Source organism: Xenopus tropicalis, chromosome 1, assembly GCF_000004195.4.
Source record: "Xenopus tropicalis strain Nigerian chromosome 1, UCB_Xtro_10.0, whole genome shotgun sequence".
Classification (NCBI taxonomy): Eukaryota; Metazoa; Chordata; class Amphibia; order Anura; family Pipidae; genus Xenopus; species Xenopus tropicalis.
Genome location: NC_030677.2, coordinates 147,442,961 through 147,919,027, shown reverse-complemented (window position 1 = coordinate 147,919,027; position 476,067 = coordinate 147,442,961). Strand labels below are relative to the sequence as shown.

Genomic DNA, 476,067 nt, shown 5'->3' with positions numbered 1-476,067 from the left:
TTGTGCATAACCAAGCCCAATTAGGATTAAATTTGGGAACAAATGCCTTTCTGGTGAACATAGAAAGGTCCTGGGGGTATAACCTGAAGACCAAACAGAGTGAGTGTCATGGGAAAAAGCTTAAGTGGCTTTTTGAGTTATTAATTTCAAGTCCCCTATAAATTCTAAACATCTGAGCAGGGCCTCTTTTAATTCATAACAAGATTATGGATATATGAAAATACTACATTACAAGCCATATACAGTGGCTTGCAAAAGTATTCGCCCCCCTTGAACTTTTCCACATTTTGTCACATTACAGCCACAAACATCAATCAATTTTATTGGAATTCCACGTGAAAGACCAATACAAAGTGGGGTACACGTGAGAAGTCGAACGAAAATCATACAGGATTCCAAACATGTTTTCAAATAAATAACTGCAAAGTGGGGTGTGCATAATTATTCAGCCCCCTTTGGTCTGAGTGCAGTCAGTTGCCCATAGACATTGCCTGATGAGTGCTAATGACTAAGAGTGCACCTGTGTGTAATCTAATGTCAGTACAAATACAGCTGCTCTGTGATGGCCTCAGAGGTTGTCTAAGAGAATATTGGGAGCAACAACACCATGAAGTCCAAAGAACACACCAGACAGGTCAGGGATAAAGTTATTGAGAAATTTAAAGCAGGCTTAGGCTACAAAAAGATTTCCAAAGCCTTGAACATCCCACGGAGCACTGTTCCACCGATCATTCAGAAATGGAAGGAGTATGGCACAACTGTAAACCTACCAAGACAAGGCCGTCCACCTAAACTCACAGGCCGAACAAGGAAAGCGCTGATCAGAAATGCAGCCAAGAGGCCCATGGTGACTCTGGGGGAGCTGCAGAGATCTACAGCTCAGGTGGGGGAATCTGTCCATAGGACAACTATTAGTCGTGCACTGCACAAAATTTGCCTTTATGGAAGAGTGGCAAGAAGAAAGCCATTGTTAACAGAAAACCATAAGAAGTCCCGTTTGCAGTTTGCCACAAGCCATGTGGGGGACACAGCAAACATGTGGAAGAAGGTGCTCTGGTCAGATGAGACCAAAATGGAACTTTTTGGCCAAAATGCAAAACGCTATGTGTGGCGGAAAACTAACACTGCACATCACTCTGAACACACCATCCCCACTGTCAAATATGGTGGTGGCAGCATCATGCTCTGGGGGTGCTTCTCTTCAGCAGGGACAGGGAAGCTGCTCAGAGTTGATGGGAAGATGGATGGAGCCAAATACAGGGCAATCTTGGAAGAAAACCTCTTGGAGTCTGCAAAAGACTTGAGACTGGGGCGGAGGTTCACCTTCCAGCAGGACAACGACCCTAAACGTAAAGCCAGGGCAACAATGGAATGGTTTAAACCAAAACATATCCATGTGTTAGAATGGCCCAGTCACAGTTCAGATCTAAATCCAATCGAGAATCTGTGGCAAGATCTGAAAACTGCTGTTCCCAAACGCTGTCCATCTAATCTGACTGAGCTGGAGCTGTTTTGCAAAGAAGAATGGGCAAGGGTTTCAGTCTCTAGATGTGCAAAGCTGGTAGAGACATACCCTAAAAGCCTGGCAGCTGGAATTGCAGCAAAAAGTGGTTCTGCAAAGTACTGACTCAGGGGGCTGAATAATTATGCACACCCCACTTTGCAGTTATTTATTTGTAAAAAATGTTTGGAACCATGTATGATTTTCGTTCCACTTCTCACGTGTAAATCCCTTTGTATTGGTCTTTCACGTGGAATTCCAATAAAATTGATTGATGTTTGTGGCTGTAATGTGACAAAATGTGGAAAAGTTCAAGGGGGCCGAATACTTTTGCAAGCCACTGTAGTAATATGATGTCATATATATTAACAGAAATAATGTGTGTTCACTTACAATCTTGCTCTAATTTACATTCAAACTGGGATTTCAGGAGTAGATAAGGTCAGCCCCATAGTTCGGGAATAACCAGCCTAGTTATTCTTGAGACTACAGCAGGAGATATTTAAACTTAAAATAAGTTTAAAACCTTTGAAAAATATGTCCAGAGGACGTGGGATGCCAGCTTAGAAGCTTTATGATCGTAACTGTGCAATTAAAATAACTTTTTTTCTATTTCCACATGCACTTAAAGGACAAGGAAAGGTTAATATAAATTAAAATTAAGTCTAAAGGCATTCTTTTTAAGTACTTACTGCATATCTAAATTCCCAGATCCCTGCTTGCTTCTCTGAGATATGGTGCTGGCAGCCTACAGCAGTGTGGAGACTACAGTGACATCACTGAAATCTCTCTGTCCTTCCAGTAGCAATGCACATTTGTGTAACTTGATCCTGTCTCCTGTTCTGAGCTACACATGCCCACCAGCCAATCAGAAGCGGATCTGCCAAGGGGGGGGGGAGGTAATGAAACACATGTGCAGTATGAAGCAAGGAGGGAAAGGAAGGAAGAATACCTTTTTAAAGATGGCTGCCTGTTCAAGAAAACTGATAGAAAATGTGAAGTGTGACTGAGTAAATGTTTGATTAGGTGAGCCAAAAGTGTGGCATTTTTACTAAACAATAGGAGGACTATTGGGCAGTATGCTTTTAAAATTTTGACTTGCATTCTCCTTTAAAACACACTTCCATTATTTTACCCATTATACTATGTTATCTTACAATTCAACTGATTTCACTTCACAGTAAGAAGATGTCATTCTTTATTAAAGGGCACCCATCATAGGAAATTTGTGTTCCCCACTTTGGCACGTTCATTATGTGTATGAGTGATAGCACACGCATGTACATGAGAGAGCTGGGGCTCTCCTCATTATTCACAGTCGCAATGCCAAAATGGCACTCCATAGGAGCACTTTTTTGGGGGGGGCAAAACAGTATTGTTTCCCCCCAACCTATTATCTATGATAGGTACCCTTTAATTGATTCAATAATTTGTAGAGATTTATTGTGCTAACTGTAATTGCACTGTTTTTCAGTTAATGACAGACTGGCCACGTTGCAATAATGAATACTTTTTGCACCGAAATCCGCTGCTTGTGTGCACTAACAGGCTAATCCCATGCCTGTCAGCTCACACGCATTCAGGAAGTGAAAGGCAGTGGGGCTTGGCTTTTCTCCGCTGGCGTATAAGTGACTTGTCTGCCATTAGCTTTAATCTCAGGAGGCAGATGGTATCTACAATATTTAACCAGATGTATTAGCTTCTAATTGCATTGTGTTTAAGGTTAATTTCCCACAGGTTAGTTTGAGCACTAAGGAGAAACAGCTTTCAGGTTATAGATGGGTACTGACAGTACAGCCAAGGCCCACTGGGGATTATTTTCCCTTATGTAATGCTTTATTTAATAATAAGATGAAAAACATACACTACATAAAGCTGCATTTGCATTTACATGGCAGTGACTTAGATGCAATGTTAGTTTCTACACATTCTAAAGCTCATCTGTTTCACTTAATGGTAAAATGAATCAATAATGCCACATTTTTACCAGTTAATCAGATCTAGGATTAGGCCTGATTAACTGGATAATCTATGGATAATTCTCCAATTCTGCACATTTATTTGGGAGAAACAGGATTCAGTTTTTTATCAGCACCTCTGAGCAGGTCTTTACATTTGTAATGTGTACATATACTTCTAATAATAAAGCTGCTGTTCTTTCATGTGTGAAACCATTTACACTGAAATAAGGCAACAGGGCACTTGTTTACTTTGCAAAATAACAGATGAATTCTGTAGAGTGCTATGGCTTTAGTACCTAGCCTGGGAGATAAACATAATTCAGATGCCATTCATGGCTCGTTACAGAATTTAAGAATGCAAATATTTTGCATATAAAATAGGACATTTATTGTTAAGAAATATTTATTTGTAGGCACTGGTTTGGAAGATACAAACACTAAATAAAAAGGTCTGCCATTTCTGTAAGAATGCCCATTAGGAATAATTGGACTGAGAACTAATTTTAATCGTTTTTTTGGTCTTCAAGTGTTTTGTCCCAGATAAATTACCTTCATAAGCAGCAGTGCAATCAGTTCACTTCTAAAACCTTATGGCTTTTGTAATGTCTCAAAATATTAAATCTTATAGCAAACCAGCCCCTAGTCAATGTTTACTGTATTACCAGTAATGCATGCACATGGGTCATGCACATACATGAATATCTAAAGGAGTATATTTTTCATCCCGCCTACACAGCACAGAACGCCAAGCCAAAAAGCATTCCAAATCACCCCACATGCTGTTAGCACAGGCCAAACATGCCAAAATGTGTTTGATATGCAATGTAGCTTTTCACTGCAAAAGCCACCTGAATAATCAGTTAACCCTGCAAACAGCACTGCAGCATTTAAGGAAAGATTCTGGGGCCGATTCACTAAAGGTCGATAACGCTTATTGCATGCTTTTTTGCATTAAAAAGCATGCAATAAATAAGTACCGATTCGTCAGTCATTTCACATGCGTTAATCCACATATCGCATGCGGAAAAAAACGCATCATCGCAAAGCATTATTTCTAATGAATTGCGTTAATTAGTGAATAGAAATAGCACTAACGCATAATTCAAACACATATGAAGAGTTAAACGCGCTAAATATCATATTAATCTGTGAGAATATTAACACCTACTTGGGGTAGGCGGTACTTATAGTATGTCTTGGCCCTAGAGTGATGCATCCTCCAGTTTTAAAGGAACAGTAACACCAAAAAATGAAATAGCTTTAAAGTAATAAAAATATAATGCACTGTTGCCCTGCACTGGTAAAACTGGTGTGTTTGCTACAGTAACACTACTATAATTTATATAATAAGCTGCTGTGTAGCCACGGGGGCAGCCATTCAAGCTGGAAAAAAGGAGAAAAGGCACAGGTTACATAGCAGATAACAGATAAGTTCTGTAGAATACAATAGTGTTTTATCTGTTATCTGCTATGTGCCTGTGCCTTTTCTCCTTTGAATGGCTGCCTCCATGGCTACATAGCAGCTTATTTATATAAATTATAGTAGACTTTCTGAAGTAAACACACAACTTTTACCAGTGCAGGGCAGCAGCACATTATATTTTAGTTACTTTTATACACTTTCATTTTTTGGTGTTACTGTTCCTTTAAGGGAAATGGTAATTTTCAGAACAGTAGTTTTCAGAAAATAACTGCTACGTGCGTAATAGCGTGCTCTAATATGGCGTGTATGGCTAATATTGCGTGCGATTTTTCACACACGGCGGAAATTATCGCGCATGTGTTAAAATATTGCGTAAAATCGATCATCACAAGTTAAATAACGCAAAGAATATCGCTTCTCAATTATGACACGTGTACTTTTAGTGAATCGAGTATTAAGTCGCAAAAAATAAGAAACAATAAAAATTAGCGATCGTTTTATCGACCTTTAGTGAATCGGCCCCATATCTTCCAAACTAGGATGTAGGATCATAGATAAATATATTGAGAATGATGGAAAAAATAAAATAGCTCAAATGAGCACTCTGAGTGCATTTATTTTTGTTTCTATGGTTTATGGCCCTTTTAGCACATCTCCAGCAAATGTACCTTATTCGCTGGAGAATGATTCCTTCAAAAATATTTATTTTTAGATATTTAGATACTGCCCTTTAGATCATTTCTGCACTTTTTTTATGTCAGGGGTTGAGCCTCCTCTGATGCACAGGCTTTGACATATTACACACAGGAGCAAGTACCTGCCTTTTAAAGCCGACAACACATCACACTAGGTAAGATAGGAAGCTACAACTCCAAGCTGACCATGCCATCCCTAAAGAGCTAGCTTTGGGGCAGCGTAAACACTAGCAATGCCAGCTGTCAGTGACCAGAGTACCAACAAAACTAAGAACCTGGGAGCTTCAGAACACTTATAGATAGAAAACATTTGCAACCGGTCCTCATATTTTTAATTTTTAGTGTTTTTTTATTTATGTAATAACAAGAAAATTGTAGCCTATCAAAGCAACCATTTTTTGGAAGCTAAAACAAAAAAAAAAACACTATATTAAAAAAAAGGGGGGGTTGCAAAAAGCAGAAAATTATATAGCATACTAACAGATAACTGAAAGATGGACTACTCCTTTAAAGAAGCAGTTTCCTGAAAAAAAAAAACAGCTTTTGTTTCTAACGTCAGTTTGCTGTTATGGTATGACTAACCCAACAAATATTTTAAAAAATACATTGTAACGGAATAGGATGGCCTTTAGCCTCTGCAAATATATACATCAAAATGCTTGCTACAGCTTCCACTAGTGCCAATGTGACACATTCTTAGACAATACTTGGTCTTGGTGGTCAAGCAGTGTATTTAACAGTTATATAGGCATGGAAAACATAATATTTCTGCAGATTACTGTGCTGGTAATGCAATTTACAGATCAAAGGTAAGTATGGGTATGGTCCCTTGTATGTCATCCATCTGTTCAGCCCGAAATCGGATGAAATGCATATCAGTATGGTACATGTATGGCGAGTGTATGGCAAATTAATAATCTGTCCTGAGATTTTTCTTTGTCACCAAGCTCTGGTCTTGACCTTAGCAGTTTATGTTCATTTCCATTTCAGATCTGCAATGAGCTGCTTACATACATGGCACACTAACTACAACTGCTCAGAAGTGTGTTGTCGGCCAAAACCAGCCTGCCATTGCTAATGGCAGGAGGCCACTATTCACAGGCAGTCCAAGTATATATGCAGGTGCATAGAGGACACACTGTGCCAACTGTGCCATGAGCCTTAGAGCTTGCAAAGGTCCATTATTAAGCTCTTCACCCAAGTTGGGCCTAATGACCCAATTACCAAGAGCCTTACGAAAAAAAATTGCATGCTGAAAAGGTGCTTAACATTTGCAAAAGTTTTAAATAGAGAAACAAAATGTGAAAAAAGCCAAAATTTAAGAAACTCAACAAGGGGGCTGCCCTAGACAAAAGATTTAAGGAAGCACTCAAGCAGATCCTATGAATAAGTGATTTAAAGGAAAAGTAAAACTTCATTACAAAATGTAGGACACACTATAGCCTTATGAGTTTTGTAGACACAGCCACTTAATCATAGGCTTATAATTAAAAATGCCTGTGTGCACGAAACTTAACCAACCTGTGTTCAAAATCACATATAATGGTGACCATACATGTTACGTGATCAACTGTACTCTCCATTAACATCCAGAGCTGAATCGTCAGAGGTGCGGGCAGAAACAAAAATACTACTCGTCTGATGATTCAACAGTAAGGGCACATTTACTTATCCACGAACGCTCTGAGCCTCCGTTCGTTCAATCGGTCCAATCGTATTTTCCGCGACTTTTTCATACCTTGCGCAACTTTTTTGGATTTTTAGCGCGGAAAAATCGGATTTTTGCGATCTTCAGAAATTTTCGTTTCCAATTCGAATTTTTCCCATTCGGGATTCGAACTCATGTTTTGATAAATCTGCCCCTATACGTTGGCCATGCTCAAAATCTTCCATCCAGTTCAATAAATGAGACGATAATATCGGTGCGTGAATGCCTACCTTTAGGTTATGGTGTGTCCTACTTTTTTAAAAAGAAGTTTAAATCTATTGTCGAAACATTTTCACAAGTCATATTTTATGTTTTATTGCTTCCAATCTTAAATGAACAGTTCAGTGTAAACATGAAACTGTGCAAAATAAAAAATGTTTCTAATTTCTGCTTTCAGCTCTCTAACCTTAAGTCACCAACTTTCGGAGGGGGCACTAGGGACATAACTGTTCAGTTAATTTATGAGCATGCAGGTCAGATTCAAATGCAAAGTAACTGAACAGTTATGTCCCATATGTCTCCCCCAAAATCACTGATTACTAACTGCTAAAAGATAAGAGCTGTAAAGTAGGTAGTTGTGTTCTGGTGATTAAGTTAGACATTAGTTCTTTCTAGACTTCAAAGATTACATTTTTGGTTAACTATGTTGAAAACATTTCTTTTGCACGGTATGTTTCATTTCTACACTGAACTATTCCTTTCAATCCAGCATAAAAATAATTGTACATTAACATTTGGAGAACTACGCAACATCTCAGTATTCACAAGCACATACATACACACTCCCTTTTCCATAAAATACAATGATACAAATAAACAAGCTGGAAGTAGACACGAAAAATAGTTGCATTCCTTATATAAACCTTACATCTGTGCTCAACAAGAAAAATAAGGTAACTTAATAAATGGTGGAAAGTCTGCTACTGGTCTGATAAACTTAAACAACCAATCAGCAGGTAACATTTACTGGTGAGACGTAAAAACACACACCTAAACTCTGCCCCTTTTATTACAATGTAAAGAATTAGATCAGGCTGAAAATGCATTTCAACCAAACAGTTGTAAAGTTTGTGCAGAGTGTTGCTTTTGTTGAAGCAAATTTCTAAGCATAATCATAGACCGTTCAGCTTTGAGTCTGATGCAATATTAGTATGCTTTTCTGATTAACTTTTATTGCAGCAGCTGTAGCCATTCGGTCAGTCAGCCTATTAAAAACCCTGTGGATTCCAATCAGTACCACTGTTAACGTGGTAACCAGGTCTGCCTTCCATAGAAATGCACCTGAGGATTAGAATGTTTATTAAGCTTGTCTGCAAATGACGCACTTAACATGCTGATCATCATATATAACACAACATATGTAAAACATAAAATATTAATATAAATATTTGGGCGTCATTTGTCCTTTAAAGGACACGTAAACCCTATTTCATATGTTAGATACACCCCAGTGAAATAAACTGCTAACTTTTTCCATGGGCCAGTGCTCCTGGAAAACTGCAATGGCCCATGGACAGACAATCTAAGCACTGCTCTAACATCCCCTTATCTTTATATCTTCATTCTTTGGCAATTGCACACACACACAGTACAGTAAAAGTTGCCTGGTTTACTCTACTGCGCATGTAGCAACAGGAATTGCACAAGGCATAACAGGGACGTTGGTAGGAAATTGAGTAAATGCAGGTGCAGAAGGAAAAAAAAACTAAGCAATCTATTTAATTGTTGGGTGCCTAACAATTTGGCATCCCCCAGTTAAATAGGGGTTACATGTTCTTTAATACACTTATATAACAAAATGGGAAAAAAAATTGATTAAACCAGCAGCAAAATTTGCATCTTTTATTAAATATCCCCAAAACCTCTCTAGAGCTATTCAGTGTCATGTTTGAAAGAGATACTTTGAGAGCTGGCACTAAACTTGGGCACTCTACCCTGCTCCAAAGACGATTGCCTCATGTCCTGAACTAATTGGCCCCAGGAAGTTTCCCTCACTTCTAGATGTCAGTCTAACTTGTGAAACCCATACACTGTCACACGGTATTTCCAACAGGCATCTGCCCAGTTCTGCTGGTATTAAACAGGCACTTTATCCCATACATATGCCAGAGGCAGGAAGATACACAGCCACACACGTATACTGCTTTTTATATGCACTTGCACCACACAGCTACAATCACATCTATGCAATGACATGAGCAAATGGTACATTTCACAGGATTTTCCCTTACATAAAGTAAAAGAGGTAAAATCAGATTTTAATCATCTTAAATTTAAGCAACCAGTTAATCTGACTAAAAATCCCTTAACTAGGTAGATTTCGGCTACAGCTTACTGAATTTTGTAAAGACCAAAAACCCCAGCTGACAGGTCTGTAACTCTATGTACCACTGCTGTTTAACTTATGCTTTGTTATCTAGCTCTGACCTTCGTGTCCATTAAAGGGGCATCTAGAAGCTGTTATAAGAATGTTAAATGATAACTTACTGTAAAAATTTAATGGGGTTATGTAATAAAAGGCATTAAGTTTGCCCAAGATCAGTAACCCATAGCAACCAATCAGCAGGAAGCATATACTAGTCACCTGTTTAAAAGCAAACATATTACTGGTTGCTATGGCTTATTGCACCTGAGCAAACTTAGTGCCTTTTATTGCATATGGGGGTATATTTATTAAATGCTTCATCATACTAAGATAAGAAATTTCAAAAAATAATCAATAAAATATTATGACTTGTTTCTGAAATAAGTTATTCTTCACTATTTCCCTCTCAGCATCTGTCTCTTCTCATTCAGGAGTTGTAGTCTGATTTTGATTGACAAGTCTAATATAGCCTTTGGGGTGTGCTTCTTTTGCCCAGACAATGTATTAGAGCTCCCTATTTTAAAATCACTAGAAATCCTGTCTCTCTACATGCAAAATTAGTATCAAAGTAAGTTATTTTAATAGATTTTGTTTGTACTTGAATCATTATTTGAGTCAACTTTCATACATCTGCTAAGAAAGAGAGCACCCACAAAAGTGTCCAGATGATTTAACAGGAGACATAGGATAAATGATAATAACATCTAATTTTGTAGGCAATTATGAATAATATATGGCGCTGGTTTCACTTTGGTCTAAAAATAGATACTATCTGTTAAAATGGCCTCTTTATTGGAGCTCCCTATAGATCCTGTCCTGAGAAGGGTTGGTGTGTCACAACGGTACCTTCCAGAAGCACAGTAGTAGGGGGATAGCCAGCCACCAGCCTCCCTGCACAGCCAGGGAAAGGAGGCAGCAGGAAGTGGAACAGATGGATGGGACTAGTGGGTTTCTTGAAGAGATTTTCAATAAATCAGCACAAAACACTACTTTTTAAACCACATTCCTCATTTAGATGAGTACAATTGGCACAATATTGTTTTTCACACATCCCCTTCAAATATGATGATTTTCTAGTTTGAATTGTGATACAAAATATTTGTTTAAACTCTACATCTCTTTCAGTGATCTTAGATTTCCACAAGAACTGGCAGAGATAAAACAGGGAGGAGTTTTTTGGGTTTTTTTTTAATATTTATATGCCAGACCCAACTTGTGCTTTAAGTATGTCTCACATAAGTAAAGTACAACCACCATCTACCCCAATACTGGAGCTCCAAAACAACAGGGTACAGCAGACACGGGTGGGTAAGCAAAGAAAAATTAGCCCATGACTGCAAAGCCAGGAACAAACAGAATTTGTTTACTTAAGCCTGCTACTTTTTACTGCCACATGGAAGCCTGTGTGTATTCTACCCTCTGGCTGTAAGACAGACAGTGATAAAAACCAGCAAGAGAGAATGAAAGTGAATTTATATGCACAGGCATTAATATTATGTCTCTGGACATTATTTGGATTTCTAATAAGGTAGTTATCAGTGATCTCCAACTTGTAGCTCCTTTGGCTGCCTCTGTTGAACTATGATGTCCAACATGTCTAAATGTAATTAAGGAGACATAATTAAATGTGGCCATACACAGGCATATTTCAGCTGCTGATTTGGGCCACTTTCCTCTGCCTGCATTTTGTATGCAGACAGAGGAAAGCAGATCTGCTGTCATCCGCTCTTCCATGTGGCCCCATTGACAGGCATGGCACTGGCCTGTCTGGAGCTACAACTTTTGCATTTCCACACAGATATCGGTTCAGCATAGCTCCACACAGGCCAATGCCTTGCTGGTCAATGGGGCTACACGGAATATTGTATGAAGTAGTGCTGGGCGGTATACCGGTAAAAACCGATCACCGGTTTTTTTTTTGAAACCGATATGAATTTTCTACATACCGGTGTGCTGAATACTTCCGGGTGCGCACGTGACGTCAGCGCGCACGTGACGTCAGCGCGCACACTCTACAAAAGCGCCATCGCTAGGACGCATTCAGAGTCGGATACCAATGTGAGCTGTCGGGGGGGGGGGTGCCTGGCCAGTAATTATATTTTATGTGAAGGGGATGGGGTTGTGTTTGGGGGGGGGGTGGGGTGGGGGGTTATATTTATGTGAAGGGGATGGGGGGGTGTTTGGGGTGGGTGGGTTATACTTATGTGAAGGGGATGGGGTTGTGTTTGGGGGGGGTGGGGTGGGGGGTTATATTTATGTGAAGGGGATGGGGGGTGTTTGGGGTGGGGTGGGGTGGGGGGGGTGTGTGCGGATGGGGGGGTGTTTGGGGTGGGGGGGGGGTGTGCGGATGGGGGGGTGTTTGGGGTGGGGGGGTGCGGGGGGTGGGGGGGTTGCGTGCGGATGGGGGGGTGCGTGCGGATGGGGGGGTGGGGGGGCTGCGTGCGGATGGGGGGGTGTTTGGGGTGGGTGGGTTATACTTATGTGAAGGGGATGGGGTTGTGTTTGGGGTGGGGTGGGGTGGGGGGGTGTGTGCGGATGGGGGGGTGTTTGGGGTGGGGGGGGTGTGCGGATGGGGGGGTGTTTGGGGTGGGGGGGGTGTGCGGATGGGGGGTGTTTGGGGTGGGGGGGGTGTGCGGATGGGGGGTGTTTGGGGTGGGGGGGGTGTGCGGATGGGGGGGTGGGGGGGGTGGGGGGGGTGCGGGGGGGGTGGGGGGGTTGCGTGCGGATGGGGGGGTGGGGGGGCTGCGTGCGGATGGGGGGGTGTTTGGGGTGGCGGGGGGGGTGCGGGTGGCGGGTGTTTGGGGTGGTCACCTAATCATGCATGGGGAAAAAAAAATACCGTCAAATACCGTGATACCGATATAATTTTGAAAAATACCGTGATATAAATTTTTGGTCATACCGCCCAGCACTAGTATGAAGGCAGATGCACTTTCCTCTGCCAGTGTACAAAACGCAGGTGCAGGAAAGCAGATTATCTGCCTAGTGTGCCCACGTCAAATTTTATGCTGTTTTTAGTTTCATTTCACTGCTCATTTGCATAAAACATTTCATTTATGGCAATTGTAAGGAGCCTCGTTTCCTTTCTCTAGTAAGCTAAAAAAACATTTTTTCAAAAAAAAAAAAAAATGACAGTCCTTTGACTGTATGTGCCCTTTGTGTAAAACATATCTGGAAGGTTTTCAAAAAAGTAAGGTTTCTGCAAGAAATACATTGTATTCAGGGTGTGAATGTACGGACACTGACATAAATTAATACATGTACAGGATCCATGTGTACAGATCTGGTTTAATACATTATATAGCCAAAAGTAGTATCCAGGCACCATCTGCCTGTCCAATATAGCATTCTAAAACCAAAGGATTTAACACAAAATTAAGGTGGCCATACATGCACCAATAATATCGTACGAAACCTCGTTTCGTACGATATTCGGTGCGTGTATGGTATGTCGGCGAGTCGACCGATATCGCAGGAAGCTGCTGATATCGGCCGACTCCCCGATCGGACCAGTTTGAAAATTTGGATCGGGCGCCATAGAAGGCGCCTGACCAAAATCTCCCTTCAGTGCTGAATCGGCAGAAGGAGGTAGAAATCCTATTGTTTCTACCTCCTTACCTGCCGTCCAATATAGCATTCTAAAACCAAAGGATTTAACACAAAGTTAAGGTGGCCATACACGCACCGATAATATCGTACGAAACCTCGTTTCGTACGATATTCGGTGCGTGTATGGTATGTCGGCGAGTAGACCGATATCGCAGGAAGCTGCTGATATTGGCCGACTCGCCGATCGGACCAGTTTGAAAATTTTGATCGGGCGCCATAGAAGGCGTCTGACCAAAATCTCCCTTCAGCGCTGAATCGGCAGAAGGAGGTAGAAATCCTATTGTTTCTACCTCCTTACCTGCCGATTCAGCCCTGAATGGTGTGTGGCGGATCTGACGATGTTTCGTGCGAACATCGTCAGATCGGCACGTGTATGGCCAGCTTTAGTCCTCTCTTTTGCTGCTATTACAGCCTTTTGTCTTCTAGTAAGGCTTTTCATTAGATATTGCAACAGTGTTGGTGGGATTGACCCATTTCAACCAGAAGCACATAAAAGTGATTGAAGGTGCTGATATGAGCCAGTTATGCTAGACACACAACTGCCACAAATATTCATTAGGTTTGAGGTCCAGGCTATGTTGAAGCCAGTCACGTTTTTCAACTTTTATCCCACCAATTCTGTATGGACACTTTGTGCACAGGAGGGGGTTCAACTGAAAAAGAAAGGGTTTTTTTCCCAAACTGTTGCTGCAAAGTAGAAAACCCAGAATTGTCAAGGATATCATCTGAAATTACAATCAGAATTACACTCTCAGGCAAGTAGCATTCTCCCACCATCTGGATAACCCATACTTGCCAACTAGATGAAGTACAGGTTATCACACCAGAGAACACATTTCCACTGTGGAGTCTAAGGACACCCACCTTTACATGACTTTAGCCAAAGCTTCTCTCTGTGCATGATGCTGTTAGGCTTGTGTGTGCAGCTGCTCGCCCATGGAAGAACCTTTTGTGAAAAGGACAAGTAAAAGCTTAAACACTGGGGGTCAGTTTGTTAGAGACTCCCCAGTAATAATAATCTCTAACCTGCAAACCTGAACTGGTGTTCCTCTTTACTGAAGAACCAAATGCACTGGTTTGGGGTACTATTCTAGAGAGCACCTCATTGATATCTTGACTTCTTTCCCATCACTCTTGCAGCTGACCTGGGCCATGTGCATTAGATTTTAAATTTGACTTTTACTGTCTAAAGCTGGCCATACCTTGATGTGGACAATATTAGACTGATTTGCTCATTTGGCCCTAGGGTCAAACAATCGGATTGCAACAATTGCATCAAGGAGCCAATGCGGTCATTGTTCTATTGTCTAACAAGATTTTTAAAACTGTCCAAACAATATCTTGGTAACTTTCACACAGATATTGGTCTGCAGACTTGGACTGAAGCACTTATATTGGCAGATAAAATCTGCCTGTGTGTGGCCACCTGTAGTGCTGATTTTACTCTACTGGACATGCATACAGTTTAGTGCTGCCTCTAGGGATCACTGGGACAGGAAGCAAGCTTGAATAGTCAATTCCACTAATCACAAGTGGGGGGTGTCTATTTAATTTTGGCCATAAAGGGTACCTGCAACACAAGTATTGTTGACCACACAAGTGTGGAACTGTGGGCCTGTTTACTGCTAGGTTGGCCAAATACGTGATAAACATGCCAAACTGGAACTTCAGTCCAAACATGTTTATTAGGCTGACAAAACATTGGTGACTGAACAGCAATCAATGGAAGTGATCAAGCAAAGTGATTGTTCGGGGGAGGAGGGGTACGTAAACAATTGCACACCGACTAAACTGTACTAGTAACAATCCTTGTTATTACAAGTCTAATGAAAGGTTTTCACTGACTGACTCACTAGTTTTCACTGACTTTCATTAGTTATAAGATATACATTTGTATGTAGTGGAACGATTGCATGTATATCGGTATATAATCAAGCAACAACATTATGCTAAATACTTTTGATTCTGATCTGCCATTTAAATTAAGGTATAATAAAAAACAACCTTTAGAACCTTTAGCAGCAAATATTTATATTTAAATGCATACTAATAACATATAACAAACTTTTGGAAATAATGCTATTATGAGGTAAAATGCGGCCCTGACATCAAATGCTATGCTAATACAGTAAGAGATATGCACAACACTGCCCTCCAATAGGTCACTGCAAGACATTCACCATCAAAGCTTATCCGTGGTACTCAGGAAGTCTAAAAATGGATGCAAGCACCGTTGAACTGCCAGTTAAAGTAAGTAGCAAATAGGATGACATAACTACATGACAGATCCCATCAGACTTTAGAAAAGCAGGAGCACTTTAGGGTTTCAACGTTTGTGATTAATCATATCAAAATCATGTATGTGTATACATCTGGATGTGACTTCTATTTCACAATACAGTATCGGCAAAAATATGGCTATTCAACAATATTAGTGTCTGAAATCTCACAAAGTGATACTGATGAACTACAGGGGAAGCCACCCTGTATACTGCACCAAGTAGCACTTATTATTAAATATAGTACAGAGGCATTTACACAGCATAAATTATATAAGCCTATCATCTGAAATCAGCTTATATATGTAGTACTAGACTTTCATTCAAGGATTGTTATATTAGGATACTACAGTAACAGCAAACATTGATACGTAAGAAGCAAAAATATTGTCATAATGTCCAGCGAACACAGAGTTACTTTACAGTGTCCACATGCTTTGTTTTTTAAAAATGTAAACATACTTATTTACCCCCTTCTGTGAATCAGCAATAAATATGGCACCCCTTGATCATATAATGAACAAGACCAAAGGCCAAGTAATTTAATTCTAGTCACAAGACTCTGAGGTGACTTAATGGGTGGTATATTGAAATATACGAATAATGGCATCATTATTAAAACAGGAACAGTTATAAACTCACTGTGATTTCACAAGTCTAAGATTAAACTTAAATTGACATAAACATAACAGTTCTACAGGTCTCACATCATGTATGCTATATAAGGAACTGCTGTTACATTTTAGCACCATGGCCTGTATAAGACTTACAACCTTCAGGCTTGACGTGTTATATATATATATGGAATTTACAACATTCAACCAGCCAAGTGTAGTTAAACTACAACTCAACATCTGAAATTTGACAAATGATGCTGGAAGCAGTTGAAGCCCCACAACAGGAGCTCTGCTGCTGCACTCATTGACTTGACAGTGTTGCACTACAAAGACAGTAGAGTATTATTCATGCAATTATGTTGTAGTGCCCCGATGGGAACCCTGCAGCCCTCCAGGTTTTAGGATGTTAAACTACAACATATTAGTATCCCACCAGGTTGAGGGTCACATGTTTATAATCCCAATTATTAAGCATGTGCAAGTTTCATTATTGATTACTTCTATTATAGGCTTAAATTAGAGTACCTGTAGGAAATTATCTGAACAAAATGCTGCAGATTGTAAGATCTAATAAGCAGGGCTATATTTACTAATTGCATGTTAGTATTAATATGTAAGATTTCTTTCACATTTATATACCCTCACATTGTACTGTGTTGTATAATATGATGGCCTTTTGAATAAATGCTTGTAGATAAAAAAAAATTGCCTGGCAAATCAGAGCAAGTGAACTCACGTCACTTCAGATTGCAACTTCAACCCTAAGGAACTACAACACCCAGAATCCTTCAGGAGCCACCACTCAAGACCTTTTTGCAGTTTGAGGGAGCTGACAAAAAGAGGGGCGTCATGGCAACGCCCACCTACTTTACCTGGGCTCAGGTAACACGATTTTCTTGCTGGCCCTGGCCGCCGGGGTAGATTTGCTCTTCTCCATCGCCATCAGATAGCTGACATCGGCCAGCACCGCCTCCAGGTCCGCCATGTTGGAGACAAAAATTGCAGATCCGCTCACCGCCAAACGCGACTTCTACACACTCGCACTGAGGCGAAATTCTGTTCCTCTCCCCCAGCACAAGCGCTTACTAATAAGGCCAAAACATAAAATATCCAGCGGGGAAAAGCAGATACGGACACCTGGGTTCCTTAGTAAAACAAAATAAAGCGTGGAATCCTATTAGCAGGAAGGGATGCTGCGGCTTCACATGTATATTTGTCGGTGTGCAGATCCCGTACCAGAGAGGCAGGGAAGAGCTGGGGGGCACGGTAGCTTTAGTAGGATTCCCCAGGCCGGCAAAAAAAAATCCAGCGTGAGAAATCAATATCCGAGCGTCGGGCCTCTCCTGTTACACGGGGGGAGAAAGGAAGAGCGAGCAGCTCGGGTAAAAACATCCAATTCGCCTGCTTTTTTTTCTTATCGGAAATCCTAGTCTGTTTTCGGGCAGGGCAATATCTCCCCCCGGCCGGCGAATACAAATCACTGTTAAATAAACCGAGGGCTCATTGTCAGGGCCTGAGGGGGTTTCTATTGCATAAAGACCGCGGAGAGTCCCCTCAGGGTGCTGCCATGGTCATTCACACGGTATTGCCTACACACAGCCTTGCAACTTCCCCTGCCAACATGTTGCAGGTCGCCTGGCCCCAACACTGTAATGCTTATGGCCCCCACACTGTAATGCTTATGGCCCCCACAGCAAGGAGACGGTGGCACCGGCTAAACAGTGGCGAGCCGCCCAGTGCTGTACCAATGTATATGGGCTGGGAAAGCAAGCGGGGCTCTAGGGAAGCGGCCCTTTCCCCCGTACTGCTGCTGCAGTGGTACAGTCAGGAAGGAGCGATTCCCCGCAGCGCTGGCTCCATTTAGCATGAACATAAAACCATTCTCCCTCCACTCGCATGGAATAGAAAAGGCAACAAGTCAGGAGCTGTCCTGTAGCAAAAAACATCCATTAAAATGGGGTACAAAACGTGCAGAAAGAAGTAAATCGCACCGAGCCCGATATCCGTCCTCCTTGCGCTGGAACAGCTGCTATGGTCTTTGCAATGAATTCACCTTCAGGCTTCCCTGGCACAATAAAGGGCCCAAACGTCCTGTTCTTACGGTCGGGCGGGGGTGAGGGGGTCAGTGTATTTATTTTCCTGCAACGTGCAAGATCCCTTTTTCTTCCACTGCTGACAGCCTTGTGCTTCTGTGCAACGATCTACTAACATTAGCAGAGAGGCTGTGTGATGTCTCTGGTTACTTCCTCTACCGTGTGTGTGTGTGTGTGCGAGAGGCACTGCTAAACTGCGGCTCTGGATTCCCACTTGCACAGGATCTGGAAGGCTGACAAGTAGATCAATAGGAAACGAGTTCTACCTTAACCCATTCACTCCCAAGCGATTTGTCTTAAAAATATCTACTGCCAAGCTGTTTTTAGACATTTTTGACAAAAAAAACCTACATGAAATAAGATACATTATTATTTTTTTCTAAAGGAATTTATCTAGAACATTGTAAACAATATTTTTATTTAGTTTTTTTCCAAGAACGATTTCATTTACTTACAAAAATGTTACTGTTTATAAAAGCCCAAATTCTGCTGAATCCAAGGAACAAATAAGGATTGGTATCCCACTTTTCTTGTCCAGATGACACCCCAATAATAAAACAGCATTTACTACAATTTTACATTGAAACAAAATGGATAAGGGCATCTCTGTTGTAATGTGGCATATCTTATGAAGTTAGGTATTTTTAGAAACTGCATACCTCTAGGTTTTTAGTTTATAGGTTGTAAGCTCATTTGGACAGGGCCCTCTTCACCCCTTGTATAGGCTATTGGTTGCTTTGTATGTAATTCCATATGTCCAGTGTATAAGCCCACTTATTGTATAGCGGTACAGAATATGTTGACACTTAATAAATACATGTTATTATTAATAATAGTTGTGGTGCAGTTTTTTTCAGTCTAAACACCCCCTTTCTTGTAGAATACTTCTGCTGTGTATTGGTGCCCCCATACATGTGGGGTATTGTTTTGTTTAGCATGTTTTTTTAGTTGTCACGGCAATTTGGGGGAGGAAACCAACTTTGGAGCACCATCATGTATCAGATACTTTTTTGCCTGTTAAAGGGCTAATATCTCATGAAATGTAAGCTATGATGCTTCCTGTGGTTGGAGCAGTGGCAGAGGGCCATATACATACACCTTGAAGCTCAGAAGAAAAGCCAGCTAGGGTGAGATTTGGGGGGGGGGGGGGCATTCAAAAAACGCCAGCATCTCTTTGCAATGTATAAAATTCCTTTTATGTACAACTCTTCCCCTGAGGAAGTCAGCTACACAACAAAACATGTTGGGATATCAATTGGGCTGCTAATATGATTAATTGTACTTCAAAGTCTGTGAGTGCATTACTGAATAAACTCATATCAATGATTTTACTCAATGGGAGTGCACCCCTCTCCTTCTTTGATTGTTCATAGATTCTTGTAGTCTGACAGCTACTTATGAGGAGGCTGTTTTGACAGCTGTATTTGGGATTTGAATCTGGAATTTACCTTGAACTTTTATGGACTTTTTGTTCTGTAGTTGAGTAAATGGACTATTTTAATAATATACCTACACACATTTTATCTAGCGCCCCTACAGGTTTCTCCATATATGTACAAAAGGTATTCTTTTAGGTATCACTTATAAAGATGTGCTGTTTCAAGTAGCATCATGTGGTTGTTTTGTGCCTAGTTTCATTCCTCTCTTTATCACCGTGATAGAGTATTGGTATTAGTCCAGAATGTCCAGTAGCTTACCCAGAGCTCAGACTGGCCTCTCTTGGCAGAGAAGCATCCAGTGTACTGTTCAGTGGGTCTCTTGGCCCCATAGTGGGTTAGTTTATTCACACCAGTGGGCTATTAAGAAGAAATATTACATCCCTCTAAAGTGTTTATAAATAAAATATATTAATGATAATATGCAATTCAGGAGACTCACAACCTATCCATGTGTCTGATAGATGTTAACCTCTTATGGTATATATTCTTTCACAATTTTTAAACATGTTTAGCAACATGCAAGTGCTTGCAGCACCTTTAAAGACAAAACTGAAGATACAGCACCCTATATGCAGTCCCAGTTGTTTGTGTGAAAAGCAAAACAGAATGAAGATTGTTTTGTTATGTACACATTTTCAATTGAAACACATATTTAGCGGAAAAAAAAGCTGCTCGTGTGTACTATTTCCATGGGAAACTGTCTTCAACCCTCCACTCCAACGCCTGTGTAAAGCATATAAATAGTACTTGCTATCACTGTTTAAAGACACACCCATTTACAACTTGTATTTTCCAAGCTGTTAAAACCTGGTCTTTCTTTAAAAAAAAAACGGTTTCGTTTAGTTTTATAGACCTTTGAAGAATAATTGTTTGTTGTGCACTTTCACACAGTCATCACATAAGGCTGTTATCATTATAACCGTGGCATACAGGGCTCTATATTTCCTGATACCTTTTCCAGTGAATTTTGTGGTAATAAGGATGCTGGATACAACCTGAAATGTTACTCTTGCTGAGGATATTTTGCTACTCTTCTGGATTCTAATTCTTGGTTTTGTCCCTTGGTCTTTTCTGATCTCCTGTTTTCCTGAACGCTCTTCTATAAAATGTAATTTTTCTTGTCTTTCTTTTTTACTTTGTATATGGGTGCTCACAAGAGTACTTTGTAACCTTGTATGCTGATACCAGTGGTTTATAAATAGCTACCATTATGTTTGCATTGCTTGAATCAAAACCTCTATTTACACATGGCAACATTTAGTTAGCCTATGTGGTAGCTGTCTTGCTTTGAGTGTGGAACCAGACGTGGGATAACACATATTAGTCCTGTATTCTCTCGGTTTCATAACCAAAAACCCACTTTTTACCAACTCTGTGCACCCATATTTCTGTGGAAATATATATAATTTGCTTCATGTCATATGTTATCAATTTTTCATATCCTGTGTATTGTAACTGTAATAATATATAAAAGAAGATATTTTCTTCCTGGAATTTAATTAGCACAAAAGACCTTCCTAAGACTCTTCATTTATTGTAAATCTTTAAGTGTCTGCATAATTCAACAGCTGGGTCTTTTGGGGGGTATCATGCAACCACTGCCTTAAAAAACCACAGACTCTAAAAAATAACACTCTTCAAAATATTAATGTACATTAAGGGACTCATTTACTAACCACTGATATTTAATTTTATACTGGATTTTTGGAAAAACCGCTACAACTTTTTTTGAGATTTAACTATGTGTCTAAATGACTAAAAATCTAAATTCAACAATTCACCAGATTAAACTTGCCTAGTTCATGTAGAAGTCAATGGCAAGGGTCCCTTGCTGGGTTTTGTCCTAAAATCATGACTTTTTTTAATTATTACAGTGACAATTCAATAAAGTTGGAATTTTTGCTGTGACAGTTAGAAAAAGTTGAGTTTTTTACTACTTTTCTTGAAGCGAATTTTCCTTGCAACTTTTTTTTTAATAAATATCAGACATTCAGGAATACAAATTTAGTCAAATTTGAAAATAAAAAAAGTGAGAAATTATGGAGTTTTAGTAACTTTGCCCCTAAAAAGTGTAAGTAATTGTTACTTGAAGTTCCTAGACCTGTCAACCTGATAACATGGCGGTTAGAGTTTCTAATGTTAACGGACTGTTGCTGCTGCTCAAATATGGCAGCAGGGGGTCGAGCAGGGGGAGCACCAGCAAGGGTCAGGTCTGGGCCGCCAGGGCCCACTAGAGCCGGTTGGGCAGGGGTAGCACCGGCAAGGGTCAGGTCTGGGCCACCAGGGCCCACTAGAGCCGGGGTCCACTGGGATTTTTCCCGGTATCCCGGCGGCCCAGTCCAACCCTGCCTATCTCCCCAATAACAAGAATAATGTCTTGTGTATATGGTGTACCTTATGGATTAATCAAGTCTACTACTTAATTTTTTTGTTTAAGACTGTTGTTAATATGCATACAGTTGTATAGCAGATTTAGGATTTTCTTTTAGATGGCCATGGCTTTGATCATTATTGCATCCTCTTCCTATGTATGATCATATTGAGGTGTTAATGTGTTTGGTGTAGTCTAAGATGATATGAATCCCCTTTAGATTATTGTATTATTTTTCTGCAGATGCTTGTGAATGTGACTGCACATTGGTATGTTTGTTAAATCATCCTATCGGAATATAATGTTCTTTAGTTTTTTTTAAGGAGAAAGAAAGGCATTATCCTGCCAATAGATTAGCCACATTAGGGCCACCTAGAATGCTATATTTACTCTGCAGAAAGCTTTACCATACTGAGTAAACATCCCTAGATGCTCCTTCTATTTGCTTAAGATAGCAGCTGCCATTTTAGCTTGGTCTTAGTAGCTTCCAGCACTAGCAGTGGGTAGAGCAAATCATACATTCTGATAGGAGAGGGAGTGAATTTTTGTGAATTCTTATGGGAGAGGGGAGAGAGCTGTGCAGACTCCAGACAGGGAATTAAGGATTTTTCTGAGAGAGGAAGTCTGATACCAAAGAACATGTTTACAAAAAAGAAGACAAGAAATCCTGTACTTTTGATAGAGGACTCAGTGCAGCTTTTCTGTTAGTGCTTATGGCTGTATTTACATAGACCTTTCTGATAAAGCTTACTTAATTTTTACCTTTCCTTCTCCTTTAAATTAATAAGTTACATTTCCTTTATCTGACCATTTTTAAAGTAAACAAGTTTAACGTTGAACTCTGAGAGAAAGGGATTCATAACTTGCTTGAATGCTGTCTGTTACTTACTCCTGATTAACCCCCTTGGAAAATGTAAAAGAGAATGGTACTATGATATACAATACAATAATAGAATGCCATGCACATGGTTGTCTTTTAGCAGTTTACATTCTGCTCTGGTTTTGTTGGCATAATACTGCCTGCTGGTTGCTAAAAGAAGAACTGAGGAACTGGAGTAACAAGCTACTGTGTACAATGTACTTCTGTTGGAAAAAGAAGAACATTGCTGAAGGAAAAAAAGGGACAAGGGCCACACATAAATAACATTATATCTAGGATATACAAATATCGCCAGCGTGCGAGTGAAAACATAATGTTTTCACTTTGTTGTTACCTTGACAAAGGTCTTAAGAAGGACCAAAACATTGGACTTTATTTTCGCCATATTTTTAAGCCCTGTGAGTGCCCTCCTTTATGTGATGTTCTGTATTACTTGTTTGTTTTGTGGTGTGGTTAATATTTAATACATTAATATAACCAATTTTACATAAAAGTTTTTACACACAAACACATATAATATGTACTGTTCCGCTCCCGGATCCTGTAATTATTCTCCATTATTTATACCTAATCTCTGTTGTAAAATAGGAAGGCACCAGTAGCTAACAGGAAATGAACATCTCTATGTTTCAAAGCAAATGTACTTATTAATATGTTTAGAAACAGCTCATAGCAAAGTGCATTTCCTTCGATCAGTCTACAGTATTGGCAGCTTTGTATAACTAAATCTCAATATGAAATGGACAACTGTCAGCGTTTTGTAGCTAAGGCTCAGAGTCGGACTGGGCTCCAGCACTAATGGGCCATGGCAGCCCAGACCCGATCCCTGTTACTGCTCCCCCGGCTGCCAGTGTCCTCCCCTGACGAATTTCACTTGTGCGTTCAGTGGAGGATGTCGGGCAGGGGGTTAGGGGGGAACAGTGGGGGCCCCTGCACGGGATGCGGCTGGCGGGGGCACCTAGGGGGTGCGGGGCCCCAGGGGCAGCAGCCACGGTGGGCCCTGCACCCCCAATCCAACCCTGCTAAGGCTACATAATCATGTTCTTGTTTAAAAGACACACCTGTAGCCTCAGAGAGGAATAGTCAAAACTAACATAAATCTTCATGAAGAGTGTTGAGCAACTGATGGAAACCAATTGTCACTAATTGGTCAGTGCATGCTGTATTAATCTATTAGGAGTTGTTAGCAAACATAGGCAAAGTGTGACCTATCTGTGTAACTCAGAGCAACCAATTCATTTACTCGTTTTGTGCAGTTAGAATAGCAACAGTGTTATTAGTTACTATAGGTTACAGGGCTATGTTTGCATTTAATCTTGTCTTTTTCAATAAAAGCTTTATAGAATGAAGAGAAGGTAGGACTAAAGTGAGATCTTTTTTAAATTTACATTTAATATATATGAAGCAGTGGCTTGGATCTTTCTTTTATTTAGAATGCAGAGTGGTTCCCTAGTCCCAAGTACAGAAAAGTTTTCTCTTTCCTTTCTGTGCACTGGGTTAGAAGTTCACAATATTATTTTCCGAAGTTGTGCATTTGGGATAAATTTACTCATTCCCAAATTTTGCATATGCTTTTTATAGGGAAAAATTGACTTTGGTTGTGTTTTTTTTAAGTCATTTGCTGTCTGACAGTTGTATCTTTCTGCAGTTAAGTTTATTTAATATGCAAAAAGCATGAATAAAAAGCAATGGCAACAAACAAACAAAAAAAAATTGAAATATGGTAAATAACTGGAGCACAGAACCTAATCTCTTAATCATAAAATATAAAACTGTTGTTTATAATATATCCAATATTATTCTCACATTCAAGTTTAGGAGGCAATTCATCCACACAGTAGAACAGTGGATAGAAGTGTAAAAATGCTAAAATGAAAATGCATAGGCAAACATAGCTAATAAGAGGCAAGAACACATTAGGGCTCAACACATTAGGGCTCATCCACAACTTAGTGAGCGAGGTGTAATTTCAAGTGTATTGGTCATGGGGCGCAGTCACTCCAATATTTTCGAAGTCTGTCTGGCATAATTTCTGGTATGTTGGATCAACATCTGCCCAGTTTTCAGCCAGATATTGGTCAAACGGGCCCATCTGAGGGCCCCATACATGGCCGATAAGCTGTTGGCAGCTATCAGTCCAGGTATGGCCATCTTTAGGCTAATGTCCCACAGAGTGGGTTAGTCACCATCGATAGATCTCTGCTATTGTAGGGACTAACCGCTCTGAAATACCTTTCCACCAGCAATAGGAATTGTGATAGCAGAGATCTATCACAGGTGACTAACTCACTCCATGGGTCATTAGCCTTAAGTACTAACTGCACAATAATGCCTAAAATTATCAAAGTTTGTTAGTGATTATCCATAAAACGAATATTTTTTCTTGCCTTAAAGACCACAAAGAAGGTTGCAGAATGTAAAGTGATATACCTTATATATGTGCCATCTAATGAGGTAACTTTGCATATCAACAGTCATTTTCTAGAACCAGTGATTTTAGTTGTGACCATTTTATACCAGTAACTTCCAGTTAGTTGTCGCAGATTCATGTATTTGCCCACTCCAATATTTCTCTTCATCTGATTTGTTGTCTATGACTTTACTAGCCATCCTCCATCAGTATGTGGTAGGGTTACCAGATCACTTGAATTCAGGGACAGAAACTAGAAAATCCATCTACCAGGGCTCTGCAACATGTATTTACTAGATGTGTCCTTGAATTTTCAAGTGATTTTGTCACCTTAGTATGTCAATAATTCACATGTTAGTACATTCTCAAACCTCTGCTTACAGAAATAATAATCTAAAATTAACTCTCACACGTTAAATAACAGTTACCACTATGGCTTGGCAGCTAAAACTGAGCAGGCCTGTCATGCAATGCTGATAAAATGTGTGCTTGGAGTGCAGTTATAATGAACATTCTTATCTAATGGTATTTAGAACATATCCAAGCATTGCGCGTACAGAACAATAAGTGCAAGAAGCCATTATATGTCAGAACACAGCCCAATTCCAGGGAGTCCCTTGTGCCATTACAGCTTGAGGTTTATGAGATCAGTTATGAGATTGCTCATGTAATAATGCAGATATATTTTAAATAATAAACCTAATAAACTAAACCTATTTTACTGGCAGTTACAAAGACTATTGTACTCCATCAGCTGGATATATTACTGAACATTTTTTTTGTATCTATCAATTTACAGGAAAATGAAAAATAATTAGTAATTCTCCATTGTACAGGTGATGGACAAAAATAAGTTTGCCCAAGTGCAGTAACCCCTAGCAACCAATAATCAGCAAACATTTTAAAACTTATGGTCAGATTTATCAAAAAATTAGATTAGCGCTCATTACATTACAAAATTCACCCACTTTCTAATCTTTCCTAGGGGAGTTCTCCAGTTTTTCTATGGTGAGCTCTAATCTGCCCCTTCTGATTTAAGTGGTTTATAGAGTTGTTTGTAACGACAAAAACACTCTAAAAACATGAATGTCTAGTCATTTATTAAAATATCTGAATATAAAAAGCACAAAAAAATTAAAATGTGGAATGAAAATTAACGGAAAACAAAAACCTTGATTTTTTCATTTCTGTAAGATTTTTTGTGTGCTTACAAATGAAAGAAAAAGAACAGAAAACCACTAAAACCACACATAAAATAAATATTCTTACAGTTTCTACCTTTGACAGCTTTTAGATTGCGTTGTTTTGTCCTTTTTTTCTGTTTTTTTTTTCTAATAGATCATAAATTTTTCATGTAATTAGTATAATCCATTATTTTTAGCGCTACTAAAACGGCAATACATGAAAACTAAAAAATACGGTTATTAGTAAATGAGCCACTTAGTGTTTTTTATTACATAAGGGAGATTGTGTGTTACTGTAATACCCAAGGATAAATAGAAATGTTGTAGCTTCATATTGGTAATTCCCTATACACAGAGAAAAAGAAGGCACTGACAATTATATCTGAAATATACTATCATTTAGGCTAAGTTGTGTATGGGCCACAAATCCTCAAGTCATATTTTTGGGTGAGATCCCAGCAGACATTTTGGGACAAGAGCACTTGATGAAGGAGCTTGTCCCAGAAGCATGGGCTCTCACTTAAATAAAAGGACCTGAAGTTTTTTTTGTAGAAGCATTGGAGTAAAGTGTGCCTATGTTCTTAGTTTTTGTTGTAATATAAAATGGCCCATTTTTGGCAGCTGAGCAAGAATAGCGCACTCCCCATTAATGTTTTGATACCACGAATAAGAAAGAAGTTAAAATATGTTTGGGTTTAGAATGTACTCTTATAATTTCATATGCTCAGTTATACATAAATATAGCATCATATCCATATAAGGGCAGCTTTTATTTGTGTCTTTGGCAATTAAGACAACAATGAAAATATAATCTTGTCTAAATAGGAAACTGCCCACAGCAAAAACAATTTGAGCATCACTGAACATCTGTGCTGGCTGTCAGGAAACAAATAAACCCTGAAAATCCGGAACTCAGTGGAATACAAACTAGTCAGAGTAGCTCTTATTATAATGCACTAAGGCAAGCCAAGCCCCTTGGGGTATTTCTCCAGCTATCAATCATCTAAGTGTTTGTTTGTCTATCTGTGTATATATTGATATTAATCTGACCATTAGAAGTTATTGCAAGGGGTGTGCTTGTCAGGCGATTTTACTGCAAGTTTATGGGTGGGGGGTTTTGGGGTCTTTGGCTTTTGCGTTTTTTTGCATGTGCCATTACCCTCACACAGCAATTTATATTCCCTAGTCTCTCAGTCTTCAGGGATGGGCTAGTAACTTTCTGTAAGAGCAGTATCTGTGTAGCACTCTGGAGAGCTGTCAAAACTGATGACTTGATACATTGTGTTTTTTACAGCGAGCACTGTGTTACTTCTGTACAGTGATATGTGATACATTCAGCAGTTGTATCTTCATGCAAAACACTTTACTTAGCCAAATGTATTCCAAGTAGTATCTTTGTGCTTGGCTTTGTCTAGTGTGTGGTAGCAAATTACAGGCAAATGACCCTGCATTCAGTCAAACATGTTCCAGTCTAGTAACACAGGGGTTGATTTCACTGAAGACCTGCCAGTGTCAGAGGGTGCGGCTGCCTGCAGCTACTGTTACCTGCACATATCGTTCTTCTGTAACTGTGCAGCCAAGAGTCTTGCAGATAAAAGCATAACATACTGACATTAAACTATTCAGCCATTTTCGAACATAAATAGTGTCACCACCACTGAGAGTAAAACAAAATGTATGAAATAATGGCAACAACAAATAAAGGGCCAGGGTAAGAGAATTATGGTCCCTGTCAGGAAAGAAAGCCAGGGCCACTGCCATCACAATTGCTACACAATAAATCAAGTCCCGCATCATTTTATCTAAAATCCTCTCATGAGACTATTTTGTTGTAGGGCCCTAAGTCCATAAGAAGATACCCCAATTTGTTACTTTTCAAAACAAAACTACAATTTTTCCTAATGAAGAAAAAAATTATTCAGAGCAAATTTCTGCTATATGGTCATTCCAGATTTTAGGGCCAGAATTAGGTGTAGGTAGAAGATGGACATGTCTAGGGTGCAACTGTGGGGGGGGGGGGGGGCACAAGGCACATACATCTTCTGTCTGCTTTCCACCCTTCCAACCCTTCTTTAACCCGACTGGTCACTTGACTGCACAAAGTGTTTTATATCTGGGCGATGGTGATGTCAGGACTGCCAAAGAGAGGGGAAGTGATCAATGATGGGGCTTTGCCTTGGGCACGCTTGATAGTGAGCCTGGCCAGATATCATTGATTATAAGTTATTTGATTTTCATTTAACTGCTACTGAATGCTGTAGTTGTCTGTCTCCTTCTGCACCCCTGGTTCTGGTTTTTGAAACAATGTAGCAGCTCTCCTTTATCAAAGAGTCAGATCCCTACAATGATTGCATGTTTCACAGGTCTGTTAATCAGATTACTAATTTTATACTCTTTCATTAGAAAGAACCAGCAGTCCAGAGAATAGCAAGGGGGAGACATAGACAGCTACTGCTTTCATTAGCCATTAAAATTAGTTGTAGTTTGTAGTTAATGTATAATTAAAAGTTGCTTAGAATTACATTTTATCTAATTAATAAAATGTTTAGATTTATAACTCATTAAAAATACAAAAATACAACAGCCAACTTTACTATGGGCTCATGGCGAGGAAATGCACAGAGTATCCTTGATGAAGCAGTAAAGAATTGGATTGGTTTTACAGAATATAATGAATGGCTCCTTACCACCCCAGCTGTTAGTCCTGTTTCTAAAAATTAGCGAGAGGATCAGGAAACTGCAGTGAGGAAGTGGTCAAGAAAAAAAAGAACAAAAAGGCATCACTGACACAGCATTTTAAGATCTGTTGTACAGGCAGGGATAAACCATACACAATCTACTCCTTTTGCCAGCCAGGCTGCAAGACTTCTAGGGGCCCATTTACTTACTCACGAACGGGCCGAATGCGTCGGATTGCGTTTTTTTCGTAATTATCGGTATTTTGCGTTTTTTTCGGAAAATGATCCCGACTTTTTCGTTACCAATACGAGTTTTTCGTAGCCATTCCGAAAGTTGCGATTTTTTCGTAGCGTTAACACTTGCGCAAAAAGTTGCGATTTTTTCGTAGTGTTAAAACTGGTGCAAAACGTCGCGCCTTTTAAGTTTTAACGCTATGAAAAAAGCGCAACTTTTCGCGCAAGTTTTAACGCTACGAAAAAATCGCAACTTTCGGAATGGCTACGAAAAACTCGCGTTTTTTCACGCAAATCGTATTGGTAACGAAAAAGTCGCGATAATTTCCGAAAAGTCGTAAAGGCGCCGAAAAAATAGCAAAAAATACGAAAAAGTCGCAAAATGTTCGTTTTCCAATCGGAATTTTTCCAATTCGGTCGGAATTCGTGTCTTAGTAAATCAGCCCCCTAGTCTCACTGATCTTCACTAGGCCTGCACCCATATAATTACATAGTTGACTCTTCAGGGTATCAAACTTTGTTACCAGATTGGATGCACTAGCAGATACAATGAGTATTTCATATCGGGCCCTTATATTCAGGAAGTTGTAAACTCTGCTGCTCAAAGTAATGAATGGGTGGTTTACCCTACATTCCCTACAGTTTACAGTTTGTCTTCATGTTTTATTTTTGATGGTTTTTCAGTTATTTAGCTTTTTATTCAGAGAAGCTCTACATTTGGCATTTTAGCAGCTATCTGGTTGCTAGGGTCTTATTTACCCTAGGAATAGGTCATTCTATAACATACTAAAAGTTAACTTAAAGGTGAACCACCCCTTTAAGACACATAGAGACATATTTATGATTGCTCGAGCAATGTTCTCTTAAGAGAACATATATCCCTTTGTCATGAACTCAGTTGGGCTTAAGTAGAAACAGGCCCGGACTGTGATTCAAAATAGGCCCTGGCATTACAAGTACAGAGGCCTAAACAACCCCCCACCAGCCCAATAAATAGTGACTGTCTATGGCATCTTACAGCAGTACCTCTGGCATCAGAGTCCACAGATTGCTTGTCTGGGCCTGAGTAGAAAAGGTGCATAAACAGAACTTCTAGATATTAATAAAAATGTATATTTTACACACACACAAAAAACCTGATTCCTCAGACTAAAGGACACCATAATACTCATACAAGTAATTTCCCAAGACCCCTTATGGTGAGGGTGTAATACAACCCCATCCTTCAGTTTGTTCCATTGTAATGCAGGGACATTTATTTTTTTTAAAAAACAGCAAACCTGTTACTGTGCTCCCACTGTGTCTGGTAAATTAGAATTTCTTGTACAAAGGTTTATTGCAAGCTGATAGAATTTAGTGTATTACCTGAGGCAAGCACAACTTTAAACATTATATGATATGAATAGTCTCCCTAAATTACTGTCACAGCAATATTTTATTTTTTTCACATTGCTGCTTTGCCAGCAGCGATATCTTGGCTTATTTATCAATGTCAGGTATAAAAAATGCTGAATTCTGAAGCTTTGTATATATGAGGGGTGGTTGGGGGAGGCATCTGCCTCTCAACCTGTCTCCTAACTTACCAGAAAATACTCTGCCATAGACAATACTGAGAATTACCCCTGCTGAAACACACTTAGAGACAATTATAATTAGTGTCTATTTTAGTAGAAATCACAAGTAGCTGCTATTAATATCTCCGTGTGTCTTCTAAAGTTACATTTTTAATCAGGTTCAAGGTGCAAAGTGCAGCAAGACCGGTAGCATAACTACAGAGGAAGCAGACTCTCTGGTTCAGGGGGGCAAAGGAGTGTAATGGGCCCAGTAAGACCGTAATTATATAGCAATTTTAATATATCTTGATATAATAGGTCAACTTTAGGAGATGCCACTAAGCAAGCCCCTGAATGTAAGCTCTAAGGGACGCAATTTTGCACTTCTTAGTGCCCATGTACTTGCATCCCTTTGTAAATGTGCTAGCTAACTAACTCACACATAAATTACATGTTTAAAAAAAACATGTACATGTATGTACTTAAATACAGATTTTGATGTATATGAATGCTTAACCAACAGAAAGTTGATATCATATTAAGTGGCCTATTAAAGAATCTTACCAAAATGGAATATATATTAGTACATCTTATTCTTTTGCATTGTTTTCCTTGAACCAACATTTTGTGATGGTCTGTGTGCTCCCTCAGATATCACATTACTAAAAATAATGCAGCTCTAACTGTAACAGGAAGAAGTGTGGGAGTAAAAGGCAGAACTTTGTCCATTAATTGGCTCATGTAACTGACATGTATGTTTGCCCTTGCTTTGTTTGTGTGTACCATGAATCATACAATCCTAGGGGGTGGCCCTTAGTACTTTTTCTATTTAGGTTTAGCTAATGGCACATATGAGCTGTTTTATGCAATGTATTTTTATAGAGACCTACATTGTTCAGGGGTATAGTTTTCTTTAACTTTCATTTATAACTTTTATTGTTCTGTTATCATGTTTAGTGACACAGCTGTGTGGAACTAAGGTTCTTTGGCAGTTGAGTCAGCAAATTTACTACAGCACATTTACCTAGTTCTGATATTATTTTTTTTTATTTTGATTATGATTTTTTATTTACATACAGCCAATATATTCTACAGCAATTTACAGAGATTATACATCATTCACCCGAGTCTCTGTCCAGTGGAGCTTACAATCTAAGGTTCTTTTTTTTTAACTTTGTTTTTATTTCAAGTTATCAAACATGTCTATTACAACATTTATGGTAGTGTTTCGTCTTACATTATGGTAAAACATTTAGGTTTAACATTTGTAACAAAACTTGAACTTTCAGCTCATACCTGTCAATCTAAGGTTCTTATCACATTTACTATGGTCAATTTAATCAGAAGCCAATTAACCTGCCTGTATGTTTTCTGAGTGTGGGAGGTAACCACTGTAGCTGGGGGAAACCCACGCGGACACAGGGAGAACAAACCTCTTAAAGATAGTAGAGTTGCAAGCTATGTATATTTTTATATTTGGGGGTATATTAATTTCCCTTAAGGATCATGGTTGGGCAAAACAAATGCAAGTGAATTGCTTTCTAAACCTGTTTTTAAAAACCCATGTGTATTTTCTACCTATGCCAGTAAAAAAAAAAAAAAAAAAAGCACAGCTTTTTCAAAACAGGGTCAAGAACAAACAAAAGCAATCAATTGTAAAAAATACAAGTGTGTATTAAAGCTATTTTAAAGCTTTTTTAAGTATTAAAGGCTTACAGTGGCACCCTGTTAAAGAATGTCACTGCAGTATTGGATAATACATATGCATTCAAGCTCTAGAAGAGTTCTGCATGGCAACTTGTTTGCTGTACAAAGCAACCTTTGGTACAAAGTCAGTAAACAGTTTGCTGTCTTACTTGTAGTGGGCTCTCAATTAGGCAGGCATTCCAGAAGTGCTGGGTCACCAGGAGTCCAGGAATGTACACAAAGAGCTGCCAGATACTTGGTAAAACTGATTATATTTTTGGACTTGTATACCAATGTAAATACTCAGAACTGAATCTTACCTCTTTTCTTTTAAAGGACATCTTTAGTACTTTTTTTGTATTCATAATGTGTTCAGTATCAGCCACCACTGTCCTGTTTCAAGATGTTATCCTTTTCTTGGAGGGCTTTGGGATTAGTTCCCAGAATTCCTTTTGTTTATTTGCATACATATGAGGCGGTCTCCTCTACCCCTTTGATTTATCTGTGGATCCACACTCCTGGCTCTACCATGTAAATGGGATTTTCTTGGAGTTCTTTGGAATTAGATCCCTTGAGTTTATTTTTTTCTGAAAACCCTGGTTATTGTAGCACTGATTGTGGCTACAATTTAAAGAAAAACCTTCAGTTGATTAGGTTTGAGACTAACCTAAGATAACATAATTGTTTTTTGAGGGGTAGGGGGCTCAATTTTGATTTTAAGCTATAAAGGGTCTTCTGGTTTTCTATAGGAAATATAGAAATCGCCTGCGCAACGTGTGCCATCCCACCGGCGACTTACATTTTCACAGGTGGGATGGTAGTTCGGGGAGATTAGTCGCCCGTGACAAGGGCGACTAATCTCCCCGTGTGCCAGAGCCCTAATGGTGGAGGAAGCAAAATTTAAGTGTATAATCTGTTTATTGAAAATAAACTTCAGCTCTAGGGGGGCAAATCTTCACTGTTGGTTAAAAACATGGCAACTTGTATTCATTATAGGCTTTTGTCCTTGCATTCATAAATAAATCCTTATATGTAATACAGCAGGACTAACAATGCCACAGGTTTGCAGCTTCTTACAGTGAAATGTGAAGACACATTTACATGCCCTTCCTATGGCAACAGTGCATGGTTTCTATTAATTACTATACAAAAGGAACTGAACCTGATTTCCTCACCAAATATTACTGCCAGTTCTTTGCTGATTATGTTATTACTCCTAACATTGATCAGATGTCTCATTCCCGCAACAACTTTCAATTCTAACCTGTTAAATGGTAGATAATGTATCTAATTGGAGTAACTGCTGCATGTAATTGCTTCAGCGGACTTTGGTAATAAAAATCCAGCAAATCAATCCACATGGTTGGGTTATTTCCACTACACAGCAAAATGTAAGGCAGAACAATAAAGAAATTAGGCCTTTCAAAATAGTAAATGTGACTTTGAGTGTTTCTGGTATGAGCAATCATGTTGTCTAAACTACATAAGCGATATTTTGTGATGCTTGGTGACATTGGTTCAGAAGGTTAACATTATAGCAATGTGCAGTATTAAAGAAATGGCACTAGAGGAAATTTAGTGCAGAGATCCATGTCATATGGTTGCATGAATACTACAGTCACAGTGCTTTAGGAGAACTTACACCATTTATTACCACCACTGCATCATTTGGGCTAAACTCCAAGAGTGCTTATGATCAGATTTTGTGGGTCATATTTTATCTGATCTTCTCATGCAACACCACACAACACTACGCAACAGCACGCAACAACATGCAACGGCACAAGATTTTGCAGGATCCTATAAAATCTGATCTCAACAGCTGTAATGTAATGTCGGATGTTTTCCTTTTTTCATGCATCAACATCCGACAGTCAGTGTATTTCAATGAGAAAAAAAGTTTTTCCAACACATCAGTTTTATCTTGTCAGATGAAGACGCAGCATTCCCTTCCAAAAGGCGTTTTTCAGTTACATACTTCTTTGTTCTGCTCTTTGTTTTACACTAGATACTGGGGAACATTTTTTTAACTGTTTGAACTGGACTTCTGACTTTTTTTTTATTACATATTCTGAAGGATGACAAATGATTCTGGAGAGCCTCAGAAAGAAGAAAACACCTTAAGGTAGGACTAGCTAGTGTGAGGACTAGCTTCTGTAATAAGCTAATAGGCTTAAAGGAGAAGGAAAGGCTAAGTCACTTGGCGGTGCCAAAATATAGGCACCCCCAGTGACTTTAATCGCTTATTTTTTACCATGGGCTTGTGCTCCTGTTATGAGAAAACAACACCAGCCCGGGGTACCTGTGAGCGAGTGTCTCTTCTTCCTTCTTCCGTCTTCGCTCGCATGCGCAGTAGAACGAAAAAACGAACTTTTTAAAAAAAAATCGGCTTTTTCACTTTACTGCGCATGCGCTGGCCCAGGGATTCCAAAGACAGAAGAAATAAGGAAGAGGAAACACTCACTGCAGCTACCCTGGGCTGGTGCGTTTTTCTCCTAACAGGAGCACCAGCCCGGGGTAAAAGGTCAGCGATTAAAGTCACTGGGGGTGCCTAACATTTTGGCAACCCCAAGTGACTTAGCCTTTCCATCTTTAAAATAGTTAAGCTGGCCATAACAGCCAGATCTGGCCCTAGGGCAAACAATGGGATCATTTGGTGGAGCCTACTGAGGGCCACCTCAATATACCCATGTGCCTCTCATCCAGTGGGATTTTTCAAACCGCAATATGTGTGTCTTGTACTTTGAGGCTGGCCAGTGTGTATTGTACTTTGGGGATGGCCATCTATTGAGAGAGTACCACTGCCCTCTGTAACTACTACTATCCCTGTGTGTATAACATTTCAAAAGCAATATACTGTGTACAATCTGAAACTTATTGAGTGTATTATGAGACTGAATTCCAGTATTAAAGCAGTTCATTGTATTTTCAGAACCGGTGGTGGCAAAACTATTCAAGATCTGTGAGTAGTGTGCTACAATGAGGGCTGACCTGAGAGACCAGAAGATTTCAGGAGCAGAACAACTAGAGCAGGATAGCAGCCACAATAGCATTGCACTTCTATAAAACATTTATATAAGAGAAAATAATCTAAGTCTATGCCAGGCTTCTCTTAGGTGAAAGGTCCTTGTATCCTATTGGCTCAGACTCTGAGCTTTATTGCGATTAATTTGTAACATGATGTTTGAAAATAGATGTTAGGGCATAGAGCACTTATAGCTCAATACACCATTAAGGTTAAGAGGTATTTGAGAAGCCCTTTTTTTTCTTTATAATACTTTAACTGAAACAAGAGGTGCACAATGATGGAATCTTACTGCTAATTAGATGCACTGTGACAGTTTCCCTTTAACAACAATCATTACAGAAGATTTTTAGCTTTCCATTAATTATCACATGCTAAATACTAATGCTTCTTCTCTAAAATGTGGCAGTTATACCTTCGCAGTTCTAGAAGTGCATACAAATAATGAAATTATTATAAGCAATGCCACACTACTGAAAGCTGATCAATACAGAAGAGTTTCTTAATATATGAACACTGATACCTTAGTGGATGTAAACCCAAATAGAGCACTTTTATATAGTAAAAGCAAATTTAAAAATATATATTTATTACAGCATTTCAGCTGTTTATAATTGATTTTTAAAGATTATTTGTATTGTTCTGATTGTTACTTGCTATTTCCTGTACTGATGGATCTGACTGCATGTGCCACGGAAATAATATATATGTTGTCAGCTCCCTTCGAGCCAAGTCTCTCATTTCCTCCATTCTTACATGCCCTGTGATTCTTCTGCACATGTCTGTTAATCTAATTCCCACCATTCTTGCATGCCCTGAGATTCTCCTGCACGTGTCTGTTAATCACATAAACTACAAGGCATTTGGGCATATTTTAGAGCTCACCACAGTTCATTGGGTGAGCTCTACCTTTCACCCCTTGATAACTATGTCTTTACAAGTCCCATACAACTTATCAGAGTGCAGTAGAATTTCATTTAGAATGGCTAGATTCATAAATATGCCTCACTGTGTGAGCTAAAGTCTTTTGAGTTTGAGAGGAGCTGGCTACTGCAACATAGTTTCATTATGCAATGTGTTGTATTTGGGTTTACAACCCCAGTAAGGAGTCATTGTTTCTAGCAGCCTAAGGATATGAGGATGGAGATAATTATGTACACAAGGCTGGCGGAGGCAAGGGAGTGGAGGGCAGGAGGGTTCAAGTTCAGGAGAGAGGTCAGGGCATTCCCCTCAATGCAGCAGTTATTTTGCCAGGATGTCAGTGTCATTGAGTTGTGTCCAGCAAGTATTGTGTGCTGTTTACCTCAGGTGCCATTTACCTTGCTGGCTTCTGTGACTAAGGCTCAAGTTGTTGTTAGTGATTTAAAAGTGGGGATGGCATTACCTCCAGCATGCTAATGCACATGGCAGTGATAAGCAGCCATTACAATGCAATTCACTTTAAACAAGTCAGTAGTAGCTCTTGATTTAACCAGCCAGTAATAACCAAGAACTACTGCCATGTCCAGTCGCAGGTAATTACATGGTTTCTTCATGAAATTGTGTGCACATTTTTCAAAGGAAGCTGGTGTGGCCCTTTTGTACTCTCAAAAAGTGTTTGCTTCAAATAGTGGAGGCCTATATAATCAGTCTGGTGTAGCTTGTGGTTCTGCGTGTGTAGCTAATTTAAGGTAGTGTGATTTATGAAATGTTGGAGGAAAGAAGCCTTAAAATTAAAAGTGAAAGGGGCCCCTAAATTTATTTGGGTTCATTAATAATTCAAACCCTGCAACACTGAAACATGTTACAAGTTCTTTGCAAGCTCTTTATGTAAGTCCAAAATAAATCTGTAAGTACACAATATATAAGAAAGAAAACCCCTCGTTTAATAACCACCCTGTTTCTTCCCTGCGTTTGCCAATTCACCTGGTGATGAAGAACATATTAATAACAAATTAATAATGTGAATCCAGTTTCAAAGCTGAACAAGGGTATGGTTGTCACCTGAAAACCCTGCTGCCCATGTGTTATGTTAAGTAACATAATGAAACACGGTATGATTAGAAAAAGTATAAGTTTAAGGTTTGCTTCCTACTCTCAGCGAATACAAGTGAATCACAGTGAATGATTCCAGGTTATGTGAAGAAACACCTCAGAATTCCTATGGAAATGAAACTGTAGCTTCCCTAAGGTTGAACTGAAATGAATGATTGAACATTCCCTGTAAAGCGTTGCATAACGTTTTTTGAAGTTTAATAATAAAAGCACAACACTAAGGTTTCCAGGTTTCATTTTAATGGTACTGGTTTGAGTAGTAGCCTAGTTTTTAGATCAGGAAGGTTGGAACACCCATGAAGAGAAGGTGTTAGGTTGTGATCTGTGCCTGTAAGTTCACAATTTGTCTTGTATACAAAGGTACGGGTGCAGGAAAGTTTAATTAAAAACTGTCACTACTGGTATAAAAAGGTTTTGATATGATACTATTAAAACTTTAAAAAAATTGGTTTGAAGAAAATTTGCAAGTGTTTAATTAATACTCAATATTTCTTCTTTTTTATATTTTTATAGGTTTGTTCTCATAATGTAATGTTGTTGGCTAGGGTCTATGATGCTGTTAATTGAAGTGGACAAATCCATATATCTAGCATTATTGGCCTCTATTTTGTACTGCATAGAAAGGGATTAGATTAGAGTAAGGTTACTTCTTCACCAAATAGGCATCTGACTCCCCAGCTTAACAAGTAATTCCCTACCTTGAAAAGAAAGCTTGAGCACAGGGGAGAATAATGAATATTTAGGAAGGAATAGCCTTCCTAAAAATGAATTAACTACTTTTTTCATATATAATTTTAAATTCTCCTATGGAAAACCTTCAGATGGAAGCCTCTACTGGCTGTATAGAGCATCTGAAAGATATGCGATTGGCAAAGGTAAGAGTGTAGGCTGAACTAGGGCCATCATCAGTGGGGGCTTCATACTACTCACCTAGAAGGATTCTTCCTCTAGGGGCTCCAGATATTAGCTCACTGCCAGCTCAGGTCCCCATAAGGGTAGATCCTGCAAACTAAGCAAACCGTGTGGCGGAAATCTGGTGGTGGCATGCCGCCCACTGGCTGCAGCTGCACTGGGGACTAGGCGGAAGGTTTTTTTTCTCTTTATCATTTTTAACAGCATGATTTTGGTATTGTATTGAATTGAAGAGGATTGCAAAGGAGCGGATGGCAGCAGTGGTGGAAGGGGGGTGGGCGATATGTTGCGATTGTATTAGAGTGGTGCAAGCAGCCAGGGGTAAATGTGGGCTGGGGGGTGGGTGGGGGTGTGAGCAGCCAGGGGTAAATGTGGGCTGGGGGGTGGGTGGGGGTGTGAGCAGCCAGGGGCCCTAGGGGCACACAGTTTTCAAATCCAGGTCTCCTTTTAGAGCCCATGAATCTGTAGCATTATGATCAATAGTTCTAATCACTTTCTGTCAGCAAACTCCTTCTCTTGAATATTTTTAGTATCAGAAAGGGTTAACTTCTTTACCCACTTTTCCTAGTAGTTGGCAGCACTTAATTAAAATTACCTATGGCCTCATCCATCTTTATGTCTAACACAGGCTGCATATAAGTCCTTATGCCTGTGTAAACCCTTGCCAGGGGCAGCAGAAAGAGCGAGTGGATAAGTTTATTACAAAAAGATACTTAGAGACTTCAAGCATGAGACATTCATAGTTGACCAGTATTTAAAATATAGGGATATTCTTTGGCTTTACTTTGGCTTTTACAGTATGTGATTGCATAATACAGATACACCTGGATTAAAAGTAACTGCTATAATTAGGCCATTAGTTGATGAAACACATTTTAATTACCCAGATTCACTAACATTGCAGTTATTTCTATCCACAGCTAATTTTCTGCTATTTGTCTTATCCTTGCCATACCTCCAAAGACTTCCTGAACAATACACTGCAACAATGGAAGTTAAATAGGTATTTGATGTAACAGGAACTTACAGTCATCAGGTATAAACTACAAAAGTATGAATGAAAAGTGGTGCATATTTAGAGTTAATCCCTATGTAAAGCTCAGCCATACTGCTACTGTTTTTCATGACTCTATGGCCAATGGATGCTACTGTGAAGTCTATGGTTGAGATTTATCTGATTGCTTTATAGTGGGAGGAAACTGCTATCTGTAAATTATTCAATGGGTAGCTTTTTCAAGTTAAATGGGTAGATTTACTATTAAATAAATGGTAATTATTACCATTGCTTTTTATTATTTCTACTTATCTAATTTAATTTTTCTTCCCATTGTCTTCCATGTTTTATACCTTTCATATGTCCTTTACTTTTCTGTGGTACTTTTTGTTTGGTTTCCTATTCGTTGTCTTTTTTCTTATACATTTCTGTTACAACTCTTCTCTGTTTCTTTTTTTTCTTGCAGTTTATTTCCGCAGTTCTGCTTTTATCATTCTGACAGTCTCTGTAATGTTGTCCCCCATTATGTGTATTCTTAATGCCCTCTTTTATTGTCATTTCCATATTCCATATCCTTTTTACTACCTTCTTTTCCCCCTCCATCTGTTCTTCCCTTTGACTGATTTTCTGGTTGCCCTGTTAATTTTATGTTGTTTCAGTTCAGGAAGGAGAAAGAGAAAAAATCCAAAAGTAGCAATGCACTAAAGCAAAATCTATTTTTTGGAAATGTATTTAGTTATTACATTTTTATATCATATGAACTAATAATATAAATGTACATGGGGAGTGAAAACTTTCAGAATGCAAAATCATAAATGCACTGAAAAAAAAGAATTAATTGACTAAACAGAAATTGGTAGCAGCTAGTGATTGCCTGCTGTTCAGCTCCAGGACTCTAAAATTATGAATCTGCTCAAGTAGACTACACTGACTTATGTGCATTCATTTAGCATGAATATGAGCTGATTAGCAACAGGCCTACAAAGGGATTATAAGGTTCATAGTACACAAGGCATTTCTCCACCATGTTGCTTTAGGCTCCTGGCACATGTAGTTGTTTTTCCAAAAAAAACTATACAGATTAGTCATGTTTATTTATATTATTCGTAAGTGCTACATATACTCTAAAAGAGAGTAAGAAAATTTACATGATGTGTAACATTTTTATGCCAGCAAGTACCAAATAATGTACTTGGCACACAGAATACATACATGACATTCTGTATCAAAGATACATAGTTAGTTACATTCAAATGAGAAGGACTCTGATGGTAATAATTAACATAACTTTTCAAGCAAGCAATGCATACATATATATATATATATTCATTCATTCAGCACAGCACCGTGACAGGCTTTCTACCTTTCCTTTTCTCAGGTGAAATTTCATTGAAAAGCTTGTGCACCTTTATCTGCTTGATAAAATTTGTTGAGTAGTTGATCACAAGTTAGTCTATGTTCCCTGTCTGTTATAAAAACTATGTGGTGTCTTCAAGGATAATGGGTTTTATTACTAATGTTTTCAAATTAGAAAGGAAGAGATTGTGGTTTTACTTATTGATCTATATTATCCATCACCAAGTTTTGCTTCAATTTTGAGATCTATGTTCCAGATCAATATGTGTGTGTAGTCATTAATTTCCAGCTGGTTGGTAACAAATTCCAATTAACCCCATGTATTTTGAACTTTGTGCATTACCGAGTAAGAAACAGTTAGGGTATCAATCCACCATAGCAGCCACACAAGACAGTGTAGTAAAGTGAAATGTAAGCATTATTTCTTTTCTGTACTTTCAGCCATTATCATTTACATATATTCATACACATATTTCATATTATGACAGCAGCATACAATTAAGACCTACATAGTAGCCTTTGTTGCCACCTAACAGGGAAAACATTATATTAGGATTATGAAAATAATTGAGTTGCTAACTGTTTGGCTATCTGTTACTTTGGCAATGTGTACTTTAGGATGAACTCAGTGGTATACACTTTTCCTTTTTAGCCCCCGCTGTTGTGTAATAAAACAGATTAAAATACCAATAACATTAGTGTTTGTAGGTTATTAATATTGTTGAGGCTATTTACAGAGTGCAGAACTAGCATGCACAGGAATGAGATCAAAAAAGCTATTTCCCTCCCATGGCTTTTCACTAAAAACCGTGAACTCATTAAAGGAAAAAGAAAGGTAAAGTCACTTGGGGGTGCCAAAATGTTAGGCACCCCCAAGTGACTTTAACCGCCTACCTTTTACCCCGGGCTGGTGCCGCTGTCAGGAGAGAACAGCACCAGCCCGGGGTAGCTGCCGGCGCTTCCTCCTTCCGGCTTCGCTGCGCGCGCATGCGCAGTATAGTGAAAAGCCGAACTTAAACATTTAAGTCGGCTTTTTCGCTCTACTGTGCATGCCCGGCCACCGGCAGTTTAGGAAGTGGAAGGCGGAAGGAGGAAGTGCTGCGCTCCAGGTACCCCGGGCTGGTGCTATTTTCTCCTAACAGGGGCACCAGCCCGGGGTACAAGGTAAGCGGTTAAAGTCACTTGGGGGTGCCTAACATTTTGGCACCCCCAAGTGACTTTGCCTTTCCTTCCCCTTTAAGTTACGTCTGCCAGATCATTCAGAATCAGAACATTTCATAATTACCTTGGAGATGTTAGAAAAGAAGCATATCTGTCATTCAGCTAATGGGAGACATTATTAGATAATTTATCCACCACACACTTTATTCTGTCAAAAATTTTCCAGTTGACAATTTGTCATCTCTTAACTAAATAACACTTTGGTTGTGTGTAGTACATGTAAAGTGTTTTGATTATTAGATTTTTTTGCTAAAGGTGTTTGTAGTATGTAACACAAATAAACATATCTAGTATAAATAAATTTGAAGCAACTGGACTTGTTTAGTAATCATTGAAGACGTTTCACTACTCATCCGAGCAGCTTCTTCAGTTCAACTGACTGGTATGGGAAGTCCTAGCATATATACTCTTCCACTAATCCAATCACAATGGCACTATGTAACTCTTCAGAAAGGTGACATCTGAAACTCACAGAGGTGTGAATGCTGTGGAGTTACTTTGAAAGGATTACCCAAGTATCATGCAACTCTTCAAACATTCGCTTAGAGAGCAGTTGCTTTGTCTCACCAATGTAAAGGTCTGTGCACTCCTCGCTACACTGGACTGCGTATACAACATTGCTTTGTTTTTCCTTTGGTGTTGGATCCTTTGGGTGTACAAGTTTTTGTCTCAGTTTGTTGCTAGGTTTGAAAAACACAGGGATGTGGGCCTTACAGAAGGCCCAAAAACATCTACTAAATGAACGGGTTAGACAGATTAACTTCACCATTGAGGCCCTTAAACAGAAAATTGAACAACTGAAACAGACTCTGACAAAACAGCTACCTGATGTAACTCTGGAAAGGGTGGTTCAGTTCATTGAACATGCACAGATGGCCCAACACATTAAGAGTAAGGAGAGGCAAATAAGCAAGTTCACCAGCTTACTGTCACGTAGCAGCGGTTTGAGGACAGAAGAACTAACCTGGAGGCAGAAAGATGAGACATCCAAGAACACCAAAGATACATGGGTTAAGAACCTATCCGACAGGGTACTTACTCAGCCAGAAAAGGACGTGCTAGCCAAGGGGTTAAACTATGCAGTGACACCACAACACATCCCAGTGGTTGAGCTCATCACAGCCACAGAATCTGCCATCAATAACAACCATATAAAGGTGGAGGAAGCAGAACAACTCAGACTAAAAGTGTCAGCTGCATTGTCAAGTGCCAGAGCACCCCCCTCTAACCTTACTACACAAGAGAGGAGAGCTCTCACATTTCTCAGTAAGGACCCGAACATCACCATCCTGCCAGCAGATAAAGGGCGATGCACAGTTGTGCTAAACACAACTGACTATCACTGCAAAATGACCTCGCTACTCAGTGATAGCAATACATATGAACCTTTAAGGAGAGACCCAAGCAGCAGTTACAAGAAAAAGGTGATAGATTGCCTACAACAACTTGAAAAGGAGGAAGCCATTGATCGAGCTTTATACCACCGCCTGTACCCCAGAGAAGCTACACCATGCTTATATGGACTCCCCAAGATACATAAAGATGGAGCACCACTCAGGCCTATTGTCAGCAGCATCAATTCAGTGACTTACAGCATTGCAAAATACTTGGCCAACATCTTAGCCCCATTGGTAGGTAAAACAGTGCATCATATCCAAAATGCCAAAGAGTTTGTCACCAAGATTCAAGGAGTCAAACTAGAGGCAGAAGAAACTATGGTATCATATGATGTCACTTCACTGTTCACATGTATACCTACCACAGAGGCTACTGAGACTGTAAGAAATCGACTGCAGAAAGATGACACCCTCAGCAGCAGAACGAAACTCAGTCCCAACCAAGTATGTTTATTGTTAGATTTGTGCCTGAACACCACATACTTCAAATACAAGGACCAATTTTACAGGCAAAAACATGGCTGTGCAATGGGTTCACCAGTTTCTCCCATTGTAGCAAACTTGTATATGGAAGAAGTGGAAAGGAAGGCCCTACTCACATTCAATGGAACTACACCAAGTCACTGGTTCAGGTATGTAGATGACACGTGGGTTAAAATCAGATCCAATGAAGTGGCGGCCTTTTCAGAACACATTAACTCAGTGGACAACAACATCAAGTTCACAAGGGAGGATGTCCATGAGAACAAACTTGCTTTTTTGGACTGTTTGATATCCATTCAAGAGGGGGGTATCTTGAAAACAGAAGTATACAGGAAACCCACTCACACGGATCAATATCTGTTGTTCGATTCCCACCATCCGCTGGAACACAAACTGGGTGTCATTAGAACTCTACACCACAGGGCGGAAAGTGTAACAACTGATACAGAGTCCAAGGACAAGGAATGTAAACATCTCAGAGGAGCACTGAAAGCTTGTGGCTACCCAGACTGGGCCTTTGTCAAAACAGGAGCAACTAAGCCCAACAGGAACACCAAAAGGAATAACTGTCCTGAGGCAGAGAGAAGGCGCAATATAGTCATCCCCTATGTAGCAGGAGTGTCGGAGAAACTTTTTCAACAAACACCACATCCCTGTGTTTTTCAAACCTAGCAACACACTGAGACAAAAACTTGTACACCCAAAGGATCCAACACCAAAGGAAAAACAAAGCAATGTTGTATACGCAGTCCAGTGTAGCGAGGAGTGCACAGACCTTTACATTGGTGAGACAAAGCAACTGCTCTCTAAGCGAATGGCTCAGCATAGGAGGGCGAACACTACAGGCCAGGACTCTGCTGTCTTTCTACACCTAAAAGACAAGGGACACTCCTTTGAAAATAGCAATGTCCAAATTTTGGACAAAGAAGACCGCTGGTTTGAAAGAGGTGTAAAAGAGGCCATTCATGTCAAAGTGGAGAAACCATCCCTTAACAGAGGCGGGGGACTTCGACACCATCTGTCTGCTACATACAATGCTGTTCTAACATCTGTACCCCGGCAGTTTCAGAACTCTTCACACATCCATTCATGCAACTCTAACAAGTAACACCTGTTTGAAGAGTTGCATGATACTTGGGTAATCCTTTCAAAGTAACTCCACAGCATTCACACCTCTGTGAGTTTCAGATGTCACCTTTCTGAAGAGTTACATAGTGCCATTGTGATTGGATTAGTGGAAGAGTATATATGCTAGGACTTCCCATACCAGTCAGTTGAACTGAAGAAGCTGCTCGGATGAGTAGTGAAACGTCTTCAATGATTACTAAACAAGTCCAGTTGCTTCAAATTTATTTATACTAGATATACCATGACCTGGATGAATGAAAATCTTCATAGACACAAATAAACATGTTTTAAAAGCAAAAAAGTTATTTAACCCCTATATCCTCTCATGACTTTTACTATGGGACACAGATGATTGTAATTATTGTTATCATAGGTGCACTGTCTTGATACCAGGACAGTGGTATCTTGTACTAAGTAATGTAATACTATGGATCTGCTAAAATGCTAATAATTAATCCAGCTAATTCAGTGGCAAATATGTTCTATGATGAGAATTTGTATATAAAAGGAGTTTGTGTTATAATTATCTGTATCCGAAATATAACATATAATATGTAATCTTATGTATAGGAAACAGTGACCTTTAAGAGAGGGCACAACAAGATGGGCTTACTGATAAGTCATAATTAAAATATCTATTCAATGAATAAACAGTACAAGGAGCAACTGTAAGTATAGAGGTATTCAGAAAAGAAATGTCCACAAAGTAAGGCACTGGGCATTGTACAAGAGACAGTCCAATATAATGATTCTAAAGGAGACAGGCAGAGCTGTACTCTGGAAGTCAGGTATAGTCCAGGACACGCAGGGGATACATTTAGTCAGAAACAGACCAAGAGTCAGAATGTCAGGAAATCTATACAATAATGCATTTATAAGAAAAGGAACTACTTTATGAAGGAATAGGCAATTTTGATTCTGTAACTGCCACTATAACATGTCCCTACTACACTATAATGTCACAGCATGGCAAAAACATGGTGCTGATATGGGTGCCAGCAAGGGTACAGTGATAAGGGTCAGTGCCAGTGTGGATATGCCAATACTGGTACTTTGTAACATCCTGTCTGGATTTTAACCAGGAACCCACTGATTACTGTGCAGTTTTCCTTACCTCTGCCTGTACCAACCACCTTGGCCTGCTTGATTTCGCTTCTGAATCCCGACTTGTACTGTGCTGCTGTTCTGGTTCAGAACCTTTGCTCTGGTCCTCTCACTTTAAGACCTGGTGGCACACGAATAGCAAAGGGCTCCATCCAAAGCCAAAGGTGGCTGCTATAGGCAGAACTGTGAGATTCGACCAGGACCTGGGAATCTGGGTTTTGGGTTACCGATTGTGGCTTACGTCCTCTTAGTACGAATTTCCACAAAAGGCCACAGGACTGTTTTTGAGCACATTTCAGATGGAATTCTTATACTAGACAAGTGGCATATACATCCAAATATTTGATTCTTCAGGGCTAAAGCCATTCTAGTATATTGATATATGGTAGTGCACCTTTGTAAACTTTAGAATTATTAGTCTAGATAGTCTAGTCTAGATGAGGAATGCACCAGGATTCGGCCAAGATTTGGCCTTTTTCATCTTGATTAAGCTGAATCCATGTGCCTGGCTGAACTGAATCTGAATCCTTCAAATCACAAGACATTGGGGCTGATTTACTAACCCACGAATTCGAATCCGAATTGGAAAAATTCCGATTGGAAAACGAACATTTTGCGACTTTTTTGTATTTTTTGCGATTTTTTCGGCGCCTTTACGACTTTTCGGAAATTATCGCGACTTTTTCGTTACCAATACTATTTGCGCGAAAAAACGCGAGTTTTTTGTAGCCATTCCGAAAGTTGCGATTTTTTCTTAGCGTTAAAACTTGCGCGAAAAGTTGCGCTTTTTTCGTAGCGTTAAAACTTAAAAGGCGCAACGTTTTGCGCAAGTTTTAACACTACGAAAAAAATCGCAACTTTTTGCGCAAGTTTTAACGCTAAGAAAAAATCGCAACTTTCGGAATGGCTACGAAAAACTCGCGTTTTTCCGCAAAAATCGTATTGGTAACGAAAAAGTCGCGATAATTTTCTGAAAAAATCGCAAAATACCGATCATTACGAAAAAAACGCAATCGGACGCATTCGGTCCGTTCGTGAGTAAGTAAATGGGCCCCTTTGTGTCACATAAACACAGAAGTTGTACATTTTTTCGCCATATGCAGTTCTCTTTAGTTCTCATATTCAAATCAGAATTTAGGGTTCAGACAAATCCCCAAATTGTGGATTCAGTGCATCAATAATCTAGTCAAAATGACTGCCTATGAATGCGTCACTGTTCCATTATGAGTGAATGTATCATGCTTGAAGTGACTATATTTAGACTGCCTATATACCAGAATTAATATACCGTTCCTCACATTTTATTAACATGTGATGCAGGGGCGGGCCAAGCTGACCGGGCACCCTAGGCAACCCAGTCGGCTGCCACGCCCCCGTGTTTTGGCGCACATGCCCCATGCACAGTCGCGCAGGGGGGGAGGTGCGCGATGCGATGGGTTATTGCCCCCGCCACTTATGACAAGCAGCGGGGGCAATGGCAATGATGATGCTTCTGAACCCCACAAGTTTATATTTACATACTAAATTCTTGTATAGATTTTTGTTAAGGAGCTTTTATTTCTTTATTTACATTCATAGATTTGATATATTGGCTATATCGCTGCAACCTGTGTTTTGAACAGTTTTATTTTTAATACTTGCTCTCATCTTAACTTTTAGCTGTAAGACTTGAAACGAAATAAAAGTAAATAAAAAAATCCCGCTTTATAGAAATGTTGCCTATACACCAAATGCTCCTCTATGTTTTGTGGAATTTTTAGTAATTTGTAAGGTATAATGGTGTTAAATCCTATTAGTTTATATTTGCATTCTATATCCCTTCAAGTTTTTATGGGGTTTTTTTTTTATTAATAAAGGAATGTGCTGCACATTATAAAGCTCAGTTACAAACATAGTTGTGGTTGTGAAAAAAAATGGACACAGATGTTGCATGAATCCTTTTGGAATGTTGGTTAGGTGACAGTCCTCCTCAGAAGTGACGGGTTCATTTACAACTGCGTTTAAATTCACAAATTGGATTCATCGTTAAAGAGCTACAACCTGTGTTTTGAATAGTGTCTCTGAAACTTTTCCATGCTTTGTGTTTGCTCTCTTATCAAGTTTTGCAGACATTTTTTATCTGCAAGATTTATAATATAAGTAAATATTTAAAGAATCCTTCTTTATAGAAATGATGCAAAATGGGGTGCTTCATTTACTGCTCCTATTGCCTATTTACCTGTCATTTAAAGGGGTTGTTCACCTGAAAATTAACTTTTAGTATTACATGGAGCTTAATATTCTGAGACAATTTGTGACTGGTCTTCACATTTTATTTCCCGCGGTTTTTGAATGATTTAGCGTTTTGTTCCACAGCTCTCCAGTGTGGAATTTCAGCATGTATCTGTTGCTAGTCCAAATTACCCTAGGAACCAGGTAGGGGTTTTAATACAGGTCTGTAAAATGAATAGAAAGATAAGTAATAAAAACTAACAATAACAATACAATTGTAGCCCTACAGAGCAATCGTTTTTGACTGCTGGAGTCAGTGACTCCCTTTTAAAAGCTGGGAAGAGTTAGAAAAAAAGGCAATATTCAAAAAGTATAGGAAATGAGACCAATAAAAAAAATTACCAAGAATCAGCCATTCTATAATATACTAAAAATAAACCCCCCCATTTAAGGCTTGTTTCAACAGTTCACTTTTATAGGGGCAGATTAATGAAAGTACGAGTTCGAATCCCGAAATGGGTAAAATTCAGGTTAGATACGATAATTTTTGATGATCGGAAATGTCACGAATATGCTTATGAAAAAATCGTAATAGTCATGATAATATCATATTGGCGATCTGAAAGTCACAAAATTTCCGTATCCAAGTGATCGAAAACGGTGGAAAAACCTTTCTGAATTGATCCTTCTGTGCATGTTTTTGGAAGCCTCCTGTAGCACTCTGCAGCTCCAACCTGGCCCAAGGAAAGTCACGATAACGAAGCTTTAATGAATCCGAAACTTTCATACTCGGTGCAGCAAATACGATTTTGTTGCACAAATTGTCACGCAAATTGACCCAAACTACGAAAAAGTTGCGCAAATTAAACAAAAAGTCGTAAAAAATACGCACAGTACGAAGACTTTGAAAAAATACGATTTTTTTGAATTCAGATTCAATCGTATTTTAATGAATGCGCCGCATAAACTACTTCTTTTTCAGTAGATAGGATTTTCCTTGTTTATAGTCAACTATGCTTTTTGTACTGTATTGTCATTATAATACAAGACTGTCCCAGCTAATACAGGAATTTGCTTATCTTCTTGGGTTAGATATTTACTAAAATAACTCAAATTTACAACTCCCATCTGGGAATATGGATTCCTCCATATTTAGCAACACATAGTTGAGGCCAAAATGTACTGCAGCTAGTTGAAATGGCCCCTAGGGTCTTAGTATGTGAGGGTTCAGTTTAACACTGCATATATCACATGTAATTTACTTGTATTGTTTGAGTTTAAATATAAGAGTCATTTTACATTCTCTACATTCAGTAGCAGTAGTGGAAGAGACAGAATATTACCACTGCTGGGTTAGGTTTTCCCCAATGTATGGGGGTTTTCATGTAGCAAGGGAATAATTGTAAACTCCAGATGCTCTCAAGCTTGAATTTAACTGCACTACTATTATTGCAAGTGGTTTCTATGAAGTGCTCTTTATATCTTTGGGTGCTTTGCCTTTAGCTAAACCATGTGATACATTCAATATGGTATAATATAATTTAAGCTGGAGAAGTCAAAATGAGAGCTTGCAGTTTACTGTGGATATCTTTGGTAAACCAGTAAATTACAAAGGACACTTCAGCAAAGGCTTGCTCAAACTACAGACTGCATTGTATTAGCCACAGTTAAAAATAGCAGGAAATGAGGTTTCATTATTCTGTTTAAGACTGTGACTGCAGCAGTTGCAGGGAGTTACAATAGAAATGTGTGTGAGTCACACTACAATGACAATGAATTTTGCATTCATTCCCATCATTTCAGCCTTATTGTTATAAGCAGAAAAAGTCTGTAATACAGCTTGAGCTACTTTTAAAACAAGCAGCACAATAACACCAAAGTCTATAATGTAACCAACCCCTATTGTCACATAAAGGTTTTTCTTTTTTAGTCTCCTTTATCTTTTGAGAGTGATCTGACAGAATGGATTTGGAAGCTGCTCTTTGTAGTGCCAGCTTTGTAGCAGTGTTGAGATGGAAGCTAAAAAGAAAAATGGACAGGCGTCTTTGGAAGGATTTAAGTACATATCCTTAACCACGTCTGCATGTCTGCGGGCAGGATTGGTGAATTATTAATCAATGCAAGACCTGCTGTTAAGTACACATGTAAATGACTGAAGCAAAGAAACACTTGGACACTGGTATATTTTTTATATTTCACATATAATATGCAGTTCTTATTTACTTACTAAACTAACTAAAATCATATGTATCATAAAAAAATCATAATTTTCATAAGATAACTGAAATCTTTACTGAACCTTGTACTGTATTTGCAAATGATTTATAATGAAAAGGGATGCATGCATTGTCTAGCTGTGTGGGAGCTAGCATTGCTATTGGAGCTAGAATTGTAATTCATCCCAGTGTTTTACCTAAAGTCTGAGAGTGGCCCCAAATACAGTATATTGCTGGCTCATATGATATTTTGATACTACATTCAGATGTACCAGTCAAAATGCATTTTTGAATATTGCAAGAGGGAAACTGAAACATGGCAGAATCACTGTCATTGACTTCCTCTGTGGCCTAGAACCTAATTTTGTCTCTTGCTTGCAGAGATTTTGTGTCCTACCTTCAATATCCTGCCATTCGAAAACCTTTATTGCCATATACATATATATTATACAAGTCCAATTTCAGTAGCTGTCAAACTGGTGCTGACTTTGTCCAGGTTAGCCAGAGGAGTGATAGGTAACCTAGCCTGAAGGCCATTTATGATGAGGTTTGGAATTAAAACCTGTTTGCTAACTACTTATACCTACACAGGTCAAAAAGGTGACATTGGAAGGTGAACATTTATTTGCCATCCTTGACAATATTTTGAGACTTACAGGAGGTTTTGCGATTCCAAGTTGACGAGATGACCCCATACAGGTGCAGATGTCAAAATGTCTTCCAGCATTGACGTGCCAAACTCTGCCAGTTATGTTGAACTGTCTGCCTCTGTAATGCAGAGAAGTGGACTCTGGAACCATTTGGATATTCACTGTTTATGCCTAGTTGAAAATTTATTGTTAATGTAGTGGTTCATCAGCAACAAATGTCGACAATTCTTACAATTTTAACTATGGGTGAAAGGGGGAGGATTAATAATGACTTTTTGGGGCCTGTGGAGAAAAAAAAACAATGGAATAATTGGTTTTACAATATGTATAACTATAGAATTTGGTTGAACTGGAAGATTGAATACATTTATTAGTTTTCTTTCTGATAAAATGTAAACAGAATGTGAAATGGTACATTTCTATGTGGAATATACTGATGTTACAAGCACAAATACTGTCTAAGCTCTAAAGTTTACCACGTCAAAACAGTTGCATGCTCCCATATACAATAGGAAAAACAGGATGGATTAATTCCTCCTTTCCAAGAATGTAGGTAAATGTACATCTGTGCATCTAGACGTTAGTATCCTTATAGCCTTGTAAGCACTCACCCCTTCCAATATAGTACTTGCAAGTAATACTAGCTTTCAAATCTGAAATAGTTAATAGGGGCACTATATGCAATTGCACAAGTTAACACCAGTTAAGTTATAGAGCAATGATGTATACTTCCTACAAACCTATCCATTATTAATGTGTTTATTGATGCACATTGTACAACACAAACCCAGGCCTCCCTGTGTTCATATAATGGACCAAGGGCTAAAATAAGCAAACCATGTCACTGTATCATTTCAATATTGTAGCACCCAGCATACATAGGCCTAATCTCTGTATGTCTTTGGCATAATGATAAACATACAGCTAATAGGTCATAGGCATTTTTAGGCTAAAAAAGGCTAATAATATTGGAACTATATATGTACATATATCTATTGCAGCTGTTTGGCGTATTTAAGGCATCTTACTGAACTCTATTTGGAAATGGTGGTATGCTCGGACACCATTTCTCATGATTTCTGTTTTTTATTCAATTTTAATATTGTATTTAACTCACAAAGCATTTACCATTTATTTTGCTCTTGAAATTCACAACATTTTGTGAAGTGTGCACAAACAGAGGTTGGAGCAATATGGTGGCTCAGTGTGTAGCATTTCTGCATTGCAGTGTTGGGGTCCTGAGTTTGATTATGGTTTGGACACTCTCTGAAAAGAGTTTGTACATTTAGCCAAGGGACTAAGTTTTACCTGCAACTTACTTGCTTGAAGCAGTAGAATTCTTAATGAATCGCATAAGTCAGTGTAGGAACTGGTCAAAAGGGATGACTTTGACGCAGTTGGCCAGCTTGAAGTATATTGCAATATATGGACAAACAATCCCTGTTTTGCTTAAAGGGAAGGGCATTTCTTAGTAGCTTAAATGCACCGAATGTCTTAATGTTCTATATATTGATAATGGGTGAGTGCAGAGGATCTCTTGTTGTTGTTTCTATATATATATATATATATATATGTATAGTGTAGCAAAAAGCACAATTGCTGAACCAGCTTTTTAAATATAGATGTGGTGGCTTTTCACTTAGATTAATCTGCCCATCTCGTCAGTTGTCTCTTTGATAAATGCTCATGTTATTGTTCTGTACAAGAAACTGTACGCCATAAATAAAAACAGACATGCTTTTACTGTTTCCAGTGTTGCTAAAATGACTTTCAGCAATAAAACTGATGATATCAGCCATGCATATATGTTATATCGATTGCAGCCCAGTGAACAAAGGTTAAGTCAGATCAATCTATCTAATCAATACAGCAGACAGCTATTGTGCTGGGCCTGATATATCAATAAATAGAAAAGGGGTCACTAATGTATTATGCTTATCAGACAAATTATACAGTATTTGTAAGGGATATTTAGGATTATGGAAATGTATTTGGCTTCTTTCCAAGAAGACTGAAAAACACCATATTTTATGCATATTGATGGGGTAGATTGTCACACTGCCACGTATTAGAATGTGATTTGAGGGTGTATGGGAGGTTCCTACTCTATATATGCTAGTTGTCATTTTCTTCTTTATCTCCTTCCAGAGCTGGTCTCATATTCTTATAATCACAATATTGTTCATCTGACCCATTCCGCTGTCTCCCTCTTCTTTCTTGGATGGAAAAACACTTTGTATTAGGAACACAATCAGAAAATTACACAAAATCTGTATTTCTAAAAATAATAAATAACTGTAAATGCTTTCCATGCAGAGGGCTCTGCACAGCAGAATTATGTATCCATCCATCTGTGTTGTAGAGCACCATAGATGACTATTCAAACAAGGCATTACAGATCCCCATTAAAAGCACATTCCCTGCAAAAACATACCTTTTATACAATGTCAAAAGCTGTTACCATACAGTTTGGTTTTCAAAAGTTTGACCAAAGTTCTGTGGTTTTTATTTGTGTACCTGGCAGAGGGATATATATTGCCTAGTTACAACTCCATTCAGACTAATTGTGAAAAAACTGTGAAAGGTTACTCGCATTTTATTGGGGTTTTTTCAATGCTTGCATTTTTTTTCTCAAACTCAGATTTTGATAAATCTGTCCCTTAGTTTACTAAATCATATTTCAAATATCAATCTAGCTGAGTCTGTTTCAAGTCTGTTTTACTGTTTTTCAAAATCAGGATTCTAAGACTTTGGACCAGGCTCTGTCCTATATGACTGTAATAAATAGAGAAATCAGGACATTAAGGACAGTACAAAGCATATTCTTCAGAAGTTAATGGAAATAACCTGTCCCCTGGGCACATTTGAGTTTTATAGGGTGAAAACCACATGTGATAGCAGAGCATTTCCATCCATGTTAAAGACAGGAGGAACTGAGAGATATTGGGTATTTCCCTGCTGACTGAAATACACTAGCTGACAAATGCTATATGTGCTCTTAGTCTAAAATTGTCCTGGTAGGGCATGTCAAATACATTCACTTCGAAGCCAGATTACAAACTGAGATTGAGGGTGATCACATTTGCAGGAAAAAGATCAGCAGAAATAATTGGAAAGCAAACTACCAATCAAAGGATCACATAAGATATTAGTAACTCTTACTCTGAAAAGTAATCAATAAGAGAAGAATATATCAGTATTGATCTGGTAGTGGTTGGCCATACATGTTGTAGAGAACCTTATAGATTACTTTGCACTTCTGTGAACCCTGGACTCTCATAAGCCCAGCAAATAGTAATTATCCTACACATGTAATTAGGGGTTATTTTTTTTATCAAAATAGTTATGTAATATATAATTACAATAATGTGAAATAACAAAATACTTTGTTCATGTTCAAGTTTAAGTTAAAGTGTGGCAGCATTCACCTATCATCATGAGAGTATATATGATGAGAGACGGTTTATATTTCAGCTTTGATTGTTTTGCCTGTGTAGTTTTATCCTTCCAACCATGTTTTAAACATCACCATTTCTCTATTCTCAGGGTTTTATACAGGTTCAAATACAGGTAGATTCAAGATTTTGACTTTATTGAATAATTAAGCTAACCAATGTCTTTGCTTGACATTTTAAAAGTGTGGTACACTAAAAAGGGCCTAAAAAATAAAACTCCATTTTTTTAATAAAATCAATATCTACCTCACCAGTCATGTTTACTTCAAGAAAAGTCAATAGGAGCCCATTATTTTGTCATCTATTACTGTCTATTCTCACACACTTCTTTTTTCCCTATTGATCATGTTTTAGGTCATCTAGTGTACTCGGCCTCACAAGCCAAGCAACTGTTAGAGCGAGGCAAATGCTACATTGATGACAAATGCATCTGTCACAGGAAAGAGCAAAATGAAACCAGAAAACTAATCAGAGTTTTGTTGAAAGAAATAGAACCATTCTATAGATACCATAAATTGAAGAGAAATATGCCGGAAATAAAACGAGTTTGGCAAGTAATTAACATGATAACATTAGCCCTATTTATTATTTTACAGTTTGTGCAACAAAACAGACAGTCAACAGACACTGGAATATGGTACAGGTATGGGACCTGTTATGCAAAATGCTAGGGACCTGGGGTCTCCCAGATAAGGGATCTTTCCATAATTTGGACCCCAGACATCAAGCCTACTAAAAAATTATTTAAATGTTAAATAAACTCAATGGGATTGTTTTGCCTTCAATAAGGGTCAATTATATCTTATTTATATCTTAGTTAATTATATCTTAGTTGGGATCAAGTACAGGGTACTGTTTTATTATTACAGAGGAAAAATGAAATATGTTTTAATATTTTGAATACCGTATTAAAAAGGTGTCTATAGGAGATGCCCTTCCCATAATTTGGAGCTTTCTGGATAATGGGTTTACAGATAATGGATCCCATACCTCTACTTGTTCTTAAATAGTGTTTTACCTTACTTGCATCCCGGGTGAAAGTTATTCATAAACAAACAAGGGGCACAGCTATAGAATTTAATCCTGATATTTGTTCCATAGTACTCATTATCTGGTTTTTTTTTTTGTTTTTTTTAAATACTCAACTGATTCAATATGAGCTTTAACTATACTGAAACTAACTACTTCTTACAGGTATTGGGTGTTTATAAATTGCCTTAATGTTATGTTTTTGAAATTATGACAAATGGGAATGTGTAAAAAAGTGACCTTGCAAGCCCTTTGATCCCATTTTTATTCTGTAACAACTTAGTTTGTTAAATTATTGGAAGAGCCCTGCTGCTGCTCGCACCTGCCCACGGCTGCTTAACTGTGGCGGCCAGCAAAGTCTAAATTGGGGGGGGGGCTGGGGAAGGATGCCTACAATACAACTGACCCAGCGGTCTGGGCCCCCCTGTCCCCCAGCCCCGCCTCATGACCACAGGGCCTGCTGTATTGTACTGTAGTTATGCCACTGTGAAGGGATAAATGTACAATTATTTCCCTGTTGCTGTTTTTTTCTAGTTAGCTTTTATAAAGTCACTTAGGTTTTTGACCTCAAGCTGTCTTATTGTGGCACTTGTCCCTATTGTGTATTTCTCATCGATATGTCAGAAAGGGGCGTAGCTAAGCAGACCATGGGACATTATTTGATGCCATTTGGGCTATAGTTGAACATGGCCATACATGGCTTTCCATGACAGGGATAATTCCCTAGATTTATAGAACTGTGTAGAGAGATTTAATAAAAAATATGCCAGCATAAGTGTACCCTGGGCCTAAGTGAAGTGAGTTCACTAGTACATAGATCTATCATTCACATGTGCCTGTTTTTCATTAAAATATCTAATGTGCATGTCTTTAGGTGTCCATTGAATTTTTGCATGTGCTAAGGAACAAATACAGAAGCTTTTTCCATTGCATGCTGGGGGTTGGAACTGGTAATATGGGAAGTGTATGTTTCTGTGAGTGGATGAGTACATGGGTGTGACACAATGTGATAGTTTGCCCCCTTGGCACTAAGTATATATTTATTAATCTTACTCAAAGGGCACAAGGATGGATCAAAAGATGTGACACTAGTGTGTCATTTACTAAAATTTGCACACACCCAGGGCATGGAAATAGGTCACCACTGCCCTGCAACAACAATGCTGTCTGTGGTTTTTTTTATTATAAATATGACATTTCTGTGGAGCTTTATTTAACAGTTTTCTAAAAGAGCCTGCACTTGTGGTGCATCAAAAATAAAATACCTTTTGTAGCACGGGGCTGCTCTATAAATGCTCTTTCTGTGTGTAGTGTAAGATCAGCAAAACGTTTTGAGCTAACAGCAAATAAAAAGAATATTGAATGTAGCTACACCTGTTCAAATCCCTAGAGCTTAAAGCCCTGGCACATACAATACAGGCAGCTCGTCTATCAAAGGCTTGAGTTGTTCAAGTTTCCAAGTTAGAGTCAAGTTCATTTTGACCTTTTGCTGGATACAGGCATCATAATAGCATCTATTCGCTGTGAAATGCATTTAATCACTGCAGGGCAAGCTAACCAAGAATTTCTATTTTAATGTAAGTAGCTGCAGGTGGTTAAAGCCTAGAGGCATATTTATAAAAGGAAAATAAGAGACTAAAAAAAATACAAAGGAAAAAAAAACTTATAGTGAATTTGCTTTTTGTGGAGCACTTAAGAATTGTCCCTTCTTTCTTTCATAATTATGGTGCCTGGGGAACAAGGACAGAGATCTTACAAGTAATAATTATAATCAAGTCCAGACTACTAATGGGTCAGAACATAGAAGGCATTTTCTATAAGTATATATCTTAGGGCCCAGAAAGTTGAAATTTAACAGTGGAAACCTGAGGTCTGGGTGCAAATGCCCCAGACCTACAGCGTAAGGTGGTAATTCATACCCAGAATGATAGGGCAGGCACCACTGAAGGCCTTATATTTGCCAGCTGTCCTTTATTGTATAGAGAGAGTATCCTTCTCCTTTAAATGAAAGGAAATCTGGCACAGGTTAGATTTGATTGATGTCCTTTGACTTAAGCAGCTCTGTAACTAAGTAACATAATGCAAAGCTTTGGGCTCTGTTCCTGGTCAAATGCATTATGTATTGTAATAATCAACTGACATGTCAGAAAATATGAAGATAAATTCATGTCTACATATGTATAATTCTATACAAGAGGCTCATTAAACTGCAAAAAAAAGCCTTAAAGTTAGTTTCCTGTCATGCCATTACTTGCTGCACAATTCATACCGTTTGTTACAGGGGTCCTATGAGAGAACAGATTTGGCGCACCTCCAACACCCTAAAACCCTATGTTCATGGAATTATTTCCTGGACTAGCCCCTGTGCTGATTAGAAAAATAAAGGTTGCTCTAGTGGATCTAACAGAAACAGTAGTACAAAAGATAAATACTAGGGTTCTATATTAGTAAATATGAGCACCACCGCAATAGATGGGTAAAAGCTAATTGCTGTTTGTTTACTTCACTGCTTCTAGTAAATAAGTGCCACTGAGGTTTCCAGAGACACCAACAATAATTCTCCTAATAAGCTTTTTCAGCTATTTGAATGGTTTCACAAGTTACTGAAGTGTTTGTTTTCTGCACTTTCTACTTTCTGGGTGCAGATTTTCTCAAGTTTTTTTTATAAGCAAGAACATTAAACTGAGAATGTCCTCAATCTAGGAATACATTTAATAGCAAGCTTGAATGATAACAATACTAACATTCTCATTAAAGGGACAAAAAGTCTCTAGAGCAGTGGCATCAGTTTTCAAGGGTGAAGAATTATCTTTTAATCTAAGAAAGTGCTATATCCTTTTCTTTATTGCTATTACGGTATCACAGACGTAGGTAAAGGTGCAGTGTATGTGATCTAACGGTTATTTTGAACTAGAAGAGATTCATATGTTATTCTAAGGGCCTCAAAAATCTATGATTTGAGCATAAAGATGAGTTAAGTGCCCAGAAAAATGGCTGTGAATCTTAATACCTAGAAACCCATTAGCCTCTAAAGGTCCCAATAACTTCCTGAACACACACAGAACTTTGTTATAAATCTTTTGTCAAAAATCATTAATCTTCTGGTTACAAAAAAAACTTAACATAGCTATGAATTTTGCATTCAGTGTCACGATATTTCACATTTTTTTCACTGAAGTACAGTCAAGCTCTGTGGACCTGTAAAAATATTAAAAAGGAAAATATGCTCTGTTTAACTAGCAATACTTAAAGGGGACCTGTCACCCAGACATAAAAAGCTGAATAATAAAAGTCCTTTTCAAGTTAAACATGAAACCCAAATTTCCTTTTTTAAATAATCCATACCCATTATAAAGGTATTTAAAAATCCCAGCTGTCAATCATATATTGCCTGCCCCGCCTCTATGCCTTAGGCATAGAGGGGGCAGACAATACCTTTAGCTTTCCATTCAGCACTACCTAGATGTCACTGCACTTTACACTTTTCCCCTCCCTCCCCATCACCTAATTATGTAGCCAGTGCATGGGTATGGGCATCTGGTCCTCCAACAAGATTTTTGTGTGATGCAAAGCTTGCCTTACTAACAGTGTCCACAAAATGGAAGCTGCCTGCTTGCTGTGATTGGATAGTTCCAAGACTGAAGGAAACAAGATTTATACTATCTGTATAGTGTAAATGAAGTTTATATTGCTCAACTAATATGATAGAAAAGAATTTGGAGTTTTTTCTTAGGGTGACAGGTCCCCTTTAAGTACTACTAAAATATATTGTTGAATTTGTGCACAGAACATTTAATCTGCGTATTTGGATTAAGGGGCTTGCTGCACTGCAGCAATAAGGGGCAGATTTATGAAAATGTGAGTTTAGAGCTTACTACAGAAAAAATCCATAATTCTATTAATCTATAATTTCTATGGAATCAGGGGATGGTCTGGGTGGAGGTGCAGGCCTGAGTGTGGCCTGCCAGCCCAGTCTAAAACTGTACATTTAAATGAATATCAAACCTCTGTTGCTCCTCTTTTCATACTTCTGGCAAAGTAGAAAACATATTAGAGGACCTGATGACAATTTCAGCTACTGCTTTTCCATAAGCAACACATACCCTATTTTCTGCTTGATGGTCCCAGAAGTCATCTGATTGTCCCCTAGAAATTGTGTTTAAGGAAGGTCCTTGTGGCAAGGGCAAGCCTTAAAGGAAATTTAATTAATAAGCCCCACATGATCATCATAATGGTGTTGTAGAAATGTCATGTAGACTAAATTGTCCATCTGGTGTTGTGTCACAAGGTAAAACAAGTTAGTGTACACTGTCAATGATTAGCTGGTCTGTGGGAGTGACGGTATATCATAGGAAACAGGACAGATGGCAGTGAGGTGCTGTGTGATTACTGAGTGAAAAGATAACACTTGTATTCCTTATACTGTCCAGTCATTTTCCACAGTAACAAAATATTTGGATCCATTGACATAACACTGAGAATACTGTAATGAGATATTTAGAATAAAGTAAGTCACTATACATTACAATGCTACATCTTATGCCAAGGGCCCTAATTTATTGTGACAGTCTGTGTTTGGGACCATTTCAACAGCGTACAGTTATTGAATACAGAAATATATTATTAGACAGGCCACGTTTGGTTGCCCATCTGATATGAAGCACCATCAGCGGAAAATTGCCCATGAAAATTTTGTAGGCAACCATTCACAATGTGCTAATTAAAAATGTATGCAGATGCTATCCTACATCATGGCAAATTCATTAAAATCTTATGCTCAGCATCATAGCAGTATAGCTCTCCTTACAATAAATATCCAGCATTGTTAGAGTGTAGCACATTATATAAATATGATCAACTTCACTTCACCATAGCACCATTACAGATGTTTAGTTTCTGTCATCCTGATGGCTATAAGTGTATAATTATGCAGAGTTGTTGATATTTAAGAGCATTGTCTACAAAGAGGAATGCGCTTATGACTAGAATGAAAGCACTTGGCAGGCAAGGCTGCTTTAATAAATGTCAGAAAGGCTCTAGCAACACATTGCCAATGGTCCCGCTATCATTCCTCCCAACTGCAGTTACTTGAATAAAGCACAGAAATGGCAAATACTTCAATTATGATCACCTAGAAAAGCTACATATCTACATAAAAAAATCTGCTATACTAGTCCCTTAGTAGCAATTGTGGTGAGATCCATCCTTGCAGAGACACAAACACTGAATAACACTGAGATGGAGGCCCCTACCTTGCTCCTTTGTAAGCACGACCATCACTCAATGTCTAAAGTGTCTTGTTATACCTAAATATTTTCTGTATTGGCAGTAATACACAACCTATCTTGAGACTGGTGCTGCTTGAATAGTGATGGGCCCATGTAGTGACAGATAGATGAAAACTTTGGTTAAAGGGAAAATAATTGTTTGCCTAATAGAAAAAGTAAATTCTAAGACACCTTACAATATACAGTACATTTATTTGAAAAATTCAGTGATTTAGAGTGGTTTGACTTCTTTCCCCCATGCATTGTGAATTACCCCTGGGATGTACTGTATGTATGCATGCATAATATCTTGGGAATGAGCAAGACCAAAATGATCAGGTGACAACAGCAAGTGTATGGATGAGTCTCCTGTATACAGCAGAAAGAAGGGATAAGGGCCAGAGCATCAGAGCATTAAGGGGTTATGCAGGTTTTCCAAAGACAGATTAGGTTATAGGAATTACAGTGTAATTGGACTGGAGGGTTCAAACACTGATATATAATATATATACTTCTAGAATTTGCATGTGTGCAGTGTACAATATGGAGCTACCTACTATGGTATCTACTGACTACAGAAAATCCCTTCCTGTACTAATAAATCTCCTTTCCTCCAGCCAAATGGCTCTATTCTTGTAACTTGCCCTATCTCACCCATTGCTATAAAAAGTGAATCTGATATTCAAATGTACAGAAAGAATGCTTATACGTGTTGTGTATGATTACAAAAGAATGAAATGCTGGCTTGCATCAAAATCTTTTTTGCAGATGCACAGAACAAAAGGAAATGCAAAACTGTAGTAAAACTGGAGTGAATCTCAATTAAAGCAGGACAGATTTTTTACTGTTGTTGTAAAAACAAAGTTATAGCAAAACCACAAAATAACATTTGATGGGTTTTTTTCTTTGCCATTATACAGTAACAAGTGTAATGGAGTCACCATAAAAGCATTAGAGGAAATAATGGAATTTCCGGGCTTAATGTGTACTTTGCAGAAGTGTTAGTAAATGTGCAGAGTGATTGATTTGCTTCTTCTGCAAACCCATTTTATTTGAACATTTTCATTCATAAATGACATTTTTAGCCAGCACAAAATGATGTAGAAATGTTCTTATGCTTCATGTATTTTTCAGTTTTCATTTGCGAGAATGCAAGGTAGAGGGGCACTGCAGGCAGAATATTTGTAAGAGAAGTATTCTGTGTATGTGATTCCCTTGATTGGTTAGTATACTGCACAAGGAGCTGCATTTGGGCTCACTTTGACATATGACAAAGCTCTACTGAGCAGGGCATTCTTTACCTTCTGTATAGATTAGTATTTGTATGCAATCCGTATGTTTGATTTCTATGTTACCTTTTTATAAATCCATGTTAATCCATGTTAATTATAATAATACACTACACTACACTTTGGGGCACATTTATCACAGTACGATTACTTCCGAATACAAAAAAATCGTACTGTGCATATTTTTTGCGACTTGTTCTTTAATTTGCGCAACTTTTTCGCACTTTGCGACAAAAAGCGTGACAATTTGTGCGACAAAATCGTATTTGTTGTGCCGAGTACGAAAGTTTTGGATTCATTCAAGCTTCGGCCAGGTTGGAGCTGCAGAGTGCCATTGAGTCCTATGGGAGGCTTCCAAAAACATGCACAGAAGGATCAAAGTCAGAAAAGGTTTTCCCGCCGTTAACAATCATTCAGATATGAACATTTTGTGACTTTCGGATCGCCAATACGTTATTATCGTGACTAATATGATTTTTTCGTAAGCATTTTCATGATATTTCTGATCTTTACCCATTTCGGGATTCGAACTCGTACGTTGATGAGTGCAATTAATGACACAAGGCAGATTGGTGATTAATATACTGAATATTCTAGATATCTTGTGTGTGATCTGATCCTTTCTTTCCCACCATAATTCTTATGCCAGAATATTTAAATTAGAATTATTTTCACATAGATAAAACTAAGATTTTTCCCTTCATTTGTTAACTGCTTTGAATTATCTTTCCAGCAGTCTGATTCTCCTTCTTCTATGAGGCAACCATGTTTATATAGTATTGCAAGCTGGTTCTGATGCTGCTTACTCCATAAGCAGTGTTGCCCCTTCTGTCAGTGCATTGGCAGATCATGCATCAGCAACCAGACATTTGTATGTATTTGCATGTATATTGCATTATCTCGAACTAAAGGAAAAATGTGTGGCAAAAAATTCATATGCGGTTGGTGCTGCAACCATAATGTTTTTCAGCAGACCATTCATGCCTCCCCCACCCCAAAAATGCACTTCACCTGAAATATCTTTGGCTCTGTTACTTATATTAACTCAGCAGTTTTGACAAAGGAAACACCTTCCAACATGGCTTTTTGTAAGCCTAACTGACTGAACTTTTACTTTTAACTGTTTTGTGTCCATGCAAAACTTGGATAGAGAGCCGTTTATTGATTAGATGGTTTAAGTGAGGTTGAACATATTGAATTTATTATAATGGATTGTACATCCTATGGGAACATTTTGTTAATTAGACTTACCTACAGTACATTCTTACTGCTGAGCTGTACCAGTAATGATAAATGCATTGCCCTGTGATGTACCCCATGCTCACTGAAGTCATGTTTGAAGGTAGTTCCATACTGTGTCAAACTACACTTCTCAGTGACACTTAAGCACAATGTATAACACCATGGCACACTTTACTGAAGAGAATATTTCCTTTTTTATCTTGACCTCAAATCAGGTGTAGAAACATCACCGGCAGCACTCAACGGACTCCAGGACAGCAGTTGTAAAACTTCAAAAAGGCTTTATTGAAGGATCCAGACCTGACGCGTTTAGTGTGTTGCCACACGTATTCATAGGTACCATGAATACGTGTGGCAACACACGAAACGCGCCAGGTCTGGATCCTTGAATAAAGCCTTTTTGAAGTTTTACAACCGCTGTCCTGGAGTCCGTGGAGTGCATGCCGGTGATGTTTCTACACCTGATTTGAGGTCGTGTTTTCCCTTGCTGCGGGTCTGGGGCATTGCAACTGGGCCATTGAGAGGAAGCGGTGAGTATATATCTAACCGTTCACAACTGTATGTAGTATATTAATTGCACTTATATGAAGACTGAATACCTACAGAGCGAGAGGTTCGGGGCATAAGCACCCGGACCTGTAGTCTAATTTGGTGAGCGTTTGGCTTCTTATAAGAAACCATTAAATTTAATCTTAAGTTTATAGTTCACCACTACATAAGTATATAACTGAATAGGAATGACTGGGAGCCTCCAGACAAACAGAGTGGACTTTTTTATCTTGTACTGCACCTGCCAAGAACACATTGTTCTGAATACATGTTTTTTTTATGTGATACAACAAATATATAAGACACCAATACCATTGCTTCAAAATAAATAGTAAAATCAGTGACCAGGTATTTGAAATGAACATGGTAACATTGCACATTGGAATGTGAAGCAGGTAAAGGTGAGCCATTAATTGTGTATACAGTATATATATATATATTTAATAATGGTCAACCATGCACACCAAAGATCAAGCTTTTATTCTATGATCATTGTAGCCACTTCAACTCACCTTAGTATGAATGCAGACGGTTGATAAGTGATTTCCCTGCTCTTGCCAAGAAAACTGTAGCAGAGAGTGTTGTTACACCTGCTTGGGAGATTTTGCTGCTTGTTAAGACCATGTTGATGGAAAACATTTGTGCTGGAATCATAGCTGGCTTAAGGAGATTGTGGGTCCAGGTCTAATATACTGTAGGTAGGCCCCCTTCGTGGCTAGCACTGCTGTTTTACATTGCTGAGGTCTTTACTGATAGAGGGATTTATTAACAATTACAAATGCAAAATAGCATAAAAGAATTTAGGTAATCTGGCATGTTTTTTCCCACATGTAATTATTTCAAAATTAAAGAGTAATTGCAGCCACTGGAAATAACATTTTGTGAACATTTTGTGCAAGCTGCTGCTATGCGGCAACATAGGTGCAACACTTGCTGCTTCTTGTGCCTAGTGCCTAGTGCCTCACAAATAAGGCCTAGATTTTCTCTGATCATTCTAAATTGTTGCTGCAGGGTAAGGCATTGTAGAATTAATGGCACACCAGTGTTTATGCGGCAACCTGCAGTGTGGCAGATCAAACACCAAAAGAGTTACATTTACACTGGCCCTTCATTATCAATAATGTATTATCATTAACTCTACATCTCCCATAACAACACCGCACTTGTAATCCTAGACTGCAGATCCTGTAAGCATAATTTTGTTTGCTTTGCGCTGCACCTCATATAATGAAGATATTCATATGCCTAGTCTGAACTCTAACGCCCACAGTCTATATTTGGAATGTCTGCCCTAAGTGTGCTCAGAGGGGCCCATAACTATATGTGAGTGAAACATTTCTAAAAGGCTGTTTAGTTCGGTGGTGTGCTTGAGGTGCATAAATTATGCAGTGAGTTCTGTTCACTGATGTCATATATACAAGCTGCAGTTAGTTACATCTTTGAAAGGAAAATTAGATTACCATATGACGCATCAGTGTGCCACTAAGGGATTACATTTTTTTTAACCCTTCCGTGCATTTGTCACTGATGTACAGTTAATATTGCCAATGGAACAAAGACTATTAACAAATAAGGGCTCTGGCACATGGGGAGATTAGTCGCCCGCGACAAATCTCCCTGTTCGCGGGTGACTAACTTCCCCGAGTTGCCATCAGTTGCCATCCCATCGGCGACAATGTAAGTCGCCGGTGGGATGGAACACGCGGCGGCGCGATTTCGGCAAATTGCTGAAAATGCCTCGACTTACATTGTCGCCGGTGGAATGGCAATTCGGGGAGATTAGTCGCCCACGAACCGGGAGATTTGTCGCTGGCGACTAATCTCCCCATGTGCCAGAGCCCTAATGGCATCTTATAGCTATGTCATAAAGGACTGCATACCCTTTGGCACTAAAGGCCTGCCAGGATTGCACAGGGATATAGCTGAATGTGTATGGAATGTGCCTAGTTGCAGCTATCACAATACTGGGTCTTGTTCCACTCAATTCTATATGCCACCCCTAGCTATAACCCGACTTACTGCCTGAAAGTCACTTATAGCATCAGACTAGTTCCAAGTCATAATTGTTAGCTTTCTGTAGATATTGTAGTCTAATACTGCTTCTAGTTGCAATTTAGCCTTTGCTGTAAGTATTCTTTCACAGATACAGTATATCTTAATTATATTACTTGGGGCTTTAAAGCTTCCTCACTAGATTACTAGTAAATGATAAATGAACATGGATGTACTGCTCATATTATTGCACACTATTGTTGGGGTTTTATGATTTTTAATGCCTAGTAAAATCTAGTATACAGTGTAGAACTCCTGTATTATGAGCCTTGAGGGAATAGATGAAGTGCTGCCAATTTCTTTAGTAATATTGAGTGAATTCTTTTTTTTTTTAATTTAAACATGTAAAATGTCATTTTTCATCCAGTATGATTATCTGCCTATTTTGGTGTTTAATATGATCATTTGCTTTCTTGAGGTCCTTCTCTGTGCTGACTACACTGATCTACCTGTTACATAGTTCATTTGGGTTGAGAAAAGACAAAATTCCCATGAATTTTTTGTATTTAATTATGCCACTGTTAAAGGTACTTATTATTTTTTGTTTTTACATACAAATCTAGTTTTTTTTTAGAGCAGCTGGTAATATGGGGTAATCTCTTAGTCATGTCCCATTCTAGGCCTTTTTAAGGCTCTTTAAGTAGCTCTTTGGAAATTGGTTGAGACTATTCACACTGCAGACAGGTGCAATACTATAGGTTAGATAGAACTGTACTTTTTTGTGGTCATTTTAAATTAATTAAACTAACTGCTTTTTATTTAACTTGAAAAAATCTGCTTGAATTCTTATTCTGTGTATACTCGCTGGAATGAATCCCAGTGTTAAAAAGACCATAGAGACCTCATCGGAATGTCACAGGTAAGAAAAATGTCTAAGATACTGGTCAATTACCACCATGGAAAAATATTTGAAATGTTCCTCCATGATGTCAGGTAGATACATGGGACTTAATTTTCAGTTGTCAAGACAGCAAACTAATTAAACACATCCTTTGGTTCTGTAAATGTAATTTCTAAGCATATTAGGGGAGTTGTAATGAATTTAGTTCTTTATCTTAATGTTACACTGTAGAATCTCATGCAATTTGCATACTGATGTTGGCAGGGCTTTCGTGCCTCGCATTAAATATTAAGCATCCCCATGACTGACTATTAAGAGCTGCAGAATCAGAGTTGATGGAATATATGACTTCGTTTTCAGTTCTCTCTTCAACAGCTTCTTATATGTTATTCCCATTTACAGAATATCAGAGGCATAAAAAAATGATTTCACAAGGATTTTGCAAGTATAGTCCTTTAATGAATATATCTCAATTGGCAAAGAGTGCAGCACTGATGTTTCACTGCATATTTACAACATATTATAGCATTTCAAACATTTGTGAAGGCTGCAATGTTATTTTTCTTTTGTAATTATTTCTAATAGACCTGGCAGTTCCTGGCATGGATAGAGTCCTTTAAAATAAACATTGTATTTGTGCCTGTAAATGTCTGCTTTGCTTTTGAATAAGTTATAATCTTTTTTAAGATTCCTAGGGAAGTTTAACAAAGTGCTCCTTCCTGTCTCTTAAAAAGCAGCTGTTCAGTCTTGCTTTATTGTTGAGACTATCTTAAAGACAGAGCATTTAAGCTACATTGGTCCATGATCAGAGTTGTATCAATCTGCATTTTGTAAACAAATTCAGTAGGAACCACTTAATGCATACAAAATTGGATCTGACTGCTTACAAGGAAGGTCAGTAATATAATACTTTGACTTCCATTGATGTCAGATCAAATGATATCGCTACATTCATTATCTCACCAAAATTGCAGTGAGCTAAAACGTTTTTAAGGAATATTGGCTGAAAGTACTAGACTGCCATAGAAAGTGCTTTTCTGTTCAGATGGATGAGAAGGCAAGTAGCACTTTCTCTGGCTCAGCACAACAGCAAGGTTACTCAGTCAGTAGCTTTAGGTCTAAAGATTTAGGCCTACCAGATTAACAAAGACGGGTGACAAAGCTACCACTCTAGGCCCCTGCTCTTCCTCTGTACTATGCACTGGGTATATTACACTATTATTGTCCTTCTCAGCTTCTCCAATTAGAATACAGCTCAAGCATGTACAGTATTTTGAAATTAGTTTGCAAAAACACGGTTCATTTGTTTATGTCCATTGTATATTTTAACATTATAGAAATGATTAGGGTTGCAGGTCTGTGCTATATGTCTCTCAGAAAAAAAGTACTGCTGCTGGGTGGTGTTCCATCTATGCTATAGGATAGACTTTAGCATCACTTTAAAGGAGAAGGAAAGGTACAATCACTGAGGGATGCCAAAAATGTCACCCCCCAGTGATTGTAAGGGTAGCTGCGAGAGAGCGATCCTATTCACTCTTTTGTCTTTATGCCCCTTGTGCTTGCACAGTAGAGTGAAAAGCAGAACTTTCACAAAAAAAAGCCAGCTTACACTCTACTACGCATGCACCGCCCCCGGGATTCCAAAGATAGACGAGAGAAGAAAGAGGATCGCTCATTCGCAAATACCCGGGGCTGGTGCAGTTTTCTCCTAACAGTAGCACTAACCTGGGGTATAAGATAAGCAATTACAATCACTACCTAACATTTTGGCCACCCCCAGAGATTTTGCCTTTTCTTCTTCTTTAACTCTAATAATTAAACAGTGCAAATTGCCAGACTAGAGGGAGCAGAATGTAAGAGCTTTATTGATTGCTGCAAACACCAGTGGCTGACAGGGCTGCATTTGTAAATAATCCTTTCTGGATTGTAACACAATATGTAGGTACCAGAGATCTCAACTCAATGCTATTAGAGTGATAATGAGACTATTACACGTTACTATTTAGTTTGAGTAGGAATTACAATTTAGAAAATGCAGGCTGGATAATTATCACTAATGGCATGGAGTTAATTGACTTCTCTAAGGTATTGTATTTTATGCATAAATATCAAGGACAAAATATATCATGCATCAACAACCTTTACATAAAAGAAGTAATCTTTTTTATTGTGTTCTATCGCTGCCTAACGCTAGAGGTTCTTAAAGTTCAGAGAAACTAAAAAAAAAACATGACATTTTAACTTGGATGGCAGCCATGTTGGTTGCTCAAATGTTACTAGAAGCACATTCAACTGATGAAATAATAAAATACCAGAGAAAGCAGTGAATTTCCAAAAGATATATTTTTCCATTCCATATATCTTGCAACACAAATACAATTTAATTTAAAAACCAGCAAAAGGTGATTTACACAGTCTTCCTCTTCCCCCTTGAATATACCATAATTTAACATTTCCATAACATCACACATATTAACACAAGTATAGGCTCTTTTTTTACCTATTCATACAGACAGTAACCACTTAAACTATTTTCAAGGGAAACAATCAATAAACTATCAGGTCATCTATTGAATGTTTTTTTCCTTTAATTAATTTCCCCAAGCTAAGTAATAGTAGGATCATAAATCAGTTTCTAGGATGTCTTTCCCATAAAAATGTGAGTGTTGACTCTCAGGCTTAGCATTTTTATAGAAGACATGAAACTCTGAAATAGTTTTATTTGAAAAAAGTAAGTACTAAATGTACAGGTTTAATGCATGATGTGGCACATTGACATCAATAAGGACTCTACTCCTATTACTTTGGGTCCCTGATGATTCACCAGAGAACTAACTCCATTATCACTCCTCCTTGCCATATAAGCTTTTATGCTACACAAACCCTTTATATCTTCTCCTGCCCTGGCAACAATATTACTTTAGACTTTGCTAGTCCTAACTCACAGGGTTCCTTACTCCAAAAATTCCCCACAAAAGTGGATAGTGGTTTTTGGATTTCTATTTAGGAAAATGCCATTAATTGCCATTAAAATGGCTAATATAGCTCTACATTCAGTGGCACTGCTGCCATGAGGCGAGTTGATTAATTTATCTCAGACAGCAGCACCCCCAAAGTTACCAGTGGCAGCAAGGGGGCCAAGGGGAGGACTCAGGCGGTTCAGGGGCCAGAACGCCCCTGTCTTTATTTGTGCAAGATGCAGGGTACTTACTAACAGGTGATAATAGAGAATTTTTTTACTAATTAAATGTTATCACTTAATGTTGTTTCTTTCTACTTATTCATTTTAAATCTTATCTTCTTCTAGTTCTTGTAGTGAGGTACTATAGATCTCTGTCTATACAGAGCAAGGCCCCTAAGCTGTTCCTAGATTTCACATATTTTCATATCCAGTTATGACCTCTTGTTCTCAATTTTCTCTCCCTGAAAGTTTCCTTAGTGTTCCCAGTCACAACCACGCAGTCCAGATGCCAGCCGAGAGGAAACTTGACTTAATTTCGGGTCAGATGATTCTGAGTTTCTCGTACACCATCTGTGGATTAAAGGCAACCCACGTGACAGTATAGGCTTGTGACTGTTATAAATATGGTACAAAAACAAGTCAGAACTTAACTTGAAAGATTAAATAAGACAATATTCTGCTACTGCAGTGGCTTTAAAGGGATACTATATCTATACCATTTTGGTTTTAACTTATTCCTAGTAATCCTATTTAACTCACGAATACTTAGATGGGGTCACATAATTATCTTCTATTTTAAAATACTATTTAAAGAAAAACTATACCTCTGAAAAATATAGGTCTCTATAAAAATATATATAACCGCTTCATAATAATCAACTGTTTTTACATACTTTTTAGTACTGTGTTATGGAGTAATCTTAAATAGTAAATTGCCATTTTAACTACTAAGGGACAACCCCTGGGATCATTTGATTCTTGGTGCACACAAAAAACCATGGGCCCACATACATGTTAGGTCACATCAGCTAATGGACAAAGTTCTGTCTTTTGCTCCAACATTTCTTCCTGTTACAGTTAGGTATAAAAGGGCAATTTTTACTGCTTTAGGCAGCAGTGCAATAATTAAGCTTTCCAGACTTGACTTGTTGATCATGCCATGTATACTGGGAAATTAATTATCTAATTCAATCTATCATCTATCTATCTATCTATCTATCTATCTATCCATCTATCTATCTATCTATCATTGTATATACACACACATACAAGTATGACTTTCTAAATAAAAAAAACTTGTCTGTAAATGGGTGTCTACTGAAGGGGCAAATAATTGCAAACTAGGGTAGAAATCAATTTAGTTCTTCAATCTTGCAAATAATAGTTTCAAAAAATGTCACAATTTTATGTATCACCTAAAATACACCCACTGCTGCTGTGCTAAAATTAATATCATCGTGTTGTAAAGTCAAATGCTAAGGGCAGATTTGTTAAAGTTTGGGAATCTGGGAATCCTGCAGGTTTCCATTGAAACTCTGATGGAATTGAACCAAATGAGTAGTTTTGATTCAATCCAATTCTTTATTTTGTTTGAAAAGGCATATATGAAATGATGAGAAACAATCATTGTTTAATAAGGTTAAGTGGATCTTGCCCCAGTTTGTTACATAATTCATGCCTCAATATTTGTAGAAAGGTTTCCCCACTGTCTCTGTTTAATACCCAGCACAGTCTAAGTAAACCAACACAACCTGGTGCACTAAAAGTAAAATTGGAACCTTTGTTTTTAATGACCATAATACATTTTTTTTCTCTTTCATTTGAGTTATTAGTGTTTGGGAGAAAGTGGATAGGAGAGGAAATACTCCACTTAGGAAAATGGTAAGCTACAAAAGCACATGCCAGAATAAGCAAATACAGAAATAATGGTATGTGCCTGGTGCTATGATCGCATTATATACTAAATCAAAGCTGGCTTTAACTAATCACAGCCCCGTTATGTAGGTTTATTTACATTACTTAACAATGTGACCTTATAATCGCTAATTAATAGCTTCTATTTATGCCTCAACTAATTACTGCTATAACTATCCTAACACAGGTCTTATGGCTTCCTAGACTGCACCACATCCACTTTGTAACTGCTGCAGAATTCTCTCCATGTCTCTTCCTTTAACATCTCACTGAACTGCTTTTATTAAAGAAAAGGGAAGATTTGGCCCCTTTTAAACTTTTTTTAGAATCTGTTTCCTTTAACTTCTTCCTACCTGTTCTCTATTAGCTCATGGTAAGTTCTTAGAGGTAATTTACTGTAAGAAAGGCAATGTGCAAACAACAGGCACAGTCCATGCCTTTTTGGCACTTTGCACACTGCCTTTCTTTAATGCAGAGGGAACACTTACTCTAAGGGCTGTGACAGACAAGGAGATTACTCACCATGCAACAAATCTCCCTTGTCGCGGGCGACTATTCTCCCCGAAATGCCATCGCCTAGAATGTAAATCGCGGCGCCAAAATCACCAGTTTCCTCTCAAGGCAACTTCGGCGATTTCCGCAAATCGAAAATGCGCCGCATATGCCATCCCACCGACAATTTACATTCTAGGCGGTGGGATGGCATATGCTATTTGTGATTTATTAACTTGCTTGAACATCAATAGGGATTTGCTGGTCTTTTCACTGATTTTCTTTACTCTTTTGGAATTTAATTTGGAATTTTTCATAAATATGTGTAAAATTATGATTAGCCACGACTAGCCTGAATTTCCTACATTATTTTTGAAATTTTCCCTTAAATTTGGCAGTGAATACATCTGTATAGTAGCAGCTAGTTCTATTTTTATGTCTCAGTATATTGTTGCTGTTGCCTACATGCCCGTAGCAGGGGTAATTACAAGAGGAAAGGCTTGCATTTTCACTTCACATTATCTTAACCCAGAGTAAGCAATGTTGACATAATCTCTCAGTCCCAGATTTTTTTTGTTAGAAATTCTCAGGAAAGCAATTATCACATGCTCTATTATCAGAATGTAAAAAAGGGGATTTCAGGGGAACAGATTAGCATGTACATAGAAATGCTGCTTCCTTGCCATTGTTCAATGTCTTGTACATTTCCTTGGTATAAAGTTACACAAGGCAATCTACCTGCTGGTCTTTTTTTAAGTGTCATTAAAAATTAACTGGAAACAACAACAGCAATGCTTTTGTTAATGTTCACTGTTGTAATCACTAGCATTTATTTAATGACAGGATCAAGCTCACAACAAGTGTAGTGGTTTTCATTTTTTGTCCTCACGTACCGTGATACTGGAGAGTCTAAAAAACACAATGTATGGCTCTCTGTGGGCTGAACAATGACTTACCCCCATAGTGAGACTCTCATTAACTGCATTCCATAGGTAGACAGGCCATTCTAATTTAGCTTCACAGGGGTCCTTATACACATATATATTTCATAAGCAGGGGCCTGCTCCAGTAGGCCTAGAATAAAGAACTTAACACTTACATGACTTATAACCCTGCATCTAAAACTGTCTGAAAGGGTTGATTTCTATACAAATATGTATATTTTTAATATGATGATATACTATAGTTTAACATAATGGTTGCAGTATTTAACAGTTGATATATTAATCAGTTACAGATTTAGAAAGTATACCAACATTTTAGATGATTTTTCTTCTTGTACAAAAAGAGGGTTTGAGAGAGAATTGTTGAAAGGCTATTGCTTGATAAAGCCAGCATATGAGGTACACATCAAAGAAGCCATAAAGGCATGTTTACTACTGAGCCCAGACATAAGGCAAGAGCATTAAGGGGTACACACCTCAGGGCTCATGCACAAAAAAATGCCCCTGGGGCAATAGGCAATACCTTGCAGAATGCGGTATTGTTGGGTGCTGTATATTTAATATCTGCATCTTCTTGCCCCTGGCACTTCCTAGCCTTTGTGTGAAAGTCTTGCAAGGAGGCTCATGATCAGAAGAGACACTAATAATACCTCTCTAGGGTCAGGTGGTCAAGTGTTATCTACATGCTGACCTGACAAAGAATTTTAAAACAAATAGGCATCCATTACAGTATCCTAGATTCCTGGCATAAATATGAATATTGGATTATGGTTATTCTATTTGTTTCCTCTAAAATGGGCCCTAGTGTCCAACCGAGTTATTGATTGATTTGATTGATCATTTGATATGCTCTTGCATATTATATGTTAAGTGGTGTTTCATAGCTGCTTTCTTGGCGTCTCCCAGAATGCAGAAACACAGGCAGCCAATATATATATATAGCTTAGATTTCAAAACCTCTTTATGAGCCCCATGTGTATCTTGAGGAAGTCAATAACCACAACAAAATGCTACTTAAAAAAGTCTCAATTTAAAGCTAGATGCTACTTTTGTCTACTATAGTGAATTTAAATGTGCTGCACACACTTCTTAAAATAGAGGCAAAATCTTTTCAGCCTCAATGTTCAGCAGAGACAATATCAGAACCCAAATGTAATCTGTAGTGTAAAATGTAGTGTAAAATCGACCCCCCCAAACAAAAAATGTAAGAAATAATCTTTTTTTTTTTTTTTACAAGGGTACAATTTGCAATTGGGCCCCCTCCAAGACTACCAGCCATCATCTGCTGATATCATTGTAACTGGCACACCGCCAACATTGTACCCATGGGATGGGGGGTGGCCCATGTGCAAAAATATCTATGGTTTCTTATCTCTGGCACTAAACAAGAATATGAAACCAGTTTCCCTTTAGCACTTTGTGTATTTTCAGAAAAAAAACATGTCGACTGTGCCCGAATTTGCACTTTGGTCACCGTGTCTGGGTAAGTGAATGTGCCCTATATAATATGCATGAAAAAAAAGAAAGCAGCATGTTGCATCCAGACAGGGTCGGACTGGGGGGTGAAGGGCCCACCGGGGTTCCCACCCCAGGGGCCCTGCAGGTGCCCCGCCAGCCGCATCCCCTAATTCCCTTCCCTGACCCCCCTCGCAGGGCCCCCCACCCAACTTATTCTATGGTGGAACGCAGGAGAACAGCGTCACAGGAGAACAGCGTCACAGGGAAGCGAAGGAATGAACATGAGTACAAGCCCATAATGTAAGCCACCAATTGTTGTGGATGAATCTGTACAGCAAGGGTTAAGCTGCAGATTCACCCATAACCCTATATTGCTACTATATTACTGCTGATGAAAAACTGAACTCTTCAGTGTACTCTTTACTAGGATGCTTGTTAAAGTTATAAGGTTTGTTCTTTGCCGCAATGCACTGCCCAGTTGTTGTCAGATACTGTAGCAGATACACGATCGTAAATGGGGCGAAAAACTCTGCAGCTCCAACCTGGCCAAAGAAAAGTCACGATACCCAAGCTTGAATGAATTCCAAAACTTTCGCACTCGTTGCAACATATACGATTTTGTCGCACAAATTGTCGCAAAGTATGGAAAAGTTGCAGAAATTAACGAAAAAATTCAGAAAATACACACAGTTCTAAAACTTAGAAAAAATATGAATTTTTAGTAGTTGGACCCAATCGTACTTTGATAAATCAGCTCCTAAATGTATGCAAGTAGTTCTTGAATGACAGTTTAACTATAAAGTGTGCAAAAACCACTGCATTCATGAAATAGATTAAGGCTTTTGTTCTTTTTGTCGGACTGGGAACCCAAGGGCCCACCAGAAAACCTTGGACCCTAGGCACACTTTCTAGACTATTTTTTCTCCTTTCCTCACCCAAACTCTTTATTCTCCTAATCTATTTTATTTACATGCTAGCATCTATCCTTCCATCTATTTCCTCCTCTTTCTTCCCATTTAAAAATAAGGAATGAACATGAAACAGACCAAATGGCGAGGAGCAGTAGGGCCCACTTACACCTGGGCCCACCGGGATTTTTCCTGGTATCCTGGTGGGCCAGGATACCCCTCCAAAACAAATGCACCCTATTCTTCCTAACATGCTCATATTCATGCGTTTGGCTCTTACATGCAACTGTGTATGAGTGCATTAGGAAGAATAGGGTGTGTTTGTTTCTGCACTTCCCTGCAGTGGAACGCAGATTAACACACCAGAGAAAACCCGTACTCGTGAGTACTAGCCATTAACCCAGCCTTGTTACTTCTATGAATTTGTACTATGTCGAGGGCTAGTGCCAAGTGCAGGTAAGACACAACTAGGTAAGAGCCCTAAGGGCTAAACTACACAGGAGGTTCTGTAGGGTGTTGTGAGATTGGCAGACCACAAGTCAGATGTAATTGTCTGGGTCAAAAATAATGAGATGTAAAATCTGACATGTAAACTAAATGAAAAATTTGCCATCTGACGAGACACACCTGAGAATGCTGTAAGTTGCGTCTATACCAGACCAGATAAAATCTGATGGAGTTTAAGGCTGATGCCACACACACATAGGGGCCAATTTATTAAAGTACGACAGGTACGAAATACAAAAAATTCTTATTTGATCATACTGTGCGTATTTTCTGCAACTTTTCCATATAGTTGTGTGACTTTTTCGTATTTTGCGCTACTTTTTCATACTTTGCGACAAAACTTACGCAACAAATTGTATTGTCGCGCCAAGTACAAAAGTTTCAGATTCATTCAAGCTTCGTTATCGTGAATTTCCTTGGGCCAGGTTGGAGCTGCAGAGTGCCATTGAGCCCTATGGGAGACTTTCCTTGGGCCAGGTTGGAGCTGCAGAGTGCCATTGATTCCTATGGGAGACTTTCCTTGGGCCGGGTTGGAGCTGCAGAGTGCCATTGAGCCCTATGGGAGACTTTCCTTGGGCCAGGTTGGAGCTGCAGAGTGCCATTGAGCCCTATGGGAGACTTTCCTTGGGCCAGGTTGGAGCTGCAGAGTGCCATTGAGTCCTATGGGAGGCTTTCCTTGGGCCAGGTTGGAGCTGCAGAGTGCCATTGAGCCCTATGGGAGGCTTTCCTTGGGCCAGGTTGGAGCTGCAGAGTAGCATTGAGCCCTATGGGAGGCTTCCAAAATCATGCACAGCAGGATCAAAGTCAGAAAGGTTTTCTCACTGTACAAAAATGTTGTGACTTTCGGATCGTCAATACAATATTATCGTGAGCAATATGATTTTTTCGTAAGCATTTTCATGATATTTGCGATCATCAGAAATTATCATATTTAATCCGAATTTTTCCCATTTCGGGATTCGAACGCGTACTTTAATGAATAGACCCCATAGCGTATGGTGTATATTTTTTTACGCTTGCCGAAAATATCGCCATACGCTCCTACCTGTGTCTGCACCTGAATGAATGAGATACACTCAGGTGCAGGCACGTGTAGCTTATATACGCATAAAATCGCGAGACTTTGCATTCTCTAGAATTTTTATGTGGATATCGGCTACATGTGCATTCATTCAGGTACAGGCACAGGTAGGGGCATATAGTGCGTGTGGCGGATATTTTCGGCAAGCTTGCTGAAAATATACGCCATTCGTCTGATGTGGCAGCAGCCTAAAAGACTAGTTTCTTTCATTAAAAACACTGACTGTTGACTGAAAATGCATGAACAAAACTCACCATCTGATCTGATCTGACTTACATTACAGCTGTTGGGATCAGATTTTATAGGATCCCATAAAATCTTGTGCTGTTGCATGACAAAATGTTGTGGGTCAGATAAAGTCTGACCCAGTAAATCTGATCAAAACCTTCTGTGTAGTGTAGCCCTTACTCCAATTTCAGTGTACTCCACTTTTGGCAATTCCCCCCAGGTGCACCATTAAGAGACTGGCAGTCTGATACACTCACTGTGAAAAGAACTTTGGCTTGGGCAGAGATACAATGAGCCACAGAAATAAAATACTACAACCTGTAAAAGCCACCTTCCCATTTTAAGGTACTGTGTGTTGCTCTGTTCCATTGGGCATTACTTGTAAACAGGAATTTTATGTGGGGTCCAGGCACAGGGAGATTTAGTTTAAATGCAGTGCCTAGAGAGACACTATGGTAGGGGTTGTTTTACCTGAATGGCTCATTGAAAAATTGTACTATTGTTATTGCAAATAGATTACATATATGTCTATATGTTTGTACAAGGTGTTATTTTTTACTGCTATACAATAACTATACAATGCCATGCAAGCATGTGTTACTGTGACCTATCAGCGTTGTTCTCATAGCATGCTCTTGTTTTGAAATTTGTAATTCATTTCCTCAAATCAAATTTGTAAAACAATTTGTTGGCTTCATTGTCTACCCAGTACTGAATAAATCTGCAACGCTAGTATATATTTATATTACAGAAAAATAATGCCCTAGCAGTAAAGCAGTAGGGATTTAAAACCTTTAATTCTGAGTCAGCCAGGGTTAAATAGCCCACCCTAAAGTGAACATATTTTACTTATATTTAAGGTCAGTATTCACTGTATTCACAATATGTACATATGTATTTCTTTATTCATATAGGGCTCCTTGTGTATGCATTGCTGCACATCAAAATAAGTAAATTAATTTAGCTTCAGTGACTGCCCTCATAGTAGTATAAAGCATTTTTATATATTGTTTTTCAGTGCATTATGTTTGAATACATACAAAAACCATGTGTTTGTCCTTTAAGCACTGCTATACATAATCTGTACCCAAAGTGTATAGCTGCAACCTCACAATGGATACATATAAAATCCTCATCTTGCATGGCTGCTTAGCAATCATAATTAATGGAGGCTGCACTGGTTTCTGAACAGCCTTGTATCATACTCCTAAATTAATTGCTAATTAGCTATGCAGGATTAGGATTATGTATTTACAGTTTTAATAAGGTGAAATGGCAACTGTATACATAGAAATGTGCAGGTTATTGAAAAACCCTTAGCTTCTGTAACTAAAGATTTGGAGGGATTTTGTTAAAGCTTTATATCCCCTTTAACTAACTAACCTGGTGAGGAAAGTACATTTGCAAGCTTTGCTTTTACAATCAGAAACCACAAGGAACACAAGGCTAGTTAGCTTAAAAAAATGCAGAAAAACTAAAACAGAAGTAACAATTGGGGAGCAGGGTTAAAACAGAGGATTAATACAGAAGGGAATTGTGGGAAAAGATATAACAGAAACAGGGCAAGAATGAGGAATACCAGGGACACAGCTGTTCCTATTGGCTATAATTGGAACAGACATTGCTGACAAGATTTGCACATACACCCAATTGCACGTATGTTGCCTATACTACATGATCCAGTTTTTTTGATCGCTAAAGAAATTGATTTTATTACTTTTTTTGGGATGAAGCACAGACTAGAAGAGAAAACATAGAAAACAAATGAATATTTTTTTTACAAGGCAGCTACAAGCCCATTGTGAATAAATTCAATTCCCTAATTGGCACCTTATGCCTTTAGCTGGACACACCTGAGATTAATATAATAAATACTAATGAAGATGCACAGCTACACCCCAGTGCAGTGTTCAGTGCTTTAGTAATGTAATAACTCAAGTAAGTTGGGTAAGGTTGCATTATGCTTGGGGTGCATCCATATTTTACACATACAGTATGTTGTCTCATCAGTATTAACTTGTATCTTGATTTTTCTGATCCATCTGTTGTGTGCATGATTGAAGTGCATTAGTGATATATGTGTGTGTGTATATATATATATGGTTAGTAAAATGACAGTAATGACAGGGCTCTTACACATTGACATTATTGTGTTGTTTTGTGATTACTTTTTTTTTTTTTAAAATATGTTCCACCACATTGGAACACACGGATAAATTGGTCCTGTTCTTTTCCATGATGATTATACCCACACTAGCAGACTAAAATGCCACACAGGGATGAACCACAACATACATATGGTTGAAAAAAAGACCTGAGTTCATCAAGTTCAACCTTTCCAAGTAAACCCAGCACACACAACCTATTCTTACCATACCATACTTATCTAGACTATTACATACATAAACTATATATATATATATATATATATATATATATACAAACAAACAAACATTAATACTAACTATAGACATTAGTATCACAATAGCCTTGGATATTCTGCTTGTTCAAGGCCTCATCCAGGCCCCTCTTATAGGCATTAACAGAATCTGCCATTATAACATCACTAGGAAGGGCATTCCACATCCTCACTGCCCTCACCGTGAAAAACCACCTACGCTGCTTCAAATGGAAGCTCTGTTCCTCTAATCTTAAGTGATGGCCTCTGGTCCGCTGATCGTTTTTATGGGAAAAAAGAACTCCCCCTATCTGCCTATAATCTCCTCTAATGTATATACATATATGATGGGCACAGTCAGGTATCTAGGACAGCACCAGAAAAAAAATACAGCTCTGCAAATCAGTTTACCACAAATCCCAAACAAAATGGTCATCTTGTTGGGCCTCCAGAGGTATCTATAAAAGCAGAAGGCATTCTTCCCAAATGGGTTAAAGGAGTTGTTCATTTTTATTTTAACTTTTAGTATGCTGTAGAGAGTGCTATTCTGAAACAATTTGCAATTGGTCTTAATTTTTTATTTTTTTGTGGGTTTTTGACTTTTTATCTTTATATTCAGCAACTTGAAATCGTAGCAGCTACATGGTTGCTGGGGTCCAAATTAACCTAGCAGCCAGGCAGTGGTTCGAATGAGAAACTGGACTTTGAAAAGTAGTGAGTCTAACTAGAAAGATGTGTAATACAAACTAACAAAAGCAATAATACTACCCGCAAAGAACGATAGTTTTTTTGGCTACTGGGGTCCGTGACCCCCATTTGAAAGCTGGAAAGAGTCAGTTGAGGAAAGCAAATATGTCATAAACAATTAAAAATAAAAAGACCAATTAATAAGTTGCTAATAGCTGGCCATTCTATAACATACTAAAACTTAACTTAAAGGTGAACCACCCCTTTAAAACTGAACTACCCAACCACTGCTCCAGGTTTCCGGGAAGTAACTAAAATTTGGGAATCAGTGCCTTAAAGAATTGTAATAAAACACCCAAAACAAGAATAAACAAGTTACCAGAATTTATATACATAGGAGTTCTCTGCCTGGTTGAAACATTTTGCCTCTATGTACACTAAATTCTTCTTTGTTTCCCTCTGAATTATGTCAGTTGTTTTCTACTCCTTATTACTATGACTGTGTGTAGACAAGCATTTGAAAAGGATTGTGAAACATTGGACCTGACATGGGCCTTTTTTGAAGCTTTGTCACATAGGAGAATGCTGCTCCGTGTAGCTAAATCTCCAGTTAATAACTGATGACACGGGATTTCATGGGAATATTGCAGCTGTCAATTATATTTGTGTAGATTTAATAGAAAATAAAACTATTAAACAATGCAGTAAATGCAACAGAGCAGTTATACACAAAGCCTTACAATCAAAAAGTCAAACTTGCCCAATCGAGATCTGGCCAATTTTAGGCCAGATATTAGTCGGATAGGCCTGTCAGGGGTCCCCGTACAAAGGCAGATAAACTGGCAAATTGGTCTGAATGACCCAAATCACCAGCTTACATCTGTCTGTGTATGGCCAACTTTAACTAAACGTTCCACTTCATTGTGTGTGCCACTTAGTTCATGCAAGTTCCTTTAGCACTACAGCATGTATATGAGTCTGTATGAGGCTCTGGAAATCATATTAAATTTATGTGGGGAGGTTATGATTTGACTATGACAGCGGCAATGCTTCAGTGCCATAGATAAATCATCTCCTGCCTTCAGAAGTGCCACAAAACTATTACATTTTTAACTTATTTCTGTAGAAAAAAAAAAGAAAAACATTTATTAATGAAACAGAACCGGTATGAAAATATAATATATTCCCTGCTGGTGCCATATATACCCAGAAGGATACACTGGTGGAAAAAAATGTTTTTACTAGTAATATCCAGAGTCTCTGCCAATCAAGGCTGCACAATTCCAGCACCTTGGACAGCAAAAGTCTAGGCAGAAGCATTTAAAAGCCTCATAGAAGGTCCTGCATCTTCTGTGGTGCCAATGTACATAACCCCTATGCACCTTTTGCTGCCTGATAAAGGCAATAAATACGTTAAACAACAAATATAGCTGCTAGACTGAAATAATTTGCACACCTTTTCCCTTAACTCTATCCAGCAAAATGTATATATTTTCATCTGAAGATAATTTATGTCAAGGCAAAAGTCTTTCTGCTATCTTTTTTAAGATCCTTATCCCAGAGGCTTAATTAATCTAATATAAGTTCCTTGTGTCAGCTGGTCTAGAGAGTATAGGTTCCTTAGATATGAGTCTTAAATGGAAGATAACTAACTGGAAGGAAACATTTTCTGTGTGCGACTCCAGGGCTACATAATACATTTTCATAATAAAGCAAGGCAAACTGTCACATTGACATATATTTCCCCTGGGTACTGTGTAAGGAATTCACCTGGCTTGAAATAAAATAATTTCTCATCTCTATAGCAGGTAGGTAAAATGTAAAATCCCTGGATTGCTCTGTGCTCGCAGTGCAACTGATTTTTTTTCAGCTGAAGTCTAAATTAAGGCCATGATATGAATGGATCTTGATTATCTGTACATGTACCTTGTAACTGATACATGTGTTGCCTTTAATGATTTTGCTTAGTAAAGACAATTGTATTGATTGTGTGATGGGTTGCTAGCCAACAACCAAGCTCTGTGTTGCACAATGAGAACTGGAAGAGCAAGGATTAAAGGCATCAATTACAGATCTACAATGAAAGAAAAAAACCTTTTGCCTTAAGACAGTAATTGCTTTGTTTTAAGGAGACAATGATATATAGAACAGATTTTGCAAGCCATAATACATTCTGTGGGGTGTATAATAATTTTGCCCTGGTTGCTAAATGTGTCAACCTGTTCTAATGCTTGACAAACTGAATACACAATTTTATAATGTGTTTAGATCTGACATCTACTCTAAGTGACCTTGTTAAATCTGAGCTGCTATGTCATTTGCCTTTAGTGCATTCTTATATTTTCATTTCCAAAACACATGTAACTTTTAATCAGACCAGAGTATGAAGCATAAAAAACCTGCAAAATTTTTAGAATATCATAATCCTGTGTTGATACCCTTATATCTACCCAGAATACATGCAGATACATATATCTTCATGATACATAACACCTGCTACTGGGTGCAGTTGAATATGGACTCAGTGGAGGTCCCACTCTCAAAAAAATTCTCATTTGCTCTATTGAAAATATCAAGGGACCTATTCATTTAAATAGGCTAGTGAGTAACTGGGGGAGATACAGTTTTGAGTAATTGTTTAACAGGAACATAGCTGGGCCAAGTAGTACATGCTCCCAAGCCACCACACACCCTGCACTGTAATTACTTTACTCAGGTTGCTCCCTTAGACAGAGGCTGCTGGAGAATCATGGTAGTGGAAAAGGATCCTCTATGCTGTATAACTACACCTTATGGTACACTTGCATAGCTGTACAGATGGGTGAAAACTATGTGGCCACAATGGACATGACTTAAGGTCCCCATACACGGGCAGATAGTAGCTGCCGATATCGGTCCCTTGGACCGATTCGGCAGCTTATCAGCCTGTGTAGGGGCAGAAACGAGGGGCCTGCCCGACCAATATCTGGCTTGAAATTGGGCAGATATCGATCGGCCAGGTTAGAAAATTCAGTCAGATTGGGGGCCGCTTCAGCTCGTTGATGTGGTCCCCGAAACGACTGCCCCATTGCCCCCAATATAATTCGATCGTTTGGCCCCAGGGCCAAACGATCGATTTTTTTTTACCTACACGCTCCCAAATATCGCCAAGCGAGCGAATCTCAACATATATGGGGACCTTTACCCCAGTGGCCCAATCTGACCCTCTTGCCATTATATTTGTTTGCATATCATGCATGTTGATCTCTGTGCTACATATATTGACAAAATAGTACCATAATGGCATTACATTTGTAAGAATAGATCATTTACTGTATTATATACTATATACACCATCTTCTTTGAATACTTTTAGCATTGCCTTGTAGGCCAAGATGTCCTTACATGGTCATATGCATCCAAAGGAAGACAAATCAAAGCAAATATGCAAGATTGACCTTATTATAAAACCTCATCACTATTTATGTAACTTTTTTACGATTTACAGATTAGTGCAATTTAATCCAAATATTCTTATAGTGTACCCTAAAGCTTTGTTGTATGTGTGCTGTGCCACTGTTTTTTTCTATAGCATGCAGGAGACTGTGTAGTGTACCTAACCCTATCTCCATGTACTACTAAAGACATTTTTTGACAATAACTTTTTGTGTATGTAGGGGAGCTAGGGGGTAATGCAAAGCATTCATGTTTAGCATTCTTTCCTTGTAAATGACCTTTTACTAGTTATTTACTGGCTTGTTGCATGTATTGATTTTAGCTCTGTTATCACTATACATAGAAACAAAACAGGAACTAATCCTCTATACATAGATGCAAAACAAGAACAAAGCCCCCGTGTGCCTACATTTTAACTGACTATATGTACTGTATGCCTGACAGCAAATGACTATGGCATATAACTGCCATTCAGTGGTGTATATACAGGTTTCTGTCTTTATGGTTTGCTGGTATGTGATAACAATGAAGGGTCTGTGATCAATTCACTCATTCACCTCACACTGGTTATATTTTATAACCCCTAAAGGTTTCCTGATTGGCTGCTATGAGTAACATCACCGGTGATGCTTCACTCCACTTTTTACACAGCATGATAAATACACCCCTTAGTTTTTTTCCCTATTTGGAACACAATGCCTTCCAGCATTGCCCTTGAACGTACCACTTTCTCATTTTATATATTTATAAGACAAAGAGCCACTACTCTGTTGGGCTTCTGTATTATATTTTTCTGTGTTGCTAGATACTTTCAGATCTCTACTAGAAAAGAACTCATGGGGAGAAAACGTCTATCAGAATAAAAAAAACTTGCACGATCGTACCAAAACAACAGTTTTTTTTTTCTTTTTATAACTTGGCTATAAAAATTAACGTGAAAAAGAATCCCTTACAGCCACCAATGCTTTGCTTTGTCTCCAGTCTATGTCTATGTTCAGCTACCCTGAATTCTAGTTGGTGGTTGCAGGTTTCCCATTTGGGTTAAATGCTTTCCCTGTAATGCTGCTAATGTCTGTAACCCCCACACTAGTCAACAAAAGATCTGTCTTCTAAACTGCTTATTTCACAGGACCATCTCTAACTAATTATTTTCATCCACTTTAATTAGACAGCTGCATTTTAAGATGCAGGCAAGGACGTTTGTTTCAGATAATGACGCCAGTCACGCTGCACTATGCAGGATACTGATTTGAACAGCTATTGTTTAAGCAGATCTTCACATTTCCATTAAAGATACACCCACTCACTCTTGGATACAGGCCATGTCCCCATTGCTTTTACTCAACAGTAAGGTTGGTGCTTCCCATACTTATCATCATATACCATACAACAAAGAAATAAAACAAATGTGGAATTTGTTATTCCTAATAGAACTATAATAAAGAATGTAATAAGGCTGGCAAACATACTCAAGTAAATGTCTGCTAAAATCAACCCTGGGAATTTGGTCTGAAACCTTAAGGACTTCAAGCTAATATTATAGGAACCTGATGTGCAAGCAGGTAATCATAAAACTGAATTTAATCTGCCAGTTAAAACAAGGACAGGCAGAAATGTTACTATACTAACCTATGTTAACAGGAGACTCAATGTAGAAAAAACACATTACACTTCCTGCAATATTTGTCTGCTTTGAAATAACATAGCTATTTCAGACATCACATTGCATTTATGTCCTACAGATAGAGAGATCTATAAGCCTGAATTAACAGATCTGCAGAAGAGATCTCCATGATGTTCTTGTTGAGATATGTGCACTACACTGTAATTGTACCAACTGTGAGTGAAAAGCTGATACTAACAAGAAGTGTATATCCACCTACAAGGTTACTGATATTCCTCGCTATCTTTCCTAACATTTGTCTATACTTAGTGTTATGCTAGCAGTGCATGTTTTGTGCATCACTGCAACCCAGCTATTATACCTTCTCTGCAATTAATGCTTGTGGTGTTCATTGTTACATGTTGACATTCAATATGTTACAAGTAAATGGTATGTTTCTTTGAATAGGAGAGATGGGGGGATAAAAATACAGTGAAAGCGGTGTAACTAGACAGAGCTATACTAAAATTGAGGCACATTCATGGATAATGTAAAAGAATTGACACAGCACATAAAGTCATTGTAAATGGACAAAAGGCCAGTATCTACTGAAGTATTAGGCAATGAGGAATTCATGAATATTTCATTAAACCATAAAGGCTTATATAGGGTTTGCATGTACAAGGCCAATGAACAATATGCAAACCATACCGCCACCATTAGCTGCCATCTTGCGCAGGTAGTCAAATGAATGCCTTCTGCAGCATGATTGTCTGTCTGCACACCTCTAGTTGTGTTGTTGGCTGATTGCCCTGCTTAGATTCTGACTGTACTGTAGCTTTACTGCCTGCCCTGCCCTTGTCCTGAATACAGTAAACCTGCCATAAGCTGTACCAAGATACTGATTATGTATTATACCTGTGCTGCTTGTACTATTTGAAACTCATATTTGGAGCCTTTGTACAGTCCCTTAATCATGTATGGATACTTCTGAATATTACTGCCTTCTGATGGTGTCTCCCTCTGCCCCTATTCTTCATCTGCTTGCTGATATCTGCTGGAAATTGACCAAGTTTCCTACAACTGCCCTTAAAAATAAACACCTCTTTAGTAATCAAATTAATGTCTACCTTACTAAGAGTGGGTTTGTATAGCTGTGCTGAATGATTTTTCAAGATTTCTATATTTACTTCTGAGTCAAAGACCTAACTGTTCCCTTTCAACTATACTCTTTTTACCTTGCCTTTCTCAAATGTTTACAGCTACATTAGTATCCCTTAGTATATTTAAGTACATAATGACTTGTGTTCCTCCCAGTTAATATCCTTTCCTTTCTCCCTGTTGTTAGGTCACATACTATCAAGCAATTGCTTCCTTTGCAGGAATATGAACTGGGACTATCTAGGCCTACCATATGCTATGTATCATTTACAAAACAAGTCTTGATGGAAGATAGGAAAGTACATCAATTATTAAAGACTGTGTTGCATGGAGCCTCATTAAGCCTTTACCTGTGCTTCTGATTAAGAGATTTAAATGGCAAAGGTTCCCTTAAATCCGGATTACCTTGCCTGCAGATGTATATCTGCTTGCCTTCTGCATTTAATGCTATACTCGTTTAATGATGGGTAAAAACAGGACCTGGCCCATCGAAATTAAGAAAAACTTTTTTTGCCAGTCGTTTTTGCCATGCTCTCATACAATTCTAAAAATGAATCCCATCTCAGCATATTCTGAGGACTTCCCATACCAGTCAGTTGAACTGAAGAAGCTGCTCGGATGAGTAGTGAAACGTCTTCAATGATTACCAAACAAGTCCAGTTGCTCTAGATTTATTTATACTAGATAACTAAGATATTATTAGTAGCTCAGTGTTGCACCGTGTTAGCCATAGAGCAAAACCAGAAAATTTAAGGTAGATGATTCTTTTTATTGGCTAATTCAGTTCATTATAAAATGCAAGCTTTCAGGTCTTTCTTTTGTGCCTGCTTAGGTTTATTATAATGTAATGTAAGTAATTTTCAAGTAGACGTAAAGTATAGTGATTACGGAAAGATTCAGTATCCAGGAAACCCCAGGTCCCAAGCATTCTGCCTAACAGGTACCATGCCTGTATTAAAATTTGTTGACTTAAATAAGCATTTTTTATTGCAACGGTACTTTTAATATTGTATTCTGTGCTGCAGTGTACATTTGGTACTGGTTCCCACGGTTTTCTTTGTGTGCTAATTGCGGATTTAGTGGCTGTCATTGTGATATCTGGTTGGATATCTTAACATCTTATGCAATGCATAAGATGTTATGGACACGGCAAAGCACAAGTGTTTGTGGTTCTAACAATAGATTCAATAAAGTTGTTTTTGACCTGCCCCCATTTAAAGGTAGACTCTGGTATCAGTGCCTTTTTTTCCCTATTCCATTCTTCTTAAAGGAAAACTATACCCCCAGAATGAATACTTAACCAACAGATGGTTTATATTATGTTAAGTGACCTATTAAAGAATCTCGCCAAACTGGAATATATATATATATCCGTAAATATTGCCCTTTTACATCCTTTCTATTGAGCCAGCATTTAGTAATGGGCTGTGGGCTCCCTCAGAGATCACCTGACAGGAAATAATGCAGCTCTAACTGTAACAGGAAGTAGTGTGGGAGCAAAAGGCAGAGTTCTCTCCATTAATTGGCTGATGTAACCTAGCATGTATGTGTGCCTTGGCTTGTTTGTGTGCACTGTGAATCTTATGATCCCAGGTGGCGGCCCTTAATTCTTAAAATGACAATTTTCTATTTAGGATTACCCAATAGCACATACTACTAAAAAAGTATATTTTATGAAAATGGTTTATTTAGATGAAGCAGGGTTTTACATATGAGCTGGTTTCTGCAATATATTTCACTGTTGGAGGGTATAGTTAGCCTTTAGCTATCTTTTAGTTCTGGTTTATTTATTACAATTACATTTCATACAAATTATTCCTACTCCCTTTGTGTTTTGGTGCAGAGCAGCTAATCCTTTTAGTATACAAAGAAACAAATTGCCGCAAATTGTTCTTATGTTGGAGCCCTACATTTTTCCAGGTCATCTGTCACGACTTTTCCTAGAGAAAGTTACAGAATTCAGCATTTGTTCTGCTTACCTCTTGATCCTATACTTTCCCAATTTAGCATTTAAAGAGCATTGCCATTACATAATGGACTGATTATCTGTGAGTTTCTGAGAGACGGAGGCCTGCTACAGAAGCACAGCATAATCATTGAAATAATATCATCCAAACATCCATAGACAAATTGTAAATACATGTAGTATTTGATTATTATTTACCTCTTTTCTGGTAAGTGAAAAACTAAAAACCAGTTCTGTGCATCTTCTGTTTCCACCTAATCTAAGGATTTCTTGCATTATTTAACACTCGATTAACCTTAATAATCCCTAATTTAAGTGTAGAAATGTGTTAGAGTGAATTCCCAGGCGCACCATAGCTCTCACATGTTTATCATAAACATTTGTTCAGTAAAAAACCCAAGCATCCAGGGGAATAACTCAGCAGCCCAAATCCCTACATTCTTCCTGTAATCCACTGATACCTTTTAAACCCATTATGTTTTTAGTGTGGCTATTTTGAGCAGGTCCTGTGAAGAGCAGATGTTCATTAATTAACAATCCCACTGAAAAAAAAAATATTTAATCCCAGTTAAAGGAGAAGTGACATACAAATAACATATTAGTACAGGTATGGGATCCATTATCTAGAAACCCGTTATCCAGAAAGTTCCGAATTACAGGAAGACCTTCTCCCATAGACTCCATTATAAGCAAATAAAATAAAAATGATTTCCTTTTTCTCTGTAATAATAAAACAGTACCTTGTACTTGATCCCAACTAAGATATAATTAATCCTTATAAGAATATTCTTGAGTATATCCATGTTTATGTTTTTTCGCTGAATTTTTTCTGGAATCTTCATAAAGTGGCACCCTAGTGAAAATAGACCAGCTGCCCGCCAGCCTTTGCTTTGACTACTGTAGGTAGGCATGCTGGTGGCATTGGGGCTCAGGGTCAGACTAGGCTGGCGGAACACCGGGGAAAAAAAAGGTGGTGGGAAAAAAAAAAAAAAAACTCAGAAAAGTCCAGTTGTTTTAGACTTAATTCTACTAGATACTGTATATCATGACCTGGATGAATGAGAATCTTCATAGACGGCCCTACTGTAGGTAGGCATGCTGGTGGCATTGGGGCTCAGGGTCAGACTGGGCTGGCGGGACACCGGGAAAAAAAAGGTGGGCCCTCCTGATCCAGACCCAATCCCTTTATTTTACATATGGCACAGACACAGCAACGTTTCGGACCTCCTGGTCCTTTCTCAAGCTAACAAAGAAGATCTCCCTCCCCAAGCTCCAAAAGATGAGTTAAAAGCTACGCACACTTGGGGGAGGGGATTGGGTGTGCAGAGGGGGCCCTTTTGGGGGATGTGTTGGGGCCCCTGGAGTGAAAGCTTCAGTGGGTCCTGCAGAGGCCAGTCCGACCCTTTTGGGGCTGCTCTTTCAGGCAACAGTATTCCCAGAAGCACCACTTTAAGAAGCACTCGAAATATGCAGATTAAGGCTGAAGCTGCATAAGGAAAACAACTGGTAACCTACTGGTACACTATTCTGCTTTCCTGACTGCAAAACAAGACAACTGTGCCAATAACCTGTTATTCAAAATGCATTTGCAGCAAACACCAATAAGGTCAAATCCACGAGTTTGGGGACATCAGCTAGCCCCACTTTCACAGCGCCGAGGAACTGAATGGCTTCCATCTCTGCTTCTGCTGTTCCATGAGGCATGTCTTTTTCTGGGTGTGTACATCCTCCTACATAACACTACTCAATACTCAGGAAATATCTTTAGAAAATATATTTTATGAACAGCCACTTTCTCTCCGGCCTCATGAGTTTCATTACATTACTAGGAACATCTGCTGCAGTAAAGGAGAAAAAAAAAGAAAAACCCCTTGCTGCAGAAAATAAAGGCAGCTACAGTATGTAATTCACTGATAATTCAATGTTATTTTTTCCAACTGGTACAGAATCAGTTTGCTCATATTGCCTCTTATGATAGCAGCTATCTGAAGTCTGCAGCTTGTAAATGCTAGGGGGAGGGTAAGCAAAAAAGGTGCAATATTTATAAAGCATTCAATTTGATTTTACACAAAAAAAATGTAACAAACAAAAAAAAATAATGTTTTAAAAAACGAGGGCATTTAAAGCAGCATGGTGGTCAGCAGGTAGAACGTATACCTTGCACTCAGGGCCGCCATCGGGGGGGCACAGGGGGGACAGTCGTCCCTGGCCCAGGCGATTTTCACTTAATATAAATAGCAGTTGTAGAGTCTAGCAGAATTTTCCTACTTATTAGTACTCCCTCTGCTCTGTCGCCTGCCCTCCCTGTTATAGTGCCAACGTCTTTTAACAATTGTTCATTTAACTGAATTCATTTGGTTGGTGCCACCAGTCTTGTTTTAATATCAGCTTTCAATTCTAGCAGTATACTGGGGGAACACTACAGTTTTCAGGTTCAGTTAAAGAGCTTGGAAATCTTATACTACAGGGCTGGAGTAACATTAACGAGACGTTGTTCGAGTTATCTAGATTGTAACCCTGAAGTCTGGTCCTACATGTGGAGGGTGCTACTGCTCCTCTGAATACTCTTCATTGGTGGAAGTATGGGACAGTTGGTACTGTCCTTTATTCTCCTTAAAGGAAAAAGAAAGGTAAAGTCACTTGGGGGTGCCAAAATGTTAGGCACCCCCAAGTGACTTTAACCGCCTACCTTTTACCCCGGGCTGGTGCCGCTGTCAGGAGAAAACAGCACCAGCCCGGGGTAGCAGCGAGCACTTCCTCCTTCCGGCTTCGCTGCGCGCGCATGCGCAGTAGAGTGAATAGCCGAACTTAAACATTTAAGTCGGCTTTTTCGCTCTACTGTGCATGCCCGGCCACCGGCAGTTTAGGAAGTGGAAGGCGGAAGGAGGAAGTGCTGCGCTCCAGGTGCCCCGGGCTGGTGCTATTTTCTCCTAACAGGGGCACCAGCCCGGGGTACAAGGTAGGCAGTTAAAGTCACCTGGGGGTGCTTAACATTTTGGCACCCCCAAGTGACTTTGCCTTTCCTTCCCCTTTAATAGAAGAGGATGGCTTCTAGTTTATTGAACCTGTAAATTATGAAAATAAATATCAATAACAAATACATTATGTTATATATATTATTATATATTTTCTTATTGGATGATTTGTGAGGGCTCTTGTATCTTGCTAATTTAAATCAAATTTATCAAGAAATTTACACAGGCTGACCAGTAGAGAGTCAGCTGTCCATTTTTACTGTGTATATATATGACTTTTATAAGCCTTCTGGCAACTCCTCAAATCTTCTGAATGCTCCTTGTCTTTTATAGAGTGGTATGTGCTGCAGAACGATGTATGAGATCTAAGGAGATATAAGGAGAAGTAGAGTCACAGCAATTCTAATTATTAAAAATATAACCCACCCTTGTAATTATTTGAATTATGTTGAAGTCAGGAAGACATTTTAGAAGTCTTAAAACAAATAGAGAGGTTGAGAAGTTTTTTAAATCAGGATATGCCCTCATAGGTTTTATAGGGGTGGTTCACCTTCAGGTTAACTTTTAGTAATGTAACAACACCTGGTGGTCTTGTGGGGCAGCGATGATGCCTACCTGTCTCTTTTAGAAGAGATACAAACAAACTTGTTAAAGCCGCACACCTGTTGCTGTTATACTCACTGCACTAGAGGTGCAAGCCCTCTGGAGGACTGGCAGGTCCTTATTCTCAATCAAACTATTTTTGTAACAGAGCTGCACACACAAACATATGCAGTCGGGAAGCTTACCCCATTTATTGTCACCACCTTGATCAACGTTTCGGGGGGATACACCCTCCCTATCCTGACGAAGGGAGGGTGTATCCCCCCGAAACATTGATCAAGGTGATCACAATATACGGGGTAAGCTCCCCGACTGCATAGGTTTGTTTGTGTGGCTCCGTTACAAAAACAGTTCTTTCAAAAGAGAGACAGGAATCAGTGGTGGATTAATGATATGGGGGGCCCAAGGCTACAATTTGTACGCCCCCCCCCCCAGGCTGTATCTGTGGACAAAAAAAAATTTGTGGGGGTTAAATTATTTTTCAGCTCTACTCTTCTGTATCTGTTTTACTTACTTATTTGTGCAGATAATAAGTAAGTAAAACAGAAATGATAAAGTAGAGCTGAGTAGATGCTGAAAAATTATAGTTTAAAAAAGCTACATTCCCCCTCCTCCCCGATCACATGGGCCCCGTTCTAGATTTCCCAAAGGTTCCAGAAATTGAGTGAGTTGTTTTTTGTTTTTTAAAGTGTCAAGCACAAACAAAAACTATGTTAGCTTTTAATCAGTTGGGACTATCTATAAATCAGTTCAAAAGTGCATATAATATATATAGGTCAGTAGTGTCGTTAAAGTAATCCTAGTATTAAGACTAAAAGCTGAGGTTTACATAAAAAATTTGTTTTGAAATACACCCTAGCATTAATATGATGTTTTAGGGTCACAAGTGTTTGTACACTCCTACATAAGGTGCAAATATGTAGGTATAGTTACATAATACATTAGTACATGGCAACTCAGCATAACGCAAACCAATGTCCATACTGTGACAGTATTGCCCAGGGCTTGAATCCACCTCAGTCTGATCAACTAAACCCCATAAAGATAAATAGACATCAGCTGAATTGTCTGATTGGCAGAGAATAAACTGATTCTCAATTGCACAATTATTCCAATGTTCATTGCATAAAAGAAAATATACTTAAGCTTGAGGAATCTGAATCTGATGGCAGATATTCCGTTTCTAATGCTGTACTGATCTGGCTAACCGAGTTATCCATTACAATCTGTAAAGATAAATATTTATTAAGGTTTAATTGGCAGGAGGATAAACTGGGGTTACACAGTAACATAGCAAAGACACAGCTGGTCTAGGGTCTGGGGTTCTATCAAATTATGCTATTTCTTCACAACCGGTGTTTTATAAGTGATATGAACATAACAAGCAATTATTGCTTCAATCTGTCCTTTGATTTTACTATTTGATTTTTTATTCTTTTAAATATACTCACTTTCCCTTCTATCGGATGCAACCACTACCTTTTTCACACGCGGTGAATTTTTGGTAGCGTAGAAGTATCCTTTCCCTTAGTATGTTAGTGAAACAAAAGTTTGAGAATTCTGTTTGGTTAAGACATGTAGGTATTTTAAATGTGGGGCCAGACATTGCATTACATCTATATTTCTTTGTACTGGTGACAGTTTTACTTCATCTGTTGCCAAACGAATATGTGGAATCAAACAGTACATCAATTGCAATACAAAAAATTTGATATATTTGATTGCTTGTCTGTGGTGCAACATGCAATATATAGGAGAAACTTCTTGGAAGTGACATAAAGGGAGAGAGGAAGACTAATGTGTCCTGACATTTTCAGTTTTGTACAGGATCAGATTTATCTAGTGTTAAGGTCTAGGCAGTGCTGTCCAACTGGCGGCCCGTCACCCCCCTCTGTCTGGCCCCCCACCTGTCTGGCTGCTTTGATGGCTTACCTTTGTGTAAGCGTTAAATGGTATCAGTACTGGCCCCCTGCATGGTTAACACCTCAGATTCAGACTGTAAACCCCCTGTATTGTTTAATCATGTAATCCCCTGTTTTGTTCACACCTTTTAATCCCTGCATTCACCCCCTGCAGTGTTCACACCTCAGGCTCAGGCTGTAATCACCCACATTGTTCACCTGTTCACACCTCAGACAGACTGTAGGAGCAGTAGAAACCCACAAATAAACCTTACACACTATAAAAAGAACATATACTGTGGTGGTACTGCAATTAAAAAGTTTTTTAATATATAGTTATTGTGCAGACTGTAGGAGCAGTGCCAGCATTGTGTCACTGTAGGCTGCCTGTGTGTGCCATACTCTGCCTGCCCTATGCTGCCTGTGTGCCATACTCTGCCTGACCTATGCTGCCTGTGTGTGCCATACTCTGCCTGCCCTATGCTGCCCTATACTCTGCCTGCCCTATGCTGCCTGTGTGTGCCATACTCTGCCTGCCCTATGCTGCCTGTGTGTGCCATACAGGCAGGGTAGGGCAGGCAGAGTATGGCAAACACCGGCAGGGTAGGGAAGGCAGATTATGGCAGGTTTTTGCTGTACTACCACCATTAATATGGCTATGGTCATGCAATAACATGGGTGTGGTTTCAAGTGGGTGTGGTTTTAAAAAGGGGAGTGGTCAAACTAGCTTCCATTATCGGCCCTCCACCACGGAGGCCGGAAAAATTCCGGCCCTCGGTACCACAGAAGTTGGACAGCACTGGTCTAGGGGGTAGAAAGAGTTCTTTTGTGACCAAAAAGGGGGGGGGGAAGGGTATATTTCTAAAGATATATAAATGTGAGGCATTTTGGATCTTCAATTTGAGTACTTTAACCCCCTTAGGTATGAACTCTGAGTTTGATATATCATGTTATTATGATTATAGATTTGATATGGTATGGGTATGGGTATGGTGAACACCAGTGCTTTAGGCTGATGCCACACGAGGCGTAGGGCTGAAATTTTCGCCAAGCGTTTTTCCACTTGCCGAAAATTTCAGCCCTACGCCTCGTGTGGCATCAGCCTTATGGTTAATGTTACAATATTGCAGCAACATAAATACAATTCACATAATACAGAGTCACAGCCACTAAGAATTTCATTTCCAGCTCCCATAATATTATTTACATTGTTTAGTGATATGTCTCCATAGGCTTGTAACTCAGTGGAAAGCCTGGAATTTCCCTTAAAGTGTTAATGTAAATCATTTCTGAATTAGGTCCCTACTTACTGTGCCCAATCACCTACTTTGCCATGCTCAATTTCCTCTCATCTTGCTGCCAACAGGAGTCTTTGTTGGAATACCTTCCACCCTCTGTTGCTGTCAAAAAAACACACTGTCTCTTTTCATGCCTCATTTTGTGCATGCCAGTATCTACAGAGCATTGCTAAGTAAATGGGCAACATCAGCATCAATTCATGTCATATAAAATTCGAAATTGACATCACTATGATAAAGAAAGCCAGTACCAAAATATATTCATATGTACATTGCAATGCATATTAAAGACTGACAGTGTATCTCATCTAACATATAGAATAAACACCAGAGTGTGTGTGTGTGAGCTGCAGCGTTAAGAGCAAATCTTTAAGAGATCCCAGGAATATGCTGGGTAGTTGTGTTAAAACTGCCTGAAAGTGAGTTTGTATTAGATATTATTCGTGGAAATGAAGTTCCAGTTAAATATAGTTTTAGAGACTGGCTGATTTCTAAGACAGCTGACTATAACAATATCAACCTATCAAGGGCTTCATGAAAGAGGACAATGATGCGTAGAGCTCTAGAGTGGGGTTATATTATATCATTACAAAGCCCAGCATTTTGCTAACAGTTCAACAACTGGGGTCACGCTGAGAAGTAGGCTGTGTTTGTAAACAGGATAAATGATGAGCAGTCTGCCCTTTCTGTAGGGCTTATTGAACTGCTACTCGGCAAACGGTTGTTAGAGAAATAAGAGACTATGGAAGGTGCATATTGATGATCATGGGCTGACCACTGCATGTCAGACCCCAATAGGTCTCAATTCAAAAAAGGGAAGGGCACTAGGGAACTAAATGTAGAGGGTGGTCCAGGCTCACCAGCCCCAGACCATCAGTATAGGGAGAAGAAATCCATCAATAGCAAGAATTTGGTATACAGCCACTCAAGGACTCCACAAGGGAAACACAAATAAAAAGTAAAAAAACTTTATTTATAACATCATTAAAATCACAAAATCAAATACATGAGACTGATGTAGAGATAGTTTGAGAAGTAAACTTGAAAATATTCAATTCTACCTTAGATTTGATAGAGCTATCCTCAATGTTGGCTGTTATTTTATATAAGCTATACATATGTACCCTTACATTGATGGACTACCCTGGTAGGACAGTTTCCATCTACTTTCTTTCCACCGCTGAACCATGCCACATCAACAATACTAATAAGTACACTTTATGTCTAATGGTTCTGAGAGTGAACCCTTGGGCACTAGGAGGCTCAGTCAGCACCGGTTTCCTTCTAAATCATGTATCAACACCAGCAGAACACACAGATATTACTTATAGAGGAAGAACTTTAATCATTTAAAGCAACAAAGCAGTACAGTGATATGTTATGTCCATTATATTAATAGTTTTTATTATTTATAATACATATAAAATTATTAACAAATAATTGCCTGAGATAATAGAGTGTACCCTGTTTGCAAGAAGCAATGTTATTTTAAAGCACCAGATTTTTTTAGATTTGTTGGTCTGGATATACATCAACACTTCTATTTTCTGTTTTATACTGAACAATCTTTAGCATTGTGTTGCAGAGTTTTGTCAACAAAAAGGGAATTATGTGATCTGCCTATTGGAATGGAAAACATAATTTCCAATTAGCAGGGAGAACACAGATATTTTTATCTCTCCCTGTTGTCTCTTTCTGAACCAATAGAGAATAAATACACAGAATTTCTTTTGCTAATACAGTAGTCCCTTTGTGAGAATCCGTGCACCTCAGTACTAAGATATCTTTCCAGCCGACACATTTGGGAGCGTGTGACGAACTGAAGTGAGATTAACAATGGATTAGTTTGGATTACGCCTCTGGCACATTCAATTTGCCAGCTCCTTAACTAACACTTAATTAACTGAACTTCCTTGTGTAAAATAAAATTATAATCCAAAATATTTTAATCCATAACTATAATATGCTCATTATTGAAGTTGCAACAGAAATCCCAACAGAATTACAATACTGTTTCTTAGGTAACAATTACAGCCTCCTGTGATGGCTTTTTATGACAAGCAGCATGCCAGTACAGCAGGGAAATAGGCCTTTTTCTGTCACGGACCTCTCCTTCCCCATAAGGAACAATGGATGCATGTAAACAATGCATAAATCACTCAGCAACAAACCCAGACCTGCATATTTACAGAATACAATCACATCTTTGCTGTACTAATGGGTGTTCTGGCCAGCAGGACTGGTTATAGGAGAGCAAAGAGGAAGCATAGGTGCCAAATAGTAAATATTGTGAGATTATTGCTATATCTCCTCAGCTGTATTGGGAATATCATCCACCTGCAACATGGGATATTGGGGTTGTTGCTAGAGGCTCACTAATTGGGTTAAGTTGTTCTTGTTAACCACCCAACTTTCCAGCATTGCCAGGAGTCATACATCTCTTGCACTGGGCCTGCTGCTGATGCAATATGTTTTTACCACTGATGAGTCTTTTTGTATAGATATTTGGCTTTTTGTGCCAAACAAGTATTTCATCCTTGCCAGTGTTTTGTACATTCTTTAACACTAATGTCTTTACTCTAGAGAGGGGAAGTCCAAATAATGCTGCCTAGCTCCAGAGCATTTTCTAGTTGGGTAATGCCAGATGTTAAAGTTCAGCAACAGCTAAAAGTCAGTGCAAGGGGTTTCTAGGAACTGGCTCTCAAGCAACCAATCGCTCATCGCTCACCAATCGCTCATGTTATGATTTCTATTTTCATTAGGGAGCAAGGCTTGATGTTTTATAGGTGATAACTCTTCAAAGGCATTGCGTATTGTATTTTTGTCTTAAAATATCGGTATATTCCATTATAGCTGATGATATCACAATTATACTTGATTTTATACATATAATACGTTCAAACCTAATTTATGTTGCTGGTAAGCAGGCAAATATATTCTGTATCTTTTCCCATCATGCAGACATTTATCTTCTAATTACAGAAAATGCTGAATATAAACAGTATCATTTTGTTCAGTAGAAAAACCTTTTAACTCCTCTTCATTTAGCTTTGTATTTGTAAAGATAACAAATCAAAAACAATGGTGACATGATATAGCAATAAAGTTCTAGCACTGCTTTTAATAACACAGAAGCCATAGTATTGTAAAGGTGGCCATACACGCACCAATATTATCGCTCAAAAAGAAGTTTTATACGATAATTGGTGCATATATGGTGGGAGAAAAGGCAACTGATATCGGTAAAAGCCTTGGATATTGGTTGCCTCATCAATCAGGCCGGACTGAAAATTTTGATTGGGCGCCTTTGTTTCCAAACATTGTAACGTTTATGCTGAATTGTCAGATAGGGGTAAGAATTCCTTTGTTTTTACCTGCATATCTGACTATTCAGCCCTTAACATTAGCAGATTAGATGAACAATCTTTCCTGCGACCAATGCTTGTGGGAAAGATCGTAATTGTAACATGTGTGGCCACCTTTATCTACAGGCATCGCCATGTGGACTGCCACACCTTGAACAAGCTATTTCATGTTACTTACATAGAGGGGAGTTGGGTAAAGATGTTACGGTTGTGTCCATTTTGAACCCACATCCTGGGCTACAATGCTACCACTGAGCAGTGCACCTTGTGCACAATATAATGTGCTAGCTCTTGTGGCAATAGTAAATTATCCCAAAGAGCTATATTTTATTAAGTGTACTTAGGTTGGTTATGTCTGTATGTGGTGACTTTTGCCTCTGCTGTCTCAAACCATGTTTGGCTAAGCCACATACAGAATTCACTGAAATCATGGTTAAAATAATCAACAGCATCCGACTATTAAATTCACCAGTGAACTATCATCCACAGGACCTTGATGCAGTGTTGGACTGGCCCACCAGGATACTAGGAAAACTCCTGGTGGGCCCCGCTGTCAGTGGGCCCTCCTGCTCCTAACCATTTGGCCTGCTTTATGGCCATTCCCTATTTGTGAATGGGAACAAAGATGAGACATAGATGGAATGATAGATGCTAGCATGTAAATAAAAAAAAAAGACTAGGAGAATAAAGAGGTTGGGGGAGGAAAAATAGTTCAGAGAGTGGGCCTATGGTCTAAGGTTTTCCGGTGGGAATTGTGAGTTCTGGATGTAGGTTTTAGGGCAGCAGCAGCAGTATTATGATCCAACAGTAAAAATAGAAACAGTTTGCCCTAGTCACCATAGCTATATATTGTGTGTATAGATAATGCATGTCTTCCCACTCTTATGTGTTCCATTTTTGATTGTGCTTTAATAGCTCTGCATGCCTTATGATGGAGTGATAAATGTATCCTTAGCAACCAAATATGACAAAGAATATAAAAGCTATGTTGCTCAATATAAAAGCAGAGCACTCCTTATAAATCCAGAAACATTAATAACATTTCTTTAAAGCATTGCAGTAACATTTAAAGTAAACTATTACTATGCTTGGCCAGCAGCCTTTCCACAACCCCATGGCTTTCACTCTATGTAAACGTTTGATTTATTAACCATGTGAGTTATGGTTGAAGCAGTGATACATTTTATTAGAGGAAGGAGACTAAAGACTGGCTCGCTAAAGAAATGTTGTTGGTCAGAGCAGCAGTGGTTTTGGCTACGTCCATTTCTATCCACTAATTTACATTATCTGTTCATATCATGTAATAGAAATAAAATTGCTTATGAAAACCAAGCATAGATTTGGCATTAGAGCACAGTTCCAAAAGCAGTTAGGTTCGGGTGTATATTAAAATGTAAAAAATAATGGAAACCCTTCATGTAAAATAGATGTCATTTATGACCATAAGTGCAGTTGCACTCTGCCACTCTCAGTTGCATGGAAAATCCCATTCATAAAGGACCTTGCATCAACATACTCTCTGCACTTGCATATAGCTGGCAACAGTCTCACTGCTTCCTTCAGTGTGTGTGAATTTTACACAATTGCACCTATTGATCCAAGGGTGAGAGTGACATGTGCACCCTATCCTTTGGCACATCTGCACTACAACGGGTGATGCCGGCTGCGATGGGAACCCTGGAGCTAAAACCTAATTGCGAGGTGGCAGTAGCTCCAGGGTTCCCACTGCTGCCTAGGTCAATTGCTGTAGTGCCAAAAAAAATAGGGTGCAAATGTCACTCTCACCCTTGGATCAATAGGGCGCACATGTCATTTTGACACCAAACACTGAAATTACACCAGCTGGACTTCTCTTTGAAGTGCGAGAGCAACTGCATCAGTTTTGACACATCAGCCACAACTCCCCTGGCAACCATAATTACACAGGTATCTTGGGGGGGGAAATGCAAGTTAATTTATTATCCTTAATAATGTAGCCAGGAGAGAGATTATATATCAGCCACATAAGTCCCTGCCTCAGTTTCACTAATAAAGGTTGTTTCCATTATTTTAAGCATCTACTATTTAAAAGGTCATACAAACATTTTGTTGCATTGATATCATATGTGTGGGCCCATTCTCACTGAAATGTGTTTGTCTGCTTTACCAGGATTGATTTTGTCTGGATAAACAGACATTGTAGTATAATATCTGACTGCAAAATATGCAAGATCAGCAACTGCAATGGGTAGTTTATTACCCCCCCACATAGAACTAAACTGGCCACAGCAGTTTTGTTGATGACTTGTAAACAGTTGGATCTGTGTTAGAGACAGAGACCCCATTGGTCTATCCCATGTTCTCTAAGATGCATCTCATTATGGGAAAATTGAAAATATTTTAAGGTGAATGTCTATCTTTTTAAGGACAAATAGACATTAAGCTTATGGTGTCTACGTCATGGACCTGCAACTATTAAGGAATACTGATACTTGTGGTGCAAAACAACTAGTGGCCTAAATGTTTGATACCATTTCTTTCAGTCTGAGCGTACTTGCTGGCAGGGCCAGCCACTTACTCCTGTTGTTTACATCTTTAGTCTGCAACTGAGAATTTGTATGGCGCCTGCACAGGGCTGCACATTTTTATATAATTTATAAAACACAATAACATTACTATGAAGATAAAGTGGATGAGGATCACTTTGGCTGTACACTTTGCTGCTTCTTTCTTCATTTGTCTTCATTTCCACTTTTTAATCTCGCATTCTAAATCAAGGGGCATAGATAACATTTTTTCCTGATACAGGCACAAGCATTTCATTTGCATTAATATACTGAGTTATTATTTTGAGTGGTGGGGGAGAGGGCAAATCATGTGAAAACGCACCATTAAACAACATGACGTGCAGCCTGGAACAACTGTGAAATGGAAACTCCATTACATTATTTATGGCTGTGTTAAAGGGTACAATAGGATTATAGAAACGTAAGACAATTTCTGATTTGAAGGGGATGTAACTGCATATATATATATATATCGAGTTTCCTGTGGCTTCTGGATGCAGTGCAAAAAAATATTTTACCTTGTAATGTAACTGATATACATCTGCGAGGGGTAGTCTATTTACTCATGCTTTCCTAATTAATATGAAGATGCACCAGAAATGCATGGGTTTTAACAATTGGAAATGACACTAAGGATGTCTATGAAGATTCTCATTCATCCAGGTCATGATATACAGTATCTAGTAGAATTAAGTCTAAAACAACTGGACTTTTCTGAGTTTTTCTTGAAAACGTTTCACCACTCATCCGAGTGGCTTCTTCAGTTCAAATGACTGGTAGGGAATTCCCCGGTATTTAAACTCTTGATGGTAGTAGAGTCACAGACATCCAATCACAATGGTTCCATTGAACTTGTTCAGTTAGGTGTTAGCTGAAACTGACAGGTGTAAGAAGGTATGATCCAATCACAATGGTACCAAGATTCTCATTGATGAAGGTGTTAATCCTTTAAAGTACATGACTGGAAGTGTGAACTGTTGTGAAACTGCCGGGGTAAGGATGTCAACGCGCCATTGTATGTTGGTGACAAGCGGTGTCTCAGGCCCCCTCCTCTGTTCAGGGATGGTTTTTCCAGGTTGGCATAAATGGCCTCTTTCACACCTCTTTCAAACCTAAGGATGGAAATGTAATCTATGTTTTAATTAATGTACTGTAAATGGAAGAAATACAGGGTGGGAATCTAAAATATAAGTCTACAGCTAGTTTACTATGAAAACCTCTTCTTTTTATTTCTTTAGCACTACTCAGTGGAAATGTTTGCTGTTTCCAATGATTTTAAATAACAAATAGATTATTATGTATTTATAAAGCATCAACGTAAGTAAATGGGACGTGCAAGTACTACTGGCACCGAGTTACATGCTCTTTACCTCTGTATATAAAATTCACAGGGCAACGGTAATATCTAGATTTCTTTTGCAGAGAACTGATTCTATGAACTGTCTGTTTTTACTTTGGAACAAGGTATCTGCTGTCAGAGCATGCTTGGAGTTGATGTTCAACAGCAGATCAGGGCCAAAGGTTGGACGTTTCTGAGATAAGCGCTTGGAACCGTAAAAGACAATGAGGCTACAGGCTTAGTGCTGATAATATTTTAAGATCTTTCCTTAAATGGAGGAGTGGAATAGAGTAGTTATAATAATAATGGCCACAAATATGACATATCTCCTCCACATTCACTTTTACTGGGAACATGACAGGTAGCATTCCCAAGCAATATGGGACACAGGCATTATTTTCTATCTTTGTGACCCACTCTATGTTACAAAGAATATGTGCCGTTGACTTAAAGTAAAGTGTAGTGGGACTTTTGATCTCTAGGACTCCTTATTCGGTATACAATAAGAATTGTTTATTACAGATCATTAATACTTTGCCATCATCTTAATGGGTGCAACACCCAGAGGGTGAGAAAAAAAACTGACAGTGGAAAAAAATAATTCATCATGATAATATTGCTATACCCAGTCTCAATTCATAATTGATTATATTGGCCTGGAAGGCATATTTCATATTTTTGCAACAGACAGTGGAATTTTTTCTATGTGAGCACTGCTGTTATAAAGGATGATATAGCTGTATCTTATTGACGATTTTTTTTATATAACGAGCAATATATTGCAGTTTCAAAAATGTGGAATATGGTATTAGAGATCATTGTATGTTACACAACACGTCCTTGGCAAATTAATTTTTCACATGTGATGCTATATTGTTTGCTTTTACTAAGATATTCTATATTCTATAGACTTTAATATCAAAGCCACGTTTTAGTAGAAGTGGAAATGAAAATTCTAGTATAAGGGGAATCCCAGCAATCTGGCTGCCGCCAGGTATATACAGATATGGGATCCCTTTTTTGGCAACCCATTATCCGGAAAGCTCTGACTTACAGAAGGTCATCTTCCTTAGAGTCCATTTGAAGCAAATTATTGTCATTTTTAATTAATTCCTATTTCCCTGTAATAATAAAACAATACTTTGTACTTAAAGACATAGTGATACTTCTCAGGTCTTACCAGAATTGTATTTTCTTCATGAAAATGTGCCTGCCTATATGACCTCAGTTTTGATCTCAGTTTTTCTATGTAAATTATACACAGGTTGCTTCTCCATTAAGAATGTATCAGACTCGACACGTTGTTATGGTCCTTTGAGGCTTGTCGAAGGCAGAACTTAAATGCTTGACTGACAGGAAGAATTTGGCAGTGTATGGGGCACATTTACTAACCCACGAACGGGCCGAATGTGTCCGATTGCGTTTTTTTCATAATGATCGGTAATTTTGCGATTTTTTTCGGCGTCTTTACGACGTTTTCGTATTTTTTGCGATTTTTTCGGCGTCTTTAAGATTTTTGCGTAAAAACGCGAGTTTTTCGGCGTCTTTACGATTTTTGCGTAAAAACGCGAGTTTTTCGTAGGCATTACGAAAGTTGCGCAAAGTCGCGATTTTTTCGTAGCATTAAAACTTGCGCGAAACGTCGCGCCTTTTAAGTTTTAACGCTACGAAAATGGCGCGACTTTGTGCGCAAGTGTTAACGCTACGAAAAACTCGCGTTTTTACGCAAAAATCATAAAGACGCCGAAAAAAATCGCAAAAAATACGAAAAAGTCGCAAAATGTTCGTTTCCAATCGGAATTTTTCCAATTCGGATTCCAAATCGTGTCTTAGTAAATCAGCCCCTATGTGTTTATATAATAATGACCTCCGCACTCTACAAAACTGATTTTATGCATGGTCCTTGCCTGTCTGCCTGAACTAATGTAAGTATCTGTGCAAGGACTACTTGCAAGATTACCCTTTTGGCCTCCAGTAGTGGAGTAGATCATTTGTACAGGTAAGGCAAGCAGAAAGACATTAATCATCTAGTAAGGGGTGATGAGTTAAAAGCACCATTAGAAAAAACAATCGGGAGGAGTTTTCCAAAAGGAGGGGGCATGAGATAAGAAAGACTGAAAGGAAAAATGTCAGCAAGAATAAAATAGTAGTACTCACCCCTACAGGAAATAGTATCCTTCTCCATATGAGGAAGTGGAGTGCCTTTTTAAAGCAATATATTTTGCTAATATGCTGGGTTTGTCAGTGATTTTCTGGTTAATAGTTATTATTGCTATCAAAGAAAAAAGCTCTAATTGCAAAACAAATGTGGCGCTATCACTTTAAGGTTAACTTAGCCGCATGAATCCATATTGGTGGAAAAACAATCCTTTTTGGTTTTGTTAATTGTTTTTTAGTTGAATTAAGGTATGGTAATCTAGATTTTAGAAAGAAAGATTTATCTTTTATCCAGAAAAGTCCAAGGTCCTACCTATTATGGCTAAAAGATCCTATACCTGGACATATAAATAGTGATGGGTGAAATAGTTTGCCAGGAATGGACAAATTCCATTCCAAAATTCCAAATTTCCACATCTCTCCATTGGCAGATTTTTTCACAAAACAGGCAACAAAAGTAGCTTGTAAAAAAATTGTTGCACGTGTAAAAACAAAATTTTCACAGTTTTGCTAATTTTTCATCATTTCGCAAATGTTTTCAAAGATTTGCCAATTTATAAGGATAAGGAATGTTCTGAGGAGACAGTAGCACAGACTATGCAAGGGCTGCTGTTGGTTACCAGTTTATTCTTTGCTCAGCAAATAGGTACTTTGCAGTCTAACAGGCTAACATCTAACCAGGGACCAACATATAGAGAGAATATATTTTTGCTTTAGAAATTTTTTGCCACACAGATCCAGCATATGAAGGAGACAAGACAAAGGCTACAACAGACAAAATAAACTGATTAAACTTTTTTTTCCCCAGTGACCCAAGCAGAAAGTTCAGAGCCTAAAATTGTACGGAGAAAATGAATTCTTTGCTTGTTAACAGGAAGCTCATGATTGCCTTGCTAGTCTATTAGGGCTTCCTCCCTTCAGGGCCATGTTTGTTAGGAGATTAACACATGATGATGAATAACAGCGCTGACTGACTGCTTAGGAACCTCAAGCTATAAAATGAATGGCAGTTGCAGGAAGGTAATAAAAAAAAAAAAAGAATTCTACTAAATATTCAGAAGTGCAAATCTGTCATTGGCCAAAAAGATCCCTATAAATGTAAAAGCATGAATAACACAAGGAACACAAGGCAGGAAAATATAGGTTTCCAGAGACATAGGATAGCTTAATTCACACAGCTACACATGAAACAGCATACAAAACAGCTCCGTTAGTGTCAGAAATTGCAATATAACTTAAAAGCCTGATGAATAATGAGCGCATCAGTTAAGCATAAAATCATATCACAGACTCATGTATAATTCATATGCTGATTATATACACATAAAATCTAAATATATTCAAAAAAAGGAAATTCTCCTTGATAAGGGTTAAACAATGTTGACCCAAAAATATTGTGTATAGGATATCGCTTTAGTGTATTACAATATGCTGTGAAATATCATCATTATTATTATTTCACGGCGTGAACGTGAATGTCAGAGGGGGAGATCAGTAGCTCTTACTTGCTGCTCACTACAATAGGTTTCATTGTTTCCACTGGGAGAAAACAATGGGTAGTGAGATTTCCCACATACAGTAGGAATAATGAAACCTATTAATTGCTTGCTAAAATCAGCAGTTACTCATCTCTCTTTGTGGTATTGGTTGAATAGTGACATCAAAAGACTATATATATTTAATCTATGTATAACTGTATACATAATATGCAATGTGAATAAGAAATCCCCAATACTTATTTAGAGATGATCCCTTTATGGCTTAAAAGATAATAATTGCTAGAACACTATATTTTCTTTTTCTGGCACATTGGCAATGGGCAGGGTCGGACTCAGGGGTGCAGAGCCCACCGGGGCTCCCATCCCAAGCCCCGCCTGCCCTACCCCAAGCACTCCTGCTTTAGTCTTACCTTAGGCGCGAGGGGGCGGGGGAGCGCCACAGGGATCGGGTCTGGGTCTGCGGAGCCCACCGGTTTTTTTTCCCTGCCCAGTCTGGCCCTGGCAATGGGGGTGTAATATTTGTAGAAATTGCTAAACACAGATGTTGTAAGATGCAACAAAAAGACTACAAAACATATCAGAAGGCTACACTAAAAGGCTACAGCAAATGGATTTAAACAAAGTTTAAATAAAAATGAGTGCAAAGGGCCAAACCATTCTCCTATAGCTGGCTATACATGCACCAATAAATACATAAAAAAAACAAATTTTGTGCGATTTTCGAACCGTGTGTGGGTTCAGAATTATCGCCTCAATAATTTTAGTACCATGGCAATCGGTTGTTTAGTTGATCGGACAGGTTCGAAAATTTTGGTCGGATAAAAATAAAATCCGTGCATGTATTGTGTATCGGACGATATGCTTGGGGGGCCTATAATGGAAGTCACTTTTGTACGATTGGTGTTTGCCAACTATTTCATGCTCATAACACCCAATGGCTTTATCCTACAATTTCAGCCTGAATGTTAGTTTTAGATTGTTGCATTTAAACTTACGACAAATATCCAAACGTTTGTTGGAAAAAAGACTAAATCTGAGCATGTATGTCCAGCTATAGGTCAAATCTAGCAGAAAAGAGACCCAATAACATTAATTAAGTTTAACATATATAAACCCTGATGTTCTTGAGCTATGTCCTTTATCAAGGGAATTTTCTCTTTACCTCAGATACAATTAAAACTAAACCAAGGAAGAAAGAGGTCATACAGATGAGTTATGGTGCAGTTTGCATGGTCACTACAGACGGGGGTGGCATCATTCTACTCAGTGTAAATGGATCTGCTGCAAACAGGTACAAAAGTCTGTAGTGTATGCGGGGTTAAAAATGGTCTGTGCCAGTTACTAAATTGCCCACAAATAATTGTAATTTGTGCGTGCAAGGTGAAGGGCAGCAAAGCGGAGCATGGATAAGCATTTTCACACCTTTTAATTGCATTTGATTTACCTGTACTTGCTGGAAGTGCTGGATAAGCAAATAAATGTCTGTGTTAATAGGCTGCTCTTGCTACCAACTAACCACTTGCCTGCCTTAGATTGTATAAAAATGTCACAACAGAATCAAAAGTAGTGATGGGCGTTATAATTTGGCAGGCACGGATTTGTGGTGAATTTCACATTTCGATTTTTTTTTGTGTAACAGGCAACAAAATTTGCTGCTGAAAAATTTGTTGCACGTCAAAAAATGTTGCCCACATCAAAAAAATTTCGCCTGCGTCAAGTGAGCAATTTTTTTTTTGATGCGTGACATTTTTGCGAATCTTGTAAAAGATTTTCCGGTGAATTGAAACAGGATAGATTTATCACTAATCACAAGTTAAAATGCTTGGTAGCCATCGACACATCCTCACAGACACAGGAAACCTTTGGTACTAATGATGTTCTTGTCTGTATCTGAGTTGATGAAAGGCTGATGGAAGACTTATTCTTGCCTCTTGGAATAGAAAAGGTTCCCCGTACCTGATGTAGCGCAAGAATAGCCAACCCATGTCCCTCCACCAGTTGTTTCCATATATGGAAAAAAGAATTATTTTTGAGCTAGTAATTCTTACATTCTTACTTATTTTACACAAACTCCTAAACTCGTGCAGGTGCTTAGTTCATATGTGTTTTTTATGCACAAAGCTTCAGGTTTTATAATTTTTTGCAGGGCCTTTGCTTTTGTCTTTGAAATGCTTTTGAATAATTAAATTGACTGCAGTGAATGTTACTGCTGTAAGGCAGAGCTAATTAACTGCAGGCTGTTTAGCCGCCATTGCCAAACATAGCCATAAGTGGCTGGTGATCGCAGCAGGTGCCCTGCGCTTTCATGCCAGTAGAATCCTCCACAGATGAATATAAATTTGTGTAGATCTTCTCCTGCCTGGTGTTATTCCTAGCTTAGTTGGCTGCCACAAGCATACTGCTTGACATGAGTGATAAAAACTGGAATAGCAAAAGACAGAGTTCAGACTGAAGAAGAATGCTTCGGGGATGACTAATTGCCCTGCTCATTTTTAGTTCCCTTTAGTGCTTTTGTTCCCTTTGTATTGTCTTTTGGCTCACATCTCAACCATCAGCCATGGACGACATATCTACTCATGAACACTGTTACTGAATGAAAGAGTTTCCCTCTGCTGTGCAGAAGCTCAAGAGTTCACAGCTGAGGTTTGGCAAACTTTGCTTTAATGTGGGATTAGATCAATTAAAAGTAAGAGCGCATATCTCTTCAAGTTTATTAACATTACTACCGACTTGATATTGTTGCATTTAGCAATACAATGACTGTCTTGTGTAGACACAGGAGCAAAACACTTCATCCTACTTTGTCTGATCTTACATTACGGTCTATGGAGATCAGATATTGTAGGATCCTACAACCTCTTGTGCTGTTGCATGGAGGATCAGATTCAATCTGTCCCACTAAATCTGCTGAAAAACACTTGTGAAGTTTAGCCCTTAAGGAACTTAAAATGGATCTGTAGGTCAGAGGATGCAAGAAGTCATTTAATGCTATTAATGCTATTGTTTTTGAGTGAAGTTGTTGTGAAAAGAAATAATATGATTAAATTGGAAAAAGTTGCATTTTTTGAATAGGGAAGTTTATTTTAATGGTTAAGACACAGGTCCTAACCGAGCATTTAGGCTGATGCCAGACGTGGCGTAGGGCTGATATTTTCGGCAAGCGGAAAAACGCTTGGCGAAAATACAGCCCTACGCCTGCTACTTGTGCCTGCACCCGAATGAATGGGATACGCTCGGGTGCAGGCACATTTACCCGATCTACGCATGAAAATGCGAGACTTTGCATTATGTCGCGTTTTCATGCGTATATCTGCTACATGTGCCTGCACCCGAGCGTATCTCATTCATTCGGGTGCAGGCACAAGTAGCAGGCGTAGGGCTGTATTTTCGCCAAGCGTTTTTCCCCTTCCCGAAAATATCAGCCCTACGCCACATCTGGCATCAGCCTTAGACCAGAGCGATCCTGCCTAAAAATCCATTCATTACATGACTGCAGGATTCTGGGCCAATAAGAAGATGAATCAGCAGACTGACTGAGAAATATTCACAAAGATACAATCTTTGTTGCTGTAAACAAACGGTTTTAATATTTGTAATCATACATTTCTATCTGCAATTATAAAATTATACATCCAATAAATGTTCATCTTGTTAGCAGTAAACAAAACATTTTTCTACAACGATTATCCCCATGTGGTGACTTTGTACTCATAGGTTGTCACCATTAATCTCAGGCTTTTTATTTCCCATATTTGCTACATGTAAAAATACCTGGCCCAATATAATGAGGGCTGTGCCAGCTAAACAATTGCACAGACAGTGACAGCCTGCAGCTCTGTGGTGAAGCTGGGATGTTGACTGGCTTTGGTGCCAACTAAGATAAATGTGATGCATTTACCATTACTGCTTCAGTGGTAACACCTGGGCCTCATAAAGAACTTGGTCCTCCTAGAACCTTTCCCCGTATTTGCACTGGAAGTCTGCGTTAATGAACTGAGCAATACATTGATTATATGTAACATGTATCTGTAAAAAAAACAAATTATTTATTATTTAGCAGCAGATGCCCTGTCTGTGGTCAGGATAATTGGGCAGTTAGTTCTTAGAGCCTAGCATGTTAAATGTATGGTGTAAATCAAGTGAGGGAGGGAGGTAGGTATGTATGTCCAGCCTATCTATAAATATACAAATGTCTGTGTTTTGGATCATATGCTGTATGCCCCTTTTTCTGAGTACTGTGAATGCAGGAGGCCATCTGTGGAATAATAGCCAAACTGTAATATCAGCTCATTGTAACTACATCACCAAGGGACATTAGGTAGCAACAACAAGCTTTATCATATTAATGCAGAACAGCAATAAGACTCTAGGAAAATTACAGAACTAATTCAACTTTATTACACTCATAGGTTGATACTATACAATAATATAGAAATAATGAAAGCATTGCTAAATTTGTCCAACCAAAATGGTTTCCATATTCCTTTAATTCCCCCAAAATGTTTATTTTTTTATAACAAAAAGTGTACAGATTCTCTTGGTTCATTCTGAGAAGAAAGTGATTTTTTTGTTTAACCCTGCCCCCATTTGTATTTAAATGCTTTTCAATTGTACAGCTAGTGCTGGGGCAAACTGAATGTTCCATTTAGTTAATGTAACCCTATCCTCACCGCTTCTGGCACTTTTGACAGTGTTACACTCCACGTGTGGCGCTTACCTGATGGCACGGGACAAACCTGAATCACTTCGCAGTGGTATTGGGAGAGACTGGGTACCTGGTACTTATTAGCGCAGTGCCTCCACCTAATGGGATCCGGGAGTGCACCTACGGGTGGCCCCACTAGGAACAATAATAATGCACACACACTACTTGATAAACGAAATAACTTTTATCTGAAATAAAGGGGAAACTAATACATATAACACTCCTATCAAAGTGGCAATAAGGGCCTTACTAACTAGCTTTGCCAGCGCAAGCTATCTCACTAACTATGTACAGTCATTTAGCTCAGTCCAAAGGAAAGTTTATATACTTTAAATCTTCAAGCGCTCCTTTATTAGTTTCACTTTAAGGATACTCACTCCAGGGATCTCTTTGGGTGATTCACACAGAATCTTCAGGCGAGTCCAGCACTTACAGCCATGCAGTGCGACTACTAGCCCCTTTAGGTACTCAGATGGGATTCCCCTGCAGGTGTTTGTTCCTCCAGTCAGGACTCCTCACAGGATCTCTGTCTCTCCAGGTACAGGGTCTGCCTTCCCTGTACCAGCCTGTTCCAAAGGCCAGCTTCTTCTTGTGCTGCTCCTCTCTCTGAGCCCACGTGCAGCTTCTGGAGCTCTGGGACTTTCTGTCTCCTCCCTCTGGCTTCCTCTCCCAGGCTGCTTTGCAACTTCCGGCAGCCCTGAGCTTGCTGTTCACCTTGTTGCTAGGCAGCAGCTCACAGCACAAAGTCTCAGTGCCAGCTCCCCTACAGGGAACAGCAGCAGGAGGGGGGTAAGTGCAGGGACCCAGCACTACCTCCCTACATTCTCCCCCTGCTTGAATGGGCAACGTCCTCGCTTGCCCTTTCTCACCATTCTTATTCTCCCTAACCTTTGGGGGAGATACACAGGGGAAAGCTTCCTCACTAACTGCCCTGACACTTCCCTTGCCTGAAGGTCTACGCATTCCCAGGCCCAGTCTCTTACTTTTATTGGGGGTGCCAGAGTGCTCAGAGACCATCCTCGTGCCACAGGATTTCTCTTCACAAATATCCACTTCACATGGGAAAGATGTCACATATACATCAGTGAAGTCTTCATTCCGTCCCCAGTCACAGGTGTGGGAAGTATGACCGTACCAACCACAGGTGTAACACCTCACCTGATTACGTCTCTTCCGATACCTCTTTTGGGGTGGCTTCCTCACAGCACAGCCATATGAAATAACTTCTGTAGCTGCAGCATTTTCACGTTGCGTCGGACAGTGTGGGGATATATGGCCCAACCGGCCACAACGGAAGCACTTTGGTGGGTCACCGCGAGCACCACCTGCTTTAGGAAATGAAGAGGGTCTAGACATAGTTGACCCCTCTTCCTTTTCGGACACACGAGCCTTGAGCTGAGCAACCTGTTTTTTTAACTCAGCAATCTCTTCCGCTTTCTGCGAATCACTGGATGTCCTTTCAGAACCACGACTTTTCTTCTCTCGTCGCAGAACATTAACTTCCTCCTTTCGGATCTCCCGGATCAGCTCCTGATAAGTTGGTTCTTTCTTTCCTCTGTAGAAAGATCTCAACATCACAGCTGTGGGATCCATAGATAAAGCCCCTCTGAATAACTGTTGTAGCCTCATAGAATCAACACGATCTGTAGCAATGATTCTTCGGCAAACAAGCAGTTTTAGCATTTGCTGCAGTCGCTTCAAGTACTCAGACAGATTCTCTTTTTCTTTCTGCATGCAAGACTGAAATTTGTACAACATTTCAATTTCATCTTCCACCGGTCCATATGTATCTTCCAGTACTTCTATCAACTTCTCAGGACCATCTTGTGGGCACACCTCTCGGTGGAGCTTAATTAGGTCCAATGCAGGCCCTCGCAAACTCTCTTGGATCTTGCGACATAAAGCAGGACCAGAGCCAGGCCAATCGGTAATAGCAACCAAAGCAGCATCTCTCCAGGCCTCAAAGGTCTCTTCACCTGGAGGAGTAGGTTCCATACCTGAGAATATTTTTAGTCTCTTATAATTTCCATTGTATGCCAGCTGTCTCAAATTCTCACCGACTTGGGCCAAGACTTCCACCAGCTGAGCTGCCTCAACAACATCACTTAGAGGTCGGCTCCTCCCAGCAGAGTTCAAACTTTCACATGATGCAGTGTATTTCAACTTTGTCTCAGGTATCACATCAAACAGTCTTTTAGTCACTGGGCTGTGACCAGCAGCAGGTATCTGTGGGGTGCCACTGCACAAAGGATTTGGATTCTCCAGATCGCCTCCCACTTCATCCTCACTGTCACTAAGTTCCTTCTCCTCAGGCACATCCGGTAAGACAATTTGCCAGTAATCATGGTCTTCCGCCTGTACACCACGTGCACATGTTTCTCTATTAATCTCACCAGGACTATCCACAAGCACATTTAAGAGGATGCCATCTGGGTCTCGTCGCGAAGCTACCACTCTAGGTCTATAAATAGATCCATCTGCATCTAGGATCTTGTAAATAAATTCCTCTTTAGTTTTTGGTATCATAGGGCCCACTACAGCAGTCTTTTTCGGGTTTAGGCCCAAACTCTTGCACCAGTCCAGAACACTCTGGGGACTCTCAGTAGATGACGCCATTTTGTTTCACTTTCTGTGCAACCAGGTCCCAGCCGAATCTCAGCAGTGCCTCCAAAATGTAACCCTATCCTCACCGCTTCTGGCACTTTTGACAGTGTTACACTCCACGTGTGGCGCTTACCTGATGGCACGGGACAAACCTGAATCACTTCGCAGTGGTATTGGGAGAGACTGGGTACCTGGTACTTATTAGCGCAGTGCCTCCACCTAGTGGGATCCGGGAGTGCACCTACGGGTGGCCCCACTAGGAACAATAATAATGCACACACACTACTTGATAAACGAAATAACTTTTATCTGAAATAAAGGGGAAACTAATACATATAACACTCCTATCAAAGTGACAATAAGGGCCTTACTAACTAGCTTTGCCAGCGCAAGCTATCTCACTAACTATGTACAGTCATTTAGCTCAGTCCAAAGGAAAGTTTATATACTTTAAATCTTCAAGCGCTCCTTTATTAGTTTCACTTTAAGGATACTCACTCCAGGGATCTCTTTGGGTGATTCACACAGAATCTTCAGGCGAGTCCAGCACTTACAGCCATGCAGTGCGACTACTAGCCCCTTTAGGTACTCAGATGGGATTCCCCTGCAGGTGTTTGTTCCTCCAGTCAGGACTCCTCACAGGATCTCTGTCTCTCCAGGTACAGGGTCTGCCTTCCCTGTACCAGCCTGTTCCAAAGGCCAGCTTCTTCTTGTGCTGCTCCTCTCTCTGAGCCCACGTGCAGCTTCTGGAGCTCTGGGACTTTCTGTCTCCTCCCTCTGGCTTCCTCTCCCAGGCTGCTTTGCAACTTCCGGCAGCCCTGAGCTTGCTGTTCACCTTGTTGCTAGGCAGCAGCTCACAGCACAAAGTCTCAGTGCCAGCTCCCCTACAGGGAACAGCAGCAGGAGGGGGGTAAGTGCAGGGACCCAGCACTACCTCCCTACATTAATATACTGTATATAGTTTACTACAAAACTGTAGGAAATATGGTGGAAACACCCATCAAAGGATTTCCCTATCACAGGCACTTTTGCTATTTCTATCTTGCTATATATATACTCCTAGTAATGTTTTCATAATGAGAAGCACGACTTGGAAGCAGTCTCCTGGATTTTTGATGGGAAATGATAAAATATTAAATCAGATTCTCATTATCCTTCAGCAAATGTCCAATTAGACTTGAAACCATTCCCTCTCAATGAAACCACTAATTCTAAAAAGACATAGTTATACAAAGTAAACACTGGAGCTGAATATTTATGTTCCCTGGAGGTGAGCCATTCTTGAGAAAATAGCATTTTAATATTTGTTTCAGTAGTTTATAAGGCTAAGCCCTAGAGCAGAAAAATATTTATTGAATCTGCCTAGTGTGTGTGATAAAATAAAGCAATATATCTGTAAAGTAAAGTGGTGGCTGTGTCATGCCGGGGCTGCTTTTTATCAGCAAGCAGAGATAGAGCCAACCCATGCCCACCATAAAAAATGCAGACTAAGCTAACTGTAGATTTTCATTTAAAAGATATGCCTAGCAGAAACTTATGCCAATTTTTAGTTGATCTGTCACTTATGTACCCTGTCATACAGCAGCTTATATGTTGCATAAGGGGACTAGATTTCTGCTGCAATGCAATCCCAGAAGGACATTGCCTAGAGAGATTCCTGACAAAGGCTAATGTCCCACAGAGAGATTTAGTCGCACAGGATAGATCTCTTCTAAAAAAAATTTGTCGCGCGTCAAATTGGGCACGGTCGCATAAAGAAGGGTGACAAAAAAAAAGTGTGACAAATGTGTTTTCATGGAAGTTTCATGAAACAATTCGCCAATGGTGAAATGAGGAAATTCGTTGCGAATCCATGCCTGGCGAAAAAATTCTCTCATCACTATTAATCTCTCCAAAATGCCTTTCCACCGGCAACAAAGGGAATCTCTATTGGAAAGGCCTACCCATCACTTCAGCTTTCCAAAGTTACACAAAGTTGCCTGCAGGAGGAAACGTCACATGACTGAAGTGATGCTTAGGCCTTTCCATTTTCCTGTAATGGTATTATAACATTACCCAGACCTGCTAAATGGACATCGACAAACACTATACTATGTAAACAGTACACAGAAATAGGAACGTGAGTATAGCCTATACAGCATTCACTTAAAAAATAGATAAGCTGAAGCACTGGGACTTTTCCCCAATGTATATGCACCATCCTCCTTAAAACTGACAGTATATGCCTGGAGCACTCTATATGTAAACCACAAATTCTGTCTGACGACCTTGTATATGATTTTAGAGCAACACTTATACTTTGGGCATGCTTATCATGGTAAGTTCATGGAAGCCAAACCATAATCAATACACTATTTCCCACTGCCCTTGCTCTTAGTATAATGGTTATTTAATACTTACTGGCTAGGATAAACTCTTGCACATGTGGGAATTGTTCAGTCAATAACTATTTCAGTTTAATAACGGATGCTCCAATTAACCTTGTACATCCCTACATCACAGTGTTTAGCTTTTAATATTTTGTTTCAACTATTTTATCATACGTCTGCATTCGTAGGCAATGTCATTGTTGTCCATTTGATCTGTAAATGTGCTTATACCTTGTCTGCCCAGGAAATTCCATGCTATAGGGCAGCCATAAAGCATTATGTTCCTAAATACAGCCCACGTAAGGATAGACTTGCTTTGTTTTGTTTTCTGTTAATTTTGTTTTTACCTTCCTCTTATCATTATGGATCTAGGCTCGATTTGATAGACTTGTGCCTATCTTCCTTTAAGCATACTATAGCACATTTTAATTATAGCTAGGGTGATGATAAAATATTAATGCCAAGCTATGGCTATAATGCTCACTCCTTCCTAAGGAGGAAGTAAAAGTGGAACTGGGCAAATGTGTCAATTTAATCACAACAGAATGTTGCCTGATGTGTTATTACAATCCTTACAATATAAAATTCCTGCTATTTATTGTTTGGTGCATACAGCCTCACAGAAATTGCTTTTCAAACATAAATAGCTAAAAAAAACTGTTTATATACATAATATGCCATTTGGGCATCAAGACAAATCTCCACCCAATGGCACCACAACACTGAACCATTGAATTTTAGTTGTGATCCATGCCAAGCAAAAAAAAAAATATTTTTTTATCATTACTTAAAGTAAGGACAGTATCTTGTCTTTGTACATGACTGGGCTTATCTCAACATCTTGCCGTAAGCAGAGCTGGTCCTTACTGTATAATGTATGTTCATGCTTTAGTGGTATAAATGTATAAATTATTCATCTTTATCTTAATGCCATGCAGTTATTATTTCTCTAACGGTTTCATTCCAACATGATTCATCAAAAGACTGAGTGTAACAGGAAGTTAATGTGGGCATTGGAAGGTGGGGGCAGCCTACTAACACAAATTTACTATGAACATTTATGACACTGTAATATATGCAGAACAAAAAAAAGTGAGATTGAAATGACCTGCAAATAAATGTGAATTACCAGCCACAAACCCTTCTTCAATGAGTAATTTCATTATGCAAAGTTTATGACTGCTAGTAAAGGGAAACCTATGTAAGCACCCTGTTGACACATACAAAACACATACCTATAGTGACTAAAGGGCTTAAAAAATTGATATTTATCAATAACATTTTTTGGATACATTCTGCAGTCTTCTTATTTAAAGTTAAAGGGGATATGTACACAAAATAAACCCTCTTGGTGCCCATATAATGCAAGATTAATTTGGCAATCAGACCTTTCCCTAATATGCCCACCTTGAGGTGGGTGATAATGGACTGACAAATGTTTGGTTTCAGGGCCAATCGATTGGATCACACTGATAGGATTCAGGCTGCATTAACTCTCCAATGTGCTCCTCACTCTGACAGGATTATTAAACCAGCCCGATCGACTTCTGGCTAGTGATGAGCGAATCTGTCCCGTTTTGCTTCGCCATAAAATTCACGAAACAGCAAGAAAATTAGCAAAACGCATTTGTCACCTGATTTTTTTTGTCGCCGCATCTTTTTTATCGCCCTCATCTATTTTTTTGTTGTCCGCACTTTTTTTGGTGCAACCATGCCTTTTTTTTGATGCAACCACACCCAATTTGACAGGCGACAAAAAAATTTCCGGGTGACGAATCGCCAATATTGGCGAAACAATTCGCCAATATCGAAATGCAGAAATTTGCTGCGAATCCATGCCTGGCGATAAAATTCGCTCATCACTACTTCTGGACCATTTTTCAACCAGACATTGTTCAGGTAGGCCCATCTGAGGGCCCCAGACACAGGTCAATTCACTGCCGATTCAGACCTTTGTTGGCTTCTATCGACCAGTGTATGGTCACCCTCTCTCCATACGTATGTTTATATGTGTAACCTCTTTTTTGGCTTAATATGTGCCTTCCCAGACTAGTACCAGTAGAAAATGGGTTACACTGGACTCTCTCACCCAGAATGGGCCTTCGCTAAGTGGAAGAGGAAAAAATACAGTGGGTGCCAGAGGTTCTTGCAAACAACAAAACAGATTATTTAACATCCACAGGGTTTACACACACATGGCTTGTTGGAACAGGTAACATCACATGCAGAGCGTAACCCAGGTTGACACTCCACTGAGGACAGACTTGGCAGGAATCTCACTTTACCTCTGCGACAACCAGTAGTGGCCAGGATCACCTTAGGGAATTCTCTATAGCAATAGGGGCTATTAACCTTATGCATAACTGTAACCTGTCCTATTGTTTACTTTGGCTGATGCAGTTTCTACAGTGATAGTAATAGCATGTCTAGTGGTAATAAAGTGCTTTTATGCATGTTTATTACATATGGGTGCCTCTATGACAGGTTAGCTTTTCAGTGCAAGAGTATATAAAATTGTGTAAATGTCTGGAGGCGTCCGATTAGTTTCAAAGCTAGTTAGGCTATATGAGTCAGCTCTGACTCATTCTGTCTTAAGCAAAATAACTGAATTACCCCTATAAGAGGCAATAAACTTGATGGAAAGGAAAGAAATAACTGCTAGTACTGAAGTATAAATAGGGTTGTCAATTGTTTTGCTGAAAATTTGCTATCCACAAGTTCTAACTGGTTCATAATGCCTAGATTTGGTTTTGGTACCCCCAGACATAAACATGCTTAGAATAAACACATGTAGCCCACTTTATCAGATTCTGTGGCACTACCCGCTGATTTCTCTGGTTTGGTGCTACAGGAGTCCTGAGCCCCCGCTTACTATGGGGGTTTACAGGGATTTCTCCCCTTATATGGCGTGCCTCCACCCAGGGATGGTCTTGTGGAACTGTAATCCACCCCCTGGGAAACGATCAGGAAGCTATGCCCCTTCTGGGACCCACGTACTCCTGGTGTAATGTACCCCACCCTGGGGTTATTCCTTACCAGCTTGATAGTGGTCCTCTGGGCTTGATAGATCTCACAACACGGTAGTATGAGTGAAATAGATGCAAAGGTTTATTCAGGCAGAGACCTCTCCAGGAGTGGCATATCATATACACACATGTCTCCATACTTCTCATTGAGAACCTTTTCCTGTTGGACTACCCCACGGGCTCCCGGATGTGCTCCCCTCTAGGTGCTCTCCCCGGTACTCATGGCAAGACACTCCCTTATAGAGTTCTCCCAGTACTCACGCTAGGACGTTACACCACAGGGACCCACTCCGGTACTCTCGTATGGCACCCTCAGATCCGGCCTCCTGGACTAGCGGTGACTTGTTCCACCTACCTAGCCACTTAGTGACCTGCACTCCAGCAGATGTAATGCTGGGGGATCTTAACCCCACTACCACTCCTGGAGGGGCAATATCCGCCCATTCTAACTTGGTGTCCTACATGACACTCCTAGAATGTCCTATTACTTGAAACTGCTATCTAATAACTGGGCCCTGGTAGCTCTACTACCCAGGCTTAAGATGGCCTAAGATGGCTGCAAGCACAAGGCTGCAACCCTTTATATGGGCCTATGCACCACCCGGTGGCCATAACCCGAACTACAGGTATACTCCCTGTTAACTATTTAGAACCCAGTCATCCCAGTGTCCCTGTTAACTAGAACCACACCCGGTGGCCTATCCTAGGGGTGTCTGTCCTAAGGGCCCATTTTTGGTAAACCCCTACACACACATGGATGATAAATTGAGAATCTATTTCTATTAATCCAGCACATGATAGATTGCCTTCAAATGTTGCTGAACTACAACTGAAGGGAAATAGCCTGCTGGAATTGGGGTTGTGGTTGGCTGAGAAGAACCAAAAATGGAATTCTCCCCTATCCCATACTGAGACCACAAATTTATAAAAGGCATTCCTCTATACTAAAAATAATTGTGCAGTCAAATCTGATGGTATATTTATCCTTTAATATAGCAGTGGACATTATTAGATTTTAAAAAATATGATAATGGTATGACATTAGAGACAATAACCTCCCTCAAACCATTCTCATTCTATGTGTAAGAGATATGAGCAAGCATTACTGTATCAGGGTAATGATTCTCTGAGCTGCATTTACAGTACTTTATTCTGGTAAATGTTGTTTATATGCACAACAATCTTAGCGCAGGCAGTATACTGTACTGAGAATAAATGCTTTATAAGAGTGCTCACTATGCAGCTCCATTTAGTAGAATGCAGTATAATTTGTCTGTAGTTCTTCACTGACAGCAGCTTGTCACATAATATCTGACATCCAACTTTAGTTATGTAATTGCACACACAGGCAGAAAGGCGCATCTTCCCACAGAGTTGCTTTTGATGGATTTAAGTTGATTTATAGATATCTACAGTGCAGATTTCCCTGTTGGGGCATGACTGGAAAAGACATCGGCTGGGAAAGTTTTTTGCCCCTTGGCTTTCTCTGTGCATCTGAAAGGCTACTGAGTACGAACAAAGTGACTGAACAGACACTACTAAAATGCCTCAATTAAAATAAACTCTGCAATAGCCTAAGGTGTCCTTTACAAAATATTGGCATTTGAAAGGGCCACCCCTATGTTGCAATTAGAGCTCCAGCATACAGTATTTATGAAGTGCATGCTCTCTTATAGTTATTGGCCTCATACTCTTTTAGTTATTTCCTTAGATTTCTATAATATCCATATTTCAGTAACTGCTGTGTGTTTCTAGCATCTCTATACCATATTAAAATGGCCAATTTAGCCCATCCTTTTGGCAACATGTGGCTCTATTGCTCAAACACCCCAATAGTAACACTGAAAACGATATTTATGACCCGCAAGGTAATGGAATGAGCGTTCTTAATGGATATTAGGCCCTATAAGAGTATCCCACAGAAAATATTAAATAAGTAATCTACCAGTGATGATCGTAGTCTCATATAACTTTACCAGCAGGTGACCCTGCTCAGGGGATAAAACCTCAGGAATTTACAGTCACTTGTTTCCATTCTAAGCAGGAGATAGCTGTAGGGTTAGAGCCTAAGGTCTGGTATGTAATCTGTGTTCTCAGTGATTGTTTGTGGGCAACAACAATATAACATACATGTAATACACATTTATTATAGACTTTCAGGAGGCATTGAGGTTAATTGAGGCATTCTATACCATATTAGAACATGCTTTATTATTTGTAATATCTGTTGAGGTCAGTCCAGACTTGGAGTGTGGAAGAACTGGAAGATCTACTGGAATACACATCATACTTCTTGTATACAGTATGTTTTAAGCATATTGTCATTTAGCACATTTGGTTTGCTCTGGTGCAAGTGTCATTATGCACTTTAATCATTTATGCCACTTTATATACATTGGCGACCCAATACTGCCTTTAAAAGACTCCTGTTACATTGTTTTAAAGGAACAGTAATACCCAAAAATGAAAGTGTATCATGTACTAATATACTACGAGCTATATTTATCATGCTGTGTAAAAAGTGTAAAACATTACCGGTGATGTTGCTCATAGCAGCCAATCAGATGCTTTGTTTTGTTTTTCTATCTGTTGAAATCTAATTGCTGATTGGTTGCCCTGAGCAACATCACTAGTAATGCTTTACTCCACTTTTTACACAGCATGGTAAATATACCCCTGTGATTGTTATTTCCCAGCACTGGCAAAAGTTATGTGTTTGCTTCAGAAACACCGCTATAGTTTATAGAAACAAAGCTGCTCTGTAGCTATGGGGTATCTAATTAACTTGAAATAGGGCTAAATTGCACAGGCGGCATAGCAAGTAACTGATAACATCTTCAAAACTGTACATTTTATTTTAATTAAATTGATTTTATTGGTGCTACTGTTCCTTTAAGAGATAAGTTGCTTGGCAGTATACTTTCTATCATTATGTGGAAAACAGGTTTTGGATAGAGAACCCCTTTGACTACTAGACTAAATGTCTAACTTTATTTTACCAATAGTGGTCTCTACTGTGTCTCAAGGGGACCATTACTAGGCTCTTGCCATAAATTCCCTTATAAAGTAAGAAATATGTGACATATATGTTTGTGTGTTGCATGGAAAAAATTACATTTAGGATCACCATGTACAAAGTGTTTATATAATGGTGTTGAATAGTTTGTATTGACCGTTAGTTCATTTAAATATTGAAAGAAATAAAATATTATTTTTCTGCCTCCTCCTCCCCTGCGTCTTGTAAAACCCAGGATCTCTTTGCCAAACTCACGCAATTCACCACCTACCTCTGCTGCCATCTGTCCTAATGTTTGTTCTCTTTCGCACTCGATCATTCTTCCTCTTCCAAATCTTCTCTAATTGCCCTTCTGTCGCTGCTTCTCTTGCAAAATGTCTCTCAGTATTTTACTCACCAGTCGAGAAATGTTTGTGAAATTGAATTACTTTATTTGGCATTTTTATTCTAAGTCTGGCATTTTTTTTATAGATTTTATTTATGCAATTTAACTAGTAGAACATGAGAAAGGGGAAGAAAGAGAGAGAAGGAGCAGTCAGTCAAGAAGCATTTTTGCAGGGTAAAGTTACGTTTCGTGCAACATGAAGTTTATACATAAAAATAAATAAAAGCATGCCCACAATGAGTGGGTGCCTGCGGCTGCATAGTTACATTACCCACATGTAGATTGGAGCAACCTGTATATCTTGTGTACATATGAGTTAGTCAGACTGAGCTTCAGGGTTGGCATCTAGGCATTGAAGACTGCCATTATTTTAACACTTTTTTAAAAAATAGCAGTATTTTTTATTATTGCAGCAATCTAACTGCTGCGCAATGTGATTGTAAACGATCACATATACATTTTAAATGTAGTTCCATGTATATTAAAGAAGAATTCTGTGGCCTAAAAGAAAACCAACAGATACTTTATAATATGACCTATCAAAGAGTCATATGTATACAAGTAAATGTTGCCCTTTTACATGTGAGTAGTGTCACTCACTAAACACTGTGCACTTGCAGTTTTAACTGTAATGGGAAGAAGAGTGGGAGAAGAGGAAAGAGGCAAGGGCACAAAGTTGGCTGGTCCACAGCTAGTTCCTCCCTACATATTCGCAAGTATGGAGTAAGCCATCTTTTCAAACACCTGGGGGGTGATTGGAAGGAATATCAGACTGTAGTAATCTACCACCTAGGGTCACTCTTTCATAATAAACATGTACTGTAGTAATCCATGCCAGTCAACAGCAGAAAGGTTTACCAGGCTATTGCCTTGTTAGGCCCCATATATAATGTATGCATTGCAGTTTTGTCAAAAGGGACATTACTGAAACCAAGAAAGTCAAGAAAACAGCAAGAAAGCTGGTAAGGGCTTAGGAAGTCTCCATTACAAAGAAAGGCTGGACAATGTGGATTGATTGCTATGTTTAAATATATAAAAGGGACCATATAACTAACTCCATGGTACCTGCTAGGGGACAAAAAGACATGCCTTAATATCATAACAAAGGAGAACCCACATTAAGGTGTGCATATGTTTTTTTACAGCAAGCTGTGGATTCACTTAAAGGAACAGTAACACCAAAAAATGAAAGAGCTTTAAAGTAATAAAAATATAATGTACTGTTGCCCTGCACTGGTAAAACTGGTTTGTTTGCTACAGTAACACTACTATAGTTTATATAATAAGCTGCTGTGTAGCCATGGGCGCAGCCATTCAAGCACGAAAAAAGGAGAAAAGGCACAGGTTACATAGCAGACAACAGATAAGTTCTGTAGAATACAATAGTGTTTTATCTGTTATCTGCTATGTGCCTGTGCCTTTTCTCCTTTGAATGGCTGCCTCCATGGCTACATAGCAGCTTATTTATATAAATTATAGTAGACTTTCTGAAGTAAACACACAACTTTTACCAGTGCAGGGCAGCAGCACATTATATTTTAGTTACTTTTATACACTTTCATTTTTTGTTGTTACTGTTCCTTTAATATTCTAACAGATACATTAAGTAGTTTAGACAATATACATAAATATATATATACACACTCACACAACCATATATATATATATACACACAACAACTATACTGAAATATAACCATAAATATACAAACCGAGCAAAAATGTTAGCACTGATATATTTAGAAAGCTATTGAAAGGTATAGAAGATACTAAAGCTATTAAAGATATAGAAAATATATTGGCGGATAAACCCTTTGCTCCCATCAATTATAGACAACCTGAAATTGCAAGGCAATAACTGTTGTAGCGATGGCAAAAGTAAATACCCAAGTCCCCTGATTAGCTCTGTCATTTTCTTTCATATTGACACAAACAACTGTTTTCCACATAAGCAATACAGAAGGCAGCCTTTGCACTACATTTAGTAATGAAGGGCTGATGAACTAATAAACCTTGTGAAGTATGGTTATAGGATAAATATTTAACTAGAGATCCTGAACCCCATGTCTTTTTGCTTGTAAGCAACACAATATTCGCTTGAGCTCTGCTTTTAATATCCATGTCTCTCAGTTTATTTTAATGAGTCAGAGATAACAGAATTCTACTTGTGCTGCCAGGAAAAAGAAACAAAGATTGATACCATCATAATGCCTTATTGTCTATATAACTGTCATCATTCAGTACAAGATATCTTAATTCATTTCTTACAATAGAATTATTATGTATGACTCCCTCCACAGTGAAAACAATAAAAAAAAAACCTGTTATATAAAAAAGTATGTTTGAAGAACTGTTTTCACAGTATATTAAAATAGACCACTGGATATGACTGTGGTCCAGATTATAATGAAATGATGGCACCACATCAAGAAGTCTAGGACACCCTAGCCAGCAATACAATATGTTTATCATTTGATAGGGTTATGTAATAAAAGACATTGTGTGCCCAGGTGCAGTAACCCATAGCAACCAACCAGTAGGAAGCATTTACTGGCACCTGTTTAAAAGCAAACATCTTAATGGCTGCTATCGATTATTGCACCTGGGCAAACAAAATGGCTTTTATTTCATATGGGGAGGGGGTTAGAATATATATTTTTTATTTTAGATATGTTATATTAACTTACTGATATAGGTGCTAAACTGCAACAGAGCTACCAATCATATTTTTCTTTAATTTTTTGACTGGCTGATCTAAGCTACTTGCTGATTGGTTGCTATTAGAAACAATTTCTTGTTGGTTCATTTTCCCACCTTATTGAATACGGCAACCCACAGACCAATGCAATGTTGGACAAAAACCACCAAAAAAATTGGCCAAATATATACCAAAATTGGATTGGTTCAGCTCTGTGTAGTTCAGTTTCCTTCCAAAGAAGGACCAAAGAGAGGTTTGCTTAAAGAAGGCTACATAGGACCAAAAATGCCATTTAGTTGTGCAGCAAAGGCAGTCAAAGCCTTCTTATGTGAGGGATCCACAGTCCAAAAGCCTAAATATGTGTGTTACTGGGTTTTGATTACTGAACATTCTCTGTGAAGTGCTGCAAGATATATTTCTAATATATAATGGTGGATATTATTAAATGTATTACATGGGCAAAACAGATCTATCAATACAGATTGGAATGGATTTTTGTTACTGATTATTAATACAGGAAAAACTGTACAATCCTTTTGCAGCCAAACCATAAATAAAATCACTACTTTCAATGTATTATATAGGTGTAATTTATCTTTTGGGGAAACAAAAATACCCAGTTAGTAAAGCAAATATGGATGGAAACCACAGAAAGCCACTCCTGGTGAATGTAAATGTTCTCGGAAGCAGAAACCTGCATATCTCAGTGGGACATGAAGCAAATGGCTAAGAGGAAAAGAGATTTGCTTTGATGGGGCAGGTCAGGTTCAGTATTGTAAGTATGTTTAATGAAATAGCTATTTTTTGGGGTTAAGTCAGGCATTTTTGCAGCAATAAAAAAATGTATTAAATGGATGTGCATTTGTCTTCTGGTTTCAGTTTCTTTGATAAAATTGGTAGCTTGCAAGAAAAACATTTTATGTTCTTAGATACAACTTGTATAAGTGTGCTGGTCAGTTTATTCACACATTTGATTTTTTTTTTTTAAATTTCCAGTTCTCTTAGGAGTACATTATTCCTGATAATGTTCTTAGGCAGTCAACTATGTGGTTTTAGGTAATGGAAAGTCTAGCAGACGCAAAAGCAATTATTTCATATTTTTTAAAAAAGTGTGCTCGGTAATCATGACATGGGCATGTGATTCAGAAAGGTTCTTAAACGTATGCAGTATGTTTGATTTTCCACTGTTTAATGACATTTATGTCATAGAATGCCAAGTATATTATATTTCATGCAGCTTTCATCGTAGTTCTTTCCTTATCTTTTAACACACTTCCAGTCTATACAGATTCAGCACAAGAGTCTGTATAATGCTTACTAAGATAACGTATACATTTTTTAGAATACAAAATGTGTATGAATTTGTTTCCAGGATAAAAGTAAAGGACAATTACAATATTTATCTTTCGCTACATTTACACATAGCAAAACAACTTCAGTGTGAAAGGACAAAAAGTTAAACAGTGGAAGGAAAGTGCGGGTGGATAAACAAGCTGCATTGTGATACCTGGCACACACTACGCAAAATTCTTCTCTGTGAAATAGAGTTTGTGGTTGTGTGTACAAGGTGCAGCGTTTGTGTACAGTGCCCTTCTGTGCAAAGCTATTTACTGCCTTTTCTTATACCGGGCCCAATCAAATTATCAGTAATATCTGTTCAATGTCTGACCTCCAGATATCTCTAAATAGCCACATCACGTGACTAAATAGAAATCCAGTTGTTTACAACAATGCCTCCTCACTCCCACCAAGCTCTTTTTATGAGACCATTTATATTCAGCTTCTTAAGTTCAGAAGGATATTGTACAACTCTAATCCTCCTGCAAATCTCTAAAGGCGGGATCCTGCCTTGAACCTGACTTTCTTGTGCTTAATCAAGATGATTCAATTCTGTATTTATTAAGTTGCTCTTGGGCAACTTAATAAAATTTCTGATAAAAGAATAAATAATAAATAGAATTAAAAAAAAAGAAATCTTGTTGTTTGGCAGAGCTAAAAAAACACATTCTTTATAAAATTGCAGTGACTTGTAGAAAAGGTCTTCCTATTTCAGAAGAAGACATGCATTTCACGAGGCTGTGTCAATATATTTTTTACAAGGTGTGGGGCCCGTTCTACCCATAATGACTTTATACTAAAAAAGTCCACTTTATAACCCTAGATTCATGGTGCTTCTTTACTAAGAATCATCTCTTTTCTCTTCCCAATGCTTTTTTTTCTTCTTGCCCTACCACCACCTCCTTCTTTTCAATAGGAATTTTTGTTCCATATTATGAAGAAGAGAAAAAAGGAATCTTGAATTTCTCTATATTTATGTTGAATTCTGACTTATTTATAAATATATGTAGGTGCATTCAAATTTGCAAATTTAGCTAAAGCCTTACAGAGTGCCATTAGAAACATCAGTAAGGTATGCATGTATACTTAATTAGTTATTGTATTAAATTATATAAAAATCAAACCCAGACAACCAATACTACAGGTACCATCTGAAATTTTAAGTGGGTTCTATATTCTAAAAAATTTGAAGGAATCAAAAAATGTAATTTTCCCTCAGAATGAGGGCTTTGGCTGCAATAACCACTTAAAGAATAATGCAAGTCAGAATTTAAAAAGCATACTGCCCAATAGTCCTCCTATTGTTTAGTAAAAACACCACACTTTTGGCTCACCTAATCAAATATTTACTCAGTCACACTTACTTCACATTTTCTAGAACAGGCAGCCATCTCTAAAAAGCTATTCTCCCTTCCTTTCCCTCCTTGCTTCATACTGCACATGTGTTTCATTCCCTCCCCCCCTCCCCTCTGCCAGATCCGCTTCTGATTGGCTGGTGGGCATGTGTAGCTCAGAACAGGAGACAGGATCAAGTTACACACATGCTCAGAGAATAGGAAGGCTGCCACTGGCACCTACAGGAAGGGGAGAGAGATTTCAGTGATGTCACTGTAGTCTTCACACTGCTGTAGGCTGCCAGCACCATATCTCAGAGAAGCAAGCAGGGATCTGGGAATTTAGATATGCAGTAAGTACTTAAAAAGAATGCCTTTAGACTTACTTTTAATTTATATTAACCTTTCATTGCCCTTTAAGAAAATACTCTTATACTGGACATATAAAAACAGAACTCATGTGTGGCTGCTATGATCCAGCAGATATATTAATCCTCCACTAAGCCATAATAGCCAGAATAAGTATGGTTAAAGTGAATGGCAAATGCATATCTCAATCTATCAATGTTGTGTTCTTTTAAAAACACTAAATTACTGTTGACTGTAGAGAATGATTACCATACACTTATAGTGATACAGGACTTGGCATGTATTGGCTATATCAATGAAAATTGGTTGAATACAACAGGTCCTGTATAATATTTGCTTTGCAACTGATGAATATTTGGTAACCACAGATTTTAAATCTATCACCTTAACAAAACACTGAAGGATTATACATTTCTCTCAGTGTATAGTGCCCCTTAAGCCTCATGGATCATTACTTTTTAGTTGATCTGCCGTCCTCATAAGCCTTTACTGCAACCACATTGTCCTCCAGTAGGCTGTGGGTATAGGACTGGGAATCACAGTTACCTAGTCAGTATGATGTTCTCTAGCAGTTGTGGGGCTACAAATTCTACAAATACCAGTGGTGCTTTCCCCAACCTATAATTCTGAAACAGCTGGAGCACCAATGGTTGGTGAGGAACTGGAACCTTGAAAGTAAATGTATATTCATGCCAATATTTTAGTCTCAAGATGAGGCATTTGTAAGACATAAGGAACACTTTAACAGTGAATGTTGTGGATTTTTTTTTCATTATTATATGTATTTAGGTATTTGGAGATTGACAATATTGCCTTCCAGTGTGACTTCTCATAATAACTGACACAAAAAGTGAATCTGTGAGTCTGAAAGTCAAAGCTTTTTATTAAATTGATTCAGCAGCATTAGTCACACAGTGGCATCTGAGAGAGGCATGCCAAAGGAAAAACAGCAGTAGATTGCATGTAAGCCTCTCTGTACCTCCCCGCACTTTTAAGTGGCATCACCCTTAATTGGTAGGGTGGAAGGCTCCTCTCTGGTGCCACTGCATATCACGTATGCGCCTCACAGACTGGATATGGGGGTGCTTGGCACCAAAATCAGAATTGTCCTTGTAGTCCCCCTTCTCAAACAGGTACTGGTAACCTCTGTAACCTGGGTATTGATAGCCAACCCACCTATAATGAAAAAAAAACACATTATAACTCCCTGAATTTCTTTTAAAGCAAAAAAGCACAAGTGAAACTACCGCACTGAATGCACCAGTCATTGCTAGTCATTTGTGCTTTTTGCCTGTTCCCTTATTTGTTCTCTCCACAGCTCATAGATTGGATACACATGGATTGGTCAGTCTGCAAGGAAGATCAAACTTCTCTAGTTGACTTAACCAGTGCATGCAGGGCTTTCCGGTGCTTAACAGCAAACTTTGGAGAAATCACATGTACACAAGTAGGGACAGATGCATTCTGTTTATTACTGTCTCTGCCAAATCCCACAGTGTCTTGGGGAAACTTTTTGGCATGTGGGGACTGAACACATTTCACCTATACTCATATTTCACCTATACTCACGTTCCACTTAGTACTCGAACAGAAGACACTTTCTCTTGATAACCATGAGCATGGAAACTAGGCACATCATCATCAATTATCTCAATTTTCTTCCCACTAAAATTTGGGTTTTCATAGAGGACAATCTTGTGCTCTTGGCTGTCCTAAAAAAAAATGTTTCAAATATTTTCCAAAATTAGTCATTAAATAAAACCATAATTAACCTTGACTGTTATTACTTGGTTAAAATATTATGCACAATTCTAAAAACTTAAATAATTCATTACTTATTACTTATTTAAATAACAAAAACACATTTTTCATAATTAAAACAATAGCTATAATGTATGTTCAGAACAAGCCCTATTCATTGCACTCATGTTGAGCAATATAATATTTAGGAGAGCTAAAAATTAACAAAGAAGTAAGGTAGACATGCTGCATATTAAATTTTGGGCTTCTGTACCAGCCCAAGGCAACCACAGCCCTTTAGCAGGGAAGATCTGTGTCTCCAACGATGCCCCAGAAGCCCCCCATCTTCTTTTCTGCTGATTCTTCAAACATGCTCTGTGCTGCTGTCAGTTACTGAGCTTAGGGACAAACAATATACTGTGTATATAGAATATAAATGTCACAATACAAGGCAGAGTAGTAATTAATTCAGATTCTCATTAAATAGCAGCTCTCTAATGCAAATGCAATTCATATGTAATGTATCTGAATTGAATAATCATCCCTGTAGAATCAGCTTCTATGACAGACCAACCTCATGTTCTGCTGTTATAGAGATGCTTAACCTTTAGGCTGGTGAAGTAAGTTCAGGATATAAAATACGGCATACAGCCATATTTGTTTTTAGGGTTTAGTTCTCATAACAGTATGCCATCCTTATGAGAAATGTGCTGCTTTTGCCATTTGTATATTAGCTTTTCTTTAGGAATTAAAGTGATTTCTTCAGAGGCTTGCAACATCGTTTTTTTTTAATGCACATTGTTACAGTATGGGGGACACTAAAGGCAAGTAAGTTCATTGTGAAGTATCTAAGCACTTACATTTTTGATTGGTCTCATGGAAGAGATGCTGTCAGTCCTTCTGTTGTTGGTCCAGGAGTCCCAGCGTGGGTATTCTCCCTTCTCAAAGACAAACTGCTCTCCTTTGCAGTTCTGTTGATCATATCCTACCCAGCTGTGGAAAGGAGAAACATTTGGTTCCCATTAAACAAAAGCATAGTGTTGTTCAGACTAATGTGGCATAAAATTAAAAAGGCCTGTAGGTGTCATTGCTCTGTAACAACTTTCACGTTCATTTTAAAGTGATGAGGGGTTTTGAGAATTTAGGTTGAAAAATAAGCCCATTTTCTTCAGCATTTAAAGGGGTTGTTCACCTTTGAGTTAACTTTTAGTAGAGATGCACCAACTCCTTCGGAAAAGATTTAGCTGAAGAATACCGAACCGAATCCTAATTAGCATATAATATAATTAGCATATACTAATTAGGTAATGTAAGGGTTACATTTTTAACTTCCGTGTTTATATGAGAAAAATTCATATGATTTTTAGGATTCGGATTCAGTTCGGCCAGGAGCGTGGATTCGGCCAAAAGGCAGAATCTTGGCCAAACCCCGAACCCAATCCTGGATTCGGTGCATCCTTAACTTTTAGTATGATGTACAGAGTAATATTCTGAGACAATTTGCAATTTTTCTTCATTTTTATTATTTGTAGTTTGTTAGTTATTTAACTTTTTGTTATATAAGACAGGTATAGGATCCCTTATCCAGAAAGCCGCTATCCAGAAAGTTCTGAATTACGGAAAGGCCATCTCCCATAGACTCTATTTTAAAGAAATAATTCTGATTCTTAAAACTGATTTCCTTTTTCTCTGTAGTAATAAAACAGTACCTTGTACTTGATATAAGATATAATTAATCCTTATTGGCGGAAAACAATCCTATTGGGTTTATTTACTGTTTAAATTATTTTTTAGTAAACAAAGTGTGGAAATTGGCAACTGGACTTGCTGAGTAATCATTGAAGATGTTTTACTACTTATCTGAGGAGCTTCTTCAGTTCAGCTGACTGGTATGGGAAGTCCTCAGCATATGTACATACTCTTTCACTAAACCAATCACAATGGCACATTGTAACTTAAAGAGAGGTGAGACCTGAAACTCACAGGTGTGGATCACAAAAACTCTAAGCCAGAAATATGTTTTTGTCTCAATAGGAATGAATAGAAAGTGGGTGACTTATTCTGTAGTGAGCTCTAATCCCACACTTCCATAAATCTGCCCCTAAGTGCTAGAACTGATAGAACAGCTGTTTTGGTTTCTAAATTTGCAATGTGTATCAGCCACTCATGCTAAGGAAGAGATAGTGTGCCATATGCTCTTTATTGCATGGTTGGGGTTCCACCCATTATACAGGTGGAAGTTGCACAAATGTTAGTGTAAACACTATCTCTTACTGCAGGGTCTGGTATACAGGCATGCAGTAAAGAGTTGCTAAGGAAATACATTTCAAAGAAAGTGAGGCCCGGAGACGGGCGCAGCATAGGGGGAGGGCCTGCATGACAGGGCAGGCTGCATAAGCGGGGATTGGACAGAGCAGATCAGGGGGGTCAAGGGGGGTACAAAAGGAGTGGGCAAGGGGAGGGAGGGCCACTCAGCGCGGGAAGCGGGCACAAAAGGTCAGGCGGCAGCCACAAGAGGCCCACCCACCCTCCCTATGTTAAAATAAGGAGAAGCAAGTATATAGTGTAGGGTTGGAAAAGTAAGGGGATATTTAGGGCAAGCAGTAAGCAGGCATTAATTAGCAGTCACAGCGTTGGCGGGTCCTTTGCCAGTCTGCCGGGCATGGTGTTGGACAGTACTGGACCGTTAGGGCAACCCCTAAGGTGGGTACCCACGGTGAGGTGGGATATGGTCAGTTAATTCCCAGGGGCGTGGTCCCTTGTGGATGGTTGGTGTGGATATTAACGCTATGCGTACCCACTGAGCTAGGTACAAGCGGCTAGTGGGTATTGCTGGCATCTGGAAGGGCAGACTGGCAGAGGGCCTTAAAAGTTATAAATTGTTATAAATTGTTATAATGTTACTATACTAATAGTGGTACTAACATACAAGGTATAATGTCAAAATGTTTTACTTATGACTGTTTGTCGGGTAATAAAGCTGTGGCCATATCATCCAATCAAGGTGTTGTCACGCGTTTTATTTAAAGGAAGGGGGTGGTTAAAAAGGGAGCGAGAGATAGGCCGTGCACCTGGTCATGCATAATATGGCAAACGTATTATTTGTATCTGAAGGATAGTAAACACTTAAAGTGTATTACTATTACTGTATTTATTTGTTGCCATGGGAATTGTTTATTATCTTTTTGAGACTTACTGTTATATAGACAACTAGTGCCACCCAACCTATGCTACATCTTTGTGCTTATCATGCCGCTGACATGGCAAACCTAGAAATCACTGGTCCCTAAAGTAAAATTCTAAATCTTTTTAGGGCCAACCTATGCACCAACGTTGGTGGAGATCACTTCTTTGAGAGACTATCTGCCATGCTGGCTCATTGACGGGAATACAAACTGATGCCTGTATATTTTCCTAATTCAGTTTGGGCACAGTGCCATTGTACTTACTCTGCATAAGAAAGTTCCTGTGTGGCCCTCCCTATCAAATAAACTACTACGTGCAGCACGTGAAATAACTGACAACTGAATTGCTGGCAGTAACCTAATCATGACTAAGTATTAAGCTGTTCTAATATATCATAGTAGGGTTTAAACTGGGATTTGAGAAAAATATGCCTCCAAGGCAGCGCCTGAGATAAGAAGTTCTGCTATCTCATTTTTTATACATAAACAAGATCATGTAAAACACTGTTTCCTGTTCTCTTTTTATTTGCTCTCTGAGCAGCAGTGATACTGATTTCAAATTCTGAGATATTGCTGCATTTCTCTGTGTTGTTATCGGGTCTATCTACATGGAAATGGTTTGACACATAACCAGCTAATACCTAAAAAAAATTAGCTTATAGCTAAAAATGTGGACACACATCATAATAAATTACATTTTAGTAGCCATGCAACTTATTTTTTCTTTGGTGATTCAAGGTCCTACTCCACTTGCCCACTTAATGCATAACTGCAGGTATAAAGAATTGCAGCAACATGTGACAACTAGCATGATATATAAATGCAATAGCCCTGTATTTACTGTCTTGGCTTTCTTCTGCTGTCATTTTCGGGGTCTGGGGCCAGGCTAGATTAGAACACATGCCAGCTTTTGAGGGGCAAGAAATAGTTGACTGTTACTATAGCAAAGACAAACTGTGTAGTTCTGAACCATTTTAAAATGAAGATTCTCTCATGCATTTATTTGGCATCAAGCATAAAAAATAAGTTTTATAGTCTAGTACTCCTTTAAGAAATGTAATGAATAATAGACAATAAAAAAAATAATAAATATACATACGGTCCAGAGTGCACGAGAACGGAGCCAACTTTCTCCATGCCAGTCTCCTTTAGGCTGGAACAGGCTCCATTGAGTTCATGGCTGCGGCCTTGGAAGTTTTCTTGCTCAAAGATAACAATCTGCAAATAAAAGGCAGGACTGTTTCATCACAAGTGTATTGTCAACTGGGGGCTTTCTGCTTTCATGGTTTAGGGCTGGCTAAAGGGTTTTGTGGGTTTTAATTCAACAACACATGGAAGGTATATTTTACATACTCAACAAAACAGACAGATTTTACTCAGAAGCAGAACTTTCTCTTGAAAGCTGTGTGTGCAGAAACCCCAGAGTCATATATTATACATCGGGTACATCTTTAGTACATAGATCGCCCCCTTAGTCACTTATTCACACATGCCCATATAACATACATTGTTGCTCAAAATAGCCCACAGATTTCATAGAACAAGTAACATCTGGTAAGCAGAACTGCTGATGTTTGTTTTGTGTAGTACAGTAAAGAGCTATGTGGAGAGAACACACATCAAACCCATTTATACAGTATTAACAGGCCAGAGTCCATCAAGTTCAACCCTCCCCTATACAAGCAAAGGATTGCTCATCTAACTAATACGCCTAAGTATAAAGCTACTGTGTTAGGATACAAATCAACTGATTCTCAAATAATCCTGTATTGCTAAAGGTACTAGAGATCACCTCACTGATTCAAGCAGCTGAAATAGAACGTCTGTCAATATACCAGTTCATTACTATTATATAAAAACAAAAATGTATTGGCCGTAATTAAAACCGTAAAACCACAGCCTCCTAACCTGAATCTTAGCATGGGATTCCCATTATTTCTTGGCAGGTGACATTTAAAAGCTATATATAATATATAGTAATGTGCAGTTTCTTTCCAACATTAAACAGTTTATATAAATGTGTATAGCAATTTGACGTAATCAACTAAAGTTATCAGGTGTCTACCAATAACCAACCAGGGACTAATAATGTGTTACATATAATTGAATGTTAAGTTCTCCTGCTACACAATAACAACCAGTGGGGCACTGGTCATAAGTAAGGAGAGTTTTCTGCTTTGACCAATACACTGTGGTACAGTCACCACACACGAATACATTGAGCATCATACTGATCAGTAGGAAACCCTTAGAACACTGCAGGGGTTTACAAGAAGCAGAGCCAGATTGTTACCCCTGCTATAACCTACAGCATACAGCTATGAATTAGATTGCAACTACTCTATGTATGAGGGGCCTACAGACTTTCCTTATGACTTCTGCACAAGAAGAGCTAATGGGGTTACCATTCTCTGTGTCAATATTACTTTCCTTGCAGACTTAAGGTACCCTATGGTAGCCCACCTGGCACATAAAACAAACACATATACATGTAAGAATGTTTCCTTTTCTATTTTCTGTTCCTCATTTCGTCCCCCCGGGTAGATTAGTGATGACCAACTTCTTTCATGCAGGGGCTGCCAGAGTTGACATTCCACATGTTTAAGAGCCAGATTATATGATTGTCTAGTTATATACTGATTACTGATCTCCTCCACCTCTTATTTTGCCTTTTCCCATCCATATCCCCCTCTGTTCTATTCTCATATTTCTTTACAAATCACAATAAAGTATAAAAAATATGAAAACTAATTGTATATGTTTGGATTTCCAGCAGCGCTATCCAACGCAGTACATGTAGTGGGCAATTTACTTCTCAACATGTTTGACAACCTGGTTATTTCAAAATGATGATGTTAAGAATGAAGGCTATGATTTCCTTGTGCAGACTGTGGTCCATATCATGCCTAGGGCCTCCTGTTGTACCTCCCTGTTTTGCAGTATCAGAAATGTCTGTCACGTCTCATGTTTGGCTAGCTGGTAAACCACCTGCTAGGGCCTCGGCCGGTATTACAAATTTACCAGCAATACAATTGGCAATTCCCTTTATTTCCTAAATTTATCCCCCCCTTCAGCACTTATGTTCAAGCATTCCCAGACCCAATCTTTATGGCCAGAACCTGCCCATGGACCCAACATATCTATTCCCCATCCCCAACACGCCCATTTGCCATCCCCCAGAAACTAGGGGGGAAAAGGTGGCAATCCTAATTGGGAATTGCTGAAGTACAATTCCCAACAAGCGACAATTATGGGAGCTGTACTGACAGCTAAAGAACCAAATGTTGCAGAGGCTATTTTGACATCATACTGTGTGATCTCCTATATCATGTCTTTCTGGGTTTAGTGCTTAGTCTGCTAAGTGGACACTACTTTATTGTGTTAACCACATTTCCACCCTAGACACAACAGAGACTCACGGCTGTTGGGAGTACCTTGGCATTCTGTTGCTGTTTGGTGGCAGGAGTTTGATGATCAGATGCCATTGTTAGTTATGTTGATGTTTTGTTCCTGAAAAACATTAGATGGTTTATTGTTAATATACTGGTGAGGCTATTCCATGATATACACCTGTATTAGATGAAAGAATTCGGTCTGACTAACAATATTTCCAATATGCACACAACTACACTTCAGGCTCATCTAACCCCTTAGCAACAGCCTTAATATCTTCAGTGCTGGAGGCCGGGAAAGTGACCCCCTGGCAATAGTGTGCAGCCTATGTTTTCCTCTAACTGAATGTAAAGGATTGCAGCAGACCTTGCAGACTCTTCTCACAAGTTATTGAAGTTCAGTACAAAAATGAACAGAGAGAGCAGCATCATGTTGATGTATCCACCCCTGCCCTGTGTGCCTGGGCACAGTGTTGGACCTTGAACACAGCAGTGCAGACATGCAGAATTAATTCACCATCTAAGAATACTCCATTTGTTTGCTTTTGCATTGCATAATAACATGGCTCAGGGCAAGCAGAGCATTAATAATTGTATTTAAAAAACTGATCTCAAACTACAGTACTTAAAATTGAGTATTAGGGGGGCTGTCAGTAACCATAGGTGCTATATTGTACATGTGCCACCTAAATGTTAGAAGGTAAAAACAAAGGTTTGATTGGATGCTACCTCTCTAATTAGAAACAATTAATGATGCAGGACTAGCTATATGCCATATGTAGGACATCTTGGACCATGAGATGTTTAGACTTATCCTTCATAGAAGAGTGACTCCTAAATGCAACTTTCCATATTTTTCTAGAGGGAGCAGTGGGCTCAAGTATTATCACCACTTCATCCATGGTCCATAGGTTTCTGATCAATGCACTGTGTACATGGGATGCAGCCTTGTGAAATTCCATATGCCTATAGGCCACTGTGTTATATAACCTCCTGTATCAGCCAGTATTTGTATGTACCTTTGGTTTATGCACCCCTATGTTGTACCGTGTGGTAGAATATGATGGCACTATATAAATGCTTTTATATAATAATAATAATGATTTACCTTAGTTATTATCCCAAATAAAGTGCATGCTGTCACTGCATTGACCCACCCTAAGGAAGCCAGCACCATAGTTCTGAATGTCTGAGGGTTAATGTTACAGTGTAATCTTTTTAATATATTTCATTAAATGTTCTCAGTACCTGGATGTGTTTGTCTTTTCATGCAATATTGATCAAAATATTGATGAAACTGTTACCGGCCAAGCAATTTGGAAATAAATTTGTTGAGTAAAATGTTGAATGTGGCTGAATAGTGCAATCAGAACTGCCAGATGAAGATATATTCTCTTATTTCCGTTTAGCAATACTGTTTAATATGATTTAGCCATCATTAATATGAAATATCACAAGACTGCTTCCTGATGAAATTCTATTTTTTAATTTCAGCACCAAATGTAATTATCTGTGCTATTTAAATCCCATCTGTCATGTGTTCTCTGCACCCAAGCCAGAAATAGCATCTTGTGGTTCCTTTTTAATTATGGAACTCTCTGGAAGAATGTAAGCTTTTGGGGTGGCACTGTAATGACTGTGCCCAATTGCCTGTAGGTCCTAAAAGATACCATTTATTTGGAAATATATTACATTAGGCACATGCAGGGTAAAGTAAAAATATTTGTGTTTAATAAGGAATTGCCATAAGGAAAATTATATTTGATCAGTTATTAAGGTAGGGCCCTATATTGGTTTAATAAGAGGAAAATGGTTTTAGGAACAATAGATGCAGGTCATATGCTTGCTTTTCCAAAGCTAAATCTCCAAAATATTGCCTTTTATTAGATACCACAAGTAGGTTGTTTTCTTGACTTTGTCTGTATGCATTTGTAGTTATATCCTCATTGCACCCCAGCCTAATGGCTGAAAATTGCCTAGAAACTTTCCTTTTTGCTACAATTACAGCAGCCATTAGTGGTTGTCAGCTTTCATTTCTAGGCAAACAATAAACACCCCTCTTCCCTTCTTAATTCAGTATAAGGAAAACAATAAGAAAAAGCCAACTCTTACCGTATGCCAGTACCTGCTTGTTCCAGTGAAAGCCTGAGACCTTCTGGTTCCATTTATACTGCATGGGTAAGGCAGCAATGCCAGGATTATTTACAGAATAGTTCCATCATGATGGAAAGCGATCATACTGGATTACAGTTCTGATGAAAACCCAGCTCTGCTGATGCGCTGCCCCCATTGTTTTTAGAAGCACAGAGTCGGAGAATTATTTCATTAGCTTTCAAATTTACCCAGGGTGGCATTGTATGGTCTGATGGGTAGGAGATTTGTACTTTGCATGCATCAGCCCTCTGAATGCCAAGACCTGGAACATCTCATTGATTCAATAATGCCAGCCAGCCAGCCCTGCTTCAGGGCTTTTAGAGCCAAAAATTGTATCCCTCACAAAAACCCGAATCTATCAAAGACATAAAAGTGTATAAAAAGACTTAAATAACAAGATGAGAGTGCATGTCCCTTTAATAGCTGCTGTATCTGGCTAAAAATGTGTCATGAATACCTTTATTTGAGTAAAGAACACATGAGTCTGCGGACATAATGCAAAACAAAGGAAACGTGTATTTCTGGTTTCATGAAAAGGGGGATAGTGTGAAATATTCATTCCTACTATGTCATAACACCTTGTTTGAAACAAATATGTCATTTGATGGCAGAAAAGAAACAATTCATGTGGTGCTGTTTGTGTTTTCAGCCCATACTATGGCCACATGTCACATGCATGTCACTGTCTTTGCTGCACAATTCATTACCACATCTGCTGGAAGGCTGTTCTGGGTATCTGTGTTTTGACTGTATCATTCTCCTTTGGGAAAATAACTGCATTAAAATGCCCTAATTTGGATTTGATTGCCTGCTGTGATAAGTCTTAATCCTTATTAATACGTACTACAGATGAGTATTATAGATGTATTAGCTGCTAGGCTTTACGTGTCATTTTCATAAAGGGGCCGAAAGCATCCCTGTAGTTTTCTTGGCTTCTCAAAAATACACTTTTTTACATAGAAGAACAGGAATGTCTGGAAAGAAAAATATATTTAACACTTCAGTATTTGAACAGATTCAAAGATTTTCACATATACGTTCGCCCGGACTAGAGGAAGGCTGGGGCAATGCAAGCAAATTGATTCTCTAAAGCAGGGACCCCAACCTTTTATGTGTTAAATTTAAATGGAAAAAAGTGCTGGGGAGCAACACAAGCATGAGAAAGGTTTCTGGGGGTAGCAATAAGCTATAATTGGATACTTAATAGCCCCTATGTGGACTGGCAGCCTACAGAAGGCTCTGTTTGGCATTATAGTTGTTTTTTATGCAACCAAAACTTGGCTCCTTTCCAGAAATTCAAAAATAAGCCCCTGCTTTGAGGCCGCTGGGAGCAACATCCAAGGGGTTGGGGAGCAACATGTTGCTCATGAGCCACTGGTTGGGGATCACTGCTCTAAAGTCAGGGGGAAAAAAAGGATCTAATGAAGCTGTAGAACTATAGCATCTAGCACCCTATTCCTTCCTGGAGTTATAGTAAATAAAGGCCAGGCGGTACAGATATCCCATAACCATGTACTGATAAGGTTTACGTTCCCTGCATTATGAGCTGAAAGATGGTGCAGTCCCCTTACCCCAGTGAAGTTACAAAATAATCCATAAATACCAAACTGGAAACCTGGCCTTGGCAAATGCACAGGTAAAAAGGAGTTGACCCCCACTCAAAGACATGTGTACAGGGACACTGGAAGCATTACTATAATACTGACAATTTTGCTGGGGCTTTAGTTGCAAATGTTAGAGGGCAAAAATGACTACACTCCTTTTTAATATAAAATAAGTAATTATTAGATTTAACAAGAATATTATAGTGGAATTTCTTACTAGGGTTTGCCCATTGTTGGACACGTGACCTGTCCTTTTGCTTGTGTTTGATTCTGTGCTGTGTATCTTCTGGACAGCAAGGATTGCAAGCAGTGGTTATTTAAGGACAGCAGGGTCTGGGGCATTACCATTGTCCTCATTATCATAGCAGCTCAGGGAGGGCATTAGAGACACGAGTTACATATGTATGGTTAGTGATTCTAAGGCATAACTTCCCTAAAGAGAGACAAACTGTTCTATAGTCACATTAGAAAGCTAATGACAGTCACCACATTTCAACACACATTTCACCCCCCTTCCCTGCCAGGAGGCATTGCTAGTGGCTCAGGAAGGGCAGTAAGGTGCAGGGGTGTAACTGGAATATATATCTGCAAGAGATCTTTTTAGGACAGTCTGAGTTTTAATGGCTGCATCTAAGTCTCTTCTCTTGCTTTTTTGTAAACAACCATGGAAAATGTTGGCCCTTTATTAATAAGACATACGAGTAATAACTCTGTGCTCGTAGCGACATTCACATCTTTCATGTCTGAACCACAAATGTATTATTTAAAAACTGAAGTATTTTTTTTTCTATTATGATTCAAAAATGTAATTTCATTGTAGGAAATATTTTCTTTTGCTAGCCTAGTTCTACTGCTGTGGCCGAGGAGGCTGATGATCTGCTAGTTAGTGGAAAAGCCTTGCTTGCGTGTTACAGTTACCATTTTAGGTTCGCTTGGTTAAATCGACAGTTAGAAATGGGCAGAAAGCTGAAGCTGCAGTTTCCTGCCCCTGTGTAAATGGCTGAGGGAAAAGGCAACACTGACTATTTCAGTTTATTATTTCACCACGTTTGTGGTAAGAAAGATAGGAGGAGTTGGCCCTGAGCACACATCCTGTTGTGCATTCATTGTCACTAGGAAATTCTGTGAGACTGAAAGGCTAACGCAAAAGTGAAATTGGAAGGAAACTGCATTTCATCTTCATTGTGTGGTTTTTCATCTTCTAGACCTAATTGTGTGCAGCTTGTTGTGAGTGAGGCCGACATATTGTTTCAAAACATTTTGCCTTAACAATGTAAAGTCATTGAGAATGCTAAAGCAGTGTTTGTTTATCCCCGACTGGTTCTGAATCATGTAGCAGAAGTCACTTGTTCACCAGGTCTGTATCAGCTGGTATCTGCTACATTGTTTCAAGAGTCAAAACCAGCTAAGCAGTGAATAGAAAAGGACAGACGTGTTCTTATAGAAGTCCTTTCAGAGAAGCTTTTCAGAAACAGCAGCGTCATGGTTTGCACTTGCTCTCTCATTATGAACTTGGACTAATTACCTGCCAAACCAGTTAAATGATAGTTAATAGAACTGGGTTAGAAATCATATCCTTTCTACAAAGTCCAAGCACACGCTCTGGGCCACAGTCAGTTACCTGAGCTTAGGGACCAACTGACAATTGACTGTATAGCTACAATATGAAATCATATTATACACGGCAATTAGCTGATTGCCACATCAATCCGAGTCCTGTCTAGATTTCCTCATTTGGAAATATGGGCAGGCAGACAACCCCTCTAAAAACCAGGCTGTCTAGGTAAAAACCAGACAGGTGGCATCTCTAGCCGGAACTAGTGGTAGATAGGAGAGGCAATATGCCTAGGGCACAATGGTGGGGGCACTGGGTGCATACTGTACCTCTTTGCCTGCCTACCGCTAGTTTTGGCCTGTCTCAGAACTGAGTAGCCTGTGTGATAATAGAGGTGAAGTTCAGCAACAGCATGACCACTGATAAAATATGATTTTTCTTTAGAAGCCCAAGTAATCATTAACCCATTATCCAGAAAGCTCTAAATTCCAGGAAGGCCATCTCCCAAAGAATCCATTTTAAGCAAATAATTCTGATTTTTATAAGTGATCTTTTTCTCTGTAATAATAAAACAGCACCTTGTACTTGATGGTAACTGAGCTGCGTAAATCCATAGTGGTGGCAAAACAATCCAACACAGTTTATTTAATGCTGAAATGATTTTAGTAGACTTAAGGTATGGTGATCCAAGTTACAGAAAGATCCCTTATCTGGAAAACCCCAGATCCCATGCATTCCAGATAATAAATCCTACACCTGTATATACACACTGGGCATATATAGACTTTTTAATACCTATGAGTTCGGAATGCTAATTTCTTTTTGACTTTGGTGATGTGACATTGTAACAAATATTTCTGCCTTTATGAAAGCCACCATAGATGAAACTGTAATGGAGCCTGGTTAATAAAGCCTGATTTGCTGACAGTCACAGCACCAGTTCTGAGCTCAAAATACTGTTCTGGCGCCATCTACTGGCACCTCAGATCACCATTCTTTCCTTTCTGTCTCAGATTATCAAGGTAGAAATCCAGCTGCAACAAAACTATTATTGATATCACCACACCATAAACATGTCTTGCTCAGTGGCTGCTGGGAGATTATAATCTTTATTCCTACTGTATATATAAGACAAAAAAGAAAAAAAATATATATATATTTTATTATTATTATTATTATTATTAACATTTATTTATAAAGCGCCAACATATTCCGCAGCGCATAAACCTGAAAAACTGTGTAGAGTAAGTAATACTGATGATATGTATGTATTTATATATATATATATATATATACATACATATCATCAGTATTACTTACTCTACACAGTTTTCCAGGTTTAATGTGTCCATGGGAGAAACCTAACCCAGTGTTTTCCTGAGGCAGAGATCAGTGATTTAACCACAGACCCCAATTTATCAGTGCAGTGAATGTAATATTTGTGGTGTTTTATAAAAGGCACTGTGTTTGCAGTAACCTGTAGCAACCAATCAGCAGGTAGTCTTTACTGGTCATCTGTCAAACACATCTTGTTGGTTGCTATGGATTACTGCACCTGAGCAATCTTAATATCTGTTATTACATATGGCTTGTAGATACTGTCCAAGTAAATCAGGATACTTACCTGCTGACAAACAAAGCACCCTGCTGCAGAGTGCCTCTGACTAAAAAGACACTGATTGGTATGACTAATAAAAAATGTTATATTAAAGGTCCTCAAGGAATTCATGACCATATAAAATAGTAGGGCCACCGGCCTCTTGGGACGTTGGTGTCTTAGGTGTTTTCTAATGCTCTCACAGTATATTTAAAACATACCCAAGAAGATATATTTTGACCAAAGGTGCCCTAAGGTGGAGCCTTGGCTGCTAAGTTCCAATATATAGATTGTAAGCTCTACGGGGCAGGGACCTCTTGTGTTTCTGACTCTTATTGCAACTGTGCCTTGTATTTATTTGTATTTATTGTTGTACTTTGTATTTATCCATTATCTTTAACCCCCTGTTTGTATTAATGTAGTCTACTGTACAGCACTGCGTACATAAGTAGCGCTTTATAAATAAAGATATACATACATACATACATACATACATACAACTGTCTCTGAGAGCAATGTCAGCACAAGGACTATTTATCTGAAAAGCTACCAACTGGATTGGTGTAAAGTTTGCCACTAATGGACTTGGAACATGTATCAATGTAAAGACTATGGAGTGCTGAATATCTCTTTAATATTTGACAGTCTGGATGAGCCTAGGTGTAGCAGATGCCAAGAGAATGCGGCCTGCCCGGATACATAATGCCAACTGTAAAGTCTGGTGAAGGTAGAATTATTGTCTTTCTTTTTATTGACTAAAGGTAGAGATGTCCCAACATGCTAAATGCTAGGGCCCAACATGGTTACATGGTCCCATGGTGGAAATAAGATGAGAATAAGATGAGAAGTTAAACAGAATTGGCCCACGGGAGATTCCCTCTAACCCCATACTCTCAACATTTGAGCTTTGAAAAAGGACAATTTAAGCCATGCCACTGATCCACCCAACACTATCCGCCATACTCACCCTATCCAGTGAGCCCCAGCCATTTAGGAGTCCATGATTTAGGATTATCCCATGGATATCTCGACAACTGGGAGGTATGCTAACCTGACATGCCAGTGTGACAGTATAGTTCCATCTTTCATTTATCCATGTATTTGCCAATTTCTCTAAACTTCACAGAAACCAGGAGTGTGCCTATCAAATTCTACTCCATTTGTGAGATTAAGATCTCCTGCCAGAGTTGCTGCACATTTCAAGACCCCTTTCTTAGCAGAAATCATCTGCAAGTGATGGTTTTATCCTGCCCAAAATACAGTATGTACAAATAATATGTATACTATAAACATTAAACGGAGAATACATAACCCCCTTAGACCTTATTTATTGTTTTGCATTATATTTGTGGGGTGTTTTTTTCCCAAGGCAGAAAACACTAAGATAATGCTTTGAAAATGTCTGTCCTTAAATTCATAAAAAAACAGGCTTTGCTTATGCTCTAACTCAGTGCTGTCCAACTTCTGTGGTACCAAGGGTCATAATTTTTCTGGCCTACATGGTGGAGGGGCGCTAATAGAAGCCACTTTTGGCCACTCCCCATTTTTAAACCACACCCATGTTATCACAAAAGCTTTTAAGACCATACCCACATTAATGGTGGTAGCACAGCAAAAACCCAAATGGTTGGTGCTCACTGTAGGGATATCACCCATCATTCATATGTGAAAGAATTATATTATGTCATATTAAGACATACCCTTAAATCTATATGCCTCCTCCTCCCCAGTGGTTAGCACAGCAACCCCCAGCATATAATTACACACCTTGGGGACCATATAATAACTATTTCCAAATGCTAACAAACTCCCAGAACAAACCCCTGACTGGTTCACTTCCCACAGGCAGCATAGGGCAGTAGAGCATGGCTCACACAGGCGGCATAGGGCAGGCAGAGTATGGCACACATAGGCAGCATAGGGCAGGCAGAGTATGGCACACATAGGCAGCATAGGGCAGGCAGAGTATGGCACACACAGGCAGCAAAGGGCAGGCAGAGTATGGCACACACAGGCAGCATAGGGCAGACAGAGTATGGCACACACAGGCAGCATAGGCAGGCAGAGTATGGCACACAGGCAGCATACGGCAGGCAGAGTATGGCACATACAGGCAGCATAGGGCAGGCAGAGTATGGCACACACAGGCAGCATAGGGCAGACAGAGTATGGCACACACAGGCAGGGTAGGGCAGGCAGAGTATGGCACACACAGGCAGCATAGGGCAGGCAGAGTATGGCACACACAGGCAGGGTAGGGCAGGTAGAGTATGGCAGACACAGGCAGCATAGGGCAGGCAGAGTATGGCAGACACAGGCAGCATAGGGCAGGCAGAGTATGGCACACACAGGCAGGGTAGGGCAGGCAGAGTATGGCACACACAGGCAGGGTAGGGCAGGCAGAGTATGGCACACACAGGCAGGGTAGGGCAGGCAGAGTATGGCACACACAGGCAGGGTAGGGCAGGCAGAGTATGGCACACACAGGCAGGGTAGGGCAGGCAGAGTATGGCACACACAGGCAGGGTACTGCAGGCAGAGGGGGGTCGTGGGCCAAATGCGGCCCATGGGCTGCCAGTTGGACAGGACTGCTCAAACTGAATTAGTGAAAGCAAAACAAAATGATGTAAAGAGTGCTTAATGTATACTTCTTGTTGGTTTCTCCCTCTTTTTCTTCTTTTCTTCTCATTGGGTTTGCATTCTGCGCTTTTGTTTAAGTTGGAAAAATTCCAGAAACAATAAAAAAAAAGTCTGAATCATATAATAACAAACTTTTGGATGGTTGTTGATGTGTACCATATCTGTTACAAGGCAGGCATAAACAAGAAGACCTTAAAGGGGAACTGTCTAAGCTCTAATGTTTTAACTTGTTCTTGAAGTTTGGGTTGAGTAAAATACAATTTCTCACCTGCAAAGGAACCCATTATGACATGAATGTATTATTTTATGTTGCAGACCTCTTTCTCTGTTTCATTGGTGTCAGAGATGTGTCCTGCAGGCTCAGGACATTTGCCCAGGGCCCAACATGATAAAGGGCCCATTATCTGACAAATGTCTAGTAAAACTTCTGATTTCTGAAGTCAAACTGATAGGATATTTCTCACCCTTATAATTTTAAACAATTTTTCCGACCATCTGTCTTGAAATGACAGCATGGCTGGCTTGTTTGTATCAAGAAAAGAATGTAAGGATGAAGATGCTCAGCAACAAATCATTAAATATCTCAAAGAGTAAAAACTAGACTCCATATCGTGGGCATTCACAAATAGGGGCAAGGGGAGACTTTTGCCCCTGATCTGAACTGATTTACTGTTTTTAAGCCTACTGTCTGAGTTACTGCTGTTTCATTCTCTGTGTTTAAGTTCTAGTACAGCTGAACACAGATTGGATAGACTACAGCAGTGTTTCCTAACCAGTGGATCCTGTTTTGCTTAAAGGGGAGGACATTTCTTAGTAGCTTAATGCACAGAATGTCTTAATGTCCTATATACAGTATATTGATAATGCAGAGGATCTCTTGTTGATGCCTGTATGAATTGTGTGGTCACAGCCTCATTGCACCCCCGCCTAATGGTTAAAAATTTAGTGATGAGCACAACTCCCTTATTTGCATTTTTAACATGAACCGTTAAATTGTATTACTTGAATGCTTGGCAGTAGGGCCTTGGGACATCTGTTACTGATATGGCTGCTCAGACAGACTTATCTGTCCCACAAATCTTATCATGCAATTACACATGACAGATATTTACGTGTAACCTAAAATCTAGTCAGATAAAGGTTGTGGGTTCCTTGTTTTCCTGCGTCTGCATCTAAGGGTGAAGACACACGGAGCTATTAGTAGCAGCTACTTCTCACAGCTACTAAACTCCAGAAAATCCCCTGCCGTAAACCATACTGAGAATTGCCTCTGCTAAAACACATGTAGAGACAATTATCAGTAAATGATCAGCATTGTCTGTTTTAGTAGCCACAAGAAGTAGCTGTTACTAGTAGCTCTGTGTGTCTTCCCCTAACAGTCACTATATCAATGGGAAACAAAATCCTGCACAACTTTATCTTAATGGATGAATGGCAGGTTTCCTATTGCCGGAACATACAGCAATTCTGGTCTGAAATGCATTTTTAATTACTTATTTAGGCCCACACTCATTCTCATTCATTCAGCTGTCTCCCATCTTGCACACTTTCTCTGCTCTTTCACAAGGTGCCAGTAAATGCTAATCCAGTTCTGGTAAAGTCAAACTTCCTAAACAAACCAACAGTAATGAAACCCCTGATATTAATAAATGGTTCAGATGACTATTCATTGACAACCATAACTGACCATAATTTAAACAATTACTTATGACTTTATAATCATTATTTTGAGGTACTGCAGCCATAGTGGTGCTGTATGTAATTGTGGTGCATACCCCCCTGCCCACCTAATCCACACACATATACACATGCACTTTAGCTAGCACAAAGCCTTAAAATAATTGGGGGGGGGTGTGTGTGCATAAGAAAAAATCCATTTGAGTCCAGTAGCCCAGCACTTTTATTCAAAGATTTGGACTAACACATTTTAGAGACATGTAAAGATCATGTAAAATCATTTTGTGCGTCTCTTCTTGCTATGCTTCTCTGCAGGAGATGATGATGGTTGGAGTGTGTGCTTGACTCTCCTTCAGCTGCTAGTAGGGGCTGGGGCTGGAGCTGGGGCTGGAGCTGGAGCTGAAGGTGCTGCTGGAGTTCCAGTAAAACAGCCACGTTTATGCCACTGCATATCACGGATACGGCGGACTGACTGGATTTTAGGTTGGTTGCCTTTCCAGTCATTCCAGTGTTGATATTCATTCTTCTCAAATACATACTGTCGTCCTCTATAGCCAGGGTACTCATAACCAACCCAGCTGCAATAAGGAGCAGAGAATAAACAATCAGCTTCCATCCTATTTAAGAAACATTCTGCCATATACACACATAGGACTACCAGTTATCCGCCAATAGCTCCTTGGACTGAGGCAGACATCCTGTTCCCCGTTACAGTATAAATGTAAGTGCAAATAAATTATTTTCTTCCCCCAAAATGACCTGCTATGCCTTGCAAGTAAATGAGTGGATCTTTGGTAAGCTTATGGACCAATCTTAAGCTGATCATAAGGAGTGAGAGGCTGTCTATTCCCTGGGGCTAGACCTACCTCTCAGCAATCAACATCTATTCAGATTGGAGCCAGTCTTTCAAAACAGAAAACTGTCATTCACTTACATTCCTTAATGAATGTAAGAGGTCATCTCTTGGCCAAGAAATAGAAACTACACACTCTTCTGCATTTCTAATGTAATTCAGTAATTCAGTGTCCACTTTGGACATCCATGTTTGAAGCAATGTTGCATTGAATCTTGCCATTAAATCCTAAGGGTGCTGCAAAGGAGTCAGCTCATGTGTGGCTAGCTTTAGTTACTCTCTGTGTGTCCCTGAGTTCTTCCTACACATTCATTGGATAAGCTGATCTTGTTTCTCATTTCACATTACTTATTGTGAGAATTAGCTCAAGGATTCTTCTGCTTACGTTCCATTCAAAACTTTAATACTGGCTACACGGTCCTGAAATCCATGACCCCACAGGCTGGGTACATCATCGTCCACAATCTCCATCTTTCTTCCATTGTAACCAGCATTTTCAAACAAGTGGATCTTGTGTTCAGCACTGTCCTACATGGCACAAGGATACCAAATACATAACTTAAATACATTTCAGTCAATGCACTAGGTATATTTTGTCTTTAATGTAAATAAATACAATTTCAGGGCAAGAAAGGGCTTTTGTTTGTCTGCAGGTTTGATCAGGAATCTATCATGGTAAATACTCTCATAGTATATCTTATTGGGTACAAACTAATAAGGGCTCTGGCACATGGGGAGATTAGTCGCCCGCGACAAATCTCCCTTGTCACGGGCGACTAATCTCCCTGAACTACCATCCCACCTGCGAAAATGTAAGTCGCCGGTGAGATGGCACACGCTGCGCAGGCGATTTCAGCAAATCGTCGAAAATGCCTCGCAAGGCAACTTCGGCGATTTGCCAAAATCGCCTGCGCAGCGTGTGCCATCCCACCGGCGACTTACATTTTCGCTGGTGGGATGGCAATTCGGGGAGATTAGTCGCCCGCGAACAGGGAGATTTGTCGCGGGCGACATCTCCCCGTGTGCCAGAGCCCTAAGGGTCATTCTTCCTATGTAATTCAATTCGGAACATAAAATATCTTTACAATGGATACAATTTAATATAGGCCATATTCCCATGACATATTAAATCATATTTACTGTAACCTACCCTTGTAAGTATTCATATATTTTTTGGATTGGTTTAATTAATATTTTTCTTTAGTTTTCCAACTTTTTACATAAAAGGATACGCAATTTTAATATTACATGTATACAATTCATATATTTATTTTGACAATAGTTATGGGCTCCAAAAATAAGTTGTTTCTAATGGCGGTGCCTCGTTAAGTTTGGACTTCAGCGAAAGTTTTGTGTTGGAGATGGGTTTGTTTATCCTGTTTTGAACTCAGAGCCATGGATTCTAAAACCAAATAAATAATTTGTATAAAGGTCAGGGCTATATATAGTTATCACATGTTGAGAATTCTCCTAGTGTGTGGGAAAATTCTTTCAAGTCACAGCCCTACAATTGTGATTTTCTTGATTGTGCCAGATGATGGAAGCTGCATGGCATAATGTGGGTTGGGCAGGCAGTGCAAATGGCAGTTGAGGGTAAGCACCTATAGGCAAAAGGTTGTATACAAAGTCAGTGCCAGGAAAAACTCATGGCAATTTTTAATATTCTGTTTTGTTATCACTTTGTTTTAAGGAATGGTGCTTTTGAAATCAGCTCTGCCTACACAGAACTCTTATGGGCCTATGGATCCCTACAGTTCCCTCAATAAAATCACAAGCTACAAACCTGTATTCCACAGTTCTTTATGACAACATGACAGTGTTAACACCATGACTATGTGCTAAGAGTCTAAGAGCAGCTTTAGACAAATTTCTAGTTGTGCTGCCATTGCAAAATGTGACTCTAAAGCATATTTTTTTATGAATAGGTATGCTAGCATCCTGAGCCAGATACATTTTAGGGGAGCATTGCTTAGGGACCCTTTGTGTCCAAACAGGATATTGCAGTAACACAAATGCTCATCACATACACAATATGTACAGAAGACTTCTGTGGCTTAAGAATTGTTAAAGGCCGACATTCTTAAAGAAAATGGGTGTAGAAAGCTTTGTTTTAGAATGTATGGACCTTGAACTCTGTGCTCTTTCTCTTTGTATCTCAGTGCAAACAAACCTTTGCTATAGAAAAAACTGGGTTCACAAATTCTAGAAGCCCCATTGTTGTACCTACGCATGTAATAATAGAGCATAACGTGTGTATGAGCAGGTGAGGGAAGATTTAGTTGAAAAAGAAATTGCTTTACACCTAAATGTTTCTGTTTTCATTAACTTATATGTTTGTACTACTGCTGACCCTGAAAGAGGTACATTTGAAATAAAGGATAGAGATTACCCAGCCTGTGTAAAACAATACCCTGCGCAGAGGCACTTGCCCGGGCTTTTTGTGTTACCCAAGTCTGACATTTGCTGTAACATCTTATATACGTGATTGAACTTTCTACAGGTTTAACATAGTTGCATTATAACCTCAGAGGTTAGTACTTGCATAAGAACATTGTTTGCACACAAAACAAGGTATCATCATTTCTACCCTGATCACATGCATCTTATTCTCTTTATAAAACAATTAAATACACACATTGTCACTGCTGCCACCACACTGCCTAAAATGCTGTATTTCTATTGGTCACCCTTATCTGCTTATAATTATATGCTTATGCTTATTATGTGGCACCTTATTTCTGTCTGAACTTTTTTGCCTTTTCACCAAATTTTAGTTCCTTCTAGTGTGATTTGTAAGCTTCTGTGAACACTTGTCAGAGTCAGTGACACTGGCAACGGACTGACTAAAAAGCTCCAGTTTTATTGTTATTCCTATTTGTAATTGATTGTCTTTTATTCAAGCCATTTTGTATCCATCATCATGTTTCTGGCTTTATTATCCTAGAAACGGGCAGATTTCAGCTGCTGATTTGGGCCCTTAAGACCGACTTGGCAGCTTATCTGCCTGTGTATGGGGAAACCCTCCGACAGGAATTGGCAAGATGTCAATCGGACTTGCTTGATTTTTTTGTTGGTTTGGGGACCACATCAGCTCATTTATGCGGTCCTCGCTCCAACTTTTCCTATCCCCTTAATTTTGGCTCTAGGGCCAAACAACTGCATTAGCATGATATCACCCACCCAAGGTGGGCACGTCGGGGGAAAGATTTGCTAATTTGCAACCTCACCAAATTAGTAAATCTTACCTATTTTAAAATAGCTCACAAGTAAAAAAAGGTTGTAGACTCCTGAGGTAGATGATAAGGTTCTTGTGAGCCCATAGACTAATCCATCTTTTTGCCCTGACCGGTTCTTAGAGGCAGCATGTGAATGCTATCTGAGAAGATCTATTCAAATGCTTCCATGTATTAGTAATGTAGCTGACATTGACTTATATGATATCCTGTTAGGGTTCAGAAATCACCCCGGGGAACATGGCACTAGTATATACAAAAGAAAATGTGTGAAATAGGTTTTGATGTCTCTTCTTATAATGTGTAATAATATCCCCCAGCAGCACTACTGTCCAATCATACAGTCCAAGTATTTGGACTTTTGCACCTGACTGTGGCTGTGTTCTTTGTAAAATATGCATATTACATTTTCCAGCTTTTCTATTAGACTTGCAATTTTCAGGGGACGGATGGACATCAGGTAGTCACTCCTGTGGCTGTTAGACCAAGTGTCCCATCGGGGATAGTCTCCTTTTTCCAGCACAAACTGTTCACCCCCATATGACTGGCGTTCAAAGCTGAGCCATCTAAAGCAGAAAGTAAAGAATACGTAATATTTAGGTTTCCATTTATAAATCTGGGTGGTGCTATGGTTTAGGAAATAACACAGAGGGCCGGCAAATCTATAACTCAGAAAAATGATTGTAATGTGACTAATCACACTGATTGATCAGTGAGTTCAGTTATTAAGAGCAGGGGCATAATTTGTAGGACCTCCCTCAAAAAATCGTGGGTGACCTGTGACATGCAAAATATAGTTATGCCACTGATTATGATCCTATACTAACAATATGCTATGGCAGGCAGGGTCGTGAGAAGGCAGTGGGGGCAAATGCATATGTGCAGGGAGCCAAAATGATTAAAAGTACACAAATATATTCTAGTTCCATTAATAAATGATAGTAGCAGTGTTTGATTTTAAAACTACAAAGCAGCCCTTACAATGAAGTCAGCTATATGATTAGTAGGTTTCTAATGCCCAAACTGTAAAACTTGTATGTTTGTACTATGTCTGTCTATTGCTAAAAACAACCAAATGTAGCCCAGGTTTTCTGGTTTTCTAGCATTCTGTTTCTGGACTACAGCTTCCACATTATTCGCTGAGAGTTAAACACAGTTGGAGGCCATTGGTTGGAATAGTTGGCTAAACTGGTTACATTATTTTCTATAGGGCAGAAAAACAACAAAGCCAATTTCTATCTAGCAACAAGAAGCAGCTTCTACTGCCCGGTGATATAGGCCTAATAAGTATAATATCAATAATGCTATCCGCTGCCAGATCTGGTAGTTATACTTCTAGTGAGTAAAACGATTGGCTTTTAGTGAAAACGACAGTGCCCCGCTGTGTTCTTACTGTATGGGATATCTTTCTTCTGTATTATACACATAGGATTATGGTTTTTATATGTGGTTCAGATAACTGGTGTTTTGAGAAGCTCTTAATGAATAACAGAACCTACTTGCCTTTTATCATATTTTATTTACTAAAAACATGAGTGAGTTGGTACTATGGGTACTGAATAATGTGTCTGTATATAACACTTTGCCTGCACTGCTCGACAATATGTTGTGTGTGCTACAGACATAACCTATGTGCATGTTTAGAGGGAACACAGCATTCTAGGATTATAAGACTCACGGTCCAGACTCGACTTTGATGGATCCAATTTTGTCAAGGCCTTTCTCGCTCAGATTCTGGCATTCCCCACTCAGCTCGCACTTTTTCCCCTGGAAATTCTCCAGTTCATACAGAGTGATCTGTATTTTTAGAGAGCAGAGTTAATTTGACATTGATGGTTTGCAGCACGTCACATACTGGAAAGACAAACCTACTCCAACACGCCACATACTCCCACTGCAGTATAATTAAAGACTTCTGTTGGGGTAACTGCTGAATAGCAACATTTCTTTATATACCATTCCCAGCATTGCTCTAACCTGATGTAGGGGTTTGGGAGTTATAGTTCTGCAACATCTAAAGTGGGTTCCCTGTTCCTAATATATAGGTTAACTCATCATCCTCTGATTCTGGTTCTTAAGTGAGCGATCCTGATTTATAAAACAGTGGGAACCCACTTTGACCTTGCACAGGTCACTCAATTTCTCCCAGCATGCTCTCTGTATAATGCAAAAAACATTGGGCTCCCATATATAATGCTCTACAAATCATTTTCTTAATTAGACACTATTGCATCTGTGTAGTTTAAACGTTGTATTTTTAGTGGGCAAGCTGTAGGGCTGCTCCTGCTCTTAGATATTATTGCTAATAAAGTGTGTCCCCTCCTGAATAACCTGTGACCTATTCCTTAAACAAAGTATAGTTTTGGCTTGCGCTTTACATTACATACAAGACTGCCCACAATGAGAAAGGGAAATCTGGAGCAAGCATAAGGTTAATGAAAACCTATGAACATTAGAAATAAATGATTATGTGGAACAGCCATCCAAATAGGGAGATAGCATCAGGCAATGATGAGAATGTTTTTCATTAGGCAGGTCAGCAGGGTTTATCTTCCTGCCTAGAATACTAGTCAGTTCATCATGTTTCCACTTTAGATGATGATAAAACCTGTGTTGCTCCACCTGTGTATTTTATTCTCTAGGGTGAGAATGAATAAGGCTAGAAAAACACAATGACGCAAACCTTCAAGGATAGATGTCTATTAAACATCCCCTAACAGGCTTCTTTATTTAGACAGAACATGCTGTTTTCCTTGAGCGCAGCAGTGCATTAGATGCTTTTAGTGAAATAATTGAACATTGGTTGTATAAAAGATAAGGGGAAGAATTACAATGCAGCATGTCACTTGTATGTCAAACCGCAATTAATATGTAATTACGATGAACATTAGAGAAAATAGGTTCAACATAACTGAGTCGTGATCTCAAGTGGCAAACATAATCTTTAAAATAGTATCAAATGCGCAAGTATCATGGGTGTTGCCTACATCAGATCTCTCCTCTTGTTTTCCTATTATTCATATCAACTTATTCATATGCCTGTATACCTGCAATGTAAAGGTCTTGGTCTGATTTTTGATGTCTTTAAAACAGCACAATGTCATGTTTATTTTGTGTAAATCTGCTATTTCTGTATTGGAAAAATGTAATATCAAAGGGGTAGATAACTTGTTATACCAAGGACTTGTATCTTTTTTTTATATCTTTGTTCTGTCCCCAACTTGTAAAGCAGATTAACAGGCTATAACTCACAACCCTTGTCTTACAGCACTTATATGAATAGACTATCCCAGGTTCAGGTAAGGCTATGGTTATGCCACCGCTGGATGCATTCACTAATAATTTGTGTCATCACAGGATATCACAACATACATTTTCACAATATCCAACCATGGCTGATCAAATAGATACCTGGCATAGCAGCCATAAAGGAGAAGTAAACCCTTAAAATGAATATGGCTAGAAATGGCATATTTTTATGAACTTGCTGCAACAGCCTAAAGGTTCAGCAGTGATGATCCAGATGATGAGAAGCTAAGCTTAGGGGTTGTTGGAAATTATTAAGCAGAAGATTAGGTTGGCCTGTCATATAAACTGGTGCTAAAGGGCTGATTATTAAATTCTGATGTAAATTACATTGGTTTCTGAGCTGTCATTTATATTCAATATATACAGTATGTTGAGTGTCAGTCCCTAAGCTCAGTAACTGACAGCAGCACAGAGCATGTGAAGTGAATCAGCAGAAAAGAAGACGGGGAGCTACTGGGGGATCTTCGCTGCTAAAGGGGCAACATTTGTACCCAGCCTTTTTTAGTCTAGTAAATTTCTATTATTACATAGGCAAAAAAAGCTTTATCCACAGCTTAAAGATGTCAGTATCACTATGTTTATTCTTGCTTATGTGGTGCACTCTAGTGGCAGGTGAAACAGGGAATATACCTTTAATGACATGTAGAGGAATTTTAGCAACGCTGTGTATAGTTGCAATCCTTCTACACATACTGTGAATAGGTTCCCTGTTTCACCTGCCAATGGACAGGCTGCTTTGTTTCTAAAGAATATCACAGAATATTACGTAGATACTGGGATGTAGGGAGAGGGAGTAGCAACAACACATGAAAGTGTGTAAGTGCACTTTAATAACAATAACCATTCTATGTAAAGGCTAAGCCTGAAAACTATGGAGGCTAATGGATCTACATGTAGATGTACAAGGGAAGACTTTTAAAATCTGCATGATAAACCCTCAACAACAAGCGACTCTGCTGGATTAATGCAGATTACACTTAGATAAATGTAATTCTTCAAATAATGGTTTGGCTTTTATGGGTAGGATATCAGCAGCATCAAAAAAGACAGTGACACTGAATCCTTAAAATACAAGATCACACAAACTTTTTGAAATGTGCTCAATATGTGCAGTGCTAGAGTATGTGCAGTATTAGAAGTGCACTTGTGTTTCAGTACCTTGTAGTTACCCCCAATTCCGCCATGGCTTTTCCCAGCAGGCATTTGTTCTGCAGTACTCTGTGGTTCGCTCATATTTACCTGTAAATAGAGCACAGACATACAGGTTAGCTTAGGGTAAGAATTCAGTTTGTGAGCTTGTAGTGTTGCAAACTGGCTGGAATTCTCCTCACCTATCTCATTTAATTATACTTAATAGCAATATTATTAAGGAGACATATTGGATAAATGGAAAACACCTTATTTTTGTAGGCAGTTATGGATAATATACGGTGCTGGTTTCACTTTGGGCTAAAATTGAATACTGTCTGCAAAAATGGCCCCTTTATTGGAGCTCCCTATAGATCCTCTCAGGTCTCTGTTAGTGTTTCAAACAAAGGGTGGGCGTGTCCTAATGGTCTCTGCCAGAAGCACAGTAGGAGAGGGATAGCCAATTACAGCCCTGCAGTCATACAAGCAAAGACAGGCTTCAGTTCCCTATCAGGTCAGCCTAGCTGCTGATTGGTTCCAGTCCTACAGTGCCTGTACTGAGTGCTGCCGGCTCCCCTGCACATCCAGAGAATTCAGCCAGCAGCAAGTGGAACAGTTGGGCAAGACTTTTGGGGGGTTTGGGGGGAATTTTTCAATAAGTCAGTCCTAAACTCAACTTTTTTAAGCACAATATTTCTATATTTAGAGGAGTATAATTTACTGGTACAGTCTTAATTTTTACGTAATATGTCTCCTTTAATAAAGAAGAGGGCTGGAATTTGTTTTCAGAAAAGGTAACATTTGTAAACGCAAATGACAAAAAAGTCTGAGATAATCTTTAGTTTTCATAGCATCTGGTTGCCTAGAAATACAAGAACATATAAGTGGGGTTTTGAATAGGTATTAACTTGATGCTTTAGGAAACAAAGCAGTCATTTTTTATATATTGTATATATTTTGTTTTGCACTGTACCTGAAGTAACATGAAATTAAACACAAAATAGCTGCTTCCAGAATATTGAAAAATGATCAGCAAAGTTCAGGAATCTTTCTGTAATTATTACCTTGACACAACTTTTGTTATTTTTCTATTAATTTGTAATATTTTGACTGGCTAACATGGTACTGTATCACACTTTTACCCATACCTGTATCAGGAAATACATCATTATGCACCCTTGTTTTATGCTTATGACTAAGTGCAAGACAAGAAAAGTGTCAAGCATGTTTTAAGTAAATAAATGAGAAGTTTATCTGATACGTGGCTGGTCATTGGTCTAGTGATTGTGCACTCAAAAAGATTTGAAGCTTTTTCCAGGCCAATATTCCTTAATTTAACCAGTATACTTCTGTGAGGTACTGTATCAAACGCTTTAGCAAAGTCCAAGTAGATAGCATCCACTGCCATTCCAGCATCGAGGTTCCTACTCACCTCCTCATAAAAGGCGACTAAATTAGTCTGGCAAGATCTGTTACGCATAAAACCATGCTGGCACAAACTAATAGTATTGTGAACTGCAATGTATTCAAGTACCCTATCCCTTATTACCCCTTCCAAAAGTTTTCCTACTACTGATGTCAGACTAACAGGCCTATAGTTTTCAGGCTGAGAACAGAATCCCTTTTTAAATAACGGCACCACATAAGCAATCCGCCAGTCTCTCGGCACCATGCCAGACTTCAATGAATCCTGAAAAATTAATTGAGGAGGTTTGTCAATCACAGCGCTAAACTCGTTTAGTGCCCTGGGATGAATCCCATCCGGTCGTGGACTTTTGTTTATTTTCACATTTTCTAACCTTTTCTTATGGCTGCCCATTACTGTCAACCAGCCATCAATGGTTCAGTTATTAGAAGTGAGTATATTTAAAAGTAAATCTGCAACAGTTGATTTAGCTGCCACCTGCATTCTCCTTTAAGTACATACCCTCTTTTGTACTTCAGGTAACAATTCGTGATTTGTATTTATGTTCCTCTCTGTATATTCCATATATATATATATTAGAATTGCTTTGCAGAAGAACTAATTATTATATACATATTATTATAAAACTATTCATTATTACAAGCAAGTCTTTAACTGCACATTCTCCTGTTAGGAGAATGTCTGGCCAAATCTTCTGTACTACTAGTACTACTACTAGGAGCAGTGGAAAGGGGTTTAATATCTTTAAATTTAGTGAGACAAAAGGCCATATTTAATTCTGTGTGTAGTTATTATTTTATAGTTTGTCACATGAACATTTATGGCCAAGATTTAATTCAAACCCCTTTCTTCTGATTTAATTCCAGCTTTTTCCCATATTTTTCAATAGAGTTTTCATGTGATAAACAGTGAGCTCTATGGGAAAAGCTGGAGCTGAATTAGGAGTAAGCTTTTCTCATCAAATTGAATAAAATGTGAAACAATGATTGAATGGTAATGCCTCAGTTTTACTATTAAGTCATTGAGTGTTGAGTTTTGCTTGCCAATATCAACAGAAAGTTATCAGTAAAATGTACAGAGGAGGAAAACTAAAGTGATTCATGGTCTATATAACAAAACATATCAGCACAGTATCCGGGGCTTTGAGATAGGGAATATGACAGTGTACAGAGTTCAAATGGCATCATAGTCTTGCTTCAGGGTCGGACTGTGAAGGGCCCACCGGGGCTCCCGTCCAAGGGGCACTCAGCCGGGCGCGTCCTCTAACCCCCTTCCTGTAGGGGCCCCCCTCACCCCCCTCGCAGGACGCCCACCCGACGTCCTCCCCCGAGCGCATAAATTTGACGCGTCAGGGGAGGAGCGTTCGGGAGGGGGAGCGCTGGCAAGGGTCGGGTCTGGGCCGCCGGGCCCACCGGGATTTTTCCCAGTCCGACCTTGTCTTGCTTCCTAAATTTCAGATAAAGGAAGAAGTAGCAGTCCCACTTGCTGCTGGTGTCTGGGCAGATTTAATAATATAGTCACAAAATACATGGGCACACCCAGGCTTTGCATAGATAGATCAGCCTGGTGCACAGACTTCTGGGGAGACAACACTCCCATTGCTGTAGTAGCAGAAAAATTAAAGATTACATTCAAGTCTATTGCAATAGGGAGCTAGTCCCTTGTGTTTATTGTGTCAAAAGTAACAAAAACAACACTTTTTACACACAAGGGACTAGCCCCTTATTGCAATAGCCTTAAGTGCCAGCATTTTCAGTTTTTCTGCAGATTCAATCATATACATTTTAAGGACTGAAGGCCAAAACCTCACTGTATATTTAAGGCTGATGCCACACACGGCGTAGGGCTGATTTTTTCGGCAAGCGGAAAAATGCTTGCCGAAAAATCAGCCCTACGCCTGCTACTTGTGCCTGCACCCGAGCGTATCCCATTCATTCAGGTGCAGGCACAAGTAGCAGGCGTAGGGCCGCCTGTGGCATCAGCCTAAGATGAGACCTTACCAGTGTTTTTAAAGGGGAAGATTCACCCTCCTGCAAATCTATATGATCTAAATGCAAACCTATTTAATATTTTTACACAGCTCAAAACCTTGCTGGCCCTTTCTGCTGCTGACTGGCAGCTGTTACAGCTAAGGAATTCAAGTATGCATAGGATAGGCTATTAAGCTTGTTTTAAGACTTTGAATGGAGAGACAAGATGGAGCAACTATGTCTCCAATATGATTCTAATGGGTCAGTTGAAGGTTTACTTACACATGAAAATGTAATGTTTCTGATGTTCTGATTTGCTTTACCTTCTAATGAAGAAGTAACTTTTGTGGTTGCATAGAAAAGTTTTTCCTCATAGAGTTTATTCTATTTCCTTGATATTTGAAAGGCTTATTTTCTTTACTGAATATTTTCTATTCTTTGCCTACTATGGCTATAATAATAAAAGCAATAAGAGAACCGTAGAAGGCAGACATACAACCAAACCCTTAAATGAAAGCTTGCCAAGTTTTACTTGCAATGTATTTCTAGAAGACCAGCCTGTAGGCAAGTCAGTGTGACAGTAAGGGTGTACTATACATTTATTTGCTGGGATAGTCCTTTTTAAAACAATAACAGGATGGCTTGCACAATAGTGTTTTCATACTGTATATGAAGCACCAATACAACCTAAGGGGAAATAACAACTGAAAACCAGTACTATACATTCCCAAAACTAGTAAATGACATTCACAATAAGAGATTCCAGTAGGATGTGCCCTAGATATAGGCCATACAGCAGTGAGCAATGGATGCAGAACAAAATATGGCACTGGTCATTTCTACTGTGACTTTTTAATGAGTTTCACAATTTGGTGAGATGTATAAAAGTCCAGTTAGAGCAAATCTGGTGCAGAGAAACTTAAATTAATGCAACATCTTCTGTACTAGTGGGATGGTTTACATTTATAATACAAAATAAATTAGTTGTTCACAAAGCATTTAGCACAAAATGTACAACATGGCTAAATTATACCACTGTTGTTTTGCCGTCATCTCCAACATACCAACAATGCAACCTGGGTAACATAGGTTTATTCAGGTGCCAAGGATTATGTATCTGTACATCTTTGGTGGCTAATGGCCCTACTGCAGGCTGGGTACCTGAAAAATGCAGATATTGGGTGGGCAATAGACAGGTCAGTTTGGATCAGCTGGCTCAAGGTTTGTAGATCATCTTGCAAAATAGACTTCTCTTTCTCCATTCCTTACTTCCTTCTGCTCCTTAAATGACATCTTTTCCAGTTTGATAATGTTATCAATGGTGCATTACATGTCAGGTAGCATGTTGGGCTGACATGATGCTTTTGCGTGTGTTGGACGTGAGCAGGTAAATAAGATTGCTAGTTCAGACTGAGTCTAGGTGCACCCTAGGCCTACTCAGACCCCGACTGTCAATTAGTGCTGATGCCTTATCACTTCCATGCAGTGGCACAAATATAGAAGCATAGGCCTGGGACTCTCTAGTTCAGGGGTCACCAACCTTTTTAACCCAACAGTGCACCTTGTCTTCATGCCTCCAAGTCAGAAATTCAAAAATATTTACCTGCTTTGAGGCCACTGGGAGCAACAACAAAGGGGTTGCTCATGAGTTACTGGTTGGGGTTCACTGCTTAAATTATTGGTCTCAAGTGGCCATCAGATTCTTACTTCCATTATTACTGTTAGAGAGGGTTAGCATAGTAAATACAAAGTTACAGAGTAGGTTCCTTCTTGCATTAATTGTCTCTGACTCTGAGCTCCTTTGAGATGCAAAGCAACTCGGTTCCTTCACTAGTGGGCAAGCATTATACAGTGCATTTCTCCTCCTATTCCCACAAACCTGAAATGTGTCACCCTGAATTAGTTTAGCTATAGCTTTGCACAAGTGTAAAATAACAGGTATAGGCAGCAATCCATGAATAAGAAAATACACATTCTTTAAGGAATTGCCAACACCACAATCAAAGGGAAAATGATCACTGTACCTCTTCTGCAGAATATTCAGGAATGACCATACTAAGCGTGCAAACCAGTCCCCATATATATATGATGGAAGTGAATAGAGTGGCAGATTAGAGACTTGCTGAGGCAGCATTTATGTCGGTCGCATTGTCTCCATCAGATTTCACACAAATAGCCCATGCTACAGTACACTGAGTGCATCAGACACTGCTTTGCCTTGGTGCGTGCCGGCTCATTTGCAGATTAGTAATTGACTTTGGGTCAGCATGATTGCCTCACTCTGGTACCTCATGCCAAGTATTTGGATTCAGTTGCAGTCCTCAGCATTTTGTAAACTGTAGGTTGTACTTTTTGCTCTAAAATATTAGGGGCTATAGATTGGGGATGTTTAATTTTACTTGAATAGTTTCTCAAATTTTAACTTGTATGACATAAGGCAATTATTATTGTAATTGTGTTTTGTACAAATTCCTACAATGCAAAATGCCCATTCTTTATGAAACTGCCTATGGGGCATATATGCTGAAAAGCCTCAGAAGTGTGTTCTTATCCATTTTTTTAGGTGGATAATGTGTAGCAGGGCTTGTCCTATATTGGATGAAGGTTTCAGTTGTAATTACATTAGCATAGTGGTGCAATAGTTAACTTGTCTGCAATGCTGTGCTGGATGTCTAAGCTCAATCTAATGGTGGCCGTACATGGGAAGATTCGCTTGTGGGCAATATCAAATTACAATGGCGGCTATAGGCACCGTCAGATCATAGACCATATCAACGAGCTGATGCAGTCCCTGATCCAATGGAAAATCAAACCTGCCTGATCAAGATCTGATCTGATATCTGCCCAATTTTTGGCCAGATATCAGTCGGGTAGGCCCATCGGGGGTGCCCATACATGGGCAGATAAGCTAACAAATCCGTCTGAAGGACCAGAATCAGCAGCTGAAATCTAAATCTGCCCCTGTGTAGCCACCTTATGCCAGGGCACTATCTGCATGGCGTTTGTGTGTTCCCCTCATGCTTACATGAGTTTCATAAAACATAAATTGACTTCTAATAAATCTAACCATTATATGTAAATGTGATAACCATCAAAGTTATGACTATGAAGTTAGGGATAGAGACTGCATCAGATCTGTGGATATACTACAAGTGGGTGAGCTGCCCTTTTTTCTTTAAAGTCAGTTCAGGTCTGTATGTTTCAGCAAGACCTGAATAGTCTTCAGTTGGTAAGACGTGGGCGAGGTACATGGCTGTGCTACTCTGCATTTTTAGCTAGGGGTTAGCGATAGGGACAGTGTTTAAATTTACATAATATGCGATAAATGAGAGGTGAGGGGGGGGTCTATAGTTCTCCTTTAAAGAGACCTTCAACTGGGGATGTAAATGAAGGAAACCATTTAAAATGCAGAGCAGTGAGTAATAGTTCATAAAATGCACACTTCAATCTCAAGCTTGGCAGGCAGCTGAAACATACTTATAGGACCATAACTCCAGTTACCCATTCACATACATACACACCGTTTCATTTTGTGAGTTATATCGTTCACATGAGGTAAATAAGGAAACAGAGATATCTGTTAAATATAAATTCTGTGTTTTTAAAACCAGTTTTATTGCAATTTCTTCTGTGTAATATATATATATATATATTTTTCCCCCATTTAGCTACTTGAATAAAGTTCTCTATTGGCGCAAAAAGAACAATACAATTTGCAGCAGGTCACTGCGATGCCAGGAAAGTTTAAAATGCCAGTTCCATACATCTCCTGCTGATACAGTAGTGCGACAGTTAAGTGCAAAGGAGTCTGAGTTGTATATACAAGTTTAGCATCTGTGCTTGAAACAGTGACAGTTTTACTGAAATTTCATGTATACATTTGATAACCTTTCATAATATCCACGCAGTTGTGTCTCTCCTACAAGTTACAGCTCACTCAGAGAGAACCTTATCATACACTCAATCATATGCTTCCATGTTTGGAAATAGGCTATACCACTTATAGCAAAGGTGAAAGTTGTCAGTTATTAAGCATGGGTGCAAAGATTTCATCATTTAGAAATAGTTTTGTGGTGAGACAGCTTTTATCATTCCAACTTCTGTCACGTGATTCTTGTGGTGTCCAATTAAAAGGGTAGCCATTTGGGAGCTTTAACCTTGGTAAGTTTCAGGTAAAACTCAGTCCCTAGAATAAAGCCTACATAAATACTAAAATTCTTAATAAATCAGATAAAAGTGAGCGTAGTAATGGTCTGATCAGGTATAACTTGAATGCAGTTGTCCTGCTTGAATATAGTTCAAAATATGGACAAACAAACCCTGTTGGTATATGTAGCAGCTTTATGCACAAAATGTCAGTGTTTATATATATATATATATATATATATATATATATATATAAAGTGGAGGAATTTTGTCTGCATATCCATCTGCCAAAGTCTTTTTTTTTATTGTATAGGCTGCACTGCATTCACATCCCAGAGACACAGTTGTACCTCATTCATAATTTTAGAATTAGGGGCATACAGAGTTACCTGTATTTTAAGAACTGGGCTGCATGACGCTTAATTTATGTACATATAGTGCTACCACTATACAAAGCACTGTAGAATTAACAACTTATCATTACCTAGATTTATGCTCCTGTAAAATTATAGGAAAATAAAGTTTTGGCCAAATACAAACCCTTGTTAAAAACCATATGTCATTTGCTCAGGCCCAAGGATGGAGATGTGTTATGCCTAATCCTGGGGGCAATAAAACATAAAATTTGCTGTTTAATAGGGAATGTTCTTTGGCTTTCATCCATTTCAAATCAACACTCTATTTAAAATCCAACTGCAGGTTCGTGCAGCTAAAAAGTTCTGCTTCTAAAGATTTTTTGCCTGCCCTGTTTGGTGTGTTTGCACTGGAACATAGTCCTAACCAACATTAATAGCACAGGAAACTTAGCAAAGATTTTCCTGAGTTTGTGTATATTTAAAAAAGTCAAATTTAGCTATTTACTTTCTTAACAAAACAAAGTTTTAGAAATAGCACGTTAAAACTTTGCTATGCATTAGGGCAAGGGCCCACAGTTCATATATCTGCTTCTCCCAGCCCTGCATTTTTAAGTCCGGCTGAGAGAAGCAGATCTGCTTGCCTACGTCGCACCGAAAACTACAGTAACCGCCCGAGTGTGGGCACATAGAGCGGAACAGATCGGGGGTTGGCCTCTGTACCGTGTGCCCTTGCCCTAAAGACAATTTTTTTCTTCAGTTACTAAATAAAAATACTATATTTCTCAAAATGCCATAATAGGGTCTAAAATAATGCTTAGCCATTTGCTATGAAAGCATCCTGCAATAAGTGACCCAAGGTGGACTTAAACCATTGCTGGTGCACAGTGATGGGACTACTAAATTCTATAAAAATATAAAAATGTTCAAGAACTGTGTAAGAGCTGACAGGCAAGAAAAGTGGCAGATCAAGGAAAAGCTAGAGGGAATTGCTTTGGCCACACATTACAAATTTTATATATAGAGAGAATATACCTGGGACCTTGTGCCTTTATATAGGTTATGGAAATCTAATGTAGTTAGTTAATACAGTTTTGTTTTTTTAAAGTCAATTGCGAGTCTAAAATCAATATATGATTATAATATCCAACAAACAATATTATTATGCTATGGCATAAGAACTGCATATCATTAACAGGACTGCAGAAATCTTGAAGTTGCTTATGGTAAACTGATTAAATTGTAAAGTTTGTTAAACAAAAAGAGTTCCTCTTTATAATACTGTGTAGCTGCATTGTCCAAAGCAGGAGGATATACAGTGATAAAACATTGGCTACCAAAGAAAACATGCATTTATATATGGATCCCCTATATATAAATGTTTAGTACATTCCATAAGAAAGAGGGGAAAACTCTTTCTTATACTTAATATTTGTGTAGAAGCATAAGTGGTCATTCAAAACATCTTTGGGATGTTAAAATCGATAATCAATCTGTGACAAAAAAAAAATAACATACTGTACATTTGTATTTGTTTAAATATAAGGTGTAAGACTGTGCTGCAAACCAAAGAAGTTATAGGCCTTTCCCAGCATAATGCAATTTGTTCCTAGGACATGTGAATGACATGTACAGTGCAGGGATGATAAATCTTATTCTAAACTATAAACAAATGCAGAATGTTACATATTATTGCTGTTCTTCATTACTTTACATAATCTCATTGCCACTATCATCTACTTTGGTTTTGTGATGCAGGGCAGGCCAAATCTCTCCTCCCAGCAAGGCTGGCTCTGCCTGTTGTTATTTTGTAGAGTTTACTTACCAGCATTTTGGTGTAAGGCTAGTGATACAGATGGAGTTTCCACATGTGACCCTAGCCTAAAACTGAGCCAGTTTGTAATTGCCAAATGTAATTAGCAGATTCTGTCTCTCTCAACCTATTTGGCAGCGTTTGGAAATCATAGGGGGTGCTTCAGATAAGGAGGGGCAAACATTCTATTAGTTCTAAACAATCTGCTCAGCGGGAATCAAGGTAAAAGCAGAGGAAGAATAATACACTTTGTATTCATTATACACCACCATATTAAAAATTCTTTTACAAAAAGTAGTCAAGCGTTTTCTGTTATTGGCAGTAAACATTTTGTTCATTTGTATATATAGTTCTAGAATCTGGAAGTTAAAAAAATGAATCATCTGGATAGTGATTTAGAACATTCTAAGTAACAAAAAAAGCTGAATTCATCTGTGATCTTGAAATTTTACATAAAGAATTATAAAATTCAGTCAAGCTTTCCCCCACCCCTCTTCTTAAAACACGTTGACAAATCCGGACAAGTGACTTGTGTGTGAGGCTGCTATCCCAAGTCTTTCCATGTCAGCCGGGCCCCCCAGGAGGCACGACCTTTGGCTTCTGTAGAGCTCCATTTCAAGTAAATACCCTTTGCGAGTCCTAAAGTGACTTTTCTCTCTTTTCATATAAAATACAACTATTTTTAAATCTGAAAGGTACTAAGCAGCTTTTTTGTTTCTTCAAAAAACTGAAAAGGCACCAAACACACAGCAGTTCAGACAAAGCAAGACAGCAGAGTGGTGTGTATTTGTAGAATTGTGAGGATTAAGGCGTATGTTAAACTGCTGTGTCCCCTTCTTGAAAACTGCTGGATCTAGAAATAAGAAGATATTGGCTTTAGTGTCCAAAAGCAGAAAATGTCTATTTACACATAATTGTATTTGGTCTTTCATTATTTACTTTAGATCCTCAGAGGACTTAACATTCATAGCTGTAGATACAAGCAAGCTGAACATCACAACAGTTAAGGTCCCCATACACGGGCCGACTATAGCTGCTGATATCGGTCCCTTGGACCGATTCGGCAGCTAATCGGCCCGTGTATGGGGAGAGCAGAGCGGCCCGGTCGGATCGGGGACTGCATCGGCTCGTTGATGCGGTCCCCGATCCGACTGCCCCATTGCCGCCCACATAATCCAATCGTTTGGCCCCAAAACCTAAATGCTCCCCGATATCGCCCACCCGTAGGTGGGGATATCGGGGGAAGATCCGCTCGCTTGGCGACATCGCCAAGCGAGCGGATCTGCTCGTGTATGGCCACCTTAACAGCTGGAACTTGTCCTGTGCTCTGACAGAACCAGTTATGTTTATCTTGTCCCACAATCACAATCTGCAGAATTAAATGTCAATAGTTAGCCAACATCAAAAGAACTGCACCCTCAATCTAGATTTTATTGTCATGTATATTAATTTAAACTTGTCTTGCCTTCTGAGGTTCAAAGAAAAAATCTGTAATTGTTATTTTCATTGCCATGGCCCCTGCACTGAAAGATCCGCTCAATTGGTGACCTTTCCTGGAGATGGGCATCCTGGAGATGAGTCTGAGCTTTCAAAAGGAGCCAGTGCTACACATTAGAACTGCTTTCAGGTAACCTATTGTTTCTCCTGCTCAATGTACTATCGATACAACCCAAAATCTCATAGTAGCTAAACAGGGTTTCTCCTGCTTGGGTGCTATTCTCATGGATTACGGTCCATTGACAGTATTCCTTTAAGGAGGCCATACAATAAAAGATTTGCTCATTTGGCAAGACTGCTAAGGGCTCTGGCACACGGGGGAGATTAGTCGCCCGCGATAAAACTCCCTGTTCGCGGGCGACTAATCTCCCCGAGTTGCCTACCCCTGCCATCCCACCGGCGAACATGTAAGTCGCCAGCGGGATGGCAGACGCGGCGGCGCGATTTCGCGCAAATCGCCGAAAAAGACTCGCGAGTCTTTTTCGGCGATTCCCTGAAATTGCCCCGCCGCGTCTGCCATCCCGCCGGCGACTTACATGTTCGCCAGTGGGATGGCAGGGGTAGGCAACTCGGGGAGATTAGTCGCCCGCGAACAGGGAGTTTTATCGCGGGCGACTAATCTCCCCCGTGTGCCAGAGCCCTAAATGTGTGGGTCTTTCCCTGATATGGCCACCTAAAGTGGGCAATATTGAGCTAATTAGATAATTTGGCCCTAGGATATAGATAGGAGTAGTCGGAGCGAGGATAGCATCAAAAAGCAAATGCCGTCTCCAACGAAAGAATCAACCCCCCGATCAACACCTGGCTGATTTTCAGCCAGATATCTGTCAGGTAGGGCTGTCAGGGTTCCAATAAATGGGCAAATAAGCTGTCAAAATGGTCTAAAGGACTTAAATTGGCAGCTTAAATCTGCCCGTGTATGGCAACCTTTACATTTTCAGCTAGCTGTTAGGTACTTTGATGACGTTAATATGTGAAGCCGATAACACTACCTTCTCCTTAGAATAAGATTATCAGTAATGCCTACAGGGGATCACACAATGTCAGCCAGCAGTAAGAATATCTTTAGTAACTCTATTGTTACAATATTACTCAACTGGGAAACCTTTTGCGCTTAGACCCCTTTTTTTTGTCAATATTACTTTAATAAACTTATCAGCAGGGAAACAAGACTTGATTATAATACATGTTATTACTGCAGTGGTGAATGCGGGTTTCAAAGCAGCATGGATTCTTGGAATAATCTGATATGGGCAAAATCATTTGGTGTTTGCATACTAGCATTTTTCCATTGAGAAATTACAACTCATGAATTCTGGGAACAAATAAAAGAGGTGGTTACACCAGCTGGAAGAGTACCTGTTAAGTCTGATTCTCATACTGGCTTAGTCTTTTCTTTGATTTCAGCTCTTTCAGCCATGCTGGGGACTCCTCTGGCCCTCTGGAATAAACAGCAGAATATGTGCTCAAAAGTGCTAACAACACATCAATATTAAATCAACATTCATTATAAACAATGTGATTACTGGACCCCAACAAAGACAGATTTTTGTAACTGATATTCCTTATGTATAAAACACCCCAAAGCAAAGGTTCTTTATGGGTGTAAACACGAATGCAGCAGCGGGATAAGTTAAATGGTTATCAGCACCAAAACAATGATGCAAACTTTCTATTGGCACCTTGTTTAGTATATAACCCTAATGGGAAGTGTCAGACTGGCCTCCCGGGGAACAGGACGTTTCCCTAGTGTGTCCTGACTTTAGTCGGCCTTCTGCCCTTTCCAAAGCATAGAGCATTAACTTTTTGCTACCTCTTACAGGTTTTGCGTGTGTTCCATTTATTCCCAGCAGTGAAAAAGACAGCAGAGAGTTGTTCTAGAAGTTTGTGATGGGGTCAGAGAAATTACAAAGGTCAAATATAATATGTTTCCACAGATAAGCAGGAGAATCCAGGAATTCTGTTAGTTTTATCTTGCTGACAGGGAGAGTTTCTCAGAATTTGCACATAAAAAGGGAGAGTAAGAGCTAATAATTCCCTCTAACAGCACGGGGATAGAGATGTTCCACCATGTTCCAGTCTGTGCTATTACTACAGTCTGTCTGTATACATTGTATTGCTATGTGCTCTTAAGGTGGCCATACATGCTAAGATCTGCTCGCATGGTGAGGTCACCATGCGAGCGGATCTTCTCCCGATATCCCCACCTATGGGTGGGTGATAATGGGCTAATTCGGTCGTTGCTCTGGTTGCTGTGACATCTTTATAAACAAAATGTTTCCATGGGCTTCAGTGAACTTACTAAATTACATTTTAACAATGAACCTCTCAAATATGGGGAAACCAGGGTTTTTCTCAAGAAGACGTAAAGGTTTTAGGACTAACACTACTGCACTAAAGAATTTGGTGTTGAGTTACAATTCTGTTGGAACATGCTATGCTATTGCTGATCAGATCCTAGCTAAACATTGGCGCTCATCAGTGTGGCAGAATTGTAAGGCATTATTAGTTGTGGACACTAGCATTAAAAACTTATGTGTGACTTTGGGTTTGCAGTTTAGGATCAAGTCATTCCGACAAGTATATACACAGAGAGGTAGACACTAACCTTTCTTGCTTGTCACTTGATGTCGGCAGGAGTTTAATACCCAGTGTTCCCTGTGGCAGAGGGGATTTAGGTGACCGCGATATTTGGGAGGAAGATTCACTGTTGTTCTCTGGGTCTTGTCTCTTGCGTAGCTGGGCCTGTTAAATTACCAATTTGTAACTTCAAAACTTTCACTCCATGATCATGAACACAGATCAGTTAGTACTTTTCAGTACAGTGTCAGTACCACTCTCCCTACACAAATCATTGGCTAGAGATTTGCTTCAAAACAAGCAACAGGCTCTCCTCAACAACTTTTGCCACTGGACAATCATCCAGTAGTATTTAATTGAGACTGAGCCTTTTACCAACTAATGCTCCAGTTTTGCATTTACCTTAAGAGCAGAGGGATCCATGCCAGGGAACATAGGCATTCTCTGTTGCTGAACCGGAGTCCTTTGTGGTTTTTCTTCATCAATTTCCTCCTTTATAGGCTTTTCGTCTATGGAACAACAAGAGAGAAGCATACCAAGCTTATACAGCTGTAGTGGTAATGGGACGATACTGAGGGCACAGATGCAGTAGCTGCTATGTAATGGAATTACATAGTATCAAGGCTTAGTATGGGCCATTACCAGAACACATCAGCATGTAAAGCACCTCGGCAAAAAGACACAATTATGTGTAAGATACCTCTACTAAACTCCTTATGAGTAAAACAGAGTGCTTAAGACATATCTACTACTTTGGATGTCTGCACTGATGTTTAAGCCTAAAACTCTGTTAATTTTCTTAACATGGCTTCATGACGCCTATTTTAGTAATAGGACAGCAGAGCCACCAAGATAAAAATTGTGCTGGTGATACAAAAAAATGCCTTGTGCAGCATGCTGCTAATGGGAAAAGATATTACAATTTAGAGACCTATGCATATATTTGCTGCTAATGGCTGCATAAAATGAAATAATCTTTTGTCCTTCTATGACTGGTGATCACAAGATATATGTGTGTATGCTAAATGTAAAGGCTACAAAGTACCTGTAGAGTCTGTATACATCCAAGGGCTGTCAGTGTCGTCTATCACATCAAGATGACTACTGGACAGGAGCAGGCGGCTTTTGCGCTGGGACAGGCTAGGGGCACGACGTTGGCTTTTCCGACTCAGTTGCATCCTGGTTTTCTGTGCTGTGGAGTCTAAGACTGATGTTTGCTGCACAACAAAAGCCATATAATCACTACTGGTATCAACTATATTGGTATTCAGAAGAACTTTCTATTCATACTTTACTGCCATGCTGGATCATAGGCAGAAATTATACTGTAGCCTATTTTCAGTGAAAATTAACATTACAACATTACCCCACTGCCTTAATCAGCAAGGAATGTCATTGTGACAAAGAGATATGCAGTTACAGGTATGTCACATAGCCATCTTACATCTTTTCTGGTGCACATAACATGCCCAAATGTTCAATGAGCAGATCGGCGGACAGCGAAGGTACAGATATGGTGAGCAAAACTGGGCAGTAGTCTGAAGAACTGGATCAAGCAGGGGAGCCAGTATACGCCTTCTGGCACAGATGGATTTATACACATCCAAATTCATCAACTAAAAAGATTTACAAAACTAACAGTATAGAAACTACTCAGTTCTGAAGAAAGAAATCTAAAATACTAAAATCACTATCTATCTATCTTACACAGCGCTAATAACAGGACTGATCCCCAGAGAATACCCTAGGCATGGCAATAACCAAAACACCATAAAAGATGATGCATGTAGAACATTTTATAACCACACACATAATTATGGAGCCATTGCTTCAGCCTGGGAGCAGGCACATGGAGCAGATTTCAGCGCAGACACATGCAAGTATGCACTTTGCTCTGATATGTGCTCCATATGCCTACACCTGCACCTACACAATGGCTCCAGGTGCAGGCACAAGAAAAGGCTGATGCCAACATAGTGACTGGTTCTTAACCTGTGTTTATGCACAACCTGAGAATCAGCCCCATGTGGCATTAGCCGTAAAGACAGCAAGGCTCATTTACTTTGCATATCTGTACCTGGGCAGTAAATCAGTTTAGCTTTCTTAAAGGAGAAAGAAAGGTAAAAACTAAGTAAGTTTTATCAGAAAGGTCTATGTAAATACAGCCATAAGCACAGAAACGCTGCACTGATTTCTCTGTGAAAAGATTTCTTGTGTCTGTAATTCATGTGCCAGAGACACCAAGTTTTCTGCTGTCGTCTCCTCTCTCCTCCTCCCCTCTCCCTCAAGAATGCTAAGAACTTACTCCCCCCCCTTAGGAATGTGGATCTGAGCCAATCAGCAGGAGACTGACTCATAGTCGTACTAACTGAGCATGTTCACTTGGTCTGGATGTCTGTGCAGGAGTGAGGCATTATGGGAACTCTCTTTACACAGCTCAGCGTCTTTTCTTCCTGTTTGGTTTCTGATCATCTGAACAGGTGAAATATGGGGAGATTTAAGGGCACTATTGAGACAACTGAAGGTATGCCTGCAGCTTGAGATTAACTCTTTATTAGCCTTTCCTACTCCCTTAAGCCAGCTTTAGGTAAAGCAACAAAAGCAAACATCTAATTGGTTGCCATAAATTACTGTCCAGATGCCAATTTGCTCAGTTACTAAAGCTACATTTTTCAAACTGATAAAGCATCCAATGATGCAAAATGCTTTAAGAGGGGGAAGTCAAGAACCATGAAGCAATGGTGTACCTCTGTCCTTTTAGTATGGTTGATTTTGTTTTTAAAGTTTAATTGTGCAATTGATGAGAGTGCAATTGATGATTTGCTTTAATCCTACATCTTTGTAATGATGGAATAATTAGAACAGTATATGGCAGCTTACATCGATGAATGAAAAATCCTCAGCTTTGGCCTCGTGAAGAGAGGGGGTGCTTCCTGTGCCATCAGTGGAATCAATATCCATGCTGGAGGCATCCACTGCAGCACTCTTGTGATCTGACAAGAAGTCATGCTGGTCGGTTTCACTGTGCGACACTGAGGACAGTCTACTTTCTGGTGGCTGCTTCCTGCTGGAGATGTCACCAAAAGATGGCGAATCGGCAACAAAGCTGTAGTTGAAAATGGTAGAAGAGAGTTTGACTCTAGCTACAGGTTAAACACATTTATGTTATTTATATAGTGCCAACATATTGCACAGCCCTTGAGAGATAATACATCAATCAAATCAGTCTCTGTCCCAGAGGAGTGTTCAGTCTAAGGTGCCTTCAGTCTAAGGTGCCACAGTTGGGTCAGTTTTATCAGAAGCCAATTAACCTGCCTGTATGGTTTTTGGCGTGTGGGAGGAAACCACTGTACCTGGGGGAAACTCAGCAAGACAAGGTTAATAGACTCCTAATTAAATATATGACCCTAGCATGTAAGAAAATGATAGGAACTGTGTGTGATGTGAATGATAAATATCTGTAACGCACTAGATAAATGTGTCAGCACTAGAGAAATAACAAATAATAAATAATAATAATAATAAAGTTATGTAACACCAAGCTGACATAAGGGACAAGTGCCATAAATTATCCTAGGTCACAGCTTTAACCCAGGGTGAAATCAGATCGGGAGAAAGTATTTCACCTTGAGAGAAAATTGCTATGTGCCCCCGAGGTTGCTGGCGATACTTATTGCCCAGTGATATTTCATTCTATAGAATATCTATATTTAAAATGCCTAATCTTTTTATTGGACACTTACAACATGGGAATGATGTAATAGTTTGCAGTCACCGTGTATTAAGGTTAATCTTGCTCTCACTTTACTTTGCAGTTTGCCAGTGGATATGTTCTAAGTGAGCCTACAGATACGCTGCTGCCAAGCAGCCATTAATGTGTTAAACATCTCTCTAAAAGTGTAAGCTTGTGGGAAAGTACCAATTTTATTTAATTCTCCTCACTACATGACATAGTAATGAAGAGGACAATGCATATTTTATGTACTTTGGTCAAATTTCAGCTATATCTGAAGCTCTGGTTCTCTATTTACAATTGAACAAGACCTAAAATGTTAATTTTCAACAGCTAACACTAGAGGGAGCTCAAATGCTACAAAAGTAATTGGGTTGTACCATTGGAAAAAATTTTGCAATTAAGGGTCTGTTGCTTGGCATAGTCATCCACAGCAAAAACAAGGTAGTTTTTGTTCTATCATCCTTATAGATAAAAATATGTTTTTAAAACTGTAACTGTCAATGTATAACCACTCCATCCTAACAAAGCAAGTGGCAGTAGTCTTGGTGATGTAAAACTACGACTGACTACTCTATAATATTCATAAACTGTAATGAGAAATTGTTACATCTGATTTGTCATGAAAATGATGCTTGGGTGACAGGACACTGGTGAAATCAGAACCTTCTGCCTAATAATGTAAATTACATTACTCAGCAATCTAGCCTAATCATAGAAAAATGTGAAAGAATGCATTTTCCCGCAATTCAAGAAGAACTAAGAACTAAACTACAGAAGAAGAGTAGAAATACAGCATCTGTGTGTCTGAAGATACCCCATTAGCTCCCCATCTTCTTTCCTTCTGATTCACTGCACATGCTCTGTGCTGCTGTCGGTTACTGAGCTTAGGGACCAACAATATACTGTGTATATAGAATATAATTTTCACAATATACGGTTGATTAATAATTAATACATATAATTACAACAGTGCAGCTTAAAAACCACTGCAATTATCACTGGAAAATAATAATCAGCCCTGAAGCATCACCCTCTATCACAGACAAACCTCATTTTTTCCTTGATAATTTTCTACAACCCCTAAAGCTGCCCATACACATGAAGATTTGCTCGCTTGGCGGGGTCGCCAAGCAAGCAGGTCTTCACCCAGTATCCCCACCTACGGGTGAGCGATATCGGGGAACATGTAGGCTAATTCGATCGTCTGGCCCTGGGGCCAAACGATCAAATTATAATGGTGGCAATGGGGGAGTCGGTTCAGGGACCACATCAACAAGCCGATACTGTCCCCGATCCGACTGAATCTTTTAACCTGCCTGATCGATATCTGGCCAATTTCAGGCCAGATATCGGTCGGGTATGGCAGTTGTTTCTGCCCCTACACAGGCCGATAAGCTGCCGAATCGTTCCAAGGGGCAGATATCGGCAGCTAGAATTGGCCCATGTATGGGGACCTAAAGCTCAGCTTCAAAACAGCTGGTCAGAGCATACTGACCATGCGCAGTGCCACTTCTAACAAAATCCAAGATGGGGAGCTCCCGTGACAACTTTGAAGGCCTGGATCATTGCTGCTAGAGAGATTCCGGAACTGGTGTTCAGTATATAAATTATGGCCTATTGAGCCATATTTGTTTTAGGGTTTATTTCTCCTTTAAGCTGAACTGCCATAAGTAATGTAAGTTGTGTACTTGTGGTGATTCAAATGTTAATAAGATCTTTTTTTTTTTTTTATCACAGGCAACGTGTTCCATTGCCCTTGCACCAGCAGAAAAAACAACCTGTGTGTCATTGGTCTGATTAGTAGCCCGTGGATATGGGGGCAAAATACTTGAAATTGCCCCATTCACTGGGTGCACTGGCTTGTCAGAAAACTCAGGGAGCATTAATTTCCTGACAACAGAGTGCGCCCCCACTCTTGCAGATGACTGCCGGTGAATGGGGTGATTTCAAGTGTTTTGTGCCCCTCCCACAGAGCTAACAATCTCCTGGGCAACTAAATTCTCTGAAATGTCCTTCATGCCAGGGCCCTAAAGGGAACATGTCAGACAAGGAAACTCATAAAAGGGTTAAATCTAAGAAATGGTAGTGGAAGTCAAGCTTACCCGTTATGCAGGTTTGGTCCAGGTTCTCATGCCCCAGACCCTCAGCATAGGGGAGCCATATAGGAAACAAGGACAAGGAAACACCTTGTTGTTATACCTATTGTTTTCTAAACCTGTATGTTGCAGGTTTACTGCCCCTTCAATGGACACTGCAGCCTTCATGCAGCTAAAACATTCTAGCATATATATTAAAAAATACATTTAAACCTCAAACATTATTATTCTTAGCACCCACCTCCCTAACACATAGGTGCTCATTCTCTCATGGGCTCTGCCTCTCACACCCTCTCTCTCCTGCCCCTCCCAAGCAATTGTTTGCTATGGCTAGAAGACTGGCAGGCAGGTGTAAGGTGTATGTCATGGCAAAGTCTGCTTATCAGCATACAAAGCAAGGGGAGTTTAGGTTATTGTGGGCTTCTTTTTTTATTAAGGGACAAGGGTATAAGGTATGGAAGTCTGCCAAGATGTCACACTATGACATCTAGGATTTGACCTTGTGCTCTGGTGCTCACTTACCAACACACAACAGATGACAGCACTGACACAAATACAGCAATTAAAATATGTCAATGATTAATGTAAGGAATATAACATTGTAGATGCCTCTATAAGCATGCAAAACAAGGTTTAGTGGCTCTGCTTTCATTTCTATTTATCTTTCTTGATTTAGGGATAATGTTATTGGTGTGTAATGTTCAAGGCTATATTTATAGGAGGTTTAATTTGTGTCTTACTCAAAATATCCTGTGTGACATTAAAGTCAGCTTAAGTCCAAAGGCAAACATGCTTACTGCTTTTCACGTGCCACAGTACTACTGTTGGTGGTTCCCCTTTATATATCACAGAATGTCCTATCCATAGCCACTTTGCAATTGGTCTTAATTGGTCATAATTAATTTTTTTATAGTTTGTGGAAAAGTAGCCCCAACAGTAAAAAAAAAGAAAAAAACTATTGCTTTGTGAGGCTACAATTTTATTGTTATTATTACTTGTTATTGCTTATGTTCCTATTTGGTCCCTCACTAATTGATATTCCAGTTTCTCACTCAAACAACTGCCTGGTTTCTAAGGTAAATAAGTCCCTTGCAACCAAATAGCTACTGAAATACTAAACTGGAGAGCTGCTGAGCAAAAACTAAAATTGGAAAAAAAAAATATGGAGGACCCCCTTTTAGACTCTTTAATAGCCCAACACCTACTCTCAAAAGACACACTTTACAATGACCTGCTGGTGCCAACACATCCTTAGTTCTCCGAGCATGGAGAAGCGGTGTCAGAACACTGACAAGACTGCGGTGTAGGTTATTGACCCCAACAGCAAAATTTTTTTAGTCCAAACCCCCCAAAACCTTGCACAGGGTTATGATTTATAAACAGACAAATTTGGACCTGGGCAGTAACACATGGCAACCAATTAGATATTTGTTTCCATTGCTTTACCAGTAGCTGGCTGAAAGAATTCTAAACACTGATTGGTTGCTATGGGTTACTGTCAAGGTGCCAATTGGCCCAGTGTTTATAAATAAGCGGTTATCAGGTACAATAATCCTGGTCATCTACAGCAGCACCTCAATCCAGCCTTGGGGAACTGTTACAGGAAACACAACAGCAAAATGGATAGCACTGCAGGGTCAGAGAACTGAGAACTGGGCTCCTGGGTTCAATCTCATTAGGCGTGTAATGTATAAACTGCATATATTTGCACTGGTTACCTATTACCTGTATATTACCTGGCATTAGATAACACGATGTATGCATTAGTGTGGCTGCTGTGCAACCACTTTCTGAGAGCTCTGTATATGCGGATGAATAAAACCAGCTCTACATCGATTAGGCTCAATAAGGCTAAAGCCTGTCTATCAGACTCCTGTGTGAAGCATTATGGAATATGCCCTATATAAATATATGTATGTATAAATGTATAAATAATGGTAGCACTGTGGTGCAATGGTTAGCACTGCTGCCTTGCAGGGTTAGAGTCCTAGGTTCAATGCCAGACAGAGCACTACCTGCAATGTGTATGTATTTTCTTACCCTTGGCTGTGTAGTTTTCCTCCTAGTATTCTGGTTTCAAACATTCAAAAGAATGTTACAGGGACTAATGTTTTAGGGACTAATATAATAAAGAACAATAATAAACAATGAATAAGAATAACAGTCTATGGAAATATCTTAACTGATTCTAGCAATATCACAGTCTGAACGGCAATATTGATTAGCATAGAACTCTTGCGCACATACATGTAATACATTAGCCTTTAGCTCATAGCAATATGTTGGTGCTTAACTAATACAATACAATAATTATAAGAGTGATAAAACCTCCTTACAAATACATTTATTATTTGCTTTAAAGACGCTGTTGGGGCGGAAACTGTAATTGGAGAGGAGTACACAGACCTTATCTGCTCCCCTTCCATAATGTTCCATTTGCAGTAACTACGCACATATGTTATTCCCGGCCTGTCTGCCTAACACAGGAATTCAGCACTGACTGATCCTATAAACAAGGGTGATGAGATAAGCTGATCTCTTTTAGGGCAGTGTCACACACAGAGCATTTTTGCTGCTGGCATTGATACATAACTTTTGCACTTATCTCTGGCCTACTAGGGAAGTGGATATTGTTTCCCAAAGAGACTGCCCTTCTGCTTGTGTAAATATTTGAATTTAGCAGTGAGGTAAGGGTACAAAGCCACACACATCAGCTGCCGCTTACTCCCTGAGGTAACAGTGTCAGCAGCGGATTCATGCACTAGGGACACTGAGCCCCTATCATCACAATAACCAAGTCATTTTTTTATGCAAGTAGTTAAAAATAGCAGTCCAACACAGCGCCCTTGGATGTTTCAGTAATGCTTTATAAATACTATTAAGCATAACAACAATGACCAAAGCCTCCTGCATATAGGGGTCAAGGGTCTTTCAAAGAGCCCAAACTTGAGGAAGCAGTTTATTCAACTAAAATAAATAGCAGAGGGGAAAAAAATATCTGCAAAGTGTTTGTAAGATCTTTTTCAAGCTGTAATAATCAGCTTGAAAAAGGAACTAGAATGTTCTGAAAGCTTGCTATGATTATCTTAGTTAGCCAATAAAGGTATTACCTTTAACTCTTTTACTGCCAAGCACGTATGGCATACGTGCTGGCAGTAAAAGGGCTAAAACGCCAACGACGTGTCTCATACGTCGTTGGCGTTTAAGTGCTGCTCTCTGCAGCGGCGGCATGTGCCGCCGCTGCAGAGAGCTTCTAACAATGACAGCCCCCCTGGGCAATGTGCCAGGGGGGCTGTCATCAGGGTCCTGCGAGCCGATCGCTCGCAGGACCCTCCAGGAAGCAGCAGACGCGATCGCATCGCGTCTGCTGCTTCCTGCTTCCTCCCTCTCCCCCAGCGTCGGCCCAACTGAGGAAGGAGGCGATCGGTCTTCAGGAACAGGTAAGGAGTTTTTTTTTTTCTTGCATTTACACACTTTTACACACATTTACATACATTTATACACACTTACATACATTTACACACACTTACAGCACACATTTTAACATTTTTTATTTTTATTTTTTATTTTTTTTTTTTTCATTTTTCACACTTTTATACACTTATTTACACTCATATACACACTTACACACTATCACACAACTTTTACACATGTACACACATGTATACACAAACACTTTGGTTTTTTTTTGTTTTGCTTTTTTTTTTTTTTTTTTTTCATTTTACCACTTTGTTTTTATTTTCTTTTACCTAAAAACTGTTTATTTTGACAGCGTAACTATTGGATCAGATATTCTGGCCACTAATTACACTGTCATGTAACTTATTTTGTTGTTTCACTGATTTGCACAATTTTTGTGGTTTTATCACATTTTATCCCTATATAAGTGTTCCTGATCTGTTTTTAGCGTAGCTTTGCCAGGTGTAACTTTGGTGTACAAAAATAACTTTACCTATTTTGAATTCATCAGAATGTGTACTTTCCAAAAATATATGGTTTTCTGGGGGTCACTGTATAGTTAGGGGGGGTTACTGCACATAATACACTGACAGGGGGCTCTGTGTGCAAAAGCTGAGCTGGCAGGCGAGAAATCCTTATGCGCTATTTTCATTTTGGGGTCAGTACATACCGCAGACTTTGGTATATCTATGCATATTGGGCATCAAACTGTTCAGTAGGCCTCTGGTGTTCCTATTTGGGGTGACTTGCCTTTGTACGCAAGAAATTGTGTGAGATAAATGCGACAAATTGCAACATTTTTAGGCGATTTTCTGAAATGTCATAAAAACCAATAACTTTAGGAAAGCTCTGCAGATTGGTACTTTGGTGTAGAAAGGACTCTTTACCCTTGTTGGATTTGTCAGAATGTGTACTTTCCAAAAATATATGGTTTTGTGGGGGTCTCTGTATAGTTAGGGGAAGTTTTGGCACATAATACACTGACAGGGGGCTCTGTGTGCAAAAGCTGAGCTGGCAGGCGAGAAATCCTTATGCGCTATTTTCATTTAAAGTTCAGTACATACTGCAGACTTTGGTATATCTATGCATATTGGGCATCAAACTGTTCAGTAGGCCTCTGGTGTTCCTATTTGGGGTGACTTGCCTTTGTACGCAAGAAATTGTGTGAGATAAATGCGACAAATTGCAACATTTTTAGGCGATTTTCTGAAATGTCATAAAAACCAATAACTTTAGGAAAGCTCTGCAGATTGGTACTTTGGTGTAGAAAGGACTCTTTACCCTTGTTGGATTTGTCAGAATGTGTACTTTCCAAAAATATATGGTTTTGTGGGGGATCTGTATAGTTAGGGGAAGTTTTGGCACATAATACACTGACAGGGGGCTCTGTGTGCAAAAGCTGAGCTGGCAGGCGAGAAATCCTTATGCCCTATTTTCATTTAGGGTTCAGTACATACCGCAGACTTTGGTATATCTATGCATATTGGGCATCAAACTGTTCAGTAGGCCTCTGGTGTTCCTATTTGGGGTGACTTGCCTTTGTACGCAAGAAATTGTGTGAGATAAATGCGGCAAATTGCAACATTTTTAGGCGATTTTCTGAAATGTCATAAAAACCAATAACTTTAGGAAAGCTCTGCAGATTGGTACTTTGGTGTAGAAAGGACTCTTTACCCTTGTTGGATTTGTCAGAATGTGTACTTTCCAAAAATATATGGTTTTGTGGGGGTCACTGTATGGTTAGGGGAAGTTTTGGCACATAATACACTGACAGGGGGCTCTGTGTGCAAAAGCTGAGCTGGCAGGCGAGAAATCCTTATGCGCTATTTTCATTTTGGGTTCAGTACATACCGCAGACTTTGGTATATCTATGCATATTGGGCATCAAACTGTTCAGTAGACCTCTGGTGTTCCTTTTTGGGGTGATTTGTCTTTATCTGATCTTTATCAAGAAATTGTGAGAGATAAATGCGGCAAATTGCAACATTTTTATGCGATTTTCGAAATGTCATATAAATCTGCAAACTTAGGAAAGCTTTACAGCTTGGTACTTTGTAGCAATAAGAAATATTTACCCATTATAGATTCGGGGGGATGTGTATTTTCCAAAAATATATGGCTTTCTGGGGTGAATGTACTTTTTTTGTAGCATTATCCCACATAAAGGATGTAAATGTGTTGATTTTGCAGGAGCTGAAATGACAGTTCATATGGGGTATGTTCACATTGGGGCCCCTACATGCCACATACTTAGGTAAACCTATACATATTGGGCATCAAACTGTTCAGTGGACCCCTGGCGTTCAAATTCAGGGTGTTTTATCTTGGTACCTAATGCTATGTGGGAGATAAGATGCTTCAAAGTGGAAGCTTTGAGGGGATTTTTGGAAATGTCATCAAAATTGCTAACTTTAGAAAAGCTGTGCGGCTTGGTACTTTGGAGTAGAAAGACATGGGTACCCATTTTAGATTCGGGGGAATGTGTACTTTCCAAAAATATATGACTTTCTGGGGTGAGCATACTTTTTACTAGCTTTATCCCACATATAATGATGTAAATGTGTTGATTTTGCAGAAGCTGAAATGACAGAAATGACAGTTCATATGGGGTATGTTCACATTGGGGCCCCTACATGCCACATACTTAGGTAAACCTATACATATTGGGCATCAAACTGTTCAGTGGACCCCAGGCATTCATATTTAGGGTGTTTTATTTGGTTACTTTATGACCTGTAGGAGATAAGATACTATAGACTGGAAGCTTTGAAGCGATTTTTAAAAAAAATCACAAATTTTGATAAAAACCAATAACTTTAGGAAAGCATTGCGACTTGATAGTTTGGAGTAGACAGACAGTTGTGCCTATTCTGTATTCCCCAGAATCTGTTCTTTCCAAAAATGTACAATTTTCTGGGATAAACCTTCTGTTAGTGGAATTTTGGCCTTGAAATCCAAAGTATGCAGTTTTTTTGGAGCAGTGCTTTGGGAATTTGGTAGTGTACTGCTGGGAGTTTTTGACCTATACGTATATATATAAGTATATATATAAGTGAGAAATCTCCATAAAACTATATATATTTGGTATTGGCACGTTCAGGAGACATGGGACTTTCCAAATCAGTTGTATATTCGTGCATAAAATAATTTTTGTTTCTAGTATGTGTGATTATATTATGGAAAATTTGATTTTTTTTGCATTTTTAGACATTTAGAAGCCTATATCTTGTTACAGAATTGGAATTACACAAAAATTCTACCATATTTTGAAAGCTTAGGTTGTTCTGAAAAAAACGATATATTGTTTTCCTTGGTAAACTAAAAGTCCCCCCGAGGAAAGGCCCCTAAAGTGAAACAGTGCAAAATGTTCAAAAACTGTCTGGCAATACAAGTTCCGCTTTGACCAAAATGGCTGGCAGTAAAAGGGTTAAACCACTTTTGTTATTTTTTATTTCAAAAGGGTTACCCTGTGCACATTAAGATCTTCCCATGTGTGCGTGGATTACCTCATAAACTGAAGAAACACTCAGGCAGGTTATTTGGCACAGAGTGTTGGCTCTGCTGCTCTCAGCCTGCATTTTTTAGGCAGGTGGATAGAAGCAGTTTTGCTCTCATCCACACCTCCATGTATCTGCACTGACAGGCACAGCTTCTGCCTAAGGGCTCTGGCACACGGGGAGATTAGTCGCCCGCGACAAATCTCCCTGTTCGCGGGCGACTAATCTCCCCGAATTGCCATCCCACCTCGCGAGGCAATTTTGGCGATTTGCCGAAAACACCTGCGCAGCGTGTGTCATCCCACCGGCGACTTACATTTTCGCCGGTGGGATGGCAATTCGGGGAGATTAGTCGCCCGCGAACAGGGAGATTTGTCGCGGGCGACTAATCTCCCCGTGGGCCAGAGCCCTAAAGGTGGCCATACACAGTTTGTTGTCAAGGCTGCCAAATAAGTGGATAGTTTCTGTTATATCAGGCTAATTTGATTGCTATGGGCCGACAGACTGAGAACCGCATCAACGAGCCGTTGCAGCCCCCCAATCCAAACCTGCCCAGTTTTAGAGGGGGGGGTCCCGGACCCAGGCAGATAAGATGCCAAATCGGTCTAAAGGACCCAAATCAGCAGCTGAAATCTGCCCCTGTATGGCCACCTTAAGTGCAGGTATACAGAGTGGAGCAGAGATTGGACTGAAAATACCTGCTTTAGTGTTTTTCAGGCCAATCTTCACACCGGGCCGCATACCTGCACTTGGACTGAAGCTGTGCCAGTCAGTGCAGATACCTGGAGCAGATCCGCTTCTCTCTGCCTGCCTTAAAGAAAATGCTCTTTGTGCCCTTACCCTTAGACTGTTAGGTCAAAAAGCAGGCTAAGAATCAGCCCCTACACTGGCATCTGCCTTTCCCTGCCCCTAGAAACAATGCACCAGGCACGAGAAGCGGATTTTGGCTCTAGAATGCATACCCCGTGGTTTGGCACCACAATCCATTCAGAGTGCCTACACCCCGGGCCAACACAATGGCTCCGAGTGCACACAGGAAAAGCTGATGCTAGTGTAGCGGCTGAGGACTGGTGTGAATGATGAAAATCTCTGTAAAATGATTTTGTAGAATATGCTGGTGCTTTATAAATAATAGAAACTAAATAAACAGATACAAATAATACCATTCCCTACAGTTACAGGTGTAGCCTTGCAGACTGTACAGATATTAATGTGCATAGAAATATATAAGGCACTGAATCCTAATCACATGACAAGAAGTTTGGGTTTATATCAATTAAGCAAAAAAAAAAAAAAAAAAAAAAAAAGATATATGTTTGAGAGGATTATCCCTTGCAATTATGCTACTAAAATATAATTTAGTATATGTATGTGTAGCTATAAGGGAATGCAGGCAGGGTAAGGATTTACCGTCATTTATCATTCATGAGACATTACATCATGAATGTGACTCCTCGTGACTCATGATCTGGGGGGGGATGGGCTGCCTAGTGAGGAAGGGGGGTTGGACATAACCATGCATAGATACAGATACACTGTAGAAGTGGAATTCTCTATTTTGAGACTACATTTACATTATATGCCTAAAGGTACTGAAAAAAATGATCTTTCTACTCTTCTAAATATCTTACTTTTCATTTTTGTAATAAGCTGCCTTTATGTGAATGTCAGTGTGTTTGTGACAAGTAGTGAAAAGAACCCTCTATTACCCAAGTAAGGAGCGTCTCTGTCCTTGACAACTGCCCTGTGTTATTTCTCAGCTAGGTTTTGGGGGGTGCAGGACCCATTTTAACTCCACAGACATGCAGAAACCGTCCCTAGGCAGAAAGCCTTTTTACCCAAAGTCCCCCTATAAAAATGGCTGTTTACGCGCAGCATGAATAAAATACTGAGCTGTTCTGTGGTGTATGTTTATGCCATCTGCGGCTACATTATGGATCTCAGTGATCAGCCACAAAGAGCATGCACATAGACAAGTGCTTTACAATGTGCCCTACTCACATTTCCCTAGATATAACGACAAACAGCAGGGAACGGTTTTGGATTGCTTCTCACTGATATCAATGGGAATCAGCAAAATAGAAATGGCGCTCACATAACATAAACCCCAAAACACGGATGCTGTCCAATGTAACCTTCCACATTTTGTAGCCAATATTTTTTGGGAGACAAGCAGCAGTGAAACAAGTCCCGGAGAAGGATTACACTAACCCTTTACATTCCAGTGAAACATAGTTCCATGAGAATCAAAAAAAAAAAAGCATGTGACACATAACTCTGGTCACACTCTAGCAATAAGCCCTGACCATCGGGTTTCCAGCTGGATATGAGGATCAATCTCTTTGAAATAAAGATTAAAATCTCAACTGCAGACCACATACAAAGGCAGGTATTCTTGATACCTGACCTGGTATATTCAGCCTTAAGGTGGCCATACACATGCAGAGTTAAGCTGCTAGTTCAAGACCAATTCGGCAGTTTATCTGCCCCTGTATGGGGACCCCCCAATGGGCCCCTCTGGCTGAAAACTGACTAGGTGTCAATAAGGCAGGTTAGATTTTGCCATCAGATGGGGGACCACATTGGCTCATTGATGCAGTCCTTGCTCCAATGGCTCCTATACCTGTTGTTGTAGTTGCTTGGCCCTAGGGCCCTAGGGCCAACAATCAAATTAGCCAGATATTGCCCACCTTAGAAAGGCATATATGGGGAAATATCTGCTCGTTTGGCAACCTTCTTAACTTAAAGGACATGTCAACCCCAAAAATACGTTTTTGCCTAATGAAAGAAAACATAATTCTAAGCAATTTTCCAATACGAATTTATTAAAAAATTTTAGTAATTTAAAAGTTATTTGTACATGTAATTTCTATTGAAAGCAGCATTTGCTGAACTCCTGGTTGTTTCTTTTTAAACAATGTTGCAACGGTCAGCAAGACAGGTTTGTCAATCTGTTGTCTTGTGTTACATTGTCGGAGTAGGAGCCACCAGGGCAGAGTATAGAAAAGGACAGGCAAACACTGCTTTTAATAGCAGTTATATATACAAATAACTCAAAAACCATTATAAATCTGTGATGAATTTATATCACAAAGTTGCTTAGCATTTTGTTTTCTTTCATTAGGCAAAAAAATGATATTCTGGGTTGACTTGTCCTTTAAGGGCTCTGGCACACGGGAAGATTAGTCGCCCGCGACAAATCTCCCTTGTCGCGGGCGACTAATCTCCCCGAAATGCCATCCCACTGGCGAGAATGTAAATCGCCGGTGAGATGGCACACGCTGCGCAGGCGATTTCGGCAAATCGCCTGCGCAGGGTGTGCCATCCCACCGACGACTTACATTTTCGCTGGTGGGATGGCATACGCGGCGCTGCGATTTCCCCGAAATCGCAGAAGTTGCCTTGAGAGGAAACTAATCTCAACTAAACTCCACGTGTGCCACAGCCCTAAGGGCTCTGGCACACGGGGACATTAGTCGCCCGCAACAAATCTCCCTGTTGGCGGGCGACTAATCTCCCCGAAATCAGTCGCCCGACCAACAGGGAGATTTGTCGCGGGCAACTAATCTCCCCCTGTGCCAGAGCCCTAAGGCATCACAATGTTTTTCCAGGTTTATATCACCTGAAACGTGCTGATAAGTTCACTTATCAGGTGATTTCCAGCCCTTTCAGGACATTGTGGTAGCTTGTTTTTTGGCTACTGTAGAAGATAGAAAACCAGAAGTTATCCAGTTTAAAACCGATTGCTAAAGGTGTATTCAGAAACCATAACACATTGACAGTAGACCTATTTGAATTGCTTATGTAAGGGCTTGAACAGATAAAATGGGTGTATAACTTATCATGCTTAAGCAGAGGCTTCAGCTGTCAGCCTTGCTGAAACACTTGTTGGAAAGGCTGAAAATACAGACCATGCTTTTTTTATGTCCTTTATCCCTATTATAATAATAAAACATGAGATAAATAGTTTGAAGTCGTCAATAGTTTGCCGATACCTTGGGACAATAATAGAATGTACTTCCACTGTGCTCTACTAGGCTCATGTGCATCAATATTTCTAGTCCCTGTTAAAAAAGGATCAGGAACAGGAATTTATTTTTTAGGGGGAAAGCTTAATGGAACAAATGTGTATATTTGGAAGGGTGTAAACCAAATAGGTTAAAGATGGCCATACACCTTATAATTACGATCTTTCCTGCGACCAATGATCATTTGTTCCTTCCACTGATGTTCAGAGCCGAATCGCCAGATATCCACCTGAACATTAAGCCCTAAATGCAGATTTTGCTTGATCACCTTCAACAGCGCCCCATAAAAATCTTTCCTCCCACACGATCAAAGAGACGGGCAATATCTGCAGCTTTTGCTATATCGGTCGTCTCAACGATCCGCCATAGATTCACCAAATATCATACAAAACTAGGTTTCATACGATAATATTGGTGCGTATGCAGTAACAAATATAAATGCCATACCCATCTTCACTCTGCTGATGTTCCTCACTCCATGTCCCATAATGCTTGTCAGACTCCTGTACAAGCGAATCTGTGTCCTTGTTGGCTGTAGAGGATCTAGTGACACACTGTTTTAGCTGGTCCTGGAAAAGAAATGGGCAAATGGTTAGCAGCTAATATACAGAATATAGGCGTATAAACAGCACTGTTTTAAGCTTGTTAGAAAACAGTCTGTTTCACAGAACAAAAGATTTCAAATGATGCATACTTACACATATTTGAATAATGCACCCATTTAATGGGACAATTCATTTGGAACATCATTTTTAAATGGACTAACATACATAAAATAAGTAGCAATATTTAATAAAGCATGACTAGTGGGGAGCAAGTGCTGAAAAGGTCAGAAAAAGCACAGCATTTAAGTGAACCAGTTGTGGACCAGCCAGCTAGGCACCTGCTATACAAAGTGCCACACTAACATTTGTGTGCTACCAACTAGGCAAACATCAAAGACGGACTATTGTTTTTACTAGCAGGGGTCTTTTGTTTCATTGCTGTGGGCACAGAGTAGCAAAAGCCATAAGGCAGCACCACCAAACATTTTCAGCAACTTTTACAGAGAATTAAGGATACATTTAGGTACCAGTCTCTCTATACCGTTATGGAAAGGTTGCACATGATATTTTGTTATCTCTGCACCACTAAAAATTGCTGGGGATTTTGGCTATGTGTTATAAGCAGAGCATTATCTATGACTATAAAGTGTCCCTCCAACCTTGAAAAGAAACCTTGAAAGACCTCCTTCCCCCCACCTATTGTATATTTAAGCCAGACACCATCTCATAAACAAGCTACAAAACTTTAACCTTCACTACAGGGCAAAGAGTATCCAGGACATCAAACAACTAACACCCCCCTAAGGTGCCCTCAAGCTACTACCGTAGTCCATGTTTTGCGGCATCAGGGGGCAGCATCAACATTTGGTAAACTGCACTATAAGGTACCTGACAACATACTACTTTATGTATCAATAGCAAAAAAAAAAAATAATAAATAACCTTCCCTAAATGATTGGGGAACCTTTGCAGATGCTATAGAACCAAATAATATGCATTTCATGTTTTATCAGTAAGCCAAAGGTGCAATTATTGTGCAGTGATGCCATGGAGGCCATCAAACTGAAAGCACAACCACCACTCCTGCCTCTCAGAGAGCTCTTTTATAAATTGTGAGTCTCTATGGGCATTGTTATGAGCACTGCTGAGGTGATATTAGATTCCAGATTTTCAAGACCAGGCAGGGAGAAATCAGCAGTTGCCAAGTTATTACTGAAGACTGTCCTATGCATTTCAGGAGGATGGTTCTCTGTTCTAGTCACACCCCTATAGGATTCATTTCTGCTGTAAAATACATGTTGCAGGCTATTAAGGAAGAAAAGAGTTAATGGATACCTTAAAACATAAGCATGTTCATTCTTGTGTATATAATATGTATCTGCCTCTAGACTGACCTAGATTTCAACGTTCTCTTGTGTAACTTTGTTCTAACTGCAGATCTCCAACAGCCTGAAACAAGCTCTCGATATGATAGCCAAGCCGGCAGCAATGCATTATAAGGATACCCAAATACACACCACAGGGTACCCCTAGATCTGTTTCTACACGACAGAAACAAATTAAGTGATATGCGAATGTCCTGCAGTAAAAACTATCAAAATATCTGCAGCGCCACTGACTTGTAATCACATACCAACATCTGCCCAAAGCAAATATATCCAATTACCTTCAGAGATGCAAGTATAATTATCTCAATGCTACCTAAACTACTAAAAAATATGTTTTCTTCTTAAGAGAAAGCTACAGCTCAAACTCCAGTTGCTCTATATAAGAAATACTTGAGATACTTCAAACAAAGAGTGGAGTGGACTTGACAAAGAAAGCCAGAGTTAGCAGATTCGAAGATGCCCTTGTGCCCATGAAGCGGCCATGTTTGGGACAAATGTGGATTGTTCATGAAAACATTACCAATGTGCACTTCACACCAACCCTTCTATGCTGCTTTCATTCATCCTATCAACTCTCAATTACCCCTTACTTCTCCACTTCTTTCTACTTCCTCCATTAGTCTGCAGGGGTGTAACTACAGAGAAAGTAGACCATGTGGTTGCACGGGGGCCCAGTGATGTCCTAAAAAAATGAGCTGTTTCAATTTAACATTGTAGAAAAAATGTCATCTTATCAATACTTCGAGCCCTAAATTGAATTTGCTGTAGGGCCTAGTTACACCACTGTTAGACTGCCTGTTCTTACACCACTGTCTCCCCCAGTGCTTGCATTCTGCCTTCACTTTTGGCAGCACCTGTCGTTTTCCTTATTTACTGCACTCCCCTTTTTCAGAACCTACCCTAGCACCTCAAAGCTTGTCCTGCCTTTTATTACAATCCTCTATCCTGTCCTTCTGCCTTCTCTTACTCCAGCACCATATTTTAAGGGAGTTTGTTCTACTTTTCATCCCACCTTTTTGCATTTCCACCAAAACAAGTTTAGCTTTGTGAATACTGGTATACTGCTGATATTTTCTCCCCTTGCTTTGGGTTTTCTTACACCAAAGGTTCTTCCTTAATCATTATATAAAGATTCTTTCCTAGCCCCCACTAGCCTTGATTCAACCAGCTCAGGTCCCCCTAATCAGGATTTCATCCTACCTGACCTGTCCATTTAATCTCCATGGAACAAAGTAAGTTTCCTCGTAGAGAAGCCTATAATAAAAAATTTCAAACCATTTATTTATATATGCTTCTGTAACCCGTTATCTATTATCTGAACAGACCCTTGTTTGCTCTTTCATCAAAATGTCTTGCAATCCAGCAAGAGAACATTTGTTGTTCTGTAAGTAAATCCTATTCAGATATTCTGAACGAAGTCACATTCTGAACAAAATGTCTTTAACTAACCAGATTCTAGCAACTACAATGGATGGACCTATATGTGCTATCGCATTAGATTCATGGGATCCTAGACAACCATTTTAATTAAATAAAAGAAAGGAAATAGACACCTAGAAATGTCTACCATGTCATTGTTAGTTGGAAAAGGAATAGCTCACTGGGGAGAGACTTGTACTTCAGAAAACCTATTCAAAGATTATCTTTTTGTAACCTTGTCTCTGCAACAGTCAAACTGGACATACGCATTAAGATCTTTTCGTTTTCATAGGACCAAGTTTATCCTGAAACAATTGTTTAACAGTATGATTTTTATATCAACAAAAAAAGACCATTTCAAGTGATATCGTCTAGTTCAGTGCTGTCCAACTGGCGGCCCGCGATCCCCCTCTGTGTGGCCCCCCACCTCTCTGGCTGCTTAACTTTGTGTAAGCTTTAAATGGTATCAGAACTGAGATTAACTGTTCTGGAAGTTTGTTAGCATTTGGAAATAGCCATTATATGGTCCCTAACGTTTGTAATTATATGCTGGGGGTTGCTCTACTATCCAAAGGGGAGGAGGAGGCATATAGATTTAAGGGTATGTCTTAATATGGCATAATATAATTCTTTCACATATGAATGATAGTTGATATCTCTGCAGTGAGGACCAAGCATTTGGGTTTTTGCTGCACTACCACCATTGTGATTAAAGGGGGGAGTGGTCAAAACTGGCTTCCATTAGCGGCCCTCCACCATGTATGCAAGAGAAATTCAGGCCCTCGGCACCGCAGAAGTTGGACAGCACTAGTCTAGTTGAAGCTAGGAAAACTACCTGCTTGGTCCTGGAAACAACTGAACAATGGGCAAATTTCATTGCTAACAATGAAAATTTTCAAACCTGCCCCAAAAATGGCTAGATTTGCAATCGTTCAGTGCCCACTAATTTACAGTAATTTAAAAGGTTTTTCGGATTGCACTGAAATGGATTGTCAGGGAGAGAAAAATCTTAATGTGTATGTCCATCTTTAATGAGCAGGAATAATATGCAGCAATGCATAAGGTTTTATTTGTGAGCCTTCCTTCAAATCTGAAGTTTCTGAACAACGGGTTTCCAGATAAGGGATTCCATGTAGATATTACACTGTCATTTGTTTTTCTACAAGAAACAGGCTTGCTGAAGAAAGGAAATGCCTTAAACAGCACTGGGCTTGAAATATGAGGCTGTGTTGTGTTGCAGCGACACATATAGAAGGATCACACCTCCAGGCTCTACGTCATTGTGTTACTTGGCAACACAAACACACTGCATAACAGCCCTGGGGAATCGTGTTCTGTCCTGAGGTATCTCACCATGCCTATTTCCACCATTCTGAAAGGCCTGAGCTTTATGCTTGGGGAGAGAGCAATGTAGAGCTCTAAGATACATTTTGTACTGAGCTGGAGCACTTCAGAGTACAAAACAACCATGCCAGGGATGCCTGGCTGGATCACAGAGAGGGGGAAAAAAGGAAGCTTTGAGGTAAACTTGACAGGACATATAACAGCAACATAAATAAAAAATCATTTATATCCTGAAAGCTGTTCAAAGTTAATGCATTTTAGCAAACTAAAATGAGATGTAATGGTTTTTGTGCCATCACAAACCTTTGGGTGCTGCAATGTGATCTGTGTGTCTGCATCTGGGCCAGTGCAGTGGCTCCCAGTACAGACACAAAACTAAGCAGGTGCCTGCAGAGCGGCGGATTCTCTTCCCCATGTGGAATTAGTGTAACTGCCCACTGAATTTACCCCCCTGGCAGCAGTAGAAACAATGGGTTTCAGATGCACCATTCTAAAGATAGCTAGAATATCAGCAATAAATCATGACGGCTGATGTTATTTTAAAGGATGCAAACAAGTATGCCAGGAAATATATTGCCTATGGAAGGTAAATCACAACTTTAATATAAGTAAATCAGCCTTAATGGCAATAATTACATTTTTCCCCGCTGATCAATGAATATAAAAACACTTTAAATATGTATAATGAGTCATGCTTGACAATAAAAGGTTTTGTACGTGGCAGGCATGTGGGTAGCGCAATTTGAAAGCTCCTGCTGTGTCACATTATGTTAGGTGCAGGGAAATAATAGGCAGTTTTAAATGTACAGAAGTATATCAAATCAGAAAAACGAAGAATAAAAGGTTATTGTGCTGAATCCCTCATGCAGTATAGAAATACAGCAAATAGCTGCCATGTAACTGAGCCTGTACCAAATACTTCCTCTGAATGCGACATACAATTTGGGATTTGTTATATATTTATAGCCACAGTCTTAAAGAGAAAACATACTCTGTAAGGAATGTTTCGTTCTTCCTGTTGTCCAATGGCATCCCTCCAGCCATGTTTTATTGCTGCTACTGAAGCAAATATAAATTTCACCAACATACCCAATGGTCACAAGCTTTGGCTAAATGACACTTCAAGCTCTGCACACTTTAGGGCATATTTATTATACTGTGTAAAAAACGGCGAGAAAATTCACCACACATTGGCGGCAGGCTTCGCTGTATAAAAAACAGTGTAAAATCGGCGTAATTTTTTTAATGCGTTTTTCGGAAGGTGATGTTCTCCGTTCATTTTACACAGCTTTTTACCCATTTTTTCAGTGAATTCATTTTACACAGCATAATAAATATGCCCCTTTGTGTATCTGTGATACCTGCCATTAATGTAGCAGCTTTTCCCTCATCTTTCTTTCCAAGAACAATCTGCTCTTAATGCTCTTTACAATCATAATGTAATTCTAAGCCACTTATATATATATCCAATATACAATAATTTAAACCCCTATTTTAATGTTATTTTTAAACATAAATACTATTTGAAGCAGTTTCTGGCATCCTTTACTACTATACAGGTCCAGACTGGGATTAAAAATAGACCCCAGCATTTTAATAAGACAGGAGCCCAAACAGCCCCCCCCCCCCCCCCCCCCAGCCCAACAAAGTGACTGTCTATGGCATATATATCAAACACAAGGCCCGGGGGCCAAATCCAGCCCACCTGACTGTTTTATGTGGCCCTTGGTGAGTGTGTCTGACCATCCAGCCTGATCAATTTCCATTTTCCTCACATAGTAACTAAGACTAAGGTAAGAAAAAGATGCAACTTTCAATAACCTTTACATTTACACGTAAATTGTAAAAAAATTTAAAACTGTAAGTAATATATATTATAATATATAATCTAAATGTTATATTTTGAGTATTTTGTTGGAGTTCTCCCTTAAACAATAAACTGACCCCCCCCCCCCCCACCTGATATTTTCAGCAGTAATTAGAATAAATACATTTTAGTAGCCATATAGTTGTGGCTATACAATTTGAGAATTATAGTAAAATATATTAATGGAAGTATCACCGGTATAATGAATTAATTTTATTTAGTGCATTCTGAATAACTGACACTCTGTACCTTGTAAGCCCAGTTCCAAGCTGAAATGTTTCCAAGCTTTCAGATGTAATCAGTACATGAAATCAGAGGGACGAACAGCTGCCGACTTTAGCTTCTCCAACAGTAACTCATTATAACTGTGTTTGCAAACTGCAGAACAGTACACTTAGAACACACTTAAAAGTATAAACATATGGACAGTCTAAACCAGCTGTTCAGCTGTCACTAACCAGACGCTGGCACTGTCAAACTGTATTATTTGGAAGGTGGGTGGTTATTTGGTAAATGGCAAAGCCCTATGTCCAGTTCTGATATTGACCAGAGCAAGCTCTAACAGGCAACCTGGTTTTTGAGTAGTCCTAGCCCAAAGGTGCTATGGACAATGACCAACTGTAGCAAAATTGCCAAGATGCCTGCATGGCGTTACCAACCAATTATCAAAGGACAGAACATCTTTGATTTACAAAAGTACATTGGTTTTTAATGCAAAAGAAAAAAAAAATCTGGTCTGTATAATGTGCACTTTGAAAAGCATCTCCTGATGTCAGTGAACGGGTGAAACAGAGACCAAAGTAAATACTTCCTTTTAATTAAGTTACAGTTTAATCAAGCTTTATATGTATGTAAATCTGTCCCAACCACAGTCCGAAAAAGTCAGTAAAACTTAGCTGAGCTGCTAATTCAAACTGGCTTGTGCACCTGTTAACTGGTTTCATTGCTTTTTTCTATACAAATTCAAGTCTTGAAAAATGCCTTTATAGCTTTAAAGACTATTGAGGCTCCATATTGTCATTCAAATGCCTCATGCCAACCTACTACATAAGTGAACCTCCAGGTTATCAAGTCCACCAAGTCAGTCTATGAGGTAGAAGTATTTAACTGTTCTTCAGTAATAACATGTCATATGGCATGCTGCAACAAAGTATTCTCCGTTATATCAAACAGCCCCACTGACTTGTAGCGAATTGCCTTAGTCTCAAATTTACAAACCAGTGTTGGGGAATTACTTCATGAACTGGAAACACAAGATTAATTACTTGCTTTTTCCATTATTAAGAGGAGCATGGGAAGAATGGTGTGCCCATACTATATACATCTATGGACACAACATATAACTGGTCTGAGACTAGAAGGTACTCAGAAAAGTCCAAACCTCTTCTGTTCACCATTTAGATGAGTCCCTTTTAAATTATATATATATATATATATATATATATATATATATATATATAAATGTGGTTATACCAGTCACCCTACTATAGTGCCAGGAAATTCTAACACTGCAAAAAAGCATTCACCTTCAAATTCCAATACAATTGTTTTTCGAGTTGCACCACCCCATTCAACTTTGCTCCAGAAAAACTCTGCTTGTACTGCTATAAAACCAGTGTATGTGTTCATGTCAGTTCAATCCTTACTTCTAGAGTTCAGAAACTGGTATTCTTGCATTTCCATCTTAGCAGGGTATCCTCACATGAGCTATCCTACGTATTCTTCCAGTTGCCCAGCAACCAAACCGTTTTACAGAGATGAATGTGTGTGTTTGCACCTATGGGAATTTATACATCTAAATATACTGCCAGAAATAGCATTAACAGCCCATGTTTGGCAACCAATGCAAGAATACAAGAAATAATCAGTTACAAATTCCTTTTAGTAAAAAGAAATAAAACACCCAAAGTCAGATGTTTCCAAGTACAGTTTTTAGAGCTCCCAGAAGAGCAGGGTTTAGTGATTCTGACTAATACTACTAGCTACCCAGTCTTTGGTAAGGGCTAAGAATAAGGACCCAAAAGTCCAGACTGAAATGTATTCCTTGACGTACATACCAGAATTAAAGCATGAATATTAGGCAGTAACAAGATCATTGAGTTAAATTTAATCAAAGCATATGATTTGTTAGACATCTACATGCCTGAATTGAAAGTTCTAGGTATTCTGTGAATATTCCAGATGGAATAATAGGATGCTTGAAATTATGATGTTTTTTTATGTCTCTCTAACCAGTTTTGGACTAGCACACTAAGGTGCCAGGAAAACGCTCACTGGGCTCTCATGCTAAACCAGCGATTTGGCTTTAATAACTGGCCAGATCAGGCAGAGATTTGCTTGCTTGGTGACCTCTTCAAACCAGCAGAAGAAACTCTACAGTCTGGTACCAACACAAGGGTGAAGACACACAGAGCTACTTAGTAGCGGCTACTGAACACCAGAAATTTTTAGAGCAGTTAGTCGTGTGCAATAGCAGAGATCTATAGCGGGCAACTAACTCGCTCCGTGGGGCATCAGCCTTAAGCACAGTGAGAACATCAACAGCTGAAACAAACTTTTTTTTAGCCCTACTATGTTTGCTATTGATGCCATACAAGCTTGACAGCCATAAATAAAACATTTGTTCTCATAATAGACACCCTTCAAGCCTTTATAGTGTTAACATGCTGAGAAGAAAATTTCATATTTTTGCTTTGAGCTGGCAATATTTGTGTAGAGAAAAGCTAAGTTCACAAATACAATAAATCAGGCCAAAATCATCAGACAAGCTTGCGCTTTCTGCAATTCTCACTGGGGCCAATGAAGGGCTATTGTGGCATTTTGATGCTGTAAGTAAAAAGTGCTGTCAACAATTTCACTAATTGAACATGCAAGACAAATGTTTTATGTAAAGACTGCATGCTCTGTGTACCCAGCTACCTCTTGTTTATGTTTCAGGCCTGGAGTATTACGGTTTATTAGTAAACTTTTTACAGCAATCTCTTATAGTCTTATAGTGAAACTTGCAATCACAAAGGGAAATCACCACACTAAAGCTGGCCATACACGCACCGATAATATTGTATGAAACCTCATTTTGTACGATATTCGGTGCATGTATGGCAACTCAGTGAGGCAACAGATATCGCAGAAGGCTGCTGATATCGGTCGACTTGCAGATCGAGCAGGTTAAAAAATTTTCATTGGGCGCCACTGAAGGCACCGGAGAAAAATCTGCCTTCAGGGCTGAATCGACAAAAGGAGGTAGAAATTGTTTCTACCCCCATATCTGACGATTCAGCTAGCTCTGTAAGTGGAGGGTCAACAAAAACAATTGTTTTATCAACAATGATACCTTAAGAGTACATAATCAGCAACCAAGCTAAAATCCTTCAAAACTATATATAGTTTATATAGAATATAAAGTGAAATGTCTAGTGCAGAATGGGACAGGTGAGAATAGTAGATTAAGATGAATTTGGGAGCAGGCCAGGGCAATGGAGGGTCTGGTTGCGAGTGGCCTAATTTGCACACAAAGGACAGAGGGTGCTAGTTTGGAGGGACCCGACTCAAGTATAAGCCGAAGGTGACTTTTTCAGCACATTTTGGATGCTGAAAAACTAGGCTTATACTCGAGTATATACAGTAATTAGAAAGAGACATCAGTCTGTTAAAGGGGAATGTGTTATTGTGAAGGATGTCCCTATACAGAAAAGCCATTAGGTGCTGGAGGAGGGGTGCTTTTGCACATCCTTGGGTGGGAGGACACCTTTTATTAAATCAAGCTGTCAATAGCAGATTTGCCAATTTAGTCTTTGGACCATGAAAGAAATACATTAAGATCAAATTTACATATGAATGGAAGGGCCCGATGTGCCAGCTGATCTCTATATAATTAAATCGGTACTAGAGCAGAGGAAGGCAGTAAAAAGGTACAAATTAGAGGTCTTCAACTGAAAGCATACGCTTAAAGTGACAGCAATTTCTAAATGGGAGAAATTATGGATAAAGACAGATGTTTCACAAAGCCGGAACACTTAAAACTTTGGAAAGGAAAAACTGTTTATAATAGCATTCATCTTTCTATTAAATTCCCTTAAATAGACTGAAAATTTGTTCAAACAGCATATTCTGTGAAGAGAACATGAAGAGAAATTATGGCTACAGGTTCCATTATCTGGAAACCCGTTATACAGAAAGCTATCTCCTATAGACTTCACTGTAATCAAATAATTTTTATTTTCAAAAATGATTTCCTTTTTTGCTGTAATAAAAGTGTCCCTTGTGCATGCCAACTAAGATATAATGTATCATTATTACTGGATTAAATTAATGTTTAAATGATTTCTTGGTAGACTTAAGGTATGGAAGACCCCTTATACAGATCTATGCGAGATCTATGCTTTTTTTTCTCTACAAATTGCCTTTAAAGCCATGAGTAGGTGCTGCTATGTTGCTTAAGTGTAGTTATATAGTTAATTAACAGGAATAATACAAAAGGTAAATTCTTATCAGGACATAATACACGTATCCCTCATTCTTTCTAACTCTCACTGCTGCCAATGTTATATTCTATGCTTTCTACTCCAGGGCAATAAAAGGTTGCAACCAAAAGTAAACCTTTTCCTCAAAAATAAAAATGTTTTTCCTGTTACAGTGAAATGCACTATAGTAAGTGACTGTGTCCATGAAAATTATATGTTTCACCAGACAAGTGAGCCAAATTTAATTATCAGTCAAAACATGATATGGCTGTTTATACCAAGGTGTGCCTCCTGTGGCAAATAGAATAAGCTGTATAATGAAGCAGAACAAACCAAAGCCAGTTCCTGAAACCTGCGGTCAGGCGATCTCCTTCTACCATGTATAATATTTATAAGGCTGGTGGCACATGGGGATGTTAGTGGCACTCGATAAATCTTCGCTACCGCGGGTGGCTGATTCCCCGAAATGCCTTCTCACCAGCAAAGATGTGAATCACTGGTGGGATGGCATACGCGTTGCTTTGGAAGTTGCCTCACAAGGAAACTTTGGGTGACTTTGGAAAACCAAAGCGACGCGTATGCCATGCCACTGGTGATTCACATTTTTGCCAGTTGGAAGGCTTTTCAGGGAGATCAGTCACCCCGGTAGTGAAGATTTATCTAGGGCCACTAATCTCCCCATGTGCCTTAGTCTCAATTATAAACTGCTGACTACCAACTGTATAGCACACCATTTCAAATTAAAGGAGAAAGAAAGGTAAAAACTGAGTAAGCTTTATCAGAAAGGTATATGTAAACACAACCATAAGCACTCACAGAAACGCTGCTCCTCTATCAAAAGAAACACAGGATTTCTTGTCTCTTTCCTTGTCTCTTTAAAGGGGTTGTTCACCTTTGAGTTAGCTATTGGTATGATGTAGAGAGTGATTTTCTGAGACAATTTTTGCAATTGTTCTTCATTTTTTATTATCTGTAGTTTTTTAGTTTCATTTTCAGTTCAGGAGCTCTCCAGTTTGGAGTTTCAGCAGCTATTTGGTTGCTAGGGTCCAAGTTACCTTAGCAACCAGGGAGTGGTTTGGATGAGAGACTGGTATTTAAATAGGAGAGGGACTGAATAGAAAAGAAAGTTACAAAATAACAACAACAAAACTGTAGCCTCACAGAGCAATAGTTTTTTGGCAGCCAGGGTCAGTGATCCCCATTTAAGAACTGCAAAGAGTTGGAAGAGGAAGGCAAATAATTTAAAAACTATAACAAATAAATTATGAAGACCAATTGAAAAGTTGCTTAGATTATATAACATACTAAAAGTCAACTTAAAGGACAAGGAAAGTCTAAGTCACTTGGGGGTGCCTAACATTTTGGGTTTTGATTAGATTGTAAGCTCTACTTAGATTGTAAAGCTCTACGGGGCAGGGACCTCCTTCCGACTGTGTCTCATACCACATGGCACTTATATATATATATTTTTTTTTGTATTTATTTATTATATCACTTGTCCTCCCTGTGTGTAATTTTGTTTTCTGTGAGATTGTACAGCGCTGCGTACCCTTGTGGCGCTTTATAAATAAAGTTATACATACATACATACAAGTGACTTAGACTTTCCTTCTCCTTTAAAGGTGAACCATCCCTTTAATTCCTGTGCCATAGTCAGGGCAGCTCTCTCCCTGCTCCGCAGGGCGACTAATCTCCCAGTCTACCACTGCCCTTAGGAATGTGTGACCTGAGCCAATCAGCAGGAAGCTTCCCCTTAGTCTTACTAACTGCACATGTAAAGCAGTCTTGGTGCAGGAGCATTATGGGAATTTCGTTTACAGAGCTCAGTGTTTTTTTCCCTATGAGACTTCTGATCATCTGAACAGGCGAAATATGGGGAGACTTAAAGGAGAGAACAGCACCAGCCCGGGGTAACTGCAGCGCTTCCTGCTTCGCTCACGCGCGCATGCGCAGTGGAGTGAAAAAGCCGAACTTTAACAGAAAAGTCGGCTTTTCACTCTACTGCGCATGTGCTGACCACTGGCATTTGCCAGAAAACGAAGGAGGAAGCGCTGCAGCTACCCCAGGCTGATGCTGTTTTCTCCTAACAGGGGCACCAGCCCGGGGTACAAAGTAGGCGATTAAAGTCACTTGGGGGTGCCTAACATTTTCGAACCTCTAAGTGACTTTGCCTTTCCTTCTCCTTTAAGGGCACTATTGAGAGAACTGACGGTATGCCTGTAGCTTGAGATTAATACTTTATTAGCCTTTCCTTCTCCTTTAAGGGTCAGTGTTCTATATATGGAGTCTTCTTTTAAGAAACGTGGGGATTTTTGTTGTGGCACTGTGGCTGAATCTGCTGTCGGATGCTTTAAAAAAACAAAAAAAAACAAATATCTTGTGTTAAGCTAGACAAAAAAAAACACCCGTGGGTGCTGATGCTAATTTGGGATCTATATAGGTCATAATAACCACAGTTTGTGACCACATCTTTGCAGGTCTATAAAGAATGCAGCGGTTTCTCATTTCTACAGACAAAAGGGAGGGCGTAAAAATGTTCTTTCCATTTTAACAATCAGACTACAGGTATCGGACCCCTTATCCGGAAACCCGAATTACAGAAGGTCATCTCCCATAGACTCCATTTTAATCAAATAGTTCACATTTTTTAAAAATGGTTTCCTTTTTCTCTTTAATAATAAAACAGTGCCTTGTACTTGATCCCAACTAAAATATAATTCAATAATTGTTTAAATACATTTTTTTAGCAGACTTAAAGTAGGTGATCTGAATTACGGAAAGACCCCATATATCCAGAAAACCTCAGGTCCCAAGCATTCTGGATAACGGGTCCCATACCTGTAGTGAATGGTTATTTTTTTATTATTCATTTATTTTTTAGTTAAAATTTTTATTCATACATTTGTACAGTGTGACCTCTGGTTACCCGATGTCAGATTACTGCTGCACCCCCCGTCACAAGCGTATATTCGGTATGACAGGCTCGGAACAACAAACCTACAGCTACACGCATATTGACATCCTGCTTCCATAAAGAGAAAATAATGTTGACAGTAAGGTTTGCACTTCATTCTCCATTGTGAAATTGCAATTGTGCAGAACACAGCTCTTAAATCTGCACCCTATTTTTGCCAAAGGGCTTCCCTTCTATTTACAGCGAGCAGTTTTTTAGAGCTACAAAATATGAAATATTTACATTAAACACGTTGGGAGAGGCATATTCTGCTTTAACTGCTTGTAATTGGCCTATTTAGTTAACACTGCTAAATAGCACACAGCATACAAGCTGTACAAACAACAACCTTGTCTTTTTTACCCCCATAGTTCTTGTGAGTGAAGGTGTTGAGTTGCCCACCTATGGGACCAACCCTTATGCTTTGACAAGCTACTTCCATAAATGAAAACAAGTTCTACAGAGCAAACAGGAGCGAGAAAAAACCCTCTTGCTTTTCTGTGTGATAATGATATTTGTTTTACCAGGTCCAAAAGTTGGCCATTCCTGAGAACAACCCTCCCAGTACGCAAACACGCACAGATAACATTAGCTGATAAACAGGTTAAAAATGAAGTGTACATGGATTAAGTTAAAGTGAACCCGAGTCACACCCTTTTAGTCTGCCTTCAGATATCTAACTCACACACCTATGTAAATTACATATGAAGCTTGTATTGCTGTACATTAGAGATAAAAGGATATTAATATCCTCAGCTACCGTTAATGTGACCATACATGCTCCGATATTACAGAATGAAATGAGATTTTGTATGACATTTGCTGCGTGTATGGTGGGTAGGCAGGAGACTGATATCAGCAAAAGCCTTGGATATCGGTCGTCTTGTCGATCAGCCAGGAGGAAAAATTTTGACCTTTGCGCCTTTGAAGGCCCCCAAACATCAGCAATAGGTTAATGCTGAATAGTCAGATAGGGGTAGAATTCTAATCCACTAAATCGTCTGCATATCAGACGATTTACTGGAGTGAATGAACAATCTTTCCTGCAACCAATAGTCGCAGGAAAGACTGTTATTGTAATGTGTATGGCCACCTTTAGGGTCTAAAGATTCAGATTAATATTAAACTTTAAAGATATAAGGTTTTTACTTAATCATGCAGAGCTGAACAGCTCCTAACTCAGCTAAAAAAGTGAGGTGTACATTAGCTGCCAATCACGCAGTGCATCATCATGGTTTATGATCTTTTATTGAACCTAAGGAATTGAGCCCAGGAATAAAAGTGAGTTAAAATCAACTTGTGCATAGAAGATCACCAGAGTAGCTTGTTTTCAGTTAAAATGCAAGATACAGAAGCCACAAAACAAGAGGCGCCTTTTTCTTGCAGCTTTATAAATAGCAGGCAGACCAGAAATATAGAAATATAGCAGAAAGTATCTTCCACACAAGTGGTGTTACATTCTTCAGCATATTCTGGTGTTGTATTAACTCCAACTGAGCTAGAAATACTATAACAGTTCTACAAAACATTTATACCGTTGCAATAGCATGTTTATCTTTTACCTGTTTCTTTCATTAAAGGGGACCTGTCACCCTAAGAAATAATTCCAAATTCTTTATCACTGCGTTTGTCAACCAAAATAAACTTCACTTACACTATATAAATAATATAAATCTTGTTTCCTTTGGTCTTAGAATTACATAGTCACAGCAAGCAGGCAGGCACCATTTTGTGGCCACTGTTAAAGGCAAGCTTTGTATCACCCCAAAATCTTGTTTATGTGTTTGAAATGGGGACCTGATGCAAATGTCAATTCACTGGCTACACAATTAGATGTTGAGGAGGGAGGGGGAAAGTAAGTGATGAACGAAAAGTGAAAGTAATTGTCTCAGGCATTGAGGCGGGGCAGGTAATATATGATTGACAGTTGGCATATTTAATGCCTTTATAATGGGTATGGATGTGTTGATAAAAAAAATTGAATTTGGGTTTCAAGTTTCAAGTTTTCAAATTTTAAAAGGACATTTATTACACAGCTTTTTATGCCTGGATGACAGGTCCCCTTTTAAAGAAAAATCTAGTTTGTTAAAAATTGTATGTAGTTTTGCTGGCTCTTGCTGGCTCTTCCAGGAATCAGCAGTGCTACTATAGGGTAGCTAAACTCAGGCTGCCTACTCATTCTGATACCCATTCTCCTTCAGACAGTATCACTCTGGGTGACCTAGCAGTCTATCTGCTGATGAGCACCTTATTCAGCCATATACAGGAAGACGGACACACACGGAGAACAAAGCAGATCTTTGTCTGATTTGGCCATCCAAGTTAACCTAATAGTTCTGCTTTCTACACCAAGGGCTGGGTGACCTGTGCCTACATAACTGTCCATAGCCTGATATCTTAAGAAGACAGACTTTTCCACCAAACACAATTAAAATCTAACCATTCGCTAGCTATGGAACTCATAATTAGCCCATATACACACAAATTATCTGCAGACACATTCAAGTGCAATCATTATTTGTCTGTGTATGGACACCTATACAGTTACCATGCGGATTGTTGGGGAAACAGGCGTTCCAATATAAAATAATCTTTAGGAACTAGAATAGATTATTAATGAAAAGTCAATATTTCAGGCTCACAAACTGGCCGGCCTGTTTGACAACAATGACTCTGGCTAACTAAGGCCTCTCATTGAGTCTAGCGTAAAGCCTACATTAAGCTCTGCAAGCCTAGATAACTGGCCAATAAAAGTCTTACTAAAACCTTTTTTTTAACAATTTCATATGCATTGTGAAACCACAAAGATATATTAAGGTAATGAAAATTAACTTGGCTAAGCAGTGGCTACAAAATTCCAACACAACTCATGGGGTAGATCAACATAGTGCAAAACCTTTTGTATTTAACAGTTTTATTAGCAGATAATACACATAAATAAATATGGACACCATGGGATACCTACTGCAAAATCAAACACCTAATACAGGAATAACCGGAACAAAATATAATGGTACCGGCTGTTATCCTCTATAAACGCAAAGCATGCAACAAATGCAGATATACTTTGTTTTAAAAAAGTAGTTAAAGCAACTTGGCCCTATCTGCTTCAGCTCAACTCAGCATCCCACCCTACAGTGCAGCTCAAAAGTCTTATGCTTTGAAGCTCTACTCTAGTTTGCAATGTCAAATTTCACGGACGGCAGAATCTCTGACAAATACAATCATTTTCCGCCACTATCGACCCATCCCTTCGTCCCAGACTCACTGAACTGTAAAGCAATGCTTGCAATAAGACAAATCTGTTATTTTTTTCACAGCTGTCAAGGTCTCCTGACCCAAATCTAAATCTGAACTATAGGAAAATGTAAAAGTTAAAAGGAATAGAACTTGAAAATTCAGTAAGGATAAAGAACTGCTTATACTAAAAGTAATATTACTTTAAGACTACCCAGCTTCCTAAAATTTGAGTTGCTTTAACACTGAAAATTAAGTTGGTTGCTGTTGCTCTGTCATGTAGGCCAAGTACAAAAAAAAAAAAAAAAGTTATACAAAAAGAGATAAGTATAAATTGCTGGAAAGCACAGGAGAAAAACTAAAAATGCCTGACTGAAAAATCTCCTTCATACAAACATAAATCACAAAGATAGCCATAATTCCTGTACATCGTGAGTATACACAAGAATGAATACACAGGGCGTGGCATCAGCGGAGACGTCTCAGGCAGCCCAGGGGCCAAAAATGCCCAATCGAGCACCAGGCGAAAAATCAAGCCAAAGGAACAAAAGCCCTCAAACCCTCAGTCTATGTCCAGTGCCACACCAGGTGGTTTGGCCCCTATGCTAACTTACTGGTTTCTGGTGTGCCTGCACCCAGAGCCACTGCATTGGCTGGGAGGCAGGCACCCTGCACCCAGGCTGATGCAGTAGCTCCTAGTGCAGGCATATCAGAAAGCTGGTGTTGCATTAGCCTTAAGGCAACCATACTGGGACCAATCCTGTATGGCATGAAATCGAACAAATACCTTACAAAGAGCCATAAAGGGTATGGCCGCCTTTTTATTGTTACATATTATTGTTAGTTCAAACCAAAAGCCAAACGATTGGAAAAGCAGGAAGTGACAAGAAGCTATGGCTCCTCATAACTTCCTCATTTACTGATATACCACACACTGGCAGAATGAATCTTTCAACACGTCATCCATCATTGTAAGTTCATATTATCCTTTCAAGGTTATTTTCATCATATCCATGCTGTCAACTAAGTCATAAAGTTTCTGTTAGAACTCCATCTCTACATGACCATACATCAGGATTCCATAAAAAAATGCTGGCATGTGTATCTGAAAATAATTCCTGTAATAGTGAAATATGTATTGTTCACATAACAAAAATACATCTTAAAAAGAACTAACAACTAGGACCAATGTTTTAAAACATTGTTTTAAAATATAACACTGAAGAGATTTCTATACAATGCAAAAGAACTTAACATTTTAGGAGCGAATGTAAGAAAAAAATGGCGCAGCAAAGTGAAAGAAAAGCACATACTGAGTAGCTGTCTATGTGGCAAAGTAGAAGGGAAGGTAGGAGGGGGAACATTTTATACCAGGTCCCTTGTTTTTAGGTGAGGTTTGCATATGGAACAAATAGATCAGTACAGACTGGATATACTGTCAGACTGCAATATTAGAAGATGCCCAGCACTTCTAGCTACTGTATATAGAGAATACCATCCTGACAGAGACCTATACTTACATAACCCTACGAATAAGCCCATTATTCAAAGGCCACTATTAATAGTAAATGTATATACAACACCATAACTTAATTTTTCTTTCATGTCCTTAGTTCACCCCACCTCCTTAACTGTTCTCAGGTTGTCCCCACAGGAAGAGAGACAGATTAATATGCAGCTCTGACAGATCCATCTGCGATCCTGTTCACAAATGAAATATACTGTTGTAGATACAAATGTTCGAAGAAAACACTGCTCAGATATCCAGGACTACAGGAATCCCCTTCATAAATTTTCAATATATGTTTTAAACAGAAAAGTTGCCTAACCTTAAAAAAAATAAAAAGGGTGATAACATAATAATTCTTTCATGGCTGGAAAATTGTCTGGAGCAAAATGTTGGATTAGTTTTATATTGCCTATTTCGAAGCTGCCAAATAAATGGACCTTTCCCCAGTTGTGAGTTTCTTACAACTTAATACATGGGTGCTATTTTAAGGGTGGCCATGCGTGGGCCTTTTAAGCCCATGTATGGAGGCATACTGATGGCTTGCCCAACTGATATCTGAAAGGTTATCATCCCAATTTCTAATAGGCAGGCTAAGAAATCCTGTGAACTGCCTCTCCGAGGAGATCTAACCTAACGAACATAGATCTGGTTGGGTAGGCATACATGGCCAAAATGGGGGCCAATTAGTCCATAATTCTGGTGGATTTAATCAGTACTCTTGTAGATAAAGGATTATCGGTCCTGGCAGACATTTTCCATTTGTAAGTGAACTAAAGCGCAACTCAGCGGGTTCTCTTCACTTCCTGCTGTTCCACTAATTCAGATGGACAGCCTGAAGAAACTCAATAATAGAAAGGTGGTCATACACATTTATAGCCCACAGTACGCTATTCATCTGAATGGCTGTGTGTCTGGATGGGCAGAATCAATACTAGAAAAGAATCCATGTTACTAAGCAGTGAAGTCTACCAGTTGCTCTCCACCCCCTGCTACTCAATAAGTTCTTGCATTCCAGCAACAGCCATTGACTGACACTGGGATGCTTGTAGCTGTGGTTCAATTTATCAATATGATGCTGGAAATTATTGGTCAGTAAGACATGCAGAATCACAAGCTTAAAATTGTGTTTCTAATATACTAAAGCTAACTGGAGGTCAAACAGCTATCTGCTAAGATGAGATATAGGGGTAAGGCCCCACAAGGCGAATAGGCATCCTGCGTATAAGCCTGACAATCCGTCTGTATGCTTAAAAATCCTTCTAGTTGTGCCTGCAACCAGAAGCAATGACTCCCCAGGGTGCAGGCACATGCAGGCACTTGTTGGTGGATATGGCACCTTACCCTAAAGGCTGGAGTCTGAATACACATTAAAATATTTCTTTTACTTTAATTCTGTGCAACCATATCTTTTGGGCAGGGCTCTCTTCAACTCTTGTATCGGTTATTGATTGCTTTATATGTTACTCTGCATGTCCAATGTATGAAACCCACTTATTGTACAGCGCTGCGGAATATGTTGGCGCTTTATAAATAAATGTTAATACTAATATCCAGCACTGCTTTTTTTTTCTTCTTCTTTAAAACCCTTCTGTGCAGACAAGTGTACTGGAAACAGCAGAACATTCCAGAAAGAAATTATTCAGTCAAAACTATCTCAGGGCAATAATAGAATGAGCCTGTCTGCATATCACAGACATCCCATTAAGTACAAGTTAGCAAATGGCTGTAATAAATCAGGACTGAACAACCTGTGCCCAAACCATATCTGAAAGTATAGTTGTTACATATGGATTAGCAGCATTGCCAGTTTTATCCTCATTCCCTAAAATATGCTGCATGCACAGGCTTCTAAGGAGACTCAGCAGAATGCCCCTCAGTCCCATCAGGTTACAGTTGGTCTGCAGATGACCTGTTTGTTGTTTACAATAAGATAATGGTGGGCATTGCAGAAGCAACCACCCCCTGATCGGTAGCACCTCTATATGATCTATTGCCTGGCCAAATGATACATATAACTTAAAAGTCTGCCCTTTGTGTAGTGAGCAGATTTTATATCAGTTTAATTTATCAAATGCACAGGCCACGCAAAGCATAACTCCCATTTACCACTGCCATACAAGGGTGAAATAAGCAAAGTAAGGGATTAGTTTACAAAAACAATTAGTATACACAGTTTCATGCATTATTCCTCCCCATTCTTTCACTTCAAAATACCATGCTAACTACAATCGATGCAATCTTAAAAGGGAGATTGAATCATTAACAGAGTGCTTGGCTGGTTTATTGATCTTAATGAGCCCCAGCAAAGTAAACCTTGGTGTGTTCACATGTTGAGGTGAAACATCAGTTTAATGTGGGAGAGTGCACAATAATTGTAGGGTTGTGTGTTTATTTAATAAATGCTGCCAGATTACAGAAAGCACCAGCTGCTAGGTTCAGGAAGAATTGAGTAAAAGCAATAAAAAAAAAATATTTTTGACCTTGTTACAATGAGGAAATACTTTTTTCTCCAGCAGTGACACAAGTAAACGCATCTCTCAGCTTTACATTCAGTCTGTGTTCTATATGGTTTCATAGTCTGCAGACTAGTTACTCTGCTTATTGGAAGGTGATCCCACAAGTAGCCCACAAAACATTGTATGGGCTCCTACTACCAACAAAATGATCCCATTGCCATACTGTAGAGCCATGCTGAATAAACTTAGGAAGATTTCCCTTAAACTGAATAAGTTAGCACATTGGCAAAGTCAGTTTAAGCAATAAATGTGTTTGAAAGGTTATTCTGACAGGCCAGCTGGATACAAAATGTTTTTATTGATATAATGTTAAACACTTACCAGCATGCAACACAGTAGGCCAAGAATGCTGAAAGTCATTTCTGTTTCAAAATCTGTTCAACAGCCCAACAGAAGTAACAAACAATATTTTATCATTTGTTTCATCTGCATTAGTTCATGGAAACAGAGCCTCTTCCTTGGAATTAAAACCCTTAGCCACAAAGAGTAAAGCTGGGCATGCAAAGCGCCATATGGACATGAAATCTGGAAAAAAAACAGCTAACACTAAATTTGGGGGCCCACAGTCAGGCAATTTTGAGAAAGGATATTCGCTGCCCAAAAACATTCATGGCCACATCATCCTTAGCTTTCAAGAAGGTTTAGTCAATCAGTAGAATTTGTCTGAATTTCACATTTGGTTGCTTTGCAAAGAGGGAAAATAATGGCTTGATGTGGCAATAGGGCCACATTTTACAGGTACAATAAACTGTGTGAGTTTCATACTGAAGAAAAGATCTGATCAGCTAAGCGAAGTGTGCCTAGCTACATAGGAAGCAGACTGCTACAGCCTGGTCAGCTTGCTTATGTTTTCTTAGGCCATTTGTATCTTTGAGTATGAAAAGGCCTATATAAATAAATCAGTAAAAGAAAAAAAAGTGTTGAAGCAATTTTACCTGTTGGTGCAGAATAACAATAAAGTGAATGTAACTTATTCTCTAATTCAGCAGGCTTTTCAGAAAGTAGCACTTGCAACTTAAAGAGATACTGACAGCAGAAATGAAACCTTTTTTACATCTATCATAACATTGTCTTTGCATGAGCTTTATCATTTTGCCAAAAAAGTTTTTCCTGATGCTTTTCCATTCCTTATCTGATCTCCCATGTTCTTCTATGAGGGGGCAGCCATATTTGTGCAGCAGGAGCCCATTAGCATTGAAAGCTGTAACTGACAGGTTAAGAAGGGACAGACAGGTTGGCAAAACAGTCAGGATTAGGAACTTCAAGCAACAATTACATACAAAACCAGCCCTAATAGTGAAAAAAGATTAACATGACCTATAGATAATTTTATGTAGATTCATAATTTGAAAAGTCATTTTTTCGTGTCATTATCACTTTAATAGTTATGCTGTACTGACAAAATGGACAATTTTCAGGTTATCTGTAGGTGAATCAGTCAGATCAAAAAAGAAGCTCTGCCTCACTTAGATCTAGAGTGGCCAATGACCCTATACTTGCTCCAATCAGAATTATCAGTCACTGCTTGTTTTTCTTTAAGAGTGCTAAAAAGGGGACATCTGGTCAAGAAATTTGCAGGTTTGTAGCTAACTAGACACCTAAAAATATAGCTTATGCAGCTTCAGTAACACAGACTGGGGGGCAATAACTGACCCTTGAGGCTGACCCTTGGAACAAGCATAGTATTTTTTATACCCAAAATTCCACTGGATCTTCTCATAAGTTCATGAAACCAGGACCTCCTAACAGTCTACTAAAACATTCAGCCTCACCACACACAATTACAACAAACTGCAACAAGAGGAACAGTTGGTAAACATTTGGTAAGACCAATATTTCAGTGCATAGAAAGACAAATCCTTTACAAAAACACTGCTATCTAGCAAATATGATAGTTTGCAGACAATATCTGTTGACAATCGCATAATTATATTAAGACTGGCCATACACATACAATTATTTGGAGGAGGATGAAGGGAAAGGCACAACTAAATTTCCAAACCAACTGCCCGGATGATTGTAAGCGCAGGAGTTAGACCTGTACAGATTGGCCACAAGACAAAGGTTTTTGGAAACAAGAATATTGCGGAGTTACCAGATACTTCAGGCATGGACATTACACTTAACAAATACCTAAAATGTGCCTAGTCTGATAAAGAGTTTAGGAACTTCCTAAGTTTCATGCAAGTGCAAAGTGTACAGTCTGATAAGCATAAGCATAAGAATGCTTCAACTTTGGCCAGCTATTTACTACAACCAGACCTGCAGTTTTTTAATAAAGCGGAGAGATCCCTTAAAGAAGCAACTTACTAATGCACGCCCATGTGTACAGGGATGCCACCTTTACTTTCCTTCACATTGCATGAAGTAGCCGGAAGTTTCCTCGCGAGGCAACTTCGGAAACAGGAAGGAACATGTATATTTTCCCACCAGCGATTTATATTACTATCGTTGGAAAGAAAACTAGGGAAGTTTTGTCACCCGTAGTAATGCAGACTTATCATGGGCGACAAAACATCCTGTGTGCCAGTGACTTTAGACCAGCGTAGTAGTGCAAAGTAAACAATAAAAACAAATATATGGTCGTAATGGGTCAGCCAACAATGCAAATGAGCACATATATGTTTTAGCAGTAGATGAACTTTTTTTTTTTTAAGGCCCCATTTGTAGTTTAGTAACTGTTCACTCGTCTAGGTTCCAGGTATATTTAATACAGTAAATAAGCAGACAGACTTAAATTTTACTCTAAATGGTTTTTATGTTGGCCTTATTTTCCACTGCACTGGAGCCCTCAGGAGTTCCACATTACATTTTGGGAACCACTTATCTATTATGAAAGGTACAATATCTGGTCAGTTAAAAGTATACACAGTACAACTACAATTCAAACCCATTAGTTTCTATAGCTTTGAAACCTGTTAGCAGTAAATGAGCCACTGAAATTTTAGATGCATAATGGTGTACACTCAACCGCAGGCACCAGCACTGACTTTCACCACCATCTCCATTTATGTATATCCACTAGATTCACTGCCCAACTGACATGAGCTGAACACAAACGTACACTGGCACTGTAGGGACAGTAGTATAGTGTAACAGCAACTTGGTGCAGTGACTGCTGCCATTACAAGATGCCACCAACAGGCTTTGAAAATCATGTCTAACACTGACAATTTAAGACCATTTTGGAAAAAATGAATGGGAAAACTATGCTACTAAAAGCTTCCCCATGTGACATTGCCCTAATAGTTTATCATGTGATGCATGCGGCTATTTTAAACAATATCGAGCTTGTTCCACCCTAACATTTTGTGGCTTGTTCGATGGGGAGAAAATGCCCTAAATCACCAATACATTTAATTGAAAATGAATAATTTGAAAGCTCTAAGTGCACATTCATGAGAGCCGATTATCACTCAAAAACACTCAGTGATGTGTCTTCCAAAGATAACCAACTGTCAAGAAAGGCATTTTCCCGCAATTCATTTTCAAACGGATTAAGGGGCAATTTAGAGTGTTTTCACCGTTGCCAACAAGCTACAAAATGTTGGGGTGAAAGAACCCCAACTTAAAATCAACCTGTTTACCACAGCCTTTAGTGTAAAGAAGTCACTTATGATCTGCATTTCCAGACAAATTGCCATCACAGACCCCACAGCAGTTTTGCCACTCCCAACCCAATAATTTTACTGACTGCAAAATCTAACTGACCATTTTGAGGTAACCTTGGTAACTGAATCAATTACACAAATAGATCACCACTGTCTGTGACCAAATAATTACACAAGAATAACAAATAAACTTGCAGAAACTAATCTGCCCCCATTCAAACACTGACCAATCAGCAACTTGTAAATAATCAGAATGCAGTAATCAATCAATGGGGGGTGGGGAGGGGGTGTTGGTATTGTAGTAAGTGGCTTATGATGGCTTTCTTGTTACACAAACATTCCTCCAGGAGACTTCTCTGATCACTAGATTTACAGCCTGCAAACCCCAAGCAATTTACAGTCCTTTAATGGCATTTTACCGAGAGATGACATTCAAGAAATTTCTTTTACATACTAAAAGAAACAACATCTGTAAATCTGGGAAAAAACACTTTTCTATGTAGTCATAATTTCCTGTTCAGAAGGAAGTACTCTACCATGTCATAAAAACAGGAAGTACATAATGAGAACCGTTTCACTTTAACAGCGGAGGAAATCTCTCATAATATCAGCTACATATACAGCGATGCATTTGTGGTTGTTACAGCACATTTAACACATTTATTTCATAACTTAAAAGTCAAATTAGATGTAGTGTTCAAATTCAGCTGTACTAAACAGTTTAAAAATTATCGCTTTGTGTTCCCAAAATGCAGCAATAACAGATATAAGTAAAATGTGCAACTTACAGAGTCTGCCTGGTCAGATGATGTGTGCCTTTTCCTTAAAGAGGAAAACCTCTGCTGGCTCCTGACAGAGAATCTGCGGAAGGATTCTCGGCTACGAGAGGCAAAGTGCCGAAAAGATGACGTGCGCTTGAACTGATTCCTGCTGCCCTGTTCCACACTAGTCCGTTCGTGGGTGACTGCTGTTGTAACCAAACTCAGGGCCTCCTGAAGGGACCTCCGCATTGTGCCCATCCATTGATTTACATGAGTGTGCGCCACCGTGAGTTTATCTCCAAGGTACTCCATTCCCCAAGTGGCCTCTCCTAAACAATATATACCTCCCTGACCCTCACTGACAGTTTAATAAATTCATTTGTTCACATAAATGTTGAAACAGGAGAAATCATGAAGAGAAAGGCTACTCTAATAAAAACCTGTGCTCTGCATTTAGCAAACAGATGTTACCTTGGCCCTTGGAACTCTTATCTGCAGCATTTACATTTTGGGCTTCAGCTCATGATCTCTTTTCCGAGTGTGATTTTACTGGATTTTTTGAATGATGACTTCTCTTGGCCAAATGCTCAAAGACGACAGCATGCTGATCGACAATATTTTAAGTTTGAATATCTTCAGAGAGAGAGATTTAAAGGAATATAATGCTTCTTTGCTTCTGTGGAAACCACGGCTCTTAACCCTGAACCGGGGCTTGAATTAGCATGTAAATCCAAAGCTGGGTTAGGCAGTTGAAAGCCTGAAGGGAACTGCTCAGCTCTGCTCCCTTCAAGACTGTGCTTGCAGCGTCCCTCTCGCAGCTTGCCAAGAGATTTTTCTGAATGACATCAGGTCTCTGCTGTGCACAGGGGCTGCATAACTAAGGAATGCAGCAGGGACTGATAAACCAAAGAGCCAGAGGAAAAAACACACTTCCTCCACGCCTATTGTAAAGTCCCCCAGCCACACATCTCTTCTCTCCTTTCCATTTTCAGGAATGTGTAGATATTGCCTTGCAGCAGCTGCCTTACAGGGAAGGCTGGACATTCGCTAATGCCCTGTTTGTATCAGAGGAGACACGGAAGGCAGGAAGGGGTGCCAGTACTGCTGCCCTCCATATGTCTCCTTTTCCCTTCTTGTCCTGTTTCCAGTTCTCAGTAATCCACAGCGGCCAAACAATAGGCTAGGTGAGGCAGCCGCAGAGGTCTGCCAAAGGAAAATGATTTGGGCTGGGCTGTTCTTTTTTTTTTCCCTCATGCTACAGGCAGCCACTGTCATAGCAACCAGGAGGCAGCATCTGCCTGCGAAGCTTGGGCTTGTAAGATCTATTGGAATGATTGCAGGTGGCTGGTAGTCACATGGCTCCAAGGCACTTTAACCCCTTCTCCAGAAAGCATGACAATATCTGCCCATTCAGAGAAATACAGCCCTTTCATAACTTCTGTTCATTAAAGCTAAATTGCTCAACTTTGACACACGTTGTAGTAGCCTAATTTACCAGCACAATTACTCTGGTAAAAAAAAAACTAACATTTATTTTCCTTAGTCAAGTAAAAGCTGCATAATAGATATTGAAAACCCTTACCAAAATAATTTCCACTCCCCCTAGTGCTCAATACCCAAATACAATTAGTCTCACAGCACACACAACATTTTTGGGGAAATGAAATAATATTGCATGTAATTTTTTACATTAGACTCTTAAAAACTCGCAAACACAACAAAATCTTATTAGAACCCCCAGAAACTTTTTAAAATGATACACCAAACAGCTAACAAGCCCTTCAGATTCCCTTCTATAGATCCAAACAATGTAGGCTGATTATAATCCAATTCCTCTTTACTATAATGGGAAGAAATCTGCAGGGATTCCCCACACTGCATGCATAAAGCAAAGCCATTTTAATAAATGGCAAAAGAGGTACTTGCCCAGGGCTCATCAGGATAGGGGGGGCCACTAGCACACCTAGCCCATTCAGCAAATGGAGCCAGATCTGTGTTTCAGCTCCTTTGGGATCCGATCGTTCAGCCAAGGGCCTAAACACATTTGTAAGATAATCTGGTAAAATACATTGACAATCTGCACAGTGGTATAACTATAGGGGCAGCAGAGACAGCAACAAAGTATATAGGGCTTGCTGGGATTTTATATTTAAAGCCATTGTCCCTATGGGTAGAGGGGCCATTAAAACCCACGTGGTTAAGCCCAGCATGTAATGAATCAGCCAAGGAATTACAAGTTTAAAAGTGAGTCTGTTATAAAATCATGTTTTAATGTAAAATGAAGATACAAAGTAATACCAGCCTTGTAATGTTTAACACCACCACACGACTAAATTAAGGTATGGTATTTTAAAATCACTTTCTTATCTGCTGGGAGCCATGGAAAAATCTGCAACTCATATAATCATGCATTGCAGGTTACAGGGCAATTATGTAAATTACAGTTGTAAAAGGAAAATAATTAAGGCGGGGCAATGGCAGCCAAGGACACAGACAAGGGAATAAGCAAATAAAAAGAAAAAAAAAGGCTATAAAATTAATTTACCTGATACAAGCATAAGAGTCAGGTTATCAGTACTTTATTAACGAAATGTTAAAGTTTAGGGAAGTAGTGCAGGTTCTACATCTCCCATGATAACCCCTTATGCCTCATGGGGTGGATTCTTGGCCTGTGTTTAATCCGACCCTACACTTGAATCAGCACCCTTACGTGTGTCTACACCTGTAGCTATGGTGTCGGCCCAGGTGCAGACACACAGAGCAGATTTCCATGTGAAATGCATACTCGACCCAAATCTGCAGTCCCAAAAATGGAGCAGTGTGCCTGCGCCCAGGCCAACACAAGCTGATACACTTGTATAGGTTTCCTCCAGGTACTTGGTGGGAAGGGATTTTGGGGAGATTAGTTGCCCGTGGTAGCAGAGATTTAACCACAGGTGACTAACCTCTCAATTCCAATTCATGGGTAAAATAATAACCAGTATGTGTTCCATATTTAAAGTCTAAAGACAAATAAAAAGTATGGCCCTTAAATAAAGATAACTTTAATAGATTCTGGACATAAATTAGTCCCTAGGTATCAGTTTATGGCTAGAGAGTCTTGTCATGTGTGAAGAAGTCATAAAATGGTTGCTTTTGCACGTAACAGATAAATATAAATTACTTATAAACAGGGATTATCTTTGCTTTACATCTGCGGATAACACAGCTACTACAGATGCTACTTTTCGTATAACATGCACCGAACATTTAATCTCGATAGATTTCTAAATTCTGCATTCTACCACTGGAACAGTCATCCAGAAAACAGAACCTTTCATTGGATATGTGTCCAACTGCACTTCTTTTCTTTAAGACAGTAGTGAAATATAAATAAAGTAACCGACACCAGTTTAGGGCACTGGAAGGAATGGATGGAAGTTATAAATGTTGTTGTTATACCAGGTAAAAGAAAATCTCTGCAAAATGGTATAATAACTGAAGTATACAGGCGCAATTATACCATTGAATGTGTTAAGGAGTGAAATGCCCCGGATGCTACAGAAAGTTATTTCTAGAATGCCAGTGTGTACTGTACCTATCCACCCCCTCACTATAAGAGGTATTTGTGCATTCAGATCTTGCTGCTTAGATCCAGGCTCTGCGCGCGAACACTCCCACGCACTTTATTATTTATATGCAAAGCACTATATTTAAGCCACTAGCCCTACAGGGACAGGAAACCTGGCACACAGTTCAGTTTTCTAGCAGTCAGTGTGCTGCAAAGATTACCGGTTTATATTGCTTTAGCAGGGTTCAAGATCATTCACTTATAGGCTTAATATTCAAGCTTACATGGTATATTGCTGAATATAATTTACATTTCTGGGAACAGAGCATGTTGGATCTTGGTTACCGATAATTCCCGTCTGTTAAAATAAAACCTCAGTTCCCCTTTAGAGATTGCCTAATCCTGAGAATTCGCAACACAACACAATACTTTCTAGAGTACTGTGCCAAACCGTGGCCTAACATTTTATTAAGATGCCCCACTGACACCCAATACACACCTGGTGGAGATACACATCTGTAACCACAGGAGCCGGTAGATAGGGAGACAACATACATGGCGGTGAACCTACACTGACAGATACAAGCAATAGCCCAAAGAGCAAAAGAGTTAATCAGAGTTTTATCAGATCATGCTTCTCAGGGCCAAGAATAGCTCTTGCTAATATCTCCTGCTAATGGAATTAGAATCTGGACAAGAGCAGTGTGGGGGTCTATTTAGTACAGCTACTCATTACTGTCAGTCACAGTAGGAACAGTCATCGAGATCTCACAAATGCCACCACTAGCTAATAGGTCAATCACAGGACAAGTGTGATTGATTTATAATTTATCATATAATTCACAATTGGATCTGATGCAAAATTATTACAGGTATAGGACCCGTTATCCAGAGTGCTCAGGACCAAGGGTATTCCAGATAAGGGGTATTTACGTAATTTGGATCTTCATACCTTAAGTCTACTAAAAAAATCAATAAAACATTAATTAAAACCCAATAGGATTATTTTGCATCCAGTAAGGATTCATTATATCTTAGTTAGGATCAAATACAAAGCACTGTTTTTTGTTTACAGAGAAAAAGGAAATCAATTTTAAAAATCTGAATTATTTGATTAGAATGGAGTCTGTGGGAGACAAGCTTTCCGTAATTCGGAGCTTTCTGGATATTGGGTTTCCAGATAACGGATCCCATACCTGTATACTCAAAAAATATAGGAAGTACAATGCAACTGAGCCCAAATTGATCAATGTACAAACAGGTTTATAAATATTTTTTTTACCGATACCTTGTTATCTGTTCACAATGTTTAAGGGCCATGGGCCACTGTCACTCACAGTTAATCTCGGCTAATTGGACAACTAATATCCCTAAAAATGTCCTTCCACCGGTAATAAAGAGAATCACTGGTGGAAAGGCATATGCGCTGCTTAGTTTTCTGAATTTGCAGGAAACCAAACACAAAAGCAATGGTAAGCATTAAGCCTCCTGATATTACCTACAATTTCTTATGTATTTTAGATTTATGAAAGGAGGTGGAGGCACGAATGCAGGACAAGGAGGATGATTTTCTTCCACTTTAGAGCATATATGGAAGTTTAGAGGTTAATTTTATTCCAAGGAGGCTAAGGATGTCTGGAAATGATCTCATACTTAGAGATCTGTGTTGGTATCAGTATAATGCAGCTCGCTCTCTCTATTAGTTTCATAAGCTTTTATACCACAGCTGTCAAACTGTGTGGTTGAGCCCAAGGGAGGCTGAAAGCATTGGGTGGGGTGGCAGAGGCTGACTAGCAATGAGAGAGAGGGTCTTGGTATCCTGAAGTAATTTATTAAATCTCTTGGTGATTTTGGAGCTTGCCCTGATTTTAAAGAGGTAGTTCATCTTTAGATACAGCTTTTAGTATAATGTACATAGCCTTTTGTTTAGTAATGATCCAGTTTGGTATTTCAGCAGTCATCTGGTTGCTAGGGTCTTATTTTCCATAGCATTCAGGCAGTTTTTTGAGAGTAGAATATGCATAGGAGGTGGACTGAATAGAAGATAAGTAATAAAAAGTAATAATAATCACGCCCAAACCTGGCCCTTCTCCTCCTTTCACCATTACTATTGATGGCATGACCATCAACCCTGTTAATTCTGCACGCTGCCTTGGGGTTATCTTTGACCAGTCACTCTTCTTCTCTAAAAATATTAATAACACTGCCAAAACCTGACATTTTTTCCTCCATAATATTGCCAAGATACGCCCCTTTCTTTCACAAGTAACAGCTAAAACACTAATACATGCCCTTATCCTTTCCCGCTTAGATTACTGCAATCTCCTACTAACCGGCCTCCCAGACTCCCACCTCTCTCCCCTGCAATCATTCTTAAAGGAACTGTAACACATTTTTTTTACATTCAAAATATCCCTTCTATACACTTTCATTATCAAATATATCATACAAAAATTTCAACAGCAGTAGCGTTTTTTCTTAGAAATCTTACTTTAGCACTGATTTATGGCGAGCAGGCAGCAGTTCACTCCCAAGTCTCGCACCACGCTTCCGTTCCGCTCCCCCCTCCACCCCCCTTCCTCTTCATGCAGGCACACACATCGCTCCTTCAAACAGCGATGCAGACTTATCTGGAAAGAAGAAACGGTACGTCTCTAATCCCCTCTCCTCTCCCTCTCCTCGCCCCAACTGCTAATAGCCCATAAATCACACAAAACTGACTTTGAAGAATGCAGCATTTAACTTCCGGATTAAACCGGAAGTCGCCGTATCGCCTTTTCAAGCTCTGCACAGTGCATTGGTAATGTAATTTATTTTGAAACCATGTAGAATATTGAATTTTTTTAAATGCTACATATCTTAATAAAGTATTTAGAAGGGATATGTCAAAAGTTATTTTTTTGTGTTACTGTTCCTTTAAACTCTGCTTCCAGGATCCTTCTGCTCTCTCCAAAGAGGAAACCTGTTCAGCCTCACTTAAATTCTCTTGCCTGGTTGGCTGTTAAGCAAAAAAAAAAAAAAAAGGATAGCTTACAAAATTCTTCTGCTAACATTCAAAGTCCTTCACTCCTCTGCTCCTCACTACATTTCTTCACTGGTCTGCCTGCATGTTCCTGGACGTCTCCTCCTCTCCTCTCAGAGCCTCCATCTTTTTACACCATCCACACCCACTGGGCTCTCTCATCTTAAACCTTTCTATCTTGCTGCTCCTTACCTCTGGAACTCTATCCCTGAATCCCTCCATAGGGAACACTCACCCACTCCCTAAGAAAAACTGAGCTGTTACCTTCTGGAGCACTAAAACATTATTTTGCCCAGTCCTGCGCTTAAGGGCAAATGCCCATACCTGGTGCACTCTTTCCTTCCAATTTGTGCCTGTATGTTACCCAACCACTTAAGATTGTAAGCTCTACGGGGCAGGGACCTCCTTCCTACTGTGTCTCATACCACATGGCACTTATTCCCTGTGCATTTATTGTATTTTTTTATTATAACACTTGTCCTCCCTGTGTGTAATTTTGTATTTTGTAAGATTGTACAGCGCTGCGTGCCCTTGTGGCGATCTATAAATAAAGTTATACATACATACATACATAACAATGAAGTTGTAGCCTCACAGAGCAATAGTTTTTTGCTGCCGGGTCACTAACATCCATTTGAAAGTTGGAAGAAAAGGCAGAAGGAGAAGGCAAAAAAAAAAAAACAACACAGAGACTATAAAGAAAACTTAATGAAGAACTCTTGCAAAGTTGGAATGGGATATTCCATAATATATTAAAAGTTAACTTAAAAGTGAACCACCTTTTTAAATGTTATATTTTACAAATTCTTTTACTTCCAACTGCACTAGAACAGACTTTTTGCCCTCATCCTTATTATTTTATTATGTGCTCACAAGCACTGTCTTTTGTAGCCAGTTATTTATTCTTAACATTTTATAACATATTTAACATTATATTTCCAAGTTCTCCCAGCTTCCCCAATAATCCCACAGATTAGAGCTGGGCGGTATGACCAAAAATTTATATCACGGTATTTTTCAAAATTATATAGGTGTCACGGTATTTGACGGTATTTTTTTTTTCCATGCATGATTAGGTGTAAACCCCATTTCCTAATAAATTAGAGAATAATTACTGCAGTATTGAAAATAAGAGTCAGGCAAGCGAAGGATCGGCAACAGAAAGTCGTAAGGTAAATCAGGCAGGCTTAGTTTCCCAGGCAAGGCCGCAGACAACATAGCACAGGAGGAGGCGTTTGATAGCTTTAAATACCCCCCACGCATGTGCAGAATGTGCACGCTTTGCCATTTACGTGGACAACGGGACGCGCGAGACCGGGCCGCATGGGTGAGTACCCTGACACCCCGGTATTGCGGTATCTGAAAAATTAATATAGTTTAAAAAAAAAACGCCGGTATTCGGTATTAAACGGTATATCGCCCAGCCCTACCACAGATGTAATCACCAGATGACCCTCCTGATTTGGCCCTAGGTAGCATGACTCGGGTATTATACCTGCCAAAAAGTGGCAATTCCGCAGTCAAATAAATTAATAGATTTGCCTACCACACACAACTCAGAGAAGATCGCTCCATAGTTTTCAGCAAACAGGACAACAGCCTAGGGTATCAGGTAAGCTATCAAAATCACTTGGGGGTGGGGGGAGAGCATTGTTACATTACTAGCTAATTGTGTACAGGCCCCAATACTAGCTAATTGTGTGGATGCCCCAGATTATTACTTCACCCTCCGTTCTATTGGTAATGTCAAACTAATGACATTTTTTGCCCCTGGTCTCCAGAGAAGCTACCAAACAACTTTGTAAAACATGCTCATTTTAATCTATCCCCCAAACAATTGGTATACTGGATGATTGGCTGCATACATGAATCAAGTTGGAAATACCAACATAAGGATTACATAAAAGTAAGCTTTAACAGAAAACAACTGGGAGTAGATAATGTGACCAAAATGAAGAGTTTCTTTATGGCCAAGACCACACGGTGAACTAAGTTGAACAGTGCGCCTTTATTTAAAATGGAATGGTTCACTGGTAATCTTTGCTAACACTGTGCAACTAATCAGTAATTAGCTTTGAGCAGGCATCCTTTCCAAATGTACCACTTGTTTTTACATATATGGATTACATATATTATTACATGTAATAATTACATTTAATGTCTCCCAACAAAGAAATCACACTGACAATATTGTGTGTGCTCAGAAGCTGTAGTGGAAAGTCAAACAGTACAGCTATATCTAGTTCTGAGGTTTGTATAGCCTTACTCTCATACGGTGTCTAAGCAGCCTGTCTCTACACATGGCTCAGTATTGCTCTGGCTTGTAAAACCTGCAAATTGCACCGGAACTAAAGTGCATAAATATTCTCCTCACACATCTCTGGTCCCCAAAGTTTCCTCGGAAAAAAAGACATACGTCCATTAAGTTCAACCTTAATGCCTATATATAACCTGCCTAACCGCTAGTTGATCCAGAGGAAGGCAAAAAAAACCCCATCTGAAGCTATTTGCCACAGAGGGGAAATTCCTTCCTGACAAGATGGCTATTGGACCAGTCCCTGGGTAAACTTGTACAAAGGGTTATCGCCCATAACCCTGTATTTCCTCACTTGCTAAAAAGCCATTCAACCCCTTCTTAAAGCTATCTAATATATCAGCCAGTACGACTGATTCAGGGAGAGAATCCTTTTCAAATATTGAAATGGAACCTCCCTTCTTCTAATCGGAATGAGTGCCCTTGTGTCAGTTGGAAGGACCTACTGATAAATAAACATTAGAGAGGATATTATGTGATGCCCTTATATATTATATATAGTTATTATTTCACCCCTTTAAAGTGATACTGACATAAAAAACAACGCTTCATAATATGAATGTACGTAAAAAGTTACCTATAGGTTATGTTGATTGTTTTAAACAGATACGGCTGCATTTGTAAGTAATTGTTACTTGAAGTTCCTAAACCTGACTGTTTTGCCAACCTGACTGTCCCTTCTCAACCTGTCAGTTATAGTTTCTAATGCTAACGGACTTCTGTTTCACAAATAAGGCCGTCCCCCCCTCATAGAGAGACATGGCGGATCAGATGGTTAATGTAAAAGCATTAGGCAAATACTTTTATGCCAGAATTATATATAGCGTGTAAAGTGAATAGTATGATAGATGTTAAAAAAGGTTTCATTTCTGGTGTCAGTATCTCTTTAAGCGCCTCTTCTCCAGTGTAAACAACCCTAACTAGCCCAGTCTTCCTTGATAAAGAAGACTTTCCACACCCTTTACCAGCTTAGTTACCTTTATATGCCAGTACCTGACAAAAAAGGACTATTGTGGATAGGGTAAAAGCAAGACTATATAATCATTATATATGAGCATATATCTTAGACTCTTAAATGTGAAAAAACATTAAGTGACCATGAAATCCACAAAAAATGGAAATCACTGGTTTGAATCAACCCTGATCTGCATTTCTGAAGGACTTGCCTCAACTTGTCCTTTATTTGGTACATTTTAAATTCCATTTGTGCACAGGCAAGGCGTTCCTCCAGATTCCTCTGCTCTGAGGCTGTGCATAACAGCACCCAAAGGTATAGAAAAGGACATGCAAGCAGCTCACCATTTAACCCTCCAAGAGACTAATGGAATTAAAATGTACTCCAAGCTTGGAGAATGTGTAAACTACAGGATTACTATTCACAATACACTAACTGGTACTAAGTACTAGTAAGGATTCTAGACACTGTCACATACAGACTGCACAAGGTTACTTTGCACAACCACACAAAAAGCTGTGAGTTTTCCACAACATGGCTGTATACTACAGAAGCACTACTTCCTCATGGTCCTGCTCTGCGATAGACAGTAATAAATAGCTGCTGCTGCTAATGTATTAGTTATTTTATTTTAAACTTAGTAGTGGCTAAAAGCTGCTGCTTCTGAGCAATGTATTATTATGCTTATGTGTCAAATGTGTTGACTTATTAAGCTGCTACAGAGAAACATGAGAAGGAGAAACAAACAGTCATTTTAAAAACGAACTTTGAAAAAGACAGCAACACACCAAGAGACCATAATAAGTCATTATTTGTTAACATTTTAAAAACAATGTTTGAAGTGACAGTAGATGACAAAACACTTTATTGTATTATTTTTCTAATGGCAAAAAGACATTGTATTGTGAATGTGGAATCCAAGAGGGAGAATATAAACTGGAGCATTCAAAATGATTGGGATGCTCTCTGGTGGTGTAATAAATTATAGATCCAGCACTGTCTTCCGGCTAGAAATGGGAGAGTTGAAGGAGCAGCTTATTGTTTCTTTGTTTGTATGTTTCAGATACTGTCAGTCAGTGTGGGGAGCAAAGAGCTTGTGTGCGAGTACAAAACAAGATAATATTTCAAATGGAAACTGCAAACAATGAAACAGATTCTAGTTAGGGCTCTGGCACATGGGGAGATTAGTCGCCGCAACAAATCTCCCTGTTTGCGGGCGACTAATCTCCCTGAATTGCGAGGCAATTTAGGCGATTTGCCGGAATCGCCCGTGCAGCGTGTGCCATCCCACCGGCGACTTACATTTTCGCCAGTGGGATGGCAACTTGGGGAGATTAGTCGCCCACGAACAGGGAGATTTGTCGAGGGCCCTTAGACACAAATGCACACACAATTACAGAAGAAATGCATAAACAAACCAATAAAAGGACAGTAGAAATGTAGGTGCTAGTGATGTGCGGGTCAGGAAAAACTCAACCCCCACCCAACCCTAATCCGAAAAATGTTGCCACTCTAGAACCCACACCCGACCCATAACCACATGTACCAAGTACAGACAGGAAGAGCGTACTCTACCAGTCTATTCTGCATCCAATACGAACCCGCAATGGTCACTCAAACTTCAACCCTAACCTAAGGGTATACCTGCAGGTCCCACAGGCAACCCACACATCACTAGTAGGGGCACCACCTAGACTGGACATCATATCTTACTGTACAATTAGTTTTGCAGCCAAGGGCCTCACACTTTCTGAAATCTGGTTGTACAACTTCTATGCTCGTATGTAATATCACACAAAGGCAGTCTGTTATTTAGGAGCACCTTTTGGACCCATCCAGTTCATTAATATAGTTCCCTTTCATAAAACAGCAACAGTTTCAAAGTAAGAGATGAAACAATTCCTGTTCCCCATTCAGGAAGAAATGGTGCACATTCGCAGCCTTCTCTGTGGCCAGCAACTGTTATCCAAAATTTTCCCTCAGTGTATTTAAATCAGTTATAAATGAAATAGCTCACAAAATGCATGCCTAATAGTACAGAATTCAGCAGCACAGAAGCTGAGGTGGGTTTATTCTCAATTTATGATGGTCATAGGATAGACAGGTTTCTCCCACCGATAACTGTTCTATGTATTAGATTTTTTTTGTGGGGCCAAAATATGAAATCTAGCAACTGTAGATAAAGTGGTAGATATGAATGCACTAAAGAGGCTGCCTATGACTTAAAAAAGGGTAATTTTTTCAACATTTAATTTAGCTCTAACATATGCTTCCATAAGTTAATGGCCAAGGATTACTCTAATTACTGGGTAAAGGTTACTAGTGATGTCATGGGCTGGTTCTCTTTCAATAACTATTCCCAGATATGAATCTTTGGCTTTACTGCCAACTTTTCATGGTTGTGTCTAAAGGTGGCCATACAGCAATGTTGATCTTTTGTGCGACCATTGGTCTTATGAAAGATCATTCCCACCTTCCACTGATGTCCAGGGCTGAATCGTCAGATATGGAGGTAGAAACAATAGGAATTCTACCTCCTTCTGCCAATTAAGCCCTGAATGTAGATTTTGCTCGGGCGCCATTGAAATCTTTTGACCTGGCCGATCGACGAGTCGATCGATATCCGCAGCCTTTTGCGATATTGGTCGCCTCATCGAGCTGCCATACACGTACTGAATATCGTATGAAACAAGGTTACATACCCTATTATCAGTGCGTGTATGGCCGGCCTTAAACAACCACAGATCTAAGTTTTCTGTTAAGGAAATTACATTAATGGTGATGTTTTACACAGCTTCCAGTATGGATTAAATACTCTCTCAAAATAAAAACAAAATAAAAACTACTTGTCCACAACTAATGGGAAATGGAGGAGAAACATAAGAAGTTGGAGAAAGGACTGGCAGTGCATATGCAAGCTTAATTGGACATGTATAATGCCATTGGGTACCATGAACTACACAACTCAGCCTGTAAACTAAAACTTTGATAATACAAATATTTTTAAGCAAGGGAGTTGCCTTCACCATTCAGCCTGTTAGCACAAAATACAGTAATTAGAATCTAGGAAGGGGACACAGTATTTACAGTTGCTTCTGTTCTTAGGAATTTTATTGTTCCACCCTGTCTCCAAAAAGGGAACCTTATCAGCAGTTGCAGTGCAAGGTACACCCAATTAATCTCCAGTGCCATTCTTGTACTTTCTAATATGTGAAGCAGTACAAAATTCCCCTGTGCTTGCCAATCTTCCACAGTCAATGCATGTTTACGTGTCACTGCTGCCAGCATAAAATGTAAGAAGCTTTTACTCAACTAGAAAAAGGCAAAAAAAAGTGTATCACAAGGTTAAAAGTCTGCTGTTAGCATAACTAGAGGAGAAAAAATCCCCAAAGACCTAGGCAGGAAATGCTCTATAAGCATTACAAAGACACAGTAGCACATTTTCAAATACGATGCAGCTTAAGTAACACATTATTATATGTCATTATATCAACAGCACATTTGTCATTGTGTCACAGCACTATTGGTGTCATTAATGGTGATAAAATAATTCTGGGATGTTATGGGTATATCTTATGTATCTTATGTGTTTAATGTACATTTGAGACGCAGGTTTGAGTGCAACTAAATTCATCTGCTAATTGATTTCATAAAATTCTGCTTGTTTTTATTCCTGAGTGTTGGATTGTGCTTAATGCACAAAAGATTTTTGCTTAAAACTGTCACAAATACACTTAGTTTTTGTTTATAAAAATACATAAATACCCAATATGTGCATTTTTATGCTCTCAGTAAACGTTTGTGACAGGGCAGTGCGGTGCCAAGAGAAAGGAGAGACTGAAGAAAGAGAGGGTGATCTATGCTGCTGAGAGGTCTTGGGGTATTAGTAATAAGGATTTTTTTTTTTGTTTTTGCTGGTAAGGGGTCATTAGTTTGGCTTGTTAGAGCAGTTTTAGTGGAATGTTGTGGCCTAAAGCCAGATTTTAGGTGGTCCAGCAGGTTATTATCACAGAATAATAGTGACAGTCAGTGGTATACTAAGGACTCAAGTTGTTTAGAAATGAAGGGAAGCAGAGAGATGGGACAGGTTAAAAAGGTTGGAGGGATTTTTTTTTTTCAGATTAGGGAGTGACAAGTGCATGTTTCATTTGGAAGGGAATTATAAGGTTATGGCTTAAAAGTTGTTCAGGGTTTTTGAGAGTGAATTCATGAGTGCAGTGACATAGGTTTGTTTGTTGTTTGGTTAGGCAGAGGCTGGTATAATAATACTCTCCATCTTTGGAGAGCCAAGGTTGGAGCAAAGTTGGATATTAAGTAGAACCTGGAGATTATAAAATCAACTGAGATCAGCAATGTATTCTGAAAGATGTTTATCTGGCCTTTACGAAATACTCTAGATCTGTGCAATATATGAAATTCCCGCATTCCCTTGCTCCCCCCTTTACTACTGGCTGAAGCACTGTAGCACAGAAGTACACAGGTTACCAGCATGTGTTCCCCAGATTTTTAAAATGCTTGTGAAGCCATGTTCCCCCTGAGGCTGCAACTCAAGAGATTTGACTTTGTGTACACACAGCTTGGCATTCCAATACAAACCTTCTGACCGATTTCCAGTCTGACTGGTTACCAACCAGAAAGGCTGGTTTTTAAAGAAATGAGTAATTCTGTTTGGATGCTGAAGAGAACGTTAAAGTCAAATTATATCATTCATAAATTCTCCTAAAAAAACGAAAAGGGGAACGCCACCCAAACACAAGGGTGAAGACGACACACTGAGCTACCTGTTCTCCTACTGATCTGGCTGACTACTTTGATAAAATGTAACAGTAGTCAACTGTCTTTAGCCTGCATATGCCAAACCCCAATTCCCTGCACATGTGATGTCAATAAGGAAAGGAACATCACAGTGCAATGCATTATGGGCTATGTAGTTCCTGCATGCTGTCTGTAAGCTGTGGAGAAGTTGTTAAAATTTGTAACATGATTGTTTTAGTCCCTCCTCCCCAGCCACATATTTCAAATGATGCAGAAAGAGAAGAACTGGTTGTAGTAAGATTTAGGTATTTGTTCATATATTTTGAAGCAACAGATTGCAACCATAGATATATTAGGGGTTTCTGTGTTTTGTGGGGCTCTTTAACAAAGTTTGCTTCTGAAGATGAATTTCCCTTTAAGGTTTATTTAATCATAAATGACGCACTGCACAGATTAAAGGGGCACCAGAGGGATATGCACCTTGGCTTCAAACATTTACCATAAATAATGCATTACATGGGGTAAATGTACCACCTAAAACAGCCAGTGAATTATCTGAAAGATTTACCAGGCATCTCCCATAGGTTTTGCTGTGTTGTTATTTCTTAAACTTGATCTGTTTTACAATAATGAATAAATATGTGATATAATATGGTGCCTACTATTAATTCTTTCTGAAGTCAGAGACTGACTACTCTTGTTAGTATTTTAACAAAATATAGGCGACACAGTAAATGTAATATTCAGCAGTTACAAACAATGCAGTTCCATGGTTACAGTAAAGTACTGGTATGAGTTACTGCATGATGTAGGCACAAGTTTGCCATGAAAGGACAGTTTACATTAATCCAAAGTACCTTTGCATTTCCTTGTATTGTGAAAAGCAGAAGCAGCAGCAATAAACATTATTAACATGTCAATCAAATGCCTGGGAGGACAGAAACTTGTGCAAACGAGCTGCTAATAGCAGCCAGACATTCTTCCCCAGGTACAAATGTAGCACTCTCCATAAGGCAAGAATTCCAAAGCAAACAAAATCTTTATGCGCAAAGAAATAAAGCCAGGCAATTACAACTGTTTCCTTTCTATTATAACTGACCCCTTAAACTATTCACCATTAGAGGAACTGGTTTCAAGCAATTATTGCCTTTACATAAGGTGGAACTGCCTTGTTAAAGTGACGGAATGCAGTGCGGCCAGGCATATTCTTCATTGACTAACAGCTGGTTAACATGAATTTTTTTTTTCAGATAACTGAAGCTTGTCTTTCTTTAGGAGTGAATTTGTCTGTCAGTGAGTTTGTGCCGGGCTTCCTGAAGGTGGAGATATATATACACATAGCCAATAAGCTGCACACTATACATAACGGATGATACCTGGGTGCCAGTGCCAAGAAGTACTAGACATGTAGCGAAAGTGACAGCACTCACAGGGATTTTCACGCAGGAGTCATAAAGTGAAAAAAAATGTTGAGGTTTATTCAGTCCAATATATATTTTTTTTTTCAGTTCTTTCCTAAGTAGAAAATGCATTTACCAAATGCATGACAATTCTTATATTGGGCAAAATACAGTAAAAAGAAACTTGCTGGAACTCCCTGATGCAAATAGGGTACAAGGGGCAGAAATGGAGGCACATTTAATTTTGCAGAGTTAAAGAGCTCCAGTTCAGGGGCAGACAGGTTTGGAGGAAGAGATAAACAAGGCAGTATCCTGTTTCCTGTACTGTGGCAGATCCTGTAGAAGCAATGCCTTTGTATGCAGCACTCACAGCACAGACCATCCACACCATATTACATATAAGCCATAGGAAACTCTGCAGCCCTCCAGCTGTTTTTAGCTGCCTGTAGTTGAAAGGGGTAGCAATGACTGCTATAGAACCCGATGTCTCTGCTGCCTGAATGATAACACAAATAACACCTTGCCTTAATTACTTGATCCAAAAAACATGTAACATCAGCATCTGAGGTCTCTCAGTGTCACTTACTGTACTTTAGCTCTTCTACAAACAAAAGCTGAGAATTCTATGAAACATCTATGTTTTTATATTAAATTTCCTTGTGCATGAAAAGGAAGCCCTTTAAAGTCAATGTATATATAAAGTATCTGCAAAGCAGTAACTCACCCAGACTGTCCCAAAACATTTAAAGCACCGTGAAAGGTAGTAGTAGTCCATTTTGCAGGTACTAGCTGCCACTGTTCATCCTGGGTGCCTTGTCGTCGCGAGCCCCACAGCACTAACGGCTCAGGCAAACATCAATAATTTACATGCTCCTCATCACAACAAGGGAAGCTTCCTCTTTCATCAGCAAGGTTACACGTAGAGGATTAGCCAGTCATACGAGACAACTGGCTTGTTAAAAACTTGTAAATAGAACTTTTCCGTAGTGTGTACACATTAGCCAACGTGCCCTGCAACAGCTCTGTGAGGTGAATGCATTCATATTTATATCAAGCGAGCAGAGTGGCAAGTTGTGGGGTATTACTATTTATACTTCTGGAGTAATGCTCCTATAATTTGGATAGGAAAAGACACTTGAAACATATTGATTTCATGGTGTCTCTTTCCGATGTACTGCCAGCATGCTCACATTCTAGCGACCAAAAAGCAGTTTACAGCAGTAAACAGAATAAAACAAAGGCACCCTGAGGTTAAGGCATTTAGCATCTGTATTATAGCGTATGTTGTTTCACATACAAAAGTATAACAGTCGCTGATTCAGCACCACACTGTGCCACATTTACACCCAAATAGATGTTGTCATTGTCTTTAGACATACATCCTAAAGGACTAGCAACACCTAGAAACTGAAACATCCTAAACATTTATCCTTATGTAACCCATGGTATTTTCTACACCTCATAGCAGGGAAAGCAGTAGCATCCGTGGAGCCATGCTGAGAAGCATATGACAATTTGGCCTGTATTGGTATTTTCTTTGCTTTCCAGAGACTCTCTACACCATCCACTATAAAATGCAGCAAGACTTCAAGTCTCAGAGTGTGCTATTAGGTGTTCTACTTCTTTTTTTTCTGCTTTATAGTGCATTAACGTGACCAGTTGCTGGCATCTTCAACACAAGGTGCTACAGGGTGATTTTGTACTTTCGAACCAATGTTTTCAGCTTTGTATATGTTACTTACGTACATCAGCCTCAAAAAAACATGAAAAAAGAACACTTACTGTTTGGATCTCTGTTGCATTAAATGCACTATTTTCATCGCTGCTACTTAGCAGAAGCAATAAGAATGCCCCATGCCAACTGCAGCAAAAATTCACCTGGCACAACAGGTATAATATGCAAGCGGGGCAGAGCCCCTGCATGTTTATTCAAGCAAAAACAGCAACGTGCAAAACAGCAAACTGCAAACATACCATATTTCCAGCTTATTATTTTAACTATAAAATAGTGTAATTCCCTTCATATCTTAAAATAACCTTACATGAATACTGTGACAAAATAGTTTGTTTAGAAAAATGGAAACTGCTGTATACATTGTTAAAAGAGAAAATTCTGTCTACTGAGGCCATAAGATCTTCCTTACTTAGGGAAGCATTCATTACTGATACTGTGTTCCAAGGTAGATATTTAAGAACAGATACACCAAATGACCATCATACAACACATTTGTTATGGTCTATATGTAGCATCATGTTCTTGCTTCTCAACTTTTTATTCATATGTACCAAAATCACAGGCCTAGCAGCCACTATAACAATTTGATTGTTATGTATAATGCATGACAATCTCCAAATGAGCTTGTTAAATGTTACAGATGCAGTATCATGTGATTTATAGGAATGAATATTAATATATAATTATACCAACACTATATAACCCATTCTTTTAAGTCGTTTAATATAGGCCTTCCAATGGTCTGTTTATTATGATCTTCTAGTTATACTTGTTTAGCTAAAGCATAATTATGGTAATTAAGCCAATAGAAATGCATACTGCACTTTTTCTGCCTGTTGAAATATGCATGTTAGGCAAAGGCAAGAAATCGTACACATTTAGCAGAAATATAGGTCTTGGATAAGGCACATCTTCAACCAATTACATTTTCGTTAAAAGGAACCCCAGTACAAAAAAGGTTTTGTCATGAAAAAAGATGCACATTATCTTATTTTGTTAGTAATAAATAAACTGATTATGTAGCTTCAGACTGTACAGAAAAAAAAATCATCTTGTTTCTCAAACTATGAGCCAACAAGTCTGGTGAAATCTAAGTGAGCTCTTTGCTCCCAGTATATGGTTCCTGACCTTTATAACAATTTATACTAGAATGGTATTATTTTCTTTCTAGGGCCTAGTTAACTAGTTAATGTGGCCAGCTGACACTATGGAAAATGACACACAGTCATCAATGAGGACTTTTTATCACTGCAGCAGTAATATTACTGTACTCCATAAGACTTGCTGAAAAAAAGATGGCTACTATGCAATTCCCTGCAATATCTATTAGAGCCAGCAGATGGCAGCAAAGTCATGCTATATTGACATTACTAAGGAAAAAAGATGTTATTGTGCACTGTTATTAAACTTGATTTTTATAGCACCATTTCCACAGAGCTATATAATAATAAACTCCACAGTGTATTGGGCAGCCAATTGCCAAGCACTGTGAATCTCTGTTTTCAGTCCCAGAGTGTTGTATATAAAAACACACTGAACATTTCTTAATATTTTTTGCTTTTGAACCAAATGGCTTCAAAACTACAACATTTCCATATCAGGAAACAAGCAGTATTATGCATAAAAACAAAATGTGTGCTTATAAGGCGAGGTGGTGGAATGATAGTTAATATTATTTATACATATACCAATCTTTAAAAAAAAACCCAGTAAAAATCAAATGTAAAACAAAGCAATGCTTAAAATCACTGACCTCTAGCTGCTAAAGAATATCTATCCAGAAGACTCTCATTTGAACATGCTGGGAGCGCCATTGCTTCAATAAGAGAAAGAAGAGGCAATGACCCAGCACGAGTAGATTATTGGAAAACAGCACATAAGACAGCACAAACACAGCTCATTGTTCATTGAGAGAGGTTTTTTTTCCCCCTAACAGTTTTTGCTACAGAATTTGAAAAATGACTGCATTATGCTAGTTACAGATTTAGTTCCACAACCTAACTGGCATGCATTCTGAATGCTATGCTACTTGTGCATCTATAACTTCATTAATCTTCTCCCAGCTAATATCCTCTGTTTACTGAATAATATGACCCCACCAAGCCACCACACCAATATAAATCATCCATGTGTTAATGGCCTACAGTACACAGGTTATATGGAGAAGAGGCTGAGCTTGGCTATATACTCATTCATCTGGATGAAGTCAGCAGCTCTGACAGGTAGATTTTGGCCCCACTGAATCTTTTATACAAAAGGTTTCTATGTTCCTTACATACTGATACATTTTACTTTTGACTTATGACCACAGCATACAACATGGATATTTAATATTATTACTTTCTTTCATTTTTTTCAACAATGAAATAAAGGTAAACTTACCCCCCTGTGAAGGGATTTTCTTTAAATCTCACTGCTATGTATAAATAGCAAAGCAGATAGCATCCATTACAGCAGTGATCCCCAACCAGTGACCTCAAAAAGTTGCTCCCAGTGGCCTCAAAACATGTGCTTATTTTTTCATTTCTAACTTAGCGGCAAGGTTTGGAGGCATAAAGACCAGTTATACTGGCAAACAGAACCTCCTGTAGTCCAAACTGGGCTACTAAATAACCTATCACAGCCCTTATTGATTACAATCTGGGAACTTTTTTCATGCTTGTGTTGCTCCCCAGCATGTTTTTGGGTTTTTTTTTTTACAAATATTAAGTCCTTATAAAGTCCTTAGTATATCAATTTACTATATTATCTAGAAATAATGCTTTCTTTACTTATTTACATAAATATCATCTTCTGCTGAAAAATAAACAGGTTTTAAGGCTCACATTTCAGAAACCTTCACCAGCTTAAAAGCAGCTAAAATATGACCATGCATGATTCATATATATGAACCATAGAGCCCTCACAATGGTCCTGATTTAGGCTAGAAAGTGCACATCAAGAACCCTAGAAAAGAGCATGGCTTAAAAGAAAATAGAAACTATTTTCATGGCCATATCAGGTCTTTTTAAATATTCAAATGTTCTGTTGCATGTTCTGTAATTTTGTGAAATAAAGGGCAGACCAACTATGGAACGAGAGTGTATAGACCTTGAATCTTCAGTAAAGCTATATGATCCCTATTCCTAATGGCTTTCCTATGGACAGGAAAAATAATAGCTGCATGAAAAAGTCATTTTACATGCAAGGTCGTGCAAGAAGCAGTCTGGGCTATATCTTACTCAAATAGATTGTGGAAAAACAAAGACAGCTCACAAAGTGTGGGCAGCAAAATAGTTTTGTGTGTAGGCTTCCGCTCATAAAGACCCTTTTTTCCCCATAAGCCATACATAGTTTTAGCCTGTGGCGCTCCCTATAAATATGAACTGGGCATCAGTTTTACAAGGTTTAGTGTACCTTCCAAAAACAGAACACAGATTTATTTTTCAGTACTATTTAGAATCACAAGATAATTTAACATTAAGCTATACTATTTCTTACTTGTGATTCTACAGAGCATAGCTTGTCATGAACTACATAACACAGATACATATAGTTTGAAGTCTCTCGTGTGTATTCTGCCCAATTCTACAAGCCTTCTGTAAGAGTGCCTTGCAAAAGTATTTAGACTCCTTAATGCTGTTCTCTTGGATAATTATATTTGAAGACACCAAAACCCAAAATTCACTTTTATTGCTGTTACAATCTAAAAATAAAAGTTACATGCTATCTTGGGCCTGTACAATGAACTGCTATATATGGTACTTTATTGGTACAGCTAGTTTTTGGACATGAAATGCTCTTTATATCCATATTCTGTGTTAAACCCATTAATCATGATGGAAAGCAATATTTATTGGTTCACAACCTTTTTATATCCATATGTGCCCATCACCTATGTATAATGATATCCAAGGCAATCCTATTTCTTCTTTTGCAGCAAAGTTTCAGGAAGAATTTCTGACATTACAGAATGCAAATGATTAGAGATTCTACTTTCCAGGGTTGGGTCTACTCACTCCATCCTGTTATCATGACACAAAAATGGCCTGAACCAACAGGCTATTTGCACAAGCAAAGCACTTGTCACATTTAATATACACCCAACACTTTCAGATGGGTATTCAGTCTTCGTTTGCTCAAGCAAAATGTCAGCATACTAATAATTTAGCAGGAAGCTTAAAAGGTATGATGATACTTTGCATTATTGCAGAAGAATATAACATTTGTGTAATATAACCACAACAGATACTTCTAGAGGTATTCTAACAGATTAATTGTTTTGTTGCAATTTTCTTTGCAGCTGCCTAAATATTCCACAAGAGGGCATATTGCTGCATAAAAGAAAGGACAAACAAGCTGTCACCAACAAAGAAATGTAAACAGTCCATCTAAGCTGCTAAGATCCTGGCAACAAAAAGTACGGAACCATTTTATAATGCACATTGAAGATTTTTAGGACAAAAAAAGAAAACAATACGTTCCCCCCAAAAAACGTAAGTAATACAGGGTGTGTTTTTGTTTGTTGGCAGCAAGTGAGGAAACACAATTTACGGGCCAAAATAGTGGGCGTATGGGTAATTTGGAGATTTGGATTGATTCCAAGGTGAGACTATGAAAGTAATAAGATCTGGGGATGCAGGGAAAAAAAAAAGCTGAAACCATGTGATTAGTCTCCTGAGATTTAATGGGAGGAGAGAAAAGCTGCCTGCTCTAATGAATTATCCTGTCCTGAGGGGTTTGGGAATCAAAGAGGTTGTTTTGTTTCGTGGAAAACATGCCAGCTTTTCTCTACAACAGAGAGAACTGATCTCTGGGCATTAAAGGCAATCTAATAGCCTGTTATTAACAAAAGAATATGGCCAGTGGAAGGGGCAGAATTTCAGCTCATGTATTTCTTACAGCTTGTGTCAATGCAAAAGGTGTTAGCAGTGCAGGCCCAGATTCTGTAGGGAAAATCACTTTTAGATTGTATGCTCTAATAAGCAGGGCCCTCTTTACTGCCTGTATCTGTCGGCACTTGGGTGTAATCAGCGTGCTTTTACTTTACAGCGTGGCTGAACATGATAGTTTTCTAAAAATACATGCACACGCACAAACACATATATAAGGGATGTTGATTCATCAATAAGAGGGCTAAGGCAGTTAAGCATGTTGGCGGCAATAAAGTGGGCAACCAACTCATAGGGCAGCACAAGGCATAATGGCTAATATGGCTGCTGCACATCATTTAGGTTCTAGGTTCTATTTCAGCCACCGCACTATTTTGCATGGGTTTCCGCTAGGTACTCAGTTTTCTTCACACACTACCTGCCTGATACTAGTGACTGTGAATGCAACAGAGACCTTAGATTGTAAGCTGTATAGTGTAGTGGTGCTATATAAATAATAATACCAATTAAACCAGCCTCTTACAGTAACTGACCAGTTCCGAAAGCGTGAAACTCAAATGTGATGCAGTTTCAATGCAACCGTCCTGTGTTTGGTTACTCCCAGTTTAAAAGGCAAACACACTTTAAAATTAAAACTGGACCAACTATTCCGTAGCCAACTGAAACCAGCTAGATGAAAAAGGGGCTGTGAACTGTTGATTCTGCTGCTGACGTTGGCAGCCAGATCACTTGATGTGCACTAGTGGATGCAACGGCTCAGAACTGCACTGCAGAGTGATGATCATACTATTTAATCTTGAATTGTAGGAAAAACACTCATGCACAAGGGCGTATATTTCTCCATTCCGTTTTTTTTGCTGATATCAGCACAACTGGCTCATGTTTAAATGATAACACATGTTATACTTCTATTAAAGGTGTGGTTCGCCTTTAAATTAACTTTTAGTATCATGTAAACATTCATATTATAAGACTATTTGCAGGTCCGGTTCACCCTAGCAACCAGGCAGCAGTTTTAATGAGAGACTGGAAGATGAATAGGACAGGTCTTCAATAGAAAAAGAAGCAATAAAAAGTAACATTAACATTAAAATTGTAGCCTTACAGAATAATAGTTATTCTGCTGCTGGGGTCAGTGACTGCACTCTATCAAATTAAACAGTTTTGGTAGGAAATAAACTGAAAATGTAAGGTGACAAATCAGTGCATAGAACTGTGCAGAGAACCTTGAAAAGTGAACCTTGAAACCGCTCTGAGTGGCTGTAACTTAATGACTGCAGATTTATGACAGGGTTTTATCATCTTCGTTCAAAGGATGATCCCTGTTATGCTTCAGACGGGCATGGAGCAGGCACGTGACATTACATTTTTAGACGCATACAGGATTAAGGTTCCTGTTGCTGGCAGGGTGATGGTAATATGGTATATAAGCTATGTGGTTTACTAAGAGCGCAATCAAATAAAACAGAGCGGACATTTTCATTGTTACAAACAGGAAGTAGAAATACTAGCCTACACTCACATCAATCTGCTTTAGGGCAGGATCTCATTCCTCCCTCACAGAAAGTTTTGCCAGCTGGAACATAGCTTAACGTATAACAGTAGGCTATGTCACAACACCAAGTATAATTCTTATTCTATAAACATGAATAATCAGACAGTATTATGTGTAAGCTATGGATATTCTTGAAGGGGTTTCCACTGCATAGCTAATGCTAGTGTTATCTTACTTAAAGCACAATCATTAGACGTTAAAGCCATTTTGTAAATGATTGCCTAGGTATGGAGACAAAACCATACATCAAATCATGTTCAAGTCCTAGTTAAACATTGACACTAGAGCAAAAGTGCATCTATGTACTGCATCCAAGTATACAGCCACCTACTTAGCAATGCAAAGCTGATGATCTGTTGGGGCTGTTGGAGTAATGTAAAATTAAGTTCTCAGGCCAGTATCTACAGGTACAGCGGGGCAACCAAGTGTTTATTCACTAATCTTTGCACAACTGTTACACACAATGGCCTGATATAGTAATGCATATATATTTCCTTGTCAACTTCATAGCTTTTAAATGAATAGCATTCAGTTTAAGAGATAGTAAACCCCACTCCTTTCTCAAAAATAGTGTTATGAATAGGACTTGCGCTGAACATATTTTTTTGCCTATTAACTGTACTTGGGGAATAATCTATGGTTTTTGATAAACAGGGAACATTTGCTAAATCAGGCCTAAAGTATTACTTTCTTTGATTGAAATCATTCCAGCAAAGTTACCCAATATTGTGTTATCAACCAACCTATATTTTTAGCAAACCACAGCAGTGCCATAGCTAGGTATTACTGGGCCCCACAGCAAGTTCAATTTAGGCCCCAAAACATAGGTTAATTGACCTATTCGACCAATACATAGTGAAACTGCTCATTCATTAGGGCCTTACTGGGCAGGGTCAGCTTCCTCTGTAGTTACACCCCTGAACCATCGGTGTAGCCAGCAGGCTGATTTGTCTACCCTTCCATAAAAAAATATAAGAAATACAATCATGTTGTTTTCTGTGCTCCCTCAATAAACCACCTCTTTGAAACACAGAGCATTGGCATTTTAAAGAGAGCAACATTTATTTGAACCCTTATGTTTTTTGTTTGTTTTTTTACCCATTTGTCAAGAACAATTATCTGCTATAAACAGCAACAGTATTAAAAACAGAGCACTGTACAAAGTGAGAAAAACAGTTCTGTCCCCTTGCTGACACTTGGCAGACTGCTGAAAAGGACAGAGGATATTCAGCAGGTCATGCACTTTTAATTAAATTTGTGTCACTATTACTGATGTCATGGTACGGGTATGGACAACCCACCACCCTTTTGACTTATTCCCTTTTTTCCATAACAGCCTTACGCACTAGAGTACATACAAGTTTTCTGATCTCAACTGAAGCCAAACGCTATCAAAGACCAGCTATAATAGGCTGGCGATGCAGATTCTATAGACCATTTTTTCAATTAAGCCTTTCTCAGAAAAAAACAGCAAGCTTGTTTCAAACGCATAATTCTAATAGCATTTTTTATATATGTTTTATATTTTTTAATTGTGTAAATGAATGAAACCTTACCAGTTCTGCTCTCCCTCTTTGTTGCTTTACACTTTTCCGATGGGATATTTCGGTCACAGTTTCAACTTGTAGTCGAGTGGAATGGTATACTGATGTGCTGTAGTCCTGGGAATGCACCTTCACAGAGTCACACAGAGAAAAAAAATATTAGTAATCTAATTTCAGTATCACTCGAGTTCTGCTCTGCCTGGAACATAATGATGCACTAATAAAAAAAGATGTGTACCTAGACAAGTAGAAGATGAGCACAGCATTACCTGCAGACACTTTTGAATTTAATACAGTTGCTTATATCTATTTCTGGATAATTATTTTTTGAAAGCAAGAAGTAAAATAAAATTATGGTGTAATTAAAGAATCAAAGACATACACGCTGCTCCTATCGGTATTCAAGTGGACAAAAATGGCTACAACCATTTTAACTGTTGCATCTTGACAAGAGACAATAGTATGCAAAGCCATTCACAATGAAAAAGTTTTCAAATACAGTACATGCATGGGACCCATTATCCAGAATACATGAGACATGGGTTTTTTTACGAATAAGGGGTCTTTCTGTAATTTATATCACCATATTTCAAGTCTACAAAAAATAATTGAAACGCTAAATAAACCGAATAGGATTGTTTTGCATATAATAAGGATTAATTATATCTTATATGGGATGAACAGAGAAAAGGGAAATCATTTTAATGAAACTGAATTATTTGCTTAAATTGGAGTCTATGGTAGATGGGCTATCCCATAATTCAGAGTTTTATGGATAACAGGTTTCCAGATAACGGATTCAACACTGACTTATCACTTAATACTACTGCACATTTCTTATTTGGCTAGGATCATAGGGAATACAAGTGAGAGATACTATCCTCAAGTAGTGGCAATTTAAAAGGATACAAGTGTTTTCTGGCCATGTGAGCAGTGACAGGCAAATGTCATTCATTCCTGTAACTACACACATGGATGGATGGAGAGTCCAAAATGCCTCTGCCATCTGTCTGTCATGCTAGACATGTTATATGCATTGCCTGAAGCACACATTCCTGTGCCCAATGGACCTTCACTGAAAAAACAGTGCAGCATGTGAAGCAGAGGTCTGAATGTCATAACTACATGTCTCCTAGAGAGCGCATGGAAATAGGTGACTAGCGGACTGGGGTGTCAGGGGTGTTTTTATTCTGACATTTATTTTTGAATGATTTTAAATGATTTTTAGATGGACATATAGACTAGGGATGCACCAAATCCAGCCTTTTTTCAAAGTATTCAGTTTCGGCAGAATCCTCGGTCTGCACTGAACAGAATCCAAATTAGCATATACTAATGAGCATTTGGAAGGGTTAAATGTTAGGGGGGTTTTAACCCTTCCCGATCCTAATTAGCATATGCGGCCGCACCCAAAAACGTCGGTTTGGTGCATCCCTAATATAGACAATATAGTTTATAGTAATTTTTTTATTACCTGCAAGGTAGGAACGAACTATTACTAAGTCTGAAAAACTTCACACATATATGCATTTACTGTGCATCTAATACACTCATTAATACTTCATTTTTTATTTTTACATGAAAATGGAAATTAGCAGTTCTTGTATACTGTTTAAGATATTAAAAGCTGTTGCTTTACAGAAATATTCAGGACCAAACAAATCAATATTTTTTATAATATTTAGTATTAATAGTATTAATAATTAGTATAAATAATAGTATTCAATAGTAAGGAAGCAAAAATGACATACCTTATTACCACTCTGTACACACTCTTGTTCACTGAAATGTCTTGATGATAAAGACTGTGTATTATACTCCTCTCCAGGCCTTTGCTTCAACCTATTTTGCCTTCTCCTTTCTTTATCCTCTAAAATTAGTGCTACTAAATCACTAGACTTTGCTGGGCGTCTTCTTTCAGAATGTGCCAGTTTCATCTCAGCTACACTGGGTTTACTTGCTGTCTGATGTTTTAGTTTGATATCCTCTTCATCACCATCAACACTGAGCTCAATAAAACCAGTTTCTTTTGTAAAGGACTTTGATGGCTGTCTTTCTGTTTCTATTCCATAGGGGTCCTGAAGCAAGGAAGTTGGCGATTTATGGGCACTGCGCCTTCCTCTCGACGAGTCAAGCAACGCATCCAGAGTTCTTATGTTTTTACTAATGGATTGGTGTTCTCTAGTTTTCGATTGTTTTTCCCGATCTGCTTCAACAGCAAATGCGGGATCAACAGACAGACTTTCATCCTTAAGCTGATAGAATTGAAGGTCTTCAGCTTTTGGTTCATGCCCATGTTCTCTAGATGCATACCATGATGAGACAGTCTGATATTTGATTCCTTTATTGTATGTGAAGGGTTTCACATCAGGGTCTTTCCATTTTCTGCTATCATTTTTTTCTGAGCTTTCTCTAAAGGATCGTGTCCTTTCCCACTTCGGCTTTCCCTGATCTTCAATATTATCCCATTTATTTTGAGTGACTTTATAATCTTCCATTAAGGCATCAATATCAACAACTTTTGATCTGTAAGTTAATTTTGGATCAAATCTTTCACCTTCGCCATGCTGTTTATTTTCACTTTTGTGATCATCTTTTAGCGAGTGTTCTACAAAAGTATCTCTGTATGTAAGGCTGTTTTCTTCTGTATATGGCTTTTGTCTATGCTTCTCCTGCAAAAGATCTATGTCAATAGTATTTGGCCTCAAATTTTCTGAACTCCTCACATCAGACTTTACAGTGAGATCAGATTCCACAATACAGTGGCTTTTGCTTGGTATTTCCAAGTCTTGTTTATCAACACCAGAATCCCAAGGAAAGTTAAGATTGTGGGAAGACGCACACAGTTTGTCTGTATTTAAGTCTTGTTTCATGTAAAGATTATTTGACTGGAGATTTATAGTAGTGCCTTGATATTCAAGATTATTTTGATTTTTTTCTTTTTTATCTAAGCATGTCACAGCAAAATATGTTGCCTTTGTATCTTGTGTAGATGTGTCTCTCACTGTAAACCTGTTAAAAACATCATCTTTATCAACAATCCCTCTGTTAGTGTTTCTAGTAGATACTTCATTAGAAGTGGGTGTGGTAAAATCACTTATTACTCTTGTTCTAACTGATTTTGTGCTATTTTCTTCTTTTCTGTCGTCTTTTAAAGAATACAAGGATTTCCCTCGTGTCCACTCCTGCTCTGCAACGTATTCATTAACTCTGCTGTCCATGTGAGAAATTTGCATGTCCATTGAAGATGAATGGAAATTGAGACTGTTCTTCATCTGTTCAATATCACTATTAAGCATTGATTCAATAACATCCACTGATTTATCTTTGGAATCGTTTTTGTACAACAGTTCTGAATTGTTCTTTGTAAAAGATCTATAAGGCTGGTTTGCATTTTCTTTAAAATTGTGAATTTTAGCTGAACTATGGAACTGTTCACCATAAACACCAGTGTCATCTTTACTTTCAAACACTGATGCAATTTTTGTACCCTTTTCAGCACTGCCTTTGCTTGCTTGGTATGTCTGGGATTTTAAGACATCTCTTTGGCCTTCTCCTTGCAGTCCTTTCCCAGATACTGTTTGATTTGCTGCTGGTGTTCGAAAAGAAGAATGGTCCAAACCTTTGCTCAGTTCTTTTTCTGTCAGATCTGTCCTCAGTGTACTCTCTTCCCACAGTTTAGCTTTCTCTGTTTTAAATTCTTTTTCCTGAAAACCAGAAATGGTAAGTGTATCTGCTTTGCTTTCAATTAGGCCAGTTCTTTCTGTTTTAAATGCAATGTCAGCATGCACCTTTTCAGGTGGTCTTATTTCTCCTCTAAAATTATATTTCTTTTCTAAATCAAAGTCTTTATCTTTAAATGTTTCCTGTGAACTGCCCTGTGTATTACGTTTCCTGTATTCACTTTTGCTTCTTTGAAGCCTGCTCCAAGGCCGATCAATGCTATCTCCTTCCAAATCTGATCTCTCCTGTTCTATCTCTTTTTTACTAAAAGATTTGCTAGATCGAAGAGTCCGAACATTTTGCTCTGGATGCAGCTGTATGGACTCACTGGATACCTTTTCCCCAATAGTTTGGACAATTTCATATCTTGGCACAATTCTCTGACTACTTAAATCGACTTTAACATTAGTGTGTGTATATGGACTATGGCTGGCAATGTAAGTGCTCTTCTCAAAAACACCTGCTTGAGGAATTCTAGTATTCAACATTTCAGTGCCTTGTTGATACTTAGAAGAGTTATCACCCTCCCGACAAACAGTCCAACCTCTTGATTCATTAGTTGGTTCGTTAGACTTGCTTTTAGTATGTTCATCTGGAATAGTATGTCTTGGAAGGCCTGCCTCATTAACGATGTGCCACTCAACATTGTGTTCAAACATCGTAGCCCTGACAGTTCTAAATTCATTGCCAGTATTTTTATCTATTTCACTTGTATTTTCTGTTGCTGTATCAAAATTTTTATCTTTAGACGAGAAACTTTTCCTCTCAATGGGAACATCTGAACAGCCTTCAGATTGATACCAGTCTGATCTTCTTAATGATTTCCGTGATTTCCACTGTATTTCATCCGACACTTCACTGTTCTTTGTATCCATAATTTTCTGAAATTTAAAAGAAAGATATTACAGTTTGGAATGCAATATACTGAAGGAGAAAACTATTTTTCCCCACTAACAGACCTGCACCCCCCCATTCAGATTGAGCAAAAAGAATCACAAATGATCTTGTAACAAGCACATTACGCAGCTCATTCATAATAAAAACATAAGACTATTATTAATAAATAAGACTATTTATTAATAGTAGTTCTTTTTATGGAATGTATTGGTAGTTTGTTTAACTACGAAAAATAAAAGGTTGTGCTAAAACAATCCTACAGAACTACTGTGAAATTGTGTTACTGATCCCCCCCCAACCAGAGACCATTAGGGTGCAATACACTGTTTGTTTACAAGTTCCAGCATGTACGCACTGATTCAGCAGACAAAGATGAACACAGGTTACATGAAGCAAACTGTGCAACTTTAATTACATTTCCCTAATTAAGGGCAGATTTAATAATAATTCAATCAACTCTGACTTGCTAATAATTTTCTGCATTACTACTACAGGTATGGGACATATTATGCAGAACGTTTAGGAACGTGGGTTCTCTGGATAAGGGATCTTTCTGTAATTTGGATCTTCATACCTTAAGCCTACTAATAAATAACTGAAACATTAATTAAATCCAATAGAATTATGTTGCCTCCAATAAGGAATAATTAAATCTTAGCTGGGAGGTACTGTTTTATTATTATTCCAGAAAAAAAGAAAATCATTTTTTCAAAATTAGAATTATTTGTTTATAATGGAGTCTATGGGATATGGCCTTCCCATAATTCAGAATTCAGGTTTCCGGATCCCACAGCAATGTGAAAAACTAAATTTGATAGAGGAGTATTGTCTAAAAATTAAAAGCATTGCTCATTTTTCCATTGTAGGGAGTTAATTGGAAGTAATCAGCTATACCAAGTAGAACTCTAACACCCAATAGAACAGAACTGAATGCAACAGTCAAATCAGTTCTAATATACTGCCTCGTTTAAAAAGCCAAAATTGCTTTGATAATTTCCTGACTCTAAAACGTTCTTAACTGTGTTAATATTTAAAGTGCCAGGAATACAAAGGGGTTTCTTAGTTTGAATGTGAATAATTCTGCCCCAAAGTATTCATAAGCCCTCTACTATAATGATCACCACACAATGATTCAACCCAAACAAATGTAACAATAGTAACTGATGATTGCGTTGATTGCCATATCAAACAATATCCTCATGTAGGCCTATCAGAACAGTATGGCCAACCGAAGAAACAACAAGTCAAAACATGACAACTTATGCCCAAAACTTGCACTTTGTATATTGCAGCTGTGGCCATTTAATCTTCATTTTAAACCAAACATAAAATGGATCATCATAATAGAAATGAAAAGTCTATTTCCTTATATAAAAAGGAAAACAAGATTAGGATGGAGGAAATGTGGTATCCATAAGACTTCCTGTCAAATAGGACGTTGGTGGTACTTCATTCTTGATACTCTAATAGGTTTAAAAGTAAGATTTTGAACTTCCTAATTTAATTAATAAATATCAAGCATAAACAGCCATAACGCAGATATTCAGAACAGGAGAACAAACTTAGAGAATAAGGAAGTAAACTAGCACATAAATTGCTGATTTTATGAAGATATCACCAAAGCCAGCACTGTTACATTACTTTAAGGACTAAAGAATATAACAGCTAAAGAGTTTGCACATCTATAGAGCTACATATACACAAACACTTCCTCAATCATCCTCTGAGCTTGGGTCTTTAAAATATGACACTATAAAAGTCTTAGCACCGAACAAGGTTATCCGGAACATTAGCACAAGCATTTTTTTTTTTTTTGTTTCACACTGGAAAAAGCAGGTGTACTTAATATCATTGTTGATTATATGTGATTAAGTTACCTGTCTTTAAACAGCGAAACCAGATCTCTATAAGAATCCAATGAAGTGTTTTGGATTTTAAACATCTGAATTTGTAACTTCCTTCTCTAAGGACTAGTCACATTATTAAAGCCTTGTGTCAGCAACAACAAAAATGGAGGAGGGAGACTGTACCTTCTCCACCATGAGCCAGGCTTACACCTTATGACACAGACAGCCACAAGCGTCGTAGGAAACAGTTAGAATTTTGTGTGTTATTCCAATGAGTTTATTTTGTCTTGTGAGATGTCCCTTTATTGATCCATAATAGCATCAGACCACAGAAAGGAAAAGTGTCAATAGGGAAAGTACTTGATGATGAACAGTGCAAGGAATCCACTTATATTTAACCAACTCTACAGAAATGAAGCCATAAAAAATGCCTAATGAATTAGTATTATGCATGTTTAATCCTAAGAAAATGGTAGAAATGCTGCTGTGTGGGACAGAAAACCCAAAATGGAATGCACTAATTTAAGGCAGATTTAGAAAATATGCTGCATAACATTTTCTTTTGTATTTACTTTCCCTTGTGACTTTCCTAAAAATCCACAGTCTCCCCATAACTGGATAGTATCATTCCTTCATCCACAATGTTATTCTTAACCCACAACAATCTTGGGAAAGAAAGCAGGAAATGGCTTTGCTAAAAACAAATTTGGCTTTTAAAACTGAAAGCGTATGTCATTAGTGCAGCCAAAAATACCCCACCAGCTTTACAGCAGCTTCTCATGCTTGTGACTTCCCCTACGTGCTAAGTATTATAATGAGAGTGTGTGTTCCAAGGGTCACAAGTCTGCCTACAGTACACATTCACGGCATTGTTTACTGCTGAACAAAACACTTTTTTTAGCGTGAATTGAAAGCCATAGCTCGCCATAACAGAAATAATGAATTATAAAAAGCTAAGTTAAATTTCTAATAACACAGTTTTATTTTTTATTAAAGGAGGAGGAAAGGCTAAGTCACTTGGGGGTGCCAAAATGTTAGGCACCCCCAAGTGACTTTAATCGCTTACCTTGTACCCTGGGCTGGTGCTCCTGTTAGGAGAAAACTGCACCAGCCCGGGGTAGCTGTAGCGAGTGCTTCCTCCTTCCGGCTTCGTTTTGCAAGGACTAAACGACAGGCGCATGCGCAGCAGAGTGAAAAGATGACTTCTCTGTTAAAGTTCGGCTTTTTCACTCTACTGCGCATGCGCACGCGAGCGATCAGGAAGGAGGAAGCGCTGCAGGTACCCCGGGCTGGTGCTGTTCTCTCCGTACAGGGGCACCAGCCCGGGGTAAAAGGTAGGCGATTTAAGTCACTTGGGGGTGCCTAACATTTTGGCACCCCCAAATGACTTTGCCTTTCCTTCTCCTTTAAACATAATGTGACCAGACACGTTTGCCTTTCACCAGCAACATACCCCACCCCATTACTTAAACTGCTTATTTACTGTGAAAGTAGCCACACAATAGTGTCTCCAGCTTAGCAGGGCTTTGCCTACCCAAAAGCTCAATATCATAGCTTTTGGCACAGTAGAAGAACTGAAGAAAAGAAGGAAGTCAGAGTCTGAGTAGTATAAGTAACAGGGTGGCCAGAGAAAGGCAAGGGTTAATATTTCACACTTTAGGTGCCAAGCAATGGCTAGCACTATGCGATGCTAAGCATAAAATGTTTTCCCCCCACAGGTTGCATGAGCCCAGAAATGTACATTCTACAACACAGACACCTTAATACTTAAATGGCAGCTTAGATATCATGATGTAGGGCACTTGAAATTTTAGTGCTTTTCTAATTATTTAACCTTTTAAGCATAATGACAGATCAGTTCTGTTTCCACAGTGTATTTTAGCCAGAAAAAAATCCAATAGTGCTTAAAGGAAAAGTAACGCTAAAAATTTTTAACTAAAAAATCTATTCTACCCTCCCCCAATAATTGCCCTATCCTGAAAACTATTTGTTATTTTGAATGCTTTAGAAGAAAATACCTGCTAAACTTGGCTTCCGGTCATTTGAACAAAGCCGATATGGCCATGCAGGAGAAAGTATCGGGTGAAGCATCAACTATGCGGTGATCGATTGATCGAGCCTAGCCTGACTCCTTCCTATACAGAAGGAAGGCTAGGCTCAATCAGTCGATCGCCGCATAGTGAACACTTACCCTGAAACTTTCCCGGCATCGCCATGTCGCCTTTGTTCAAATGACAGGAAGCCAAGTTTTTTTACAGGTATTTTCTTGGGGAGGGTAGAATAGATTTTTTAGTTAAAAATTTTTAGCGTTACTTTTCCTTTAAGTGCCTCTCTTGCACTTACATATGAAATGCCTAACCATTAGTGCTGGTACTTTTCACTCAAGTGTGTTTTTGGTGATAAAAATACTGGCACTGACAGGTATTTCCCATTCAAGGAGACCATATAGGCCACGTGTAGCATTTCGGTCAGCATTTTTCTGGAGGTAAGTTCTAACATTTGCTCCTAAAGCTTTCCTAGCATCCTGTAAGTGACTATTTTATTTGGTGCTGCTTAGGACTAGGAATAAAATATGAGAATCCTGTATTTTGGTAGTTTATTGAACCCTTTAAGGTCTCTGAAATGATGAAAAGAAGTACCTTTGGATCAGATGATAGATTTAGAGATTGTTGTTCTTCTTTAAATTTTGAATCTTTTATTTCCACATTTGGTTGTGAACTTGACAAACTGCAAAATAAAAGAATAAATAATAGAAATGAATAGGATCTATTTTATTTCTCAGCTAAATAGGTCAACCTATGTTCATAAATTCTATATATCCACAAAATACTAATATACTGCAACTAGGAGGAACACAAAGGCCATTCCTAGCGTGCAAACCTGAACTCATTATTGTTGTATTAATGTCTCTGGAAGACTGAGCGCACACATAACAAAAACTGACCATGTGTGAAACAAGCTGAACATATAACTTTCTTTCCATAAGGGAGGTGTGTTTTCCCATATGCTGATGTGCCAGCAACCAATCCCCTTTAGTGAAATATCCCTACACATGGGCAAGCCTAGCTAAAAAAACATACCGCCATCAAACAGAAGATTCAGGTGATATCACGGACATTTCTTGACACAATCTTAGACAATATTTTTTGCAAGCAGTCATAATGAGTAAATATTGTTTCTTGGGCCCTTACTCATTCAGTAACTAGATATTGAAAAATTTACAAGAAATACCTAAAACTCACTATTTTACTTGGTCTGATATAGCCATATTTTCCCTACAGGTAAGCTGGGCAACATGGTAGACGGCATCTTTTCATATAAAACAATAAAGCTTCTAGTTTAGATTAGATAGCCAAAATTGTCATTAATCTGTGACTAAGGTCCAATCCACAGGGTGCCTACTCTGCATCAGTTACCAAACGGCAATATGACTGCATCGTCATTGACTGTATCGTTTTGTTGCATAACATTTATATTTATGTTCTGCAACACATTATATGGGCATATCCATAATGTACGATAAAAAAAAAAAATCAACACAGTAAGGCTGTAGCTACTGTAGAAAGAAAACTTAAATCTCTAAATTGCCAAAAGAATTTGCATAGCAGTGGCAAAAATTTATTTCTCGCACTAAATACAGATGAGAGATGAGAACTTATGAGTTCTTATTATCAGAAATATTTATGATCTGCTGTTTTAGCCCAACTTACCAGATGGCACCTTAGGGATATGGATATTAAACCAGAATGGGTACAGTACCCCCAAACCAACCCTGCTAGAACCCAGAAAATAATGAGTAAACAGATGGTATATAGACTCCACATTACAGTCCTTAAAAAATAGTTTTCCCTGAGGTAGCGGGGTAATGAAGAAAAGGTGTTAAGGCTACTGCTGCTGCAATATGGGAATGGGAATGGGAATGTTCAGTCAGGGTAAGAAGCTGGCTGGCCTTGCTGTCAGTTATATCCCTGTAGAATTTTGTATAAAAAATAATAACCTTACATTGTTATGTGATTAAAACATTAGTGTAAAGCAATTGGAAGCCTTTTTTTTTTTTTTTAGATAGATAGGAATAGGGAGTTAAAGAATACGTACATATTTGTCAGTTCTGGAGAGTAGTCCTGGGATTGTAAAAAAGGATGTGTCCTGCCAAGCTTTGTTTCAACATTTTCTGAAGAAAACCCTTTAATCCTTTGCTGAACATTAGGACTTCCCTTGAGTTCTTCAGCTGTAGGATATTCGGGTACCTCCACTGAGGCACCAGTATTGGCTAAAAGAAGGCTGATGCGCCTATGAATGGTTCCCGGTGTAATGCCAGTATCATCTGAAGGCTGCACTTTACTGACTTGACTGTTATCAGGAAAAACAGACTTTACTTCTTGTAGTGTAACTCTGGCATTACCACTTTTTTCTATCAAATGTACTTTGCTTTGGGTTTCACCACCATCACTGACATCTTGATCCTTTTTATCTCTTTTTCCTTTGGTTGTGTTAATAAGGACTAATTCCTTATTTAGGGTTTCAAACTGTTCATTTCTGTTAGGGACCTCAGTGGTTGTTTGACACCTGCTGCTATTGTTTCCTTGGCTTTTACTTCTAACTTCATAAAGGCCATCATCATGCTTTAGTGCAAGTTCAGACTTCTCCTCAGTTATGCTAGAGCAAGCTGGGTTCTTTTTCAAAGGTATATTTTCCTTGGTTTCATCAAAACTATTGCCTCTCTTGTACACTAATGGTCCTCTGGTTTCAAACTTTGCTGTAAGATCTGCAGAAATAGGTCTTGGCTTTCTACCACACAACTTCCCATCTGCAGGTTCTGAACGGTCTTGAGCTGGATCATTTATAGATTCTAGAAAGACAGCAGACACTGGACGACGTCTAGGCCTTAGCTGGGCTCTCACAGATGAGCTATCTTCACTTTCAAACTCTAATGAAGATTTGTTAATTTTCTTAGTTGTTACATCTGGAAGAGATATTCTAGAACTTGTGAGATGTGATGTTTCCTTGGGTTGCACATTTTCCAGTGTGCTTGGTATCACCAAGGGTTTTGTTGGAACCTCTGGTTTGGGACTAGATTTATTTTCAATTGAAGGTGAAGCAAATGCAATATTCTCTGCAATGTTTGGTGGTGTGCCCCAATTAGAAGGTTTCTGCATCCTAATTTCAGCAGTAGATGCAAATGATCCTGCTTCAGCTTTGGTGACTTCATTCTCTTCGGTGCTTTGCTGTTGAGAGGCCCCAAAAATTCTTCTGTTCATTCTCCCACTGTCATTATACTGTTGGCTGTCTGATGTGCTGGTAGTTAGTGGAGATGGGGTATCATTAGAAACATATGCCAGTAGATTTCTACTAATTCGAAAATCTGGAGGTTTTTCCTTGGAAAAAGGCTTAGGTGAAAGTCTAGGTCTTGACCTTACACTGAGTATGCCCACAGATTTAGAAGCAGCATTGCTAGTTTCTGCAGTGATAACAGAGCTTGTTAAACTGGAATCATTTGACTTATTGCTTGCATCTGAAAGTGGACTGGTGTATGTCCTTGAAGTTTTAACCTCATTTAGCATGTCACTTAGACTGGCTTGAGGTGTTCTTGATGATAAAGGGGAAGTGAGTTCTACTTTTGTTGCCATGGTGTTGCCAGTTAGTATTCCATATGGAAAATATCCATCCAAGTGGCCGTAACCATCAAACCAACGATACTGAAATATGAAAATACAACTTAAAGTTAATAATTTAGCTGAGACAATAAATATTGTTTATCACGGCACATTTTTCTTTAAAATGAAAATGTTGTGTGTCTCTACCCTTTTGGACTACTTTCCAAATGATTACATTCAAAGTAGATGCAATTAGTACATGCCTATTAGTTGGATTATATTCCACTGTTTCTCATTCTTACATTATTATCACTTTTTTCTTTACCCCTGTCCTTTCTTTAATCTTTGGAACAACACATCAAGGATGATAGGTTAGAATTTGGCCTGCTGAATTTACAGAATAGCACAAAATGGTCAATCAATGATCAGCTCAGTTCAATACAAGTAAAATTTGCAAATGGCTAAAGAAGACAATTGATATCGGGATATTTAGTATGTAAACAAATTGTTTTAACAATAGTAAATAGACAGGACAGATCTTGACAAATTGCAAATTCAAGAATCCATCAAACTATTAAGGTTTTTGTTTGTTTTTAAGTTTGGGCCTCACAGTTATTAATATCTAGTTTTCGAGGCATAGCATGATCTTAATTACACTTTGCATTCTGAGCATGCCGTTTAAGTCATGAATCCTGCTTAAACTAAACCAAAAGATGCGTTTAGTCAGAAATACTATGATACCTGCTTGCATATAACAGCTGTAAAAGCACCCAAAACAGTAGATAAGAAAAAAATTAAAAGGTAAATCAACAGATACTTTGTTAGCACCCTGTATATGAAAGAGGTTTATGAGCATACATTTATCAATAGCAGCAATATGGATAAAATTTTTGGTTTAGTTGCTGTTTTGAATGTTGTTTTAAACAGTTTATTTTATTTTAAAGAATAAATTGATAAAATCATAGATAGAGAAAATTATAATAAGTTTTAAAAATATAGAAGGGCCTACACATAGCAAGAGAAGAACAGGTAAAATTAGATTTGAGTTAGGTGAAGATTTTTTCCATTGTTTGCTGTTTTTCTATATCACCATGTGTTCAACAAAGCACAGCACAGCCAGACATTTTCCTTTAATAAATCCTTTAAGTTTCCAAAAACGAATCAAGATAGCAGCAAATAACTGGCTACTTCAGCTCCACTGGGAGCTACACTGCAACATAAACTGATTATTTTTAAATTTGATTATTTAAATCAGGGCTGTCCAACTGGAGGTCTACAGGCCGGATGTGGCCCTCCAAAGGTTTTTTATGGCCCCCACTCTGCTCAAAGGCTCCACAGACTTCCCTATATGACATCATTTTCATTTAATCCGGCACTCGAACATGCTAGAGAGAAAAACTTAGCCCACTTCATGTAAAAAGTTGGACATCACTAATTTAAATGATACACATATGCATTTAACATGGTCATTGGTTTTGCTTGGTAGACAGCTCCCACTCACACGTTATAAACACAAATATGTAATAGAAATGTTCAATGCACGCAATAAGGCTGGGACTCACAAATATGTACTCCTGAAGGGGCACTATATTTCTTCTACAAGTGGGTCAATTATGCAGGGGGATTATTTTGTGATGTCTATATCTCTATCTACATACATACAAACCCACACACACACATACATAAACATTGGCTGTGGTCATTTCCTGATTTTTTTGTTAAGGAACTTTATGGGAAGTGACTGTAGGCTTATTTTGCCCACTCCCCCAGTGAATATAACTCCCAGTGCATCAACCCAGGGTACTTCTCAGTTAACACCAGAGAACAATACTCTTGATGCTTCTTCCTTCTTCACACCAGAGCACAAGAAAGAAAAAAAAATAGCCTTTTCACGCTACAGTGCGTGAAGCCATAGAAAAATAAATAAGTCGAAGAAGATGATCACTTTGTGGTACTCTGTGAAAGGACCCCGAGCAGATGCATTTTACTGCTAATAGGTGTACCGGACCATGGTATCAAGTGATTATAATCACTGGGGTGCCTAACATTTTGCAACCTTCCCAACCCCCAGTAATTAACCCTTTCCTTCTCCATATGGCTAATACCAGACAGGGCTAATTCTAAGCCTGCGGATAAACACAGGCTGAGGATCAGCCCCCTACATTTGATCAGCCTATCCCTGTGCCTGCACTCAGCCATTGCGTCTTTGGAGTACAGGCACACAGAGCAGATTTCAGCAGCAAAATACATACAAGAGCATTCTGTCACCAATTCCACTCCATTGGCCTGCATTTATCCACAGGCCGAGAATCAGCCCTGTCTAGCATTAGCCTTAAATTGCACTAATATATATGTTGTTGAAGCATACACTACCAATGTACATGCAACATGTTTAGTGTTTGGACACTTCCTGTATCCCCCTAAACACTTCTTTTGGATCCTTTGTCCTGGTGTCATTAGCCATTCTGATGCTTTCCAGGTAAGAGACACACGTGAATACACAAAATACTTGATAAACAAGGTCAATACTTCTGACTACAATTCTACATGTTTGCACTCTCGCATGCACATACCTACAATTAATGTGTGTACACATTCTATTTTTTTACTACTTTGTATCTTGTCTTTGCCCTAGATTAGGTACTTTGACCAGTAATCAGATGGTCTTGTCAAAACCTTTGTTATGTTATTGATTTGAATGACTTTATGGCATTATTAGTTTTGCACTTGTTCAATACTTGTTTTTGACCATAAAACTATAGTTGTGCACTGTGAGTAGTTGATTAGGGCACACTGTGTGATCACTTATTTTATTATTTTGGCTGATTTTATTGCACTTTTTCATTTGTGTATGAGAAACTAGAATGCAAAAAAACAAATTGTTATATCTGTAATTATTGGTGCATCCAGGTGTATTATCCTACTCAGGCATATTAGAGATTATATTGCTTATTGTGAGTATTTGGTTTTATTTTGGCTATAATATGGTGCAATTGTAAACATAAAACAAGTTCAGCCAAGCTTTGCAGTTTGGTAGATTAAAGCAAAGACAGTTGCAGATTTTGAAAATCTACTTTCCAAAAGAAATGTGGTTTTCTGGGATCATCTCATTGTTTGGGGCTTGTACACTGCATAAAACATAGCCAGTTTGCTAACTTTAGCAAAGCTCTGCCCTTTGTAAGAATGGTGTAGAACTACATGCATCCATGTTGGATTTGTCTGAATATTTACTTTCCCAAAATAAAAAGGGCTTTCCAAAGTTGTATTTTGCCACAATACTAAATATATTTCTGATACTCTAATTATGAATAATAAGTACTCTTAATAATAATTAACAGTAGTGAAAGGAATAAAGTAATAGCATAAGCTGAATAAAACATACACAGCAGAGGTACAGGTTAAGGGCAGCAAGCAGTGGCTGTTACATTATGTACATTATGTACTGTGCAGAATGAAGAAATGTTTAATTTTGCTTTTGTAAACAATATTAAAGGGTTAAAAAGAAAGATTGCTTTCAGGTACACTGTTAGTGAATGATGCATGTAATAAATGAAGTACATTAAATCAATGTATGTTCATACAGTATATAACGTTAAAAAGTCAATATCATTAGAAAGAGTGCAGGCTGAGAGGGTTTTGGAAAAATGCCAAAAGGTGACCAGTTCTCAGGCATTCGTTTGTATCCAGTTCCAAAGTGGAAGGTGATTTTCTGCTGGAGTACAGCGTGTACTTTTTTTGTACATGTTGTGTAAGCTAACCAACAAAAAAAATTCTGATTCTTGTATTATTCATTTAAATATCGTATATGATTAATTGGTCAGCACAAAAGATTTACAAATTTAAAAGACTAGGGGCTAAGGCTGCCAGTGCACTGATGAAAAAAGCACCCATGCAGGTTACTAATTATCCTCTTAGGTACAGGGGCCTAACTCTATACTCTTAACTCTACAGACACACTTGTCAAAGCAAGTAAAAAAAATGTAAGTGGCTTTTAACAGCAATAATCAAACCCCAGATCTTGGCCAGGACCAAGTTAAAGAAAAGAGACTTATTACAACATGCAGACCCTTCCATAGCTGAATACTGTAGGAGTAGTCTTTCTGTGTTGTATTTCAACAGCTGCAGGGTCAAAGGCTGCACTTTCTACACAGAAATACAATAAAGAACATTTTGCTATTATGCAACGCTATATCCCCATAAATGCCAACATTAACATGTCTAATGTGCGGCTGCGCTGAAATCTCTGCAGCCCCTGCTTGCGTGTGCTTCACCCTCCCTCAGGAGAAATTCATATTTAGAACATTTTGTCTTTGTGTTTGAACCAATGACCTAGAAAAATAAAGGACGTTATAGGTACAAGATTTGCAAGCATTTTGTAAAAATCACTTAGTCAAGAGCAATTTTTTTTGTTTATGTTGCTACTTTGTGTACTTATATGCCTGTTTTGTATCCTTGCAAAATCAATTTACAGAATATAACTTACAGTGATACATTTTGGACAAAAGAGGAGATACATAGTAATTTAGGCATATTTAGAAGTCTTATGGTGTGATAAAATATATTTAACATGAGCAGGAAATACTGAAATTTTGTGCATGTGTTTGTGTCTAGTGAGCTGGCACTGAAAGGGATTCTTAGTTCTTAAATTGATTTTACCATATACTTTTCTGTTTAAAATATACCCTAATAATATTTATAAATTACTTCTAAGTGGTAAACCATAACGGTTATTGTGTAACAAAACTGTATGCTATTGTTTCATCATAATGCGGTTTAATTTCTTTTACCTCGGCTAGCTTCTAATATCAGTCACTGCTAATTTGTGGTTTTGAGGCTTATTTGCATGTCATGTTTTTTCTCCACCATAACAAAATTGTGGTACTTTTTTTTACATTGCAGTAAATGGGAATTACTGCAACTATGGTACACATGCATGGCTGTTGCGCAAAAAGTGTATTAAAGGGGTGTTTTTACTTTTAGTATGTTATAGAATGATCTATTCTAAGCAACTTTTCAATTGCTCTTCAGTTTTTTGTTTTTAGTTTTTGAACTATTTGCCTTCTTCTAACGCTTTACCATCTTTCAAATGGGGGGTCACCGACCCCAGAAGTAAAAATCTATTGCTTGACAAGGCTAGACTTTTATTGTAATTGTTCTTTGTTTTAATTTATTTTTCTGTTCAGGTGTTTATATATCAGCCTCTCCTTCAAATTGCTCTCTGGTTGCTAAGGTAATTTGGACCCTACTGGATCCTAGCAACCAAATAACTGCTAAAACTCCAAATTGGAGATGCAGCTGAACAAAAAGTGAAATAACAAAAAAAAAATACAAAAATACAAAACAAAAACACCACAAATGATAAAAAATGAAGACCAATTGCAAATTGTCTATGAATATTCTCTCTACATCATACTAAAAAAAGGTGAACAACCCCATAAATGCATTTAGGGGAAAATACATAAAATAGTTCCTTTTCACAAAAATTGCCATTAGCAGTTCACAACAGTTACATTAATTTTGTCGCGGGGACTCCTTTCCACAAAAAGACCAAGGTTGGTTTTTAGGCTAACCTTTCAGGCTGCAGTGAGTTTCAGACAAAGAATCTGTAAACCCAGAGACAGAATACTCTAATGAAAGCTAGAACCATTCTTAAAAATAAACCATGACAGGACTACATTTTTTTTAAATGACAGACATAGATACATCCACATGAGTAACAGAAAATACACCCCTTATGTAAACATAACAAATACAACATGTTTTCAAAATGAAAGAGATACCATCATCAGACACATGAAATAATTTATAATATTACGCAAAGCAATGCAGACTTGGAAGGTTAGGTAGTATTTCTTGGTATTCAAGTTATAATTTCCTTTTTTGAAAAAGCAGTAGTCACTTCACGCTTTATGGCAGTGATTCTAGATGTAGATCATGTCAAAAATTTAACAAGGTTATAAATTGCTGACAAAGTAACGGAGTTACAGCACCAGGTTTATATCTGATCACTAACAGGTTCCAGTTACATCTAGATGTTGTTTGCTTTTACTTTTACTTTAGATCAACTTAAAAGAATGGGAAAACATGGGGTTTTTTTTGATTAATAGAGCTTCTCCAGCAGAATCCTGCATTGTAATCCATTTTTAAAAGTGCAAACAGATTTTTTTTTTTACATTTAATTTTGAAATTTCACATTGGGCTAGCCATATTCTTAATTTCCCTGGTGCCCTTAGTCATGTGAATGGTGCTCCGATAAACTTATATCACACCCCCTCTCTTTTTTTCCCACCAGCAGCAGAACAGCAGAACAATGGGAATGTAACAAGATAGCAGCTACCTGGCACATGTATTGCTAAAACTGGTAGATATCAGAATAGCAATCAATAGTTACATGGAAGTAGGAGAAACAATAGGTTACCTGAAAGCAGTTCTAATGTGTAGCGCTGGCTCTTTCTGAAAGCTCAGACTCAGGCACAATGCATTGAGATGGCTGACTACACACCAATATTACAGTTAAAAAAAATACATTTGGTGTTTCAAGAATAAAATTTTAAATGGTAGAGTGAATTATTTGCTATGTAAACAGTGTCATTTAGAAATAAATTGAACACAATAAAAAGCATGACAGAATCCATTTAAGGACAGAAATAAGTTCAGTTTGTTGGAAGGCAATTGTGAATTATCTCCTAATACTATGTTAAAGCATTTAATCAGAACCATCCACACAGCATTCTTCCAGTAGTATTCAAGATTATCCAGATGTTTTGCAATTTTTTTTCTTTTTTAAACAGTAATTTCCTCTTTGAAATCCTACACAGTGCTCTCCCTTTCCATCTTTTTATTAGGACAGAGAATAATGTTATTAGACAAGTACGGCAACCCTTGTTGCTTTGGATCAGGACTGCATCAACACGCAGATATTGATCCAATGTTGATCCTATGGCAAAATGAAGTGGATTGATAACTTCCCAATCGGATGACACTATACAAAGGCTAATAAGCTTCACACGATTACTGACAGGAATACCTAAAACATATTACTTAGTCCACAAAAACCACAGGGTTAATTAAAAAGGATCATCAGGTTCTCTTTCATTTATATAAAGCCCCTTTAATGCACTGCTAACCAAAGTGCATAAATATTAGGCAAAATGACCGTCCATGCACAGATAAGTTTCATGCAAATTTTATTTAAGTGCGTACAGCAAATTTTACTGTGAAATCACCTGAGAAGAGCATGTGGCAGGGCATAGTAAAAAAGCATTGCTTACAAGCCTATGTATGACTTTTTAGGCAATTATCATCTGACACAAGTGCTTCTCAGATAATTTCTATGTACACATACACACCTATGTATTAGAAGTAGTTTAGGGTTACACATTAAAAGGAAAACTAAAGCTTAACTAAGGAAGTAGGGCATAAATGTTGTAAATTAAGTTTTGGGCTTCTGTACCAGTCAAGGCAACCACAGCCCTTTAGCAGGGAAGATCTGTGCTTTCAGAGATGCCCCCAGTAGCCCCCCATCTTCCTTTCTGCTGATTTACTGCACATGCTCTGGGTTACTGGTCTCAGTTACTGCTTAGGGACCAACAATATACTGTGTATATTGTATAGGAAGCTCCTGTGACAAGCTTAAAGGCCTGGATTGTGGCTGCTACTGAGATACTGGAACTTTAGTCTGGTGCAGCAAGTTCAGTATATAAAATATGGCATTTTAAAACCTAGTTTTTAGAGTTTAGCTCTCCTTTAACAAAAGCATCCAACCATCTCAAACACTAGTAAGATGATACCATATAGCCACTAGTCCCCCGATTGTATTTGTGGAAGTCTGAGAATAGCACGGAGACAGGAAAACGATAGCCAAGGCTGGCATGAAAAACAGGTTAATCCAGCAGATAGCACAGCAGGAAGGCTCATGGGCCATGTGATCACCGAAGGCTGTGTCCACCTTAGTAGCCTGCCCCACACTCAGTAAATGAAAATGCAACTCATTAACACTCTTCACATGAATTAACAGCCAAATACACTGCTCCCTAGGGCCAGCTGCTTTAGCAAAGACCAGAAACTAAATGAGTCAAAGGGTGGAATCCACAACATAAGCCATTCTTAGTACTTCAGGCTGAGATGCCGGCAGAAAGCCAGAACACCATGGAGCAAAGGTTACAAACAGGGTGTGTGCCTGTAAAGATCACCCACACATTGGAATTTGGGGTAGGTCAGCACAGAAGCGCTTAACACTTTATGGTTCGCAGAGTCTTGATATCTTTTTACACAAAACTAAAAAGGTCTGAAGCACTGAAACCAAACAGACTTTCTCTGAGCGAACAGAGATTTCAAAAACTTGAAAAAGCAAGCAGATACAGACATGTACAGATATTATACCCAGTCTAGTCATAGCCAGACATTATATAGTCATGCATGTGTGCAAACGATATAGAACCCATGCAAAGCCAAGTGCAGACATTATTCTGAATTAGGAAATGGCAAAAATAAAAAAAAAATAATCCAAATAATTTATATACTACTCAGATATGTATAACAGTACCATAGCAGATGTACACATTATATAGATTCTATGCTCCAACAGAAAAAATGGACTGATCCTGCAGAAAAATCCATAACTTCAGCAGGCAGATACATATTACAGACTTGAAACCTCTTCCACGGACCTGCCCACCAATATCTGCCTGAAAATGGAAAGAAAATTGGCATGCTAATACAGCCTTCCTCCGACCGGTCTCTGTAGACCCGCAGTCATTGGGTGCAGGCCCAACAATCGGAAAGGATTTAATCGGTGAATTGATTTCTTATCATTAGAAACATGCTGATAAATAAAGCTCTGACGATGACATCCTATGCCAGTTTGAAAGTTAATAGACAAACAATGACCATATACATTTTTACTATGGTTTGTTCATGTCTTCTCTCCTCTATGGGTTATTTATATAAAACTGCCTTAACGCACCACAGGTATTACAAAACTTTAATTTACTATCATTAATCAGTTGCAAGCCCTGAGGACACTGTGGTGTTATCTGGCCACAAAGCTGAAGTGCAGAATCAACCACAAGGACAGGTTAGTGTTGTTTCTTATAAAGTGAAACCCAACAGGATAAGTAATAACTGCATTTATTAGTTTGGCCAAAGTTGTGAACTACATTGCATGCAAATAGGACTACTAGTGTTTAGCACAACTATCATTGCTTGTATGAGCATGTGATTGTGTGTAGTTATACACATACACACAATGGGGCAGATTTTACCACAGAAAAGCTCACCCACTTTCTATTCATTCCTATATTTAAAAGCATATTTATCAAATGGTGAACTCTCAATTCCATCCATTGATAAATACACATTTTTTCTGTGGTGAACTCACATTTTGATATATCTACCCCTAACAGTTAATGAGCATAGTAAGATGAAATGAATCAAGCACTGTGTCAAACAAGGACATAATGGGAAAATGTATTATGCATACTTTAACTAGCCACAAGCAGAGTTTGAACTAGGCATAAAGGCACCTTCCTAGGGTGTAACCATTTTGGGAATGGGACTTTTTAGAAAATATTTATTAGTTAAAGCCTAATTAACTGTAAATATAAGTATGGGACCTGTTATGCAGAATGCCTGGGACCTTCTCCGGATAAGTGATCTTTCCATAAATTGGATCATCATTTTTTAAGTCTACTAAAAAATCATTTAAACATTAAATAAACTCAATAGCATTTTTGTCTCCAGTAAGAATGATATCTTATTATTACAGAGAAAAAGAAAATCATTTTTGAAATGTATCTTTTTTTTTTTATCAAAGTGGAGTCGATTGAAGATGGACTTCCCATAATTTTGAGCTTTCTGCATAATGGGTTTTCCAAATAAGGGTTCTTATTCCTGTGTTATCTAATTATGTCTCCTCTCCTTTCTCTGTGTGTTACAAAAAGTAGGTAATGGTGTGAAAGTACCACAGGGAAGAAGGGAGAAACAGATTATTTACTTAGTGTACTTGGGTATTTTAGTATAAAAGTCTACTTATTGTCTTGAAAATCATAAAGGTGGCCATACACGTGGCGATCTGACGATGTTTCGTACGACCATCGGTCGCACGAAACATCGTAAGATCCGCCACACACCATTCAGGGCTGAATCGGCAGGAGAGGTAGAAACAATAGGATTTCTACCTCCTTCTGCCGATTCAGCTCTGAAGGGAGAATTTTGGTCAGGCGCCTTCTATGGCGCCCGATCAAAATTTTCAAACTTGTCCGATCGGCGAGTCGTCCGATATCGGCAGCTTCCTGCGATATCGGTCGACTCGCCGACATGCCATACACGCACCGATTATCGTACGAAACGAGGTTTCGTACGATAATATCGGTGCGTGTATGGCCACCTTTAAGGGTGAAGACACACAGAGATACTTAGTAGCAGTTAATTGTCACGACTACTAAACGCCAGAAAATACCCTGCCATAGACAACACTAAGAATTACCTCTGCTAAAACACACAAAGAGAATTATCAGTAAATGATCAGCATTGTAGATCCTACAAGTAGCTCTGTGTGTCTTCACCCTAAGGGTTAAATCTGTTACAACATAACAAAATGATTAGTAAACTCGGTTGTTTACAATTAAATACCCAACCCTGTTACATACTCCCCTCAGGCCATCTGGTCATATTAACATAAAAATCTGCCAGTATTCCCCACCCTGACCCTAAAAAAAATCTAGTGACTGTATCTCTTTCCACTCCATGCTAGATGGCTAAGGCAGGAGGCTCTAGGAGTAAACTAAAGCAATTATTGATGACTTCAGAAACCCAAAGCAATGCATATGATTTCCCACTGGCAATTTACATTATTGCCGGTGGGAAAGGCATTTGGATTAATCACCCATGGTAGAGGAGATTTATCGTAGCCGACTAATCTTCTCAGCCCTAAGGGCTCTGGCACACGGGGAGATTAGTCGCCCGCGACAAAACTCCTTGTTCGCGGGCGACTAATTTCCCCGAGTTGCCTTCCCCTGCCATCCCACCGGCAAAAATGTATGTCGCCGGTGGGATGGCACACGCGGCGGCGCGATTTCGCGCAAATCGCCGAAAAAGCCTCGTGAGGCAACTTCGGCGATTTGCATTTTTGCCGGTGGGATGGCAGGGGAAGGCAACTCGGGGAAATTAGTCGCCCGCGAACAGGGAGTTTTGTCGCGGGCGACTAATCTCCCCGTGTGCCAGAGCCCTAAGAGTAGTTTTGTGTTTAATGGAGAAGACTGTAGTGAGGTGTAGTTTCCCACAAGATAAGATAGACTCATGTAGGTAGAACTCAAGGATACAGACTTAAATTTCTTCAGGACAATGATACACCAGGTTAGTTACCCATGATAAATCTCCTCTGCCGTGGGAGATTAATCTCCTTTAGGCTGTTGGCACACAGGGAGATTTGTCGCCCGTGGTCGAATCTCTGATGTCGCGGTCAACAAATCTCCCCTGAATAAAACTCCCATCAGCAAAAAAGTGAATCGCTGGTGGGATAGCATATGCCAGTGATCCCCAACCAGTGGCTCAGGAGCAACATGTTGCTCACCAACCCTTTGGATGTTGCTCTCAGTGGCGAATGACTTCCCACCAGTAATTTACTTTATTGCTGATGGGAAGGTATTCAGGGGAGATTTGTTGTCCGTGGTAAAAACATACTACATACATACTACTTTGCAAAGTCGCTTGAAGTTGCCTCTCGAGGAAACTTTGGACTACTTTGAAAAGATGCTGTGCTGCTTATGTTTCCCTACAGGCAATTTGCATTTTAGCTAGTAGGAAGGAAACAAGGGACAATTTGTCACCCACGATAGCCAAGATTTATCAAGGGCAACAGTGTCCTGGGTGTCACTGGCCTAAAGCACACTGTAAGATCCAGATACCTATGGTATGAGTACTATCCAATGTGAACCCTGTATGTGATGCGACATTGTGCCACAAATATTTTTACAAAGGAAACACCTTCTTTTCTATGTTATTTCTTCAATAAGTTTAAGAGAACCACTGAAATTCTAGATTCTTTATGAAAGGGCCCAGTTGAAGCAAGTTGCATGTGCAACTGAAGGAAGTTGCAGTGCTTTATACTCTGGAAAGCAGCTGGATACAGGTGCCCAAAGTGACAGATAGATTGCAACAAATGCCGGGCTGACGCATACTGAAAAATGATTACTTAATAAGGGCCAGATGGGCGGCACTGTCCTAGCCTTTCCCAGCTGAGTGATATCACTCCCCAGAGACTGAACCAACTGAGGCAGACAAACCATGTTTACTAAGACGTCATACAGAATAAACACCTGCTATAGGAAACGCATACAGCACTAACGGCTAGGTCAGGTCTGCTTTTGCCAACCCCTCAGTGTAAGTGAACAGCAAGACTTGATTTTTCTTTCCTCTTTCTATGTTTATGTTGCTGCCATTGTTTTCATTTCAAGCATCTCTCAAATCTTTAAAAGGGATCCATTAGAATTATGGCACATTGGTGGGCATATTTATCAAACTGAACAAACTGCCATAACTATACCATAAGAAAACTCTATAGTTTTATTCACTTGTATAGAAGAGCTGTCTTCTGACAAATTCTGGTGAATGTCTGTTACCCATTGATAAATATACCCCATGGACTGTTATAAATATCAAAACTTTTTGCAACAAAAAACATTTAATTATTTTCTATTATAGCCAATTAGAACTTCAGCAAGTATGCAACAGGGATCAAGTTTGAACAGTTTTAAGATAAACATGGCAGGTTTATATATAAACAGCTGATCTCACAAACATGCAGAACCATGCCTTTATAGTCAAATATATTCAAAATGCACACCCTTCCCTTTCTGGAATAAGAAGCCACAAGCTTCTATAAGCTACCATTTTTACCACAGATACCTACAGTGGATATAAAAAGTCTACACACCCCTGATAAAATGTCAGGTTCCTGTGCTGTACAAAAATTAGACAAAGATAAATTATTTCAGAACTTTTTCCACCTTTAATGTGACCTATAAACTGTACCACTCAATTGAAAAACAAACTGAAATCTTTTAGGGGGAGGGAGGAAAACCAAAAAACCTAAAACAATGTGGTGGCATAAGTGTGCACACCCTTAAACTAATACTTTGTTGAAGCACCTTTTGATTTTATTACAGCACCCTTTTTGGGTATGAGTCTTTCAGCATGGCACATTTTGACTTTGCAAGATTTGCCCGCTCTTCTTTGCAGAAACACTCCAAATCTGTCAGATTGCGAGGGCATCTCCTGGTCTCCTGTGTCTTCCCATAGACTCCATTTTAATGAAATAATTCACGTTTTAAAAATGATTTCCATTTTCACTGTAATAATAAAACAGTACCTTGTACTTGTTCCCAACTAAGACATAATTAATTCTTACTGGCAACAAAACAATCCTACTGGGTTTATTTAATTTTTAAAAGATCATTTTTAAAGGTAGCCTTAAAGTATAATGACCCAAAATTACAGAAAATGTATCCTTAAAACCCTAAGAACTAGGCATTATAGATAACAGGTCCCATACCTGTATATGGTAAAAGAGCAGGTTCTGAGCAGCACATTTAATGATGTGGTTATCTCCCCTGCTGCAGCTCAATAAATCCCAAGGTAGATGACAGTGCCTACAATCTCCTTAGAACATGCAAAGGTCAAATCATTACTCATAAACACTTGATTGTTTATGGGTCAGCAAGAAAATGTAAAAGCACAATATGCAGTTAATCACTGAGCTGCCCAAGAAAGCCGCAGCATTGTCACAGCAAACTGAGTTCCCACCGGCACAGAGTATGAGCAAAAGATACCTTCAGTACCTGAGGAGAATTAGTGCCTTGCCCTGATGGTTTCTTAGCACCCAACTAGTTCATGCCAGGTGACTAGAACAGACTATTATCTTGATCGGGTAAGATGGCTTAGCAGCATGCTGGTGCAAAAAAACACAATACCTACACCAGAGGCACAGCAGTGCAGCCTGCATGGTTTTGCTCAATCTTCAGGTACATTTGCCCTGCTCAAACATCAGCCACCTGCCATGCACCTGTCCTGTGTTGTGTCAAAAAAGAAAGGGCCATTGGCTGGCAAAACACCCATGTAGCAGAGAGCTTTGTTGATTCTGACAGCTCCACACTGCTTTCATATACATGTGAATATGCACTGCTTGGAAGGGCTGGGCTTGAGAAGCAGGGACACAGAAATCACAAAGCAAGCACTTTGCTATGGAACAATGCTACAGCTGACTGCACTTGTTACTATAGGTTTGCTGTGCGCTGGACCATCAGTTACTTGTGGGGGGGGTTCTGTTAGCTGTCTGTCGCCAACAAGGGGCAGTATGTTCATTTACAGAACGGCAATACTATATCTATATAAAAAGTTTGTTTAACTTCCGATTTATCAATGATATCTTATGTACGTATATATATATTTTTATTTCTATATGTTACATTTACTAAAGCTTGCAATATGTAAACCACATTGTATTTAGGACTGACATTAACAAACCACTAGGCAACGTTAAGAGGAACGGGGTGAACACTATTCTATTTCTATTATCCAGACCCAAAAACATTAGTTTGCACTGCACAAATACTAGCACAAATGTCTGAATGATGTGTCAGTGTACGTCTGAGCAATGAGTAGAGTAGAATCAAGAGATGCTTCCTGCTATAGCAAAATGAGAATTTGATGCTCTGCCCTTGTGCAGGCTGAAGACACAGGGAGCTGTCGAGTACCCTGAGCAAGTTATATGGTAATGTATATGTTTTTAAGTTTAGCCAAGAACAGAGCTTTAACACTAAACTTTTTTTTCTACAAAGGTTCAGGGAATATAAATGTATGTACCATAAGAACACATTTAGTATACTCACTAGTCTACAGTACAGCGCTGCGTACATAAGTAGCGCTTTATAAATAAAGTTATACATACATACTAGTGGTAGTGACTATACTGTCACTGTAAAAAACTATACGTTGCGCCAACAGCAATCATATAAAAATGAAATTTGCTCTCTGATACTCTGTAAGTATGCCCCAGTCAGTTAACTGGTCAGTACAATGTCCCATTCAAAACATTCAGCAAACACAGAAACTGAGCTAAGAAAGAAAAGATTATTATATGATATCTGCACATCTCATGATAGATACTTTTCAACACGGCTTTGTTCTATAGCGCTGACTAGCAAATGCACAAAGCTTTTGTTAAATGTTTCTCTGCATATAACGGAGCATTATAGAATAGGCAGCCCAAAAGATAAACCACACTATTATACAGGCAACAAAACAAATCCTAAAAGGTACTAAAACAATGAATTCTCCAGTGCCTCATTCTGCTTTTATAAAAGGAGAAATCATAGCAAGACTTGATTCTGTTTACAGACTATGAGAAATAAAGCCAGCCTGTGGTTATAGCTTGCACTACTCCAAAGGAAGCATAACAAAACAGGGAACTCTGAAGCTCTACAGCACAAAGCTGACAAACATATTTCTAAGAAAGCTTTACCAGGAAGATTATAGATAAATACAGAAGTGATAAAGAACACTTGACTTTGGTTAAGACTTAAGTCTCCAGGAAACTTGTGGAGACAAAAAGGCACGCGCTTGAAGTAAGGGCTATAAAATGCTGGGAATAGTCTTCCAGCAACTACAATAGGAAAGTAGACAGGTAAAAGACATGCACATAATGTATCAAAGAACTTCTTCCCAAAACACATGGGACTAATAAATAAGCACTTTGAGCTATCTAACCTTGTCATTTTTGACTATTATACTAAATGACAAGAGGAAAAAACTTTTGGTCCTTGTGAGGCAGCTAATTAGATTATCAGCAGCCCCAACGGGGCCCTGCTGACCAGGCAAGCCTAAAACCAAAATGGGCAAGGCATATCCATACATTTGAGTTGTGGGCAGAGAGCCCTTCACCATGGCTTGCTACGTTTGCTTCAGGGGCTGCCCATCCTGTCTACACACCAATTGAAGGGGGGGTCAAACCCATTCTGAACCTGAAGCATGGGGAAGTGAATGTTAAACCCAAGGGACACCAATTAAGCCTCCCCCCCACACATTTCAGGGGATTATGTGGGCTCTGGAAATGTAACAATCTACCTTACAAGGACCAAACATGGGGAAGCTAAATTGTCCCTGTTTGCACTGTTTAGATTGAGAAATAACTAAACATATTAGTGATGAAACAAAACGCAAAAAGTATGTTCAGCATAAGTCTTATTAATTGCACTCAAGTTAAAAAGGGGTATACTGTGCCCTTAAAACTCCAAAATAAAAACAGTGGTCAGTCCTGAACAGCCATGCATAAGAACTTTTTCAATTGTTCAGAAAAAAAAGGCAATGGCAACCAAAGAGCCCGATTCTTTGGGCTCTCAGGAAAAAACACATATGTGATGCCATTATTTACAGGTCCACGCAAGCAAGCCAACAATCAGAATGTAAGTATGTTGGAAATAGTGTGGCATAACTGCATAAATCTACATTTCATATGAATCATGAAAGCAGACCTGTGCATTACTAATATTGCAGTAGAGCATAAAGCTCCAATGTTGAGCCACCCTGATTCTGACATACCACACCACTACACCAGTACAACTATAAAACATATAATCAAAAGTCCAATTATGGAATTGCAGGAAAACACACAATACTCACTGTAATTAAAATAAACTCAGCCCTTTATCAATTTATGGTATTGAGCTGTTGCAGACAGGGACCCATTTAGAGTAGGCAACATACGGATCAATAATCTCTTTCTGAAGGAACACTGTCACTCATATTGTACTCCACCCATCCTATCAGTGCTGTCTGTATGCGTGCTCATCTCTGCATTTCCTATTAACTGTAATTTTCCAAATCATACGGCAGTCACCTTGTTTGCACTATCACTCATTATCTATGTGCACATTATATAAATATGATTAAAATTCCAAAACATTGACTAGCAATTAGTACAGGTATGGGACCTGTTATTCAGAATGCTCGGGACCTGGGGTTTGCTGGACAAGAGATATTTCCAGAATTTGTATCTCCATATCTAAAGAAATCATTTAAACATTAATTAACCCCAATAGAATTGTTTTGCCTTCAATAAGGGTTAATTATATCTTAGTTAGGATCTGGTACAAGGTACTATCCTATTACAACAGAGAAAGAGGAAATTGATTTTAATTATTTGTTTAAAATGGAGTCTGTGGGAGATGGGAGACAAAAAATTCTATACCTGTAAATTAATTTGTGGATTTGGGAGTTGGAGCAGTGCTCAGTAATCAAACACAGGTATAACATTTATTACCTGGAATGACATGGACCTTGGGTTTTCTGGATAAGGGATCCTGCGACTAATCTCCCCGCAATGCCATCCCACCGACTAGAATGTAAATCGCCGTTGGGATAGCATACGCGGAGCTGCGATTTGGTGAAATCGCCGAAGTTTCCTCTCAAGGCACACTGCCGATTTACATTCTAGCCGGTGGTATGGCATTGCGGGTGAGATTAGTCGCCTGCGTCAACGGAGATTTGTCGCACCGCAACCAATCTCCCCGTGTTCCCCTAAGGAGTTTACAATTCAAGGTCACATATCATATTCACAAAACACAATTGGGTCAGGCTGATCAAAAGCCACTTAAACTGGCATGTTTTTGGAGTGAGGCAGGAAAACCAGAGTACCTGAAATAAACACACTCAGACACAGGAGAATAAACAAACTCCTGCAAAAAGTGCCCAGGACTTAATAGTAAGAAAACAGTACCTTGTACTCAATCCTAACTAAGATATAATTTATCCTTACTTTAAGCAAAACAATCCTACTGTGTTTAGTTATTATTTGGAGATCCAAATTCAGAAAACCCCATGTAACCAGTATTCTGGATAAAAGGTGTGTACCCATTTCTAGAGAATTGTAGATAAAAGAACTACTTTTTCTATCAATAATATATTTTAATGTATTTTAATTGGGGGTGTATGCTTCAGTGTCTCTAAAACTGCATTTGTGCCAAGTGTTTAAAAATATATATATATTTTATACTGTCTTCTATTTAAATAAATCAGATTTGTTTGTTCAGGCTACAGGGCCCCAGATGTTGACTAACAACAATCTCATCATCCCCTGGCAGCCAATGGTTGGGGATTTCTCAATAAAATAATTTAGACTGAAGTGATTATATATTGGTAGTCTCTCAGATCACAATTTTGCTGTCGCAACAGCAAGTGCCTCATCACGTCAGTATACAGAAGCATGCAAATGTCATTACGCACAAGTTTAATACAGCCCTCTCACATTTGCATAAAGAACAAGTTTGACAGTTGTGAGACCAGAGAAGCTCGGTGTATACGCAGAAATGACAGGGCAGGATTAGCAAAAACTTCCCTATAGTGTAATAAGCTAGAGCAGCACTTATACAGAACTATAATGCACTGGATCCAGTAACATGCAGTCTTTGTTTTGCCCTTCATTTCAGCAGGAATCTGCTTCCTTTAAAATGTGCGTTATTTGTAATACCTGCCACTTCCAAAGCAGCCAGCTAGAAACAAGGCTCCATTTCCCATATAAACAAAGTAAGCCATGCTTGGCGGCACACAGCTGGGGGAGGGATGGGAACTTCCTAGTCCTGCACTCTTACATCCCCATGTGTTTTGTTTTTATTTTGCTGAGATTTGTTATTGCAGGATAGGCACTGGAGGAGTATACTGACCTATGGCTGACACTCACATTACTCAATATGGAAAAAACTATCCCAAAATGCCCAAATAAGGGGAGATTGTGGATATTTTCTCAGTAGTAATAGGACCTTTACCCTTAACCATTTTCCTGCCAAAGAGGAAAGCCAATAATTGCTCTTCTCCTAACATAATGCTGATGTTAAACTACAACAGGCTGCGGTGCTGGGAGCTATGAGCAATACTCTCTGCCACTGAAGGAAGTATCCTGCACTGCACATTGTCAGCAATTGGCATATTTGCATACACAAAGCTTCATAAGGGGGCGAGCAAACATTACCTGCAAAAAAAGGAATTTTATCTTTTGGCATCTTTCTTATAACTTTACAATAATTACAAATTACAATAGTTGCTTTTCAAAATCTGTATTCCACCGAGAGATGAAAATATACATTTGCCAGTTTCAGGGCCGCTGCTGGCCAAATGGGTGCCCTAAGCAGAAATTTACTTTTGTGCCCCCTCCCCCAAATATTACGGAAGTAAAAATAAAATAATTAAAAAAAAAACACCTACTATAGGGGCCCCATAGTAAGTGCCCCCAATAGCCCCCATAGTAAGTGCCCCCAATTGCCCCCATAGATAGATTGAACTATCCGGGACAGCGGGATGCGCTATAAAAACCGGCGGGACAGTGTTGGGGGGTATGTTATAATATATAAAAATGTTTTTTTTTTTTTGGAGCAGCTGGGATTGTGCCCCCCTGGGAGTTGGTGCCCTATGCAGACTGAGTACTCTGCTTATAGGGAGCGGCAGCCCTGGCCAGTTTACAAAAAGGATGGGGTATCATACAAGTAACTCAGATGGGCTTAAATTCCTCTGTATCCCAAGCTACTGGTGACAGAAATCAGGGCCTTGCGTTCTGAATTGAAATGCCTGGCGTGCCCACAAACACAGGCTATTTATAGTACCTCTATGCATTTTTATTAGCCAATTACATTTTATTGAACATATGATTTTCTATATTACATTTATAGAACTGGCTCCAATGTTTATTTCATATAACTAACATGTGTGCTGTACCTATTGCCTTCTCCTTACAGTTATCTGATTTATAAAAGGGAAATCCCAAGCTGTTGCTCTTGAACTACAACTCGAACCCCTCCAGCTGGAGACAATGTGGATGAAGAGAGAATGGGGGCTGGGGGCTGAGTATGCACGAATTAGAATTTCGGATTGTTTCCGTATAGGAACAAATAACAGGAAATGTAATTAAGCACAGGTGTAACTGTATGTAGGTACGTACCAACACATTAGAGGGTATGCCCGTATGACACATGTATAACACAAGCATTTCTATAATACAAGAATTACAGCAATAACCTGAAGTGCTAAGCAAAAGGAACAACAGGCTCCTAATGAGAAGTTTTCCTATAAGTGACAGTTTCCCAGAAGATTTATATGTGAGAGTTACTGCCCCTTTATTGTCCGGTTACCCCTCGCCCCGCACAGCGAATGGAAAGTTTCATGTGCTACGTTACAGTTTGGCACTTACACACTTATTTACCTGTTTTTGTCCCGCTTCCCACGTACACTCTCTATAGGATTCTCCGCTCACCGTCCTCCTTCCTCTTTCTCCATGTTCCACCTGCCCTAACAGGGGAAGCTCCGCCCGACCAACCCAACCTGCTCCTGCTCCACGCTGTCCCCGCCCACTCCCCTTGCTGGTTTGCCACAAGGAACTCCAAGCCCAGGACAAAGGGCGCGCAACCTAGCCTGTTGTGTGGCTGGATAGGGGCGGGGTTAAGGGTTGGAAGCGGCTTTGTTAACATGGCAACCTGTGGCTGCTGCTGGAATAGAAATGTGGCGTGTCTGTAGCGCCACCCCTTGGTCACTCAACTTGGACGCAGAACAAATGAAGTTAGTTGTACGACATCTGCTGATAATCCGAGTCCCACCGCTTTAGCAGAGGTATGGGCACAGATATAGGGAACACTGCCAGCTCATTTTTTTTTTCAAACTGTGGGAATAAAAACTGGTGCGCAATTAAATGACTTCCCTAGGCGACACAGCACATCAGTTTGTGTGTAAGTACCAGGGGCAAAAGATGGAATTACAAGGACAGACTTAGGCACCCTAAATCTGTATGATTTGTATGCATTGCACAACTTTTGTTTGTATTTTTTAGGTGGGGGAAGGGGGGGCAGTTATGATGATGCTTTTTTTTTTTTTAAATTGTCTTTTAATCAATTGTAGGGACCCATAGGAACTGAGCTCCCTATGGCTTTAGCCCTACACTGTGTTATCTGCTGTTACTGAGCAGATTGTAATGTTGCCACTTTAGTTATGTGTCACTATGCACTTATTGGCCCTTAGTTAGGATGACCACTTCCTGCACACTGTAATATAGTGATTTGCAGGGTGTGGGCACTTCCACTTTGGCATTCCTATCCTTCAGAACAGGTTGCACATTGAGCCTGGGTTCTCAACTGGGCCCAGAAGCCTGTGCCCTAGAGGAAGCCAATCCATCTAGTGATTCTAAGTCGGGGATCAGGGACCCCGTGAATGAGGTGTAGTCATTTGCAGGTTAGACTTTGTTATAGCACGCTCTAGGAGTGTGACTTAGTTCAGGGCTATTTAGTATGAGCAGCTATACGCTCCCACATGGGAGAAAATAGAGCAGGGGGCTCAAACTCAATTTACCTGGGGGCCGCAGGAGGCAAAGTCAGGATGAGGCTGGGCCGCATAAGGGATTTCACAAAAAAATGTCGGGAGCTGCTGATTGCGGAAATGACGTTATGCCATCATAGTGCTGGGCGGTATGACCAAAAATTTATATCACGGTATTTTTCAAAATTATATCGGTATCACGGTATTTGACGGTATTTTTTTTCCCCATGCATGATTAGGTGACCACCCCAAACACCCGCCACCCGCACCCCCCCCCGCCACCCCAAACACCCCCCCATCCGCACGCAGCCCACCCACCCCCCCATCCGCACGCACCCCCCCATCCGCACGCACCCCCCCCACCCCCCCATCCGCACGCACCCCCCCATCCGCACGCAGCCCACCCACCCCCCCATCCGCACGCACCCCCCCATCCGCACGCACCCCCCCCACCCCCCCATCCGCACGCACCCCCCCACCCCAAACACCCCCCCATCCGCACGCACCCCCCCACCCCAAACACCCCCCCATCCACACACCCCCCCCACCCCACCCCAAACACCCCCCCATCCCCTTCACATAAATATAACCCCCCACTCCACCCCATCCCACCCCCCCAAACACAACCCCATCCCCTTCACATAAGTATAACCCACCCACCCCCACCCCAAACACCCCCCCATCCCCTTCACATAAATATAACCCCCCACCCCACCCCCCCCAAACACAACCCCATCCCCTTCACATAAAAGATAATTACTGGCCAGGCACCCCCCGACAGCTCACATTGGTATCCGACTCTGAATGCGTCCTAGCGATGGCGCTTTTGTAGAGTGTGCGCGCTGACGTCACGTGCGCGCTGACGTCACGTGCGCACCCGGAAGTATTCAGCACACCGGTATGGGGGTATGTAGAAAATTCATATAGGTTTCAAAAAAAAAACCGGTGATCGTTTTTTACCGGTATACCGCCCAGCACTATGCCATCATAACAGTTATTATGGGAAGACGTTCTGTGTGCACAATTAGCTCCTTACGTCTTCCCATAATGATGGCATAACGTCATTTCCGCAATCAGCAGCTCCCGCCCGCCGTGCCTTGCATTATCCCTTGAATCGCAATAAAAATCGCGATCCATTCATTCAGCGTTGGTGCGGGCCACAAAATATTATACCGAGGGCCGCAAATGGCCCGCGGGCCGCGAGTTTGAGACCCCTGAAATAGAGGGTTTAGTACACTCAAGGCTCTGCTGCCTTACTGTAGGGACCGCAGTGTCAGACATAGGATTTAGGCTGTTATTAACCCCTGAACCACCGTCGCTGTAGGGATCCGGTCCAGATAAGGCAGACACCAACCTTGGGACTCCTGGCTATCCCCTATACCTATCCCCACAGTGGTGCCATACTATTTCTGCTATTTGCAACTGCATTTGACATTTGTGTGCTATTCTACCTCAAAGCTGTGAGTATTAACCCTGCATATACTGTGTACTATCAATAAACCAAGTTCTAGTTCAATGCAAAAGAACCTCTGGCGTCCATAATTACTTATATACACATTGTGGCAGTAGAGAGTTGTAGTTCTGCAACACCTCTCAAGTGTAATTCTTCCGTTTTGCGAAGGCCCAGCCTGTGTGTTGGAGTCACAGAATAGGGTTACACAATTTTACCATATAAATACAGGTATGGAATCTATTATCCAGAATGCTTAGGATCTAGGGTTTTCTGGATAAGGGATCTTTCTGTAATTTGGATCACCATACTTTAGGTATACTAAAAATTATTAAAACATTAAATAAATCCAATAGGATGGTTTTGCCACCAAAAAGGATTAATTACATCAGATTAAGGATTAATTAATTAGGATCAATGAAAAGGTTCTGTTTTATTATTAGAGAGAAAAGGGAAATATGTTTTAACATTTTGAATTATTTGATTGAAATGGAGTCCATGGGAGATGGCCTTCCTGTAACTTCCTGTAGTGCTTTCTGGATTATGGATTTCAGGATAACGGATCCAATGCCTGTAGTACATACACTTATACTGTAAAATTTAAAGGGGGCTTCAGTATGGAGGGGGAGAGGCATCTTATTAGCAGCAAGGTATGCTACAAATATGGAATCTGTTACCTAGAAACCTGTTATCCAGAAAGCTCCAAATTACAGGAAGGCCATACAGGTATGTCATTTGTATGTTTAAATTGTGCACCATATATTTGTTAATAACAATACCTGGGTATATCACCGTCAGGTTTCTCTGTAGGCACCAGACAGCACCATTTACTGTATTTTACAATACCCAGAGATGCATTTCAGTGGCTGTTTAAGGAATACAATATGGCAGTATCCACTGATAAATATAGAAAGAATGCATTCTGCATACAAGCAGCTGTAACATCATACATTACTGCACATGTTTAATGTCTTCTTCTAGCATTTTCATCATATATGGCTGGATGTAAAATGTGTGCTTAGAAGACCATCTCTGTAAGCACCCATAGGCAAACTAGGTACAGTTGTCAGCATACTTTTAATATTTTCCATGTGAGCTGTTTTACATACTCTTCACTATGTCATAACAGTGGGGCAGGGGAAGAGGATACCATGTTTATAGCACTGATTACAGTTCTTTGTGCTTTGATCTTTTTGGCACAAAAGTGCAAACAGCTGTAAATCAGCAGGAGAAAAATAAAGACTTCGATTTAGCTTTTCTAAATAATGCTAATTTGTATTGTAACAGAAGATGGTAACAGTTTTATATTTATTACAATAATTACAAATGTACAGTATTTTTAAAAAGCAGGTATTATAGTGAATTATTTTGCCCCAACCCATTATTATAACAATATAAATTGTCATCTTGGAGTCACATGAATATATATTTTATTATTAATAAATTATCATTTCACTTTGGCCATAACTATTGCCCATGTGATAAACCAGCTTTTTCTGACTGATAAATGCCATAATAAAAAAGATGACAGTTCCGTGACCATTATATAAATGAAGGCACATGGAGATATCGGACCCCTTATCCGGAAACCCTTTATCCAGGAAGTTCCGAATTATGGAAAGACCATCTCCCATAGACTCCATTATAAGCAAATAATTAAAAAATTTTAAAACGATTTCCTTTTTCTCTGTAATAATAAAACACCACCTTGTACTTGATCCCAACTAAGATATCATCCAATAATCCTTATTGGAGGCAAAACAATCCTATTGGGTTTATTTACAGTTTAAATCATTTTTTTAGCAGACTTAAAGGAATAGTAACATCAAAAATGAAAGTTTTTTAAATCAATTAAAATATAATGTACTGTTGCCCTGCACTGGTAAAAGTGGTGTATTTGCTACAGTAACGCTAATATAGTTTATATAAATAAGCTGCTGTGTAGCCACGGGGGCAGCCATTCAAGCTGGAAAAATGGAGAAAAGGCACAGGTTACATAGCAGATAACAGTTAACCTCTCTAGAATACAATAGTGTTTTATCTGTTATCTGCTATGTGGCTGTGCCTTTTCTCCTTTGAATGGCTGCCCCCATTACTACAGAGCAACTTTATTTATATAAGTTTCTGGGGAAAACACCCCAGTTGTATGTTATATTCTAATTACTTTCATACACTTTAATTTTTTGGCGTTACTGTTCCTTTAAGGTAGGAGATCCGAATTACAGAAAGACCTCTTATCTGGAAAACACCAGGTCCCAAGCATTATGGATAACGGGTCCTATACCTGTACTAAGTTACTATGGTCATCTGAACTTATTGGGAAATTTGCTTCTAACAGATGTGGCTGCTGGTCACTCAGGAACATGCAAGTCTGTGTTTATAGGGCATTAAAGGGGTTGTTTGTGTTTGAGTTAACTTTTTGTATGACGTAGAAAGTAATATTCTGAGACAATTTGCAATTGTTTTTCTTTTTTTTTTATTATTTGTAGTTTTTTAATTATTTCAGTTTTTGTTTTAACTCTCCAGGTTGGATTTTTAACAGCTATCTGGTGGAGAGGACCTGCAGAGAAAAATTTGTTATGTAAAATAAGAATAACAATAAAACTGTAGCCTCAGAAAACAATAATTTTTTTGGATGCTGGGGTCAGTGACCCCCTTTTGAAAGCTGGAAAGAGTTAGGAGAAGAAGGCAAATAATTAAAAAACAATAAATAATGAAGACCAATTGAAAAGCTGCTCAGAACTGGCAACTTTATAACATGTTAAAAGTTAAATTAAAGGTGAACCACTCCTTCAAAAAAAGCCTTATCTTATTGCTTTGTTGTTTTCTTCTTGGGTCAAATTTCCATTAATGACCTTAATATTTTTATGATTTGTGTTCACTTTGGGGGTAGACTTTCCCAAAATAACAGCATTGTCCCACTGTCTTCCACCTAAATTGCTAATGGATATTACACTGTGGTCTTTACATCTTATTTTCTAACAAAGTTGCTAATTAGTGCAGATGCCAACAGAAGCCAATCATATCTTTGCTGTCATTTTCTAATTTGTAATAAACTGTTGAAATGACTGGTTGCTGTTGGCAACTGCACTTGTTCAATTTACAGACCTTCTGACCTCTGAGGATTTGAAGACCAGTAGATCATGCAACTCTAATCTGCATGGTTTTTTGCCCTCTGTACATTGTTTGTGCATTCCTCTATTTCTTCCTTCTGCGTAGAAGAATGTAGCCTTATACAGATTACTATATATTCCTTTTACTCAGCTTGGCAGAATAGAATCTCATGTGTGTGCCTCCTGAATTAGTCAGTGTGCAGTGTAGAATAGATAAGCAGTGAATTCTTTGTTCCCTTTGTGTGGGAAAAGTCTTTGCGATACAGAGAATACAGCCCAGTTTACCTTTTCTCCCTATTACAGAATTGTGCAATGTTATTTACTTTAGTATATTCTTTACCCAGAGTATACAAGCTATAGGACATACATATTACTTATCTGTAAATTAGATATAAACCTTGTTTTTTTTGTGCCTCCACATTAGAATTGTTTAGCTGCAAAGAACAACAAACACATGTGTCCTGTATATATTAGCCTTATTTGGCATTACAGAGGTGGGGTTAAAGCTGCCTGAACCATAATATATCATGGCCACAAATTGTCCATATTCACATGGGTCAGTGGCTTAATGGAATTATACAGGGTTTTGGGTGGCTTGGGGGCATGCCTAAGCATGTCCAGGGCAAATTCAGAAATGGCATAAAGGTCAGTGTTTAACAGCATAAATCTGAGTATTATGCCTTGTAAAATGATGCTTGAGGCCAATGTTATTTTTCCTGAATAAGGTGGAAACTGTTACAATGCCTTCCTTGCATTAAAGGAGAAGGAAACTCACTTTGGCATTTTACTACCAATAGATTTGCCGCATTAGTGTTATATTTATTCAGCAGAAAGCTTTACTATACCTGAGAGCCCTAGAAGCTCCCTCCGATAGCAGCTGCCATTTTAGCTTGGTCTTGGTAGTTTCCTGCTGCAGTTATAGCTGTTGGAAGCTCAGATCACACATTCCTAAGTGTGGGGGAAGTGAGTTCTTATGCATTCTTATGGGAGGGGGGAACAGGAGAAGGGAGGGGGAGAGGGAGAGAACTGAGCAGACTCAAGCCCCAAACCTGAAGGAGCCCTAAAAGAGAGGAAGTCAAATACCAAAGAAAATGTTCCCAAAAACGGAGTCAAGAAATCCTATGTTTCTTTTGATAGAGGCTGTATTTACATAGACCTTTCTGCTAAAGCTTAAATGTAAAAATTCCTGTTCCACAGCATTTTATAGATATATTGATAGGGCTGACCACTTGTTTTCTGCAATGCTAGTAAATATTATATAGAGAATATTGTGTCCCCTTCTGTAAGATATATGGATATTAGAACATCGTGGTGTTGTTTCATTATTATAAAAAAATCCCATGTTAATAATCAGGAACACTTCTCCCCTGGGAAAAGGGGAGTGACATGCCTCAGACAGTGCTCAAGCTGGGGCACTAAATAGTGTCCCTAGGAGGAATTACTGCAGGAGACAGAAATGCACTGAGGCCTGGATCACTTCTATTAGTTATACATACATTGGCTTCATGGTGTGCAGTAATATTATAGCACATTAGAGTCAAAAAACTTAAAGGAGGGGCTTTACCAGGTCTGGACTGGGATTTAAAATAGGCCCTGGCATTTCAAATACACAAACATCTCCCCATCAGCCCAATAAATAATGACTGACCATACCTCCCAACATTTGAAAAATGGAGAGAGTGACAAAAAGAAATGGTGCGCATAGCGGAGCAAATTTTTTTTACCACACCCATTTTTGCAACCACACCCCCTAAATACCACATCCATTTTACTAAATTCGGCAGGTTATTTAAAATTTTAACACATTTATGGAGGTTTTGGGGTAGTTTTATGTGCTATTACAGTTTTGCTAATACAGGTGAAATTGCCCTTTTATCTGTAAGTTTCCGTTCCCCCAAGAGACCTATTTAGCTTATTAGTTACAATTGTATCTAAGTGCAGGTGTGGCTTGGTAACTTTCTGGGCTCTCTGTCAAAAGCCCACTTAATTAAGTTTGATAAACAATGTATATAAGGGCAGGTATAACTTGTTAAGATTTCTGGGTTCTCTGCCAAAAGCTACTTTTTAATTAAGTTTATATCTTTTTTAATGTTCAGTGCAGGAGATCAAAGGGAAATGAGGAACTTTTCAGTAAGAATCTTGGACTGCGGGTTGACCTGTTAAAAGAGGGAGTGTCCCATGAAAATCGGGACAGTTGGGAGATATGTTAACTGTCTATAGCATCTTACAGCAGCCTCTCTGGCATTTGCCAGACCCCACTGATTATGAGTCTAGGTCTGGGCTTTAACCTGGAAATATGCCATTGTGTGCCCCTTGCAGCCCCTGCTTTTGTAATTTTTTAAGATACCTGTGCTCTTTAATTTAATTTCGACATCTGCTAAAAGCAGTGAGCAGTCCTCTACAGGTGCACACACATGTCTACTGTGTATAATATAGTGTGCTTCCAGCCATAGTTTCTATTGTTTATTGTAATCTCTAAGTAGAATCATAACCTGCTTGTATTTGCAATAGGCTGAGACTCTCCTTTGCTAAAATTGTAGCTTAATAGGATGCACTGATTCATTGCATAGATATGGGTGAGGTGCTGAAAGGGAGTTTTGGCCCTAATTCCAGACTATGACAAACACTCAAAGAGATGTCTAGCACACCCACAAGACTTGTTTTATTAAAATGAGATAAGCTGGCGTGAGTCACCTGCATATTAAGTTCACCTAAAAATCATCTTGAATCTTGCAAAGTCATCTAAGCAAATTACATTTAGACTTTAACCCTTTTGTTTGATTTTTAGATGTTTTAGAGTTCTCAAAATATCACCAAAATGATTATTTATATAAATGATTATTTATAATAATTGCATTTTTTTAAATTATACTACTATCACCATATTAATATATTATAAAGTACTTTGCACTCTGCAAATCCATAAGTAATTCACCCCTTTACTTTGATGGATGCCAAGAGAACTGTACCTGAATATATTATACTGTATATGGAACATTTTGGTGCAAATGGAATAATGGTCTGGGGACATTTTTCATGGTTTGGGCTAGGCTCTGGGATGAGTGAGTAAAAAAATCATAGTGCTACATCAACAGTGTCATTCTTGATAATACAGGTATGGGATCCCTTATCCGGAAACCCGATATCCAGAAAGCTCCGAATTACGGAAAGCCTGTCTCCCATAGACTCCATTATAAGCAAATAATTCAGATTTTAAAAATTGATTTCCTTTTTCTCTGTAAAAATAAAAGAGTGCTTTGTAATTGATCCAAACTAAGATATAATTAATCCTTACTGGATGCAAGCTAATTTTATTGAGTTTAATTAATGTTTTATTGATATTTCAATAGACTTAAGGTATGAAGATCCAAATTACAGAAAGACCCTTTATCCGGAATACCCTTGGTCCCGGGCATTCTGGATAATGGGTCCTATACCTGTACCATGCTTCCTACGTTGTAGCAGCAGTTTAGGGGAAGTCCCTTTCCAGTTGCAGCACAGAAATGCCCCCATGCATACAGTGTGATCTGTACAGAATTGGTTTTCTGAGTTGAGAAGATCTTGACTGGCCTGCAAAGAGCCAACCAAGCTGGACGAAAGGCATTTTAGAAGAGTACAGGCTGTTTTAGCAGCAAATCCAAAACCAACTTCATATTAATACCCTATGGTTTCAGAAAGAGGTGCCCAGATATTATTATTACTATTTATAAAGCATCAACATATGCCGCAGCTCTGTACAATAAATGGGTGGATGGTGCCTTAAGGCAATCAGTAAGGACAGGGCTGGGGCTATACCACTACACTCTACTGCTCGTTCTGTCCAGTGCAAGGAGCAGAAAGCAGCTTACCCTGGGACCCCTTAGCACTAGCACCCTGGGGTAATGTAAATGACCCCTTCCGACTTTGCTTCATTTGTATATTAAAAAAAAAACCATGTATCTAAAACAATATTTTGTTTCTACATTAGATATTAGATTATTTATTATCATACCTCCTAACTATTCCGATTTTTGCAGAACAGTCCTGATTTTAACAGCTCAGCCCGCAGTACCTCATTTCTCTTTGATCTCCTTTACTAAATGCTTAAAAAGATACAATGTTTCTCAAACTTCATTAAATAAGTAGCTTTTGGCAGAGAGCCCAGAAAGGTTATCAAGCTACACCTGCACTTAGATACAATTGTAACTAATAAGCCGAATAGGTCTCTTGGGGCAACTGAGACTTGCAGCATAAAGGGCAATTTCACTTTTTTTCTTAGCAAAACTGTAATAACACATCAAATAAGACCCCAAAACCCCCAGAAATGTGTTCAAACTTTAAATAACCTGCCAAATGTATTTTTCCCTCTTTGAAATGTTGTGAGGTATGCAGAAAACAGAAAAAATTAAGTCTAAAATGCCTGGAACTTGGCATTGCTGCAAGGGATCCACAAAGCATTAAAACAGCCTTCTTAACATTCTCCCCCAACAAGATTTTCTAGTCGGTCCTTACCAGTTGCCATTTAAATGGTGGAGGCCTATTTTACTCTTGCAGAAGCCAAGATGTTGTCAACTCTGTCAGGAGTGGCTGGGTTATGTGACCTGATAAGAAGGACAGCATCATTCAAGGAAAGTCACCCCTGTATTGTGGGTTGTGCATGAAATTACAGGTCACCCACAACTCCACTTGTGGGTCCACTGTTCCTTGGGCAACACTGCAATTGCAGGTGTCTGCCCCCCCTGTTTTTGCCACTATGAGGAATTCCTTGAACATGCATGGGCTATACTGAGGGTGAACAGGATCACACAAAATATTTGAATGGGCAGGGTAACTGGAACAAGTGATTCTAATCTGTTGTTAAATGCTATGTTACCGTGTTGCTATGTTTAGTCATTTCTTTGAGGTGCATGCCAAATATTGGGTAATCAGCTAAATCTGTTATTTTGCAGGAGGTGTTTGTCTCATAATGACAGTTTGCCAGCAGGTAAATACAATTTAGTTAGCTATAACAGCACCTCCCATGTCACTCTGTGCATACCTGACTAAATGATCACATAATTGTTATTGCACGTAGCAGAAAGTAAGGGATATGGGAACATTTACATGTATTTTTTTTTTGTTTATTAAACATGCATAAAAACATGTTCCCTATTTACAAATTAACACTAATAAAATGTTTCCCTTCAATTAACGTTCTAGGAAAACATGCTTGCTTAGGCTACAAGGACCTTAAAATGTCTGGGGAACTGCGTTAACCTTTAGCACTGGGCCTTTATTGGTACCTAAACACCCTCTTCCTTGGATGAACAAAAAATTGGTTTGTGGGTTATAAACAAAATTCTTCATGGAATAAATAAATGTCGGCATCAGTCAGTTAAATAAAAACCTTGGCCTTGCACGGTATAGCAAACCGTATTCTATACTGTACATCAGGGGTGGGCAAACTTTTTGGCTCACGGGCCACATTTACTTACCCCCGGGCCAGGGCGGGCAGGGCCAGGTCAGCGTTACACCCCCTTCGTCTCTTTAATTCCGGCCCGCCAATGACACCAAGTCTCGCGTGATGAGACTTGGCGCCGTCGGCGGGCCAGATTAAAAAGGCCAAGGGGCCGGATGTGGCCCGCGGGCCGTAGTTTGCCCACCCCTGCTGTACATGCTACAAAGTTTAAAATGGTTTCCAAGTGAAGGTTTTTAAAAAAAAAACTTTCAGTATTTGGGTGGATGGTATCAAATTGTATTTTTTATGATTTTGTATTTTGTATTTGACCTTTTTCTTTAAAGAAGAATAAAAACCTAAATCCCTGGGGGGTGAAAAATGTTAGGTACCCCTCAGTGATTGTAACCACTTACTTGATCCCCTGGGCAGCTGTCAGCAGAAAACTGCCCAGGCCTGGGGTTCTTCTTATCAAGCAACATGGAGCGATTCTTATTTTCTGCTTCTTCTTCCTTCAGTGCCTCTGAGCAGACACAGGGGCAGTAGTAAAATAGCCAGCTTTTTTGTTAAAATGCGGCTTTTCACTTTCACTGTAAATGCACACCCACGCAAAGAGGGAGGAACCAGGAAGAGGATTGCTCCATGGCATTCACAGTTTTCTGCTAACAGGAGCACTGGCCCAGGGTACAATGTAAGTGATTACCATCACTGGGGGGTGCCTAACATTTGGCACCCCTATGATTAGGCTTTCCTTCTCCAGGCAATTACACTTACATCAGAGGTACCTTCCTAGCACCCCTCACTTTTGTGCCCTTGGCAGGTGTCCCTTCTGCCTACCCCTAGTTCTGGCCCTGAACCCTAGCAACCCGATGGCTGCTTAAATTTCAAACTGGAAAACTGCTGAACAAATAGCTAGATAATTAAAATAAAAAAAAAATATATATATATATATATATATATAAATATATATAAATGCCAGCTGCAAATTGTCTCAGAATATCACTGTCTACATCATACATAAAGTTGGGTGAGCTACCCCTTTAAAGCTTAGATATACTGCTCTGTTTCCCTGGACTGCAGCTGAAGTTACAAACCCCCTCTGTTCCCATTTTTATGTTGCTTTTGTAAGAAAAGAAGAGAGAAGCCAAATATTACAATTTAAGCTCCATAGCATGCTCTTAGGCCTTAAAGGCAAACCTAAGGCTCAGATTTTCCTGCAGAACTGTACAGGGGATTACATATGTGTATTGTTAAACAGCAGCCCCTTTCAAGAAATGTTTGTTTATTCTTTGTTCATGTTTATTGCAGTGTTTATGACATTGGAGGCACCCTCTATAGCAGGCCAGATAGTATCCTATGCACCTTGGTTATGACAGTCATGTGGAGCAGAGGGGGCAGCTATTTATCCTGTTGAATAACTTCAACAATCAAATCCTTCTGTGAGTGGTCAGGACTTTACACAATATCACCAGGTTTAATTGAACAGCTTTGTCAGGCTGGTATCAGTTGGTAACACTCTTCATGTTTCTAGGACAGTGCTGTCCAACTGGCGGCCCGCGGCCCCCCTCTGTGGCCCCCCCACCTGTCTGCCTGCTGTGACTGTGTGTATGACACAGAAAGGCAGCATAGGGCAGGCAGAGTATGGCACTCACAGGCAGCATAGGGCAGGCAGAGTATGACACACAGACAGCATAGGGCAGGCAGAGTATGGCACACACAGGCAGGGTAGGGCAGGCAGAGTATGGCACTCACAGGCAGCATAGGGTTGGCAGAGTATGGGACACACAGGCAGCATAGGGCAGGCAGAGTATGGCACATACAGGCAGCATAGGGCAGGCAGAGTATGGCACACACAGGCAGTATTCTGCCTACCCTATGCTGCCTGAGTGTGCTATAAATGAGACCTAAAGTATAGGGTGAAAAAAGCGTGCTGCTTTAATGTCATTGTACCATCCTGAAGGTCTTTTCTCCTTTTTTCAACTGTGATAGAAAAGCAAACAAAAATTAACTGAAAAAAGTCAACACTGATTAAAGGCTGGCTATAGGTATCATATTACTGAAACGGTGCTTTCACATCATATGTTACAAACTAAAAGCAGCAGTAAAAGGATCAGAGGAACATTATAGAATTGAATCATGAGAAGAAAGAAAAATGTGCTAGTAGAATGAACCATCAGAGAAGGTAAACGCTAAAAATTCTATTTATTGGCATACTGTGGGTCATAAAGGTAACTCCTAACTGATACACATTTTGTTTCTTTTAGAAATATCTCATTCCCCTTTGTTTCCTTTACCAACATGCTGAGAAAAAAAGTTCTACAAGGAAAATAACCCATGCTCATATGTTTTATTTTCCTTTTTATAGTACAAGCAGACTGTCTTACATAGGCACTTCTGTTATTTTTATTTCCCTTGCCCATTAAAGGGGCAGTATACTTTCTTGTTCAACATGAATTCATCAAAATAGAGCTTGTTCTAAACATACCTTTTTGCTATCTGTTTAATCACAGAAAATCTGTAGTTTCTGTTATTTCTTGAGCTAAACAGGGGAAGCTACTCCATGTTTGGTGCTTACAAGGTAGGTTATTAGATGAACAGTATAAAACCCCACCTCACTTGGTCCTTTATTCTGACAGTTTTCATAGCAGAAGTTATTTTATCCCCAGTGCTACATTGTACTTGTTTCTATACTTGGGGGGTGTATATATATACTGTGTTTATATATACACCACAGACAGCTGTGTAAAATATTTGCCAAAAAGCTGTAAAATATCTAAAATATATTTATAAAGCTCTGCTGCTGCAATCACAAACAGCTTATGGATACATTTATTTATGATGTGTATGCCATGAGACTGGTCATATCATTTTACATCACCAGACCTGGTGTAACCCATTGAAGTCAACGGCACAAAATCAAACAGCAAAGAGAAAAGTGATGTAAAACACTATGTGAAGAGAAGCTGCACTTTCTCCAAAGCTAGCACCTCTTTTCACAACACAATTTTACACTCTGCTTCACATGCAATTAAAATTATTCACAGTTTTATCAATACATGAGATGTTACACTGTGCATTGTGGCATTATTGTGGTAATATTTGATTATTTCAGTGCCTTTTTCTTACACACTTTGCCCCATAATATGCCCCATAAAGTGCTTTTGGAAAAGGTGGCCACTAAGCTACCCCAATTGTTGCAGTAACTTTTTTGGGTGAACTTCTTCACCAGAGAGAAAGCCCCTTATATCACTGTATGTTGTCATTGGCTGTTGGACCATACTTTTAAAGGAACAGTAACATCAAAATATAAAAGTGTTTTAAAGTAATTAAAATGTAATGTACTGTTGCCCTGCACTGGTAAAACTGGTGTATTTGCTACAGAACGCTCCTACAGTTTATATAAATAAGCTGCTGTGTAGCCATGGAGGCAGCCATTGAAGCTGGAAAAAAGGAGAAAAGGCACAGGTTACATAGCAGATAAAAGATAAACTCTGTAGAATACAATGGCATTTTATCTGTTATCTGCTAAGTAACCTGTGCCTTTTCTCATTCAAATGGCTGCCCCCATGGCTACACAGTTGCTTTGTTTAAATAAACTATAATAGTCTTTCTGAGGCAAACACACCAGTTATACCAATGCAGGGTAACAGAGCATCATATTGTTATTTCTTTTATACACTTTCATATTTTGATGTTACTGTTCCTTTAAATTCACGGGAATGGAAGTTTATGGTATGTTAAATTTCTTTTTGTAGCCATCATGCTCATGCTCATCATGTCATGCGGGACATCATTTATTAAAAAAGAATAACTTTTCATACCTGCAAATCAACATAACATAAGGACTTCTTAACCTTGGTGTCTGTCTTGTTCATGATCAAATGTAACTGTGCATCATTTTATGCCCCTAACACTTTGAGGCTGATTACCCTAGGAGCCTGAATAAAACTTGGGTTGAATGCTTACTCAAAGTTCTATATATTCATAAAAAGAGCAACCTGAGGACTATGTAGACAGAAATGTACAGTAAATATTTATTTTTGTTGTATTTTTTGAACGTGTCCTGAAACTTTGAGGTGGCCACCTTAACTGGCATGACCAACATTCCTATATTACACACAATTGGGGTGGTTACCTACACACGGGATAAAGCCAATCTAGTTACCCTTTTGTGGTATTATAAGGAGAGACAGGGTCCTGGTGAGCACCTTAATACTGCAAGTCTCCTGTGACTTCTTCTATCTGTGCCATCTATGCACCACCATATAAGAACTGGTAAAACTTGTATCCCAAACAGAACTATAAATGTAAGGCAATCGACATAGTAACAAAGTTCTGATGCTGTCAGTTTAAAATGGGCTTAAAGGGGGCACAATAATAAAACATAGGCTTATAAATGGAGCAAACATTAATAAAGTATCTGGTACAACATGCACCACAACAGCATTCACTTCAACAGGAAAAATGTTGCTCTATTTTGGGTCAGATATCTCATGACTTCCAAAGTTAGCAAATACAAAGAAGTAATACAAAGAAGTAATTAACTTTAAATGCAACCCTCTAATGGTATGTTGGTTTATCCCTTTGCAGATAACATTCAAGTAGTGTGAGCGTGTATCTTCTCCTTCATGATGGTGTCGTGTATGGGGTCTCTCTGGGTCATCCTGTCACTCATTTTGACCCTCATTTCAGGATTCAGTTTAATGTCTTCTGCATGGTACAAGACCGATACCATATCTTTTGGAGTTTTTGTCCATTGCATAGGACCAAAAAACATGCCATGCAACCAGACCTGCATTTATTACAGAACTTTAGAAGAAATCCCTGATATATTTGGGAAGGTAGGCATTTGTATAGTTTGTATACTTTGAATTATTTGTTATGAAGATGAGTGTGAATCAAGGCCTTTTACATAATATAGGATGGTGTGTGGCAAAACCTGAAATGACAATAGGAGGTTGCAGGATATAGCATAGCAATTTATATATATCCTTAGATACATAGATTTGATAATCATGGCATACAGAGAAAGGTTTGATTGCCCAAGGTTACAAGGAATTGCCAAGGTTATTAAACTCAGACTTTCTTGACTCAGGTTCCAGTGTCTCGTCAGAATGCATGAATTCACTATCCTGGCCTTCTCCCATAATATCATTAATATATCTTGGTATCTACCTAATAATGATTAAGGAGAGCTCCACTCCCAGTAATAGTATAAAGGCTATTTGTCGATTTCATTATTTTTTGTCAGGGATGAGTACTATATATATATATATGTAGGTTTCTGTCTGACCTGCTAAAAGCTAACCACCCTGAAAATATCCAGTTATCCAACTCAAATAAGTGTTTCTTTTCCATAACAGCCTGATTATGCCTAGTGTAATCCTCCTTACCATGATATCCTGCTATAATTTTAAGACACACAAGAAGACACATCTTCTAATAGACATTGGTCTTCAACAAAATATGATGACACACACTCTAGGATTGCTTTTCAGTCTCCAAAAGATGAAAGGAGACATATGTTTTTAAATACAAATAATCTCCGCATTTAATGAGCTTTATTCTTAGATAAGCCTCAGTATCCGTGAACATCTTCAGTTTTCATTAATTGCATGCAGAGGTCCTATCCCTAATTGAAGAGGTATTTGTGAAATTATATCCATTCTTAGGCTGATGCCACACCAGGCGTAGGGCTGATTTTTTCGGCAAGCGGAAAAACGCTTGCCGAAAATTCAGCCCTACGCCTGCTACTTGTGCCTGCACCCGAATGAATAGGATACGCTCGGGTGCAGGCACATGTAGCCGATATACGCATGAAAACGCGAGACTTTGTGCATTCTCACGCGTTTTCATGCGTATATCGGCTACATATGCCTGCACCCGAGCGTATCTCATTCATTCGGGTGCAGGCACAAGTAGCAGGCGTAGGGCTGAATTTTCGGCAAGTGTTTTTCCGCTTGCCGAAAAAATCAGCCCTACGCCTGGTGTGGCATCAGCCTTAGAAGACATTTAACAGAGAACCGGGGCAAGCTTCTGGTAGTGGATTGGTAGTGTGTCCAGCAAAAAAAGCTGCTTGACCTATTTAATTCTTTTTGAATGTTGGATTGTAATTTCAGCAAGAAGGGAAATATGAGTTTAAAATGATACACAGGCAGAACTTTATGGGGTGCCGTTTGTCCAAAGTATGTTTTGTCTATATAAATACATTCTATATACAAAAAGCTATCCCCAGTAGACAGAATTAAAGTGTGGATATAAACACTGGTAAAAAATATACAAAAGATATATTTCTAGTGAAGAATGAGAACAAATCAATTTTATGAACAAAAGGATATTTTTATATTACAAACTCCATTCTGTAAATTTTAACAAGCATTCTGTCTCACAAATGTATAACATCCATACAAAAAAAACAGTCATGTGTAAAGTTACTTACAGAATGGATAATGTAAAACAAAACTTCGACAAAATATATAATGGTGTAACTAAATAGCATATTCCAGCTACATTTTCATGACAAAATAGATGCGTATGACAGAAAGCAAGATTCTATAGCACAGAATACATTCTATAAACAAAATGAATATTTAGTTCCACAAAACTGATAAAATATCCATTGTGTGAAACAACACTGTCAGTCAAATTACTGAACCAATAAGAAGTATATTCATTATCCAATAACATGCAAGTTTTAATTGAAGTCCATTTACTGGTCTTTCTAGTGAGTAGAGCACACACCCATATAACAAAAGCTCCTCCCCCCAAGGATACCAGCTGATTCATATCTTTACACTGCAATATGAAGTTGCACAAGTTGCATAATTCCCCCACTGTAGTAGTGACCCTAATAAGCTTTGTAGATAATTGTTAGGCTCCAATGTCTGTCATCCTCCTCCTAGCCGTAATATTGCAGCAGTTAGCTGATAGCACTCTATTAATAATGTGCTTAGCTATAGTTCAACTACTACATAATACGTGTAGCCATGTGATTCAGCCACTTCAGAAATTGATGCAGACAGGCTGGTTGTATAGTATGATGTGTAGGCCTTATGAGCAGTATCCTAGTTAGCTGTAGTTCAACTACAACATAAATGAGTACTATGTGCAAACAAAATTTGTACTTCAGGGGGATCAGCATTTATTTATATGATGTATTATGTGCGTACATGGTGTTGGACTGGGGTGTCCAGGATTCACCAGGGCTGCCACCCCAGGAGCCCCTCACCTGAGATGCCACCTTCTCCAGCGCTGCCAGCCTTCACCCCCTCCCTGTGTGTAATGCACACTGCACACTCCTTGCAGCCGCTATTGGAGTTGGGGGTTGTGTGCCGAAAGTGGGGCCCACTGGATTTTTTTCCTTGTGGCTACATAATGTAGTAGTTGAACTATAGATAAGCACAGTATTAAGAGACTGCTGTAAGCTTAGTACAATTTCCCTGCGTACTCACTACTACGGCAGGGAAATTATGTAAAGTTGTGAAATATCATGTTGTAGTGTAATGGTGTGAATCAGCTGGTATCCTTGGAGGGAGGAGCTTAAGATGGTTTATACCAGGTGTGGCCAAAACGTCGATTGCGGTCCACTAGTTGATCCCCCGTGGATTTCTAGTGGGCCGCGACAAAGCCAGAAGATGCGGAAGTGCAGCGCGGATGTGTGAATGCATATGTACGCTGCGTCTTGGGGGAGGAAACAAACAAATCCTATGTGTGTGTGTTTGTGTGTGTGTGTGTGTGAACACTTTATAGACAAATTAAAACAGTAGGAAGACCAGTAAATTGACTCCAGTTAAAACCTGCATATTATTGGATAATGAATATGCTTGTTTCTTATTGGTTCAGGAATTTGATTGACAGTATTGTTTCACAGAATGGATATTTTATTAGTTTTGTGGAACGGAGTATTCATTTTGTTGATAGAATGTATTCTGTGCTATAGAATCTTGCTTTCTGTCACACGCATCTATTTTGTCATGAAAATCTAGCTGGAATATGCTATTCAGTTACACTATTATATATTTTGTCGAAGTTTTGTTTTACATTATTCATTCTGTAAGTAACTTTACACATAACTGTTTTTTTTGTATGGATGTTATACATTTGTGAGACAGAATGCTTGTTAAAATTTACAGAATGGAGTTTGTAATATAATAATATCCTATTGCGCATAAAATTGATTTTGTTCTCATTCTTTGCTAGAAATATATCTTTTGTATATTTTTTACCAGTGTTTATATCCACACTTTAATTCTGTCTACTGGGGATAGCTTTTTGTATATAGAATGTATTTATATAGACAAAATGTACTTTGGACAAACGGCACCCCATAGAACTTTGTAGGTTACCATATAAAGTAGGAAGATTGTTTGAAGTATACTTGGTTATGTCATCTCCAAATCTTCAGGAGGAATATCTTCTTTTCCGAAAATAAGGGATTAATGTGATGCTAAAGAAAGTCTATGAAGGTCTCTGAGAGATGTTAGAGTAAACAAAAGAAAGCCCAAAGTTGTAAAAACCAGGGACAACATAGATAATGCTGGCATTCAGGCCTGTCAAGCCTTTTTGGTACCCAAAAGTGCAAATCAGCCAGATTGCTTAGACATCATTCCAAGTCTGTGTGATATGAGGCCTTCCTCTATGTGGAACTATTACTTTTAATGAAGGTATGGACACAAATAACTAAAGATTACTAAAGCTTTACATAGACAATACACACTAAATTTTCTTTTTAGGCATTTTTAGAACCACTTTGTTAAGGCTTACTTGCAATACTAAATAGTGGACTACGAAAGAAAAGATTAAACCAGTTACTGGAGAAAGAGGCAGAAACCCATGTTTTATCGGATCGCAGAAATGATACTTACCCATATGGCCATTCAGTATCTTACTTGAATCGCTGGAACTTTGGGTCTACCAATAGAATTGCTTACTCCATTAAATAGAATTATTTGGAGACAGTCACTAAATGAATTGGTCCTTTGGCACAGGAGAGACTGCCACACAGGGTCCTATTTATGGCAAATAACAGATAATGAATTTAGAGTAAAATACTTTTAGCAATTATGTGGAGATAAATATCTGCCAAATGTATATAAGCATTACCCCAAAATCCACTTAAATGTAATAAGTAATACAAGTATTACATGATTAGAAATTAAATCTTTGGTTACAGACTGTGTCCCATTCCAGATTGTTGTATTATTAATATTCTATCAAAATAAAGCATCCTCCCCTGTGTGTGTTTGTGAAACCAATTACAGAGATTTGCTGGTATTGTGCCTTTTGTGAAACTTTTTCTCTACATATAGATTGCTGCTGTGTTGCTGTTTGGTGGGTGGCTGTTGCTGAGTTTTGGAGCCGTGCTGGTTTTATCATGGACAATCATACCAGTGGGACTCTGTCAAAGAAGGGTGTGCACCCCTGCCAGATATGCCCAAATCTCTGCAGGTACAACTAAAACCTGGTCATTCCATTTTATATGAGAGATGTATTGGCTCACTGCTTACCTGTATGTGTTTAGAGGCACATTTGTCAAATGGTAAATTCTGTGTTTATCCTGTTATATATGTTCCCTTAAAGGACAAGAAAAGTCAAAATCTATTAACCACACTATTAAATAGTACTACTATTGCTGTGTAAAAACGCTATATTTCTGGCTTGCCTAATGAAAGATTTACAGAGATACACTTACTACAAACTACATACTTGTTTCAGTGAACGGCGCCGCCATCTTTAAAAAGGGATGCCCATACCCTTTCCCTCACCATCGCTACTGCGCATGCGTCCTCAACAAAACCCCCCGTCTGTGGCATATTCTGCTTTACACTGTGCAGAACCCAGTGCAGAACGCAGCCCCCCCCCCCCCCACTCCGGTCCTCCTCTAATGAACCCAGGCGTGCCGCTGCATGCACTATTTATACAGCGCATCGCCATAGCAACCGGATGCTTGCCGGTCCGTAGTAGGGGAGCGCGCATGCTGGTTCTGAAGAGGGAAATGTGCACATGTGCCGCCTACAGTCCTGGTCGTAGGGTCATTGCAGGAGCAATGCATTATAGGAATCCTCTTTTCCCAGCTCAGCGTTTTTTTTCCTGTTTGGCTTCTTATCATCTGAACGATGGCAATTTGGGGAGACTTAAGGGCACTATTGAGACAACTGAAGGTATGCCTGCAGCTTGAGATTAACTCTTTGGTAGCCTTTCCTTCTCCTATAAATTCCTAGTTACATTTTTAAAATTCTCCTCTGATAAAACCAATATCACTATTTAATGAAATAAAAATACCCCATAGTTCCTGCTGTTGCCAGATTCCCATTGTTTATATCTTGTAATTTTCTAGCAATTACAATACTGTTTCTTACAAGCGTTCTGCTTTCCGTTAAACAGGAAGCAATGTTTTCCTGTAATGTTAGAGGTATCCAGGATATACAAACTATTGTTGGGCCAGGGATTGTAGTGAAGAGGGAATGCCTTGTGCTTTGATTCCATTAAGAGAGCACTCCATGCAGCAGTATCTTGCTCTTTGTGGCTACCTCCAATAATGATCTATAATATTGTGACCAAACGATAGTAAGGTTTAAAATACATGTATAATTAGCAGGCTAAAATACATTACCAAACTAGATGCACTACAAATTGTAGTTAAAGCCTGCAATGGGTAATATGCACAAAGTACACCCCCACTTCCAGGCAGGGTTCCAATTACTTTTCCTTTCTCAGATCTGTTCCACTTTTTATCTTCACCCAATACTGCAAAAGAACTGCATTTAACTGCTTATAGAGATAGTGGCAGCAAAAATGTAACTTTTTTTAAAATCTATTATACCTTAAAAGTATTTGCCTGATGCTTTTACATTACCTACCTGATATCCCATGTTTCTCTATAGGGGGCTGCCATATTTGTGTAGCAGTAATCGGTTAGCATTAGAAACTATAACTGACAGGTTGAGAAAGGACAGTAAAGTTGGCAAAACAGTCAGGTTTAGGAACTTCAAATAACAATTACCGTATATACTCGAGTATAAGCCGAGTTTTCCAGCACTCAAAATGTGCTAAAAAAGGAATCCTCGGCTTATACTCGAGTCAAGTCACACTTGTCCAAGTCATACTTGTGTCTTACCGGCGCATCCCATGTGGCGACCCGCACCCCCCTCCCGTGCGCCGCCCAGCACGCACACACAGGGATACAGTAATCACATACCCCTTCTTCATAATTCCATGATATTTTTTTTTGTTAAAACCTTATTTTAGCATTATTAGATGTTTAGATCTTACAATTATATGAAGAAATGCATCTTACACACACACACTGTAGCGCAGCGTGAACCCCACTGGCGCATCCTTGTCCAATCGGCTCATGCGACAGTCTTACCGGCCCATGCCCATCCCATGTCATGACACCCCCCCCCCGTACGCCACGCCAGCACGCACACACGTTGCGCGAACGCGTGAGCCGCGACGTGTGTGTGCTGGAGCAGCGCAGGGGGGAACACGGGTCGTGCCATGGGATGGGCATGGGCCAGTAAGACTGTCGCATGAGCCGATAGGACAAGGATGCGCCGGTGGGGTTCACGCTGCGCTACAGTGTGTGTGTGTGTAAGATGCATTTATTCTTATAAAAGTTATACATACGTATTTGTATATTTCCTGCTATGGGTACAAGCAGTTTTACAATTAAGCAGGGGTATTGTTACCCAGCACACTGTGAAAGGAGAACAAGGGGCTTTAGCATCTGCATTACATTTTAAAATGAGAGCAGTTGGTAATGGCAAGTGCAGCACAAATAGTGAGAAGCAGTGGGCAAACACTCTCTGGCACATAGTAGCCCTGTATTGAACACATGGAACAGGCTCTTTGCACATTGTGCCTGTAGGTGCATGATATTATTCCTTTATAATATAGGATAACTGTATGCAGTAACTCTATAATTCCTTGAACAAGGGCAACAAGAGGTACTGTAGTTCTAAAACTGAACTGGATAAATAGAAAGACTAAAAAAGCCTGATGTGAAACCAAATTTTTAGATTTCTGTATCCCTGTAATTAACTATTTTATTAAACAGAGGTGACCGGTTTAATTATAGTTTAATTTTATATTTGTAAAGGATTGGATTTGAAATAAGAGAAATATTTACTGTTTCCTAGTACACATGATCTTTCTTAAACTTGTGATTCTACATCACTCACCCCAAACACTATACAGAACTATATAAGAATTAAATAACAAATTTACACATCACAATTTCAATATGTATGTAAAATTAAATGAGATATTAACTTGTACAACCTTGCATATGGTTATCTTATGTTGGATGCGCCTCATTTTCCAGCCCATACCTTGTGTTTATTAATATGGTAGTCATGTAAGCACTTGTGAGTGTCCTTTTATTAAATAATTTGATTATTGAAACTTAGCAGTAGCGGCTGCATTTCCCACCCTAGGCTTATACTCGAGTCAATAAGTTTTTCCAGTTTTCTTAGGTAAAATTAGGTACCTCGGCTTATACTCGGATCGGCTTATACTCGAGTATATACGGTACTTTCCAGCATCTTATCTTCTATATATCATTAGGTAAGCAAATAAAACACCTTAAAGTCCATGTAAACACACAGACAAATGTAATCAGTGAACAGCCTCTTTGAAATCTTTCAATACCTGCCACACTGGTTGTCCAGAGGTTAATAGTAAGGCTGCAACATCTCCTTAATCACTTTCCTTCTCCTCCTGTAACCCAGTCGCCCCCCACCCCTCGGGAATTTGCTTTGATTTCTGGCTTGTGGGCATGCTCAGTTGTTCTAAGCTCAGATTACTAAACACGCCCCCCCAGTCTAGCAGCCAGTGAAGAGATGGCATTGCTGGTTCCCATAGAAACTCAGCCTTAGCTGTCTGCTTGAATTTTTTCTTTACCATTACAGTGCTCAAACAAAGCAGAACTTTTATCAGACAGTTGTGCCTGTGTGAGCCTGTATTCTTGATGAAATGTATGCTGAATACATGTCTGTGTGTGTGTACTGTTTGCAGATATAAATGTATCTGATTATGTATCAGAGGAAAAATGGCCACCGGGTGAAAGCTGCAATTTGCTTTAGGAAAATGTGATGGTGCTGGCAAATGGAGTACGCAGTACAAATAATGCCATTTGGATGGGGGAGACCTGCCCAACTGATATACATTATAGGCAAATGCAGGCTCTACATGTCATTTGAGTTACTGCAAAACCAACACATTTACAGAATACCCCATATGAGCTATCATTTCTGTCAATTCAGCTCCTGCAAAATCAACAAATTTACAGCATTTTATGTGGGGTAAAGCTACAAAAAGTACACATACCCCCGATTCCAAAATGGGTACATGTCTTTCTGCCCCAAACTGACAAACTGTAAAGATTTGGTGACATTTCCAAAAATCACTTCAAACCTTCCACTTTGTAGCATCTTACCTCCCCCATATCATAAGTTAACCAGTGAATCCCAGGGGTCTACTGAACAGTTTGATGCCCAATGTGAATAGGTTTACTTAAGTATGTGGCATGTAGAGGCCTCATTTCACTTACTGCAAAATCAACACATTTACTGCATTTTATGTGGGGTAACCTACAAAAAAGTACATTCACCCCAGAGAGCCAAAGTTTGTGCTCACTTTGTAAAACTGTGTCCACAACTTTAAAAATTGGTGTGCACAGTAAAAAAATTGTGTTTGCACACAAAATTCTGTTTATTGTGTGCACTGGACTCAAAGTTGTGCACGTGCAGAAGCACACAGCTTAGACAGGACAGTGGTTTTCAAGTAATTGTTAATAAATGTGATACAATTAAGCTTAAAATCTATAAGGATACCCAAGTTTAGATTTTCATAAATCTGCCCTTAGTCTTGTGCGCAAGAATTTATTTCATTTACTGTATATTTCCCAAGGAGAACATTTTGCTGCACAGCCTACTCATTTCCTACACTGCTGTGTTGCAGCCATATAAAGCCAAAATCCCAAGTAATGTCCTTTTATCTGTAAGATAATTATAGCAATATATAAGCAATAGAACTTGTTGCTCATCAGATCTTTCTATAAAACTTAAAAACCTAGACCTGCATAATTTTTTCTCTTGTGAGATAAAGTTAGCTTGTGTCTGTAACAATGCAAGACTGCACTTGCCTTTATGTAAAGCACACCATGACCCACATCAGCTGTGGCACCAAGGATATTTTTTGCAGTCCCAAAATGATCTTTTTTACCATCTCTTTAGGAAGTAACATACTGTCAGTACAAAATGATCTTTTGTACCATCTCTTTAGGAAGTAACATACTGTCAGTACAAAATGATCTTTTGTACCATCTCTTTAGGAAGTAACATACTGTCAGTACAAAATGATCTTTTTTACCATCTCTTTAGGAAGTAACATACTGTCAGTACAAAATGATCTTTTTTACCATCTCTTTAGGAAGTAACATACTGTCAGTACAAAATGATCTTTTGTACCATCTCTTTAGGAAGTAACATACTGTCAGTACAAAATGATCTTTTTTACCATCTCTTTAGGAAGTAACATACTGTCAGTACAAAATGATCTTTTGTACCATCTCTTTAGGAAGTAACATACTGTCAGTAGGTTTCCACTCCCTTATATCAATCCCACTGATTTAAATCAGGCAAACCTATCAAGAACAGTCAATCTCTTATACTATCTGGTATAGACCAAGATGGTTCTCTAAAGGAAAGGACCACCAGACTCTTCAACAATAACATTCTAGAGGGAAATGAAAGAATCCCTAGCCTACCCAGGGCATACATATACTCTGTACTAAAGGGTGTAAAAATGCAAAACACCCTATATGTTATAAATAGTAATGAGTAACATAGTAACATAGTAAGTTGGGTTGAAAAAAGACATACGTCCATCACGTTCAACCATAATGCCTATATATAACCTGCCTAACTACTAGTTGATCCAGAGGAAGGCAAAAAACCCCATCTGAAGCCTCTCTAATTTGCCGCAGAGGGGAAAAAATTCCTTCCTGACTCCAAGATGGCAATCGGACCAGTCCCTGGATCAACTAGTACTAAGAGCTATCTCCCATAACCCTGTATTCCCTCACTTGCTAAGAATCCATCCAGCCCCTTCTTAAAGTTATATAATGTATCAGCAGTGAATCTGTCCCGTTTTGGTTCGCCGAAAAAAAAACGCGCTTGGCTTATTGTCAAGTGTAAAAACCATGAAAATTCTTATATATAATATACACAAACTATAAGCTGGTGAGTTCATGTTGAAGTCAATGGGAGCTGTCCTTAACAAATTGTAAAATATTTATTTACTTAAAGGTTTTTAAGTTTTTCACATGAAAAAACCTGAGTAAAGAGTATTCCACATGAACAAACCTGAGAAAACGATTTGAGGTATTTATATGCTTTCCTCAATTTTTTTAATTATTGCTTTTTAGAATTATATATTTTTTTAATAAATAAGGAAACATTTGTGCTTTTGTAGAAAAAAAAACTACAAAAATTACACAAATTTTAATAAATTTGCTCCCAAGTGCCTTATATCAATGATTGCATATTAGTTTGATAATGTACTAGAAAGATGTGTTAACATTCTACAGTCTGAAGCCTTACCTTTAAGTCACAATACTAAGGGGCTGATTTACTAATCCACGAATCCGAATGAGAAAAATTCGGATTGGAAAACGAACATTTTGCGATTTTTTCGTCGCCGTTACTACTTTCCCGTAAATTGTTGCGACTTTTTCGTAACCGTTACGACTTGCGCGAATTGTCGCGACTTTTTCATAGCCATTACAAATTTCGTGAATTGTCGCGACTTTTTCATTGCCATTATGACTTTCGTGAATTGTTGCGACTTTTTCATTGCCATTATGACTTTTGCGAATTGTCGCAACTTTCGTATTGAGAGCTCGAAAAAGTCGCAAAGTACCGATCATTATGAAAAAAATGCATTCGGACGCTTTTCGGACGTTCGTGGATTAGTAAATGTGCCCCTAAGGGTCAGATTCAGTTCAGTGAGAAAAAGTTATCTTATGGTTTATCACGTGAAAATTTATGGACAAGGTTCAATTCAATGGTTGATTTAATTGAATTGCATCCGTTTTCATGCGGTAAACCATTTTCTCACTGAATTGAATCTGGCCCTAAGCCTTTATCTCATCATCAGCAGATGTTAACTGTAGAATGTAACACATCAGCATGAGGGATGGTCATATAAAAAAGACAATGCAATTTATACACTAAATACAAAGATTCATATATAATAAGGAGTAAATAATGGATGTTTTTCTTTTTTTATCTTGTGCAGTTGTAGTTACAGTCCTGGGCCTCTTGGTTTTCCCATTCAATCTCCATTCCGAGTTCGCTAGGCAGATCTGCGGCTCATCTTTTATTTACAAGAGTGGGGATTGCTGTCTTGGTTGGGGGTATATGATGGCCATTGTTACTGTCATGCTCTCCTGCTTCCTTCCCTTCATTGGACGTTACAACTTGAATGAAATCAAAACCAAGATCCTGTTGTCTAAAATGTAATGGTCTGTGCAGGAAAAAAGAATGGATAATACAATACAATGGCAACACAAAAAAGTATGTGATCTTTCTTATTACTAATAATTGCTGTAAATCCATCATATTTTCCTTTTGAACATTTACTCTCAAAAAAGTGCAAAAGGTAGATAAATTCAAGTCAACAGACATATTGCATATAAAGCTGCAATGAAGAAGGCAAAAATAGAAATAAATTCACTAGAAATGCATTTAAAGGAGAAGGAAAGCCTAAGTCACTTGGGGGTGCCAAAATGTTAGGCTTACCTTACCTTGTACCCCGGGCTGGTGCCCCTGTTAAGAGAGAACTGCACCAGCCCGGGGTACCTGCGAGCGCTTCCTCCTTCCGCGTTGGCACGCTTGTGCATGCGCATCAGAGTGAAAAGCCGAACTTTAACCACAAAGTCGTCTTTTCACTCTAATGTGCATGCGCCGGCCCAGGGATTTCGCTGACAGAAGAAATGCGGAAGAAGGAAGCGCATTGCTCCAGGTACCCCGGGCTGGTGCAGTTTTCTCTGAACAGGGGCACCAGCCCGGGGTAAAAGGTAAGTGATTAAAGTTCCTTGGGGGTGCCTAACATTTTGGCACCCCCAAGGGACTTAGACTTTCCTTGTCCTTTAAGTTGACTTTTAGTATGTTATATAATCTAAGCAACTTTTCAATTGGTCTTCATAATTTATTTGTTATAGTTTTTAAATTATTTGCCTTCCTCTTCCAACTCTTTGCAGTTCTTAAATGGGGATCACTGACCCTGGCTGCCAAAAAACTATTGCTCTGTGAGGCTACAGTTTTGTTGTTGTTATTTTGTAACTTTTTTTTCTATTCAGTCCCTCTCCTATTTAAATACCAGTCTCTCATCCAAACCACTCCCTGGTTGCTAAGGTAACTTGGACCCTAGCAACCAAATAGCTGCTGAAACTCCAAACTGGAGAGCTCCTGAACTGAAAATGAAACTAAAAAACTACAGATAATAAAAAATGAAGAACAATTGCAAAAATTGTAAATGGTAAAAGGTAAGTGATTAAAGTTCCTTGGGGGTGCCTAACATTTTGGCACCCCCAAGGGACTTAGCCTTTCCTTCTCCTTTAAAAAAAAAAAAAAAAATGTAGATATAAAGGAGACCTGTCACCTTGAGAAATAATTCTAAATTCTTTTCTACTGTGTTTGTTAAGTAAAATAAACTTCACTTATAAATGTTTTAAATCTTGTTTCCTTCCATCTTAGGCACTGTTATTAAAGGAACAGTAACATCTAAATATGACAGTATTTTAAAAGAATTGCAATATAATGTACTACTGCCCTGCAGTGGTAAAAATGGCATGTTTGCTTCAGAAACACTATTGTTTATATAAACAAGCTGCTCTGTAGCCATGGGAGTAGCCATTTAAGCACAGGATACACAGCAGATAACAGAAAAGCTGTGCAGAATCCTATTGTATACCAAAGAGTTAATCAGTTATCTGCTATGGAACCTGTGCCTTTTCTCCTTTTTCAGCTTTGAATGGCTGCCCCCCATGGCTACATAGAAGCTTGTTTATATAAACTATAGTAAAGTTTCTGAAGCAAACACACCAGTTTTACCAGTGCAAGGAAACAGTGCATTATATTTTCATTACTTTAAAACACTTTCATTTTTTGGTGTTACTGTTCCTTTAAGGCAAGCTTTGTATCACCTCAAAATCATGCCAGAATGTGGGTCCTGATGCACATGCCTATGGTGAGGAGGGAAGGGGAAAGTGATTAGTTTCCATGGGTTACGGCACCTGGGCTTACCAGTAACCAAGTTACCTACTGCAACCAATCAGATTTTTGTTTTCAAACAGCTGACCAGTAAGTGTTAAGTGCTGATTGGTTGCTATGAGGTACTAAACAAAAACAAATTAGGCCATTTTATTACATTGCCCCATTAGTGTCTACTACATAACCTCACAAGTGTGTCATCAGCCTAATGGTGGCCATACACAATAAGATCCGCTCGTTTGACGACACCTAAGGTGGGTGATATCGAAGTAATCAGATCAAATTATGAGATAACTAGGAACCCTAGGACTATGAGACTATGCAGTCCCTGATCCAATGGGAAAATCAAATCTGGCCAATTTTAGGCCTGATATCAATCAGGTAGGCCTGTCTGGGGGTGCCCATACCCAAGCAGATAAACTGCCAAATCTGAACTGGCAGCTGAAATCTGCCCGTGGTCAGCAGCAGGCCAGTATGTCAGGATGATTTGGAAATTCTGACTTACATGTTAAATCTGCACTGGTTATTTTACGACAGTAGCAAACATTTTTCCTGGGAACTAACACAGAGTTGCACACATATGGCAAGAAAAGGCCTGCAGCAGTGTAAGTACCTGACTTTAACTTGCATGTTAATGCAAAATGACAAGTAACTAGGTAGACCTGTCTAGGGAGTGGTTAAATTCCTTCCTTATTTTTCTCTAGTTACAGTGTTTTTAATACAAAAGTACATTCATGTGATTTTCTAAATATGTTTGCTAAGGGCAACCACATACTTGCACAGCTATTTGTGGATAGAAAATGCAGAGCAGGAAAAGCACCCTCTAAGTTTAGTGCAGGGGTAATTCTTCTGTATAATACAATGTAATTCATATTTCCTCCAAACACCGATTTCATAAGTAATTGTAAACAAATGTGTAAATAACAACAAGTAGCTTTATTTATTTGAAAATACATATACCATATATAATATATCTTTATAGAGTTTATCTCTGAACAACAGTAAATAGCAAATTACATTAAAAAAAATAAAACATGAATAAAATCATATAAAAACAGATTACCACCATGTTGAGTTCCAAGATTGGCAACATTTTATGAACAGTAATTAAATTAAGGCAAAAACCCCAAACAAATGCAATCTGTATGTATCCTGATCTATAATATTACAATACAGATGTTTTTGACATCCTAACAAACTGAAAAGATCTCATTTATTTATGCAGACTTATGAAAAGATTGATCTGAGCAATCTATAAGGATTCCTAGCAGTTTTATATATTCCACAAATTTTAAACACTTTTTTGAAAAATTGTTCAACACGCTGACAGAGTTGGGAAAGGAAGTCACAAAAGTGGGGTAAAATGAAATTGAAGTCAGAAATATTATTGGAGTTCACTTATTATCCATTTCATGAATATGCTGGGTTTATATCATTTGGCGTTAAATTGTCATTGAATGGCACTACGAGTAGCATTTGGGCAGACTAATCTGGAGTATGACTTAAAGTTGGTGTACATTTTCCTCGTTTTGCATTAAATTCAGTCAGATGACACTTAGCAGCTTTACTCTTAAGTTTTGAGGGGAAAAAAAAACAACATTGGTGTAGGGTGGTGAGAAAAAAAATCTTGCATTCAGGCGACTGTGATTTTGGCATTTAGGCTAATGCCACACCATTCATATGGCAGTTATTTTCTGTAAGCTGAAAAACTCTTGCCGAAAATGCAGCTACATGTGCCTGCACCCGAGCGTATTCCATTCATTGCAGGCATATCCATTCGGGTGCAGGCAAAGGTAGGAGCGTATGGCGTGTATTTTTGGCAAGCGTTTTTCGGCTTGCCGAAAGTATACCCATTACGCATGGTGTGGTATTAGCCTTAATGATTTCCTGCCATAAATTAACACTTTGCTCCAATTTACTGCCAATTTTGCTTAATCCCACTTTTGTGAATTCTCCCCAGGGTACTGCTACTCTGGCTTCATCCCTCATGCCAGAAACATAAAGGTAGTTGAACTGGCTCTTCATAAAATTGACCATAGTGCATGCTAATGTGATAGGGCCCTTAGAACTTAGGTTGTGAACTCCACAGAGCAGGGACTAATTTGAATTATGTATAATATGTGTAAAATGCAGTTTAGATATGTTGTTGCTATATAAATAAAGGATAATTGTAATAATCTCTCAGTACAGATTGTGCCAATTCAGCAGAACATGTTTGAACACACTCCTGCTCTGTAGGCCGTTTGAACTCAGCAGTAACAAACTGCAGTCAGCGATTAAGGTTTTGAACAAATTGTTAAACTGGAAATGCTCCATGTTGATAAATAAACTCTGTAATTTAAAAGGAATCTGTCATGATTTTTATAGTATACTTTTTATTTGTAAATTACATAACAAATATTTCACTCTACCATTGAAAATTTTATTTTTGAACCAACTAATGTATTTTTTTTAATTGTAATATTGGTGTGTAGTCAGCCATCTCATTGTGCCGAGTCTGAGCTTTCAGAAGGAGCCAGCGCTACACATTAGAACTGCTTTTGCACAGCAGATGTATTAGAGCTCACACATTTAAAATAACCCACTCAGAAATCCTGTCTCTCTACATGCAGGATTTGTGCTAAAGTCAGTTATTCTGTTTGTGCTGGAGACAGTTAGGAAAGGGAGGCTCTAACAGAGATTTAAGACCTGTCATTTAAAATCTGACTCCAACTTCTGCATGAAGAGAGACAGGTGCTGGGAGGGAAAAAGTAAAGAAGAACTTGATTAATTCAGAAACAGGATACAATTTTTAACTGATTATATTTAAACCGTTTTGTTGTATTTCAGTATAAGGAAGCTAATATTACATTTTTATTTTTGTGATAGTTCCCATTTAAGCTAAATGAAAGTTTTATAATAAGCTAAAAACTGAAAGAACAGTTAGCATATTTTTATAGAGAACAGTCTTAACATCCCGGCACATCAAAAAATACATTGTGGTAAATAATGATAGGTATGCTTTAATTAGTAATGATAGCATCAGGAATACTGTAGTGTATAATTTGGTTTAGTGTTAAATTTGGTAGGATTCTCCATAACACTCATGATCATCCATTGATCACCCAGTATGTTTGCAAATGACTGACCTAGGGCTTGGTCACTATGTGGCCATATTTAGTGCTGTCTGTTGCTCAGTGAATATTACATAGATAAGTTTGAAGACAACTTCCACTTTTTTAAAATCTTATGGTGTTTTTTTTTTTAAAGTTCAATTGATTGTGTTTACAGTGGCCTCACGGGAACAACCCGAACGACAAGAATGTCTTTTTTACATGGGATGTAACCCGGAAGGCTGGATCTATTACATAATGGTAAATAAAAATAAGGGCTATGGTGTTGCCCCAGCTGTACCTCACTAGGCAGAGTTGCTAATAATTTACGTCTATTGTTACTTCACCAGCCTAATAAGATTAAGTTCAATTGTGCCTAAAGTCCTAAATATTCCTAAATCATTCTGAAAAATTTCTGTTCACTGAACAGTATATTTGTAAATGATATTCAAGAGAATTAGTTAAATCTGGTATTATTCAGGCACACAAGTATTTCAATCCTTACGCTGGAGCATGATGCAAGGACTGATACACACGTGAGATGCAAGAACGATTGAATAAAATGAGCTCTACTTACAGGATAGAATTGTGGATCTTTCATAAGTTAGAACTCAACTGATGCCAAACCATTTTTATATGAAATTATCCAAATTCTGAACACTCTGTAAAGAAATGCACTCTAGAAAACATAATCATTGTCACTTTGAAATGTGTCACATCTGAAATGTCAAGAAAACACCCATTTTTTTTTTTTTGTTGCATCTTCATAACACTCAAGTTGAGGTATTGTAGGATCACAACATCCCTCAGCACTCACACATATCATACTACACTTCATGGGCCCAGATTTTCCTTATATTTGTGCCATGTGTTGTAGATTCCTTAGTAACATTAGTTTAGGCTATTCTCCTGATCCTCCCTCCCGCTGCTACATGCCTTAGGAGTAAAAGTTACATTCACTTAAGAACAGAAGGACCGCTGAAAAGGAAACTATACCCACCTTTTGGGCACAAGTTTCAATTAGGCTCATGTAAAAATTGTGTATAAACACTTAACTTCCAAACATGAAAACAAACAAATATAAACAGTTATGAAAGTCTGTCTGTGCATACCGGAACCAATTTCGCTTGCCCCTAAGGTGATGGCACATGATGAGATTTGTTGCCTGTGTTAAATCTGTGCTACCGCAGGTGACAAATCTTCCAAAAAGATCACCTTGAGTAAAACATTGCAATCTGAATGGGAGGCAATTTCCTGCAATTAAGCCGCTTTGCCATGTGTAATATGTTTTACTTCCCCAGTAGAGCAGATTTATACAGACAACAAATCCTACCATGTTCCATCGCCCTAAGGCTCATGGAGTGATCCAACCCCTCTTTCACCTTGTTCCACATGAACCTATGTATTCTGGAACTTGAATTCCTTCTATATATTTCTAAAGAAAGTTTTATTTATATTATTATATTTATTTTTTTAAGTTTACTGTTTATGCACCATTTTTAACTTAAGCACAACTGAAGGAGCTTGTGTCAAAAAGGGGGTGTATTTTCCATTTAAATGACAGCTAAGTGTGGATATAACACAGTTATATAAAACCTACAATACTATCAGCTGCTGTGCAGTTGAAAGATCAGTCAGACAAAGCCCAAAAAGCCCATTATTATAATTTTTTTTTGTTAATTTTTTTGCTTACTTCTTCAACCCTCTTGGGTTACAGAGGTATGAACTAGAGAGACACTTAGGTGAACTGAAAGAGCATACTGGAGATTTATAGTTTATGCTACAGAAAACGGTGCAAAACACATTTTTTTATTGCACTGGAACCACTTTTATATTATAATCATAGATTTGCCGATGTACAACTTAAGCTTTCCGTCTCCTGATGGAACAAAATAACACCTAGAAAGGTAAAACACTGAGGCAGACCATTGATTATACCGTGTGTCATGTGATCCATACCTACAGCTAACAGTGGCTTTACATATGATAAATCCCCAGCTCCCTAACGTTCTCCTCATCATGTTTACACGCACACGCACACACACAGACTGCATTTTGGAGAACATTTACAAGATATGTCTGAACATTAAAGCGATATCCCTACCAACAGAATATGTCACTGACTCTAACACAGACACATAGAAATGTACAGTATATAGAATAAATAAATAAATATTTCTTCTTATCATAAATTCTTTGAAACACTGTTATTTAAGAACACACAGTCATAAGAATATTATAGATTAATTAGCAGGTTAATGCAGGGCCATCAGGAACCCATGGAATTAATTGCTGACACTCAACAATATTAGTTGTGCAGATGTGTGAAGACTTTGCGTGAAAAGAAGTTCTCCCAAGCTATATTCTTTTCAACAGAAAATCCCCTATAAAAGAGTAAATGCTGTAGGCAAGAAATTATTTACATCTGCAGAGAAACCTAGACCACATACTTAACTGTAAAGGCTTGTACATTCGCCTAGTGTATATGAAGCTGAAGCATGCTATTAACCCTGCCACTGGGACACCGTTATCACCAAACTCTACTGAGATGTAAACATGAAGCAGGACTTTTTTTTTTAATTCAAGCAAGTTGATATGTAAACATGAAGACCAAACCTGAAACTCCATTTTACTGACAATCTGTCAGCAGGGTTAAAATAAGCTTCAAAGCTATACACAAGATGGATGCAAAGATGCCTAAGTGTATAAGCCCCATATATGAACAAAACCCACAGTCAGCCAGCTGAGGTTTCTGGAAGCTGTAATTCAAAGCTGTTAGGGGGTTTTCAGTTTGATATCCCAGTCTTCATATAGCTGATATTCTTTGAAATACAGTACCTTTTATGTTAGGGCTATGTATGTGCAGATACCAATGGAGATGCTGAATACAAGGACTGATGGTGAACCGTGGCCTCAAGTTAAGACATTTGTAGGTTTTGAAAGTTGGCACTGTGAAGACTACGGCTTTTTCTAATATTAACAGGTAGAAAGATCACAATAAAAGACAGCTTTAGACATTCTGAACAGAATCAAAAAGGTGTCCAGGAGACCAATTAAAATCCACTGCATTTACTGCACTGCTTTACTGTCATCAGTGTACACCCAATGACAGAAGAGGACAAGTAAATATTAATGGCTATATATATCTTTGTGTGTGTAAATGGATGGCATGCCATTGAATTGTAATATTGGGGTAACTTACAGCTGTATTTATATTTAATTAATATGAGTACAGACCGTGTGAAAATATAAATGAGTAAATAAATTAGCCTGCTGAATGAAGCACAGTAAAATGGCAATGAGATAGCAGGCTAGTTTAAGTCTAAAAAAAAAGAAATTTGGTTTGATTACTTAGCCATCTTCATGTAAACTTCAACAGTACCAGTCTCTGCACCATATGATGATTCGACAGTAATTTACCATACAACTCTCTAAAGTTTAAAGTAAAGAGTGATGTTTGGTGATGGTGTTTGACATTGCCAAAAGCATCCTCACATATTTAGCAGCATATGTCAGTGTAAATGCAAAGTACACTTAACAATAAAGATAAATCATTTTCATTTACTTTATCATAAGTACAGTAGCCTTTTGACTAAAAGTCTTCCCTGCAATGGTAAGATCATTTGAAAATACAAAAAATAGACTGTTAATATCTGAATAAGGAAAACCTTCTATACCAGTGATTTTCAAGCTGTGGCTCTGCAAAAGCAAGGCTGTTAGAGGATGCTGGAATGTAAAGCTACAACAAAGAGTACCACAAGATGAAGATCCCCGTTTAATACAAACTGCGCATAAGGCCAGTTTAGGGTTATTTGCATAAATTTATATTTTTCGCTGGCAATAAGGGATTCAGAACTCACAGTCTAATTACACCATTATTAGGTTTTTTTTTAAAATAAATAAATTAACTTTAGTGTAGTTGACTACAGGTGTGCCAGTTGACTCCCCTTTAATAAAGAATCTTTAAAAATGGAAGTCAACGAATATTGTGCATATTGAGGGGGGAGTTACTATACAAGGTAGGGCAGAGCAGCAGAATAAGCAATTACTATTGATTTCCTCAACCTCTGCAATCCCAGTTGAAAAGCTGAAATCAGTGAGTAGAAGGAACTTATTCTGAGGTCTTTGGTTTAATAAAAAAAATGCTAATACCAAAGTGAAATTAAATTGAGTGTGAAAAATTGGAAACACAGACATTTTGCTGTGTTTCCTCTTTTACTAAAAGTAAGTTTTCTTTCTGGAACTTGCTTAAATAATTTAGCAGATGAAAGTATATATAACCCTTTGAACCACAGATGCAAGACTGCATTGCAGAGTATGAATAGCAGGGATCCATGGCAGTACAGGTGGTAATGTGTATTTGAAGAAGTGCTTGTCCTTATTTGTTTTCTATCAGAGTCTGGACCTTGTATACCAAATCTTGAGCAAGCTTCAGGATGTGCTTTATATTGTGCCTTTCAGCCATCTCTAAAGCAAACAAACAAACAAACAAAATGTTACTTATATTCAGGATGTAAATATTTTGGTTTTATTTGGTTATAGGAAAACTATACCCCCAAACAAAGTGCGTCTCTATAAAAATATGTTGCATAAACAAGCTCATCTGTAAAACCAAAAATAAACCATTTTCATAAAAATATACTACTTTTAATTTTATGTACTACTGGGTATTCCTAAAAAGAATATTGTCATTTTAAGAATTAAGGGTTGCTTCTTGGGATCACAGGATTCACAGTGCACACAAACAAGCCAAGGCACACGTACATGCTAGGGCACATCAGCCAATAAATGGAAAAAGTTCTGTTTTTTGCTTCCATACTTCTTCCTGTTACAGTTAGAGCTGCATTATTTCTGGTCATGTGATCTATGAGGAAGCACATAGCCCATCACTAAATGGTGGATCATGGGAAAGGATGTAAAAGGGCAATATTTACTGATATATATTCCAGTTGGGCGAGATTCTTTAAAAGGTCACTTAAGAAAATATAAACTATCTGTTGGTTAAGTATTCATTCTGGGGTATAGTTTTCCTGGAATCTGTAGAACACAAAGCCCGCTAAGGAATACTGATGTGCCTATTAACGATTGAAATTAAAACCAACACAATTCCTAAGAACAAATTCCCTAACCCACCCACTGTTGCATTACCTAAGATCTAATATGCATAGTGTCTTTTTTTATTTTACCACTTAAATGGTGGGCTGAACTGAGCTACTGTGATCTTTTTTAAAAGAGGCAGATGACTGGATCACATGAGGTCCCATTAGTTAAGAATTATATCAATGGCAAAATGGAGTCCTTGCCTTGCATGATTTTTCAGTCAGCCGCTGTCAGTCACTTATGCAGGTCATTTGATTAAGCAATACTGGCTGGTACATGGCCAGATTTAAGATAAAGTGACACAGCTTTCGTTAGTGAAATTATATCTTTAAGCATCAATTATAAGGATTTGTTTTACAAGCACTCATATTTTACTATGTAATTACTTACCATTAAAGAATTTGATTATATCTGTAAAGTCCATATTATTCTCAAGAATAATATCCCGATAAACCTCTACTAAAGCTAAGGCAATGAATAGGACAAAATGGGCAGAAGAAATATGCTTGGCTGCCCAAATGGTCTCCCAAACTGAGAAGACATCATCATATACCAATTCTGTTAAAAAAAGGAAAAATTATACATTACTTTAATAGTAAAAAATGAAACAAAATAATAAATACTAAGCAGTTAATAAGGTGCAATAGGTTTGTGCTTTGAAATAAGAAATTATGGTCCAACAATTTTACCTGTGCTTTCCATTAAACAAATAAATTATCTCTTTTTTTATTGCTATGACTTTAACTTATCATCAATGTGCTAAAGCAGAGCTGAATGTAATAATAAAGGCACAACATGCATCCACACAGATCATTAGCTCATGCTGCAAAGAGCTAAAGGGTTTTTTTACATGTGAGTCATCAGAAAGAAAAGCAAATTAAATGCTCTTTTCATTTCACAAAGAGCCCAATGAAACTGCTTTATACTGTGTTGCAAAGTAAGCAAGGACTACTGCAAATAATGATGTATAGTTTGTTGAAGCATAGAATCAAAAGGTTCATAAAAAAGCTCTTCCAATGTTTGTCATTTGAGTAAGAAGGCAGACTGTGCTAACCTTCTGCCCTAAAACATTTCTGAGATAATCCTCAAATGTAAGAGTATTTATTTCGAATAGCAGAAGTCTTTGTCAAGAAATCTTTAATTCTATATTGGGAACTATGCAACCATTTACTTGGCTACTGATGAGACAGTCTCTTTATGATCATGTGCTCCACGACTGACAAATCTTTGTGACTTTTGTGGTAGAGCAATAATTTGTTTTGACCTGCGCTGTTTGCACCCTTAATTTTCTAAAGTGGAATACAGCTGTGCTAATGCTACTCTAAAAAACCCAAAAGTTTCTTTATAAAAGAAAAATATAACAAAAACTTTATTTAATATGCCTGTACTACTATAACTTGAGGTTGTAATTTAAAGCACAATGTGGCAAACTATCAGTGCAGACAGTAGTAACAGCTTACCCCGTTTAAAGTCGAGAAGGAACCAGCGGTAGCAGAAGTAGAAATGAGTGTAGTCACCATTTTGATGCATAAGTTCAAAAAGTTCTGAATCCAAAATCTGCCAAGAAAGAACAAATGTGAAATCCATGATAGTTACATAGAATTATAATACTGCTCTTCCTGCAACTTGGTGGGAAAGGATTTTAAATGTAAAACTCGCTAGCATTTTTAACAGCAGACATTTAACAGGCATTTGCTTTGCTTTGAACTGTATGCCACAACAGTGTGGGGCGGCGAGCTAGGTTTATGAGCTCTAGTAGTGCCTGACTGCACGAACAGCAGTGTTTTTACTAGAGTTAAAGGGAGCTAATGTGAACATCTATCTTCGTAAAACAGAATTTCTGGCACAGAAAAATGTAAATTGATTGCTAATACATTGAATCCATAGTTTTTAACTGATACTATAGATTATTATATTATTCTTAGTTATTACTCTGAGCAAGTATCTGGCTGGCTCATACCTGTATCAGAGATCTCATATTTGCAAAGTGTGTGTCCATGGCACCTCCATGAGGAAAGTTCTGGTTCATCCTCTTCATCAGTTCAGTAAAACAGCTGAAGGCCTTTGCCTCTGCATACAAATTATTGTGGCATCATATTGACAAAAGAAAAATACTCGACAGTGCAAAAAGCAAATTTCTGTCTCTTCATGAGAAATTAAATCTTCTTTTTAAATATAATTTTCACTTCTTATAATTTATTATACAGAATATAATGTTTAAACCAAAAATTGTAATATTAGACTCAAAAGGGCCGATTCACTAAAGTGCGTTAAAACGTGCACTATGTAAAGCATGCGTTAAAAACTTTATTGCGTCTAATTTTTCGCATCTTAAAGAGATACTGACACCAGAAATTAAACCTTTTTTTACATCATAACATTGTCTTTGCATGACCTTCATTTTTGCCATAAAAGTATTTGCCCAATGCTTTTATATTACCTGTCTGATCCCCCATGTTCCCCTATAAGGGGGCTGCCATATTCGTCCAGCAGGAGGCCGTTCGCATTAGAAGCTATAACTGACAGTTGTCAGGTTTAGGAACTTCATGTAACCATTATTTACAAAAGCAAATCTCTCAGCGAAAATCAATCAACATGACCTATAGGCAACTTTTTATGTACATTCATATTTTGAGGAGTCATTTTTTAGTGTCAGTATCACTTTAACGCACAATTCACCAAAAGCATACTTGCGTTAATTTAGATGTGATGCTGCTTGTGTTATTTAAGTTGCTAAGGCTATTTTCGTGCAGTATTTGACGGAATGCACGCTAATCGACGCAACGCACACAAATAGTCAACGCATGCGAAAAAACACACGCCATATTAGCCATAAACAGCATTACTTTCGTAAAACTACTTTTATGAAAATGACCATTTCCCTGCAAACTGGAGGCTGCATCACTCTAGGGCCAACACAGACTTGAATAAATAACACTGCAAAGTCCATATTGTTTTGCCAAAAGCTCATGACTTTTCTATAATTACAGCCTGCCTCAAGTAGGTGTTATTTTTCGCACAGGCAAATGCGATATTTAGCGCATCTAAGTGTTTGTGAATCATGTGTTAGTATTATTTCTGCGCGCTAATTAACGCAATGCGGTTAAATTAACACATTCTGTTGCGTGTAAATTAACGCACGCAATATGCGACTCAACGCATGCGATAATACTTTAGCTAATCGCGCATTTTTTTTCGCGTCAATTTTTAAGCAAAAAAACGCGCAATAAAACTTATCGACCTTTAGTGAATCAACCCTAAAGTATTTTCAGAAACACAATAAAACTAAAAATTATGGCATTACCCATCAATGTTTACTAAGATGGAAAAAAAACAAAAGAATACAGAATGTCATACCATCATCTAGAATTACCAAGAGAGGAGCCAGGAGATCACACATGCCTTGAACATATCCAATCTCAATGTGCTGCCAGACATAGCTAGTAAATACAAAGTGCACTATTAGCAATGCAAGACATTCCACTATAAGGTTAAAAAAAAAATTTGAGATAAAAAGTACTAATTTTGTCTCCACTTTAATACATAGCGCCACTTACTGCAACTAGATATTTAGGGGCATATTTCTTAAAAGGAGAAATTACAAGACGCAGCAGTTGGCAGAGAGAAATGTTGCGACTCTCTCTAATCATTTGTATGGGATTTTTAAGGGAATATTTATCAAAGGGTATACTCTCATTTTTACCCTTTTATAAATAAAAATACCCAATAGCATGTTATGATTACTGCTCAGGGACAAAAGTGGTGATCATAAATTGTTCTCTGCAACAATAACTGATTCCAGTGACTCCAGTGAAAAACTGGCTGCTCTGGGGCACACCGCTTTATACTGAGGCAGGAACCGCTTGGCAGTATAGTAGATAGTATTTCTGTCCATTACCTTTGCACTATTATTAGGGCCATATTTTCTATATAGACACCCAAAGACCCATGTCTAGGCTAGCAGCTTTAGTGCAGTGCTAAAAAAAAATCTCCCTAGCCCACTGCCAGACACTTGTGCCTAAATCTGTGGACTGAGCTGATGAATTGAGTAAATACTTTTTTACTCATTTGGCACTTACGCAATTTGTACCACACATGTGAAAATTTCTGCTGCTGATGCACCATGTTAAAGGGTTCATGACGCATCAACAAATAAGAAAGTAAGGCTAATGCCACACGAGGCGTAGGGCTGAAATTTTCGGCAAGCGGATAAACGCTTGCCGAAAATTCAGCCCTACACCTCCTACTTGTGCCTGCACCCGAATGAATGGGATACGCTCGGGTGCAGGCACATGTAGCCGATATACGCATGAAAACGCGAGACTTTGCATTCTCTCGCGTTTTCATGCGTATATCGGCTACATGTGCCTGCACCCGAGCGTATGCTTGCCGAAAAATTCATCCCTACGCCGCGTGTGGCATCAGCCTAAAGTGGAGCTGCAGCTCCTCTGCATATCCTGTATTTATAATCAGGATGTCAGCTGAAATGAAACAGGAAGATAGGCATGCTAGTGGGCTGACTGGTTGGATATCACAGAATTTCCCAGCGCATGGCCACCCTAATTCTTACAGATCCTATTCTACCTAATTGATCCACCTATACTCTGATGTAACTATCCAGAATTCCCCTTTATTGGCAAGGATGTTGAAGAACCTTTTTTTATTAAGAAGGTTAAGCAATCCTAGTAAAATAAAGCTGTACATATTTTAAAAATGCTAGAGCATTTTGCACCCTTAATTTTCTACAAAGCTACGTTTGTGCGGTATGATGAATACGTCACAAGAAATAACAAGGCGTGTTAGCTAATTTCATCCTGTAAGGTTAGGGTACAAAATCAAACCCCTTTCTTCAGAGTGTTACGAACCTGCACATGACATTGCGTAGCTTCTCTAAGTTTGCTGGTGTGAAATACCAGTAGTTGCGGTCACATCTCTGCACGTCCTTTTCAATACGATGTAGATTTATAGTGTACATGTCCAAGAGTTCTTGCTATAATTGTGAGCAGAAAATACAGATAGAAGAATTTATAAAACAAACACTAAAATAAACACCAGTGATATCAACAAAGTGCCATGTTTCATTTTGCTGTAATATTTAAAGCTGCATTACCAGCCACTATTTTTTTTATTTTTAAATGGAACCAAAATTGAATCAGTGGCGGCTCTCTATCTTCAATACAATATATTGCACATGCGAACTTACAGAATATGTCACCCCTGTTGAAGAAACCGGAGACATCTCACACACTGTAGCATCAATGACAACCAATGAGTCAAGCTGTGGATACAGACTCTCCATCTCTGGTTCTTCAGACAAGTTATCTTCACTTCCTACGAGGCTCTCTTTCTCTGCTTCACTGTCTGGCCACGTTTCTACAACGGAGAGCACAGCTGTCTCCTTGTCTGGCAGGAGATCGTCTGTGCTTTCAGTAATTGAAAGAAAATCATCCAGGCTCTCATTAGCGGTCACTTCTCCATCCAAGCTGTCCTGAATAGGAAGCACTTCTGCTGTCTTGTTCTCTGGCAGAATAATATCTGAGGTGGCTTGCTTTTTTACCTCAGCAGTCCCCTGTTTCATGTGCAAGTACAGAGAGTTTTTGTTGGTCTCCAGAGAGGCATTGTCATCGGTACTAAAGCTCTGTTCAGAGTACCCAGAGGTAATGGAGAAATTTCGTGAAGAAGGATGGCCTGAATCTGGAGAGCAGGTTCCATTAGCAACTGTTCCATTGGATATCTTAGTAGGTTTGCTGTCTTCACTTCTGGCTTCTATTTGTTCTGCTTCTTCTACTGACTCAAACACCTGTGACAGAATTACACATATCTTTATTGAGATTTGATTGTGTAAAACACACTAAGAAAACAAATTAAGCCCATCAAACGAACAATGTAAACCACCAAAAGTGAATATCTATAACTGTAAAATTTAAAGGGTCATTTTACCATTACCATGTATCCTTATATGTTCATTTCAGAACTAAAAGACTTGCTAAATGATATATGACAGCATAGTTCTAGTCACCTATAGCAACCAATCATAATAGTATTTACAGGGAGCTGTTTAAAACCAAACATCGTATTGGTTGCCACATATGGGATATGGTTATATATATACACCTACCAATTACAGTCAATATGCACAAACAGAAAATAGATAGTTTCAAATTAAAATCCTTCATGATTTTTTTTAAAAAAAGGCTACTTAAATACTAGGAATGTAACTATACAAGGTTTGTACTTAGATCAGCAAAACTCCTTTCCTTCAAACCCCTCAGGGAAACAAAGCTGGCGATACCTGTGTACTTGAGCTGGAATCACTCTGCAAACGGGCATGATTTTGCCTATCGGAGCTGCAGCTTTGGGAGGACTGTGAGAACAAAAACAATCAATGAGAACATGAGTAAAGCACCCAGAATACTGTATGTTGGTGATTACCAAAAGAAAATGAAATGTATTACTTTATTTACGACGAGATGACATGACAAATGTCGTACCAGTGCTACAATTTTGCACTGGAGCAAAGTAAGAGATACTGTTTTAACTTTTAATCCCTTGGAAAAGCTGAAAAATAATCTGTTTTAATTAATTTTAAAACAACAAAACTATGATGTGTTTCCTAAAAAGTAAAGCATAGCAGTATGCAATGGCTTGATGTTACCCTATACCTTATACATTTTTTACCCAGTCACCCAGGACTGTAAGGAAACAAAGAACAATGTTTTATCTGACAAATCATTTCTGGCACACCTCTACTTAGCTGCACTTAATTTTCTAACTTGAAGCCAATGTTATTATTATGGAAGGAAGTCAGTATATAGGTTGCAATTCACCTTACAAAACCTGCCCCTCCATAAAAAGAAGTAATCTTTAAATAAAATGCATATAGATTTAAATCAGATATAAGATGTCTTATACAACCACGGTAGACTAGAACCCCCTTGACAAGCAATCTGTTTAATCGCAGTGTGAAATACACTATATGGTCAAAATTATCCCAAGACACTCAATAATTAGTGGAACACATTTGTGGCTTAAAAAGGACACAAGCCACCCAGAACTTTATGAAAGGGCAAGATAAAATGTTCATCCTGTACATTTGCTTCCTCTTGTTTTATATTGTCAATAATTTGCTGCCACTACCTGCTAAAGATTAGCATTACTGCAAACATCTATGAGGCCACTTTATACAATGTATAAGAAAAACCCAAAATGAACTCTTGAAATAGTTTGAAATAATTTTATCACATGGGTTACATATTTATAAGGGCCCGTTGCAGACATAATGCAAAGCTTCCATTTCACCTACATCCCCATTTGGAAAACCCAAACCGTTTATTTAAAAAAGGGCATATACTAAAACAGCCCAGATAATTCTCACTGAAATAATTAATATATGTTTTACTGGTGGAAGGGGTGTATAACAGTCTTACTACAGCTAGAGGGAGTTCTGAACCTTGCCTATGCAATGCCTGTCTTTCTGTGTTTACATGACACTAATGACATCTAATGGGTAGCTGATGTATTACACTACTCAAAGTCTGTATTGCACATATATATCTGTGTTACAACTTGAATTTAAGACATAGGTGCAGTAAGAAACAAACTTATTCTGGATTCAGCTTTGTTCTGCTGCTGAGGTTGATGTCTTGTTTCAACTGTTTCCTCACTGTTTCAGTTGCCTTGGTCATGGGTATCAACTAGTGATGGGCAAATCTGTTATGTGACACTTCACCACAAAGTTGGCAAAATAGTGAAAATTCACAAAATGTTTTTTGCGTGACTTTTTCCAAGCTGTGCAGCTTTTGTTTACAATACTGAATCTATGGGTGTTTTTAAACTGCAAAACCTGGGGGAAAATTTCACCTATCACTATTCATAGACCATAGACAAGAGCAGAAGTAGGAGGTTGTTGATGAGTAAAAAAAAATTATTACCACAGGGTTGACAGGGAAATGTGGAAAACATTATTTATTGTGATTTCAGGAAATAACTGAATGCAAAAGGCTGCTGAAATTATAATTTCCACAATAATAGCTAGATGTGGCATAACTAGATGTTACTGGGTCCCAGAGCAAATTTAATTTAATATCTACCAAGATATATTGAAATTTCTCTTCACTCCTGGGCCCCCTTACAACCTCAGGGTCTGCTTCCTCTGTAATTACACCCCTGCTCTAGGGTTATTGATATCTGGGAAAAACAGACTAACACTGTTAACTTATTGTCAAACTCAAATATGCAAAATGTTATCTCATTTGATACCAACTGTGATTTTAAACTAAGTAAAATGACAACACCTGTTAACTCAAGTATTAAAACTGTACTTCATAATTCACTTAATAAACTTACCAGAGTAAAACCTAAGGGGGGGGGGTTCCTTTAAAGTTGAAGGAAAGGTAAATACTAAGTAAGCTTTATCAGAAAGGTCTATGTAAATACAGCCATAACAGTCCTCTATCAAAAGAAACAAAGGATTTCTTGTCTCCTTTTTTGTAAACATGTTGTTCCTGTGTTTTTCCTCTCAGAAAAATCCTTAATTCCAGTGGCCAGAGGCTGTGCTTTTCTCTCTTCTCTCCCCTCTCCTGCTCCCCAATTCTACAAGAATGTTATTAACTCCCTCCCCCCTCCCTTAGGAATGTGTGATTTGAGCTATAGGCTAGAGCTGGAACAGGAAGCTACTTAAAATGGCAGCTGCTGTCCCTTTGTTTTCAATAGAAAATATGTGATTACACCACAGAAAGAAATAAAACAGAATATGCATGCTTACAAGTAGAATCAGAGTGTGAATAGCATGTTATGACATGGGCAGGACTGCTACTGACCTCATTGCTGACTGTAGAGTCCCTGTGCATCATTCTTTGGATTTGGATATCTAGACTGGCACCCGAAGAACACTTTAAAAGAGCAGCTGCATGAGATTCCTTCTCCCGTTGCCTAACAATAGCCTCACAACCCAACCACTCTGCCATGGTCTGCTCATAGCAGGCACGAATTTGTTCGTCTACCTGTAGGAAATTTTGAATTAAAAGACAGAGTTCTTTATCTTACAAAATGCTACATTGTTTTATAATTGGAAACGCAATTACAAATGTTTCTGATTCTTTGTCGTTAGCTTGTCATCATTACAGAAGTCAACCAGTAGAGCCTCTAGATTTTTGCTAGAATAAAGAGTTTGTAATTCTTTGGTCCGGTTACAGAAGAAGATGAAAGTATTCAATTAAAAAAACAGTTGTGATTCTTGTGTCATGGTGTGTCTAAAGCAAGCACACAGGTAGCAGCAGACATAGATGTAGAAATACCATACTTCATACCAAGCTTTGAATTCCTGGAAAAGCAGCTGAAAGTTTTGAGGAGTTTCCATACATTAAAGTCTTTTGTTAAAATACACAAGGAATCTTGCCACACCCTTTAGCTCAGAAAGAAAAATGTTGCGCAGCATCTAAGCACCAGTTCTTTTTACTTTAATGTCATTAGAAGATACTTATTTTAAGATTGAAGCTTTGAATTAAGTAAACCAGGGGTACCCAAACTTTTTTACCCATGAGCAAATATAAAAAAAAAAACTGGGGAGAAACGCAAGCATGTTCCTAGGGGGTAACTAATAAAGGCTGTGATTGATTTTTCGGTAGGCCAATGTGGACTGGCACACTACCGAAGGTTCTGTTTGGCAGTACACGTCTTTATACAGCACCTATCCGTATGAATAATTGCAAATACACAGAAAAGAGATATTTCTGCAGACAGAATAGTAGTAATAGGACACATGGGTTAGTAATAGGACACATGGGTTACTTTATAGGAATAGTCTTTCCAAGCGACACAGTGCCAAGGAAAGATCTGACCATCTAGTCCACCTTGAGTCTTTAGGTGGAGTTCTCCTTTAGGTTAACTTAAGTATTTTATAGAATGATCTCTTTAGTTGGTCTTCATTTTTGAAAGTTTTTGAATTATTTGCCTTCCTCTTCTGTCTCTTTTTAGCTTTCATAGGGGGGTCACTGACCCTGGCAGTCAAAAGACTATTGCTCTAGGAGGCTACAATTTTATTGTTACTTCTTTTTTATTACTTACCTTTCTATCCAGATGCTCTCCTGTTTATCTTCTAGCCTCTCTTCTAGGGTAAATTTGGACCCTAGCAACCATAGAGGGTACTGAAATTCTAAACTGAAGAGCTGCTGAACAAAAAGCTAAATAATTCAAAAACCACAAAATACAAGAAAACTATCACTAGTGACATTTATCACCAAGAGTAGCCTGCACAGAAGAAGCAAGGTAAGCTGTTATTTACATTATTCACAGCAACTTTAAAAGTGATCCTTTAGCACAGAACTTACCTCTCTTCTATCTTCTTCTGTCATGCCAAATTGATAGTGTCCAAGAAGAAAAGGCCAAACTTCTCTCCTGATCTCATGTTGAATGCCTCCATAGTAAATCAGACGTAAAAGCTCCTGCTCTTCATAGCTCTAAAATAAATAATAAAATTATTTGTCTTCCTATATTTTATGTTATTTAACCCTATGAATAGCATTGGCATTAAGCAACATTAAGCATTAAGCAACATTAAGCAGGTGGCAACCCTAGGAGAACCACATCGTTGAACAGCGATTAAAGCAGAACAACCACTTCAGTAGAACTTTTGGCACATCAGTAGTGAGGTTGTATACTTTTTTTCTACTGACCCATGCAGCTCTCACACAAATAAGCAGTGTTGGAGTCCCTTAAAATCCTGAGGCTACTAATGGTAGGTTTAGGTTTAAAGGGAGAATTAATAGGCCACATATTCAAATTTTCAAAGCTAACAGGTTACAAGTATAGTGAGCAGCCTGCCTAGGGCTAATAAAAGTGTGAATACAAAGCATAGAAAGCAATTCATATCATTGTTCCTTATATACTTAAGAAGTATTTTAAAAGTTGTTGCAGGACAACATTTTTAGCACACGCCAATGTTGTAATTATGTGGGAGTGTCCAAGGTTGTAAGTGCCCTTCCCTTTTAATACAACATCGTTAAAATGCCAAACTGTTATACAGGTACTTACAAGAATTCCAATGAAGAAAACTTGCACATAAACCTTGAACTTTAAATATACAATCTCACCTATATTATATGTTTATGTGGGTGTGTCATACTGTAACCCCAGCAGAAAAAAATAATTTGCAAATAAATTGATTTTAAAATAATGTACTTCATACACTAGCACTGTGAATCATTTATTACATAAATAATTTAGTTTGCTCACGATTGTGCCAAACCACTGCGCAAATAGCAAAGTATTAATGTATTTGGTCTAGTGGTAGGTGCCCATTGCTTGCTGCCAAGTTGTTGCTCATTTTGTTTGCATTGCTTAAAAAATGTTGAATTAAAGTAAATGTGTCAAAAAAAACCCTCGTTTTTAACACTAACATATGTTTATTAAACATCTGGCTTGTTCCTCTTTAGTAAATGGGTCCTCAGAGAGTAATTGCAGGTAGCAATATAAAACACTATAGTGGTCACTTGCAAATACTGGGGAGAGTATCGGAGTGTTAAGGGCCACAAGAGCATGTCCTAAGTATTCATTCAGATAGCACTTATTCTCCTAATCTTGATTGCTCTGTTCCTTGCACATAATTAAAAATCTGCAGCAAGGTTCAGACCACAGTGTCATGGGACACAGGTCAGTCCTATCCTTACCACTTGCCATAGAAAGTACAGGGTGCCACTGCAGCCTGTGTCCTAGTTTTCTTCACAGCTTCTTCATTTCTTTATAGTGAGTTTCAGTTAGTCCAAACCAAGACTCATTTTAGGTATCACCAGGTTAATTATTATTATGTCATTACTGATGAATGCTCAAGAAAGATAAACCTTAGTATGTGGCTAATGTATGCCCATTGAGGTCTGGCGCTGAGCAGTGCTTATCTCACTTTGCATGCCTAAAAATCATAATAAACTTTTCTATAGGTATAGATTGGCAAAGTTGTTCGGGGTTTCGGCTGTGGCATGGTAGGGAACTTGTTACATGTTGAAAATAGCTGAAAATAGCAGCCTTATAAAACAGCTGGTTGCACTTGCAGAGTTCAGACCTGATTTTAACATACTCTAGAAATACACAAATTTGTCCTGAGTTTATTTCAAGCTTTAAATTATTGTCTTTACTAGGATTCCTGCAACATAAATGTGGGTTAATATTATACTCTTACATATTTTAAACGATTTTATGAAAAATTTGAACTGTACGATTTGAACAACCAAAAATACAGATGTACATATAAAAAAACGTATTAACCTTGTGGGTTGTCTTGTGGGTTTCGTGGGTACGTTGAATATTTGTTGAAAGTACTTGTATCATAATTTCTTTTTAGAGATTTCATTTTTTTCTTATGTTCTTACCTGCTCTTTTGGTAACATTTCTGTGGAGTCCATATTTAATAACAACATACTGAAAAAAACTTTTCACGACTATAGTAAAAACCACAAAATCCTACCTTACTATCTTCTAAATATTTTTGCCAGATTGCCACAGTCAGCCCAAAGCTTGCATCAACAGGCACGTCAGGATACACAATCTTATGATTAACCAGCGCTGATAAGTGTGTTCTCACAGTTGAAAGGTGTCTGCAGTAGGCAAGCCCTGTTGCAGATAAGATTGTTATAACTGATAAATTTTAGATCCTTTTCCTTTTTTTTAACTGATGAATCAACTTCTAAAAGGACACTAAATTCCCCTGGAAAAAAACAAGACATTTGCAACCATCCATCTGAATAAAAATGGTGTAACTGGTAAATTTTGATTCTATTTTTTTTTAATTAACTTCCAACCAAAGCCACATCTATATATAATGAAGCATTTTGCTAAGCCTTTATTTTAAAAAATTCCTACTTACTTCCGGGAAGGGCCCCAAGAAAATCTACATTACCACCAATGCTAAATGCTAAGGTAGGGATCTAGAACTGACATAGTCTGAACTATTTGTTAACTCATTACACCAACGAATATGAGCAACTAACTTCAAAAAAGCAAATCTACAGCTAACAATGTTTGGTACTTTAAAAGATAAGGTAGTGTATGATCAGAAGTACATTCCTTTATCAAGAAACAAACCAGTGGGGTAAAAATAATCAGTAGTAGTAGGAGTAGTTTGCTTACAGTTCTCACAGAAGCCAACATCATTCTAAGCACCTTTCTGACAAAAGAAAATGTAATTCTAAGCAATGTTCGAATTAACATGAAACTTTTTTAAGGGTTTTAAAATGATACAGAAGTGTAATTGTTATACAAAGCATTATCTGTCTAACTTTTTATATTTTCTGCACCTGGAAAAGAGTTATAACCGGAAAACAGAAAAAGCTAACTAATTTTTAACTACAATTACATTTACGAATAACTTTAAAAACACTAAATATGATTAATTAATGTATATTAAAATGCTACTTACTTTGTTTTTCATTGTGCAAATAAAAAGAATTCTTGCTGAAGACCCCCCCTCCCCACAAAATCAAACAATAACAATTCCAACAGTTATGAAAGCATTATGTACAATATTGGGTTAAGATGTTAAGGCTGTACATGGATAGCCTATAAAATATAAATAAAAACTATTAAGACTTACATCCATAAAATGCACGAGAAACAATCTGATACTTCATATTGTCACAAAGCATTTTTAGTGGAGCTCTAAAAAAAAAAGAAGAATAAAACAGCTGCTTAGTCTACTAGTCCTGATCCACAGCTTACTTTACTGCTACACGATAAAACAGTTTAACTGGAACAGTGGAAATTAACGCAGCAGCACACATGCACTTGTATAAAAAATGGCTCTACACAGTCAGCATACACTAAACTACACAATAGTGATATCAATTGAAAATTCTGTAGTTCAGATTAATACAATGTGAATTGTGCAAAATGTTAGTTAAGATTTGTATCAAATAAATATACTATAGGTATTTACACTGACATAAGGTTTCAGCATGTCATTTAGGTTACAAGTTCCATGGGGGAGAATTTTCAGCCTGTGGATAAACGCAGGTCAAGAACCCGTCCCTATGCTTCAAAAATATTATTGTTCTGACAGCACATGGAGCCAGTGTGTCAGCTAGAAGCAGGCACAATAAGCGGAATTCAGTGCGAAACTACTTGTGTATGTTCAAGGGTAAACATAGGCAGAGAATCCACCCCATGTCACACAACCAAAAGCTTTTTTGAGCATGGGGTGGATTCTTAGCTAGCGTTTATCCAAAGGCCAAGAATCCGCTGTGTGGCATTGGCCTAATGCCAAAATGAAAACATGATTTTTTTCTAATTTCCTTTGAGAAAACCTGACATACCTATGTTCTAAACCAGTGCTGTCCAACTTCTGTGGTACCGAGGGCCGGAATTTTTCCGACCTACGTGGTGGAGGGGCGATAATGGAAGCCAGTTTTGACCACTCCCCTTTTTGAAACTGCACCCACTTGAAACCACACCCGTGTTATCACATGACCATACCCACATTAATGGTTGTAGTACAGCAAAAACCTGCCATACTCTGCCTTCCCTACCCTGCCTGTGTGTGCCATACTCTGCCTTCCCTACCCTGCCTGCGTGTGCCATACTTTGACTGTGTGTGCCATTCTTGGCTGGTTTGTGCCATACTTGGCCTGTGTGTGCCATATTCTGCCTGCCCTACCCTGCCTGTGTGTGTCATACTCTGCCTGCCCTATGCTGCCTGTGTGTGCCATACTCTGCCTGCCCTACCCTGCCTGTGTGTGCCATAGTCTGCTTGCCCTACCCTGCCTGTGTGTGCCATACTCTGCCTGCCCTACCCTGCCTGTGTGTGCCATACTCTGCCTGCCCTACCCTGCCTGTGTGTGCCATACTCTGCTTGCCCTACCCTGCCTGTGTGTGCCATACTCTGCCTGCCCTACCCTGCCTGTGTGTGCCATACTCTGCTTGCCCTTTGCTGCCTGTATGTGCCATACTCTGCCTGCCCTACCCTGCCTGTGTGTGCCATACTCTGCCTGCCCTACCCTGCCTGTGTGTGCCATACTCTGCTTGCCCTATGCTGCCTGTGTGTATGGCACACACAGGCAGCATACAGTGACACAATGCTGGCACTGCTCCTACAGTCAGCACAATAACTATATATATTAAAAAAACGTTTTAATTTCAGTACCACCTCAGTATATGTTCTTTTTGTAGTGTGCAGGGATTATTTGTGGGTTTCTACTGCTCCTACAGTCTGTCTGAGGTGTGAATAGGTGAACAATGTGGGTGATTACAGCCTGAGCCTGAGGTGTGAACAATGCAGTGGGTGAACAATGCAGAGATTAAAAGGTGTGAACAACACAGGGGAATACATTTTTAAACAATTCAGAGGGTTTACAGCCTGAATCTGAGGTGAGAACCATGCGGGGGGGGGGGGGGGCAGTTAATCACAGTACTGATACCATTTAAAGCTTACACAAGAGTAAGCCATCAAAGCAGCCAGACAGGTGGGGGGCCACACAGAGGGGGAACGCGGGCAGCCAGTTAGACAGCACTGTTCTAAACAATGGTTGTTACATTTCTATATAATGTGTGTGTGTAACCTACCTCTCATGATTACAACCATTGGAGGGTCCTCCATCTGAAGATCCACTCTGTGAACAGGATGAGCAGGAGGACTTTCTTGTGCTTGGTTGCCACATAGAAGGCAGACCCCCACCCTGGGGATCTATTAGTTCCTGAGCTACTGTCAAAAGAGAACAGTAATACAGTTGTAAATTCTGTCCAGAGTTATCTATTTATAACTTTATTTTTAGAGCAAAAACTCTTTTTAGCAATAACTAAAGCAGTAAGATACATTTAGAGAATAAGGTGCATTCACTTCCCAAAAAAGAGAAGACAGTATATGCCAGTATATTATCAACATAGACTACAACTGACTCAATAGGCTGAAGAGAGTTCGTTATGGCAAGAGCAAAAAAGTTATACAGTAATACTGATGATCAAAAAAGGTTGCTAAGAGCCTCAGGCAGAGTACTAAGATTTCCCAATCAGAATGTTATTTAGCAGAACAAAGTATCGGGAAAATAAAAGTTCGATTTTTACAACCACAGAAAAAAATCAATGAAATCAACTTAGCTGCCAGGGCTCTTTAATCTTGCTACACAACCACTTGGCTTCTAAACAGACAACGTAACACAAAACAAAGAGTAACCCAAAAACATACATTCTATGGCAACCAGATTCCTGACAATGAGAAGGCAAGCAATTTTCAGTAAACAGGATGTTTAAAGGGAAACCTGGAGAACTGATGATTTTTCCATGATAAACAGTTTCATTTGGGGGCCATACTGACTAACTGGTCATATTATTTTCCACATGAACAAACTAAGCTTAAGCAACATCAAAAAGCAGCCGTCAGTTTTGCTTGTTATGATTGTAAACAAAACACATTTAGTTAAATAGAGAGCATTCTTCTGCATCAGAAACTTAAGGGGCAAGGCATAATCAGTTTGCTCCACTTCTGATAAGAGAAACAATAACCAATGTTCTTATTATTGTCTTTCTCTTTTTTCTTCCTTACTCTCCATCCTTTTTTTTATATTTCACTAACAATCTTCTAATCCTCCATCTTTTTTGCATAGCTTTTCACAATGTCCTTTATCTCTCCGTACCTATGAATGAGTGCCACATGGTCCAAATGTATCAAACTTTTTATTGTTATATTTACTAATGATTAATAAAGATTACATTTTATTATATGCCCTTTTACAACCTGAGTTATTTGAAAAAAATGCTAAATGTCCAGCAGACACTGCCTGTGTTTGTTTCCTGTTACTTAAAGGGAAACTATACCCCCAAACAATGTAGGTCTCTATACAAATATATTGCCTAAACAAGCTCATATGTAAAACCCTGCTTCATCTAAATAAACCATTTTCATAAAAATATACTTTTTTAGTAGTATGTGCTATTGGGTACTTCTAGATAGAAAATTGCCATTTCAAGAATTAAGGGCCACCTCCTGGGATCATAGGATTCACAGTGCACACAAACAAGCCAAGCACACATACAGTACATGCTAGGTCATATCAGCCAATTAATGGACAGAGTTCTGCCTTCTGCTTCCACACTACTTCCTGTTACAGTTGCATTATTTCTGGTCATGTGATCTCTGAGAGAGCACACAGCCCATCATTAAATGGTGGATCAAGTATACGGTATATATATATATATATATATATATTTTTTTTTTTTTTTTTTAATTCCAGTTTGGCAAAATTCTTTTAATAGGTCACTTAACATAATATAAACTCTCTGTTGGTTATAGTTGTCCTTTAAAGGGGTTGTTTACCTTTGAATTAATATAGACACTGACACTCGCAATTGGTTTTCATTTTTCATTTTATTTTTAGTTATTAAGCTTTTTATTCATCAGCTCTTCAGTTTGGAATTTTAGCAGCTATCTGGTTGCTAGGGTCTTGTTTACCTTAATAAAATATAATAATAATAATAATAATAATAATAAAATTGCAGCCTCGCGGCTACAAACACTTAGGTTAATATAGTCCACATTGACAGAATGGTTGCCCCTGTAGGACTAACTATATGCTTTATTGTTCTATATATCAGTTTTTTTTTATGCAGTTCCATATAGATGCTGAATAACACTTTTAGTTTAGGTAATTTTGAAGATGGCACACCTTTTTAAATGTGCCTTGTTGGAGAATTATAATATGTTTTGTTTGATTGTAAACAAACTCAGAAATGAAGTAGTTATCTGACAGTACTCATGGGTGAAAATATATTAATATTTGCATGACAATGTTCCCTCCATCATAGTCTTTCATTGATACCATTGTTGAATGCTGCATATGAGCTGCATGTTTAAGTGTATGTAAAAATAATGGGTTTGTTCTAGAAAATTGAGGGTACCTGTTTAATAAATATAGATAATGTTAATCTATGGCAGTCTGGGGCAGTAATACGTTATTGTTAATTAAACTTGAAGAGGCCCACCCTTGTACAACACAAAAAATGGTTGCAAATTTTGTTTCAAATCACAATCCACATGAGTATAAGGATTTTTTTGTACATACAGCTGAATAAATAAAATAAAGTTGTAATTAAATAAGTAACAACTGTAAAATTTATTTCCAAACGCAGTGCAATGTACAAGGTCCAAAGACCTGTTTTAGCAGAAAACTGGTGCAGCTTTCCTCGGGGTGCAAGTGCTTGTTACGTGAGCAATAAGGGGTGTGCCCTTGCACCCCTTAGCACTCTATTAATACTGCATAATAAGAACTTTGTATACCCAAATGAATTATGTTATTAATAAGAGCAAAACCTTAAACTGGGCATGCTACATTCAACTGGCAGTGTTTTGAAAGCAAAAAAGATTTTCTTGTTTTACTTTCTTTCTCACAATTCCAAACTTGTTATACAGGTATGGGATCCTTTATCCGGAAACCCATTATACAGAAAGCTCCGAATTACGGAAAGCCTGTCTCCCATACACTCTATTTTAATGAAATAATGTAGATTTTCAAAAGTGATTTCCTTTTTCTCTGTAATAATAAAATGGTACCTTGTATTTGATCCAAACTAACATATAATTACTCCTTATTGGAGGCAAAATATTCCTATTGGGTTTAATTAATGTTTTATTAAAGTTTTTGAAGATTTAATGTATGAAGATCCAAATAAAAGAAAGACCCCTTATCTGGATATTCTGGTTCTATACCTGTAATAACTTTATCTGTGAAGCAAGCCTGTGGATCACAAGATGTTGGTGCTGAATTGCTAAAACTGTAGTACCGTGTTAGCCAGTGTCAAAAATAATAATAGAAAAACAACAAAACACAAATACAAGAGTATTGTAGAAATGATACCTATATTGGCTAACAATAAAAATACATTGCAAGCTTTCGGAGCTCTAAGGCCCCTTTATCAGGCAAAATACAAATGAGAACAGAAATGGCACAACATTTATACTGATAGATCAAAGAGAAGTGTTTACAAGCAATAAATTAGGAAGTTACAGATAGATAGAGATAACTTGTGAAGATAGTGAAAGTAATTAAGGTTTATTAGGGTGGGTTGTAAATAGTCCAGGGGTCTGGATTCAGTCAGATCAGATAGTGTGACATGAAACCTGACCCCAAATTAAGGCCCTGTCTTAATGTGTTAAATAACTCCATACATTTGAATTCATAGATCTTCCTTTCTCGTTCAGATCCAAAGTTCCCTTTTAGAATTAACACCTTCATGTCCTGAAGCCTGTGGTCCTGATTGCAGAAGTGTTGTCCCACTGGTGTATCACATGCTTTGGTTTTGACCTTATGTCTGTGATGGTTCATCCTTGTGCGCAGTTTTTGCCCTGTTTCTCCAATGTACATTCCTCCTGTAGGGCACTTAGTACATATGATCAAGTACACAACATTGGAGGAAGCACATGAATAGCAGTCCCGAATGGTGTAGACTTTTTTGTATTCGGTATTGCAATTTGATCTTTGCACAGGATGTATTTGCAAGTCTCACATCTTTTGCTGTTGCAGGGAAATGTACCTGCTTTAGTTGTTTGGGGAAGAGCACTTCTAACAATCATTTTCCTCAGACTGGGTGGTTGTCTATAGGACAGAAGGGGTAGTTCAGGGAATATCTCCTTTAGTCTGGTATCTGTATGGAGCATGGGCTGCAGGTCCCTGGCTATTTTTCTTATAATGTTCAGCTGTGGGTTGTAGGTGACTACAATTGGTACCCTATTGATTTCTATTTTTTGTTTGTAATCCAAGAGTGTGTCTCTGGGTATTTGAGTTGCTCTGTGGATCTGATCATCAATAACCTGTGGATGGTAGCCCTGATTAACAAAAGTTTTCCGTAAGGAATGGAGATGTTTATTTCTTTCATCAGGATTTGAGCAAATCCCGTTGTATCTAAGAGCCTGGCTAAAAACAATTGATTTTTTAATGTGATGTGGATGGAAACTGTCCCACCTAAGATATGCTGGACGGCCTGTTGGTTTTTGGTATAGGGATGTCTGTATGATTCCATTCTTGATGTAGATAGTGGTATCCAGGAAATTGATGTGTGAAGAGGAGTGGTTGAGGGTAAGGTTAATCGTGTGATGAAATTGGTTGAATCTTTGGTGGAATGTCAATAGACACACTCTTGGATTACAAACAAAAAATAGAAACCAACAGGGTACCAATTGTAGTCACCTACAACCCACAGCTGAACATTATAAGAAAAATAGCCAGGGACCTGCAGCCCATGCTCCATACAGATACCAGACTAAATGAGATATTCCCTGAACTACCCCTTCTGTCCTATAGACAACCACCCAGTCTGAGGAAAATGATTGTTAGAAGTGCTCTTCCCCAAACAACTAAAGCAGGTACATTTCCCTGCAACAGCAAAAGATGTGAGACTTGCAAATACATCCTGTGCAAAGATCAAATTGCAATACCGAATACACAAAAAGTCTACACCATTCGGGACAGCTATTCATGTGCTTCCTCCAATGTTGTGTACTTGATCATATGTACTAAGTGCCCTACAGGTGGAATGTACATTGAAGAAACAGGGCAAAAACTGCGCACAAGGATGAACCATCACAGACATAAGGTCAAAACCAAAGCATGTGATACACCAGTGGGACAACACTTCTGCAATCAGGACCACAGGCTTCAGGACATGAAGGTGTTAATTCTAAAAGGGAACTTTGGATCTGAACGAGAAAGGAAGATCTATGAATTCAAATGTATGGAGTTATTTAACACATTAAAACAGGGCCTTAATTTGGGGTCAGGTTTCATGTCACACTATCTGATCTGACTGAATCCAGACCCCTGGACTATTTACAACCCACCCTAATAAACCTTAATTACTTTCACTATCTTCACAAGTTATCTCTATCTATCTGTAACTTCCTAATTTATTGCTTGTAAATACTTCTCTTTGATCTATCAGTATAAATGTTGTGCCATTTCTGTTCTCATTTGTATTTTGCCTGATGAAGGGGCCTTAGAGCTCCGAAAGCTTGCAATGTATTTTTATTGTTAGCCAATATAGGTATCATTTCTACAATACTCTTGTATTTGTGTTTTGTTGTTTTTCTATTATTAGTTTAGGACGGGAACTAAGCTTTCTTTACTTTCTTCCTAATTAGGATTAAAGGTTAAAAAATAAAAGTAACATTTGTTTGTGCAGCAGAGGAACTGATATGTTTTAGGCAATATTAGTTTGACTTACCAAACTCACACTGACTCCCTGGGTAAATAATTCTGAAAACATAATCTGTAGCTTCATCTTCTTCTTTGTCTGAAGCAGATTCTGAGGAACCCTGTGGACTTCTCTTTCTCAGTTTTGGAAAGACCTTTCCCTGGAAATCACAAACAGGCGCTCAGAAAACTATCTTCACTTTTGCAGTTTTGATACAATATAGTGGCGTCTCATGACCTGAAGAAAGTTTTAAAGTTTTAATTTTCTGCTAATGTGTTTTTAAAATCTGGTTCCTAACAAAAGATCTAGCCCACTATATTTGGTTCAGCTGTTAGTAGCCCCGCATATGGACAAAGTCACACCTACTACTGAAGGTGTCCTGTGCTTGTGCGCACATGTTGTTAGAGGCATGCATGTAATGCATGTAAAGGAAGGATTACACAGAAGGACAAATGAGAAACAAATCAAGCCTATTTGTATGTATGATTTATATTGTAATAATACAACTTTAAATATACATTTATGAATTAGGGCATGTAAAATATCAATATAACAGTTCAGTTACATATGTACAGCTATCATAATTGTTTTTACACTAAAGACTTCTCTATAAAGATATATACTTACTGTATATATATAAATAAAACAACATAAAACATTTTATAAACATTAATCTAATGCCACATGAGGCTGTATAAAAGCTCTCATACGCTCAGTGGTGTAAGTGCACTGACAGACCCACTGTCAGCCTGTGTTCAAAAGATGCATATCTTTACATTTCTGAGCCAAATTCTACCCTGTGCATGTTTTCTCAGACCTATCCTAATGGGATTTCAACATATTTGCCAGCTAAATATATGTGCATTATGATGTGGAAGTGAAGCACAATAACGTGTGATGTTGGTTATTTAACATACAGAAAAAGCAAGTCAGTCCATTTGTGTGTTTAGTTGGGTCACAACTGGGCAGGCGGCAACCCTACTCCCAGTAGGAATCACCACATGTGCTAGAAGGAGGCCTAAAGGTAAGAGTGAGCGTGGGGCACATCTTCTGGCAGGGAGGCAGACTGGGGGGTTGAGGTCCAGACTGTGCCTTCCAGCTTTCTTGCCAATTTAACAAGACCTATGTCTATATATGCTTGATGTGGGGCAGGGTGCAAAAATCATGGTTGCCTGAGCCTGATGTTTGCACTTTGCACCCTGCTCAGTAAATCAACCCTAATGACCCACAATTTTAAGCGCAAAATAAGCAGTGATTTTTATTACTTAAAATCTTAACTTGGTAATCCAGAGGGATTTGACAATGCATGCAGCACTGTGTTCATTGGGCTCAGTCAGCCAAACATTTAGGCTTGATTGTGTCCAATTTATTGCAGTATGCACCCTGCTTTTCGGGTCATAATTAAGTCCTTTTAAAGTGATACTGACACCAAAAAATTACTCTTCAAAATATAAATTAACATTAATAGTTACTTAGAGGTCATGTTGATCGTTATTTGCTAATAGGGCTGCTTTTCTAAGTAATTAATACTTGAAGTTCCTCAACCTGGCTGCTTTGCCAACCTGACTGTCCCTTCTCAACCTGTCAATTATAGTTTCTAATGCTAATGGACTCCTGCTGCACAAATATGGCTGCCCCTTCATAGAGGGACGTGGGGGATCATATAGGATATGTGAAAGCATTGGAAAAATACTTTTATGGCAAAATTATAAATAGCATGCAAAGACGATGTTATGAGAGAGGTAAAAAAAGGTTTAATTACTGGTGTCAGTATCTCTTTCATCAATCAGTATTACCAAACTTCTTTACATATTACACTGCTCAACCTTATTACTCAGGAAAAAAAACTATGTCAAATTATAGAAAACGAAAAACATAATAAAAAACTGTTTCATTCACAGGACAGACCCTGTCTCTATCTTAGGTTGAAACAGATGTTTACCTTCCCTCTTTGAGACCATAGAGGAGGATCTAGTTGTCCATGTGGAAGAAGTCCATTTTCCAAACATGAAAGAAACTGCAGGAGATGTCCACCCCGTGGAAACCTGAGTGGTGGCCTCTGTATACCATCCTGACTCACTAGGACCACTGTTCCTCCACTATCTACTGTAAAAGATTGTTACAGATTAGTGAACAGAGCATACAAATCAAATTAAAAACACAGGTTAACTAACAAAGGAATAATAAAAGTCAAAATAAATAAACAGACAGTTATTCTCAAAGCACAACACAACACCCAGGGGTTCACCTACTTAACCATGAAAGAAATAGGCTTTCAGTTTCAAAAGCAGTGACACCTTTTTAAGGCAGGGCCACAATACCTAATCAAATTTGTGCACCCCTAAGATAGAAAGCCTAACATAATTGGGATTATCCAGTCTATATCATGGTTTAATGGCATAGATATAAATATATATATATAGATAGTATTTTTGGTAATTATTTAATGCTATAGACTGTAACTGAGGTAACTGTTTAAGAAGGTAACTGACTTAAATATACAAAAACAACTGTGTGTGACAAACATCTGTTCATTAATTCGAACAATAAATTGTTCCATTTGTTGAATTTAATAAATATAAAATTTTGATTAAAAGTTTTATTTTTGGAGCAGTATTTGTACAAGTAGCACTTAGAAATAGTCTAAATTGAATAATATTGGGCATCCACTATTAACAATGTACAAATTTAAATACACACCGTTTTTTTACATGAACCAATGTTGCATCACAAAATTATGTCAATGTTCTAAACTACTTCAAGCCAGCATTTCTAATGATCTATAAAAAGGTATATCAACTGCATCTGACAACTTCCTAAAATCCTGTACAATAATACCATAAGAAGCAATCATCTGCCATTGCCAAACCTGTTATAAAAACAATATATTTTAATGCAGGGATAGCACAAGTAATGGAATATATATGTATATATATCCCACAGAGTGCAAACTATATACACTGGTGTATGTGTGTGTGTGTGTGTGTATATATATATATATATAGGAGGAGGTGTAGTTTGAAGAATGCCTTCTGCGTGTCAGATGGTACCCTAACAATTTCAGTGATAAATCTCTCCAAATCTAAAATGCTACACAATACTATTTTAATGGTTCATATTCTATTTGAAAATCAAGAAGAAGCATCTCAGTAAACCTAGAAAACTGACTGAATATTAACAAGCCTGTCTATATAAACAGATGATTAACTAGTTTTTAATCCATGAAGGCTGGAGACAAACACACGTGCTGATAATAATACACAATGGCACTTATATATATATTTATTGTATTTATTTATTATATCACTTGTCCTCCCTGTGTGTAATTTTGTATTCTGTAAGATTGTACAGCGCTGAGTACCCTTGTGGCGCTTTATAAATAAAGTTATACATACATACATATACAATGAAACACAATGCTTTTTATCTGCTAAATGTATCAGATTATTCTTTACCTTGTTGGTGACAATGCAAATACACAATTTCCTCAAGACGTATTGTCATTGCGTAGTCCCAGTAGACACTTGAAAAAATTAAGATGATACATGTAAATATATGTAAAACATATGAAAGGCATTAAATGTCCAGGTATATTAACTTTAGTCACACAATAAATATTGCATTATATTGGTTTCTTTCACCCATACACAGGTGTGTTTATTTTCTAGTGAATCCTAAAAAAGAATGAAGGAAACCTGTAACATTTGGATCAAATCATAATATATTTTAAAAAGTTTTTTTCTCTATTTTGTCCTCCTATCCCACAGTGCAGTAGTTAGAGAGAGCTCCATGGGAAGACACATCTATTCTTACAAAGTCAACTAAAAAAAGGCACTACATTTGCTCATATTATTATGCCAGTTCTGAGCAAACTACTTAATGAAAGGCCAAGAATGCTTCATATGAAAGGTTTTTCTGCTATATTATTGCTTATTAAAAAAAATACAGGGATCAGGCACATATGGTAGCATTTAGCTAGTCATCATTATCTATCAGTAGTAAACATTCAGTAGAGTAGGGACAGTATAGTTTGTGGTCATACTTAAATCATACCCTGTGTATACAAATAAGTTACACATGAAGATGAGCATTTAATGGATATTGAGTTTATGTTGGAACACTGATATGCTTGTTCCTAGTAAAGTTTACTACCTCCCTTTTGTACCTTAATGCTATAATGCTTTCAGATGTATGTTTATCTTTACTGATTCAGATAACAGTTACAGGGTGGAGGTAGAGAATTTCTTCTAGTTCCCACTACTTTTTAGCATGCTTCTATTTTTAATTTTACACTCTTGTAAATGTGCAACTTTCTGGGTTTTTGCAAAGATTAACTAAGATAGCAGTCAATTTAAGGTTTGCACAGCACAATTGACATTACGGGGCAAGTCCGAATTTTGGACATTAAAAAGCACGACACAAAAAATTTGGATTAAATCCAATATTTTCTGATGTGCGATTTAAGTCCAAAAAGTCCGAAAGTTTGAACAATCGTAAAAGGTGCAAAAAACTTTCTGACTTTGAACCTTCTCTGCATGTTTTTGGAAGCCTCCCATAGGACTCAATGGCACTCTGCAGCTCCAACCTGGCCCAAGGAAAGTCACGATACCAAAGCTCATATACAACAAATACGATTTTATCGCACAAATTTTCACAAGGTACGAAAAAGTTGCACAAATTAACGAAAAAAAGCGCAGAAAATAAGCACAGTTCTAAAACTTATAAAAAATACAAATTTTTAGTATTCGAACTCAATCGTACATTGATTAATGGGCCCCTATATGTCAATGATGTAAATAAAGTCTTTAGAAATATATTCTAATATGCCATGGTATATAAATTATAATATATTTCAGGTGCTCATATCCTTTTTATAAGGAGTCCAAACAATTTTACCTTACAATATAGTTCAGATACAAGTATTAGGTCTCAGACAACAATACAATTTTTTATACAGTATAGTTACCTTTTTTCATAATCTAAATCGCCAACTGATCCATTCATGAGTTGATTTGGAGTCCATTTCAAAGTCATAGTATCTGCCGACTGGTGAAGGGATAAATATCCTGGAATTGCTTCCATGTCATCTCTCTGAACATTTAAATAATATAATTATTATAAACAATGATAATATTAAACATATAATGTGTAGTTTTGGTGCATGCAATTGTAGGTTACATACGCATCTGGTAACCTATTTAAAAGTAAATTCTCTGTCCGTGAAGCAAATATTTGAACTTCTGTCAACCAAAACATCATGCTCAGCTTGTTGTTAATCCATTTTGCAGTGAGTTGTTTCCTAATCAGTCAGAAGTTACAACGAACATATTAAACTATTAGACATGGGAAAGTATTATTTAGATTACCCAGAGTCACTGTGGAAAGAGTGAAGTAAGTGATTTCTGCAAGATAAGAATCCTCTGAGTTGGCAATGGCAGAAGTTCCAACCACAGATAAAACAAACAGAAATATATATATATATATAAACAAGATAATCTTCGTGGATTTAAACTTGATTGTGTGATAGGTTTACTTGAAATAAACCATAGAGTAATGGTTTCTCCAGTAACGACACAGACAACTACAAAGATGGCTATAATTCCAAGGCTGATGTTAAGTACTGGGGCTATTGGGCATTGCACATTCTAAGGTGAATGGCTCACTAGCACATTTTTGGGATGAAAATGACCTGTACTAGTGCTGTCAGGTGTTTCCTATTCAAGTGAATGGGCAGGGTCGGAATGGGCCGCCGGGACACCGGGAAAAATCCCGGTGGGCCCCGGCCCTAGTGGGCCCCAGCGGCCCAGTCCGACCTTTGCCGGCGCTCCCCCTACTGACTGTTCCTCCCCGACGCGTTCAATTTATACGTGCTCGGGGAGGACGTCAGGTGGGGGCCCTGCGGGGGGGTTAGGGGGGCCCCTGGGGCGGGAGCCCCGGTGGGCCCTGCACCCCCCAGTCCGATCCTGTGAATGGGAGATGTAACCAGAGTTTGGAGCGCTTGTCTGCCTCTGAAATAGGCCAGTGCTGAATCTGCACCATGCACCATGAGTTAGTAAGTAATGGAAGAAAAAAACTTAATATTATTATTAATATTTAAACAAAATGAGGGAGCAATACTAGTAACAAATTTACTTTACCCTCATAGTAGGCAATGACCTAGCTGTTAGCCCAACATGGGATGCATGTTTTATAGTCTATGGAAACAATATTTTAACATAATTTTATTTAGCATTTTAAAAAAATAAAATGTTCTTGAAAACATATTATCCTAATATGTAGGGGACCTAGGGAGGGTCAAACACAACTATACAGAGTTACTGATTATCGGCCTGGCCTATCTACCTTGGATAAGAGTAAAATTAGATTAGATATTTTTATGTACACGTACAAGAGCAGATGGGATGGGGGCTATATTGTACACGAGTGAGCTGCTTGCATATACAAACCCTAATGGTACTGTACTTTCAAATGACCATAACAACATGCAATTCTATTATACTTGATTGTTTTATGTAAAAGAAGATTTACATGTCTATACACAGAATGTACAATATTGCTACCAATAGGAAAATCCACCATATCCAGTTAAACATGACCTAAGTATTGTCTCTATATAGTCTTTAGAACAGCTAAAACTAGACTTGGTTTTAAACATCTTACTAAATAGACACTGTATATATAAAGCAGATCTTGGCTTCTATTTGTATGTAATTGCATCTATCTATGTTTCAGCTTAATAAATGGTCTGTTGCATGCAGTGTCTGCTGTCAGTCAAAAGATACTTATGATACTGGATACACTGCTAAATACAGGTTGTACTTTAGCAGCAATTTATGGCAGCACTGAGGTTCTTGATAAATAAAATCATCAATTACACTACATTTATGTCTGCATTATCAATACTATCATACATCTCTTCAACATAAGGTGTCACAAATAATTTACGCACAATACAGAGAAAAAAAACCCCGCACTGCCAAAATAATTTACTGCTATAATTCTGATAGCTTTGGTAACACTGTGGGGCAGATTTACTAAAAATCAGTTTTTTTTTCATTTTTAGAAATTCACATAAACTCCAGAGAGTTTTTTGCTTAAAACAAATCTATCACTGATGTATTTATAAATAGTCATGATAATTTGTAAGTTGATCGTACAAAGGTTTCTTGAAATTCTTGAGAACTTTGGTGAAAGTTTTACAAATTTTTGAGAATATATTATAATTTCTCGAGCCTTTATTTTTCCTAAACAGGAAGAGCTCCAGTGCGCATTTTAGGAGCGCTGGTGCTCACTCTTTCACTTTCACTTGACACTGTGTGAAATAGAAAACAATGATGGGATTAACTTCCCCTTGAAAGTGTGTGATTAACTTTCCCTTGAAAAAGTGTGAAATAGAAAACAATGCTAATATTAACTTCAACTTGAAACTGTGTGAAATAGAATACAATGATGGGATTGACTATCCCTTGAAAGTGTGTGAAGCAGAAAACAATAATGCATTTAAATTCCCCTTGAAAATGTGTCAAGGACAGGCTGTCAATAGTTCTCAGCAGCTTAAACCTGGCCTGCTTTTTGTCAGTCTAAAAAAGTCACATAAGGTTCAATAAATCTCAAACATTCGTGGGTTTTAAAAAAGAATTCAAATTTTTCAAGAAAATACCCAGAATTATCGCAAATTTTTTGGGAAAAAAAGAAAATAATCGTATAATGTCAAATAACACATACGTAAATCTCGAAAAACACAAAACATGAAAAAAATTTGAACTTTTCTAAAAAAAAACTTAGTAAATGGGCCCCTATATGTCCCATCTTTTTTAACCAGTTCACTAATCCCTGTCAATGCACCACCCTCTAATACTCTGAGATCTTTTTGAATGGTCTCAAACACCAGGGATCTAAATATTGTGAATATTACACAGTGTTTTGTTTTTTTACGCAGAAAACTTTTCTTGAGAATCTAACAAATAGATCTGAAAATCTCAAACTTGAGCTCTGACTATCATCAGTAGAGGTCTCCCCAGACAAGTGTTTTTAAACAAGTCTATCACTGCTGTCTCTATATAATCCAAATCACTTTTTGAATCTCATTAATTTTAAATGCAAAATATGCATTCTCTTCTATTATGTAATTTACCTTTTGTTTTGCTGTGATACATTTTCACCTTTTTTATGATATCATTTAAACAAGCTGTGGTCACCTTTACAATTTGTTTCTTAGTACAGGCTGTCGGCTGATGCTTAAAAATTTAGAGCTTCAAAATTTCTTAAATGTCTTGACTCCATGTAAATTATCTTCATCCAGTACAGAATATCTTTAGTATAACCACACAACTACCAAAATAAAACTTACCGGCTGAACCATTACATTGTTCTTTCCAAAAAGTAGGGTAGCTCTGGAATTTTGGTGTAATGACTCTACATAATCACGTGCTGACATTGATGGTCTGTCATCCATACTTCCACTAGAGTGTCGTTTTTGAATCTGGAGATGTATGTAATTACAGTAAATCAGTAACTTACTCTTTGTTGTTGAAGACATAAAGCGTTAAACTGATTTGGTTCTGGGAACTCTACTAGACAGCACTTCTCAGTTTAAATGCACTTCACTGTTTTATTCCTTGTTAATTTCATGATTCAATCCTGTTCAAAATGTCCAGTTTTGTACATCTCAGAATGCAGCTGATCTTAAAAACTAGGCCTTGATATAAGAAAAGCCCTTGTTTCACTGGGGGGCTTGCACAAGTACAACATCGTGAGACACCTGGAAATAACCCCAATAGGATTGTTTTCCCACAAATATGGATTTGTGCAGCTTAGCTACCATCAAGTGCAAGGTACTGTTTAATTATTACAGAGAAAAATAAATATTTTAGATTCAAATTATTTGCCTAAAATGGGCTCTATTGGAGATGGTCATCCTGTACTTCAGAGATTTCTGGATAACAGGTTTATGGATAAGTGATCCCCGCACCTGTTTTATAAATACAGTATGTGTGGTATTTATACAGGACAAAGTTTACAATTTAGCAATATCATTTGGGATTATTGTTATTTCTTCACATGTGGCAATTTATTCTGAAACAATACTTTCATATTCTTATCATATTTTCCCAAAATAAAAATTAGAAAAAGTAGAAATTGCTTCTACAAAAACAAAAATAACATTAGGGTTAATTTACAAAGTGCAAAAAAGGGTGCATATAGCTGTGCCTTTTTCATGCTGTGTTCACAAAGGGTATCATGTAGGCATTAACCTTCCTGCCCCCTACACATCCCCTAACTTGCAGCACGAGCCAATCCTATGGCAGGTGGTAAGGGCAGGGCTGCCATGTGCCTGACAGTGATGTAATCTGCAACTAACTCTGGTTTTCCAATATAGCAATCTAGTGCAGAGTGCAGCCAGACCCTTGATCCAATTGATTTTTGAATAAAGGGGCATAGTTTTGAGCCTCTTAGCACTCTAGCACTTGAATCTGGAGCCATAGTAAATTACCCCTATTACCTGCATTATTGTGAGATATCCTTCTGCAGAAATTCAGCAGCAGAATTTTGCTAAGTAGCTGTGATTCAAAACTATTATAGGTGTTACTTCTTTTTAAATTAAAAAAGTAGATTACTGCTGCACTGTATAAATCTAGTCAATTATGATATACGGTAATACAGAAAGTATTAAAACATGAAAGTATTACATTAATTAAATAATAATTTTGTTGGAAAGAATATTGTAAAGGTGTCTAAACTAGTTTCTCACTTACACACAGGGCAGGCCTCTTAGTGGGAGAATCTTGCCGACAGTGAGAACTATGGATGCGGTGTCTCTGAACCAGCTCATCTGCAGATGGGTCTGTCCAAAAGTGGTCTGCGGTTTTCATCTTTGTGTATTCCAGAGCGCACGGGCCAACTGTTACGAGACCAGCAAAAATAGTTTATGCATGCTATGCAAAAGGTATACAAAATAAAATGTACAAAATGTTAAATTAATATTATTATTTCACAAAATTTGCAAGTTCCAGAGGCACAATAAAACCTTGCACCAAATATAAATAAATTTCTGACTGCTCACTGCCAAGATGTCATTAATACTGACTTGACTGAATTGACTGATTTAAATAGTTGGACTCTCAGTTTACCATTTCGGGCTTAGATACAAGGTTATGGGTTTTTTTTATATATAAAACCAGGTAGTAGATCGAATGACTGGAAGATGGATAGGAGAAGGTCTGAATAAAATTAAAGGGCTCACCAATTACTATTCACAGTATTGTATAGTATCACAGGTATGGGACCCTTTAATTCGCAAAGCAGAACGGTCATTTTCTTTTTCGCTATAAAAATAAAACAGCACCTTGTACTTAAGCTCAACTAAGATATAATCAATTCTTATTGGAAGCAAAACAATTTAATTAATGTTTAAATGATTTGAGGTATAGAGACCCAAAAAAACACAGGTCCAGAGCATTCTGGAAAATAGGTCCCATACCTGTATCTATTAATGCAATACCAGTATACACTGTAAATAATTCTTCCTAAAACACTCACTCACTAGCCCTATTAAAGGACATGTAAACCCTACATTTTCCTACCATGTATTTAAGTTGGGCACATCCACCATTTGTATTGCCATATATTCCCTTCATTCATCATCACCATAATATTTTCCTAAAACAAATAGCAGCTTTCACCCAGGGGCCATTTTCCCTCTCACATATCATCAGTGACATTTACATCTGCAAACAGCATGAGTGTGCTGTAAAGTAAAGAACACTGTAGCAGTTAAACTGAGCTCAGGACAAGAGGTTAGGAGAAAAAACATGTTTCCCCAGCAATAGTGCCCAGCTAGAGCACAGTTTCTATGTAAACCAGCAATGCCATCTATTCATTGGCTGGTAGACTGGAGGGAGTGTTTGGCAACCTGAGTTGAGAAGAATGGTGCATGCTTGGTTAGCCAAGAGCCAAAGTCAATTCCTGAGAGAGGGGGCTGAGTTAGTTACAGGAGGAGAAGAAATACCAAGTAGTTAAGGGGATGCTGCAGCCTTACCATAAACCATTTAACAACAGGAGTGGCAGGTATGTTCACTGACTATATTTTTGTGTGGGAGGATTACATGTTCTTTAACAGTCTTCCTGACCCTCTACCTATGGCAATAAATGTGACAACTTTCATTTCCCTGAACCCCAGCACAGTGTTCCTAACTATCGCTTTTCTGTCTTTCTTACATGGCTTTTGTTTATGATTTGGCTTCACCTAGGCCTTGTATCACACATTTATTTTTTAAGAAAAAGTCTGACATCCATATAGCACTAAATAAGAAATTCACACCTTTTCATTTTGAGAATAAACTTGAAACGCTGCTGGGAATAAATGATAACACAAGCAGAACCTGGAAAAGTTTGTAACAAGTTAATTTTCTGTGCTCCAAGCAGACCAGAGCCCACTGGGGTTATTCCAGGTCCCCAGAAGCCAGTCCAACTTTATATGCAATGTTTTAGACAAAGATATGTAAAAGAAACAGTGGTTTAATTTGGGTGAATATTCATTACTCTACGTATGATAGTGAAAAGGGAAAATTGTATCATACTTACCGTGATTTTCCTTTCCTGGGAGTACTCCATATCAGCATGTTCCCATCCCTTATGCAATGGTAGTCTTAAAGCTCGTAACAAAGACGCCATAGAGGGGGTGGGGGTGGCTTTTAAAGCTTTGGGGAGGATCCTTCTGATGGGGCATGGGGGCGGGGATATCCCAGATAGTGCTGATATGGAGTACTCCCAGGAAAGGAAAATCACGGTAAGTATGATACAATTTTCCCTTTTCCCTGGTCGTACTCCATATCAGCACTATCTGGGACATAGCAAGCTAATACCCAGTTGGGAGGGAAACTAGGCTCTGGCAGACTTCTGGATGGTACTGCAATAACTTTGCTGAACGTCATAGTAACCTATCCATTGTCATGCTAACAACTTCAGGAAAAGAACCTAGCAATGTATTGAAGACTTCTAATAGGATTGGCTGATCTCAAACCAAACCAGGAGAAATAATGAACAGTGATACTAAGGAAAGAAGATCCTGCTAGGGCCCAGACCTACACAGAGAAACACACAGTGAGTGTGACCCCAAACTGACCATCTCATCGCCACTTGGTTAGAGGTGGACAGTGCCTGACACACCATAAGAACAAACTCCCAGAATTTCACAAAACTATTTAGAGACATACCATTTGACAGCTGTGAAATTCACCGCAAGTGGAAAATACCTGCTAAACCATAGCAGAGAATCCGGTCTCTATACATATCAGTATCTGGAACTAATGCAACATGAACATTACAAGGTAGAAGATATGCATCATGAAGGAAGTACTATAGGCAGAAACCATGTGAGCCCTGTCAGACCTTTATGAGTCCTATATGTGCTTATGCTGACCTCTTGACCGCTAGTAGCATTCTATCCCATAACAATCTTTAAAGGTTGCTCTCATGCCGAGGTCACATACTAGAATGATAACCCTCCACAAGAGTAACCTAATTCCAGGAATCTCAGGTACTGCAATGACAAAACAGTCCCTAATTTTTGGGCTATACTGTATGCTGTCCCTTTATGGGGACTAGCATAAAATGAGACAAGCAGGGCAACCCATGACAGAAGACATGAACGGCAATGCCACTACATATGATATACCCTGGACGGGAAGGCATACTCATAGCCACCATGCCGCTAAACTAATATATAGCATAGGAACAGGAAGACAATCCCAGCCAATGTAGACAACTGGGTAGGAATAAGGAATGTCTTTCAAGTATGAGTTAAGGTTAGAGCTTCTAGACCTAACCAGTGTGTATGCCCTGTATCCGGACTAATTTGATGGAAGTCAAAAACACCCTGTTTCAAGCTTCCCAGCTGGAGGCACCCTCACCAAAGGGAGAATACTTCAGGGCAAGTAATTAACTGTTGCGCAGGCAATACTATGGGCCAGATAACTGGGCCCTAGGCAGGGAGATGTAGGTAGAACTTACCTCTAGAGACTATGATGGCACAGTCCATAAATTGGAAAGCATAGGTCATCCCAAGCAGTGCGAATGTGACACATCCCTTGAGAGACCAGGTCATTCCCTGCCATATGCCCTGCAATCAGAACAGTGTATAACAGAAAACCCAAAGAGCAAACACGTGTCCTCTTGGGGGAACTAGGTATGGAATGGCAGCTACCCCAAAACATTTACTTACAGCATGTAATTGGAAGCCAGGTGAACCTTTATATATTCTCAAGCCCTGTAGAATGTATACAATATGCCTAAACAGCTGTAATCCCACAGCCAATTCAATGCAAGGGTTAGACCCTCCGAACCCAACAGAAGTGACAATGATAGCTTAGCAAGGTAATGCATAGTCTATTTAACGGCTGCTTGCTGGGCAAAAAACACCTAACCCCTGTCAACAAAAACAGCTTCGAAAACAAGCGTTTAGCTGTGAAGCTATTCAAGGCAGAGAAGATACCCAGCAACATAATTAAGATGTAATGTACATGCCATCTTATTACCCTGCTTGAGCTACTGCGATCCCGCAGATGCCATGAGATTGGCTGCAACCTGCCAGCCTTTAGCTCCCAAGAGGCAATACCAACAAGTGTAATGGCACCTTTCAAAAAAGGCTAGTGTTATACACTAGCAATGTGGAGATTCATGAACACACTGATGGGTTTGCTTCAAACCGGTCATGGAGCCAGCCCCTATTTAACTATTTAATGTTTTTGGACTGACTTACCATGTAGATCAAACTCATGAGAGAGCCCTGTAGAACATGCAAGTCAGATGCTGTTCACCAAGTGTATATACTACTAAAGTGATGCCTCCCTGCAGCACAAAGGAACGCATGTTGCTGGGCTCTAGAATAACTGCAAACTCAGAGGAATGTTTGTTTTGCAGCATATTATGGATCATGGTTTTATGCCAGGCTCAATAATTACTACAGGCCCAATGGCCCCACAGTTGAACTACAGCATGTGAGCATAACCCTTTTGGTTCAGATGTAGTTATAACCGTAATGCATTCAGCTTGCATACCCACAGGGCCCAATGAAACCTGCAGCTTGGCCCATACATACTACCTGGTCTGAGAAGTACTGCAAAAAAGGCCTACAAAACCCAGAACTGGCAACAGCTTATGAAGCTTATCAATAATAGGACACAGTGAACCATGAATTGTGCTGCAGCTTTAGGCATGCTAATAGCACAGATAAAAGAAATGCTGGAGATAGTACTCTGTTTGGGCTGCAGATTCATAAACATGCACATTGCCCAGTACAGCAAACATTCAGTCAGCTAAAGCTCTAGGTATGCTTACTGCCCAAACTGGTACCAGACTCTGGTTGCTGCAAAAACTAATGAATATTATTTTGTACCCCGGCATTTGCAGTTTAAGCATGCATAATACAAGAACCATGAATTGTGCTGCAGCTTTAGGCATGCTAATAGCACAGATTTGGAGATGCTAGAGATGCACTCTGTTTGGGCTGCAGATTCATGAACATGCACATTGCCCAGTACAGCTAACATTCAGTCAGCTAAAGCTTTAGGTATGCTTACTGCCCAAATTGTTACCAGCCAATGGTTGCTCAAGAACTAATGAATATTATCTGGTACCCAGACATTTGCAGTTTAAGCATGCATAATACAGGGTTCTACATGGTTGCTGAAGAACTAATGAATATTATCTGGTACCCAGACATTTGCAGTTTAAGCATACATAATACAGGGTTCTAAACCTTAGAAAAGTGGAAAAAAAAAAAAATCTGCTGGTGATTATTGTACAGAGAAACATACAGCATAAGTATAGGAACACTTAATGGCAATGTGCCCATGCATAGCCTGAAAGAAAACTACATGGCAATACACTATTAACACATATGCAGATAATGCTAATCACAAATCAAATTGTGTTAGTTTACTGGTAGCAACACAAGCCTGGCCTGGGGACCCCAAAGCACGGCCAATAATTGCTGCTAGCTGACAAGGTAGGATTACAGCCCTCTGCAGTGTGCTACAAAACACCTTTAAGTGATCAGAATAAAGGGCTCTCGATTTCTATAATACTATAGCTCTCTAAGCCAATAGTTATGGCCTACCTTAGGTATCAAAAACTGGAAAGAGGTTCCTAAAGGAGGACTGATTATAGGAAACCAGCAAACAAAATCAGTATACAGAACCTTACCTTCCCAGCCCATGGTGCTATACTCTGGGAACTCAGGATTGGAATGAGAGCCACAACACCTTTGGCTAATTACATAATTACCTTCAGCAGAGGTACTCTGGTTACACCCCAATTAGCCAGTAGGGTTATACTACAGACCCTTATACAGAGTTTTAAACATAATTAGCCAGGCTACTACTAGCGAGGCACCTGAACAACTTCAGCCCTAATGCAGCAATACAATCTGGCTACAATCGTGATGGCAAAGTACTGGATCCATGTGCATACACATAATTATACCCAGCTAATGCAGATACAGATCTCAGAGGTACTTCAACTCTATAATGCCCTGACTACTATAAACACCTTCCATAGTAAGTGAAATATTAGTGCATTACCTGGTGTAGTAGCAGTAGCCATAACACAGAACTGGTGCAACTCTCTGGGAAGCTCAGCTGGAGTGTAGCTGATCACGTAATCACATTCACCTGAGGCTACTCAGGAATGCATCTAATTAGCCAGTTCTTAGTAACTACACTACAGTGCCCTAGCAACCATAACACAATGCGGGCAGCTGAAAGGAGTTGACGCATTACCCCATGTATCAGCAAGTAGCCATGACACAGGACTGCTGCAATCTCTGGAAAGCTCAGGTAGAGTGTAGCTTAGCACATAATCACATTCACCTGAGGCTACTCAGGAATGCATTTCATTAGGCAGTTCCCAAGGTTACTACATGGCTCTGCCCTAGCAACTGTAACACAATCCAGAGCAACTGAAAGGTTCAATGAATCACCCAATCTGTCTGCAAGTAACCATAATATTTGACTGGTTACATTCAGCTAAAGCTATCCAGGTATGTAGCAACTAGCAGGCAAACTAACCCATTTGTAGTACATAATGCAGCCCAATGTTTAAAGACAGTGGGGTGTCAGGCCCTTTTTTTTTTTTTTAAACACCTCTTAATACAAAACCTTAGGAAAGACTTTGTGAGGGAGGCAGTAGGCTTTGAACTCTGGCTCTATTAAAAAAAAAATCTCTCCACACAGTAGAACAAAAAGGAATATGGAGATCGCCAGACTCAGGCCACTAACTAAATGTTGAGGACTGCTAACTTCCACCTCCCTCGCCCATCCGCAAAAATATTAAGTGTGTCGGGCCACACACCATTGCCACCAGACACTCACGGCCTGGGAGGGCATACGGATGGGGGGACTAGCACTTGCCATTGGATGCCATTATGACAAACCAGAAAGGCACATGGGATCAAATATACCAAACAGCATTGTCCTACCTTATCAAGCAGAACAGAGCCGAAGATCCCAGGATATGAGGTAATGTGCAGGGGAAAAGATCTCATGGACCAAAAAACCCCAGTCCCTAGGTGCCATTTCCGGTCACCTAATGCTTTCCCAAGGCTAAAAAGCAAAAATGTTGCTTCCAATGGAGCAAGGAAAGCAGAAGGAAAAAAAGACGCCATAGAGGGGGTGGGGGTGGCTTTTAAAGCTTTGGGGAGGATCCTTCTGATGGGGCATGGGGGCGGGGATATCCCAGATAGTGCTGATATGGAGTACGACCAGGGAAACTGGTTTTGATAGAAGTTTTTAAAGAACACCAGGATTGTGATATATTTATGCAAACTCCATTTACACAAACTCAATCCAATTGATTAATGAAACAATTTACCCAACAGAGAGGCCAGGATCGGACCATCCACAGGATCCATTAAAAGTGCTTCTTTTTCATAGTATTTGCTAAAAAAGATAGAAAACATAGTCAAACCATGTAACTGCATGAATGTTGAAACATCTCAGAACACAAGACTAGTAATGACATTGTGACATATTTAATATTAGTAATAGTATTAGTTAATAGTAATCACAATTAATTAGAATTTAGGATTTCGCTGAATCCCAGCAATTTTTGTATACCACTTAATTTTAACCACAAAATGCAGATTTATCAAAATTCAAATTCTGTAATTTGGAAAAACCAGGAAACTCAAAAATCTTGAATGTGACTTATAAAACAATTCAAAACTCAAAAACTTGATCATTTAAAACCATGAAAAAACTTAAATGCAGTGAAACCACATTTTACCCTTATATTTTGTTTGCAAAGTTTCACATTCTTTTCTTTTTCAAATATTTTTTTTTTAGTTTAACTTTAAACTCAAACTTTTTAAATTTTGGGTGGTTAAAAGCACAATCGGAAAAAATTCGGAGTTACCACGATAATTTCTGATGTTCGAAAACATCACGAAAATTCTTTCCCCGGTCTTACGAAAATACTGTGGTGGGGATCTGAAACGGCGCAAAAACCTTTCTGGCTTTAAAACTTCAATGCATGATTTTGAAAGCTTTCCATAGGACTTAATGGCACTGTACAGATCCAACATGGGCAAACAAAAGTCATGATACCAAAGCTTAAATAAATTCCAAAATGGTCGCAGTCTTTGCAAAAAATATGACTTTTTTGTGGAAGTTAATACAAACCACAAAAAAGTCATGCAATTTTAACGATATCATCGTGATCGTGGTCATTACGAAAAGTTCTATAAATTAGAAAAAATATGTTTTTTTCTGAAAAAAAAATTTGTGGTTTCATGAATGGGCCCCCTAGTGTTCTGAACACTGCTTGAACCTACTGGAAACCACTTTCCATTACTAAGTATAGATATCATGCTGACTACAGAACACAGAATTCTTTGATGTCTGGAATGGTAACAAGAGACTAAAAGCAATGTATTTTGACAACTTTGGTAGGACAGATTTTGAAAGGCATATTACAGGATAAGATATTGAAATACATTTCCGTTTGCAATACGTGGCCAGCATGGTTTCATGTGCAAAATATGAGAAGGCGAGAAGAAGCCTAGACTTAGGGATGGCAATGGATGAGATCTACTTAGATTTTCCAACATGCAATAACCAAGGAAGTTTACTGATTAATATAATGAATATGGCTACTGACAATACTATTGGTACTTATTAAAAAACTGCCTAAAAGTTAGATTAAAAAGAGTGGTGATAAATGGGATATGTTCTAGATGGACCAAAGTTGTTTAAAGAGTACCTCAGAGGTCAGTCTTAAAGATTGTGCAACAATAAGGCCAGAAAATTAAACCAAACTAACCAACCAAGGCAGAAGTAGGGGAAGTGGAAATCTTTAAACAAGGACTATGTAATGATAGGGCTACATGTAGTCATTCTAGGAGCAGAACATTTAATAGAGTGAGCACTACTTTAGTCAGTAAATAACTATTTGTGTATCTTGAAGACATTGTATAACATCCATACCACACTCATTTCAGATAAAAGATATTACAGTACTGGCACCAAGCTTACTGTATGATAAAAGAAGACAGCCCAGCATAGACCACATGACCTTATACTAAACAATGTATTTGAAATCACATGTGGTAAAGATTAGATTATTACAATGTATTGTTCCCTTCTGGGACATTCATCAGGAAAACAGAACCAAATCCCTCAAACTTAAAGCTATTTTCTGGTTTTTACAAAGTTCTCAGTAGTCACTAAAAGGCCAAAATAAGCCACTATTTATTTAGCTGTACGTAACTGCATATAGAGATTGCATTAGTAAAGCCTTTTCAATCCAATAAAATATATGAATAGAATATATTTTCACCAATAAACACTACTGCAAAAAGGCATAAACATGCAAAATGTACATTTAGACACAAATGCTTAAATATACAATAACAGTAAAAGTTACTTTGAGGCTAAATTAAAGCACAGTGAGAAATATTTAGTGCATATAGTTCTACGAATAAGTACAATGATTTTTTAATTTCACTTTGACTACAAATTTCAGGTACCAAATGTTATGTGCTTACTTCTGGAAAAAATCTGTCAACTGTCTTCTTTTTTGCCTGTTTGACAATATTAACCCAATAGCCAGCTGTTTATCTTCACAAATGCATTGTAACTAATGGTCAATATTTTTTTGGCTGTTGGGACACTGGTACACAATTTCCCAAAAAAAAGTTCAATAATTTTGCTATTCATATGCTGACATAGTTCTCCGTTAGTTTGACTTAATGGTTGGCCTATATGTGAAATCCTGCATGCAACAAACCATACTGCATGTACACATTTTGATGTATAAATAAAAGGTATATATTTTTTTAACTGAGCCACTGATGCTGTTTGAAAAAAATGATAGGTATGTCCTCACCAGTGCCCTATGTTTTTATTACAAAAGACAGAGCCACTTAAATTTCTGGCCCAACTCATAAGGATGCTTAGGAGGAAGTCTCCTAGAAGTTGGGGTTTGGGGCATCTGTATCCATATACCTTTAGATAATGTTTAGAGGCATTTGAATAGAGGACCTACTTGCAGTTCTCCACCAGGTAAAGGACAATTTTATCTAACACCTTTTCAATGAGGGCAGTTCGAATCCAGAGGTGTTTAATGGCTTGTGGGGACAGGTTAGGGAGCTTCTGTGCCTTACGTACACTCTCCTGGACACCTTGCATCTGATTCCTCCTAAGGATACAAAAATACATATTTTGATCTAACACAGCTACTACAGTATCTTTCAACAAAAAATTGTACAGGTGCCCTTTTCCGTTATAATGAATGATACATTTCTACCAAAATTACCAGTATCATCTTACATATAAGTGTGTTGCAAAATGTTTTAGGCTTACACCACAAGATCATTATTTTATTTTTCGTTTATATGAAAATATAAGTGATATTTTTAGCATTTTAATATTACATAACATGGGTAGTGTCTGAAAAAGAGAGGCAGAGTGCCTGAGTTTGAGACAGAAAGTGAGTGCCAAGGGGTCTGTGACTGTGCCTGGAGAGAGGCAGTGTTTGAAGAGAGTGCAGCAGTGAAGCTGACTTGGAAGTAGGCTGTGTGGTCCCTAACTTATAGAAAGAAGTTATCTCTGAACTGTTAATAACAGAGTGTTAACCTCTGGTGGTGTGGGAGAGGCCCTGGGGTGGCCTGCAATTTCATGTATGAGACTGTTATTTTTGTATGCCATATAAAGACAAGCACCTAATTAATGTTTTTAATGAACAATTAAAGGTGAAGTATTGTTTTCCTACATTTTGGTGTATATAGGTCATGTTTACACCTTTTCCCTTGAGCCACCATTTAGTGATGGGCTGTGTGCTCCCTCAGAGATCACCTGATATAATACAGCTCTAACTGTAACAAAAAGAAGTGTGGGAGTAAAAGACATTCACTGACTGATGTGACATGTATGTGTGCCCTTGGTTTGTATATGAGCACAGTGAATCATATATACCAGGGGATGGGCCTTAAGTATAGTATACAGTATAAAGTATATATTTATGAAAATAATTTATTTAGATGAAGCAGAATTTTATATATGGGCAGCTTTATGTGATACATTGTTATAGAGACCTGCAATATTCAGGGGTATGTTTTTTTAAACCTTAGCTGAGTATTTCAAAACATTACTATAATTATTATTACTATTATTAACATGTACAATAAATAAGTGAATACATTACAACATACAAACTATGTTAAAAAAATGCAACTGATACCTCATACAAGAAGTTAACATTTTTACACACCTTTAAAAAATGTATAAATTGCTGATTTTCTCAAAAGAAATCTATAGCTAAATTGCATTTTCCCTGAATGGAAAACAGAAGATGCATCTTTTTAAAATATTTCCAGACATTAAGAAATGTTACATTGAAATAATATATATATAAATGGCTAAAAGCTGGAAAACTGTACATAGTCCTTAACAGCATTTTAGGAAGGGTTACATAGTAACTTCCTTACTTGTTTTCCAAGAGCTGTTCAAGATCTTGCACCTTCCTACAAAGTTCTTCTGCCAAAGGAAAGCTCTTTGCCACTTTCATGAACAAGGCAGCTATTTTGTTGCTACGTAAGAAGCCAGCAGCTCTACGTTTCAAACCATACAGAACACAAGCTTCAACTGCAGCTGTGGGAGAAAGTGGGAGAAATATCAAAATTAGATTCTGTTTAATATACTGAGGTGTGTATGTATAATAAATATAGCTAAGCTAAACTACGTAGGAACCCAATTTGGTTCCTTGCCCAGAAGAATCCCTGCCTTAGAAGGAGGTCTGGTCTGTCTGACCCTGTAACTTATTCTTGGATTATTTTCATAAAAAATATATATATATACACATATAAAACTAGCTGAGGTACCAAGTGTCGTCCAGGAAATGCAATGTTACATCCTCAACATAAAACCTATATAATATTTTTCATATTATATCCATACCAGCAAATGCTACAATGTCATTATTCATATAGTTAGATGGGTCTTTACCCTGCATTGCCAGGCAAATACATATAAATCAGTTAAGCATCCTGGAAAAGAGCTAAGTATATATTTTCTCCTTTTCTGAATGAGAGGATGGCTCCTAAGGTTTAATAGCAGAACACAGCCACAACGAAATAAGAAATCTTTATTATTATTAACATTTATTTATAAAGCACCAACATATTCCGCAGCGCTGTACAATAAGTACACGGAGGGGGTGGAGGAGGGGACAGGGGTTGGCGTTGCGTAGAAGTTTGGTAGGAATGGGATCAAGTGGGCAGGTAGTAAGGTGAGAGGAAGCCAAAAGTTTTGAGACTTCCTCTTCAGTCAATGGGGAGAAGGAGCCAAGAAGAGACTGGGTAGAATGTAGGGAGGGAGGTGAATGGTTATGGGGATTAAGTTGTGCAATGTCACTTTGGATAGTGTCAATTTTATTTTTAAAGTGCTCTGCAATAGCTTGAGCAGTGACTGAAGGGTGGAGGAGGGGACAGCAGAGAGTTAAAGCTAGAGAAGAGTTGTGCAGGTTTTTTAGAGAGGGAGTTAATGAGTGCAGGGAAGTAGGTTTGTTTAGCTTGGTGGAGGGTGGTATTATAGGAGAGCAGAGCAGATTTGTAGCTGCAGAAATCTGACTCTAACCTTGATTTGCGCCAGCAGCGCTCAGGTGTACGTGTTTTTGGAGGAATTTGGTATGAGCAGTGTGCCAGGGTTGGAGTGGTTTGGGCCTCATGCGTTTTGTCTTGGCAGGAGCAAGTTCATTAAGGGCAGTGGCGAGTGTGCTGTAGTAGACAGAGGTAGCCTGATTAGGACAAGAGACAGTTAGGATGTTAGAATGAAGAGAGTGTTTAGGGATTGCAGGTCTCGGTATGTGCATGTTTGGGGGACAACAGAGGGTGTAGAGGTAGTTAGCGAGAGTTGAAATTAGAGCAAATTGTGATCAGAGAGGGGGAAAGGGGAGTTAGTGAAGTTTGAGATAGAACAACATTTTGTAAATATAAGATCCAGGGAGTTTCCATTGGAGTGAGAGGAGGAGTCAGAGCACAGAGATAACCCAAAGGAGGATGTTAGTGAAAGGAGTTTAGAGACAGCAGGGGCATTAGGATTGTAGGGACCCATAGGGTTAAATGGTCCCTATGGCTTTAAATCCCTACAGGTTCAGTTCCCTTAGTTGCTGGGCAGAAGGGAATGTATCTAAGTGAGTTCATTAACATGTGTGCTATTGGTTAGTAGGTATAGTGACCACATCCTGCCTGACTTTGGTATAGTGTTGGGAGAGGAGTGGCACCTTCCTGTTGTTTGCTTCCACCTTAGGGACAAGGTGGATGTGTGCTGAGAGCCCAGGGCATGGGCCCAGGCCCAGTGAAGTCGGGGAACAGTGCCCCGTGATTGAGGCATTAGATAGTGGCAGGTGTAGCTCCCTTTATAGTACACTCCAGGAGTGTAAGGCAGTTAGGGCTGAGATAGAATGAGCAGCATGAGCTCCTGCATAGGATTTGCAGTTTTTCTGGAGATAGCTCTCCCAGGCCACATTGCCTGTAGTGTAGGGATCCAAGTGAATAGGGAATCAGAATAGAGAATTCCCTGAGGGATCCACTACAGGGTGTGTCGTAGAGGTGAAGGGAGATTCCTGCCAGTCTACCCGCAGGAGAGTGTGAGTCTGAATATACACTCGGTATATGTTGCATGTACCAATGGCCTCTGAAGCTGTATTGTGAGTAAACCCTGTGGATGTTCAATAAATACTTATTACTTTGTTATTTGCAAGAACCTCTGGCGCCCTCTGGTTTCATTTTTCTGCATAGCAGCAAGAGAGGTGTAGGTGCACAACACCCTCACCTTCCTCTTCCACTTAGCGAAGGCCCATTCTGGGTAAGAGAGTACAGTGTAACCCATGTTCTACTGGTACTAGTCCGGGAAAGCAGCTATTGAGCTGAAATAGAGGTTACAGGATTGTTAACAGGTATGTTAAAGTCACCTAGTACAATGGATTGGGAATCAGAGGAAAGGAAGCAAGAAAGTCAGGCAGAAAAGTTGTCAAAGAATTGTGAGGTTGGTCCAGGAGGTTGGTATATGACCGCAATACAAACGAACCAGGGGAGAAGAGCCTAATGGAGTGAACCTCAAATGAGGAAAATGAAAGAAAAGGAGGAGGTGGAAGGACTTTAAATGAATAGCGGGGGGAGAGAAGGAGTCCTACCCCACCCCCCGCCCTGTTTCCAGGTCTGGGAGTGTGAGTAAGGTGTAGCCCCCCAAAGGACAGAGCGGCAGGTGAGGCAGTGTCAGTAGAGGAAAGCCAGGTCTCAGTTATTGCAAATAAGTTAAGCGATTTAGTGATTAAAAGGTCATGGATGGAGGTGAGTTTGTTGCAGACGGAGTGGGAATTCCAGAGGGCACACAGAGGCTTTGGGTATACCGGTAAGGGTGCTGTACTTTAAAGGGGTACAAGGTGGGTTTGGAGAACGTGGCCCTAACAAAACAGGGATGGGGTAAGGGCCAGGGTTGGGGGAAATTTCACCGGCAGCAAGTAACAGAAGAGAGAGGAATGCAAGGTGAGAGTGGGATTTGTATATTCTTGTTTTGTGTGCGGAGAAAGAGTTACCTGGAGCTATGGAGCAAAGCACTTCATGTGCTGAGAGGGAAGGAGAGGAGAGAGACAGTGATTGCTATACCTTTCTGACTTGATGGAGGAAGTAGCTGGAGATGTTTTAAGAAACATAAAAGTGCGAAGAAGAGGAAAGCAGGATAAAACATTTTGGGGTTGGAAATAATAAACTACCAGGAACACGCAAACTATATAAAAAAAATAAAGATAATCTATCTCATAATATGTTTTGTTATCTATTTCTTAATATTTAAAGTCAATTTATCAATTTTGGTGAACTTATATTCTTCTCAGTGCAACAGAAGATGACCAATGGAAAAAAAAAACATGACAAATTCCCACCCAACCTCTCCAGTGTTTAATTTTAGAGCTCCAAATGTTCTGATGCTCTAATTTATGTCTGGCTGAGCAGGCAGTTCCTCCACTGACAGTAAATCATACTCTCATTTTGAGATGTTATTTAGTTTTTAGTTGACACCAAACTTAAAATGGATCAACAGTGCTAATTTGTAGAATTCCTCTACTTTTAAACATTATTGGTTGTCTATGTTAGCTTAGTAACTTGTAATACATTTCCCTGATTCTGTCTAAATGTAAGGCCACTAAAGTGATAGTGGCCTGCATAATAATAAATTATCAGTTATTTGGCCTTTTGATTGGAGGTTATCCTAATAGCAACATATGACTGACTTAAGTTTATTCAGACACCAAACAAAAATGTTTATTGCGGTATTAACAAGATCTTTCTATCTACTTCTATAACAAAAACTTCACAAATGAGCAATTTAAAAAAATGAGCAATTCCATATGGTAAAATACCAAATTAAGATACATCCTGTATGCATGTGGGTTGTTACTCCACCAGCTATACCTTAAACAGATGCTTACACCCACACCATAATACAAACAAGAAACAGAGTTTGCACTTGGAAATCCTAACTGTTGTGATTCATACCTGAATGATAAATGTTTCAAATTATATGCTGTGTTTTTTTTTTTGAAAATTATAGTGTGGAAAGCAATTAATACTGATTATACTGCTACCTCCAACTCTACAATGCATCTGCTGCCCAATTTAGCTCTTTAAAGGTAAACACCACATCCTTACTTCATGAAAGCAGAGTATGGTACCCCAATTCCAAAAAGCTGGTTTCTGACATCTACAAGGTTCTGTTGTCTGCCTCAGAAGCCCCCTTTAGGAAAGCTAGCACCAAGTGAGTGACCAGCTGGCACAAGTTTCAGGCTTCTGAAGCTAATTTTTTTCACCTAATCTGAGCATGCCCCTACAGTATATAGATTTTGGTCCACAGTAATTGAACACATCTCCAACCAAGTGCTGCTTCCAGGAGTCCTATCGCCCAAACTATGCTTGCTACTTTTGGTCTTGGCCCCCTGACTAAAACTTAGACTTTGGCGAGATCCCTGCTATTCTATGCCAAAATTTTTTATTGATTAAGTGGATGAAACCTCAGAGTACCATTGTTACCCAATAAATGTATGTACCTACATACACAGACAAGCAAAACCTCAGTACTTAAAGGGTCAACTTTGAACTTTTTCTTTAATGAAGAAAAAAATGCACTGTTTTGCAGTGGGAGAAAAGCAGCTGACACAGAGACATGAGGCAGAATCAGAGTTTGGTATACTGTAAAATACCTGTAAAACTTTATTTTAATATAACTGTTGCTAACCAGGATTATGCAAATATTGTTTATCATTTTATGCTAACTGGTAGAGATTTCCCTTTGTCCCAAGTACATTTTGTCTACAAAAATACATATACAGTGGTGTGAAAAACTATTTGCCCCCTTCCTGATTTCTTATTCTTTTGCATGTTTGTCACACAAAATGTTTCTGATCATCAAACACATTTAACTATTAGTCAAAGATAACACAAGTAAACACAAAATGCAGTTTTTAAATGAGGGTTTTTATTATTTAAGGAGAAAAAAAATCCAAACCTACATGGCCCTGTGTGAAAAAGTAATTGCCCCCTGAACCTAATAACTGGTTGGGCCACCCTTAGCAGCAATAACTGCAATCAAGCGTTTGCGATAACTTGCAACGAGTCTTTTACAGCGCTCTGGAGGAATTTTGGCCCACTCATCTTTGCAGAATTGTTGTAATTCAGCTTTATTTGAGGGTTTTCTAGCATGAACCGCCTTTTTAAGGTCATGCCACAACATCTCAATAGGATTCAGGTCAGGACTTTGACTAGGCCACTCCAAAGTCTTCATTTTGTTTTTCTTCAGCCATTCAGAGGTGGATTTGCTGGTGTGTTTTGGGTCATTGTCCTGCTGCAGCACCCAAGATCGCTTCAGCTTGAGTTGACGAACAGATGGCCGGACATTCTCCTTCAGGATTTTTTGGTAGACAGTAGAATTCATGGTTCCATCTATCACAGCAAGCCTTCCAGGTCCTGAAGCAGCAAAACAACCCCAGACCATCACACTACCACCACCATATTTTACTTGTTGGTATGATGTTCTTTTTCTGAAATGCTGTGTTACTTTTACGCCAGATGTAACGGGACACGCACCTTCCAAAAAGTTCAACTTTTGTCTCGTCGGTCCACAAGATATTTTCCCCAAAGTCTTGGCAATCATTGAGATGTTTTTTAGCAAAATTGAGACGAGCCTTAATGTTCTTTTTGCTTAAAAGTGGTTTGCGCCTTGGAAATCTGCCATGCAGGCCGTTTTTGCCCAGTCTCTTTCTTATGGTGGAGTCGTGAACACTGACCTTAATTGAGGCAAGTGAGGCCTGCAGTTCTTTAGATGTTGTCCTGGGGTCTTTTGTGGCCTCTCGGATGAGTTGTCTCTGTGCTCTTGGGGTAATTTTGGTTGGCCGGCCACTCCTGGGAAGGTTCACCACTGTTCCATGTTTTTGCCATTTGTGGATAATGGCTCTCACTGTGGTTCGCTGGAGTCCCAAAGCTTTAGAAATGGCTTTATAACCTTTACCAGACTGATAGATCTCAATTACTTTTGTTCTCATTTGTTCCTGAATTTCTTTGGATCTTGGCATGATGTCTAGCTTTTGAGGTGCTTTTGGTCTACTTCTCTGTGTCAGGTAGCTCCTATTTAAGTGATTTCTTGATTGAAACAGGTGTGGCAGTAATCAGGCCTGGGGGTGACTACAGAAATTGATATTGAAATTGAAAATTTAAATTGATAAACCACAGTTAAGTTATTTTTTAACAAGGGGGGCAATCACTTTTTCACACAGGGCCATGTAGATTTGGAGTTTTTTTTCTCCCTTAATAACGTAAACCTTCATTTAAAAACTGCATTTTGTGTTCAATTATGTTATCTTTGACTAATAGTTAACGGTTTTTGATGAGCAGAAACATTTAAGTGTGACAAACATGCAAAAGAATAAGAAATCAGGAAGGGGGCAAATAGTTTTTCACACCACTGTACCTGTACACACATTATTTGTATCTTGTATATTTTGTTTGTATATTTGTTAAATAAATTCTACAATCATTCTCTGTGGGTGTGTATGAGTAAAGACTTTACAGAACCAATTAAGGGTAGTAACACATGGAGCTTCTTGTAGCCAGCTACTTAGGGTTGGACTGGGCCGGCGGGACACCGGGGAAAAAACCTGGCCAATGTCCATTCCCTGTCTTGAACTTGTGTTGCATATAAAAGTAATACAACACAATAGGCATGCATGCATGCATGCACAGGGGGGTGCTTGCTGCAAGTATAATAAACAATGCGACTCACTTGAAGTGTAAGGAACAGCGTGTGTGTTGGGGTGGGGCTCTTGGTGTGACAGCCCCGGTGGGCCCACACATCCCAGTGCAACCCTGCTGCTACTTGTCATGGCTAATCATTTCTCCAAGTGTCTTTTTGCAGACACAGTTCTCACTATTGTCTATAGCAGGATATTTTCTGGTGTTTTGTAGCTGTGACAAGTAGATGGCTACAAGTAGCTCCATGTGCCATAGCCCTAAAACAGTGGAAGGAAAGACCAGTAAATAGACTCTAATTAAAACCTATGGTTTCACAAAACTGATATTTGTAGAACTGAATCTGTATTTTGTTGACAGAATGAATTCTGTGCTATGTCATAAATATCTATTTTGTCATTAAGGTAGAAGGAAAGGCATTTTGGCATTTTATTGCCAACATATTAGCCACAATAGTGCAAGCTAGAATGATATATTTATTTTGTAGAAAGCTTTACCATTCTTGAGTTAACAGCCCCAGAAGCTCCCTCTGCTTGTTTAAGATAGCAACTGCCATTTTAGCTTAGTCTCAGTAACTTCTGTGCTGCAGCTCTGGCTTCTGGTAGGTCAGATTACAGCAGAGAGGGTAGGGGGAGGACAGAGAAGGGAGGGGGAGACAGGAGCAAGCTACGCAGATCCGTGTCATGTGCTTAGGCTGATGGCCCATAGACTGAGTTTGTTGCACAAAGTTGCCTGCAGGAGGAAGCTAACTCGCTCTGTGGCCCATCAGTCTTAAGGATTTTTCTGAGAGAAGGAAGTCTAATACTGATAACATGTACGCAAAAGAAAAAAAGAAATCCTGTGTTTCTTTTGATAGAGGACTTCCTGAGTGTGTTTGGTTTTATTTACATGGACCTTTCTGATAAAGCTTACTTAGTTTTAACCTTTCCTTTAAAATTTAGCTTGGCATGTGCAAGTCCTTTATACCATTACATATTTTGTCCACATTTTTCTTTTAGTTAAATCTGTAAATAAATTTACACATCACGGGTTCTGTTACATGAATGTTATACATTTGTGTGAAAGAATGTTTGTTAAGATTTAGATAACTGTTAATTGTATAAAGACATTAAAAACCTGTACACTTCAGGGCAAAGTCAAACGTTCTGTAGCTTTTCTCCACTTGTGTTTTGTAGGCAGATGGAGAGAAGTAATCTGCTCTCATCCAAAGTGTAACTGCACAGCACAGCATTGGCCTAATCTCCACTCAGTGTAGCTGCACCCAGGCCGACACTGTGACTGTTGATGCAGCTAATTAAAGTAGATCTGCTTTTCTCTCTTCTCTGACTGTAACAGAGAAATTAGCATCTAATGTGCAGCAAGGACATGCAGTAATGTGCAACAAGGTCACACAGTAAAACTTAATTGGTCATAAATGAGCATAAATAAATTCTTAATCCCTTCATGAAATTGATCCAAATAATTAACTGCATACCTCAAGTTTAAGGCAATCGCTGCATTCCAGGCCTCTGATAAAAGAGTTATAATCAAAAATTATGCAGTTTGGGAGTGATGCTGGGTGGGCAAAATAACTGGTATTACTGTAAAAACAAAAGTCCTAGTTATCGGGGGCCACTTATACAGTACTAAAAAAAAAGATGTATCAGAAATGGATGCAAGGTTCACCACAGGAAGACCTAAGCTTTTCACACAAACCAGTTCAGAATTGATTTTTAATACATTACATGCTCCAGACAATTTATAAGAAACCTTTTCTTGTTAATTCTAACCACAAAGCATGCAAATTTACTGCTTCTTTTTTTTTCAAAGCTATACAATAAAACCCACTGTGCGGTTGCTATAAAGGTTTACTGTATCCATCTGTTTTGCTCTGATAAGATTGCTTTGATTAAGGACGGTCTGAATCCTATAAAGGAATGACAGCTGAATAAATACTTAGAAGCTCAAAAGCAGAGTGAAATTCTGATCTGATTGAATGTGACTGCAACATCAAATATAGTCCACATTTCTGCAGTGTATAAAAGACAGGGATGTGACATATGGGCGAAATAAAGCAATGCATCTAAGTATTATATAAACACTAAAATCATTTTGTGAATTAATCTTTAAGCTTAAAACTAAGAAAGGAAATTGGGATTGTATGAGATTTAAGTGTAAGTTTTTTTGCAGGCTTCTGATTTTAAATACAATTTCATGCAGTGGACAATAATTCACTACCGGCACACTTTACAATTTAGTAAAAATGTAGGCAATCAGATAAGTGCCAAAAGAAAGGTTCAAAGATCATAAAACAAAAATATGCTTCAGTTTAGTAAGGAAACTACTTGGCACTTCTACCCTTCTAAGTTGTTACGGTCAAGGTAACAATTTTTTGTTTCCATTTCATATTGTGAATCAATTTTATAAGGGAACAAAACATTGGTCAACACACAGATCTAATTTAAACAATACATACTTTAAAATAATGTGTTGATGCAAGGCAAAGGATACACCCATCGCCTCTACTGAGGCATAAAATGTGCCTTTCAAAGAGAACAAGGGAAGTTACAATGCATATTTTCTATGTATAAGGCACACAAAGCAAGTGGCAATGTGTGAAGGTTTTTTTGTTTTTTTTTTAAAAAGGCACACCTCTTATTTGTATTTCACTTGTTTAAAAGAGGTTTTGATAATAAATGTTGGCTATTTACAGGTTTCCCATTGCAACAATGTTTTGCAAAATGTTTCAATAAAGTACTAAAAAGAAAGATACAAATATATTCCATTGTTTTTAGGAAACTATTGGCTACAAAGTAATAATACAGTATAGGTATGTAAAGTTTTATATTTGATGTTAATTTTACTTTTGTTACTAATGGAGAATAGGAAGTAACATAATTTATAGAGATGGGTTACCTATAGTAAACCCAAAAGAGCTTGTAAAAGTGCAACTTGAGATCAACTGATATATACTGCACATAAAACATTTTAAGGGCTCAGGGACATTTCTGTCAGAAGAACTTGTGATATATAAAACTAATGATACAGTATATGTACCAATCTGATACACTATCAACCATATAGCAGTGCTAATGGTTTAACAGGTTCTTCTCTGTTTAACACCTTTACAAAGAATGGGGTCTCTCACTACCAAGTACGTTTATGTAAGCCAGTGTGCTGAACACTGAAGTGGTCAAGTATGGAGCTACATATTTTCCTGCAATGAGTTGTGCAAAAAATTTTAAATTTAAAAAAATATATATATATTTGCTTTAAATTAGCTCCTTAAACTTCTATGTTGAAGTACAAGCGCAACTGTGCAATTATCCTGAAATCATAGAAAAAACACAGCATGTTTGTTAGAAAAAAACATGGCGATTACGTTAGAAAATGCACTTAGCTGACCCCATGATTGAATGCTTAAACCTTTACCTGCCACCCAATGCACTTGCTGCCTTCCCACTAATTGGAAATCAACCCAGAAATATAAAATATATCCTGATAATACCTTGCCAGTGTCACAAGATTTAACATCACTAGAAACAAAAGGACTCATTAACATCTGCAGACACAGTGAGGACAGAGCAATTTCAAGTGCCATCTTTTTTTTCCAACAATGCAGGTTTTTTTACCCATCATGCCAGAATCAATTGCATTTGAGTTGGCAAAATTAACTGTGCGTGTGATATCCAATCATTCATCTTGTTTAGGCTACAAGATCATATTTACATTAAGAACAATCTCCTCTTTTTTCTGTTCTTCTCATGCATGGCTTACCTCATGTTACTACTTATTGTTAAGCTATTTCCTATAATAATTTAGTCCCTGTTCAAAGGTGTCACATTGAGACCAGAGGACCATATTTTAGAACTCCAGGAGATATTTTGGTTCTTTACCAGTCCAAAGACAGACTTCTTTGTACAACGTTATCATTTCATTATAATCCATCCTAGATAATTGGCTACTATACGGAAGAACTTGGACAGCACTGTGCAGACTACACTAACACTGAAATGGCTGTCATCATTGTTGTGCCTGACTCTTATGTGCATCCTTTGGCACTGCTATCATGGAGCTTGTCATTCTCTAGTGCGTGTCAGGAATGCAATGTCATGTCTCTCACAATAATGATGACTACTGTTCCTAATTGCTCAGCTTGTTTCCTCCATTCTTTAATGTTTCCACTGCACAACCAAATCCCATCAGCAAACAGGATTAGCTCCACAGATGTTTGTCTGTTGGAAATGGTTTTATTTGCATGTGTTTTCCATTGCGGTAGGATGTAATGTAGAATTTGATGCATGATTATCTGGTTTTCTTTTTCTATTACCTTGGTCACAGCTGTAAAACACCAGATACATCCAGTTTAAATGTAAGAACTGCAGAAATAAACCTTCTAGTTCACAATTATCTGTCCATTTGTAGAATCCATTTACTAAACACATTGCCTTGAAATACAGCAGTGACAATAGAAGTCACAATACAGTGTTGGTCATAATCCTGGAAAAACAACAAACATCTGAAAACTGAATTTATTTTATTAATAAGCATGTATCAAAGACTGTGTTGGTGTGATAACAAAATTTGCTGAAGCTAGTTACATTTATAAACCAAGCAGGTGTTATGCTGGCTGTTTTAGGATCAGTTCCCCAAATGTTCTTCTACACACAGGAGCAGATTTACTATTTTCAATATTTTACTTTATGTTCATGGTTACTATAAGGAGGTGTTCATGGATTAATAGTAGAATAAGATAGTGTAGGGTCCTCCATGCAGAAATATTTTTTTGAGCCCCTTTTTTCCTTGGATTTACTGGAAGATCACTTTCTCAGTAAAACATTAATCTCACTGCATCAAACAACAATCATTTAAAGTTGAATGGTGATGCCTAGTTGGGTAGAGTGTAGCCTTTTGGCTCTAGAGGTTGTTAAACTAGTTGCTTAGTTATAAAGAATTGTTAACTAAAAGTGTTGTTAATACAATTTACATCACCACTCCTATGCGCTAGCAGGGCCTTCAGTTGGGAGAGGGGGTACTGTTTTGCAGGGCCCGGTGAGATCTCCTTCAGAAGGGGCCCGGTCAAAGTTGTGCAAATTGCAAAAATTACATATAAAGTTACAGCGAAACTTTTGAATATATCCATATTATGAAAATTGCATAAGTCATATTCATAATATGCATATATACAAAACACATCAGTTAATAGAGTTTCTCCAGCAGAATCCTGCACTGAAATCCATTTTTCAAAAGCGCAAAAAGATTTTTTTATATTTAATTTTAAAATTTCACATGGGGCTAGCCATGTTCTTCATTTCCCAGAGTGCAACAACCATGTGACGCGTGCCCTTATGAATTTTAGTCACACTTTACTGCTATTCTGCAAGTTGGAGTGGTATCACCCCTCCTCCCTTTCCCCCCAGCAGCTGATCAGCAGAACAATGGGAAGGTAGCAAGACAGCAGCTTTGCCAAAAGTAGCGGATATGGTAATAGCACTCAATAGTAAAAAGTCCAAGTCCAGCTTGGGACTCCCCCAGTTACATGGGGGTACGAAAAATAATTAATGCGCTATAGCACTGGCTATAATAATAATTCTAATATATAATAATGTATAGCGCTGGCTCAGGTGGCTGCCTACACACCAATATTACAACAGCAAGAATAACATTTTAAATAGTAGAGTGAATTATTTTCTATGTAAACAATGTAGTGTATAAATAAAAAGTACACCATAAAAAATTATGACAGAATCCCTAACTTGTCTAAAAACTTACAAAACAATGCAGAGAAGCTTGACAGGACAGGCAGGTTATTAACTACCAATTAATTAAAAAATAGAATGCAAAACCCGGAATTCCTCCCAGGATTAGACCAGGGATCTTTCAGGTGGTGGGTATCCAAAGGTCTCACGGTATTAAGATATATGTATGGAATCTCTGGCCCCTTGAAGTGGGATAGATTCCAACAACTGTACTCCCCCCCCCGGTGAACTTTTTAGGTACATACAGGTGAAACATTACCTAAAATCCAAATTCAAGGATGCAAATACACCACCCTCTACGTACCTGGAAACAATATGTACCAAATACCCATACTCCAAAGGGGTTTTGTCAAAACTATACAACATTTTATCTGAAACTAACCTCCCACCTACCTTACCGTACGTAAAAGCCTGGGAAAAAGATCTGGGTCATCCAATTGATGAAAAGGATTGGCTTAAAATATGGGACCGAGTAGCGCATAGCTCAATCAATGCTTCCCTGCTGGAAGCGGGTTACAAAGTTCTCTTACGTTGGTACCTGGTCCCAGCCAGGCTACATAAAATAAACAACCAATACAACCCGCAATGTTTTAGAAACTGTAGAGGGGAAGGCACAGTTTATCACATATAGTGGCAGTGCCCCAGGGTACAAAGATTTTGGACTAGGGTCCACGAAATGATATTCTCAGTAACAGGAGTTAACCTACCCAAATCCCCAGAACATGCTTTATTGGGGAATAAAATACCTAATGTAAATAAATATACTCGGAAGCTGATAAACCAAATCTTTATCGCAGCTAAACTAACAATAGCAAGATCGTGGAAATCCCCATTCTTCCCTATTCTACAATTAAAAAATAAGGTCAACTGGATCTACGTTAATGAAAAATTTACCAGTATATTAACTGATAAGCAAGAACGGTTTCAAAAAGAGTGGGCCCCCTGGGAACAATACTTTACTTCCACTACTTGAACCATGCCTTCCCCATATATAAATTACATAAATTAAGTTACTTCAGTTATGCAAACTATACAAGGTTAACTATATAATCACCCCTCCAGTAGGAGGGCAGGGAAGCAGAAGGGATAAAGTCAAATCAGATAACGACCTAAGAGTCTCAGGGATAGGTCACGATGGAAGCAAAATGGAATAATGTCCAGGTTGGACCCAGATCCCGGAGAAAAGTGGAGAGGAGCAATGAGAGACACCCCACCCGGCATGGCTTGGTTATAGTTTAACTAGTTAAAACCTTAACGTTTTTCTTTTGTATGCATGTATATTTTCTTTGTATTTACCCACCATTCCCCGGCAAGTCAGGATTCTGAAAAAACAAGACCCTGACTTGCACATCCCTCCCCACCTACCCAATCCCCCTTCCCACCCCCTTTTTTTACCCCTTAAGGAACGACACGTAAAAACAAATTTCGATCAACAATTATACTCTTTATTGACACAATTATATACAACTGGAAATGTCACTGTATATGTCATGTAATTTGTTATCTTCAATAAAAATGTTAAAACTCAAAAAAAAAAAATAGAAGGCAAATTCAACTGCCCCCAACAAACTGACTTACTAGCACATTAAAGAGCTAAAATTGCTACCCTCACCAGAGGTGTGGGCTAATAGAGCCTGTACTCCAGCTGGGGGAAACAATAGTTTTGACTAATGAATATTCTGGGCTCTTTGCAAAAACCTTACTTATCTAATTAAGCTTGGGAATGTTGTATCTTTTTTGGCCTTCAGTGCAGGCGATCAAATGGAAATGAGGGACTTTTCAATAAGAATCCAGGGCTGCTGCTGAGCTGTTAAAATCGGGACAGTAGGGAGGTATATAAATAGGCTGACTAGCTTTTTGCAATAGGTTGCTTACATGATCATAATCCATGGCCTTCATTCATGCTCAAGACCTACAGCAATGTTTTATAAAGCTTTTTTACAGGAAAGTGTGAACAAAAACACACTGGTGCAGTGGTAAGCAATACTTCAGAATTGTTTGTTTTTGTTTTTAGTAAACCAAAGGTATGGTGAGCCAAATTACAAAGAGACCCCTTTTCTAAAAACCCCCAGCTCCCAAGCATTTTATATTATAGATCCTAATATTTCTTTAAAATCTAACCGCCAATCCCAAAAATTTTAAAGAGCTCTGTATAAAACTGCTCCACATTTGAGACCAGGCCCGAATATGTGTCAACTGCACATGCTTTATCTAGAGATCTCAGAGAAGAGAACCTAATCAAAGTAAAAATCCTGTTTTCCCCATAAGGGGCAAATTCAGAACTATTGCTATTCAGTTATTCCTGGAAAGATAAATTAATGTGAAGAGTTTTTTTTCTGCACAACTCATAAGTCTTGCCAATTACTGTACAGATTGATCCAGTTCTACATATAGCAGGCATATTGTTTCTCATGGTGACTACAGGAGAAATGAAATTATTTGTGAAATGCTTCGCAGATGGTTCCAGCATTATTTAATGATGGTCTGAATGTGCGAAATGAGGGTCATAGCCAGAAAACTGGATTCTCATAATGAATGTGGTAAGTAATGTATATAGCTAAGGATTGAAAACTGAGAAAACTACTATTAACTGTAAATTGATTGAAAAGCTGTTATACTGGATTAAAAAATAGTGACCCTGGTATTACGCTGCCAGTTGTTTGCTCCCCTAAAGATTCAGAGAATTCAACTATAATTTTGTTATATTTGATGCGATATGTGAATAAAACACAAATCTTACCTGAACTTCTATATACCAATCTGATTTGCCTTTATGATGTAACATACAGTTAAGCAAAGCAATACTGAACTTTTTTTTTAGCTCAGCCTGTAGAAATGTAACAATAAAAGAGCTTTTATATCTTGCGTAAGACCTTATACATATAAATTAAGATTTGATGAATTTGTCTCAGTAATAGACTTTTGGTTACTAATTTTTGTTAGGTTTATAAATTGTGTTATTTACTATTGAGTTTATGAATTTTGAATCATAATGAATCATTAGCTTTACCCCATGTTTTATTGGGTGTAGAAATTGGGACATATTTTTATTGGAAAAATATAATGAGATAATACATTAACCCTCATTTGTAATAATAGACCCTGAGTTTGCCCAGGTGTATTAATCCTTAGCAATCAATAAGATGTTTGATTTTTGCCAGGTGAGCAGTAAATGCTGCCTACTGATTGGTTGCTATGGGTTACTGCTCCTGGGTAAACTTAGTGCCTTTAATCAAATAACCCCTTTTGTTTAAATTTAATTTGGTGTAAGACCTAAGTGCCGATTATTTAGGTTGTTCCATTGCTGTTTATTAAGTGAGGTTTAATTCAGTTCTATACAGTAATGGGAATGAAGCTGATGAATGTAATCCAGCTTTGACTTTTTATATTATTTTTTTTCTAAAAGTATATTTTTGTAAAGATTTTTACCACATGAGTTTTACTGTCACTCACTGTCAACAGGAATCATTTAGCAAGACCCTACAATTTAGCCTTCGGAGATAGCCCTTTGCTGAGCATGCCTCTAGGTCCTTTTAAAATGTACTCTGAGATTTATATATGACTTTTGACGTGTATTTATTGTACTGACAAATTCAAACCATTCAGAACAGCACAACTCTACACAGCATTATTTCTTGTATTAAAACATTTAACAGAATGTGGGCATAATTATAGAAGGATTCCAAAGAAATTACCGGCACAACATGGCAAATCTATGCACGGCATCACCGTTGCAGGTTTATTGCAGAAAGGATGTAACATTTCGGGGGTTCTCCTCTTCATCAAACATGAATAATCAGCAATGAGACCCTGGCTCATGAAGCCTTTGCAGATCAAAGGTTCATCATTGTAGCATAAGGGAAAAGGAATGTCAAATTTGCTTGATGGCACAGCAAAAGATTGTGCAGTAGATTGAGACTGCAAATGTTAGATGGGCCAGAATTACCTCCTTTGATTTGCTCTAAACACACTAGCTGCATATCAAAAGTATTCCTGCATGCAGGGAAGTTTTGCAGGATTTTGCCTAGCTCAGATTGTGCCTCCTAAATTGGGTCCTTGGTCAGTTCACACTGTAACAACCAATGGGGCCCCAAAAAGATGGCATCGCCAAAAAGTATTGCGAAGTATAGTTGTCTATACAAAGGCACAGTTAAACTGCTTGCCCACTCAGCTACTCTTAGGCAGCCTATTGACCTATTCCACTATCTCACAGGTAGAATTCTGAAAGGAAGTGCAAGATTCATTTCTATGGTTTAATGTATGGAAACCAAACTTTCAACCATGTTGAAAAGTCCAGTACTTTATGTACTTGTAATCTGTAAATTGTGGCTAAGGGATCTGTAAATCTATCTTCTGTTATATTTACAAAAGTATCAGAATGTGGGAAGTTAATTATTACCACATAGTCATATTTATCAGAATGCTACAACCTAGTGTGGATACCATACAGAATTATGTTGTTTTCTCTCACATATACAGAACTTACATTGGTCAAAATGTTATGGAAAACTGTCAATAAATTTTGCTCATTTCAAATATCATTTCATATGTTTCTTATATTTCACTTACACTGTAAGTTCTACTGAGCAGGGACCTTCTTCCTACTGTGTCTCATACCACATGGCACTTATTCCCTGTATATGTATACATATTTACTGTATTTATTATTACACTTGTCCTCCCTTTGTGTAATTTTGTATTTTGTAAGACTGTACAGCGCTGTGTACCGTTATAGGGCTTTATAAATAAAGTTATACATACAAAGTTATACAAGTACTGTAGGTGCAGCTTGTTAATGTTGTGACAGTGTGTTAAGAAAACACAGCTGTTTGGCCTACAAATGTACTGGAAAGTCTGGATGTAAGGAGAGGTGCCTTACCGGCACGGCGGGGACGCCCGCCGCGCTGCCATCGGCGGGGACGCCCGCCGCGCCGTCTGCTCCCTGTGCCGGCTCCTTCCTAGGTGCGCACTTCCGCGTCTTAAAGGCGCATGCGCGCTGACGTCATGACGTCAGCGCGCAAAGGCGCGAAATTCAAAATATTTAAAGGGCCATTTGTATTAGATTGATTGCCCGTGATAGGAATTCATTCCTGGTGCCTTTTTGAGCCTTGTGTATTTCGTTCCTGTATCCTGCTTGTTGCCTTCCTGTGTTTTTGACCCGGCTTGCTCCTGACTATTCTGATTATCCATATCTGACCTCGGCTTGTACTTCAACTACGATTTCGTCTCATCCTGCTGTATTGATTATCCGGTTTGACCCTTGCCTGTCTGACTATCCTCGATTACTGCCCGCCCCGACCTAGCCTGCCTGACGACGACCTTGTTTAACCCTATTTTGTACCGTGATCTTCGGCCTAACTGACTTTATCTACAGTCGTGCCCCTTTGCTTGCCAGAACTCCTGCCTTGTCCCCCTCGTTAAGTCCAGGTGGCATCTGAGTAGCTGAGGGCTCCTCCCGAAGCCAAAGGCGGTCACATTACTGGTGAAGCCGAGCCGAGACAAGGGAACTTGGCATCTGTTCTGGTTTAGGGTGCCGACCGTGACATTATCACGGGCCATGGAGGACCAAGATCACGTTGAGTCCGCTGCTGCTCCTCCCACTACATCTGCTACCACTGAAGCGCTTCTTACTGCCCTGCTACAGCGCTTGGAGGATCAGGAGCAAAAGCAGAATTATCTCCTGCAGGGTTTCCACAATCTAACCCGCCAGCTGGAGACTACGCAATCTTCGCAGCAGCAACCTGTTCCTAGTTCTTCCCCTTCTGTGGGGGCATCTGCTATGGGAGGTAACACCTATAGGCCCCAGGAGCCTAAGATTGCATTTCCCGAGAAATTCTCTGGGGACAGGTCAAAGTTTTTCGTCTTCAAAGAGGCGTGTAAATTATATCTTAGCTTTTTCCCTCATTCATTCCCTTCTGGTGAGGAGAAAGTAAGATTTGTTATGACCCTTCTTCTGGGAGATCCCCAAGTTTGGGCCCTTAGGCTGCCTCCCTCTGATCCAGCCCGCTTTTCCCTTGATGTATTCTTTCATTCCATGGCAATCCTTTATGATGACCCGGATCGTGCATCATCTGCCGATTCGGCGATTTGAAAACTGCGCCAAGGGAGACGGGATGCAGAGGTGTATTGCACAGAGTTCCGCCGGTGGGCAGGAGAAACTGAGTGGAACGATGCAGCCCTGCGCAGTCAGTTCCGTATCGGGCTATCCGACTCTATTAAATATAGCCTGGTGAATTACCCCTTGTCGTCCAGTCTGGATGATCTCATGTCCCTAGCCATCCAGATTGATAGGAGACAAAGGGAGAGAAGGAGTGAAAGGGGTCATACTAATTTTTCTGGGGTTACTTATATGAGGCCTGACTTAGTGACCAATGTTAAGTCTTCGGCTTCCCCGGTGTCTCCACCTCAGGAGGAGCCTATGCAACTAGGCCTATTCCATCTCTCTCCTGAGGAAAAGACACGCAGGCGGACCCTTGGGTTATGTTTATATTGTGGGGACAAGGGTCACTTTCTCAAACAATGCACCAAGAGGCCGGGAAACGCCCAAGCCTAAATGAAGAAGGGGAGCTTCATTTGGGTGCAGGCGTTTCCTCTCCCCAATTTGCCTCCAAGGTTCAGCTACCGGTCAAACTGTCCTGGCCTACGGGCTCCGTTAACTTGTCCGCTTTCGTGGACTCTGGGGCAGAGGGTAACTTTATTGAGGCCAGATTTGCTGCTAAACATGGCATTCCTGTAGTCCCTCTCAGTGTTCCCATGAGGTTATTAACGGTGGACAAAAGACCTTTAGGGTCTGGTGTAGTAAATAAGAAAACTGTATCTTTATCCTTATGTGTGAACGATTTCCATGTTGAAGAGATAGTCCTTTTTCTTATTGAAGGTGCCTCTTCTCCACTCATTTTGGGTTTACCCTGGCTCCAGGTTCATAACCCCCAGATTAACTGGGTTACTGGGGAGGTTTCTCAATGGGGTTCTTGTTGTAGGGGTATCTGTATTCCCTCAACTATAGCAGCCACCTCACTTGAGGGGTTACCTGCAGCCTATTCGGCTTATGCCGATGTCTTTTCCAAAAAGGCGGCCGAGACCTTACCCCCACACAGACAGTATGACTGTCCCATTGATCTGGTTCCAGGTTCCTCTCCCCCTCGTGGTCGTACATACCCTCTTTCCCTACCTGAGTCCCAATCCATGAAGGAATATATCCAGGAAAACCTCGAAAGAGGTTTTATCCGGCCTTCTAATTCTCCTGCAGGTGCTGGGTTTTTCTTTGTGGGTAAGAAGGATGGGGGTCTCCGTCCTTGTATAGATTACAGGGGCTTAAACAAAGTCACTATTAAAAATCGCTACCCTCTCCCTCTAATTTCTGAGTTATTTGACCAGGTTAAAACAGCCAAGATCTATACCAAGCTTGATCTTAGAGGTGCATACAATCTCATCCGCATTAGAGAGGGGGACGAGTGGAAAACTGCTTTTAACACCAGGGACGGCCACTACGAGTATTTAGTAATGCCCTTTGGGCTCTGTAACGCCCCCGCAGTTTTTCAAGAATTTGTCAACGACATCTTTCGTGACCTACTGGGGGTATTCGTAGTGGTCTACCTCGACGATATTCTTATTTTCTCTTCTAATCTAAATGAACATCGTAAACATGTGTGTGAGGTCTTAAAAAGGCTAAGGGAGAATAATCTGTATGCAAAACTAGAGAAATGTACCTTTGAAGTTTCTACTGTTCAGTTTTTGGGTTTTATTATTTCCGGCAAGGGTCTAGAGATGGATCCAGGTAAAGTGAGAGCTGTCCTAGATTGGGCCCAACCCTTTTCGTTACGCGCTATACAAAGGTTTCTTGGTTTTGCCAATTATTATCGTCAATTTATTAAGAATTTTTCTCTAATTGTAGCTCCCATCACGAATTTAACTAAAAAAGGCGCTGATCCCAGTATATGGCCTCCTGAGGCTGTACAAGCGTTTGAAACCCTCAAAAAAGTGTTTAGTTCTGCCCCTATCCTTAGACCTCCCGATTCCGCTCTCCCTTTCATTGTAGAGGTAGATGCCTCTGAGGTAGGAGCTGGGGCAGTCCTGTCTCAAAGACACCCGATAACCAACAAGATGCATCCCTGTGCCTTTTTCTCTAGAAAGTTTTCACCTGCAGAGATCAATTACGATATAGGGAACAGGGAATTGCTGGCCGTGAAATTGGCTCTCGAGGAATGGCGCCACCTTTTAGAGGGGGCTAAACATCTAGTTACGGTCTATACCGACCATAAGAATTTACTTTATATTGAATCCGCTAAGCGCCTGAATCCAAGGCAAGCCAGGTGGGCTTTATTCTTTTCAAGGTTCAATTTTTCTTTAACTTTTAAGCCCGGTTCAAAGAATACCAAGGCGGATGCACTCTCTAGGAGTTTCGACTCAGTTTCCTCCGACTCTAGTGAGTGCACTCCTATCATTCCCAGGGAAATAATTGTTGCAACCTTGAGGTCTGACCTCTCTTCCTTATTGTCCCCTTTACAGTCTTCTGCTCCTGCTGAAACACCATCTGGTAAATGGTTTGTTCCTGAGGTACTTAGGGAGCAAGTATTAAGAGAGGCTCATGATTCTAGGGTGGCGGGTCATCCAGGTATTGCAAAAACCATTTGTTTATTGTCCCGACATGTTTGGTGGCCCTCCTTCAAACAGGATGTTAAAACTTTTGTCAGTTCCTGTTCAGTCTGCCAAAGGTCTAAGTCATCTCATCATCGGTCCCAGGGTCTGTTAAATCCCTTACCCATCCCAGAGAAACCATGGTCTCACATTTCCATGGATTTTGTTGTAGAGTTGCCCCCTTCTCAGGGTAAAACAGTGATTTGGGTGGTGGTTGATAGGTTCAGTAAAATGGCTCATTTTATTCCTCTTCCACATCTCCCTTCTGCTAAGACCCTAGCTGATTTATTTATTATGCATATTTTCAAGTTTCATGGATTTCCTGAAAATATTGTTTCTGACAGGGGGGTTCAATTTGTTTCTAAATTTTGGCGTGCTTTCTGTACTTTGGTTGGGACGGAATTATCTTTTTCCTCTGCCTATCACCCCCAAACTAACGGTCAAACTGAAAGGGTGAACCAGTCCCTTGAACAGTATCTCAGGTGCTATGTATCCGATAACCAGTCCACATGGTCTGAACTGCTTCCCTGGGCAGAATTTGCATACAATAATGCTACCCATTCCTCCTCAGGGAGGTCTCCTTTCTTTGTCGTTTATGGGTTACACCCCAAAGCATTTTCTTTTTCTGGCTCTAATTCCCCTGTACCCTCTGCCAATTCCTCTGTCTTAAGATTTTCTGAAGTCTGGTCACTAGTTCATGATTCACTATCTGCAGCTTCCCTAGCCCAGAAAAAAGCTGCTGACAAATCCCGTAGGGAGGCTCCCCAGTACAAGGTGGGGGATTTAGTGTGGTTATCAACCAAGAATATTAAGTTAAAGATTCCCTCTCCCAAACTGGGTCCCAGGTTTATTGGTCCATATCCCATCATTGCAATAATTAACCCATCTTCTGTCCGTCTTCAGTTACCTCCTAATTTCAGAATTTCTAATACTTTTCATGTTTCTCTCCTTAAACCTGCTGCTAACACTCGCCATCAGTCTGTTCCTCCCCCGGTGTTGATTGAAGGTCAGCCTGAGTATGAGATCCAAGAGTTCCTCGACTCCCGCCGTGTGAGAGGTAAACTTCAATATCTTACTAGGTGGAGAGGCTTCGGTCCTGAGGAGAACTCTTGGGTCTCAGTTGATGACATCAAGGCTGATCGCCTCAGGAAACAATTCCATTTAAAGTTTCCTGAGAAGCCTGGGGGTCCAGTGGCCCCCCCTAGAGAGGGGGGTAATGTAAGGAGAGGTGCCTTACCGGCACGGCGGGGACGCCCGCCGCGCTGCCATCGGCGGGGACGCCCGCCGCGCCGTCTGCTCCCTGTGCCGGCTCCTTCCTAGGTGCGCGCGCGCGCGCACTTCCGCGTCTTAAAGGCGCATGCGCGCTGACGTCATGACGTCAGTGCGCAAAGGCGCGAAATTCAAAATATTTAAAGGGCCATTTGTATTAGATTGATTGCCCGTGATAGGAATTCATTCCTGGTGCCTTTTTGAGCCTTGTGTATTTCGTTCCTGTATCCTGCTTGTTGCCTTCCTGTGTTTTTGACCCGGCTTGCTCCTGACTATTCTGATTATCCATATCTGACCTCGGCTTGTACTTCAACTACGATTTCGTCTCATCCTGCTGTATTGATTATCCGGTTTGACCCTTGCCTGTCTGACTATCCTCGATTACTGCCCGCCCCGACCTAGCCTGCCTGACGACGACCTTGTTTAACCCTATTTTGTACCGTGATCTTCGGCCTAACTGACTTTATCTACAGTCGTGCCCCTTTGCTTGCCAGAACTCCTGCCTTGTCCCCCTCGTTAAGTCCAGGTGGCATCTGAGTAGCTGAGGGCTCCTCCCGAAGCCAAAGGCGGTCACATTACTGGTGAAGCCGAGCCGAGACAAGGGAACTTGGCATCTGTTCTGGTTTAGGGTGCCGACCGTGACAGTGGATTTGAGGTGTATGATGTGGACTGCAGGGGGATACCTAGTGCAGATAGGGTTAATATTCCCTCTCAGTCAGTTAAGTCAATTAAGTGGCAGATGAGCCCACCTCTGGGTTCTCCTTGGATGTTTGGAGGAGACAGGTCTGTCCTGAGTGTTTGAAGGATAGACATGGTCCTGGTTGTTCCTAGCGTGTGAGAGGAAACCTGAGAGAGAGAGAGACCAAGGGGCCTCTGGAGCTTGAGACACAGGCAGTATCTGATAAAGAGAGGCAGAGTGCCTGAGCTTAACAGAGAAAGCAAGTGCCGAGGGGCCTGTGACTGTGCCTGGAGAGAGGCAGTGTTTGAAGAGAGTGCAGCAGTGTTTGAACTGTGAATAACAGGGTATTAACCTGTGAGGGTCTGGAAGAGGCCCTGAGGTGGTCAGGAAGACACTCTCATGTGTAAGAGAGTATATGTGTATATTTTTGTATAAAGACACTTTGTTATTGTTTTGAGCGAATATTTAAAGACACATTTTTTTCTGCATTTTTTGGTCTCATTCTCTGCATAAGAAAGCGTTTGTCTACCATTATAAAACAAATCTTACCACAATGCATATGATAAGCAAGCCACCAAGCTTTAATATTGAAAGGTGAAACACCCATAAAGTCACAAGCCTGCAACCAACCATAGTTACATAGTTAAGCTGGGTTGAAAAAGTCCATCAAGTTCAACCCTTCCAAGTAAACCCCAGCGCGCACACACAGACCAATGTGTACACTCACATACGTAAACTCTATATACCAACATCACAATACATGTATGGGATCCCTTATCTGGAAACCCATTATCCAGAAATTTTCAAATTATGCAAAGACCATCTCCCATAGACTCCCTTATAAGTAAATGATTTCCTTTTTCTCTGTAATAATAAAACAGTACCTTGTACTTGATCCCAACTAAGATATAATTAATCTTTACTGGAGGCAAAACAAGCCTCAAATGATTTTTAGTAGACTTAAGTTATGGAAATTCAAATTAAGGAAAGATCCCTTATCCGAAAAAACCCCAGGTCCTGAGCATTCTGGATAACAGACCTGTACTAATTTTAGTATCACAATAGCCTTGAATACTATGCTTGTTCAATAAATCATCCAGGCGCCTCTTACAGGAATTAACAGAATCTGCCATCATAACATCGCTGGGAAGGGCATTCCACAACCTTACTGCCCTCCCTGTAAAAAAACACCTACTCTGCTTCAAATTAAAGTTCCATTCCTCTAATCTAAAGGGGTGGCTTCTGGTGCAGTGATTGTTTTTATGTAAAAAACACTGCCTATCTGTCTATAATCCCCTCTAATGTTAACAGAACCAACTACAGAGGCTACCACAGCAAAGTGAATGAGTATGCTCTAGTAAATCATGTTATGCTGTTATTTACTTAGGGAAATGCTTCAGTAATTCATAGGGCTGAATATGGGCAGAAATCCAATATCCTTGGTTCCAGTTTATAAGGCTTTAGCAGACAGACATACTAAAATACCAAGGCCATCAATGAACATCCATAAATTATTTAAGTGATTAAAAAGCCAATGCCCCAGAGAGGCATTTATTTAACTGAAGTCAGGCCTTGTAGCATTGATGAGCTGCATCTTGATTTAACTTGTCCTCTGAGATAACATCTCAATATTTTTTATTGGAAATCTTGTTCTGCACGTTGATTACACTGGCATACATTTTATCAAGAGAGCTAATCTATACATTATTGTTTTAGATACACCTTAAACCTTAAACCAGACTAAAGATGACCATACACAATTGCATGATGGTTGCAGAAAAGATCGCTCGTACCCTCCACTGAATCGTCAGATAAGGAGCTAGAAACAATAGGAATGAATGGCGCCCAGTGAAAAGTTTCTCTCCCACCTGATCGACGAGATGACTGATATCCAAGGCTTTTGCAATATTGGTCGCCTCATTAATCCACCATACACACACAGAATAACATACAAAACCTTGTTTTGTACGATAATACAGGTGTGTGTATGGCCAACTTTACGCAGCAGCAGTATTTTCTTATAAACCAAACAAACCCATTTACACTGTCTTTGCCTGTCACAATTTCCTAATTAAACATATGGAAACAGAATACTAAGGGGCACAGTTATCAAAGTACGATTGATTCCGAATACAAAAAAAATTAGTATTTTCTGCGTTTTTTCGTTAATTTGCGAGACTTTTTCGTACTTTGCGACAAATTTTACGCAACAATATAGTATTTGTTGCGACAAGTACGAAAGTTTCGAATTCATTAAAGCTTCTTTATCATGACTTTCCTTTGGCCAAGTTGGAGCTGCAGAGTGCCATTGAGTCCTATGGGAGGCTTCCAAAAACATGCACAGGATCAAAGTCAGGAAGGTTTTCCCGCCGTTTACGATTGTTCGGATACAAAAATTTTGTGACTTTCGGATCGCCAATACGATATTATCGTGACTATTAGGATTTTTCGTAACATTTCCGATCATCAGAAATTATCGTATCTAATATGAATTTTACCCATTTTGGAATTCGAACTCGTACTTTGATGAATCTGCCCCTATGAGTTGAAGCTGGTCAACTGTCTACTGTATCTTTCCTGTCTATTTTAAAGGGGTGGTTAACCTTTAAGCTAACTTTTAGTATGTTATAGAATGGCCAGTTCTAAACCACTTTCCAACTGGTTATTTATATTTTATAGTTTTTGAATTATTTGCCTTACTCTTCTGCCTTTTTCCAGCCAAAAACTAATGCTCTGTGAGGCTACAATTTTATTGGTAGTTTTTATTACTTATTATTGTGTTCAGGTTCTCTCCTATTTATATTCAAGTCTTTCATTAAAACCACTCCCTGGTTGCTAAGGTAATTTGGACCCTAGCAACCAGGTAGCTGCTAAAAAAATAAGTGAAATAATTAAAAATGAAGACTAATTGCAAATTTGCTCAGAATATTGGTCTCTTTATTATCCTAAAAGTTAGGTGAACAATCCCTTTATTGTCTTTTCTATGAAGGTAATTCTACTGCAACAAGCTTTTACGGTATTTTGCAAGATATCCGTTGACAAAAGGCTTGGGCATTCCATATGTACCCTGGATAGTTGTCTTCCTAACTGGTGCTGGAACAAGTAATCTTGTTGACAATGTGAGGATGGTGGGTATACTTAATTTTAAGCAACAGCATTAAGTTTACTAAATGATTTTTCATCAGGAATATATTATAGTAAGAAATGCTAATTACTGGGCTAAAATGAAAGTAAGCTGATGCATCTAAATTTAATATTTTTCACAATAACCTTAAGCCACATGCCCAGACAGCAAGGATTCACACCAAATGTAAGTTTGGAAGCATGGAGGAAAGGCATATGTCTCACAGAATGCTCTGTAGAGCAGGTTTCTGTTAAAACAAGTCCCAGGGCAGATGTGGGCTAATCAGTCCATGTCTGATTGCATTTGTAGTGAACCCTTTGCAGTGAACTTTGCAGTAGAGCTGCTTAAAGAAAGAAATACAAAAGATACTGAGTGCAGCTGTAATATCTAATTTCCCTCTTAAGTTGTTGATGATGTCTGGTGATGCTTTATGGAACTAGACAATTGCCCTGTTGTAAGAAAAACCTGTTTTGAATCAAATTAAGGCATGCACCTACTTGAAGTTACATATAAAGAAATAAGTTATATATAGAGACAAAAAAGTGGAGATAGATTTGTTGAAATTACCACCTTATTCTCAAACCTCTATCTCTGCTTCTGTGAATTTGTCTTTTAAATAGGGATGCACCATATCCACAATTTTAGGAACCAGCCAAACCCCAGATCCTTTGTGAAAGATTTAGGCCCCATACCAAACCGAATCCGAACCCTAATTTGAATATGCAGTTTAGGATAAGGAAGGGTTAAAAAGAACTTCCGTGTTTATGTGACAAAAAGGATTTAAGGATTCAGATTCTGTTCGGCCGAATTTTGAACTTAATCCTGAAATAGGTGCATCCTTAATTTTATGGACACTTTTTGTCTTTTACAGAATATTTTACACAATTTTTTGTTTTCAGCTGCTCTTTCTAATCCTGTCAGTCTACCATCAGGTAACTCTTAGCTGCACCTGTGCCTTGTACTAATGAGTCTGCCTTTTCAGAGGTCCCTGCCTTATTTGAAGGCCGACATGGGAGAGCACACGCTATCAAATAAAATTTCAGTGAATATATCTTGGTTGATGAATGCATCATTTGAGTTATATCCAGCAAGTGTTGTCTCCAGTCAAAGGGGAAGTAAAAGCTCCTGGAAAATATTTAGTTTTAGTACCAGTGCACAGAAACTTCATCTTCCCTGCCCAAGCATCAGTAACACTTGCACCAATTGAACTGTGGCCCATTGTACATCCAGAACTGTAGAGCCATACTACCAATCTTGGCCATGCAACTTTCATTACCATCATGGATTTCAACTAGGTACATGTGCAGTGCCCAGTTTCACAGTCTGGCCTCCATTGTGCATGCATGGATGTTGTGAACAGAAGTGACACTATTAAATGTTGTCATCAACACTGCAAAGCAGCTCTGTACTTCTGGACACACTATGGGGGCACAGATAAGTTGGGACAAGTATCAGTGACATGGGGAGGGGGTTGTGTACTGGTACTAAAGCTAAAAAAATGTCAGGGAGGCTTTACTTCTCCTTTTAATAAGAATGTATACAATATATTCACTTTGTTCATTAAGTAAAATTAGCATAATAATTCAAACGTGCGCTAACAACATTTCATATATAAAATTGTTTAATCAGTGTTTTGCTTATTTATAAAAATATTAATGAGGCTTTCTGCACCTATTGTTCTAGGGCAAAACAGAAACTTGTAACCTAACAATAAGAGAATTAATCTGACTGAGCTCTACTCTGTTGTTAAAAATGTCATTTTTAATGCCATTTTAATGTTGTTTTAACAACCTATTCTCAAATGTCTGTAAAGTGTCTGTCTTTCACCAAAAACTGAAAAGTGGCAGTTGAGTCAGAATTTAGGCAGATTTCTGTTTGTGAATATAGAGAATGTGTTTTACGTCTCCAAAAAGAAGCTCCACTTTTGTGAATTCCCCCCCTTGGTGTCACTACTACCTACATATAAAATAGGTAAAGTAAAATCCCCATACTGAAGAAAGATTTATCCAGAGTATTGTTTTCATTAACATTTTTATAAAACTTAAATATATTGGTCTGCTCAACAGATCTACCTAATTCAAATCACAATAGCATATAACAATAATCTATTCCATGCACACAGTTTGATCAAATATAGAGTATACAAAAACTCCCTTTTACATTCTGTTAATCTGCTGATTGTGTGATATTACAGTTCAAAGCATCCATACTATAAGCCTCCGTGTTAACCACTTGCATTGTGATTACCTGATTAAACCAAGTATTCCTTTTTGAAACTGTCCAACTTTTACATAAAATAAACTTCCATTATTCTGGGTAATGTCATTTTCCAAGAACATACTAGTCTGGGTGATTTTGATTTTTTAATTTATTCTCAATCAGTTAACAAATTATGCAACTAAAGCAAAGGAATGCCCTACCTTTACCTTACGGGTCCTTATCACTTTTATTATGGCCAAGCCCATCCCTTTACAAGGCCTAAAATAGAACCAACTTTTATTATGCCTGAAATACCATAGAATTTCACAAATCTCATTCTGTACCTTACAGACAAAGCTGATAATTGCTGTCAGAGCTACAGTATTTAGACATGCATGTATAATTTGAAAGTTGGATGTTTAATTTGCACTACTTTACTTATAGCACACTTTAAAAATAGTGCAGTATACGTATGCATTATAGTACAGGGAACCAATGACTGATCTTATTGAGCCTTTTGAGCCTACTGAATAGTGATCTGTTGTATATTTGTAAATCCATCTCAGGTATACATTTTTCCACACCCATGGATAACTAACAATGCAGTCGCAACTGTACGTTGCATTCCAGTCTGTGAGAAAAGCAGCTGGAGATCCATAGAAACTCAACAAACAGATAAATGTACTAACTGCTTTTCATGAAACATACCGCAGAATGAGATGATATGGCTGCTGTCTTCATGAACAAATTTTCTGGTAACTGCTTCTTCCATGATCTGTTTAACCTGTAAAAACATAAATAGAGAATTTGTTAAGCATGTTATTCCAAGTGAATACTCTAAGGTGCAGATTTACTAAATTTTTAACATTTTTCTTTTTCATTTCAAATTCAAATAAACGAATGCCTTTCATTTACTTAAAGTCTGAACTGGAAAAGTCATTGCAGGAAAAGTTGCAGAGAAGTTTGAAAATTCTGAATTTTTCGACTTGAAGCAAAGTTCAAAGCAAAGTTTTGAAGCAAAAGAAGGATCCTTCAAGGAAGGAAAGGGACATGTGCCATTGACTTTTACATGATCTTGGTAAATTTTAGCTGGCAAATTTGTCAGATTCAGATTTTCAGCAGTTTTGACGCATTGTAAAACTCAAAATTCTCAACATTTTTATGCAAATTTAAGTGCTAAAAATTTAAATCGAAAAAAGTCTGTCAGTTAGTAAATAGCCCCCTAAGTAAAAAATACTTTTTGCAGTACTCATTCTATGAGCTGCACCTGTATATTACAATAATAAAACTGAAAAAATTTACCTGAGACACAACACCAGACAGAATCTTAAAAAAAATCATATACCTGCCAGTTGCTTGTCTTTTAGGTCACCAACTAAAGCAATTTTCTGATCAATTAAAAGAAGTGAGGGAACAGTAAGATTTTTTTATTCTCAGCAAGCAAGCAACATGTGCACACTCTGGGGCAGATTTATCAAAACACGAGCTCGAATCCCGAATGGGAAAAATTCGGATTGGAAACAAAAATTTCTGAAGATCGTAAATATCACGAAAATGCTTACGAAAAAAACGTATTAGTCATGATAATATCGTATTGGCGATCCGAAAGTCACAAAATTTTCGTACTGAATGATTGTAAACAGCAGCAAAACCGATCCGATTTTTTTGCGCAAAAAATACGAAAAAGTTGTGAAAGCGCCAAAAAAGTTGCGCAAGGTACGAAAAAGTCGCTGAAAATACGATTGGACCAATCGAATGAATGCTCGGAACGTTCGTGGATAAGTAAATGTGCCCCTCTGTCTCATAGATGCTGTTTTTAAAAGAAAAGCCTGCAACTGTCATTATTATTCATAATAAGTGGATGCCTATATATTCCTTAAGTGATACACTGATAAATAATTCCCTTATAAGAACTACCTATATTAATATGTTGGGATGGCATATGTGGCGGCGATTTACATTGGTGCTGTCCAACTGGTGGCCCGTGACCCCCCTCTGTGTGGCCACCCACCTGTCTGGCTGCTTTGATGGCTTACCTTTGTGTAAACTTCAAATGGTATCAGTACTGAGATTAACTGGCCCCCTGTATTGCTCACAACTCAGATTCAGGCTGTAATCCCCCTGTATTGTTTAAACATTTAATCCCCTGTACTGTTTACACCTTTTAGTTTCTGCATTGTTCACCCCCTGCAGTGTTCACACCTCAGGCTCAAGCTGTAATCACCCACATTGCTTACCTGTTCACACCTCAGACAGGAGCAGTGCCAGAATTGTGTCACTGTATGTATTACCTGCCCTATGCTGCCTGTGTGTATGGCACACACAGGCAGGGTAGGGCAGGCAGAGTATGGCACACACAGGCAGCATAGGGCAGGTAGATTATGGCACACACAGGCAGTACTCTGCCTGACCTATGCTGCCTGTGTGTGCCATACTCTGGCTGCCCTATGCTGCCTGTGTGTGCCATACTCTGCCTGCCCTATGCTGCCTGTGTGTGCCATACTCTGCCTGCCCTACCCTGCCTGTGTGTGCCATAATCTACCTGCCCTATGCTGCCTGTGTGTGCCATACTCTGCCTGCCCTATGCTGTCTGTGTGTGCCATACTCTGCCTGTCCTATGCTGCCTGTGGGAGGTGAACCTAGCAGGGTTTTATTCTGGGAGTTTGTTAGCAGTTGGATATAGCCATTAAATGGTCCCTAAGGTGTGTAAGTATGAGCTGGGGGTTGCTGTGCTACCCACAGGGGAGGAAGAGGCATATAGATTTAAGGGTATGTCTTAGTATGACATAATATACAGTAATTCTTTCACATTTGAATGACGGCTGATATCCCTGCAGTGAGCACCAACCAGTTGGGTTTTTGCTGCGCTACCACCATTAATGTGGGCATGGTCTTAAAAGCTCTTGTGATAACATGGGTGTGGTTTGAAGTGGGTGTGATTTAAAAGGGGGAGTGGTCAAAACCGGCTTTCATTAGCGGCCCTCCACTATGTATGCTAGAGAAATTCTGGCCCTCTGCACCACAGAAGTTGGACAGCACTGCACTACACCATAACAATGTAACTGTTTTTAAGTATAAAATAACACTTCCAAAAAATATACAGCCTTGAAGCTGAAATATTACAATTAACACAAATAACTGTTTTTAATATGCAATAGAAATTTTGATGTAATTTTCCAAATGATAATATATCAAATATATACTTTGTTCTGTTGCTTGACTATGTATAGTGTTAATGTAAGGAGTCTCTATAGGGTAAATGCATTAAGCTAAAGTAAACATAAATGGGCTTTTAAAAGTATGGATCATTTACAATGTTACCATAATATGACAGACACACATCAATGTCTTTACATCATTTGGTTATACAGACAGAATGGCCACACTGTGTAAACGTTTCTAAATAAACACTTAAGGGCTCATTTACTGACAGCAGGGGAGGGTGCAACAAACAAGCACACCTCATCATGTTTTGTGCATTCTGCCTCATCCCAGAATGAAGAGCAAGGTCCATGAATACTGAACTGCCACCATTTGGCAGCACTGTATTTATCAGGGGCAAGTGGGGATAGGCACATGGCAAACTTCCTTCCACCCCCCACTGAATGCTTTTTCATTGAGCACTAAGAGGTTCTAGGGTAAGGTCAGGTGATAATAGCCCCTACCCATTCACTGCTACTTCACCCTTGCCTCAATAGGTGTTAGAGCCAGAAAAAGTAATGGGGTACTGTAAGGTTTTAGTTTTAACAGGTTAGATTCAGTTTAACTTGAGTATGCTTTTAAAAGGTTAGACCTTAGCACCAATAAACTAAATGCTTTTGCATACATTCAAATATAATGCAATTTCACTCTGGTAATAAATGTGTTTACTAAATTTTTTGTAAATAAGCTGTTTGTTAGTTCTTAAAGTACTGAGTCATGTCTCCCAACTGTTTTAGCGGGACAGTCCCTCTTTTATCAGCTCAACCCGCAGTCCTGGATTCTTACTGAAAAGTCCCTTGTTTCCCTTTGATCTCCTGCATTGAACACTTAAAAAGATACAAACTTGATTAAAAAGTAGCTTTTGGCAGAAAGCCCAAAAATCTTAACAAGCTATATCTGCACTTAGATACACTGGGACTGATTCACTAAAGTGTGATAAAACGAGCGCTATTTATATGCTATTAAAAATGTTATCGCTTCTTATTTTTTGTGACTTAACGCTCAATTCACTAAAAGGACAGGCGTCATAATTAAGACGTGATGTTCTTTGCGTTATTTAACCTGCGATGAGCGTTTTTCTTGCGTTAACTCCTGCCGCGTGCGTTATTTCCCACTGCACACAATATATTTCGCCACTTGGTATATTAGCGCACAATTTTACGCACGTAACCATTACTTTCGGAAAACTACTGTTCTGAAAATTACCAAGCCACACCTGCACTGAGATACAATTGTAACTAATAAGCTAAACAGGTCTCTTGGTGGAAATGCGTGCAAACTTTAAATTACCTGCCAAATTTTTTAAAAATGGTAGTTGTATTTAGGGGTTGTGGTGACAAAAAATGGGCGTAGTGAAAAACAGCATTTCTTTTTTTCCCTCTTTCCATTTTCCAAATGTTGGGTACAATGCTAAGATATTAGCAAGTAAAGGGGGGTCAAATGCCATTTGAAAACTGCTTTCACATAAAAATAGGACATTTGTTTCCAAGAAACAGTTTGTTTGCACATGCTGAAGTTTGAAATTTCCTTGCTGTGATGCTGTTTTTATTGTAAAAACCTGGAAGGACAGTATTATTTTAAGAGTGCTTATGATCTCTTTGTAAAAATATATGTAATCATTCAATAAACAAGGCAGTTGATCCTGTATATCAGACAAATCAGCTCAGTGGGGAAACTGACAGATACCATATGATGTGCTGTACATGGCATGGACACCTTTTTATTGTTCCATTTGTTAAGGAGGTTAAGAGGAGCTCTTAACTCCTCTTAACTTCCTCAATGCACCGTGAACCGGGTGGAATGGTACATATTTGCAAAAGCCCGTCCCTTATGATTAGATGAAAGGAGGTTTTGCCTTTTTACAGTGAAAGCCATGTAGTGTACTCTTAAGGGTAAGTCGCAGGCGACAAACCACTCCTAAAAGGCTTGCCACTGGCAACTACAGGAGTCACCTGTGGAAATTCTGAGAAACTTTGCAATATACATTAATTTCAAATTTGTAATGGTTTTTGAGTTATTTGTGTGTGTATATATATATATATATATATATAAACAACTATTAAAAGAAGTGTTTCCTTTTCTATTCTCTGGTGGCTCTGGGTTTGAAACAATGTAACACAGAGAGCAGATTGACAGACCTGTCTTGCTGGAGGAGCCTAGCCTTTGCAACATTGTTTAAAAAGAAACCACCAGGAGTTCAGCAAATGCTGCTTTCAATAGCAATTACATTTACAAATAACTTTAAAAGCACTAAACATTTTGAAAAAATTCATATTGGAAAGTTGCTTAGAATTTTTTGTTTTCTTTTCTTTTATTAGGCGAATAATTATTTTTGGGGTTGACATGTCCTTTAAGCTCAGCTAAAAGTATGTATGGCTTCAGTAGACAGGCTTCAACAACTCAATATTAAAGGTCGCTCAGTTTGTCAAGGTCACAAGGGATATATCTGATGTCTCCTAACACTAGTATTACTAGAACTAAAGTACAGTAAATAAACACTAAGTAATTGCTGACTGGTTTACCATAATAGATTCCTGAAGCCCTGCACATATTAATCACCTCTAACAGGATACTGCCATCCCTCTAAAAAAATCTGCCACTGTAATTTAAAGGAGCGAAACCCCCAGCTGGTGCACTTGTTAGGAGAAATCTACACCGGCTGGGTATATGCAGTTGAGCGTTCCCTCTTGATCTACGCATATACTTTAAAGGACACTGAAAGGTTAATATCAATTAAAAGTAAGTCTAAAGACATTCTTTTTAAGTACTTACTGCATATCTAAATTCCGAGATCCCTGCTTGCTTCTCTGAGATATGGTGCTGGCAGCCTACAGCAGTGTGAAGCCTACAGTGACATCACTGAAATCTCTCTGTCCTTCCAGTAGGCTGCCAGCGGCAGTAGCCTTCAGTAGCAATGCACACGTGTGTAACTTGATCCTGTCTCTTGTTCTGAGCTACATATGCCCACCAGCCAATCAGAAGTGGATCTGCCGGGGGGGGGGGGGGGGGAGGGAATGAAACACATGTGCAGTATAAAGTGAGGAGGGAAAGGAAGGGAGAATACCTTTTTAAAGATGGCTGCCTGTTCAAGAAAATAGATAGAAAATGTGAAGTAAGTGTGACTGAGTAAATATTTGATTAGGTGAGCCAAAAGTGTGGCTTTTTTACTAAACAATGGGAGCACTATTGGGCAGTATGCTTTTTAAATTTTGACTTGCATTCTCTTTTAATTAAAAATTTGGCTTTTTTGCTCAACTTGCGCATGCGTTGGCCCCCCCGGATCCTGAAGAAAGAAGGCAGAAGGAAGAGAAACGATCGTTTGTATATACTCAGGGCAGGTGCAGTTTTCTTCTAACAGGAGCATGGGCCAGGGGTATGAAGTAAGCGATTACAGTTACTGGGAGGTGCCTAACATTTAAATTGAAGCATAGCGAGCAAGGAATATTGTGGTTATGTGTAACTTTCTGGTAACTTGGTGCATAATGCCATCTCCTCTTCAGTAAGAGGCAGTGCTGAGCCATTCATAGACAAGGACAATTTCTTACACAGCTCATTGCATCAGAGGCCAGTACATACCAGCAGCTGACAAAGTACCAATAAAAGCTATTTTAGGCTCACCATAGAACAAGAGCAAGATTCAATATGTGTAAATGCAGGAGAGCATTCCATTAATTAACAGCTAGAGTGAGCTCTTTACTCCATCTCTTGTAACCATGTTTGTGCTCTAAAGTAGTGGTGGTAGGCTTAAAGGTACACTCCAGCTTCTGATCCAAAATTTGTTATAGAGCTATACACAGAAGCACTAATAATCTGTTCCTTCTGTCCACTGTAATCTGTTCCTTCAAAATGTATGAATATCACGTTTGTTACTGAAATCCAGCTGCAAAACAGATCTTATCATTTTGCATCATTTGAAATCCTGGCAGGGGAGGAGGGACTAAAAAACACTTATGTTACAAATTGTAACAACTTTTCTACCACTTATAGACAGCATGCAGGAAATACATAACCCCCAATTGCACTGTGATGATACTTCTTATTGACATCACATGTGCAGGGAATCATGCAGGCTGAAGGCAGGCTGAGGACAGTTGACTATTGTTCCATTTTTTTTTAGTTTCAAAGTAGTCAGCCAGATCAGCAAGAGAAAAGCAGGCTAGGCTTAGGTAACTGTTTCAAATCATATTATTACATTAAAAATCATGAAAAAGCTGCATAAATTTTAATTGATGTATATTGCAAAGTTGCTGGAAACCATGTGTACTAAAAAGCTCAAGTTGTGTTCAGGTGGAGTTCCCCTTTAACAATGACACTGAAATTGACTTTGGGTCTACCACTATTCCTCAAATAGCCCCTGCATTCTTTCCTGGTTTCAAATGTGGGTGTCTGCTCAGTCTTATCTGTCATTTTTATTCTAGAGCAATGGTTCGCAAATGTTTCAGTTCAAGCCCCACTTGATGGTCCAGTTTTTTGTCAGGGCCCCCTTTAAAGGTAAAAACTGGTCAGCTCATTGGGCTGTTCATCTGTAAATAAATTTTTAGCATAGTGTAGAAAATGATATTCTGAGACACTTTTTAATGAGTCTTTATTTTTTGTGCTTTTTTACTTTTTCAGCTTTTTTTTCAGGAGCTCACCAGTTTGGAATTTTAGCACATATCTGGTTGCTATGGTCCAAATTACCCTAGCAACAAGGCAGTGGTTTCAATGAGAAGCTAGAATATGAAAAGCAGAACGCCTGAATAGAATAATAAGTAATTAGAACAGTAAAATTGTAGCCTTACAGAGCAATGGTTTTTGCTTCATAGGTCAATGACCCTCATTTGAAAGCTAGAAAGAGTCTCAAAAGAGGAACGCAAATAATTCAGAAACTATAAAAAACAAAGACCAATTGATAAGTTGCTAATAATTGGGCATTCTATAACATACTAAAAGTTAAAGTAAAAGTGAACCAGAAAGCTTCTTCTCTGTCAGGCATGCACAAAAGGGGAAAGCTGAACAGAAAGAGGGGGCGGGGCTTCACACTGTACCAGGAAGAAGAGGAAAAGAGCTGGAGATTTTAACTTACAAGTCAGAAACCAGATCAGACTGAATGCAGGGACTAAGGTATGTTATTCTGTGGGTTGTATAGAGTAATTTTAAAAATAGGAAAAAAAAGGGGGTTTACTTCTTCTTTAAGGGATATTAGTATTAATACTAGTATTTCCTAGAACTTACCATCATAAACTTAGTGCCAAGAGTAGCAAAATCATATCATATACTTTTTATTAAATAGATTTTATGTATTGCATGCTGGCTCCACATACTTAATTGATTTTTCTTAAACTACACCAATACCCATAATGATTACAGGGTCTCACTTACATACAGTATATTGCAATATGTTTAGTTTTTATGTAAAAGCAAGATAAAACAGTATAAATCACAAAATGTCTCAATATATTCTTCACTTTGGTAGAGATGCCTGAACAGATATAGATTTTTTTTTTCACATCATTATTGTATTTCCTGATGTTAATTTATTTTTTTTGCAGTGGCACCCAGTGGCCCATCTAAAAGAACAGTGGATACTATTTGAAACAATGACCTGTAGAACTGTACACAGACCCATTTAAACAGAGGTTGTCATATCAAATGTGAAAGCGAGGAATTCCCGGTTATATAAGGAAATTAAATTGGATGAATAATAGAATTTTAGAATAATCATAGAATCAAATGATACTTAATGAAACTTGATTAACAGTATACAGTTTGTACACCTTTTCCACAACCCATTGCATCCCCTTCCAGTTTTGTTGATGTATACATAAGTCTCAACATTTCAGTTATCAAATGAGGGACACATTTGACCAAGCTCCCATTCTAACTAACTATTACCTTGATCCATCCTCACCAGGCCAACGTTCCTGTGAAGCTCTGCCCTTTTTTAGTCCACGATGGCCAAGGCAATGGGCAACTTTCATAAAAAACTTTCTACTTAGAGCTATAAGTTTAGAACAGTGCTGTCAGCCCCTGTTAGTTACTAAACTAGAACCTCTAGATATATAGGACCTAACTTACACGTACATGTCAAAGCGTGCACGTCCGCCACACGCTGACGCCGCCGGTTCTGCGCATGCATTCTCTAATTTATTAGGAAATGGGGTTAACACCTAATCATGCATGGAAAAAAAAATACAGTCAAATACCGTGACACCGATATAATTTTGAAAAATACCGTGATATAAATTTTTGGTTATACCACCCAGCTCTATGTAAACGTGAACAAGAAGTTTTGTAATTTAATTAAGGCTCATCACCTATATTATTTGGTGACTCTAATAAGTACCTGAAAGATTAACAATCTATGATGTATAATGGCATTCACAATTTTATCAAGGGTAAGATTATATATTGTAGGCACTCCTGAATACTCCTTCCTTGACTGTAGATAACACATCCCCTAAATTAACATGATCACAAGTAGTTGCCACCACTCCTATTCCCCCAATACTAATTACATAATTACCAAACCTATATACAAAACCTATAACACACATACAAAAACTACAGAGCAGAAACCATAAGGAGAAACCTCTAATCCTGACCCTTACCTTTGCATCACTGAAAACTTCTTGATCTTAAATTGATGTCTCCCTCAGTGATATAATCTAAACCACCTGCGCTACACATTCAAACACCCACTAGGAACCTTCCCATATTGCTTACAATATGACTGCAATACACCCCCCGCTTCCCTTCTTCTGTCTTGCTGACCATTTGCACAGTTCTAAGTGGGTGAGTGGCTGGCTGAACCACAGAGACCTAGCACTCCAAAATTATATGCCCGGTGCACACTGCTGGGGGGATCGGCACCCTCCAAAAACACTTTAGCAACAAAAAGCAAATGGCACTCAGGGCTGCAAACAAGGGCAAAGACCCTTTTAAAAGTTTATTGCGGAGGTGCAACGTTTCGGGGCAAGGTGACCCCTTTATCAAGCATACAAATCAGTGAAGGCAAATTAAATTTATACACATGCAGTAGCCACATCCCCAAGTTAATTGGTAAATTGAATAGATACTTAATTAACAACAGTGGTAATAAAAAACAGTGGTATTAAAAAAACAGCAAAAACGTAAATAAAGTGCATCATATACAGTATACATCCAACAGCAGTGGATTCATCCATCTCATAAAGTGCATAATATACATTAAAAACATATTTTAATTACACAAAAAAAGTGAACACACTTTCTCATTTTCTCTCTGTTCTAAATCCAGTTAAATGAATCCAGTAAAAATGAGTGGCTGGCTGAGCAAGACATGTTTGTGTTATAAGTATAACAAATATTAATTGTTGCAGTTTGTAGTTTGTTTTTTCTTTAATGCCATTCCTATGACCTAATATCCTGGGGTTGGCTTCTTTTAACTGGGTTTACAAACCTAACTGCAGCGCTTGCATTACATCTGACCTTCAAAAATGAAGTTAAATGTAATTTCTTTTTATTTACATTTTACACTGTGCCCCCAACTTTTTTAAAGACAGGGTTAAACAGTATCAGTGGAGTAACTACAGAGGAAGCAGACCCTACGAGGGCCCAGGGGACAGGGGGGCCCTGACCATGGGGTTTGGATTAGGCAGATTTTTTAATGGATAAAAACCAGAGGAGCTATAGGTAACCAAAAGGCAGTTTAGGACCAGTAAAGATATTCTGTATAATAATAATAATCAAAGCCAGCAACTCTAGGCATGATACATTATTCTCTACAGGTCTGCAATTACTGGGAGGAAAAAGGTTTGTAATATTTAATTGGTTGCTTTCTTGACAATGGTATTCCAAGTGCTAGTTAAGCTAAGAAAATACAATTTCTGCACAACCCATAATTACTGTATTCCATAATAAGTCTGTACACTGGCCTTTAAAAAAATCTCCTTGACCCTAATTTATTAAGTCTGGGAGATGCTGTTTTGTCTGATTCTAAGAATTGTTATTACACATACTTTTAATGATATGGTAACAACTGTTACAGCCTCCTAGGAAATAATGCAGAAGAATACAGTCTTACAACACGGTAACATTTAGTAACATGCGATGAGAGGCACTTACGGTAGTTGTCAGATGCACTTAGGAAACTATACCCCGGAATGAATATTTAACCAATATGTTGTTTATATTATGTTAAGTGACCTATTAAAGAATCTCACCAAACTGGAACATATATATATATATATATATATATATAGCAAGACAATGAGCCGCACACGCAGGGACTTTGTTAGAAAACAAAAATTTTTTTTAATGAAAACGATCCAACGTTTCGAGCACCAACTGTGCTCTTCCTATAGTAAATATTGCCGCACATTATCATCTGACAGATACAGCTTTCAAAGGCATTACATTCACAAATAACTTTAAAAATCTTTTTAATGAACTTGCCAAATTCTGTATCGCTACCACTTTTCACTAAAACTAATTTTGCCAGTCCAGGCTGGCAAATTACCATTACAAAGGTGCAGCAGGCACATTAGAATCTCAAAAAATCCACACTTAGTTGCAGTGATTTTGCTAACCACAATGCTGCTGGAATTCTGGGGAAAAATGCTGAATTGTAGGAAAAATACATGCTGATTTTGATTAATGTTGCACTTTGCTTACTGCTCTTGCAGACGTACATTATCTTTTTTGTTTTGGGGTTCTGTACCAGCCCAAGGCAACCACATTAGTGATGTGTGGGCCAGCCCAATACCCACGGGACGTCGGGTGGGTTTGGCCTGACCTCAGCACATCTTTTGCTGGTTGCAGGCGAGTTTTGGTTGAGCTCATCTGCCTGCTCTCCCTGCCCACGACCTTACTCTGCCAACTTGTGCTTCTGGCTTTATAGGCATGTGCCTTCTCCACCCCCACCCCTTTTGTGATGTAATCGGCGGGGCGGGCACGGGTATATAAATACAGGGGAGAAGCCGGGTCAGGTAGGGTTCGGTTTGGAAGTGAGCGGGTTAGGGCCAGATTGAGTTTTTCTCGACCCGCAAATCACTAAACTACATTCCCTTAGCAAGGAGTCTCTGGGGATGCACCAGTAGCTATGTCTTTTCTGCTGATTCACAGCTGCACTGTGCAGCTGTCAGTTACATGAGCTTAGGGGCCAACTCAAAATATACTGCATTTATATATAAAAATACAAATGTCACAGTACATCGCTGATTAGTAATGATTTCTTACGTCATGATAGCTTTAAAACCAGTGCAATTAGAATCAGGATTTAATAATCAGCCCTGTAGCATCAGCTTATATGACACACCAGCACAATGAGCATCTCTGTGTCACAAACACTCCTAAAATACAGGTTGGTGAGCTCCTGTGACAACATTATAGGCCTCGATAATCACTGTTATAGAGATCCTGAACCTTGATGCTCATGCATAAAGCTCAGTATATAAAATATGGCATTTCTAGGCATATTTGTTTTTAGGTTTTAGTTCTCCTTTTAAGTACAAGGAAAAGAAGTGAAGTAAATGTTAGGCACTTGGGCCAGTGCTCCTTTTGGGAAAAAAGCACAGGGCAGAACCTTCATCTTAATTACTTTTCCCAGACACGATTTCGAATCCGAATTGGAAAAATTCCGATTGGAAACGAACATTTTGCGACTTTTTCGTATTTTTTGCGACTTTTTCCTATTTTTTGCGATTTTTTCGGCGTCTTTACAATTTTTGCGAAAAAACGCGAGTTTTTCGTAGCCATTCCGAAAGTTGCGCAAAGTCGCGTTTTTTTCGTAGCGTTAAAACTTGCGCGCAAAGTCGCGCCTTTTAAGTTTTAACGCTACGAAAAAGGCGCGACTTTGCGTGCAAGTTTTAACGCTACGAAAAAATCGCGACTTTGCGCAACTTTCGGAATGGCTACGAAAAACTCGCGTTTTTGCGTAAAAATCGTAAAGAAGCCGAAAAAATCGCAAAAAAATACGAAAAAATCACAAAATACCGATCATTACGAAAAAAACGCAATCGGACGCATTCGGCCCGTTCGTGGGTTAGTAAATGTGCCCCTTAGACTCACCTATGTGCAATACAGGCCTTAAACACCAAATAAAGACCATGATGTCTGCTTTCTTATAGTTTTAACTGTGTAAAACATATTGTGCCCTTCCAATTTAAGGACAGTTGTCAAGGCAACAAGAGCCTGTCTTTTCCCACTACAGCTTCACCAAAGGAGCAGTTTTCAGTATAACTGTTTTTCATCTCATGAGTGTGATATTTATTAATAAATTTAACCAGCAGCAATAAACAGGGAACAATCAACATCTGAACCAATAGTAGTATGTATATGTATATGTTTTGTATATATATAAAAAAAAAAAACAAATAACATATCTCTGATGGTTATAATCGAAATTCCCAAACCAATCAGAATCCCAGAAATCATTTACATTAATGTGCAAATCTATTTGTCAGTTTTAAAACATGGTTGAACTGAATGTGTACAGTACTGTATATCTGTAATGTTTCACTATCTATTTTTTTATTGCTTACTGTGGAAGAGAATAAATTGAGAAGGAAAGTCATTTTGGCATTTTACTGCCAATAGATTCACCACATTAGTGCCACCTAGAACACTAAATTTATTCTGCAGAAAGCATACCCATACCTAAATAAAGAGCCCAAGAAGCTTTTTCTGTTTAAGATACAGTCATGGCCCAAATTGTTGGCACACCAGAAATTTTTCCAGAAAATCAAGTATTTCTCACAGAAAAGTATTGTAGTAACACATGTTTTGCTATACACATGTTTATTCCCTTTGTGTGTATTGGAACAGAACAAAAAATGGAGGAAATGAAGCAAATTGGACATAATGTCACACAAAACGCCAAAAATGGGCTGGACAAAATTATTGGCACCCTTAACTTAATATTTGGTTGCACACCCTTTGGAAAAAATAACTGAAATCAGTCACTTCCTATAACCATCAATAAGCTTCTTATACCTCTCACTGGGAATTTTGGACCACTCTTCCTTTGCAAACTGCTCCAGGTCTCTCTTATCGGAAGGGCGCCTTTTCCCAACAGCAATTATAAGATCTCTCCACAGATGTTCAAAGGAATTTAGATCTGGACTCATTGCTGGCCACTTCAGAACTCTCCAGCGCTTTGTTGCCATCCATTTCTGGGTGCTTTTTGACATATGTTTGAGGTCATTGTCCTGCTGGAAGACCCAAGATCTCAGACGGAAACCCAGCTTTCTGACACTGGGCTTTACTGTGCGACCCAAAATCCTTTGGTGATCTTCAGATTTCATGATGCCTTGCACACATTCAAGGCACCCAGTTCCAGAGGCAGCAAAACAACCCCAAGACATCATTAAACCTCCACCATATTTCACTGTAGGTACTGTGTTCTTTTCTTTGTAGGCCTCATTCCGTTTTCGGTAAACAGTAGAATGATGTGCTTTACCAAAAAGCTCTATCTTGGTCTCATCTGTCCACAAGACGTTTTCCCAGAAGGATTGTGGCTTACTCAAGTACATTTTGGCAAACTGTAGTCTTGCTTTTTTATGTCTCTTTGTCATCAGTGGGGTCCTCCTGGGTCTCCTGCCATAGCGTTTCATTTCATTAAAATGTCAACAGTAGTAGGCGCTGACACTGATGCTCCCTGAGCCTGCAGCTTGAATTTCTTTGGAACATGTTTGGGGCTGCTTATCCACCATCCGGACTATCCTGCGTTGCAACCTTTCATCAATCTTTCTCTTCCATCCATGCCCAGGAAGATTAGCTACAGTGCCATGGGTTGCAAACTTCTTGATAATGTAGCGCACTGTGGACAAAGGCAAATCTAGATCTCTGGAGATGGACTTGTAACCTTAAGATTGTTGATATTTTTCCACAATTTTGGTTATCAAGTCCTCAGACAGTTCTCTTCTCCTCTTTCTGATGTCCATGCTTAGTGTGGCACACCCAGACACACAATGCAAAGACTAAATGAACTTCTCCCCTTTTTATCTGCTTTCAGGTGGGATTTTTATATTGCCCACACCTGTTACTTGCCCCAGGTGAGTTTAAAGCAGCATCACATGTTTGAAACAATCTTATTTATCCACAATTTTGAAAGGGTGCCAATAATTTTGTGATTATGTCCAATTTGCTTTTTTTCCTCCCTTTTTTTCCAATACACACAAAGGGAATAAACATGTGTATAGCAAAACATGCGTTACTGCAATACTTTTCTGTGAGAAATACTTGATTTTCTGGAAAGATTTCTGGAGTGCCAACAATTTGGGCCATGACTGTAGCAGCTGCCATTTTAGCTTGGTCTGCTCTAGCCGTTATAGCTCAGATTACACATTCCTAAGGGTGGGGGAAGTGAGTTTTATGAATTCTTATGGGAGGGGGGAGCAGGAGAAGGGAGAGAGGAGAGAACTGCACAGACTCTGGTCTCCAGAATGAAGGATTTTTGTGAGAGAGGAAGTCAGATACCCAAAGAACAATAAAGCATACTTAGTTTTTACCTTTATTTCTGTTGTAAAAGTATTTTCTTCATCAGCAAATCAAACACCTGTAATAGCAATTTACTTGAAATATTGCTTAACCTCTAAAATGTATATTTAATTTGACTTTTCATTACTGGATTAGATAGATACCGAAGAAGCCGCTCTTGCAGGACTTAGATGCAAAATAAAAAGTCTTTTTATTAAATTGGTGAACTGAAGTTTCTTCGGTATCTAATCTTGTTCCTGCTTTGAAAGCTGCACCCAGGCATTTTTACCATTTACACGTGAGCGCCGGTGGTTTTTCTTTTGGTATATGTATATATAAAACTAACTGAAGTCTATGGAGTCTAAGGGCAGACTGAGGGCCACAAAAATCTCTTAGAGGGCTACCTCTGCCCAGTGGTATATAGCCTACAGTGCTTTAGAACATATATTTGTAGAGATATGAGACCTTTACTCTTTTTTTTTCTTTTTGACAGGAGGTGACATACAGGTGAACTGTTCCCTATAGCAGGAAGGAATTATTCTACCATTGGTTCTGTGATATCATTTGACTCCCTTCTCCCTAGCTGATAAAAGGGATAAGATTACTATAGGCTGAGGGTCCAGAGGTTGCAGTAGGCCTAGTCTTCTGGATTAAGCTGGGGTTCATGACCCTGTGAATAAGGTTTAGTTATTGAAAGTCAGACTATGTCATTGTTACATAGTAACAATGTAACAACAATGTAAAGACAACAAGAATCAGTCAGAAAGTACTGTTTAGGAGAAGCAAGTGGCAATATTCACCAACAGTAGAGAGCGAGCCAGGGTATTCTCCCTACAATGGCATTCACTTAGGATATTTCTGCCACATATTACCTGTGAGAGAGATTAACCTTGATGTGTTCTACCTCATTTGAGCTTCTTTGACGTAAGAATGCTAGTTTGCATTATCTCTTCTGCCATTTAACAGTATCTAGTGGAGATACTGTAAGTCTAAAGCAACTCGACTGCTTTTAAAATATTACACACATCAGCTGCATGAAGACTTAAAAGCATAACTTGGCATCATTATCTTAAATCCTGGTCCTGTTTTGCCAGAGGTTCCACTACCCTAACTACTACGGTTGCCATCCAGCTGGTATTTTACTGGCCTAGCCAGTAAAACACCTGCCAAAGCCTGGGCCGGTATAACAAATTTACAGCCAATGTAGTTGCTGGTAAATCTGTAATACCATGAAAAAAAATACATTGTTCTATGTCCAAAGAAATACAATGTACAAAAAGGCTTTTAAAAATAGCATAACATTTTTCAGCAATGGTTTACAACATAACTTTGTCAAGAAGAAGTAACATGTCCACTTAACACTTTTAAAAAGTGTGATGCATTCTGGGGTCTACATTCAGTACTGTTTATACTTTAAACACTTTTACTATCATCAAATCCCCTGGGGATACTCCAGCAACTTTACCATTTGACGTGCTGTTTTTATGATGCAGAATATACCTATATAACAGACATCTTCAAACATTTATTGATTACCGCAATATAACTTCTGGGCCACAAAGCAGGGTTGCCGTTTTTTTGCAGGTGACCCTTCCTCTTTATAAGAAAGTATCTATCTACACTATTTTTAAATGAAAATCCTTATAAAAAATGTACATTATATAAATAATATATCAAAATTAAAAGCAAACAAAAAATGTATATGTTAGAATTCTTTCAGCCATCCAGCTTCTGATTGCAAGTACAATCTACATTTTGTCCTCTGCCATTATTGTAAATCTGGTCAATACCATGAATTATTATGTTAAGGACACCATCTTGTCTCAAAAGAATGCCATCTTACAACTGTTTGTTGAAAATATTCATAAAAATCATTTGAGAAATACCCTTTACCAGTTTATGTTGGCATTATGGGAGAAATTATGCAAAATAATGACTAAAGACCATGGTTTATTTAAAGACATGTGTACCAAATATAAACCAAAAATATACTGTATACAGAAACCGCAAGAGAATGTATTTTTGCAATACAATGTTGTTTCTGTATAGCACATATTTCCAAAGAGTTGTCTAATTTCCAGAGTAAGCTTGCACAATGTTATAATGTGGCATGACAAATCCATTGGAAGCAAAAAGACACTACTCTCTCCTTTAGTTAAAAAAAATATAGCTACCGTATATACTCGAGTATAAGCCGATCCGAATATAAGCCGAGGTACCTAATTTTACCTAAGAAAACTGGAAAAACTTATTGACTCGAGTATAAGCCTAGGGTGGGAAATGCAGCAGCTACTGGTAAGTTTCAATAATTAAAATAAATACCAATAAAATTACATTAATTGAGGCATCAGTGGGGTATGTGTTTTTAAATATATATTTCAAAGAAAAACAGTAAACTAGCTCTGTAAGTGGAGAACAGGGTCAACAAAAACAATAGGCACTGGAGGGTCTGGTTGCGGGTGGCCTAATTTGCACACAAAGGACAGAAGGTGCTAGTCTGGGGGGACCCAACTCGAGTATAAGCTGAGGGTGACTTTTTCAGCGCATTTTGGGTGCTGAAAAACTAGGTTTATACTCGAGTATATACAGTAACTGATTTATAAATTCTTATATCTCTATCGGGATGCCGGTAACTCTGCATAAATAGCAGGAAATCCAGGTTCAATTGTGAAAAAGATTACACTAAAATAAAACATACTGACTGAACTGACATTGAATATTAATTGTGGCAATATGTAAACTGAGGGAAAAAGTTTGACAATTCTCAATTTCTCAAGTCTTACAATCCTCACTGCTGATTCTAAAAGCTCTATCCAGTTCCCCAATGGGAGATTTTAAACTAGGCACACTGCATAACAATCACAAGCACTTAAATAAGCCCAATAGAACTGTTTCACTACTAATGACCTGTCGCCCAGACATAAAAAGCTGTATAATAAAAGTTCTTTTAAATTAAACATAAAGCCCAAATTTTTTTTCGTAAAACATCTATACCTTTTACAAATGCATTTAAAAATCTGAGCTGTCAGTCATATATTGCATAGTTATAAAAAACAATACCAGACAAATATGTAAGTAGAGAAAAGGAAACACAAGTTAGCGGATACACTTGCCAAAGATGAGAATTACCCCAATGTTTCAGCAAATAAAGCCTTTCTCAAGGGGAATATGGATTGCGTACCTTTAAATTAGAGAGCCGAAACCGGGAAGCCGGCATTGTAAGGTTGAGGGCAAGGAGGGCAAGCAGAGGAGCTTGACCCGAACATGCCTGTGATCCAAAAATGTAATGAAGAGGTCGGCCCGACCCATGAGTTAACCCGTGGGTATCAAAATGATTATGGGCAGCACTCCGTCTATTTCAATTAAATGCCTTTATTGTCACAATGCGGGTATCAGCCCAGTCTTCACATCACTACTTTAGGTATACAGGCCTGGAAGTCAATTACCTTCACTTTCCATTTAACACATGTCACTGGCCTCCTCATATTCCACCTTGCTTCTCATGATCTATAATTGTGCAGCTCAGTGGTCTACAACCAATGGCTCATGAGCAACATGTTGCTCCCCAACCCCTTGGATGTTGCTCCCCGTGGCTTCAAAGCTTTGGCTGCATAAAAACCAAGTATAATGTCAAACAGAGCCTATAGGCTGACAGTCCACATAGGGGCTATTAAGTAGCCAATTATAGCTCTTATTGCTACCCCCAGGAACCGTTTTCATGCTTGTGTTGCTCCCTAACACTTTTTCAATTTAAATGTGGCTCACGGGTATAAAAAGTTTGGGATCTCTGGTGTAGCCTGTGCATGACCATGGGTATTTAGTCCCCCTTTCTGGTACATACACAGGATTTTGGGTTTTACAAAACTTGCTTACATAGTTACATAGTACATAGTTACATAGTTACATAGGGTTGAAAAAAGACCATTGTCCATCAAGTTCAACCCATCCGAGTAAACCCAGCACACAACCTATACTAACCAATCTATACACTCATATACATAAACTATATATATACAACCAGTAATACTAACTGTAGATATTAGTATCACAATAGCCTTGGATATTCTGCTTGTTGAAAAACTCATCCAGGCCCCTCTTAAAGGCATTAACATAGTCTGCCATTACCACATCACTAGGAAGGGCATTCCACAGCCTCACTGCCCTCACCGTGAAAAACCACCTACGCTGCTTCAAATGGAAGCTCTGTTCCTCTAATCTATAGGGGTGACCTCTGGTGCGCTGATTGTTTTTATGGGAAAAAAGAACATCCCCCAACTGCCTATAATCCCCTCTAATGTACTTGTACAGAGTAATCATGTCCCCTCGCAAGCGCCTCTTTTCCAGAGAAAACAACCCCAACCTCGACAGTCTAACCTCATAGCTTAAATCTTCCATCCCCTTTACCAGTTTAGTTGCACGTCTCTGCACTCTCTCCAGCTCATTAATATCCTTCATAAGGACTGGAGCCCAAAACTGCACTGCATACTCAAGGTGAGGCCTTACCAGGGACCTATAAAGAGGCAAAAATATGTCCTCATCCCTTGAGTCAATGCCCTTTTTTATACAAGACAGCACTTTATTTGCTGTAGTAGCCACAGAATGACACTGCCTGGAATTGGACAACTTGTGATCTACAAAAACCCCTAGATCCTTCTCCATTAAGGATGCCCCCAACACACTACCATTCAGTAGATAGTTTGCGTTTATATTATTTCTACCAAAGTGCATAACTTTGCACTTGTCAACATTGAACCTCATTTTCCAGTTTGCTGCCCAGTTTTCCAATTTTGTCAAATCGCTCTGCAAAGCGGCAGCATCCTGCATGGAACTTATAGTTTTGCACAATTTAGTGTCATCAGCAAAAATAGAAACAGTACTGTCTATGCCCACCTCCAGGTCATTAATAAACAAGTTAAAAAGCAAAGGACCAAGGACTGACCCCTGCGGTACCCCACTAACCACACTGGCCCAATTAGAAAATGTTCCATTTACCACCACTCTTTGTACTCTATCCTTCAGCCAGTTTTCTATCCAATTACAAATATTATGTTCTAGGCCAATATTCCTCAATTTGATCATTAACCTTCTGTGAGGTACTGTATCAAACGCTTTAGCAAAATCTAAGTAGATGACATCAACTGCCATTCCAGCATCAAGGTTCCTGCTCACCTCCTCATAAAAGGCAACTAAATTAGTCTGGCAAGATCTGCTACGCATAAAACCATGCTGGCACAAACTAATAGTATTGTGAACTGCAATGTATTCAACCATCCTATCCCTTATTACCCCTTCCAGAAGCTTTCCTACTACTGATGTCAGACTAACAGGCCTATAGTTTTCAGGCTGAGAACGAGATCCCTTTTTAAATAACGGCACCACATTAGCAATCCGCCAGTCTCTCGGCACCATGCCAAACCTCAACGAATCCTGAAAAATTATGTGAAGAGGCTTGCCAATCACAGCGCTCAGCTCATTTAATACCCTGGGATGAATCCCATCCGGTCCTGGACCTTTGTTTACCTTTACATGTTCAAGTCTCTTTTGAATTTCCTCCTGAGTGACCCACGCGTCAGTAGCTAAATTACTAGCACTGGGTATATTAAAAGGGAAGCCTTCATTATCTGGCTCCTCAGATGTATAGACAGATGAAAAATAAGAGTTCAAAATTTCTGCTTTTTCCCCGTTCTCATCAACCAACGTACCCCCCCGTGATAATAAAGTTCCCACCCCTTCTTGCTTCATTTTTTTACTATTCACATAATTAAAAAATAATTTTGGATTCTTTTTACTCCTAGCTGCAATATCCCTTTCCATCTCTATTTTAGCTTGCCTGATAGCTTTTTTGCATGCTTTATTTGCTTCCTTGTACCTGATGAAAGTTTCCGCTGTCCCAGCTAACTTGAATGCTTTAAAAGCACGTTTTTTATTACCAACCTCGACCCTAACTCTTTTATTCAGCCATAAAGGTTTTGCTTTCATAACACTGTCACAAAATGATGCCTGTTTGCTGCTATTGTGGATTCTAAGACTGAAGAGAACAAAATGTAAATTTATGACAGAAAAGGATTTGGAATTATTTCTTGGGGTGACAGGTCATCTTACAAATGGACCTTATAGGAGATGGCCTTCCTGTAATTTGGAGCTTTCTGGATATAGGAGTTTCCCCAAGAGATCCCCACACCTGTATAGTAAAAACATATACAAAGGGGGTAATACACTTACAAAATAAACAGGTAAGTTACTGTTTTTCTACCCCCCCCCCACTAACTACAAAGGGTGTATTATCCCATAGTATAAATACATCAAGAATTACAGATATAAATACATGTATTGTATTGTTTTAATCCCATATATATATAATTGTATAACATTTAGCAAATTATGACATCTAAACACCTGTAAATCTCTGTGAAAAACTTGGCTACAAGAAGCCAATGAGTAGGACATACCAGAAAGGACCAGCAAGAAAAGCTGCTTCCGGAACAAATCACAGGTATCCTATGGCTTACCCAGGGTGTGTAGGTATATCTAACCTGTCAGATGAATCTATGGCATATGGTGAGTCAACTAATACCTCAGACCATTTCAATAAAGAATAATTAGCATGTATCAAGTATCACTGATGTGCCAATGGAATTCTGAAAAAAAGTGTATCAAAAGACAAGCATATTCACTCCCAACTCAATTAATGTTAATCTCAACTCCCATCTTTGGCACAGATGCTGGAAGTAGCAATGCATAAACAATAGGAGGAACACTGGTTATACTGTACATCCCTGCTTTGGGAGAACAGGTGAAACACAATACATGATTGTTACTTGACTGGCATGTAATTACTGTAAATACAATAATAGTCACATTTTGCCCCCACAGAAGAAAGCCTATTATATATTAATCAGCCATAGTGACAAAATGAAAAGGGTGTCTATACCATTAAACCTAATTCTAGGAAATTATTTGTCAAAAACAGTTGAGACTGTGATGGTTATGGTTTTGGCTTTAACAGTGCGCATACCTTACTATCTGCTATCAGACATGTTTTTCTGCTGCTTTGCTATTTCTTACAAGCCACAATGGCAAACGCTGCACTACTTATTTTTTGCAAAAATGCTGTGACAGCGTAGATTTGGGTTAAATTATTTTTCAGTAATCCAGTCATGTCAAGGATGTTTGCCCAGAAGTCCACAAATACAACTCCCAGCAACCTCACCCCCAAAATGCTGTTTGGCTGATAAGGGGATGTGGAGGGACTGCCTTCAGGTTGATCACACCACATCTAGGTTCTTGAGCAGTAAATTCTCAATGCAGGGCAGGTATCCTCTGTACCCCCAGCTGCTGTGAATAGTGTTTCATTATTCCAGGGGACAAGGGGCGGGGGTAAAGGGCAATGCATAGTATTTAACAATTTACTGGGAATACAAATGTACAACTTGTAAAGGGCCCCTGAGGGCCAGGTGAGTTTCTAAAGGTTAGACTTCATCCTTAGGCAATACAACCCACCAAAGGGTATGTGGACAGGAGGGAGTAACAGTATTATGAGCCACACGAGTGACCAAGGGCTGCCAGCTGTGTCAATGAAAACACGCCCAGTCCCACACTAATAGACAACAGAATGGGGCTAAACAGCTACAGATATGTGTATCCATGTCCACAGTGTTCTACCGAGCTGCACACTAAGAGACATAAACATAGAAACCATTCACTGTTGTAGAGAACGATGCTTGCTTCTATCGCCTACCTCCTTCTTCACTGTCTTCAGCAGCTTCTGCCTGGTATCTGCCTCTGCAAAAAAATACAGATTTATTTTGAGTTATCAAGTAAAGGTCGTGCTCCATTTGTATCATAGTGCAGTTACTGTTTCCATTTATTCGCATACATATACAGTAGTCATTTCCCTGTCCCTTCTCTCACCTGCCGTTCCCGTTGCCATGTTTGCTGTTTCTCTGTTCCCCTCCTCTGCAGGCTCAATTCTAGCAGCAGCTGCCGAGGCGAGAGCACAGCGACACTTCCTGACGTCAAAGCGCGCCCCCTGACGCGCGGGGCCGCGCACAGCGGTACGGTTCCCGCGCAATTGGCCAGAGGTGTGGAGCTGCTACGGAGGAATTGTTTTCGGATGCGTCATGTGTGGCTGTTTGGGCTCCTACCTAATGAGTTTCTGAATCAGTGTAGAAGGTGTGCCTGGACTGTAACACATGAAATGGTATATGTGTATAATTGTATGTAGAGGGTATAATTTTTTTACCATAAGTAAAAGTACAAACACTGCAGTGAGTAAATATAAATTTAAAATGTTAAGTGGCATATGCTGAGAGACATAGGCTGAGGTCCCTTACCCACTGAATTTACACTCTGAGGTTAATGTCAGACATAGTGGTTTCCAAGTGTGGGTTTTGGGCTGTAAAATACCCTGTGTAAAGTGACAGGGTGGTAGGACAGGGGGCTTCTCAGCACACTTTGTGTAGGGTTGCCACCCAGCCAGTATTTCAACCCTTTCTAACCTGTCTTGATCCCTATTTCCACCAAGGTCACAGCCTGCCCTCACTTACATCACAACCCCACCCAGTGTCACAGACCTGCCACCTGGTAGACCCGCTCCCCACCCTGGCCAGTAAGATCATAAAATGTGGCAACCTTAACTGTGTGTGACTTTAGCCTAAGTGGGTGGAAAACATAGAGGTGCAAATAGGAGAGTAATAAGCTCTGCTATTCAAAATGGCTACAGTACTGTCTGGTAAGTGCAAAGATTGGGCTAGTGCTCTGACAGGCAGGCTGGAGTTTAGATTAGAAGAGGTTGCGCTCCTTAAAGAAGCTGTGTCATCTCGCCTGAAATTGTCAGGAGTCACATGAACTTAAACACCATTCATTTAGTCACCAGCATTTACAGGCCAATCACCTGATGTCAGGATTTTGCACCAAAACCCTTTGCCTAACCCACCATTGAAAAACATAAAGTTGCACCCAGTATTCCCAAAAGCAGCTGGAGCAGAAAGCATGAACTTGGCCTGGGCAGATCAGGATAATAGTTGGAAGTGGAGCAAGACACACCCTTTGGTCTAGATTGGCATCCCTGTTATAGACAAATTTAAAGAGGCGGTTCCAGAGGTAAGAAGTAGCAAGATAAAAGGCAGAGGATAGCAGAGGCAAAGGACATGGGTGGTGTGTAAAGACTGGCTCTGTGAGGACTGAAGAAAACAAACAGTGACACAAGAGAGAGATGTAGTAAGGTGTAAGGAGTGAAGGGCTTTCTAGATTAGTGGAAGACATTTCTATATCTTGAGAGAAAGGTTCGATCTTGTTAGTGGCATTAATATGATTAGAGAATGATAAGTCAAAGATTAGCATCAGGATGCATACTGATTTAACTGATTTTGTGAACATGCCATGAGTATTCCAAGAGAGCGGAGGATGCCAAACCTTCACAATACACCAAGCACTGGACGGACACTAGAAGAAAGACCAGGGTGTGCTGATGAGTTCTATGAATATAGGTGGAATATGGCCAGGTTTGTATGGAAAGACTATCAGCTCAGTGTTAAGATTAATTTGAGGTGGAGATAGCTGGGCAGGGTCGGACTGGGGAGTGCAGGGCCCACCAGGGCTCCCGCCCCAGGGGCCCTGCAGGTGCCTCAGCCAGCCGTGTCCCCTACCCCCCCAGGGGCCCCCCTAACCCTCCCCAGGGCCCCCACCCGACGTCCTCCCCTAGTGCGTATAAATTGAACGCGTCAGGGGAGGAACAGTCAGTAGGGGGAGCGCCGGCAAAGGGATTTGTCCCGGCGGCCCAGTCCGACCCTGTAGCTGGGAGGCTGAGATCTGGGTCTCAGTGTTTAGTTGGGGGGGAACAAATATAGTTGAATATCACCTGCATAAAAGTGAAAGAGCCAAATGAAAGAATGAGTTCTCCCAAAAAGAGAATCCCCAGAGGGCCAAACAGGGCTGCTTAAAGGTACCAGTGCAAGGCAAAAATTGGTGGGCCAAAACATTTATGATAGAACAATCTTCAAGAAGGAGCAGATAAATGACAAAATATGGATATTTTAAGAAAAAAAAATATCCCTCCTGCCGCACACGCAAGGTCCCCGTTGCTTCGTATGTGAGCTAAATTTCAGCGCGGCTTGGGTGGCATACCAACCCCAAATTTGTGCCTCCCTAGGCCCGGGCCTTTGTGGCCCCACCCATCCAATTGTGATGTACAAAAGGACGCCACTTGATAAAAGCTATGCGCCAAATCTTAGCCTCAGTATACCTACACAACATAGAAAAACACAAACATGGAATTTTAGTTAACCTAGATCTATCTACCTTCCTCACTGTAAACAACTTAAACTCAGACAAATTTGCCATAAAGAAAGGCACCAAACATGCCTGCCACTGTCTCCTTTCTTCTTCAGTCTAGCACTAGACCAATTACTAAGACATAGAAACAAGTTCTGTATGGACATCACTTTGTGCACAAGGAGCATAGCATGCTAAAACATGAAAAGCCTTCCCCAAACTGTTGCCAGAAGGATACATAGAAATGTCAAGAGTATAAGTATACAATTTAAATTAAGATTTGTTTTTTTTTGGGACCAAGACCCTAGATTAAATCATAAATAAAAACCCCAAATTTTACAGTCGATATTACACATTCAGGTATTTTTCTGGCATTGACTAAACCCAGACATATCAGACTGCATCACTCCAGAGAAGCAGAAACATTTCTACTGCTTCATAATTTAACTGCAATATGGATATTTTAAGAAAAAAAAATATCCCTCCTGCCGCACACGCAAGGTCCCCGTTGCTTCGTATGTGAGCTAAATTTCAGCGCGACTTGGGTGGCATACCAACCCCAAATTTGTGCCTCCCTAGGCCCGGGCCTTTGTGGCCCCGCCCATCCAATTGTGATGTACAAAAGGACGCCACTTGATAAAAGCTATGCGCCAAATCTTAGCCTCAGTATACCTACACAACATAGAAAACACAAACATGGAATTTTAGTTAACCTAGATCTATCTACCTTCCTCACTGTAAACAACTTAAACTCAGACAAATTTGCCATAAAGAAAGGCACCAAACATGCCTGCCACTGTCTCCTTTCTTCTTCAGTCTAGCACTAGACCAATTACTAAGACATAGAAACAAGTTCTGTATGGACATCACTTTGTGCACAAGGAGCATAGCATGCTAAAACATGAAAAGCCTTCCCCAAACTGTTGCCAGAAGGATACATAGAAATGTCAAGAGTATAAGTATACAATTTAAATTAAGATTTGTTTTTTTTTGGGACCAAGACCCTAGATTAAATCATAAATAAAAACCCCAAATTTTACAGTCGATATTACACATTCAGGTATTTTTCTGGCATTGACTAAACCCAGACATATCAGACTGCATCACTCCAGAGAAGCAGAAACATTTCTACTGCTTCATAATTTAATTGGCAATTTTATATCACTCCAGCCAATGCTTTTCATTGCCAATGGTGATTTTAAGCTGTTGTGTGACTACTTACTCATGAAAAGTCCAGCCTGTTAAGCTCCCATTTAATAGTTATTGTGCTGATGTTGATCCAGAGACAGTTTGGAACTTGGAAGAGTTCCAACTGATAACATATGTTAGTACTGGATATTTTTATTTCATAATCACACACTGGATCAGCCATATAAATTAAAAGATCTTTGCAAAGATTGTTCAGTGAGTAGCACTTCTGCCTTGAAGTGCTTGAGTCCTGAGTTCAGTTGTGACTTGGGCACTATCTGCAAGAAATTTGTATGTGCATGGGTTTTCTAAAATTTTCTCCCACACAGTCTGGTTAATTTGCTACTGATAAAATTGACCCTTCTGTGTGTGAAATTGATGGAGACCACAGACTGTAACAAATACAAAAGTATTGTAGAAATGATACCTATATTGACTAATCAGAAAAACGGAACATTTCGGCAGACATTTAACCAATTTAATCCCACGATCAACCTTACCAGAGACCTGCAACGCATGCTCCATACAGATACCAGACTAAAGGAAATATTCCCTGGACTACCCGTTCTTTCTTATAGACAACCTTCTAGTCTGAGTAAAAATTATTTGTTAGAGGAGCTCTTCCCCAAACAACTAAAGCAGGTCTATTCTCATGCAACAGCAACAGATGTGAAACTTCATCCTTTACTACACCCTATGCAGAGATCAAACTGCAATACCGAATACATAAAAAATCTACTATTCGGGACTGCTATTCGTGTGTTTCTCGTAAGTGCTCTACAGGAGGCATCAACATTGGAGAAACAGGGCAAAAACTATGCTCAAGGATGAACCATCACTGACATAAGATCAAGACCAAAATGTGTGATACACCAGTGGGACAACACTTCTTCAATCAAGACCACAGGCTTCAAGACATGAAGGTCTTAATTCTAAGAGGGAACTTTAAAACTGAATGAGAAAGAAAGATCAATTAATTTGAATGTATAGAGTTATTTAACACATTAAGACAGGGCCTAAATTGGGGTCAGGTTTCATGTCACACTATGTGACCTGACTGAATCCAGACCCCTAGACTATTTACAACCCACACTAATAAACAGTAAATACTTTAATTATTATCTCCACACGTTATCTCTATTTATCTGTAACTTGCTAATTTATTGTTCATGATCTAATAGTATATGTGTTGTGTCATTCCAACTTTCATTTTTATTTAGCCTGACAAAGGGGCCCTAGAGCTCTGAAAGCTTGCAGTATATTTTTATTGTTAGCCAATATAGGTAGTATTTCTACAATACTTTTGTATTTGTTTTTTTATTTATTGTGTAATCTTTCTAAAAGAGCTCCATAACGTGTATAAATAATAATAATAATAGTAACAACAACTTCTGTGCATGCACAATGTTGGTAGTGAAGACACAGATCAAAAGTGCAGGTTTTGGATGGTCAGTGATGATGCACAGGGATGCCATGTGACCCATGTGACATCACCCAGCTGTAAAGAAGATGCTGCAGGCAAAGAGATTATTATAAGGAGGCTATAATAGAGCATTGCAGTAATTTCCACTTACATTGTTGACAATGGCAGGACATGTTGAGGAGAATATCAAGTCAGGAATTTTAACAACCCCTTCTAGCAGGCCCGGATTTGTGGTGGCATGCCACCCAGCTGCAAGTGAAATCAGTGAACATTAAAAAAGAATATTTTTCTTTTAAATTTAAATGAAAAATCTTTCCTTCAGTACTGTTGCTAATTCTAAGTTTCCCAAAGTAATAAAGAACTCTGGCAAGCAACAAACAACAATCAACAGAAGATCGGAGCAGTGAATGCATTTCCTGGCTGAAATCCATGTTGTGTGTAGTGACAGGCAGATTCCATTCATCTCGTTTTTTCACACACAGGAAAATGGTGCTGTAAACTGAAGATTTGGGGATTGAGGAAATTACGCTGCAAAAAGAGGTAATAATGTTAGACTGGTCATACATTACTCAAGCAAGATGAAGCCATAGAACAGATGGCCCTAGTTCACACAAATGAGGTTATTACAAGAAAACCTGGAGTCGAACTGCAGAGATGGAAGCCATGAGGTTTGGGAACATGAAATGCACTGCATTTTAATCTGCCATCAGTTTACCCCAAAATCACAAGCTTATCTGACTAATGACATTACATCCTTCCATATTATTGAAGAACGCAGCAGCATATTTTTACAAATTGTCTCAGAGATCGATCATGTACCAAGGGATTTTCAAAGGTGCCATACTTTAATATGTGTTTAACCCAGAATCAAATGCCTTTCTATCTGTTTATTCAGACTGCAACATTTCATAGGACTGAAGAACTGCTAATTAGTGTCTTGTTGCAGGCTGACAGCATATACATTCAACATAGCATGGTAGGCCACAAATAAACTCCCACTTTATTACTATGCAAACCATAGCTTTGACAGCTTTTATAAGTAATTTAAGTATTGCATTATGTTTTCAAGATCATATTTTTAAGAACTAGATATTTGTTTTTTATCTAGAATTACCCAGTGTGAATAATCAAAAAAGAAATCAAAACTCTATTTTAAATCTGCATATAAAATTATTTTCTCACAATTTGATATTTTTATCTGAAATAAATTTTTCAGTATCTTGAGAAAGACGTATCAGTTTTTTTTGTCAGCTAAAGTTTATACATCATCTTACTGTTAAGTTACTGTAATTTGATTTATGCTCTTGCTCACTGATCACAAGAAGTCTTTGTGACCATTTACTGACACTCCACAGGGCACCTGCTTGCTGGCAAACATAAGACCTGTCCTTGAAGGGTATTCACACAGGGATCATTTATTTATAATTCTACCAGTATCCTGACAATGTTGACTTACTGAAGCACACATAGGGGTTGGATCACTGGAGAGCACAGGTAGCTCCCCAGTGCTGACACTCTCAGCAGTGTTGTCAAAAACCTCCTGGAAGTATTATAGGTGAAATGAAGGTGAAATTGCCCTTTAAGATGAGAGTCTAAGTTCCCCCAAAAGACTTGTTTATCTTATAAGTTACAATTGTATCTAAGTACAGGTGTTGAGTATTGAGTATTCTGGGCTCTCTGCCAAAACCCTACCTATATAATTAAATTTGAGAAACGTTGTGTCTTTTTTGGCATTCAGTGCAGGAGGTCAAAGGGAAATGAGGGAGTTTTCAGGCTGCAAATGTCATCTAAGATTTGTTTGAGTGACATTTTTCTTGCACATTGTAGAGCTCCCATGAGGATCCAGTGATATTGAGTTAGCTTTGCTTTCTATGTTCCAAGGTGAATAAAATGCTCAGGACTACATTTTGAAATCATTACGTGTGTACTTGTGGTTGGATGTGGTTGGAATTTTGTGAGCTATAGTAAATGGGACAAGCACCTTTATGTAGTTACATAATTATTTGCAGTTATAGTTATTAGGATATTGTTTAACTGTTGTTTTATAGTAGGCTGGTAGGTTTTGCAAGATAGCAATAAATAATATAGTAGGCTGGTCTGACCACTTTTATAAGATAGCTATACATTTGTATTGATATTTTTATTCATATTGATAGAGAATATATTGTTGTCTTATGTATTGAGGTAAGATATGCAGGTATACATCTAGTTAATTTTAATATTTGTCTTAATAAGAGGGAGTAGCAAATCTCCTATGTCAGTTGTGGGTGCCATTCAATCTGCCCCAAGTTAAAGGTGTATTAAATACTACTGAATTTGACTTGGCTATGGCTAGAAATAAATCCAATTTCTTTTGAAAATCTGTCTGGGAAGATAACCACATGCCAACAAATGCCAATGTTTGTTGGCCATGCATAAAATAATATAAAATATTGGCAACTTTTAGTGAATATGCTGTGGGGCTAATTTCTGAACATAATATTGGTGTGTAGGCAGCCATCTCAGTGCATTGAGCCAGCGCTGCATATTAGAACTGCTTTTAGATAACCTATTGTTTCTTCTACTCTCATGTAAATAGAGAAGTCCCAAGCCAGACTTGGATTTTTTTACTATTGAGTACTATTCTGATATCTACCACTTTTAGCAATACAGATATCAGGGAGCTGCTATCCTGCTACCTTGCAATTGTTCTGCTGATCGGCTGCTGGGGTGGGTGTGATATAACTCCAACTTGCAGCTCAGCTGTAAAGTGTGACTGAAGTTTATTAGAGAACAGGTCAAATGGCTGCGGCAAAATGGGAAATGAAGAGCATAGCTAACCCCATGTGAAATTTCAAAATCAGTTAAAAAATCTGCACAGATTTCAATGCAGTATTCTGCATATAAAGAAACTCTATTAACTGATGTGTATTGCTTTAGGGCAAAAAAGTCTAATTGATTTTTAAATAATTCACTTTCTCTGATTAAATCAATAATGCTAATGAATTAACAGTACATATTGTTCACTGTACCAGATAAATTCGACTAGTCATAATATGAATATTGAACTTCCAATGTGTTTTCCCAAAAACAAACATTTGAAAAGCAAAAGGCTCCATGGCAAGGTAAACCTATATTATGGGTTGCCAGTAAATAACTTTTTTTGTAAAAAATTATTTATGAAAGCCCTCTTTTAACTTGCATTCAACATCTCTTTACATATTCTAGTTCACATCACCTTTTTTTCCAAACCACATTGTAACTATGCTTTATGTCAAAAGACACAGTATTGCCCCTGAAGCCTGCCATTGTGGGGTGCAATAGCATTACTGTCTTTCCCTTATCATAGGTTCTGTTTCAAGAAATTATTAGTAAAAGGAGCAGACTAGGTTAAGTGATAGTACTTTTCCGCATAGATTTGTCACTGCAGTCATAGAAATCAATTTCTGAAACACACACAATAACAATTACCATTCAAATGTAAAGAAATGTGAGTATTAAATGAATTACTTCTAGCGAGACAAAGGACACCATGTTCCCAGCATTTATGGCAGACGTGACATGACTATGATTAATAGCTTCAAAAGCATTTTTTTACAGTATGATATGTTGATGTGTGCAGGTGCAAATTTCTTCCTGTAGATTACTGGTAATCTCTTCTTACATTTTATTCAAGATATGTTCAGAAATACTAATATACTGTATTTTTCTAAAGATACATTTATATTATTTAAACAAGAAAACTCGTATACCGAACACTATTTACAAAATAGAGCAGAGTATCACTGATGGATTCCTAGTAATTAAAAAGTAAATAAATGTTGTTATGCTGGTAATATGATACTATTTCAGTGCAACAATTTTTAAACATATTGAGAAATTGTTCATTACTGTATGAGCTTCATTGTGATATGGATCCTTATCCATCACCCAAAAAGTATAATTTTGGTGGTTCATAGCCACTACTAAAGTAGTCAGCCAATCTGAAGACAGATGAGTCAGCATTTTATAGTGATCCGATCAACTGTCCGATGAGCTGTTTAATCACATCCAATCAACTGCCTAATTACGCGATCAATAAAAACAGTGAAATTTTGTCAACCACGTGTGGGGCCAAACACTACAGGATTGCTAAGGGCTAATTAAACAAAATGTTCCCATGTGTATTCGCATTTTTAACATTTTAAAGGAGGGCCCATTTCACTACAAGAGACATTACCGATATGGGATTGTTATCTGTAAACCACATAAAGTTCTGAATTAAAGAGAGGTCATCTCCCATAGACTCCATTAAATCAAATAATTCAAAATGTTTATTTCCTTTTTCGCTGTGATTATAAAATAGTACAGTACCTTGTACTTGATCCTAACTAAGATCATTTCCTTTTTCGCTGTGATTATAAAATAGTACAGTACCTTGTACTTGATCCTAACTAAGATCATTAAAGGAGAAGGAAACGCTAATAAAGAGTTAATCTCAAGCTGCAGGCATACCTTCAGTTCTCTCAATAGTGCCCTTAAATCTCCCCATATTTCTCCCTTTCAGATGAAACTCTGAGCTCTGTAAAGAAAGTTCCCATAATGCCTCACTCCTGTACCGAGACCAAGACCGGTGTACATGGTCAGTGTGTAAGACTATGAGGAAGCTTCCTGCTGATTGGCTCAGATTACACATTCCTAAGGGGGGGGAGGGAGTTCTTAGCATTCTTGAGGGAGGGGGGAGCAGGAGAGAGGAGAGACCTACGTGTCTCTGGCAGAGGAAAACAAAGAGACAACAAATCCTGTTTCTTTTGACAGAGAACTCAGTGCAGCGTTTCTGTGAGTGCTTATGGCTGTATTTACTTAGACCTTTCTGATAAAGCTAACTTTGTTTTTACCTTTCCTTCTCCTTTAATCCTTATTGGAGGCAAAACAATTCTATCTGGTTTATTTAATGTTTAAATGATTTTTTAGTAGACATATCAAATTATGGAGTGGTCTCTTATCTGGAAAACCCCAGGTCCCAAGCATTTTGGATAACAGATTGCAGACCTGTAAAGTCATCCAGTTATCAATACTCCTATTATTAAAATTTTAGTGGGATTGTTTCTATTTTTCTGAAAAGAGTGTGATGCTCAGTGCCCAATATACAACCCAATGTAGTTTAGGCATTATTTATATTTGACAGAAAAATGAAATCACAATATATTTGATTTATTTACCTTTACCTGTCAAACTTTCAAGACCAAAGTAGCTACCAGTTACAATGTAGAATCTATCTTAGCTAAATATGCAGATCTATAAAACATTTTCCTAGCTTTGTTTGTCCTGCACCTCCTGTAATCTCCTATCTCCTTGTGTCTTAAGCCTAATACTTAACCTAAATCATTTTCATTCAAAATATAAACAACAAATTACTAACTGTAAAATAATTTGTAGAAAATGATATGGCCTATTATATATTTAAATAGACACTAGCCTTTACTCTTTACTTATTTAATCACAAACACAGTACCTAAAAAAGAATGACTAATATACTTACCAGCTGAGTACTTATCAGTTCATGCCATGCATTCCATCTGGGTCCTTTTGTTTGTCTTGCCAAATAATTAGCACTTGCCTTAACAAGGACTCCCATCTACTTGATGAGCTAAAGTTGCTAGAACTGACATTCTGACAACAACTGCCCTAAAGGATAAGTAATATGTAGAGGCAGATCTAACTGACAGACTGACATTTCAGCAGTAGACTATGTCTACTGTAACAGAAAGGGTCATCTGATTTCCGCACTACCATCAATTCTTTATGAAATTATGTGTATGATGTAATATACGGTACTTAATTTCCCTTGAAGGAAATGGATGGATTATCATGCACAGTTGGCCTTGATTTCCTTTAAATATTTTCTTTCATTGAAGAAACTCAAAGAAAGACCTTTCATAGGAGATTCTAAGGCTGTGTGATTCAGAGTTTTAAAACTGTTTCTTATAGTATACATTTTTTTGGACAACCTTTCTACTGGCCTTATTTCTTTGGCTTACATTGCATTGCCAGATGCTCACAACCTACAAACCAAAAAAACATATGTATACAGTTTTGTATAAGTGTGCCACTAGGTAACCGACATACATCATTCAGGTTAGAATGGTAACAAGTGTAATTGTGGCAAAAATTATAATATTTTTAAGACATATAACAATGCAAACCCCTACACAATAAAAACTAGTCTATGCAGAAAGTGTGAATGGAAGTGCACTAGGTGGTTAATTTCTCTCAGTGGCTTAAATACCAGGGGGGAGCAGTGGGTGTGACTGCGTTAGGGTCCACCCAAATAATGTGGTTGTCAGCACATAACAGTAAGTCATGTCCCTAAATTAAATAGCATATGGTGCATTTTGACTCCTGAACAAAGCCGCCCTATCTCACAGAAGGGTAGAAAATGCTGGAACACACCCTCCCATAAACATAATGGTAATCACGCTGACCTTGCAAGTGCAATCACGTCAGGCAATTATTGCTTTTAATTCTTTATCAATGATACAGAATGACTCTCAACTGTGCAAAGTGTTGAGGCTGTGTAAAGTCAAGAATTTGGATGTGTAGTAACATCAAAGTAACTGAAGGAAGAAAACTTTAGAGTATATGGGGATTGACTTTGTTGTATTTCATATGGTTATGGAATATTAGTTATGTTCAAATATAGCATCTTTGTCCATGTCCCCTTTCAGCATACTACAATGTAAAGGTCTTCAGTAGCCATATACTTATCAACCACAAGAGGGAGCATGAATCACTATAATCATCTATATTGTTCACTGAATGACTAAATATACATCAAATATTACAGTATCTATATAAAACAAATGCCTGGCCATAGTTTCGGATATGTTGCAAAAAAGACCATGAAAATAAAAAATGCATATCCATATAGCCACTTCTATTTTAAGGGCACATTTTACTTTGCTTGATTTAAGACTTACTGCCCACCAAAAAACAGACAGCCTGTTACTAATTCCTGGTAACTCCTCTCATTAACTGTACAGCACAGAAGAAATTTTATGTTGTCCTTACCATACCAAAAACATGTAAGCAGGTAAGTGTTGGACACCCATCAAATAAAGTTGTTCAGAATTTTACTGTATCGCATATTTTGCAGTCAACTAAAATGCTCTTGTTTTCAGCATCTCTTCATAGTCATGGACAAATGGTAAATCCTTCCTAATACTTAGGGCCATGTTCTCTGACTCTTTATCTCCATTCACAAACATTAGGGATTATTTAACAGAATACACAGGGACATTTTTCACCTGAGCAATAACCCATATCAAACAAGCACACTTAGCTGGGGTGGTGTGCTAACTAATATGGCTGTCTCTCACATCTGAGGTCATCTCTTACAGGTCTAACCTGTAACTACTAGTCCAATGTATGTTGACAACCTATCCACACCACACACACACACATACATATATAAACAACAACAAGGGATAACATAGTTGGCCAGCTTGAAGTATAACCTGATTGCTCCCATGCCTAATGGTTTAAAATGTAGTGGTGAAGCACACTTTCCCTTTTTTGCTACATATATATATATATACGTTTATTTTTTTTTTATACTAACACCCAGGTATCTTTGCTGCATATGGTGTGTACACTTTGGACTACTTTATATAAAAAAACCTTTTTGCCTACTGAGTGAGGTACTTTTTGGAAATTCTGCTTGCATTGCTTTTTACCAGCATCCAGGCTATTTGCCTAAATATAGTGCAGTCTTATCACAAAACACTTTCTGTTGAATATATTGTGTGCATATAAGTTCACTTCCCTTAATATTTCTGAATGTTTCAGTTTGTGTAGTGGAGTATTATTTTTCATACAGTTTAAAGTTTTTACAGGAAGAATTTTATCATTCTTTCAATGGCAGCAGCAACATTAAACTATTTAAGCAACAAGGGCCTTGCTTGTTATAAATGTAATTCCCAATGCCCTTTTAGCTCACAAAAAAATCATTAAATATGCATGAGATATTACTTGGATCAATGGGAGAGGTACTCAGAAGACCTTCATGCGTATCAGATAATTAGATGGGGTTCAGTAACTAGGTGACAAGTCAGATGTTCTGTATTCATTTCCCCCCTCTATATATCTGCTTAATGAATGCTTCCCACAAATTACAGTTTATCAAGAATTGCTAGTTTTGCAATTAACCAGTGTGGTACATTAGCAAAGTGTCAAATTTGCAACCATCAAGCTACCTTGAATTTTCTGTTCATACACAAAAGTTAAAAATAAATAGTAGTAAAGAAAGCATGGAATGGCAGGTGGGGACAAATAAGCTCAGAGGTAAGAACTTTAAATTTATTTATGTGTTTCTCTCTGCGATATGTGTTTTTTGCATGTGTCCTAGGTCTTTTGGATACCAGACAATAGTGATGTCTGGCCCTAGCTATTTTGGTAATAGGGAGAGCAAAGGGAGAAGTTCACAAGGGGTGAACTTTTTCTTTTTAAATGTTCAAATTAACCAGCATGTGTAACACCAAAGGAAACCAATGCAAACACTGAAAAAAACGTACCATCCTCATGCTAATAGTACTCCTATTAGAAGATAAATTTACTCCAACCTTCCAATGCAGCAATGCTAACCACTACACCACCAAATTGCTCCTTTAATTATATTATTATTTTTTACCCCCTATTATATACTTTTAAAATGTAAAATTCTGTAATTAATTTTTTTTTAAAAAACATTTACTATTGTAAGCAAAACAAACTGATATAATAAGCAAATAATATAGGTGAACAGAGTCTTCTCTCTAGTTCAAGGAAGAGTTTGAGAAGCCATATTTATTCTGTGTTAATGAATTAAGGAGAGGTCCAGAGCATTATCACTACTGATACAGCAGTGCCCAAACTGGCTGCCTTACAACCTTGCTTCCCCTAATAACTCTACATTGGCAAATTATCCAGATAATCTGGGGTTATGCATGGAGGTCTGTGTTGTATATGCAGAAACAACTACTCATGGCTCTTTTACAATAAGATTTTAAAATCTTGTTAGAAAATGCTAAATCTGAACTTTTTCCAGCCAATACAACATTGCCATCTAGGATGATCCAGCTGCTTCAGGTGTGATCCCAGATCATCTGGAGGCCAACCCTGGCCATGTAGAGTGGCAAATGATCTCCAGACTGCCAAGGCCAAAGGACGCTACTCGGTCCTCATTCTCCTAGACCTTTCCTCTGCTTTTGATACTGTCGACCATTCTATTCTTATGCAAATTCTCTATTCTCTGGGTATCCGGGATCAAGCTGCATCCTGGTTCTCTTCCTATCTCTCTAACCGCTCCTTCTCTGTTGCTCTTGCTAACAAATCCTCTACCCCGGTTCCGCTTAGTGTGGGGGTGCCTCAGGGCTCTGTGCTTGGTCCCCTGCTGTTCTCCCTGTACACTCTCTCTCTAGGAGACCTTATTTCTTCTTTTGGTCTTAAATACCACTTATATGCAGATGACATCCAGATATATTTAGACACCCCTGCACTAACTGCTGATATTCAAACCCAGATTGGTAACTGCCTCCTGGATGAACCAACGCCAGCTCAAACTTAACCTAGCTAAAACAGAGCTCATGGTCTTCCCGCCCAAACCTGGCCCTCCTCCTCCTTTCACCATTACTATTGATGGCATGACCATCAACCCTGTAAATTCTGCACGCTGCCTTGGGGTTATCTTTGACCAGTCCCTCTCCTTCTCTAACCATATTAATAACACTGCCAAAACCTGCCGCTTTTTCCTCCGCAATATTGCCAAGATACGCCCCTTTCTTTCACAAGCAACAGCTAAAACACTAATCTATGCCCTTATCCTTTCCCGCTTAGATTACTGCAATCTCCTACTAACCGGCCTCCAAGACTCCCACCTCTCTCCCCTGCAATCAATTTTAAACTCTGCTGCCAGGATCCTCCTGCTCTCTCCTAAGAGGGAACCTGCTCAGCCTCATTTAAGCTCACTAGCATGGCTGCCTGTTAAGCAAAGGATAGCTTACAAAATCCTTCTGCTGACATTCAAAGCCCTTCACTCCTCTGCTCCTCACTACATTTCTTCACTGGTCTCCCTACATGTTCCTGGTCGTCTCCTCCGCTCCTCTCAGAGCCTCCGTCTTTTTACACCATCCACACCCACTGCACTCTCTCGTCTTAAACCTTTGTATCTCGCTGCTCCTTACCTCTGAAACTCTATCCCTGAATCCCTCCGTAGGGAAAACTCACCCACTCTCTTTAAGAAAAAACTCAGCTGTTACCTTCTGGAGCACTAAAACATTATTTTGCCCAGTCCTGCGCTTAAGGGCAAATGCCCATACCTGATGCACTCTTACCTTCCAATTTGTGCCTGTATGTTACCCAACCACTCAGATTGTTAGCTCTACGGGGCAGGGACCTCCTTCCTACTGTGTCTCATACCACACGGCACTTATATATATATATATATATATATATATACAAATATGTATTTATTGTATTTATTTATTATATCACTTGTCCTCCCTGTGTGTAATTTTGTATTCTGTAAGACTGTACAGCGCTGCGTACCCTTGTGGCGCTTTATAAATAAAGTTATGCATACATACATACATGTCACCTGTATCTGTAGTTTCTGAAGGCAGAATTTTCAGGCCTGAATTCTGAACATTGCCACCTAGCTGCAGCTGCTAATACAGTATATTGATCAGACCCTGTGTATTTATACCCACATTCAAGGGCAGTCCCACCTACTGAATGAATCATTATTCATTTAGGGGTACATTTATCAAAGTACGATTGATTCTGAATACTGTGTGTATTTTTTGTGTATTTTTTTTGTTAATTTGTGTGACTTTTTCGTACTTTGCGACAATTTGTGTGACAAAATTGTATTGACGAGTATGAAAGTTTTGGATTCATTAAAGCTTCATTATCGTGACTTTCCTTGGGCCAGGTTGGAGCTGCAGTGTGCCATTGAGTAATATAGGAGGCTTCCAAAAACATGCACAGAAGGATCAAAGTCAGAATGGTTTCCCCGCAGTTTACGATCGATCGATACAAAAATTTTGTGACTTTCGGAACGCCATTACGATACTATCGTGACTATTATGATTTTTTCATACGCATTTTCATTCCATTTCCTATCATCAGAAATTATCGTATTTAATCTGAATTTTACCCATTTCGGGATTCAAACTCTTACTTTGATGAATGTGCCCCTTAATGTTACACATGAAGAACTATCTTAGATTGTTATTATGATTTTGCTGTAATTAAAAATTACTATTTGTTAACGATTATTAAGAGAAGAGTTATATTATTACCAGTAGCTACACTCCATTACTTTTAAAAACCTTTTTAAGGAATAAGATATCGTAAACAATTTTAATTAAAAAAAGGGACCACGGTTGGGAGTTTCTTTAATTAACACAGTTTAATTAAGATTTAACTATAGATTTGGATGTAGTGCTCAATTCAAAAGCAAATGTAAAAATGCTACATTTTGGTGGCGTTAAGGGCAAAGACAAACGGTGCGATTAGTCGCTGCGACTTTTGAATATTTTGTCATGGTGATTAATCGTTGTGATTTAGTGTCTGTAGGCTGCACCTCCTGACACAGCGCTTGTCACTGAGCACTGGATTTTTCATCTGCAGAGGTCAACACTTAGGGGCACATTTATTAAAGTACGATTGAGTTGAAATACATAAAATTCATATTGGTTCATACTATGCGTATTTTCTGCGACTTTTCGTACTTTTCGCGACTTTTTCATACTTTGCGACAAAATTTGTGTGTCAAAATTGTATTGTTGTGCCGAGTACAAAAGTTTCGGATTCATTCAAGCTTCAGTATCGTGACTTTCCTTGGGCCAGGTTGGAGCTGCAGAGTTCCATTGAGTCCTATGGGAGTCTTCCAAAATCATGCACAGAAGGATCAAAGTCAGAAAAGTGTTCCCGCCATTTACGTTTGATATGAAAATTTCGTGAATTTCGGATCGCCAATACAATATTATCGTGACTATTCTGATTTTTTCGTAAGCATTTTCGTGATATTTGCGATCATCAGAAATTATTGTATCTAATCCGAATTTTTCCCATTTCGAGATTCAAACTCATACTTTGATGAATGTGCCCCATAGTGGGGAGGTTCTTTAGAAATAAGCATTAAGGGGGAAAAAGGCGAAAGCTGTTCATATTGTATATTTATTACATATATTAAAGGATAAAAAAAAAATGTAAAAAGTGCATAAGTGCAATACACAAGAACTAACATCACATAGAAGAGTTCCACTAATGGTAGGGCCAGTATTTATTATTATTATTATTATTATTATTAGCCCTGATCCTATGTGGCACTGGGTTTATAAATTTAATTACCAGTAGTGATGAGCAAATCTGTTTCGTTCTGCCAAAAAATTTGAGAAACAGTGAAAAATTTGCATAATGTGTTTGTCACAGCTACTAAGCGATTTTTTTATGCATGCAACAATTTTTACACATGGGTGACTTTTTTTCTCACAAAGTCAATGGGTGTTTTTTCTCTGCTAATTTTTTGTCTTGACAAATTTTCACCACAGTTTTGCAAAAAAATACTCCAATGTTGAAATGTGGTATTTCACAGCGAATCCATGCCTGCTGATTTCCCTCAGGACTAATTACCAGGGCATGGTCTGCAAGGAAATTGTATGTTGTTTCTGTCTATCTGCGTGAATTTCCTCTAGGTACTCAATCCAATCTAAAAATATACATGTAGGTTAATAGCCTCCTAATGATACTGACCTAAGTGTAGGGTTGTGTGAAGGTGACTAATTTCTGTATAGCACTGAATAACATGTCAGTGTAATGATAATAAAGAAAATATGCCATTATATACATTTACAAAAATCAAGAAAAAATAATAGAGAGAGACGTAGTATGTATAATATATCTTAAAATACCAACGTACCCTACACAATTGTCATATCATCTTCATTCTATCAGTAAAACAGTTCCGACTATAGTTTTCCCTTGTCATGGTTTTTCCTTCCTCCTGGTGCTTACTTGATCCAACAAGTTTCTGATCAGCCATCCCTGACCACATCTGGTTTTGGTCTGTATTACCTGCCTTACACTGACTTATTTTTTTGCCATTTACAGTAAATGATGAGTTGGTCCAAGGGGAGTTAAATGTTATACCAAGCTACAGTCACAGGGTGATGTAAAATCAGCAACGCAAAGCCTTGATCAATTTCCTGGTTTCAGTAGAGATGAAGGACACAGTCATTTTTTAAGATGCAAAGGGCTACCATATCTTGGAGGTGATACAGCAGCTTTATGCACCTGAAGAGATAAGGCTAAAAAAAATGCACACTTGAGCATATTCGGACCAAAATCAACCCTGTATGTGCAATGACAGGCTGTTGGTATTGTAGTCAATAGCATTAGGTACCATACAGAGTCAGTGATATTATTCTGGCTACTAAAACCCCATGTGAGACAGCATTGAGGATGGCTTTCAATGGGTTTATGTGTACATTTAAGACTTAGGAACAAGATTATAGCATTTGCATTACAGATTTTTCATTTTAATTTGCATAAGCAAAGACTGCTGCAAGCATTCTCTGCTTGATGAAAACTAATAAAGTTTCCAGAAGGACATAAATGCAGAAAACATAGAATAACAGGTTTATTAAAGAAGAATTTCTGAAGCACCATATCATGAAGTTGCCAAGGAATAGAAGGATTCTTTTCAGGAACTCAACTTGTTGTTCCCTTTACTGAGAGCCTTCTGTGCATATGCTCCAAACCACACTTTGTGCCGGATGTTATTTAGAATAAATAGTAAAGCTGAGTGGGTAGCAGAGAATACATCCATTACAATTATGCCTGCATGTTAACTATAGATTGACGGCTTTAAGATGAATTTTATAACTGCTAGTTTAAACATTTCATAAACAATAATAGAAATAGCCCATTATGAGATATTTGATATATTGGTAGTTAGATTATTTCCTCATAAGGATCTTGACAAACCTACATGATCTACATTTGGTTCTGTAGGATCATAACTGTAAATGAGATTTATAGATACTATCTTTCAAGTCATTATGACATTGCTGATTTACTGATGTCATGTACATACTCATGACATATATCATATCAAATAACTGTAGTCCCCACAGCGTGCTACATAAGCTTCTAGTATGCTTCATTACAGTTAGATTAAACAGCTTCAGGGTTTTTATTTCAAAAGCAATACAAATTACATCCATATGGTGTATGTATACATATATATACTATATATAAATAAGTCATGCATAATTCCCCCCTCGCTGCAATTTATAAAGATATTAGGAGAATTTATGTGACTATATAAAAGCTTAAAGCCACAGGCCAAGGTAGGCAAGGCACACAGTAAACGAGAAACACATTAGTGCGTTTACAAGGATATCATTTACAGTTTGGGCCATAGGGAAATAGGCAAACTGTATATTATATAACTGTATATATAAATGTATAAGTTTAATTCTATTACCTTTTTGAATCACACTTCTTAAACCATCCTGAGATTGGTTTACTTTCTGCCTCAGGAACTGTCACCCATATTGCATTTTTATATTGAAAGCAATACATTATTTAGATATATAGATATAAATACACAGCAGAATGCCAGGGGGTATGAAACATTTACCCTTTACTTCGCTGACATTTGTTTGAAAATTATTATTTCCAGTTTCCAGTCTACATGGTGTTGTACATTGGTATCTAAAATGTATTCATTATGACTAACTAAAAAAAATTGTATTTTTGTATGTGAACTCCAGGTTAATTGCTTGAGACAGTAACAAAGTACGTATTTTCAAATAATGAATACTTGACCCCCCTCTTGTAATGAGTTATTGCTTCTTGGCCATTTTTATAAATGCAAAAGGGGCACATGCTCAGTGCCCACTAGGTCAGGGCCCACCTGCTATGACTTTTTCATGAAGCATTCCCCAGAAATAGCAGACAAGTATAAGCAAAAAAGGCAAAGCATGTGTCACTGACCCCAGTTGATAAAGGAAATAGCATTTATCTATACATACAAATATCAGTGCATACATTTTAATTAGTTATTATTTTTAGTTACTGGACTTTTTCTATTTTTGGAAAAGCTCTGCCTAGCAAGATATAACTTTATAAAGTAAGATCCAGAAATTTTCCATAAGGCACAGACTTAGTCAGTTTTCCTAAAAATGAATATGAAGGGTTTTCACCAGTGTTTCTATTAGATATCTATTATAATTGTACACAATGTAAGGTGTCTGTAGGTTAATATAAAAAGGAGGCTTAGGATTCCCCTTACATGAAAAAACAGATATAGCAAATTTCAGCACCACTGTCAGCTTTAAGTTCAATTACTTTTAGAGTAAAATATAGCTATATCATGTTGTGGGGGTATTTTACAATTTTCACTCTTGTCAATCTGGCTATGTTCCTCCAGGCAAAGTACTGTTAAATGGACAGGTCTTTCCCTACTGACACTGATAGTCTTATATGGACTGTCAGCTTCTATCTTTCACTACCTGGAAAAAAAATAGATGGCCAGCCTACTTTAAGGAAGTAAAATTGAGCCACTGAGTAAATGTTACTATATTCATCTTATTTACATCCAGGTGTAGTTGCTGGTTATTTCTATAATAAAAGAAAATTACATCAGACTAAATTTACACTTTTTCATTTAGTAATATATTTGTTTTGGTATATTTGTTTGATTTTAGCCATATCTTTTATCCTAAAGGCTCTCCTTTCGTTTTTTTCGGCTGTTTCCCTTTTTCCTTCTTCTTTACACGTACAACCCTAATCATAAACTGCTTAGCTGTACCTTTATTCCTCTCATTATCAATGTGTAGGAGACAATTTGTTAATTTGTACATTTTTCATGTTTTTCAGGTATTCATTTTTTTTCTTGCTTACATGAAATATACATGCCTTGATCTTTCCCCTACAAACATAATGTGACCTGACCTTCTTGCCAGGATGAGAAAAAGAGGTAAAATAAGCCTTTAAGCAAAAATAACGACAGTCCTATCATACTTACTTCTATGATACAGGCTTCCAGCACTGGAAGGGTCATACAGCAAAGTACAGTGGTAAAGCAAGTAAAATTTTAGGTCAAAGCAAGTCAAAGGGTGTTATAAGTGAAAAAATATTGGTCCTCAGAAAAGTATGTTGGTTAGATTGGGAAAGCCTGTCTTGCTTTGTGCCATATGTCCCAAATTTTCTAAAATTCCAAATAAACAACCTTAGCTAGATATGTAAGTTTGAATAAAGAAAGTATTTATTGAGCAAACTGAGGAATGTTGCAGCTGTGAAAGGAGATCCAAGGGTTTAACAATAGAATTTTTTTTCGGAACACCACTCGCGTATCTCCACAGGGAGCTTCAATTCCTCAGCTGCTCCCAAGCCACTCCATGTACTTTACAAAGGGAAGAAGCACACCAATTTTTCGGCCATGCCTTTCAACACATCTATTGCAGAAAATTAGTGGCACAAGCTTTCTGGGGTTACCCCCTTCTTCAGGTGGAACTTATTTTCTGCAATAAATGTGTTGAAAGGCATAGCGGACAAATTGGTGTGCTTCTTCTCTTTGTAAAGGAGATCCAAGGACACATCAAACATACTAAGATTTTTTTTTACCCAAAGAAAATTTGGGTATGGACTGAACTCCCCAATCTGTGAGTTGAAAATAGTAGTAATTATGAGTTTTGTCACAGCCATACTCTATTTGTAAAAACATGAAGGGGGAGAGGCATTGATGACTAGTATGTCATTTAAAGTGATACTGACACCAAAAAACTACTTTTCAAAATATGAATATACATAAAAAGCTACCTATAGGTCGTGTTGACGGTTTTTCGCTGACAGGTTTGGTTTTATAAGTAATTGTTACTTGAAGTTCCTAAACCTGATTGTTTTGCCACCCTGACTGTCCCTTCTCAGCCTGTCAGTTATAGCTTCTAATGCTAACAGACAAATATGGCTGCCCCCTCATAGAGGAACACATGGGATCAGACAGGTTATGTTAACACCTCAGGCAAATATTTTTATGGCAAAATTATAAAGTTCTTGCAAAGACAATGTTATGATCTTTATGTAAAATAAAGATTTACTTTGTGGTGTCAGTATCACTTTAAGGTTTTGATATATTTTTTGGCTCAAAAAACTACTTGAAGTGGGGGATGTATGAAATGCCCCACAATGGGAGCTAGCCATTAAGCCAGCGTTTTTCAACCGCTGTTCCGGGGTGTGCCTGGTGTGCCGTAGGTGCGGTCCCCTCTGGGACACCTTCCACTTCCTGGCTCCCTGATGCCCGGAAATCGTCACTGCCTGTGACGTCATCCGGCATCGGATCCAGGAGGGCGGAGCAACCAGAGAGGAGAGGCAGCACTATCCTGCCCTGGCACAACCCGACCGGGGGGAGCAACTGCCCAGGCCCTGCCCCGACAGACCAGATCCACCAGGGGCCAGGCCCATGCACAGCCGCCCTACTCCCCACCGGGACACCCCTGGATGCCGCACCCCAAGACAGCCTGACATGTAAGAAAACAATTAATAATAATATATATATAATATAAAATTTTTGTGTGTATAAAAAAAAAAAAAAATCAGTGGGGGGGTGGGTTTGTGGAGAAAATTTTTCACTATTTTGTTTACTTAATATTTCATAATAAAGTAATTATAAAATACTTTCTTTGTGTTTATTTGATTCCTATTCAAGAGAATTACTTTATATATAGTCAATATAGGCACAGAGTTAAATTTTTTAACATTTTCTAATGGTGGTGTGCCTCGTGATTTTTTTCATGAAACAAGTGTGCCTTTGCCCAAAAAAGGTTGAAAAACACTGCATTAAGCTGTCAATAGATTAGCCTGAATAGTACAAGCTAGAACGCTATATCTATTCTGCAGAAAGCTTTACCATACCTAAGTAATTAGCCCTCTGTTTGTTTATGATAGCAGTTTCCATTTTATGTTGGTCTTCATAGCTTCCTGCTGAAGCTCTAGCTGCTGGTGGCTAAAATTACACAGCACAGCTGGGAGGGGGAGCAAATTCTGATGGGGAAGAAGGGAGAGGGAGAGAGGAGCAAACTGAGCAGACTCATGTCCCTGCCTTGAAGGATTTTCTAAAAAAGGAAGTCTGACACAAAAGAACATGTGTACAAAAAAGAAAAAGAAATTCTGTGTTTCTTTTTGATAGAGGACTCTGCAGTGTTTATGTGAGTGTTTATGGCTGTATTTATATAGACCTTTCTAATAAAGCCTACTTGGGTTTTACCTTTCCTTTTCCTTTAATAGTGGTAAATAAGTTTTTTCTTGTCAGGCCCCTATAGGCTGACTCCTTAGTTTAAAGTGATTTTGACTGCCCACTTTAGCAGCCTAAGAGAGCTTCCTCTTAACCCAGGTGCTACCTATCACTTTATTCATTTTTTTTCATGCAGTGGGAAGCCAAAAAAATATTGTACCCTATTGAGAGATACACTTTTTTTTTGTTAAAACATAAGGGATCATTTACAACCACAACCACAAAGCATGCAGTTATTGTGCACATTAAAGGTGTGCTCAAACATTCACAATGACTGTGGTTGCCACCAGCGCCAGTGCATCTGTCCAGCCTATTGACACCTATTGACACAGGGGAAAAAATCTCTAAATGTTAGTGGTGAGAGGGTGAGGTGGTGAAAGTATCAGGGATACTTTCAGCACCTCACCCTCTCACCACTAACATTTAGAGATTTTCGCAAATGTGGCCCCCTGCATTCTTCACACCTCAGATTCAGGCTGTAATCCCCTGTATTGTTTAAACATGTAATCCCCTGTTCTGTTCACACCTCCTACACTATTCACACTGAAGACTGTAAGCCACCACATTGTGTCCCACATTGTTTACCTGTTCACGCCTCACCTATGGCACAAACAGGCAGCATAGGGCAGGCAGAGTATGGCACACACAGGCGGCATAGGGCAGGCAGTACATACAGTGACACAATGCTGGCACTGCTCCTACAGTCTAAGGTGTGAATAGGTAAACAATGTGGGGCATACAGACAGGGTAGGGCAGGCAGAGTATGACACACTCAGGCAGCACAGGGCAGGCAAAGTGAGACACACTGGCAGGGCAGGCAGAGTATGGCACATACAGGGAGGGTAGGGCAGGCAAAGTATGGCACACACAGGCAGGGAAGGGCAGGCAGAGTATGGCACACACAGGCAGGGTAGGGCAGGCAGAGTATGGCACACAGGCAGTGTAGGGCAGGCAGAGTATGGCACACAGTGGCAGTGCCCTATGAGAATGTATTAAAGGGGAAGGAAAGGCTAAGTCACTTGGGGGTGCCAAAATGTTAGGCACCCCCAAGTGACTTAGATCGGGGTAGCAGCGAGCGCTTCCTCCTTCCTTTTCGCTTGCGCGCGCATGCGCAGTAGAGTGAAAAGCCGAACTTAAACAAGAAAGTCGGCTTTTCACTCTACTACGCATGCGCCGGCCGACAGATTTCGCCAGCAGAATAAAAACGAAGGAGGAAGCGCTTCCTACAGCTACCCTGGGCTGGTGCTTTTTTCTCCTAACAGGGGCACTAGCCCAGGGTACAAGGTAAGTGATCTAAGTCACTTGGGGGTGCCTAACATTTTGGCACCCCCAAGTGACTTAGCCTTTCCTTCTCCTTTAAAATGCCATAATATAATTCTTTCACATATGATTGAAGGGTGATATCCCTATGCTGAGCACCAACCATTTGGGTTTTTGCTGCGCTGCCACCATTAGTGTGTATATGATCTTAAAAGCTCTTTTGATAACATGGGTGTGGTTTGAAGTGGGTGTGGTTTAAAAGGGGGAGTGGTCAAAACCAATTTCCAGTAGGCCAGAAAAATTCTGGCCCTCAGTACCACAGGAGTTGGACAGCACTACTGTAGACTATCTTATAAAAGGTTCATTCATTCTGATGCTTCTTATTTAAACTCTAGAAAACATGTGATGTTATTATCTATAGTATTAAATCGAAAAACGTTATTTTTCTTAAAAAAATAGTAAAAAACTGCACTATCCATAATTAAAAAATGCAGTTTAATGACTAATGAACCATATTACAATGGGAAACCAAAGTTTTATTCCTAATTCTGCCATTTTTAATTATATTCCACAATTAGAACTGCATTGAAAATAAGCTACAAAATATTCTTTGGACGCTGATGAAACATAAACTGAACAAACATTTATATTTTATATTGCTAATATTTCTCTTTAGGGGAATGTTAATGTGCTTGATGTTTGATGTGAATTCCCTAATTTATAATGTGTTTTAATTAAATGCTGACGACAGGCTTAGCAGCCTCAAACTTCCTGCCCTGTATTTTAGTTTATCACAGCATTTAATGTCCTCCAGTAATAAACTGTCAAATCATAAAGTAATGTAATCAAGCTGTTCATAAAACTAGGTTTCAATAAAAGGCATCATTATAGGTAACTACAAAACAAAGTAGATTTAAAATGGTACTTCATTTTAAATATTTTATGTATGTATCTTTTGCAAGTGGCATATTAGTAATGATAGATTCATCAAAGCAGAGAGGTTTGAACTGTTACATAAAATGAGTTAAGGTAATATCAGTAATGGCTCTTACAAACAAACATTTAGTCATGTGTTCTCCTAGAGTGACTCTTTCATGCATTCAACCACAATGGGAACGCATGAGTTAATGCAGCCCATGCTTTTCTATCTAGTTGTACTTACTTCACTGCATGGAACAGACGAGCAAAGGTAGAACACAACTTGAAAAAGGTCTGGTTAAATAACCAAATATTGTCTGTGTTAGATGTGAAAAATACTAATAGTTTAGTGTAAAAATGAAACTGGGTAAAATAGATAGACTGTGCAAAATAACAAATATTTCTAATATATTTAATTAGGCAACAATTTAATCTATAAAGGCTGGAGCGAGCAGATGTCTTGCATAATAGCCAGAACACTGCTTCCTGCTTTCAGTTCTCTAACGCCTTAGTTGGTCAGTGACTCTAGGTGGGCCACATGGGACATACCTGTTCAGCTAGTTTGTAAGGATGTAGGTCAGATTCAAAAGCAAACTAACTGAAGAATTGCTCTTCCCCCCTCAAGTCATTGATTGGTCACTGACTGCTAACAGCTTTGAGAGCTGTAAAGGAGGTAGTAGTGTTCTGGCCATTATGTTAGACATCTTCCCACTCCAGTCTTTATAGATTACATTTTTGCCTTACTAACTATATTGAAAACATTTTTTATACTGCGTAGTCTGTCTATTTTACACAGTTTAATTTTTACACTGAACTGTTCCTTTAAAGGCTTATTTATAAGTGCAGTGAGCAAAGTTCATTATCAAGCAAATATTGTCATTTTTTTGCCCACAATGCAGTGTTTTCCTCAATTCTAGCATCACTCAATTAAATGCATTAAAACGCGTGCAATTATGGGTGAATTTTGACACAATTGCGCTGTAGTCTTTATTGTATGGATGTTATAATTTCCATATTTTTTAACATCAAATGATGTATATACCTGATTTGTTAGGCACAAGTTTGCACTGCAGGAACCCTGGAACCGCCTCCACCTTTATTGTTGGTGGTAGCAACAGGATTATCCTGTGTGAATAGGTGCATTATCCTGTGTGAATAGGAGTCACAAGGCAGATCCAGCAACATTCATCGCAACTATGCGGAACTGCAAGGAGTGGCTTTAAATGGCTTTAGAAGTACCATTAGAAAATAGCATTTTTTAAGACAATCATTGTGCCCATTTCTGTGCAACTGCAGCTGTATTAGCTATTCATAAATTATCCATTTTTGTCACCAGGGAAACTGTCACCAAAATGGCTGAAATATATTCAAATATAGTTTTTGTACTTGTTACTGAATGTGTTCCTCAAAACATGACCAGAAAACACATGGCATTATGTATTAAGTAGAAGTAAATCTAGAGCAACTGGAAAATTGGAAACCATCCCTAAGCAGAGGCAGGGGCCTTCAGCACCACCTGTCAGCTTCATTTAATGCTGTTCTAAATCTTTACCCCGGCTGTTTTGCAACACTTTACACCTCCATTCATCCAACTCTCACAAGTAGTAATGAGTGAATCTATGAAAAATTAGACATGGATGAATGGATGAATTTTGACACAATTGCACTGTAGTCTTTATTGTATTAATGTTATCATTTCCAATACTCTACATCAAAATGATGTATGTACCTGATTCATTAGGCACAAGTCTGTACGTAGGAGCCCCACACTTTTTTGACGCACTTGATTTCTTTGTACATGACCAGGACTTCAGGACTTTTTTTTAGATGCAACCATGAATTTATTGTGGTGAAATGTTATGCCCGTTTTGCAAATAAATTTCACCAATGACGAAATGTGGAATTTCGCTGCAACTCCAAAAAATTTGCTCATCCCTACTCACAAGTAACAAGTGAGTTTCAGTTGTCACCTCTCTGAATAGTTATTGGATCTTTAATCCCCTTCTGGGGCATTTCCTCATTATCATATCTATGAGAGGGGGTGCCCAAGAATATGTTATTGATGAACCCCTGAAGGTGGTGGTTGTTTTCCGGACAGTTTTCTGTAATATAATATTGGTAGTTGCCAGTACCCAATATTATAATTAAAATAGGGGCATGGGGTGATCCATATGTGGGCAATCAAAATGATACCAAACATGAGGGGTGTCTCATATTCCAGCCCCCCAGAAACCATCCCTACTAACTGGGGAGTAAGGTCTGGCCCTGTTTGGTATCATTAGGAAGCATGTAATCTCCTCATAACCAATATTTGATTTATAAGGATGTGTACTCAGAGGAGATATGGATCATTTTTTTTAATCCATCTCTTTTTCATAACTGCTCCCCTGCAGCTCTAGGTTCACAACTCCTTCCTTTAATCCACACTTCAACACAACTGACAGTCCCAGCTTCCTTGCGCAAATGTTGACTCCAGATTGTCTTTGAAGGCAGATATGGATATCACTTTTGCACAGTCCCCCTGCGGATGTGTCTAATGGAGGGTCTCTTTGTGGACCTTTGTGAGTTAACCCATATAATTCCAGTGCAATATTGGTCTGGCATGACACAGAGATTAGTTCAGTTTTAGCCATGACACTTTTTTATTTTCTGAGACTGATTTTTATGTGGTATGCTACCAATAGAGTAGGGTAAAGTTTATTTAATTCCAGTATTTCAAAAGGGATTATGATATTTTGCAATTACGGGCCTGTACGTTTGATATCAGTGGTGGGCAAGTTATTTAAAAATTTGTCAAGGTTTCACATTAAAGATTATGTTCTGGAGAATGGGATCAGCATGACTTTATGATGGGTAGATCATGTCAAACAAATGTGATTGCTTTTAATGATGAAGTAAGTTGGAAGTTGCAGTAAATATGGTCTGTTTGGATTTTGCCAAAGCGTTTGGTAAAGTGTTGCATAAATTATTACTTTCTAAACTAAGGTTTGTTGTTTTTGGTAATATTATACAAAACTGGCTTATGGACCATTTACAGCTGATGGTTGTTTATGGTACATGCTCTACTTGGGGTTGAGTTCTTAATGGGGTGGTGCAAGCTTCTGTATTGATTCCACTTTTATATAATTTGTTCACTAATGACTTGGAGGTGGACATTGTAAGTAATGTATCAGGGTTTGTGGATATAAAGAACTATGTAGGCAAATTCATTTAAGCCAAGATGAAAGTTCAACCTAAATTACTATGTTGCTATGACTATGTTACATACCTGTAGTTCTGTCAGGACTATGGAAAGCAAGTAGAGGTTGATATTACCAACAGTTGCTACATTGCAAATCAAATTTAATTGTTAACAATTTTATGGTAAAAAGTGCAACATGTTTGAAGCACATACTGAATAAATATATATTAACCATACAATCATGTACATTATCAGCAGCAGCTATGCATGAAGAGCACTTCCAGAGGAAAGTTTTTGAAAACGATTATGTTGCTATCAATTGTTATTCTGTTGTTATTGCTATCAAAGGTATTCCCATACTCTTCCCTCTTCTTTAGCCCCGAATAATAACACAAGCTTCAGGCAAACTCTCTGTTATATTTTTCTATTTTTAAACATGTATTTGGCCTCTATAACTGAATTATTTAGATTGCTGAAAGCAGAAAAGGCTACCATTTTTTATAAAAGGTATACAACTGTCATTAAGTGATCATTTCAATTGTCAACATTTCTCATCAAGCTAACAGAGAACGTTCACAAACTATACTGATCCAATGCAATGAACAAGTAAGTCTATTAAAGAAGGAACTGAGAAATACATTTCCATTATTCATGCACTGTACCAGCGAGATCCTCAGTCAGACTAAAGCAGTGAGCACCATCGCATTAAGGGGTTGTTCACCTTTAATGTCCAAATCTTTTAAACCAATTAAAACAGGCTTCCCCTTTGGAAGCATCACCTGGGATCAGGGCCCCCCTTAGCTCCTTACAGATCAGTCATTCAACTACTACACTTATGTAGTTCAGCACCTGGATTCCTGAACCGGCCCCAATACATCTGGAGAAATGTCAAACCATGTTAGTAGATAATATATGAAGTATTTAACTGGATGAGAGGAAGCAGTGTGACATTGGTCTCCTTTTTGGGGTCTGAAGGTTAAAAACTGAGATCTACTATTGCTGTAACAAAGTAAAGAGGTCGCTTTAAAGCTAACAAATACTTGGTTGATTAATGCAGTGTTTTTCAACCTTTTTTGGGCAAAGGCACACTTGTTTCATGAAAAAAATCACGAGGCACACCACCATTAGAAAATGTTAAAAAATTTAACTCTGTGCCTATATTGACTATATATAAAGTAATTCTCTTGAATAGGAATCAAATAAACACGAAGAAAGTATTTTATAATTACTTTATTATGAAATATTAAGTAAACAAAATAGTGAAAAATTTTCTCCACAAACCCACCCCCCACTGATTTTTTTTTTTTTTTTATACACACAAAAATTTTATATTATATATATATTATTATTAATTGTTTTCTTACATGTCAGGCTGTCTTGGGGTGCGGCATCCAGGGGTGTCCCGGTGGGGAGTAGGGCGGCTGTGCATGGGCCTGGCCCCTGGTGGATCTGGTCTGTCGGGGCAGGGCCTGGGCAGTTGCTCCCCCCGGTCGGGTTGTGCCAGGGCAGGATAGTGCTGCCTCTCCTCTCTGGTTGCTCCGCCCTCCTGGATCCGATGCCGGATGACGTCACAGGCAGTGACGATTTCCGGTCATCAGGGAGCCAGGAAGTGGAAGGTGTCCCAGAGGGGACCGCACCTACGGCACACCAGGCAACATCTCTCGGAACAGCGGTTGAAAAACGCTGGATTAATGTACTACTTTTTGCTTAGGGGCAAGGTTTTTAAATGGAGCAGAATTAATTAGGGTGAAGGCTAGGGTTACAAGTTCACATCCTACTGCCTCAGGTTGTTGAACCAGTAATGGAGGAAGTTAGAACTCATAGCTCAAGTGCACATTACATGTACTTTTAGCTATTTTTAATAAGAGAAAGATGAATTGTATAATATATAGCATCATATATCTTGCCTTCTCTACAAAAAATCTGAATAAGGTATCTGAGGCTGTTACAATGTACTGTATAAACTATTTCATATAGAACCCTGATTTGAATGAGTGCACCAAACCCTATATTTTTGTATTCAGCCAGATTTGGTTACATGGCGCTCCGAGGCCACCCCTTTTCTCCAACTGCCCACCTCCCCGCACGCGCACACTTAACTCACTTTTGGAGCAGTGGAGAGAGGATGCACTGAAGTTTCTGTGTGACCAGGCCCCATTGCTCCGTATGTAAGCATGGGGCTCGGTCAGCTTGCTGCCCCTAAATTTGTGCCGCCTTAAGCCCTGGCCTTTGTGGCCTCCTGGATTCATCAGAACCCCCGAATCCTTGTAAGGAAATTAATAATGCTGCAAGTGGAATTTTTTTTCAATACATAGGGTTCAGCGAGGCTCTTGGATTTGGCCAAATCCTGCTTAAAATGGTTTGGATTTGGCTAAATCCCAAAATGAATCTGGGATTTGGTACATCCCTTCTGATTTGTTTATTCTTATACATTGTTTACACATGTTTTTAATTAAAAAAAATATATTCTTGGTTGTTTTTTATTATAAAGCACTGATGGGTCCTTGTTTTGTTTTTACCTTCACTTTCTACCTCTCCCTGGTAATCAGGGTCATTAGTTTAAGGGAGGCCAAATATGTGCAAAAATGAACCTTCCTCTTCCCAATAGTTACCTGTGATAAGGCTTACAGATATGGAGGAAACATTATTAAGTATCATGGAGGTGTATGTAAAATGATAAAAAGACTATAGCTATGGCAATGCATGCCCTATTAATTGAACTTATGTTGATCACACTATATTGGCCATTTACATGTAATATTTTGTAATAATGAGTGTATGATATATTCAGTACAGAGACTTGTATAAGTAAGTTTGCTGACTATAAGATCTGTTTATAATTGACCTGACAGTGCATGCCATCTTCAGGGCTGGAACTGAGCACCCCACTGACTGATGCAATGTGCACACAGCACAGTCAGATAGGTGGAAACCCTTCTTTCTTCTTTCATTTGTGCCTCCTTGACATGAACACCTCTAGGGGAAATTCCTTCAAGGATGAAGACTCAGTTGGTCTTTCAGTTATTTAAAGTGACAAACAGAATATGCTCACAACAAGAATGCAACTTCCATATTTGACCTGGAGCCTTAGGAGTAGCACTTGGGTTTATTGGTAGGGGTAGGGAACTGTAAAAGTGTTCTGAGTAGCTTTACTGATTTTTTAAATGTAGGAGTATATTTACAGGTGCATCCTCAGCAGATCTCCTCATATTTAGCAGTGGACTATTGACAAATAATTGTCTAGGCACATTCTAACATATTGATGAACCTTTTAAGATAAAGTTCTTAAAAAGTAAATTGCTTTATCATTAATAGCTATCGTTTATTTTAAGTATGATCGTATTCTGTCAAACAGTTTTGGTGGGGAGAATAGTACTTGTAAATCTAGCAGTAGTGTTCTATTTTTATATGTAGCAAGCTATGCCAATTTGCAGTTTACTAACCACCACAGATCTTGGCATCTCCAGTACGTGGTTACATTTTGCATCTGCTCAATTGTGTGCATCTTTCCTGTGACTGCTATCCTACTAAAGAGCATTATTATTTTGTAAGATAGAGAAAAAGAATGCTGAAAAGCAATATACAGAACTATACAGTATAAAGAAGTAGTAAATATCGATCATTTTATTTTTTTAAGAGGGAAGTCTTACTTTGCATACCCAGTAGAAATGGTGATGGGTTGGCCAAGTGCTGTACTTATGACATAACAAGTCCGCATCTACTTGTAAGCAGCTACTCCATGGCTGGTGAACTCTATAAAGATGAACCAAGTGTTCACTGGTTGAATAATTAGTACAGCCTCCTAGCACTATCGGCCTTTGTTAGTAAAAGTTCTTACTTCTCTCTCGCTCACTTACATAGTACATAATTACATAGAGTTGAAAAAAGACCATCAGCACACACAAACCTATTGTGACCTATCTATACACTCACATACATAAACCATATATACCAACATCAATACTGTAGATTTTAGTATCACTAAATCACTAATAGCCTTGGATACTATGTTTGTTTAAGAACTCATCCAGGCCCCTCTTAAATACATTAACAAAATCTGCCATTACAACATAACTAGTAAGGGCATTCCACAACCTCACTGCCCTCACCATCAAAAACTACTTACGCTGCTTGAAATAAAAGTTCCATTCCTCCAATCTAAAGGGGTGACCTCTGGTGCGCTGGTCTTTTATGGGAAAAAAGAACATCCCCTATCTGCCTATAATCCCCTCTAATGTACTTGTACAAAGTAATCATGTCGCCTCGCAAGCAGCTTTTTTCCAGAGAAAACAACCCCAACCTCGACAGTCTAACCTCATAGTTTAAATCTTGAATCCCCTTTACCTCCTCCAGCTCATTAATATCCTTCTTAAAGGGCAAGTCAACCCCAAAAATAATTTTTTGCATAATGAAAGAAAACATAATTCTATGCAACTTTCCAATATGAAATAATTAAAAATTTGTAGCGTTTTAAAAGTTATTTGTAAATGTAATTGCTATTGAAAGCAGCATTTGCTGAACTCCTGGTTGTTACATTTTAAACAATGTTGCAAAGGTCTTGCTTCTCCAGCAATACAGGACTGTCAGGCTGCTGCCTTATGTTACAATGTTTCAACAGTCTGAGCCACCAGGGCAGAGAATAGAAAAGGACAGGCAAACACTGCTTCTAATAGCAATTATAAATACAAATAACTCCAAAACCATTACAAAACTTGTAATAAATGTATATTGCAAAGCTGCGTAGAATTTTGGTTTCTTTTATTAGGCAAAAAATTATGTTTTGAGTTGCCTTGTCCTTTAAGGACTGGAGCCCAAAACGGCACCGCATACTCAAGGTGAGGCCTTACCAGGGACCTATAAGGAAGTAAAATTATGTTCTCATCCCTTGAGTCAATGCCCTTTTTTATACAAGACAGCACTTTATTTGCTTTAGTAGCCACAGAATGGCACTGCCTGGAATTAGAAAACTTGTTATCTACAAAACCCCCCAGATCCTTTTCAATTAAGGAAACCCCCAACACACTACCATTTAGTGTGAATTTGCATTTATATTTATCCTACCAAAGTGCATAACTTTGCACTTGTCAACATTGAACCTCACTTGACACGGAAGTTGTCAATCATGAACTATTCTTTCAGTGCTAGCCTGGCCACAATCACAATCCATCCAATGCAGCCCTGATCTAGCCAACCCCAACCCTAATTCAACATGGCTCCTTTCAGATGTCCTGTCAGCTTCCTCACCAAATTAGTGTTCTTGCCCCTACTAACTCAGTCGTTTCCAGCACCAAAGTGCACAGCTGCATCCTTTGAGGGATACTGTAATGATTGTCATGATGTACTTTTTATTTCTAAATTATGCTTTTTTACATAGCAAATAATTTAACAATAACCAACAAATATATATTTTTTAGTTGTAATATTGGTGTGTAGGCAGCCATCTCAGTGCATTGTGCCTGAGTCTGAGCTTTCAGAAAGCTTTCAGATAACCTATTGTTTCTCCTACTCCCATGTAACTGAAGGAGTCCCAAGCTGGACTTGGCTTTGTTACTATTGAGTGCTATTCTGATATCTACTGGGAGCTGCTATTTTGCTACTTTCCCCATTGTTCTGCTGATCACCTGCTGGGAGAGGGTAATATAACTCCAACTTGCAGCTCAGCAGTAAAGTGTGAATGAAGTTTATCAGAGCACATTTTACATGGCTGTGGCACCCTGGGAAAGGAAGAATATGGCTTTCCCCATGTGAAATTTCAAAATTAAACATTAAAAAATCTGTGTTTTTGGAAAATGGATTTCAATGCAGGATTCTGCTGGGGAAGCTCTATTAATTGATATGTTTTGAAAAAACATGTTTTTCCATGACAGAATTCTTTCAAAGTCATGTGACTTGACAGACACTTGAACTAAATATTTTCCGATGCTACATTTTTTGTATTTTCTTTAAATTTAAATATTCAACTATGGCTCGGATTTGACTTTTTTTTAAATAAACATTTTTTTAGGGGATTAAGTATTTGACTGGATATTCTGAATACTTGAAAGATAGAAAGAAACCATTATCTACAAATGTATTCATTGGGATTATGTTGAATGGGAAACTCCAGCCCCAATTTGCAGGTCAATGCTTAGAACCCACCTCTTTCCAAAAGTGTAATTTTTGCACATTTTGTAGTATGAAACCAAATGAATACACTTGTGCCAGTCATCTATTAAGTATTCCTGCTTTCTCTCAGTGCATTTTTTTCCAACAGGATATTGGCCCCAGGGAACAACCTAGCATAGTAGATAACCAGAATATGGCTTTCCTTGTCCTTTAACCCACCCAAATTTTAGAGAAAGCAGCAATGCCACTAAATGGTATTTCTTCCTTTTTGCATCTTTGTTTAGGACACTGAACTGGTAATCCTAAAATGCCTAGAGGGAGAGATATGTATGGTAATCTTTGAAATGTTGGTATGTGAATCTCTCAAATGTAAATGTACCTTATTAGCCTTAAAGCAGAGTTTTTTTTTAATTTTCAAGTTTATGGCCCTCTTTAAGGACAAAATTGTCAACCATTCAGCTTTAAAGGAACAGTAACATCAAAAAATTAAAGTGTTTTAAAGTAATTAGAATATAATGTGCTGTTGCCCTGCAAAAAACTGGTGTTTTTGCTACAGAAAAGCTACTATATAAATAAGCTGCTGTGTAGCCATGGGGCAGCCATTCAAGCTGGAAAAAAGGAGAAAAGGCACAGGTTACATAGCAGATAACTAGTAGATAAGCCCCATATAATGGGGGTTTATCTGTTATCTGCTAAGTAACCTGTGTCTCCTTTGAATGGCTGCCCCCATGGCTACACAGCAGCTTACTTATATAAACTATAGTAGTCTTTCTGAGGCAAACACACCAGTTGTAGCAATGCAGGGCAGCAGTACATTATATTGTTATTACTTTTATACACTTTAATTTTTTGGTGTTACTGTTGAATTGTGTAGGGCAGCATTTCAGTGTGTACCCTAAGTTTAGCATTTATATAAGCATTACAGGTTCCTCTAAGAGTTATACAATATATTTAGCTCCTTTTAGGGCTCATTTGCTAAGGGCTAGTTCAAGTGCTGAAGTGCTAAAGGCTACAGTATTATGGTCATTGAAACAACATAGTAAGTGCTTGCACAAAGTGCACACTGTGCAGACAAAGAAAGCACTGCTCAGTGATACAATGGAGTTCTATACCTAATTCCTACTGTGAGTAGGTGGTAAGTATAGCAGGGCTGTGGAGTCGGTAGATAAATTTCCCGACTCCGACTCCGACTCCTCAGTTTCTGATACTTCCGACTCCGACTCCGACTCCACGACTCCGACTCCTCTGTTTTAAATATGCTAATGTATTTTATACATCCAGGAAGGGGAAGGGGCACTTAAAACACAACTGAACTGATAATAAACTGATAGACAATTTTATCTATACTCCTACTCCTAATGATTTCCCTAGAATCCCATAGTCATGTTTAAAGTTTAAGCTAACATTACAGCTGAATTACAGCAGTTTTTCAAATGTTCAGTCTTAAAGGAACAGTAACACCAAAAAATAAAAGAGCTTTAAAGTAATAAAAATATAATGCACTGTTGCCCTGCACTGGTAAAACTGGTGTGTTTGCTACAGTAAAACTACTATCATTTATATAATAAGCTGCTGTGTAGCCACGGGGGCAGCCATTTAAGCTGGAAAAAAGGAGAAAAGGCACAGGTTACATAGCAGATAACAGATAAGTTTTGTATAATACAATAGTGTTTTATCTGTTATCTGCTATGTGCCTGTGCCTTTTCTCCTTTGAATGGCTGCCCCCGGGGCTACACAGCGGGGTACTTATATAAACTATAGTAGGGTTTCTGTAGCAAACACCCCAGCTGTACCAGTGCAGGAATGGCTGCCCCCGGGGCTACACAGCGGGGTATTTATATAAACTATAGTAGGGTTTCTGTAGCAAACACCCCAGCTGTACCGGTGCAGGAATGGCTGCCCCCGGGGCTACACAGCGGGGTATTTATATAAACTATAGTAGGGTTTCTGTAGCAAACACCCTAGCTGTACCGGTGCAGGAATGGCTGCCCCCGGGGCTACACAGCAGCTTATTTATATAAACTATAGTAGGGTTTCTGTAGCAAACACCCCAGCTGTACTGGTGCAGGAATGGCTGCCCCCGGGGCTACACAGCAGCTTATTTATATAAATTATAGTACATTTTCTGAAGTAAACACACAGTGCAGGGCAGCAGCACATTATATTTTAGTTACTTTTATACACTTTCATTTTTTGGTGTTACTGTTCCTCTAAACTATTGACTACCCATTCCCTTCACATATACAAGTATTTCTAGTCCTGCAAATTTTTTTTACTTAATTAGTTATCAGTGAGAGTTAGGCTGGGTTCCCAGTGGGCATTGTGTTCCCTGTAACAGAGGAAAACGTCGCAGTGGAGCTGCCGCACCGTAACTGTGCGTTACGTCCCATTTAGTGAAGCATACAGCCAATGAAAAGCTTCATGGTCACTCAACGTGTTCGTTTATGCACTGCGTCCATTGGGTTTTATTCTTATAGCAGAGAAGTAATTAATTATGACTGTTTTTTAATTGGGACATTTAAACTTGCTTTATTTTTTTTTTTTATTCCCATTTAAATTTAGTAGGAGTCGGAGTCGGAGTCGGTTCATTTTTTGCCGACTCCGACTCCAGGTACCCAAAATTGCCTCCGACTCCGACTCCTCGACTCCGACTCCACAGCCCTGAAGTATAGGGCCCTGGCTGTGCCTTGTATCCCCTAGCGTTCCTTTTTTATGCCAGGTGAATGATGCACAATGAAGGGTCATGCAAGGGGATGCCCGCATCATGCCCAAGTCCTTCCCACATGCTACTCTTCCATAGCAGAGGCAAATTGCAGCATTTTTAGTCCAGTACAGCTCTGTGCTCCATACTAAATAAATAAACAATTGTGTCTAACATGGTTAACAACATTTTAGACAAAAGCCACGCTTTTGAAAAAAACCTCTTTTAAGTCTAAAAAAAATATCGAAGTTGTAATTTCCAGATAAGTTCAAACTTTTGTGGCACTCAAATACTGCTACTTAATATTATAGTTATTATTAATTTTATTTCAGACAGCAATAAGTTTAAATGAATAATGCCATTCAAAAACAATATATATATATATATATATATATATATATATAAAAATATACGTATATACTTATAGTATATACGTATTATAGTTCAGTAAATAAGATTACAGCTATGTTTATTATAGCTGCAATTCAGTGTTACTCTGCAGTATTAAAGATGCACTATGCCTGTGCATCTGTCTTGCAGTCTGTCCTACAGCACTTCTAATATGATAGCTTTATAGTGTTCCACTGTATTTAGGGCTGTGTAGGTGGAGAGTCCCTCTTGTAGTAAACCCTCCTCCTCTTTTTCTCTTGTCACCAGCCTTAAGAAATCTACCATCCACATTCACTAATTCAGCTGAAAACCTGCCTGATTCTCAGGAGAGGCAGCATGTCAGAGCTAAACTGCACAGTTCCAGTGGACAAGCACCCAAAACAGCAGGCATCTACACCTAACAATAATGCCATGCCACTACCACTCATAACCCAGGCTGACTCCCGGGATAAATGGAGCAAGAAGATGGATTTTCTACTTTCCGTCATTGGATTTGCTGTCGACTTGGGAAATGTGTGGCGCTTTCCTTATATCTGTTATCAGAATGGTGGCGGTAGGTGATGACTGTTACCTTTACCTGAAAAAAAAATTGCTATTTTATACAGGTTTTGCAGTGATGAGATTATCAAGTTTAAGGAACTATAACATTTAAAAATAGGTTGTTCCCACAGAAATGGCCATACGTGATACTAAAATTCTGCAGGATTATGCCAGTATTTATATATATATATATATATATATATATATATATATATATATATATATATATATTTTATTTTTTTTTTGTTTTGTTTTGTTTTTTTTGTTTTTAATCACATGCTTTAGAATAACTAGTTTTCCAACTTTCCTGTTCTTATTACCTTATTTTTTCACATGTGAAGAGTTAATATGTACTTTACATCATTGCAATCCTTTCTATTTTCAACAGGTTGATCCTATGTACTTTATAAAATGCAGCATCACTTTCTTCTCCAGTTGTAGATTATTCTAAATACATTTTCTCAAAGCACGAAAATAATATAACAGAAAAACTGCAAGGCTAAGACAGACAAACACCAGAGCTACACCTGCTACACCTGTTGTAAAACTACAACTCACTGTAAACCCATCCCTCTTTTTCACACACCTACAGAGACACATCTTAGCAAGTGAGATGATACTGGCTTTAATGAGATTTATAGTTCTGCAGCAATTGAAGTATCAAAAGTTGTAATAAGTTGATGTTTTGTGAAAAAGATTTACATTTAACTATAGATTTTGAGATGTCTTTTAACCAGAATCTGGTTTTGGTAAAAGTACTATTGACATTTGCTCCTTCTGTAAACAAATGGAAGTGTCACTGTTGCAACCTACAAATTCATCCTACATTTGTCCCAGATATTGAGCAAGATGTTCTGTTAATTCTGTGTCCTAATAAATGAAACACTTAGAAGTGCCAAATAGGATAAAATCGTTCATACCTAACTCAGTGATTATCATGCAGAAAGCACCATTTAGGAGATAAGGGGCCCGATTCACTAAAGTCCAAAATAAGAAGTGCTATTTATAGCATGCGTTAAAAATCTTATCACTTCTTATTTTTCGCTCGATTCACTAAAAGGACACTTGTCATAATTAAGAAGCGATGTTCTTGGCGTTATTTATCTTGCGATGACATATTTTCAAGCAACGTGATGCATAATATGTTGTGCGCTGCGTAATATATTGCTTGAAAATATGTCGTCGCAAGATAAATAACGCCAAGAACATCGCTTCTTAATTATGGCAAGTGTCCTTTTAGTGAATCGAGCGAAAAATAAGAAGTGATAAGATTTTTAACGCATGCTATAAATAGCACTTCTTATTTCGGACTTTAGTGAATCGGGCCCAAGATCTGCTAGACTTGTCACATTATATATATTAAGAGGTATTCAAAAGAAAATAGGGAAGAAAAAGGGAACGGGAAAGGGATAAAATGCTATGGTGCAAACATAACAGTGCTAAAGAACGACTGTATGAAGAAGAGAGAATCAAACAAAGACCACTTAGGAAGATATGTTTGAATGAATCTCTGTTACAATATAGAGGTCTGAAGGTGTGTTGTGCCATCTGTGTATTTTCAGTTCTATTGTGTCAGCACTGGTATTTAAATATGTTTTATTTAACCTCTTCTCCCTCACATCAGGTGGAGAGCTGGCTTTCCAGTGCAAAGGGGTTAACATTTAGGAAATGTTGTTCACTTGTTGGCAAGTGAAGGGTTGAAGGGAATTGCCTCAGAGGAAAGCAAGTGAAACTGTCATGAGAATTGGTAATTTAAAATAATAGAATGCTTTATTGGGAACAGTATTTTATCCATGATGAAATCCGACTGGAAGAGAGTATTGGGCAATGTTTCTTAAGGTTTCTCAGGGGACCCAAATGAAGTCAATAAATCAGCTTCCCAACCCAATAATAGGTTTAGAAACAGTGCTGAACCTTATTATAATTACTATTTTCTACTGAAAAAAGAAACTTGATATTATTGCAGAGGATAATGGGGACGAGCTCTCAACAACATGTTGATCCAAAATACAAATATATGTGTGCCACCTGGTATAGGGGCTCTGAGCCAAAACAGTTCTTTTGAGCAGTTAATTCTGCCACATCTCTTTTACACATTTAAGTGTGTAGAATGTTGCCCAAGTAAAACATGCAACTCAATGATTGCCATCTAATAATATATATATATATATATATATATATATATGGATACTCCTATAAAATACATACAGTACCATGTGTTATCAGACTATTTAAAAACCCTTCCAAATATAGGTCATATTTACGGATGTGGCAGGGTGTCAAGTGCAAAAAAACGACTGCAAACCACCATGTTTTATCCTTTTGCACACTGCACTAACATCGTCACCTGTGAAGTGCATGGTCTACTCTCTCCCAACTCCTTACCATCCCCTAATTTGTGTCATTTGGATAGGGAGCACCAGCAAGCTCTGCCATTTTAGCACTTAGTTACTACCTGCCCTATGGCACGAGGTAAGTAAAGGGCTGCCTTGCACCCATTGGCACTGCATGCTGCACCTTGTGCCAGAAAGCAAAGACTTTCTAAATGAAGGGGGTGCGAGTTTGAATCCCTAAGTGCTCTAGCACTTGCGTCCAGGGCATTAATAAATGAGCCCATTCATGTTCCCAGTTGTTCAACCTGGCAACCTGATTACTGTTTTCTGTAGCAGAGCATTGCATTGTTTTAGACATAGGTCAAAACAGGAATATATAGTGATAATTTTTACTGGCTAAATTAGTAGATTATAAAATGCAAGCTTTTGCACAGCTTATGTAACTGCTTCAGGCAGGGTGTCTTCAGATTTAGGTTTGTTCTGAATGAATAAAACATACTTTTTTTTATCTTTTTTGCTTCTTTTTTATCCTCCTTCTTTATGGTAACTATGTACTCAGGTGACACTAGGGGAGATGCACACATTAAGGTCAGGTGGCACCCCAGTAACATTGGATGAACCCAAAGGCAATGTGGCTAAAGCTGGTAAACAGGCTCTGACAGCAATCAAGCTTGCATATCTGGCCAAAGGTTGCCAAATACATTTGATAAAGCCTAGCAACCCTGGATATACATAGAGGCACTTACTTTGGCAGCTGTATATAATATAGCAATTGTCTAGAAAAAAATGTAATTGTGATATACAATGGTCTCTGCAGCCAGACATGCAAACCACATCTTCCACCCTCCAATCCTCTTTTCTTTTATTTTCATTTCCTTCTTGAAATTAACAAATATATAACAAGAATTTCAAAAAACAAAAAGAAAATAAATTTCAAAGCTATTGAAAAGCTCATTCAAGGCCATGATAACTACGCAGAATGTTTTGTTACCACTGTCAGCCAACTAATTGTTGAAGAATGTAGGAGATTGAGTAAAAGTACATGCAATAGGCAATGATAATGTTAACCAGTCTTGGTAACTTCATAACTAAAAATATAAGGTATACAGATGACAAGAATGTCCCAAGAACTTAACAAATCTGAAGTGACAGCATAGTCAACCATGCCCACCTTGGATCAAATCAGCTCTCAGTTTATACTAAAAGATCCAGTCTTCATTATTTTCCCTTGAAATTTTCTAAAAGTACCTTAACCTAATGTTTTTTTCTGGTCACAAGCAACACACTTTGAGTCAGTGATAGATTTGACCTGATTTAACTGGCTAATTCCAGACAAACAGCTTGGTTTAATTAGGAAAAAATGTTTGGTTAAGAACGCACAATAATGAACCACTTCCAGGACACTGCAAAAACTATAAGAACAAAATAAAAAAATATTTGTGAAAAAGACTAACTAAGCATTCACTAGTTTGGGTGTGTGTTCATATCAACAAAGGTCAATTACAGATTTCTGAAGCGTCATATGTTATTTGAAGGTGGAATGCCAAGCAAACAATAGGGCAGAACAACTGGCTCATAAGGTTCCAACCTAGTAAAGCCTCATGAGGATTTACTTGTACAGGTATTATCCAGAATGCTCGGGACCTTGGGTATTCTGGATAAGGGATCTTTCCATAATTTGGATCTCCATAACTTAAGTCTGCTAAAATCATTTACATATTGAATAAACCGAGTAGGATTATTTTGCCAATAAGGATTAATTATATCTTAGTTGGAATCAAGTACAAGGTACTATTTTATTATTACAGAGAAAAAGGAAATCATTTTTAATAATTAGATTTGTTCACTTATAATGGAGTCTATGGGAGATGGCCTTTCCGTAATTCAGAACTTTCTGGATAATATGTTTCCGGATAAGGGATCCCATACCTGTAATTGCTTTGCTATGCAAGTGAGGGTCCATACCCTTTTTGTGTACTACCTAGACCCTTTCTACTATGGTTTCTTATATTAATAAGGCATTTTCTATATTTAGCCCTGTGTACCCCCATGCACCAACAAATCATCTGTTGAATATTCTTCATTAATAGAATATATGCAACAGGTATTATACATGTGAACATGGTAGACACAGAGTAAAGATTCGACCAAATATTAATTCAGTGAAAGGAGAGCAAATACAGTCTGTAATAAAGAACTTTGATTGTATGAATATAGAAGATAGAAAGCAATACATTAAATGTGTGAAATAAAGTATATGGTTAAACATTCCACATTCAGATACTGAAAAATGTAATCACTGTTTCAAATACTTGAATCTTTAGACATGTGGGTTCTGTATATACTATATTACGGCATATACATGCAAACTTGCTTTAAGATTAGTTGCCCTTTAAGGAGCTGATGATGATCGATATGGCCATGGTACTGAGCAGCCATCAGACTCTGACTTAAAATACCTTTTTTTCTAAAAGCTATATGTTCTTGGTTTCCAGGCATTATTACCATGATTTAAAATGATTTGATTACTAGGGTTTGTAAGAAACCATTTGTAGATCTACAATTGCAAATTATGAGATGTATTTCATTGTATATTCACAAAGAATGTGTTTTTAAGTATCTCTATTTGCTGGAATGTTACCAAAAGTTGTCCCTGATCTTGAGCAGGCACCCATGAGCAGGCACCCATGAGCAGGCACAAAGCATTGCAGAGATGGTGCCCCCTGTACTTACCTGCTACATGAATCAGCCAGTATATGCACTGTTCTGACTGCTTTGCAGGGCATTAATGCATTTTGTGACATAATGTTTGTTAAGTAGTAAATTATCAGCTTGTAGTTTATTTTTGCCTATTTAAATGTTTGCCTGTGTCCAAACCTAATATAACCTGTGATGTTCCGGCTGTTACTAAACTTACAGCTGTATAAAGACTTAGATGATTACCTTACCTGCCTTTTGTTGAATCAATAGTGTTCTGTGATCCTTATTTTGACATGCAGGTAGAAGAAATTGGTCTAGAAAAGAACAGAATTTGTCTTAGTGAGAGCACAAAATAAAAATAAAAAGATAGTTTCTTTAAATGTTATATGTTGTGCTGCTTTATTGGAAATTTCTCCAAAATCAATAGTATCACACTGTGTGAGGTCAGATTATACTGGATGTATATGATTTATCATGTGCTGTGTGATGAGGCTGATTGCTACATGTCCTCTTAAAGGAGAAGGAAAGGCTTAATCACTGGAGCAGTGCCAATGTGTTAGACCCTCCCCCATTTACTATATACTCTAATCTCAGACCCCAGGACATTGCCCTTCTTGGCTAAAAAATGTACCAGCTCAGGGTACTATTGTAGGGAGTACTAAGCTGCCATCTTGCTCCCAGTCTCTGTGATCAACGCAATTGCTTGGGTTTAAGTGCATGGGCAATAACACAACCTAAGTGCAACACTGACCTACTGGATTTTTTCTATAGAAACTGGCAAGGAGCCAGAGATAAGTGATTGGTTGTTGCTGGGGGGATGACTTAAAAAGTGATACCCCCAGTAGTTCTGAATTTAGTTGTCCTTTCAAGCCTCCATGTTATATCTCCAGCATGAGTCAGACACTATTGCAGGGCTGTAGGGAAAAAGTGACTGTATAAGGTAAAGAACTGGTGCTTCAATTAATCTATTAAAGTTGTTTTTGCAAAATTTGTAACTGCTAGAAATCTGTATTGGATAGTCTGCTGCAAATAGTTGTAATGGTTGATCTACAGCATAAGTGATGGTGTAATTCAGATGGAACGTGTAGGAATGCCTGTAGGTATAACAAAACACACAATGCGAATGCTGAAATTGCTGCCTTCTGAAAGAAGATGTAAAGCACAGTGTGTTGCACCTTATGCACTATTCTGGTTTTGATGTGTTGAATTAACTTGCATGATGTAGAAATATTAAGCATGCTCAGGCAGAGTGACCTTCATTGTAATTCAAATTGTGGCACCACGTCTTTGTGTGAAATATGTTGCCACCATATTAAATTAGTCCCTCTATTTTGAATAAATGCTCACTGGTAATATTAATCATCAACAGGGCAAATACAGAATGGGATGTCATTTTCTGTAAACATAATTTGATATTTTTGAAAGTATAATCAGAGGTTGCAGTCTGCATGTATGTCTGGCGTGTCTGCAATACTTTTAAGTGGTCACAGATGGGTCAACATGTTAAATATTTAGTCCATTAGCCTGCATGCTGTTGGGTTAGATACGTGTATAATTTAGACACTTGTGTGGATGTGGATTCTGGGCTAATACAATTACATGTTGACAGCTGACACCATACACATCAAATTTGATTATTGGTCTGTTTAATAGCTTTGGCAGATAGACACCAGCAATAGAATGTAGAATCTAATATGACTGATTATATTACATACATTTATGTGGAAAGGCACTTTTGACTCTGGATCTGATTATACAGTACCTATTAACTCACATAATTCCAAAGAGATTCTACAACTACACTTTTGGTCTGACCCATTTCCATTAATCAAAACGGCATATTTATATCTTTGTAAACCACTTTAAAAGAATGGATTTTTTAATGCTTATGTACCCTGGGGTGATATTAGCACCAAATATATAGGCATCTTAAATATTCAACAGATTAGTTACCAACACCATATATTATAACTGATCTTGCAAATAAATGCTTAATTATTAATTATGCAATATGCCCAATTAATTATTTACAACATTCTCAGATACAAAAGCAAAAGCAAGAATTTGCTTGCATAGTAAAATGAATCAAAACTCAGCTTTCCTAAGGATATTAACCCATTGTTAGCTATTTGTGAAAATTAGGGGGAAAAAATCACTTTGGCAAAGTGACTTAAAAATAGTCCTGACCATAGATAACTTTGCATTATACCTATTACAGCTATCCAGCAGCAGCCTGAAGGCTGAATGTGGCCGTTCATGGTATTTTTATTATTCCCAGACTGTTTCAAATCTCCACTGACCTCTTTGGATAACATGATCATTTTACTATAATCTGCTGGAAATGTATAGCAGCAATGGAAACCATTGGGCAGCACTGTGCTACATGTTCAAGGGACAGATGATATTGAAATGATGATGATATTATACACAGGCATTTGTCGAAAACTATAACGTTTGTAAATCTGCAAACTGAGCTTCAACACTATATGGGTAGAAAGCCTTTGCACTACCAGAAACTATTACTTTCATCCATAATTTACTAAAAAGTTTTAAATGTGTCTTCCCATGTGACTGTAGTATCTGTTTGTAGAATTTCCATGCATTATAATTAATGGGAATTTATTACATACCGGTGCATTTTTGTCATTTGTACATACTGTAAATTCTGAAGTCAAAATGCAGTGCATAAATATGATTGTAATTGGCTAGTAATTGAAAGCTTATAAAGCTTGTAGAGAAAGAGAGAAAAAGAAGAAATACTTCACTCAAAATGACTACAGATCAAATATTGCATTGTCACTTGCACACTGCTGTGTCTGTGCATAAGAACGTTACAACAGCAAAACAGCACATTTCCCACCATAACAGTTTTTATGCAAAATAAAAGAAAAATAAACCCAGAGCAAATTTTGAATATACCTTAATTAAAAGGTTTTTTTTTTTATTAATAAATGTATTTGTATATGTCATTGGATCCATCCAATTCTGTTTCTAATTATGCAAAAATACTGTTGGGTGAAGTTCCCCTGATCCCAACTTTAACAGACTTTCAATTGTCTAGAAGGTTTAGCAAAATAAAAGTTCTTTATTAATTAATCTAAATTAGCACAAGTAAATTGATTCAAAAATTCAGTATCAGAGTCGACCCTCTACATTTTTCATACAGCAGCAAAATTCAAGTTGGACATGTATTAGGAGCATATGTATGTTACACATATCTAGAATACATGTAATTATCATTTATATTTATACTGTAAATTATACTGTAAATTATTTTGAGGAACAAAGCATGGTTTGCATTGGTGTAATAGAGGTTGGAGTGATTGCTTGTGTTTTAATTTTTACACCAGAATAAGCTACACAGTATCATATTGGGCTGTCAGGGCCTACAATAATCCCCTAGAACAGTGCTGTCCAACTTCTGCGGTGCCGAGGGCCGGAATTTCTCTAGCATTCATGGTGTAGGGCCGCTAATGGAAGCCAGTTTTGACCACTCCCCTTTTTTACACCACACCCACTTCAAACCACACATATTTTATCACAATGGTAGTGCAGCAAAAACCCAAATGCTTGGTCCTCACTGCTGGGATATCAACCATCATTCATATGTGAAAGAATTATATTATGTCATATTAAGATATACCCTTAAATTCATATGCCTCCTCCTCCCCTGTGGATAGCACAGCAACCCCCAGCACAAAATTACACACCTTAGGGACCATTTAATGGCTATTTCCAACTACTAACAAACCCCCAGAACAAACCCCTGCCAGGTTCACCTCCCACAGGAAGCATAGGGCAGGCAGAGTATGGCACACACAGGCAGCCTGCCCTTAGCTGCCTGTTTGTGCCATACTCTGCCTGCCATATCCTGTTTGTGTGTGCCATACCCTCCCTGCCCTATGCTGCCTGTGTGTGCCATACTCTGCCTGCTTTACCTGTTTGTGCCATACCCTCCCTGCCCTATGCTGCCTGTGTGTGCCATACTCTGCCTGCCCTCTGCTGCCTGTGTGTGCCATACCCTCCCTGCCCTATGCTGCCTATGTGCCATAATCTGCCTTATTTATGATGCCTGTGTGTGCCATATACACAGGCAGCATTGTCCAGGCAGTACATACAATGTCTGAGGTGTGAACAGGTGAACAATGTGGGTGATTACAGCCCTACAGCCCAAGCCTGAGGTGTGAACTGCACGGGGTGAACAATGCAGGGATTAAAATGTGTGAACAACACAGGGGATTACATTTTTAAACAATTCAGGGGGATTACAGCCTGAATCTGAGGTGAGAAAAATGCAGGGGGCTAGTTAATCTCAGTACTGATACCATTTAAAGTTTACACAAAGGTAAGCCATCAAAGCAGCCAGACAGGTGGAGGGCCACACAGAGGGGGTTGCCGTCCGCCAGTTGGACAGCACTGCCCTAGACCAAAGAGAACTCTCTCTCTCCTCTGTTCTTTTTTTTAATTATGTCATTACACAAATTCTCTGCTTTTCTTTTGATCTCTTTTCCCTTAGGGGCCGATTACTAACCCACGAACGGATCGAAAGCGTCCAAATGCGTTTTTTTTCATAATGATCGGTATTTTGCGATTTTTTTTTTGTCGCCGTCGTGACTTTTTTGTAAATTGTCGCGACTTTTTCGTAGCCGCTACGACTTGTGCGAATTGTCGCAACTTTTTCGTAGCCGTCGAGAAAAAATCGGAAAGGTTTGCCCGTCGTTTACTAGCGCTCAATACGAAAAAGTCACGACAATTCGCGCAAGTCGTAACAGCTATGAAAAAGTTGTGACAATTCGCGCAAGTCGTAACGGCTACGAAAAAGTCGCGCCGATTCACGAAAAAGTCGCGACATCGACGAAAAAAAATGCAAAAAATACGAAAAAGTCGCAAAATGTTCGTTTCTAATCCGATTTTTTCCCATTCGGGATTCTGATTCGTGGGAAAATGTGAAAAATTCCGATTTGAAAACGAACATTTTGCGACTTTTTCGTATTTTTTGCGATTTTTTCGGCGTCTTTACGACTTTTTTGTTACCAATACGATTTGCGCGAAAAAACTTGAGTTTTTCGTAGCCATTCCAAAAGTTGTGCAAAATCTGCCGATTTTTTCGTAGCGTTAAAACTTGCGCGAAAAGTTGCGCCTTTTTCGTAGCGTTAAAACTTAAAAGGTGCGACGTTTCGCGCAAGTTTTAACGCTACGAAAAAAGCGCAACTTTTTGCGCAAGTTTTAACGCTACGAAAAATCGCCAGATTTTGCGCAACTTTCGGAATGGCTACGAAAAACTCGCGTTTTTTCGCACAAAACGTATTAGTAACGAAAAAGTCGCGACATTTTTCCGAAAAAATCGCAAAATACCAATCATTACGAAAAAAACGCAATCGGACGCATTCGGCCCGTTCGTGGCTTAGTAAATGTGCCCCTTAGTGTAGTTTTTCCTCTCATTTATGTATTTTGTTTCTCCCCAATACCTTGTTTTTAACTTTCATTTTGTTTTCTCTCATTCTTATTTCTATCTTATCTAGAAATAGTACATACATAGAAGGTCAAATGCTTTAGTGAAAAGAAAGACCCACAGTATGGTTTATCATTAACCAAGCAGTGTTTTATTTAGACCCTGAAGAAAACAAGATATTTATGCAAACTCCTATCTTTTAAGGAAAGAAGTGATAACGAGTGTATTAATGGTAAACTACACTACTAAATTATAAAGCTTGTCATTTCTGGGAGAGGCAGGGGCTATGGCACACAGGGTGTCATTTTATTTGGCATTATGGGGGAATAAAATAGTAGTGCATTTCCACAAATATTGAGCATTAATAATTATGAATATGATACTTTACATCACTAAAGTAATTCAGGCAACTGTAATGGCAGTATTGGATTCTTTACATAAAATGTTTAAATCACAATGTACCGGACACTTCTTCTTACAGTTAGACTTTTCTGGAGTGTCAAAGGGTAAGGCTTTCTTTTGTACATTACCTATATGCAGTGCTCCTTTAGCTAGGAATCACTAGTAGTTTAAACTTGAGCAATCCAAATCGGGTATGGTTAAATAAGTTAAATAAAGCAACAAATGGGCTTCTAGTCTAAAGCCTCAATTACCTAGATGACTTGTGCCTGGGTTTTTAGTAGCAACTATTCCTAGCTAACTATCCTCAAGTAAAATTACAGCTGAAAAAAATGGTTAGACCTAGGGCCATACTTCTTCACCATATTTAAAGGCGGAGTCTGTTTTTAAAGTAACTTAGTTTAATGTAGAGAGTGCTATTCTGGGACAATTTGCAACTGGTCTTCATGTTTATTATTTGCTATTTTTAAATTAATTAGCTTTTTGTTCAATTTAACCTAGCAATCAGACTTGATTTGAAAAAGAGACTAAAATATAAATAGAGGGGGGTAGGCCTGAATACAGTAGAAAGGTAAGGAATTAAAAGTAACAATAACAATAAAATTGTAGCCTCACAGAGCAATCATTTTTTGGCTGATAGGGACGGTGACCCCTGGAAAGAGTTAGAAGAAGAGGGCTAATAATTAAAATACTATACAAAATAAAAAATGAAGACCAATTGAAAAGTTGCTAAGAATAGACCATTCTATAACATACTAAAAGTTATGCTAAACGTTTACCACCCTAAAAGTAATAAAGACTGGGAAGCTATTAGCCAGCTGAGGCGAATTGGTCCCCATCTTTATGAGATGCAGTCCATGCATTCATGTGTTTGGTTTACATTCTCATCAATGTACAATAAAGTAAACAGTTTTGGTGTTTTGCAGACCAATTAAAATGCATCCAATTTCATCAGTATTCTTCTCTGCACTTCAGGAGCATTCCTGATTCCATATACCATCATGGCAATTTTTGGAGGGGTCCCTCTCTTCTACATGGAGTTAGCTCTTGGTCAGTTTCACAGAATGGGTGCTATCCCTATATGGAAACGTATCTGTCCAATCTTTAAAGGTAAATATTGCTTCAAATAGTTATGCATAAAGTGATACCTTTGTTAAATATGATGATCTGCACTTTGTTTTGCCTTTTCAACTGAAAGTATCAATTAAATGTATGATGAAGTCATGAATATATTGCACACCTTATTGTTGCATTACTGCCAACTATCAATACATTTTTTCATAAATTCCAGTCTGCTAACTGAACTACTTATATGTGGACTCCATCTTTGATTTAGTTGTTATTAAATAGCACAATTTTAGATATATATATATAGATATAGTTTACTTTAACCATAGGCATTTTTTTTCTCTATATAGTATATATTATTCCCAGAATGTGTATTTTTTTCCAACACCCGTAGTTACTATAAATTGACTGTGGGATTCTTTATGTCTTGTTTTAATGTATTACGAAAAAAATGCAAAAAATGTACCATTTGCCTGATGAGGTACATAATGCCAAAATAATTTGATTCTTTCTGAACATGTTGCCCAATATAATGGGAATATGGTGGGAAAGTATCTCTTCATTCTTCCCCACCACCCACAATAAGACAGACTTACAAAGGTAAGAAACATTAAAGGAAAACTATACCCCCAGAATGAATATTCAACAGGCAGTGTCAATCATATTTAGTGTTCTAGTAAAGAATCTTACCAAACTGGAATATATATTTCAGTAACTATTGCCCTTTTATAACTTTGTGTGATGGCCTGCATGCTCCCTTAGAGATCATCTGACCAAAAATAATGCATATCTAACTGTAACAGAAAGAAGTTTGGGAGCAAAAGACAGAACTTTGTCCATAAATTGGCTGATGTGGCCTGACATGTATGTTTCCTTGGTTTGTTTGTGTTCCCAGGGGGCGGCCCTTAATTCTAAAAATTGCAATTTTCTATTTAGGAGTACCCAATAGCACATACTGCTAAAAAGATATATTTTTATTTAAATGGTTTATGTAGATGAAGCAGGGTTTTACATATGAGCTGTTTTATGTGATATATTTTTATAGAGACTTACATTGTTCAAGGGTATAGTTTTCCTTTAAGCAGCATTCTTAATTTAAAGGAGAATCTATTAACATATATTATATTTAGATTTCTTGGAACCTCTCCACAAATGAAAAACACTGTTTATATTGTGCACCTAATATTTCAGTTGTCCATGTTTCTCTGCAACTATAGGACACTGGAACAGCTGTCATCCTTAAATATGCTTTACATATGTATAGCCACAGATTGTGCCATTGTGCCACACTTGCAGCCATACACTATGCCTACAGTAACTAGCAGTCTGTGACAATCACATATCGATTGTGATGTTAATATACTTCGATAGCAACAAACATTAGTTCTGAGGCAGAGTGATGGGACATGGTAAATGCTGCAGATCTATCATTTAAGAATTGTATTTGCTAGTACCTAAATGTTCAGTACATTGCCAGTCAACATTATTTAAAAAAAAATTAGTTGCAGAATAGTAACATACATATGAATGCATTAACATGGTTTTTATTTTAACGTTGTTTCTGAAAAGGCTGTAACATTGCATATATTGTATATATACTGCATCTGATTATTCTATAGCCATTTAAGACAGAGGCTGAAGTAATATATAACTACATGGTATTCATAGTCACTGTTCTTTTTTTACAGGTATTGGTTTTGCCATATGCATAATCGCTTTGTATGTGTCATTCTATTACAATACCATCATAGCTTGGGCTTTGTTCTACTTCTATTCCTCTTTCACTGAGACATTGCCATGGACAAACTGTGACAATCCCTGGAACACTCCTAACTGCACCAACTACTTTGGCAGGTCTAACATTACCTGGAACAATTACTCAAAGTCCCCAGCTGAAGAGTTTTATACGTAAGTGCATGTAAGTGGATATAACTAAGATGTTAAGGTTATATTTTCAGACATTTGCTAGTGGGCAAATCAAATTTACATTTTCTCTGCTAATTATTGTCCACTGTATGAAAATTACTGAATAATGTTCAGGTATTTTATTAAGTCTGCAGTATCACTATGGCTGTCCAGTGTGTGATAGTTCATTTTTGCTGCAGGAGAAAGGTCCTTGGAATTCATGAAGCAGAAGGCTTGGACAATGTAGGAGGCTTACGCTGGCAGCTGATTCTCTGCCTGTTTATCATATTTACCATTGTATACTTCAGTTTGTGGAAAGGAGTGAAAACCTCTGGGAAGGTATTAAGAGAGCAAAAAAAAACCAAATAACACTTTTTAATTCTTGGTCAGTAATTCAATTACACTAATGCTAACTGAGACTGGGATTGCTTATGCAGACAATTCTTGCTGTGACTTTCGTTTCAGGTGGTATGGGTGACAGCAACCCTCCCTTATGTGGTACTTCTCATTTTATTGATTCGAGGAGCTACTCTTCCAGGTGCATGGAGGGGGATTTTATTTTACTTAAGGCCCAAGTGGGAAAAACTTATGGATACTGCAGTAAGTATGCATGTTACATCATTTTTAGAATAGCACCAGTCAGCTTCTATTGGCATTCTGAGAGTCTAATAATACAGAAATAGAGCTGAAATAAAGAGTAGTATAATTGAGAAACTATATCTTGTTGTAGAGAGTAACTTGATTTTGTTTGTCATAGTTTAGAACAGGGATCCCCAACCTTTTATACCCGTGGGTCACATTCAAATGGGAAATGTATTGGAGAGCAACACAAGCATGAAAAAGTTTCCTGATGGTGCCACTAAGAACAATAATTGTCTATTTAATAGACCCTGTGTGGGCTGGCAGCCTACAGAAGGCTCTATTTGGCATTATACTAGGTTTTTATTCAACCAAAACTTGCCCCCAAGCCAGGAATTAAAAAATGGGCACCTGCTTTGAGGCCACTGGGAGCAACATCCAAGGGGTTGGGGAGCAACATGTTGCTCACAAGCCACTGGTTGGGGATCACTGGTTTAGAATCACAGATTTTATTTGTGTTTTCCCACTCAAATGCAAACAGATCATTGCATCATGAATAACAAATAAGTACAACAAAGGGCAATGTGAACAGTGCATAATAAATTGAGAAAATGAGAGATACAGAGCAATAGGAAGGGAGATAATAGAATACATTATTTAGGACATCTAAGAGGGCACCTTGGGCTAAACAAGCATGCATTAGTTAATATCTTGTTTTGTGTCTATGAAATGGACAGCTATCAAGACACCAAAATATTTCTCACATTTGTATTTAAGCCCCTGTTTAAGTACTAAGTGAGTTTATAGAAGGGGAAGGTATAGGGTATAAAAGAACAAGAGCTTCAAAAGAATTCATTGCTAAATCCCACACAGTAAAAATGTAAAATACTTTTCTACTAGTTAGTATTGCAGAGGTATTTAAAAATGAAGATTTGCTTCAAAGGAAAATACATGACTTTACCAATAAAATACAAATAACACGTTTATTTTTGCACTAACAATTACCAATTACAATGTCCCGCAGTCACCCAAAGTTTCCTCTCAAGACAACTTTGGGCGACTGTGGGACATCGCAGCGACACGTATGCCATCCCATTCTAGCCGGTGGGATGGCATTGCGGGGAGATTAGTTGCCCGAGACTAATTTCCCTGTGTACCACTGCCCTAAGTGTCCTATTCATTTACAGAAGTGCAGCAATGTTTACTCATAGATGTTATTGTTTACTCATAGATGTTATTGTTGCATAACTAGAACAGGCTTTATCTATCAAGCAATGTAAAATATCAACAGCCTTGTTCAAAACAACAAAACTTTAATTACACGGTACTGTTTTACTATGGACATTTGCATGAAATAGACATTTAAGTTATGTTAGAAGACTTAATGGGTGGCACTTGTACATGCAAGGATAAATTGTTTCACTTCTATTCTTTACTTTTCACTTATGTGCACACAGGAGACCCAAACATGTTGTGTGTAAATAATGTTGTTTGCAGTTCAGCTATTAGCATCTCAAAATATTGACATTGGTCTGTAGACAATATTCAGCAGAAGTGTGCCTTTAACTCATACTCGTAATGTAATGGTTGTTTAGTCAGGATCCCTAAAGCAGTGTATTTGACTTGCTCCAAATCATGTAGCCTACAATAAATAGAAGGAACACTGACCCAGAATGACATAAGAATAAAAGGTGTTTATTAGTCATGGTTTACACAAGGAATGTTTTCTTTCAGATCTCACTTACTGACAAAATCCTTCTATTTCATTTATTTCTGAGTGCTAGTGTACATAGACAATGTAAACAAGCTGAAATTAATTACAAAAGCCAACAATATGAGATGTCAGGCTAAACACAGTTAAAGGAACAGTAACACCAAAATATGAAAGTGTATAAAAGTAATTACAGTATAATGTACTGTTGCCCTGCATTGGTACACCTGGTGTGTACCAGACTCACGAGTCTTTTTCAGTGATTTTCTCGAAATCGCGCCGCCACGTCTGCCATCCCGCCAGCGACTTACATGTTCGCCGGTAGGATGGCAGGGGGAAGGCAACTCGGGGAGATTAGTCGCCCGCGAACAGGGAGTTTTGCCGCGGGCGACTAATCTCCCCGTGTGCCAGAGCCCTTAGAAGGACAACTATAGTTTATACAGTATAAACAAAACTGCTGTGTAGCCACGGGGGCAGCCATTCAAATGAGAAAAGACACAGGTAACGTAGCAGATAACAGATAAAACCCCATTATATTCTACAGAGCTTATCTGTTATCTGCTATGTAACCTGTGCCTTTTCTTCCCTTTTCCAGCTTTAATGGCTGCCCCCATGGCTACACAGCAGCTTATTTATATAAACTATAGTAGAGTTTCTGTAGCCAACACATTTTATCAGTGCAGGGCAACAATACACAATATTCTAATTACTTTAAAACACTTTCATTTTTTGGTGTTACTGTTCCTTTAAAGGTGCTGTAACATAGTTTTCACATTAGCACTGTTTATCAGCATCCTATTTTGATAATATATACAGACAAATATAAAAAGTATTAATTACAATCATTCTTTTACCCATATATATTTTTGCTGTTTTCATTTGAAAACAATATCATAAAATAAAAAAGCAAACAGCTGGGGCATATTCCTTGTATATCTCTATCATCCCCCACATCTGTCCTGGCAGCTGGTTTCACATCACAGACATACTCCCGCCAGAGGGTCAGGATAAATCCGAGATCTGAAGAGCAGGGATGGCATTATTATTATGTCTGCAGAGAAAGGGACTTGCAGAACAAACCCTTGGATATGGAAATGATTCATTCAATTACCCATCTCATTTTCTCCTAGTCTGTATTAATGCTGCTTCCTATGATTTTAAAAGCATTCTTTACAATACTCTTCCTGCTTGTAATTACAGACGAATGATTGCTTTACAATGTGAAATTTAATCAGCCTTACACTTTCAAATTAAAATGTTAAATAACACACACATCAGCCCAGCTCTAAATAACAGCTGCCAAGATATATACTCTCCTTCACAGTACCATCATTAAGTATATGTTCCCCCCTACAGCCAATCACATAGACAGGTGCTTGTTCTATGGCACACAAACCCAAAATTAAGCATTTACTTTCCATAACTGCACACAGGATATCAATTCCTCCAAAATGCTTTATTCACTGACATGCAGCCCTTTCTTCATGCAATTTACTTTACATACTATAAAAGTAGGTTACAGTAACTATTTGTTGCATGCATTTTTATATTGCACTTTAAAGGTTAAACAGAGTATTAATGCAGGAAAGGTGAAGAAATATTAAGCAGTTACTAAATTTACATATTTCTCTCATGCACTAATACCCAGTTAAACAACAAATATACATTGATAAAGATGAACTATGTTTTTACTGCATGTTAAGTGCAAAATACAAAAAAAGAAGTCACTCACGATTCAGTAGGTGCAAAAAACTGCCTCCATGCCAGTTTATTGGAGTAATCAGTGAGAAGGATACAGACGTTTCAGGAAACTCTCGTTCCCTTTTTCAATGTAGCATTCCCTGCGAGATGTTCCTGAAACGTCTGTATCCTTCTCACTGATTACTCCAATAAACCGGCATGGAGGCAGTTTTTTGCACCTACTGAATCGTGAGTGACTTCCTTTTTTGTATTTTGCACTTAACATGTCTATAGCCGGAAGCCACTGCCTTTAGGAATACGCACTCCAAGCAGGGCCGGATTTCCCTCTGAGGCGCCCCGAGGCCGCCCCTGTGGGTGTCCCCCTCTGCGCATGCGCGAATGCGACCCCCGTGCGCATGCGCAAACGTGCCCTCTCCCCAGTGCGCATGCGCAAACGCTCCTTTAAACTCCCATACGGAGCAGTGGGGAGAGGTCCCGACTGCTCCGTATGGGAGCCAAATTTAAAAATTCTCTTGCGGCGGGGCGGCATGCCGCCCCTAAACTTCTGCCGCCCTAGGCCCGGGCCTTTGTGGCCTCTCCACAAATCCGGGCCTGACTCCAAGTTAACTTTACTATAGACTTTATTTTGGATAGCACAACCGATTTTTTCTTTTTGCATTATGTATTTACTGCACCTGGACAGGAAAAAATCCAATGCATGCTATATAAGACAAACAAATAGCCAGCCCTGGCCCAGATAAGTATCTTGTTATAAGACATAATTTAATCCTGTCTTTACTTCTCTTTCAACTTTCTGCTGATAAAGAGATTTAATTAATAGTAAGCAAAATAACTGTTTTTTCCAGGTCTGGGTGGATGCAGCAGCCCAAATATTTTTCTCTCTGGGACCCGGATTTGGAGTTCTCTTAGCACTATCAAGCTATAACCCATTCCACAACAACTGTTACAGGTAGTTACCTTCTGTTGGGGCTAATATTACAGTATTGCAATCTTATTATCAACAAAAATGGGGAAAGATTTATATATTCAAATCTTATTATTATAATGTCCATCTGATGTGTGATGGCAAATGCCAGTAATGACGCAGTCCTGACACTAAAATGATTAGTGCAGTTGCCTTTCTGCATTTTGACTCGGGTTGTGGCGGGTGCATCTCCCCCTCGCGGCTGCAAATAAACTAAAAAAAGAAAAAATGCTGCATTGTGGGTAACAGATATGGCAACTTGCATCCAGTAGTAGAACAGGTTAGTGAATACCACCTCATTTAGCAAGTTACCTGCCAAATTTGCCTGCTCAGTGTGAGTTCCCATTGCACACAGAATTAAGCATTTTCTTGGGTGGCATGCACACTAAAGGAAAACCCTACAATATATAATAATTCTTTGATCTACTGCAACTTTAACCTCCTGGAATATGGGTGCAAGCTGCTGCTAAAGAGACCAAGTGAATGTGCAGAGGCACCGCAAAATATCTGCTGCTTCTGCCTACATTCAGGCAGAGACAATGGTTCTGGGTGCAGGCAGGGTATCAGGCTGCTGCCAGTGTAGGGGCTGACTCTCAGCCTGTGTTTTTCCACAGGCTGAGAATCAGCACAGTGTTGCACTGGCCTAAACATTATAAGGGGAGTTCATTTGCTGTCCCCAGTAATATTCTACCTAATGCAAAACTCTCACCATCCCTCACAGCAGAAAGGCCTTAGAAAATACATCATGTGTGCCTGTAGTTAGAGACACCATTGCTGATACATATAAAACACCTTTGCAGAAATATGTTTGAAAACAGCCCTGTGTGGCACTAGCCTTAGAGAAAAATGTTATGGTGCCTCTGCACATTCACTTTAGGATCAGCATGCACGCTATTCTATGAGGTTAAAGTTGCAGTAGACCAAGGTTGGTCTAAAGGATATTAAAATATAAAAAATAGGACTAATTTGTACTTGATTTACAGATTTTGTACAGTGTACCAACTGTATTTGCGACTGACCAAGATATACACCTGTGGAATTGGAGTAAATTGGATGATTGCTCCCCATGCATCTTGCACAATAATCAAAAACATTGTTTCCTTTTGTGTGATATAATGAAATTATACCAGAATCTCATTGCCATTTTTATACATTTCAACCACTTTGACATATTTCAGTATTGTATTTTATGTGAGCATTTCTGAACCATGTCCTCATTTTATGCCTTTCAGAGATGCACTTATTACTAGTACAGTGAACTGTTTGACCAGCTTCGTGTCTGGTTTTGTGATTTTCACAGTACTGGGTTATATGGCTGAAATGCGGGGTGTTGAGGTTGAAGATGTGGCAAAAGACAAAGGTTGGTGCAATAAATTCTGTCCATGGGATTTCACTTTATACTGTCAATAATGAATCCCTACCATAAGGAGACATTTTTAACTTATTGTTGTACGCTTTCCCGCTGTCCCTGAATATTGTGTTCATTAACCTTATTTCAGAATTATGCTGTAGAATTATAATTGTTCCCATGCCATGTCAAAACTAAGATGTGTTGTATCTAACTACCTTCAATATGTGAGACGCATAGGACAGAAGTGGTAATTCCCAATTAATTTACATTCCTATTACATTAAATCACCCAGATGTAGCATTCCCCCCGAAAAAAGATGATTCTGTTACATCAGGAGGGGCACATGCTGCCTGGCGCCTGAGCATTACAGACTGAACCAAAGTTACTGTTGCCTAAGACTATTTTCATTTACCTTCTTCACGTTTAAAAGTATCAGATGGAACCACACACTTTTAACAGTAGATTGAATAACTTAGTGCCATGATGCTTAATCACATATCTTCATTATTTGGACAGGTCCAAGTCTTCTTTTTATCACATATCCAGAAGCCATTGCAAATATGGTGGGATCTACATTTTTTGCCATAATATTTTTCCTGATGATGATAACCCTTGGTCTAGATAGCACGGTAAGCGCAAATGGATTCCTTGCTTCCCATACATGGCAGTAGTTTCTGCTTCATCTACATCAAATCACAATAGCTTCATTTTTATCTCTATTACTAGTATATCTACTAAAGAAAAACTTGAATTGCAGAAACTCAATATTTTTCAGTTGTGGGAAAACACTCAACAAAAATCTCATTGTTCCATTTTTTTAATGAGTTTGTAAAAAACTGACTTAAAAAAACTCGAAAAATGTTAGCTTTAATGTTAAAAATGCATTTTGAAAGTTTGTAAAAACATAAATATGGAAAAATTTGAGAGCTCGAATTGCAGGACAAAAGCATACTCGAATTAAGATAAATTTGCCCCATAGTGCCCAACTTTTGCCCCCCCGCCCCCCGTGATTGTGACTTTCCTCCTCCTTTAAAGCAGCAATCAAAATGCCCTTTTCCACAGCAATTACACAGTTGTGCTGTAGCTTGCTTTATACACCTGCTGTTGCGTGTATGCAAATAGTATATTTCACTTTGAAATTGATTGAAGAATGCAACCATAACTTTCTGACAAACCATCTCACTGTATACTATGTTATAAAAATAGTGACATATTGACTTATTTCCAGTTTGGAGGCTTGGAAGCCATTATAACAGCTGTTATGGATGAATACCCACATATATTGTCTAAGAGGCGAGAACTGTTTGTCCTCGGATTGGTGATAGTTTGCTTTACTGGATCCCTTAGCACCCTGACCTATGTAAGTATTCAGTATGATTTTTAAGTCCAGGCATGATGCATACACAAAATCCACTAATCTGCCAGACCTGTGCTTCATTTAACAGTTTTATCCTTAAAAGTTTTTCCACGTAGAGTATTAAAAGTTCTGCCATTGGGTTAAAATAAGTTAATTTACTTTGTACCAGTGCAGTTACCCACAAAACCAAGCAACAATTTGTTTTGATCAGTCTGCCACAAAGTACACATGAAACTACTAATTTGATATGTTACTATGATATTGTTCTTCTGGCATTTCAGTTACCTGCACCTGGACAGCACTGACAGCAGCTTAACTAAAAAGATGCATCAGGTTGATGTGACCCATTAGTCAACCTTTCAAATAATAAAGTATACATTAAAGCTGTGTCAGCTTTATTCAACTTTTTACAGAAATGGGCCACGTATTGTTGGCATCCAAGATAATAATTTTTTACCTCTGCCCCCCAATTGGTCTCTTTTTACATTACTATACCTCCAGGTAATAGAAATTAAACAACCCCCACCTCCCCCTGTTGGGCCCTAGGCACATCCCTCTGCTGCTTACCCCTAGTTCCAGCCCTAACCTTCTTCCAGTGTTTGGCACCGAAGCCACCACTGAAAAAACGCAATGATAAAATCACCTGGTAAAAAAGCCACGTGTATTTTACTAAACTTATGAACAGTGAAGCACTGATTATGTATAGAAATAGTGATAAATAGCATTACAGTATTTGTATTACTGTTGATTGAACCTGTTGATATAGTAGCAAACAAAATTTTAAACCTTCTCATTTGCCCCAGGGAGGTGCGTATGTTGTTAAACTTCTGGAACAATTTGGTGCTGGCTGTCCTATTATTGCAGTTGTGTTTTTAGAGGCCATTGCTGTATCGTGGTTTTATGGTAAGATCACCTTTATGCATTAACTGCTTCCATTTTTACATTGCTTTTGTACTCATGTCAAAGCTTCCAGTCCAAATTACACAGCAGGCATATTGTAGCTTCAGTTAGCAAAAGAAATCAGTGTATGGAAATACTAGTATCATACATGAAAAGTCAAAGGTGCTTTAGATAATTAAGTGAAACTGACGTAGGTTGGGATGTGTACCAATAGCTGTATTAAGGCTTTTATTAAAGTAGAGGAAAAGGAGAGATAACGTGTTTCATTTATTATCCGACCAAACTGAGTATGGCAGGCACATACTGTAGTTATTGGCAAATGCAGGTTTAAGGGGTAGTGAAAAATGGGAGCAGCGGCACGTTGTGTCTCCATTAAATATGCACTGCTCAGTATATCGTTTTACTGCTTTAATCCTATTATTCTTTCTTTAAATTAATGTGACAAGCTTTATTTATATCTAGCAAAAACATAACAATGAATCCATATTTCTCAGTGATAACTGCATTCTATAGTTAAATACTAAAGATGCAATTAAAAGCATAAGGACTTAATGTATATTTTTCTTTATAGGAATACAAAGATTCTCTAATGATGTAAAGTCCATGCTGGGTTTTGTTCCTGGAATATTTTGGAGGATTTGTTGGGTAGCAATCAGTCCTGCATTTTTAGCAGTAAGTATTACTATTATAACTCTGTGGAGTTTTATCATACTGACTATTATATTATTTATATTTGCTGCAATGTAAATACAGGTATAGGATCAGTTATCCATAAACCCGTTATCCAGAAAGCTTTAAATTACAAGAAGACCATCTCCCATAGATCCCATTTTAATCAAATAATTAACATTTTGAAAAATTAATTTCATTTTCTCTGTAATAATAAAGCAGTACCTTGTACGTGAGCCTAACTAAAATATAATTATTCCTTATTGGAGGCCAAACAATTCTGTTGGGTTTGTCTAATGTTTAAATTATTCATTTATTATTTATGTAGACTTAAAGTGGACCAGTCACGCAGGCATAAAACACTGTATAATAAAAGCAAGATTTTGGCAGGATTCAAAGCTTGCCTTAATAACAGTGTCCACATATGGTGCCTGCCTGCTTGCAGCAATTGTGAATTCCAAGGCTGAAGAAAATAAGATTAAAATAATTTCTACAGTGTAGGTGAAGGTTATTTTGCTTGACAAACACAATAGAAAACAATTTGGAATTATTTCTTAGGGTGACAGGTCCCCTTTAAAGTATGGTGTTCCAAATTACAGAGAGATCCCTTATCTGAAATACCCCAGGTCCTGAGCATTCTGAATAACAGGTCCAATACTTGTACATACATTTGCAGCGATGTGTATGTTGGCTGTTCACCACTGGTGTAGTTACAGAGGAAGCCCAGGGGACAGGGGGATCTGCTTTCTTATAGTTGCAAATAAATCCCCTCTCCCCATCAGCTGTCCTACCTGTGGGCATGGACCTGGGGACACAAGGGATGCGGGCGGTTGCCCGGATAGGAGTCCCTGTGCAGATTTTTCTGCAGGTGAGCCCAGCAAAGACTAGTTACACCACTGGTGTTCATTCTACATACTATGTTTTATATAGTCTTGTAGAAGTTATTCTGCTGCAAATCCATTTTGATTATTTTATATCTAAAGTAGACTTCCATTTATTTAAAAAACGTGTAATAGAGGGTGCCATCAGTACAAAGAAAGACTCTAACGACTCTGTCTCTTCACAGTTTATCATTGTCAGCTCTTTAATGGATCAGCCACCTCTTATATTATTTGATTATCAATATCCAAAATGGACTGTCTCTGTTGGATTTCTTATTGGAGCATCATCTTTCATATGGATACCTGTCTACATGGTGTACAAGTTGGTATGGACCCCAGGATCCCTTAAGGAGGTGGGCCTTTTTATTCTAAATGCAATTGAGCAAAAATGTAACTTTAAAAAGAGAGTGAAACAGCTTATTATAAAAATATAATATATGTAATCATAGGTGTCAATGAAAAACACTGCATCAAAATAATGCAGTGCCTTCTGGCCTTTTTCCATTATAGTGTAAGTGGAGTAATTTATGGCACCCGAGACCAACGAGTGGGTTAGAAAGTGAGTATGGGATACCAGCCCTGATTTTCGCATTCTTTATACAGCTTTTTGGCAAATAATTTTATACAACGCAAAACATTGTCCCCATGGTTTTAAGCAGCTATCGGCAGCTCCAGGTGTTTCGACTGATGTCCATTTCCCTGAGAAGAATTTAGCAAAGAACTAAGCAATCAAACTGCTGTTTCTTTTCACTTGACAAGCTGTTGGCAGCATCTGTGCTGATAAGCAGAAATCACTTATGAAAGTAGAATTTGGTGTTTCCTAAGCAATACCTGTACAAAGGTTTTTTTCTATTACAAAAAAACAGACTGGATCTTTTATAAAAAAATAAAGGGAACACAAAAATAAGACATCCTAAATTTTCAATGCAAATCAAACTTATCAACCCATGGAGGTCTGGATTTCTAGTCACACTCAAAATTAAAGCGGAAAAGAACACTACAGGCTGATCCAACTTTGATGTAATGTCCTAACCACAAGTCAAAATGAGGCTCGGTAGTGTGTGCGGCCTCCACGTGCCTGTATAACCTCCCTACAATGCCAGGGCATGCTCCAGATGAGGTGGCAGATGGTCTACTGAGGGATCTCCTTCCAGACCTGGGCTAAAGCATCCACCAACTCCTGGACAGTCTGTGGTGCAGTCTGTTGGTGGATGGAGCGAGACATGATGTCCCAGATGCGCTCAATTGGATTCAGGTCTGGGGAACGGGCGGGCCTGTCCATAGCATCAATGCCTTCATCTTGCAGGAACTGCTGACACACTCCAGCCACATGAGGTCTAGCATTGTCTTGCATTAGGAAGAATCCAGGGCCAACCGCACCAGCATATGGTCTCACAAGGGGTCTGAGGATCTTATCTCGGTACCTAATGGCAGTCAGGCTACCTCTGGCGAGCACTTGGAGGGCTGTGCGGCCCCCCAAAGAAATGCCACCCCACCCCACACCATCACTGACCCACTGCCAAACCGGTCATGCTGGAGGATGTTGCAGGCAGCAGAACGTTCTCCACGGCGTCTCCAGACTCTGTCACGTCTGTCACACGTGCTCAGTGTGAACCTGCTTTCATCTGTGAAGAGCACAGGGCACCAGTGGCGAATTTGCCAATCTTGGTGTTCTCTGGCAAATGCCAAACGTCTTGCACGGTGTTGGGCTGTAGGCACAACCCCCACCTGTGGACGTCAGGCCCTCATACCACCCTCATGGAGTCTGTTTCTGACCGTTTGAGCAGACACATGCGCTGGAGGTCATTTTGCAGGGCTCTGGCAGTGCTCCTCCTGTTCCTCCTTGCACAAAGGCGGAGGTAGCAGTCCTGCTGCTGGGTTGTTGCCCTCCTACGGCCTCCTCCACATCTCCTGTTGTACTGGCCTGTCTCCTGGTAGCGCCTCCATGCTACCACTAGAGTGAAAGCACCGCCAGCATTCAAAAGTGACCAAAACATCAGCCAGAAAGCATAGGAACTGAAAGTGCATTGCTGAGCAACACAACTGCAGTTTTACATATATAATATACTTAATATATAATAAAGTCGTTTATTTTGCTCTAGTCATTTATGCATGCAATCATTTTAAAAGTATAATATAGCTGAACTGAGATGTATTTGTAGTCTTTTTTTAAGCAGTGGCTGATTTATTATATATTTATTTTTCTCTGTGTTCTTTATCTGCACAACTGTTTGGCCCAGGTCATAAAGTTCAACTGATCTTTAGAATGAACCAGTAGCAGGCCTAGAGTGGGGAAGCACCCAAGAACCCCCCCCCCCCCCTACTCTCACCTCTGAAATGAAAACTCTTTCTCTGGAGTCCCAGTGTCAGAGGTAGTTTGTTACAAACCCAGTCTTCCCCTCCCAGCCTCTCTATGCTCACTGAACTCCTGAATTACACCCAGTGCAAGTGCACTGGGGCCCACTCTCTTGGTGTAGCCTGGCAGGAGACCAGCTATGGCCACAATTCTCTGAATCCCACAATGGCATGAAGGGAAGAGGGGGTCCTATGAAAAAATAGAACCCCTACACAAATTTTGCCCTTGGGTCTGTAAATCTTTACTTTAGCCAGTATGGATTTCCCAACCAGAGATTAGGATGGCGTGGAGTTACCCACAGCTCTAGGGGGAACCCCATTAAGTTTGAAATATGTCCTTTAACTACTTTTCTGTTGGCCTCTTTACCTTGACTGAGGCTGCCAGACAACATTGAAAGGAGCGGTGTTTATTATGAGACCGATCAAAGGAAAAGGAAACCCTTTAAATACCCAAACTGTAATTCACTATCCATAAATAAATGTATAAAAGAAGTAAATGAAGGGCTCAGCCTGAAAGACTGGCTTAGTCCTTATTTGTTATCTTGCATTTTTAAAGATCAGCATGAGTATTCACTCTTTTATGTATTTGTAACCTTTTGTGTGTGACAATGGTGGGCTAAACACAAATGGGGTTATGTAATAAAAGGCTCAATAAAAGGCAACCAATCAGCAGGTAGCATTTACTGGTCACCTGTTTAAAAGCAAACATCATATTGGTTTCTATGGGTTACTGCTCCTGGGCAAACTTAATTCCTTTTATTACATATGGGGCAAAGAACCTAAAGCCTGATGTACAGTACATGCACGTTCCTCTTCTTGAAATTGTGTGCTGCTTTCAGTGGGTAAATAATAAAATACAGCTTACAAGCCTTTCTTTTAGTGCTGCGTTCAGTCTGTAAGGCAGCGTTTTATTAAAATGTCAAACTGTTTGTTTCTTACTCCATAGCGCCTGGCTGTCTGTGTCCGACCAGAGAAGACAGTGAGGGATCAACAGCTAGATTCCATGTGCATGGCATCTGAACCATAACTATTGCAAGATCCATCACGAGCCAGACTAACGAGACGAGTAACAACGAATCAGTCACTGGTGCATTTTAATGGTGTCCCCCTTTCCTAATGTGGGGTTTATAAATGCAGTCACACTGATAAACTGTTGTAGGAGTTAACAAAGTAATTATTATCCAGATATGTATTTTTATTTAAGGGGTGCTGTATGCAGGAAAACAGCTGCCAACTAAAGCTTGTTGGTTGTGTTTACAACACATCAGGTATGCATGTCTACTGAAGTATTTGTGTGTACATATATATATACATATGTTATATGATATATAGTTTATAATTTCTATCAGGATTGAAAAACTTTCTACATAACATTGTGACTGAATCATGAACTATCTAGACTTGTATTCTCTTTGTTGCCTCATCCTTGACATACTACACAATTTAATGATTTCCACGTGGAGTTGAGTCATCCAGCGCCATTAATCATTCCTGTGCCCTTCATGATGATGCTAGCAGACCTGCAGAGGTGTTAGAAGGTTCCAATGAATGAATGAGTAATGCAGCTGAAAAGTTTTTTAAAAAGAAATAGTGATGTAGGTTGTGCTCCCCTTACTTCTTTGTTTGAATTTCAGTTAGAATGGGATTTAATTCTTATTGATAATAACCTGAGCTTGAAACCCTTAGAGATCCTTGCCATAGTCTGTACAGTGCACCTGATGAGTCACTAAGGGCCAGATTTATTAAAATGTGAGTTTAGAGCTGAATACATACAAACTCACCCACGTTCTATTACTCCTAAGGGATTTTTAGAAGTGTATTTATCAATCTGCCCATAATTGTTTAGTGGGCACCCCTTGGTTCCCAGTTCCTAGCTTAAGGGCTAGTATGAAAACATTTAGATCTTGTACAAATGACAAAGACATGTTTGACAAATATGGAATAAGCTTATTTGCCTTTTGTTTGATCATATTAAATGCATCAGGTAATGGCAGCATGTTCCATGAATGTTTTCAGTAACACTGGTTATTGGAGAGGCTTTAAAAACATATGTCAGGCTTTTTTAAGGGTAAAAACCCAAGGAGCGAGTTACTCTCCCGCGACAGATCTCTGGTACTGCGGGCGAGTAACTGCTCCAAAAAGGCTTTCCACTGGCAACAGTAGAAGTCGTGAGTGGAAAGCCTTTCTCAATGCTTCGTTGTCCGAAGTTGCACTAAGCAATCAAAGCAATGTGAAGGCTTTCCACCAGTGACTTCTATTTGGAGCTGTTACTCGCCCGCGATAGCAGAGATCTGTTTTAGGCAGTTACTCGCCCCTTGGGTTCTTACCCTAATGTGTAACTATGTGTTTCTCTGCTGGAATACAAGGGAAATCAGTTATCAGAGACACATTATCATTCATCATCCTGACGAAGGAAGGGTGTATCCCCCCCGAAACGTTGATCAAGGTGGTCATAATAAATGGGGTAAGCTCCCCGACTGCATATGTATGTGTGTGTGGCTCCGTTACAGAAGCAGTTCAGAGACACATTAGGCCATTTGGACTGCCTGACACACACCTGGGAATTTCTATTGCAATTTGACAACAAATTATGGATAGTTATTTATTTGGTGATCATGTTTGTTTTGCAGAATTGCAGTATTCATTGTTTTAGTGGGTTTGGTGCACTTCTCAAAACAACTATGTAGTTTTCAAAATATACAGTATAACTGAGGGCAATCAAGGGTGTTGATCTCAGGTTTTTCATTTTGTAATAAAATTGTGATAAAACCATTATATTTTCAATCTGTGTTATTTGTTTAAATTAGAGTGGTTAGTGACTACTGCCAAGCTGGATGTATACATCACTAAACTGATTTAAATATGATCAATTAATTGCATATGTCTTACACTGCATGAAAATCTATATCTGAACTACAAAGCTCGGCATCTTACTGTGGCCATCAGAGAATGCTAAATGCTGTTGTTTAGTAAAAACTTATGTTGGATACACATGGGCTGTTTTTCACGGCATCCAATCAAATGGGTTGTGGCCAAATAGCATTGGTCCAATCTATTAGCATGTGATTGAATGACTGAATGAAATTTAAATTAAACCTTGTATATTGGTATGAACTGGAGTGACAATACTTTTTCTTTGTGCGCAGTCACTGTACTTACTCACATGACCCCAAATGTTCCCCTATGCCAGCTCTAAATAGGCCTGTTAATTGTTGGTAGATATATAACTGTAGTTAGTTTAATTTGAAATAGCAACACAGTAACACATATAGCCTTACCACAAAATCTGTTTAACTTTGCAGTTTTGCAAACATAATATGAAATAATGGAAGATGAAGCAGCATACCTTATATTGGGGCCTCTATTAATCCTTATATATCTATATATGCTGCTGGTATACAGGAAAAATATCCAAATTTAACAGTTACATTGATCACTGCAGTTAATGCATGCAAAAGCATTGCACTAACCCCAGAAATGCCAGTAAGACCACTGAAAAAAATGGATTCACAGCAATTCCTATGCCAATGAGATCATTGCAGAAATGAATTTAGAGCAGCGCAGCGCGCAACCCCCCTCTGTGTGGCCCCCCACCTCTCTGGCTGATTTGTTGTCTTAAATGTATGTAATCTTTAAATCGTATCAGTACTGAGATTAACTGGCCCCCTGCATGGTTCATAGCTAAGAATCAGGATGTAATCCCCCTGTATTGTTTAAACATGTAGCCCCTGTACTGTTCAAACAGTTCAACCCCTGCATTGTTCATACCTCAGGCTCAGGCTGTAATCACCCACATTGTTCTCCTGTTCACACCTCAGACAGACTGTAACAGCATTTTGTCATAGTATGTACAACTGTATGTACATTGTATGGCACACACAGGCAGCACAGGGCAGACAGAGCATGGCACACACAGGCAGCTAAGGGCAGGCAGATAATGACACACAGGCAGCATAGGGCAGACAGAGTATGGCACACACAGGCAGCTAAGGGCAGGCAGAGTATGATCTCAGGCAGCATAAGGCAGTCAGAGTATGGCACACACAGGCAGGGTAGGGCAGGCAGAATATGGCACATACAGGCAGCATAGGGCAGGCAGAGTATGGCACACACAGGCAGCATAGGGCAGGCAGAGTATGGTACACACAGGCAGCATAGGGCAGAGCATGGCACGCACAGACAGCTAAGGGCAGGCAGAGTAAGACACACAGGTAGCATAAGGCAGGCAGAGTATGGCATACACAGGCAGCATAGGGCAGACAGAACATGGCACACACAGGCAGCATAGGGCAGGCAAAGTATGGAACACACAGGCAGCATAGGACAGGCAGAGTATGGCAAACACAGGCAGAATAGGGCAGGCAGTGTACTGCCTGTGTGTGTCATACTCTGCCTGCCCTATGCTGCCTGTATGTGCCATACTCTGCTTGCCCTATGCTGCCTGTGTGTGCCATACTCTGCCTGCCCTATGCTGCCTGTGTCTGCCATACTCTGCTTGCCCTATGCTGCCTGTGGGAGGTGAACCTGGCAGGGGTTTGTTCTGGGAGTTTGTTCGCAGTTGAAAATAGCCATTAAATGGTAAGAGGCATATGGATTTAATGGTGTGTCTTAATATGACATAATATAATTCTTTCACATATGAATGAGAGTTGATATCCCTGCTGTGAGAAACAAGCATTTAGGTTTTTGCTGTGCTACCACCATTGTGATTATATGGGTGTGGTTTGAAGTGGGTGCAGTTTAAAAAAGGGGAGTGGTCAAAACTGGCTTCCATTAGCGGTCCTCCACTATGTATGCTAGAGAAATTCCGGCCCTCGGCACCACAGAAGTTGGACAGCACTGATTTAGAGCATTGCATCTACCCCAAGACATGACAATCTTCCTAGAAGACAAAAAATATCTATCAAAATGTCTTGTGGTATCCTGTGAAGATGTGAGTTGTAAAGTTCTGCTTGCTTGTCATTCTGACTGAACCCTAGAAAAATCCCATGCAAGACCCTATATGGACAGATTATTATTATTATTATTAACATGTATTTATAAAGTAGCAACATATTCTGCATTTCTGTACAATAAGTGGGACATACAGAGTAACATATAAGCAACCAATATCCGATACAAAAGGTGTAGAGGGCCCTGCCCATAGAGCTTACAGTCTAGGGTTGAGACACAAGGTGTGGGAATGGGCAAGATCAGAGTTAAGCAATGTGAGAGGTGTGGCACAGGTTATTGCTTTTAGCAGCACACTGAGGTTATTTTAAACTAAATTAGGGTAAGCTTCTCTAAATAAATGTGTTTTTGAAGGCAGAGAGATTGGAAGAAAGTCTGACAGATTGTAGGAGCAAATTCCAAAGAAGGGGTTGCAAAGTCTTGAATGCGAGCGTGAGGAGGGAATGAGAGAGTAGTTGAGAAGTAGGTCAGTAGATGAGCATAACAGGAACTGCTTGTGAGGGTCATAAGTTTGAATTTTATTCTGGATGGCGGAAGCCAGTGCAGGGATTGGCAGAGTGACATGGCAGAGGAGGAGCGGTTGGAGAGGTGTATGAGCCTGGCAGCAGTATTCATTATGGACTGGAGAGGGGACAGTTTCTGAAGGGGAAGGCCAATTAGCAGAGAGTTACAGTAGTCCAGGCAAGATATGATAAGAGAGTGAATAAAAATTTTGGCAGCATCTTGGGTGGTAAATGATCGTATTTTGGAAATATTTCTTAGGTGAAAGTGACATGATTTGATAAGTGACCAGATATAAGTGAAGGACAGGGCAGAATCAAGGATAACCTCAAGGCACCTGGCCTGGGAAGATGGGGTGATAGTAGAATTGTTAACTGTAATAGATACCTCTGGAACAATATGGGTGTTGGATGGGGGAAAGAGAACCAATTCTTTCTTAGAGAGATAGTGGACAAGCAGGAAGAGAAACGAGTTAGGAGCTCTGGGTTGAGAGTAGGAGAGGAAAGATAGATTTGACTATCATCAGCATAGGGGTGGTACTGAAAAAGAAGTGCTTAGTTTGCCAAGTGAGGAAGTATAGGAAGAAAATAGTAAGGGGCCCAGGACAGAGACTTGAGGAACCCCAACGGAAAGAGGCAAGGGAGAAGATGAGGCTCCATTGTAAAAGACACTGAAAGATTGATCTGAGAGGTAAGATGAAAACCAGATAGCACAAAAATACCCTGCTGATTTTTAATAGTAGCAAACCATATTGCTACTATTAAAAATCAGCAGGGTTTATCCCACTTAAACAGGTCCTGCTGTGCCGATATCTTTGTGCTATTTGGATTGTGGAGAGTGCCGAAGTCTCTCTAAATACTGTGCACCAGGCGGAGCAGAGTGGAAAGGCCAGGGTGTGCTGGTGAGTGTGGATTGGCAAGATGAAAACCAGGACAAGGCAGTGTCACGAAGGCCAAGAGAAGAGACTGGAGGAGAAAAGGGTGATCCACAGTGTCAAAAGCAGCTGAAAGATCAAGAACTATTAGTAACGAGTAGTAGTTTTTGGCTTTAGCCTATAAGAGGTCATTAGTTAGTCAGGTTAAAGCAGTTTCTGTAGAAACTTGTAGGGGATCCAGCAGGTTACTGTCAGAGAGGAATAGCGTCAGTCAGTTGTAAACTAGGTGCTCGAGTAGCTTAGGGGCATATTTATTAAGCTGCGTAAAACGAATTAGCTGAAAAAATGGCGTAAAAAGCTGTGTAAAATAAACGGAGAAGATCACCGTCTGAATGCCAGATTTTATGACGTTATTTAATGTAAGTTCTGGCGGAGGAAAAAGTGCCGATTTTACATTTTTTACACAGTGAAGCCTGGCGATGTCTGCCGAATTTTTTTGCTGCTTTTTACACAGCATAATAAATATGCCCCTTAGAGATGAAGGGGAGCAGAGAGATAGGTTGGAGGTTACTAAGATTGGAGGGATCAATGGAGGATTTTTTCAGAATAGGGGTTACAAGTGCATGTTTCAGTTGGGAGGGAAAGATTCCAGTAGTGAGTGAGAGATTAAGTAGATGAGTTAAGGCTTTGATAAGACAGGGGTTGGCATTGCGTAGAGGTTTGAAAGGAATTTGTGAAGTGAGCAGGTAGTAAGGTGAGAGGAAGCCAGTTTTAAGACTTCCTTTTCACTGGGGAGAAGGAGCCAAGAAGAGACTGGGCAATAACTTGAGCACTGACTGAAAGGTAGAGAAGAGTTGTGCAGTTTTTTTAGACAGGGAGTTAATGAGTGCAGGGAAGTAGGTTTGTTTAGCTTGGTGGAGGGTGGTATTATAGGAGAGCAGAGCAGATTTGTAGCTGCAGAAATCTGACTCTAACCTTGATTTGCGCCAGCGGCGCTCAAGTGTATGTGACTGTTTTTGGAGGAATTTGGTATGAGCAGTGTGCCAGGGTTGGAGTGATTTGGGCCTCACGCGTTTTGTCTTGGCAGGAGCAAGCTCATTAAGGGCAGTGGCGAGTGTGCTGTAGTAGACAGAGATAGGGATTAGGACAAGAGACAGTTAGGGTGTTAGAGTAAACAGAAAGGAGAGGAATGCAAGGTGAGAGTGGGATTTGTATGTTCTTGTTTTATGTGAGGAGAAAGAGCTAACTAGGACTATGGAACAAAATAAAGACTTCATGTGTTGAGAGAGAAGGAGAGGAGAATAAAGAGGCTGTTATTTCTATATCTTTCTGACTTGTTGGAGGAAGTGGCTGGAAATGTTCTAAGAAACATGAAAGTGTAAAGAGGAGGAATACAGGATAAAACATTTTCTTAAAGTTAGGAAATATCAAACTACCAGGAGCAAACAAAGTTGTTTCCGTGTGATTCCATGTTGTTCAGTTTTGATTGGAGATAATTCAGAGCCTTGTCAATACCAACTGCCTTGTTCAGTGTCGGACTGGGACACGGGGGGGCCATCATAAAATTTTAGACCATAGGCCCACTCTCAGAGAACTATTTTTCCTCCTTTCCTCGCCCAACCTCTTTATTCTCCCAGTCTCTTTTATTTACATGCTAGCATCTATTCTATCTATTTCTCCTCTTTCTTCCTATTCAGTAATAGGGAATGACCATGAAACAGGCCAAATGGTTAGGAGCAGCAGGGCCCACTGACCCCTGGGCCCACAGGGTGTTTTCCTGGTATCCTGGCAGGCCAATCCGACACTGGCCTTGTTTAACTGCCATTTTCCTAGCACTTTTGAAATATTAGCACTTAAAGGAGAATGCAAGTCAAAATTTAAAAAGCACACTGCCCAATAGTCCTCCTATTGTTTAGTAAAAACGCCACACTTTTGGCTCACCTAATCAAACATTTACTCAGTCACACTTACTTCACATTTTCTAGAACAGGCAGCCATCTCTAAAAAGGTATTCTCCCTTCCTTTCCCTCCTTGCTTCATACTGCATATGTGTTTCATTCCCTCCCCCCCTCCCCTCTGCCAGATCTGCTTCTGATTGGCTGGTGGGCATGTGTAGCTCAGAACAGGAGACAGTATCAAGTTACACACATGCTCAGAGAATAGGAAGGCTGCCGCTGGCACCTACAGGAAGGGGAGAGAGATTTCAGTGATGTCACTGTAGTCTTCACACAGCTGTAGGCTGCCAGCACCATATCTCAGAGAAGCAAGCAGGGATCTGGGAATTTAGATATGCAGTAAGTACTTAAAAAGAATGCCTTTAGACTTACTTTATATTAACCTTTCATTGTCCTTTAAGAAATGTAAGGGGCTGTAAATTGCTGTGTCAAAAAAATGTGCGGGTTACCTGCAGCCAGAGAGAGAGAGAACTTGAGTTAGAAGTCTGAATGGGTATGTTGCTAGTCAAATTATAATAGCACTGTGGGCCACACATGGCACATCCCGTCCCTACAACCCTTTTAACTCTCTATCAGAGTTGCAGAGAGCAATTTCCCTGTACCCTCAGCATAAGCAGTGCCCCTTCAGCTAAATGCAGAGTAGTTACACTGTATGCCAGTTGTTGAGTACTTTAATTATATACATAGGGGAACCCCCCAC

General features: G+C 38.8%; 7 protein-coding genes, 1 long non-coding RNA gene and 1 pseudogene across 13 annotated transcripts in view; 3 read left to right on the top strand and 6 right to left on the bottom strand.

Moving 5' to 3' along the window:
* The window catches only part of grk3 (G protein-coupled receptor kinase 3), a 127,018-nt gene extending 108,553 nt beyond the window's left edge, over positions 1 to 18,465 (bottom strand). The window contains exon 1 of the mRNA XM_002932071.5: positions 17,031 to 18,465. Coding sequence (XP_002932117.2) covers positions 17,031 to 17,143 — 113 coding nt within the window. The 5' untranslated portion in view covers positions 17,144 to 18,465. The remainder of the gene's footprint in view (positions 1 to 17,030) is intronic.
* A 24,491-nt stretch (positions 18,466 to 42,956) lies between these two features.
* Positions 42,957 to 45,177, top strand: LOC116406884 (annotated as a pseudogene).
* An 84,093-nt stretch (positions 45,178 to 129,270) lies between these two features.
* On the bottom strand, positions 129,271 to 138,926 carry crybb2 (crystallin beta B2). 2 transcript variants are annotated; one of them, XM_031896770.1, is made up of 6 exons: positions 138,841 to 138,926; positions 136,771 to 136,846; positions 134,436 to 134,554; positions 131,012 to 131,144; positions 129,981 to 130,123; positions 129,271 to 129,587 (listed from the first exon to the last, which is right to left on the bottom strand). In XM_031896770.1, exons 2-6 carry the CDS (start codon positions 136,819 to 136,821, stop codon positions 129,419 to 129,421), a joined length of 615 nt encoding a protein of 204 aa, XP_031752630.1. In that variant the 5' UTR covers positions 136,822 to 136,846; positions 138,841 to 138,926; the 3' UTR covers positions 129,271 to 129,418.
* Positions 138,927 to 148,160: 9,234 nt separating this feature from the next.
* On the bottom strand, positions 148,161 to 156,610 carry crybb3 (crystallin beta B3). Of its 2 annotated transcripts, none has more exons than XM_031891913.1 (5): positions 156,509 to 156,610; positions 153,720 to 153,838; positions 152,448 to 152,607; positions 149,194 to 149,336; positions 148,161 to 148,533 (listed from the first exon to the last, which is right to left on the bottom strand). In XM_031891913.1, the coding sequence occupies exons 1-5, from the start codon at positions 156,608 to 156,610 to the stop codon at positions 148,308 to 148,310; spliced, it is 750 nt and encodes a 249-aa protein (XP_031747773.1). In that variant the 3' UTR covers positions 148,161 to 148,307. The 2 variants fall into 2 exon arrangements, with proteins under 2 accessions (XP_031747773.1, XP_017945484.1); XM_018089995.2 differs by having other exon boundaries at positions 152,475 to 152,607.
* Positions 156,611 to 163,454: 6,844 nt separating this feature from the next.
* Positions 163,455 to 270,871, bottom strand: kiaa1671 (uncharacterized protein KIAA1671 homolog). The gene is made up of 12 exons (XM_002932085.5): positions 270,701 to 270,871; positions 248,957 to 250,557; positions 247,501 to 247,588; positions 240,146 to 242,998; positions 238,407 to 238,523; positions 187,527 to 187,648; positions 173,144 to 173,369; positions 171,309 to 171,480; positions 170,666 to 170,772; positions 170,292 to 170,428; positions 169,043 to 169,124; positions 163,455 to 167,039 (listed from the first exon to the last, which is right to left on the bottom strand). The coding sequence occupies exons 2-11, from the start codon at positions 250,486 to 250,488 to the stop codon at positions 169,046 to 169,048; spliced, it is 5,433 nt and encodes a 1,810-aa protein (XP_002932131.2). The 5' UTR covers positions 250,489 to 250,557; positions 270,701 to 270,871; the 3' UTR covers positions 163,455 to 167,039; positions 169,043 to 169,045.
* LOC108645160 lies at positions 228,785 to 230,574 on the bottom strand. The gene is made up of 2 exons (XR_001923456.2): positions 229,414 to 230,574; positions 228,785 to 229,185 (listed from the first exon to the last, which is right to left on the bottom strand). It is a non-coding gene; the product is annotated as an uncharacterized LOC108645160 (long non-coding RNA).
* A 40-nt stretch (positions 270,872 to 270,911) lies between the features above and the next one.
* Positions 270,912 to 339,455, top strand: tmem211 (transmembrane protein 211). Its single transcript, NM_001114074.1, is given in 5 exon segments — positions 270,912 to 271,104; positions 286,370 to 286,620; positions 291,088 to 291,226; positions 298,082 to 298,359; positions 339,173 to 339,455. Coding segments are annotated over 3 exon segments (576 nt in total). The 5' UTR covers positions 270,912 to 271,104; positions 286,370 to 286,407; the 3' UTR covers positions 298,306 to 298,359; positions 339,173 to 339,455.
* On the bottom strand, positions 300,973 to 402,651 carry sgsm1 (small G protein signaling modulator 1). 4 transcript variants are annotated; one of them, XR_004223461.1, is made up of 26 exons: positions 402,398 to 402,527; positions 402,225 to 402,268; positions 379,556 to 379,631; positions 350,395 to 350,557; positions 348,954 to 349,106; positions 346,281 to 346,348; positions 339,167 to 339,312; positions 337,762 to 337,893; positions 334,378 to 334,502; positions 332,867 to 332,934; positions 331,354 to 331,517; positions 329,442 to 329,571; positions 323,796 to 323,934; positions 321,832 to 321,896; positions 320,707 to 320,852; positions 318,578 to 318,706; positions 317,069 to 317,251; positions 314,542 to 314,613; positions 313,453 to 314,049; positions 313,115 to 313,239; positions 311,607 to 311,689; positions 310,210 to 310,319; positions 309,710 to 309,806; positions 308,640 to 308,807; positions 305,049 to 307,616; positions 300,973 to 305,011 (listed from the first exon to the last, which is right to left on the bottom strand). XR_004223461.1 is itself a non-coding variant. In NM_001112951.2 (25 exon segments), coding segments are annotated over 25 exon segments (3,291 nt in total). In that variant the 5' UTR covers positions 402,417 to 402,651; the 3' UTR covers positions 300,973 to 307,527.
* A 37,846-nt stretch (positions 402,652 to 440,497) lies between these two features.
* slc6a4l (solute carrier family 6 (neurotransmitter transporter), member 4 like) lies at positions 440,498 to 468,287 on the top strand. Its single transcript, XM_012969760.3, has 13 exons — positions 440,498 to 440,775; positions 452,622 to 452,756; positions 454,403 to 454,622; positions 454,820 to 454,958; positions 455,085 to 455,219; positions 459,456 to 459,559; positions 460,807 to 460,934; positions 461,442 to 461,554; positions 462,154 to 462,285; positions 463,086 to 463,185; positions 463,754 to 463,854; positions 464,918 to 465,085; positions 468,034 to 468,287. The coding sequence occupies exons 1-13, from the start codon at positions 440,559 to 440,561 to the stop codon at positions 468,112 to 468,114; spliced, it is 1,773 nt and encodes a 590-aa protein (XP_012825214.2). The 5' UTR covers positions 440,498 to 440,558; the 3' UTR covers positions 468,115 to 468,287.
* Positions 468,288 to 476,067: the final 7,780 nt, after the last annotated feature.

Excerpts from the sequence above, each read along its gene's own strand:
- crybb3 (XM_031891913.1), bottom strand. The coding sequence starts at position 156,610 with ATGTCTGTGCTCTATTTACAGGTAAATATGAGCGAACCACAGAGTACT. Across the intron at positions 152,608-153,719 it reads ATCAAAGTCGAGTCTGGACC|ATGGCTCAGCTTTGAACGCC; the intron begins GTGAGTCTTATA and ends TTTCTGCTTTAG. Across the intron at positions 149,337-152,447 it reads TAATAGAAAAGCTGGAAAAT|GACAGTGCTGAACACAAGAT; the intron begins GTAATATGCATA and ends TGTGCCATGTAG.
- sgsm1 (XM_031905007.1), bottom strand. Across the intron at positions 339,313-346,280 it reads GATCCTGGCCTCTCTGTTGG|TTGGCCCGTGCGCTCTGGAA; the intron begins GTAAATTGTTTC and ends GTCTCGTAACAG. Across the intron at positions 329,572-331,353 it reads TATGGTCTCAAAGAGGGAAG|GGAAAGGTCTTTCCAAAACT; the intron begins GTAAACATCTGT and ends TGTGATTTCCAG.
- slc6a4l (XM_012969760.3), top strand. The coding sequence starts at position 440,559 with ATGTCAGAGCTAAACTGCACAGTTCCAGTGGACAAGCACCCAAAACAG. Across the intron at positions 454,623-454,819 it reads CCAGCTGAAGAGTTTTATAC|GAGAAAGGTCCTTGGAATTC; the intron begins GTAAGTGCATGT and ends TTTTTGCTGCAG. Across the intron at positions 454,959-455,084 it reads GAGTGAAAACCTCTGGGAAG|GTGGTATGGGTGACAGCAAC; the intron begins GTATTAAGAGAG and ends CTTTCGTTTCAG.
- kiaa1671 (XM_002932085.5), bottom strand. The coding sequence starts at position 250,488 with ATGGCAACAAAAGTAGAACTCACTTCCCCTTTATCATCAAGAACACCT. Across the intron at positions 242,999-247,500 it reads ATCTATCATCTGATCCAAAG|AAAATTATGGATACAAAGAA; the intron begins GTACTTCTTTTC and ends TTTAAATTTCAG. Across the intron at positions 238,524-240,145 it reads GTGTACAGAGTGGTAATAAG|GTGCATTCCCAGGACTACAG; the intron begins GTATGTCATTTT and ends GACTCTGTGAAG.
- crybb2 (XM_031896770.1), bottom strand. The coding sequence starts at position 136,821 with ATGGCATCTGATCATCAAACTCCTGCCACCAAACAGCAACAGAATGCC. Across the intron at positions 131,145-134,435 it reads GTTCTCGTGCACTCTGGACC|CTGGGTAGGATATGATCAAC; the intron begins GTATGTATATTT and ends TCCTTTCCACAG. Across the intron at positions 130,124-131,011 it reads CCATGAGACCAATCAAAAAT|GACAGCCAAGAGCACAAGAT; the intron begins GTAAGTGCTTAG and ends ATTTTTTTTTAG.